Raw genomic sequence first — 407,519 nt, forward strand, 5'->3', positions numbered from 1 at the left:
TACACCTAACCCTAACCCTAACCCTAAGCTGTTTAACGAAACCTGCCTAAGTAATGAAGATATCCTTAGTTCCCTAATTAGCCGTCGTGGTAACCCTTCCGTCAGCTGCACAGTAGCTCATGTAGTCAGTTAGGTAGTTAGTAATCTAGTCTAAGGCAGCACCCCTTAAGAGGGCTACGGCCCACAAGACCTATTACACTTTAAAGGCGAAGTATTTAGCGTTAAAGGCCATCTACAACTCCGTCTAGATGAGGAAGCTCTTAAGCTTCTTACAGTCCCCGTTAAAGGTGTCTAGGAATGCAATCTTAAGTTTGTCTAAGGGGTAAGGCCCTCTAGGCGTAGGCGTGGTAGTAGGCGAAGGGACAGGCTCTATAGCCGCCTTCCCTTTCGTCCCTACGTTAGAGGTAGAGTCGTTTCTAGCCATGTTGCTTTGTATATGAGCCGGTACCTCGTAGAAGTAGTGCTCAAAGTGTAACGCTAGGTCTTAAACTATAAGACTCACAGAGGTTTCGTTGCGTTAGTTTACTTAACAGAGGAGGCAGGGGATTAGACATAAAGGCTTTGTAAAACACGTTATAGTATATAACAAAATACTATATTAAGTTAAGCACGAAGCTCCTATCTAAGGAATAACTATCTACTTATATAGTAGCGTCGTGCTAAAGGGAATAGTTAGAATAGTAGACTCTCTAACTATTCTCACTATTCCTACTAATCTAATTACGTGTGTGTCCTATAAGAGGTGCCACACTTATTATAGGTACCGATTCCTATAGGTGCCTTTCTAAGGAGGCACCTTACTCTACACAGGTGCCTTTTCTAATAGGCACCTCTCCTTTGCCAGGTACCTTCTAAGAAAGGTACCTTTTCCTAAAGGTGCCCTCATTAACTAAGCTACCTACAATCTCTACGTCCATTTCCTGCTGCCAATTAGCCGCAAGCTATTTTACCTTATTATTCCATCTTACGGCATATTAGTTGCATGTCTCAGCTGTAACACTAATCCCCTACCTCCTCTATTAAGTAAACTAATAAAACCTCTATAAGTCTTATAGTTTAAGACCTAGCATTATAGTAAAGTAACCTATATAACCTACTTTATAACATACTATAATAGAAAATATATATAATCTTACTATCTTATAGTTATACTTATACTCCTTCCTTACTCTATTAGCTTAGTACTTTTAAGCAACCTTTTAGTTTACTTTACTTTACTTATCTTTTCTCTACTATCTTTACCTTTTACTCTTTACTTATATCTTACTATTATATATTTAAAGGACTTATATATTACTAGCTAAGTCTAACTCTTAGATTAGTATAGGGTCTAGCTTATCTAAAACTATTCTCTAGTTAACATAGCTAGAGAATTAGGTTGTTATAGGTAATATCTATAGATCTAAAGGAATATATACTTCTTAGAATATTAAGTATAATATTAAGTATAATCTCCTCTTAGCCTAAATGCTATAATTTAACCTTAACTACTACCTTTTATAATAGAGATTATAGTGTTTAAGCTTTAGGTTTAGCACCTACCCTAATTAGGCAACATATATACATAGGCCTACTACTACTTTTAACTTCTATAAAACAACTACTCCCCTCCCCCTTAACTCTATCCCTCTTTACTATTACTCTTCCCTCTTAATACTCTTATACCTACTATACTTATTATATAACACTTAGCCCTATCTACCCCCTTTATACTATATAGCCCTACCTAATAGATCCTACTACTTAGCCTTACTATAGCTAAAAACCCCTAGTAGCACATAAACGCCTTTATAGAGCTATAACCTTAATCTATACTATCTATACTAAGCTCTTTATAATAGTAAAGGGGCCTTTTAAGCATTAACATCTAGTCTTTAGACTAGTTAAGATAGGAGAACAAGCTAAGCTACATTCTACTTAACCTACCTCTCTTATACCCTTCCTTATTACTATATATATCTAAAGCCTCTTATAACTATAGTATATATAATCTACCTTAAGAGTGCCTTATATAACAACCTAGCTAATTATAAAAATGCTTTATAATAATGTAGCTAGCTTTTATAAAGACTACTATATAGTATATTTTATAACGTTATAAGTTATAAGTACTAGTAGTAACAACTACCTTAGTCTAGGCTAATCTTTAAGAGAAGGGCTAATTTAAGATTAAAGTAAAGATTCCTCTTAAAGGCTATTATAATTACAACTATCCTTATGTTATAGGTTATTACTATTAACCTTTGTTTTAAGGTGCTTATTTAGGAATAGTACTAGGATTATAGATAAATGAATATAGAGAATAGATAATTATTATTAGGTAGGTAGAGTTATCTAACCTTAGATGCTACTCTATCTAGCCTTTATATAGTTAGTTAGGGCTTATAAGTAGTTGCCTTTATAACATATATAGTCTAGATATAATTCCTCCTTTTAGTAGGAGAGGGGCTAACTATAGTACTAAACACTTAGTTAAGAGTAGGACTCTACTCTTAAGACTACTTAAGTTATAGTAGCATAGTTACTAGAGTGCCTAGGAATACAACATATCTTACTCCTCTTTAACATAAATACCTAGTTAGTTAAATTAGGGTTAAGCTTAGGGTAGAAAGTTTACTACCTAGCTATAAAGTATAGAAAAGGAAGGGGGGTAATATATAGAGTATAGCTATAGAGTATAGGGAATAATAAGGTAATATAGTAAAGACTAGGGAAGTAAAGGGGCTTATAGATTCTAGTAAGTTAACAGAGTAGTATAACTATCTAAATCTCTATATAAGCTCCTTTATTTCTACTTAAGAGATATGTTTTAAAGACTACTCTCTTACTTAACACCCTACTCTATTTAGTATAGCTACTATAAATATAAACTATATTAAATTCTATAACCCTAATCTTATATTAAAGGTCTTATACACTTAGCTAATAAGGTTAGAGGACCTATAGTCTTTATAACCTAGTATATTACTACTTAGAGACATAGAGTTAGTATAGAATGTTTAAGATAGCAACCTTAAAATAACACTCTTCTATCTCTTAATAAGTTGTTCTAAGGCTTCTAAAATAGAGACATCCCTTAAGTACTACATTAGAACTATAAGCCCCTCTATATCTTAAAGTACTAACTAATTAATAAGAGCTATTTACTTACTAATGCTATAACCCTAAATTTAGTCTATATACTAGGTAATAATTAAAGTAGGTTTCTTAGCTTACATTTATATGCCTATATACCTTACTAATTCTATATAGAAGAGCCCCTAATTATTAAAGATAATAGTAATAATAAAAGTAATAATAAAGCTAAGGCTAGAGTTGCCTTAAGTAATCTCTAGCCTTAGCTTCTTACTAGCATTAAGGACTAAGACATAAGTAAGTATAGCCTAGCTACTTAAGATACTGCCTTAACTACTAGTAGCCTATTTAGCCTATCTACTCCTTAAGACTTAGATTACCTTAGTACTAATTGTTTCTCTAGGGATAGACAACAATGCTAGTCTTTTATAGAGCTAGACTTAACATTCCCTATTTAGGTTTAACAACCTTCTCTAAATTACTCTAAGACAATAGGTTATAATTAAATTTACTAAGGTGTTAAGAAGACTATAGTTAACAAAATAAGACCTTCTTATTATAACCCTCTATATAAGAGGGCTAGTAGATTATATAACTATAGTAGTATATATAACATTAAGGATAAAGTATAATAAACTTCTATAAAAGTAAGGTAGGCATTACTACCTTTAAGCATAGCTTACTCCTAATATAATTAGATAGACTAGGAAAGTTAAAATAATATAGACGTTTAAGGTATTTTAAGTAAAGACTAATTATAGGAAAAGACAATTAAATAGCTACATTACTAATAAAAAGCATAAGAAGACAAAGATAGGGATAATATAGAGGTAACTAGTAGTAAGGATAAGGGCCTAATTAGCTATAGCTAGCAATTAAAGGATAGCCCTTAGTACTAATAGCTAGAAGACAAGACTATAGTTAAGGCCCCTCTCTTATAAGTCTACTAACATAGCATTAAACTATATTATAATAAAAATGAGGATAATAATAATAACAATGATAAGGACAAGGACATATAGCCTCTAAGATAATAAAAGTAGTGCTATATAGATTATAATATAACTATTACTACTATAAGTAAGAAAGTTACTATAGCCTAAGCCTAGACCTATACTACTTAAGGTTCTATAGATCCTTAAAGTTTACTAGACAATATAGAGTTAATAGGTGTAGACTACTAAGAATACCCTTTATAGGGCTTCCTTAAGTGTATAAGGATTAGATAAGAGACAACTTACAACCTAGAGTTTAAGCTATTAGACCTTCTAGATTCGTTTAGACTATTAATTAGTCTCTATATATTAAATTCTATGTCTAGTAGGGAATTAGCTAGAAAATCAGCTTACCTATAGGTTTACACATCTTATATAAAGAGGTTAAGTCCTACCTAATAGAAGTAGAAAAAGCATAGACATCTCTAATATATAGTAGGAGAAGATAATTTACTAATGTACCTTAAGAAGAAGGGCTTACTATAGAAAGAGATACATTAGGCTTTTATCTATGCTTTTTTAGACAGGAGCATTAGATTGCTTTAAGTATACTATTATAATAAGTTAAAGGACAGAGACTCTAAATCTAATAACAAATAGAATTATTTGTTAATTATAATGTATTTTATAAGCAAGTCGTCATTATAAGCAAGTTGGCACTAAAAACACTAAAACATGTTAACGAGATTATAGTTAACAATGCCATAACTAACATAAGCTAAATCCTCTAATTAAGAGGATAGAATACTATTAGCTATCTAGGTAATTAAACAAGGCAATTATTAAACTATTTAAGTAGCTATAGTATCATATAACGTGCCCTATACAACCTTAAGTAACTAGATCTATAGTATAGCTTCTTAATGCAACTCTACTCCTAACTTACATAAGTTAACTCTATATAAAGAGTTAGCTCTCGTTTAGTACATCCTTAACCTAGATTCACATAGATTTCTACCTAGGCTATAAGCTATGTAAGAAATAGTAGACCTTCTACTCTCTAAATAAGGCACAAGCCCTATTAGGATAAACTAGACTACTAACTTCATTAAGCGTCATATAGAAATTAAAGCAAAGTTTAGTTAGAAATACAATTATAAACAAGTAAAATGCAAAGATCCTAAGATAATTTAAGGGTAGTTCTCTCTTATATAAAACATAGTTGTAAAATACAGCATCTTAGACTAGGATATCTACAACTTTAATAAAGTAGGTTTTGTAATGGGAGTTATTACTACTATAAAAGTAGTTATAAGCTTAGAAGTAAAGAGCTATCTAAAGACTATACAGCTAGGGAATAGAGAGTAGGTGTTAATTATTTAAGGTGTTAATTTATATAGATGGGCACTCCTACCATTCATCATTTTTAAGGCATAGAATTACCTCTCTACTTAGTATAAGGACTTAGGATTACTAGACGATTAGGTGATTACATTAAGTAAGAATAGGTAGACTTTAAATTTAATTAGGTATAAGTAGATTTAACACTTTAATCAACATATAAGCACTTATATAATTAGAACCTATTACCTTCTTATTCTTAACGGACATAAGAGCTACCTCTTAGCTTAATTTTAACACTATTATATAGAATAGAAGATAATTACTCTCTATATACTACTATACTTATTATACATTCTTTAGCTACTTAATGTTAGCTACTTTACTCTACTAAAGCTTTTATATAGACGTTAGATTAAAACCTTTATATAGAATAGGCTAAACTACATTATAAAGCTTAAGTTTCTCTCTACATTTAAAGAAGCATTTAAAGCTACATTTATAGAGTAGAATATTAAGAGTAGGTTCTAAGCTATAGGACTAGTTCTATATAAGCTATAGAATGTCCTCTCTTACTTAAATCTACACTTAAGGACTCTAACTCCTCCTATAGTTAAGAGTAACAATTAGACTTTAAAGACCCCTTAAACTATAAGGGAGCTTAATTTTTAAACAGAGCATATTAAGAACTACATTATACAACATTAGAATAGCTCTCCTAGCTTAATTAATGACGTACTAAGCTAGCTTACTAAAGGAGCTTAGGTTATAATGCATTCTACTATTCTACTTAAGGTAGAAGTTAAGGCTCTATAAGCAGCTAATAAATAGAAAAAGAGGAGGGAAAGGAAGCGTAAGAGGCATATAATGTAAGGGGGTAGTCTCTCTATATAAGAGGGGGAGGATATCGTTTAAAGTGCTAAAGTTAAAGCTTAAGTCTATATAGAGGTAGTAAGTAAGAGTAGTTAGTAGGTAGGCTCTAAGGGCTAATAGAAGCGCTATGGCTAATGTAAGAAAATTAGACATAATACCTATACGTGTAAGAGGCGCTAGGAATTAATTACAATTGAATAAGGGTTATTATGTATAGTGGTAGTGTAGTAGTAGGCAGTAATAGTTAATTTTAGTGTTTTTAGTGCTAACTTACTTGTAATGACAACTCGCTTATGAAATACGTTATAGGTTTTATCTTCTATAAATTCCCTTATGCTACGTAAATTATTAAGACGTTACTATAACGCTTATAACCCTAGTAACTTTGCTATTTAGCTAACTCCTATTAAGCTAATGCAAGCTTTGAAACAGCTGCTGAGAACGCGACTATATAGTATAGACTACTATATAGTAAACGTTACAATATAGTGTCTTTACTCTATACCCTGCCTATAACAGGAACGCGGACCCCTAGAGCGTAATATAGACTAAGGGTTGTACTTAACTATAATGTGACTGCTACTACCCTGTTCGCTATGGACCCCTTTTCAACCTTAGGTTTCTAAATCCCTCAAACCTAACCTACCTAGGTTCGGTTAGGCTAGGTTGGTAGGTTACCTGCCTAAAGCACCATCAACAGGGACACCCTAACCTAACTTCGGCGGTTCATCGTCCGCGGCGCAACTGTACGTCATCGTGAAAACCAGCACGACCCTCAACACCCACCTAGTGTTCAGTGGTGTCCAGTGCAGATACCTATATAGTGGGCAGTTAAATCGCGTCAGCAGGTTTTGCGGATCTTCGCCAACCCCCCGTTGACAAGTTTTTATTTCTCTTCTCTTCTACTCTTGGAAACCTCGGCCGCTGAAATGTCTCGGTCCATTACTAAAAGCCTGCCAACAGGGGTAGGTCACCATGTCCGCACTGACATCGTGGCCCCATTTCAGAGCTTTGTACGAGTGGTTATCCGCGCCTTGAATCAAGCTCCGTTAAAAAGTCAGCAGGGAAAGTACTGTAACAACCACCGCGTAAATCGGTCCCTATTCAAAAGTCAAGTCACGGGGTCAGCTATTTTGAGGCGTGTGAGGATGTTGAAGTTGGAGAGGAAGCTGGAGAAGATGGAGACAGAGGAGAATTGAAATAGAGTACCCTCAGGCAAGCGCGCCAGTGATTAGTTACACGGATCATGTTGGGCTAAGCTGAAGCGTATGATCAACAGTGATGCAACTATACAGGAGACTACTCGAGTAGAGCACCCTTCTCCACGAGTAACGTACTGCGTCGGTGGAGGGGGGTCGAGGAGGGTTTAGTGGAGTCGCTGCTGGACTATACAGCAGCTATCCTGCAAACGGTGGCCGGTGAGAACAGGGTCTCAGTGTGGGGTTGAGGGGATTACCGCGTCGTCTTACCATGAACGGTGCAAGGTTGCGCAGTGTAGGACAATGCAGCCGTATAGTACGGCTGTACCATAGTATGTATGTACAACAGCACGGCTCGGGGAATAGGAAACGGTGGCAGGCCGACTCGCCGACTCGCCGCCCCCTCGCCCCCCCCCCCACAATGAACCGCATCGTCACTGTGCATAAGCACTTTCCAGCAAGACTGTAAGCAGCCGTCAAGATCGTCACGGGGGCGTCCTTGTCGTGAGTGGTTCAAGTGGAGGCGAGGGTGGAGAGGGCGTTGGATGGTTGGAAACTTCTTCAAGACCTTCCCTGGCCGCCGATCCGCAACTAGCAACTTTAATGTTCAACTTCGGGCCCCACCTTTTAGTAGCTTCCCCGCGGGATACGGGAAACTCGCAGTCACTTGCCGCAAATCTAGAAGGAATCTAGAAGGAATCTAGAATGAAGTTTACGATCCCCCCTGGCAGAGTAAATACACTAACAACATCAATATCGAGATGAACTACTGGCTAGCGGAAGTTACTAATGCCATCTTTGACCTTATTAATGTAGCTAGGGGCCGTGGGGAGGATACTGCCACAGAATTGTACGGATGCACGAATGGCGGGTTCATATTACACCATAATATCAATCTCTAGGGTGATGCAGCCCCTAATGATCACGGGACGCTGACCATGATGTGGCCTATGGGCAGAGCTCAGTTCTCTCTCCATCTCATAGAGCACTATAGCTTCACGGGGGACAAGGGCTTCCAGAAAAACCGTGCCTAGCCGGTCCTCTAAAGCGCCGAGAATTTCTATGACTATTACTTCTTCGAGCACGAGGGGTATTATATCACTAGCCCCTTGCTATTACCAGAGGATACTTTCATCGTCCCCCTAGGCATAGAAACGGCTAGTGCGACAGAGGTAATTGATATAAGCCTAACTATGTACAACTCAATCCTCCATGAACTTTTCACCACCGTAATCATAACCTGCAGCGTCTTAGGTATAAGAGGCCCCGACCTAATAAATGCCTAAATCTACCGTGAAAGGATCGAACCCCTGCAAATAGGATCAAAAGGGTGGATTTTAGAACGGCGAAACGAGTTCACCGAGGCCGATGCAGGACACCGTCACAGGGGTCTTATCTTCGGCCTTTCCCTAGCTCGCAAATGGCACCGCTTGAAAACTCCACCCTTGTGGCAGATACAAAAGTCCTAATTAATAACCGTATGAGCAGCAGGTTAGGAAGCATAGGCTAGTCGTGTAATTGGGTTCTTAACTGCTACGCCCTCCTTTTCGCCACTGACATAGCGTTGGAAAATGCCGTGATTCCTAATTCCTACAAACGTTTCCCTCTAATAACCCCTAGAACACTGACGGGGGCCTGGGACAGCGATGCAAATAGATAGGAACTTTGGTTTCGTATCCAGGATCGCGGGGAAGCTTCTCCGAAGTCATAAGGTGGAGCATATTCTCCTAGCGCTTCCTGCTGCAGTGCCTGATGAGAGTGTGAGGGGGCCGATCCTCTGGGGGGGATGGGGGTTGGGGTGGATATTACTTGCTCTGGCAACACATTGACAAAGGCAACCACAACACTTAGTGGACGTCTGGTGAGGGGTAATCGGGACCATCAGTGAGGGATAATCGGGACCATCTGATGGACCATCCGGTGGATCATTTAGTGTATCATCTGGTGAGGGGATAATCGCGACCATCCCTGTAGGTGGACCCAATCCCTTGTAAAGTAGAGCACTTTAGCTATTACCTAGGAAGGATGATTAAATTATGAAGGATTGTAAAGAGAAGGCAACAGTGCTTCGAGAATCTTCAAGGATCGTAAAGGGAAGGTGGCAGGCGTTTTAGGAAAAAGGAGATCAGGTGAGAAATCTAGTTCGGGCAGCTATTTACAAGTTTCTAAGACTATATAAACCACCATATATACCCACAAGTTTTTAAATAGCACCTCATAAACAACCAATTTCGCGATACATACTACAAATTAACCCCGATTTTCTGTATTGTGCAATCATCAAAGATGCCGTATGTTTACCTTATGCCTGATCATGTTGCCTCTACTAACCCTCTAAAGTTCCCTATTAGCCATGACAGCTGGAGCGATCCTTGCCGTTACTACCGCAGTTAACGGCGCTACTCTTCCTATGGAAATCGTCGCTAATGCTCGAAACGCCACTGATCTACCATCCAAGCTTCAGGTAAATATCTCAAGTGTATTCATCGTCCTCGGAAACACTTCTAATGGCTTTCAGGCTCGCGATACTTTTTGCAAGATCTCATATGAGGGTGGTCATTCCTATGGTGGTGGTGGACCTGGTCAAGCTGTCATTAATATCTATGGTTTCGGGATCAACACCTACGATTCATCCGGAAACTTTGTCTACGCCAGTCCCAAGCTCAAGGGCTACGGTTCTACAACGGTCTCGAAGAGTGACTGGAAAGGGAACTATGATTTCACCGTCTCCACTTCATATGATTTTCAAGGAGATACTTTCACCTCATGCAAATATCAGTATGGGGCCTCTTTGTATGATGGAACCATCTCTGGCCACACTGATCACAATTACGTTTCGGTCACGCACTCTTATTGCGAAATTTATCTTTCTTGTTAAGTAGTTGGTTTGGATTTTCTTTCCAATTCCAAGTTTCACGATCTCATGATGTTGACTATCGAATGAGCTCAGTATGTACAAGGAGGATTTCGATAGGAAGGAGAAGTATCTACAAGTTTCTGAGACTACAAACTACCATATATGCACTATTAAGTTGGGTAGTACACAAGTTTTCAAATAGCACATCATAAACAACCAATTTCGCGATGCATACTTGAATTGTGAGCAGACCTAGTAGGCATCAGACATATTCAGAAGATGACAACGAACTGTTGATACAGCTGAAAGAGGATGACAAATTGCCCTGGGATGAAATTGCACAGTACTTCCCGGAAAGGACCAAAGGGATGTTATAAGTGCACTACTGCACAAACTGAAGAACCGCTCGCAGACGTCTAAGTACAAGAGACGCAAGATAACGAACTCTGCTAAAGAAGGCGGGGGAATACATCCATCCGGTTTTTCAATGGAGTTGCTTAATCCACAGCTTCGAGATGCTCTTCCTTTCACATCAACTCTACTAGCAACCGCCGACTCGGACAAGGCTGCTCACGGAAGCGTACTGTTAACTACACTAGAATACAGAGAAGACATGGCAGTGCAGCAACGTTCTGGCAGCTAAGGAGTAGAAAGCAATCCAGTCGCTATCGACGCAAAGGAGAGGACGTGGGACGTTGAGGTGCTACTTGCCAAGTCAACGGTGTGGTACCTCGTGAAGTGGGAGGGCTTCCTAAATGAGCATAATACCTAGCAGAAACGGCGCGACATAAGTTTAGATCTCATTAACGAGTTTGAGGCGACCTATCAAGGGAACTTTGCTAGTGTGCAATTGCTCAAAAGCGAGAACGGAGAGGGGAGATTGAATATCTTGTCAAGTAGAAGGGTCGTCCTAACCAAGAGGCTGTGGTATTTGGGCCTAAATACCAGCTGAGTCAGCCGATTTCCCCATACAAAATTTGGCGAACGCCAAAACAGGGGTGCTAAATACCACCGCCTAATTACCACCACGACAGACTAAGACATCATTTGCCCCTTTATCGTAGCCATTGAATTCTATGAAGCTCGTAGACTGTCCGTAGACTTTAAATAGACCTCTATACATAATTGCAGTCCTATATAAGACGTTGTAAGCAAGGAAAACCTTACTCTAAGCTAACCCTAAGCTGCCATCTTTAAATCCTTAGGGTTATAGGATTGGCTTAGTCATTAGGGTCTAACGTGTTTCTTAGAATGGTGGACTAGATGATCTACAACGATGCATACTAGGCCTTAATATGTAAGGCTTATAGGTATGCAATTATAAACTTAGCTAGGCACCTAGTAGACACACATAGTAACGTTGATTTAAAGACTTAGAAAGCAATTGTTAGTGAATATTTAGGGTTGTAAATAAATTAACTACTAAATTATAATTTTCATTTTAGACTAAGAAATTCAATTCTAGCGATTAATGGGCTTACTATCTATAATGGATTTACATATAAGAACTATAAAAAATGCAGATACCTAATAAGTAGTTAGAAAGCCATTTAGGTGCATTATAATAAAGAGCATAATTAGACGTAGACTAAGGCAGATCTAGTATACTAGGTTAGGGTTAAACTATAGACGTTCTTTAGAATTCCTAGGAATGCTATCTATTATTTCTATGTAAATGTACCTAAGGAGGTAGGAGAGGATATAACTAACAAAAGAGGATAGCTAAAGTGCTAATTAATTAATGATATTAAGGAGTAGTAGGCATATAGAAAAGAGTAGTAGGAGAACTTATAGAAGGTTCTAGTAGATAGTGCCTTAAGGCATAAGACTATAAACTAGCTAAAGTACATAGGGTAGACTGCCTATTTTAAGGAGAGGGATCTAAGTAAGATCTACACCTATAGCTAAATGCTAGGATAGGAAGATGATTATCTATATAGGATAGTAGCTGTAATAGACTAGTTGTTCTTTAGCTACTACATTAATAGGTTAAAGAGCATGCTATTAATAACATAGCTCCTATTAGCTAGCCTACATTAACTAGATGTATATAGCTAACTATTTAGGCTATTATAAGAGAAGATAAGCATAGACTACAACCTAATTTACTAGACACGATTTCTATACTACTGTCTAAATGTTCTCTACCTTAACAATTCTAAGTTATTTAAAAGGTATAGCTTTCGTTTTGTAGTAGGGTAGAGAGAAAGCTTAGAAAGACTATAGGAGCACTTATAGAATGTAGACTAGTTAGAGGAGGCTTTAGAGGAAGAGCTTCTTGAAATTTCAGCTAGTTTCTAGATATAGTAGCTTTAGGGCAACCTATTTAAAAGTCTACTATAGCATTTTATTAGCATGCTAGGGATTAATGGAGATTTAGGGCAGTTTTAACCTATACATCTATTTACATACTATAACGCTAGGTCTTAAACTATAAGACTTATAGAGGTTTTGTTACATTAGTTTACTTAATAGAGGAGGTAGGGGATTAGACATAAAGGCTTTTATAAAACATGTTATAGTATATAACAAAATACTATATTAAGTTAAGCATAAAGCTCCTATCTAAGAACTAACTATCTACTTATATAGTAACGTTATACTAAAGGGAATAGTTAGAATAGTAAACTCCTTTACTATTCTTACTATTCCTACTATTCTATTATATAGGGTTCTTATAAGGAGGTGCCTATAAATAGTCTAGTACCTACTCTATCTAGTACCTAGTAATAGTTAAGTACCTAGAAGGAGTTAGGTGCTTACTCTATCTAGTACCTAGCAATTCTTAGGTGCCTAGGAATTCTCTAGTACCTATAGGAGTAGGTGCTTAAGAAAACTCTACTACCTAATGTTAACCCTACCTTAAGGGCAGCTAACTTACTAACATGTTTATTACTACTATAACTAGTATGTTAGTAAAAGTACAGCTATAAACACTAGCTATAACATTTACCTTGTTATTTTTACCTAGAAAATTAGCCCTTACATTTTAGGGGGTAACTAATTTTATAATTATAATTATAGTTGTCCTTAAGGTAGTAAGCTAAATTTATGTTAGTATAGAGTTAGTATAGATAACTAAGTAGAGAGGCTATATAAAGTAGTAGGTAAATTCTATTATAAACAATTGCTAAATTACTAACATATAGTATATAATAGCTTTAGTTAGAATTAGAAAGGGTACATTATATATTAAGTAAGTTTTAGTTTTAGAGTAGCTACTACTATTATTAATAATATACATGTAATTTAACTTCTACTACTTATAATTGTTATAAATCCTTATATTACTAAGAACCCTTATATTAGTAGACTACCCTTAATATAAGGATGCCTCCTTACTTAGGGTAGTTATGCCTATTATGTAGCGCTATTAAGACTTAGGGCTGTTATAGGTTAGTTGTAACTAACAGCCTTAGGCACATAACGTAAGGAAGCCTTAGGCAAACAGGGAGCTAGCTAAGTTAGAGCAGCTTTAGGTATTTTAAGGGAATAGCTATATAGGGTTATACCTTTATCTTTTTTATATCCTTTATAGTAGACCTATAGGATTGCACTAACTTATATCTAACTTGTACTCCTATATGCAACTTCTTGTAATATAGTGCCCTATGTCCTTACACTTAATATATAGGATTTTAAGTAGAAGAAAAGACCTAGTATTCCCTAAAATAGTATTAGGATTTATAGGTTTTAAATAGTATTTAGCAATGAGCAGTATTTAGGCAAAATTTAGGGTATTTAGCAAGTATTTACTAAAGACTTAGATACTATTTAAGTCCTTAGTATGCACAGCCTATAACGCTAAGCTATAAAGATTAGCTAGCAAAGTAGTATTAGTAATTAGTCGTCGCAAAATGTGCTAACACGTGACTGCTAATAAGGGACCACTAATTTTCGGTATATCCTATTATATTTCACAATAGTTGAGCCTTAAAATACCCAAATAGTATTCGGCGAGGATTTGTATGAGTATTCGCCGAATACTTTCAGATGGCGAGTATTCGGGAAAACCCCGAATAGTATTCGAATACTATTTAGGGAACACTGAAAAGACCTCCCGATTAGTCCCTCCATTCAAAGTGCCGCTAATGCCCCGACTATCGCAACCAATAATTCCCCCGTTACTCTTACCTCCGTCGCGCCACCTGTAGACGACGGCGAGGATGGGTTCGTCGGGTTCGCCGTGCTCAACGGGCTTATCGATCCAGTCGGCGTATACCGCACACCATCAGTGTTTGTGAAACTCGTCAACCGCGCCGTGGCGATTCCCGTGATCTTGCCAGCAATTGCCGTCTTCGCGCCCGTCCAGTAATTCTCGACGCGCGTATCGTTAGGGAAGCGATCATTGACGATAGTGGCATCAGGGGCTAGAATGTACGCTCGTCGCGTTGTAAGGCGGGAATAGGTCCGCATATGGTTGCGTGACTGGGGTGGGCTTGCATTCGGCGTTGCTGAGGCTAGTGTAGTGTTCCTTCAGCGCGGCGGGTTCGAATCCAACCCAGCCGTGCGCGGCGTAACAGAGCTCGCAGCCGTACCAGGCCTCCAAGGCGTTGCCGCCGCAGAGACACTCCTGCTCGGCGAGGAAGTCGATCTGAGTAGTTCCGTTGGCGCTGCAGACTTGTAGGAGGTACATATGTTGTTCGCACGGGAAGGGGGACTGAGAGAGGGACGAGAAATCCAAAGGGGCAGCCCCGACTAAACTAGTAGGGTAACACATGACATGGAGATAACCATTATTAGGATGCTGGGACTTGGCCAGGGAGAAGAGTGCGAGGAGTGCAAGGACGGGTGAGATGGCCGGCATGGTTAATATTGTTGCGAGAAATGGTGTCTAAGATGGAGCATATAGAGTAGAATGGGATGTGACAGAATAGGGGAGGAAAGAGGTTGATACAACCCCAACCTTTTACCTACGTGCGCTTTCCGCAATTTACCATCATGCGCGCGTCGTCTGTTAGGCCTACCTGCGAGCCTAATAAGGACGCGGTCGAGACCATACTCTACTTTAGGCAGAACCGCGAGCAATTTCACATTTTAGCCTTAATCCATATAAGATGGCGGTTCCACCGAAGAATATTCTTCCACTCCCATCTGTCGCATACGTCGTTCGCGTTGGTGGTTGCCAATCGCCACACCCGCTTAAGCCACACCTGCACAGCCTCACCTGTTGAGCCTTCTGCTCTTTCGAGCGTCGCCCAAGCGCACGATGAGTCGTTGAAGTTGCTGGATTTAGTTCCTGATTCGGATATTAGATATTGAGGCTGCGAATCATATGATCACGCGCACAGAATGGACATCCGTATCACGTGACCATTTGGGTTACAAATGGTACAAGTGCAGGAACCAACATAACTCTCTCTCTCTCTCTACATTTCAGCAATTGAACTTCGTCACCTTCGTTTTCCATCGATCAGCTATGGAGGATTTATGAATCTTGAGGAAAACATGTGTTGGAGAAAGATGAAGCGGGGATACCAACATCAAAACCTAATAGAAGGGCCAAGTACATACAGTACTCGCACATGAGCTGACATAACACAACACCAACACACTTCCTTGGTTTGTTATTTCCGACCCCACCCCCTTTCCCAAAATTCGAGCCAGTGACGCCAAAATAAACACACTGACATTTAATTTCAGGACTCATATGGATAGATCAAAACGGCAAAGTACAATATATCTCGAGATTACGATCGAGCAGCGTTGTTGCTTCTTCTCCTTACCTCGCCTTATCGTCGGTCATGACAGTGAGGGGAACGGAAATAGCGCACGAGGAGGAGAAGCCCGGAATTACTCCACCTTCGTATTCCTAGTGCTCCTTGGCCCGCCTTCAGTGTGACTCTCCGCAGTCCCCCCGCATTGATTGAGTTGCAAGCGAGCTCAAGAAAAACTCATTTTAACACTACTGCACCCTGGCATTACCCCGCAAATCCAATTCAGGTCCAAGCATTGTCGCTCATTTCGGATCGCTCGGCGGCGGACACGAGGAGAGATGAGCGAGATGAGAGGCGGGGAGGCAGGGAGGCGAGAGGCGCAGGAAGGGGAGGATACAAGGAGGATACAGGGAGGCAGGGAGGAAGGAAGGCAAGCCTGTTCGCATGGCTGCTTACTTTTGTGCACGGCCAATACTTTGGTTTCCGCCCAGTGATATGTGCCATGCCATGTATTCCCGATGTTGGGCACACTCTTCTTAACCTGTTTGTTGTTGGTGCTTGTTGGGGCCTTGCCATTCCCTCCAGTCGCGACTGCTTGTCGCTGTCAACGCCTCTAATTAGCTCCTTCTGCTTTTGGTCAAGTACGTCCGCGCCGAAAATGCAGTATTACGAGCGCTGACATGGGAGTTGACAGCAGGCTCGACCTGGTGCTGGTAGGCCGTCTTCACTTTCTCTTGTCGTTTCGTGCCAGCTTGTCATTGTCAATCTCTCAATTAGAGTTGCAGCGGCTCGTCGCTCATCTGTGTGAGCCTCATTGTCACGCCATGGCGGGCATGGCGGGCAATGGCTTTGACAGTGCGGATCTCTATTAAGTTTCTTTGTGCCTTCCTTGTTGACAGGCGGCTTCTCCCTGTCGGTCTGTTAATCATTTTCCCTATTGCCATGTGAAAGGTGACACCCCGGCGCGCGTGGCGTACGCTTGTCCATGCTGCTGTCCGGAACAGGCTTAAAATTGCTCTCCAAGTTCCCTATTTACCCTGCCAATGAGCGAAAGCGGACTAGATGCGGAGATGCACATTCAATGGTCTGTTCCTGAGGAATCGTGGGGTACGCCCGATATCACCCCGGATTGCTTGTTCCCTCCTACCAGCGGCGCCCTGGGATCACTCACCAGCATTTACCTAGCAGATATTGATTCTGCGCCGCACATGGATGTCATTGTGCTTGACATGAGCCTGTGCATCCTCGGCATCTTGCCAAAATAGCTATTTCCGCCCTGTTTTAAAGATTCACATGCCAGCTAGAATCCCATGTCTGGTCTAGACGCACCAACAAAGTCACCGGCGGGGGATTGCGTCGGGGATTATTGACGGATCTCACTTTCAATGGATTGCTATAAGATCAGCGCTTCCGTCATCACACCCATAGTTCTCCAACTTTTAGAGCCCGCACTCGTTGCTTTAAAGTTGAAATCGAGGCAACTATGATGCTCCTCAGCCCTGCGGTCATTTTGGCCGTTGCCGCCGTCGTTACAGCTACCACCCCCGGTCCCACACAGTGTGACCCGAAGGCGTCCGCCATTCCCGCTTGTGCCGTAAGGTCCCTTGCCGCCACCTTATGAGAAACTCTAGCTAACCAAGCCTCACAGACTGGATGCATTATCAGTGCCGGCGAACAGTATGGCTGTTCCAAAGAGGACTATTGGTGTCAGTGCGAGCCTGACACATACGCCAACATCAATGGAGCAGCAATAAACTGCGTCCTTGGTGCATGTGGCTTGAGTGGTGCTCTGCCCGTCCTGGACGCAGCTAACGCCGTATGCTCCTGTGCATCTGAGTATCCGTCGCCAACGAGCACTGCTGCCCCGACATCTACCGACCCTCCTGTCGTAACCACAGATCCACCTGTCATAACCACGGATACGCCTACCCCCACAACCGGCTCGCCGTGCGTGGTAACACCAGGCCCATCCCAATGTGATGCGTCAGCCTCAGCTATTCCCCCCTGCGCTACTGACTGCATCATCAGCGCCGGAACTCAATACGGGTGCACCAAAGAGGACTACTGGTGCCAATGCGAGCCTGATACATATGCCAACATCAATGGAGCTGCATTGTACTGCGTCCTTGATGCCTGTGGCCTTGACGCTGCCCTCCCCGTCCTCGACGCAGCTAACGCTGTGTGTGCCTGCGCATCGGCTAACCCCTCGCCCCCTTGCACTGGTGGCCCTGAACCAACTACTGGGCCACCCACGGATACTACCACTGGCCCTGCTACTACGGAAGCAACCCCAACTTCAACCGCGGAGCCAACAACGGATGAGCCAACCACAGAGCAAACGCCAACTACTACAGGCGGCACGCCTTGCACCGCCGCTCCCGGCCCAACCCAATGTGATGCGTCAGCTTCGGCGATCCCTCCTTGCGCTACTGACTGCATTATCAGCGCTGGAGCTCAATACGGCTGTACTAAAGAGGACTATTGGTGTCAATGCGAGCCTGATACATATGCTAATATCAACGGAGCTGCATTAAACTGCGTCCTTGGCGCCTGTGGTCTCGACGGTGCTCTCCCCGTCCTCGACGCAGCTAACGCTGTGTGTGCCTGCGCATCGGCTAACCCCTCGCCCCCTTGCACTGGTGGCCCTGAACCAACTACTGGGCCACCTACGGATACCACCACTGGCCCTGCTACTACAGAAGCAACCCCAACTTCAACTGCGGAGCCAACCACGACGGATGAGCCAACCACAGAGCAAACTCCAACTACTACAGGCGGCACACCTTGCACCGTCGCTCCCGGCCCGACCCAATGTGATGCGTCAGCTTCGGCGATCCCTCCTTGCGCTACTGACTGCATCATCAGCGCCGGAGCTCAATACGGCTGCACTAAAGAAGACTATTGGTGTCAATGCGAGCCTGATACCTATGCCAAAATCAACGGGGCTGCATTAAACTGCGTCCTTGGCGCCTGTGGTCTCGACGGTGCTCTTCCAGTACTTGATGCAGCGAACGCTGTGTGTGCGTGTGCTTCAGAGTACCCTGCACCTTCTTGCACCGGAGGACCAACGGGCACAGCAACTGGTACAGGCGGCCCGGATACGACAACAACTGGCGGCCCAGATACCACGACAACTGGTACAGGTGGACCAGAGACAACTCCGCCTCCTACTGGTACGGAAACCGGCACACCGTGCTCGGCGACACCAGGCCCTACTCAATGTAACGCCTCTGCCTCTGCGATCCCACCATGTGCAACGGACTGCATTAAAAGCGCCGGTGCTCAATTCGGCTGCTCAGAGCTTGACTTCTGGTGCCAATGCGAGCCTGACACCTACTCTAAGATCAATGGCGCTGCTTTGAACTGTGTGCTTAGCTCTTGTGGAGCTGCTGGCGCCATCCCAGTCCTAGATGCAGCAAATGCCGTCTGCGCCTGTGCTTCGGCTAACCCTTCGCCTTCTTGCACCGGAGTACCAACAAGCACAGGAACCGGCCCAGGTGGTCCAGACACCACAACAACTAGTTGCCCAGACACGACGACAACTGGTACAGGTGGCCCAGAAACAACACCACCTCCTACTGGTACCGAAACCGGCACGCCTTGCTCAGCAACGCCGGGTCCAACCCAATGCGATGCCTCCGCCTCTGCAATCCCACCATGTGCAACGGACTGCATTAAAAGCGCTGGTGCTCAATTCGGCTGCTCAGAGCTTGACTTCTGGTGCCAATGCGAGCCTGACACCTACTCTAAGATCAATGGCGCTGCTTTGAACTGTGTGCTTAGCTCTTGTGGAGCTGCTGGCGCCATCCCAGTCCTAGATGCAGCAAACGCCGTCTGCGCCTGTGCTTCAGCTAACCCTTCGCCGTCCTGCACTGGGGTACCAACAGGCACTGGAACCGGCCCAGGTGGTCCAGACACGACGACAACTGGTACAGGCGGCCCGGTAACAACCCCACCTCCAACTGGCACTGAAACTGGCACACCTTGCTCCGTGACACCAGGCCCAACTCAGTGCGATGCATCAGCCTCTGCGATTCCTCCTTGCGCGACTGACTGCATTGTCAGCGCGGGTGCTCAATTCGGCTGCTCTAAGCTCGACTTCTGGTGCCAGTGTGAGCCTGAAACCTACGCCAAGATCAATGGCGCCGCATTGAACTGCGTCCTTGAGTCCTGCGGGGCCGCCGGTGCCATTCCCGTTCTCGACGCAGCGAACGCCGTCTGCGCCTGTGCTTCTTCCATCCCGGCACCCACCTGCACCGGATCCGGACCAGGTGGCGGCGGCGGCAACGGTTCGGGCAGCGGAACGGATGTGCCAACCACGCTGACCACATCGCCAACTCCAACAGGTAGCGGAACCCCATGCTCAGTGGCACCAGGCCCAACTCAATGCGACGCGACCGCGTCTGCAATTCCGCCATGCGCTACAGACTGTATTATTAGCGCGGGTGCTCAATTCGGCTGCTCTAAGCTCGATTTCTGGTGCCAGTGTGAGCCTGACACCTACGCTAAGATCAATGGCGCCGCATTGGACTGTGTCCTTAGTTCTTGCGGAGCTGCTGGTGCCATTCCCGTTCTCGACGCAGCGAACGCTGTCTGCTCTTGCGCGACCTCGTATCCTCAGCCAACTTGCACTGGAGGTGGCGGCTCTGGAAATGGAAACGGCAGCGGTTCGGGTAGTGGAAGCGGCAGTGGCAGCGGCTCTGGAAGTGGAAGCGGCAGTGGCAGCGGCTCTGGAAGTGGAAGCGGCTCAGGCAGCGGAAGCGGAAGCGGCTCAGGCAGTGGAAGCGGCAGCGGATCAGGTAGTGGAAGTGGAAGTGGCAGTGGTTCCGGAAGTGGTAGCGGCAGCGGCAGCGGAAGCGGATCTGGCAGTGGCGACGGAGGTGTCATTACCCCAGTCCCATCCAGCGCATCCAGCCTCCAGTCGCTGATGGTTACCATGACCGCCATCTTTGTCACTGCTGGCATCTTCGCCATCGCTTGGTAAAAACTTATAATGTCAGGTAATGACACAAGTGAGCCCTGGAATGGGTCTCACGGTTTCTAATTCTACGGCGGAATTTTTATAATAGGGATAATATAGTATATATACACTTCTTCAATGTTCAGTTAATCCGCCATATTAAAGTTTCACTGTGACTTCTCTGATTGAATAATGGCTTAGTTGTTATGAAAGTATTTTGACAAAAATCGTGAATACTGCTACGCTCCATATATTTTGGTCCTATGTACAGAGCGGAGAACTCTCTAAGTTCGAGCTCATTTTACCACGGCAAATCCAAGGAGCTTCAATGTCGCTCACAGTTAGTCCTTGAGAAACACTTGGTTCCGGTGCATGCGAGATCGAACCAAGCCATTACTGTCGGTTCTTGATTCGCGATATTATGAGGCACACCCTCCGCTGAGTATGACTCGAAAGTTGGGCCATAGATGGACTTGGTCCAGCCGCTGACTGGCGTGTTAAGTACCGTCTTAATAGGAGATTTAGGTAGCCCAAGCACCGTGGTCCATTCTTTGATCTCCTCTTGTAGATTTTGTGGATACAGAACCGTGTCAGCTGTGCCGTGGAAAACCTGCATCTTGGGCCTGTAACCCTTGTAGCCAGGATATGCCGCCTTCACGATAGCCGCCCATTCTTTGCCAGTCTTGATGATCTTGCCAGTCGCACAGTCATCACTCCACACGCCATATCCGTCGCCGGCAAAGCAGCCAAATGCCACACCAGCAAATGCGCTCCCGGCAGCGAACACGTCCGGATAGCTCCCCAACAGTACATTCGTCATCATAGCACCGCTGCTGACACCGGTGGCGAAAACGCGGTTGGCATCTCCGTTGTACTTGTTCAGCACGTATCGAACCATGCTCACGATACCGAGACTGTCACCACCACCGTTGTGCGAGAGCGTCTGCGAGCTTGAGACGTCCCAGCACTTGTCGGCCTCGTTCGGGGAGTCGGGGTAGATGACAATGAAGCCATATTCGTCAGCGAGTGTGGCGTATTGGGAGCCGGTAAAGGCATCGCTTGCTTGGCCGTGGCAGGCATGGGGGTTCACGAGAACTGGCGGGTTGGAGGTGAGATTGGTCGGAACGTAGATGTAGAAACCGACGTTTGTGGGATTGCTCCCGAAGTTGACCGTCACTTTCTCGAGTTGGTTCGCAGCGGCATTGACCAGGGCGAGGGGGAGAGACAAGGCCCCAACAAGGACGCTGAGGGCTGAAAGTCGGGCCATGGTGATTGAATGGTGACGGAGGATCTACGAGGAAATACGACAGAGAGACCGTAGCAACCTGGAGAGAGAGAAAACCACTTACGGAGAGAGAGATAAACCCAATATATATGCAAACCAAAGTGGAAGGCAAATCGATACTCATTGCTTGCTCGGTCCAAGGGCTTCATTGCCACTCTATCGTCAACGGAAGCAGCATTCCATCCAGGTGGCTTCAGTGATAATCTCGGACCAGATAGGTTAGAAGCCGAAGCAAAATAGAGTGCAGTCCATAAGAACGCGCCTTACATATAAACTGTCGGGCGGAGGCAATTAATATATTGATGGCAAGTGTGATCCAGATCCAGTTCGCGCCTTCCATTTGGTGATTGGGGAAACGGAGACATGGAGAAATGCGCTGTGAGAGTGTATAATCTATCCACTTTATAACCATGCAAGTGCAAGTTAATCTTTTATCCTCTGCATAAATAATAAATAATCCTCGGAGTATTTCCTTTCCTGATTTGGCATCACGGGAGCTACACTCCGATATTTCTTCATTTGGCAGATGGATGTCAAAGCCCAAAGTGTTCCACGTGATATATTCGAGTTTCTCCAATACGGTTTCCCATCGCAGGACCGTGGGGGTTGGGGGTGCATATATCGAGGCCCTGGACAATATCACATCGTCGTCGACCACGTCGCTGGTGTTCGTGGTAGGTTGTTGTTGTTATTGTTGTTGAGGTGAAGCTGCTGCTCGGGTCGGGTCCAAGCTGCCGGCGAAGCGAAGCTGAATCGTTCGTAATTCGTGGGAAAACAGAACAGGTCGTTCTTGCCGCATAGGGTTTCACTACTTGGAGATGCGACGACGAATCTCCGCGTCAATTGAGGATGTCAAGATGCTGAAACTGGCAATACCCCAGTGGAGAATGCTCTTTCTGGGCATACGGGCGAGATATCCGGGGTCGAAAAGTCTAAAAACAGATCGACCAGCCTCCTTCCTGAAACCAAACCCAGCACGAACCAGCACGAACCCAGCACCGCGCTTGGACCGATACGACAATCTCGAAACCCCGAACCTCACAGCGGCGATGAGACGTCGCACCTCACTCACCCTCGATGGCGGGATTGTCTAAATTGGATATTCGGCCTTGAAATTTCACCCCCACGAAGCCTTGGCAAATGAAGATGCAAGTGGCGTTTGGCGACTTGAGGCTCACAATGTCGCGGATTATCCCAGTCAGCGCCTCGTGGTGCAATGGAGCACCCACAGCTATTCGACGGCTTCATCTTGGCGCCAACGGAGAATTAACGTGAGTTGACATGGGAGCTTCAGATCAGGAGTCGCCGCCGCTAAGTGCCCTGTCCTATCCTTGCTCTCAAGCAGTCAGTACGCAACTCTAGTCTGATCTCGTCTACAGTCTGATCTTATAAGAGGCAGGTTGTCCACCGCTGTAATATCTCTTTTTCTTCTTCAGCCGCGCTCATTTCTTCATTTCCAGTCCAAGCAATTACCAACCTTTCGTCTTCTACTTCTCTCGCATCGCAGCTGTGCTGTCGTTTTTAAGCCACAATTTCATCCATTTAACATATACCACCTCACCTCAACAACCTTCAACAACCCCCAAAACAACAGACACCATGCAGTTCTCCATCTCCACCATTGCGCTCTACGCCACCCTCTTCCTCACAGTCTCGGCCTTGCCGCTCACATCCCGTGCTCTGTCTTCCCAGGCATACAACGACCTGTCCATCAGTGCTGGCCAGGCCGGAGATGCTGAGGCAGAAGCCGCGGCCAAGATCGGCATCGACAGCTCCTCTGACCTCGCCAACGTCAGCAAGGCCGACCTCCAGATTGTCAAGGGGATCCACGATGTCGCCAATGCCGCCGAGGTTGGAGCATTCAACCCCGCGGTCGCTGCTGCGACCGGTGCTGAGAAGGTGGCGATCCAGGTACGTGACCGCACCCACTCACTCTGCTTACCCTTCTCGCATCGAGACTAACATTGATTATAGAACGGCAAAATAAAGAACAAGGTCCTCAAGCTCTCTGCCGCAGTTCTGGCCCTTCAGATCCAGGAAGCGCAGGGTGACAGCAGTGTTGCGACGAAGTTGGCAGCAGAGCAGAAGAAGCTGGCCAACAACATTGCGTTGGACACAAAGGCTGCCGGCCAAGACAGCACTGCGGTTTCTTTCGATGGGACTTCTTAAATAGTTGAATGCAGTTGAAGAGAGGGAAGGGGAGGATGCTTGGGACTTCCCAGATGCATTGTATCCAGGTTGGAATTTGGATTGTATTGTGGTGAGAGAGGTAAGATTAGTTGACAAAGCGAGGTTTTTGTAGAAAATATCAATATACTTGTTTTTCTGGAATACTGGTAGCCAACTGTGACGATGAAAGGGTTTGGATTTGAGGCCTGATGCGCGAATATCGGAGTTCAGAATTGAAGATGGTGACGAAGGAAGGAAGGAAGGGGCTGAGGTTTCGGAACCAAGTATCGCAAACCTGGTCGGTTGGTCTTGCCAATTTAGCCAAGAAGAGCTTCATGCAGCAGCCAGCCTTATGAGATCAGCCGTACGTACCCTACGCCTCTTTTCGCGATTTTCGGTACATCTGGTGAGGCATCTGGTGAGGCTGCCTATTGTCTGAGGCTGAGGCTGAGTATAAATATTAACTAATAAACAATAAATCACTCAAAGAGACCCTTAAACTTACGGCCAGTGTGCAGCGAATCGTGACTCGGCATGATTCGCCCCGAATCAGATTCGAATCATGATCTGATTCGGGCTATTTCTCAATGATTCGAATCATGATTCGGCCAGTATTCGAATGATTCGAATACTTGCCAAGATACATAATATGTCCAAGCGTCTAGCGGTGAAGGCTTGTCGCCGTCCTCAATATATAGCTTTTTAGATTAACATTTAATACAATTAATACAATCATTGTTATTATGAGTGATTCCGAGCTGTCTGACGTTCCTGAGGATCTTGATGATTATGTCGTCGATGAAGATAACAGTAATGCGAGTGTATTCTCATCGTCTTCGCTGTCGTTACCACAAAGTAGTAATGATGGTATATTCTCATCGTCTTCGCTATCGTTACCACAAAGCAGTACTGCAATACTACAGCTACCAGCCACTCATTCTACTCTTTTTACGAAGAATCTATATTCTCGTACTATCTTAAGAGGCTCTCCTAATAAGATGCAGTATACCTGTACACAAGAGAACTGTTCATATATGCCTGAAGCTAAACCGGTATCACAAAATACGACAAGCAATTTATGGAGACATATTGAGCTAAAGCACCCAGCTATCTTCGAAGCTTCTTCAAAATCTACTCGAAAACTGAAGGATAAAGACGATATCCGCCCTCAGAATCGTGCGTCTATGTCTAGATTCTTCAGGCCAAATCCCCAGAGTACAACGACTCTAGTTTCAAGCACCAAATTCCGAGAATTGCTGCTTGCGTTCATCGTTACGAATAATCTACCTATGAGATTAGTGGATAAATTCTCATTCCGGCAGCTCGTACATCATCTTAATCCTTCAGTCCTAAGTATCTCTTCAACGTCTTTGAAAAGGGATCTACATAGGCAGTTTTGCCATCATCGAGGGCAGCTACAACTACAACTACAGAAGCATATTATAGCAGGTGGACGATTATCACTTACGACTGATGCTTGGACTGCTACGAATGGAACGGATCATGCTGCTATTACTGTACACTGGATATCAAAAGATTGGGTCCAACACTCAAGAATCCTCGATGTGATAAATCTACTTGAGCCTATTCATTCTGGCGAATACCTAGCTCAGCAATTACTCTCAGTTACAGATGATTTCAAAATTACACATGGAGTCTTTACAATTACAAGAGACAATGCATCAAATAATACAGTAATGCTCAACCAATACGAATTAAGAGCAGCAGATGTTCCGACGACGACGAATCAGCCATGGAGCTTTACAGTAAAAGATGGCGATGTACGATGTATGGCACATATCATAAATCTAGCTGTTCAAGCAGCTCTTACAACGATGAAAGCTGTACCATCAGAAGAGCTTGAGAGTTATCGAGTTCAAGAGGGTTTAGCTTATGCTCGGATCAATGCTATCTATTCTGAAAAAGAAGAAGTTGTTAGCGCTTTAACAAAGCTTCGTAAGCACATCTATGTGTTTAGAAATCGTCGAGGGTGGAAGGACAGTCTTCGTTCTCACGCCATTGCCACTGGAATCAAGCCTGTTACTCTTACGATTGATATGCCAGTAAGATGGAACTCAACGTATCATATGCTTCAAAATGCATTGTTAATGGAGGCACCAATTACAGCGCTTTGTGCGTCACAGACTCTTGATATAAGCATGCGGGATATCCAGATTAATTCGAAGGAATGGGAATTACTTCATGCTCTTACAGATTTCTTCGAGATTTTCAAGCGTATCTCAGAAAAGGTGCAAGCAGATGGGTATCCAACACTTAACTACTGTGTTCCATATTATCTACGACTAATGGATAAAATCAAGAAGATGAAGAAGACTGTGAAGCACATATCTATCGACGAAGCTTGTACTGCTGCGTTTAACAAATTAGACGACTATTTCTCACTTGCAACAAGCCAACGGTCAAGCCATTCAACAGTTGCAACAATATGCGATCCTCGGTTTAATTTTAGTATATTTGACTTCTATTTACCAGAAAGCTTTTATAACATAAGCAAAGAGCGAGCAAGAGCACAGTTTGCAGCTTGTTATAACAAGTATAAAGCACGGGACAATGACATTCGAGCAGAGGAAATGGATGCTATGCATAACGAGGATGAGAATATACCTCGAGAAGTAGACTCTGAGGATGAGATGTTTAAGCATCGAAAGCCTATACTTCAAGAAGTCGAATGGAGACGGTGGCTTAATGAGCCAGGAGTTGATAAGCCTGATACTAATGTTCTTAAATATTGGCAAGCAAAGCAGTATCAGTATCCAATAATTGCACAAATAGCTCGAGACTATTTGGCAATTCCAGCAACATCAGCAGCATCAGAACGAGTCTTTAGCCAAGGAGCTGACATTGTTACGAAGAAAAGGAATAGACTATTACCTTCAACAATCAGATACTTACTATGTCTACGGGATTGGGGGGTAATTGTCGATGATGAGGATGTCGAAGATATAAGTCAAGATATGGGTTAGGCATAGTTAAATATTTTTCGTAGTTTTCAATATTCCATACACTCTATTTCAGCCTCAAAGATTCGAATCATGACTCGAATCAGATTCGAGTCATGATTCGGCGAATACCTCAAAAATATGAATGATTCGGCGGATCGCCGAATAGTATTCGGGGGGTGATTCGCCGCACACTGCTTACGGCAGTGCACTGTTCATTCAACCTTCACTTCTATCATCCGATCAAAATCGCACGATATTCATCTACATCATGAGCCCTCACCCCAGCCAGACATCTTGTCTACATTGATGCGCTGCGCCATCTATCCAAAACCACATAATCTCTCATCTGACTGATCGATCAAAATGTCAGGCGGGTCTTTCGCCTTCTACCGTTTCTCTATTATATTATTGTTAGGCAACTTGGCCTGGACCACCAGATCCAACAGCCTGTTTGTATCCAAACATGCTACAGAGCTCATCGGACCTCAATTCAACTCCAATATTGGTCGTGGGGAGCAGACAATGTACATTGGGGTTGGTTCAAACTCCTCTCCAATTATTTAGCATATACTAACGCGTCAACAAGTTGACGATTTGCTTCTGGTATAATCTAGTTGCCTGGATCCTATCAATCCTTGACTCGTGCGTTGTACTCGTTTACATAGGTTTAATCGACCTGGGCATCGTCGCAGCTTTGATCCCCGCAGTCTACTGGCAAGGCACTTACATACCCCACTGGAAAAGCGTCTGTCAAAGTGCCGCTTCGTGGCAGGTGTCGAATGCCTCTGACAAATCTTGGTTCACTGTCCTAGCGAAGCTTCAGAAACCTGCCGACCCGGATCCAAAGGGTTGCTGTGAGAAATACGTGGAAACCTGGATATTTACTGTTGTTGTGATGTGAGTACTACTCACAGTACCCATATTATTTTATCTCAGCATCTGTGGAGAATTACCTTGCTGACCAAGTTTCATATATTGCAGAGTTCTATTCTCGATTTTTGGCATTTTAAACATTCGCTCTGGTACCAAAAACGATTTATTCACTTGGTGCAGACTTAAAAGACCATGGAGCACGGAAATGATACAGAGCAAATCTTTCTTGCGTACACTGCTCAAGTACCTGCTGCTGCCATTCTACATTATCTGGCACTTCTTCGTGTTTCCTAGAACGAGGGCAAAGTGGTATTTCTGGTATCGCTACTGTGTAAAGGTGATATACAGACACAGAGGGCGCCGCACACCATCGACCGCAAGTTTAATTCAGGACAACCCGCAATACGAGAAGAATACCATCTTCCGGGACAAACATTCGGATCGCCTATCTCGGCTGTTGATGCTCGACATCTCAACATTGGTTGCCTCCAACCTACATTATACCGATATCCAAAGTCTCAGTTTGACCTCGAGCCACATCCGGGAGACTCTCTTCCCAACTGGAAACATCAGACACCACACGGCACATTTTCGACTGAACAGTTGTAACCAGGCGGGGAAGACCAGATGCTGGCACTGCCAGCTACAGATATGTAATGTAAGATAGCGCTCCGTCCCGTACAGTTGTCGAGGATGGAATATCCATCTAACAGTTCCGCAGGGTTGTGGATATGAGCGCGAACTCCGTGACACACCGACGTCTCTTCATCTACACGCCTGCAAACCGCGCTGCACAATGTGCTACAAGGATACCATCTCCAAGTTTACTGGGCAGAGTAGCTGCAAATGCAGACCATACCTCACGAAACAAATGGTCTGCATAAACTGCTGTAAAATCCCTAATGAGGTGCTAGTCACTCATCGCAATGCTCGGGACCAAGCCAAGCTGGAACGGTCGCTGATGCGACCAGTACCTTGCTCACATTGTAGGGGCGATTTGGAAGCCGACGGGCCGCGGTGGTGGGTGTGCACTAAGTGCGAGAGAGAATGTGCAAATCACATCCATCCTGGTTGGGCTCCAAAGTCGCCGGTTTAGTTTTGAGATTCTGGAGTATGGCGCATTACACGAACACGGTGGTGGGTGTGCACCAGGTGCAAGAGAGAATGTGAAAACACCCATCCTGGTTATGCTCCAAAGTTGGCGGGTTAGTTTTGAGTTTCTGGAGCACGGCGCATTATTTTGATCAACAAACACGAACAGAAATGATAAGACGGAAGCATGACATCAAGATATTGATGAACCGGAGTTGTACGACACAGTCCCTTTTCAGGCGCGGCGTTGAGGTTAGACTTCAAATATCAGGGCTCGATGGGCTATGGAACATGCATCCGGCGTGAAATATGCACTTAATAAGTTAATGAGGTAGTTGCCAATTCTAATGATCAAACTATGGCATTTAATGATTTGGCAATTTGGTTCTTTGGTATATCTCCAGCGTTCAATCCAACGTGCCCTCCTGGTATCATATTCACCACAGCCTCAGCCATTGCCATGATCTTCCACCGCCCAACATTATAAGACGCTTAGTATTTATATCTAAATCCGCCCTTCGCTGCGTTGATCGGGACACCGTGTTGATCAACCTCTTCGCCTTCCGAAACAACTACTCCAACATCTGCAGCATCCATCTGTTTGTTCAATCGGATCAACATGAACCGTAGTCCTGTCGCCGTGAGGATGGACATGGCCGCCGTGATGCAGTTGACAATCATAGCAATGGTGAACTTGGGCTTGATGTACATGTAACTAGTGTATATCGAAGCGATGTTGCTGATGCAGTTTATGAATGCGAGTGCAGCAGCTCTCTTAGCCGCTGGGCGTGGCAACGTATTGCTGATCCAGCCAAGGGCGACGGTGTAGCCACAGTATAATCCGGGAATCATCAACATCATGGCCACGTATCGTGGGGCGGTAGAGGTGGTAGCGGCAGCGAGGATGAACGCGATGACGGCAACAGTAAGTGGTAGCACGATGTGATAGAACCTCTCTCCGGTGCGGTCGGCGTGCCATGCGTTGATGTAGGTGGTGATTACGCAGAGAACATAAGGGGGGACCGTGAGAAGTAGAGTCTGGACAGGAGTAAAGTTGAGCGACCCAACGACAGAGGGGAAGAAGCTCGTCACGGAGCCGGACGAGACGATGCCAAACAGAATGACCAGCTGTTGATTGTGTTAGCCACGAGACAGAATATTCCACAAAGAAGTCTGTGGTAGTAACAACTCACCAGAATCCAGGTCTTGATGTCGCTTAACGCAAGCTTGATACCATTCAAGAACGACTGGCTTTCGCTGTCGACCCAATCATCTTCACCGATATCTTCCTCCATTCTCCACGCAGCAAGCTGACGCTCTTCCTCGGATAGCCACATTGTTGTGCGGGGAAAGTTGGGTAGAATAAGGAAGGCAGCGGCGGCAATACCGATCGTGATTGTGCCCTCAATGATAAATAGCCAGCGCCAGGAACGGAGGCCGTGGAGATGGTCCATGTTTCCGACGATCCCAGCTGCCATCAGCCCCGAGAAGGCTCCACTGATGAGAGCCCCGGAATAAAGAATTGAATAACGGAAGCCGAGTTCCGCACGTGTATACCAACACGATAGGTAATAAAGACATCCAGGGAAGTATGCTGCTTCCACAAAGCCGAGCATGAACCTACAAGCCACCAGGCCCCCGAAGTTATGGCAGGCTGCTGTGGCGGTAGATATGACGCCCCAGACAACCATACATGACGGCAGGAAGACGGCAGGCTTTCCGATTTTGTTGAGATATAAATTGGATGGGATTTGCATCAGAACGTAGCCCACGAACAGAATACTAATACATGTCTAGGCAGACGTCAGCGGCAGCCCATACATGTGCGCATTGGAGCCAGGTCCAGTCGGAAAATCTTACGGCATACTCGTTGCCCTGTAGATTCAAATCCTCTTCAAGAGCTCCCAATCGAGCCGCTGCAATATTGTTGCGGTCCAGGTAGTTCATGATGTACATGAGGACAATCATTGGCATGAGTCTCAAATCGACCTTCCTCACGAGCGCCTTCTCTGCCGCCGCCCTCCGCTCTGGGGTCATGGCGGCCACCAGCGCCGGGGGAGCGATTGCCCGTCGAACACCCTCGGTAGGAACTTCTTGGACATAGGGAAGGGCCTGCTTGTCCGAGTCCAAATGCTCCACAGCACCCGCTTCATATTCTTCGTCGGATTTAGATTCAGTCTTTAGGTCGGCCTTGGAGTCGGCCCTGGCAGCGTTTGTGTTTGGAATATCCATTGCGACGAGGGGGGAGCCGACGTCTCGCGAGAATACCAAAAGCCTTTCTTGCACGAAGGTAAATTCAACAGCGTTGCGGGGTATTTAGAGGGCGTCTAAAGGAGGGCGGGCATCAGCGAATTCAAGGCGGCATTACGTTCTTATAGAGTACCAGGTGACGTTCAATCGACCAGGGTAGGAGGAGCTGCGAGAGCTCTCTCCTGCACGTCTCGCATATGGACAGAGGCCGGTGGTGCTTGCCTTCATGGTGCAACACTGACTAGGTCTGCACGTATTCATCAAAGATCATCGGTGAGAAGCTACTGCATTTGGCCAAGTGGTGGGAGGGAATGCTGGTCTGCAGAGTACCGGCCGGCGCTTTTCTGGATAAGAGTGTGGCCGAGGAAAATAAACTTCATGGAGGAGATGGAGGCGATGGAGGAGGAGAGTGGCCCCGTTTGGCGGGGATCAAACGGACATTTACACGGCAGTTTGTTTGTACTTCATTCGTAGTGTGGTGTGCATCTCGGTGAAGACCGAGCTTGGAGTGTTGTAGTACCGAGATATGTGCCATAGTAGCTGTGGAGTAGGCTGTCAAAAGTACGGCCGTGCCGTCAAGGATGCCGCTCCCAACCACATCGGACCTTGATGTGTGTACGAAAGTATGCGGGGTGCGGGGTAGAGGTTACGGGGAAGACGGGTCTGGGGATATTTGGCAAAATAGCCCAAAATACGGAGTAGACAAGGTCATCAAGGACATCAAAGAGTCAGAGTGAGTGGATGGGTTAAATTCCCCGGAGATCGGTTTTTGTAGCCCATCCAATCACGTGTCTGTACTGCCCCAAAGCCAGTCCACTGTCACCCTCAGCTAAATCCGCATGAGGCAAGTCGTTCATGATGATCGGCGTGTGGGATACCACGAAAATACCAATTGCCAACTACCAACTGCTACCCCAGATCCATAGAAAGTCGGGGACGCGCTCTGGCGTCACAAACAGAGATCCCCCCATGTTGCACCAGAAATAATCGCTCAACGAGCAGCATCACATGCTTCCCAAACTGCTGGGATTAATAATCTGCAGATGAGACCAAAGATATCATACATTGAAGTGCCACTTCCCCCGGTAATTTCATCATTATTCTCACATCGCTTCCACTGATAAGAAGCGGGACGGACCAGCACACGCTACCATCTCAATAGAACCAATAGCGCGGCCCATTTGAGCTCCCGTCTAGGTCTTGGCCGTCCCGAGTAAAAGGTTAGGCTTCCCGTGCTTCCCCTGTACTTGGCGTGTGTTGAACCGCATCCATTTCTTTGAAGTCTGCCTCCTGGCCGAATTGCTGGCGGCAATGGGCGCGCGACACTGGTGATCTCGTCGACGACACCTTCGCTGCAGGAAGGCGTTGTGAGGGAACCAGAGTATCTGAGACAGGTCAGCGTATGAACCTGGGTTGCAGGGTGGGAGTAGCAACAACATACCTCATAACAGGGTTGTTATCCAGATGGGCAATGGGAGATGCGAACGAGATATGTTCACTTGTGACGGTTGCAATCTGACCAAGTTCCGCGATATGCGATACGGGAGATAGGGCAGTGTCGAAAACCTGTGTGGTGTACGTATTGCCGAGGGAAGTGAGAAAAGCGATAGCTGCAACTGACAGGTCAGAAAATGCCGCGTCACTGATATCCTAGAGCAGATATGGAAGAGTGGGCTTACCTGCGGTATCGAAGTCAAACTGGCTCCCCACGGATGCGTATTCCCCGACAACTCTATTCTCGGTGAAGATGCCGAAGTCGAAGTGCCTCAAGGCATTGCTCTCTGTCGCCGTCCCAAGCCGCCCAAGGGCCAGCATGTCCAGCGTCGCTCCCACGTCCACAAATTCAGAGCCATCCATGTCTGGGATCAACTGCGACCATTGCAACGGCTCGATCGGCTCTGTGTATCCAAAGTGGGAGCCTTCTAAGCTGCCTTCGGCGCGGGGCAGAAGAGATGTGCCATATACACAGGAGGAAACAGGTTGACAGAATGTGGTGAACACGCCGAGCGTGCTGAGAACATTGGTCCGCATCGTTACGGTATGAAACGAGTGATTGCAACCGCAACGGAATGAGAAGGAGTGACAATATGAAAAACCGCAAATGCACAGTGAAGCCAAAATGCGCGACTTTGGATATCCAGTTTCTGGGTGTCTGGGACTCCCCTTATAACAAGCCAACCCCTCCCCCTCCTTGCGTAACTCACGATGATCATTTGGGGGTTAGCTAAGGGGGATGAGACAATTGCCTCCGACGCCAAGTTGATGCAGTGTAATATTGATCCGCCACGGCGATTTTGTGGCTAGTCGGTCATAAAAAGGGGTGGCCATCCCTTGCTTAGTTGGGCCACGACATTGATATAACAATTATGATAGAAGTGACCAACGCCGACAATGTTCTTTTACCCCGCGTTTTGTACCTCTGTTGCAATATCAGTACAAAAGGAATTATTCCGTGATTTAAAATAGATTTGATGCTGCGAGGGGGAGGAAGACTGGAAAGGCGTGATGTGAGATGTCTCAAAATTATTGGCCTAGATGGCAAACCTGTCAGTTATTTTCGAGGCGGACCCTCCCTTCCCTGCTATTTTCATCACGAGGTAACTCACACGTCTTATGAAGCGTCACACAAGATCGACAACAGAACAGGGCACCATCAAACTGGTACTCTCACTTCGAAATCACATTTCACAATATCATACTGCAAGATCTCTGCTCAACGCATCCATTCTATTATCTTTGACGACATCTGGCATTGTAGCTTTAAGCCAGCGAGCATAAAAGTCATGAAGTTCCTCATAAAAAAAGACCAGGCATTGCATCGAAAAAGCAACAAGATATATGCTTTTACTTTGCCAAACCAGATAGCCATCTGGGGCTTGACAACAAAAGAAAACGTGGCTGTCCATGACTGCAGTCAGATGCCAGAATCCCAAGTAAATGCAGATTGAACGCCGGCGGATTTTTTTGCACGCGCTGAAGAACAAGTATACAAAGAAGTCAATCCTCAATTCACTGCCACCCTTTCCAAATGCCCGGGGAAGTTAAGTCTTCTCGAAATGTAAGATCGGCCTTGATGTACATCCGCCGTGCCGACATACGAGGTCAGCTTAGTTCTGGTTCTCTGGGCACTGGGCCTGGACGTGTCCGGGCTGTCTGCACTTGTAGCAAGTGCGCTCAGCGGAGGTCTCGGATGGGCAGTCTCTGCTCAAGTGACCGGTCTGGCCACAGTTGTAGCACTTCTGGCCCTGGGTGCAGTCGCGCGACATGTGGCCGACGCCACCGCACGAGTAGCAGGTCTGCTGGCGTCCACCGTAACCGCCGGCACCGCCACCGTATCCACCGGCACCGCCACCGTAACCAGCGTTCTGGTAACCACCGGCACCAGCCTCAGGGCAGTTGCGGGCAATGTGTCCGACCTTGGAGCACTTGTAGCACTCCTGGCCAGCTCCACCTCCGAAACCGCGGCCGGCACCCATACCCTCAGCGGCGGGGTTGGCGCAGTCACGGCTGATGTGGCCGGGCTGGCCGCCTGCAAATGGTGTCAGCTGATGTGTGATGTATGGGGGGGTGTTATCAGGCAAAACTTACACTTGTAGCAGGTCTTGTCCTTTGGTCCCTCTGGGCACTCGCGGCTCATGTGTCCCTCACCTAGAATCTGGTAAGTGGGAGGTCAAGATGTTAGGTAGTTGGGTTTACAAACCACCACAGTTGTAGCTATCTCATCGTCAGTCACTCATTCTCGGCAGTTCACAGAATTCGAACATACCACTTGGCTGGACCGCGGGTTGGGCAGTCACGGGCCTGGTGAGACTGGTCACCGCCTATGGATATCAGTCAGTAGTGTTTCGTTTGGTGGGTACGTGTGTGTAGTATGAGGCTGCGTATATGAGGAGTCTTTCGCAGAACATTGGCGTAACAATCAAGAGTTGGGCATCGATCTAGCATTCTCCAGGGAACATCGGCGCCAGAATTAATCCGGGGCACAATGCGCCGTGAGGTTCAAATGACTTATAGATCATGTCGGCGCGTAACTCGAGCTGATTGAAGCATGTTCTTGGAAATTTGTGCGGGTGGCGAAAATCGAGTGGTATGTGAGGGGTAGGATGGAGAGGCGACGAGATGAATTGCACGTACAGTTGTAGCATCCACGCTGCTGCTGGGGGGCTTCTCCGTAGTTCATCTTGAATGATTTTGTTGGGTTGAGTTTCTAGAAAAGGAAAGTCAAGTCAGCGCGGGTTTCCGGGTGGGGAATTGTTGAGGTTGCAAGAGTTCAGAATGCCAAAGTGGCGGGGGCGGCAACGTGGAGATCGTCGTAACCCAGATCTGATTTGCAGCTCTTGCAGAGGGCGAGGAATGGATTGACATACGGTTTAGGAAGTTGTAGAGGTTGAAGAGACGAAAATATAATCGTCTGGGGGCGTTATGAAAGTTGTGTTTTGACAGAAGGTTGAAAAAGTTGAAGGTTCTTGTATTTTCTAAGAACGGCTGAGCAACGAGAAACCTGGGTTTTCTTTCGCAAAACCTCGCCAAACTCTTGAAATGCTCCCAGATCGATTTGTGGAAGGCGCTAGCAGGGAGAAGCGGCGAATGGAGGATTGTGATTGGCGGAGGGGAGAGTTTATGTGGGTGTCCAGGGCGGTGAGCTTAAATGGGGTTGGAGAAACAATTATCCGGGGAAGAAGTTGTACGGTACACAGCAAATATGATGTAGATAGATACAGTCCATACATACAGAACAAAGACAAATAATAAAGAGAAGGAAGGAAGAAATAAGGAAGAAACAAGGAAGAAACAAGAAAGAAAACTATATATACAATATGAATAAAATAATAAATAAGCACTGTTTGAGGCATAATAAATAAATGTGTGGTGAGTACTCTGGTGAGGGAAGGCTGCTTTCAGACGTAATGTGGTAGTAAATATAAGGGTACGTACCTCCGACTTGATAAAACTCGTGGCAAAGTGGAAGTGGAAGTGGACGTACCAAGTCATGGCGAGTGCACGGGCCATCACCATCACGTTATCCCCAGCCTCGTCGCGGTCGTTGCGGCGGTATCGCGGTATCGCGGTATCGCGGGCACAGGCACGCTGGGCCACACTGGCCACACAGGGCAGACAGACAGACAGGGCAGTCACAGTCAGCCAGAGTCACGGAAAGTCACAAATAATGGCAGGTCTCACCAGATAAACCACTCCAGCCATCCACTCCAAGTTTGACATCTGCATGTCGACACAACTCTTGGATTCTTAGAATACCAGGGGCCATGGACCAATGGAGCGAGGGGCGTCTCGCGCTGTTTAAAGCTCTGGGAGAGATTTGCGACCGCGTGGGTGACGATGATGCGAGAGGTTGGCCTCCCCAGTACAATACCAATCATAGAGGTCACAGCTGACAGTAATCCCCCGCAAAGACCTTGCGCAGTCCATAAAGAAGCCGAATGGCGCGACGTTTATTCAAGAGCTCCGAGAGCTGCAACAAAAGGCTCACATAGCCGATATTATCACAAAAGACAGCCATGCTGCCGAGATTCACCTGGCATTTAATGATCCGAAAGCATTCGTCACCCAGCTCCAGGAATTGAAGTGGAAGGCACAAATACTCGATACTTTACGCAATAACGACATCGATGCCGCTTCCACTGACGCCATCGCAGACCCAAAGGTGAAGGAGCTGGCCGTCCGTCTCGAAACCCTGCGAGAAAAAGCCCAGCTATACGACGACATAAATGGCACTTCAAAGCCAGACACCAGCGATATCCAAAGCCGACTCAACGACGCCTTGTCTGTTCGGAAAGAACTCATCTCTAGATTGCGACGGGTCCGGGAAAACAGGGCCCAGTGGGTGCAATATGCACATAGCCTCTCAAAACGGCTCGAGAAGAGGGAAGCAACGTTGGCAGAGCACGGCTTGCTCAATGGGGTTCCTTTTCAAAACAAGGACAGCGGATTGGAGCGTCCTACGGCCTCCGAACCAGAGCTTATAAAAAAGGAACCTGGAGCCCCCGACCCATCGCGGGTCACACCAGACCTTGCGCCCCCAAGGCTGAATCGTTCTCTGTGTCTGCCAGGACCCACGGATGATAATGATCTTGATGGGGACACCATGGTGGGAACACCAGGTGCAAAAACCCCGAAGCCAGTGGTGTTGCCCCATGCTCATGGTGAGCCACAAAGTGTTGTCAGGGCAGTACCGGAACGCGAGAAACCAACATCCACTCATACTGAACCGCGAAGTAGTTCTGCACAACTCGATCTGTTACAAACCGCTGCAGTTGCTGCAGATGAACCGCAACAACTGCCACGGCTTGCGCCCGTGCAGGAGGCCTCGTTGGAGCGCGATGCGACCGACAATAACCCTCCAGCCTCCTCACAGGAGCACCACACAAGTTCGACACAGGGCGAAGCGGATGATGTGGGACTTGACCTACCCGCTGGCCTTGGCAATCACCCCGCAGCAACACCATCTGCCAAATACCAAGGCGAACCGTCGTCGGATCCCCCTGTTGTTATATCAGCCAGGGCTGTACGGAAACGGAAGGCCCAGTCCTCGCCACAAAAGGTCAAGATCAAGACAGAGATCGAGCTCAGCAGCCCGGTCGCGTTCCTCGGTCTCAGTACCTTGGAACCACAAGAGAGCTTGGACCTCGACGAAATTGGCCAGAAAACTATTACGCCAAAGAAGAAACGGCGGGTCGACGATCCCGGGTTTGGTTTTTTGGGGGAGGATGACAATGATGCGGATTATTATCACTACAGGCATCCACCCGTATTCAATGACGCTGTAGTAAGGTCGCCCATTCTAGGAGAACCAACCACGCCGCATATGAACCCACGGCGAGATGCTCTGAGGATTGCTGCCTTGCAACCCAAAAGCTCAAATAAACCGATCCTTCGTCACGCCTCAGCCAAGTATACACCTGCTAAACGCCTCAGACATTCCGAGGCTCCAGGTGAAGTCCCCTTTGCAGAAGACGGCGAAAATGAATCTCGGATAGACGCAACGGCACAAAATCGCAAGCTTCAGGGGGCAAAGATTGATGCTTATCAGCGGTTGTCATCTCTGCTCAACACAACTTCGCCAAATAGTTCAGCATTTCAAACTCCCGGCAATATATCTAATAAGAGAACGCCACGCACGGCAGGGCCTAGTCATCGTTCCACCGCAGAACGTGACAAAAGAAGGGGGAGAAAGCGCATAGAAGCATTCCGGGATGCCTCCGAAGGTCCTGACGACGAACCTTTTCGGGCAAGGCCGCTCTGGCGATTAGGCCTCGAACATTTCAAGGTCAACCCAGATCACAATCAAGGATATGACTATGCCTTTCGAGATGTCGTGAGAGGACGAGAACAACGAAAATGCCTTCCCGGCTGCACAAACCCAGACTGTTGTGGCAATGGATTCAGGAAGTTGGCCGAACTTACGACGGGTCAAGCGAAGAACCAGTCTTCAGACATGGATACCGAAGACGAGCGTCTCCTAGAGGATTTCCTTGGTGGAAATATTCACAAGCTACAGGCTATGACTGCGGATGAAAGGCAGGAGACGCTCATCCAGGCCAAAGCACGAGATCTCGCGAATAAGCATGGCAAGCATCGGCATGCGTTTGAGAGACGTCAGAGTCCACCAGGGTTTTGGAGAGCCGACTTTCCCACAACGCAGGAAGTTCAGTCTGACCGTGCGGAGGCTGCAGATTTTGAGAGAGAATTGGTTCGAAAGAGATATGAAGAAGCCGTGCGCGGAGGAGGAAAGTGGATGTTTCGTGATGAATAAGCTTTGATATCCAGGCATGCGAGCCACAGTATAGACTAGAACTGCTACTACTATTATGTATTTGAACAGCATGTCAATAATACAATATTAATACCTTCCAAAATGCAATTATTCCTGTGTTCTGGACATTAAATTTGATTTTTGTTTTGTCTGCGATAATTCTCATCCAGGAGTCGTCAGCGAGCACGTGAAGTGTGGCTGTGAGATGGGACCCTCGTAATTGCTTATGTGTACCCACCAGAAACCACGCTAAGCCTGGAATTAACGGATGCCGTCAACGTCGCGCCCGGATGCAAGGGATTAAAGCAACAATCTTCGAACACAGTCCATAACCACTTCGAATTCGCATCCGCCCTACATTGATATCGATCGCGCAGTGCCGGCCGCACATCCCATCGATACCATGGCGGACACAGGACCAGAATTAGATCATGAGGACTCCATCTCCTCCCAAGACCCCCATAACAAGAAGACCAAGAAGATAAAGAACAGGAGACCAGCAAGTGCGTCTACGGATCCTCCGGCGATGAAATAATCGAAGATATAGGACTGCGCTAACCCAGGACAACAGATACTGCCTTCAGACAACAACGACTAAAGGCATGGCAGTAAGTCGAAGACCCTTATACGCCTCGACGACCCCTCGAGCTGATACGAGACCATAGGCCAATTCTCACACCGAAAACCGTACTACCTCTCTTCTTTGCCATTGGCATAATCTTTGCACCCATTGGCGGCGCGTTGTTGTACGCCAGCGCACAGGTATGCCCAGTTGACATCTTTCAGAGGGTTTATTGTCGCAAGATAAACTGACAAGATTCGATATAGGTCCAGGAGATCACCCTTGACTATACACACTGCTTCGACCAGGCGCCAAACACAACGAAGATTAATGAAGAAATGCCCAAGGGGCTGGCGACCTGGCATTTCCACGACATGGAGAACACCGCCCCGAAAGCGCTTTGGGCTAAGCAGACAATCTCTTACACCTTTCCGAATGGAGCCGTACTCGACAATGTCACGCAGTGCTCTCTCATCTTTGATATCCCCGCGCCGATGAATCCTCCGGTCCTCTTCTACTACCGTCTCACAGACTTCTACCAAAACCATCGACGTTACGTCAAGTCGTTCCAGTCGGATCAGTTGAAAGGGGACGCCGTTGACGCCGCCACCATCGAAGGGTCGCTCTGCGACCCCCTGCGTCTCGACCCACGCGGTCGTCCTTACTACCCCTGCGGGCTGATTGCCAACTCCATGTTCAACGATACATATACCTCACCTCTTCTCCAGAATGTACAAGACGGAAGCGGTGCGTCTAAAGTGTACCAGATGAAGAATAACAGTGGAATTGCTTGGGACAGTGACAAGAAGCTATATGGGAAGACGAAATACAAGTTAGACCAAATCGCAGTCCCACCGAACTGGGTGTTGAGATACGGAAACAGCTCGGACTATACGGACGCACATCCCCCACCAGATCTAGAGAACGATCAGGCATTTCAGGTGTGGATGCGCACGGCGGGTCTCCCGACATTCAGCAAGCTAGCCCAGAGAAATGACGATGACGTTATGACTACCGGACGATACCAGGTGGATATCAACCATTTCTTCCCAGCTGATATTTATGGCGGCACCAAAGCGATCATCATCTCCACGCGCACGGTTATTGGAGGCCGCAACCCCTACCTTGGTATCGCCTTTGTCGTTGTTGGCGGACTGTGCATCCTCCTGGGTGCCATTTTCACGGCCACTCATCTCATTAAGCCAAGGTACATCTCCATAACTCCTCTTATACGTGAGTCCAGATACTAATTGCAAGTAGAAAACTCGGCGACCACACATACCTCTCGTGGAACAACGACCAGCCCAGCACTGCGACGACGACAGGCCGTGAGGGCGGGCGTGAAGGGGCTTAAGTGGGTGGGTTAGTGCCAATTGTACATTATGATCATGATTCATCCTTTTCCTCATCGTTCGGCGCGGTTGGTCTGTTTCTGGGTTTTGGGTTTCGACAACATACGTGTTGGGGGATGAGATTACTTCCTAGTTGTTAAAATTAGTTATTCACTCGATGAGAATTTATAGATGCGCAAGACCATGTAGAAGGTGATCGATTGTTCATTTTCGCCCGTTATTATCCTATCTTACAAATTGCCTGTGCCGCTATGTGAGTCAAACGCCTTTCTCCGCCGACCATTCCGTAGCCCAGATAGATATCCGCCAATTTAGAATCAAGAGTAAACAGAGTCTTTTTGGTCCAGTGCCCGTGCTCAATGCTTCCTCTTCTTCTTCGGCGCATCATCCTCGCTGTGCCCGCCTTCTCTATCCTTCCTCTTCGCCTTCGCTTCCAGCTCATCCCAGTCATCGCCCTCTTCCTCATCACTTGCTTCGCTGCCATCTTCAGACGCCTCTGCACTGGCCTCTTCATCGAAGTCGCTATCATCCTCGGAGCTCTCCTCGCTGGCCGCAAGTTCAGAGTCAGACATCTCAAACGCAGACTCTTCAGATTCGTCATCCGCATCTTCCTCGTCCGATTCGGTGGCAAGGAAGGACCATCCACCGTCCGCAAAGAAGGCATGGGGATCTGCCGTCACGGTCTTCATGATGGTAGGCCAGTTCAAGTTGAGAGGGCCATCGCTGAAGGGGATGTTGACCGAATCGAGCCACTCCTTGACGTTTTCGAGTGACTCGACTGGGATTGTGTTGATGTGTGCTGGAGCCCGGTGGAAATCCTTGAAGACAAATACCATGTCGAAGTTCTTTAGGCCGAATTGGACACGTTCGAGATGCGCAATCTCAATATCATCCAGAGTAATGACCATAAAGGGCGGCTCAGTGAGCTGCACCAAACAGTCCGTAGACGGCTGGCAGAAAACGTTGGACCTGTATGGCACACCGTTGAATCCGAGCTCACGGAAGGGGATATCAACGTCGACATTTTCACTCTTCCCGGCATCAGCGATCTTCTGAGCGAAAAGCTGGAACTGGCGGTCAAGCTCAGCACGGCGGCGGCGCTCCTCTTGCTCGGCCTCGAATTCCTCCTCATCGCCATACCTGTACTTGCGCTTTCGGTTTCCAGTCTCATCGAATTGAATATCTGTAGCTTCACGGTAGAATTGAACATCCTTGGTCTTCTTCTTCCCAATGAGAATGGGGTCCTTGAGATGAACATGAATGATCACGATCAGTTCATGCTGGCAAGGCTGGAAGAAGAGATGCTTGACGTTGCTAAAAAGGATATCCACACGATGGGCGGGGTTGAGTGGCGACTGATAACGGAGACCGTTTTGATGAATCTCTACCTTTCCCGGCACGCGCTTTCCGTCCATTACTGGACGGATGAACACGTTGTCCATGACATTTGGTCGGCGATCTATTTCATGTTAGCATTGGCTCGCTGGACTGGGACCGATTTGACTTACTCCTGATCTCAACGAGTTTATCCTGCTCCACTACATCCTCCATCTCTTTCTTCTCCTGTTCACGCTTTGCTGCGTCTCGCTTCATGTTGCCAATTTGATTGGCAATATCTTGTAGGCGATCTCCATCGTGCGAGCGGAACGTGAGACTGCGAACAAAATGCGCCGAGGCATCCTCAAACGGTTGATCATCCTTCCTACCAACACCTTGGCCAGGCGAAAGGAAGTTCACTCGGAGGTATGAGAAGTCTCCCTCGTCGCTTTTGCTAGCGTTCTTGATCGTCTGGATGTGGAATGGCACAGGCCTTCCCATAATGGGGAGAACGACGGTTGAGTTCTTCTGATCCATGACTATTGCGAGATCGCGAACCTTTGGCGGGAACTGGTTGTCGCGCTTGTATGATTCAAAGCGCTTGAACTTCTTCACAGCAACGCCATTCTTGCTGTCAGTCGCCTCGGCATATCTTGCAAGGCCTTCTTCTTGCTTCTTTTGTGCCAGCTCTTTTTGATGCTCACGTCTTCGCGCCTCGGCGCCCTCATCTGCCTGTGTTGTTCGCTCGGCGCGAAGTTTGCTCTTGACAATGTTTGTGGTTGCCACAGCGCCAACCTTGGAGTCTTTCTTCTCCTTGGGTTTTGGTGCCGGCTCTGCTTCCTCGTCGTCTTTGAAGAAGAATGAAGTGGCGTCTAGATCTGACGGAGCATCGCCAGTGAAAACGACTGCGTCTGACGCTGCCACTCGGACAGTGTCCGAGAGAACCAAGGAGTAAACCTTGCTCTTCTTGTCCTGGGGAGACGGGTTTTCGATGTCGTTGAAGCCAGTGGTTACGCAGAGCGTCATGCCATCTTTCAGCGTACGGGTGCTCTTTCCATTGAGAAGTAGAGTCGAGTCCTTAGTCTCAATTCCAATACCCGCGCCCACGTTCCTGAGAAAGTTCTTCTCCAGCTCAGGTTTCTTCGCCCTGACTAACGACATCGCCTTGCTGTAAATCTCCTTGACCACTGCGCCATCGCGAGTTTCCTTGAGAACCAATGCATGGACGGCAAGGAGCAACTTGTAGTTGCTCTCCTGGGACTTATTTGGGTCCACAAGGTATGTGCGTGCAATCATGGAGCAGTAAGTTTTGTATCTAAGCCCAACAGTCGCAAGGATGACTCCAGCATGGAGATTCTCGTCGTCAGTCTGCGCTGACATCTTCAAGTCGAACTTTCCACCACTCTGGATAATCGGCCCATGTGTCCAATCAAGTTGTCCTGGCTCGAAGTCCGTTGGCATCTTCTGGTTGTTGGGCAATTGGACGGTGGTCCAGAACTTCGTATCGTCGATCTTGTTGTCAATCTTCGTCGCCAAGGTACTGTGCTTCACCTTCTTGTCCTCGTCCAGGATATTCGACATCTCTTCGACAAAGTATGGGTTCATCAAAGCAATGCAAGCCTTGGAAGCGTTTCTCATGGCGCGTAACTCGTTCTCGTCCTTGACTGCGAGGGCAGCCGCGGATATTGCAGGCGCCACATCCACCTCCTCCACATCCTTTGAAATATCGCCGTAGACCTTTTTCCATTCATCGATAAAGGGTCCGTTGGAGGTGTCCTTGGTAAGAACGCCGATTTTTTTCTGTGGTCGAATCGTCAGCAGCTGCATATTTGCCACAGTATCAGATTGAACTTACACCAGCAGATTTGATCACATCTGTGATCTTCTGGAAAAGCTTCTCGTTTTGGTCGGCATCCTTGCCTCGCACGAGGACCTCCAGGGGGATCTTGCCACCCTTCAAAGGCTCCAAATGCTTGGCTGGTACGTGTCAGCTTTGATGATCTCAAGGCAAATGTATGAATTGGAAGCTCACCTTTCTTTGCCGTCGTAACAACGTAGAGGGTGTCCACAGTGAAAAGGAACAGGGTTGCTGGGAACTCATATCCCAAAAGCCAGAACTAGATCGGTCAGCAAAGTTCTCGTCCAACAACGGTATTCTGATCGCTTACATGAATTGCGTTGTTTTTCTGAAATTGTGCGCTCTCCTCAGTCTTGCCCATGAGGATGAGCACACTCGAAGCACCGCCGAATACAGTGTCGCCAGAACGCTTGTCGGCCTTCCATGCTGAGAGGAAGTGGCCGAGTCGCTCCTGGAACAGCTGGCTGTCAATCTTAATCTCTGCCATGATGATGTCGAGCTTCAGCAGTGGCAGAGGAAGAAGTTGAAGATTAGTTAAAGAAAGTCGCGCGGTGGTGAGGCAGCTGTAAAGTGGTTTCGCGACGACGTGATGCGCTAAACCACGTTGGGGCGTGAGATTGAATGAGATCACGTGCACTTCACTTGGCCACATGCAGCCTGCATTTTAGCGTTTTAGCGGGGAGGAAGTTGAATTTGGAAGGAACATTTCTAAATTCTGGCGCTGTTTTTTTAGGTGGAGCGATAAGAGTCCGCAACAACTGCGAACTCCTCACCACCACGACTACTTTGGAGAGAATTCACTCTTGCCAGTGAACGAACGATGGCTCAAGGAGAGATCAAGTCGAAGCTGGGTTCGGCAAAGGGCAAAAAGCCAGGCGTCGACGCAAAGAAGGGTAAGCGCACAATTGCGCCCAAGCGGAAAGACCTCGTCAAGAATGCACGAATGATCAAGGTATGCGACGTGGTATCTCTACGGTGGTTTTCATAAACTAACTGGCGTAGAAACACTCGGGTGGTCTTACGGCCATGACTGAGAGAACGTTGGGCTCAAAGGCCGGACATTTGGAGCTCTTGAAGGGCGGGAAGAAGAACAAGGACATGAAGGCAGACGTGCCCAAGGGAGGGTCGAAGAAGTTTGGCTGAGCAGCTTTTCGGATTTGGTGTGCGCCATATCTGTGGCCATATCCCAATCACCGTCAGAATGGTATCACAGATAAGCCCCAAGAGAGAGGTCAAGAAGACTTGGTGATGAGAAAGCACAAGGCCCTGATAAACCGAGGCATCAAACCATCCGAAAGACTACAGAGCAACGGGGCTGTTACCGCCGAGAACCTATGCATAACGCCCACTGCGAGAGAATTGCAACCGAATCGAACAAAAAGTCGGGTCTACACAGCTCTCAGTCAGCTCGAGGGATTCGGTCCCGGGGTTCTCTGGTGCAAAATATAGTAGTTCGCATCCACATGGTGACGGAATTGGTCTCCATAATAGCCTACAATTTGATCTATAATCCTTCAATGCACACTATCCCAAGCGTTACAGGTTGCAAGCCGATGTGAATATGAGTATGAATATGTTATGTATTGGTGCTACTACTCTACGCGAACCGCGAAAACTGCGCTTGTTCCTGCCGTCGTTTTCGTAATCGTATTCTTAAACCCGAATTTAAATCCCCACGGCCCCATCCTCTCCTATGAATGTACTGCAAATATCCACATAGGAGAGCGAATTGCTACCGCCATGGTACTGTCTGGCTACATAACCCATAGTCTTCGATATATGCTGTGCACAAATATCTTGTCATAATCTTGGCTGTGGGCGTAAACGAAGCAAATCTGCCAATTAAATTGTCGACTCTTGGCTCGGATCCATTGTTTACGCGCTTGTCTCCCAGCACAAGGGGGCTGCACAAGTCGTGTCCACTTCCCCTACTTTTTTGTACATGTCAAGAACCCCCCTCCCTGAGGCTGTTTTGGCGACTCGTGGCTTTACTTAAGAAGCTTCATCACTCCTGCAGAGATGTCGTCTGGACGTTATTCACTACGGGCTACGCCTAAGTAAGTCCTCTGCGAGTGTTCACAATTCCACTGACACTTACTGACCACCGAGCAGAAAGACGAGCCACCCGGACTTCGTAGAGACTCCTGCTGCGCGTAGATCCAATCGCCGCAAGTCCCAATTCCCCGAGGACGAGGGCGAAGACTCTGCGTCTGCCACCGAAAGCACAAAACGCGAGAGCCTCGAGCCACGACGAACAACCCGAGGGAGCAGCATGGCGCGATCGGATTCTGGAGAGGTGTCGCCCGCCTTGCCCAATGGCAATGGCAACGCCAATGGCAATGGGCAGGTTACGAACCGTCGTGCTAAGGCTACGAATGGTTCTGCGACGAACGGCTCTGCGACGAATGGCTCCGCATCGAAAAGCATTGCCGACGCGTCGGAAAAGATTATGGCAGTCGAAGGGTGGCAACCAGGGTTGGACCCCAAGATTGACTATAGCGGCCATATGGAATTCGGGGGTTCGGTTGGCGTCACCGCCATGATGATTGGATTCCCGACCCTGATGTACTACATGTGGATTGGGGCAACATATTACGATGGAAAGTTCCCCACACCTGAGCCTGGCGAGAGCTTTGTCGATTTCGCAAAGCACATGGGCAATTTGGTGTACGAAGGCGCGTTTCCGTCGCTGAAGGCCTGGACCATGTACTGGGTGTTCTTCGTCGCAGAGGGAGCTTGCTACTGCTTGCTTCCAGGTGTTTACGGTTACGGCAAGCCTCTACCTCACGCTGGCGGAAAGCAGTTGAAATATTACTGCTCAGCAGTGGCTTCGCTCTACACCACAGCCATTGTTATGGCTGGCCTCCACTTCTCTGGTATCTTCCCACTTTACACTATTCTTGACGAGTTCGGACCACTCATGTCGGTGGGAATCTTGACCGGATTTCTCGTCTCGATTGTTGCCTATGTCTCGGCACTGCTCCGCGGCGCCCAGCACAGGATGACGGGTTACCCCCTCTACGACTTCTTCATGGGTGCTGAGCTCAACCCCAGAATGTTTGGGATTCTCGACTTCAAGATGTTCTTCGAGGTCAGGATCCCCTGGTACTTCCTCCTGCTCCTGTCATCTGCTACTGCCGCAAGGCAGTACGAGAACTACGGCTATGTCTCCGGCGAGGTGTGCTTCCTTATCATGGCCCACTACCTGTACGCAAATGCATGCTCCAAGGGCGAGGAGCTGATCATCAGCACCTGGGACATGTACTTCGAGAAGTGGGGCTTCATGCTCATCTTCTGGAACTTGGCAGGCGTGCCCATGACTTACTGTCACTGCATCCTGTACCTTGCAAACCACCACCCTGACACCTACCGCTGGAACCGATACGCGCTTGGTGCCCTGTTCGTCACATACCTCTTCGTCTACTGGGTTTGGGACACGACCAACAGCCAAAAGAACCGTTTCCGTGCCGAGGAGACTGGAAAGCAGGTCATCCGCAAGGCATTCCCACAGCTCCCATGGCAGGCGGTCAAGAACCCAAGGGTGATCAGGACAAAGGATGGCCACAGCATCCTGGCTGACGGCTGGTATGGCAAGGCACGCAAGATCCACTACACCTGCGACTTGTTCTTTGCTCTATCGTGGGGCTTGATCACTGGCTTCAGCAGCCCGTTCCCGTGGTTTTACCCGGTCTTCTTCGCAGGCATGATATCGCACCGAGCATTGAGAGATATTCAGAAGTGCAGAGCAAAGTATGGGGATGCGTGGTTGGAGTATGAGAAACTTGTTCCCTATCTTTTCATTCCGGTAAGCAATGTTCACTTTGTCCCCCAATGCAGTTCTGATTCTAACTTGTTGCAGTATGTCATTTAAACTATTCTGGCCTCGCTGGCTGTATTATTATTGCCTTCTACGGGGAGATAAATACAAGTTTAATGGGGTGATAATAGTTGATTAGTTGTACATATAATGCTGTGCCTGTAGAAGTAGCACAGGTAAATATAATTACATTAAAACATAATAATGCAGAGAAACGAAGTATAACTGCTGTCCAAGAATTCTCTCAGTCGGTCAGTTTATATGAATTTTGTGATGGACAAATGAATATCTCCATATTATTTGATTTAATAAGTATTATGGAACCAAACACCTTATTGCTTCTCGTGAAAACATATAATAAAGTTCAACCGATAAGCCACATCAAGAAGAAAACAACTCATACTGCCAATAAATGTGTTATAATTGCCTTTCTTAAGTAGAGATGCTATTTCCATATCCCTTTTCCCGTTGAAGAAACTATTGATCCACAAAATGCCTGCGCCACAGTTCGAGTTTGGTGAGCCACAGTTTGTCCTGTCCTCCTGTCCTGGACCCTTGAAAGGTACGGGGTGACTTTGCTCATTTCTGTCACCGTGATAGGCAACTCGATTCCCCTCCTTGTTCTCATGGCCCATGGCCTCTGCGTGCATGAATTCTAGTTTAGAATAATATTAAAATCCTGACATTAATCATTCACGGGACGCGACTAAATTAGAGTAACGCGCACGTCGCTGCCATCAACAAAAACAAAACCTCAAAACCATTGCTTGACGTCGCCCTGAGTTAGTTTGCAAACAGAAATCGTTAGTCGCGTCTTCTTCGGACTGTTTATCTGATGAGCACAGGCATTAGAGATTCCATCAGTGGGGCAAACACCTGACATTTATCCCAATACCGCCGTGGCTATCTGATCGCCCCTGTGACGACGACGACGTCGCGCTGAACCACAGTATTCTGGTGAAGGGCCATATCAGATGATTCTGCGATACACTTGTCACATATCGATTCCAAAGCTCCAGTATACATAGAGCTCGGGTGTTCCTGGTGACGTCAAATCCGGAGAGCCGCAACGGCCACATAGCAACCGGCCTACTGCGTGAAGAACCTCACGATGGCGCCTGCTGGAGGCGGAGGTGGAGGTGGGAATATCAAAGTCGTGGTTCGAGTGAGGCCCTTTAATGGACGAGGTAAGTTTTCATGCTTTCCAAGCTATTATAACTCGTTGGGATGTGGCTGCAGATTCAACAGTCAGATTGGCATGGACGTTCCTGGACTGACTTTCACCGCGCATAGAAATCGACAGGAACGCACGATGTATCGTGCAGATGAAAGGGAACCAGACGATCCTTGTTCAACCTGACGCTGACGACAAACGTGGGGGTGGGAAAGGGGCTAAAGATGCGAACCAGAAGACGTTTGCCTTCGATAAATCATACTGGTCATTCGACAAGTCGGACTCGAACTACGCGGGACAGGATAACCTTCACGATGATCTTGGTCGGCCACTACTCGACAATGCTTTCCAGGGCTACAACAATTGTATTTTCGCCTATGGGCAGACTGGATCCGGAAAGTCATACTCCATGATGGGATATGGGAAGGAAGCTGGAGTGATACCCAAGATTTGCGCCGACATGTTTGAGCGGATAGACGTTGTGCAGAAGAACGATCCGAATGTGAAATGCACAGTCGAAGTCTCGTACCTCGAAATCTACAATGAACGGGTCCGCGACCTGCTCAACCCGTCCACGAAAGGAAACCTCAAGGTCCGCGAGCATCCATCGACTGGACCGTACGTGGAGGATTTGGCAAAGCTCGTCGTGTCTAGCTTCAGCGAAATCGAGAATCTCATGGACGAGGGTAATAAGGCCAGAACCGTCGCTGCGACAAACATGAACGAGACGAGTAGTCGAAGTCACGCCGTTTTCACGCTGACCCTCACCCAAAAACGACATGACGTTGAGATGAAGATGTCGACCGAAAAGGCAGCCAAGATCAGCTTGGTAGATCTTGCTGGCTCCGAGCGCGCAAACTCCACGGGAGCAACAGGCGCGAGGCTGAAGGAAGGTGCGGAGATCAACAGGTCCCTTTCCACGCTGGGAAGAGTTATTTCCGCGCTCGCAGATTTGTCCAGCGGCAAAAAGAAGAAGGGCCCTGCGTCCTCTCAAGTTCCGTACAGAGACAGTGTCTTGACATGGCTGTTGAAGGATTCGCTGGGAGGAAACAGCATGACGGCCATGATTGCTGCGATCAGCCCGGCAGATATCAATTTCGACGAGACTCTCAGTACGCTGAGATATGCCGATAGCGCCAAGAGGATCAAGAACCACGCGGTTGTGAACGAGGATGCGAATGCCAGGATGATCCGAGAACTGAGGGAGGAGCTTGCAACATTAAGAGGCAAGCTTGTTGGTGGAGGATCGAGTGGGCCCAGTGAAGACCAGTACGCCGAGGGAACTCCGTTGGAAAAACAGATCGTCAGCATCACACAGCCAGATGGTACTATAAAGAGAGTTTCAAAGGCGGAGATTACTGAACAACTGAGCCAGAGCGAGAAGCTCTACTCGGACCTCAACCAGACTTGGGAAGAGAAGCTGCAGAAAACGGAGGAGATCCACAAAGAGAGAGAAGCTGCGCTCGAAGAATTGGGAATCAGCATCGAGAAAGGATTTGTTGGGCTGCATACACCAAAGAAGATGCCTCATATTGTCAATCTCTCGGATGACCCTCTACTCACAGAGTGCCTCATTTATAATCTCAAGCCGGGAACGACCACCGTAGGAAACGTGGCGACGAATGCTCCAACGACTTCTGAAATTCGATTGAATGGAAGCCGAATCATGCATGAGCATTGCGCGTTCGAGAATGTCGACGGAATTGTCACAATCGTGCCGAGAGAGGGCGCGGCAGTCATGGTGAACGGAAAGCGAATCACCGAGCCACAAAGGCTGAGAAGTGGCTATCGAATTATTCTTGGCGACTTTCATATTTTCCGATTCAATCATCCCATGGAGGCGCGAGCGGAGAGGGCAGAGCGAACAGAGAAGAGCTTGCTGAGACACTCTGTAACGGTCAGCCAGCTTCAGGGCATTGAGAACTTCTCGCCGTCTCCGAGTCCAAGACCCGAACACCATCGGAATTATAGTAAGGCCGACTCGGACTTTGATTGGGATAGCAGCAGGCCTGATTCTCCTATGCCGACGAGGGGCCGCGATTCTGACTGGTCGTTTGCGCGGAGGGAGGCTGCTGGAGCTATACTTGGGCCCGACCAGAAAATCGCAGGCTTGACGGATGAGGAGCTTAATGTTCTGTTTGAGGATGTGCAGCGTGCTCGCGCAGAGCGCCAGAACCGCGATGCCGACGACGACCTGGAGTCGACAACATCGTACCCAATCAGGGAAAAGTACCTGTCCAATGGCACCATTGATAACTTCTCTCTCGACACTGCCATAACCATGCCGTCCACTCCGAGGCAGGGTGAGGTGGAAGACAAACTACAAGTTCTGCGTGAGGAAATGCAAGGTCAGCTTGAAAAGCAAAAGACAGACTACCAAGAACAGTTGAAGGCTGCCCAGGCTGATAATGTCGAGGTCGAGGAGATAAAGAAGGAGAAGGAAAGGATGGAAGAAAGCCTCAGGGAGGTTAAGGAGGAGATGATGAAGCAGCTTGTAGTTCAGAGACAAGAGTTTGAACAACGCATCCAAGAACTGTCGCCGGCATTGCCAGAGGCGGATACGTTTGATGATCTGAACGCGGAAGAGATTGAGATTGCTCGGAAGGCAACAGAGCACTGGCGGAAGCGACGATATGTCCGGATGGCTGAATGCATTCTTCAATCTGCCGCGATTCTGAAAGAGGCGCAGGCGCTGAGCCAGGAGATGGACGAGAGCGTCGTCTTTCAGTTTGTGATTCTGGATACTGGCCATGCTTTGTGCTCATCGTACGACATGGTTCTCATCGGAATCCCCGGGGAAGGTGATGATTCTGCCCTTGAGGACGCAGAAAGGCCATGCGTGGCGGTGAGAGTTCTCGATTATAAATCGGGCGTCGCCCACCACTGGAGTTTGGAGAAGCTGAAGGAGAGAGTCAAGGTCATGCGACAACTCCACCAATATATGGACAGGCCGGAGTATATGAAGCATTTCAAACTCGAAAACCCGTTCGTCGAGACCTGCATGCCCCGATACACACTCGTCGGCGACGTTAGCGTTCCGTTGGCAGCTGTCTTTGAAAGCCGCGTCCAGGACTTTACCCTCGATGTCAGGTCGCCTTATACGTCAGACTCCATTGGTCTGGTCAAGCTTTCCCTTGAACCCTCGTCAGCCAGGGCCCCTACGAATACTTTAAAATTCAACGTCGTCATGCATGAACTGATTGGATTCCCAGAAGACGAGGGCACAGAAGTACATGCTCAGTTGTTCATCCCTGGAATATCCGAAGAGGGAGGCGCCACCACCACCGCGATGATTAGCGGCTTCGAAGAGGGGTCGGTCAGGTTTGACAGTGTTCACAGCATGAGCATTCCTCTGTTCGGCCCCAAGACTATATCTTTGAGCGTTTCTATATTCGCAAAGGTATCATCAATGCATCTTGACAAGCTACTCAGCTGGGATGATCTCCGAGACCACGTCTCAACCCAGCAGAAACAACGAACGGCTCGAATTGCTGAAAGCCATTTTTATGCAGAAGAAAAACACGACGTCTTTGCTCGGGTTCAATTGCTCGAATTATCGGAAAATGGCGACTATCTCCCGGTCGAGGTCTTACAGGCCAATGATATGGACAAAGGGACGTTTCAACTACACCAAGGGCTGCAGCGACGCATCGTTGTGAATTTGACACACAGCTGTGGGTCATCTCTACCATGGAAAGACAGCTCCAGACTTCGCATTGGTGGCATCCAATTACTCGACCATCTTGGAAAGGTTGTTGATATGAACTCGTCGACGCCAGAGATTGAATTGAAACTTGTCATGGATCCAATTATGAGGGCGAATTCCAACGGAAGCATGAGCGTTGCTCTGGTCGGGCAATGGGACTCAAGCTTGCACAACTCACTGCTCCTTGACCGAATGACGGCCGACAAGTACAAGGTGCAGATGAAGATTCTTTGGGATGTGACGTCTGACAGCCTTGGGGAGCCGATGACATTCTCGTTGAACGTCGCCTCACAAGTTTTATCGCGCTCATACGTCCGCAACCAGTCCATGTTTGCTGCCTTGTGGCAGAGCGCTCGCATTGTCCATTCGACATCTGCCATTTTCTCGATATGCATACGGCCTATGCCGGTTAAGAAGGTTGGAGATCTGTGGCGGATGAACACACAGCACGACTATGTCAAGGGCGAAGAGAACCTCACTGGCTGGACACCAAGAGGAGTATCGCTTGTCCACGACTTCATCAACTCTAGAAGACGGAGAGAGCGCTCAGCTGAGATCGAGGCAGCAAAGGCGTTTTATAGCGCCGAGGAGTTGAAGGTTGAGAAGAAGGCCGACGAGGAAGAGGAAGCCCCGCCGAACGAGGAGCTCATTCGCAAGGTTTTGAATCTCTGGACGATCTCGACTGGTCCGATTGAGAACTTATTGCGAAACGCAAACATCGAACCTCCGACCGATGGACCTGCTGAACCGGGTCCTGACAACGCCGTCCGTTTGACAGCGAGCGTGGCTCTAATTCAGAGATCGGCTCAGCTCCTCAAAGGAGGATACCTACTCGTGCCATCGCTTGACAGCAGCAAATGGGTACGACGCTTTGTGGAACTGCGACGGCCATATCTCCACATCCACTCCATACCCGAGGGAGAGGAAATCGGAATCGTGAACTTGCGGAACAGTCGCGTAGACCACCAGCCGCAAATCGCGAAGCTTCTGCGCCAGGACGGCAAGGGGAGGGACAGGAAGGAGACGGTATTCGCGATCTACGGCACCGACAACACATGGCTCTTCGCCGCGCGGAGCGAACGCGAGAAGGTCGACTGGATTTTCAAGATCGATCAGGCGTACTTTGGCAGCGGTAATGGGAGCGCCGACGAGGATGTCGACGCGGAATCGTGAATTTGCCTACGACGATAATGAGGGACGCATTAGATGGTTTGATTCGAGACGAGAAGCATGATACCCGATCTACTTAGAAGTAGTATATGTAGATATGATGTATAGTTAGGTTATTATTAAATACTTTGTTTTGTTAATTAATTAATTAGAATAAGAGTATATCGCATTCCCTCGGTGTTACTCCTCTTACTTTACCTATAACGTACATGCATAGCAAATGATACAACATATCACGACCATGCCACAAGAATTATAATAAAGCTATTATAGCGCTTAATTTTAAAGACTTCTATAAAAGATTGATGTTTTAATTATCATATGTAATTCGTGGGTTATTATGGCGTTCTCGGCTTAAATCTTACGTGGCTCTTACTTATGGGCGTTTATTGTAGCTCCCCTTTTAGAAAGGGGCAGAGTTCAGTCTGAATACGACGCGTTGTGACACACTACTCATACTCATTACATTAGTAGGTAGAACTGGATCTCTTTTCTTTACTTTTCCTATTTAAATATAGTCTAGTAAAGTTACTCTACACATCTCCTTATGTTAACCTTGAGGTATTTCTTTATAATTTACTAGATAAAAATACGAGCTCTTAAATAGCTCCTCCTATTTAGATAGCATTACCAATGACCTAGAGTGTTATGTTAGCTAGTTGCTGCATTAAGAAACCAGGCAAAATATAAAACCTACATGAATTATGTCGTTACTAGCGTGACTCTCCTCCGATATCTTCCCAAATTCCCCCGACTCGCCCATGTCCTCAACATGCACATGCTGAAGCTTAATGCTATTGTCGGTTATGATGTCAAGGTCCCTCACCTGTCTGAACCCTGTTGTGTCGGTATAGTGCGGGCTGTGAGATGCAGCTGTGATATGAGTTGTTGGATGTCGGGGGCGAAGTGTAAACAGAGTGGGTACGTTAGCAACAATGGCGGCAGCAAACATCTCGACTGTTCCCAATGTCGTACGATTGGCTTCATGAGTACGGGAATGGTTGTAGTTTCTGTCATAATTTATGGGGAGGCGAACGAAGCCAATGGCGAGGAGCGTGAAGCCAATGGAGAACAAGCCCACGAGTGAAAGGCGTCTAGAGGGATTAATATGCGAGACAGAAGTGATGAATGGGGACCCAGTAGGCGTACTGTTTTAGAGGCCTCTTCATCCTGAAGAGGTAAGGCATAGGAAGACCGATGAGCATTGCATCAGTGACCATATTAAGTGAAACAAATACAATTAATTGAATGGCACCTGCAGCGCACTGTCCTAGTGCCCAAGTTAACATTCTCTCCATGCGTCCACGAAGCCTATCCATACCTGGATCTGGCACCACTTGCCAATATAAATGAAACGGCGTACATTCCACGAACGTCCATATTTGCACTACCACATAACTGACGGCTAGGAAACCCCAGTAGAAGTTTATTATGAGGCGAGGCCATATGAGGCACCCTAACATCCGCTGATATAGGATCAAGACAACGGACTTTTGGATCCAAAAACTAGCAAAGACAAGGTTAACATGACGAGCATAAGAAGCGGATACCGACAGGACTTGCTATGTGCTATGGAAAACCCTGTCGCAGAGGGTCACTTTGCTTCCAATCTCCCGCTGGTAGATTTCGGTGGCATCGAACAGCTTCGAAGCTCGATAGGCAGAAGTTAAATTGTTGTTTCCCCATAGCACAATGACGGTGGCGAAACTGCAGCGAGCAGCTAAGCAAGCTATAGCTCCCATGGTGAGGTAGTCGCTAATGTCAAACCGCTGCCCTCTCACTTTTCGCATCGCAAGTCGAGTTACCATGATGAGAGCGCTCGCGAAACCAAGCACACCTAGGATTATCATGCTCTTCTTTTTTTCGTAGTCCATTGCGATACGTACGCACCTGCAGGTATGCAGGGCGGGTTATGCCATGCCACAAGGCCAGACGCTAAAAAGTGCATAAGGGCACAATGGAAGGAGAGCAGAGAGGGAGGAGGATGAGAAGAGAGAAGGATAAGAAAGAAGGGGGTTGAAGGGTATAAAGGTGGGTCCATGCAATCCATTTTCAGAGAGTCGTAGTTGGTATATGTCCAACCACACGAAATCGTTGCGACCAAACTTTCGCTCCGCTTGAGCGGAGCGAAAAGTTGGTTACGACAATAATTGCGCAGAGAGAGAAGGCGGTGCAGAGGGGTCGATGCTTAGCTAGGCTACATTTGCGCCACATGGCGTTTTTAATATCAGAGACCCAGGCATCTACGACGGTCATTGCCACCAGATGCTACGAAGTGGTTCGAAGTGGCTGCGGAGGCATTCGCAGGGAAGTTTGATTACTGAAGTAATGGTGTCTTCTAACAAAGATGCTGGTGGTAGCTTCTTAGTTCATCCGCCGCGGAGAAATCTAATTAGGGATTACCGTACTATATGACAGTGGTTGATTTAGAAGAGCATGGTCACGCCTCCGAGAATTTCCGCTAAAGCCAACAGTGTCCATTCCTTCCTTGCCACTAACTTGGATGTGTTCATGGTTCATTCGCGGAGAAGTCGGAGAAGTCCAACAGTGGCGGATATTCACTAACCAGATTGTTTGCGGGACGAACGACAATCCGTCAAATGTCAAATAGGGCCGATCTAGCGTGGTGCGGGGAACAGCCTTCATCCATTGAAAGATCTCTCAGCGGCAACTACCGCACAGTGAGGGAAAGATAGAGTACAGTACTGTAGATAAATACCCCGCATGGCAACACGGCCTACGTCACGCTAAATCCCTAGAAACAAGCCCCTAGGTAGCCACTAGCGAACGCCTCAGTAGCGTGTCTGCCAGTCAATTTGCCTCTACCTCCACCTCTACCACGACCCGCTCCCCCCGCAGCATACAACAACCAACCATTATGAAGCTCCTCCACGCTCTTACTCAGCACTAGACATGCAGAACAGTTTAGGGCCAATTTCGAACCTTCTAGGCTGGTTCCTTACATGAAGTAGGAATAAAAGACGCAGATCGGCACTGATGCCTGCAAACGCGTCTCCATAGGATCATGTTCGGCAATTATTCGTGTTGCAGAGTACAGAAAACTACGATTTCTTCAGCCTTAACAGGTGGACAGAAAGGAGTCTTAACAACTAATTAATACGCGGCCTAATATCACGTTATTTATAAGCAGAATGTTGTTTACAGTCGCTCAATGTCATACATCAGCCATGGCTAGGGACGAGGAAACGATTAGAAGGTTGTTCAGATGAGATGGGATCAAGATCGACCCGTGTTGGCGCCTCAACATCGCTGGCGGCATCTGCTTAGGCTTAGCTCGTCATGCAGCCCCACACCAACATGTACCATACGCGGCACTAGTGATCTACGACAATGGAAAGCTTTAGCAGTAGAAGAAGCCTTGCACTAATGTGAGTAAAGCTTATGTCGGTGGCGCGACGTACAAACGCAAACCCTAGTCAAAAAGCATTTGAGAGCGGAAGATAACGGGTTCAGGGTCCTAGTAGAATATCGGGACTTAGTGTAACGAGACTCTCCTGAACACCTGAGCGTGTGCAGCTCCCCCTAACACGGAGCGAAACCCAACTCTAGCGTTAAGGAGAAGAAATGGGATCCTGAATCTCTATTCTAGACGCGTAATTGGTTCTAAATCGTGGATTATGGTGCGACAATTCTCGGAACATATCAAAGCATTAGTCTTGACATGGACTGATGCTGGGGACAACCTTCTGTTGGTGCCGACTCTACCTCTACGCTCCGCATGGCATCATTGCAAACTCGAGACTTAGGTCAACCCCGCATTCTCCACAATCGTCGTGTAGAGTAACGGCCTCGAAAAGATAAGTAGTCGCGATTTCCCTTCTGTAAACTTCTTCTTTGCAAGGCATTCAATCTTCTTAGTTGCTCCTTCGGAAGCATCATTACTGTGAGCGAACGCTCTTGCAAGACACGTGCAATCATCACTAAAGGCGATGTACGTGACCCATCTCCCTCCATCCTCCAGTCCTCTTCGCCAACAGGCAAAGGGCCCACCTCAATCTTTTGGCTGCAACCCTTCTAACAAGTGCTAATAGATCTCAGTTGATACGAAGTTTGAGAAGATAAAAATCAATCATGGCAGACAACCCCAATATAGGCGATGGCGGGATCCACGAATCTCATAGCCCGACTGAGATGACGGCCGGGGAGTATATACACACCCGCTTTACGACGCTCGTCCCCCCCATGAACAGGGTCCCCAATCCATTCCGGCTTCTGGGAATGGTGAGCGGAAAGCAGTGGCTTTTCTTCTTAGTCGGATTCACCGCATGGGTATGGTTCTTGTCCATAATGATATTTTTGAACCCGCGATTTCTAATGTCCCGCCGCAGACTTGGGATTCCTTCGACTACTTTACTGTCAGTATGACGATTCCCGATCTTGCCAAAACATTTGGCAAGAACACTACGGACATCTCCTGGGGCCTCACAGTTACGTTGATGTTCCGATCTGTGGGTTCTACTATCTTTGGTATTGCTGCAGATCGATATGGTCGCAAATGGCCGTTTGTTGTTAATAACATCCTCTTTATCGTGCTTGAACTTGCCACCGGGTTTTGCCAGACCTACAAACAATTCCTTGCCTGCAGATCACTGTATGGGATCGCAATGGGTGGTCTATATGGAAACGCAGCAGCAACAGCTCTAGAAGACTGTCCAGAGGAAGTCCGCGGTATATTATCTGGTATGCTGCAACAAGGCTGGGCGTTTGGATACCTTCTCGCCGCAGCCTTTGCTAGAGGTCTGGTTAACACCACGAGCCACGGATGGCGTCCACTCTACTGGTTTGGTGCCTGCCCTCCAGTTCTAATCATCATTTTCCGACTTTGCCTACCGGAGACCGATGCATACAGAGAACGTGAGATGGTACGAAAGGAGCGTGGTAACATTGGAGGGACGTTCATTGCCGAAGGGAAAGTTGCCTTAAAGAAACATTGGTTGATATTGATATACTTGGTGCTTCTCATGGCTGGCATGAACTTTATGGTAAGAATATTCCCAGAAGTAAGATTTGGATATTATTAACGGTTTGTCAAGTCCCACGGCTCCCAAGATCTCTATACGGTCCTGCTAAAAAACCAATATGGGTTCAGCGCCGACGCCGTCACGATAATACAAGTAGTTGCAAATCTAGGGGCAATGGCTGGCGGGACTGTCGTCGGATACTGCTCTCAGATTTTTGGACGAAGATTCTCAATCATTGTCATCAGCATAATTGGAGGCGCTCTTCTCTATCCTTACACCTTTACGTCGAGCAAGGCAGTTATCGCTGCTGCCTTCTTCGAACAATTCTGTGTACAAGGTGCCTGGGGAGTTATTCCAATCCATCTAATGGAACTTTCACCTGGCTCTTTCCGTACCTTCGTCGTGGGGACATCGTACCAGCTGGGCAACCTCGCGTCGTCTGCCTCAGCTACTATCGAATCTACTATCGGGTCTCGCTTCCCACTCCCTTCAGTAGAGGGTAAAGCTAGATACGAATATGGTCTCGTTATGTGCATTTTTATGGGCTGCGTCTACGCTTATGTTATTGTGCTGACATACATCGGTCCTGAGTACCTAGGGAGGAGCTTTGAGGTCAGAGACGATTCGGATCTCTCTGAGGCTACTGGCGCGAGCACTATTGAAGCTGCACTGGCCAAGATGCATCACAGAGACGAAATCGAAGAGGCCGTTACTGTCGGCGATACGGAGGATGCTGATGCCAACGAGAAAAGAGCTATCAGTGCTACGCACATAGCTTAGTAATAGGCCCCTACAAATGGGCACAGTCACGGGGCATCCCTCTTGAGCAGCCAGAGCTTGAACCGTGGACTTCAGAGGCGTCGCGATAAACTAGGGGCAGATGCCGCTACGATGCAGAGTTGTAGCCGCATTGTGCGTGGACATTCCATCGAGTAAGGAATTGCAGAATTAGAGAATTTGGCGATGACAGATTAATCCTTGGTTTTGGCGATTATTTCGTACCTGCGATAGTTTTAGCAACTTCACAATCTAAACCCATACTTCTAACCCCGTTTTTTCTTACTATAAAGGACTGTGATACGTTCCAATCGACATCATCGTTATGTTGACCAACTCTACTTCTGATATCGTGCCATATTGCCGCAGGACTTTGCGAGCCTTCTACTAGACGTCTCTTAGTTCTGTTGTGGGATATTTGAACAGCCGATGCTACAGCTACAGTTTGGTTATCTGCGACTTGCGCACCTTTACTTATTCCCCGCTTTAATGTGTGGGGTATACAATATGTGGGGTATACAATATGTGGGGTATACAATATGTGGGGTATACAATATGTGGGGTATACAATATGTGGGGTATACACGAAAATACGCAGGTCAAAGAGGATGCTGCGCATGGCAAATAGTTAATATCGAGTTGTCTCTGGAGGCTGTTAGATATAGGCTGAAGTGGCTCTAAACGGAGAGGGGAGACATACATTGAGCCTTGTAAAAATTTCGCTTTCTACAGCAATCCCCAGCCGCCAAACAGCGATGAGGGCCCTGTGAAAACGATAAAGGGCCTGTATTATTCAGCAGTCATACTTCGTGGGGAAAATGTAGATACAGTAGAACCACCGCCGTTATAACGATGACGTATTAGCCGATATCGTTATAATTTCAAGGCCACGCTGGCTATTTATTGGTCAATTTAATGGTTATGTAATCAAATATGCTCTCATAAACCGATATTATCGTTATAACGATACAAGTGTCTGGTCAAAATTACATTGTTATAACAGGGGTTCTACTGTAGTGATGGTCTAAAAAAGGCATCGCGGGTTTCGCCGTAGCTGGCGCGGCAGATTGTTAGGGGAAACCGACCGCCCATGGAATACGGCGGTGGGCTTTTGTGCCCAAAATGACCAGGTATTTTTCGTGGGGACCGTCCGGCTCCCCAACTCGTCAGAGTATTGGACTGGAATTCCGCCCAATGTCTCACTTTCAGCTGGGCTGAGGAACGCCCAATTCCTCAGGGTTTTGGTGTTTCCCCCAGGCCTACCAATACTGTACGTAGGCCCGTAGATTAGTTAGTATTTCAATTGATTATATGATTCTATTTTACAGTATTTACTGTGAAGCCTCTGTTCTGCTGCCCGAAGTAAGGATTCCGGCTACCGGAGACACCATACGATTTGTGTGTGGTCCCCGTATTCCGGTATTCTTTTCAACACAGATATTGGAGACATCGTTGCCCCTTAACTCCCGGGTATTACAGAGACTGTACCAACCTGTGCTCCGCTCACTACCACGTTTCTCTCCCGCAATATGATAGGGGTTGTAAGTTGCCATATCCGGTCTACCATTTGTCCGTAACAAAGCCAATCAAAGCGTTAAAAGTGTTGACACCGCTTCCTCTCCTTGTGGCTTAGCACACGGAGGAAGGGCAAGGGTAACTGTTGACGAACGTGCCCGCCACCAAAACTTGTCTCTCATACGGTGAGTAAGCAACGATACCTTTTGTTGATCATATGGTTGCCTACGTACTCTATTGTATGTACTGAAAATGGGGTTCTTTTCTAATATTGGAAATGATCTTGCGGCGAGTTAAAGAATAAGCTGCTTTTGAAACGGGGCATGGGTGGAGAGAAAATAAGCACTTGGGTGCATACTTGTACATTCATCCGTTGACTACCTATTAGCCAAGGATCTATACGACTGATCGACGCAAGCTCCTGGAAGGATTATTCGGTATTATAACAGGGTATGCAGTGCTAACCGCGCCCCACCAAGACCACCGTTGGTCGTGCATTAAATTTTAGTTCGGTAGTTGTTCACCTGTCATACGATCGTATAATGCCTTGTAATATAAGGATGACCAAATAAAGTAGTAGTCTCTGACAAGGAAAGTTTTACCACCTGCAGTAGTTGCTTGTCACACAACGGTAAATGAAGGGGAGATAGTTGAACTCTGAGATACTTGATTGGGGTGACTAGGGCTGATATATAGAGAGAGTCCTTGCGCATGTGCGTGAAGACAAGTCAATCCACATTTCTAGTCTGCTACCTCTAATGGCTCCGGTAACTAAATCCCAATGGGCATGATAACCCCACCAAAGATTATAGGTGGATAATTTACGACGTTTGTGCTACATGTACTGTTGCGAAAGACAAGACTGATGGGTCAAAAACGAGGGCATCGCTGGCTCGGGAGATATTGGGTGGAAAAATCTCCGAACCCCTATTCTCCCCGCGCGCGAGTACGGTTCCTCCGCGGAATCAAACACTCCGCGTAAAATGTGCCCTTACTACTTATAGCGCAATGCCAACAGGGTAGGGGTTGCCAACCCGTTGCCGCCTCTGAACCCTGCCTTGCGTACCCGCAGTGCCAAGGTTCAAACGGCTCGTAACGTTTGTGATCGACGGTACGGTTGATTAGCAAAGGTAGCGACTGTTGTTGATTGTATAGGTTGTTTGCATAGCTCATCTTATACGGCACTGGCTGTGGTAAAGAAGAGTTTCATTTGAGGTATTAAAAGTGACCTTGCAACCAATTATTGAGCTACCGGAAGAGTTACCTTTGAATCATAGGCACTGATTGACGCAATCCTTGACGAAAGAAAAACAAGCTCAATGTAGGGCAGGGCGATCTTTCACCTTGTCTATCATTTAAAGCGTTGTATATTCCCACCCCCACCCCGCCTGACAAACAAACTCACTCTAACAAGGATAACTCTAGCCAATTATACACTTCAGTTCATCGCCCACGCAGGATACCCCGCTTCCCGAGAACTGGGCACTAGAAATGGCTAGAGACCCAAAAATGCATGTCAGCCTCAGATAGGAGAGAAGTATATATACTCGATAATAAACGTTGGGCTTTGAAGGATTACTGTATAAAAAGCAAACTTCTGCAGAGATTTATTGATTGTGCTTTGAAGCGGTTCTCCAGATCAAATGTGGGCTTCTGGCATCTGCGGTATTCCTGCTCGAAGGAATGCAGCTGTGATCATTGATTATTGCTGATATTGTTATGCTTATAGATGGATCCAGACTACAACGTTGCAGCCCTTGCCCAGATATTGGAGGTTGTTTCTCCGTCTCATATCATCAATTCAGAGGTTCAGAATTGTCCTTTGCTCCAATGGACTTAGCATCATAACTAATCACTTAGTAGTTGTCATTATCTTCTTTTCATAGTTTTGTGACCCGATGCACGGATTCGGAGCGCCAGCTTCTACTTCTACCAATAAGTGACGAGAACCCGGACAATGCTCAAAGAATTGGAGATTCGAAGAGAAGTAGGAACATCTTCTTCCCCATATTTTTTTTTTGCCCTGCAAGCTATATCATACACTTCTATGGGTATCTATGGTCTAAAGGATACGAAAGATTACTTGCTGACATGGCATAATATCAGAATCACTTACGCCTTCACTTACCAATCCTGAGTCGGGAGACTCACAATATCACACACCAAATACCCAAACCCCATCATTTATGCCGTCACTCGACGCTTGCCCGACAATGACATCGACGATATTTGGCTCGTTGGCCGTGTCTTCAGTTGATCCACTGAATGTGTTTTCAGAAGCTCAAGCTTTCTTTGAAACGAGGCTTGGTCCTAGAAAGGGCCATGCGAAGAATCTAGTTCGAGCATTCCGCGGCTTCCTAGAATCTATAGACCTAGACCCTGAAGATTACCGGAATATCTGGTCTGCTAGATCAGAGATTTTTTTAGGTTCTGGGGTAGGCCCCATTGCCCGCTTTCATCGATTATACGACGGTCTTGTTAGAATCAAACGCGGTCGCGAAGACTACGACTGTGCGAGCCGTCTCTGGCACATCTTTTTAGAGCATGACTTGGAGCAGCTGGTCAGGTCGGGGTCATTTAAGATGTCCCGTGGCCGAGGCAAAAAGACGGCTGCTTTATGTGCGCAAGCCGAAAGCATATCTTCAACTGTGGCTTCCGTGAAGGCAGATCGGAAGACTGGTCGATGTTACCTCCAGCTTTTAAGACTGTCAAGTCCTGGATTATTACTCCTTATTGGCAGCCACGTAAACACAGTGTGAGTTAGCCCAGCATCTATTTAGCACCGATAATAACTAGAACTACGCAGATGGGAGAGGAAACTTAGCAAAGAAGATATCCCACTTCTACTACACTATCTGAGAGTAAAGCAACCGGAAGTGATGGAGAAGGCTCGAATGCTGGACAAAATAGCTGCACGGCTCATTGTTGATGGTTTTATTGCCTATGGCTGGACATATTCCGAACTCAATGATACTCGGGCCAAACTGCTCGACCAGTTGAGATTATACATCAACCTCCCATGGCTATCGCAACGTGAGGAGGAGAAAGAATTTGCAGCATATGATATTACGTCTCTGGCACCATCCACATCGAATAACGTTATTCATGACGAAGTGGCTAACAGTGAGGGAAGATTTTGGGACGACGACAATGCCAATCTCGGTGAGGATCAACCCCGTCCACATTTACCTTCATTACCTCAACTAACCCCGAGTAGCAGATGAAATGATACACACTCCGCAGTTACAAAGACAGAGGTCAAGTGATTTGGACATCTCGTTATCCTACACAATTGATGGTGCACTAAGCCTCGGGTTACCGCTGGATTACGACATGTCTTGCGATTCGGACGTCTCGTCATACTACACAATTGATGGTGCACTAGGGAACAACTTCATGCACACTTATCCACCTGGAAATGGGGGTGCAGAGTTAATTAATTCACATTCAAATTCCCAGCAATTTTTTTAGCAGTAGGGTTTCTCAACAGTTCCGCACTTCGGTTTGATTATTAGATTTTTAGATTTCGAGTTTTGGGGACATAGTTGGGTCGCTTAGCGCAGACTCGAAGTGTGCGGGATAGTGAAAACGGTTAATACCAGCATTGCCATCCAGATTATCGAAAATATCAGAAATGCCACCTGTGATTATGAGAATATGTGAAATTTTACTTGCCCGCTACATATGTAATACTAATGTGATAATTACTGTCAAAGTTCTACACCAATAGCCCTATACTCGTCGCTATCCTGTTTATTAATTTAAAACTTGTCAATTTGTTGCCCATCGTTGTTACCATCTGTAAGCCATCAACCTAGCCTAACTGCAGATGCTGGTTGCTTGTAAATCTCTGTTTAGATCTGATCATTACGTGTCCTACGTGTAGCGTGTTGCATAACTTCTTAACACATAGCTTATATCCGTAATACGGGCGGCATTTACGACAAATGGTGACTCGTGCAACTCGGTAACTAATACATTATGCTATTGGAGTTTTTATCTGGGGCCGTCGGGGGACCACACGTAAGGGCTTCCTAGGACGACTAGAGTTATATTTTCAAAACATTCGGAATATTATGAGGATGCATATCATATTGAGGAAATATGGCCCTGGCCATACTATAACGGAAAAAGATATCACATTTTTGGTCTGTATCGATAATTTTTCAGAATCATGCCTTATTTCATTGTACTAGATATTTATGGTGGTGAAATTGATAAGGATTTAGGGATGGAACTTTGACTGTTGAAATGCTGCGTTCCTTAGCCATCACTTGCCCTCCTCCAAACACTATTTCACCACATCAACCCTCAATACGTCTCAATCCTCAAGACTAAGAAGGCAACCACCATATACAATATCGTCGGCCTTCGTAGGGCAGTTCAAGCAGGCACCGATAAACTGCTCGCCAGAGATCGTCGGTGCCAAAGAGTGCTCGCAGCCAAATACTTTGATGCAAGCGAAAGTGAAGAGCTTTGCGCCATCGGCAATGGTAGGCGTACGTCCAGGAGGAAAGAGGTCGAAGTCACATTCGAGAACGCCTCCGAGCGCGTTCGCGCCAGTGAGGGCCATTGCGACGAAGCTGAGGTATTTGGCGAAATGCATTTTAGGTTAAGTGCTACAACAGTTAGTAAGATGGTATACCGGAGGGGCGCTGCAAGTAATCGGTAGAACTTACAATTAAATGTTGTTGGCTTAGACTATTCGATCCGATCTGGTTGTTCACTGCTGTTGATGATAGAAAAGCTTCAATATCGGAAGGGAGGGCTTCAATTTATAACAATATGCGGTTGGTTCGAAGTGAAAGGTTGAGGTCCAGAAACTAAATCGCCAAGAGATGCTGCAGTAGCTTGAGGCTCTACAGGTGTTCCAAAGAGTTACTAATTATCAAATAGTACATATTTTTAGTCTTTTACAGGGTAATTACCCCTTCGGCGTTGTTACGCAGCTAAATAGGGTATAAGGTAGTTGTGGGGTGTGGGGTTTCGAGTGGCATTTTGCACCTTGAAATGTTTAGGGTCACTGTAGTGTTTGTGCTGTTCTGTCGTCTGGCTGGTACAAACTGACCCCACCAACTACTTGCGATTGTTTCCTAGTGTCAGCATGATCAGTTCGTACCAGACAAAAGAATTCAAACATTTATGGACATAAAATCTAATGCACTGGACTCACTCGTACTCAGAACCGCATTCAACTTAACTTATTTGCCGTCGCTGTCTATACAGCCTTTGAGGTACAGCCGCACCCAAACTGCCGCCCAAATCGCAAAAGCAATTGCGTCGTCTAGACGCATGTACTACAATTTCGCCTGAGTGGTAGAAATCCCCTGCGCATCACATCCTGCTGCTCCCCTGTAGCTAACAATTTAACTCTCAGTCACTTCACAAAACGTATGAGGCTAGCTTCTATCTAATTTCATACTGTGTTCCTCGAAGAGCTCTGCGAGGAAACTTCGAGTATAACTAGATAAGACTAAATGTTCTAACCGCGCCTAATAAAGCACCTGACCAGAATTTCAACGGCGCAGTCATAAACTAGTTACAACTACAAGGCTTGTTTCTTCTCTTTCTAGGCTGCTTAAAAGATAAACTTTTAGTGGATTTTTTTTAAAATGTACGCATGTTACCCGGCTACTGTAGTTGTATAGCAGAGATCTGGAAATTTTGAACATTGTACGTGAAAAGTAGTTGTTTAGGAATGTACTAGTAGCTCAAACATTTGCTCTGTAGCGACTGTAGTACACAAGTGGAAAACATCCTCTAATAACCCTTCTCGTAATAGCCAGCCCGTTCCCTGTCCTTCAATAACCCTTGTTGTAACAGCCTGCCCATTCCCTGTTCATTTTCCAAGGCAGGATATAAGGTTGACATACCATATTCCTGTCGAAGCTGTAATGCAAGCTGCTAGAGCGGGAATCCCTGCCAGTGGGACAGAAACTGCAGGTGGTCCAAATTTAAGAGAGCAGGCGGCGATCCCAGAAGCTAAGAAAACATTTGCGCCAATCGCACAACTTTCGCAGGTCGAATCAGTGCACTTCTTGGATGTCCCCCAAGGGAGGGATGAGATGTGAACTTCGTTGACATGTTTTGGCAGTGAATTAGCAAAGAGCTGAGCTTCGTGCAACGTGGTGAATGTTGGTGCAGTCTCCCGCTTGAATATTGAACCAACTTTGCTGAAGAGTTCAGATTGGCCGAGTTCAGTAAGCATATCTGCAAGCTCAAGCGGGGGGGTTTCGCCAGCTGGTATATTCAACAGTGGGATGTCGAAGGTTGAAGCAAGAGCTCCAGTCGCGAAGAGTGCAGTTATAAAAGCTAGCTTCATCGTGGCGAAATTTATCTGTCTGCAGTCAGTCCTGTTAAGATAATGCTTTAGAAACTTCAAGAAATGAAAAATACGTACTTAGGGTTTGGAGATGAACAGCTGAGGTCTCTAACATACATGCGTTTTCGAGGGTAAGCTAGGTTATAGATTGCCTCAAAATGCTTTGCAGTAATGAAATTCAAGCTTCATAGTCACCTATGGGAGACTTTATACTTTTTATTACGAAAGTACAAACGCGAGGCTTACACAATAAAACGAAACATAGCCCTAACTAAGATCATTTAGTAAGAGCACCGTTTTTTCCCGAGAACTGATGTGAAGCATTCGGCTTAGAGTTCAGTCAAGGGTAAATCGAGGGGCACAGTGTACCCTCAAATGAACAGACAGAAGTGTTTACGGTGCGGTTAAATCCGAATCGGTTCTAGAATAACTCGAGGACGGACCCAAACGTTGCATACATTTCTCATTAGTTTGGAGAATCGCGAAATTGCGAATAATGTATCTATTTGTGCGTTGATTCGTGCCACTGCGAGGGAAGTGGTAGGAAACATGTAGTCATGAAACTCACGTTGGCAGCTCTTTCACTGCTGAACCTTGCCATCCATATTGGTACAACTCGTTTGCTAGAGTAAATAATACCCCTCTACCATACATGGAGACATATAAAGAGAGTTTTCCCATCTCTTCTCGATCTTACGTCTATGCACGCTATTCGGCACTGAACGATACACCACGCAGCACACAACCAAGTGCAAAAGTTTTACAATTACAATAATCGCCAATTCACTTCTACGTCCCAATCTCGTCACAATGAAGACCATCGTTTTTATACTTAGCGGGCTCATCTTCGGCCTGACCTCTGCGCTCCCTCCGGCTGTCGATGTTAGAGATAGCATTGACCCTTCATCTGCTGCTTATCACCTCACTCGCGACGCGTCGCCGGTACCACAGGACAACCTCCCTCTCGAGTGGCATAGCCTTGCTGAGCGCAGTACGCCCCCAAAGTTTAGTACTGTTCATCAATACATCGCTTTTGCAGAACAAGAAAAGAAGAAATACCCATCAGAGTGCTCCGAGACGAGCAGCCCCGAGGACTGCCAACTTTGTATTGGCGCCATTCTAGCCGCGTGGGTTAGTGCGTTATATCTCTGTGCTAGTCAAGTCGCTGCAGGCCCAGTTGGTACAGCCACTGGGCTAGTTTGTGCAGCCTCCGCTACTTCTTTATACTGGATTGGTCGGATTAAATGTCTCGGAGTTTAGAAACCTAGCTCTTTATATAGAGCTAAAGGTGTTATTTATGTAGATGTTAGAGAGTTGAATAGGGACGATGGAACTAAGTTAGAGGAATAATTAAAATTTTGTTTTGTTTTTATATGTACTGTTAGCTTTATAGACATGCAAAATCTATATAAAATAGTAATAATGAGTCTTTAACATGTCTAGAGATTCTTATAGGATAACCCTTACTATCCCAACTAGTTATTAGTACCCCTAACACTGTAACACTATAGCTATAGTTAATGCGCCATGGCAGCAGCACCCACTCTTGCACAATGCAAAATGGCTCTCAAGCTAACTCCGCCTCAATCAAACTCTCAGCAACTCCTGGATACGTATAAATATGTATAATATTCAACCCAGCCTTCGCTAGAATGACCCTCCATTCCGTCTCTGTTCTTTCCCTCACAGAAAAATGATCCAGCATCATCATATCCATACTCGTCGCGGCGATCGTCGGCTTCTCCTCACTGACCACAATTTCGTTCAGCAATACTCTTGAATAACCCTTCTTCAGCGCTGGTACCAGGATTTCCAATATCTTCACACCTTCATCATCACCCCAGTCGTGGAGAATAGAATGCAGAGAGTATGCGCGCGCCCCTTTGATGGGCTGCGGCGTGAAAAAGCCGTGGACCTGCGCTTCGAAGAGTCGTTCCTTGCCACTGGCCAAGACACCAGCAATGACGGGCTCTCGATCCTGGAGTATGATCCTTCCCATACGAGATACATGCTGCGCAGCAAAGGCAGCAACATTATGACCCCTTCCACCACCCACGTCTACAAGCAGAACGTCGCTAGAGCTTCCATCGAAACCAGAGATCATACGTTCGGATACGGGATAAAAGCCAGGATCATACCAATTCGCCTTGCCCACACGATACGCACTCATAAACGAGTCGAAATGCTGGAGATGCGGCAGCGTCGCGACCAGCCATTCGAAGAACGGGAGCTGAGTCTTGTGTGCGTCTTGAAAGAGGCCTTCGAGGCTCCCTAACGAATGGGATCGGTATTGAGTTTTCTTGAAAAACTCGGGGAAGCCGTTGAATGAGGGTCTTGCTGCGTCGTAGCAGAAGGAGATGCTGTGTTGGTAGTTTTCCTCCGCATGGCCATTGCTTAGTGTTGTGGCGTGGAAGGCTCCATCGTGATAAGTGATGAGATACATTGCCACGAGATGTCTCGTTAGACGTTCCAGTAGAGCGACATCGACGCCCGTTTTTTCAGACAAAGCTGAAGCACTAAGGCCGGCGCCACCCGCTTCTTTCAGGTGCTGGAAAAGCTTGACGTCTACAGCAATACGAATGTTGGCTGACATAGCGGGCTATTGTATATCATTAGCAATATTGTTGCGAGAGAGTACTCTATATGAATTCGCTCGGGATCTCCAGCGCGGCGACCAGTGAGTGACTGTACTCGATAAGAGCTTCTCTTGAGCCAGCTTCATTTTCCCCGAATGACCTTCCTGCGGCGGTAATGCCGTCTAGAATTGAGGATACCGATGAAGAAGCCATCATTGTTTGATATCTCTAATAACGGGAATGCGAGAGGAGACATGGCTAGAAGTATATCTGACCAGCAGAGTCTTCAGAAGCGACCGATGAAGTCGGTTAAGACATTATGCCTATCATTGTGCTAATAACGCATGAATAACGATGCCTCTTTGGTTTCAATTTCCCTTCATTTTCTGTGGACGACGTGAACCCGGAAGTGTTCGGTTGCGGGAATAATGATCCTTCGGCCGGAGTAGCTTCTTTAAGTTGAGTTGCAAGGTTATAGGGTACGTCATCTCTACGAGCAATCATGCTGACATGCTGGCTTGGATCACCGCTAAATCTGGACTATGTTTGACAAATTAATTCACGATAGATAGTAGTAGGCGAAGGATGAAATGATGGCGGCGAGGAGTTGGACAAGCTTCATTTGTTATGTGGGCCATTCATCTCGCGACTGCGGATATAAAATCATCTGACGAAGATCTATCGACAAACATAGCTATTGTGCTAAAGTATCTTGAAGATAGTCTACAATGCCTACTTTGATGGTCCGTAAGTCGACGCCCAGGCATCGTAGTCCTCCGACAACATGAGCTCCTGCATGTGTCGGCGTCTGATCCCAACATTGCCGCCATCAAAGATTGGCAGCACCATAGCATTGTTGAGCAGGTCAGCAAATGGCCTGTCAGCGTCATAAGCATTCCTAAAATGGGACGTTAGTGATCTGAAGAACTGAGAAGGGAAGAGCACATACACTCCAACGACATTAATTGCCTCAATACAGGCCTTCACCGCTGCATCTGAGCAGTAAATCTTTGCCGAGAGAGCCAGCTCTCGTCGGGCATTGTAATCACCAGGGCCATTTTGGATGCTGTTTGCGGCCTTCCAGGTAAGGGCGCGGCACGCCTCTGTCTGCATCTTGATGTTGATCATCAAGTCTGCGACGGCTTGTCTCTGCAACAGAGGAACGGCGCCTCTGCGGTTGTCTCCCTTTGCGAACTCTAACGCGGCGTCAAATGCGGCACGCATGATACCAACACCCATAGCACCGACAAGAACCGCAGAAAGATCGAAACTGCCCAAGACGATAGGTGCAGCCGTGCCTGCGGCGCAGAGGACGTTCTTGGCTGGAACGCGCATGTTGGTATACTTGATGTGGGGTCCGGAACAGGCCGTGTGCCCGGCAGTGGAGACATGGCGGAGAACACTGAAGGCACCTGGGTCATTGCGCTTTACATCTTCAGTGGTGACCATGATGATCATAAGCGCATCGGCGGGTTCATCGGAGCTCGGCTTAGTTGCACGACACACCACACACTGGAGATCGGCTCCTTTAAAGTCCCAGCCAGCACTGTTGGTGGCCCAGAGCTGTCTCAATTAGCACTTTGAATTGTATGGCAAGGGTACAAGTCACGATAATGCCTGGGAAACGAAGTTCAGATGAAACGAAGCATTACCTTCTCACCATTAATGACCCATTCATCCCCAACTTGTTCTGCAGTCGTGTTCAGTCCTGGGGCGCCCTTCTCAAGAAAGTTGGCGACACCACCTGGCTCAGAGAACACCAAGCTTGCCAATGGGGCGCCCTCTCCGCTGAGGAAAGGCGCCAGGAACTCCTTGTGCTCTGGCTTTCCTGTCAACACCAACGGCGTCAAGCCAAGTCCCGTTGCGAAAATTGTTAGCGATGCCGCCGGCTCAACAGCATACATCTCCTCGACAAGTATCGCAGCCTCGACAAGGCTTCCGCCCGTCCCGCCAAGCTGGGCAGGCACCTGGCCTTTGATGAGCCCGCCTTGAACGGCTTTTTCATAGATTGGCTTTGTGGACTGGAAGCGCTGGTGGTGCTCAGCGAACTTCATGTAGTCCTTTTTGGCATCCTTGAGAACGGTTGCCGCGAAACCGGCAGCGGCATTGCGAATGCCTGCTTCGCTAGGGGAGAGCTGGAAGTCGACCGGCATATTGATTTGCTTGTGAGATGCAGTGGAAGGATTCCGGGATCGGAATCGGGTACTTTGGTAATAATGGGGGGTGTAATGGGTGAATATGGTTGCGCAAGATAAGCAAATATTCTCTCGTGTTCCCAGTTAGCCGTGTCCATCAATTTATATAGCACGGCAGGATTCCACCTACCCTGTGAAGTCACATACGACAGGGCATTTAGAGGCACTAGCCTTTAGCCAGGTATATATCCGGGAATTACTCTATTGGAGGCAATGGAGACAATAAATGGACCCCGCTACAGGAGGTCAGACACCTATAGAAAGCCCTGGTAGGGGGATAGGAAGATACCGAGACTGGCAACATGGTAAGCACGCCGCTGAGCACGTTGCAAGGGCCACGACGGCGGCGGCACTAGCGCGAGTCCGCGTCGCTCGCTCATACTCATACGACTCCACTAGGGCACAGGAATGAGTGTCTCAGTCAGTCCAGCAACCGAGCTCGGTGTCGGCCGGGAGCTCCCTCCCTTGACAGGTCCCCGGCTGGTTCCCCGTTTATTCCTAGTAAAGAAATTTTAATGCGGTTCGCCAGCACTCATTTTCTGTGTTTGGCCACGGCCCGCAGTAGCGTCGTTTCAAGCGTTCCCGTCCTATGGCTTATCCACGGCAGCTAAGTAGCATGGCTTGTCCAACAGCGGTAGTGATAAACCATAAGGTTGGGGGGCGAGAATTTTGATCCCCTGGTGCCACACCAAATATTTACGTGGAGCAACGTCAGTCTTACAGAATCTGCCCGAGCCCGAAAATACTTGAAGCAAAGAGCCATGCATGTTCAAATTCGCGATCTTCGACAGACTTCCTACAGTCGGACCGTGGGCTTATGCCGAGCAAAAGGTCCGATGTGCGGAGAACGGGTCGTGAATACAGCTCCTTCCCACTCATTCTGCTCGACATGGGCAAGGAGTACGAGCTGATGCTCGTATCCTAGGACTCTAGTTGACAAATATGCATGATCACTCTTAGATTTTGGGTCCGACGAGTTTGGGTGCTGCGCTTTGTAGGGGAACGCAACAGCAATACTAGGAAGATAAGTCGGACCAGAGTACAGCAACTCACTATTCGGGTTGGAATTCGCGATTCGAGCGGGCCAGCCCTACTATTTACTCCACAAAGAGGCAATGCACTGCACTGCCCTGGTACACGGTTAGACTTGCTCCCGAAACCCTGGCAAGACTACCACTCTGACCTGCTCTATATAGTAGGAGAATGCTAATCGTACGCCGTACCCGTAACGGCTGCTACAGGCCGCAGCCGCGGTTCTCACTAGGCAGGATTTGGCCGCACATGACAGCGCCAACCTATGTCCTCTGGCACTCCTCAAGGGATAACGTCTTTACTAATGCTTTCATCCGCAGCTAGCCCCGCCTTCTAATTTCCTCGGTTTTCTTTGCTCTTGTGGACACACAACTGGGAAGGTCTGTCTGCTTGGCACCATGTTCAGAACCCATGCAATGCAACAAATTAAACAAGAACCCCTTCAAGTAATGGACGGGAGGACGGCGTATATGTATAAGATCTGCGTATTCTTCTGTTCTCCTAAAACCGAAGCCCTGCTCTCGCAAGGGAGGAAAGGAGAACTGGATTTGATCCCAGATCAGTCCCAACAGCAAAATGGCGGCATGCTGGATTGATCAGAGTTCAGTTTTCTTTTAACTTATAACCTTCCCGTTCCGTCTCGCAGTGACCATCCTGCTGTCCAGACCTTTTCATTCCTTCGATTCGGGCTGCGATATCTTCCCGGAGGCGTAGCACTTTTGACTTCACTTCGCCCTAGCTTTTCGTACATTTTGCTTGCGTACGCCTTTACAACATACGCCGCCCATCATGGCCGATTCTAGTGCCCAGTTGATACCAGAGGCAAAAGAGTCTCGGAGCCAGCAAGTTGTTATTATACAGCTTACCATGCTTAGTCTCGCCTCCCTCGCCGTCATTGGCCGTATCTGGGTCCGTCTCGCACTGGTGAACACCAGGCTTGCCGCAGATGATTGGGTTATCATGGTATCGCTGGCTTTCTCAGTCGCCTTTGTCGCTGATGTTGTAACCCGTGAGTGCTTCTTCACATACTATGTTTATATTGTCTTACCCACGACCATTATACTAACTGCCAAATTAGAAACCAAGTATGGACTTGGCCAACATGTTGCTGATCTCCCGAAAGAAACAAACTTTGCCGAGTCCCTTCGGGTCAGTATTTCAATCCCCTTCTGGAGACAATAGTTAACCCCTTTAAAAGCTCTTCTACTTTGGCGAAGCCATTTATTATATTACGGTTGGCACGACCAAAGTCGCAATTTTGTTACTTTATTTGCGCCTTGCTGTCAAAAAGGGGCTACGAACGCTCATATGGGCCACCATGGGCTTCGTCATCGCCACATTTATTGCCTCTGTTATAGCCGGCCTGTTTCAGTGCAATCCAATTGCATTCGCATGGGATAAAACCATCGAAGGCGGAACTTGCTTCAACGTCACGGCGCTATTCTACGCCAACGCCGGACTGAATATCTTCCAGGATGTTTTCATTTATATTTTGCCGATGCGGATGCTGTGGGAAATACAAATCCCAAGGAAGCAGAAGATAGCTTTAATTGCGGTTTTCGCAGTCGGAGGCTTTGTATGTGTGACTGGAATGTTGCGATTAAACTCTTTGAAAACTGCCTCTGTCTCGCAAGATCCAACTTGTAAGTATTCCTCTAGCGTTTTATACCCCCCGAGGGGCAGTGCTCATCGTTCATAGGGGACAATTTCGGTTCGGCAATTTGGTCTGGTATCGAGTCAAATATCGGCATCGTCTGCGCCTCTCTTCCACATTTCAAACCACTACTCACTCGCTACTGCCCTGGCTTGATGGGTGTTCGCAGCACGGCTGCTATGACTCCTCTTAGCGATGGTAGGGCGAAGCAGAGCAATAGTGGATACATGACGCCAAACGGAGACGATAATTTCCAGTTAGCTCGTGGTAATGGCCAACGGATTTTGAAAGGCGGGCCTGGATATAGCGTTGCCGTAACTGGAAAGTCTAGATCGAGTGTCAACAGTAGTGAGGAGTATATTCGGGAAACCAACGCCGAGAACAAGCAGCAAGGCATATATAAGAGCACGAAGACCACCTTTAGCCCAGTATAATAGGCTACAGTGGGTTATTGGAATTGGATAGATTATTTTGGTGGACAAACGAGCTGGCTTGTTTGGGATGCATAGGGTAGACCAAAAATTATGTCTGCATTTAGACCGAACTACTTCGGCGTTCAGCGACCTTCCACATCAACCCCTGGCAGGTTCTCGCCCAGATAATTCAAAACGAATACAGTCAGGAATCGAGTGTACTTTACGCAAGGATATATATGTAAAACTGGGGCTTGGAACAGGGTAGATCTTGTACGATTGTGGAAAAGAGAAAGCAGTTCGAAAATAACAACCTCGGTGAAAATTATACTCACATGTAGGTATACTGAAGCCTGTTGACACCCAAAACGTATCGAGGCAGCCGTGGGTAAGATAGGATGCTCAGCTGCAAGTCCCTGTAACAGCCAGGTTATTTTAGCTGGATGCGAATGCAGGGTCTCTTCCAAGGTCGCTGTCCCGGTTGTTGAGCCCCTGAGTAATTTTTCTTCGACCACCATATGTAGATCTACTCTTTAGGGAAAGCATGAGAAGAGGATGCTACAGAAAGACATGTAAGCTGAGTGTTAGAGGGGTAATTGCTGAGGCCACAGGCTCTGTCCAATGATCCCGTTTTGTATCATTTTTGGTGGATAATTTTCGGCCAGAAACCACTGACAGACCCGGTGGGGGTGGGCCCTAACCAATGCAGACTAGAGGTCCCGCAAGGTCCCGTTTCCAAGAGTGCCTCCCGGAGTGTCCCATAGCCCATGCCGTAACCCGTACCGGGTGATACCCGTGGGGTATGTGCTCTTCTACGAGTAACACGGCTGGTAATATTCATGTTTAGCCACAATTGTGCGAACAGCTCGGGATTTGATAGTACCATAGTAGTTCCAAGGATGTTAAGGTGTTATTATCCAGCCTACCCCACAGTCCTCTAGCATCATAGAACAAAACATGAGAAGCACTAGGTGACTTCGCATCTACTACGCCTGTGGTACTAGCAATTCGTTTATCTTTACCTCCCGAGGAAGTCATTAGGGGAAGAGAAGATCCCCTGCTCGTTGCGAAAGAGCGGGCCTTCTCTTTTTCCCCGACCCTTTTCTTGTCCATCTTTTTCCTATAACATACAATGGTTACTATTCCCTGCCGTGGCCTGCAGGGGTAGCGTACAGTAATAGAAGGACCTCCTGGCTTAGATCAAAGTAGGAATTTGTAAATTTGTGGCTCGTGCATTCGAGCAGAATACTCAGGTCTGCGCCTCCTACTCCTGGGTAGAGCGATGTTCGACAATACTACTATGCAATACTCAGAACGCCTCAGTATTCCTAGAAGCATGCCGCTGATGAATGCAACCGAGACGAGTCTCCACCCCATTCCCCCTTTCGGGAATATGACTCCCTCTCAGACGGAAACTCTCTCCCAGAGCGTGCTCTAAGACCCTTTGAGACAAGGCATCACCATCAACCATGTAGTATGGCGTGAAACAACTAGAGTAGGAAGAAGGTCAAATTTTTAGTTAGAACATGGAGAAGGATGAAGGAATGCTGAGTGTAGTGGATCTGGGGTCGGACCTAGGTCGGAGGCAGAACTGGGAAGCTGAAAGAGCCACTCGGCCACTCGACTGGTGGCATTTTGAGTCGTCCTGGAAATATAGGGGAGTTGTAACATTATTTGAGGATCCCCAAAATCCCAGAAACCGAGTCCATGGCTCTCACTAATTCTGTAGTTGGACCGTTTGGTGATCGAAGTCAAATTGATATGGAACTTCATCTTATACTGCGTCCACTTTCGTCGACGCTTTCGGAGGGAAAAGTTGGTATTCTTCTGCTTCTGGTAATGGGTCCCCATAACTTCCGGTACCAGATTGTCGGGAATATAACGTCCCGGTATAAGTTATTTCGAGCAATATTTTCTAACCTTATGGGACTTTGTAGGCTGTTGGTTATATAATTGCTCGGATCATATATCGACAATTCCTGCACCCTCTTGCCAACTTCCCGGGACCTGTTGGAGCTGGGTGGACCGATGTGCGTTTGTGAACGACGATAAATTGTATATAACTCTGACGAATATCAGGCATGGTGGTTTTACCATCTCTTCTCAGGGCGAGTAACATGGAGGAACCATAACTGGCACAAGAGATACGGTTAGTAAATTCTAATAACCACAATATTAAGCTGACGGCGACTTCATAGGCACCGTTGTTCGTACGGCACCAAACCATCTGAGTTTCAACTCTCCCGAAGCCATAAAAGACTGCTATGGATTTGGCAAAGCAAACCAGTCGCTCTGCCTCAAGGACCCCGAGTTCTTCCTCGAAAGCGTATATGGATCTTGGAATATCATCAACGAGAACAATAAAGACGAACATGCCCGAATGCGAAAAATGCTGAGCCATGCCTTCAGCACCAAAGCTCTAGTCGAACAAGAGTTTGTACTGACAAGGAGTGTCGACGACTTTATGTACCACATTGGAACAATCAAAGCCGAAGGCGGAAAGACTGGAGTTGATATCACAAAATGGTTCAATAATGTCACCTTTGACATCATGGGAGGCATGGCTTTTGGAGACTCATTTGGGGCCAGAGTGGGCAATTATGGACCAAAATCTCGTAGGTTTCTGTCATATGCCCAAGAGTTCGGAAGAGATGTTGACGGCGAAACAGATGATAAATATGACTGGGTTGGCGTCGTTCTTGACAGTGCCTTCATCAACGATGTCATGAGATGCACAACATTAGTGCCATACCTGCCCGAGTTTTTGGATTGGTGGATTCCGAGGAGGTACCAAGAGAGTAGCTACGCCCACATGGACTATAGTATCATAGAAACACGAGCGTAAGGTTCCTACATTGCGCCGTTGTTCGCCGGCCACGCTGACGGTGCTTGCAATTTAGTCGAATCGAGAAACAAACCGAGCCCGACCGACCAAAAGACTTCTTACACTACATGCTCAACTTCGCAGGACCAAAGGCGACCGAAAAAGAAATAGCTTCGCATATCAACGCTCTCATGATGGCTGGAGTCATCACCACCTCCACCTTCCTCTCCGGTGTTCTATATTACCTCATGAACAATGTTGAGGCCTTCGATAAGTTGAAGACGGAGCTTCGAACTACATTTTCCTCGCTCGAGGAGATTACGTGCAACAGCACTGCACAATGCGAATACCTTGCCGCGGTTATCAAGGAAGGTCTTCGAATATACCCCCCAGCTGGCGGTGCTCATCTCCCACGCATCGTGCCGCCGGAAGGTGCCATGATTTCTGGCTATTGGGTTCCGGGAAGGGTGAGTTTTGATTTGAACATGCAACGTCTCGAAGCTTATATATCTGACAGACTCGGGTTTCGGTGCATCAATGGTCTGTTGTGCACGACGAGAAGTACTTCCACAGGCCGGATGACTTCATCCCCGAGCGTTGGATCAAGGGTGAAAAGGCGTCCGAGATGGGCGACAGGCTTGAGGCAAGTCAGCCGTTCTCGTATGGCCCAAGAGGCTGCCTTGGCAAGAAGTATGTGATTACGATCCAAACCCGATAGATGGGCAACTAAATAGCTACAGCCTTGCTGCACTGGAAATGCGCCTGATTTTGACCCAGATGATTTGGAAATACGACGTTCAGTGGCTCAACCCATCTGTCGACTGGGAGCGCGACAACCAGGGATACACGCTGTGGCACCGACCGGAACTCCGGGTCCTCTTCCACGAACGCGTCGCCAGGATTGCTTTAAGATAAGTGGGTTTGTGGGGATTGCGGGGATTGTTGAAGAGCTCGGATTGTTGGACAGAGCGCAATTGCAAATTGAACATACGAAAACATCGATTTTACTGATTTACAGAGGCGTTATTGGGGTATCTGAAGGCGAAAGGTTGATGGGGAAGGCTGTACCTAGAATCGCTATATCATAGCGCAAGCTTAAATTTCTTTTGTGGTCGTACTTTCCTTATGTTTGTTTTTTGGACTTGAATTTCTAACAAGGGAAGGCCCGTGTTTGTAAAATTAGTTGGCCATTTATAGAGTTGTTCTGCCGTGGAGGTTTCACCGCCCCGGCCCACCTAACATCTCTAACTGTTGATGGAAGAATGATCATGTGAGATGGGATCTGGAAATAAATTAACGGATGATATGATGGATTATCAGAGCTCCTTATTGAATAGGCCAAGTTAATTAGTTTTAGAGTAGTTAACAGATATCGACCCCGTATCAATTGGTGCTGATACACCATCTTCATCCTCCTATGACGTAGGCCACCTGCTTGACCCTTGTCCATAATTGAGCATCTCCGGTCCATGGCTTCACTCACAATGGCAATCTGGATATTTCTAGTTACACCGCATTGAATTGAACCCTCAAACAGTTAATATTTCAATTGCACTGTGAAGGCGCAAGGATGGTTCCAAGACCACATCTCGTTCGAATAACACCCCACCCGGGCTCCTCTAAGAAGGAGATTGAAGATGAGCCGGACTGGGGAGGGATCCATCAGAACCGTATTGGCTTCTTGAACCGGCAAGAGCGCCCAACTGGCCATACTCACCAGGGTGATGACAAGAAAGAAGAGGGTGGTGTAGACGATAAAACCAAGGCAGAAGTCAAAGGACTTGTTACCTTCCGCGATGTGATAACTAAGCAAAAGGCAAGCCGCAACTCCATGCAAGAACTGTACCATATCAATTGGCGGAGTTAACTGTGCAAATTATAGGACTACCATCTCATACGGCCAGATGTTCATTCGGCAGGATGGCGTTACGTGCTTTACTCTTCTGAAGACTGGATCAAGAACACCCAAGAATGGCCCGCGAACATAGAGAAGCGAAAGGCAGCTGAGAAGGCAGCAAAGCTCAAGGATGAAGAGCAGAAAAAATCGGGCCAGACTAACGGAGTAAAGCAAGAGGATGATTGGAGAAGAGAGGCGGGACAGAATAAGCATCATGATGCATATGCTAGCAACGTCAATGGCGACAAAGACCAGCAGGGTAAGAATGACGCTCAAGCAGGGAATAAAGTGGAGGGCGAAGATGAGAAACTTCAACAAAAGTATACGCCACAAGAACTTGCCCTCCTCCATAATCTACAGCAGGAGAAGGACTACGTCTTCAAGTTGGAGCAGAATGACGGCAAGAAAAGGTCACCAGTCGCAGATGGGCGTCAGTTAATTTCCCTTGATGAAGTCGATCAATTTACCCCGGACAACTGGATCCCACGGTCTGATAAGCTTATTCGCCTTACAGGAAATCACCCGATGAATGCAGAGCCACAACTAACATCTCTCTTTGATGCTGGCCTAATCACCCCAAACGAGCTGCACTACGTCCGCAACCATGGCCCAGTTCCGCACCTCCTATGGGAGACCCACACTCTTGAAATCGAAGGGTCGAACTTAATACTCACGATGGACGAGTTGAAAGATAATTTTGATCCTATTAACATCCCTGTTGCATTAGCTTGTGATGGGAATAGACGCAAGGAGCTGAATCAAATAAAGCGATCTAAGGGCTTTAATTGGGCTTCAGGTGCAGTAAGCTGCGCCTACTGGAAAGGTCCCTTGCTTAGAGACGTTCTTCGCAAAGCTGGAGTGCCTGAAATCTTCCCGGAGGGGAAGCGCTATTGGGTTAACTTTGAAGGTGCAGATGAGCTGAGTGAGGGCAAATATGCAACTTGCATTCCTTTCGAGTATGCCATGGACTCTAACAATGACGTGATATTGGCCTACGAGATGAATGATGTTCCTCTCCCCCCTGACCACGGACACCCTATCCGACTCGTCATCCCTGGATATGTTGGGGGACGCTGCGTAAAGTGGCTAAAGAAAATATGGCTGAGCGACATGGAGAATGACAGCCACTACCACATATGGGACAACAGAGTTCTGCCAAGCTTCATTACAGAAATGGACGGGGAATTTTCAAAAACTATGTTCTCTCATCCGGATACATTGTGCAACGAGCAGAATTTAAATAGCGTTATTGTCAAGCCTGCCCAAGGCGAAAAGATTTCGCTCACAGAAGCTAGGAAAGGGAAGACGTACAGGATTATGGGCTATGCATATGATGGTGGTGGCCATGAGGTGCAACGAGTTGAGGTATCTCTTGACGAGGGTGATACATGGTTGTATTGTCTAAGAAAGGTACAAAAAGTTCACCTAGGGGAAGACAATGTTCTAATACTCGTGAAGTTTCCGGATAGACCAATAAGACATGGCAATAAGTATTGGACATGGTTGCATTGGCATTTAGATGTGGAAATAACGCATTTGCTTCGGGCAAAGAGTATCGCTGTCCGCTGCCACAACGTTTTCAAGAATACTCAGCCAGAAAGGCCTAGTTGGAACATCATGGGGTAAGTATCCATGTTCTTTCTTGCCTTTAACTTCGCCCACTTCTGCGTAGCTGACAAGGAAAACAGGATGATGAACAACTGCTGGTACGTTGTTAAGCCTGAGACAGTGCAAGGCTTCAACAATGCCGTTCCTGAGATTGTTTTTACTCATCCCGTCGAGCCTGGGACTAGCGATGGAGGCTGGTTGAAAGAATCCACGGAATTACAGATCTCGAACGCAAAGCAAGCCGCTGGAGGACCGCAAAAACAATTCACGCGAGAAGAGATTGAGAAGCATAACAAAGATAGAGATTGTTGGATTGTGGTCAACGATAAAGTGTACGATGCCACTAGTGTTCTGGAATGGCATCCTGGCGGAAAGGCAGCCATAATGGGCCATGCCGGCAAGGTTCATGAAGAAACCAGCAGTGACTTCAACAGTGTCCACGATGGATACGCGTTTGAAAAATTAAAAGGTTGCTTCTCTAATTGGGTTTTACTAGAAAATACTAACAATGAGCACAGAGTGCATCCTTGGGATGGTAACGGAGAAGGCCAAGAACTTCATAAAAGCAAATGCCAAGAAAGCAGCGGAAGAGAAAGCTAAATCCGCGAAGGGCGACACTACTGTCGCATTGCAAAAACATAGGTAATTTATTCCGCGGAACAGATATAGTAGATTTTGCTGACCTTGGCCCAAATGTAGGTGGATTCCTGCCCGCCTCAAAAAACGCGAGGCTATCTCTAAAGACACTCGCAAATATACCTTTCAACTTCCCGACAATAAAAACAAGCTAGGTCTCGCAACCTGCCAACATATTCAACTTGGATTCCACTTCAAAGACAAGATGATAATTAGATCCTATACGCCCGTCAGACCAATCCTCGCCACGGAGGAAGATGGGACTTTTCAACTCGTAGTCAAGACGTATTTTCCCGACAACAGCCAACCTGGAGGGGCAATAAGCAACATACTTGATTGCATGCCGCTTGGTGAGGAGGTTGATATCCGCGGACCCACAGGTGATATCGTTTACGAAGGTAACGGGAAGTTCAATATCGAGGGCGAGGAAATGAACTTTCGTCGCGTGACGCTCATTCTTGGAGGCAGCGGAATCACGCCTGGATACCAACTCATATGCCGCATCCTCATGTTACAAGGTGACAAAACAGAGATAAGGGTGATTGACGCCAATAGGAGCGAGTCTGACATATTGCTTCAAGGCGAGATGGAGAATTTACAGAAAAAACATCAAGGGCAGTTCAAGATCACACATGTGTTAAGTCGACCGAGTGATGATTGGAAGGGATTGAAAGGATATGTCAACCCCGATATCATTCGGAAACACGCATTTGCGCCAGCGGAAGGTAGCGTTGTTCTCCTATGCGGACCCCCAGCCATGATTCAAAAAGCTGCGCTGCCAGCCGTAAAAGGTATGACTCTCTCTTCTACCATATCCAAGGAATACTTTCTCACAATGTTGGGTTGCAGACTGGGGATATGAGGAGGAGAAAAATTGCTTTGGCTTCTAGAATTCTGTCTTTTTTAAGCGCCATGCTTAGTATAAATTGTCAACATTTCGTAGCTATCTTCCAAATACAGGCTGCCTCTTCATATACTTGGAGTATCTCAAGTATGTGTCTAGAATGTTGTCAACACCGCAATGTCGTACTCCTTCAACTGGAATGAAAACACTCCGCCCTTTTGTGCAGTAAGCGACGTAGTGGTTCGTTTCACGACATTCTCGCCGTTGGGAACATTTTCAGAGAGTCCACTTGGGGCATTGAGGACCGTAAGGGTTGCCTTTGCGCCTTGATGCAAACCCTCGAAGTCAATGTTAAATGGCACTGGAGACGTAGTATTGTAAACGGTGGCCTTGAATGTGTATTGGTTGGTACCGTGGTTGACACCTGCCACATAAAATGCTGGTCCGAAACCCTCGTCGGAAGTGAAAGGGGCAGTGTGAGTGTAGCGATGGGCAGATAGAAGCTAACCAGCAATTAGCCATTGAGGTCTGGTACGTGCATTTTGATGTAGAATGAATACATACTTGAATAGCATAATAACTTGTTGAGTAAACATCTTTAGCTGGGTCTGCGCTGAACGAGACAAGATCGGGCTACAGGCCAGTTAGTAACAGGAAGCTCATACAACGTCTATGCTACCCCGGTTATATACTTACAGCCCACTGAGAGCCATTAATATTCTGGAAGCCTGGTGCATAGCTAGCACCAATCACAATATCGGCGTTTCGTTCGGCGCCGAGAGTAAAAATGGTTTCTGCAACAGCACCGACCCAGTTCGGGTATGGCAATCTTGGCTCACCTGCATCCCAGGAAACTGGCTCTAATGGATTTTCCGTATTGGGCTCGATAGTGGCATATTCGCCGATTAGGATTGGGTGGGAACGATTCGCATTGTCAAACAGGCCGAACTGAGTGGCGAATATGTTCGGTCTGGCATACTCATGGTAGTCGGTGGCACTGTTGTCAGCAATAGCTTTAAGGTCGCCAGTCGACGAGATAATTACAATCGACGGGTAAGCGGCGTGGATTGCGTCGTAAAAGGCCTTGAAGCGGTAACTTGCGTAGCTCAGAGGACTAGAAATATTATCTTCGTTGCCAATCTATGATCACACAAGAAGTTTAGTCTGCGTCCTTGAAAATGAACGGCTATAAGGAATGGATGATATACCTCGACATAGTTAAGCTTCCACGGACGGGGGTGTCCAAGGGAAGCTCTTAAAGCACCAAACTTTGTGTGCACATCGCCAAGGATAAACTCTAATTCATCCATTGCTTCCTGAACATATAGTCCAATTTCTTCCTCGGGTATATCATACGGATTATCGTTATCATATCCGTTTAAGTATACTCCTGACCACACAGCCAGGATGGGTTCAGCGTCAAGATCTTCGCACCACTGATACCATGTTAACATATTGACTTTCAATTAGAAAAGGGGAACTACCCACTTGGAGGTATTCAACGAGACCAATTCCATCGGTATTTGCATAACCCCACGTTCCAGGGCGTCCTGGTCGCTGGGATAACGGGCCAATTGTCTCGTTCCACTTCCAGCGATATCCAAAGATGTCCCCTTCTCTAATATACAGTCAATAAAATGTCCCTCATATTTATAGTGGTCGAGGACTATCGTACATGTTGTTTCCTCCTGGCATTCTCAAGAAGCTTGGGTTGAGGTCCTTCAAGCCAGCCATAAGACCAGGCCGGTTGCCATTCGGACTATTCTTATACGTCGGCGGGAACAGGCTAATTAGATTGAAATTCAGCGAGCCTTGATCGGGTTGGAACTCGAGGACAAAGATATTGTCAGTGTCGGGGGCCGCAACTCTAGGGTTGAGATGGAACTTGTGCTCCACCCATTCTCCTTTCTGACACTTGGACTTTATTTCCACACTTGCCCAGACGTGCGACGACTTAGCCGACTGCAGCTTTGCAGTGAACTTGCCATGGTACGAACCCAGTGCCCAGAAACTGCCTGAGTATGGCTGTGGTGTCACGCTGATTCCCCACCAACCTGGATTTTGAAGACCAATTGAACCTCCCGAAGCAAAGTTATTTCCCGGAGCCACTTGTACCGAAGTTGGGAGAGCCCAAGATAGTGGCACTGTTGTATTCTGTAGAGTCAATTTTGCGTTCCCAACTGCTTCCCATGGATCAATTGTCGAGGGAAACTCAGTGCTGCCTTGGAATGCCCGGTTTTGTATCAACTCTGCATAGATACCCCCATCACCCGAGTGATTGATATCCTCAAACATAATTCCGTACATGAGAGGAGACGATGAATTTCCGCCATGGTTGCTAACTGTGATGTTTGCTGCATAGGCAGCCCCAGCCAGGAAGGAGAGGGATGAGAGAAGTTTGCGAGTCAACATCATGGCAACTTTAAGTCGGAAGCCGCAATTCAACTGTGTTATCTCAAAACATTCCACAGATTCTGAGGAAAGGCTCTTTTATGAATGTCATCATATTGGTACTATTCAAGTTATTTCGGAATAAGTATGTCCATTCCATTTAGCCGTCAGGATTGCAACAACCGGCAGTAGTAACAGCCGATCTGATATTTGAAAATCCTTGCTTCATAAGAACTAGATAATAAATTTACTTTGGCATGAGAGGCAGAACACAACGAAAGCTAGGGCACATTTGGGGGAAGACCGAAAGCATGTAGGACGGACACAATCCAATGCGTTTAAGAAGCCGATCAATCCCCAGCTACCCCGCCTTACCCCCCACTTTACCCCACCGGCCCTGCTATCTCTTGCATGCTCGCTCTTCGCTAATTGGGGGAATCTTTGAGAGATCGGACAAACTAGTGCAACGGCGTCTGCACGGGCAAATGCTTCTTCTGTTGGTGAGGGGACGGTACTCTATATATACTTTGAATTGCGTATTCAATAGCTATTAGACCGCTAACCACCTTAATTTAACCTAGAGGTCGTTTAATTGTCTCCTCGGTACTTGTTGGCGCGATATATGCCTTAGCCCTTTTCTTGCTGTCTCGGGCCCGACACCCCCGGCCATAGGATGAGCGTGGATAAAGCGATATAGAGTAGTGTCTGTGCGGTATCGCGCATGAGGGGTTGGCAAATTGGATGCTCAACGATGAGCCTATCCGATGAGGGGCAGGAAATATACTATATAGAGCTAGTATATACCGTATACTGCCGGCCACGCCCAAACTTATTTCTACCATCTCGGCTCCGACGTCCCCGGTTCAGGATGTAGTTCAGTATGGCACAGAGGCGTCCCGTTGACTAACGGAAATGAGGGTTTAATATGTTAGGCGCTTTGTGTAGCGCATAATTGACAGCCTGTATAACACATGCTCATGATCATAGGCCCGAACTCCTCTTTCTGTAAGGGGCAGCTGATGTCCCCGCAGTGACCGACGGCACGAAGCGTCGGCATTATATAAAGACCCTCTATGACTTAAAATCGTCGCCCACAGATGATCCTCTGGCGCCTCGTAGATTATCACTCCCGCCAATTTTGTTGTCTCCCAATTTTCCTTTCACGATGCGCTTCCACGCATTTCTAGGATTTGCTGTGGTTTTAATCCAAAGTCCCCACACGGCAGCCGATTATACCACAACCATCAACGCCCAGTCTAATCGCGGAACCTGGGATGGGTGGGGGACGTCGCTCGCATGGTGGGCCAAGAAATTCGGCGATCGTGCAGATCTAGCCGATATATTGTTCACCTTGAAGACGACGACACTGTTAGGACTAAACCTGCCTGGCTTAGGGTTCAACATCGCACGCTACAATGCCGGCGCATGTAGCTCGAACACCTACGATAGCACGAGCATGGCAGTGTCAGCGAACATTAAAAGCTCAAGACAAGTCGATGGCTACTGGATTAACTGGGCCAGTGAGGACCCGACGTCGTCGAGTTGGAACTGGTCTGTCGATGGAACGCAGCGCCAGGCTCTTCGCAATGCGATAGACAGAGGAGCAAACAGAATTGAGCTGTTCTCTAACTCACCCATGTGGTGGATGTGCAAGAATAAGAATCCGTCTGGCGCTAGTGATGGAAGTGAGAACATTCAGTCCTGGAATTTGGAGCAGCACGCTATATACATGGCCAACGTTGCCAAGTATTTCAAGGACAACTGGAATGTGCAATTTGAGTCTGTCGATCCATTTAACGAGCCTTCTGCCACTTGGTGGAACTCCGCCGGCACGCAGGAAGGTTGTCATTTCAACGTGGCCACCCAAGCTACTGTCATCAACCACCTTCATAATCACCTAGCCAGTCGTGGGCTTTCAACCGTAATTTCGGCATCGGACGAGTCTTATTTTGACCAGGCTGTTACAAATTTGCAAACCATTGGAAGCACTGCGATTGGCCAAATCTCGCGCGTCAACGTCCACGGCTATCAGGGAGGATCAGGAAGAAGGGATACGTTATATAGCCTGGCATCTGCTGCCGGCAAGAAACTTTGGAACAGCGAATATGGGGATGGAGTCGGTTCTGGTCTCGATATGACCTCTAACCTCCTCCTGGATTTCAGGTGGCTGCTCCCCACGGGATGGGTCTACTGGCAAGCACTCGATGGGAGCGGCTGGGGGCTTGTACAAGCAGACAACGACTCCGGTCAGATCACCGCAGTCAACCAAAAGTACTGGGTCCTGGCGCAGTTTTCGCGACATATCCGCCCTGGCATGCGCATTCTCGATGGTGGCAACTCTAACGTGGTTGCTGCATACGATGCCAGCAGCAAGAAGCTCGTCATTGTCGCTGCCAACTATGGCACAGCTCAGTACATCAATTTCGATCTGTCTGGGTTCTCCCAGCGCCCCGCAAACGGCGCCGCGGTGGTTCGTTGGAATACACAGATTGATGGCGGCGACAGATATGTGCAGTATTCTTCCGACACAGTCATGAGCGGAACTAAGTTCTGGTCGTATTTCTCCACGAATAGCGTGCAGACCTTCGAGCTCACTGGCGTCGTCCTGTGAAATGTATCTGGCTTTCATCTTCAAATAGCAATGTAAATATCTGGATATTCATCACGCTGGAATGAGACACTATTTGCAAGTGTACCCACGTAGCTAAAACTTGTTATATTTTGACTTGAAGTTAAAAGGAAAACTATCAACCCCCACAAACTCAATATCAATTCAATATTCTCGACCAATCTTCATTCCTAATGAACTCCTCCATCGAAGTTCGTTTGATCTCAACTCCCAGCTATAAAACCCAGTCAGTCCAACACCCAATACAAATAACGGGTAGTGCGAAACTCACATCTTCTGGAAACACCACATCCGGGTCTCCGTCTCCCCAGTACCCAAACTGAGTGGCGTATTCATAAATTTTACCAATCATCTCGGTGTAACCCCCAGGAACGGCGCCGACATGCTCCTCAACAGAGCAGGGCTCGTAGACAGCATTCACGCCGACAACGCGCGACCACAGCTTCGTGTACTCAGCCCATGTCAGACTATCGCTGCACGCGACTAACTTCTTGCCCGGTGGCACCTTGATCAGCGCTAGAACATAGTTCCCCGTATCGGACGGGACGACAAAGGGAATGGGATGAGGCCCATTGCCCGGAAGGCGGAGGGCCACTGATCCATCATCTTTCTGCTATTTGTGAGTTACCGCCACGACGAGGGAACCATTACAAAACACAAACCTTAATCCAATTATACGACGCTGGTCCCCACTGCCAGTTTGTTGCATACGAGCCGAGATACAGGACGCTCGTCTTCCTCGCTAACTCCGGATACGTATCCTGGATGTATTTCCACACCGCGCCCTTCGTCTCAAAGCTCAACAGATCATCATACTTTCCTTTACTCCACTTACCAGGCTCGCTCGCTGAGCTCCACACGAACCTCTCCAGCCCTTCCACCGCGGCTGCCGCATCCGCAATGTTACGGCCCTTCGCAACCTCCTCCTCGAAGTGGAATTCGAGTGGCGATTGCCCTGGCTTTGCGAGGGCCTTGAACTCTGCGCTTTCAAATGCCTGAGCAGGATTGAAGCGCGTGTTTGCGAAGATGACGTTGACGCCCTTCACGGCAGCAGCGAGGGAGGCGGGGTCCGCCAGGTCCCCTTTGACGAGCTCGACGCCCTTCGTAGCCAATTCAATGGCGTTAGGACTAGTGGGATCCCGGACGAGGCCTCGGACGATCCAGTTGGGGGTTTGAAGAAATGTAGAGGCAACGGAAGAGCCTTGAATGCCAGTGGCACCAACGACGAGGATAGTTTTGGACATTTTTTGAAAGAGGGGATGGGATGAGTTGAGAATAGTGGTTGAGGGAGTAGATATTATTCTGAGAGATAAAAAAAAAGTGAGATATGCTCTTCTTTATATACCCGACTGTAGAGATGGATTTTAGGGGCTCTCCTACCAATATCTAGCACCCAGGGGACTTTAACTCCATGGTCTGATATCACAGGCAGACTGTTTTTCGGATATAACTGCTAATCCCGATTTAAGAGCGCGAGGTTGCGTTTTTCCAGACTTCGAGTTCACCATAGAATATATCAAGGATGACGAAAGTTTCACTGGAGGAAGGGAGTGCGTATGTTTCCATGTTTGTAGCTTCCCTTTACTCTCAGATGATTGGTGTCAAAATAAGAATTTAAGCGAATTTGGTGGACAGCGCAACGCTTACCGCTTTGGGAAAGAAGTGTGATCCACCTTATATCATCGCGAATCGGCCCAACTTAATGGTGGCCGAGTGTCTCTATAGTTCTATTTGTCTAATCTAAATAGTCTGTGCTCTATCTGTCTGATATTCGGCCCATAAGTTAAAGCCGTGTGTCGCCACTTCGGCGAACAACCAGTGCCAACCAAAACATCTTGAGACGGTGGTATCAGAATCACACATCATCTTCATCCCCATCCTGCACCATCTCTACCGCCCTCTTCCAGCCAGCAGCCGCCTGCACAAAAATAGCCATCCCTGCCACAGCAGCAGCAGAAAACCACACCGTCCGTAATGCTACCACATACCCCAGTCTCGCAACCTCCGCCTCCGCACCTTGCAGCCCACCAACCGTTGCCGGGCTCCGCAGGAGCTCTTCTACCAGCTCGGGCTTCCGCACCCCTATCTCCGCAAACCCCCGTTCTAGGTTCCGTCTCAAGACGCGCACGAACAGGCCTCCGCCAATGGCGGTGCCAAAGCTGCCTGCGAAGGCGCGAAAGGTGGCCAAGAGGGAAGTTGCGACGAAGTGTGTGGGCGGGGCAGTGAGATGGAGAAGATGCGGGACGCTGTAAGTTAAGGCTGCGCCGGTGGCGAGGCCAATGAGAGCGGTTGTGGCGACGATTAGAATGGCTGGTGAGGAGGGAGTGGCGAAGCAAGCGAGGAGGGCGACGGCGAAGGCGAAGATGGTGAAAACTGTGATGGTTGGTCTAGGTTCGAGGTTAGTGATGCTCGCAAGGCCTATGAGTGACAGTGGGACTTACAAGTAGAAACTCCCTGCTCGGCGGATGTGAAATCCCCCTACAAGGAGGCCCCCGAGCGCGAACCCGGCATTTGTTGGAATGAGGATTGATCCCGCAGTTGCAGGGGACCAGTTGCGCACTGCGAGGGCATATACAGGAGCGTAGTAGAGTACAGTCCAGCGCACTGACATAAGGCCTAGCTGGGCAAGGCAGGTGAGAAATACGCCGCGAGAGCGCAGGACGGGAATGGGGATGATGGGATCGTGGGCTAGGTAGAGCTCGTTGGCAACGAAGAGCGCGAGGACGACAGGTGAGGTGAGAATGGGGAGGTATTGGATTTTCGGGGACGTAAGGCCGAGCAGGAAGAGGACGAGCGAGGAAGTCTACAGAGTTAGCTTGCACTGCGGCTTATGACAGAGTATGGGAAACGCACGAGTAGAGCCGCGCCCGAGTAATCCACGTGCGCAAATTTATACGCCAAACTTCGGGTCTTCCCACCCTGAGCAGAAGTCGACCCAAACCGTGAGGGGATCGCCCAAAATATGCCCATGCCAGCCAAAGCGGCAAGCGGCGCCTGTCCCCAGAACAACGGTCTCTACGACATATTAGCTAACACTCCTTTCTGTTCTAACGCCGACATCCAAACAGACTTACCCATCCCGTGACGCCGACTAACCCCCCAGCAACCACCGCACCAAGGGCCACGCCCGTCGTGAAGCCGGCGTTTGTGATCCCGAGGAACAAACCACGACGCTTCGTCCCGGCCAGTTCAATCACAAGGATCAGGACTAGTGTCATAACGCCCGCGCCGCCTGCACCGCTGAGAATGCGGCCGGAGATGAAGGTATTGAAAGAGCGTGCGTGGCCCGACAGGAGGCCGCCGGCAGCGAAAAGCACGGCGGCCGATAGGATACAGCTCCGGAGTGAAAAGATCTGGGATAGACGGCCTATTAGGGGCGAGAGACTCGCCATAGAAATCTGTCTAGTTAGCGCTAGTTTCAGGTTTGGTGGGCTAGACAACGCACCAGGTACGCAGACGTGAACCAGATAGCATCTTCACCGCTTGCATCAAGGTCATTGGCGATACTGGACTGTGCCGTTGTGATGCCGGATATATTCGATGCTGCGCCATGTATTAGATCTTCGATACCAGCGTGTGAGGTCAATGCTTACCTTGGAGGAATATCAGAATGAATAGTGACGGGATTAGCAGGACTGCCCTGCATGTTCCAATTGGTTCGTTTTCGGTTTGGGGCTTGGGGTTGTTGTCTTCCAGGGAGACGGTGGAGATGCCATCTTCATCAGTGGATAGGAGCGGCGCATGTTCGGTGAGCACACCGGGTGAGGTCTGGCGTTTCATTTCCGTCGGATGCCCCTAGAAACCATATATATGGGAAATCAAAGGCAGCGCCGCTCTCGGCGTTGAAGGATATAAATAAAATAACTCCTAAAAAAATAACCACTTCAAATGTAGGTTTTTATTTTTCCTATTCTATATTTTTACAAATCAATTGCAAAGAACACAGCGGGAATTATTCAGTATATTATAAACATCTACAGTCTATAAATCCTGATTTGAGAGAGAGGGGTTGTCTTAGCTTCAAATGCTCATTTGTAAGCACGTACCCCACACAGCACGTGACTATGTGATTCTTCACGTGATTTGCATACACTTGATAACTTTCTTTTCGTCTACGATCTCCAGCTTGAGGTTCAATCCATTCACTCTTTACATCCCAGTCTCATTAAAATCACAGTAAGGACAGGTTTCAAGTAAATTAAATAGACGATGGGTATTCTAACCTATCCTCTTCTGCACCCGCCTCGTCCAGCTCAGCGAGCCACAAAGGAATCCCCTCATCACTGTCATCCATCCAGTCCTCTCATTTCCCCCCACCATTACTACTCCCACATCTCGATAAAACCTGATATATATACCCTCATCTCCTTTTTCCTTCTCGAAAAAACATAAAAAACAAGGTTTGGTAGGATCTCTACTCGGTACGGTACAGCGCGCTGCAATCTATACAGGGGCGCTCAGCTATAACGCACACGCAGCCATAGCGTGCGCAATTTTTGGGGGTAAACGGTAACAGTATTTAACAATTGGTGACCCACAGGCCGATGGGGCTCTTCTTGGCATTCTGCTCGAACTCCAGCTCGACGCCGGCGACGCTGCTGACGTCGTAGACGAGGGTCTCTCCGCCCTTGCAAGGGAATGTGGCGATGGTGTAGCTGTTTCCAGGGATAATCTCGGTCTTGCCGTAGGTCTCCTTGAGCTCGGGCTTGGTCCACCAGGTCTCGTTGGCGTCAATATCCGCCTCAACGTGGTTGAAGTTGAGTCCACCGCTGGCAGCCTTCTCCTCCTCGATGCCAGAGAAGTGGTACGCGCCGGGGTTGGCGGTCTCAGAAGCGTAGGGGAAGGTGAAGAGGAGAGAGCAGGTGCCGGTCCAGGCATCTGGGGTGGTGAAGGCGAAGAGAGTGTTGTTAGAGGGGGTGATGATGGGGGAAGCGATATCGCCGTATGGGTGTCCTGCATCCTCGCGCGAGACCGGGACGATCAACTTAGGCTCGACGAAAGAGCCAGGAGTGAGGGTCTGGGCGCACTTCTGGGGGGTGTCGGTGGTGGTTGGGGCCGGGGCAGCAGTGCCAGTTCCGGTGCCGACTAGACCCTTCAGGCCATCCACGATCTTCTTGTTGTTGAAAGCTCGGTGGGCGGCGTGGCCAAACTTGGCGCCGGTGGGCAATGGCGATGCTGGGACCGTGGTGCCGGTCGAGCCTGGGGCGGTACCAGTTGGGACGGGTGCGGTGCCAGTGCCAGTCGAACCTGGAGCAGTGCCGGTGCCAATGGGGCCGGCGGGAGGGGCGCACTTGTCTCCGGTGCTGGCCATGGTGATGGGCACGCAGCCGGTGGTATCCACCTTGGTCTCTGCAAAGATCTCGTATCCACCATCATTGCCAGGTCCCTGCGATGGGCAGGCCCAGAAGTCGTTGCTCTCGTCCACGAAGAAGTCACCGTTGCCGCCAACGACGAACTTGTTCTGCGAACGGATGCCCTGGGTGCACTGGAAGCGCTGGGTGGTCTGGGAGATGATACAGGTGTGTCCAAGGGAGTCGTAGAGCTTGCCCTCGTCGGCGGGGTTGATGCAGTATGCGCCATCAGGGTAGTTGCTGAAGACGCGGTTCTGGCCGATGGTATCCTCCTCAACGATATCGGAGCCTAGTGTTGGGTTGGCAGCAGTGAGGGTGAAGCAGCAGTATCCGGGAGGCGCAGAGGGGGCGCGGGGCATGAGGGCCGTGGCGAGGCCAACGGTGAGGGTGGAGGCGATGATGACCTTCATATCTGCGGATTGTGTTTGTAAAGCTGAAAACGATGGAACAAATAAAGAGTGCAGTAGATGAGGTGGTGCCTCAAAAGGTAATAGCAAACGAGGACGTTAGAAGAGTAAAGTATTTGTCGATGGACGGACTGTGGTTGGTAAGAAGAGAGAGAGAGAGAGAGAGTATGTGAAAGTGAGACAGGATGTGTGAGGTAAACAAAGTGCTTTAAGGGGACACAAAGGTAGAAAGGGAAAAAGTCGTGCAGCGGTAGTGTATCGTAGTGCACCTACAAAGGTACAATTGTTTGCGCATTCGTTGCCTATCTCTTACCCATTTTATTCCAGTTATCCCAAATATTTCCACCTTCTGAATTCCACTAATTCCACTTATTCTGTTTGTTAACCCACAAGGTGCCCGGTAGTGCGTCGCCACCCGCTCAACCAGGCAATGCCGTCGACGATGGATCCATCAGGATCCTGATGTGTGCCGGTTGTTCCTGGAGATCGGCCTTCCTTTCTCGAGCTGCGATCCAGTCAATACAGGCATCACAGTATCATCGTCTGGCTATCATCAATCAGAGTCTCCTATCACAGCTGCATCGCGCAACTCATCGTCCGATCATCGTCTGATAGGGCAAGTCGTCCTCCTATCACCATACTATGCTGTCCAACGGGGCCTGACACACATTGACAAAAGCACCTTCGCACCCAGCAACGTACAGGGAAGGAGAAGCCGTTCCCTCAGCACCAAAGCAGCAGGCTGATGCCGCCGCTGAAACATGGCCGTGGGCCCATCACAGCAACACAATAGCAGCCGTGGACATCCAACATTGCGATGCGACTCGGACATTCACTGAACCGGTTAACGTGTTTGCACGACAGTGGGCCTCCCACCGAGGCCTTGCATAAACAGTGGACCCGTGCCTTTAAGCTCGCGGAGACCGCGTCGTTTTAGCGGTTCTTAGCGGTCGCGGGCCCTGTTCACTGCGTCATTCCCTTACTTTATGGCGGGGCGGCAGTCGGCGATCGCGCCGTAGTGGTGCTGCCAAGAGCGGCCGTTGACGCGCTGGCCGAAGGAGGGATTTGTGGGGAAAATGGAAGGGATCTGGGAGGGATGAGGGAATACTCGAACTACACAGCCGCGAATTGTGGCTATCAGACTGAACTGTTGGACGCAAGGGATTGAACCAGTCGGCGAGGATTGTGGTGTGCGCTGTGTGGTACCTGGCTGAGTTCCCGCACAACATATTGCCAATTCCCATCCAATGCCTCGGTGTCGATTTACTCTTCTCTTCCCACATCATCATCCCGAGAGAACTCGGGGACACGACAAGACAGAGTTTTACAAGCCTTACGCACGTGTATCCAAGCACAGGCACAGGTCTGAGTCCTTCAACCATGATGTCACAAAATCTCGGGATGTTACTCGGGGATCCACTGCTCCACCACCTCAAATAGCACAGGTACCACCGTTAGCACAAGACGGTGTGTCCACTATGGATGCAAGGGATGGTGCTGGGGTACACAATGGCTGATGGGAGACTCCTGTCGATCGCGTATCACAAATATCACGGGTCGGGTGCGCGCTCTTGCGTTCGCGTGTGCGTGCCTGGGATGCGCGTTGGCAAGAGATAGGACATTACGTATGGAGAGAGGGAGAAGCAAAGAGACAGAGAGGCAAACATGCAGCAGCCGTGTCTATACTCGAAACAGTAGCTTATAATATCCGATGAAGCCGTGCAAAAGACATGCGAAGCCGAATGAAGTCGCGAAACGAAACAATCAGTAGCCAAATCGTACCTTCCATATATCGTGTCTGAAACGGAAAATCCCCATCATAAATCACTAAAATCCCAAATTCCTTCTTTACATATCAGGGGGGTATCATCCGAACTCCACATCCCAATCCCAGCCATTGAAACGCCCATGTCCACTATTATATACACACTACACGCCTACAGTTGATCATCCTCATCCTCGCTCGACGTTAGCGGCTCCGGTCCTATTCCCATTCCTTGCATCTTATCATCAACCTCGCTAGGGGCACTGCGCGCATGTTTGTGCGACGTCGGCTGATTGAGAGCCTCGCTTCCTGTTCCTGCCTCATCAATTGCCTTAAAAGCACCTTCCCTGAACATTCGCGTGCTTGCCTTATCACCCTCGTTGATCGCTCTATCCCTTTCGCTTTGCAAGTACGCCTTCTGGGTGTCTCTGGTCGCGCCTTCCCTCTTGTCGAGCGCACCTTCCCAATCGACATCCATAGTCGCACCTTCCTCCCCATCCTCTGTATCTTCGACGACTCGCTCCAAGACCCTCTCTCTCTCCGCCTTCTCTCGCTCCTCCCTCATCCTCCTGCCCCTCTCCATCAGCTCTCTCATTCTCTCTGCCTCCTCATCCGCCTCCATCTTCTCTCTCCGCAGGCGATAGAACCTCTCCAGGCTCCCCCGCCGCTGCTCAGTTGTCCATCCCTCTACCACGAGCGCAAACGACGTGGCACTGTCGAACCCGAACGTGCGCGCCATTGTGCAGAACTGTCGCTTTAGAACATCGAGAGGGGGCCGGAATACGTATTTGCGGGACGGGCGGCCATCGGATGAAAAAGAGCGGTCGAGGTGACCGCTGTGGTCATCGTCGTCTTCAAAGAGCCGCCTCTCCCCGGCGAGGGAGTTGGGGATTGCGGCCTCGGCGCGGCGACTGAGTCTCTCTTCGACCTTGCTCGAACCCACCACCTCCGAATTCTCGTGCGTATATTCGACACCTGCGCTCGCCAGGATGGCGGAGATGGCGTCGACCTTCCGTTTAGGCCTCCGGGCTGCGGATTTAGGCTTGTTGTCGGCGGCATCGAAGTCGCTGATGATTTTGTCCACGAGCTGGCTCATCGCGGCATCTTCGCCCATGTCAGTTTCATCAAAGGGCATATCGTCGTCCGCAGTGGCATCCGCGTCGTTGACATCGATGTCAATGAGACCCACCCCGGCCTTGGCCTCAGCAACGTTGGTCTTATTGACAATGTCGCGGAGGACGACCTCGTCGGAGTGGAAGGAGAGGAGGTTAGCGAGACCGAAGATCTCACCCTTCTGGCCTTTTTGGTTCTGCACACCCTTGAAGTAGCGGCGTTCCAGTGAGGCATTGTAGCCAATGTTGGCTTGTTGCTGCTTGTAGATCTGGCGAGCATAGACGATCTCTTCCACCGTGCCGGCGCTGATAAGGCGGAACACCTCGACGTCGCGGGTCTGGCCAATTCTGTAGGCACGATCTTGTGCTTGTAGGTCGTAGGATGGGTTCCAATTGGGATCGAAGATGACGACCTTGTTTGCCGACGTGATGTTTAACCCAACCCCACCAGCTTTTGTAGAGATGAGAAACACGAACTGTCCTGGATCTGAGTTGAAGTCATCAACGACTCTCTGGCGGTCCTCATAGCTGAGGCTACCATCGAGAAAGGAGACGTTATAAGCCGTGTTGTGAAATAAATGCTGTAGCATCTTGAGCAACTTGACCGAATGGCTAAACACGAGCACTTTATCCCCATTCCCATGCCAAAACCGCAGAAGTCTCTTCAACACCCGCCATTTACCGCAGAACTCCGGGTTCGACAGGTTGAAGATAGAGTCTCGGTGATTATACAGATCTTCCCAGCGATCAGGCACCATAGCCTGCAGGAAATCCAAATCTCGCGTTTGTTTCTCCTGTGGGTCGGTCGACGACGGAATCAGCAGTGCCAGGTGGTTCGACAGCTTTTGCAGCGTGGCAATGACAGGAAACACTAGAGCCTGCCACTTAATCCCAGAGCCTGGCAGCGTGGCATGGCAACACCAGCCCCTCTTCTTGCCAGACATGCACTCGCACGGGTCCGCGGAGTGCTTGACAAGCTCGACCAAGTCGCCATCGAGGAAGCGCTCGTAGGCATCGCGCTGGACGCTGGTGAGCGGGCAGAAGACGACACGGTCGGATTTTTTGGGCAGCTGGTGTGCGATGAGGGATTTCATGCGGCGGAGGAAAAATTGCGGGAGTAGGTTCTCGACAAGCTTCTTGGCCGTCTTGCGCGCAATGCTGAGCTGTTGGATGCTGGCATCGTGGGATTGGCCAACAGCGAGGGGGAGACAGATGCTGGATTTCCAAGTTGAGAGCGGACCGAATCTGGGGAAGTTAGACATGATTTGCGTCGGTCTATGACTTATCGGATACTTACCGGCCAGGGTTGGTCCAGTTGAGAAGCGTCCATAGCTCTTCGTATTTATTTTGTATTGCTGTGCCCGTAAGACCGATCCGACATAACGCGTTGACTTCATTCATAGCTTGCGTGGTTTCGGATGTCCTTTCTTTAAGGATGTGGCATTCGTCGGCGACCACACAATCCCACTCGATCAAATTCAGCTGGCTTTTGTTCATCTTGTACGTCGTATAGGTAGTGATGAGAATCTCCAACCGTCCTGCTTTGGCGGCTTGGAATGCATCTTCTTTTCCAGATCCGTGGTACGAGTCGACATGCCAATAACCCCAGCGACCCAATTCTTGCTTCCAGTTTTCAATCAGGGTACCAGGACATACGATCAGCACCCGAGGATACCACCGTCGGTCCATAGCCCGCCGCATCTTGCGCATCCGCTTGAAGTCTCGCTCGTCACCGGTTTTGCCGAATGCAGCCGCGAGGAAGGCAGCTACCTGAACAGTTTTGCCTAATCCCATGTCGTCGCCGAGGATTCCGCCTTTCTGGTAGACGAAGAGCTCGTGGATAAACGCGACGCCTTGGACTTGGTAGTCACGGAGGTACTGTGAAATGGGAGCTGGGATTATTCCCGACGATTGAGGAAGTTGTATGTCCTTATATTCCCTTGAAGCTTTGATACCTGCCGAGAAATCCGGGCGTTCTTGTAGCTTCAGTAGCCTCCCATCATCTGAGAACTCGATATCGTCGTAATCCGGGGATAACTGAAGTCCTGCTTTCCGCATTTTCGCTTTGTTTGCGTCGAACTGCTTGCGTCGCGTCTTCAAATACTCCGGTAGCGAGTCCTCCATCATATCGAAATCGGAATCCTCTTCGACTACCGCCAGTTTCGATCCCCCGCCATCCAGCTTCGCTTGTCGGCGTCCCACAACGGCATTTTTCAGCCTAGAGGCCGCTTTCTTCCTCGTTGCGGCAGTCTTCTTTCGTTTCGTAGATGCGCGATTCTTGAACTTCTCGTATGCATTCTCGGATTCGTCGTCCGACCACTCAACTTTCTTCCCAACTTTGCGCTTGCCTTTGAGGCGTGCTTGCTTGGCATCGGTCGCTGGCGCGTTGTTTTCGTCTTCAGTTTCTGATCCATCAGAGATATTTATGACGCCTATTCACGTGAGATTCATTGCGACGAGATATGCAGTGGCATCCGTACCTTGGATATATTTGTCCGCCTGCAGAGCATTGCCATCATCGGAAGAGATCTCATACTCGACGGCCGCTGCGCTATCGATATGCGACATATTTGTATATACGCCTCCCCAGGAAGTCTAATTGGCTGTCACATAATTTCCTTGGTTATAAACGCTTGCTGGTGAAGCTATACTGTCATTAGTGTGATGTTCGTGGCCCGCCTTCCCAGGCAAGAAACGCGTTTACCGCCAACCTTCTGGCGATCGAGATCACGAGATCACGTGACTATTAAGATTTCACATTTATTTAAGGTGCTTACTAATCTAAACACGTTCACGTGCTAGATCAGTTTGTTGAAGCCACATCCGTCGCCATCTCGGCATATGATTGGTCCGTTTGAAGGATCATGATCCTATAACAACCACCAATCATGAGCCAAGTATGGACATTTCGATTTCTTAATCTTAGACATGCCGGCACATGAGAGTATACAGATCCCCAAGATCTTAAAATCTTCATCCCGTGTTCTTATTTAACTTTATTTATGACCACGGCACATCAAGCGCCCAGGTGAAGTCTATCCAGGCGGTCATCTGCGTATATATCACTCAGCCTGTGCCACCACATTCTGCCTCACTTTTTATCTTCTTTGCTTTTTGTTTTGCTATGATGTTGTCGGCTTCACCGTCACCAGCCCCCCCCCCTTGCAAGGTCATATTTGGCGGGCCGACCTTATAGTAGCCGGCCTATACTGGCAGGTGCGATGAGGTGCAGGGTGAAGAGGCAGCTGCCCGGCCGTTCTTTCCTAAATATTCTAGGATGTGGCTCCTTCTAGTGGATCGCCGGAGGCTCATAGGCGTCAATATTCTAGATCTCATGGACCACATAAGTATATACACCTGCCACAGTATCCTTTATCATATTTATCATTCCTTTCTTTGAATGCTATATTCCTATACTGCGTACCGTGGACCTACACATCTCATACCTCTGGCCATAGCCGCCATCTTTAAATCCCTCTTACTTGCATTGACTACAGACTAACCAGTCGCACGCTCCTATCATTATGCGGATTAACATTCAATCTCTGCTTTTGCTCGCATCGTTTGCTTCTTCTGCTGTTGGATGCAATGGCGACGCCCGACTCTGCGGCCGCAAATACTCAAATGTCACTCAGATCGGTGCCCATAACAGGTAAGGACCCCACAAAATTCGAGAAACGAAACTGAACCCCAAGCAGTGCCTTCGTAGGGGAGCTGCCGACCCAAAATCAAGGGCTCGAAGTCGAGGGGCAATTGGATATGGGGATCCGTTTCCTACAAGCTCAGGTAATATGCAACCCCCTTCAGGATATCTATCTCAGGAACTCACACTCAACAGACACATAATCTCTTTGGACTGGGTGAAATGTACATGTGCCATACGTCGTGCTTTCTCCTCAACACCGGCCCACTTGTGAAATATCTGGAGCGCATCAATAAGTGGATGGTGGCTCATCCAAATGAAGTTGTTACCCTTCTCCTCACGAACCAGGATAATGCGGATGTGTCCATTTTCGGCAAGGCAATGGTCAACAGCGGGCTCGCAAAGTTGGCATATACGCCGCCGAAGAAACTCGCTTTGAACGAGTGGCCAACTCTACAGGAGATGATTAATTCGAACAAGAGGCTCGTAATGTTCCTTGGTGGGTTCATGCTTTGCACTCCAGATGACCACTCTCTAATGCATGTTAGATTACCACGCAGATACCGCCAAGGTCCCGTACATCCTTGACGAATTCGCATACTGCTTCGAGACGCCCTTCTCCCAGACAGATTCAACCTTTCCACAGTAGGGCAATACCGAGTATGTCTGCATTGACAATTTGTACTGACAGTTACAGATGCTCTGTCGATAGGCCGCCCAATGCATCAGCAGCTGGTCGCTTCTCCATCATCAACCACGTACTCGACTTTGCTCTCACCCCCGGCAAGGATGGCGTCTTAATTCCAGATATCCTGCAGGCAGAGAAGACGAATAGTGTGGCATCGATCATGGCGCAAGTAGGGCTCTGCCAAAAGGCACATGGCGCCACTCCTAACTTCATTTTGGTGGACTATGCTGAGAGAGGTAATTGAACCCATCCGCGGATAAGTTACATATACTAACTCAAGTAGGCGAGGTGATCAAAGCACAGAATATGATGAATCATTTGTGAATAAATCACCAGCATTGAAGGACCGCTCTGCACCCTCTTTTCATTCCTAGTCGTCCCCTTTAAATTACACCTCTTGTCACCCATGTTCACATTTTATAGTTTGGGTATGAATACCTATACGAGTTATGAAATTTGATTTATAATCACCCTTGACATGACACACAGGATACGATTGAGACTTATCTTTAGTTTCGTGTGATTTTATCTATGTGCAGATCTATCATGCTATTCTGATATCTTCAGCTCTAAATGTCACAAGCAGCTGTGCAGCCCCATTCTACGTCTCCTGCCCCAGCCTCACAACTTTGCCCTCCCCCCCTCATCGACCAATTCCACAGCCAATACCCCCTCACCAACCTCATCACCGTCCTCCCCCTCAAACACCCATCCCACTACCCCCTCCCCACTTGCTCGAATCTCCAACTCCATCTTCATCTGCTTAACCACCGCCACCACATCCCCTTTCCCCACACGATCTCCAACATCAACCAGAAGCTCTACAAGCTGTCCGGGGAATGGGAACACAATGTGTCGCGCGTTACCTGCTTCCCCGCGACGGTGTGCGGAAGTTAGGGCGCCAGCAGAAGCAGCGGTGGATGTCAAAGCGAGGGTGTATGACATTGGTGGTGCCGAGGGTGCTGTAAAGAGGATATCGGCTGTGAGCGAGGAGGGGAAATCATTACGAAGGAGTTTGGTGAGGAGGAGATGCGCAGGGGCTGGTGGCGGTGTGGAGGAGGAGGATGCGGTTGTTGTGGGGGTGAGGGTTAGTGACCAGGCATCGCCTTTGCGGAGAGGGGCACTCGAAGAGGATGGGGCAAATGCGGGGGCTGCGGACGGGGTGGCGGGGCTAGGGATGGTGGCGGTGATGGAAGTACCTGCCGCAAGGAGGGCGGGGAGGGTGCTCTCGAGCCATTGCGTATCACACGCCTGGGCTTTGAAGGCGGGGTGTGCGAGGATTCCGCGGAGTGCTGGAAGGGAGGTCTTGACTCCTATGATGTGGGTGTCGTTGAGGGCGCGGATGGCTTTAGCGACGAGGTCTGTCCAGCTGGAGGTAGTGATAACAATCTTGGCGAGGAGGCTGTCGAAGTCGGTTTTGACGACGAGGCCGGCCGTGAGATGATGGTCCACTCGGATACCGTTGCCGGAGGGGAGGGCAAGGGAGTTGATGGTTCCAGTATTAAGTGCCCAGTTTGCAGTGGCATCTTCGGCGGTAATGCGAAGCTGGAGGGAGTGGAGTGGAGGAGGGACAAGGGGGTCACGGGAGATATTCGGGAGGAGAGTGTCGAGTTCTTGTCCTGCGGCGAGACACAGTTGAACCTTGACAAGATCCAGGCCGGGGCAAAGGGATTCCGTAATAGTGTGCTCGACTTGTAGTCTTGGGTTGACTTCGAGGAAGTAGAACTCGGGCTTGGAGCTGTGGACGAGGAACTCGAAGGTCCCGAGAGATAAGTAGGACACCTTTCTCGCCATGCGCATCGCGGCTTCGATGACGCGTCCGACCACCGCTCGGTCCCTGATAGAGCTCGGTGCGAACTCGACGACCTTTTGGAAGCGCCTCTGGATGGAGCACTCTCGCTCCCATAGATGTCGGACATTTCCTGTCCCATCACCTACAATTTGCACTTCCACGTGGCGGTAGCCATCCACTGCAGCTTTCTCGGCAAATACAAGTCCTTGTGGGCTCTCTCGCAGCGCTCTTTCCATTAGCCCTGCCAAGTCGCCTTCTTCTCTCACAATGCGGATGCCTCTTCCACCTCCGCCATCAACAGCTTTAATGATGATAGGCCAGCCTATTTGCGTTGCAAATCGCCTTATATCCTCAACGTTATCAGTCGGCGTCTGTAGCGCAGGTAGCACGGGGACTTTGCATTCTTCTGCCAATTGGCGTGCAGCGAGCTTATCTCCAGTACGGGCTAGAGTTTCCCATCCTGGGCCGATGACAACCGCGCCGGCCTCCGTCCATGCTCGGTGCGCAAACTCAGCCGACTCGGAGAGAAAGCCATACCCAGGGTGGACGGAATCAATGTTGTGGGATTTTATAATGGCGATGAGGGCAGGGATGTCCAGGTAGGTTGAGGGTGATGGAATCGAGACGGCGTGCGTCGATTGAAGGGTATGAGAGGTGTCGTCTGCGGTGTATAGGGTATACGTTTCGAGGTCGAGTTCGCGGGCGGAAGATAGAATTCTAATTGCAATTTCGCCTCTGGATCTAGTCAATTGCTGGTAGTAGGTAGAGTAGGGTTGGGTCATACTTGCCTATTAACAATAAGAAGCCGCCTGATGGGGCGAGTGGGCTGGTGTGATTCTGCCATGCTGATGTGGAATTATATACGTGGTATATAAGTCCTATGCATTTGATGAAGTATATATATATATATTCCTCCTGTTATGTCCTTCGTTATGGTCTCCGTTTTTCTATATATTAGTAGTTGTGCGTCTCGTTGCCGGAGGTTGTTCTTGTTACCCATTACCCCACCATTACCCCACAGCCTCGAAATCCGGGGTTGGTTGGGCCGAGGCTCAGCCTCGTGGTACACACAACCTTGGCCCTGGCTATCTATTCGGTGCGGGGACTCCTGTAGCAAACTACGGATATATCAAATCGGCAATCTATATCCTATATCTACCTAGCGCAATGCCGACTTCGCTGTGATTGATTCTTGCTATTTTATTTTATTTCTTTTGCAGTGACATTGTATCGGATTCTTGTATAGATAGAGATAGAGATAGAGACTCTCACAGCAGCGAACGCCGCCTCACGACCCGAACCAACATATCAATCCCAGACAGCAGTTAGCCATACACTGACCATGGGTTCCAAACCTGACAAGCCTACTTCCTCAAGTCCCACTGATCGTCTCTCACAAGTCACAAACCACATCAACCCGCCCAACACTCCCCGAAAGCGCCGCCAAAAGTCTGATTCCGCCCTTCCAGCAGATTATTCCGATATCCTCGCACAAATATCCACTCTTCAGAATCTCGCTGCAAACCCCGATCCCAATCATGTGGGCTACGCGCGTCAAAAGGCAGCTGGGAAGCTCTGGGTCCGCGAGCGGGTAAACCGGCTTTTCGACCCTGGAACTTTCTACGAGGTAGGTTCCGTGGCTGGAACTGTGGAGTGGAAGAGGCTCGCCGGGATCAAGGAGGAGCCGGTGGCTTTCACACCAAGCAATAATGTGCAGGGTTTTGGCGCGCTGCGTGGGAGGAAGGTAGTCTTCACTGCGGATGACTTTTCAATTCGTGCAGGTCATGCGGATGGCGCGTTGGTTGAGAAGACGATTTATATGGAGAAGATGGCGATTGAGCTCCGTCTCCCGATTGTTAAGCTTGTAGACGGCTCGTCTGGTGGTGGAAGCGTGACTACGATCAGAACACAGGGATACAGTTACATCCCGCCTCTGCCTAGCTTCTCGCAGGTAGCGAAACAACTCGAGCTCGGCATCCCTAATCTCGGCGCCGTTCTGGGTCCCGCAATTGGACTCGGCGCCGCACGTGTCGTCTCCTGCCATTTCTCCGTCATGGCGGGGGACATCGGCTCCCTCTTCAATGCAGGCCCGAAGGTAGTCGCAGGCGCGACGTTTGAAGAAGGCCTCTCGTTCACGGACCTCGGCGGGCCGGGGATGCACTGCACGAATGGGACGATCGACAACCTCGCCGCGGACGAAGAAGGATGCTTTGAGCAGCTGCGTACTGTGTTGAGCTACCTTCCGAACCACGGCCTGGCGCTACCGCCGGTGATCAAGAGCCAGGATCCGGTGGAGAGAAGCTGTGAGAGCTTGCGAACTATCATCCCGCGCAAGAGAACGAGAATGTATAATCCGCGCACTATCATTGAGACAGTCGTCGATGCGGGGAGCTGGTTCGAGATTGGCGCGCTTTGGGGCACCACTGCTATCACCGGGCTTGCAAGGCTCGATGGCCGGCCCGTCGGGATCATAAGTCTGAACTGCGAGGTCAACGCCGGGGCACTTGATGCGTTGGGAAGCCAAAAGCTGACACGGCACCTGAAGTTCTTGGATACGTTTAATATTCCGCTCGTTCAGTTTGTGGATGTGCCAGGTTATGCTATCGGCACGGTAGCTGAGCGGTCGGCGACTATGCGGCACGGTGTCGCGCTTGGAACGACGTATTTCAGCACCACGATGCCGGTGTTCTCCGTGATAACGCGGCGGGTATACGGTGTTGCCGGAGGGCTCATGCTGGATTGTCGGGACCCAAGGATGCGTATTGCGTGGCCTAGCGGAGAATGGGGAAGCCTGCCACTTGAAGGTGGCATTGATGTCGGGCACGCGGCAGAGCTGAGAAAAATCGAGAAGGAGAAGGGGAAGGAGGCTAGGGAGCTGCGGTATAAGGAGCTTGACGAGGAGTATCGCCGACTGATGAATCCGGTGAGGACCGCGAATGCGTTCGCGGCGGAGGAGATTGTGGATCCAGCACTGACGAGGCGGATTACGAGTGCATGGGTTAAGCATGTGTAAGTTTCTCTATGTGCGTGAAAGATGAGGTCTGCGCGGTTTACTAATGGTGATGCAGGTACGAAGAGTTGTTACCTATCCGCCTCATGGACAGGGCGAATGGGAAGATCAAGCCTGTATTTTACTAAATATAGATCAAAATAATTATCTTCAAGTCTAAACGTTACTATAATCAATGTGTTATGCGCGGCACATCAGGTGTGAAAATAGTTAATTGTTGAATTATAGCCTGTGTTTATCCATCCCACTGATGGGCACATCTATCTCCCTCACAAGACCCCGCCATAAGCTAAGGCAATAAGTTTGAATTCCAGGGCAAATGTTAGGTTATTATCTTTTTCTTTTCCTGCAACACCTTCCATGCTATATTTGCAGGTCATTCATGCCGAGTTTGGACGGGCTTAGTTTGACAATTTCCTCATAATGCCGTATCATCGGGGGACGGAGCGAATATTCACACCTTGTCACATCAACACGCGGGCGTGCATCTATCATCCCCCCCGAACCACGCCTCACGCATCAACTTTCATCCCGCCCCCAGCCTCGAACCCCTCAACCTATTATCTCTTTCAAACCCTCCAAGCCCCACTCCGCCTCGCTCACCTCCTCCTCCCACATCTTCCTAAACGCCAGAAGCCTTTCCGTCCTCTCCCTAGCCATCTTCGCCCCCAATGCCGACTTCATCGACCCCACCACCTTCACCAGTTTATCCTCGAAATGATCCAGCGAAGTCTCCATCCCTCTACCCTTCGCGCCCCCAAACGTAAACACCCTCCCAATCCCGATGGCACCAATAGCATCCAAGCGATCCGCATCCTGCACGACCTCCAGCTCCGGGTATTTAGCAATAACATCCCGCACGACCTGCGGATCCTTGACCTCCGACGAATACGACACAGCTGACGCGATAGTCTGGACCTTAGCAGCGAAGTTTTCCGTGGCACCGAAAGAGAGGAGGACGTCACGCACGAGCGTGGTGCTGTCTTGGTGGGGTAGCAGGTATTTTCTGTCTCCTACGTCGTGGAGGAGGGCGGCGAGAATGGTAGTAACGCGGTCGTAGCGAGCGGGGTCCTGGGCACGTAGAATTTGCGAAAGCCCCAGGACACGGAGGACGTGTGCGAAGTCGTGGGAACCATCGTAGGGGGCCATGTAGGACTTGACGTAGTCGGTGACTTGGTGGATAAGGTCATGGGGGAGGCCATGGCGGAGGAGATCAGCCTCGAGGCTGTCTGGGCGGATATCTGCGGGGAGTTTGGGAGGTGGTGCGGGGGCTGACATGGTGATCTAAACTGGGCCAAGCTGGACCGTCGCGTTTTGAAGGTTTATTTCTGTGGTGTGAGAATGTAATGGCGGGTTCACTGTGACAGCTGGCGATTTGAGCTGTGGGCGAGGTGGGATGGCGGTGACGCGGGGTTTCCAACGCGATTTTGTATGCTCGCTAAATGGTCCAAACTGGGACTGGTAGAGACGTGAGATGAGAAGAAGGTTTGGATCTAAGATTTGAGGTTTAAGATCTGTAGATATTATAGATTAATCAAATATGAAGCTTATTTATGTCGGACCATTTGACGTCAAGGTGACGACTCTAAATCGCCTCACCGCGGGGTATAGTCAGATTTTAGAACATGCGCTAATATATTACGCCAAGAAAAGGTAAATCGAACCCCAACACCTAATATATTCCTTCAGGGATTATAAATCATACTATACTTCTAATAAATAACTGTAAAATTGTACCAAATAATATAGCAATATAATATCGTTGACAAGCAAAATGTCGTCGCTCCCTAAATGCCGATGTAATTACCCCTCGGCATGGCGATCGGAGACTGTCCAACCCCTCTTCCCCACACTGCGGGGTAGTCAAAGCATACTTCCTCCACCAACAGTGGCCTCTCATTTGAACGCCGTTGGGGGCGCCGTCCATAAACATATCCACCTCGGTAGGTAGTACAGGTGGGAAACTTGTTCAAAGGTAAAAGGAGCTGCACTTTCTTTCATCATGCCATCTCTTTCTCCAAACTAAAATTTCTATAACACTGCCTCGGTGTAAATTATAACATTGCACCTAACCTAACATATTATTTGTACTATTATCTGCAACTATGTCCGAATCTGTCTCGCAAAGACTTGCTCAGATAGCTGCTACAGTGAAGAAGGACGGTGCCGCAGACGTTATTCCGTGGGACCCGAAGGCTACGAGTTTCCCGTCCAGGGGCGACCTCCCAAAGATTGAGAATGCGCCAGATGGAGCGTAAGTCAAGTAGATATTACTACCAGCTCTACTTGCAACTTCCAATTCGTGGTAAGTATTTAGATCAGACGCTGACAGAAGCAGAGCATGGATTTGGGGTAGTGATGATCAGGTAGGACCAAGAACTCATGGGGTAGAATTATGTCTCACAATATACAGCTGGGAAGGCTAAACCTCCTCACCCCCGCCAGAGTCGCAGCTGCCGGGAAGCTTATCACAGACGGTGATATTGTCAGTCTGAAGTACGCCGCCCTCTTCCCAAACAAACCCTTACTAACCTCTCCCCCAGCCTCCCTCTCAACGTTCCCGCCGTTCCCGCCTTCAACCGTGAGCCTTTCCAGCACAAAATCAAGCCTCTATTCCCTGGCCTTGTCTATGATGACACCTACACGCTAAACACGCAGAGCGGCACGCAATGGGATGGCTTCCGACACATTTCCCACATCAAGACGGGCCAGTTCTACAATGGCGCCACGGGAGCTCACATCGATGGTGCGGAGGCGAATAATCATCGCTGCTCAATCCACCACTGGTCTGACCATGGAATTGGTGGAAGGGGGGTGCTACTAGATTACTGGACGTACGCACAGGATAATGGGATTAAATACGGTAAGTCCGCCTCGAAATACTCCAGACAGAAGACAATGTTAACCTACAGACCCTTACGAATACCATGCAATCTCCCTAACCTCGCTCGCCGCGTGCGGTAAAGCCCAGGGAATCGACATCCGTCCCGCCGCACAGGGCGGCGACATTCAAATCGGCGACATCCTACTAATCCGCTCCGGTTTCGTGTCAACTTATAACTCGCTTGGCCCCTCGGAGCGCGCCGCCGCCGCGCTACGTCCTCACGTCCACGGTCCTGAGGACGGGATGAGGTGGGCGGGAGTCAGCGCCGAGGATGAGATGGTGGATTGGCTGCACGATTCGTACTTTGCAGCCGTAGCGGGCGATGCGCCGAGTTTTGAGGCGTGGCCGACTCGGCGCGCGGATGGGGGGATGCTGCATGAGTATATTCTTGCGCTGTGGGGGATGCCGCTGGGAGAGCTGTTTGATTTGGAGAAGTTGGCGGAGGTGTGTCGGCGGAAGGGGAGGTGGACTTTCTTCTTTAGTAGTGCGCCGGCGAATGTGCCGGGGGGTGTGGGAAGCCATGCAAATGCGCAGGCATTTTTCTAAAGGATGCGTAGGTGGGGTGCTGGCGAGACTGTGGGGTTGATCTGTTATCATATTTGTTCTTGCCAGCAACAATGAACCCTCCAGTTCGAGTACTGTTACCAGTTAAATATCAACGGTAGATATACGAGGTTAGCAGCAAATATTGCAACACGCGAGATACTTGATCTAGCTCCTTCATTCCTGAAAATGCTCAAGGTGTTTATTTCCCTTCCCTCGTATGACCTTATCTCAGCTTCGTACCACCTAGTTCGGCGACCAAAGCAACGCTGACATGTTCGTCACATCGGCATATGTCCCTTGTTGGAGGCCTCTGTGACTTCTTTTCTGCAGATACAGTAATCATCTACAGTTTTAGACAGTCTAAATCCCTCTCTGTGAGGCCAACAGCCAGTCGACGTGCTGCAAAGGGTCAGAGGCCTATCTGCAAGACCACTAGCTGGTGATGGTGGTATAAAGGAGTGAGGCTGGGCTGAAGAAGTCGAGATATGGCGTTGATACGAGCTCATGGCAGGGTGGGACAAGACGCGACCAGCTACTGATCCTCCATCCCAGCTGGTTCATTGCATGTTAATCGTCTTCCTAAGCAACTCTAGACACAATTAATTCAACGCTGTTCGTGGATCCAAATTTCCACGATTAATTAACAGGAAGTAGCGAGAAAGTCAATAAAGAGTTTCTGAACTCGTTATCACAGCAGGATGAATACACCTTTTTTTCCACTGTCTTGGCGAGTGCCGTCTCTTTAAAACCATTTCGTCGTTCATCTCCGCATTGCGTCTTCGCATTACAAGGGGACGCAATTTACCTACCCTAGGGCTGACGTCCCGTATTCGCATCTCGTATGAGAGGAGTCTGCTTCGGATAGAGACATATGCGGTGAATATTCACAGATTTTCTACCAAAAGCACATCGTATGCATATAGAAGTGATAAATTATAGCCATAATAGCCTCCTTTCTCTGAACTCTGTGAGGACTAACGATGTGAGGCGGCATGTGGGGACGGCAAGACGGCGCCCAACTTCGCCGACCACCGACTCGGAGTCGGGCATAGTTGAACCGTATCCGTAACGGAACACAGCATCACATCACACCCCAATTTGTAAATCGTCGTACCCCCTACTCCGTCCAGCCAACCCCCCCCCCGCCGATCCCCGAGGCCGAGTCCGCCAACGCCGACCAACCAGGTCCCCTAGCGATCGATTACGTTAGGGTTAGCACCCCCTTCTCGCGCGAATCTAGCACCACGATATAGGGCGGCGGTAGGCTCTATTTCGAAGAATTTTGAAGACTGAATCGTTTCCCTTCCCGCCCTGAAAGCGGAAGAGCTGAGCTAGCATGCGGGGTTCGGGCGCGCCGCCTGCACTCCACACCACCAAGGCGGTGCCGAGGTGGTGTGTATGCGCTGGGCGCGCGCATGTGAGCTCATAGCTGCGTATAGCGGGCTGGCGTGGCCAGTTAGGGGGACGGCATTACGAGACGTAATGAGGCATAACGAGGCATAACAAGAGGAGGAGTGAGGTGTTTGGGCGGTACTGACGGGATGTTCGATATATGAGGAAGCGACACCGAGGGTTATATCGAATCCGCCGGAGTCTAGAGCGCATACGCACACCTAGCCACGTGGTAAAAGTATAGATTGCCTTGCCAGATCCTTGGAGATTCTCCTTGCCTTAGAGACAGTCGGGGAGACTGACTGCCCGGAAGGGGTTGTTGGCATCGTGTGTAGGCATAACCTCCGAGGCACCGTTATAAGTACCATATAGGGGTCCTGTACCACCGACAGCAGTAGCCATACGGAGTACCTCAATTTGTATTATGATAGATGATTGTGATAATGGATCTGTGTACGACATATGCTTTTTAGTATTTGCATGTTGTATAGTTTGCTCGGAGATAGTATGCATGATTAGAGAGAGCAAGGGATGGAAAGTACGGTGGTGAGGTTACTGTTGGATGTACGAACAGTGGGGTACGACAGTGCTCAGAACTCGAAGGTAGCTTCGTTTTAGACCTCAAACTAGTCCACGACTGTAACTCGGCCCCGCGCTCTTAAAAGAAGGCAGGCGCCTACATCGTAATTTTCTTGTTTGACGTGCTTTCCTCGATCGACTCTACTCTGCTATATTCTCCTATCCTTTCTCTATCATCCTGCCAATTCCTTCTTTCTTGCGTTGAAGCTATACGTTCCTATATATTGGTGTATATATAAGTGTCCACGCCTACTAGGCGCATCCTCTGATACTTACCCGTCACCCACCGTCACCACCGCCCCTCCAACCGCCGCAATGGCTCTTCCCCTCGCCTTCCTGGGCATAATCTACCTCCTCGTCTCCTACGTTGGCTACCTCGTTCTCCAATCCATCCTCACCAAGCGCCACAATGCCCGCCGCGCGCGCGAGCTCAAGTGCCTCGACCCGCCCGCCCTGCCGTCTACGCGCATCCTCGGTATCGACCATCTCAAGACCGCCCTAGCAGCCGACAAGAACAAGGAGTTCCCCGTCGAGTTGGGACGGCGTCAGGACCAGGTTGGCGCACCGACGTTCACGTATTCGACGATGGGGTCGACGATGATTTTCACTTCTGGTGAGTCCCCCCCCCCCCACCACCTCCCCCACATTCACCCCTCATCCCCAACTGAACCAAGCTAACGCATATCCCAGACGAGAAGAACATCCAAGCCATCCTCGCGACACAGTTCAAGGACTTCGTCATCGGCCACAAGCGCCGCCGCAACTTCTTCCCCCTCCTTGGCAATGGCATCTTCACACAGGACGGCGCAGGCTGGGAGCACTCTCGCACGATGATGCGCCCCCAGTTCGCGCGCGACCAAGTCTCCGATCTCGACCTCGAGGAACAGCACGTACAGAACCTTATGCGCGCCATCGTGCCCAACGCCAACGGATGGACAGATACTATCGACCTGCAAGTCCTCTTCTTCCGCCTCACACTCGACTCCGCGACTGAGTTCCTCTTCGGCGAGTCCGTGGACAGCCAGCTCGTTGGACTGCCAGGATACGTAAAGGACAGCTCGCGCGACGAGAGCCAGGACGAGGAAGTCTTCGCCGCGGCCTTCGACAAGGGACAGAGCGTCCTGGCTACGCGCTCGCGCATGCAGGGACTCTACTGGCTATACAACCCCAGTGACTTCAAGAAGTCGTGCACAGACTGCCACGCCTTCATCGACCACTTCGTTCGCCTCGCTCTGTCCAAGGATCTCCCCAGCGCTGCTGAGAAGTCCGCCCCCGCCGACGCTGAGAAGGGGAAGAAGGAGAAATACGTCTTCCTCGAGGCTCTCGCCGCTGAGACACGCGACCCGATTGAGCTGCGCTCGCAGATGCTGAATATTCTCCTCGCTGGACGTGATACCACCGCCTCGCTGATCGGATGGGTGTTCTACTCTCTCGCGCGCGACCCGGTGCGCTACGCTAAGCTGCGCAACATCATCCTCGAGGAGTTCGGGACCTACAGCCAGCCGCGCGACATCACCTTCGCGCGCCTAAAGTCGTGCCAGTACCTGCAGTACGTGAACAACGAGGCGCTCCGTCTTTACCCCGTCGTGCCGGTGAACTCGCGCACGGCGAACAAGGATACCACGCTTCCCCGTGGAGGGGGACCGGATGGGAAGAGCCCGATTTTCATTCCGAAGGGGAGAGCGTGCGATTACAGCGTGTTCGTGATGCATAGGCGTAAGGATCTTTGGGGAGCGGATGCGGATGAGTTTATTCCTGAGAGGTGGGAGAAGAGGAGGGTTGGGTGGGATTTCTTGCCGGTGAGTTGATATATATTTTTCCTATTTTCTTACCCCATAAGCACACCCATAAGCACCTTATTTTACCCCCACACGAAACCCCATACTAACTATTTCCCAGTTCAACGGCGGCCCACGCATCTGTATCGGTCAGCAATTCGCGCTCACCGAGGCGTCGTACGTGATCGTGCGTCTGCTGCAGCGCTTCGACGCGGTGGAGAACCAGGACTTCAGCGGCAAGGCGCTGCATAACCTGACGCTCACGAGCTGTAGCGGGACGGGGGTGGTGGTTAAGCTGCATGCTGCGGAGGAGTAGGTGGTGAATAGGGATGGATGGGGGTTTGGGTAATAGGGTGGGATCGGGGGATGGGTGGGCTGTATGAATATTATTTACTAGGTTTGGGATGATAGGTATCCGCTACATGAATTGAAATGACTTACATGCACCACACTACGCACTGCTGCCCGTCGTGAAGTTCTCATCGCTCACTCAGCTTGTCGGATACTCTTCTATATCCACGATGATCTTTTTCACTCTTCCCATCGCGAGGCGAATAATAATGAAGATCTTAATAACGAAGATCTTATTAATCACCGTCCGTCGTATGACGTCCCAGCAACCAAACCAACGGGCTAATCAATCACCCCTCCCCCCAATGTCGCAGCTGCCGATCAGGCAATCTGCCCTTACAGCAGCAGCCACTATAGGCGACGTCGCACTGTAATCTCCTCCCCTAGTAGCTCATCTCGTCTCGTCTGCCAAGTCTGTCACTCTGTCGCTCTTATCACCCTGTGCCTCGACGTCGCCTATCTCCCCTTGTCCCGTGCTTCTAGCACAAGCACGGGGAAACGACGTCGCCGGCACTTCCCCGCACGCGACGGAATAAGGTGCCTCGGCGTGGCGCTGGGGAGGCGTTCGACTTGCATTGTAATGGGGAGATGCGATTCGGTGTTTGGGACGGTAGAGGTTACTCTATTTGCGGGAAGGAGGGGGGTGGTATTGGAGTACTCGTGGTATTGGGTGGTTGGAGGATGGGGCTGTGTTGGACGAGGGAGGTGGGAGGTAGGTAGAGGTACATGGGATTTGAAGATAGGTGAGGAAGGGGGTAGGGAGAGCTGGCTAGGCCTAGGAGATAGGTCTAGGAGTGACGGGCTCGGTTGGCGGCTGGGTGGAGTTGGAGTTGGAGTTGGTCTTGGTGTTGGTTGGTCTTGGTATTGAAGCGGATCTTGGTATTGAAGAAGCGTATCTTGGTATTGAAAGCGCGGTGCGTGCTTTATTTTGTGGTGCTTGATGGTCTTCATGGTGTTGTGTATATAGTCGTCTTTATATACAAAATCACTGCCATTGAAGTTTGTGATAGTGCTTACTGCTTACTGCTAAGTGTTAATGGAATATTCCTCTACTAATCATCATGATCTACTCCTACCGGCGTTCCGTACAGTGCATCTTGCTGTGTCATAAGTCACAGTACATCCACGTACCACACGCCCAATTCCCTAAAACCCCACGAATGCAACGAACCGCCGCATTAAAAGCCAAGGCAGGCCAAGTCAGTAAACCAAAGTCAGTAAAGCGTGAAAGAGCCAGTATAACCCAAGTCCAAGTAAGTAAAGTCAAGCCTCCCCCTCAAGCCAATCCATTTTCCCTCATTTTTTCCCTCACTTCCTACCCGGAAACAGCTAGGCACGCCACAAAAATGTTGGGACAAAATCGGGGGAAAGGCAAGGTACAGGTACATAATCGGCCTCATCTAGGCTTCCATCACCGCGGTCAGATACTCCTAGTTGGCTAGTTGGTTCCCCACGCCAATAATCAGCGCCAGCAGTGCCCTGTAGGTAAGCTAGAAGGTCTTAGTGACAGGTGATAGCCAAGAAAATTGCTGGGCGTGATCAGCGATGGTGCGTCCGTTCCTCCCTATTCGACCCTGCGTCCACTCCCTAGCTGGTCTCGGACAGTGGTCGGTCTCATAGCTCATAGGGATAAAATGGGATAAACGGGATAGAGGACAACCACTAATAACTCGTACGTCGTAGCATAGTATGACACCAAAAGTAACGAGTACTCTTTCAATCGTCAGCGATTTCTGACGAACCGAAGCGCGCTGACGAAGGCGCGCAGATGTGACGTAGTTTGTGTAAGGACGACGGAGACAGACAGAGGACGGAGGAAAGGGGGATGGATGTTAGGGAAGGCGCGAAGGGATGAGTGATGCCCGGGAAAGGCAGGAAGGAAGGAAGGAAGAAAGGAAGGAACCAGAAGGAACCAACCTGTCTCGTGTTTGCTCCTTCCCTCGGTCCAATTCCTTACTATACTCACTCCTGCGTCGTCGTCTGCTCTTTCCCTTGTTGCCTTGCCTGGCTGACTGGCTGTGCTGTCATGTCCTGCATATCCTCATACATACGTACGGATGGACACTCGTTCATACACATACGGCTATACCACGGCTCCTCCACGGCTACACTCTACGATGTTAGGTAGGGGACAAACTCGACTTTTCCCCATTATGCCGTACGCCGTATGCATGGGGACGACTGGAAGCACATGAAATCGACAGCTCAAATCGCCGGTCCAGTCCGTGAGCTCATCTAGACCAATCCCCACCACCCCAAACCCCAAACCCACATATTTGTATCTCTACATTTGCGTGAACCCGTCGATTCCATCCAATATTGACCCTTCTACAGGTCAATCCTCTCCACTATCTCCATTCCGGGGGTGGCTTGCGCGCTGGACCTTACCCATCTTGGCAGGGTAAGCACCAGCAGCTCTGCAAATTATGCATGCACGTCCATAATAATAACTCCCCCCTCTCTCTTCTCCAACGGATTCCACCCCCCTACCCTCCCCTTCCCAGATTCTAATCTCGTGTTGCCCCCGATCCTTATAAGCAGTCCTGCCCCGTCTCACTCAATTCTGCACACTCCAAAAGCTCGTTGTACAGACTCCAGACATTGTAATATCAACTCAATCGCACAAGCTTCAATCACCGTCTCTCCAAATCCAAAACAATCAAAATGCAGTTCTCCCACGCTCTCATCCTGGCCTTCGTTGCCTCCGTCTCCGCCCAGACCGGTACCATTGCCGGCGACGTCGCTGCCCTCCCCGACTGCGCGAAGAAGTGCATCGACACGGCCACTCTCAATGCCGGGTGCAAGTCCGTCACTGGTTCGTTCCGTCCCCCCCGAGTCACCTACCTCGCTCGCATAAATGAGGGGCATGAACACAACAGAAGACACACAGCATACTGACGTACCACAAAACAGACTACGCCTGCCAGTGCGGTTCCGCCCACGACACCATCAACAACGCCGCCGCGCCCTGTGTTGCCTCGACCTGCCAGCCCACTGATCTTACCAGTACGTCCTCCCCCCCATTCCATCCCTTCCGACTCAAGCAAGAGCACGCCCGCTAACCCCCCTCCAGCGGTCCTGAGCCTCACCGCCGAGATCTGCAAGCTGGTCGCCGCCGGCGCCCCCGGCAGCGGCGGTGGCTCCTCCGCCGCTGAGTCCTCCACTGCCGCGTCCTCCACTGCCGCTTCCTCGACTGAGAACTCCTCCTCCGAGACCGCCGCGCCAACCGGTGGATCGTCGTCGACTGAAACCTCTGCACCCTCCTCCAGTGGTACCTCTGCGCCTTCCTCCACCGGCGGCGGCGCGGCCCCGAGCAGCACCGGTACCGGTGAGAGCTCCACCGGTGCCAGTGAGCCAACTACCAGCGGTGGCAGTGCCGCCCCTACCTCGAGCACCGGAGCTGCGGCCACTGGGTCGTGGAACTTCGCTGCCGTGGCTGCTGGTGCCGGTGTTGTGGCTGCCGGGCTCATGTAAATTAGGGTTGTGTGATAATGTGCAGGATGGGGAAAAGTTGGGGGGTGTAATGTGGGGTGTGGGGATGTAATGGACTGAGTGTTCACTCGTTTGGCGGTGTAGGCTTGACTGGTCGATTGATTGATGGATCGAGAGATTGTATTAATTGTATTGATCGGAGGGATAAAAGCTAAAAAAGATGGATGTGTATTAAATGAAGTATGCGCTCCTTACCGTGTGTTCCGTACGTAAATGTGATATTTACCCACTGTGAAGTTCGTCTTCTATTGTGTTTGGTATCGTGTTCTATTAGAATTGTGATAATTGTATTGTTGCTCGTTGTGAGGTGTTTGCGATGGTGGTATGCAACAATCGATCGACGAACCGGAGAGGCTCGAATATACAAAATATATATAAGTAATAAGTGAAGCAAATAAGTAAATTAATAAGTAAATCAGAGAGCTGCGTATGTGATGCGCCCTTCGAGTCTCTCGTATAGCTCGATCGTACCTTCCGGGTGGAATATTTGGTGATATTTACTAGACATCAACTTCGCTTGGCGTACTTGCCTCCTTTAACATCACGACCACGATAGCTCCTTCCTCGCTCAAATCTTGCCATTGAGTCTTTATATTCAGTGTATGGGCAGACGGGTATATATATACTATTTATGCACCCCGCACTTCGCCCTCCCGTCTCTCCTTCATCTCCCCTCCACCTCTTCAAAGTAACACCTCGGTCACCACCGAATCCACCGCCAAATCTACCACAAACATGCCCAACTACTCCACCACTCGCCGCCCAACCCCAAATCTCCAATCTCCAATCCCCATCTCCAAATTACCAATCTCGACCCAAATCCACAATCCCTCACTGCGCCCTCTCCACTATCCCGCAAACTCGCCAACCAGTCGTGGCATACAAACCTGCCAATCCCTTATTTCCGGCCTATCCTAGTCGCGGGAATAACGCGGAAGTGACGGCCGGCCGAGGCGCATTTTTAGGCCCCGTCTTCGGTCAACGACCGATCATTTTTTCGTCGTTCGTATTGGGAAATGCGGTGAGGATGGCGGTGACGGGGAGGAGGGAATGAAAAGATGAGGATGAAGAATTATAAGGAGATGGGTATGTCAGAGACCTGAAGATGGGGAATCCTACGCTTATAAAAAGCACCATTGTTTGCGGTGGTGGGGTAGAAGAAACTGGGACTAAGTGCCGGACGGTGGGTTAGCTTCCAGAATCTTTTCTCCACACTCCATTCCCCTCAACCACTTCCAGCCCATCCCAATGCCTTATCGCGGCCTTGGCCCGATGTTCGGCCCCAGGGATTACGGCTGTGGGTTTATGGGTAATGCATGGGGAAGGTAGGTAAGAGTCATTTCTTTGCTTTAATATCTCCCTGTGCCGCTCTCCTTCTCTTTTTTCCTGCTTTTTATCATTGCCCAGCACGCAAACTGCTATAGTTGAGACGGAAATAGTGCCTACTAGCTGCGTCTATTCTCAGTCGATCGCCACACCACAATCTCTGCTCTCGGTGGCAAATATTTTCCTTCAAGACGTGCAGATTTAATGACAAGGAGACTGCAAAGAACGTCCTGTCCCTCGCTCTACTGCATACCATGAACCCCAACCCAACTGTCACCACATAGCACACGCCCATACAATGTCGACGACAACGCCCGTCCCCCCGCTCCCCGCGAGCTCCCAAGGATCCTCCTCCTCCACAGACGCCCCAGACGCCAGCAAGCGCCCTCATACCCCAGAATCTGTGCCTCATCCGCCATCCACATCCTCCAGCTCCGCCCCCACCATCCGCACCACCGCTGGCCCCGCTGCTCCCGCCTTAGCAACATGCCTCTCTCATTCGCATGATGCGCCTCTCGCGGCGTACATCTCGCATCCCGCCATCGATGATGCTATCTATGACCGGCTTACCCCTTACCGGAAGCACATCATCGTGGCGCTGGTCTCGTACTGCAGCTTCCTGTCGCCGATGGGGAGCACGACGATTCTGTCTGCTATCCCTGAGGTGGCGTCCGAGTATAACACGACGGGGACTGTGATTAATATCAGTAGTGCACTGTATATGTTGTTTATGGGGATTTCTCCGTGTTTCTGGGGGCCGGCGAGTCAGATTTTTGGGAGGAGATGGGTAGGTTTTGTTTTTCTTTCGTTGATACCCTGGGTTGGGCTTTGGGTGAAGGAAGGTCAAGGGCTGCCGAGAATAAAAGCTGTTTATTGGAACCCATTCGTCAAGTGACCGTAGGACCGTAGGCAGCCTTTGGACCTACCCCTGTCCTTCCCCCTATCCCTCAACATCCCTTCAGAACAAATACTAACAACCCCAGGTCTGCATTTCCACCGCATTCCTCTTCGCCTGCTGCTCCCTCGGCACCGCACTCTCTCCCAACCTCGCCTCCTTTTTCATCTTCCGTATCCTTACCGCCTTCGAAGGGACCTCCTTCCTCATCGTCGGTGCCGCCGTCCTAGGTGATATCTACCGCCCCACCGAGCGCGCCACAGCCATGGGCTGGTTCCTCTCCGGAACTCTAATCGGCCCCGCCCTTGGCCCCTTTATTGGCGGCATCATCGTTACCTATACCTCCTGGCGCGTAATCTTCTACCTGCAAACCGGACTCGCAGCCGTTGGCACAGTCCTCGCCTACTTCCTCCTCCCCGAGACCATACACCAAACCAAAACGCACCTTCTCGCCGGCCTCCCATTGCGCAAGCAGGCTTCGGTGCTCGCGCAACTCACGAACCCATGGCGTGTTATTGCGCTGTTCAAGTACCCTCCCCTCACTCTCATCTCGCTCTGTAGCAGCAGTCTCGTGTGGAACATGTACAGTCTTCTCACGCCTATCCGCTACGTGCTAAACCCGCGCTTTGGGCTCACAAGCCCTATGCAAGCCGGTCTGTTCTATCTGGCACCCGGAGCAGGTTACCTCGCGGGAACGTTCATGGGCGGGCGCTGGGCCGATCACACGACGAAGAAGTGGATTGAGATTCGCGGGGAGCGTGTTCCTGAAGATCGGCTGCGGAGCGGGATACCGTTTCTCGGCATTGCGATCCCAGCTTCGGTGTTAATCTACGGATGGAGCGTCGACCAGTCCGTCGGAGGGATACCCGTGCCTGTGATCTGTCTATTCGTGCAGGGTGTAGCGCAGCTGTTCTGTTTCCCAAGTCTGAATACGTACTGCCTTGACGTTCTGCCAGAGCTTGGTGCGGAGGTTATTGCGGGGAATTACATGGTTAGATATCTGTTTGGGGCCATGGGTACGGCGGTGGTGTTGCCGGCTGTGGAGAGTATTGGGGTTGGGTGGTTTTCGACGATCAGTGCGGGGTTTATGATTGTTGCTGCACTGGCGGCTGCGGCGACTGTGAAGTGGGGGAGGGGGTGGAGGGATGCGGTTGATGAGAAGAGGAGGGCTGCGAGGAGGGAGAAGGCGGAAGCGGAGGTGGAGGTAGAGGGGGAGGGAAGAGAGGAGGCAGGTGGTGTGACAGGCGCAGCGGTGGTGGGTGATGAGAAGGTGTGAGGTGTGAGTTGGTTGTGGGCAGATTTTTTGGATTTTTTTGGCGCACAGCATAGATTGGAGTTTGGGATACCACAAGTTAGATGATGTTGTTGCGAGCATATATATAGAGACTGCATATCTAATATAATATAGGAAGAAATATAAAGGACTATCTACATACAGGCCGACGGGTCTACCTCAAGCAAACTCTGGACCGTTGAACCGAGTGTAAACCTCTTAAACGCGAGCCACGCCAGAGGGTGCAACACCAGATGGGATAGCGCCGGATGGAGGAGCACCACCAGTCGAGTTTCCACCCGGTCCACCACCACCCATACCGGAATTAGCGTTCGCCACGCCACCATTCTCCGTCAGCGTCGATGCAGGCGTAACGGTAAACTGCTGGGTAAGATCCACCCCAAACGAAACCCAAGCAAAGATACCATCCGCAATAGTGTCACCAATCAACGAATACTCCACCACAGGATCCGACGTCGCCGCCTCCTCCGAAAAGATAGAGTCCTCGGCATTCGTAGTCAGCGGCTGCGTGTTCTCGCTATACGGCGACACAGTATCAACCTGGGAGATCAAGTCCTGATCGAAGAAGATCTGGCCTACGTGCGAGGCGGTTCCGCCGCCGTAGGTGCTGTTGCTGAGGATGGAGCCGTTGAAGTGGGCGAGGACGTGGATGTGCGGGGCGCGGCCGGTGTAGTGGCCCGGGAAGACGGTGGTGAATTGCGCGACGCCGTCGTATTGGGTGGGTTGGAGGCCGCGGAGGAAGGTGGCGTTGAGGTTGGAGGTGTCAGTGATGTCGCCGTTGCCGGAGGCGACGACGCCGGAGTAGACGCCGGTGGCGTTGCAGTCTGGCGGGGGTGTTAGATTGGGGGAGCGGGTGGTTTGGGGGGGGAAGGGACGTACGCCAGAAATCAATCATGCTGTTAACGACGGGCTCGCAGGTGGCCATGTCGATGACTTGGAGGTCGATGATCATCTCGACGCCCTCCTGGTCTTCGATCAGGTTGCGGCGGATGTACTCCCCGCTGGCGTAGTATGGGCCTTGAGTCACCTCGGGGCTGAGGATGCAGGAGTTGATGCTGGAGAAAAGGGTGGTCTCCGGGGTGAGAGGGGTGTAGTTGACGCTAGAAAGATGGGTTGTGTTCAGAACTGAAGCGGCATCTCTTGCGCGGAGGTAAGGGGCGCCTATATTATTGTCAGCGAAGTAAAAGGGAGTGGTTCTGTACTCACTGGTTGAAAGGCCCCTCTTCTCGCGGGTGCTCTTCGCAATGGCAGCGCGTCTTTGAATGGCGCGAGCCTCGAGGCCGCGAGCCTTCATCTTAGCAGCACAATGGCTGAGATCACGCTTGCTGTTCTTCATGAATGCAGCGCGCTCCTCGATTTCATGGCGGGTATCATGGCCGGGGTGAGCGAGGACGCCGCTGGCCACGAAGGCTGATGCAACTACGAGAGTGCTGAAGAAATGCATGGTTGGAAGTGAGAGTTTGTAGGATCGATGGAGTGAGTGAAGAGGATGTGATGAGGGTGGAATGAGAATAGGGAAATCTAGAAGATCATTGAGATCATATATACACTTACCAAATCTCCTCTACATGATGATTCTCATCGAGTCCACGTACACCATGGCCACTAATTTTAGATGGAGGCGTGGCCATGATGCTGGAGATAGATATCGTCCCCGGCGCTATATTGCTATGCCATCCCAACCCCATTTTAAAAGTTCAATCGCTGTAACTATAAACATCATTACAGCCAATTAAACGCCATGGAATAGAAAGCAGGAAGTTCTAGCTCTATAGGGTCCACATAATCTTAATATGCCTTTGTGTTTTAGAACGCGCGTCCTGACTTCTAAGGGGCTGGCCTCGGGCTATGTTGGCTAGGTTTACGGTAAAACCCCGGCTAAGCCACAGTTATTCCAGAACTACCGCGGGACCCTACTCAAGTGCCTTGCTACTATGTCCTAGTTAGGGAATAGCGAGTGATAAAGCCCACCGGCGACTTCATGTCAACGCGGCATCTTCCACTTACCAGCGTCATTGCTGGGGTAAAATGTTGCTAGAGCGAGGCGCTGGGAGTCGTGGTCGGCCCATAATTATTTACATCACGAGAAAACAAGAAATATCACACATGACCACAGACTCACGAAGAACTAAGCATTGCCTCTGCTCAGCCACATATCAGACGAAGTGAGGCTACACCCTTCCATCGCATGAAGTTGAGCGTGATGTTTTGGTAGTAGGCTAGTTTCAGTAGTCTCAAAACGGTGAAGCTTGAAGAAATAAGCACACCGAGCAATAAGATAGTCAAAGCTTATTATCGAAAAGAAAACGAGGAAAACATGTGACTACACACATAAATCGTGACCACAGGTGATTATTGGAGGCATGGAAAGGAGAAAAGCATGCCGCGTGTCTTTTTCTTGGCAGGCGGGGGTGTTGCCTCCTAGTTTCCAGTTTCTTCCCATGGTGGCTCAGGGCAGAATTGTCTCTTCTCAGGGATTTATGCCGCTCTTTCTACCCTAATTACCTCTCAGCCGCAAACTAAAGCAGCTTACGCCAAGTCGGTGTTTAGAACCCCAAAGCGGTTGCATATACTCAATTGCTCACGGGTGGATCAGTGTTAAGAATTTCTTACTGCCGGCTTGTGAAATAAGGTGTGAAAAAACGGCGCCAAGAATCCACAATCACTAGCGCAGGAACAACCAGATCCCTGATCTGGTTTACCCCTGTTGATCAAGATTCGCGACCCCTCACTAAGCTACGGGTTAGACAGCACATCTACAGATCCCCAATAACTTACATTTTTGAAGGGGAATTCGGCTCTACTATTCGGCGAATAGATAGCATCGAAAACTTTCCTTTCAGGAACTCCAAATCATTTATTGGCCAAGTAGGATGTGATTTGGTTTATAGCACAATCCATAGGAAATGCAGCAGCCGTACCACAGGCATGGGTCGGGGAACGCTTCGGTCTGAGAATATGCCTCACTCGACGTCGGTTTGAGACGTTTCACGCTGATATAATTGACCCATCCAATGGCAACGGCCTAGGGGATCTCTTCCACTGTGTGGGAGGCGACAATGATGTTATTCAGTGGATTTCACACTGTGGCAACGGGTGTGTCGATGCTGGACGTGGTCGCAGTGATTACTGTAATTAGGCTACCCCCACTTAGGCGATGTCAAGTAGCAATGAGGAGAGTTTCTAACTACTGCGAATATTTAAAATGCTTTGCATCCGGCTAGTTAATCTAAGCCTCTTCTTCCCCATCTACGTCTTGGAATTCTACCCATCCTTTCATCTTCTCCAAAACATGGTCGCCGTATACGACGCCATCCTCCTGTCCCACCGCCTTAATTACACAGTCCATGCCGGGCTCAAAGAAGTACGGCACCGAATATCTCCCTTTTCTCTCCCCTCCAGCATTAGTGGCTCTTACCCTATGCATCGTTGCAACCCACCTTCCACCGCTGACCTTGGCCATCAAGTCGCCGATGTTGACGACAACGCTTCCTGGAATATAGGGAGCAGCGATCCACTCGCCATCCGAGTTAAGAACTTCCAACCCACCAGTGGAATCCTGGTGAAGGATGGTTAAAATCCCAGAATCGGTGTGGGGGGTGCAAATGAGCTCTTGTTCCTTCTTCTCCTTTGGAAGAGGAGGATAGTGCAGTAATCTAAGAGTGCTAAGGGAGTCTTTCAGGTAAGAATCAAAGTACTCGGGCACTTGTCCCAACGAGCCTGCTAGAACGGTAAGAAGACGTGCAGACATGCTCTGAAGTTCTTCGTAGAGGGTCTCAGCACGATGCTGGAACTCTTGATGGCCAGTTGGCCAGACATTGGGTTCGGTTAGATTGAACTTGGTGGGTCGCTTCGATAGTGATACAGTTGAGGTTGGAGAACCGATCTCAAAGCCTTCCTTTAGGTTATCGCTGCCTACTTGGGGCGGGAAGTATCTGAGACGTGTTAGCCATACTGTTCACACCAACTTGATAGGCCTTGGATAAACTTACCCCCTATATGTATTTGTATTAGACTTAACAAATGTTTTCTTTGCAAGTCTTATCTTTTCATCCGCTGTAAGGCCCTTTGACCCGAAAAACGAATTGCAGAGACTAAATACATCTTTGTGGGTGTATGTTAGGGGAAGATCCACGAGATATGCAAATCCAGTGGTGGAGAAGACATCGTTGAGCTTTGACGAAAGCGCAGAGAGAGCCTCTGGGTCGGACTGCGGGTCGGATAGAGCCGACAGTGAAACAATCGGGAGCGTTGTAAATGAAGTAGTCATGATGGTTATGAAGCAACGACGATCAGAGCTTACCTAGAACGGATCAAATTATCAATGTTAAAATATAGAGAATATATGGGGTGATAATCGTACGTATATATATCTCTGTGGGATGACAGTCCACGCTCTGTTACATCATCGCGTATCAATCTAGACCTACTGTAGCAAGCTACTTACAAATTACCCCACAGTTATATAAATGCCCAGGTTACACTTTGGAATACGAGTCGCAATATTGGAATATGAGTGGACATATCGTAATCTATGTCGCGTGAGATGTTACCTAAATCAGCATCGCGCTGTACCTAGAGATTTATAATGGAGAAGGGGGTGGGGTTTGTGTTTCAATGACAGACCCTAGCGATTATGGTCATAATCTTCCCCGCCATCTCCGGCAGATGATAAACCGATAATAACGATGAACTATTTCGGTACGTACTATACAATAGAAATGTACCATGGTGCAGTCAACGCCGAATACAATGTTTGCAATATTCTAATAGCTATGCAACAAGTAAGTTAAAGGGAACTGTCTTTCAAGCGTGTTCAAATGCAATGTTTTGACGTAATTTTCTCTCCTGCGGCTTATGCCTAGTTGAGTATTGTCTAGCGGTAAATACTGACCTATTCTGCAGCTTCTGGGAGGCGAAGATACTCGCCGCGGAGATTCCCCCAATACAATACGAGCACAGAACTCGCAGCCTCATATATGTGGTTCTTTTGCATCGAGTTGGAACCATGGGTGATGGGCGATGTGATGGTTGGGTAGGGTTGCATAGCCAAGGTAGCCGCCACAGCCTTGCGGCGCTTGTACAACATGGCGGTGCGATTTCGCTTTCTGGGTCGGAAGCGCTTTACATGCGGTGTTGTGCGCAGTTGGGAAGTTTGTTTGCTAGTCCCCTGGTGATACTCACGGCCTCGTCGTCGAAAAACTTATAGTACGGCCATTCTTGAAGCCGAAGACGAGACTGTCGAAGCCGCGCCCTACTGCTCGACATCGCCGCTCCGCTGTGGGCGTGTTAGACGAACAATATGACTAAGAAATCCTGGCTTGACAGCGTCAAGAACCGAGTTCGGTCCCGTTCATCTGCGCCTGGGCAGAATGCTCCTGTGGGGTCCTTCACAGGTGTACCGCAAGTCACAGAGCCCTCCGTCAATGCAACCCAAGCTATAGAGCCACTGGCCAATGCACTGAAATCTGAAGGGATTCGCTCCATTTCAGCCCTATCTGATCCCTATGGCATAGCTCGCGAGAAATACGGCCTGTTTCGTCTCGCAGCCCCAACTGCCAGCAGTCTCTCTGAGGATTCGAGCCTAGACACTAATCATATAGACATAGTTGCGGTCCATGGGCTAAATGGGACTGCCGACAAAACCTGGACTGATGAAGACAACAACTTCTTTTGGCTCGAGGATCTAGTAAATGATTTCCCTGGTGCGCGGGTTTTTACGTATGGATACGCCTCCGAGGTAAAATTCACGCTCGGCACGGGAGATATCGAGGCATTCGCGAGGAGTTTATTGGAAGCTTTGAAAGCGGAGAGAGTGAGCAAGAAGGTTTGTTACACTTATACTTGGTCTGTCGGGGTAGAGGTCACTAACGCATGGTAGGACCAGGCTCGCCGGATTATATTTATCTGCCATAGTATGGGCGGAATTGTGGTTAAAAAAGTAAGCTTGATCGTTCCTCTATAGCCTTGTACTCACAGGTAATTAGGCACTCATTATTGCTAAAAATGAGGATTTGTTGTATGATAATACAAGGAAATCAGTGGTGGGAATCGCGTTCCTCTCCACGCCGCACCGTGGCTCTTCGCAAACTGAACTCCCATTGGTTTTGGCAAACATAGCTAATGTAGTATTGTCGGGGGTGGGAAGATACGTCGGATCCATGAGGTCGGATCTCATAAAGTCTCTCGAGAAGGACTCCATGGGCCTGAAAGACATTTCTACGAATTTTAGAGACCAAACGGAGAATATGAAGATAGCATCTTTTTATGAGCTAAAGACGACGCCGCCCGTAAACAAGCTAGTAAGTTCTTGCCTCGAAGATCAATATCCTCGCTGATTCTGACTTTCCACCTAGATTGTTGATAAAATCTCTGGGATTATGGATGTCGCTAGAGAGAGGATTATACCCATGCCTGGCTGTGATCACAGGACTATATGCCGATTCCCTAGGAGAGATAGTAATGGTTACAAAACCGTTTTGGGAGTTCTCCGGGAGTGGGTTAGTGTTATTAATGAAGGTTGGCCTCCTTCAATCTCATTTAACATGGAGTATGGAGTGCAATTCAGTTTGCATACGCTTACACTCACGCAGCCGAAAATGTGCCGATTTCGTCAGAAGATCTCGGTGCGTATTTCCAAATCATAATGTATATATTAACAGTGCAGGCTAACCGACAGTAAGCTTGCCTCCGATCACTGTCCTTCCAGGAAATCAACTACCGTCGACAAGAAGCAGACCAGGCCTACCAAAATACATGTGCATGGATTCTTAAACATCCGGTTTATGCAGAATGGTTGGACAAAAAGTGTGAACTTCTCTGGATACAAGGCAGTCCCGGTTCAGGAAAGTCAACCTTGGTGTCGTTTATTTACGAGGAATTCCAGAAAAACATATCCCTGAGTAGAGAAGTGGTTCTTGATTACTTCTTCCACAGCCGGGGATCCATATTACAAAAAACGCGTGTCGGCATGTTTCGCACTCTGTTGCATCAACTCTATGACCAAGTTCATTTTATTCGACCGAAAATACAAATGATCTTTAAAGAGAAGGACAGATTCGGCAATGCTGGGGCTGGGTGGGAGTGGCATCCTAAAGAATGTGAACGCCTCTTCTCCGAGGTCATTGTTTCTGCTGCTCAATTAAAGAACATTACTTTGTTTGTCGATGCATTAGACGAGGCTGGCTCCGATGGAATTGAGCTTGCATCATACTTTCACGAATTAAATGCGAAACTGAGGGCCGGACATTGCAACGCAAGAATCTGCATTTCGTGTCGGAAATACCCAGTTATAGCACCTAATGTCAGCTTAAAAGTCTATGTTGAGAAAGAAAACGGCGGAGATATCCAGACATACGTGGAGCAAAAGTTTGGCTCCGAGATTCAAAGTCACGGCATGGCGATGTCAGCGCAGGGAGAGTTCAAGAAACTTCAAATGGTTGTTGTGGAGCGGTCCCAAAATACGTTCCAATGGGCAAGCCTTGTTGTTCCGCTCATAATTAAACTTCGCCGAGACGGACAATCTTTGGCTTATATTATGAAGGAACTCGATAAAGTGCCTCGAGGGTTACATGAAGTTTATGAGCATATTCTCACAAAGGCCATAGAGTTCCAATATCGGCCGAAAACTTTGCTTCTAATGCAATGGGTCTGCCTAGCAAAGACCCCTCTCACTGTCGGAGATATACGGTTTGCTATGGCAGCAGGCTTTTGTATCGATGAGCGACAGGAATCCTCTAGCAATTTGAAAGACTTCGTGGAGAGTGACGAGGACGTGGATACATTGATCACCAGCATGTCCGGTGGCTTGGTGGAGACCATACATCGTAAGCACGATAAATATACAGATACAGTATCATTTTCTCCTACATCCGACATCTATAGTTCTAGAGTACAGTTCATTCATCAATCCGTCAATGATTTCCTCTTGTCGGACGGACTAAGACTCCTCGCCCAACTTCCAAGTCCCACATCTTGGAGAGAAAACGAGCTCACATCGTCGGCAGATAGCATCATCGGCGAAAGTCATGATCGCCTATGCAAGTTGTGTATCAATTACATTAAATTTGGAAAGGTTTTCCATGCATACGAGGCTGTCTACTACAAAGGTAAGCCGTTTCCGCCATTCAAAGAGTACGCCCGAACGTACTGGATCTTCCACGCAGAAAGAGCCGATAGCTATGAGGTTTCGCAGCAACACCTTATTCAACGCCTAGGACTTCGTCCATATCCAGTGTTCTTCGATCGTATGATTTCCAATGTAATGACACAGGTATATCCACTCAACTACCCGGCCATGTCTCTATTACATATTGCGTCTCTAGCAAATCTTGCAAGTGTTGTTGCCCAAATCCTTGAAACCGATCCGTGTATGGTAAATGATCTAGATCACTTAGGCAGTAAGCCAGTGCAATACGCCGCCAGCTCCGGCCATTGCAAGTTGGTCGAGGTTCTTCTAAATGCTGAAGATCTCGTTGGGGCTAATTCTAAGGATACCGCCGGGGATATTTTTATGCACGCAGCAATGCAAGGGAACGAACAAGTCGTAAAACTACTATTGGGTCGTGGCGTAGATCTCCATAATGACACGCGAATGGCTGGCGATGCACTTATAGCAGCCGTGTGGCTCACGAGTCAAGAGGTTTTTACAACATTACCTTGGGGTGAATCCAAGAGAGTATCGACCATGGGGGATGTATCTCTTATCAAACTGTTGCTCGGTCATGGGGCTAACGCAAACGCACGGGGTACTGGTAATCACACAGCCATTGAGGAGGCTATCGCATCGACCATTGCGCACACTAGGGCTGTTGAGCTGTTGCTGGAGAGTGGTGCAAATGCGAATAGTAACCTATCTTTTGCGTCACCACGACGAAAACAACTCATGGAATGGCTCTCCAGTCCCCAAGTGTTGTTATCCGACAATAACTCATTAGACAAGCATCCGGAACCAGATGGTACAGTACTACAACATGCTGCAGCGTTAAAAGATAAAAATAACGCAACAATGGTTACAAAATTGCTACTGGAGAAAGGGGCACAAGTCAACGGAGAAGGCAGCTATGGTACGGCTCTACAGATAGCCTCAGCGAGAGGAAATTTATCTGTCGTGAAGTTGCTACTCGAAAAGGGTGCAAAAGTTGATGGCTTGTGGATAGCCTCGACGCAATGCAATGCTGTGGTCGTGGAGCTGCTTATCGAGCGCGGGGCTAATAATACCGAGTTTGGGGAAACTATAGTTGAAGTACTAAGGCGGCTGCAACTATTGAAGTCGTACTTGTACGACTCTGACACTGACTTACATTCGTTGGCGGGTTCTCTCGACACAGCATCCCCCAACGACAACGACAACGGCAATGATGTCAACGATGATGACAACAGCAACGCTAAGGCCAATGAGGACGTCTGATCTGGCAGCTGAATGAGACAGCAGGGTATTTGAAAATCTGATCAAGTCATAATCACATATAGGCCCATCTGTATCCACGTCTCGGCAATCCCGGCAGCCTAGTCATCATCGACCTATTATCCCTCTCTTCTAATTTCAGCTCACCGGTTTCCCTCATCTTCGTGCTGATGACAGTGCATAGTATGATCGTGGGTATCCAGAGAGAAAGACAAAAGGTGAAAATAAAGGGAGTTGGGCAAACTATGGGGGAAAGGAGCTGTGTCGTTTTATAACTTTCATGAAAGCACAGCTCTCCATCAGCAACATGGTCCGTGCACGTGCATTGGCCGAGCGGGCGGGGCGGAGCGGGGCGGCGTTCAAATACTCGGAGTACATATGTTTTGTAGACAACACGCATCACTTTCTGTGTAAACAACGTCCAATCCACTGCCCAACATGTCGGACAAAGCACCAAGTGGCGGCAGCCACCTGACGAGCGACATTGACTTCATTAAGACGCCCAAGGCCGCACCCGGGTCTCACGACACCGGAGAGGATTGTGGCGTGAAAACCACCAATGTATGTTGTGTGGCCTGCTAGCTAACCTAGCTCTTTGGCGATGCCCTCAGCTAATTCAATCGTGTGCAGTCTCCAGCTATCCACAACCCTCCGCTTCCAGCAGACGGCGCCGGAAATGAGCAATTCAACAACATCATCTTCGCCAGTGTGCTCCTTGGAGTGCCCACATACCTGGCATGGAAGGTTGGTGGTGGGCTGAAGACGACCATCTTCTTCGCCCTCATCACCTTTGTTCCCTTGCTTCTGGCATTCTGGACGGTCATGTCCACCTACAGCCCGCGGATTAACGAGAAGGTTAAGCTTCCAGGGCGTCCAGTGGAGCACTACCTCACCTTCAAGAAGGAGGCCGACCGTGCCCGGTACAGCGGCAGCAGCAAGGTACCCATGCAGACTTTCTTTGAGTTATACTTCAGCGGCGACGTTAACTTCAACGGTGACTGCCTCGACGTCATGGAGTACCGCCACGACTGGGCAACGTTCAACTTCACCTGGGACCTGTTCCGCTACATCCTCTTCACCTTCGCGCCGGATGTGATTCTGCACAACCGCTCCCAGGACGACGAGCAGGTGCGCCCCAACTATGACCGCGGTAACGACCACTACGCCTGGTTCCTGGGACCACGCATGATCTACACCTCCGGTGTCATCTCGGACACAACCCGTGAGGAGACCCTCGAGGAGATGCAGGATAACAAGATGGCCATTGTGTGCGAGAAGATCGGCCTCAAGGAGGGCGAGACCATGCTCGACATTGGCTGCGGCTGGGGGACTCTCGCCAGGTTCGCGAGTGTTAACTACGGCGCAAAGGTCACTGGTGTCACTATCGCTCGCAACCAGACTGAGTGGGGTAACGACGCGCTCAAGCAGGCTGGTGTCCCTGAGGAGCAGAGCCGTATCCTTTGCAGCGACTACCGCGACATTGTTAGCCAAAAGTTTGACAAGATCACCCAGCTTGAGATGGCTGAGCACGTTGGTGTTCGTCGTCTCACCACCTTCTTCCGCCAATGCTACGGTATGCTTGAGGATGATGGATCTATGTACGTCCAGCTCTCTGGCCTGAGAAAGTCGTGGCAGTACGAGGACTTTATCTGGGGCTTGTTCCTGAACAAGTACATTTTCCCCGGTGCGGATGCCTCGACTCCACTCAGCTTCTACATTGGCTGCCTTGAGAGCGCTGGTTTCGAAGTCAAGAGGTAAGCAACCCGCCCAAATAACTAGGTGACGACATGCGCTAACTCGGATGCTACAGCGTTGATACCGTTGGTGTCCACTACTCGGGTACCCTCTGGAGGTGGTACAGAAACTGGCTCGGAAACGCCGAGAAGGTCAAGGCTACCTACGGCGAGAAGTGGTTCAGAGTAAGTCACGCATGCATCCGTTCTTTTGTCGACACCGTTCTTTTGTCGACATAGAGACTAACACATCTTAGATCTGGGAGTTATTCCTGGCATACTCGACCATTGCTTCGCGCCAAGGTTCAGCCACTTGCTTCCAGATGGTTGTTGTTAAGAACCTCAACTCAAGCCACCGCATTGACGGCGTCCACTCCCAGGACGGCCTCAGCGGCGCCCTTGCCAGAAGCAAGGCAGCTGGCAAGGCTACCCTGGCGAAGTAGATGTCCAGACAGGCGCAGGGAAGGCAAACCTGGCCAGAAGCAAGGCGGCTGGCCAAGAGGCTCCCCTGGCAAATTAGATGTCCGGACATGCATAGAGAGGGGTAAACTGGCCAGTCTTGTTTGCCCTCGGATGTATAGCTTAAGTGTTTGAACATGTGTATTCGGGCTAGTTATTACGATAGCTGCTATACTTAGCTTTTCTAATATTCTGTTTCTCAGAATAGCAACCAAGAGCTCTGGGCCCCCAACTCTATCTAGATAATAATGTACACACCCATTCTCATCATACAACCTGGCCGACTGGCCAACTATTCGTATCATCCAGTCTTCTGTCCCTGCATACCAAAACAAACCCCCGTATAAATAAATAATACCAAGCAACCCTCTAAAAGATATCAGTATAGTATCCCAGCGCCGGGTGCTTGTTTCCCGTAAACGTCTCCGACAGGCTATCAAGCGCAGCATGGTGCTTCGCATACTCCATCCCCCTCGCATTCTCCGCCTCCACCATCTTCCAATCCCACCCCGTCACCGCCGCCGCCTCCTTCGCCGCCTCCTTCGCAACAGCATTCGCAACACCATTAACAGCATGTCCATTCGCACTCCCATTCCCCCGCACCTCCACCTTCCCATTTGGTATCCCCAAAATCGACAACACGCTCTCCCCCATCTCCATCTCCTCCAACCCCTCCGCCTCCTCCACAACCTCCTCCTTCCTCCCATCCATCGTGTTCCACCCCCCCGGCTTCGGCGGCAACAAATCGCACATATCCAGCACAGCCTCGGGGTGAACCGTCAACCTGCCAACTTTCATGACGTACTTGCTAATCGCGCTCGCGAAGATAGCACCCTCTGGCACATCCGGCGGCGGGGCAGCCACGCGCGCTTTCCTCGCGCGGCGCTTCGTGCGCAGGAAGCGCGGGACGAAATTCCAGTCCTTGGGATCATCGAGCGTCCAGCCCGCCGGGCGCGCGGTGCCCGCCTTCACGAAATGCGTGACGACGTATAGCCACTTCCTGTCCCAGGCCAGCATACGGGACCACATCTCGTATTTCTCATACGGTTTGATCTCGCGCTTAAAGCTGCAATGTACACCCCCCAGCATGATTCCCCATTGTCCCTTCGCGGGCTTGCCGTCTGGGCCGATGATGAGGGAGGGTTTGCGATGGAGTTCGCGGATGGCGACGTGCATGAGGGCGGCGACGAGGTGGGAGCGCGTGACGTCCAGGTCGGAGAAGTAGGTGCTGTTTGATTTGTGGAGGTTGTAGTCGCATTCTGAGGCGGGGGATTGGGAGGGGGTGATGCAGGGTTGGAAGAGGGCGGGGAGGTGGTGGGGGGTTGTGAGGCCGGAGGTGGTGGGGTCGAGGGGGGGGGCTTGCATGTGGCTTAGGATGCCATGCCAGACGCGTATCTAGATGGGGTGGGTTAGTGAGGTGCGTGGGAGAGAGGGGGGGGGTTGACGAACATGCCACACGAAGGGGAAGTTTTTGTAGTTTGCGAGCACGACGACTAGGGCGAGGATGCGGGAGTAGTTTCCTGGCCCGGTGAGGAACTTCGTGACGAATGGCCTACTCTTCCACGCGCCGACGGAGAGCGCGGCTGCCAGGACGGCGGTGATGCTTCTCAATGGGAGGCGGGAGGCTGACATCTTGCGCTGCGGTTGGGGCGACGCGCCGGATGACGAGGGTGATGAGCGCGCTGGCGACGGCAGTGATGAGGACATAGATCCAGAGGGGGAGATGGCGGAGAGCACAGAGGAGGGTTGTGCTGCAGATTGGCATCCGAGGGGGTTGCTGACTGTGGGGGTTGATGTGGGATTATATTGTGCGGTCATATGGATATTTTTGTGTCAGCCCAGTCGGTCGGGTACCTCGGGCTTTACGCGGTCGGAGGTTACAAGGGTGTGGGATATTCACATGCCTGGAGATTTTCCGGGGTCGCGTCGGCGCGATGGTTTCGCCGATGCGAGAACGCGTCGTTTCTGTTGGGACAGTCTGGGATGATAAACTTACAGAAACTAAAATTCAACAGTTTATGGTTAATGGTGTTTATGATGTCTTAATCCTAGATTAGGGGGTGGGATTGGGTGATAAAAGCCAACAAAAGATGTCGGACGAGAGGATGCAGTCCACGTGCCAACCATCGACAGGAAGATATCTCGAACTAGCTCGAGATCTGACATATTCTTTGACCTCCTATGGCAAATAGGATTTGTGTATAGTTTCTAGCTCTCATCTGTTCCCATCTCACCGCCTCCACATCTCCAGTAAAGGACGTACGTATACTCCAAAACACATCCCACGTTCTCCTCTTCAACCGATGCCAATCTCACATGAGCAACCCCCAACAGCTCACGCCGCGCGCCGAGCAGTCGTGCTCATCAACGTAATCTTCTTCCCCTTCTTTTTCTTTCCTCCTCCTCCTCCCCCTCCCCCATTCCCAGCCTTAGGCGCGCCCCCACTCCCCTCACCAACCTCATCCGCCAAGCTCGCCGCCTCAACCTGCCGTATCATCGCCTCATTCTCCTCACGCAGCTCCTTCTCCCAGTCCTGGAGCCATCCATCATTGCCGCTCTCCTCATGTACCACTTCGTTTCCATCCGTAGGTGCTAACACCGTAGTTCCCCAAACCGTACGCTTCTGTGGCGGGCTCGTTCCCGGAGAATGATTCGCCAAACTCTCGAATCCCGGGCGGTGGTGCGTCGCATACGGCGGACTATTCCCAGCAGTTCCGTCCGCATTCGCCTGGTTGACAAGCGGGAGGAAATCCGCGGCGCCGAACCGCTCCTCCGCAACGGGAGTGGAGAATTCCTGGCGCTTCTTTCGGACGTTTGCCCAGCGCTCTTCGTCCTCGAGCTTCTCGGCTCGGACACGCGCTTTCTCCTCCCGGTTCTCCTTTTCGCGGTTCTTCTCGCGGCGACGCGAGATATCCTGGGCGAAGTTGGCGAGGACAGAGTCGGGGACTACGTCGGTCCAGTTGCATTCCAGGAAGGAGACTTCGCAGCCATACGGGAGATGGGCGAGGTATTTTGTGCGTTTGCGTAGTTCGTCGTCGATGATGTGGCCCGTAGAGACGTGCTCCACGCGGGGGAGGAGGGTTGATGGGAAGGATGAGAAATTGCCAAAGGCAGCTTTAAGTATGCGAATATCGAGGGGTGCAAGATAGTAATGCTGGAGTCCCTGGTAGAAGTAATATGGTGCATGAGGCTGTGCTGGCAAATTGTGGGCTGGACCGCTGTGAGCTGGAGCGTTGTGGGCTGGAGCCTCGTGAACCGTATTGTTGTGTGCGACTGTAGACTCGTTCAAAGAAAGGTGATTGAAAGCATCGGCTACGGGGTTCAGGCGATGTTGGCCGGTACTATTTGATGGTTTTGATGGAGCTTCCGTCGGTCCTTCCTCGGAAGGCGTAGCGACGGGAGCAGCTTCGCCATCATGAAGTTGGACCCATGTCGTTGCCGATTTCTCATCATCGGTTTTGGGTTCCTGAGCCTGCTGGATCTCGTGCTCCTTTGCATGCCTCGCTGGCTGCTTCAATATAGCCGGGGCATTCCCCATACCCTTAATGTGCTCTTTTGCCTCGATCACGCTCCGAACAGCCTTCTTAGCCCAAGTTGTTTCATCGCCAAACATCAGCTCATCTTCCTTCTCTTGCCGTTTCAAGTCCTCGATCTCCTTATCAAATTGCTCAGTCATATATTCCTCCGTGCCTTTCATAACACGGGAGTAATCTGTGACTTCAGCTGCAAAGTACCACGGGATATCGTGAAGTCTCCCCATGGATTCTGCCTCGTCCCTTGGCAGGGTCAAGGTGCTACCCGGTTGACGCATAACCAATCGAAGGATGACATCCTCTCCTTCCTTCGGCGCCGGGTTTTCCTGACCAGTAAACCACCTTACTGGTCTAGTATCAGACATATATATTGAGTCCCAACAGAGAGGGCATTTCTTCCATCTTGTCTTTTTCTCAGGAGCTTCATCGTCGGTAGAATGCATATATCGAATCAGACATGGTAAACAGAATATATGGCCACATTTCGCCATCCGAGGCGCTACAGGATGTGATAGACATATCGGACAGGACGAAAGTTGGGACTCTGCAGACACGAGGATCTGCAGGACGCTGTCCCAGTCGAGAGGTGCATCAGCGTCGACAGCTTGTGCGCGGTAGTCACCGGAAGGGTGGACGATAAAGCGGTAGTTGGCATGGATATATCTGCGCCTACAGTCAGCTTTTTGTATGATACCGGCAACAGCAGGTTGCATACCTCGCTTTGTCGGAAGCATGATAGCCAGATCCTAACCCCGACCTTGTGTATCCAGAATCCCTACCACTAGACCTCGGATACACCTGTGCACTTGGTCGAGGTGGTAAGGCAAAGTTCATCAGATGCGTGATGGAGGTCTGGCCTCGTCGGCTGGTTGAGTTCCTCATTGCAGTCTGCGTCCGTTAGCTGGGCCCTTCTGCCCATTCCATTGTGCAACTCACATTTTCAGCATAAGAATCATCCCCAAGCAGTCCCCCAGGTCGTCTATGCTTTTTGTGGTTCTTCTTCGAGGACTGGTTGTTCCGAGCAGTACCGTGGGTCGTATTCGAATGGGCACTGCTGGAGCGTCTGGTGCTGGATTCGAAGCTGGGTGATGACGGGCCCTGCTGTTGCTGCTGGGGGGTGGGTGTCTGTGCGGAGGAATGATTGAGTTTTCCTCCAAGTGACGCTCCAGGTTGCGTGGAATTCATTCTCGTTGCAGGTGCATAGGAGCAGACAGGCACAGTTTCTCTTGGACGTGGGTGTGTTTGTCTTGAACAGAAGTCTCCAGCGGAAGGGCAGTGAGGCACAGCTTGTCTCTAGCAGAAGATCCAGCTTATCTTGAGCGGCAGTTGCTTTATGCAGCCGTGATATTGACTTGGGAAGCAGAGAGTAAATCGTAGTTATCGGAGGAAGAGAGTGGCGGCCTCCAATCTCAACACGACCCTTGGTGATCTGGAACCTGCGCTACCCGGTGGACGCAGGTTTATTTGAGTAAATGAAGCTACAGTGTCCGTCTCTGTCGTGCTCAGCCCTGTCCCTTCCGTGACCCCTCAGTCCCTATTTCCCTCTTTTGTTTGTGTTTTGTTGATATGGACAGGACCCCAGAGGGCGCTGGTTGTTTTGTCGAGTCACCGTCAGCGGGGCAGATGTCGGGACGGCGAGCAATCCGACGCCTGTTTATCGCCAGTGAGCAGCAGGTGATCTGTGTGCAACAAACGGAAAAAAAATAAATCCAGTAAAATTCAGACAAATTTAGTTTAATTGCTACATAAATTCTAATTTATCTACAGCATCAGCACAAACAATCATGCTATATTCAATCTTCATAAATTTATTATGGACTGTAGCCATTCACTTTCTTCCCGTCCCCGTGACTTCCAGCCACTGATTCGTACAATCGATGACGGCGTTGGGTATAAATGATCTTGCTTAGTCATGCTAATTTGCTTAGTCATCTCAGGCTAGAGAAGTGCAGAGAGCAGCCCAGCCCTTCTACGGTGACCGAATCAGCCAATAATGCACAAATCATAGAGTGCCAGTACAGGATACCATTGATTCGGGCTGAACTAAGAAATAATCCCCAGCTTCACGTCGACGACAACTTCATCTCCTAACTATCGCCAACCAACACGCCGACACTGTGGAGACTGTCAACATTCCTTGCTGTCCTCCTTTGTTTAAATATTATCTGCGCTGTCATTCCACAGCAGGATAATTCACGGCTGAATCGCTGCCTGTTCTACAAAGTTCCCACCACCAAAACCCACTTCGATCTTCTAGTCGCGCCTATTGCTTGCGCGCCTGGAAATCTACAAACATCCAGGCCGCCTCGACATTCCGAGACGGTTTGGAAGACTTCCCCCACGCCGGCATGATGAACAGCCGTCATCTGCCGGCAGGGCAGGGGATGCATCATGACAACAGACGCCGACAATACAACCAGCACGGCCAGCACAACCAGCAGCATTACCCACAACATCAACAGCCGCCACAGCAAATGTATAATGCATACTACAATCAACCATACTATCCACAACAGCCTCCGCCTCCCCAGTACTACAACACCGGCATGCCTCCGAACCAGTACAACCCATATGCAGTATATCGAGGGTCGCCGTCCATGCCGTACCAGCAATACCAGGTCCCACCTGTCGTGTCGACCCCCTCATATCCACACCCCCTTCAGCCGCCTGCGGTAGTCACAACACCATACCAACCTCATGTGCCGACAACACCTTCATCTACGCGTTCTTCATATATAGCTCCTGCGACAATCCCAGCTCCAGCCGTGCCTCCGCCAGTGGCTGAAGTTGTCGTCCCTGCTCAACTACCTCCAACTTTTATTCCGCAACTCAGCGCACCTCTGACTCCACCTCCACCTGTTCAAGAAGCTCCTCAGTTCCCCGCAGAAATACCAGACGAGGAAGTATCTGAGACTCGGATCCCATACTGGCCACAAGTAAGTAACCCGTATCTGACTCACAAAGACACGTTCTGACTTTACTAGCTCCCTTGGTACTCTAGACCCGACTTGTCATGGCCAGCGAGGTCAACGAAACAAAAGAAACGGAAGGCAGTGCCCAAGCAATCGACGTTGGTCGAGCAAAAGGATGTCCAACAACCCGGCCAAGGTGACTCGATGGTCTCAAACACCGTTGACGCTACTGAAGCTTCCGTGCCTCGCCCCGAGACTCCATCCACAACACAAGCTCCCTCCGAACACGCTCCATCGACAAATCCCACAACTCCATCTTCTGCCCAGGCAACTCTACAACCTGCGGTCAGCTCTGCAAAATCTGCTCATCGCAGCGTGCCTCCTCCAATTATGCCTGCACTCCCAAGAGTTCTGGCCAAACAATCACCAATTTCTGCGGAGGCTAAGTCGGATTCGCCCAAGGGGCCATCCCAAGATAAGAAGCCCGAGTCTGAGGTAGTTGCCAATGGACCAGATGCTGAAGCGCCGCAAGCGGAGGCTGAGGCTGCCACGGCTGAGCCAACTCCAGCACCTTCAGGGCCGAAATCCTGGGCCAACCTTTTCAAGGGTCCTACCCAAGCTGCACGCCTTGATACTGGCGTGTCAGGTTCTTCTACGACTGCTGCAGGTTTTGCGAAGTCGAACAACGAGTCGTTGGCTGATGCCCTCGTTTCTTTCAATGCCAATATTCACAGCGGCAAAATCTCTTTCCTCGAGCCGAGAGGCCTTGTTAATACCGGCAATATGTGTTATATGAACTCTGTAAGTCTTGACTACTATACACAAATGATCCACCTCTAATGACTCCCAGGTACTTCAAGTTTTAGTCTTCTGTGTACCTTTTTACGAGCTTCTTGATCAAGTTGGCAAAAGGGCGGCGCATAGTTTTAAAAGCGATACCCCATTAATCGACGCTATGTAAGGTTCCATTCCCGCACGCATTGAACAGCTCCTAACATTTCACAGGATTATGTTCATGCGCGAATTCCCTATTATCGATTCGGCTGTGTCTGTGGAGAAGCTTAGAATGAGGTTGAAAGATAATGAGTTGGAAAAGTATGGGGATGCATTTACACCGGATTTTGTTTATGAGGTTATCAGGACCTTGCCGCGATTTGCATCAATGAGGGTATGTCCACTTTTCCATGAATGTGTACTTCCCCGACTAACTCTGTTACAGCGCGGGCATCAGCAGGACGCAGAGGAGTTTTTGGGGTTTTTGCTTGAAGGTCTTCACGATGAGTGCGTACAGGTTATGCAGTCTACCAGTTCCATCGATGGGTCACCAAACGTGCCTTCATCGCCCGCTGTGAGCCAGGCTGGGTCAGTTTCTGGAGAAGGCGCAAACGGATGGCTCGAGGTTGGTCCGAAGCAAAAGGCTGCCATCACCAGATCCTCCGGTACAAGACTTGACTCGCCAATTACAAAGATATTCGGCGGCACCCTTCGCTCGGTGCTCCGTGTTCCTGGTCTTAAGGACTCTGTCACGATGGAGCCATACCAACCCCTCCAGCTCGACATCCACCTCCCATCCGTGCACAACATCATCGACGCCCTGAAAGGTCTAACGAAGCCAGAGACCATAACCGGAGACTTCAAGTCCCCCCGCGGCTCCAACGTCACGGCCACAAAACAACTCTCGATCGAAACGCTCCCGCCAATGCTCATCCTGCACCTCAAGCGCTTCCAGTATGACAACAGCGGCGGCACGCAGAAGATCTGGAAGAAGGTTGGCTACCCCCTCGAGCTCGAGATCCCCAAGGAGGTTTTTGCGCGCCAGAAGCAGGGTGGTATCCTCAACCACGGTGGTCTGCCCCGTTACCGCTTGACGGCCGTTGTGTACCACCATGGCAAGAACGCGAGCGGTGGCCACTATACGGTGGATGTGCGGCGCCAGGACGGGCGCGAGTGGGTTCGTCTCGACGATACGGTGATCCGTCGCGTCAAGTCGGAGGATGTGGCTGAGGGTGGCAGCGAGGAGGACCCCAAGGTCCTGGCTGCGGCTCTGGAGGCGCACAACCGGGACACGATCCCTACCGCTAACATCTTTGCGGGGATGAAGATGGATGATGAGGATGGAGAGGCGAGCGAGTGGAAGCAGGTTAATGGGGAGAAGGTGAACGGGGCGGGGAAGAAGTGGGCGAGTGTTGCGAATGGGGTTGCGGCTGCGCCGGCGGGGAAGAAGGCCGCGGCGGAGAAGTTTGGGATTAAGGATAATAAGGTGGCGTATCTGTTGTTCTACCAGAGGATCGAATGAGGGGGGACGATTTAGGTGAGCGAGCAGGCGCAGTGGTTTGGGAGAGGATTTGGGTGTGAGAGGGGGGGGATGCGACCAGGAGTGGATGCGATCAGGAGAGGATGTGAGGATTTAGCGGATGCGAGGATTTGGATGTACTGTAAGCGGGGGCAGCGAGAGGAGCCTCGTTTGGGCTGGGAGAGGTGGAGTGGTGCAGGTGGGGGAGAGGAGGCGAAGTCGCGCATGTGTGGTGGTTGTTGGGCGGCTTCAATGTATACTACTATACTGGTGTGTTTAGTCGTGTCGAAAGTGTTCGGCATAATCGAAGATCAAGCGCCCGCGCGAATATTACCAGATCTATGCTCATCGAGCAATGTGATAATGTTAAGACGGGTGGGTATATAGGTCTGAACTAATTATGAGGGAATCACGTACATGGGTGCAGAATGAGAAGTTCTTGGCATCATTCTACGTGAATTTCAAAACCACCATATTGCTGGACTCGTATGCAGCATCCCTATCTCAGCTCGAAGGGTTCCTTGACATCTACAATCATCGTGAATACTCATACAACATGGGTCTCCCATTCGTAACCTCCAACTTCAAGAACACTACCGCCCCGCACTCCGCCAAGTAATCACATAGCTCTAGTTCTTCGAGCTAACAGCTGTCGTCCTGCTCGCCATCAGTTTTGCGTTTCTTCTACTCGCGGGTTTTGGGAGGGAAGCGGTCTCGGATGGGGTGGGTGAGTATGTGGATGGCGATGCGGAGGATGAGGGGTGGAGGATGAGGGGGGTGTGGGTGCTGGTGGTGGTTATGCGGGTGTTCTAGTGGCTTGTGGGGGGAGGGGAGAAGGCTGACTTTGGAGTAATGGTTTTGGGATGTGTGGATGCGTGTGTGGAGAAGAGGGGGGAAAGGTTTAAGGGGTAGCGACTGTTCTCGAAGGAGGTGGGGATGGGATGAGGGAGTCTCTGAGTGCCTAATACAATTATGCGGCTACCGCTCATCATGGGCATACGCAACCAGCAAGGCACAGTACAGTTCGAACATTAAAGCCCCTCCATTCCCACGTCCCCTTCTCTATCCTACTATCCCCACTAATTCCCTCATAAACCAACCCCCCTTTAATCACGCAAAAACCACGATAAAACTGGAGATAATCCAAAAATAAAAAATAAAAAACAAAAACAGTATACCCGCATAGACACAGGACACAAAACCCAAGACCCATCAAGGCTTCCCAAGCAGGCCACATCATTCATATACACATTCCACCCCCCAAAACCTGACTCCGAAACGCCCCGCGCCAGCCCGGCCCCCTACGGAATAAAGTAGGTTATGTGTAGTTAGTTGGTTGAGATATAGGTAGATGAACAGGGCAGGGGAGGGCGCGGTACCGCGACACAGCCGCAACGAAGAGAAAAACAGTAGAAAAGCAGCGGAAATTCAAATAGAGGCGCATAAGCAGAACAAGAGTATTTTCATCAATAGACCTTCAAAGAGGACTCCCCGGCGCGAAACAAATAAACAGGCAGACAGGCGGAAAGCAGACAGGTGTCTACTTCCGGATGATAGCCTCGTAGATCGTCGCCAACGCGCCTACGGCGCAGCCGCCGACAATGCCCTCCCATCCTCCAGCTGCCGCAGAGCGAATGCGCGCGACGGACTCGAGATCAACAAGGCCGCAGAAGGTGGCGCCGCGGGAAAATACAGCGTAGGTAATAATCGCCTTGGCAACATTGAAAGTGAGCGGGTCGAACTGGTACTCGAACCTTTGTGCGCCGCGGGAGCGGGGGCGAGCGGTAAGGTTGAAGAAGTACGCGAACGCCAACGGGACAACGAGCGCAGTCGCCAGCCAGAGGGTGAATGGCTGCCAGAAGCTCGAAGTGAGGAGGAGGAACAAATCCGGTAGCGAGACTGGGTAGGGGTTCTTGCTCAGCATCGGCAGGGCGGGGATGGAGAACGCGTAGCGGTCTGGCAGGATCTCGGAGCGGAGGTTCGCGGCTTCGAAGAAGAGGATTATCGTCTCGATGCTGAGGAGGCTCGAGAGCGACTCGCGCGCGGACTCGACGGCTTCGGTGGCGCCGGTGGAGGAGGCGACTTCAACAATTTGGGAGCGGATGGCTGCGGTGCGGCGCTCGAGGACGTCGGCGACGACGGAGGGGGAGGGGGGGAGCGGGACGGATTGCGCGAGGGAGAGGGCGCGCGCGGGCGTGCGGACTAAGGCAGAGCGCGCGCGGGTGGTTGCGGGCTCGACGTCGGAGTCGTCACTGTGAGGGGGGAATGTCAGCCTTGTTTATCGTGGTTGGTGGTTTGGAGGGGTGCGACGCGTCGGGGAGGGGGGTTCTTACACCGAGTTTGAGAGTTCGTCAGCAGCCTTTGTGGCGCGTCGCTTGGTGACTCTGACGATCTTCTCTGCGTCGGCTGCGATTTCTCTCTTGACGGGGGAGAGCTCGTTGGTCGAGCGGCGTTTGTAGAAGGGCGCGACGCGCGCGTCTGTGGACATCTCTGGGTGTTGGCTTAGAAACGAGTCGATCAAGAGCTCGAGATCCGCCTTCTTCTGGCCGCTCGGGCTGGTGGTTCGCGTCAGTACGTTCTATATGATAGTTGTAATATGGATATATTTTGCGCGCGCGCGACGGCGCTGGCGCAGCGGGGGGGAAGCGCACCTCAGGTCAAGGTCTGATGCGAGCTCCTCGAGCTGCGCCTTGCGCATTTTCTGGAGGAAACTGGACGACGACATGGTAGCGACGGGTATGCTTGTGGTCGCGAAGATGAGGCGATTGCGATGCAAGTATTGGCGGCAGTTTTTTATGGAGTTGGTGGTTGAGGGAGGGAGGTACGTGCGGGTTGCAATAGTATGATGATTATGTGTGTTGTTGATAAATGCGGATGGCTGGGGTGCGCCGATTGTTGTCATAACAATGGCGTTTTAGCGCCAGATTGCAACGGCGAGAGAAGAGCCACGTGACTCTGACGTATGATGATGTCTGGAAGGGCTGATCGGGGAGAACTTAGTCTTCAGAAGGTTAAGTTTGTAAATTAATATTTTGCAAAAGCAAATTGATTGTATACTAGTATGGTAATACTGTGATTAGCCGCGTTTGTTTCAATTCCATTGTTTTGCTCCATTGTTAGGAATTTAATTGTTCCACCATTATTTTCTTATTTATCATAACAATAAATTAATTCTACGCACGTTGCAAAATATATTCAAAGTAGTGTTTTAATATTCGTATTTATTTCCATCATTCATCATTTATGTATATAGCAATCTAAACCTATGCTATACTTCCATCGCATAGAAGAAGAACCCCACGTAGTCCACGAGATAGCTTACTCAATATACCGAATAAACCGCTCCTCCCCCTTCTTCACCAGCCTCGCCGGGATATAAGTCTGACCAAAATTCAACTTCAACGTAATCATCGAAGACGCCGTCCTAATGACCTCCCTCGCCTTCTTCGTCGCCTTCGCATAAACCTCCAGCTTCTCCGGCACGCTCATGTTAGCCACCTCCTCATCGCTCGCCCACTCATCAACCGCGAGTTCGATAGAGTACTGTTGGAAGATGACAGCCAACACGGCGATCAACTCGACCTGCGCCAGGCGGCGCCCGAGACACGACCGCGGTCCATCGGAGAAGGGCAGGAAAGAGCCGCGCGTGGGGCGGAAGAGCTGCGCAGACGATGTTTTGCCCGTGAAGCCTCCAAAATCCTCCTCTTCCGAGTCCTCTTCAATATGGGTTGAGGCATCTTCTTTGAGCCATCTCTCCGGGATGAAATCATCCAAGTCATCCGACTTACCACTTACCTTTGACACGCCCTTGCTAGGCCAGCATTTCGGGTGGCGATGGGCGCCGACGACGTTGAAGTTGATGTAGAGTCCCTTGGGCAACGTGTGTTTCTGCCCATCCACCACAATCACTTGGTCCTGATTGGCACTGGCCATCTTCGGGATGTTGGTGACCGGCGGCATCAGGCGCAGCATCTCGTTCATGGTGGCGCCCACCATACCGCCGAGCAAGTTATTAACGCTGTAAGCGTAGTCCCATGTCTTCGGATCCGAGTCGCCGAAGATGGTGCAGACTTCCTTCTGGAGGTTGCGCTGCGAGCTCGGGGCCATGGCGAGTTCCATTAGGGAGAAGTGGATGGTGTTGGCGGTGGTCTCGTGGCCGGCGAGGAGCATGACGAAGGAGTTGCCGATGATGTTCTCGTCGGTGAGGCCTCGCTTGCCCTTGTTAGATTCCAATTGGCCTGGCGACTTCTTTTGGTCGGGTCGGTCTGCGTCGGTCGCGCTCTTGACTAATGCGCCCATGATATCCATGCCCAGCGTCTTCTCGCCTGCGAGCTCAGCTTCCACTTTCTTCTCGAGGAGTTCCTCCATGTACAGCTTCCAGTTCTTGTATGATTCCCAAGCCCGCTTTGCCCTCTTCATTGGCGCGATTTCTACGGCTGTCAGTTACAATCTCTCGGATGGACGAGGGAAACTTACTCAAAAGCCACCTCGGTGTCAACATTAGAACGAATATGTCATCCAGAACAGTAGATAGCGCCTTCTCAAAGCTCATCGTGTGCTCCCCCAAAGGCTTATCACCCATATGAATCAGCCCCGAGTCCTTGTCTCCGGTGCTGAACTCATCTCCCGGCCACAACAACCTAACACCGAACCCCATAGCGCTGATAATGTGCAACGCCACGCGCATACAATCAGCCGGGACATCGTTCAGCGTACGACTACTCTTTTCTTCGCCGTCCATCCACTTCCTGATCATGCCTTGTGCCTGCGCGACGGACTCCGTGAAGACAAGCGAGTTGTTCGTCTCGTTGAATCCGGGCGCTGTGGCCTTGCGGTGCATGCGCCACTCTGGGCCCTCGGTGGTGACGACGTTGCGACCGTAGATGTCAAGGACCTTATAGTCCTTGATGGGCTTGGGGAAGCCGACCTGGCGCGTAGTTATCTGGTGGATGACACTGGGATCGGCGGTCCACATCATGTTGGTGACGGGCGAGACGGTGATGAAGGTGTCCGTGCCCAGCTCACGATGGGCATCATACAGTTCATTCCACGACCAGTCTGGGGAAAGGAATCTACGCCGGGAGTCAGCTACCGAGGGTGTTTATCATAACGTGGGCAGCAGCATACTTGGACCAGCTCTTGTGCCAGCTGTCCGGCCATGTCTTGTTGATCAGTTTTAACCATAATTTACCACTTATTATCCAAAACAGAGTGATAGGGTAGACAGCTGGGCCACACTATTGTCAGCTTGGCTTAGTCGCAGTCGGTGAGAAGGGACTAGACATACGTTGAATGACATATGGCAGACCAGTGCTCTTTGCATCCTTTAGATTACGGCGGAAGCGTGTGAATTTTGAGAAAGCCCAGTAAAGGGGCAGCGCAGCTACCACCATCACCAGGAGGGAGACCATGGCGGCGTTCTTCGGCGACAAAGCCGTTTGTTCAGTTTGGTCTGGTCTGGAGGCACGGGTCCTGGCGGGACCAGGGAGCTTTAGTTGCAGTCGCTCGGGAAGTGGGGCGCGCCGTTCGCTCGGTGATCGTGGATCGAAGTAAATTCTCCGAGGTTCTTGGGATGGGATATGTGCAGGGAGGGAGGCAGATAGAGAGGGAGTAAGACGGAGAGGGAAAGGGGATGATAGAGAGTCAAGATGAAGATGAAACCTCTGCGTCCACTATGGATCGAGGAATTGGAAATGTGAGCTTGGACACCGCATAATGACGGGGGGATATCTCTCCATTGATAAAGAATAACTAGACGCGGGGCCTAGGGCCGGGAGGTAGGTTAGTAGGGAGGGTAGGAGGGGAGTCGGTCGAGGTGCGTTCGCACTAGGAGTTGCGTATCTCACACTACATCGGCAAGAGGTCGTTCCGAAGCAATTTTCGGTGGAAGCGAGGTGGGAGGTCTCACTGTGGGTGGGGGTTTATTGGCCATAAACGAAGAAGGAAAAAACGGAGTAAGTCATGGGTACCATGAAACGTGTCGATCTCGTGGTTTTGGATGTTCTGGATGTACCTAGTACCTGTGTTAGCATGTTTTAACAGAGATCGTTGGCTTCTAAGATTACTGCGAAGAGTAGAAGAGCCACAAGTACTCTAAGATGCTCCTAGCCCGTCTGAAATATTGTATGTCTGCAGCATCTTCTGCTGTAGTCATATGCAGCATCCCTACCTCTGCTCGAACAGGTTCCCCAAGTTCCTCAAAGAGTTCCTTCCATGCCAGTCCTTCCCTACCATGGTGCGGTGGTCCTTTCCTAGTACAGTATCAATTCCTTCCCTACAAGCTTGATATACCGACCTTGGAGTACAGTAGAGTACAGTAAGTAGTGTGGCTGCTCAGACCCCGAGCCTCCACACAATTCTAGTCCTATACGAGATACGACTGCCGATACCGTTCCAGTGTTATGACATCGCTGAGTATGTATCACGGCCGTAGTACCACTCAGCACTTTCTATATAGATATAGAACGGCAATGAGCTTTCGTACCGCACGGAAAATACTGTCCATACTCTTCATGAATCTGTTCTCTTTTTGCTCATGGCTGACAGCGTCGTCCACGTCAGCGTACTCGGAACATTCTTCTTTTGTTGAAATATTCCCAGGTAACATTTTAAGCCACGAGCTAGCATGGTGGCTGAAACCAGTAATGGTATCACGTCAGAACGTGGGAACGCAGAAGAGTCTGGGAACACGGTTAGTCAGCTGCTACAGATTTGTGGCACAAAATGCGTTGGAGCAGTCAAGGAGGGTAACACTTGTGTAATTATATTTGGAGGGTCAATACCGATTTCTCTTATATACATCTCAAAAAGCGTCAACTAATAACTTTGTGGAACAATCAGCATTTTGTAGGTCGACATAGCCTTAAATCCTTCAAATCCTTCATATGCCAGGGCAAAGTGCCAATAATCTTCAGTGGCTGATGCCAAGACATTATATCATGCCTTATATGTAAGGTATAAATGACCAATGCACGTGACTACACCAAATTACAAATCACATGACTCACACTATCGCTTGACCCGATCTCGTTAGACCCGATATTAGCTAATCCCACACAAATCGACAATTCGCGATATTCCTCGTCGAAATTGCTCTCAGCGACGGCACGATACTCAGCAACTTCACGACAACCTTGAAATCGCCAAGATGGTACGTGATAAATTCGCCCTGCTCATACCGGTGTATCTCTTCTCTGGATGCTCTGTCCGACGGCTCTGATGGCTTCGAAACGCATGTTGCGCCGGACGAGAGAAATGGTAGAGGTTCGAGACGAATTGACTCGATGAATCGACACGACGCCCACGGATGGCATTCGGCTTGCGAAACATGACAACGAAACGAGGACACTGCGAATCCCTCACCAGACTCTCGTTTCCTCCATCTCCGAAGCCCTCGAGCCATGACGACTTGCGAGCATCCAGAGCTCGAGATACAGCGAGCGAGAAATCCCGCCGACCACAAACTAACATTCTCTCCTAGGTCAACATCCCAAAGACCAGACGCACCTACTGCAAGGGTAAGGAGTGCAAGAAGCACACCCAGCACAAGGTTACCCAATACAAGGCAGGAAAGGTATATTCACGACCCCTCCATCCATCCCGCACCCGCGGCGAAAAACCTCCCACCCACCACTAACACTCCTTCTCCCAGGCCTCGCTCTTCGCACAGGGAAAGCGTCGTTACGACAGGAAGCAGTCCGGTTACGGAGGACAGACCAAGCCCGTTTTCCACAAGAAGGCCAAGACCACCAAGAAGGTTGTGCTTCGTCTCGAGTGCACAAGCTGCAAGACCAAGGCGCAATTGTCGTTGAAGCGCTGCAAGCACTTCGAGCTGGGGTACGCTCCCCTCCTTCCATTGATGGCGACGAACAATAATACTGACAATTCGACAGTGGTGACAAGAAGACTAAGGGCCAGGCTTTGGTGTTCTAAATGCTTATTGCTTTTGTGGGCATGGAAGCGTGTCGGTGTTCTTGCATGGGCGGGCGATGGGGCAACTGGACGGAAATGTCGCAGCTGGGTCGGACCGCGGCACTTTGAGGCATTGCAAAATCTACTGATTCGCTAATGACTGATGATGCTGATGCCATTGTGTGATGCCTTTGGATGTGTGTGCGTGCATGGCTCTGTGAGGCGTGATGAGGGGTGGAGGGCCCGAGATGGCCGGTTCGAAATATCAGCAACAGTCATGTTTTCGGATCCGAACACCTGTGTCGACAAGTCATATATATACTGGTATCCGAACTTCCGAAAAGGTATTTTACAGATCTCAATATCTCTCTGCCCTTCTCTACTCCATCTCACCTACCCCACCTACCCCTCCCAAGATTTCAGATGATGAACAAATTGGTCCGTGTTACTGAGAGGCCTCAAGAACCTCGTTATGGCGACAACACCAGCACTTCGTGCACCTCTGATTGAAATCAATCCCCTCTCATTTATCTCCTGTCAACCTCATCTCATCTTTCATTTCACTCAGCCTCTCCCCCATCCCCTTGCATACACCCCTCAACCACCTTCCCAGTATCAACCGGTGTGTCCAAGAAGCGCGCATGAACACTCAATTCCTCCTCTCCAAACACAAACCCATCCTCCTCGTACACCGGCTCGGGCGTTCTCTCGCACCTCTCCTCCATAATAAGATTCATCTCTCGAGGTGTAAACATCGGTCCCTGAGCTCTTATTCTCTCGGAATCCTCCACCTCGCCGAGGAATTTACAGAGTTTCGCCGAGTTGATGAGGAGTGAGGCGTCGGGGTCCACCGATTCGAGGAGGCCCCTCGGGGCGAAGTCGCGGAGCATGAGGCGCAGACCGCTGCCTTTGGCGGGGTTGGGGGTTCCTTGCTCGTCGCGGAGGATCTGGAGTAGTGTTAGTAAGAAAATACAGTCATTTGTCATAATTTTGTGGTCTGAAAGCCTCCACAGAGCCCTGTGTGATAATGTCGGTTTGGACAGGGAATTGCAGATGTTCGATTTCTGTAATATGCACTCGTGTAACAACTATTTCCACTCGTGGGGCTCTATATGCCACAAGAGTAAAAGAAAAGAACTTACCTGAGTCTCGGATTGAACGTCAATAGCGGGCAGCCCCTTCTCGGGGTGTATGAAGAACAGTGAAGAGTTACCTTCTTCGTCTCCATGTGGAACTCAAACCCAAACAAAGGCGCGAATATTCCCTCGGGATTCTAGAATGTAATCGCTAGCCAAGCAGCTCAGAGACTTGGGACCCGGCGAGTTGGCGAGCTCAAAGACAACAGGCGGCCAATATTTGCGTGTATATATGAACTGGAGCCGGGATCATGCCTGATAATCACACGTTCTTTGCCTGGGGGGTTGATGAGTAGAGTCGCTGACCCAGCCCTGAATATACCCTTGACAAGCAGCCTTGATTGGGTGTCGCTGTCTGCTGCCATGGCTCTCAATCTTTGCTGTATCCGGAGGACTACTTGGCACTTGAATGATTCATGCATAGCCGTGGGCCTTCGTATGACAAAGGTGCTTGTCCTGGAATCGTAGCTGACCTAGGATAGTAAGCATATGCATCACTGACGGCGGGGTTACTAGAGTTGTATACTAACGTGGACTTACACTCTACCCATTCCCAAAGAGTTTCATTTTTCTCAATACGGACAAGCAGATCGTCGTACTCGTGAAGTTGAAGTGGCAGTACGATCCAAGGATCATCCAAGTTGTGTCGGCCTCGTTGAAGACTTCGGAGGAGGAGTAGGATCCTCGCCACGTTGGCTGTCAGTGGTAGTGTCTTGGTCTCCACGATGGATGATAGTTCTGTGTCGCTCGCCATGATGGATGGATCCGTGGTGTTTGCCATGTATGACGATTGTGTAAGGGAGGATGAAACACTGTGGAATGATCGGGGAAGGTGAAGTGTGTCGATCTGTTCGTGCATGAGATGCAGACGTGGTAGTTTGTGAGATTGGCTTTTGGAGGCATTGAATTCACTTGGGCGTGAGTGTTTCATTCTCCCCAAAAGCCGCGAAGGGAGCGTCTACTTCCGATAAACCAGCACCTGCAAGTGCTGCTGATGGAATTCCTTTTCTTTGTTCGATGTCTAAGTAGCCAATTTGTGAATTGCAATACGATACTTGGAAAGCATACATGCTAACACAACAATTCCTGGGGTATAGTTTTGGAGGCGCTTATTCCTAAGCCATAATTATCTTAAACGAATAATGAGTTAAGGCTATTCTAGAACTCTGATGGTTGATATGTGTGATACCCTCGTCAGATTTTGAGGCCGCATATGAGTATCACTACGTTGGAGCCCACATCTCATGATTCGGTTTCCGCAAGGTATACCCTCAATTATATTTACTTCATAGTGTTCTATTCCTCAAATTTAAAATAGACAAGGCTCTATCTCCAAAACCGGTATTTTCGATGAGGGCAACCATCCTATTAGCCTATGGTATGGTCAATATACATCAACTTGAATTACAACAACTTGCATAAAATAGGAGAGCTTAGTCGACGGCGCAATGCACTTTCGACGCCTCATGGCCTAAGAGCCACTCTGCGAGTCCACCAAAAATCCACGGGTGTGCTGTACAATGCGACAAACTACCTCCATGTTTGAAACATCTCCTCAACGCCTGCAACATACTCCACCTTGTCTGTGTAGAGTAGCAATGTAGCGACCGCCGTATGCCCCCAATCCTTACCTCCCCTCTCTGACGACTGGTCTACAGCCCACCACAGCGGTGACAGGCCCTCCTTATCCTTTTTGTCAGCCTCAACCTCGCCTGTGTCGAGTAGTAACTTAATAATAGCCGCATGTCCGTTCCTAGCAGCATATGACAACGGCGACCGGCCATCATGATCTGCTAAGTCGGCCTCAACTTTGTCGGTTTCAAGCAGTAGCCTAGTGACAGCCACATGGCCCCCTCTAGCAGCCCATGATAACGGCGACCGGCCATCATAATCTACTAAGTCGGCCTCAACTTTGTCGGTTTCAAGCAGTAGCCTAGTAACAGCCACATGCCCCCCTCCAGCAGCCCACGAAAGCGGTGACCGGCCGTTCTCGTCCCTTAAGTTAGCGTCAACCTTGCCCGTGTTAAGCAGTAAACTAGTAACAGCCTCATGCCCGCCCTTAGAAGCTAACGACAGAGGTGATTGGCGAAGTAAATTATCCCTTAAATCAGCTTCAACATCGCCTGTGTTGAGTAGTAGCCTAGTGACATCCTCATGTCCATTATTAGCAGCCCACGATAGCGGAGACCGGCCAGATATATCCCTTAAGTCAGCCTTAGCCTTGCCTATATCAAGTAGCAGCCTAGCAACTGCTTCATGTCCACCTCTAGCAGCCCACGATAGCGGAGGCCGGCCAGCCATATCTCTCAGGTCAACCTCAGCCTTGCCTATACTAAGTAACAGCCTAGCAACTGCCTCATGCCCCTTCTCAGCAGCCCACGACAGTGGTGTCCGGCTGTACTCATCCCTTAAGTCGGCCTCAACCTTGCCTGTGTCAAGCAGCAGCCTGACAGTGGCCTCCTTCCCGCACTCAGCAGCCCATGACAATGGCGACTTGCCATTCATGTCCTGGATATTGAGGTTGGCCTTTTGTTCATGTAATAATTCCACAGCCCCTTCATGTCCCTCGATGGCGGCGCGGAGCAACCAAGCGTCACGTAATATTGGCGCGTCCGCCACCTCGATTGTCAATTGGCGTAACACGTTAGGATAGCTTGCAGCTGGTTCCTTCCCAGAGCTAATCCTGAACATATCAAATAAGGCAGGACTACTCGCTATTGCATGGTCCTCCCACTTTGTCGTTGCGTATTGGAGCAATGGGTACTCTAGGAAGTGTTCGTGCAAATCCTGATGCTTTTTTTCGATAAGACATCTGAACCCATGACGACTTTCATAAGAGGCAAACCAGTTGCGATCATTAAAAGTTTTTGAAGTCAGGTAGTTCCAACACACCTGGAAAAGGACGAGGTTTGCGCGGTCTCGGGAGGTATGATACCATGCGTCCTGTAACCCATCGTGATTGTCCAATAGGAAATCTTTCACGGATTGGTGGCAGAAGTTAATTGTTGCATAGTTATCGTTACCCTTAACACCCAGGTAGATGATGGAACTACATGACAAACATATGTCCGTATATTCGTCCCCATGCCGACGTGACAGCACTCTGCCATCTTTCCATACGGCAAAGGCACTTGCTATTTCGTGCTTTTTGAGTGGGCTCTGGGCAGCAACCATACTAAGTAGAAGAAATTGGACGTCTTCGCGTGCCTCGTTAGAAACATTTTTGATCAAAATTTGGGTATATGTTTCGTTGAGCCCCTTAGGAAGCTGTTTTAGTTTGTCTTTCACGTTATACCTGTGTTCCTTCTCGAGGTCAGCAACCATGAGTGATACCCATAAAAAGGTGCCTTCCGCTTCGTTCTTCAGGGCGTTCTCTACCATTTGTTTTAGCTCTGGTGTGTACCCCTTCCGTTTAGCAAGTCGATCAACTTCAGAATCAATATACATGGACAGATCATAGTTGACGCTAGTAGAGTTCATTAACAGACGGGTGCCCACACCACGCAGCTCCTCCATAATATCATTCTCAGGCCGTGATGTAACGAGGAACTTAAACTTCCCCGTTTGTGTTGTCAGTGACGTCTGCAAGAGCTCTCTTATACAGGAGAGCAATCCCTTGCGCAAGGATCCATCACATTCGTCGAGAGCGTCAATCAGAATGAACACTTCGCCAGCCCGTTCATCCTGAAGCATGCCCTTAAGAATTCTCGCGAGAGTGGAGAAATTCCCGGCGATGGTGTTTCCCTGAGCATTAAAGTCTGGTTTAATAATGTCGAATAGCTCATTTCTCTGGAGCAGGATCTGCCAAATAAGGCTTCGAAGTATAGCTATTGGCGTCTTCCGGTCCTGATCTTTATCATCGCAGAAAAAGTAGGCTAATGCTTTGCTAGGGGCCCTCTCAACCTTTTTCTGCAGCTCATCAACAAGAAAGGTCGACATCATCGTCTTTCCAATTCCAGGAGAGCCAGTGATGCAGAATAGCTGAGGATTTTCAGATGCTCCCCATGCGGAGAATTCCTTTCGTCTGAGAATCCATTCGCAAGTGTTCCCTACCCTTTCACCCTTTTGGTGCTTAATGTCTGACAGGACATCTTGGGCATTCATCACTCCCATTCCCTGCAGGAATTCCCGGAGCTGTTTTGTTGTAGTGATTTGCTCGTCTGTAATAGCCACTGGAATAGCCACTGGAATAGCCCTCGGGGTTCGGCGCCGCCTAAGCATCTCTTCCGCATTTGCTGCCATTCGAACTATCTCTGGGTAGACCTGCCGGAAAGAAGGATCGTCTGGGCCGTAGAATTTGTTGATCTTGAAGTGATCTGTGTTTAGAGATATCTTCTGATGGCCGTCAATACAGGCACTAGTCTCATTTACAACCTAGAAATGTTAGTTGAGGTAGTGGAAATGGTCATCTGAATACGAACCACTTCTTTGAACATAGACTTCACAATGAATCTCAAAGGCCCTGCCCTGGTAGAATAGTCCGTCCGTAGTTTTTCATAGTAACACACCACAGGCACTGACTCTGAAAATAGCCAGCTGGAGAATTCATACAGGCGATCTGTCAAGGTTCCTGACTGTTCTTGTAGATCGTCTAGTATTCTTTCTTCGGTGCTAACAAAAGTCCCTGCTACTGACGCGATTAATGCTCCCCATTTCGCAGCTTTGCTGCCCCGGTGAGGCGTGCCCAGAAATATCACCCCGACGGTAGACCCAACAATATGCTTATACTCTGGATGCAATCTAGCAGAGATGATGGCCTGCCAATAATTTAGCATAACTGAAAGAAGGTCAGGATTCAGAAAGCCACAGACCTGCTCAATTAAGTTACCGCCAAAGCTGTGACCAATAAAGATCAATGGTCGGTCAATAGCCTTTGGTGGATTGTTAATCATTTGTTGCTGATAGTAAAAGAAACAAAAACCTACCTTCTCGCGGTTGTTTCGGAGACTATTCAACAGGTTGTCGGAAATGTTGGAGAGCCGTTGCTGAGGGGCTTTTAAAAACCACTTAGAGTCGTAGTTGAAGGTCATAACTCGACAAGGCAGTCTGGAGGACAGCAGTTTGGAGGGCAACAAATCCCTCAACCAATTCAATGGCGTGTCAGGGTAGCTTGGGTTGCCCCGAGGATTGTTTTTTGGTAGCCAAACCCAGGCATAATCTGGATTCGCACCGAGTCCATGCACGGCTACGATGCTGAGATGGTTAGTTCTACTGTCTAAGGCTTTGTTATGGTAAATACGTACTCAACGGCTGCGTTAACATCTTCGTGCAAAATATCGATCAAAGGTTCAGCTTTAGCTGGTGGTACGCCGCTCCCAGCTGAGGTGCTATTGTCTTCATTTCCAACGGCGTCCCCCACAACGTCGTTACCGCGTTGCATAGCGTCGCCTTCGTGCTTCTTCAGTCACCGTAAATGCTCCCCAAGAACATGCGTTTGGATATTGAAGTCTCTCTTCGTAACGTGATGCGTTGGCATAACGAAGCCTCGACGCGAGGTCTTCGCTCCTGCGGTCTTCACGCGGAAGGAAGGCAGCCAATAATAACGATCGTGGCTGGCAATTGGGGGCCATATTTGGGATGCATGGTATTGTGCTATACTATTCTCCAAGGCTGCGGAGTGTTCTATATACAGCTGCCCACGTGGTTATGTTGTATCATCCCTTGACAAGCTGCATATGAGTATATGAAACTCCGTGGACATTAGCATAAGGATAGGTTCAAGGGTGCCTTTGTGTTTTCCATAATCATTGCCGGTAAAGTCTGACCTGGTAGAATAGCTACCGCACGTGATGTCACGGGTAATTTTGTCCCACACCTGACTTGAACTACAATCTCCCAACTCCATTTCAGCGCTCTCAGCATCTCAACAACCATGGAGGATGATAAAAGGAGCATCGCCAAAAAGACATGGAATTCTGCATTTCGACTCGGGTTTATTCATTATGAAACCCCAATGAAGTAGTGGATAGCGATTGGGAGGATCTTGGGGCTAGAGGATACGATAACCGACTCATAGCACACACCCCCTAAAGTCAGGCTGTATTACTCGTAGAGGTCCCATGGCCACCCCTTCCGGCTGAATATGGCAGTGGAAGGCTGTCAGATAGGGAGTGGGCACACTGGAAGCTCGAGATGTGTCTGCTCAGTTGATGCAACGAAAAGGTTGGGTGAGGTCGGATACTACTGACGGCCAGGGCGCCTCGATATCATCAATCCTGCTGCGGATCATGGTTTGCCCTAACATGGTAAGCAATCCACTCGTCGTTCTCACATTTAACCACTTGATGTCCGTAAAAATGCATCCTGCTGTCTCACGGTAAGCTACCTGCTTCTGCTCGAATCCTGCTTCCCTCAGGTATGGTGGGAGAACGGCACGACGTTTGGACGCGCAAATCACGGAGAGCTGGAGGGTTGACTGTGAATTCCGATCATTGCATATTTTATGGCGTATTTGATTACAGATTCAGTCGTAGGCTTATTGTCTTTGCACACTACCAAAGTAAGAATCCCTCGTCGCCGTCTGAAAGCGACCTCGGGGGACATGGGGCAGTACATCCTATTTTCACAAATGATACCTTGAATTAGGAGAAGCACTTGACATGTCAGCAAGGATGCGGCTCCTCTAGGAGCAAACACGAGACCCCGCCGCCCAGAGACGCAAGTCCCAATGTGGCAACTGACGATGGAGTCCATGGCTCTTGTGATCGCGGGTTACATTCTTACGGTTACATCTTGCCAGATTGAGAAGGTTCTGGGACATATATTCCAAGCAATGGGGACCTCACGTTTTGCAGGTGTGTAGGACAGCTGGATCCTTCATTTTTTGGGGCCAGCGGAGTAGTATATAAGTTATGAGAAAGACCACCGAATTTTATATGTCTTCAGAGTAGATATCAGCTCACTACTCTGCATTCCGGAGCTGCTAGGGCTTCACACCTATCGATGAGACTTCAAACACCGAGTGTGACTAGCATTGTGTCGACTAGTGTCTTCGACAGGGATATCAGTGAAGGCTTTGATATGGGCGAAGTATCCGTCGGAAGTGACTGTACCCACGGCGCTTGTCCTGAATACAATGTTTCCTTCGACTTCATGGAGGAAGTCTGGCAGAACCAGACCTACACGTACACTATCCGCGTCAACGATTGCGGGCAATGCATCTCGGTAAAGGCCAGCGATGGAGGATGCGCCAATTTCGTTTCCTGCGGACAAAAGCAGTTGATCTGTGTCGACTCCACCAGGGGGCGTGGTTTCCGTGATAAGGGTGGCACGAAATGCTTCATTCTTAGTCGTGGGAAGATCGCTAACTGTGGGTTGGCGAAAACGACGCAAATTTTTTGGCCTACGGGAAAGACTGTCTGCCGTTGGTAGACTGAGGCGATCTGGGTGCAATCGATACCATTCACACGAGTGTTGAAATGGCGGAAGTCAGATCACGGAGTTGAGCGGCCTTGTGGCGACGTGGATGATTATAATTTTTGCAGACTATCTTCGTAGACCAAGGATTTTATTCAAAGTCACTGTCTCTCAGTTATAATACAACTATGGGTGATTGCCTTTACTACTATTCAATACCTTAATCATTGAGAATATGAGCTGTCCATATATACGCGTGATTGGTAACAAAAGACGATAAAGTAGTAATAAAGAAGCTAATATTATGTATAGGGGTAGACATAACTCGGCTTTGGCGAATAATCACGATTAATGTTTGGGATAGAAGCTGGGCTTTTAATTATTGCATATCCTCGTAATTAACGCAATTTTTATATTCTCGTTCGCAGAAACTATTTTGACCACACCATTTTATCAACCCTTGAACGAAACCGTATAATAAGCGACGATGGAATATTCTATTGTACAACAGCAAACCGCCCAAGGTTAGTACAGCAACCGCAGTGGTTCTTTCTGTTGCTGTCAGCAAACTTGAGACTGCAAGCTAGACTCTCAAAGGGTTGAGGATGGCCGTAGGATGTAATTGAGGCCCATAAGAGACCGACGCATTCCCACCTTAACGTCTATCCTTAGAAATATAGAGAACAATTATATTAAGAGGGAGCCAAACATGCCCACCAGAACTTCCTGCACATACCACATCATACCTACCCAAACGTAATCTTCGTCCTCGTCAAGTCTTTAAAAACATCATCCAACACCTCCCTCTTTCTCTTTTCTCGCCCGACTTCCTCTCTCCTATCCCTATCGCCCTCCACAACTTCGTCCACCATCTCCTCACCCACGCCCGGCCCCCAAACCCTCACAACCCCGTCACTTCCACCACTCACAAAACCCTCCCCCACCCCCCTCCACGCCAAACTAGTCACTCGCCTCCCCACACTTCTCTCCCCCGTCCCGGTCCGCGCTCTCACAACCGCCACACTCGGCCCAGGCAAGCGCAGCCTATTGACCGCCCTCCCCTCATGCAGCTCAAACATAACCACTTCCCCCTCATTTGGATACACTAGTAGGCCCCCCTTCGGCCTGGTATGTTCCACCGGGCTTAGCAGCAGCGGCTTTGTCTCCAATTTTGAATTTCTTAGCGTCGGCCCAAAATGCGCCAGCGTATTCGCCCCGGAACTTGCGTCCCACACACGAACCGCGGCGTCATGGCCCGCGCTGACGATGTACTGCCCATCATCCGTCCACTCGATGCCATTCACAGCAGCGCCGTGCGCCTTCGCCGCCGCACGACTGGGCCGGTCGAGCCCATCGCCGAGTCCAATCGAGTCTTCGAGGTCTAGGAGCCGGAGCGTACCCGATGCTTTCCGCACGTCCCAGATGCGTAGGGTGCCGTCTGTGCCGCCGGTAGCGAGGATATGCTCATTTGTTGGGGACCAGGAGGCGGCGAGGACGGCGCCGGTGTGTCCTGCGAGGCTGTGTGTTGAGGCGCCGGAGTGGAGGTCGACGAGCCGCACGAGGGGGTGCTGCGTGCAGCATGCTACCAGGAGATGGGAGGCAATTGGGGAGAGGGCGTGGGTGTAGATTATGGAGTCGAGGGTGAAAGAGGCGGAGGGTTGGAGGGTGGCGGTGGAGTAGATCTTGAGGGTGTGATCATAGGAGGAGGAGAGGAAGGCGGTGGGTTCGAATGGGTAGAAGGATACGTGAGTTATGCCGAATTGGTGGGTTGAGGGGCCTCTGGGATGGTGTTAGATTATGATATACAATGCGGAATCAGGACAATTCACCTCTTTACTTCGCCTATGGTTTTCAGTGTCTGATCTTTCTTCTGGGGCGTAATCTGCTCCAAGTCCCATAGCTTGATCGTGGAGTCCGCCCCGCCAGTCAGCATCCTACAGGCATCAGCGCATTGTCACATCAGCATATTCTCTAAACTCACAATTTATGCTCAAACCTATCCACAGCCAGACTATTCACTCCGGCCTGACATGCCCACGCACTCTCCTTTCCAGCCGTCCTTTCGCCTTCTATTGGAGCCGGCGCGGCATCCCCGCCATCAAACTTCACATGTGGCCAGAGCTGCAGCGAATGCAGCGCTCGACTGGCGACAGCTCTCGCAAAAGAGCCTTGACCGATAGAGGCGCTCTCGCGTTCAAAAAAGAGCCGATTCATGCATTCCCCTACCCACGAAACGCGTTGATGTGGGCGTCGTTGACGTCGTTGGAGCCATGACGCTGTTATGGTAGCCTTGCACGGTAGTTAATGCACGGACCCACAAGGCTGAAAATGTCAGTTACACATTTGTCCATCACGTCGCTCAAAACAACATCACTCAACATCACTGTAGACAATTTCTCAAAGTCGCATCTCGAGATGGATTTTTAAGTTCCATTGACCCTCACAGGCGTCACGGTTGCATCTCGGCCTATAATGGCCTCAAAATCACGAACCCAGAGCGCCTTCCTCGCACCCCCCGCCGACTCTCCACAAAGCACTACCCAACCACAAACCCCCGCTATCCCGCGCCGTCAAGCAACCCTCTACGATGCCATTGCCGGTCTGTAACCCTTCCGTCTTCATATATATATGACCCAGCTAATAAGCCACCCAGGCCGCAGCACGCAACACGGCCTCACCCGCACCCCGACTCCGCACGCCATCGCCCCCGAAACAGTCCTCTTCCAACGTGCCGCCGCCCCGGACCGACACGTAGAGACGGATACATATTTTGCATCTGATGATGCCGCGGGGCATCTACCCGACTCGGATCTGTTGAAGGCATTACATGTATATGCTGCGGACTTTTATGCCGCGGAGCGAGAGGCAGGTGCCGATTATAGGAGTCTCGATGAGACGGCGCTTTTGGCCCTGGGGGTACTAATGGAGGAGTTATGCCGGGAGCAGCTTGGGGACGGGGGAGACTTGGTGTTTACTGAGGGAGAGGTGGAGGAGGAAGGGGTTGGGAGGGCAAGAAGTCAGTCGCGGGGTGTTGGCCGGGAAGGGAAGAGGAGGAAAGTCGAGAGAGAGCTCGACGGATGATGAGAGTGGAATTGCTACATTGCCGACAAGCATGGTGCTGATGCGGGGATTTCCATTCAATATATATGGACTGCCGAAGCGCAGACGAGCATGACGCGGCTCCCCACACCGCGACAGGAGAAGTCCAGACTCCACCTCAGCCGCGTGAAACACCAACAGCGAGAGTCACGGGCCTGGACCGGTGAGCTGACTCGTGGGAGGAGGCGGGGACATAAAAATCCTTCACACACGTGCGCCCGAGACCTCGATGGGCAACGTCCTTGTGCTACCACGATCTCCGACCGCGGCAACACGTGCGTTGCAGAGGACATGTCATATCATGGCGATGCCATGTCTACCGATAGGCCAAGTGAGGTGAGATTAGATGAGGTGGCCGAGAGACCTTAGCCAATGCGTTGGTGGTTTCTCGCACACCAAGAGAAAAAAACAGGCTTGTGTGCGCGATGGATCGCCCTGAATGTCTCACCGAGACAACACACTCTCCAATGCAACAATGTCTCTCTACCCCTCCCCCCTCAATCTCTCCAGGCGAGCGGTTCCTTTCCCGTCATGCATCGCCTGCACGCACCTTACTCTACAACGGAGTAACCTCCGACTCCAATCCCAGAAACTTGTATCTGCAAACCCCTCCCAACTGCCGTATCTGCCCCCATTCCAGTGAACGGCCCGCGCCAGATCTCCACTGCTCCCTGGTACTGACTCGCACCGGATTGAGATCCCGCCCCGACGTGGGAGGAGCTCATATAGGTACGGTGTCAATAGTTGGGTGGTTATGCGGGAGGGCGGGGTAGGTAGTGGGGGATCTGATAGGGAGGGGCACAGGGAGCACGGATAGGGAAGGATTGGGAAATGGGAAGGATGGGGCTGTAGCGCTGAAGAATTCGATGGTTTGCATACGGGAGTGAAGTGGATATTGGCGGGACAGTACAGTTTGTAGCGCTGTCGAAAGCGCTGACGTGCGGGAGGGAGTGGAGTGAAAGCTGGGATGAGACAGACATCGATATCATGGTGGGGTGGGAAGCTGGGATGAGACAGCCCTCAAAATATGATAGTGGAGCGTGCGACGCCGGAGGTGGATAAAAGGGGGTGGCGCCCGTGCTGCCGCCGCGGCTGGGGAGCAGCTTCCGGATGCCGGGAGTGGGGGGGATGCGAACGCCAAAAGTTGTTTTTCCTTTGGCCGGGATGGCGTAAGATCAAGATTAGGGCCATCCATGATCTCCTGCGATGCAGGTGCGATGTGAGGTCGATGCCGATGGCCGATGCGATCCCGTACGGTGTTAATGCGAACTATACAAGCGTTGGTGCTGAGAGCTACTGCAACGGAGAGCTTTTAGCAGATGGATGAAGGCATGCATGGGATCTATGAGATTTAGTCACCGAGCATGCATGCATCGTTCATCTTCGGAGATCTAGGGCGCCGGCGGGGCGGGAGTGTCCCGCGAGTCATGGCGTGCATGAGGAGAGTGCCAGTTTTGGGATATGACTGGGGGGTTCGAGGTTGTTTCGTGATGCGCTGTAGGCGCTGAGTGGACAGGACAGGAGGAACACAATATGGGATATTCCCTCATATCTGAAAATGCGCATTACCTACAAAGGAGTAAATGAATTCTACGGCATTCGGGAACTGGCTGTAATTTTTAATATGTAATTGTGTAAATTTATAATATATATAATATCCATATAAAAAATAAAAGAGGCAGAGTAAAAATAAATAAGCCCATGCACTGTAACACAGCATGTGCGCACTGTAAATCATTCGCTAGACAGCCGCTTAGAACATCCCAAACATCACCAAACGGTAAATCCACAATGCATCTCAAAAGTCTCACATTTCCCAGATCTAGCATTTCCCCATGTCTTTCTTCCTGCACGGCACAATAGCCCCGCAGAAAGCTCGCAAGCCTACCCAAACTCACCTTCTCCCGCATATTCTATTCCAAATACCCAAGACACCTATCCACAGTGGCTGGCTGAACCCATTGCTAGCCCTACATGACCTCAAAACAACATCTGGCCAGGAACATCTCAGACATTATACGCAACGAGGCGATATATCACCGAAACTTCCCCGCATTCACTCTTCTTCCACGCCCTGAGCGAGAAGACAATTGTCTCAGGTAGGCAACTTACCCAACCGAGCGATCTACAATACGTATGTACGCGGCAGCCTCCACGCTTTCGCCGCGCCCGACCTCGCCGGAATACGACGTTGAGGTGGCGAAAGAAGTCTACTAAAGGAAGGCGACTATGCAATATGTGGCCTTCTGGAGGGCCCGGGAACCGGGTTCGCACGCGGAAGGTGAGACCTGCGGCTGCATGAGAGGCAAGAAGGGAAGAGATGCAGCCGTCCTGTTCCTGGACGAGCTGAAGCCGGGAGCAATATGGTTTCAAGATGGTAGTAGGGACGTAATGATTGAAACGGACCGATGGACTGAGAAATGGCGGACTGACTGACAGGCTGACAGCGGCGGTGGTAGTGGCGCCGGGCTGTCATCTTATCCACCTCCCCGCAAAGTCTAGTACTCATTACACTCATTACCACCACGGCTCAGCCGCAAACTTATCCGAGCAGTACTGTACTGTGCTGCCTGTGGTGGTGCTCTCTCTCAACGCCAAAACCAGGTCTCTGGCAGTGGTCCAGGGGCCCTCGCTCACACGAAACAAACCCTCGCAACCCTCTTTCGCCACCCCGAATCCCACGCCCGCGTCCCTGGCCCAACCCCCAGTCAGCTATGGCCACAGCGAGCGTCTCCCTGGACCCGCTTGCCCGGTGCTGGGACGGGATGTCCCGGCCGTCCTGCGCTCGGAAGCGAGGTGTGATGCAGGGAGGAGGAAAGGTACAGTAGTCCTGTACGTAGCTTACGAAGCCAAAGCATTCTACTCTAGGCACTTGTAGGGCGCCGTCTCGTTTGGGACGTTGTGGACGCGGCTTCATGCTTCTCGGCCCGTTTTGGCGGTTGCTGCGTTCGCATGGGGATGAGCAAGTTTTCTTCTTGCTTCTGGTGCTCTAGCTGGAATTCTCTTCCTGGACGCTACAGCGAAGACGACCACTGTGCGGGTGGTCCATGCTACAGTAGGATACAGTAGTCCGTCGCTAATTTACCAACCCCCCCTTAGCGCGTGGGGGTCTGCAAGCGCACTGTCTGTTGTGTGTCCTGTTCTTCTCGAACTCGTCGCTACCCACGTTTGGAGGGAATGAACAGGGGCGTGGATTGGGTTATTGCATGAGCGCCCCCCGACGCGCCTCCACGGAGGGAGGGGTCGTGGTGGGAATAGCTTGCGAGGATGGGATGGTGTGGGATGGGTGTGGGATGGGTGTGATGTGCCTTATGCGCTCAGGACGGCCGTGCGAGTTGGCATCGATGACGATGCTCGGTGGGTGATGCGAGTGTTGCTGGTTATGCGGCATGGTGTGGAGTTTGAGGCTGGGCGGGGGGGACGGTGTGGAAATTATACAATACGTTATGAGTACTTACGCCCGGCTTCCCAGTGCTCGATGTGGTACATATACACGATATGTACTGTATAGTACTTTTTATGTACGTACTATACAGTGCAGTGCCGTGCAAGAATGGCCAACCCAACATCACGACCACGTCCTCAAGAGTCGCAGGGGCCTGTCGGAAGGCAAATTCCTTGGTGGATGGTGATGGTGGTGGGTGGGAGGGTGTGGATTGGCATGGAAGCGGGTAGGTGTATGGAGGCACAAATTGATTGGGCCGCAGCGGAGATTTTTCCTTTTCCAAAGCAATGGATTGGGTTGGTTGGGTGTGATATGGTATGTGGCTTAAGGGCGGAGGGGTACAGAGGATATGGGTGTGCTTGGAAAGGGATGCCGGCTTATGTGACATCCTGCCTTGGGGGGGTGAGGAAGGAACGAGGCATCAAACCAGGAAAGGCGAGGAAGGAACGAAGGGCCTGGTGCAACATCGCAATTACCCCACGATCACGAGGCTGGTTCTCGGATCTGTGATCTTGATAACTGAGTATACCTGGGGTTACTACAGTATTGTACCGCGATTTGGTCAAGGAATGGTCCGTGTACTCATTTGAATAACAGATTGGTAATTGGTGAGCACAGTCTTTCCAACACGCCATCATCATCATGCCTTCCTTCTCCCAGGTCTTCGGGCCCAGTGGGGTGGGGCTGCGCTCGGTGACCGGGTCCGAGCAGGGTCTTGGCGATAAAATGGGGAGGGAAAATGCAACTCAACGTATGATCCCGTGTGTGGGATGTGTCGGATGGGGGAAAAAGCGAGGGGGAGATAAGGATGCGCGCGCTGGGACAGAGGCGGTGGTGGGTTACCGTACGAGGGGTTTCCGGCGCCGTAGGTGCTATAAGCCTGGTGCGATGATCGACCGAGCCGGCAAAAGGTGCGCAGGGCGCGCGTGGTATGGGTGTGTGGTGCCGCGCAGTGCAGGATGTGTGCTGTGCAGGTATGTGATCCGGAAGGGAGGGTGCAGCTGTCTCGAGTTTCCGAGTGTGTCTCGAATTCGAGTCAGTTAGGGGAGGGGGGTGACTGAGAGATGAGATGAGATGGATGGATGGGCTTCAACACCCTTCACCGTGGCGATGTGGGTAATCCCGCTATTCAAGTTTTCGGCGAAGACACACTATCGTGCGGTACGGACGGCGGTACGGCCAGAGCCATTTCTTCTCATGGCCAGCGCGATACAAAATAGTGGAAGAGCAGCCCGCCGGCACTCCACAGCGGGGACAGACGCGGCGAGCTAACTTGAAAGCGAGAGCTCCGTTTCCCAGCTGCTACCTGTCAAGTCTAGTGCCACAGTCCATTATTGCCAGTCCACTGAAAACCCCACTGTCAGTCCACCGTCACTTTTTGGGTTGCTGTGGGTGTGATTGGGCAGCCCTCAGCCGATTTAGGGGTATACTTTGGTACGGTGGTGTACTCAAAAGAGTGGTGGTGATTATGATTCCCTGGATCCCGGACGGGGTTTGCTAACCCCTGAACCCCAGGTTGGCGGGTGGGATTGGACGGGTGCTTGGATAGATTTTGGGGCATGTTTTGCGGCGGGTGATTTGCGGTACAGGAAGAGTACAGGATGCACTCTCTACTGTACTGACTGTACTGACTGAGCTGACCGATCCGAAGACAACGCAGTCAACACCCAGCTCAGACTGTATTGATACTGCAGGAATCACAACAGATATTCCCGTACGACGACAACAAGCACCACAAACACGGCAAGAGAAAAGCGGTGGAGAGAAGCCGATTGTACTAGTACCGCCATTCAAGCCACAGATTCAAAGCAGGAGACTGGTAGACAGAAGAAGGGAGAGGCGGTGGGAGAGAGGGAGGAACCGTCCAATAGTCGTGGCTACCTGCTGTATTTTATGCGTCTATCCTTCCGGTATGCATGTCGTACTGCACTCGACGGCGCAGTTTTATAACATGTACTGTACTACTCATGATCGAGGACTCGAATACTCGAACACATACTATAGTAACATACTATAGTACATCCTTTGTACACACTTTTTTGTCCTTCCTCCCTAATCCATGGCTGTTTGCTTGCTTGCTCGCTTCTATTCTGGAGCTCTCCTCCTCTCGGTTGCATGGATCTAATCCCTCCCTGCATTACCCACTACTACCCCATTACAGTACAGTGCGAACTTTCTTAGCTTTCTCCAACCGATTCTCGAGTCCCGCCTCACATCGCACATCGCTCATCGCGCAGCTTAAAACTCCCTTGCGCTGTGTGTACTATTGGACGAAAAGAGGAAACGCCGTCGCTCACCTCTCTTTTGCCTCTTGGTACCAGCACAGTACTCTCCCAACCCGTCGCTGTCGGCAAGCCACTTACTTCCCTCCTCTTAGTTCCGTGCTTCCTGCAACAATACCTTCCAGACTCCCGCCCGAAACATTTCTCCCTCGTCCTCTTGCCCTTCTCTTTGCTTCACTCGTTCGCCCCCTCAGACACTGAGCTTCCCTGAACAGCTGGGCCCGACACTGCAGAACAGACCGGCCCCTTGCGCGTCCCTCCGCACAACCCCTCATTCCGCCTCTGAAAGCCTGCCATCTCCCTGCCGCTGCACCGTTTCGTACACCTGCAACGAACCACCAACCCGGATCCCAAGCTTCGACACAAACAGCCGCACCTCCCCCCTCTCCCCCACCCACCTCACTGTCAACATCTCGTCATTCAGTCCTGCAGATCTCCTACCCGCTCCACGACCCCCGTTTGCGCCAGGGAGGGTCGCACCTGCGCCAGCAGACTCCGAAAACAGAACAACGGGGACGTACTGTACTTCCGAGAGTATCCAAGGGTTGTTCAAGGGTCATATCTAGTCAGTTACCTTAGCTCAGAGTGCGCGCTAGCTCGTCCTGCGGTTTAGGTCCCGATCGATCTTACTCCCACAGTCGGGAGAGCCCAGCCCGGCAAACATCCACCCACCCACCTACCCGCCACACCCACCACAACACCATCACCAGCTATACACTGCACATCGACTCGCTCAAAAGGAGCAAACACTTCCTGCCCGTGTACGACGCTGCTCCATGAACTGCTGCTCGCCACTCCTCGAACTACTACTGGCCACAACCACGGCCATGCTCCTATACATTTGATCCCCTCACCCGCAGAATCTCTCGAGCTGTCGTGTCTCTGTCGAATTCCCTTGGGAAGACAGCCCTCCAAGTTGGACTCTGACGCAGATGGTGCCCTGCCCTCGTCGAAATCCTGTGCTACCGCATCCGCGCTGTGAACTTTGCAACCCGAAAGCCCCATCTCAGACCGTCGATACACAGACACACACACACCGCCTCCTGACCGTCGGTTCTGGTCGCACATACCCGGACGAGTGCATGGGATTAGACGCTCGCTGGTGTCATTTTTTGCCATAGCCCCTCAGAGTGGAATCTCTGCGTCTTAATGCCCAGCGCATCGCCCATACTTATAAGTCGACATGGATACTGGACCCCCCGACGCGAAACGCATACGGGCTGATCCGAGCCCTTGGTCTGCGAACGAGTCCCATATTCATAGACATCCCGGAGGACACCCGTACCCTCAGGCAACGCTTCCGCAACCACAACGTCGACTATCAGGCCCCCGGCAACACTACGAGCCGGACAATACGCGCCGACACTCACAAGCCCATCCCTACGATTCCTACGGAACGCTAGGGCCGCGAGATCCAGCCATCAAGCCAGATCCCAACGAGCCACCCCCGTTACCCAACTCGAGGCCACACTCGGAGGGACGCCGCAACGAGGGCCACGCCAATATCCCCCCGGGCGACTTGCGCGTCCAACATATGAGACCATACGATCAGCCGCCGGCCCCGTCACAGGGCCCCCAGCATTACATCCCGCAATCGCAACCGCAACAGTCACCGATGCATACGCCTCGGCCAGGGCAGATTGCCTACGAAGGAAATGGCATGTACGAGCAGAATGGAGGAGAGGGGGCATCGGGGGTTCCATTCGAGTATACGGGGGTCGCGAGCTCACAGAAGAAGCGAACGCCACGAACTACAATGGTAAGGAAGCATAACCCCATGAGCCCACATCGTGGGTGGAAACTTACCTGTGTATAGGCTTGCGACGCTTGCCGCGCTGCGAAGGCGAAATGTACCGATCCCAAGCCGTGCCAGGGATGTAAAGACAAAGGCATCGACTGCAAATTTCCTGAGCCTGCCCAGAAACCGTAAGTGCAGAAGAGATTTGTGAAGTGATAATGCTGACGCCACCAGGGCTGATAGGGCACAGTCGGATATAATAACTCGTATGGGCGAGCTGATCAAGGAGGTCCAAGATTCGCGCGCGAGTGTCGTACGTGAGGTTAGGCAGCTTAGACGTGAGGTTACGAGACTGCATGATCGGCAAAGGGTCATTGAAAGGGGCCTTTGCCCAGCTAATCCTGGCTTGTCTGTTCTTCTGGACGCTTACGACGAAAAGACGCGCCAGATAAAAAAAGAAGACGACGCCGATGACCTATATGAATTGGAACGACCCACAAAAAGGCACAAGTCGGAAACAAATGGCGTCGGTTTCACCCACCCCGAAGATGATGGGCTTGGGGATGACCAGGCGGATTCGGATGATGGGAGCGAGAACCACGCCGTGGCGAATGTGCCACCTGGCGAACCTGCGATACCCGAGGGCCACACCACTGGTGCTGCCCTCGTCCTCCTGTGGGACGCAGTGGGGGCCATGGTGAAGGAACCGATGAAGAAAGACAAAAACAGAGGCCTTAACCCACTACGGCGCGAGATTAGTCGCGGAGTTTTGAGTCTGTACGGACGTGGTGAGGGTTTTGAACGGTCAGTAGGATACGACAAGGACTCTATGCCAGACTACGGCCTCGAACCTCCGAGGTCGAGCAGCGATACCTATTCTGATCCGGCACATTCACCAACAGTTGAGCAAATTTGGAGCCAAGGCGCACAAAGCCCCGTGGCAGACTCCTACCTGTTCCGCGCCGAGAGCGATGCTAGAGCGGCCGCGGTTGATACAACAGGGCCTCCGATCCTAGATGAAAAAACGGTGCGGCGCCTAGCGGCGAGCTACATGAATTATTTAAATGTCATGCATCCAATCATAACCCAGAAGTCCCTCGACGGGATGATTACCAAATTCCTGCAGAATGTGCAGAGTGTTGGGGCGCCAGAGAAAGATGGAGCAGGGTACAACTTCGCGTCGTTTGCCGGCAATACTGATACCACCGGTTCCAAGCGGAAACGGTCGCCAACGGTGTCAGGCTCCGATCATACTTTTGCACCACAGCTCGGCCACGGGTGGCGCCAGCAGACAATCAGCGAGGCCATCGTGCTCTTGATCCTAGCTTTGGGCAAGGTATGCGAGCACCAGAGCAAGATTCCCGATGTCGTCCCAAACAACGATAGCTCGACAATGAACTCGCCTGCGAATCATGTCTCGCCCCCGATAATGCACCAGTCGCCACAGTTGTCATCGCACTCGTCGACGCTGCCGTCGCCGATTATGCAGGACCGGGCACATCATCGCAGCTCAAGCGACATACCCAGTGCCCGATACCCACCTGGTACGCGTAACCTCGATATTGTACCTGGCTTGCCGTATTTTGCCGCTGCCACGGAAATCCTAGGAAACCACCAAGGCGGCACAGGACTGCCATTCGTTCATGCCTGCTTGCTTGCCGGCTTGTACCATAGCCAACTTAGCCGTGTGCTGCAGAGCCACGCGTGTTTGAAGGAGGCTGGATATGCGCTGACCATTATGTTGAAACCGTGAGTTTCCCTTCCTCTTCTGACACGGGAACTCGTCTTGTCTCGTGCTGTACGGTATACTAACCCGAAATAGACATCTTCCACGTTATAAGCAGATGCTAGAGGATATGGGCGATGCAGTTCGGCGACCTCAGATCAAGTGGCTTCCGGAAGATAACCGTACCCTGTTTACGTTCTGGACTTGCCTCCAGCTAGAGAGGTGTGTATCCCCGTGTCTTAGCTGCGAACCCAACTGACTTTGTGGCAGTGACATCGTCGCCGAGCTAGACGTACCACAATCGGCTATCCTCTCGCTTGAGTCTATAATGCCGTGGCCGAACCTGGCCATGGCGGAACGTAACAACGAGATATCCGCGAAGGCATCATGGTGCTATTCCATGCAGCTCGTATACCGGAAGAAACTTAATATTATACACCGGGATCTGTATGGTCCAGGGAAGGAGAATGGTACGTTCCGGTCTCCCCAGAAGCAATTAGGCGACTAACGTGACCCCTTTTCACAGAGTACCAGCTTGCAGAAGTGAACAAGCTCCCAAAGTTCCCTTACATCAACGCGATGCTCGATGAGCTTAAGAAAGTGATGGACACCAACCCCAACCTCGTGTGGGGCGGGGACGACCCTCCATCCTCGGACATCCTCGAGGCGCGGCTGCGTGCTAAGATGTACGGTGCGGAGGTTATCACGACCCGTCATTTCTTGCGCATGGTACTTAATAGCCGATATGACGGTAATCAAAATATGGTGATCTCAGCGCCGATCATGGAGTTTGCGCAGCAGTGTATTCGCGCCATGTTCCACTCGGCGCAGGCGTTTTGGGGCATCCAGGGTGGAAGGCTTGTGGTTACTAATGTTTGGGGGACGTCACATGCGTAGGTTCCTACTTTTCTTTAGTCCCGTTTCTTCCGTCCTGATTGCCTATTTGCTGCCCAATTATTCTCTACGTGTCTTTGCGGACGTTGGATCTTACAGAGCGCACCTCCCTGGTGCATTACAAAAGCTAATACACCACAATAGCCAATGGGGACATGCCATCGTCCTTCACGCCGCCTACAGGGACCCCCGGTTGCGCCCTTACGTTCCCAAGCGCGATCTAATAGAGCTAACCAAACGGGTACGCCAATTCCTCGTGTCGGTGGCGCACCCAAGTAGTGCTCTTGCGGACGACATTCGAATCCTAGACTATGCGACTGATGCGTCGGGGTTGGGGGAGGAAGTTGCAGCGATGTCGAGGAGAGGATCACGAGTGGGGTCAAGGGGAGGATCGGGTGGAGCGGGAAGCAGTTTTGGATCAAACGGCCCAGATGTGGGGTCGCATAATAGGGCTTAAGGGGCCGCGGCGTGGCTGCTAACCTTGGTTGCGGCAACGAACGGATTGTGTCAGCCCGGCAAATATCGGACATGCTTGGAACCTCCGACACATTCGACACCTTGGCTCATTACGGTGTATATGTACGGATATATCTACATATACCCATCCCGGTACCGCGCACAACAGAACGCGCGCATACGGATCATACATTTTACCTCATCTAATTTCAACACATATAGCACGGTGACAACACAACACATCACCTTCTCTGGCGCGGCTGCAACGGACAGGCAGCGCGCATCGTACATATACACTTACGCATATACTTACTCACGTACATACCCACACCTGAACACATAACCAAACACCAAAACCGAGGATGTGGATAGGTGAACGGGGTGAACGGGTGAGCGGGGCGGACGGATAGGGGCGTGGACAGGGCGGCTACTTGACATAATGTTTTTTTTTGGCGGCATTTGATTTTATTTTCGCGCATGGTGGGGGAGGTGGATGGATTGGGGGGTGGGGGGATACCATGGAAATGGAGGGGGCACAAGGAACAACAAGGGGTTGGGGGGATGGAGGATTGGGTGGGGGGGGCTGGCTTTTTGAAATACCTTACCATTTTATGCGTATTTTTGCGAATTTAGCCTTGTTTGGCTTTTGCTTTTTGCGTTTGGGCGGCATGCGATTTGCGATTTGCGAATTAGCTCTCTTTTGTTTGTTTGACTGTAAGGGGGTAGTATATTGGTGAGGTGAAGGAAACAAACACGCGTGGGAGATGGCACGCCGCGAGGCAGATAACAAGAGGCTGGGGGCTGTTCGTAGCTCAGATAGATGAAATATCAAGGGAGGGATGTTGTTACTCATATATGGTCTGGATGGTATTCATGTGATTGATGTGAGAGTCGTAACGTCGTAACCAAGGTAATCTATCCCATCTCATACTTCCTGTTTCGCTCGGCGTGTGGAGTGTTCCTCCACTCCATCCCGGTCTATCTCCTAGCCCATAACCCCTCTCTGGTCATCCAGCCCATACTAACTTACTTGAAATTGAAGCCACCGACACACCCACCCACAACAACTACAGCATTACACCCACCACCGCAACCCAACCATCCGCATACGCGCACTCGCGCATTAGGTCCTCAAGCGTGGCGTGTAGTGGCACACGGGCGCCGTGCAGGATTGCGGCAGCGAGGATAGGGTCGCGGCGGGAGGGGAAGAGGGTGGGGATGAGGGTATGGAGTGCGTGGCCTAGTGTTTGATGGTCATCTGTGAGGGGTTAGTAATCTGCAGGAAACATTGGGGTGTGGAAGGCGAAAAGGAAGGACAGAACGCACTATTTGGCAGCCGAGGCGGAACGAGTCCTTGGATGACGCGAAAGGAACCGGTGTTGTTGGTGCCGCTGTCAGGGTGAGGGATGTATATTCGTAGTGGGATATGCCGCAGTGGTGAGGCGGGGTTGAGGAGGGGGCGGGTGAGGGCCGCAAAGACGGGGCAGTTGTCTATGGGTGGGGTTGTTAGTTATTGACCATATATATGATGCGGATGAGGTTGAAGACAAGGGGAAGCAAGGGGGTAACGAACTATCTTTCACGGCGTCCCATAGCGCAGTTGAGTTCTCGGCTGACATGGACATAATCCCCTTTGCGCTCCCATATCGGAGGAAATCAGCCTGTCTCTCATTAGCACTCATCTCATCCACCTCCTCGGGAAACAGAATACATCAACTCACCTCCTTAACACTATTCATAAACCCATCCGCAACTCCCCTCTCTCCCACCCCCCACCCATCCCCAACCTCTATCCTCCATGGAAGCTGCGGCGCATATAGATCCGCCAGCAACCCCGCAGGAAGGAGGCGTAACTCGATTCCCTCGTGTGTGAATGAGGAGAGCGGGACCTGGAAGAAGACCGAGAGGCGCGGGAGGAGGAGAGGGAGGTAGGAAAGCCGCGGGATGTTGAGGAGGTAGGGCGGAGGCGGGCCGGAGGAGGGGTGGAGGGAGGGGGCGAGGGTGATGTGGAGGGGGACTGTTGCGGACCAGATTTGGGTTGTTAGAGGGCTGGCCATGGTTGGGGTTGTGGGGTTGGAGGTGGAAGAGGAAGGTGGGATGGGGTGGAAGGTGGGTGTTTGGAGGCGAGGCTGGGGTTTGGGCGAGGCTGAGATGTGGGGGTTTGGGTGTAGCCTTGGGGTTGTGTGGTAGCCTCGTCTTTGGTGGGGGGTTTGAAAGATCATGACAACATGATACTTTTTCAGCGTGTACGCTTATTAAATAATAGGAAGACATAAATTTGTCAGTAAATCCAACATTTTAATTAATTAGACAGTCTTTTATGAAGCCAAAAACCAAAAAAGAACTCCAAATTTCCATCCATCAATCACTTCGGCCCAGCATCGTCCACAAGCCATCAAACTGTCAACAGCGGTATTGCTCAAGCCCACACAATCACATTCTTTTTTTTGGGGGCCATTTGGACTGCTATACCATCAGTGAAGGCCCCATTAGGTGTTTTGAAAGATGAACTAACTCCTCCAAATACTGAGAATGAATAGCCTCGCCTCCGAGCTTGTCAATACCCAGCACATCCGGCATGACAGGGCTGTAAATGCTGCCATTGGCGATAATGAGTTTATCAAATTCTTCCTCTGGAGTTTGAACCTGATCTGTTGATGCTTATTATCCACTCGCCACCCTTTTCTGATCGACTGATCCCCATCACGTTACTACCCAGCCGCAAAGTGGGCCTGAGCTGAAAATTGTCGACATACTCCCCCAAGTATTTTGAACTTGAGCACTGGTCGGATAGTCCGGTACATCTGGCATATTAATATTAGCTTGGAGCAACCGGGACGGAGGTTTCGGGAAAGCGCCCACCGTCAGGAAATAGGAGGTTGGTTAACGACTTCTGAAGTCCAGCTGTTACCATCCACTCTCTTGGCTTCAAGAGTGATTATGTTTTGGACATACCCGCTGTTTCGATTGATTCGAGGTGGTAGCTGTATTTATCAGTGACTGCTAGAAATATAAATCCAAAGAGAACTCACTCGGCAACACTGACGTTTGAGCTTGATCAGTCCTGACTGTCCAAAGGGCCTCAATGTATTCACTTCGGTCATATCCCACTACATCAAAGCCGACTTCAAGCATATTCTTCACCGTAACAATGCCATATACGCCTGGAAAGTAAACAGGGTTTCCAACGATTCTCAGTTAAATGCCCAGCGGTATCGTGAAATGAGGCAAAACTGGAAGATCCAGAGTATTGGGAATAACGACATTTGGACAGTGTCACGGGACAATATTAATGAACGCTCGCCGGATCCGTTCGGGAATATCACGTTTTAAAGACAAAGACGTACCAACACACCTAGAAAACAAGGGAGGTGACTTTCATCGAGAGTTGAGTTGTCGTTTTATCCGTCGCTTTAAACGCGGGAAGGTGTTGATGATAGGGAAGGTGAGACGCTAATAATGGTCTTGGTATTGTTCTCATCTTTGAACCGAGACGAGACGGAACCAACACTGCAGATCAGCGATGCATTACAGCACAGCAAACCCCTCAATCGATGGGGTCTGAGACTCACGACCCTTATTGCTGATGTTGGAAGATTGAAATAGATCATCCCCTTGCGGTAGGATGCGAGTTGCTAAAGGGAGTCTGAAAAGGGAAGGAGTCTTGACAGGGAGTCATCATAATTCATTCCTATGTGTAGCAAGTAGCAAGTAGCGCTTTCCTCCCAACGCCGTGTCATAACCCACCAATCGATCGAATCCCTAGCAGCAAACAAAGCTCCTTCCGTCGAAACCCCCACAAAGCAAAGCTCATATCTCAGATCGCTCCTCTGGAGACAATCTCACCCTCCCTACCATCACAACCAGTTCTCAAACCAGGCAACAGCCTGCTTGAACGCATCTTCCATGGCGTACAAGTTCTTCTTCACGCTCATATCGGTCCTGAGCGCAAAGCCATGGTCGACGCCTCCATAGACGTTGATCTGGAATGGGATCTTCAGGTCAATCAGGATCTTCTCCGCGTCATAGCGGTTCTTCTGGGTGAAGATGCTGTCGATTTCTGTCCAGGGTAGGTGTTGTCAGTTTGGTTGCTCTCTGGAATTTTGTCCGTGTTGGTGGTGGGGAGGGGAGGGGGTCTGAGCTGAGTCCAGGGGGCTGCTAGGGACTTACCAGATGCAGCGATCGACACAGGCTTTGTGATAGCCCAGAACTCGTCGGTCGTAATAAAGGACGGATGAGCTAGGTATCCCGAGTCCAGAAGTCCCTCGCCCTTGAGGTTACGGACCACGTACTATTATTGAGACATTAGCGGGCTACTCTGGGATCCCTGAACAAGAAACCCTTTGTGCATGCAGCGGTACTTACCTTAGCGCCGAAGCAGTACCCAACTCCAGCGATCCTCTCGACCTTCAAAGTCTCGCGCAGGTGAGCAATGACCTTCGCGACGATAGGATCCACGAGATCCGGTGGGTGTCTCTGGACCCAAGCAGGGATATCCACATTCTTGCTATCGAAATCGTCAGTGGACAAGGTATCGCCATCCAGCAGATCCGGGACGATCGTGAGCAATCCGCGCGCGGCGAAGTTGTCGGCAACCAGCTTGGCGTTCTGGTAGATGCCGAAGATGTCGCCAAAGATGATGACCGCTTTTTCGGTTGAGTTGCTGGCGGGACGTGCGAAGTAGACGTCAACTGTTGGTATGTTGGTATTGGTTCACTTTGTGTTGGGGCCTTGGAGTGGGGGAGATGAGATGTGACAGGTGAATCAAAGGTGGCGTATTGAGAGATGCAGGCTAAGACTTACTATCACCAATCTTCTCCATCGTTCCCGTCGTAGTTCCTTCATGTAGAGTTCCTTTGGCGCAGCAGGCTGCTGGTGGAAGGGAGATCATGGAGGGGGCCATTTTGAGGTTTGGATTTGGGGTGTGTTGGTTGTAGAGTGGAATTGTGTCTGGCAGAGAGAGATGGGTGAATTTGAATGCAATTTTGAGGACAAAGGACAGGATGTGGGCTTTATACTCGAATTATGAATTCTGCTTTGAAATCGGCCAAAGAGTTCTTTGGATTGTTGATCTTGGATTTGGAGTTTGAGGAGGTTGAAGTCGGATAAGCCGTCAAAAACATTCGGGTGTGGGCGTTGGAGTTTGAGTCGCAATAAGCGGATTGCTACACCAACAATTTGAGATCGACCGGCGCGCGGAGAAGCACCCACCAGCGATTGGTTCATGTTATCCCATCACTTCTATCACATCGTCGCATTATGCAGCCAGAAAGTATGGAATCACAATCAACAGCTCTAAATATACGGTATACACTCATCAAGCTGTGACTCAACGAGCTGAAAGCAACAATGGTGACTTGACAGATGATCATAAAAGCAATAGTACAAAATGAAGCCAACTGTCTGAGATCTCAGCCGTCCCCGGCGGCAACAGAGCTGAGAAAGTCATTGAACCAAAAGGCGAAAATGTCACCCCATCGGCCTCAAGACAGACAGCCCCGTTTCTCGCGGAAATAGAACCCAGTAGAGTTTCACCCATTGTCCCATTGTCCCATGTGAAATTGAAATGTGACTGTTGCCAGATGTATCTACAAGACGGAAAAATAGCGGTGACTCTCAGTGCAGAATTCCACCACCTACTCGGAGGAGGATGTCGATCACAGGTATGCTGGATTGGATGCACTGATCCCCCTAGATCGTTCCAAGAGACGCAAGGGACGATAATCCGGGAGATCTGCACCAGGGGGTGCTAGATGGGCGTGGATGGTATTGGGCTGGGACACTGAGATGCACCCGTTAAGGCAGAGTTTGCGAGCTGGGACGACGAGGAGAGGTGGATTAATATGTGATCTCGGCGACATATGCGCTGTCCACCTTCGTCTTGGTTGTAGCTCCCGGAGACAGGTTAGCTAGCTGACGGATTAGTTCACTAGCATTTGCGGCGTCCTGGACCAGCTCCAGGCTCTTTTATCTCCAGTTGTCATTTGTTGATGAGCACAGTAGAGAGTTCAGAATAAATTCGTTGGTGTATGGGTTCTCAGACCTATAGCATGTGTAACGCAGAGCAACTCATCACATCCACAGCGTTGCATTGTATGACTCGTTGCTTAAAACTAACTCCTTAGTTGGCGGTTCGGCGGAATAGGTAAACTATAGCAAGATAAAGATCATGAACTGCCCTCCCTCGCATTGATGATAGGATATGTAGATATTGATAGAGCTTGCCTTTATTAGAACTTCCCTTTATTAGACAGCCTCATAAACCTTCAACAATGGCAGAAAGACAAAAGATCGCAGGTTAGTCCCCTCCCTCACCCCACCCCCACCCCTAGCTTTAACTAGGGGATTAAGGGAATGAGATGAGAAGACAATTCTAACGGGTTAGTGGTCGGATCGGGCATGGCTGGATTGGCCGCTGCATGGGCTTTACACAATGATCCATCTGGCAAATTCGATGTCACCGTCTTTGAGAAAGTATCATCCCCCAACATCATTTTTCGGCCTCAAAATTCATCACTAACCCATCCCAGGGTAACGCCTGCGCCCTCGATGGCTACTCCTATACACCCCCCGGTGCCAAGAGCTCCCGCATCGACATCCCCATGCGTGTATTCTCAGGAGAATACTACGCCAACCTCTTCAAGCTTGTGGCCCAGTTCAACGTCCCCGCCAAGCCACGCCGTTTCCTCTTCGTCTTCACGCGCGAGGAACATGAGAGGCCGTATTTTATCCATGCCTCCAACAAGCATAGGATGTTCCCTCCGAATACAACGCCAAACCCTAGCCTCTATCAGAGAATTAGGCATTTGATCTTATCGGTAATCCTGGGGTTGTGCTATGCGGTGTTTGCGTTTGGAGTCAAATTCTTTCCGCCGGGTGTTGGCGGGCCGGGTGATGCGGCGGGAACCGAGACTATTGAGCATTACTGCAATAGGCTTTTCCTGCCGCAGTTCTTCCTCAACGACTATCTTGTTCCCCTATTCTCGTCCGTGGCGACTTGCTCTCACGATGACTTCCGCACTTTCCCAGCCGTGTATATCACCGATTATAAGAAATATACGTCGGGCAATGATCACAACTCTGTGACGACGATGCAGGCTATGCAGGAGAAGCTCGTTTCTAACAATCTCCGCATCAAGCTCAGACATCCAGTCACCAATATCGAGAGCCAGACTGATGGGACCGTTAAATGCACAATCGTGGATCTAGATGATAACAAGAAAGAAAGCATCGAGACTTTTGCAAAAGTGATAACTGCTACCTCTTCTCATGCTCTCGCACACCTCTATAAGCCGGCGAGACCAATGGCATCTCAACTTCCAATTTGCGAAGCTGAGGTCGTCGTTCACAGTTCGTCTCCTTCTTCCCTCCTTTCATTATCCAACCCTACTAACTCCTCCCAGCTGACTACACCATAATGTCCCATGTCATCTCCCGCAAAGGCCCCTTCGCCAAGAAGCCCCTTTCCGACCTCACCGCCGAGGAATTCCTCGCCTCAACTGAGTGGCTCAACCCCGACGCCTCGAGTGCGGACATCCTGGCCCTTCAAACCCGCCGCTCTCCCTCGGGCGAGGAATGGACAGAAGCCACGCACGTTCATAGCTCTGGTATTCTCGTCACCGTGCGTCCAGTGATTTACTCCAAGAGCCCAACCCCTAGCGAGGCCGTCTATGGGAGCATGAATAAAACTCCCCGCCTGCCACCTGCCTATGTCATTGCAGATGACAAGGTTGCCCACAAGGCTGTCTTCTACCGTATGTTGAGCAACCCGCAGAGACGGGAGCTGATCCGTGCGGCGTTCTCGAAGGAGGCTCCTGGGTCCGGAGGAAAGAAGGCCACGGAGAGAGAGGGGTTGTTGAATGGTGCGACTAAGACTCAGGGGTGGAGGAACGGAGATGGTGGAGTATTTGCGACAGGCAGCTGGAACAACGACAGTCTTACATTGCTTGAGAATTGCGTAAGGACGGCGTTGACAGCCGCAAAGGAGTTGGGTGCTGAACTTCCCTTCGAGGTCGTGGAACGAACGTCATTTTAGAGCGGGTTCTCTTTTGCTAGTGATTGTCGTCTTAGTTCTTCGTAACCAATGGCATACACATTTCTTTTCTCGTAGGAAATCAACGCACTGCTCATGTAGTTTATTGTGGACTATTGAATTATCAAATCAGAATCAAACGACTCCAAGGGCTCAAAACTCCACATATTCCACATATGTTGCCATACCGTCCTGCAGTAAACCCTCAAATTATGCTTCTTCACATCCGTTGCATACAGGGGATTCAGCATTATACCCTTAACCTTATCATGCAAGCGCTGCGCGATCGCTGACGGGTCCACAATGCCATCCCCATCCGACAACCCAGTATGCGCACCATTAGCATCTCCCGCCTCCTCAACAAGCGTCGGGCTATCAGTAATCTCATCCGTGCCCGTCTCCCAATAGTCAAAGTCAACAGTGACAGCCGTGCCATAGGAAAAGCTATACAAGTTCCGTAACATCTCCAGCGTCTCAGCCCAGGCGCAGGCTACGCGCCAGCGGCTCTGCCACGAGCGGATGATATCGAGCAGCTTTGCGAAGTTGACTTCTGCGACATCCTTGGGGCATTTATCGCATGTCTGCGTGTATAGGATCCAAAGGTGGACAGCGGCTGATGTCATAAGTGCGTTTGCGGCGAAGGGAGACTGGAGGAGCTGTTGGTCTTGTTCGGTGCCTTGGGTGAGCATGGTGGCCATGTCCGTGAGGGCGTGGACGCTGTCGATGCAGCATTCGATGATGGGGGCGTCGGAGTAGTCGAGGGAGAGGCCGGCGGCGTCGTAGCTGGCTGCTTCGTCGACTTGGAGGGTGGCGAGGCTGTATTGGGAGTCGAGTTGGGGGAGGTACTCTTGGTGCATTACGCAACGGGAGTGGAAGAGTAATAGGTTTAAGTTGACGAAGGCCTGGGCTTGGCCTGTGACTTGGTGTAATTTGTAATTCTGAGGTGACCACCGTAGACTTGGAGGCAGGGCAGCGGCGAAGTTATCGATGGCTTTTGCGGTTTTATAGAACTCGCCTTCTGGATCCGTGGGTGCATATTTTGAGCTTCTGCGTCCCCCGGAGGTATGCAGAGTGGCCATATTCCCCCAAAGCTGGAGCATGGTGATATAGAACGGTGTAATGCCAAGTTGAGACAGCTGGTTCGTGTGCTGCAGGATGTTGTCAAGGGATGGGCCAGAATAATCCTCCTCAAAGGCAAATGAGTTCTCTGGACAGGGAAGCTGTATGAGGGCCGACATCTGGTTGATGGCGAATGGATGATTGCAGGAGTAGGAGATCAAACGGTCCACTACGAAACAGGCCCAGAAAGTTCTTCTTCGAACTTCTTTTTGCCCTGGGGAGTGCTGATTGAATTCCAAACCAAGATGCAGCGCTTGTGACATTCTTATGGCAGTGCCGGCATACATCCAGGCCTTTAAATTCGTCCAAGTTATCAGTTCGCGGATAGCGAGAACTAAGAACGCCTGGATATTATATACTAATGACCGGCCGATGATTAGAGAATAAAACATAATATAAAAGGGGAATAATACGCACCTGAAGGTTCGTCAGAGAGTCTTTGCGCATATCTCCTGGCAGATCGTGCATAATTGTCCGACAGCGCCACAGCCTCGAATCCAAAGTCTCTCAGTGCCTCATCATCGGGGATGTATAATGCTGAGAGACTGATAATAGACATTACTAGGAAAGGCGACCGAACGGCTAACACAGACATATCAAGACTTGGCTTGTGCAAGAAGGAGCACAGCTCTCCATCGTGGTGACGGGCTAGAAAGATACCTAGCAAGAGCTGAAGCAGATGAGCTTCTGGAAGGACACAAGCACTGTTACAGTCACCACGAACAGGGCCATCGAGTATAGGCCCTGCTCCCTTCAAAACCCTCCTATCAGTTCCTGATTCCACTTCGGCGTAGTCTAAGATCTGATAATAACCCCCTGGAGCAGGGGTACTAGGCCAAGTGCATCCCTTCTTGCGCTTCAGGCAGTTCCGACAATTCGGTCTAGTACCGCTGCATTTAACCTTGCTCTTTCGGCTGCCATGAAGTCAGTATCGACCCCTAAGCCATTCTAAACTGCTCGGCTTAGAAGATATACCATCGGTCGCACGCTTGAGGAGTGCGGCTGTGGGTTTCGGTGCCAGCCTTGGCCACCTTCATCTTGATCTGAAATCAACCGTCTCCAAGGCCCGGATGCCGCGGCACAGCGTCTGCTTCCTGACTAATCAGATCTGAGAAATTAACCGCTTGATTTCGGGTTCACAAAAACTAAAGTGCGTGTAACAGTCGATAGCAGTTGATGAGAGAGCTTCTTCTTGTTGTGTCACGGATTCGGAAGTTTGGTTGGTTCGTCATGTCCTACATTAGGCTATCCGAAGGTTCGCGGTTGAGTCTCGGAAGCTAACCTTATCGGACGACATCAAATGAAAGCATCAATCAAGTGCGTCAACATCAACAAAGCAAAGTCTCAACTTTCAAAATCGGATATCCACCTATTAACAGAGTGCTTATAAAGCGGCGAGTGAATGGGATTATAGCGTGGGGTATCTGGTATATAAACGACTTGTGCGACGCAAACAATCTTCTGAAAGGTTCATCCTCAACCTGATCATCACATTCACCTCCAGATATTCAAGCTCAATTTCCTTAACCTCAGCCTCAACCTCAACCTCAGCCTCAACCTCAACTTCAACTTCACCATTTCAACTTCTTACAAATCAATCAAAATGGCAACTCCCACCCATAACGGTGTTGCAACAGTCGCTCTTCGTGCTCCTCTTGGTATCATCCAACTTCCCACCATCCAGCCTCGCGAAGGTGAAGTTTTGGTGCGCGTCGAGTGGACAGCATCTACCCCTCTGGACCTCCACCAAAACGATGGAGGCCTTCTCGTGGAACATCCGCAAGTGCTCGGCGACGGAGTTGGGGGAACGGTCAAGAACGTTGGTCCGGGTGTTCAGAATTTGGCCATCGGTGACAAGGTAGGTAACTGTCAGAGAGGAGTATTTGTGAAGCTGCAGGCTAATCCATGACTGAAGGTGTTTGGTTTCTGCTTTGAAGAGAGCCAACGCAAGGCGCACCAAGAGTTTGTGACTGTTCCACAGACTTCTCTGAGCAAGGTGTGTTACCTCCACAGCAGCGATAACCTCTTGGGGCCCATGTCTCTTCCATAATTGCCTTCAATTGACACACATTACTGTAGCTCCCAGCCGGATTCACTCTCCAAGAAGCAGTAACTCTGCCCAACAACCTTGTCACAGCCTTCCACGCCACAACAGCTGACCTGGGCCTTCCTCTCCCGTGGCCTCGTCCTGCCAACCCATCCCCAGTTGACGCCAATTCTCCAGTTTTGATCTGGGGCGGAAGCTCGTCTTGCGGACAGTACGCTATCCAGGTCCTCACGCACTGGGGTTACAAAAACATCATTGCCACCGCCTCGCCAGTTCACCATGAGTACCTTCGTTCGCTCGGAGCCAAGGCGGTCGTCGATTACCGCGATTCGAACTTCGCGAGCCTGGTTCTCGAGAGTGCTGGAGCGGAAAATGCGGATGGACCCGCTGTACCATTCATTTTGGACTGCATCGCATCCAAGTATGGAAGTCTTGCGAAGATCGCCAAGGTCGCGCAGAAGGGCACCAAAGTCGCAGCGCTTTTGCCAGTGATTGTGAAGGATGCTTCGGATACAGAAGCCCCGGAATACGCCATGGATGTGCAGGCATCGGCGGATTGGGCTGAGGGCGTAGAGGCTAGGGGTGTGAGAACGCATTTCTACCAGGAGGTAAGTCATGGATAGTTTCTTGAGGCATGTATGTGAGGAGATATTCTAACAGTTTGGCAGAATGTGTTTTTCAAGACTCACCTCCAGCCTACGATCATCCCCACGTTGTTGGCGGAAGGTGTGGTCAAGCCAAACAAGCAGAAGATTATTGAGGGCAAGTCACTTCTGGAGAGGGCGCAAAAGGCCCTGGATACGCTCAGGAACAAGGCCGTGAGTGGTGAGAGATTGGTGTGGCGGATTTCGGAGGAAGGAGCGGATGAGTAAATGATAATTGGGGAAAGTACGAATCGATTTGAGGGAAGGAGCGAATGACAACGCAGTAAAGCACCAATTCATCTGAGGGAAGGTGCGAATGATAATGAGGGGAAGTGCTAATGACTATGGAGGAAAGAGCGAATGAGTATGGAGGGGATTCGCGCCTTCCTTGAATGAAAGTATGGCAATCTTCTCCAGTGATTTTGTGGTTGGCATGATCACAGATAGCTTTGAACATACCCTAAAGGCTCAAGCAGGATATGGGAGGATGAAGTAGTGAATCATTAATATTATGGGTTCTTCTTCTTTCCACTTTTCACAACTGTAATCAACAGCACCGTATTTCCCAATACACTTCGCAAGGCATAATGATTCGGAGAGGCACTAACATGAAATATCCAGTGCCACGGTGATAATCGACAATGAGATTCTTGAGAGTGACTGGGAGGATGATGAGCCTTGGAATGTGTCATTCATGCCTAGACCCATGCCCCACTTCCCATTTTGACGGGTGGGGGGGGTTAGACAAGTGCGGGAGCGAACCGATGGTTTGGACCCTGGATTTGCCCCACCTTAGCGTTAGGATCCCACGATGATATTTATCTTCAATTTCAGAGATATATAAGTCCATGTCACGCCGGACCAGGAAGCTCCCCGTACCTAGAGTATGTGAATATGACTATAGACTAGAAATGCGATAATGGCTAAGATGAAGATTCGGATGGCTTGGAATTAGAGAATCTGGATTCTATTTATGAATCGAAATTTTAAAAATTAAGCGGCATTTGCAAGATTTGAACATGCACAGCTTAAGTGCAAGTGGTTTCTAGCCCTCTTTACTCGCCCACGGTCATACAAAGTAAACAAGGCGTGTTGCCAGAGTGGTTAATGGGTATGACTAGAAATCATATGGTTTCGGCCGCGTAGGTTCAAATCCTGCACACGTCGTTTAAAGCTTTATTTTTTATTTTTTATTTTTATTTATTGTGGATACAAATATCTGCCCCAGTAACTTTTTTTCCCCCCAACTATTGTAGACATATTATGAGAGTCCAACGATTCGAGGATATGAGATGTCTAATATGATGGTATTTCTATCGTTACATTCATTCCCATTTTGCTTTCTTACGGCGCTAACCTGAAACTATCGGATGGTGTCGAAGTGACAAAATGCACAGGAGTCGTGAAGCTATAACTTGAATTATAATCATATAACAGGAAAAATACTCTGCTGTATAGGCTTATAATAAAACCCGCAGAGTCTATACTTTATCAAGTTTCTCTAATCGCATTTTGATATCAATCTCATTTGGAGGCCATCATTGATGTTGCAAGGCTGTCAAACCAGGCAGAACTCCACCCCCGGCCATATCATCCTTGCCCGAATACTCCGCCTTAATATAACCCGCCAAGTCAGCGAATCGCAGGCCTTGGCTCTATCTCCAGACCCCTGGAAAGCCTCACATTATGGCATGGGACTGATTCCTCAGCCTCGCTCCAGTGAAGCATCGACTGCGGGGTTGACTCCGAAACGATGGAGGGCGGCTCCACGCGTACCTGTGAATGTCGGCCTCAGCCACGGTTATATTATGAGCCTTATGTCGAACAGATTTCATATCTGAAAATTAGTTTCTTTCGAATGTGAAGTCTAACAGCGACGAGGTGCGGTATCGCCAAATAATAATCCTATCAAAGAAATAATTACCGAGGCAGAGACATACAGACTCTGCCAGCGCCCGCCGGATGGCGGAGGTTATAGCAGGCGTTGCGATCGCAAGCAGCATCATCCAGCTGATAGATGTAGGAGGCAAAGTGGTATCCCGGATCAAAGAGTACAGCGACACAACCAAGGATATCCCACAGGGGCTACGAGAAATTAGCGTCCACATTCCTCTCATCACAGAGATATGCCAGGAGCTACGGGAAGATGAGATCAAGAAAGGCCCTCAGGTGTCGCAGTCTATCTTTGCAGTGATTGATGGATGCCATGTGACGCTCTCCAGCCTGGATAAATTATGTCGCGAAATACTACCAACTCCCCGAGATTCTTCGATGGTACGAGCGAGGAAGGCGATGCAGAGTCTCAGGGCAGACAAGAAATTCACAAACTACCAGCGGATCTTGGAGACGTATAAGACGTCGCTGATGCTGCATATTAGCCAGAGATCTGTGGTTCAGGCAGTTACAAAGGGAGCCTCCAAAGCCCCTGCTTTCGATACTTTCTACCATTTCCCCTCAACGCAAGTCTCACGTTTTATCGCTCGCGAGAAGCTCCTTCGCTCGATCGAAGATGGCTTCTCTGTGGAAACCACAGACTCCCGACCTAATGTTGTTGCCGTTATAGGTATGGGAGGGCAAGGCAAATCCCAACTCGCACTTGAGTTCTGTCGCAAGACCTCAACTGCACGCCGCTTCGAGGTCATCCTATGGGTTGATGCTACAAATCTCACAACGCTGCATCGCAGTTTCGAGACTATCACCGAGCAAATCACAGCCGGCAAAGGGCGCCGCACATTTAAGAATGCCAACTCGCTCTCAGCCTTCATCGACGAGACGCTCGAGGAATGGAAAGCGAGCTGGCTGCTCGTATTCGACAACTTCGACCAACCAGGGGAAATGAAGAATATTTCCGATTTCTTCCCGCGGAGCAAGAATGGCGCTATACTGCTGACGAGCCGGCATGCGGATTCAAAACATGTTTCGCACACAGCAGTACATCTGCATGGGATGGAGGAAGAGGAGGCGAGAGAGCTGCTATTTACGAGAACCGGCAAGGAGAGAACGGAGCAAAATGTTGAATACGCTGATGCTATTGTCAAGATGCTGGGTTGTTTGCCTCTGGCTATCGATCAGGCGGCTGCGTATGTGACGTCGAGGAATCTGCCTTTGGGGTCGTTTCTTGAGCATTACTCGAAGAGGAAGGCGATGATCATGAAGCATACCCCTCAGCTGTGGGAATATAGACGGACACATGGAGAAGAGGGTGACGAAACCTCATTAAATGCGTTCACTACGTGGGAAATGGACTTTCGACAGATCAAGCAGGAGGGTGTTCAGACGGAAAGTATTACCCATATACTGACACTCTTTGCGTTCTTCAATATTTTGAAGGTTTCGGAAGACCTATTTTCGGCATATTATAAGTCTTGTCCATTCCCGCCAACCTGGATGGAGGATTTTGTGACGGATGGAGAATGGGACTCATTTACATATGGAGATGTTATTGCAAGTCTACTCAAACTGTCGCTTCTACAGCAGCCACGAGCTGAGAGCAATGAATCCGAGTTCTCTATCCATCCTTTGATTAGGGATTGGATCCAACTGAGAATAAGTGCAGAAGAGCGCCGAGAATACCTCCATGAAGCGACACAGATACTAATGTCTTATGTCACCCTTAATCTCGAGGGGACCATAACCCTTGCCAAACGCCGAGAAATCCTATCCCATCTCGACGCAGTCATGATGGCTGATTCTCAATATCTATCCAAAGGAAACCAACTAGGCTACGGCGCTTTACGCCCCGTCTCACACACCTTTGCCACATTCTACGATACCTCCGGACGCTTCAAAGAAGCCGAAGAACTGCTCAAGCGCATCCTCGATAACGACACCGCCACAGAATCTCAGAACCTTATTGACCTCGACTCCCGCACAAGTCTCGAAACGCTTCTGAAGCTTTCCCAGGTCTATTTTAGCCAGGGTCGATATGAGGAAGCTACTGAGATGGCCGAGCGCTGTTATAAGGGGTACACCGAGCTCGTTGATGCACAAAACCCTAACGTCGCCGCCGCAGCCATGAACCTCGCTGAGACATACTACAAGCGTGGCCGTAACGCTGATGCGCGCAAACTCTTCTCCTCCGCGCTGGATATCTACCAGGAGCACCTCCCTGCCAAAGACTTGCGCATCTACGCCGCGCAAGAGAAGCTGGCTGGTGTCCTCCGTAGCATGGGCGAGCACGAAGGCGCCTTTGCGCTGTATCGCCAGGCGCTGGCGGGGAAAGTGGCAGCACTGGGAGAGAAGCATGTCTCGACGCTACGCACCGGTGTCGCGCTCGCCAACAACTACCGAGCTCAATGCCAGTATGTGCCAGCGCTTGAGATACTACTCCGTGCTGTGAGTATAACGACGGAATTACTCGGACCCGAGCACCCTGATACGCTGAATGCGATGATCCACCTTGGGATTTTGTGTCGGAATATGGGAAAAGCGGAGGAAGCAGAAAAGTGGCTACTGCGGGTTGTGGAGGCGGGTGGGAAGGCGTTAGGGGCCAGGCACCCGGATATTCTAAGGGCGGAGTTGGCGCTGGGCATGTTGTTTGTGCAACGGGGGAGAGTGGCGGAGGCGGAGCCGAAGCTGCGGATTGTGGTGTTGGGGCGGCAGCGGTATTTAGGGGTAAAGAATGATGCGACTGTGAGGGCGGTGGAGATGCTGGGGTATTGCTTGTGGGAGACTGGTCAGCGGGATGAGGTGGAGGAGTTGTGTATGAGGAGCTGTGATGCGGTTGAAGAGGGGGGCGAAGTGGGATGGAAAGGGAATCAATATGCGGCCTGCGAGAGAGTTTTCAGGAAAGCTGTGACGAGGGGGGATAAAAATCTGGGGCGCGATCATCCAGATACGTTGGACTGTGTGCTTATGCTGGCTCAAATATGCGAAGCTCGGGATAGAGTGGGAGAGGCACGGCGGCTGTTTGAGGGGGTTCTTGATGCACATATAAAGAGGCTAGGTCTGGATGATTTTGAGACGGCGAGTGTAAGGGATAAGTTGGCAAGTTTGAAGGAGGAAGCAGAAAGCGAGAAGAAGGGAACGTGGTAGAGAGAGTAAGAGGCAGGAGCAGTAGCACTAAATTGCAATACTATCACTATAAAGACTATTTAAAGATCAAGCAAGCCCCGAGCCCAAAGCGATAGCTCGCATAGTTATCCGTCAGCCACCGCAGTCGCGCATTACCTAGAGCCTAAATCTCATACTTATAATCCATGTCCAAGCTTGCCTTCCAAATCCGATTGGGATGCGTCTTGTAATTCACATAGTAAGTAGCCGCGAGGGGCTGCATATCCAGGTGCCAAATATCCCGACCTGTATCGAGATTATAAATCTGCGCCTTTTCATTCCACGATATCCGAATCTCCTCATCGACGGGGATACCATCCCCACAACCGAACAAGTCGTGGAACCTAATAGCTCCCCATTCGTGCCACTTGCCGCTGAACCATTGAGCAATGTGTAACTTACCATCGCCTCGTCGAAAAGAGAGGTGAAGATTAATACTCTTGTCGTCGATAGCCCAGAAGTTGAACTCTGTCACATCGCTGTTCGACGTCGGATGCGGGGTATCATCCATCTCTGGGTGCCCACTGTGCTCCATAGCACCCTCCAATTTCAAGGTGATAAAGCCGAGCTGGGCTTCGAAATGACGTGCCAGAGTGATGCCCCAGCAGTTTGCTTTGATGACATATTGTTTAGTCTCTGCATCGCCCCGGCCGAGCTGAAGAGGGCTAGCCAAGCTCTTCATTGAGGAAGATACCGAAGGGCCGCTACTACAGTATTCATATTTAGCTATGAGTTTGTGTTGTGAGTTTAAGGTCATTGATGGACACTCACGTAGTAGGCAATGGGAGCTCGTATCCGTGTAGGTGGTACTCTGACTTTGGAACTGGTTTGAGCTGGACTGTTGATCCATACGAGAGCCCCGGAAGACTATTGTGCGTCGCCATGAGGCTTGAATTAACCTGGTCGGCCATAGTTATGATGGACAATAAAGGATAAAGGATATAGAGGAAGTCCTTTTAACGCAGAGAAGAATTGACAGCGGGTATGAGGTATTTATATACTACACGATTGCCTGATACAGGGCCTAGCCGGTGCGACATTGCACATGGGTAACGTCGAATTGGGAAACCTCATCTGTACTCTAGATGTAATTGAGGCTGGCTGAGTTTACAACTAGCACCATTTCCTTTGCCTATCAGATAGAGAATCTGTGTAAAATCGTGTGTATTGGGCTGAAGAAGACGCGGTGCCCGAACAGGAATATCACAGCTGAGTGCAGGAACCAGGGTTATATTGTAGCCAACCAAACAGCTTACAGGAGACGACCAATTGCCAAGACTGTAATGCATGAACCACGGGTTTAGGCTGCCGATAACGCCGCCCTGTTATACATGGCTCTTCAGCTTTTAAAATATTTAAGCTCTTTACTACTATCGGCGGAGCCGGTTCTCCAGCAGTTAACTCAATAGTCGATGTAGACAACATGCCTGCTTGCATAGATTGCGGGTTTATCGACCTCATTGGTCTATAGACTACAAAATCGTCCCGATTACACAAACCAAGCTTCCTTGAACTTGTATTCTCTGCCGAGAACTGCCTAAGCTGCGAGATCATTCTCGAAAGCCTACCAACCCCGCCTGTTGCAGGGCTTCCGCTGCCTACATTGCTTGCGCCGAGTGCGCCACTACTTGTTGTGACTGTCAACGGGTACAAATATGCAAGGACGGTTGTAGACAGTCCTATAAACATAGACTCCTTAATATTCTACTTCGACGACCTGTGGAATATACAAGGACTAGATAATGTACAGGGAAAAGCAGACCCTAATTACTTCCGTAGATGTCTGGATGTTTTTTCAGGTGAGTAGTGTCATAATTCTATCAGCTATCTTTATTAAATGCTACTTGCAACTTAGATAACCCTGCCACCTTCGATTACATTGTTGGCCGGCCGGTAAAACCAATACTAGACCCTGCCGTGGTATTTGGATGGTTTGACGAATGCAAAAAGCATCCAGAGTGCTCCGAGTATTCAAACTTATCTGCAGTCCACAAGAGCGATTTTCCCTCCCATCTTATCGATGTCAATCCCAAAGAAGGCCCCATTCGATTAGTTCAATCAAAAATTAAAGGCACATGCAAAAAATACTTGACGCTGAGTCACCGGTGGAAAGATAACACAGTGAAGACTACGCAGCAGTCCCTATGTGCACACCAAAAGCGCCTGCCACTCGAAGAACTCGGTCAATGCTTTAGAGATGCTATTAATATCACAAAACGACTAGGATTTCGATATATATGGATTCATGCTCTATGTATTGTTCAGGATGCTCCTCTCGAAATGCAACGAGAGTGCTCGCACATGAAGGACATATATCAGAATTGTACGATCATGTTAGCAGCAGACCGTGCCGGACACTCAAACTCTGGGCTTTATCCGATCAAGCAAGTTTCCAAGGAGGCAGTACTGCCATTCCGAGGTCCAAGCGGGGAGCAGATTTCACAGTTCACAATAAGCAGTCGTCGGCTTAGCACTTTCGACTCTGATGTGATCCATGGCGTGCTCAGCCCCCGAGGTTGGACACTACAAGAGCGAGTTCTGGCTCCTAGAATGCTTTATTTCGGCAAGTCTCAACTGCACTGGGAATGCCGAACTTCTATCTGGAATGAGAGAACAGATTTCAAGCGCATCTCTTATACTTCTCGTATGTTAGACGATGCTCGAGAGATGATTGCGGCCATAGGTAGAAAAAATCAAGGAATCCCTTCCAGCCGTGATATGGTCGGGACGGGCGTTGGGTACACTGAATATACCGTCTGGTATGACCTTGTGTCCGCCTATAGCTGCCGTAAGCTTACTTTTCCGGAGGACAGGCTGAAGGCCATTTTGGGCCTCGCCCAGTTGTTTCTGGGAATTATTAGCGACGTATTTGTATGGGGCTTGTGGAATAAGGACCTAGCTGCTGGGCTGCTTTGGAGCGTTCACGCAGCCGCGCCTATAACGAGACTTCAAGCCCCTTCATGGTCATGGGCATCGATGGACGGGGAACTTACATTTTATATCCCGAGTACAAAATGGGGCCGTCCGCTTCGCGGGAGCTTGGAAACCACATGCGACACGATCTCTCTTACTGATTCGGAAGGCCCTCATGGTACATACCAAAGTGGACGATTTTCCTGCCGCTGCCCCGTTATGTTGGTAGCACTTTTAGCTAGCGCCAAGATCGAAGAGAATGAAGAATACCCTTACGACCATCTAAGACAGGAGCCAAATGCAGAGGTCCGCGATGTTGGGAATAAAGGGTTGGTAATTGGAACCGCAGCAATGGACGACGACTCTCTGGTACAAATGTCAGATCCGCTACATCCATTGAAACTTCATGCGGCGATGTTTTACCGCCAACACCCTCTCCTGGCTGACGGCCAAATAGTAAATGGCAGAGAGCAAGTCTTACTTTCGTACTGTATATTGCTAAAGCCTCTTGTTGAAGATGGCATTTTTCAACGGTGTGGGTACGCGGAAATCCAGTCTAGCGCCTTTTCTAGAGTCGAGACGAGCAGCATTGGAATTGTATAAAGCGCTATTCATTCTAGGACACCTTTTTAATTTTATGTACCCTGATAAAGAGCTCTTGTAGGCCTACAGTAGCAGCATGCCGTAGCCTAAAACATGCGGTGATGCGAACTCACACTTGCACCGCTATATACATTGTGGGGGTTAAATTTCAATAATTAGCCAGGGTGCAAGAAAATAAACGTAATGACAGCTGGGCGGCGTTCTATAGAATATACCCTTTATGCATGGTAATATGTAATCTTAACTTTCGGAGGCCTTCGTCAAGGTTATGCTCTCTTCCGCCCCTGCAACCTTCTCAGCCTCAGCCACTAACGTCATTTAGGTCACATTAACCCCGGCGAGAAAGAGTGATTGGCGGACAATCAACGTCAACCCCTATTTCAGCTTGACAGCCGCCACTATGCACTAGCTTATACTGGGGAAGACGGCGCGGCGATCCGCCAACACCCCAAAATATAACATCGTCGCGATCTGCCTATCTGGGAAATAAGCGGCCTTCGTGAATTTACTCCGCGCTTACCTCGCTCTTTACCTCAACGACGACGACGACGATCAGAGCCAAAGATCTTCGTTATGGTGTCGCAGCAAGAATGATGTTCTCCCGCAACGTCACGCCTATGGGTTTAAGCTTTCTCTTATCCCTAACGGTCTTTGCTTCCAGTACGCACAGCATCCCATGGCTTCTTCCCAATATCCCCATTGCCAGTTCATTTGCTAATACCTTCCCCAGACACCTTGGCTATCCCCTGCTACGTAGATCCCGAATATATATACGAGTCATTCACCGTCTCAAGCCAAGCAGAACTGAACAAAGCGGTTGAGGGCTGCACTTCGATTATTGGTATCCTTATTATTGGGGTCAATTACACAGGACCCTTCTCCCTCCCCTTTATTACGTCCATTAGCGAAGGGATCAGGACAGAATACGATTATACAACCGGCAATATCACGGACTCGCTTACATCTGTCGATGCTGAACATCTCACATCTATAGGCTACGTGTCCCTCACATATTCTCCAAAGCTCGCAAAAATATCGTTTCCAAATCTATCCAATGTTACTTCTGGTATTGAACTCGAGGGGATTGGAGAATCTGCATCTGTAGACTTTCCGTCATTGAAGGTCGCGCCTGCAGATTTGAGACTCTCTGGCTACATTGGGACGTAAGTACTGAGCACGCCTTAATATGTTAAAACGCAAGCCCATTTCTAATTTTGCTTTAGTATCAACTTTCCGATTCTAGCAGAAGTCGGTGGTACCTTGCACGTAGCTAACGACAATGAGCATAGCGTATGGAATGAGGTCAACTACGTGCATGATTATAAAAGAAGCTACCCTCAAAGCAGCTACCCTTTTTTGGATGTCGGCTTTCCTGCACTGCAGAACGCTTCATCACTTGAAATCAAGGGAAATATATCAAGGTATAAATACCATAGTCATTACAATCACGTACTAACACATGTCATAGCATAAATTTGCCACAACTTTCTGTAATAACTATGGACTACGGAAAAGAAGACATGAAACATGGGGTGTCTATATCAGCAAGCACGCATCCATTGAATATTACCCTACCTAATCTTTCAGAGTCATCATTCATTTCTCTTTCTGGAGAAATTGGAAGGTTACTTGCATCCCAGCCCCTCACTTGTTCATCATGCTAAGTTTTGCAGCTTTTCCTTCCCGAAGCTTCTTAGCACCGGCTCCCTCAAGGTCGATGCGTCTGCTCCTTTAAGCGTCAACATTACTCCGTTAGTGACAACGGATACGCTGGCATTGTCTGGGAATATCACTGGGTAATAATAGTCTTGTCCTTTTTATATTTCTTGTTGCTTACTTACCTACACAGACTATCATTGTCATCACTTGAGCATGTTGGCGAAGTAAACATCAATAGTAAAGAGGTTCTTGATTGTTCTCCTGCCATTGCTGCGTGGGAAGGTGCCAATCATTCGATCCCAGATGACAAGTTCAAATGCACTGGGCAGAAAGCCCCGCCGCCGAAGAAAACTTTTCCGAAGGCCGCGATAGTAGCGATTAGCATTGTCATCCCACTCGTGATTATCATCACACTTGTCTTGTTATACATACAAAAAAGAAAGAAGGCTATTTGGAGGCGAGACGCGGCGCCACCCCCAGAGTATGACATCGCATTAGAGGCACTTCCAAAGTACTCCCCGCGAGAAGATGGGGGAAGTGTGAATCAATCCCCGCGAGAAGATGGGGGGAGTGTCAATGGTCCTGGAAGTGTACAGGGCTCTGAAAGCGTGGCTAGTACACAACCGTTAGAAAGGAGAAATGGTGTATAATATGGTGACTTTGTTGGCGTATATAGGTTCGAAGTATCGAAGCTACCATGGATATTTTGCCGAGTCACTGGTGTCGAAGATAGACTAATATAATGTTAATGGCTTGACGGAATTAAAAACGTGGTACTCGACATTGTTCGCTTTCAATACTATCGAAGCTATCTAACGCGATCCCTTTTGCGCTTGCAGATAGAGAGACACAATGCCAATCCCCGCAATGCCAATCCCCGCAATGCCAATCCCCGCAATGCCAAGCTGCCAAAAAAAGCCTGGGACCAAACCCAAGAGATATGCGCCACAACCCCCGCATTGACCTGACAGTCTCACATTGGCAAGTGTCAAGCTTCGCTACAACTTAAGCTTGCCGCTAGACTAATCAAAGACGAAGATCGAAGATCTTCATAAACTAGGGTAAGCAGCGGTTGATATTTCCCCCGTGTCTCAAATTTAATTGCGCCTTTAACCAATTATATTGCATGATATCCCCTACATTGAGATAACCTAGATAATGATTCGTGGGGCTGTGATAATTCAATGGGAAGGATTTAGGTGAGACTAATGTGGAGAAGTTCCTGTAGCTTATATAATATGCGTGGGGGTTTTCACATAGACAAGCTTCGATGCCCTTCATTCATCAGTGTGTTTACATCTCACCAGCAGCTTCAATTTAAAGCAAGATGCGACATCTACTATTATCCCTGGCATTAGCCTTCTCCAACGCAGATATGTCGCTTCAAAGTGTGCTTGCGACGCGGACAACTTCTACCTCTGGGTTGGGCCACAATGCAACCCCTATCCCAACGCCAACGGAGACTCCTTGCAGTAATAATGGTTATAAGTTGGAACGGAGAGCGGGACTCTACTCCACCCCGCGTCGTATTTGTGGATGGTTCTCAGGCACAAGCGCTGGTAAGTGCATCCGCTTGGGACATAAATTTAAGGCTTCCAAATGGCCCCTCTATAGTCACTGACTTTGGATATCGATAGTTGCCTGGCAGTACAATGATGCGTTTGCAACTTGTTTTTTTAATTCCGACGTGAACATAGTTGGAAATGGGGTACCATTCCAGACGACTTGTGTTGATGGTGCACAATTAAGCGCAGGGCCCTGCACTACTTGTTCTGGCAGTGTGCTCGAATGGTATGTTTACTGTTCCCATCTCTCATTGGAAGTGTGCTGATTTAAGGAATGGTTTAGTTCGTCAACAGCCTCATTTTGTGAGACGTATTTTTACGGCTCAGACTATTTCGCATATGGATGCGGGACGGAATCAGGAATAAGTCATATCTTGCAAACGACCCCGGACGGCATGGCCGATCCAATTGCCTTTCCTATATACACCGGAAAAAGGGGGATATCTATAGGAGTTCAATATCCAAGTGACTATCCAAGTGAGTCGAGGACAATAGAGACAAGCTCGTACTCCTTGCCTTCATCCACTGAGTCCACGGATTCGTCCGCCTCAACTCCCACAAGCCCCTTACTAGACCCTTCCACAACTCCCAATAAGGAAGCATCTTCTAAATCCGCTCCAGTGGGTGCTATAGTGGGTGGAGTGATTGGAGGCGTCTTTTTAATTGCTCTCATCGTCGGCATTGTGTTGTTCTTGGTCATCTACTCGAGACGAAAAAACCAAAACCTCGCTCCGCCCCAACATCAGCCACCACAAAACGGGTTCGGCAATCGTCAGGTTAATCAATATCCTCCTATGCAGCAATATCCTCCGCCGCATAATCCCGAGGGAGGATTTGTCCCTCAAACGAATCCAAACCAGGATGGCTTTCCGCCACAGCAACCTGTAAACCCCGAGCTTAACCTGAATATTGTCAACCCACAAGGATTCCACCAGAGGGCAGTTTCCCATATTCAGCTAAATCAGCATACGCCCCCGCCACAGCATCCTGCTAATCCCGAGCTCGATTCGCGTCTCATTAATCCGCAGGGCTTTAACCAGGGGGTTGTTTCTCATATTCAGTCAAATGGACATACGCCTTCACCCCCGCAACCCACTGCATCCGGGATTAATGAAAATCTGCCAAACTATAGCCAAGGCGTATCCCCATCCGAGCTTCCCCAAAGCCAATCAATCATTCCGCTACAGCAACCCGCTACACCTGAGCTGCATGGCAATCAACCAAGCTATGGTCAAGGGACATCCCCATTTGAGCTTTATCAAAACCAATCTACCACTCCGCAACAGCAGCTGGCTCAACCGGAACTTGATTCTCGTCCTGCTAACCAGGCCTATCTCCAACAAGTCTTTGTGTCTAACGGCCAGCCTCCGCAAATGAGAGATGGCTCGAGGATTCATGAGGCGCCGTGAAGTCATTAGGCCTCGGCTTAGCTATCAGTATGTCATGAGACAGCAGCAGGTCTTCGAGATGAACAGCGAGCGGTTACGAAGCCTAGACTACCCGAGCTACTCCTCCGCCAAGTCATTGGGCATCGATCCTGCGAATGTGTTGTGAAAGAAAACGATCCTTCCATTATTCGGTGTGCAGACACACCGCTCATGCTGCATTGGAAATACTATATTCTACCCGATATGATATACGACGCACCAGCGGCACTTCCTTGGATGCAACGTCGCCTACACATCTTGCCGTGCTGGATGTTCTTACGTGCATCTATCAACCAATGGTACCGGTATGCCACGGCAGTGAACTATCTTAGCGACCTGGATTATGATGCCTAGAAATCCTACCTAGATATCTCCGCGGGCATGTGCTGGATTTGTACATCAGAGTTTGGTCAACGCTTGGGGGTAATTTTGTGACCGAACCCCGCCGTGATTAGGATCTATTAAGAGTCATCGGTCCGGATGGCATTCTGCTTGATCCACGGCACGGAGTCTCTAAATGCTATGTGTGAATCAAGCTTTAAATATACTGAAAGTAGTAAGCAAGAGCGATTTCTAGAAAGGTAGAGTACGTCGCTGCTGCAGTACTTCCGTAGCATATTGTAGATTTTAATACAATTTTTAAATATTTCAAAATATACTTCAAGGTCAGACCACATCCAGCATATCATTATTTTAATTCGGCCTAGCGATTGTAATGCCGCAAAACGGTATATACGTAGATTTATTACCTCCTCTCGTATACAGAAACGTACGTACCAAACCCTGCCAAGACTTTACTCGGGCGCTAAGATTGTTTTAGCTGTTACAATCTATTTTCGGAACAGAGGAAATGCACGGAGTCCAGCCTTACGCACAGGGAAAACGTCGGCTTTAGATGTGATTTCTTGTAAATGTCACCAAGAAAGCTCGAGCTCTGGCTTCCCCGCTTCCTTCAAGTCTCGGCGATCAAGCTAGGGAGTTGGATGATGCTACGGGAGGAGCCTAGAACCGTCCATAGATCGGCTGGGATATTTAGGGTTCTGTGGTGGGCGGCTGCTTTTTGTATAAAAATGTATCTGTTATTGTCGAGGCGTTGGGACAGACCGATATGTATCCCACATGATTTGGTCACGCCTGCACGTAGACGTAGATTATATTGTATAATTTGGCCTTTCAATTGACTCTATTCCCCCTGTTCCACGCTGTCTGTGGGGGACGTGCTCTTATGCCCCTATTCCGGGCCGAGGCCTACCCGTTAGATTACTGACAGGTCCACGCTTACTTTGCTTGACTTCTCTCACCCCAACAGAGATTTATCAGTTCCGGAAACTTCAAGGCGTGAATCCTCCAGCACATTTTTTCTACAATAAAAATCCATGTCGTATCTCAACGGCCCACGTCGCTTGCATGGCAGTTATGTTTTCAGCTTGACGATCCTGAAGGATTCTTGTGGAGTTCCATCCGGAATCCTCCCATGGCTGGTCGGTGCGCATCTAGCCAACCACCGGCATCCTTGCACGCCTCAGCCGCAACCTCATTTGTAATTAATTTCACTCCGCGGACACTCCACTCCTTCACGTTCAGGAGGAGGATTTATATTTACGCTCTTTATAAAGACTACACTTCCCCGCAAAGTGCGGTACTCCGTAATATCCATCATTATCTGTGACGTTTAAACCAATCCACAACACTAAAATGAAGCTCCTCACCACCACCCTCGCTGTGCTCTCGGCACTCCCCCTTGCCCTCGTATGTCACCACCAGCGCGTACACACGTGATTGCCATTGCTGACCACGCTCTTCATTGTAGGGCTTCGCCACGTACCCCTCCGTGGAACCCCTACCTGCCCGTGATATCTTTGCGCGCCAGGAGTTCATTGTAAGTCATGCTGCGCTTTCTCGACCAAGCTGTAGCTAGTTATTGACGGCGTGTAGGAAAAGCATTTCTGCTACCCAGTTGAAGCGGTTCCCAGTCTTCGTCCTGGGAAGACTGTGGACGTGAACAAGCTCGTTGCGCTGGTTTCAGTGGAGACGAACGATGTCTTGATGCTGAAGCAGACTTGTACCGTTTTTACGTGCTATAACAATATAGGGATCAACCTTTGCAACTTCGTATGTGCCCTCGACTAATTTTCGAAATGTCATCTTACTAATGTTGGCATCAGGATTCGAAGGATGTTGTGATAACCGCTCTCAAGCTGGCCCTAGAGATCAATGAAATTTCCGTCTATTGCAACCAGGGCGGCCTGACTGCAGGTGTAAAGTCTAGCAAGAATGGATACACCGTCACCGTGGGATCGATTGGCTCAATCAAGCCAGGATGGAGCTGTGCTTAGAATCTGGTTGTCGACTATAATATACAGCAGCATTAATTTTATGCATCCACAAGTGACCAAATAGAACAGGCAAGAATTTATTTGGTATCTTGTGCGCCACTGAAATCGCATCAATGGATTATCCCTGTCTATCTAGGATCCAAACATCCCATGCTGTCTATTTTAACTATCTCATCAAAGCTCACTGTCGTGCGGTTTGGGAGGGGAGGCTGTTGAACGAGGATCAAAATCATGGAATGTAATGAATTCTTGAGCTATGAATAAGCTACCGAATCCCCGTGCTATGGAGGACAGGCGGGACATGAACACAGTCCATCATTCTTCCGAGCATCGGCATGTTACTGTTGACCACTTGTAACGCGACCGCGAAGAGTGGCGAGGCTGGGACGATGGGCCAGACTACCTTTCTTGCCAGCTTTGAAGCGCATGCTCCCGTCAATTTGTTTCGGCGTTGAGTCTGTGAATGTTAGCTGATTGCCAAGTGCATTATTCTGATCATGCGTACCGTAGCCGGTGCTTTTTGGTCTTCTGTCCCTTCATCGCTCTTTGTGTTCGTTGCATCCTCTGCCTCGTTGCTGGCTGAAAGCTCGACCTTGTCCATGGCGTGTTCGCATGAAGCCACATCTGGTGTATTCCCCTCCGTACCATGAAGGCTCCTCTCACTCTTTGTATCCGAAGCAGCATTGGAGAGAGCGGTGGGGGCGGCATCAGAAGCATCAGAAGCAGCAGAAGTAGCTGCAGCATCAACATCCACATCAATCTCCACGTCCTCCTCACGCTCTTGCTCCTTTTCATATTCCTCTTCGTCTCCCTCTTCCTCGTCATCCACGTCGTATTCACCGTCATATTCCCCAAACATCCTCTCAAGTTTCTCAAGTTCCTCGATCTGTAACTCCTTCACGACATCGAGGTCGACTCGTAGCTCAGTAAGCGTCTGGGACGCGTCGGGATCATCAACCCGGGAATAATGGCGATGTGTCTGGTCCCATAGTCTCTCAGCTTCGAGTCGGGAATCCTCTGCGTCGTTCCAGTTTGTAGAAGCTGCGCTGAGGAGGATCAAGGTCATGATGCGGTGATATCTTGGGAGGTCGGGTTTTTGAAGGAGATCTTGCGCTGCAGCGATGCACTCTTCCTCTTTGTCGCCGTCGTTGTATAATGCCAGCGCCTTGTTGTATTCTCGGTCGAAAAACTGCATGACTTGGTCGCCACTATCCATTGTGATTGATGTATAGTTTGATGACTTGTATGGGTAGTGAATCTTGGCGATGTGGAGATGTGGAGAATGTAAATGAGAAGAATGGTGCTGTGATGTATGTTTTGTTTGTTTTTAGTTCTTTTGTGTCGAATAATCCGCCTATGAACCTACAAGCCCCCCTTATACCCAAAATCTAGTCTTCGTAGTTACCAATGTCTATGACGGTTCTCAATTTACCCTCCAACTTTTTTCTTGCTCAAATTATTTCTTGCACTAATCTACATTTCTCTGCCAGCATCTCCTCTGATACCAAACCGCTCTTCTCTCTCTCGCTATAAAACTAGATCGGCAGGGAATAGTAGACGCAAATAGACAAAGGAAGTAGTGGTTAAAATTGTTCTACGGGATCGTTAAATCTGGAGTCGGATTCTAGCCGACTATAAAAAGAAGGCGACACAGCTGTCCAAAAAGAGCCAGTTCGTTACTACGAAGAAACATGGAGAAGAAGCGGAGAATAATCTCAAGGTTCCCTCAACTATCACAGGAGTCATAGCAAAACTATCTCTATCTTCCGCCAATACCACTACCACTTCTGAAGCCAATCCCCCATGCAATCCGTGATACCCTCCCACCAAGATCGAACATAAAGCGCTTCCAGGCATCGCTCGATAAAGATCTCCAGATAGTTCAAGGCGTACCGCATGAGTACCCTCCACAGAAGACACACTCTCAGCACATTCCCAAACATGAGATGCAGGATGGTCGTGACTATAAGGTGGTCAAGGATAGACTGGACCTGTACGAGGTTGTCCAAGAGGCCAAATTAATAGTCATAGTCTAGAGACTTGATATGCAAAACGAAAGTCATTTAACTCGGCGTGCTCTTCAACTGTTCATGGTGCATTTTGAGGCTACACACAAAGAAAAGCGGAATGTGAAGCCTACAATGCGTTGTACCAACCATTTTGAGATCAGGATGTACCCAACACAAGACAAAGCTGCAACGATAGGTCGCATCGATTGGAGCATTCTCAACTGTTTGCTCTCTCCGATTGAAGAAGAGACTTGGGGTCAAGTGCTAAATCAGACAGGTTGAACAACGCAGCGTAGATTGTCAAACGTCAACTGGGCGTTCGTTGTATTAGTTGCTCGATTTACAAAGAAACCATTATTTAAACGGATGGTTTTATAATATTAATTAATTTTGCATAATTATTTTGTTCTCATATTATTCTCCCAACTTCATTCCCATTAGATTATAATACTCACCAAATAAACTCCAAACCTCGTCCCATTAAATTATACGTTCGCTCCGAACCCCCCCCCTTTTACTTGCGGGCAGTCAACTCAGCCCACAAGTCCTCCACGTCACGGCCCATAATATCCATAATCTTATTCTCATCACGCTTGGTGACAAATGTAGCAGCCTTCTCGCGCTCAAGCTCGACTGTCACAAGTATTAGCATGGTCACTACACACACTAGGTAGGTTTCGACTTACCATGGACATAAACCGCGGCTTTCTTGCCAGAGAACATGGCGTGAGGGACGTTTGTGGAGTTGTCAGAATTCATATCACCGACTGCGTAGATTCCAAAGGCATCAGTCCTCATGCTCCCTGGATTGACATTCGCCTTCTCCCCGTAGTACTTAACACCTAGCGGCTTGCCGATGTAAGAGCGTTGCACGGATGGGAAATTTGTGATAAATGCCGAGCGGTTGAGAGAGCCGCCGTCCGCAAAATGGACACGGAACTCATCGTACTCTTTCCGCTCTGTGACATCCTGAACAATAGCACCATCTTGTAGTCTCTCAATGCTAGTGATGGTGCGATTGTCGAGCTTAACACCATATCCCTTGAGCTGTTGCTGCCATCCCGGGCGCCTCTCATTGAGCGTTTTCACGTTTGCGTCCGTATATGTTCCATTGAGTAGAGCCACAATATCGGAGTTTAATGTCGCAACTTCCAAGACACTTCCAACCACATCCAGGAGAGATCCAAGAATACCAAAAGGTTGGTCTCGATGTTCATAGCCTATTAAGTGGAAACAGTAAATTAGACATGATACGCCACAAGGGTAATGGGAATAACTTACCATCACACCAGGGGCACCAAAAAATGCCGCGTGACCAAGCCTCCTTAATGCCCGGGGTTTCGGGGAGAATGTCCCGGAGACCAGTTGCCAGGATGATCTTCCGGCTAGTGTAAGTCTGCCCGGAGTTGTCGGTTGTGAGAAAGGACGAGCCATTGTTCTGAGAGACGATTGAGATAGCAGTCCTGAACTTAATCTGGGCAGTATCATATCTCGATATTTGCTCACGGGCTAACCCCCTGAATTGTTCCGGAACAGTGCCTGTGCATTAAATTAGACTTGATATGATAATAGAGTAATGAGGGACACATACCATCGTTACCGATAACATCGTGCATATGACGAGTCTCGCCGTTTCTATATTCTTGACTATCCAGCAACAATGCAGTCCTCCGAACGCGAGAGACACCACTGAGAGCACTCAGACCGGCGGGCCCTCCTCCGACAATGAGAACATCGAAGTCAGTTTTGACAATGCCTGGTGCACGAGGCAAAACCGAAGCCTGGCTAACAGCCGAGCACAGAGCAAGAGCAACAGCAGCGACTTTGAAAAACCCCATTGTGAGACGGCGTGGTGATAATATTAGGCGGTAGTATGCAATAGGCACGGAAATCTTCACTGCCTAAGAAGAGCTCCGCTACAAATGTCCCAGGGGCGGGACTTTATATGTGTAGTTCCTCTGCCCATCTCTTGCCTCGTTGTCCAATGTGAGACATCAGCTTGTCTCTTGTGGTGGTTTACCTCGATCTTCATCTCCGCTTGTGAGACTTGAGCCAATCTCTCCTTTTGAAAGGAGTCTCATTGCGGCCCAGTGCTAATGTTAAAGTGCTCAGCTTCATCATGCACAGTCGATCTGCGGTGTTCCCTGTCATTAATTGCCCCATAGTAGAGGGCGCGAGCTTTAGGAGCTTGGACTGCTTGTGCTTCCCCACTAAGATGAGGGGGGGATAAAGTAGCGGCTTGAGAAACTGTCCCCTATATCTGAGTAAAGGTATACCAGAAGTTCTTAAGATTTTAGGAGCTTAGTACCCCTTGCATTAAGGCACTACTTTCATGCAGTAACACGTTGTTCAGTCTGATTGCGTCCTCTGTGTTCCCGGCGCTTTTCACTTTGAGTAACAATGACCGCAATCTAATCCGCGTCGTCCTGTTCCAGCATACTGCTCCAGTTCCAGTCAGGCTGAGATGCAGTGACAATAGAGAGCAGGTGCATAAATATTAGATTTTGGCCCACCAAGAGGCAGCTGAGATTCAGACAAATATTAAGTTATTGTTTCTCCTTAACCAATGGCGATGATCGGTGTTCGTTGGGATGGAGCGATCGGCGGCGCCTCCCGACCCGTTCCTGCACTGATCGACATTTAATTCCAAGGTGCCGAAGGGTCCTTTAGGTGAACAATTTAAGCACTATAACGGTAATTCTGTAATAATAACCATATAAATCAAATTAAAACTATGGTGAATTCCTGGGAGATAATAATTTCAACACTATGGGCAGACTGAACTGTCACTAACTAACGGCGCGTCGTCGCAAACCGCGGTCTCAACGACCCCTGTATAAACAACCAGAAAGTAAATATCGTCTTGGCTGCATATAAGACATTCACCTCCCCATCGGGAAGTGGCCGAGGGTCCACATTAGCTTGTTCACCCACCAGAGCTTTAGAGTGGGGTTGAGCCAATGCCCAGTTCCTCAAGATGCTGCGCGGATTTGGTTTTTTTAGTAAGGACCCGCCGTTGACTTCCTGGCCCCGATGAGACGCGGGCCGGCCCTCGTGTGCTCGTTCTGGAATTGGGATCGCGACGTGTTTGTTTGGATTGTAGGGGATGTAGATCCTGTGCGTATAACGGCGGCATGGACGCGTTCTGGCCGTAGTGGTGATGCTAATGCTGGTATGGTTGTAGTTCTGTTACAAGATAACTTCACCGTTATGGGAATATACATCTTAATTGCCGACCAATTCATTTGGAGAATAGTAGGTGGGACACTAACTTTAATACAATCATCTCTAGTTGTTCAACCCCATCTATCGCCTTCTCAAATGCTTTCCACCTCCTTCTCATAAACCCCCTTCCACTCCACCCCCTCCCCCGCAACCGTCTCCCCCCCTCCATACCACAACCTCCCCTCCCTCAGCACCAACTCCTGATCAACCACCCACTCCAGCCCACCCTCCCCCCAATACGTCTCCTCAAGCCACTGATTTATCTTCTCAATCCCCTCCACCCACCTCTCCATCTTCTCCGTACTATCATGATCCTCCGCATAAATAAACCTCCCCAGCGTCGCATGCGCACTGGGAACCACATACCTACTCCCCACCTCCACGCCCGTGCCGGCCGTCAAGGCGAATAGATCGCGGCGCAGGTGGTGGTAGGAGTATTTCTCATCCGCGACGGGGACGAAACTCAGCGCTACGGCTGCGGCGTCGAAGGAGACGAGCGGCTTGATGAGGCGGCTGGGGGATTTGGTGGGGGCGGAGATGATGGTTGGGATGACGGGGCTGAGGGCCTTGATGAGCGGGGGGATAGCGGAGGGGGGACGCGAGTGCGTGATCTCTAGGAGGGTGATGTGCATATTTTCCGGGGGCATGAGCCAGATACCTGGGAGGTGTTAGTGAGTGGTACTGAGGGAGGGAGCGGGGTACGCACGAGGTGAGATTTCCTTGAGTTTGGCTTGGATGGTGGCGGCGAGGGTGCGGACGTGGGGGGGTGGACGGCCCCAGAAGACGAGGCTGTTGCGGGGGTCGATGTAGCCGGGAGAGATGGTGGGGTCGACGCGGCGGAGGAGGATGCCGTCGAGGATTAGGCCGGGGAAGGTTGGGGAGAGGAGGTTTGCTTTTTGTTGGGCGTTGCGGGTTTGGCGGTGGTTGGAGTATTTTTGTTGGAGGAGGGCCTGGGGGGTGTTAGTAAGGGGATACGGATAGATTATGGGATAGAAGTTGAGTATAGAATAGGTGAGGCCTAGGAAACCTTGAATATTACACGGAAAAGAATATAATAATATAAATTCGATTGGAAGTCAAATCCGAAGACAGATGAGGGGCATCCTATGCGGGGTAACTTGGGGAAATATCAACGAACCGGGTCATCATTGCAAGCCTCAATCAGTGCATCATAAGGATTCGAAAAGGCCGAGCTGTCCACTCCGGATAGGTCGACAAAGCTATTCTTTGCATCTGCGGATTCTAAGAGGACTGAAGCCATGTTGGAGTTGTGATATAGAAAAGGCGGGGTTGCCCGGCTTTGGGGTAATTTTCCAGAGGATGAGGTTTGAATGGGGAAAGAAACTTTATATAACTGGGCATGAAGGGACTATTAAATAGAAAGAGCGGTCCCCAGATCCTCAATTCTAATTCCAAAATCGAAATGCTGCCTCTAATATCGTAAATTAATACGGATTGCCATGAGCACTGCCACCATAATCTCTTCGGTTAAGTGGGGACCGTCCCAATCACCACAGAAGATGCTCGGTTCTAACCCGACGACAAAACATTACTATCCTGCAAACGGATTTGGGGAACATGGAATGCTATTTTTGCGTAGAAAGGTGGAGACTTCATCGGCCAAAAAAACAGCAAAAAGAGCAAAAAGAAACAAAAAATATACGGTTGTATAATGAGGTATTGAACCACACCCGATTTGAACGGATAACCTTTCGCTCTGGAGGCGAACGCGCTACCGTTGCGCCAGCAGTCCCGGTAAGTTGAAAGTGTGAGCTAACATAGCCTGATATAGCGTTGAAAGTTCGGTGTGATTTACCCCGCTATGTGACTCGGCGGGGAACGGATTCCCGAACTTCATCAGGCGAAGTTGGTAAGAAAGATCGAGGCAGAGTGTTCAAGATAGAAGACGTGTACAGAAGATCATACTTCTGATTATATCAGAATCTTCATATTGCCCTCTCGCTCTCAATGTTCTCCTTCATCCCCATGTCTTTGCCAGTCGAGAGTCGAGAGGGGAAAATGTGTCGCCTAATTAACAAGGCGACAATAACCACTTTGTGCACGGACCAGGTCGCGTCGCGTCTCCAACCGATCAATTGGAAATTGCACCCCTGGCCGTGTCCGGATACCTGGATCAGCGTCATCCATGGAACAAGGAGTGTGGCCCTTTGACTTTTTATTTTGCTTTGTTTCTTGTTAGTGAAGCACGTTTGTTCAAGGTTTTATATTCCCTTTCGGCAGTTCGCATTCCTCCCCGCTCTTTCCTCATAACAAAGGTGAGATATCTTTCTTTATCCCCGCCGCTGGCTGGAGCTTGGCAACCCTTCGGGGTCCCGCGGGAGAACATGCCAATTGTCAGGGTCTTTTTATACTGACAGATGTGGATAGTTCAAGATACCCTTTTGCTTCTTCCTCCGCGATTATCTGTGTAGCTTGTAGCTTTCTGTATCATAACAGTTGGACCTCTTGCTCCACTGATTGTTGTTTGCTTTGTACTGGCTCTTCTTCGGACTCGGTGAGTCCCCTTCTCCTCGATGCGCCCAATACACACAAATGAAGTCCCCTGAGGCCCGGCCGCATTTCAATATCACTAGAACACCTTGGGGCGTATACTGACTTATTTAGAAGACCCCCGCATATGAAACCGTCGACATAACTGGCTCGACACGCCGGCCTCCAGGCCCGTAGTCAGCTACACAACTGCTCGAATAATGTCTCGACTACAAGCCCGATCCCGCAATGCCGTCAACTCAGACTCAGAAGACGATTTGGCGTTGAAACCCCCGCCACGAAGACAAACTCGGTCCATCACAAACAGCCCGAAGAAGCCTTCAAGCTTGTCTCGGGAGAACCCGACCCCTGCTCAGGATGACGAGGCAGATGATGAAGACGAGGAGATAGACGTCTTGACAACCCAGTCACCAAGCGTCCGCAACGCAAGGGCAAATGCGAGGACACCAAAATCGAGGGGTGTTTCTGCTCGGAAAACGCCCGTGGGAAGCGCCTCACAGCGCAAGAATGGCGGTAAAAGGCAGACCCCGAGCAAGAGTCAGGCCGCGGCGAGCAGCTCTCAAGCAGCCATACAGGTTGACTCGGACGTTTCAGACTCCGAGCTGATTGTGCCTGGGTTCCCAGAGGGGAGAAGGTGGCTTCACAGCGTGAGAAGTATGTACAGTGTGGTTGCTTAGTTTGTTCTGTTGTCGTTGGTCAGCGTGTATTCTTATCTGGTTCATGTTACTACACCTGATGGTGGGCAATTTTGGACTTGCATGGATCACAAGTGTGTCTCCATTGGTCCATGGTTGTTCTGGCAGGTGAACCATGTGGCAGTGAGTGAGGAGATGCATGGGTAGTCCCCAAGTTTCGGTCACTGCTGGTTTATAGGTTGTGCTTTGAAGGGCTGAAGATTGTGGCTGTTGTGAGAAATGTCCCCCTTGTCAAGATGCCCCTGGCTCTTAACTTCATGGAATGGAACGAAGTTGGCACCACAAATCACAGGCATAGACTTGCACATGTTACATGCGAAAGCTGTCGTGCAAGGGGATATTTTGTCATAGCCGCGCCTGCGTGATCCCATGGGTGTTTCCTGTCCAAGCTGAGTTGAGGGCAACTTGACAAAAGCCTTATTGGCGGACGTCGCTAATTTCATATTCACTCCCTTTGTGGCTATTTCCGCAACCGACTTACTCCTTCACCCTTCAAAATTTCTTGCTTCCTCCACCCTTCCTTCACACTCTTTTCAACCCGACACCTTGTTCCATTACTCTCTTTTCAACCTTTCATCTTGCTTCATTGCACTCTTTTCAATCCAAGACCTTGGTCCATCACACTCTTTTCATTCCAGCATCTTGCTCCATCACAATCTTTCCATCCAACACCTTGCCCCATCCACTCTTTTGAATCCATCATCTTGCTCCACCACTGTCTTTTCAACCCAACATCTCGGTCATACTGGCCAAATACTTTCCTTTCACACGATAACTTTCATTGCTGTATTAACAAGGCTCGTGTGGAACCTGAAGCTTCGTGGAATTACTACTGACATGCCGCACAGTGCCTATAAGGACACCGAATAAGCAACGCGCCATATCTGATTTCTTCAAACCACACACGCTTTTGCAAAAGAAACCCGCTGCACCCACCCTTGCTCCCACAGTCCCTACTACCATAGCCTCTGACAGCTCTCCTTCCAATCCACCAAGTGACGACGATCCCGACGATGCCCAATTGAGCTCCCCTGTTGCTATATCTCCTTTGGCTTCTCGCTCACCCAGCCCAAGTGGGTCATCTGCCATGGCAAACAAGAGGCCTGGTAGAGCTGCAGCTAAGAAAGGTAGGCTATTGTCACGCGTCCTCACCTCCCGCAAGGATGTAGACACAGACGAGCCAAGTGATGTATCCGACTTTGCTGTCAGCAACGAGTCATCCCAAGGAGAGTCATCGGACGTGGAGAGTGGTGAATCCTCGGCGTCACCCACTGGAGAGTCTTCTGGGGCTGAAAGCGGATTCGGCTCCCACCCACCACCAAAGAGGAGGAAGCGACTCACTGATGCGTCGTCACCACTGGCAAAATCTGCCCGTAAGTACTCTTTCCTGTCCGCATCTTTGTTCCTCAACTTACATTTACTAGCCAAACAACTCGTCAGAAAGAGACGCGTCGAGAACAGGGACACTACCTTCAAAGGGGCCGATAGAGTGCTTTTCCCTGAGCTCAACAACATCAAGAACGATGACGACAATGAGAATGAGGATGCCATGGAGGGCGTTCAGACAGAGGCCTCATCTGACACATCAAGGCGCGCCAAAGCGCCAAAGAAGAAACCCACTGGAACACAGGTGATCAAGCCGGAGACATATGTCTACAAGAATGGTCTCGCCCTGCACGAAAAGCCGATCTCTAAAATTGAGGATATTTTTGCCGACATGACTGATCGGGCTTTGGCAAAGATGAGCAAGAGCAAAGATGATAAGACCTTCCTTGACTTCCTTGAGCACATGAATGGCAGAAAGCTTCGTGTTGCGACTATGTGTTCCGGCACGGAGAGCCCAATTCTGGCCCTGAACCTTGTCTCTGAAGCTCTCAAATCTCGTGGCCACAACTTCGAGATCGACCATAAGTTCAGTGCGGAAATTGTGCCCTTCAAACAGGCTTATATCGAGCGAAACTTTTCTCCCCCAATCATCTTCCGTGATATTAAGGAATTGTCTATCCCCGGAGCTGTCGATGCCACAACCGCATATGGTAGTAAGGCGAAGATTCCCAATAATATCGATATCCTCATCACAGGATTCTCCTGCGTCGATTTCTCTGGCCTCAACTCTACAAAGAGAGTCATTGAGGAGTGTGGTGAATCCGGCGACACATTCTTCGCTATGCGCGATTATGCCAGAATCTTCCGTCCAAAGATCATTATCTTGGAGAATGTGATGGGCGCACCTTGGCTGAGAATCAGTGACTACATGGCCGCGATTGGGTATGCCTGCAAGCATCATTTCGTGGACACCAAGAACTACTACGTCCCTCACACCCGCCAGCGTGGATACATGATGTGTATTGATATGTACGATAAAGTGAAGAACGATAAGCGTAACAACACGGAGAAGAAACTTGTCAAAGATTTGGAATTTGGAGAGTACATGAAAAAGTTTGGTCAGAACGCCATCGAGACATACAGCCGCAGGATGGACTTCTTCAAACGCCCAGCCAGCTCCTCGGTTGAGGCCTTCCTCCTCGATGAGGATGACCCACGTGTCATCGCCGGCCGTGCAGAGATGACGAAAGGAAACGCCGTCGAAGGCAGAAAGAGAGTCGTCGACTGGACTCGTTGCCAGGGCCGCCACGAAGACTACCGCTTCCGCATGGGACTTGGAGCGAGACGCTATTTGACGAACTGGGAAGATGGAGGATCCTGCACCCCAAGAGACAACTGGTGGAACGACTGGTGGAAGGCACAAGTCGAGCGTATCTGGGATCACATGGAGATGTCGTATTTGCGAGCCATGGTTAGGGGATATGATCTGGAATACAAGTTCCGCATCATCGACTTCTCGCAGAATATCGATCGTTCTTTGGATACGGGAGGTTCTGGCCTCACGGGATGTGTCACTCCAACTGGTATCCCATACAGTTCTATGCGTGGAGGCCCGCTGATCGGTGTCGAGGCACTCGCGTTGCAAGGTTTGCCTGTCGATTCATTGATTCTCACACGCGAGTCTCAGGCGAAGCTTCAAGATCTGGCTGGGAATGCTATGAGCTCCACCGTCGTCGGAGCAGCTATTCTCTCTGCTCTGATCGCTAGATTCGACGTGTTCGAGCGCGGAGACGGCATCCAAGAAGCAAACGCAGCCCCGGAAATTACCCAGACTATCGACGATCCCAAGGCCAACTTTTTCACAACGAGATTCGATGCTCATGTCCCACTTTCCGCTGCCGCTGCCATCAAAGCTGCCAACCAAAGCTACCGCGCGTGCTACTGTGAAGGCCGCGCTGGCGTCACTGTTGCCGCCCTTCAGAAATGCAAGGCTTGTGGCCACACTACTTGCATCAAGTGTGGCGTTTCTCCAAAGCATGACTATGCCAAGTTCTCGCCAACTAGAATTGCACCTTCGGAATTTGAGCAACAGTTAAAGAATGCTCTGCCCATGAAGGTTCTACTTGCGGGCATTTCAATTGATGATATCATCGAGGCTCGCGAGGACAGCGGTATCTCATTCAGCACGGCTGATAAAAAGGCGTTCGAGCTCTCCAGGGACCATGTTGCGCAGGCTCTAGAGTCCGAGTTGCGATTCCACTCGCTGAAGAGAACCGAAATCTGGGTTGTCTCGTACGAATCGACCTACTCTCGCCTGGATCTTGTATTCTTTTTGGGACATGCAGAATGGCGTTTGTACGCCAAACCTGACGTTGATCTACCTGCCAACGATGCTCTTCGCGAGGCTTTGCAATATCCAATCGCTCGAATGCGCCCTACTGGAGACGACCTTGTCACTGGACAGTGGCAGATCTGGATCCCGAAGGCATACAAGTTCAATGCATCGGTTGAAGGTCTCGGTGTCCCTGTGCCATCATTCCACAATGTCGTTGGCATTGCAGCGGCGGCTGATTCGTTTGTGTTCCCGCAGTATGAGATTACTATGCCTGTGGATGCTGAGGACTATCTTGAAGTTGATCTTAGCGGCGTTTATACACTGCAAGAAGACTGTGGTATGTCTCAAGGCTCTCTCCACGTGAAGGTCAATGCCGCCGATCCTGAGAAGCGAACCTTCCTCTTCCATGACCCAGATCGCCTTGGAAACCATGACGACGATACTTTTGTGTTTTCCGAGGATAAGAGACGCCTGCAACATGGAGAAGTCCGATCCCGTTTTGCTCGTGTTGACAAGAAATGGAGACAACCCAAGTTTGAGATGTCTCTTGATGGAGGTGTTGAAGTCATCAAGAAAGGCAACAAGAAATTGAGCGTGTCCCAGGCCCGTCATTTGGATCCGATGACTTGCTATGTGGATGGCCAGTGGCTTGATATTGAAAATGCCAGCTTAGATCTGGCTCATGGTACAGCCAGCGGACAGTTCAGCCGTGCTGCCGAGGACTTCTCTATCGTTACATCTCTCAATGACTGTTGTGAGGCTCACGTTGTGCTGCAATGCGAAGCCGCCCTCCCCGAAGGAGAGTTCTCCAAGTATAGAAAGGATCACTGGCTTGAGATTGGCGAACTAGAGCAGAAGCAGTTCTTCTCCGAGTATGCCTGGCTCACTGAGAAAGCTCGAACCATCCCCGGCCTCGACACTTGGCGCGAGATTGAGAACCAGCTCGCCAGCCATCGCTGTGCTACGTGCGCTCCAGCAATTCCTAACATGAAGTGGAGACTGGACGAGAAGAGGAAGATTGTTCCATTCGAGGATCCCACTGAAGCTGCCCCGTTCGAGATTGCCATGAAGAGCCGACCTTCGCCTCTTGTCACCCAAGTTTGCATCGATGACGCCGGCATTGTCGACTTGAAGCTGGCAGTCAACCCACAGACTCTTATCCATAGAGCTGCCGCGAAATTGCTCGGCGATGATGCGACGAGTGCTACCCTGGAATGGCGCCTCGTCACCGATTATGTTGCCCCACCAAAGATGGTTTTCCCAGCTTTTGCTTTGAAGAACAATGACGGTGATAAGCCTTCGACGAACCCGCCTCGTTTCAAATTTACTCTTCGCCCTGAACAGCAGAGGTCTCTGCACTGGATGGTCCAGCAGGAGGGAGAGAACGTCGAGCCCTTCGTCGAGGAGGAAGTTGAGGAGGCTAGTATCCCACTTCTGGGCTGGCGCGCTGAAGGTCGGGCATCCAGAGCGAAGGTCATTCGTGGAGGTGTGCTTGCGGATCAAGTTGGTTACGGAAAAACCGTTACTACCTTGGGACTCATCGACATGCAACGAACTTCAGATGAGAAGTCATCCAAGGAGGACATTCATGGCTTGATTCCAATTAAGGCCACTCTCATTCTTGTCCCTTCGCAACTCCCCGACCAGTGGTACAGCGAGGTTAGGAAGTTTTTGCCTGGCAGCTACAAGGTAACGGTCTTGAAGTCACTTGCATCCGTTGATAAGTATAGCGTGGAGGACTTCCAACAAGCCGATATCATCATCGCATCTTGGTCTATCTGTGAAGGCGATAACTACCTGTTCAAGCTCGCTCAGTTTGCTGGTGTCCTCGAGTTGCCTGAGAAAGCTCCTGCCAGAGCACAGTCTGCTTGGTATGCCAATGCCATGAAGAAGGTGGCTGAGAATGTGGAGGTCCTGAAATCGAAACCTTCCTCTTTGAAGAAACACATCGACTCCCAGCTTACCGAAGAGGGCAAATCGGCCACCGATGTGGAGGCTTACGTCCCGTCGAAGCGTCTTAGAGGACAGGCATATCAGGATTACAAGGAGAGACTTCAACTCCAGAAAACCCGTCTGGAAACCGCTACCGATCTCTTCGGTCAGGACGCCTTGAAGGTCGATGTGAAAGCAGATAAGAAGCCAGAGACCAAGAAGGAGTTCACGGTCAAGCCCCGAAAGGACATCTTCGGCCTCACCAAGTTGACAAAGACGAACAATTATAAGGGCATGAGGAGTCCGATTTTCGAGATTTTCAGATTCAGCCGCGTCGTCGTTGACGAGTATGCCTACGTTGCTGGTGAAGAGAGCTTGACGATTGCCAACCTCAAGGCTGCCGCCAAATGGGTTCTTTCGGGAACTCCCCCACTCCAAGATTTCCTGGACGTCAAGTGCATGTCGAGGTTCCTTGGCATTAACCTGGGTATCGATGACTTTACCACCGGGGTGATGAATGCTCAGAACATCAAGACCATGACGAGAAATATGACATCTGGCGAGGAGTTCCGCACGTTCAACCAGAAGCAGTCTTTTGCTTGGCACGAGAACCGCCACAAGCTTGCGCAGCGCTTCCTCGACAAGTTTGTCCGCCAGAATATCGCCGATATCGAGGCAATCAACGGCTCTGTGCACATCATGCCGGCTATCCTCCCAGCTGCTGAGCGCGCGATTTATCTCGAGCTTCAGCAACTTTTGGCTGCTTCTGATTTCAAGATGACGAAGGGGAAGAGAGCCATGGAGAATGACCGTATGAAGCGCATTCGCGAGCTTTTGGGTCAGAGTGATAGCGTTGGTGAGGCCCTCATGAAGTGCGCATCCCATTTTACACTTGATGAGCTGCACGATGGCCTGAACAATGCTCCCGATGCGTGCGCTGTCATTGTCGGGATTAGAAACAAGCAACTCGATGACTTGGAGATTGATTTAAACAAGACTCTCAGACAGGCCGAATATCTCCACCTCAGCTGCGAAGAACCTTGCGACCAATACGTAAGCTTGAAGCGCCAGGTTGAGTCAAACCATTACGGTGACGTTGACGCATGTAATGCGATTTTTATGGCCATGAAGGAGGCTGCTAGGCGTAGCTCTCACGACGACTGGGAAGAGTTTTATATGACCCAGGAGGAGCGTGACATTGTTCTTGCAGCCGAAGGAAGAGCGAAGCCGGGTTCAAAGAAAGCCAAACCAACCAAGAAGAGAAAGCGTGCCGATTCTGAGAGCGATGGCATCTCGTCTGCTGATGCACCAGAGGATACCCAAAAGCTGTTGCCCTTGCTCCCATACGGCCGAAATGGCAATATCGAGTACGCGCACACAGCTCTGAGAGATGTCACGAATGTTCTGCGCAAGATGGTCATCGAGTATGTGAGCAGGAAGCGCTGCCTGCGCTTTTTCGACTATGTTAGGAATTTGCAGAAGCACTATACCAACCTGAGACTCGGGAATGAGGCTGGTGCAGGCTGCACTTGCTCGAAGTGTGAGAAGACCGGCCTTTCCCCTGAGGAGATTTCGATTCTGTCGCAGTGTGGCCACACTGCCTGCGACGGCTGTCGCGCGACGCATGAGAAGATGTTCTATAACAATCTGGCTGCCAAGGAAGAGTGTCTTGTCGTTGGATGCAGTGCGATTAACAAGCAATGGCAGGTCATTAAAGCCCCAGAGCTTGGTGTTGAAGATGATTCCACGAGAAAGGGTCGGCATTACGGCAAGAAGATTGAAGATATTATCAGCCTTGTCAAGAATATCCCAGATACCGAGCAGGTTCTGTTGTTTGTTCAGTTCACTGATTTGTTGGACAAGATTGTCGGCGCGTTCAAGGATAAGCGCATCACGTACCTTTCCCTGGATAGGGGAGATCCGGCCAAGACTCTTACAAAGTTCCAAACCGAGACAGGCAAGGAGAAGTCCAAGGTTCTTATCCTGAACATTGGAGATGCATCTGCAGCTGGAAGGTAAGAATTCCAACTCCCATTTATTAATAGACCCAACTAACCCGCCTCAGCAATCTGACCAACGCCAACCACATCATCTTCGTCTCCCCCTATCTCACCGATAGAGAGCAGACCTACAAGGCAGCCATGACCCAGGCCGTTGGTCGTGCACGCCGCTATGGGCAGACGAAGGCAGTGCACACTTACCACTTCCTGTCTCTCAAGACCATCGACGTGGACACGTTTGAATCTCGCAACCATGTGATCCTCGACCACGAGAACACGACACCGCCCGACTACATGCCCTACTCTGGCTTTGCTAAATCGATGCCCATGGATGTGACTCCACAGGCCGAGGGTCTTGGTTCGAAATGGGGGTCGACTGTTGTAACGAAGGGGCTTCTGGCCGAAGAATAAGGTGGATAGAAGGAGTTATTTTTTGTTTGGGTATAATATTTTGTTTGATTACGACTGTTTTATGGGAGCGGGGTGTTTGTTGGGGATATATACAGCGGAAGCACCGCATGTCGAAGTTAGTGGGTTTCGGAGTGTTCAGATTACTGTGCGGAAGGGCGTTGAGCCATGTTTGGGTTCGGGGTTATACTGTGGGATGGAAATGATTCAACATTTGTATGGTGTTCAAAACTAAGCATAGAGGGTCGGATGGATGGATTATACTTGTATAGAGTAGATACAGATACCAAATGTTACAATAATACCTGTAAACCAGATTTGATTTCTCGTGACATGCTTCGCTTTTAAAACACTCTTACACAACGCTCACAACTTCCCCCTCTCCCCCGCACACAACTTCTCCAAACCCCCCCTCAGCACCGTCCCCATCCCATCCCGCGCGGGCCTCCCCGTCTCCCTCTCCACAAAAACATGCACCACCCTCCCCACCGCCTTGATCCCCTCCACGCCCTCCTCCCAAATCCCAACCTCGTACGTGACGCTCGTCCGGCCGAGCTTGTGGACGCGCAGCCGCGTCTCCGCGACGGCGGGGAAGGCGAGCGAGGAGAGGAAGTCGGTGTGGGAAGAGGCGACGAGGCCGTATTGCGCGGAGGTGCGGGGGGATTGTCCGCAGTGCTTGGAGAGGTAGGTGTTGATTACTGAGTCGATGCTGGAGGGGGTTAGCTGGGGAATGGGAATTGGTACGGGGGGACAAACAGGAAGTTGTAGATTGAGTTGTTGAGGTGGTCGTACATGTCGTTATCGCTCCAGCGGGTGCGGTATGTGAGGACGTATGGGTAGTCAGAGCGTTTCCGCTCACGGAGGACGGCTGGGGAGTCCATGGTAGGAACGGTGGAGAGGCCTCAAGATTAGGGGAGTTTATGAGGTGGCCTCGTGAGAAAAACTTCTGGGAGAGATTTATAGAGCAATGGAGAGTATATTTCAGATATTCTAACTTCCCGCAGCGCATCCGCAACCGCAATGTTTATAGAGTTAATCGGAACGGAAATCGCGGCAGCCGAGGTATGACGCTCTGGGCAGAGGCATAACACGCTAAACTTAATACGTCAAATTTATTATTCTGCCCTCTCCCGCCGCCCGACCGGATTATTTTCCCTCAGCCTTCTGGACAACGAGGGGAAGGCGCCACCAGCAACTCAAGTGCTTTCCTCCACGAACATTCGCATCCACGACCTCTCTCCACGACTAACACCCCCCCCCACATAAACCCTGTCGCCCTCACCCCGAATCGCTGCGCTCCTCTACGCCCGCAACCCGGTCCTCGCCCTCGTCCCGGTCCGTCAACAAATCGGCTGGCCGACGCTCGTCGAGAAACGCCCGATGGCCGCCCCGCCGGCAGTGGTGGTGACACCCGCCGACCCATGGCCGCGGCCTTATGTGTTTGAGGATGGGCTGCGCAGGGTCGCGCCGTACCACTTCACGTATAATACGAACTGCAAGATGAGGTGGAGGGGGAGGGAGTTGTTGGATATCTTTGAGAGCGAATTTCGCGATCGGCCTGTCGAATATTATGTGAGTTACTTGTCTTCGGGGGGTAGTGGGCAATAGGGAATAGATGAGGAAGGGGCTAATATGGAACAGAAAAATGCGATAGAAACCGGCATGGTCGTCGTCAACGGCAAACCCGCATCGTTAACCCACGTCGTCAAGAATGGAGACGTTATCTCGCACACACTTCATCGGCACGAACCCCCCGTTACAGCAGCCCCCATCACGGTCATAAGTGAAGACGAAGACATGATGGTCATCTGCAAGCCGTCCGGCATCCCCGTCCACCCCGCTGGGCGCTACAACTATAACTCGGTGATCGAGATTCTGGCGGCCTCGCGCCCGGGATGGAAACCCCTACCGTGCAACCGCCTGGATAGGCTCACTAGCGGTGTCATGTTCATTGGCAAGCATCCGCGTGCCGCCGAGGAGCTGTCAACGCAGATCTCCGGACGCACAGTGCGGAAGGAATATGTAGCCCGCGTAGCTGGCAAGTTTCCCGACGGAGACGTCGTTTGTGCGATGCCGATCCTCCAGATCTCACCGAAACTGGGCCTGAATCGCGTGCGTGCTAGCGGCAAGCCAGCACGCACGGTGTTCCGACGACTCGCATACTACGGGCCTGAGGAGGGGGACGAGGAGGCAGGAGCGGAGGAGGGCAAGACAGAGGGTCGGCCGTGGGTGGGCAAGAAGGGGTACTCTATAGTGCGCTGCCTGCCCATCACGGGCCGCACGCACCAGATCCGCGTGCACCTCCAGTTCCTGGGTCATCCGATCACGAACGACCCCATCTACAGCAACCAGCGGGTCTGGGGCGCGTCGCTTGGGGCTGGGGACGCGGATGCGATGCAGGCGGACGAGGATGTTATTACACGGCTCGCACGGATGGGGAAATCCGAGGTCGCGGACGCGGTGGCCTATCACGACGAGATGGTGGACGATTATAACAAGCGGAAGGCGGAGAAGATGTCGGGAGAGCTGTGTGAGATCTGCTCGACGCCGCTGTACACGGATCCAGGGGCGCAGGAGATGGGGATTTACCTGCACTCGCTGCGCTATGAGGATAAGGACCTCAAGTGGAGCTACAGGAGCGAGCTACCTGAGTGGGCGCTGCCGCCGGGCGGGGTGGAGGGGCCGCGGGAAGTGGGTGGGCTAGACGAGGTGGTCGATCTAGGCAGGCTGAGGGAGCTAGAGGAAGGGGAAGAGGAGGTGGGGGAGGGGGAGCGGAAGGAGGAGCATGAGCGTAAAATGGCGAGGCGGAAGGGCAAGAAGGGGGACCAGGGTGGCCGGGAGGGCGGAGTTCCGGTTGAGACTGTAACAGTGCCTGTCACGGTGGTTGGCGAAGGCGAAGCGACGAGCGCTCCACCTGCCGCTGCTGCTGCTGTTGTCGCTGCTGTCGCTTCTGCAACTGCTGCTGCTCCAGTGCTGTTGTAGTACGAGGGCGTAAGCACGTGACCATTTGAAACTTCATAAACGCCACGGAAGAGACCGAGACCGCATGCGCACACACGTGCATGCGAGCTTGCATGGGCAATCACAGCCCAAGGTCGCATATTACACGTACATAACCAGCGTTACGCGACGGGTTTGTGGGACTGAGGCGCCGGGGGGATTGTGGCACCATCCGTAGATACCTCCGGAGCAGGACTCAGCCATTGAGTAGAGCATATATAGATCAAGGCACGCAGCTTCCGGCTACCCCGCCATCACACCCCCCCCTTGCTGCATGGTGACGGTCTGTGGTCTCGGCCTGCCCAGCCTCTACTGGACGAAGTACTTCCCTGCGTAGCGGCGATCTCAGACGCGCACGAGGGGCAGATCGGCGCCGGAGGCCCCGTCCGGACGTTCGTTATCGCGACCTTACTGGATGGGCGTAGGGGGTCGGGCGAGAGTGACGACGGCGTGCGCTGCAGGGGTTCAGGCGAAAGGCTTGGCCGCGACGCGACGCGGGTGGGTGATGGGGAAGCGCCGGTGAATGGTTGATGGGCGAGAGGGACGGAGGGAGGTTGGAGCGGCTTACTGGTACTGGATTACTGGATTCTGCAGTGGCGGCCGGGGTTGGAGTGCGGTGTGTGGTTATGTGGGTGCGGATGGTGATGTGTTGAGGTGGTTTATGGCCATGTACGTGGCGGTGATGGTGATGGTGATGTATGGCGATGTGTGTGGTCATGATGTGGATGGGAATGTGGATGGTGGGCAATATGGTGGAGTATATGCAGGCGCGGCTCGATCTGTATGTGGTGGTGTTGCGAGTTGCTGCGGGAGTGGTACGTGCTGCGTCGTCGCCTTGGTTTTTGGAGTGGAAATATGGTGGTGTGGATGTGTGGAGGAAGGGGGTAGGGGGGTTTAGGGGGTGGTTGGCCGGTTGAGACATCATATTTGGGGATGGTGGAGATAGGATATGGGTACGAGATGGAGGATGGAGAATGGGCTTTCTCTCGATGTGTGCTCAAATGAGATGTGAATTCAGCGTGCTTACTATACTTGTGATGCGCGTGCCGTTCTACTTCTTCATCTGCGCCACGGTTTCTTTTTTCCAAGATTCTGATTCCGGGGATACATACTATAGACGGAAGGTGAGGACGGGGAGATGGCGAGTGGGACTGATAGTACGTAGGATGACACTATTCTGTTGGATCTCTAACACTTGTACCGTACAGAACGGAACAGCGATGTTGGATATTTAAGACTCTTTCTGTTGGATATGTGAGTAGTTTAGTTTGTCTCGTCTTATACCCGAGCTATTATACCCGTCATAGCTGAGTATAGTTTGTTGGACTGTGGATATAGAAAATAGTAAGCACGCGCATAAACTGCAGACAGTGCAGTAGGAGTAGAATGGAGTAGAATAATGCTAGATAGTTCATGCCAGAAGCTAGAACCGGTGAGAAGGTGAGGAAGGTGCTAGCGAGGTTGACGACGAGGTTAGGCGTTTATTGTTAGTGGTAAAGGGGGGGGGTGGAGGTGAAAGGGGGGGTGGAGATGAATGGGGAAAGGACGGGGAATTGATGGGGAACGAACGAGAATTTAAGTACCCGCGACTTGTTATTCTTAGTTTCCGCAGCGCGTGTCCACATACAAACTTGGCAACATCGACATGTACAAGCTACAAATATTCCCAGGGTATCCCAAGGATTCCCAAGGATTCCTAAGATCCCTCCTCTGCGCCTGCCGTCTCTCGTCTCCTAACTACGTAACAATACATAATTACGCTTCTTTACTTTTCTTCCATTGCTCCGGAGTACTGTACTTCGTATTTTATGCAAATTGGGTATGAATTATAGAATAATTTCATAATGTGCTGTACTTTCCATGAAAGTGATATTCTCTACTAACAGTTCGCAATAGTACGTAAGTGGACATTCTAAAGATACTAACTAAATATACTAAAAATTATGAAAATACTCACTAACTCGACGAGCTCAACGTATTCATACTCACTCTCATACTTTTGCTCTCTGTACTCTACTTCCTTTAACAGTTCTGACAGTACGCGTACTCCTTTCTTCTAATTGGAGCACGAGTATCTATCTCACTTTGTTCCTTAACTCTGCGTTGCCATTACATCCACAGCCGCAGATTCTGCAGATTCTGCAGATTCTGCAAAATTCTGGAGCACCTGCATGTCCTCAGCTCCATTTGCCCTTCTCTTGTCACATTTTTGTATTTTCATCTCTCCTGTCTCGTAACATTCATATCGATCATATCGATCACATCGATCATATCTCGTGAGCTGCATCATCAGACGACTCTTCCTAACCGTGTCAACATTCTTGCTCTAGCCGACATTCTTGTTGTAGACTCTTGCCGTGCCAACAATTCTTGGAAAAATGCTGCATCATCTTGCCGCTCACCTTGCCGCTTCGTCACGGTGCTAGTTGTTGGTGTTGTATTGCTGGTGTTGGTTGTATTGCTGGTTGGATACGGAGGAAGTTCCGTATGTTCATCGGCATCATCCATCCGTCAGTACTACCCTACCTCGCGCGTGGAAACTCGCCCATCTACCTATTCCTAGACATCCATCGCCACCATCTCCCGACGTCTTTCCGCCGTGATGGTCGTTCAGCTCTCCAGGGCTCTGTATCAACGTCCTTGGCATGTCTACTGATATATTCTGAGGTATATCTCGATGAATGTCCACCTCCTCGGAGATCTTAATGTATAGTTGTGCACGACCACGTTAACACTTCGCCACCTCGCCCATCTTGCCGTCTCTCGCCACTTATTGTGGACATCTATTCCAGCTGCCCGGTACCGGGCATCAGGGCGTTTGCCGACGATGCCACTACTGAACATCCACGGCTTCGAGTACCGGCGCCGTACTATATGTACTCCGCGGGGCCGTGGGAAGTCTCCTATCCTGTCCTTGCCCCGGGCTGAACTGCCGACAGACGATAGATCATGACCTTCTCCTGTAGGAGTACTAAATAGTACTATCTAGTACATACCGTGGCTCACCGTGGTAATTTCCGTGCTTGCCACCACCAGGAACCATCAGGAGGCAGCTCGTTCTTTCCTCCAATCTCCACGCTTTACAGGCTCTGTTCTCCCTCATCTTCCCCCCCCCCCCTTTCCCGTCTAGATCACCATTACCACCAACCAGTAAATCTATCCATCCATCCATCTGTCCACTGATCCTTCCAACCTTCACCTCACCGCTCTCGCTGTCGCTGTCGCTGTCGCTCTTACTCTCACCGCTCCCATGGTTAGGACTGGCGGCTGACAGCCAACAAACTGACTCAACTGACAACTGTCATTATCTGTTGCATCGACGACAAATCTTGGAAGTTCCCATAATAGCAGATACATATACCCCCCAACCACCAACATCAGCGTTTGAGACACCCCGTCCTAGCTTTGTTTTCACCCACAGACACTGCATAGAGCTTCTGCGGGTCAGGTAACTCTTAGGACTCTGCAAGGTGTGTCAGGCGTGTAAGGCATGCATGCCAATCTTTGATGGATAGATCGACTTCTCCATTTTTGCCGCCCGCATTCTGTGCATTCTCCATTCTGCATCTTGCATCACAATCTGCCCATTCTCCCATTTCATTAACCCATTATCCCACTATAATATGCATAGGCTAGGCACTAGGTATACGCGCGCATGGGTACATTAGAAACTAGCATGGATGTCTCCTAGTGCCTCCTGCACACATCCTAAATACATCCTACACACATCACTATAGTACACTCATTTACACACGTCCCTATTGAAGCTTCAGTCCCTGTATCACTTTCCTACCGCCTACATCCTAGTAATTCGGCAACAATGGGCATGTCGCTCTCTCCCCCCGAACCAACGGTCCAACTACCCTGAACTAGATCTTGATCATTCGGGCTCTGCTTTCCCCCTTCTGCCCTGATTAGGAATTCCAAATCTAGCACACGTCGTCGCGTAGGACACAAACGGCCCAAACCACCCCAATAGTGTGTGAAATGAGACAATATATTCAACAAAATTCGACAAGATGCCACGCATCTCGAACCTCACCCTCTCACCCTGGCCTCGGGCTGCCACCGAGTCTCCCCGAGATTCTCAAGGACATTGGTGGCGTTGGCATGTGGAACTCACCCGCCAAAATGGTCGACCTAGCATATAACTCCCGCTTTTCGCCTCCCTCTCCCCCCCCCCTCATTCGCGCTTTCCTTCTCCACATCCCTGGTACCAAAGGCTTTTTGGTCCCCATTTATCAGGATCTAAGGACACTAACGATCGGACTAAGAGGACTAACTAAACAGACTAAAAGGACGCCCTAGTCTCCCTGTCTAGCTGCCGGTCGAGACTTGCCATCATCATATTTCCAACCAAAGGGTTTGGTTACTTGAATAACAATATACTATCAGATCCAAACTCAGGATTCTTCATTTTCATTATCACCATCTCCCTTATATTAGAAACGCAAGATACCAGCGCCAGTTATCATCTTTACCCGCAACTGGCAGTATCAAACTTTCTATACTCTCTACACCGGCTAGTCTGCCTAGTCCATCTCTTAAATGCGCTACCACAACCCCGAACGGTCGCCACCCTTCAACGTCACTCACGCCACTATTGCGTCCCCGAACTACAACTATCTCCCTCCTTCCCCCGCACATTCTTTGAACTGCACTGTCGACGACTTGCCCATTAACGACAGAATGACCAATGCGAACACACGGCCTAATGGCCGGCCCTCGACTGAGAGCGAGGATGAGCACTGGCAAGCGAGAGATCAACCGCGCGGATCTCGGTCTCGGCAACCATCTAATGCCCATACCCAGGTCAGGCATCGCGGTGAGTAACTTCCCTCATGGCCCAAACCCCACGTCTTGAGCCGTTGAAAAATCACCCACTGACTCACCGTAGCCTCTCGCGCAGGCACCCGCTCAGTCAACCGCCTCTCCGCTGCCCAGCTCTCGCGCAAGCGTGCTAATGATCGCGAGGCGCAGCGTGCCATCAGGCAGCGCACCAAGGACCAGATTGAGACTTTGCAGCAACAGGTGAAGCAGCTTACGGACCCGGAGAAGGAGAGGCGCACATGGAATGTTCACTTGCGCAACCGCCAGCTTGAGGATGAAGTCGCAACTCTGCATGAACGCATCAACGCCATGGAGATGAGGAACACAGGCGCCATGGACGCTGGCGCTCCGCTCGGCGACCCCATGGGTGGCCCCAATCGTGACCTGCGCCCCCATGACCTTAACATGCAGTGGCCTGGTATGGACATGGCATATGGCGGAGCCCACGGCTTGCCTCCCGGCTTTGACGGCGCAGGCATGGTACTCTCGCGCGCGGATACGCCAGCTGGGGTGAGTGATATGGCGACGTACGCGCCGTCTGATGGGCTAATCTCACCCTTTCCCCAGACGGAATCTCCGGCAGCCAGCTTCACGGATATGGACCCCGCATCCAGGATCGACTTTGTCGGTGGTGCTGGCGGCGGCGGCGGCGACAACCTGGGCATTGGGAGCGACCTGGCTTCGCGTCAGTACTTCCTGCCATTCCAACACCTGCACCAGCCAATGCGCCGGACCTAGACAGACCAGAGAACTGACGAACTGGAACAGCGCAATCATGGACGACGGTCACATCACCTTTTGACCTCGAGGACGAATCTATCTTCTCCTCGCCGCCCTCGGCATATATGTCTCCCTCCGGCATGCCATTCGCTTTCCAGGGCCAACCTGGCCAGACAGGACAACAGATGGCGCCGACAAGCGCGCCAAGTAATATTACAAGCAGAACTACTTATAATCTAGGGACCGCCCCCTCGGCTCCACAACAACAGCAGCAACAGCACGCACAACCACCCCTCCAAAGCCCACAACCACTTCAACCCGCGCCTCCGCAGCAAATGCTCCAACCTACGCCCCAACGGCCACACTCTCATGTCCCCCTCCGCCCATCACCCCACCAACAACCTCCACCCTGGACTCTCATTCCCCGCCTCCTTACCCCCACAACCCCTCTCGACGCACTCCTCCACCACGCCCTAACCGCCCACCGCGCCTGTCTCTCCGCCGCCTCCACTGATCCCCCGAAGCCAATCTACACAGACCTATACCCCTCGCCACCCGCGCACCCACCTCTACCACCCCTATCTGCCGCACTCACCCGGGCCGTCCACGCTGCCGGATTACGCACACCAGCCACCAGTGCAGCGGTGCTGTCAATCGCGCACTCCGTCGCGAGATGGATGGCGCGGCCTACAGAAGGCACGTATGCGGGTGTACCTGCGTGGATGCGTCCCAGTCCCAGCGAACTAGGGGGGCTGCCGGCGTGGGCGGCGATGATGGTGCCGTTTGCTAGGGTGAGGGAAAGTGCTGCGGCTGGGGGTGAAGGGTTGTTGAGGGACTGGCTTACTGGTGTGGAGTTTGAGTGGGTTGGGGAGGTGTGGGATGGGAAGGGCGGTGTGGTGGAGGGGTTTGAGAATGCGGTTAAAGATATTGGACGGTGGAAGGTTGGGGGACGGGTGGGGGAGATGCTTAAAGAGAGTGGTGGGGATGTGAAGCGGGAATTTCTTTTTTAAGGGCTAGCGCTATGGGAGCCGGTGTGATTGCGTGTTTGTTTTTGGTGGTTTTGTGCGGTGCACGCGAGGAAGGACCTGGTTTTATGGGTTTATGGGCGGCTTTGTTTTATGCGATTACGATGAATATGAGGAATGGGATGGGATATCGGGGGCATAAACGGGCCAACAAAAGGATACTGGGGGAAATAGGATGGGGGTGTAAAGGGCATACGTACACATACATGGTACAGCATATATAACACGGGCTTTATATCGGGGTTAGCGAAAGGACGGGGAGGAGGCTATGAGCTTTTATCACATTATATTATTTATTTAATCCTTCTTGAAATCACCCGAAGGAGCATTATAGAATATTGATGGTATTTGGAATAAACCGGGCCTAGCACTTGATAGATTACTAGACAGGGCTGCGCGCGCTTGGCTGTGTGGCAATGATCTGCGCCGGCTGCATTCTGCTCCATTTTATCTTAAAAGGGACCGCAGGTGAGACGCGGGAGTTCCATCTTAGTGGATAGAGTCTCGGGTGAGAGATCTCAGATGGTGTGAGAGGCCCCTCTTGACTCTGATCTGTATTAAGCTGCGGGTGATCCGTGATCCCCCATCCGTGACGATCGCTCTGGAAATAGATATTATATGTTGGCGGTCTTGCATAATGCGTGCGAGTGGTCTGGGTATCACTCATCCGTGGAGGGGGGGGGAATATGGCCATCAGCCTGGCCCGGTCTCGGCCTCAGCCTCGGTGAAGAGGTGGCCGGTCCACTTTAGGATGTAGTCGGCAGCATGGTGTGTCAGCATTCCGTAGCCTGGGTTGAAAACTGGAGCGAACATATCTGTAGTAGCATTAGTATGTGAGATTTTCTCTCGAGACATATAAGACTCCTCCGAATATTGGCACTTACTCATATGCGCCGTGACCTCATCTTTAGCCTTATCATTCACTACCTCCTTCCACTTCCCTGCTTTAGGTAAATTGCAAAACGTCCTTCCTCCCGCCCCAGTCCCCGCCTCAGCACCCCGTCCCAACTTGGTATATAAATTCACCCACCCCACCTCCGCGCCTGCGCTCACCGCTTCCACCCCCGCAACACGCGCCCTCAGCTCCTCAGGCCTCATCAGGCACCCCACAAACGCCATATGGCTCGTTGTCCAGTTTACCAACTCCCCTATCTCGCGCCTCTTGGCGTAGGCCGCCGCCCCGCCCGCAGCTAGCACTGCTGCACCTCCAATCACGGCCAGCTTTCCCCAGTTTCCCCATCCCGTTGCGTCGGCTTTTTTCTCTTCCTTCGCGCTGCCCTCTACGGCAGTCAGTTTAAATGTATCGGCACTCCGCGTTGTTGGGGACTTCGCGCCGCCTGCGGCTGCGGCTGCTGCTGTTCCGCCGCCAAACATTCCTAGTCCAGTTAGCTGCGATAGAGTACTGGAGGCAGCCTTGTAATGCGCCTCGCCGCCGTAGGCGAGGACGCCGGGGCTGATTCCTAGGTACGGGGTGTCCATGGCGAGGACGCCTCTGATATTGGGGAACAGGTTCGTCGCCGGCGACGGTAGTGTGTTTTTTTCCGAGCCGTGGCTCGCCTCGCTAGGCAAGATGGTCTGCTCGCTCGCTATTCCGAGTAGGGCGTCCGCGGCAACGATGCCGCCCATGCTGTGGCCTATGAGGACGATGTGAACACTTGGCGCGACGGAAGGGGAGGGCGTCTCAGCAGCAACTTCGAGGTCGATAACGTGGTCGAGAAGCCAAGTGCGGAAGGAGGCAACGGCTGCGGCAAGGTCACCGCGGGTTTCGTAGGCGGGGTAGACGAGGGGAAGGATGGTGGTATTGGGGAGGGAGGGGGCGAGGATGGAGGCGACATGATCGGGGAAGGAGGCGAAGGTTTTGTGGTCGCCCTATGGGGGTCAGTCGGTGGTGGAGAATAGGAGGGGGTGTAGCGTACCTTGAAGCCATGGATAAATACAAGAAGGAGCGTTTTATTCTTCATGGTTGTGTTTAGTGTTGGGATTGTGGTTTGGAGATGCGTTTGTGAGGGGAGAAGTGTCAGCCTTGCGGATTGCGGGGCGGCCCTTGGTGATGTCAGTTGTGGCGGGAGAGGAGGATCGTTGTTCCGTTTCCGCCAACCACTGTTGAAATAAATCACGAATATAATTAGACCACATTCGTTTGCTCAGACCGAAGGAATATAGAAGTAAGTGTTTTGTTTAATTAGCTGATGTTGTGAAGTCTAGTACTATATGCTTGTGGTCCAATATTCTACGAAAACAAGCCTAATAATCATCCGCTCAGTTACATTATAGTTGCTCACTAGCCTTATTTTCACACTTAAAGTTACTCATTATAAAATCAGCCGATGGTGCAAACTACTGATGTTTTACGTCAACTTGAAGTGACTCAACTTATGCTAGATAGTTAGCTTTGTACCTATGATTTGTGGGTATATATTCTGATATTCTGTTCCTGTAATCTTTATTTTGTATCAAACTAAACTTCCTCTCTGAACACTACACATGTCGACAAATATCCCACGTCACAAACGACGATGGAAGCCGTCCCTTCCAAACTTACCTCTATCGAGGACTTGAAAGCTCAACCATCATTATGGTACAAAATCCATGTGCTTGTTTATGATCTTCGAAACTTCCAAGAGAATCCCATGGCTCAGGCACGACATGATGCAGTTGAAGATTTATTATATATTGGGGCGCCATACTTTGACCCGGTTGAAGTACAGCAACTAAAGGCCAGCATCGTAGATGCTACAAATAGCAAATCTTTGGAAATGCTCCTTGAAGATACCTTGAGAGAACTTCTGGAGAGAAGAATGAAAAAAAGGGTTGATAGCGGGGATTATCGCGTCTGCGCTGCACACGACATCGCACCAATCTTTGAGAAAGCTTTCAGCATCAAGCCAAACGATTTGCAAACGAACATTGACTTTCTTGCCCTCTTAGAAAGCTGCAAATTAGAGCCCAAGGGTATTGACAACTGGACAGGGCTGCTAAAAAAATCCTTCAAGCTGAACAACAAACACAAGAAACGTTAAAAACCTCCATTTGTTATTTTCTTCGGCCTCTCAAACACCTCCCTTAGCCGCCTGTCATATTCGCTCTTCTGCTGGATCTTACCAACGACGAATTCCTGGCTTTCCGAACACCAATATGAAGAAACAATACGCTCAAAGTTACTATCAGCGAAATGATCCGCAAATCTAGGCTGGAGATGTTGGATGAAAATGCCATATAGCCCTGAGATACTGTCTAGAGCTAGAAAGTAGAAGAAATTCCCACACTCCCACCCCTTCTGCATGGTGCATGCGCGGGATAATGAAATTGGTTTATCACTTCCTAGACCCTGTAGCGCCTCCTCACGAGCAAAGATTCTGTGAAATTCGCTATATTTAACTTCAATCAAGGCGAGTTCCTCATCAGCAAAGCCATCGACCGCTTGACTCGTAAGCCAGTACGGTGGGTGCTGCATCTCCATAGGCAAAGAGCATGCCCACTCTAGATCAATGAAAAATTTGATATTCCACTCGTCATCCACGAATATATTGCTTTGATGGACATCGGTTTGGGTGAGGAGGAATGGCCCGCGGCGTAGATCATGGCGTATAAAGCGTGGAAGGACGGTCCGAATGATAGCTAGAGCAGCCATCTGTGAACGGCAATCAGACTCGTCGTTAATGGCGTTGAGTTGGTAAGTTAGATGGTTATCATGACAGGATAATACGTCGAGAAAGTAGGACTCCGTCGTAGCGTAAGTTGTATCTCGATCTATCTTCGTTGGAATGCCCTCATTCTCTAATTGATGTATCTGAAGAGTCAGCGGGCGGTTCGCAAGTCTAACCACTCCGTCGTTGTCCATAGTAAAGGAGCCAATACGTGGCAATGGAATATTCCCTAGCGCAAGCATAATTCGTGACAAGCCCTGAAACAGATTGGCTAAATGGCCGTCATCCTGTCGGTAACTTTCCCACAATGCTGATAGCATCGTGCCGTCGGTCTCTTCGAGGTAATCAATAACTAGGTGCCCTATCTCAAAACTATAGGGGCGCCCTGCTGATATATACCTACAGGGATTGTTGTGGCCTAACAGGAAAGAGAACTGGCGGCGAAGAGTCTCAAAAAGCCGTGTGAGTAGGGATGCGCCGTCTAATGCGATGAACTATGCCATGACAATTAGCATTGTAGGGCCGATTATAATATTTCTTGGCAGATTACTTACGCTATAGCCCTTTGTGTCCTGCGCATCAGCTGCAAATGCAAACCCCCACAGGTGAGGAATAGGAACGTCCGGGCAGTTCTCGCGGATCCAAACATAAGTAGCTGCCTCGCAACGGACCTTTTCATTTGCATTGCCTGGATAATTTAACTCGCCAACCTTATAGGGGAGCGGGAATCGGATCATGACTTTTCTGCCAGGCCGTTTCTTCCAGTTGTCGATATAGAGTGGTAGGCACATGTTGAAGCTGCCATGGACCCACTCATCGAAAGGCGATAGGCGGCATCTCTCAGTGCCTTTAAGGCGGAGATAGCAAGATACAACGGTTTCTATTTCCTGCGTATGCTGAAGTAAGTAGGCTACGAAGTCCTCTCTCTTCTGCCAATATGTCAATTGCTGGAGGACATTTTGCTCCTGGTCCGCCGCGTCGCTATAGCTGATATTTCCTCGTAAAGTTTGAAGGGTTATTCCTAAACCTAACGGCGGGAGACTTCGATTGAGATGCTGCATTAGATATTCTGCATCAGAAACGCTGCATTAGAGATGCTGGGTTTAGAGTAGCCTTTTGTTGATATTTACCAGGCTGTGGTGGCCAGAGAGAGAGAGACCGCACCGACGGGGCTTCTCAGCCAATCAAAGCGTTTGAATATATCATAGAACTCATAGTCAGCAACATCTATTGTTAGAGTCTCAAACGATTACAGACGGGTTTAAAAACGGATAAGTACTATAGGCCGTAGTTATCATATTACGAACTGTATGGAAGCCTAGCGTTTAGGAGTTGAATACAATGGGGTAATTCTAACAGTCGACGTCGGCCATTGGTAGATACGCACGGGCGACATGGTGGTTGTTTCATAAACACCAAAAGCTTCTATTAACCACAGACGAAGAACCCGCTTTAAGGCCTTTGATATGAAAATATATTCCTTGAATTTTATTAAACCGACTATACTACCTACTTGTCCCTTCCACATCTTACATCTCCGTCTCCGCCCCCTGTCCCCCGAACATCGCACCCGAAACGTCAACATCTACCATCTCTGTATCATTTGGCTCGGGAGGCTCCCAAAACTTCCCCGATTTTGCTCCCTCCCATTGTTCGGGTCCGATAAACCGTAATACTCCAGGTGGCCCGGCCCTACAGTGTAATTAGCCCTTCATTCACTTCGCTCAGGGACCCGGAAGCTCAAAATGTGATATAAAATAGTAACGAGAAGCAACAGAGGGAGCAACGGAGGGAACTTACACCCACAGATCCGGACACGCAGTAACAATATGTGCAAACACGTCCACATCGACTTCCTGTTGTTCATCCCCCAAGCTGTTGAAGTACGTTCGTATATCTTCAGAATCGATATCAACGAACATGAATCGGGGTGCGCGAGGAGGTGCATTTTGCATCCTCCAGAACTCTTGATCAAGACTGACGACGCGGAAGTCCGAGATATCATTTGCGAAGTAGGCGGGGTCACGATCGAGAGGAGGAAGCGGGGGTCGGGGGTGCGGGAGGAGCTCTTGGTCACTGGGCCAGCCGGTGGAGAGGATGGTTATATCAATTGCCCCCAAGTGGTGAATGAATAAACTGTGAGGTTAAGGGGTTAGCAGAGCCTCATAGCAAATGTATGCGGAAGCGAAGCCAACAAGGGAAACGAAAGTGGGCAAGGATCGTGGGGGGGTGGTGGAGAGTACTTCAAGCATATCTTCTTCTCAATTGCGATGTGGCGGAGATACTGTTCAAATTCCTCCGGACCGACAACGTTGCGCCGCAGCCGTATCAACTCACGATTTAGGTATTCTAGAAGTAGGTTTATGGGCACCCGGTTGTGCATAGTGTCTAGCGCTAAAACTAGGCGTAGGTTGCAAAGCGACCTGTGGATATACTCATACCGCTCTGGCGCAGCATTTGGGGGAGACGATTCGTGTGAAAAGTTCGACTCATTGCCAGATTGGTCATCAGGGTCGGAAACGTCAGAGGACAAGGCCGTGAGAACTGAGAGGGGGGAGTCTAGAGGGTCAGCTATCGTGTGGATGGAGATGCATGGGGTATATACCTGGTTCTGGGGGAAGACCTTCTAGGCCCATTTCTTCTCTTTCGCGCTGTGTTTCGTACCATTCATGCTTTTCCTTTTTACTAAGAAATTTGGCGCGCCAGTCAGACAAAGCACCGCGAGTTGTTGTTAATGCAGTGACTGCAAGGTTTTGGTTCTGTATTCGCCTCGTCTGGATGGTATGAGCAATTATACTGTCCTGAGAACTAATGTTAAGAGGCAGAGCTGGTGTATGAGAGGGTGGAGGCAGCCACCTCCACCTCTGTGAGGTTCCGACGGTGTATACTTGGGCACCAGAGGCAAGCTGACCGAGGTGTAAAGCTTTCCCGGTCTCGCCGTAGACTCGGACAAAGCTGGACCAGAAATCTTTCCGAGCAAGATCGTGAAAGTAGTGGTATGGGATGGGATAGTATGTCTTTAGCTCCTCGTAGCTCTCTAGTGGGCGAGCGTATTTGATGTTCGTGCGGTTTATGTCATCGCCATCGCGTCGGGGCCACTTGTGTGCGAAGTAACTGAGAGGGGATGGTTCTATGGGAACCCTGTCTACGATGTAGTTCATGTTCTAAATTATAAATTGGCTATTGTAGTTTTAAAGGAGTTATGATTGGAGCTTACTGCCATGGTTACTGAATAGCCGTACTCTGCCAGAGCTTCGTCCTCAAAGAAGAGTTCTTGCCAGGGGTAGTTTCCTTCAATGTCACGGTTCTGTCTCCGGTATAGATCACCTATAGCATGCTTTCTTTTGTCAGCGTTGCCCTGTGAGAGTAGATGACACTAATCTACCAATGACGCACCCCTATTTCATGAACGATAGTACTCGCTATAAAAAACTGCATCCCTAATCTCTCGGCTTGCTATGAATAGTCAGCAAATGAGTAACCAACAGGTAATAGAAACAAAAACACACAGTCAACTTCTCTCGAAGAAAGGGTTTAAATAAGTGAATGGCCAGTGAAATCTCAACCGGATCAACGCCGAGTACATCATGCTTCACAGTAAAACCATGATAGTATTGATCATTGTCTCTAAGATCATGCTGCAAAGGGCCCAGGCTAGTGACTGTATCTACAACCCCACTTTCTATTCCAAAGCTGATGAGGCCACTTGCTTCAGCCAGTTCACGGCGTACTTGCGCTCGATTAGCGTAGAACACCTCTGGAGGGCGCCTGTGAATGGTTCTCAAGCCGTCCATAAATGACGAGTTGAAGACCCTGCGCTCTCCGTGTAGTAGTGTATCCCACCTACATTAGTTAGACTCAATTCTGTAACAATTACGAAAACAATGGCTGCCATACCAGTGGCTAATGTGGGAATTTGTGAGAAATTGTGATGCCAACTTGAGGATGGGTTCCAATATTTCCCAAACGAACGGGTTCTGTGCCTGTAATTCAAAGTATTAGTTCTGTGAAACTTGGTATATATCACCAACACATTACCTCCCAGTACCCAGGCTTCCCATTGCCAATTCTCCAAAACGCACGATTGGCTGGTATCGATTCACGAGTCCTCCAATGCTGACCCACAAGGATTGGATGGATTGCGTTGTCTAGTTTCAGCAATGGCGTCTCTTCTTTGACAAGAGTTGGGACTGCGTCGATAGCTTGAAGCTGGTTCGAATCGAAACCAAATAGCCTGCGTCGCTGCTCATTCCTTTTCGCCTCCTCCGTCCTGAATTGGCGCCAGGAAGGCCGATGTTGGAGGTTCATCGGCGTCCACCCGCTTTCTCCATTATTTAAGACGCGCGCAGCGCCAAATACTTTAGCCAATGCTGACTTCTTGTATTTCCTTTTCGGTGCGGATGAGGGTCGTGTTGAGTTGGCTTTTTTTTTGCGCTTCTTGACCCCAGGCCACGCGCCAGTTGGTTCTGGGAGGTCATTGGCTTTGCGTTTCTTAGGGAGCTGGCTGCCAAAGCCGGCTTTGAGTGGGTTATCATCAATCGCCATGCGTATTTAAACCGAGTTGCTGCGAGAATTGTTGGTACAATTGGAACACCTCATTCCGAGAAAACAAGACAATAAAATAAAATAAGAAGGGCATTCTCTCAAGAAAACTGAAGGTAGCACAATAAGGCGCCTCGACCATCCTTTGTTATTCTTTGTAGCGACGAATCCGGCACTCGACCAGAAAGACAATGAAATAACAGATCCGTATCCGGCCCCACGGCATGCGGCTATACCCTTGATAAAGAAGGGTATAGCCGCGTGCCGTGGGGCCGGATACTGATACAAGATATTGAGGAGAAGCTCATGTTGCGAGAGTTCATATCGGCATATAGGCTTGTGGGCTACTGGGGATTTTGAGTTCGCAACCAACGAGACATACAGTTGATCGATACCTACACCAGTATGGTGATAGCAGCCGCCATACTCAAAAAGGTGAGGGCCTGTTCGCTTGCTCACAAAGTACTGTCACGTCGTCTGATTGCACGCATTTGTTTTATCTCCTGACGAGACCACGATCAGTCTAAAAGCGCTGTCGGCTGGCGCGTCTTTCTTGTAAAGACCGTCTGTGGAGGTGACATAAGGTCCCTATGCCGCTGGGACTCTAAAGCGCGCGAGTCCTCTATTTGGCTTCGCCGAGAAAATGGCGATGGAAATTCTCCCAGTCCAGTCTTCTCATCCAGGCCGTCGTGTCAAAACGGCGTGGCCACTGTATATCACCGTATCACCGTATTGGAGGTTCTATTCTCCGTCCAGGTCTCCCGTTGGATCTCCCACGGTGTCAAAGCCGAGACTACAGATGAGCTATGGGACTGGCCCAATGTCAAGAGGCTGCTGTTGAGCAATAACAAAATATCTTTTACTTGTCAGTTTGGCACTTAGCGCGGCCCAAAATATGATGTTCTTCCAGTATTTGGACCTTGTTCGGTAATTCGTTTGACTGACACTTGTTAGCTGGTAGGTCATCAGATGCTCCAAAGGTCCAAAGGTCACTTACACTTGCTCCAACTGAACGGCTCCGCAAGGTCTTTCAACGTCTCTTTCCAAACCCTCGCCGCCCAAAGTGTTACCAATAGATCAAACTCCTTCGTATCAATCGGAGCTTTCAACTCCAACCTCGGCGGCCGATCAACTTTACCATCATCTTTTCTCGTCAACTTTGTCTCCACGGCCACCAATCTACCGTCCCAATCTTTCCACTCAAGCTCATCTTTCCTGCTCAACTTCTGCTTCATGCTCTGCCCAATCTTAAAGTGCTCATCTGCACTGCACGAGGTCCACGAAGTCGAGATACCCTTCGCCATACCAAACTGCATCGGGATACCGCGATGCAGTTTGATGTCTTTGAAGACATACTTGGAGTTCGACTGGGCCTCAAGTGAGACAACGTCGCCAAACTCGGACATACCAGCGCGGAAATCGTACAGATGTCGCTTGCGTTGGCGAAGCGCACCCTCGCCGTCGTTGGTGGTCAGACGGTAGATGAATTTCTCGACAGCGAATGCTGCGGACCTGTCGATTGTAGGAGGGTTGCTCAACTCGTAGAGTGAATTTGTTGGTTGTGATTCCGCATAGATGAAGCAGTCGTCCATGATGAGGCATGGTAGCTCCCCTGTCATTAGCTGGTCGCGTGGTTGCGATTCGGCGACATCGTCGTAAGTCGGTGGCTCGATTGGTATGTGTGTGGAGGCCGACGCTGGGTCTTCGGTGTACGAAGGCGGCTCCTGGCGCGGTTGCGAGGCCATCGTGAGAACTGTTTCCGTAGAAGAAGTGCGGGGTGGATGATGGTGGTTGGAAGTCGGGAGATTCGGTAGTATTTATCTATATTGTTATCGCCGGATCGTTGGAAAGAGGGGCCACTGTCGGAACGTCATTTTGGAAGCTCTTGCAGGGATTACTTCCTTCGTAAAATAGAGTGCGTTTATTAGGCAGATCTCTAGGCAGAGCAGCGTGGCTATGTAGGGATGTCCTGCCGGATGAAGCTGAAATAGGTCGATCTAGGATTCTGCCTAATATTAGTAAGTAACACAATACGACTAAAACACATAATAATCAACCAGTTCAGTCTAGTCCAGATAGCTGTAAATCTTTATAATGTTTATTTACTTTTCAGTTCAACTTGGTCTTATCATTAAATAGCTATTGACACTTTGGAGTGTCGAGCGACTTGGGTTTGAATCTGGTATGGCTGTCATGATCCATCCTAGGCGCCGCCGAATAAAGGCTTTGTCTATTCCTGAACCTTCTTGCCCCAGTTCAAACAAATCACCGTTCTCATCATACAGAATGCAAAGTATAGCAAGTGCTACTCCAATGGAGAGATCTTTGCCGTCGGGACATGCCACCACAATCCTGGGAGACTTGGTTTCAGCAGAGGCCGTCGAGAGTGACCTCTTGACGAAGTCAATCATATGAGGTAAAGCAGATCGTAGGTTGCGGCTTCCAATTTTGCCAGAGCCAATTCCAATCTCTAGCCTATGTTTATCTTTCTGCCAGCTTGCAGGGGCTGTAATTTCGGAGCTAACTGTGATAATAATATCGCTACTGCTAGCGGATTGAGCTGCGAGAGATGTCGACGACGTGACATAAAGAGAAGAAGTTGGTGGTAGAAGGGTAGGGCTAGGCTTGCCGGTACTGGTGTTGGAAGAGCTTGATACCAACTCTGTGATCAAGCTTGGGAGCTCAGATTCCGACGTGGAAAGTAGGAGCTCACTGTTTGGCCAGAACACGGTAGGAGTCAACCCATGGGCCCAGTTCTCAGTATCATCCCCAGAGCCTTGAATGTATCCCCCTTCACTGACTTCACCACCGGCAACTCGCCGAGATGCGGTGCAGCATATTACGGGGTGATAATCGCTGAACACTTGTTCCTCAACAGGGAGCGCCGACTCTGGTGTTACCCATAACGGTCTTATCGGTTTAGATATGTGCTCTCTGAGCGGTTTCATGTTGATGCCCAGGCTAGCGAAAGACTCTGTGAAGTCGTCTAATCGTGCAGCTATTTGGGCATTCTCAGAGGTCGAGACAGCTTGTGGGGGCGTGTAGAGGTTGTGATATTCCGGCTTGTCCGGGAAGAGGGAGCGGTTAATGACGCTACACCATATTGGAATTGTCTTGCTCAGGGCATCGGGCATTCCTGTCGTAACGTTAGCTCGATCTTGAGTAGACGGAAGGAGCTGACGAACTCTTTCCTCTCCGAGTAGAATCTACAATGATGCATCTACAAAGATTTAGTATTGCATTCAAACCCAAGTATTCCCCATGCGCCTACCCATCACCCTTTCCAATCAACTCGAGGAGATGTGTGTTCAACCTCCGGGTACTAAACTTCCAAACGCCTGTATGTCCATCGGTGCTTTTGAAGTATGCGCTCCCTGATTTGGCCTCTGGGTTAATATACCAGCTTCCGCACCGTTCATTGGCGACTAGAGGGCGGCAGTATGCCCCCGACACGCTTTGAACGAAAGCGGCATCGACGAGGATCGACTGGAGGCGGTTGTGGATGGAGAGAGTGTGGCGTTTGATATCCCCCAGGGTCTTGGAGAAGTTATGATTCGCTTGTTCCGAGAAGATGAGGTCAGAAGCGGTAGCTGGTGGCGGCATTCTCCTCTTGTATCGTGGGAATTTGTGGTAATGGGAGTTTAAGGTGGGATCTCTCGGGGATGGCTCGCAGTTGAAGTGACGGCATGAAGCCGCTGGAGAAGGTGCCAAGGGAATATTTATCGGACCGAACTTACACCTAAATTAGCTGTGGTTCACCGTACCCTTGGAACTTTCCCCAATTGTTGACTTCGGATTTCTTCGAAAATATTTACAATAAACCAGTGAGCCTTTTACGCCGATTCCATAATTTATTTTCAACGCCTGATGCACAACGTGGAGCATTTGTCATATTCATAGTGTAAGGTGAGTGGTTTGTGCGGTGGTGAATGGTCCAAAGTGGAGCCTGTCCTCTGAGCACCACCAATATTAAAGGGCGACCAGGCCCATCGTCATTTTTATCATTTTCTGGTCATTATAAACTTCTAAAAGGGTTTCGCTCCCAACTTCAGTTATTGCACTCGTACTATCGACAGTGTGAGCCATACAATCTATTATGTTCAAATTCTCGACTCGTCTGGTCCCTTCAGGCCATCGTATCCACTGGAGTTCTTTGAGAAAGATAACCCCTGCAACTACATTCCAGCTCCGGCCAAAATGCACCGAAAGTTCCCCAAAGGCTCCATGCAGCAAAAATGAAGGAAAGACGCTGCCTCCTGCGGTATTTTCATCGCAATTTTGGGCGTCGAGGGCAGTATGGAATCGAGCTGGTCTAAATACGCTGCGATGTCTCGTTGGTTGTACTCTCGGGGACTTCTCATCCATGTGGTATCTCCAAGCTTTCCATCCGGAACTTGGGACTGGGGCAATCATGGCGATTTCCAGTACGTGTGCCTGCCCATTGACTTGTATTTTCTCAGCTAACGTGATTTAGTGGCGAGCGGTGTCACGACTTCTCTACTCCTGGAGACTGTTCTTCTCCGGCTCGGCCGTGATCAACTTGGCTGGATGGTAGCGGCCAAGACGGCGGCAGGAATGAGTCTTATATCAATGATATCGATGGAACTGGCTGAGAACCTTGTTGATTACCATTTAACGGGGGGAGTCATTCAGCTCGACTCGCCGCAGTTCTGGGGAGCTGCCATTGTATCGATAGCAGCTGGGTTCTTGACGCCATTGCCGTACAATTACCACAGACTGCGGAAGTATGGCAAGGCATGTCACTGAGGTGTGATTTGCATAAAGTCGACAATGTTGTATAATAGTTCCATTTATTAGGCGTTTCAAAGGACGGTGTTAAGGACTGTAATAGTAGTTCAGTAAAATACCACTTATTATATACTACAATCCCTTACGTATCACAGTGATTACAGCAACTATAGTTCAAGTAAACTCAGGGCTACAACAAATAAGGCGGTTACCCAGGAATTATATTCTATATACATTCTCGTTGGATTTGGCACCTTGAAAAAAGGGTCTGATTGTAAACTGAGACCGTGTAAGAGGATATGCCTTGGCATTATCAACCTGTATTTCCAGTAACGCCTGCAAGACCCATATCTTGACCTATTTGTAACACACTTCTATTCATATCACTCCAGCCGCGTCACTACAGTCTTTAGAATCTCTACTGTCTTCTTGGACGCATTCTTCGGATCCTTCGCAACGCTCTGCCATATCTCGCCATGCCTCGGCTCGCTAAGAATACACTTTGCCTCGACGTCTGCACGTTTCTCCTGATTTAATATTAGCGACTGCCTCTGCAGAGAGTTAATTGGCAAACTTACATCCGTTCCATGCTGCATCAGGAACTTATAATACCACGCCCAAGTATCTCCCAAGTCCGGGTCCAACGCAATGCCCCTCTCGAACCAATTCTGCGCCTTTTCCAGCTTGCGCTCGCCCCAGAAGATGCGCGCTACGGTCACGAAGAGTATCGGATCGTCATCAACCTTCTTGATAGCTTCCAAACTGCGGGGCTTGCGCTGGGTTCGAGGCTCCAAGTGCCAAATAGACTCACTCCACAGCAGACCACTCTTTGGGACTTCCTGTAGCGCCTTCGCCATGAGAACCTTTGCCTGACTAATATTATTTGCTCGTCTTTCGACGCGAATAGATTCCACCCACAGCTCTGGCGATTTGGCAACAGCGAGGCGGGCACGGTCAAGTACAGATCGGGCCTTGACAACCATTCCTGCTTTCTCCTCGAGGCGTGAGTAGAGCAACCATAGAGCTACCGAACGGGGACAGGCTTTTGTGCCTGTGCTGTAGGCTTCGCGGGCTTGGGGAAGTTTCCCTTCGCCCTCGTAGATCTGTCCCTTCATCATCCACAGCTTGTCAGCCGCAGGGAATAATTGCAGGGCTTCGTTAACAAGGTCCAGCGCGGCGTCGACATTGCCGAGCTGGCGCTCGAAAGAAACACTCTTCATCCAAACACGGTTGGTGGGAGCTTCTTGTCTCGCGACCTTGAGCAGATTCCTCGCCTGGTCCGGTTCGCCATTATCAGCTTCGAGCCTGACAGCAGAAAGCCAGATGTCTTCGTTGTTCGGGTTCTGGTTGAAGGCTCTGCCGAGTACCATCCTTGCCTCCTGGATCTCCCCAGCCTGCCATTTCTCTTTGGCGAGCATCATCCACAGAACCTCGCTCTGTGGGCAAGCCTCCACAGCCTTCTCCAACAAATGCGACAAAGTCTCCCTTGTACCGTGATTCTTCTCCAGGTCAGCAGCAGCAAGCCACAGGGTCTTGCTGTTGACAAATACACGGAGTGCGTAGGCATAGATAGCTCTTGCTGTTTCGTATTTCCCTCTCCCAATACTAGACTTGGCATCGTCCATCCAGATGTCCTTTCGGTCATCATCCTCGTCGAGGCCCCACCCCAGAATCTCTCTGATGATGTTGCCGCAGGTCAGAATTGCACCTTCGTCTTCGCACTTCTCGGCTTCGGTGATCCAGTCTTCTCTCTTAAGCATAGCAGACTCCTTGGCAAGGGCCTGGACGGCACGCTTCATGACATTGATCTTGCTCGGAACGCCACTTGCCACTTCTTGTTGTTCCTGAAGCCTTGCCGCAGCAATCCAAATTTCATGAGATGTTGGGACAGCTTTGCGGGCCTTGTTGAGAACCTTTTGCGCATTTTCAGCAGTTTCAAGTCTAGCCAGTGCCAGCCATAATTCGACGGACAGTGGGATGATCTCTGTTGCCTTGGCTAACAAGAGCTTGGCATCGTTTGGATCTTCCTCCAGATTGACGGCCTCTTTCCATAGCAAAACAGATTGTGGGATGTGATCCAACGCGTGACGTATTACCCTCTTCTTAGCCCTCGGCTCTGCCTCAAGGTTCATAGCCTCAATCCATAGGGTTATCGAGTGGTCGTTATTCTTGATCGCGTTTGCCGCAATAATCTTCGCATTGTGGTTGTCGTTGAGTCGGATATTCTCCACCCACACATCTTCGCTCTTGGGACAGTGCTCGCAGCCCCGCGCGATGACATTCCTCGCAGCAACCATCTTGCCCGCAAGTTCTTCCAGACGCGCCGCCGCAATCCAGCCAGGGGCGTGCTTCGGGTTCGTTCGAATAACAGATTCCAGCAGCACTCGTGCGCGCTTGATGTCGCCCACTTGCGCATCGCCTTCGCCGATATGTGATTTTGCCAGACTGGTGAGATAACCCTTAGGGTCAATATTTGTAGCACTTCCTGCCACGGAATCTCCACCATTGCCCGCTGAAGCCTGGTCCAAACGAACCTGCAGGACCTTATCTCTCGCCGCTCCGATATCCGCAAAGTTCGTCATTGTCCCGTCTCCTTGCTCAGTCGTTGACGCCATTCCGTCCTCCATAACCGTCGTTCCCATTTGTCCTGTGGTCCCAGCGGCAGCCAACACACTATCCGGAACGGCATAGAACTTGTTCCTGAGAGCTTGCTTGCTCCTGCGATTCTTGCCCGTCAGATCGCCCACCTCTGGTAGGTTCGCCCAGTCCTCATCGGTAACGGTACCAAGCGCGCGCTTGAGGTCCGCAAACTGCTGTTGGATCTTCGGATTATTGCGCTCGTATTCTTCGCGCTCGGCTTTCTCGCGTGCTTCCCTGTAGGCCTGGTCGGTATTCTGTTCATCTTTGATAAACCATCTGCTATGCAGGGTTGGGGTGGGGGTGGGAGAAGGGGGGACAAACCTGCGTATCTTCCGCCGCCTATCCATCTTCTCTTCTACATCTTGGTATATCCTGTCTGCCTCATCGTCCTCCCTGTCATACGTTCCCCCAGCGAATAGTCCGACCTCGTTCTCGGGATCCTGGAAGCGCTCGTCGTCGTCTTCCTCTTCTTTCTTCTCAGGAACTCCGTATGCTGATGGGGCAGCTGCGCCGAGCTGTGCCGCGCGCTTTGCGAGCGCTTCTTTGATCTGATCCTCACTCGGGCCCTCGCGCGCCGGCCCAAGATCTGAGCGGGTGGTGAATCCAGTGGCGCCACGACCGAGACCAGCGACGTAGTTCTCGGGGGCCGGTTGATTGAGAAAGTCGCGTCGTCCAGACATCTTTGCGACTGCCTCTTAGGACTCTTATGTTTCGAAATGTAAAATCTAATATCGTGGCGTTGAATTTAGATGCGCCTCCAAGGCAAGGCGAAGCCAGAAAAGACCAGGCTGAACCACGTGACCAGACCTTAATTATTTAGCTAGTTGCGATAAGCCCCACACACTAAGATAACGACAAAAAGTCACCACCACCATCAAAGAAATCCGCGATTTTATGTCGCAAAAACGAAACCTCGCCCTCTTTCCCCAGCAGTGTCACGAGCACTCTACGCCCTCGTTTCTAAAACAGTCCGCAACCCGAACTCCATCCTTGATTCTTCCATATTAGAGCGAAATGGGCAAACTCAAGGGTGGCAAGCGCAATAGCGCCGCGACAAGCTCACCTTACGAAAAAGCGGCAAAGCAAACGAATAATGTCTTCAAATTCAACACCAACGTCGGACAACATATCCTGAAGAACCCCGGTGTAGCGGAAGCGATTGTCCAGAAAGCCGATCTGAAGCCCTCAGATGTTGTTCTTGAAGTCGGCCCGGGAACAGGAAATTTGACAGTCCGCATCCTCGAGAAGGCTCGCAAAGTCATTGCCGTAGAACTCGATCCCCGCATGGCCGCCGAAGTGACGAAGCGTGTTCAGGGTACGCCGATGCAGAAGCGCTTGGATGTCCTGCTGGGGGATGTGATTAAAACTGAGCTACCGCCGTTCGACGTCTGCATTTCCAATACACCATATCAGGTTCGTCGTCTGCTCCTTCCTCCCCCCCTGTCCTCGTGGAACCCCGCATGCTAAACATGCTAACAACAAACCCATAGATTTCCTCCCCGCTAGTTTTCAAGCTCCTCTCTCTCCCAAACCCGCCGCGCACCTCGATTCTCATGTTTCAGCGCGAATTCGCGCTCCGCCTGACGGCACGCCCTGGCGATGCCCTATACTGCCGCCTCAGTGTGAACGCCCAGTTCTGGGCACGCATAACGCACATCATGAAGGTTGGGAAAAACAACTTCAAGCCCCCTCCACAGGTTGAATCGTCTGTGGTGCGCATCGAACCGAAAACTGGCAGCGACCGGCCAGGCGTCAGCTGGGAGGAGTGGGATGGAATGCTCAGGGTATGCTTTGTGAGGAAGAATCGCCTTATGAGAGCGAGTTGGAGTGGAAAGGAGGTTCTGGCTCTGGTGGAGAGGAATTATCGGGTTTGGTGTGCTATGAATGACGTTCCGCTTGAGGAGGGCGTCGTGGATGGTGAGGATGAGGATATGGATATTGAGGATAGCGGGCCGGCACAGGAGGAGTGGGATGGGATTATGGATGTTGATGGTGATGGCGACATCAATGGAGGAGCAGACGATGCAGCAGACGACGATGATGCCCCCTCCTTCTTCAAGGAACTCGCCGCTCAATCTCCCGCTGCGCCACAAAAAACCAAGTCCAAACGTCCCAAGACCCGCGTCGCGGCTCTCGTGCGGTCGAAGATTATGCGCGTTCTGGAGGAGACAGAACTTGCGGATCGTCGCGCTGCGAAGTGCGATGAGAATGACTTCCTCCGCTTGCTCGCTGGGTTCAATGCTGAGGGACTCCATTTCGCGTAGAGTTACTTTGACGTGCGATGTTCAAATGAGGCGTTGGTGGGGTTAGCGGGCGTTAGGAGGCATATTGTATGTGATGCATGCACAAGACATCACTTTATTTAGTAAGGGTATATAGAAAAAAAGCCATACGGAATGAAACATTTTTTACAGTTAAAAACGAACGATCAAGTGGGCACTATTTACTCTCAGGGCATTCGCTCTTTGCCCAACAGGTCATGGAGATGTTCAGTTGAAGGATCTAAAGGATGCTCTTGAGAATATCATGGATTAATGAGAATACCCTGTTGAGTGTTTTGTCCGAGCTACTTTCATGAAGCTTTTGGTTTTCGGTGATAATATTCTGATAATAATTATCTCGGTGTCCCAATTATCATGGATATGAATTTAAATTGATTCGTAATGTTAGGCTACATTTAAACTAATGGCTAAAACCAGCATCGGCCATAAGACCACATCTTTTACCATTTAACCACCCTAGAAATCGTGGGGGGTTAAGTTCTCATATTGTGAGCACAACCTCGTATATTTATTCTCAAAGCTCTAATTGGCTGTTCTCTTCATAAGCGACCCACTGTATACGGACGCGCACGTACCTGATGTTAGAGGCGCCCCACATGCCTATCTTGCTATTATTAAATAAGCTTAACCAGAACTATCAACGATGTCATCAGTTAAGGACACTGTAGATCTTGGAGAGAGTACGAGCAGTAAGAGCTGGTAGACACCTCCCAGGTTGACTCGTCCTCTATTAGAAGATGAAGGTACGTTTTGATGTGCTCTCTAGCTATAAAAGCGCCTGTATAGACTAACTATCGTAGCTCCTTCTGAAATCATTCCCTTGGAGCAGTCCAGTCCGCACGGAACAGGAATTCTAACTGTTATACTCTTCCAAGCTACTAATCTGAGCCTACCACATCTGGGCGAAGGGTCTAGTTCAGTAGGGTTTGCTGATCCAGAACTGCACAAGCAATGGCTGCCTTATGCTGTCTTGGAATATGAAAAGTTCCAGGTATCCGCCGAGTCCATATGTTGGGGAAGGAAGGGAAGCGTTCATTGGATGGGCAATCCCACCCCAATTAAGTTTGACGTCTCTGCCTCTTCTGAGCTTATCGTGCACCTGTTCGTCAGGAACTATGATGTTTCGAAAGAATGCCAAGTCGTACTGCTTGGGTCGATCAAATTGGACCCATTTCTGGAATCCCGGACTCTGGGTACGGTGGCGGTAGATGTTCAAGATGGGAGCGGAAGAGTGTTACTCGAGGTTTCTTACGTCGCGAAAGAGATACTCCCCTTAGATGACTGGAAAATGTGGCGAGTCTCCAAAGAAGTTAATACTGGCGATCTTGTCTATGTCAAAAAAGAAGACTCGGGTCGAAGCTACGCCATGAAGACGATCCCCATAGACCAAAACGTTTCTGGGTTAGACCTGACATACAGCCTTTACTCCCGGATTGAACATCCCTTCATCGCATCGCTCAAATTTGCGTTCAAATCGTCTAAGGGGCTGAGCCTTCTTTCAGGGCTGGCTGATGGCGGACACCTTTTTTCTCACCTCCAAAGGCAGCGACGCTTTGACGTTGACGTTGCGAGACTTTATGCTGCTGAGCTAGTCTGTGTGCTGGAATATCTGCACGGCAAAGGTATTATTCTCGCATCTCTGAGGCCGGAGAATATCCTTCTAGACTCATATGGCCATGTCAGTCTATGCAGTCCCGGCCTCTTCGGGCTCGAGCTGAAGGACAGCGATCACATCATGCCCGGCACACCTGAGTATCCAGCCCCTGAGGTCGTTCTCGGCCAAGAAACCTCCCGGGAAGTGGATTGGTGGAGCTTGGGGATTATTCTCTATGAGATGTTGACCGGACTACCCCCTTTCTACCACGCAGAGGCCGATGAGCGAGAACGTAGAATTATCGGTGAACCTCTACCACAGCTCCCTAACAGCCTTTCACCAACTGCCAGGGACATTCTAGTTGGGCTTCTCCACAAGGACCCTAAAAAGCGCCTGGGGGCAAACGGGTCTTCAGAGGTAAAAGCTCACGCGTTCTTCCACGATGTAGATTGGCATGAGCTACTTGAGCGGACATATATGACCCCCTTTAAACCCATCAATTCCACGCCAGTTTTCAGAGTCGAACCCGACAAACGCAACCCCCCCGCAGTGCGACGACAATCCAAAGGAATTATATACGAGAAAATGGAAATCTTCAGTTACACACGCTGGAATCCTATCGATAAGGTTAGGGATGGAAATGAAGATACTGCCTCGGAGAAGAGTTCTTCTAAATCTGAAGATGATGGGTGGGAGTTGGTGTGGGAGCCAATAACCCAAGAGTTCCATTTTAGGAATCGTTTCACTAACGAGAAACGCCCGGCAAGTCTCAAAGCTCCTGGGCCGGTGGTTGAGGCACAGAAGCCTTTGGAATCTTCACCTACGGCTGGACGTAATTTCACCACAGCCCAAGATAGTGTTGAACTAGTTTCGCACAATCTTCCCAGTCAAGTTCAGAAGAAGGACGCACTAGCGGCTGCGTTGAAAGCTGGATACAGTAACCATACGATCTCACAAATCCTTGAATATGAAATAGACTTGAATACCTGGATTCTTTACTACGACGAAAGGAGCGATGGAGACTTTGTGCCATTTTTACTAGACAACATTCCAACCACTCCGCTGGAATGGGCCGTGGGACACGATAACCTCGGTCTCGTCAACCTTTTCCTAGAAAAAGGAGCCGACGCGAATTATACTTGCTACAAGACACAGGGAACTACAAGACACAGGGACCTGCCCTCATAAAGGCAGTGAGGCGAAGGAACAAGAAACTTGTGGAAATTTTAGCCCAGAAAACAAACCGAGTCTCAATGACCAGATCCCTGTGTCTAGCTGTGGATCAGCAGGACACAGCAATCGTCAATATCCTACTTGCGAGCGGCGTTAGCTGTGACTTCGAGGAATCAGATCGGCCTATTCCCCCCGATCCGTATTTTCACCAATGTACTTTCGGAATCCCGCCACCACTCCAAGAGGGAGACTTCATAGCCCCTCTTGTTCGAGCAGCCAGGGCTGGTAATGCAGATATGGTCAGGCTTCTTCTTGCAAACGGTGCGGATCCCAATATTGGTTACCACGTATACCATAACCAGGAATACGATGGCCTTAACTTGGTAATACCAATTCACTTTCACTGCGGATGGGTCGTGCAGGTGGCAATGGAGTTACGGCATTTGGAGATTGTTCAATTGCTTCTCGACAGCGGCGCAGATGTTGATCTCCCACAGCCAGTCTGGCCGGTAAGGTCCCACACATGTCCGCTGGTGCCGAGGAGCGTGTATCTCATGGTGACAGCTGGACTAGAGGCAGCAGTTGCGGCGGGAAAAGGCAGCGGAGTGGCTATTTAGGGGTTAGCATCGTGTAAGAGGGATTATATGAGTATATTACGAAAACACAGCTCCCTACCGGATTAACATGTTTATTTAATGGTTATCTTCCCGAACCTTAGAACTACAGGTAGTTATAGTCCCTCACTTATCTATCCGCACTCTCCCTCCGTCCTTTTCAACACACACTTTGATAAATGTCTGCCGCTGTCGGTGTTCCGGCATTAGTTTTGCTGTTTACCACCTAAATACTTACTCGGTAAATAGTTCCGCTGAAAGCCGTAACATTAGGGTGATTACATGGGGTTGTATGGCATGACAGGGGTCACCTGCTTTATATGGGGAGAGGAAGTACGGCAGTTGGGTTGCGCTTTAAACGATACAGTTTGCGTCTATTGCATAGTAAATTCTGAGATATAATTATGCGCATGCTGCAGATCAGTATGAGAGTAACAATCTAGCTACCGGTTAAGACGGCATCAATACGAAATACGATGAAGTTCTGTGCCGACAATTGCATACTACTCCTTACAGCAAGATTTATAAGAGAAGAGTAAGCACGGCATATATTTACTGTATGAAAGTGATGTTTGACTGCGAGCAATCATGAGAAGACAGATTGAAAATAACAGCGATATATAAGACTTGACCTGTTTGGTAATATTAACTCTCACTATCAAACCCACCACACAGAATCACCACATATCTCATTATACAAATTTTTATCAGCCAAATATGCAATCTACAGTACGATTTCTTCCGTTGTAATATAGAGTCTGATTTATTTCTAACAGCTGTATAGATCTTAAAGCTCGCGGTGTTGGCTGCGGCCGTACTTGCTTATCCTGGGCCACATGTCGAACAGCGCGATACACGCCAATTCTTTGGATATACCGACTTTGAGTGTGCGGGCGGCACCATAATGACTGGTCCTGTTACCACTGGAGTTTGTGTTGCAGCACCGGAAGCTATGACATCTGCTCAAATCTTTGGCTCGAACTTCTGGGACGCCCAGGTGAAATTTTACAGCGATTCGAGCTGTCAAGATGAAATCTCAGCGGTTACAGAGGTCGGCGACAACGAAGCCAGCTTGTGCTTTGATCTAGGGACAAAAGCAAAGAGTGTCAAATATGTTAGCTCATTGTAGCCTTGTAGATACACAGTATCTAATTTTCGGGGCTGTTCTTGTCACACCTATCAATAGGAGAATTATAATATTCATATTTCCCCTCAAATAACCTCGCACATCTGTAAAATGGTAATTAAATAAATATTGTTTGCGTTGACGAGATCCTGTTATAACCTCTGCCACATCGGCAAAGGTAGTATTCTAAGCTCGGAAGATGTCCTAATAGAGGAGATGATATGGTGTCTTAATGCTGACAAGGCACACGTGAGAAAACTAGTATAATGACGCTTATTGCACTCGTCGTATATATCAAAGGACCAACGGCAATAAATTGACGTTGTGCTCAGCGGGCCAGGTATATTTATATCACAAACACCCACGTCTGAGATTGTTGTCACTATCTTTAGTCTCGAAATAAGCTTTGATTTGTCTTTAACTTTATCTAGAATTGCATTATAATGAGAGTTATGAGCTGTACTACAACTTCTCGGCAAGTATGGCCTTAAACAGTTGGCACACCACCATCAATCTGAAATTCAACAGCATAAATCTAGCTTCCTCATTTCAAGGTTTTGTCTGCACTTCAATAGTTAACACGGTGCTCTTATGGCGTCGTCCAACAGTATACTGACCTCTAGCAGTTGCATTGGCAGCAAATGGTCATGCCGCACCAGTTGCAAGGGCAGGCAACGTTGCATCGAGCCGCAGCTTGGGAGCGTTTGATCAAGTCCATGCTGAGATCCCCAGGATATTGCATCACAGCAGAATCAAGAGCCTTCCTGACAAGTGCATCGGGAGCAGCGTTTGTAACAGCCATAAGGCTCACGAGGGTGATGAAAACGGAAGTGATCTGCATGTTGTCTGAGTTATAGAACTGAACTGAAGGGTTTAGGTTGAGCTGGTGTATAAAGTGTTGTTTGTTGGTTGCGTTGTAATTCTTAAACAGAGAAGATTAAGGTGATATTTATACTCTATAGTCCAGTGCCGATATCGCCTGTACTATCCGTAAGAGCTAACCATGAGTTCGTAAATGTCCTGTAGCCTGAATCAGTCGTATTTAGCCGTACCAAATACGGTATTGCTTTGCTGACGGACACCATTGCTTTGAGTCTTTGATATTTAGTAGTATGAGAGGTTTGATTTACAGCTGTGGATATCTAGTAAGAGGGGAGCCTTATCGTAGGTATGTTTTAGCTTTGCCGCAGTGTATGCATGCACAAGGTCATGGCAAGGTTATGACCTAACCTACTTGCAGAAATACCATCAGGCTAAATATTTACAGTTTTATCCATACTAGTGCTGACTTTTATGCATAAGAATATCATTTACGAGGGGTGTCAAAAGCCAAGTAGGTGACCATCTGGATACATTTTACGTATATTGAATCCTTCTTCATCCCCAATCCTTTGGCGGATGCAGCTTCCGCTAGTAAAATTGCATGAACTGAGACATTCTCCGCTATAAATACTCTGACGGATAAGTATTCCGTAGCAAGTATGGTTTGTGGGGTATGGAACTGGCGGGGTACAGGAGCACGGAGGTGATTAGGGGGTTCCGCGTGTCCGAATTCGTAGGCTGAATCTGATTCACACAAAAGATCAATGAGAGAATTAGCGAATAGTAAGGATATGTGAATGTCCTTTAATAGTACGTACTTACGGGTTATAGCCTTGGACTTGTTCCGTCAGTTTACCACGGCAGTCAAGGGACCATTGTCAGCAGCAGCAGTAGCGGCTGAACCAATATGCAGTTATTCACATTTCTTCATCTGGATCGTACATATATCTATTGGCAGTTGCAGTATCCCACATTACACGCCAATCCGCGCATTGATGTAACGTTCCCCAGCCATTGAATCCAAACTCATTAGGCACCACTGATGACTCGAGTGCCATATCCCCAGCACACATAATTGCCTTTTGTTCCAGAGAGTTAGCTACCGAATCAGTTACGGTAAGGTTCGAATACCATACCTGTCGCAAATAGTCAAAACAATGGTCGAGATGCGATTCAGGACGAAAAACGCGCCTCCTGGTTATTGGTTTGTCGGTTTCTGCGTTAAATTTTCCGGTCATCGAGCCGAAGTGCAACCTAATCGATGCCTGTAGAATAAAGTCAGATACTTCGTAGCAGTGTAAAACTAGCAGAGCTTACGAGACAATGTAGTTGATGATACATAGACATGGAATACACTTCGGCCTTCGTGGAGGTGGAGTTTTTATGATGATCGGGGTAACTTGGCGGCAAATTGAATCTTTCGGGCTCCGTTATTGTAACCATGCCGCTACCAGCTGGTGCATGAATTAGCCATATATAAAGGGCAAAAGTAGGTGGTAAACGGACTTGGAAATAAAGACTGCCAAGATGAATTCCCTTGATCGGTGTTTGTAAAATGGAAGCTCGGATCTGGCTGGAAAGTTACACCTCTCCGGGGTACTTCGAAGTCAGCGTCAGATAAACCCAACTAAAGTTAGAGCAGCTTACTTACCAAGGAGGAAGGGAGATCCTTTAGGTTCTTGGTCTGCTTGTTTAGTATATTGTAACCATGCCCAGGTGCTGAAACTTCCCACCCAGACGAAGAGCATTAGAAAAAACAAGATCTTATAGTGGTTTAAACGACGTATCAAAGGAGTGCGGTCGGCGGGGTCATTTTCCGAGTCCTTATCGGATGTCTCATTCGCAAGGAGGTTGTAACTCATGGTGTAAAGCAATCCCACAACTGCTGCAAATGATATGTTTTTGCTTCATGTCATGGAGTTGTAGCCATTCTTTTTTATTTTACAATCCAAATTCTAAGAAGGACGGCGGAAAACCGGAGTAAACAAAACATCTGTAGATGGATAAACTAAACTGCCACAACTTAGATAAGCCTTTTGCATAATACCTTAATCTAAAATGGAGGATTTTGTATGCAGCTGCTAGGCTTTTGTTTTGGTTCGTACGGGTAAATTGTTTCACTAAAACTCGCAGCGTTCGGCCCGTACCACCCGCTAATGATAGAGTATAACGCGGGGAAGGAAGATGGGCTGTGGGGAATGTACGTACGTCTATACGAAGAGCGTAAGTGCAGGTCAGCACTAATTGGAAGATCTATCTGCAAATGGATTCGCACATTGGGTTATAAACATTCCATTGCGACAATCGGAGCTTACATTAATTGCAGCCTCGCGGAGTATGGTTTTGGTTGTTAATATTTGCCGTGGAACCTTCTGACACCTGAATAGCATAGAAACATGTTTGTAAATTCGATATCATCGTATTGCTCTAGGACTTACCCCTATATTTTAGTATATTTATTTTATTACGTCAAATTAGAACTTGTCTGCTGGCTTTTCCGTATCAGGCAAGATCTAAGACGTGGGTCGCGCCTACCCAAATGTGCGCGCATCTGAGAACTATAGACGGAAGGAACGAAACCATCGCTCTTTCCGCATCGGAATGGTAACCATGGGTGGAAGGAACGAAACCATGGCGCTTTCCGTATCAGAGTGGCAGAGATATGTGGGTACGGATACACCCTGCCCGAAAATCGACGTCGCTCAGCTATAGTACGCGGTGGCGCTAGATGGTTATTCTAACGCATATGATGGTTTGTCAAGGCTTTTATTCCCATGGTATTATCCAGGGCCCCTAAGGCCTCATCTATTGTCCGTTGGATACCTTTAGAGTCATATATGATATCCTCGTCTCCAAGTATAGGTATGATTTCCTTGCCCCCCAGCATCGTCCAATAATTTAGGCACGGCCAAGCTCACAGGACGGTACCCTTAGTCTGCTTGCCCTTCTCCTCCTCCAGTTTCCTGATGTTGACGTTCTTCCAGAAGAAGATGGAAATAGCGCATAGGGGCATGAGGCACACGCCGGTGATGGTCATCAACTTCATGACATGCCTGTAGGTGCCAACAATGGCCTCGCGCTCCAGGGACCCAATTGGTAAGGCGATTTGAACATTGATATCACCAAAGATTTTGGCAGCCTGGTCCTTACTCCCGGTCGGCAACCGCCTGAGAAGCTCGCCGGGCGCGACGTTGTTCCAGATGGCGCCGGCAATGGCGGAGCCGATGGAGGCACCGAAGCCGCCGAAGAGGCTGGAGAGGGCATTGACGGCAGCGAACTCCTCATGGGTGACGGGAACCATAATGGCGATGCTGCTACAGGTGGCGAAGATGCCAGCGCCGAGACCGACGACCACCTGCGTTAAAGCCACGAGGCCTACGTTTTCGGCAGTGCGGAAGGGGAGGATGAGAGCGGTACCAAGCAACATGATGGGAACGCCCGAGTAGGCGACCCACTTGAAGTTTCCGGTATAGCTGATGATGAAAGCGACGATGGGGGACAAGACAGTGGAGGTGAGGGAGTAGGAGTTGACGACGTAGTTGGCGGTGCTAATGTCCAAAAGGTAAACAACCTGGATGAATGAATACAGATAGGCGTTCCAGGTGAAGGTGGATAGGAACATGACGCCGTATAGGAAGCAAGAGCCGAGAATGGTGCCGTTCTTTAGGTACCTAAAGTCTAGGAACTGCTTGGGCGCCAGCGTCACCTCGTATAACCAGAAGGCTGGGTATAGGAGGACACCAAGCACCAGCATGGCAATGATATAGGGGGTCTTCCAGCCCTGTGGGGCGTAGTAAATTAGAGAGAAGGGAATGGTTGTCAAGATTACGGCACCACATATCAGAAGGATGCCGAGGACATCAATCTCAATGGCATAATGCAGAATCGACTGGTACCATTTCCTCCCAGAGGACTCGTGCTTCTTAACAAGGCCTGCCCTGTCCGCCTTACGATACATGAAAACCATGAGACCCATGGCCGGAATGCTGCAGCCGACGAGGATAATGGAGAAGGCTCCAAACGCCCATCGGTAGTTGAGGTTATCATAGAACGCCTGGCCGATCCTGGGACCTAAGAACGTACTAGCGACGCGAGGGAGGCCATTGACAGCGAATAGTATGGCGCGATTTCTGAGAGTGGTCATGTCGGAAACCATCACGTTGATGACATACATCATGCCAATGTGACCAGTCCAGTAGAGGACGTGGGCTCCGACGTACTGTTGCACGCTGTGGGTGGTGGCCTTGAGAATCATACCAATGACGCATATGATGAGCATGAAGGTGAAGCCCTCGACACGACCCCAGATGTCAATAATCTTAGCCAGGGCCAAAGGGGTGCATGCGCCTACTGCAGAGGACATGACGCTGCTGACATTCATGAGGCCGTGGGAAGCGAAAGAAGAGGTAATATAGGGGTTGAGAGAATAATCGAGGGCATTCTGGATAATGTCGACAAATGAGATCAGCCAGAGCCTACATACAAAGAAGATATTAGTGGGAGTTCATCACAGGAGGAGGCAAAGTTGGCAAAGCAGTCTGTCTTACAGGGCAAACATGGACCACATGGACTTCTTAGACCACATGGTAGTGATAGCGCGGATGCGCAAAACACCATCGTGCCATGACTTGCCGTCGGAGTCATAGCCATGCTCTTCATTGTTTCTGTTGGCTCCCCAAGCGGCAAAGGTCTCGATAGCGTGCTGGTCGGCGTTGTCGCTTTTGTCAAGGCTCTTCTCAGGATTCTTGTCGAGGCTCCTGTCGAGGTTCTTCTCCGTGTCGGCCTCGAGAAGAAGGGGATTGGGATTGCCCATGATGGCAAACATGGTGGTAGACGTAAGCCCAAGGAAGACACCGACCACGAGCTTAATAAGAATGTGAAAGACTCAAAGTATGCGCTCCGAGATCGCTCGGTGAAGGAGGGAGAATGCTTCCCTTCACCGAGCGGTCTGATTGCGGCGCCATAGCCAAGACGGAAGGATTAGCTATTCTCCACGGAACTGGCGGCGATGCCTCTGTCTCTTCAGCATTTTCTTTACTATATGGGGGCAGTAGGCAAAATTTCGGAGGATGGCTGATTGTGATTCCTTTAAAAGGTCCAAGGCGGGGGTTCTCATGCAGGGATAATCTAATCTGATCAAATCAAATCATCTTATCTGATCAAATCAATTTCCCACCCTAGTAGAAATACACCAAACACAACGAAAGCACCCCACTCTAAAGCTGCCACCCCCACTACAATGTGTCAGTGCTGACTCTTCTTCTCGTGCGCTTTTGGTTTTTAGAAAGGGGGGAAGGAAAAATACTCATCCAGCGTGCTCAGTCACCGTATCCTTATCTACCCCCGCACCCCCCTTTGTCTACCCTCGTATCCTCCCTCACCAATGCTTCTTTATCATGCTAACATAATAGGGGACGGTGATAGACCCTAATTGCATTAATGTCTTAAGAGAAAGATTACACTGCCACGACGGCGATGGAGCCATTAAACCACCGCCCTGCGGCAAGCTAACTAGTTAGGGGCGTTGAGACGCCGGATTATCAACCGCTGGCATCGGGAACATCAAACTGTCCAGGACTTCACTGATCAGCCCTGCCTAACAATTTCACGGGATTCCTAAGGCCCATGGCGGCTATCCTTCACGGGTCCTATCCGGCGCTGTATTAGTTACCGTTCGCATTGCCGAACCGTCATCTTCTGCTTACGCACGTCTCGGATCCTCGCCGAAAACACCGAAGACCCCCCAAGCACGAACCGCTCCACGAACCGGGCGCGGGCGCTCTCACTCACACGAAACGCACCTCAAAAGTATTTAGGTTGCGTATTTAGGGTGCGTTTCGCACGTTTCATTTGAGTCAATTTGATACTGGAACTTCGGGGAATGCTTCATTTCGACTTCCACTTCCGTCTTTGGACCCCGAGGTGCTTCTGCTTTAAATTGAGTTATACGTGAGCTAGCCTAAGTTGTAGGGGAAACCTTGGTTGAAGTTGTAGGGGGGACCTTGGTTGAGGTTGACTATAGGCGGGCAGGGGTCTTAAATAGCGCGGAGTCGGGCTAGTTTAGGCAGCTGAATGTTAGAATGGTAGGCTGTACAGTGGGGCGTCTCGGAGAGTTCCATGAACCGTTTCTACGTTCAAATTTTAAATCTGCCGATTTTTTCCTAAATCATCCTGCCACATACCGATCGATCGATCACATACGCAAGCACCCTGCGACGCATCCAAGTTCCACCGTTGAAGCACGGCATCTTCCAAAGACTCTGGATCGACGACCACCAACGACCCTGCTTCTCCTCCGCATTCGGCAACCTGCCAATGTATTGATAAGGTCCATCTAAGCTGAATATTGGCTCACGGGCCAAAACATCCGGGCCGCGGCGGAGTCTAGACCTGTCAGATGTCAGTATTGTTGACTATAGGCGAGGATAACTCCGCAGTCGGCCATACTCTGTGCACTTGGCGTTACATGTTGATCTTACGAGATGGCTTGTTCCATAGTGCGTGGTGAGGAATATGTTTCAACAACAACAAGCCGCCACCGCTGTGGAAGTGGTGCCGAAAAGTTAAAAGTAGCTAGGAGACATCTATTTGCATTCCTACTAGGACGCTTATCGTTTCTTAAATCTTGAAGCATAGTTCCATTCGGTTTAATTAGTGCACTATCGGTGTTCTATTTCATAAGTATCTCACGCCAATGTTGTCTATCTTACACGTAGCCCGCTGCATATTATTGTATTAAATGGCTAAATACCACCCTACGTGGTGTAACTTTTACAAATAAGTTCATGCGCTATGCATATATACAGTCTAATTTAGTCTATCTAGTCTTGCACCCAATTCGCTATCGCTCATACACCAATACCAAAACACCTCGTATCCTCCCTCCCCCTTATGCTGCATCCTTCGCAAGCACCTTGTCATCCAACGCCACAGCCTGCGGGCCGATGTACTCGCTTTGACGCCAGAACCAGAAGCCGGCGATAAACACCGACAATCCGCCCGTGATAAGCGACGACCAGTTCATGACATCGATGCTGAATGGCGCGCCATAGGGGATGCAGAAGATGACAATGAATGCGATAATGTACAGGCAAGCGATGCCGTTGACAACAAACCCAATGGGCCCCTTCATCCAGAACCAGCCGGGTTTAACGATGCTGCGGCCACTGAGTAGATGCGGCAAGATAGCACAAAGGAATGAGAGGGTTGATAGAATGATGTATGCCCCGACGAAGGCGTTGAAGGCGGCCTCAGATCCGACGTAGATGCAGCCCATAATGGTGTTGATGACACCGCACATGAGAGTTGCGTTGAAAGGGTTCTGGAAGGTGGGGTGTACCTTTGCGAAAACCTTGCTGTAAGGGGTTGCGTTGTCGCGGGAGAGCGTCCAGAAAGTTCGTCCGGCAGTGATGTAGCAACCGATACAGGTGATGAAGGTGGGCAGGAAGGTCACGACAAGAAGACCAACAGCTCCGGGGTTGCTTCCTGTGGCTTGACGGTAGATGTAGGCCAGCGGGAAGGTCGAGGTTGCCTCAAAGATTGCGTCGAGGTCCTGGATGGAGTAGAAGAGGGCAATGATGTAGAACAACGCCGTGATGAACCCGATGGAGTATTGGGCGAACATAGCCTTGGGGATATTGCGACTCGGGCTGTGTAGCATTAGTTACATATTCCAGTATCAGATCCACGTGCAGCGACTTACTTGGGAATCTCCTCGGCGAGATGGGTAACGCAATCTGGCGAACCAACGGCGAAAGCACCGTTGAGCATACCAGCCACGAAGACGAATCCATTCTCCTTGTAGCCAGTAAGGTTTTGCCACTCCCTCCACACAAAGTCATCAGATGCGTAAGGCAGTCCGTTAACCTTTGGCATCACGACGCACACGATGATACAAATGAGGACGCCGGCGATGATGAGGAAGCCTCCCAGGTTGCCCACCATTGGCAGAGCCTTGTTCCCAAACATGACAGTGAGACAGCACAGCCATGTGCAGATGAGGTAGCTGATGAAGACGTGCCATGACTTTGCGACGAACTCTGGGTGAAAGAGAGCGTACATAGAAACCGTCTGGTTAGCCAAGATGGAGGAGATAGAGGCGGCTCCAAAGACCCATGCTAGGAAGTTCCACCACCCGGCGAAGTAGCCACAAGGACGTCCATACTTTCCAGCAGTGATGGATGCCCAGTGATAAACTAAAAGCGTCCCGTTAGCGAAGTACATTCGTGCCGTCTTGGGAGATATGTACCTCCACTGGAAGATGGCATAGCAGAAGCCAGCTCTGCAATTGATAGCGCAATAAGCCAGTAAAAGACAGACACGGTAATTCTGTGGCTTGGTTAGCTCGCTCGGATCGACATATTGATGAGGCCTCGGATGTCTTACAATTCGTAAATAACGCCCGGAGGCCCTCCATTATAAATCGCAATGACCTGCGGCACGGGTCAGATTTGAATTGCTTCCTCAGAACCTCCAAAAACAACTTACAATACCACCGCCAATTGCTACCCAAGTATTTCCCGTCGTGATAGCGACAGAGCAGAGACTCAGCAGCGAAAAGTGTCGCTGGAGCTCCTGGACATGGCCAGAGGCATTGATGAGCCCGGCATTTGGCTGTTCAAGAGAGGCATTTGGCTGCTCAAGGGGCGGGGAGGAGCCCTCAGTCTCAAAGACGGCTTCCCCCTTCGTATCCTGCTGCTTCTCGCTTAGTGACATCGGCGACCAGAGTCAATCAGATCAATAGTGGCTGTTATAGTATATGCAGTATCGACGCCAATCCGAGTAAACAGAGAAAGAGCGACGTTGGTGTTATGAAGAAGAAGAAGAGGAATTGGAGATCGAGAACGAGAGGGGTGTCGGCGTTGGAGTAATTTGGTTTTCCATGCATGGATGGTACAGTAGGTTACGTTACTCCACACCCCATCAGCACATGGCAACTCCATTACGATAGAGTAACACCACAACACATGGGCAAACACGAACTAGAACGTCTCCAATGTAGCACTTCAGGCCAAGTATTGGCTGACCCATTGACCCCCCCTCCAACTCGAAGGCCTGTAAGCGAAGGAAGGGGTGCGAGAAATGGCAGGAGCGAGATGTCATAGCACAAATGTCCGTCCGGGGCAAGAAACCGTTCGGGGCAGATTCGTTACAAGATCCGGCGACCCGCGCGCATTGATCTCGCTGTCTGCATTGATCCATTGATCCTCACCTTTACCACCAAAGGCGCAGCCAGTAGCATTGTTTACTTATCGCCCATGTACTGTTCTGCACGTCCACTATACTCCGTAAGTGAGAATGCCAAGATCCGCGCCGTATTGGGCCCTCCTCGCCGATTTTTAGCGCAAGATGCCAATCGCCGACCCTCAGGGTATAGGGTATACCCATTTCCAGGGCTGTTCCCCCCCTATACTAGTAGGGTAGTATGCATAGACTAGCGGATGATATGATAACTAGTGAGACTTTGGATTGGACGGGCGACGAGGACCGTGAGAATGGTCACCTATGATCTTCCGAGCCCAGCACAACCAAGTTCTTCAGCGCAGGGAGCGTGCAGGGGCGCTGATGAGAAATCGCTCTCCTCCAGATATTTCATACATAGGGTCCTATGCCTACCCCCTGTATTCCAGGGTCGTGTTGTTAGAAATTGCGCCGTACAGGACAAGCCGTACAGGACAAGACGACTTTTACGACCAGTCGCCGCACCTCGTCGTCCAACACGTTGACACTCGAAAAAATATACAGGGACGGTATTTCCGGGTTTCTGGAATCCAACAAAACTTTCTTTTGGCTCTTCCAACATTTGATGGAGTCTATTTTCCGATCACAATTTCGATAGGTCGACTCTGCAGAAAATAACCATAAATCGTCCCCCAGCCGATTTGGTTGGCCGAAAAACGCAGCCATGCCTCAAGCAGATGCGAAAAACTTTGCCATGGAGACATGGACGCTGTATGGCGTAGCGATGCTGGTTGTTGCTCTACGATAGTAAGTTAAATGGCTGTTCAACGGGTGTTGGGGGCGGTTTTTATCACTCGTTGGGTTTGTCGCGCAGTGCAAAACTCTAACCTCGCGCAGCACCGCTAGAATCCGTCGTTTCGGTATCAGAAACCTCAAACTAGACGACTATGCGATGGCTAATGGAGTCGTTTGGTATACGATCTTATGCGTGGCCTTCAACCAGATCAAATTTGGCGACGGGTCGAATCTGATGGAGCCAGACGAGATTGCTGCGTTGACACCAGAGCACAGGGCAAGCAGGGTCGCAGGGAGCAAATGGGTCTATGTCTCTGAACACTCTATGATTCTCGCCATTTGGAGCACAAAAATATGTGTACTCGTTCTGTATGCCGGTATCACGTAAGTACCTCCACAGGATCCCCTCCTTCGAGCAGCACTGATTTGGAAACAGCGAGGGACTCGCGCAAAGGAAGTGGGTGAAATACGTATCAATCTACACGGCACTGAGCTTCGTCGGCAGCGAACTCGCACTTTTCCTCATCTGTCGACCAATCCAACAATACTGGGCTGTCCCAGCTGCAAACCGTTCGTACCCCCCTCCTCCATCCCACCCCTTCTTCTTACCAGCCCACTCCTAACACCCCTCCCAGCACAATGCTCCAACTACCAATACTTCGAAATAATCCAAGGCTCCCTCAGCATCCCCGGCGACATGGCCATCCTCGCGATCGGCATCCCGATCCTCGTGCAAGTGCGCCTGCCCATCCAACAAAAAGCCATCCTCCTCCTCATCTTCGGCATGGGCTTCTTCGTCATCATCGCCGCCATCCTGACCAAAGTCTACTGTCTCGTGCCCGCCCTGATCTCCTACGTCTACATGAACTGGTACTTCCGCGAAGCCTCCGTGGCCATGTACGTCACCAACCTGCCCGCCGTCTGGCCTCTGTTCCGTGAGGTTTTCCCGAACCTCAATCTCTCGGGCTCGCACGCGAAGGCGACTGGGAACACGAGCGGAGCGACGAGGCCGTGGGCGCACTCGGGGAGCAGGGCGAGGATTAACTCGAAGGATTTCGATATGAAGGAGTTCTCGAGGGGGAGGGGGGCCGAGAGCCAGGAGAGGATTAATGATAGTGATTCGAGTGAGGGGATTGGGGAGGGGCCGATGGAGATTCAGAGGGATGTGACGTTTACGGTGCAGTCCGAGAGTGTGGATAGGGGTGCGAGGGGAGCCGGCGCGGGGGTGGGGGAGAGGTGGGAAACGAATAATGTTACGACGGTGGTGAGTGGTGTGCGGTAGGGGGGGTTATATTAGATGGTAGAGGAATTGATGGGTCGGATTATATGATTGAGATGCCACTTTTTACAGAGGCGTCGCTTGGCTACCGAGAAAATGTTACTACTGTCGTGTGTTCTGTACGATAGATATTTTATATAAAACGTCCAAGCAATTGATGTGTGGTATCCTATGATTAGGATGTACCACACTTCCCAAACTCCTTGGCTTGGTGTACTTGGCCCTCGAATCAAACCAATAAATCGCAAAAGCCACAACTGATGATCATCAACCTATAGGTTAACTCTCACCCAACTAGTAGCTGCGTTACGTACTCCATAGCACACTAACTGACCTAGCTAAAACGATCGCTATTTAGGACCAAGATTTTCAGTGGATAGGGTTCGTCGGTTGTCAATCCCCGCACTACCTTTCACCGAGCCCACCGAGTTCCACCATCCCTCGGTCCGCTCATAAAGACATACCCGTCCCCACCAAACTCCACAAGGCATCCGAGCACACCCGCTCAAGCTCCTCACGGGCAACATCTCGTCAAAGCAAAGGGCAAATGGTGAAGGGCAAAGGGCCAAAGTTTCCCATGAATATTGACATCCACTCCATTATCCCTATTAGAAGTAGTCGTGGGTGGAAGCAAAGTGTGTTCGCGAGAAGATGTGGAATCAATGTGCGTTCGTGACTACTAGATATTATAAGTACCTTTATATAGTAAATGGTATGGATGTAACGTGACTTAATGTAATAAAAACGTAGAAACATAAGTATAATATTTCTAATAAAAACATATACGAACTACCTTAAATGTTCTATTGTCGTTTATAAATTCAATGGGATGATATGTATATATATGATACTGCTTATGCTAGAAGCATTTAAATTTTATAAGGCTGTAAAGTTGTTAATTTCCGAAAAGGATATAAAAGAGACATATATTAAAGGTATAGAAAATTAAAAAGTTACGATTTAAGTCAATTTACTATATAAAACATCGCGAACGCTTTGCTTCCAGCCATGATTAACTGTAGGTAGGTAGGTAGGTGACTGCAGTGGTTCTCAAATATATCCCACCTCCTACCCCTTTTTTCCGAGCAACACCCGCACGCACAAACTCACCACACGACACGGGGTACCAGCCAACATCCCCTCAAAGAGTCAAGAATCAAGAACTAATCCCACGAATATTTACAATCCCATTTCCATGGCGAATTACAAGCACCCGTAGCTATAGGTAGGTAGGTAGGTAGGTAACTGATGGTTCTCAAACATATCCCATCCTGCCCCTTTTTTCTAGGCACACCCCCCCACAAGCTCAACACACGGGCAGCATCAACATCCCCTTACCCCTCTCTTAAAGGTCAAGTTCAAGAATCCCATGAATATTTACAACCCCATCCATTCCATCTCTGTTACAAGCACCTGTACTACGGTGGTATTAATCGCACTTCTCAAACACACCCCCATCCCCCTACCCCTTTTTTCGGAGCACGTCAGACAGCACGCACAAGCTCAACGGATACATGGGCAACCAACATCTCGTGAAAAGCACGGGCAACGTCAACACCTCATCAAAGGGTGGTCAACTTCAAGCGTCCCAGGAATATTACATCCATTCCATCTGTATGACAATAACTGTAGGTAGGTACAGTAGTATTGATGGTTCTCAAACATATCCCCTTTTCCTCACCGCTCTTTCACTACCGCCGATTACCCCTTTACTTTTCTCCCTTCAACTTCCTCACCATCCACCATCCACCATACACTCCCTTTTTATACCCTCACCTCTCACCTCTCAGCTCAACACCACCCACTACAACTCGCAGTATCGCTCTGCTCTCCTCTCCTCAACCACACTACTACACCACACCATGACGCAAGAAAAAAAAAAGTAGTTTAATAATATCATCCCCCATAGCCATCATCACCCCCCAATCACTCCGTCATCGAAACAAAAGGCTCCAAACCCCCATCACCAACTAAAAACACAGACACTAAATCCCATCAATCAAAAAAACAGAGTCCCCACCCGCTCCGCTCCGCTCCGCTCCCAATCTAAAAAAAAATGCCCAAAGGGTTCGGTTGTCCGTCCGTCCCCCGTCATCAAAGTCGTTTTTCGTCGTCGTTGGTCGAGAAACAAAAGAAAAGAGTAGTAGTAGTAGTAGTAGTAAGTAAGTATATATGTGAAGCGCACCAGCGCCATCCACATCAGCGCGCCTCCCCCTCAACGCAAGAACACCACGCCGTCTTCTCCACCTCCCCCAACTTCCACACCCCCCCCAATAGGAACGATCTTCTTCCTCCCCGCGCCCCACCCCCCGAACCAACCAATCCTATACTCCACCACGCCCTGGAGGATAAGTTCCCAGCTATGCCCCCCCTTAAGGATGTGGTCCCACTTCGCCCTCCCCTCCGTCGAGTTCCCCGGATCAGGTAGACGGAGCGCAGCAGTAGATAGGGACGCCGAGTGCCGGAATGGAGAGGCGGGGAAGGAGAGCGCGGTGTCTGTGCTTGTGAGGCGGCCGAGGAGGAGGAGGGGTGTATCGGATGGAGGGGGTGGGTAGGGATCCCACGGCGAGTCGTCGCGGGTACGGACCACCTCCCCGCCTTCCCCAGTAGTGCCACGAACTCCGTACCTCAGCGCGGCGCCGTCGCCGGCAGCTCGCGCGTAGAGGGCTTCATCGCCTGCGTACCGACTCTTTGCGTAGACGCTGACGTCGAGTTTATCCACGCCGATGGCGAAGACATTCGGATTCCTCGCCACGACGTCGACGTCAAGCAACAGCTCCGTTTTACTCGCCAACACATCCCTCAGCGCCGCGATCCTCACCCCGCCGAGAGGTTGCGTGGTACCCAGCAGCAAGGCCAGCGCGCCCGATACGACAAGGACGAACATCACCCCTAGGATGAGACATGCCCCAAACGGCGACCGGGAATTGCGCTGCCGTTGCGAGGGTGGTGGATTCCTACGGTGTCGCGAGCGCGTCGACCTTGTCCCCGATCCCACAAGCGGCGTTCGTTCGTCATCTGCGCCCGCACCATCGTCGATATCATACGTATGTGCGAATCCACCCTTGCGGACTGTGCCGTTCCCATTGACACCCCTCCCGTTAGCGCCAACGCGCGGGCTGGTAGGGCGGGAGGATTGGCGCATTGACGCCGAGTTGCCGAATTTCGACGGCTTAGTAGCGTGAGGAAAGGGGGATTCAGCATCAAAGAGTGAGGCGTGGGAGTTGGTGTTATTATTCCTCCCCCAGCGTCCAATATGATGATGTCTTATCGTTCCCCTCCCCGTCCCCAGAGCGCGCTGCGACGCGTCGTCGTCGGTAGCTGCATCAGAGGTAGGCGGAGGAGCGAAGGAGGAAGCGAATTTCATACTCTTCTTCATAGCGACGCTGTGGCCATTCGAGCCATCTAAGGTGTTTGCGAGGCGGCTAGGCGGGCCGGGACGGAGCTCGGCTTGCGATTGCGAGGCCATGGATGTAGTGCTTGGAGTGCGGGAGTGGAAGCGTCGCGGGCGCTCGTGGTCGGGGGGGTTTGATTCGTAGACGAATGTTTCGTCAGAGTCGGAGGAGTTTGCTTCGTCGACAGCGGAGGCGATTTTGGCTTCAAAGATATCTGCTTTCGAGGATGCTGCGCGCGGGTTCGTTAGTCTTCTGCCTATGGCTTGGAGGCTGGGGATGCGGAATTCGGAGAGTCCGGTAGTTAGTGGGGGACTGGAGGGAGAGGAGAAGTGGCCGAGCGCTGTGGCCGGGCGTGAACTTTCACTAGGAGATGATTTCGCACTTGCTGTCGTGGAAATGGAACGGAGAGAAGGGTGGTGGTGTAAGCGCGGCGGCTTGGGGGACCGGTGATGACTTGAGGAATCGGGAGTCTCACCAACGCCGCTCTGGACGGAGTGGGGTTTGCGCGCCGTCTTTCGCTTCTCCCTCTTGGGGCGGATGGTCTCGGAGCTGGGTTTGGTGCGTAGACTGCCGTTGACAGTGCCTGTCCCGCCACCGACGGCGACCTGGGGAATCGAGCTGACCGTCTCGGTCTCTACCGTCATGTTATTCGTTGCAGAGGCTTCTGCTGCCTTTTTACCTCCCAGAGCGCTGGAACTAGCCTGTTTCGCCAACTGCGCAGCATGAGGTCGGGGTGTGGTGTTCGCGCCTGTTGTGTGCCTCAGCTTGATCTCGCCCTTCTTCTCGCCGCTCTCGCTGCCGCTATCCGTCGTTGCAGCCGCGGGTGACGACTTCATATTCTTGGTAAACGCTTGATCAATCGCGATCTGCTCTTCTGGCAAGCCTCCTTGCTTCCATTCCTGTGAGCGATCCAGACCTATCCCAATCCCAGGGCTGCCGGGCTGGCTGCTCTCCGGCACAGTCTCCAATGTTGTAGCGCTCGTGCTGACTCCGCGACCCGGACTGCGGATGCCAGACATAGCTAACGACTCATCGTAATCCGTGTCGGTATACCCCGACTGCGCGCTCTCATTCGACGTCTGGAACTGCAGCGTGCTGATCGGTGGCAGCTCTTGGTCTGTCTTCCTCGCCATGCCGGTTGGTCTGTTGATTGGTGGCGGCGACTTCAATCGTGGTGATATCGGCCATCTCGGGGCGTCTTTGAATTCTGTCGGGACGGTGATTTTCTGTGGTTGCGGTGCTACGATGGCGGTGTCTGATATCGAGGGCTTCAGAAGTGGTGTATTCGCCGTTGATAGAGCTCTCTGCACCGCCGCACTCGATGGAATATTCGCAGCCATAGCACTAGCCGACCGTGACGGGCTCGGTTCCTGGCTGCTCTTCCTCCGGCCATTTCCTGTCCTGACGGTGGCGGACCTCACCGTCGGCCTCGCTGGTGACGGTTCGCGAGAGGGTTTCGGTGAAGCTGTATTCGATGGTGGTTGTGAGTTGATGAGTTTCTTCGTGCCCGGTGCAGGTGAGTGCGAGGATTTCCGGGTCTGTGTGGGTGATGTCGTCGAGGGATTGGCTGATTTCGAAGCCATACTCGACGGGGTAGCCTGTGTCATCTCCGGCGCCTGGCTCGGATTCCTCAGCGGCTTGTCCTCCATTCTGTCCTCCTCACTCGGCTCAGCCAGCGTGGTGGTGTGTGTGTGTGTGTTGTGTGTTCGACGTCGTGCCGTCTTCGGGTCTCAACACCCGGCGACGGTGGCAATTACAATGCCCAACGGGCCGGTGTGTGTGGTGTCGATTACCTCCTCTCCTATTATAACAACTCACGCCTCTTCTGGGTCTCCGCGGGTGATGATCCCCAATGCTCGCCGTCCATCTGGGGAGCAAAGTTGATCAACTTTTTGTTATCGATAACGGGAGCGGCTTTTGCGTGGGTTCTTCCAGGCTGAAACGAACGACACGAGGGGGAGACAACTTGTGGTCTATGGATTCGGTTTTCGTGGATTGAAGCCGGCAGTAGTTGGCAAGTGTTTCGTGATGATTGGTATTGTGCGTTCTTCCAGGTTCTGTGGGTATTGTTCGTCTTGGTGTTGCGCGTGGAAAGGGTTGACGTAGCAGCTGCCAGATGGTCTTCTCCTAGTATATGTACCGAAGGTCCAGTAGTGTGTTTTTAGTGTTTTCGGTGTTTTTGGTAGGGCAGTACTGTAGGTCAGTAAGCGGTGTCTCGTGTATGGGGCCAATGCGGGTATTTGATGTCGCAGATGGTCGATGAAGGTCGCTGTCGCTGGTTGATGATGGGGTCGACGGTGAGGTTGTTGTTGTTAGTTGTTTGTTGATGATGCTGTAGTCGTGATAGTTGGTCGTGTGTATTAATTATTGTATGGTTTGTGGTGAGTTGGTTGTTGTTGGATCAGTGACGAAGTTGACCTGAAGGAGGAAGAAGGCGAAGACCTACCAAGAAGGTTTCTTTGTTCCTTGACCCCGAAGCTAGAAGTAACTTTTGGTTAGTGGTACCCGAGTCTGCACCCAGCCACAGGTGATCTACTCGTACCTGTTAGCAAAACGATACATGCAGTCACTCACTCACTCAGTCCTAGAAGTAACTTTTACTTAGTAGTACCCAACTTCTACACTCAACCACAGCTGATCTACTAGTACCTATTATACAAAAGATACATGCAGACACTCTCTCACTCCTAGAAGTAACTTTCACTTAGTAGTACCCAACTCCTGCACCCACCCGCCGCCAGTCCCCTCGTACCTGTTATAAAAAAGATACATGCAACCACTCCCAGACACACTACAACAGGCCCAGCCCAACAAAAAATATGGCTCGCCCTGTTATTAATTCACTATATTTTCCACTCTTTCTGCTCCCTTTTCGCCCTCTTCGCCCTCTTCGCCCACTTCTTCCCTGTCTTCTTTACCCGTCGCGCATTCGCTGTCTCACAAGTACTCCATATAGTGTCATTTGTACCATCTATGTCCTACACGCACGCAGCATGTATCCTCTCACCGTACTCTCACACCCACTCCACCAAAAATAGCCCCTCTCTCCCCTCCCCTTCCCCCTTCCTCCCATACAACAAACTCCCTCTTACCGTCTTGGCTCATAGCAGGTACATGCACGCTCACAACAGTACCCTCCTCCTCAACTCCTCTACCTCCCCTCTACAAACACTCAACAGCACATCCCATCCTCCTCCTCCCCCCAAAACCCCGGAAAAGCCAGCGAGACACACAGCGAAAGGGGGCGAGGGAACACCCGCGGTAGCTCCCCATCTCCTCCGCCCACAAAGCCGGCACCGCGGAAAACGGTATAGCGCCCGTCCATGCCGCGCATCTAGAACCTCGCTGAAAAGGCGGCGATGACGTGGTTGCTTGGTCTGGAGCGAGCGAGGTTCGTTTGGGATGCGGGGAGGGGGGATTATGACATCGCCGGTTTTAACAAAAGCCGGCCGGCTGCGAGTTAGGAAGAGCGGAAGGGAAGGGGACGGAAAGGAAGGGAAGAAGAGACCCTCTGCTTGCTCCCCTCATTGCCCTATCCCCCTCATTTTTCGGTTTTCTTAATCCCGCATTGCTCTCTAATCCCGCATTCCACTATTTTTTTTGCCTCGCTCCCGGAAACGGGTTGGTTGTGCTACCTTACCCACCCACACTCACCGTTCCGCTTTCCTTTCCCCGGAAAAATAGTGGTGGAGCGGGGACGAGAGGCACCACGGCAGAGAGAGGGGGGTAGGAGGGAGAGGGACCACCACGGCAGAGGAGAGGGTGGCCACAACAGACGAACTGATGGACCGCTACAGGGGAGAAGGGTGAGGTGAGATGAGGTGGCCATACCCGATATTTCCTTATTCTCCATCTACCGTCGCGACTGGCGCTGCCGAATGCACTCACGCACACACCCACGCACGTATAGCCAGGCACGACACAGGGGGCCAAGACGGACATCGGCGCGGACTGACGCTTACTCGTAGTGCTTGCAGTTCAGTTTGTGGGATGGGATGCATGGCAGTGCAGTGACAGACGCCGGTAGGGAGCGAGTTAGAGTGTGACACTTGTTCTGGGTGTGGCTGTTGGCATGTTAGATTGGAAGCGCTGGGGATTGGGGAGGTAGGTAGGGAGGCTTGTCTGTCTATCTGTCAGCGAGATTACTGTATGTGGTAGGTTGGGGGGAGGGAGGTATCCTAGGTTGTTCATCCACGTGCACCGAGGCTGGATGCTATAGGATAGATAGCCAAGGTTGCGCACGCGAGTAGGATCTTGATAGGATCGCGATAGGTCGTACATGCGAGCATCTTCCTACACTTTCTCGTAGATCCTGTGCTCCTCGACGAGACTCTGACAGCGCACGACAGCTCAGCCCAGCGCAGGGCGATCCGGCGGTCCACACGTGACGTCTTTGACAGACAACGGCGAGTCGCGATTCCGAGAGTCTCGGAGTCCGTGTCTCTGTTGTAAATATAATCGCCGAGATAACGACCGGAAGGAGTAGGGATGTCCCACTTTTTGGGTGGTTTTAACGATTTTTCAACGGTCCTGCGTGGGGAGGAGCGCGTCTTACCTCACCGTTGTACTGTATATCCGCCTGAATCGCATAGACAGCCGCCAGTTAGACAGGCTCGGAGAGGGAGAGACAGAGGTCGCTCAGACGTCTCATCCCATCCGGTGCTCCATATCCCCAAATCCCCAAATCCCTTAACCTCTCCTCCCGGATCACTCATCTCCGTCCAATATCCCCCATCCCCGACCCGGTCCCATTTCTCATGTCAAGTATTGAATATTCAATATCAAGTAGACCTCACCGCTCATCCCCACACACACCCACACCCACAAACCCCACACACACCGCAGGTACCCGACCCAGCGGCACCGCCTACCCGCCCGCGCCACGTTGACAGCGCACCATCGCGTTAGTAGCTGGTGCATACTACATCACACGCCAGTAAGAGGAAGAGAGGGAGGGAGAGGGTGTGGGTGGTGGTGGTGCTGCGCCGAGGTTAGTTGGGTGATGGGGGTTTCTTCCGTAAAGTGTGTGTGGTGGTTGCTTGCCTGGTTTTTTCTTCAGCAAAGTTGGTGTGTGTGGTGTGCTCACATAATTCGGGGAAATACGTACGTGTAATTCTTCAACTTTGTAAGTGAAGTCTATTTTTCTTCCCATTTTTGCCTTTGTATTAGAGGAGGGGGAAGAGATAGCTTTTAAAAAAAAATTATAGAGAGGCTTAGGGTCATTATTATTTTGATTTATTATTTTGCCTTGCTATTAATTATTATTTATATTTGCGGAAAAAATACCATGGAAAATGTTATATTTTATTTCGAAATGGGAAAATGCATATAATTCTTTACTTTATTAGTAAAGATGTCAATCCTTCTCTACATTATCCTCTAGCGCTGGAAAGGTTTATAGCTACTATTATTACCATGCTATTAATCATGTTTTGTGTTTGCAGAAACATGATAGGAAATTCTTCATAATTCCTCCCTTTCCCTTGGCATTTTCTTGAGCACGCACTCCGCGGATGTGCAGACAGGTTAGCACGTGCAGTAAGGCTGTCAACTCGACTCAGCCCCAACATCGAAATGTCACGATAGAACTTGCGACCTTCCCTCCGATTCAATAGCTACAATTTCCAGTATTGAATCCTAGCGACGTCTATCCGCTGCCCACACTCCTCTTGACGCTGCCCGAGACCTTTATGTCACTGTGCTGAGCTGTGCGTTACAACCCCAAACCATGGATCCCCTCAGCATCACTGCAAGCACCATTGCTATCCTACAGGCCACAGCGACCTTAGTGTCCTATGTGAACGATATCAAAGGCGCCCCAAGCGACCAGGCGCGTTTCGCAAAGGAAGCGCAGAGTCTCTCGGACCTCCTGACTAATCTGATATGCCGGCTCGGTGAAGGGAAAGCAAAGTCCGAGGATTGGTATACGGCCGTTGAAGCGCTGGGGAAACCGGATGGGCCTTTAGGTCAGTATGGGACTGCGCTGGAGAGACTTCAGCGCAAGATTAAGGGTGGAGAGGGACTGGCGAAGATGGGGAATGTGTTGTTGTGGAAGTTTGTGAAGGAGGAGGTTGCGGGGATTTTGTTGCAGATTGAACGGATAAAAAGTTTGATTTTGGTTGCGTTGCAGTTGGACCATTTGTGAGTGCCATTTTCATATCGAGAAGTCCTTAAATCATATAAAATTAAAATATACTAATATTCTTAGGGAACTGTCTCGAGCAATTAAAGACTGCTTGGCTGAGATTTACAACAGCAATGAAGAACTGAAAATCGATATGAGTGCAGTCCTATGCTCAATGCCAGTGTTACAAGACGGAATCAAAAAGATTCAGGTTGGCCAAGACAGGCAGCAGAATCATGAACTCCTCCAGTGGATATCATCGACCGACTTCCCCTCCCAACTGTCTGATATCATAGCCAGGAGGCAGACAGGAACTTGCCAGTGGTTTCTTGAATCTTCTGAATTTAACAACTGGCTTTCTGGGACAGAGAAAACCTTGTTTTGTCCTGGAATTCCTGGGGCTGGCAAGACGATGGTATCAGCCATAGCAGTTGACCACCTTTATAAAACTACCCACAACAATAACATTGGAGTTGCATATGTCTTTTGCAATTATAAGGTGCAGTCGGAGCAGAACACACTGAGCCTGTTATCTGCAATTCTCAAGCAACTGGTGCAGGCACAACCGTCTGCCCCGGATGCAGCAAATACCCTTTATAATCTCCACCATGCTAGGGGGACGATGGCTACTGTCCACGAAATCTCAAATACATTGAAAGTTATGCTAAAAAGCTTCTCGACTGTATATATTGTGGTTGATGCTCTCGACGAGTGCTCGGATGAGCACAAAACCCCCCTCCGGCTCTTAGAAAGGCTCCGGGACCTACAGAATGATGGGGACATACGACTGATGGTTACGTCGCGCTTCATTCCGGACATAGAGGAACAATTTAAATTGGCACCAAAATTAGAGGTTCGAGCAAGCCCTGAAGACGTGGCAGAATTTATCAAAGGACAGATTCCCCGCCTTCATAGGTGTGTCCAGCGTGATGATGAGTTGAAGAGAGAGGTAGAAGAGCACATTGTTGAGGCAGTAGATGGAATGTTAGTATTGCCCCTTTAACAATCTAACATATTTTGGTCTCTTACGATTTTTCTAGGTTTCTACTTGCCCGCCTTCATGTTGATTCCCTTCTCGATAAGACGACTAAATCCAAAGTTCGAGCTATGTTGAAGGGCCTTTCTAGTGGCGAGGAAGCCTTAAAGAAGGCCTATGACGATGCGATAAAGAGAATAGAGGCTCAACAAGAGGGTTGTAGCGAGCTCGCAAAGAGAGTTCTAACGTGGATCTCATATGCAGAGCGACCGCTAACGACAGAGGAACTATGCCACGCTTTGGCAGTTAATCCTGGCGACACCGACCTAGATACAGACAACTTCGAAGATATGGATGATATTGTATCGTTCTGCGCAGGCCTTGTCACAGTTGACGACCAGAGCAATATAATCCGCCTCATCCATTACACCACGCAAGAATATTTCCTGCGAATCAGACAGGATTGGAATCCCACAGCTCAGCGGGACATTACAACAACATGTCTTACATATCTTTCATTTGACCCGTTTAAGACCGGCGTTTCAGGCATTTCTGGCATCGACGATTTCCAAGATATGCTTAAAACATATATCTTCTTTGAGTACGCTTCTCAACACTGGGCACAGCATGCAATGTCAGTACAAGAGCAGGTGTTGGAAGTGGCACTTCCTATCCTAAAAGATATGAAATTAGTATCCTATCTTGTATATCCACCGTATGAACTAAGAGCCTTACTCCGAGGCCTACGTTTCTCTGAACGGATAAAGAATACGACGGGTATACATCTAACAGCGAAACTTGGGCTACAGTACTTATTACGAGTGCTTTTAGCAGGACTAGGCGACTTTGGTAACGCCAACCTGAAAGACGACCGAGGCCAAACTCCGTTATCGTGGGCAGCAGAGCACGGACAAGCAGAAATCGTGAAGATGCTAGTAGAACGCGACGACGTGAATGTCAATTCAAAGGACAATCATGGCCAAACACCACTATCATCAGCAGGAATGAAAGGACACGTAGCAATTGTGAAGCTACTACTAGAACAGGACGATATCAGTGCCGACTTAACTAACAATTACGGCCAAACGCCGTTGTGCAAGGCAGCAGAGCAAGGACAAGTAGCAATTGTGAAACTGCTTATTGATCAAGATGACGTTAATGCCGACTCAAAAGACGACAGCGGCAGGACACCATTATTATGGTCGGCAGCGCTAGGGTTCGAAGAAATTGTAAAGCTCCTAGTAGAACGGGATGACGTTAATGCCGACTCAAAGGACAATGATGGCCGGACCCCATTATCATGGTCAGCAATAAACGGGCACGAAGAAATTGTAAAGCTGTTAGTGGAACGGGACGACGTTGATGCCGACTCTAAGGACAACGACGGTTGGACCCCATTAACATGCTCAGCACGGACAGGGTTCGGAGAAATTGTAAAGCTGCTAGTAAAACGGGATGACGTCAATGCCGACTCAAAGAACAATAATGGTCGGACCCCATTATCATTTTTAGCAGTAGACGGGTCGGCAGAAATTGTAAAGCTGTTAGTAGAACGGGACGACGTTAATGCTGACTCTAAGGACAACGACGGTCGGACACCATTATCATGGGCTGGGGAATGTGGCAAAAGCGAGATTGTGGCATTGTTACTACGACGTAACGACGTCAATGCTGACTCTAAGGACAATAGGGGCCAAACTCCGCTATCATGGGCAGCATATCACAATACCCGAATCGCAGTTATAAAGCTACTTGCAAGTAGGGAAGATGTTAAAGCCGACTCGAAGGACAACAATGGCCGAACGCCATTATCCTATGCAGCAACACAATATGGCCAAGAAAGCAAGTCTGTGAAGCTACTTTTGGAGAGGGACGACGTTGATGTCAACTCAAAGGATAATGACGGCTTGACGCCGCTGATGTGGGCGGCGCGATTTGGCTTCGAAGGGACTGTGAGGGTATTTGTGGAGCAAGAAAATGTTGATGTGAATTTAAGGGACAATGATGGCCACACGGCACTGTGGTGGGCGGAATCCGACGAAAGGGTGGGGTATCGAGGATGGGACGAAATTGTGGAAAAGCTGAAGTCGAAGACCTCTCCAATCGCATGAGACGAGTATGATCAGTATGTACATCCCTCAACTTAAATAATCTTATGACAATGGTTAACGCCTACAGTACTGATTGATAAAAGTCTATAGTTATACTCAAGAATACAACCATAACCTATACACCCAACTTACACGTAAATCCGCTAGACCTTCTAAATCTACTTAGATTACTGATAAAAAATACTCCCACCCTAGGCTCCTCCTTTCCGTAAATAAATCGAGCAAGTCAGTCCACCCACTACCAATCCAGTTTCAATACTATTTCTCACGCCAGACTCCCGACTCCACGCTTACGAAGGCACAGAATCGCCCTCTCCCAACCCAGCATGCCTCCTCCAAGCGCCTACTCCACTTCCCCTATCCTTCAGGCTTAGCTATAATACTCGGTCGCAGCGTAGCCTCACTCTCCTCCTCCTCCTCCTGCGCGCCCCCCATCGCCTCTATCATCTGCCTCTCCACTCTTTCACACACCTCTCTCCGGCGGTCCTATCACTCACTGGCCCCTCATCGGGCGCATCGTTCACCTCACTCGGCACGGACACCTCCTTCCGAGGCGGAACGGGTCTGCGGAATCGGTCGTACGTACAGGCTTCTAGAAAATAAGAGAAAGGCACCTGAACAACGTACATAAGCTGAAATGTGCGATCATCGCCGAAGGCCATGAAGCCGGGTTAGCGGATTTCTATAAGTGGAACCCGGATGTTGGACGTGACTTTCTCAACATGTGGCCTGATTACTATGTTTCTGTTAAGGTATAGTTGGGGTTGGGAGTTTTAAGACGACTGCGGTAGATCGACATTGTAAGTATAAAATAACAGATATTATTTTCTTATAAATACCTATAGTATAAGCTGCATAGGCAGTATTGATGTTGACAATTGGTGATTAAAATAAGGTTTGAAGGGCAAGGAACGGAAACCCCGTTAAAACGCTAGTAGGGTCCACCAAGGCTCGATATTATTTGTACGTAGACAGGTGAGCCATACTCTTCCTGTACATTACAATCACCCGCTAAATCCAATACCGCAGTGAGAAATTTCTCGAGTAAATGGCATCTTCAAACTCAGAAACCGCCGAGGTCCCAAATCATGCTAGTCCTGCGCTTCGGCTTCCGCCTGAAATTGTCAAGATAATTGTCGATCAGGTTCCCAACAGCACCATCAAGAGTCTGCGTCTCACCTGCCGTCTTTTCTTGGAAACAGTGGATCTGCGCCTTGATCGTGTCTTTATATCTGCGAACCCGCGCAATGTTGAGGTTTTTACTGCTATTGCAAATCATGAGGTCTTTCGTGCCAAAATCACCGAGATCATCTGGGATGACGCGATCCTGTACGTCCGTCCTATGCCGCGCAGTGAAGTGGAGGCTCTCTACGGATCGGATGATGAATATCAAGACTACGTGGACGAGGACGAGGGAAGGGATGAGAATGGGATTGATTGGAGAGGCGATGTCCCAGGATGGTTTCGTATAGGTTGCCGGGAAAATATTTACCATATAAAGGACGACCGCGAGTGCGATTTGGACAGGCTGAGCCTCGTTGCAATGGCACAACAGGTCACCGAGCAAATGCCTATGGAGAAGGCATGGGCATACTATCAAGAGCTACTGCAACAGCAGCGCGATGTCCGGGATTCGCAGGCACATATCAACGCATTGGAGAAATACGTCGGATCCTTCCCGGCGCTGAAAAGAATAACCATAACGGCGGCGACACATGAAGGGTTGTATAATCCATTGTACGAAACGCCCATGATCCGCTCCTTCCCTCGCGGGTTCAACTACTACCTTCCATTTGGCTACCCCCCTGCTGACCGGTGCCAACCGGAATGTGACGAGTGGGACGAAGATGGCAACGACTGGCAAGGTTTCCGGACCGTGATGCGCGTTTTAACAGAGGGCAGGGATTGTTACAGAGTGATGGACTTACGTATTGATGATAATGAGATGGGGACGATGGGACTAAACTCGCGGGTGTTTGAGAAGGAAAATCGCACCTTGGATAACTTCGAGGCGGTACTTGCGCTCCTAAATTTTACGCACTTGCAGCTTGATCTCATAGTAGATGAGCACTACAGCCAGGCGGAAATATTTTGCAATGGGCTTCTTAGACGTGCACTGGCTGGTGCTTCAGGCGGGCAAGGCTTAAAGCACTTGAGCCTGAGCACGGACATATCCATGCACATGTATGAGCCAGGCGATGATTGCGACTGGTATATTCCTCTCGCAATGATATTTACACCCACTCGCTATTCAAGGCTTCAACACTTTGGCCTTGCCAGCTTCTACGTGGAGCAGGACGATCTTCTGGCTCTCCTTGCGTCTTTGCCAAAGACTCTACGGTCGGTTGAACTGAGTAGAATCGAGATCATGGATATCGGTGGCAGCTACCAGACGCTATTATGCGCGATACGTGACAAGCTGGGCTGGAAAGAACGGGTCCAAAGGCCAACACTAGCCATTAGCAGCGAGTTTAATTATTCTCGACCCGAACGAACCTTGTGGCTCAAGGATGAGATATACAGTTTCTTGTATCAGGATGGAAGCAACCCGTTTGAAGATGATTAGGCAGCTAATCCTGATTGTATGAGGTACGGGTTGGCCGGGTGAAAGATTTGATCACGAGCGCCCGCATGTGGATATTTAAGATTTGGCTGATTTGGGCTATGTAAAGGAGATGGGCCCGCGGTCTGTGGAGCGGCCGTAGCCATAGTCACTATAGATGTGTACATAGCCACCGCAATCCTAGATGCCCTGAACAGTATTTACCCTCTAATGATGCCTATAGTCCACTGCAATACATCACATTTTATGAGCCCCACAACGCTTTAAATTTGCTACCTTCATCTGCAAGAAGCGCATCTGGCTCGCCATACTCCACAGCTCGTCCATTCTCAAACACTACGACCTTATCAAAATTTCTGATGGTCTCTAACCTGTGAGCTACAGCAATGACGGTACAGTCAGTGAAATGATCCGAGATGATCTTCTGCATGAGTCTGTCGGTCTGTAGATCGACGCTCGCCGTTGCTTCATCGATAAGAAGGATTTTGGAAGGCCTCAGCATGGCTCGTGCGAGACAGAATAGCTGGCGTTGTCCATGGGATAGTAGATCTTCTGCTTCCATCGGCACATCTAGGCCACCGGCATCTGCAACTATTGACCACAATCCAACCGTTTTTAGGGCCTCCTCGACAGCAGAGTTGTTTTCCGCAAGGTTTAGGGGGTCGATGTTTTGTCTGATAGTGCCTTTGAGAAATACCGGCTCTTGGGGTATTACTTCGAGGCGGTTTCTAAGAACCTTTCGCGGGATTGTTGACAGATCGACTCCGTCGATCGTAACTGACCCATTGTTGATTTCGAGCATATGAAGAAGTAGAGCTATAAAAGAGGATTTGCCAGAGCCAGATGGCCCACAAACCCCAATTTTATGACCAGCGGGGATTTTCAGACTGATATTATGGAGAGCCGGTTGTTGGTCAAGTGCGTAAGAGGCGGAGATAACCGAGAGAATGATACTGCCCTCTGATGGCCATTCTGGCCGTACATCCTGAGATTCCATTGGTAGATTCTCAGAACGAGTACTGTCAACGAACGACTTTATTCGAGAAACAGCACCTAACGAAGTTTCAGTTGCGGTCCAGTGTATGATGAGTGCCGACAAAGTCATGTTGAACGACATGATGTTTATAAGTGCCAATCCGACAAAACCAGCATCAGCACTGTGGCGAAACTGTACTATCAATGCCACCAGAATGACAGCGAGCGCTGCCACGAGCAGGTCGATCACTAGCATCAGCCATCTCTGAATGCAAAAGAGAAGGTAAAACGGTCTTTGTGATGCATTCAGAAAAGCCATATTTCGTTTCTCCATATCCTTAGTCCATCCAAATGCTCGAATGGTGACCAGTCCATTCAGAGTCTCTAGGAAGTTGCTGTAGAGCGGCGCCTTGGATTCGAGGTCCATCAGTCTGATTTGGCGTGATGTGCGCAAATAGAACTTTTGCAACATGTACATCAAGAACAACACAAACGGCAATACAATGGAAAAGTATGATGCCGAAACACAGACAAATATCGCCTGTATGATCGCCATGAAGAAGTTGTTTGCTAGTATCAACGCAGCAATAGGAAGTTCTGCATCGATGACCGACAGGTCCTGGCTGAACCTGTTGACAATCTGCCCTGCGTCTGTAGAGGTAAAAAAATATAGTGGAGCGTTTTCAATGGTATCGAGTAGCTTTCCATGGAGATGGGTTGCGGAACGGGGTATCATGATGATAAAGAGCATGCCGGTTAATATCATGAGAGTAGCCATGGCAATGAATTCTCCCGCAAGAAGTACGCCCAGGTAAAGGCCGTTGACCGAGTTGCCGTGGACAGCAATGCTACTCGTCCAGAACTTGACCCAGAGATCTTTTAATTGTTAGCGAGCGTTAAAACTGGGAACGAAAAACCCCTACCTGGGAATTGCAGAAGCATAGAATAGCAAATCATCAAACCAGTCCATATGCCAACATTTCGCCACCCGGCGCTCGTGAAGTAATATTTATACGTGGCCCAGTTTCCAATGGGGCGATGAATGTCATCTGCAGCATTTTGTCGAGCTGTATCATCACTAATCTTTGCCTTCGCGATAGCTGCTTCTTCTTGAGGAGCATCACTGTCTTCTGATATATGTCGCGCCGCAAGACTGGCAACGTACCCACTAGCCGCCATAAGGTCTCCAAATTTTCCTTGTTCCGAAATCGTACCTTGATTCGTAAGTGCGATGATGTTATCAGCATAGGATAGGCGATGAGCGGCGTGTGTGACCAATATGACAGTTGTACCAAGTCGACGAAGTAACCCACTCTTTCCAAGTAGGCGTGAGAAAATTCGATCCTCACTTATGGCATCAAGTCCGCTGAAGACATCGTCTAATATCAATAATTGTTGTCGAGAATAAACTGCCCGAGCAAGCGCCTGTACAATGTTAGTAACAATAGCAATGAGGTTGGCGGAACATAACATACTATGCGCAACCGTTGGCCTCCAGATAATGCTGCCCCAGCTGAGCCTGCTTTGGTACGATCTTCCTCTGGAAGTGTTTCGATATCTGTGTCAAAGGCGCATGCATGGACAACAGTTGAATACCATTCTGGCTCAAAAATAGAGACTCCAATGATGTTGCTCCGAACACTGCTATTTTGGATCCAGGGGACCTGATCAACAAATGAAGCATGTTCTCGGTCAATGTAAACATTTCCCTTTGATGATGGAATTTCTCCAAGTAATCCTCGGAGGAGGCTAGACTTGCCACATCCGACGGGGCCCACAATCATCGTTAGATTGCCTGGCTGAACATTAAAAGAAACATCGTCGATGACAGGACTGCCCTCGTCGGACCAAGCAAGCGTCAAATTTTTAACACTGATGATGGCTGACGACCTATTCACGTTTGTCTGCGGCATGAAATCCCCCAACTCGATATCACGACCAGTGGTTGTGTCCATAGCAAATGTATCCAATATAGTCACTCTACTTGGCTGGCCCTGTAAAGGCATCCGATGATCCCTTTTGGTCGGTGAGGAAATGAATGCCTCGATCCGATTAAAACAGCCAATAGCTGCTATTAGTGGTGGAATTGAAAACACAATGGCGCGGATTGGTGCAACCAGCAGTGCAATAAGTGAGAGCGCTGTGAATGCCGAGGATACATCAAGTGTTTGTCCGTTACTATTGGCTACTATCACGTAGATAGCAAAAGCAGCTCCTGGGGCGAAGATATCGGACATATTACCGAAGGCAAGCATGACGACGAACAGCTTTCTCATTTTCAGAGACTCGGCAATTTCATCTAGTCTGAGCTTGTAGATGATGCTGGACATTTTGGAGTTGAGACCGAGCATTTTGACGCCCTTCATTGCCTGCAGCATTTTTGCAGTAGTATCAATCCTGGTCTGAACTCTTTCGATCCACGCCTTTTGAGCCTTTCCCATGTGCCGTGAGATTAGAAACGGGCCGGATATTGCCAAGGCTGTTATGAATAAAGGGCCCAAGAGAGCGATACCAATCTCCTTCTGTAATAGCCAGATTGCCAAAGTAATTTCCAGAGGGCTCGACCATATATTATGTATTGGTTGAACAGCAGTGCAGATTCGTTCAACGTCCAAGGACATCAGAGTAACGGCAGCTGATTCATCTAGGCTGGTAACTGATAGGTCTAAGGTTTGTGAATAGATAGCGTTCACAAGTGAGCCTCTGACCATTGTTGTCATTCTGTTTGCCTTATGCTGGTAAGCACCGCCAGTCACAGCCAGGCCAATGTAGACAAGTCCAAAAGCAGCCGTCAGGCCCCAGCCACGGTTAGTCGCGGATTCGGAATCAGGGTCTCTCACAAGCTTGGTGATGCTGTTAATAAGTAGGGGCTGCATGAATCGAAAGAATGTCAACGCCAGGCGTGGTAGCACGGAAGCTGTGAGGGGCTTCAGCATCATGCGGAACATGACCCATACTAGCGTGTGCTTTCCGGGATATTTACTGCCTATATGCGTATTAGTACCTGGCAAACAACGATAAAGAGAATAGGAGACATACGATGTGCCCAATGTTTATTGAATCTAATTTCAAGAGACTTCGATGACAGATCTCCATCAGCTGCAAACAGATCATCGTCATTGACAACATTTCTGAATCCCAGTCGAAAGAGCGGATTTAGCCACCAGAAGAGCCCACGAGAATAGAGGCCACTGGTGTTCTCTGGAGAACAGTCGGCATATGGTGTAAATAATATTTTCGTCTTATCCGTCGCTTCGGATATGAGAACAAAAAGCTTCACGGCAAGAATAGACGACGCAATACCATTCCCAGCAAAGTTGTCTCCACGTAGCCACCGCGTACGAAGTTGTGCAGCATCAAATAGTACCGTAAGAAGAAGATAGGCATTGATAATTGAGCTTGGTCGGACGTTTTTACTGTGCTCGACATATGACAGAATGGCTAGACCGAGGGTGGCTACCAGTGCAAGTAGGGCAGCAGCAAGTGAAGCACGAGTTTGAAGTGATGATTGTGACACTTCAATAACATTGGCGACTTGTAGAATACTGAAGACGGCAAGAATAACCTATCACTTGTCAGCAATTGTCTACCAAAATAAACTATAGCGCCTACAATCTTGGTCGTCAGAAGATAACTGCTAATGACTTTGTGGGGCGTCTTCCATAACTGTAAGATCCTTGGGGGTATTAAAAGCAGCAATACAGCCGAAGGTAGGATTGATAAGATTGTCTCCTCGAAAAGAAGAGTGAAATCAAACGTTGCACTGCCAGGAAGCTCGAAAAAGGGGCCAAAGCTATTATCGCCTGCGTATACAGTCGAATTGACTGCCCTCGATTGAAGATGCGCGAAACCCGAGTATGTTGCCATGGCGTCGAAAGATATTTAGGTAGAAGAGCCACTATAATTCCGTATCCTCTGCAGAGAAATGGTTCTAAATAGTATCTCTATTTATGGCAGCCTGATGTTGACAGGCATTGAAAGTTCTCGCTATTATCACCCATCAACGCACTATTCCCAAGTTCTGGGGTTTATCTGTGTGATGATTTGTAACCTCTAGGCAGAAGAACTGGAACCAATTGTTAGCCAGCCCGACGTCGCTTTCAGCATAATAGTGTCGTTGTTGACGCGTCGAGAGTTTCAACACCAAGGCACCGACTTTTAAGGTTCTCATTAAATTGCCGCCTGCACGCACGGCATATCATGATATTAGCACGTAATACCATGATTATTATATAGCACGAACAGGACCTAAAAAATGTATGTAAAATGATAGTACATGAAGATCTTATTACTATACGTTATAAGAACGTTAAAAGCCAAAAGATAATACTTGTAGTGTATATACATAAATTCTAGAGAGGTCGTATTATAGTTTCAGGGTGCCTGGGCCTGTTCGGATCCTCTCCATAGTACCCCCGCCAAAATAAAAGTGGGTCTCCCAAAATGCGGGGAAAGCGTCATACATGTCATGTCGCCCAGGAACCGAGGTCTTCGCCCGGCTGTCGATCAGCTTCAGCTTACTTCTGTTAATAAGACAATTAACTCCACTGCGGACTTCATTCATCTATCATCTAACAGCAACCTAATCACCCCGTCTGTATTTCCATTACAGTTCATATCCTACGATAACCAGCGCCAATTGCATCCTTGCAAGGTATCGCACCATGTCGTCGTCAAAGCTATCCCACCAGGCGGCTCTTGCCCAAATGCCCCTCACCGAGAAGCTCGCCTTCACTCCAAAGCTCCTCAGCGTCGGTCAGTATACCAAGACATTTACCAAGACTTCGCTAACATCTCCAGTAACCCAAACAATCCTTGCTCTCCTCGGCGCGCCCTTCCGAAACCGCTCCACAACGCCCTCCACAATCAAGAGGCATGTGATGTACACTGCCGTCCGCGCCCTCGTCGACAGCCTCACCCCACACCAAAACCAATACCGCGCACCACCCACCGACGACATCTACGCCGCCTACTGCAAAATCCACAAGCTGACCCCCGAGTCTGAGATCCTCCAGGATGGCACTCGTGCGCACTGGATGGGCCCACGCAACGCCAAGAAGATAATCCTCTACCTACACGGCGGCGGCTACGTTCTCCCCGCCGAGCCCTACTCATTCGCATACCTCCATATCCTGCGCGAATCCCTCCGCGACTCCGTCCCGGCCGAGGAGATCCCCTCTGTCCTCTTCCTCTCCTACGACCTCGCTCCCGGTGCCCAGTTCCCGCGCCAGCTCATTCAGGCCTCCGCGCTACTGACACACATCCTCACGAACCTCCGTGTCGACCTATCCTCCATCATCCTCGCCGGTGACTCCGCAGGTGGCAACCTCTCGCTTGCGCTGCTCTCGCACCTCGCGCACCCACATCCGTCCGTACCAGCGGTCTCGCTCCCGGAAGGCGCGAAGTTCCTCGGCGCCATCCTCATCAGCCCGTGGGCCGACTTCTCCACCTCTAACCCCGGATATGCCCTTAACGAACGCAAGGACGAGTTGACGCCTGGGTTCCTAGTTAAGTGCTCGACGAGCTTCCTGGGTACGGCTCACCCTCACCCAGTGGATGCCAACACGAACTACACGCAGCCTGCGCTGGCGGAGGCGGAGTGGTGGGATGGGATTCCAGTTGATGATATTCTGATCACTGGAGGTGAGGATGAGATTCTGATTGATGGAGTGAAGGCTGTTGCTGCGAGGTTGTCGAAGGGGAGGAATTGTGTCCAACTGTTGGCGGCAAAGGACGAGGCGCATGAGATGCCGCTTCTGGCGACGATGTTGGGTGAGCCAGAGTTGGGTGCTAGCGCGGATATGATCAAGTCGTGGGTGAAGAGCCGGTTGTAAATAGGGCGTGAGGCTGGAAGAGTTGTTTGATCTGATTTAACTAAGTAAGAGGAAGTAGGTAATAGCGTGTTTTACTAGGTATGAATAGAAGCAGTTCAATGATGCCGCTATGTAGCTTACTGCAACTACGGTGATATGCTTCAACCTCAAGCTAGGTTCGTACTTCTCGTCATACTCCTTTTCGAAGACTTTGTTTTTGGCTCGATATGAATTATCAGACATATAGATATTTACAAATCAGCTCTGGCTTCCTCTCCAGCCCATGCTCGCCTGAACAACTCTCTCACCTTCTCCTTTTCTACCGGTCTCGGATTCCAATACGACTTCTCGAGAGCAATCTCAGCAGCCCTGTCTAAATCCTTCTCCTTCAGTCCAAAATCGCTCAATGCTCTCTTGACCTGCAACTTCTCCAATAATAAATTCATCCCCTTCACCGCATCACCTTCACTACCAGGTAGCACCTCAGCCAGTTTCTTCATCGTTTCAGGAATATTCGGAGCATTGTAGGCCAGTGCGTGAGGTAAGATGATGGTGTGCGTTTCTGCATGCGGCATGTTGAAGGATCCCCCTAGCGTGTGGCAGAGCTTGTGGTGGAGAGACATGCCGACGGAGCCTAGACAGACTCCTGAGAGCCAGGCACCGTAGAGTGCTTGTTCGCGGGCTGGAATGTCGGACGGGGATTGGATGATTGTAGGGAGTGAGGAGGCAAGGGCTTTGATGCCTTCGAGTGCTAGAATTGACATGATCGGGTTTTGATTTTGAGCATAGAGCGCTTCGACTATAGGGGGTTGGGTTGGGTTAGATAATGTGGGGTATTTCAGGATGAGGCGGATTTCGATAAAGAGAAAGAAGAATATTTAGGACATACCAGAGTGTGCGATTGCATTAACACCACTAGTCGCACTCATTTTTGCAGGCAATGTCATTGTAAGATCAACGTCGTAGATAACCGTGGTGGGCAAGATCTTGGGATCACTCCTCGTGGTCTTGCGCCCATCAACCGTCTCTCCTAGAATCGGCGTCATCTCGCTCCCCGCATATGTAGTCGGTATGCAGATATGCGGAAGGCCCGTCCTTATTGCGATGGCCTTCCCCAAACCAATTGTGGAGCCGCCGCCGATTGAGATGACTGAATCTGTGTTCGTGGATTGGGCGTAGGCGAGTGCTTTTTCGGTAATGGCGTAGGGAGTATGCATTGTTGCTTCCGTGAATATTCCTGCAATTTTTCCATCGAGGAGGTCTTTTAATGTCGAAGTTTGCTCTGCTTGTTGGGGAGTTGAGAGAAGTAGAGGGGCAGATACGTTTAGGCGGGCTACTTCGGCCGGGAGTTTGGATAGCGTGCCTGAGCCAAAGAGGACTCGTGCCGGAGAAGCATTGTATTCAAAAGCGTCCATATTGCTGTAGGGAATAAATTATATAGATAAGTATGTTTTGTAGTAAAGTTCATGAGAATGGGTGCTGTGGTATTTATAAAAATAACTGAGAGAGTGGGAGTAGTTGGGGGGGGGGGAGCTTGCACTCGCGTGGTTGTCGATGTGGGGTTACAAAATGATGTGGGGGTAAGTTCGCGGTTTGAGCACACCCGTCGACTCGTCGACGAAGACTAGGAACACTCATCTTCGACGAACTCTAAAGCCCCAAAAAGCCACATAAAGCCTTGGGTTTAGGCATAAAGTTTCGTTTAGTTTGTGGGCTCAATGAGAAATCTAAAAGGAACGAAGGGTCTTTATTTACAGTAACGCGCGCATTTATCAACCGTCATTCTCAAGTCAAACTATCTTGGCCCCTATAACGAAACGAAAAGAAACACACTACCACCAGTTCATATTTATGGTTTTAGTAAGATAGAGCAGCCGCATTATTGCGTAGGTTCTAGAGAAGGAATTGGTTTCAAACTCGATGTTGGAAGATGGGATCTTCCAGGCCGCGTTGTCGAAGAATCTCCAGTGTTACAGCTTCCGGAATACGGATGCTCCGAAGATGCCGACCGAGTCGGACGGAGAAGCTCCCTGCGACTTTATGACGACCATGATAGGATGAACTGCGGGAGGTACCGGGTCTCGGTCAGTCTCGTGTCTCTTGCTTACAAGGTGCTAATACTAATATCTATGTGGCGCATCTTAGCGTCAAATGCTACCCCATACCCAGAACCCCGGTACCCCGCAGTTAATTCTTTTGGAGAGATCTCCAACTTCATGTCGCCAACCTCGACGTCAACATCTGTCACCACTTCCAATCCTGCTTCAACCCTCACCTCTAGCCTAAATTTTGCAGTCTATATTCGATCGTTAGAATTAAGATTGAGGTTGTCATCGTCGCAACGAAAGCGCGCGACGTCCCCATCCCACGAATATTCTCAAAAAGGGAGCAGCAATGGCATCCATCGTGGTAGAAATGCCAACCGATACTGCCCCTGTACAAGGACAATCGCCCGACGAAGGCGCTATACACCCACAATTACAAAAGCCGGTCCGGCGTTACTCATGCTCTGTCTGTCAGAAGGCTTTCAAGAGGAGCGAGCACTGCTCTCGACATGAGAGAGGCCGTAAGCAAAGACCAACCACCTTCCACTCGAGACGCTGACAAGTTCTCTTTCTCAGATACACGTGAGAAGCCTTTTACATGCAGACATTGCGGTCGGCGATATGCTAGAAAGTAAGTGAGCGAGAGCATACGACGTCGTTTGCGCGTAGATTAGTTTGTTCATATAAGACGCTAACCGATCCTAGGGACCTTGTCACTCGTCATGAACAGTCGTTCCATCCATTCGAAATTTCGCGACGGCAACAGTCGCCAGTTACGGAAACCACTCTATTAGCAAGTACTCAAACGTCTAATGTGGAACCGATTGAGGAAACCACGGCTCCAGCACCTCAAGCGCAGTCTACTCTAGATCCCATTTTACAGCGATATGATGAGCAAATTGCAGAATCTCAACGCGCGTCATGGACCGCCAAAGACAAAACAAACGACCCCAAATCAAACGAGCAGGCGTCAACATCTTCACATCACGCTGAGGCTCGTCGGGAATCCGATTCCGCAGAGTTACCAATGGCCATAGATGGCCCATTGCCCACGCCTGTCGTATCGTCTGGACCAGGTATCAGTCAACCATTCGGAGACTCTTCAATGCCCGGCATGAATGATGAATTCTTAGTAAATCTCCTCAATGATGCTACGGGACAATCTGGACAAACTCCAAATTCCGATACTGTTCTCACTCAAACATCCGAGGCAAGTCAAAGTGGGCCTAGTGGCCAAGTATGGGATCCGAGTCGGACAAATTGGCAGGATCCAGACACGTTCAGTAGGCATGAGTTTGCCGCAGACCCAAATGCTACAAGCAATGAACCACCTGCCATGGCCCATCAAATAGAGAACTACTTTCAAGATGTGGATATTTTTTCTATGTTACCAAACGGCGGGACAAACATAGAAGCTGATTTTGCAATACCGAGCTATTTGTTCAACTCGGGCTATAGCCCGCCAATTGATAACGAGTCCCCACAGCTCCTTTGGGATGCAAATGAGAGGAATCTCTCGGTCGCTATGCACGGCACATCACTAATAGCCATCAGAGCAGTTGCAGAGCCGTTCGACCCAGTACCGTTTGCCGGGTCCTCAGCACGACTGCCTACCGTTGTCAACGAAACGCCAAAGCAAATATCTCTGCGTCCCGTGGACAGCGACATCCATTCTCTGATCTTGAAAGATATCGAGAAGAGATTGTCACATGAGCAACTGAAGGACTTCAACATGCCTAGCGCCCAGAGTCTCCAGCGATTTTTGGTTAGCTATTTGACATGCTTCCACAGACACTATCCGATACTGCATTTCCCGTCCTTAGATCTTCGGAATGCACCTACTCCCCTGATTCTCGCAATGTGTGCTATTGGTGCACTCTATCGACTTAGCCGAAAGACTGCAAAAGATCTTTGGTTCTGGGCTAATAAGATGCTCGAATTGGTAATACTGTTCGCTTCGAAAAGTCTCACCTTGCCTCTTACTGACTCTCTACAAGGAACTTCAAACGCCACCTTCAGATTTAATGTCACCTAGCACAATAGCCGCCGCCCAGTGTAAATTACTGCTTTCGCTATTTGCTGTCTTCAGTGGAGACGTGACGGAACAGGCACTTACGCAGTGGGGATATTGGACAACGGTTAGCTCGTCGTGCTGCAGATATGCTGTTGATGCTAATTTATTTCGAGGAATATCGACTGAGAAGAGCTATCTTGGCCCTTAAACGGCCAAATACCGAATCGCTTTCATGGGAGTCATGGTGTTTGAGAGAGACATCTAAACGGTTGGATATTTACACATTCTATTATCCTGATTAATACTGACGTGTGCAAGGCTTCTATATGGGATCTTCATTATGAGCAGTTTAATGACTGTGGCCTACGACATGACTCCTAGCTTTTCTGTGACGCAAGACATTGACTTGGAGATGCCCGACGAAGAAAGGCTTTGGGAAGCAACTAACGCTCAGCAATGGGAGGAGATAATTAAGTCACGAAATACTCCAACTCTCATAACTGTCCGGGACGCCATGACTCACCTTATATTCGCAAAAGAAGACTCCTCTTCCAGGACTGACGTTATGAGTTGGACGGCTTTCGCGACGACCGTCATAATGCATGCTGTCAATGTCCACATGTGGAACATCATGCAATTTACTCAGTCTTTCACTACATTCGCCATTGGCGAACAAAACAACAACAACCTCAGAGCGTGTCTCGTCACCCAGGTTGAATCGGCTTTGGCAAGATGTTATACCTTACTTACGGCTGGCCGCTCTGAACGAGAACACACATCGGACGACTTGGAAGGTCCACTAATATTCAACTGTCTGGCTCTGCTTCGAAGCGCTTATGTGAGGGTTGCTACTGGCGCTGGTAACTTCAACCGCATGATGTTGCTTTGGAGCGACCCAGACCAAGTGACAAGTTCTATCCAATCGTATATTGACAGTCCCCAAGAACGGAATCCTTTCTTGACGACAGCTGTGCATAAGGCTTATGGAGGGCTCCTCATTCCAATTAAAGCTGGCCATCTCCTGGTGAGAAAAACGGCTGCTCTCAGTTGGAGCGTAGAGCATGCCATTGCGGCTTGGGATTGCGGTGAGCATTACATGATTTTTTTTGTCTTGTGTGGCAATATCAGAGTTACTGACTTCGTATCATTAGCATTGTTCGTTCTAAAGTGGATCCACACTATGGAAATGCAACAGCGAGAACTGCCACCAAACGACGAGGAAATGAGGAATCTTACCAACTTTGCTCAACTTTTAACCGAGGTTGACAGTGAATATAATGGGAAAGGTTCCCTCGCCGCGGAAGTTACTAGAGTTTGGGCATCCTTCCTTGACGATACCTGGGTCTGGGGCAGTAAGTCATCTTAACTACTCCGCATTACTTGGACCAATCCCCTGAATAATGCTGACCGTGCTTACGTTGAATTAGTTACTCCCCGAATGGGTTACGTATTAAGGCTCATGTCAGCCGCCTTTGCAGAAGAATGGAGGCTGAAATTCATTAATGGAAATGAGGATGGTCCCATTAGCCGATAATTATATTTCTTTGCTATTTATTATGGCAACGTTTTCGATATTTGACATAGTTACATCTAGCTTCGAAGCTAGGAATTACATTGACTACTGTATACTATATTTGTTATATAGTCGATTCCATCACCACAACATTTGTAATTTAATTGAACTTACTTGAATCATTCTTCTATATAATCTACTCGTTGCTCAATTCAAAAGGGGATGGCAACCCCGAAAACCTTAATCTTCCTCAACTAGTTCAGCAAACTTATCCGTCCCGCAGCCAACCCCCCAAATATACCTCCAAGTTTCATCGAATCCATCTGTCGCAATAAATCAAAATGTCCCACGCGTCTCCTTGCAGCAAAGTCTTCATCTGTAATCTCTCCACTTTTCCCATGTGGCCCAAATGCAAACCTCTTCTCCCCATTCCACGGGCTTTCGCCATTCACAAACGCAATCCAGCGTTCTTGCATCGCTTTTGCTACGGCAGCAGCAGCAGGGTTAAATGTGAGGTCATATCCCCCAAATAACGAAATGAGATCAACACCGTGATGTGCTCTACTTGAGCTCTGCCACGGGTTAACTTGATCGAAAACATATTGATACGTTGCTTTCCCTGCACTGCGGCGAGAGGCAGATATCTCCTCGATAGGTAATGCGAATCGAAGATCGTTGATAAAATCCAACGCCGCCAATCTACTTGCCGTAGGCCGAGATGGAGAAACCCCGTACAGGTTCTTCAGTTCCTCGTTGTCGAAAATCGCTGCTATTTCAGAAGCGCTAACAGTCTCGATACCATTCCTCCAGATTACAGACTCGTATTCTACGTCTCCGATGAGGAGTTCTTGCACGTCGTTAACGCGCCCTTCCCAGCCTACAAGATCGGGTTCTTGTTGGATCCAGAAGGGGTTGATGTTATTTTCCAGGAGCGATTGAAGTAGAATTGGTTCAGGCGCTTCATTGAGCGACACGTTATGCCTTTCCAAGAGGCTTGCGGATAGGCCAGAAATCAGACTCGTTCCTTTCTCGAGAGGCTGAGGTGGGGATAGATAGAGTGATCCGGATTGTAATAACCCTCGTGCGACCGGTGACCCGCTAGTCAAATGAGCGTGAGCATATACTGCACCGGCGCTCTCTCCTCCAAGGGTAATATTATTCTGTTGAAATAGTTCTGTTAGTCATGCCTGGCGAAATAGAGAAATGGGGTGGTCCACCTTGTCTCCGCCAAACCCGGCAATGTGCTTGACAACCCATTCTATGGCCAACTGTTGGTCTTTTAATGCCAGGTTCTTCTCGCCTCCGTCCCCGAAACCAAAGATATTTAGACGGTAATTGAAAGTTACTATTATCATCGGTTTCCCTATCTCAATTGACCTCTGGACAAGTGTCGTCGTGTCTGGAAGAATGCATGTTAACGATGAGCGCCAATGAAGCGGAGGAAGTACCTACCAGAGCATCGATGAGCAGCTGGGGGAAAGCTCATTATCTGCGACCCGCCTTGTATTGTCAGTCTGTTGGAACGAAAACTGATAGCTTCCATACGGAAATTTTTGGAGTACGCAGTGTCTCACCGTGGATCCAGATCAGGACAGGGACCAGGTCCTTTGTAGAAGTTGTCCTGGCAGGGACGGAGACATTGAGATTGAGGCATTCGAATTCGTCTTGCTTCACCTCCTCCTGGCCTTTATCTAATGTTTCTGGGATGCGTAAGAGATGGCCAGTGTCAACATTATTCTGTGGGCATTGTGGGCTATTTTTTTTGCATATGTGAGCTTTTGTCCGTATCTGTCGCTCTGAATTGGAGCGAACTTAGAGCTGTAGGGAATACGTACCCGAAACGAGAACAGTCGAGTTTTTCACCGTGCCAGTCATCTACAGCTACTGCCTTAGCAAATCGTTGGGATATTTTTCCATATTTGATTCCTCGATAATGCTCAACGGCATAGGCCGTGGGATCTAGTTTGGCCTCTGTTCCATCAAGAACGGCATGCAAAGACGAATGGATAAGACTCGGGGCCATGATTGGAATTCAAGAGATAACTTCGTCAGACAAGAAGTTCAATTGTTGAATGGATATTTCATTAATATTTTGAAGTTCTATAGTCGTTAAGGGTATGTTTATGATGTGGGGTTGAATTCCGACTCATTACCCCACGGTCACTTTGTCGCGGGGTAAGAACTTACCCCATGTGGTGGTGTGGATCTCGATGCCTGTACATCCAAGCAATGCAGCACAACAAATAAAACCTTCAAAAGGACACAAAAATAAGCTTACATAGTAACAGTACTCATATTCCGATCTACGTTTATTTTAATCAGTCCAGTTTTATTATCGATATGTTCGTGAGCCCTGCGATCCGATCAACTGACAAACTAACCGGCCCCTAGATTTCAACATGAGCACTCCCGCGTCCACTCAAACACGTTTGTCCGAAGCGCACACTACAATTTTCGACGAGGGGCTTAAAATACGATATCAAGTTGCAGGCAAGGAATACGTCGACCGTTCGCTCCAAAATGGGTCCTCGGACTTTGCGCGACCAATGCAAGAGCTGGTCACAGAGGCATGTTGGGGCTCAGTGTGGGCACGTCCTGGGTTGGAGAAGAAGCAGCGGTCTCTCCTGAATATTGCGATGCTTTGCGCACTGAATCGCGGTACAGAACTGGCGGTGCATGTGAGAGGTGCTGTCAATAATGGCGCAAGTGAAGTGGAGATCCGGGAAACTTTGTTACAGGCTGCTATCTATTGTGGGATGCCCGCAGGAATCGAGGGTTTCAAGGTTGCGGAGAAGGTCATCACGGATATGAAGAATGAGAAGAAGTAGCAAATTTATTATTATATGGAATTCTTTTCTGTATTACTGACTTAAAATGGGGGAATTCGCGGTTCGAGACAGAGAGATTGATTGTTCCTAACCTACAACCTTCCCAAATGCGTTCCTTATGAGACATGCTGGCAAGTCCTCCTGTTCCCCCATTTACCCCACATGTGCAAAACCCGCCTAAGGGAGGGTCAACAATTAATTAACAACTTGATTCACGAAGCCTCTAACGTGAATTGTTTTCTATATTATAGACGTTGACTGCCGAAATATTCTCATTGCCTATTACCACAGTTCAGAATGTCCCAATCATCCAGCAAATTCATAACTCACCCAAACGGGCAAATTACCCATGTCTTTGATGATAAGTTCGTGGATCCTTGGAAACCATGCGAGACAATTCTCATACAACATGGCTTTGCTAGACATGGTGCGTTCTGGTACCATTGGATCCCAGTGTTAGCGCGTCATTATCGAGTCATCCGTCGCGATGCCCGTGGCCACGGGCTTTCTAGCTATCCTTCGCATGGAGACAAGTACGACTACTCCTTAGATACGATCTTGACAGAGATCGTAGATACAATGGATCAGCTCGGTGTGCAAAAGTTCCACTTTCTAGGCGAATCCACAAGTGGCATGGTCGGCGAAGCATTCGCAGCGAAGTATCCGGAGAGACTGCATTCATTGATCATATGCTCATCGCCCACGTTCCTTCCGGAAGCTGCCCTCTCACTATTCTCGTTTGGACGATCTAGTTGGCCAGAGGCTTGTCGAGAGATGGGATCACGTGGGTGGGGAGAGGCGTTGTCAAAAGTTCCGGGCACAGTGTCTGTACCTGATGAAGACTATGTCAAGTGGTGGATCTCGCAAGTTGCCGTCTCTACTGGCGAAGGACTGGCGGGGTATGCCGAATTTCTTTCCTCGCTGGACTCAAGGCCCTTCCTCGAGCAGATCAAAGTCCCCACACTGATTTTGGCGCCGGCGAAGAGCGCCGCCACAAAGTTGGAAGAGCAGGAGATCGTGCAAAGGAAGATTCAGGCGTCGAAACTAGTTGTTATTCATGGAAATGGTCATGAGATATACGTAGAGAAACCGGAGGATTGTCAGCGAGAGGTGTTGGAGTTTTTGAAAAACCTCGGTAAGAGTGGTTGATCTGTCTAGCACAAATTTGGGATCTGATTGGAATAAAAGTTCTCTGCTGAGGCCATTATAATCCCAAAAATAAATACTCGTTTTATTCTTAATTATTTGGCGTATAAAACGTAATTTGATATCCAGTGACTAATCCTAATAAATACGTCGCGGGAGGGAGGAGGGTCGGTCGTCTCCCCAACGAACGCACTTCCTAATCCAACTTTACCCCACACCCCGCATTGTTATTTGATTTCAGGGACGAGTGCCCATTTATTATGAATCGATTCTTTTCGAATGGCCATCCCCCAGAAAAAGATATCGCACACGAATCAGTACCTTTCTCATTTGCACAGTTGCTGAGACACAATCAGAAAGTATCGCATCACTATGTCGACAATTTTGAAGCACGGAAAGCTGGGCGAAATCCATGGAGTACTTGGAGATGATGTTGTGCAGTTTCTTGGAATCCAGTATGCATCCTTGAAAGACAGGTTTGCAGAGAGCGAAATTTTGGATCGTGATTTGGATAGCAGCGTGATAGACGCAACCAGAATAGGGTAATTGCCTTCAGACTGCCTTTGAAATATCATAGCCTAACCAAGCCAATAGGCCTATGGTTATGTCACCACTTCAAGGGTGCGATGCGGAATTTGGGATCATTCAACATGCTCTACCTAAGCCAGACTTGACAGTTTCGGAACTTCATGGGTTGAATCTCAATGTCACGGTACCCCTCATGGAGAGGAAGCTTCCGGGCCTAGGTTCAAAGCTTCCTGTCTGTGTATTTATCCATGGCGGAGGCTATTCAACGGGATCTAATTCTTGGCCACAATATTCTCAAGCCCGAATGGTTAAGTTATCAGCTGATATGGGCTTCCCTATGATTGGGGTTGGCATCAAGTAAGAGCTTTATCTTCAAGGAACTGAATCTATGTATAGCTGACACGTGAAAAGTTACCGTTTGGGCTTGCCTGGATTCCTTACATCGTCAGAACTGCGTGAAGCAGGATATGCAAGCAATAATGGTCTCAGAGACCAGATTAATGCCCTTCGCTGGATTAAAAAAAACATTGGAGACTTTGCTGGTGATGCCGATAACGTTACTGTGATGGGAGAAAGTGCTGGTGCTGGTAATCTACTCCAATCCCCCTTACTGGGTAATGTAACCTCTACTGACCAGTCATTATCAAGTCTCCGGGATGTTTCTCTTGCATTCTGAAGAGCCTTTATTTAAAAGGCTCATTAGCATGTCAGGCAGTGCTCTGTTGGTCAAGCCGCTTCCTCTACCAGTGTCCGAGTTTGTATATGCGTCTCTGGTTAAATCCATGGGCTTAGAAAATTTATCCGGGCCGGAACGAGTGAAAGCTATCTTGGAGATACCCATCAAAGACCTCTTGGAGAAGATTCCTCCGACAATGCCGTTAATGCCAGTGGTGGATGGCGATATCATTCCAGGGGCACCCACCTTTTCGCAAATTTCGGACAAGGCCGAAGATCCTACGTATCCAATGCCTGGGAAACAGTGGTGCGAATCTTTGATAATAGGAGACTGTCAATTTGATGTGAGTAGACAATGATCGTCTGGATCTTGTATCGCTTTCTAAACAAGGTCTCTTGACACAGGGTTCGATCTTTTCATTAATGCTTGGCCCTCGACGAGTAGGAATAGCCCAGTCCTTCCATAAATCCATCGCAAAATCTTTCGCCCACCATCCATCATCTTCAGAGAAATTATTTCAGGCCTATGGCATTACCCCCGACCTCCCAGACAATATCGCACTTCGGTCAATCTTTACTTTTGCAACAGACATTGGTTTTTTAGCTCCAGTGGTTAGCTTGGCAAGAGGCTGGCCCGGAAAGGCTTATGTCTATCATTTCAACGAGCCAAATCCATGGGACGGGGAGTGGAAGGGTGACACTACGCATGTTCTTGACATTGCGTTCTTGTTTCAGAATTTCAATGAATTCTTACCACCAGCACAGAAGGAGGTTGCTGTCATATTTGCTAGAGATTTCATCAAGTTTGTTAACGGTGAGGCGCCATGGGCTGCCTTTGGAACTAGTAGCCAGGGAGCGATGGTATATGGGCCAAGCCCAGAAAGAAGTACTGCTGCATTCATGCCATATATTAGGGGCAATGCGGAGGAAAGCTGTGGACGCAATTCCACAATTTTCAAGCTTGGCGAAGACATACCTTTGGACGAACTTGCGACCGCTTGGGGGGATTTTTTGGCAGGACAATGATTCCTTTATTCATTATATATATTCCCTAAATTTTAGTTGAAATTTCTAAAATAGCTAAATATGAACGTCAAATATCAATCCATAATAGAATATCAGTTACCTCTTCTAACTGTATCGTACATTACTATCACGCATGTATGTGTGACTATTAATATATGAAAAGAGTGGCAATAATGTGTTTCACGAATAAATACAGGTATAGCATCGGTTTTATTATTGCATTCTTTCCGAGTTTTCACTTTCTGGTTTACTTAGAGTGTTACTGTGCCACCATGCCCGTAGTGTTAACTTTGACGCCCCCTAGCAAGTAACCCTCTTTTTGCGCCGTCTCCCATTCATCCCTTAGAACACGCTCTCGCGTAGTATTCCTTGGAATGAAGCGCATCTGAAACTGTTTTGGCAATGTGCTTGTGCCTTCTTCATATGCATCGTCCGATACATCGACCGCTTCCTCCTTCCCATCATCGCCAATGTGTGGTCTAATCTCAAATGCCCAGAGTATCTTGGCCAATGTTATGAAGAGACTATTTTCGGCAAGATGCATTCCAGGACAAATTCTTCGCCCTGCACCAAATCCGAAATGATCACGCTCGAATGGATCAGCAGCTGCAGCATACGCACCAGCCTTTAGCGGATGACCTAAATAGCGCTCTGGATTGAACGCCTCAGGGTCATCATAGCGATATCTGTCGAAGTGTATGGCATACTGGTTAATGGCAATAACGGTGCCTTTAGGAATGAAGAAATCCCCGTAAACGACGTCGGCTGTGGTGTAGTGTGGCTGTCCAACGTTCGTTACTGGTCTGATACGGAGAATTTCTTTTACCATTGCTTGTATGTACGGAAGATTTAGCTCGTCCTCAAAGGTAGGTGACCTCGAATCTCCGACAACTTTTGAAAGTTCCGTATGAGCCCGTTGTTGAACTTCTGGATAAGCTGCAAGATATTTTATGCAACTATTGAGAGACGACGATGTTGTCTCCGACCCAGCCTCAATCATTGCTATAATTAAATGTTAGGTCAACACCTTTTATTGATGGATGAGGAGCCACTCACTGCCAGCAACGAATGCACCTTGGACTTCACTAATGTCCTGTTTTTGATAATCTGTCTCCATGAATTGCTTTACAAAACAATCTGGGGCTTCCTTGTTTGCAACCTGATGCTTGAGGTTCATCCAGTATTTCATCCATATCGCAGTCTGCCGTGCTTGGTACTTCAATGCTCTTTTTCTCCACAGCTGCATCCAGACGGGCAGTTTCGCTAAAGGTGGAATTAAGTCTGCGATGAAGGCACCAGCGGCAGTGTTCTCAGAAAACTCTTTCATTAGGCCGTATACTTCACGGACATCCTCGCTTTGCTGTGCGAGAATTATTAACCCAAACTCATGTGGTATTGAATTGACGGACATACCCATTCTGCAACCCTTCTTCCGTAGGTTGATGTCATCACAACCGAAGTCGTGTATCTCCTTACATGCATATAAAAACTCCACTCATCTTTATTATCTGTTAGAATATCGTAAATCAGCTGCTTTGCTTCGAATTCTTGGCTAGGCATAAAGGTGTTCGAAACTTTTGGGGTGAGAAGTTTGTGGACGATCGCCCTCAGTTTCCGCCATGTCGGCGAATAAGTCATTAGCAAGAACCTCATTCCACCTGACACAATATCACTTGCAACTGGCATTGGTGGACGACCTGAAGTGATGGCTGATTGTTTGTCGAGAATATCCTTCACAGCTTGAGGGGTGTTCAAATAGACCCAGTTTTCCCATCCTAAGCGTATTTGAAAAACTTCTCCATATTCTCTTGCCCAACTTTTCAGCATTTTCTGTGGCTGGGGTCCTAGCTGTAAAGTATTGCCAATTATGGGGAGACCCTTTGGACCAGGGACTCGCAGGAGGCCATTTGGCGGTTTGCGGGCATTGCCCGAGGTTGCAATGTATCGAAATATGAGAAGAATACTGCTGGTTGCGAATAGCATAAATAACGTTATTAACGACATGGTCTGCTGTTTCCTTGGTGTCGGACGGACCAATTCGGTGGTTATTTCATAAAGTAAGTACTCAATTCGATAAAGAAATAAAGGATATAGATAGTTCGCAAAGAGAAACCCGTCATTTAAGAAAAAATACTTGTGGAACTTCAATAAGTTACAGCTTTTTGTAAATCATAGAACAAAGTGTATGTGGGGTATGGGGTATTGGAGTATAGCTTCTCCACACGCTAGCCAATTTATGAGTAACGTGGTCTTTGCCACAACGATCCACGTCTTCTCAATTGTTTTAGAAGCGATATGTTCAATTCAAGTGAGGAGACTGGAACGCGAAGTCGCACCTGACAAATCTCTCTCATTACTAAATTAAGGTCTCTTGTAGTGTCAACCATCATGAAAAGGATGAGAACCGAATAATAAATTTGAACGTGTCCCGTACTACGTATCAGAAGTTCCTGAATTAAGCTTCGTATATTAAATATGTGAGCTTGGAATCAATGTAACATAGCTGGGGGTGGGGGTGTCATCAGCCAAATCGGCAAATGCAGACCAGTGTCTCCAACACTTTGTCTGAAGTTCTCCCTCGTCCGCAATCGCAATTGCAAGGTCGGCAGCAGAGATTCCGTGTAATCGATCGTCAAGATTTGTTGGATCCTTCTCATCCCCCTTAAGGGGCAACTCATCAAAACGTATTTCGAAGTTCCCAGTCCTTTTACCAGGACGATACAAAGCCGACGGCGAGACAAAGGTCCAGCGGAAGGACGTATTCCCATCAAAAAACATGAAGCTTGTTCGACAGCCAGTAATAAATTCCAATGCTCGGTCGTTGCGACGAACGTATCCCTCATAGTCCTCGATAATCTGTTTGGTCTCTGCCGTTCCCTCTCCAGTTCGCTGAGCGAGACGCGCAATTCTGTATTTGCGCAACCCAGTTCCCATGGGTCCAAGTCTTTCTTCCATATACGAGGTGTGGGCTTCGCTGTCAGCTATTGCACGCCTGTATGCGAGCCACCAGCCCTTGTTTTCCAAAACACTTTCATAGTTGTTCCCAGGCATGAGTAGACTTCCACAACCTCCCACCATGATGAAATACTTGACTTTCGCTAATTTGATAGCGAGAATGATTTTGCGAGTGACCTCGAGGTACGGCACTATAACCTATCAGAAGGAAATCCTTGAATTTCATCATACATGACCTACTATACTGCAGGGCGTCAGCTCCAGCGGAATGTGGGCCATACTCGTTCACCACCACATCTAGGTTCTCAAATACAAGTGCAAGCTCTTTGATGCCTTGCGTAGAGACATCGGCAGAAATCGACGTGTAGCGTTCGTGTGATCCTAGCTTGCCCGGGTTTCGCGATATTCCCACGACATGATGACCTCGATTGATTAGCTCGAGACAGAGATATGAACCGCCAAACCCAGCAGGTCCTATAACTCCAAACCGGAGAGCTTTGTTTTCTGATACAATACTCGACATTGCTACTGTAGGGGAGTTGAATTCGATGGATAACTAAGTTGTTGGTTGTATAGCTGTAAAGGTGGGGGGTGCGATGTATTTATACTTAGCTAAACACCCCACAAAGACCGCAAAGCTACCAACCATATTATTAAATCGTAGCCTAAAAAATAGATTCTAAGTTTTCTGAACCAACTCTCGTATTTATTATTCAAGAAATAGTAGTCGCAAATCAAATGTTATATGTATGATTATAGTGCGTCATCTTAAAGGTAAACCTTCCGAACACTGTCAATTATATCACCGTCGACTAATGACATTAACACTTTGTCACTTCCTTCCTTTATCCAGGAAATATCGTGAGCAAAAGCTATATGTACCTTTAAATCCTGTTCCATTATTCTAATCCTGGCGATGGTATCTTTTGCCGCGCATAGGTCAGCTTGAAGAGAGCTGGTGCTGCCGTCGGGTTGTTTCCAAACTGCTATTTCATGGACGCCATCAAATAGCTCCCTGATAAAAAAGATCAGAGTTGTACTCTAGGATGGCAATATTCCCTATCACATACCTAGAGTGGCAGCAGTCGCTACCAAGAAGGACCCATTCCCCATCTTCAAGTTTTACAACTGCACAGAGGTTTCCTGGCATGTGGCCTGGTGCTTGAATGATCCAGAAACTGCCATCACCAAAATAGTCCAGTGCCTTGGTGAAAGGACCAAACTTCTCCCATGGACCATTCAGCTCCTTCCACGTTTCGGTCTTGTTTTTTGGGTCAAAAAAGCGACCATCCCATTGACAGTTACTATCAACTAGGTGACCAGGGGAGCAAAAGTCTGTCGTCCCGGGTCCGAAATAACCCGTTGCGTTTGGGAAGAACTCTCGTATAGGCCGCGAGTGATCCCAATGAGCATGACCACACGAACTCGTTAGCACACATCAAGTACTAATTTTAGATTCCTCACCTACCTGAAAATCACTGAGTCTACTTCCTCAACGTTTACCCCCCTTTGCTTGAGCTGTTCCGAAATCGACAACTTTGGGCTGACAGGTTTCAGAACATCGATCAAGAATTTATTCACCCAAGGTGTATAGTCATTCGGATTCTGCACTTGCAGCGTTAGTTTAGTGCGTATTTAGACTTTGAGAGTAGGAATTACTGAGGTTAGGCCAAGATCCCACAAGATGTGGCGATTCGTTGCATGATGAAATATATGAAATGCCCAATTATACATTCGAAAAGATTCATCTTTGACTCCAGCATGTAGCACAGCATAATTTGCGATGAAGCTTCCCCCATCTAGTAACTGCAGTTTCACACTACCGTTCGTCTCAGGGAGTGGTAGCCACTCTATGGGTTTCGCAGCCATCTTCTACTCCCAGTGCATTTTAGAATTAAAAATAGTAAAAAGAAGTCGTATCTTATTGCCAAAATAGTACTGACAGAGGCAACAAAATATTGATATTTAAATTTCAATCCTGTTTAAGGTTGTTGTGTCACACTACAGGTAGGTCATGGTCGTATCGTGTTTAAGCCGAGGTCAACATGGCTGCCCCTGGTTTGATGCTTGGCTCATACCCCTGTGCTTCCCCGCATGGGTGGGACTATCGTGAATTGCTGGATGTGGGGTGGAAACAATACCCCGCATAAAGTTTGGGTCAAATCACCCCGCCGCCTAAGTTTTCATCTCGTGATCCGCCACGATGGCTTACTGAATAGTACTATGGCGATTATGAACACAAAAACTGCAGTGAGTATAGTTCTCGTGAGCATATAATAATTATACCGTACAGTAAGTTGAGGCTGAAGAGATCTCGCCTGTATTAGACTTCCGTAGCGTGTCCAGCATGATGTTGGCGATGGCGAACGCTCACCCCACATGAACTTCCCCAGACTTCCCTCACTAAGGGTAGATCTCTAGTAATAAAATATCCCCCAATAATGTCCGTATATTGAGGCAGCCGTTTCCATAAGCCTCGGTTGCGATTAACAAGATTACTGAGAACAGTTCCACACAAACGCATTTGGACTTCGTGGCGATTAAACTCTCAACCGACAACTTAACACACCACGGTCAAGGCACAAAGCCATGGCTAATGACTTCGGATTTATAGGTTTGTCTAGAATATACTTTTAATGTTCTATTTACTAATTGTTTTCAAGGGATTGGTGCCATGGGTTATGGCATGGCAATGAACATACGTAAAGAAATTCCAAACTCATCTACGTTGTTCATCACCGACGTCTTCCGGCCTTCGTGTGAGAAATTCAAGGCCGAATTCAGTTCTCATGGTCCAATTGAAATCCTCGACTCAGCTCGTGAAGTGGCTGAACGTGCCCTCACAATCATTTCTATTGTTCCTTCGGCCAACAATGTTAGGCAAGTGTATCTAGATAATGAACATGGCATCATAGCAGCAAAAGCCAACCCGGATCGACTCATGCTGGAATGTAGCACAATAGACGTGGAGACCGCTAGGGACGTTGGAGAAACATTGATTAAGGCGAATGCGGGCCTTTACATCGATACACCAGTTTCTGTATGTCCAGTGCCCATTGCAGATCAATAAATAAATACTAACCCTTTAGGGTGGAGTACCAGGAGCTTTAGCTGGGACATTATCCTTTTTGGTCGGAAAGGCCAAAACAGCTAACAATTCTTCTGACCTGCTGTCGAAGCGTCTCATTACGGTCATTTCTGCTATGGCTACCCCTGAAAAAATATTCTACTGTGGCGGCCTCGGTGCTGGATTGGCTGCGAAAATCAGCAATAATTATCTATGTGGCACAATTCTCCTTGCCACGGCTGAAGCGATGAATATTGGCATTCGATCGGGGGTGGATAAACACGTGTTATATGAAGTGATCAAAAACAGCACGGGTCAGTCATTCATGTGCGACCATGTCAATCCGGTTCCTGGAGTGGTACCTCATGCTCCCAGCAGCAGAGATTATCAAGGAGGTTTTAAGGCACAAATGATGGTCAAAGATATGACATTGGGGGTTGACGCAGCGAAAGTGACCGGCGTAAGGAGCACACTAGGACCAGCAGCTTTGGAGGTGTATAAAGAAGCCGCGATGGACCCAAGGTGTATCAATCGAGATGTATCTGTGATATATAGATTCCTTGATGGACCAGAGTAGATGCAGTAGCAGATAGTGTTATAAATTCAGATGTCATCAAAATTCCCCGGATTAAGATAATTCTCGCGGTTTTTACACCTGCTCTTGTTTACTTTCTTGAACTAAGTTGTGGAGGTGTATCTAGATCTAACTGTTGTTTTCAAAACCGACGACAAATATCGTCCTCTTTCAACATCAAATTTAGTGTCTGATGCCTGTGAGAGGCGATCATCAAACTTCTTAGAGGCCACTATGATCAAGACACTTCGATGCACGGATTCTGGGGTTTTCATAGTATGTAAGAAGTTTTGGTATGTAGCTATACGTAACTGCAATGAATTAAACGTCTATGATTGATATGTTGACTATGTTGCAATGATAAACGGATAAATAAGAGACCTGCGAGTTGTAACATGGTGCGAAAGAAAAAATATTACAATTCAGAATGTGTCCTGATGTTGAACTTCTCCAAAAGGTTGTGACGATGCCATACGCTGCGATAGCGCTTGCCCCAGATGAACACAATCGGCGTAGTCAGAGTCAAAAATAAGGCAACCCCTCCAAATACGTAAAAAACTTGAGCAGGACCATCTCGTGCCGTCCAGTCGTTAACAAAGTAGCTGAATCCGTAGAATAAAAAGTTCTTGAACACCATTCCCGCAATGAAGATCTCATTGCTCATAGATCTATAGGCGTCGAGAGCATATGCCGAGGTAGAAACGGTGGCACAAATGACTCCGAACAAAGCAATTCCGTGTACTGTCGCGGTGGCATAGTAGGTAATATGGTTTTCTGCCATCACACCAAAAGCCATGAGTCCGATTCCTGTTAAAAGGGCACTGGCCATAGCTAGAAGTCGATATTCCGGCTCATAAACACCTTTGTTTTTGGTAGTTGCCCATCGAATCATAGGATCGAGCATGAAGGCCCAGAATATAGAAGCAATGAGGCCTCCAATAAATGGACCGAGGGAGAGATAACCAATTCCGGAGGCGTCAAGGTTATAAGGTGGCAAAGTGAAGATCTGTGCCAGTACAAAGGCCTGAGCGACGTACGTAGCGGTTATTGTTCCAGAAACGACAACAACCCAAAGGACCGCAATGTTGGTGCACACTGCGAATGGTGCAATAATCAGTTGTAGAAAATTTTCGTCTGAATAGCTACCCGAAAAAATTGCCGTGCGCTGCCAGAATGTTTTCAGGGCAGGGATAGAAGTTCTGGTAGTGGCTATTGTTTGGATTGATGGGAGGTTTGCATCTGTATTCTCTGAGAGTTCGACTTGGGTTTCGACACCTTTTTCGGCTGCCCCTTCGTTGACAATCTCGTCGATATTATATTGAGCCTCTCGTCTATAGGCTGTCTCGGGGCAAAAGAAGAACAGAAGAATGGTTTGTGTACCAACGAATGCGATGAGAATATGGAAGAGATATTTCCATCCAAGGTTTGCAGTGATTGGACCAGCTAAGACGGACGAGAAGTTTGAAATTCCGCCGAGCAGGAATTGCATGCCGGAGGTAAAAAGACCACGCTGGTGAACAAAATAGAGGTCTCCAATGATGGCTATCACGATCGACTCATAGGCACTGATTGAAGCTCCCTGGATGATTCGAGCCGCGAGAAGTCCATTGTAGCTGTTTGTTGCAGATCCGACAATCGTCCCAATCAGTGCAAACAGGGTTGAGAATAGGAAGCAAGGTCGTTTGCCCCATTTCCGTGAGCAGGCACAGACAATGGGACCAGAAGCGCCAGCAACCAGAAGCTGATACCCAGATATAAGGGTGATTTTACCGATAGAAGTATGAAAGTCCAGCGAAATAGTGTAAAGTCCAGCGTTCAGTAATGGTCCGATTGTTGCAGCGTTGAGGATTGTCCCAAGTCCCACAATGAGGACAATGATAAGTTTCCTAGTGTCGGACCAGTTCAATGGATCATTCGGGTCATCGGAGGGTTGAGGAACTAAGATGATATGCGAATCTTTTCCTGAGCCATGCTTAAGTGCGGCCGTGGGATTCTCGGAGTCAGCAACCTTCTCGTTTAGAATAACTGTTCCTGGAACATGAGAAAGTTTCTTATCCTCAAGGATACCGAAAAACCCCATGATTAAGTGGTCAAGTTGTTAAATGTGCGAAGACCTTGCATTGAGTGTGTAAAACTGATGGGTTGAATAGGGATGAAAGTGATGCCGAAGAATAATTTGGAACTGGTTGGCGGTCTTATATGCATAATGATCTAGCTGATAAACTGGGGGGAACTAGGGAAACTGGGGAAATGGGGAAACTGGGGTACAATATGAGGGGATGTGGGGTGACTGTCTGGGTCACACGCACCGTATATCTACTTTTGACGCCACACTACTTAGCTCTGTCTCCTCTCTGCCACGCGAGATGATCCACTCTCTTTTGAAAACCATACGCGCATTGCCTTTTGAGAAAAATTATCATTCCCCGCATAAACTCTGGAAAATATTCGTTATGCTCATTGAATGACACATCAGTTCTAGATTCAATTACTCGAGTTATTAGGTCACCGGTTGGAAATGTGGAGGAAGCAATTAGAAATCATTATTTAAACACAAATATGAATGAAAGTATTTCAACGCGATCACAATGCTAACAATTTACGATATACTAATTGAACGCTTGTGATGATATATCATCTGTGATTGAGACTTCTGCTATAGTAGGTTCTACTAATCAAATGAGAGTACATTACTTGTCAATGTTATGATACGGTCACCACCAACCAAAAATATCGCATATGTGTGCAGCAATCCTCTCTTAATGCTGAGCCACGCCATTGACCACATTGTACTCTTTCGTAAAATCATGCATGAGAGCATTAACTCCCTGTATCTCAAATGTCAGCAGGAGTGTGAGAGATGGCATCGTTAAAATATACCCTTTGAACCGTTCGGGAAAGCTCCGAATCTGTCGCAGTTCTCTTACAAAGCTTCAGAAACTCATCATTCTCCAATGCTTTATCAGGATCTTGATCAAATAGTCGACGAATGTTCTCGCTGGAAATTGGATCAATCATTTCCTTGTATTTTTGGCTGCGGATATTAGAGTACTTGTCAAGAATTGACGGGTCGGCTTTGCACTCGTGTATGCCAACAAGGCAATCATATAACCCACCGACGTCTACAATTCCGCCTGTGAGTCCAAGTCCACCACTACTATATATTAGCCGCAACGTAATAACAATAGGGAGGAAACGAGACTTTCAACATACAATGGGTTACATAAGTGAGCGGCATCTGCAGCGAGCAAAAATCGCCCCACACGCATTTTCTCAGCTAGGCGCTGGTGCACCCTGTAGGGGTTAATGCTTGCCAACTTGTACTCGTTCGGTTTTGGATGTCCTGGCAACATTTGCTCGAACTTTGTAGGTTGACGGGCGAGAATTTCGTCACGGGACAATCCTGGAATTTCTCCATACGAGACTCGCCATAGGCCGTCGTTGCTGATACGTGCAGCCATGTGCCAGTGCTCAGGGTGTATGATAAAGTTGGAATCTTCGTAGCCGTACTTCTCAAAGTCGTAGTATGTCTGTGTACCTATTTTAGCAAAAGGAATCGATGGAATTATTAGCTTGCTTGGAGGGACAAACATTTGTCGCAACAATCTGCTCATCCCATGTTTTGCCTGGAAAGTTCAAATCGCCAAACAACGAGCGACGTATCTGACTGTTGGCACCATCGCATCCAACAATATAATCTGCTTCCAATCTCTTTGGCCCTTCTGGTGTCTCCACGAGCACCCAAGCCTTGTCTGCATCCTGACCGATGCTGGTGACTTTGTGTTGCCACTTAAGACTTGACGTCGGCTGTGCCTTGAGATGATCACTGAGCACTCTACCCAATTTATCGAGTGGAAGACAGGTGAGCATGTCATCGTCACCCTTCAGATCGCTTGCGTCAAGGCCAGCAAGGTATGTTCCGTCTAGTTTTCTCCAACACACTTTCCGTGGGAGGAAGCCTTGCTTTCGCACGTCATCAATAACACCTGCACGAATAAGTTCGTGTATCGCTGGTGGGCCATAGTGCGTAGCACGAGGCCGCGAGTCGAGCGTGTCGGCGGCGTCCAAGGTCTGTACAGAGATACCCTTCTTTGCCAGTAGAAGAGAGAGCAAAAGTCCAGCGGGCCCAGCACCGACGACAATGACCTTTGGCTTTCTGTCAGTTACTGTAGAATCTGAATTGGGGCATATACTGTGTTCCTAATACTGACTTCTTGAAACCCTGGTGTCTCCATTGCTGTATGCACGATGATTTTGTTCAAAAATGCTAAAGCTATTGAGTTCTGAATGCTCCTGTGTAGATTCTGCAAATCTGCGAGATTCCTTCGGCAATTTATGATTTAATATGATTCGATAGTCAACAGTGAAGTGGTGTAGATGATTTTATTTTGGACTCCGCAGGATGTCGGGTAGGATGGTCAGGACAGGAAGTATGCGGGGTAATTCCATTGTGCACTTTTTTCAGTCCCACACCAGGGCGGTACAGTGGGGTTTACTGAGCGGTAAATGACCGAAGTACCACCTAAAATATGAGAAATTATCAGTTATTAGCGCTTTGGAAAACTGGAGGCAGAGGAGCTGTTGGAACCGGGCTTTGAGAGATAAATAGAGGCCTCGGATGGCAAAATTGACCATTTACAAGAAGAGAATGGAGGTATACAAGCATTGGCCTACACGTTCCCTTACAGCGCAAGGACTCTCAAGAGTCAACTTTAGAATATGGTGCTCTAGCAGTATGTCCGAACTTCCTGTAGAGGCACAAAGCAAAACAATATTGCCATCCTCAAATAGCGATGTAACTTGACGGCTGATGACACTAAAGGTGTATATTATTATGATATTTATCAGGTGCTTAATCTAGAATAAAAAAGGCCCTCAATGAAAATTCCTGTCTATGCTTCATTGTTTTCCCTCCAAGTCCTGGGCCCAAGCCTCGTTGCCTCCCAAATATCGAAAAATAACTCTCGAATCTAAGTCTCTGCATCGAGAGTCCTTGCTTGCACCCGCATAAGTCTGCAAGCCAGCATCACCAAGTGCCAATTTTGCGCCAACAGCCTCTGCTGCTTTAACCGCCAATCCGAAGTCCTTCTCCATCAACTGAACCTTGAAACCACCTGCATAACCGTGACTAGCTGGTGCCTCGGGACAAATTCCAGGTACAGGATTCCACTTGTCGGAAATGCAGCTCTGCGCTGTGCTCGTGCGGAAGATGCTTGCGAGGACCCTAGGATCCATGCCAGACTTCATACCAATATTCATCGCTTCCGATGTAGCTATAGCGATGAGTCCCGAACAATAATTGTTGCTTAACTTGGCTGTGAGACCTAGAGATGGCCCTCCGCAAGGGAATATCGATGTACCCATCATACCCAATAAGTCCCGTAACAGCTTGTAGTGCACATTATCCTCCGCACACCCGACCATGAATGTCAAAGTTGCTTTAGCTGCTCCCAACGATCCTCCAGATACAGGAGAATCGTAGAAGAGTGCGGATGGGAATTTTGCTGTCACACTTTCTCGCACGAGGAGAGAAGTCGCCGTGTCAATGGTTGAACAATCGATTAATAGCTTCGAGGAAACATCGGCTGCTAGAACACCTGTTCTAGGTGTGAGATATACCGCCTTAACATGGGAACCTTCTGGCACCATTGTCAAAATAATGTCCTGCAATGAGTGTCAGCAAATCATGCTGGAAGTTGCCTATGATATTTTTCCAGTTCTAGATCACGTACCGACTTTTCTGCTACCTCCTTTGCGTCATGACATGAATGAACTCGGCCTTGATATTGCGTCGTAATTCTTACCATCGCTTCCTCTGAGACGTCGAATACATATATCCTTGTTTGGGAGGGTAGCTTCTTGGCTAGATTATCCACCATAGGATATCCCATGGTTCCTAGGCCTATAAAGCCAACAGCCGTATACGATAGAGACATGATGATGGCCCTGAAATTGATGAATAAAGTGTTGGTAGGTATATAAAAACTGATGAGAGGAATGAAAATTGCAGTGAGTGATACAATTAGGGTAAATCTTGAATACTGTAGATTTGAGCTTCTATGCTAAGGATTTGCTGTATGGTGAGGTGGGGGGGGGAGGTGGGGTACAGAAAGTAGTTCTGCGACTCTCCGTACATTGGTGGGGTAAAGCAGTGGGCAACCGATTATATGGCGACACTAAAAATGAGAATCCACACCCATGCGCGCGCATAGCCATTTATTTGGTCGACAGCAGTTTAGTGATGGTAAGTTTAAACAAACACATCCAAAGACAGAAAATGATGAATGGAAATAATAGGTTTGGGAAAAGGTAAAGCAGTATCGGCAAATTTGTTTACTTGAGTCTTCTTAATAACCCCTTACAATACTTTGCTATGTTTATTACATTGGATATTAAACATCAATGAGTACAGAGTTACAAGCGGGTTGATTGACGTGTATGTGATTACTAAAGAGTGGTTGGAAACATTCTATGTTGATTCCGCTCGTACCACACTGAGTCATGAGATAGAATCACTTCAACCTCTTGCTTACTCTGAACTGTAGAGGCCATCAACTCCTGTATCCTCCTTATTGATTCCTCTGCACCTTTACGGTCTAAGTGGATGCATATAGTCTCTCCATGCTCATTCATCCATGTGCCAATCTCTCTTTCTCCAGTCAATAAACGAATATCATGACATGCATCACCACCTAAAAGGAGCCATTTTCCAGGAGATGTTTGACACAATAAAATTATATGGCCAGGTAAGTGGCCTGGCGAATCAATCACGTATACCGAGCTGTCCCCAAATAAGTCAAGAGCTGCTGGAAACGGGCCGATAGAATCCCATGACCATTCTACTGAAGTTCCGTTCGGCATCTTTGTCCTCGTGCCGTTGCTGGAGACTGGGGGTAATTCCACTGTTCGATTCTTTGGAAGGAGGTTTGGATCGAAGCATTGGTGTGTAGCTGTTGTCCCAGGAAGTCCATTTTGAAGAATTTCCAAGGATCCGGGTCCTACGATAAATGTTGACTGGTCGAAGTCCTCGGGATCCCCGTGATGGTCATAGTGAACGTGGCTGAGCACTACGGCATTGATATCTGCGGGCGTCAGACTTCGTTTCTTCAAGTTCCCGACTACGCCAGGTCCGAGAAGGTACGGCTCTCGGTGCACAAGATGGGCTTGCTGCGCAGGTATGTAGCGGCGAAGCTCAGACCGAAGACCGAGGTCAAACATGAAGCGAAAAGGCTTGTCGGCCAATCCATTATGCCCGAACAAATGCGCGCGCGGATGCTCTATCAGAAATGCCAACGAAGGCACTGTCCTCCTCTCGTCGGGGTTGCTCGGGGTCACGAAACACCTATCAGGAAGCGTTATGGATCCTCCATCGATGGCGGAAACGGTAACAAATGTCTGGTCGGGCCGTGGTGGTGGCAAAGAGAAATTACGATTTGGATCCATGATTCGAGTGGTTGTGACAATTGCCAGCGTCGAATAATTCATGATTTTGTGATGGTTTTGTCATTTGCCAACCCCACATACCCCACATCCTGACTTTGTGCGGGGTGAAACCCCTAGAAAATCACCAGCTAACCACCTACCCCACTGCACCGGGGTTATCTATCAATATACTAGACATCTTTAGCTCTGCTTAACTCTGTTTCGGTTCAACTTCGTCATATCTCCAAAACTGTCTTTTACAAACGAAATATCTTTGACTTTCTTGTATTAATTCAAGAAATTCGTCAACTCAAATAGGGAGTTTGGTGGCATTACAAAAAGTTGTTACGATGGCAGCTCAACTTGATAACCCAAAGGAATACCAAAACATCTTTCACTGGGCTGAGACTCAAAAAGATGGCACTGTACCTTCCTTTGCGGTCAGGAAAAACGATCCCTACGAAGTAATCCTCCCTATAACTATAATTTATGATGTAAAACTTATTGAAATTCTACTGTATAGTATCAAGCTGGATTCAACAACTAGTATGTATCTCTGTCCGCGACCTCACTTTGGAGCATTGGTACTAATGCTTGTGATAAAGCTTCGAATCAGAAGCTGTTCCTGGGACGATCCCACAGGGACAGAACAGTCCAAGATGCGTGCGATTTGGCCTTTACGCCGAGCAGATGACTGCCTCGGCCTTTGTCGCCCCACGAAATGTCAACAAGAAAGCTTGGATTTACAGAGTTCGACCGGCGGTAGCACACGAGGGTTTCGTGAGTTTGATCTCAGCGGAGCTTCGGGACTTTCTTTACTGACATTAATGGCCCAAAGACCGACTTGCCAAACAATAAGGATACCGAAGCAAATTTCATGCCCATCAACCCCCACGTTCATATTTCTCCAACTCAAGTAGCTTGGCTACCATTCGACATCCCGGATGATGGCGAAGTCGATTTTATTGCTGGACTGAAGACGATTGCCGGCTCTGGAGAGCCAACGCTTCGAGAGGGTATAGCAACTCATATTTATGCTGCCAACGCCAGTATGAAACAAAAGGCCTTCGTCAACTCTGATGGAGACTATCTGATTGTTCCACAGCAAGGCAGCTTGGACATCCAGACAGAGTTCGGTCCATTGTATGTCCAACCAGGTGAAATTGTGGTCATTCAGAGAGGTCAGCGTTTCCGCGTTGAGCTTCCAGACGGACCTTCTCGCGGGTATATACTAGAGATCTGGGGAGCAAACTTTGAGCTACCCGAGTTAGGACCTCTAGGTGCAAATGGACTTGCAAATGCTCGTGACTTTCTACATCCAAAGGCCAAATACGAAATCAAAAAGGAACGATGGGAGATTGTGTACAAGCTAGGAGGGAAGTTGTTCAAGAGCACCCAGGGTCATTCTCCGTTTGATGTTGTTGCCTGGCACGGAAACTACGTAAGTCTCTAATGTAGCCATCCAACATGCTCAGCTATTAACTTTGTCATAGGTGCCATACAAGTATGATTTGACGAAATTTGTCAATGTCGGCTCTATTTCCGTGGATCATATAGATCCGTCAATCTTCTGCGTGCTAACCGCCAAATCGCGTGATCCAACCGCCCCTCTTGCTGACTTTCTCCTATTCTCTCCACGATGGGATGTTGCATCTCATACCTACCGTCCTCCTTATTATCACCGAAATGCTGCGTCTGAGCTGATGGGCCTGATCTATGGAAACTACGGCGGTCGCTCTGACGAATTTCAACCAGGCGGAATGTCTTTCGAATGCGGCATGGTGCCCCATGGAGTTGCGTACGAAGAGTTCAAAGATGCTTACGAAGCTGCGCCACCTGAGGTTCAGATCTCGAAAAATTCCATTGCCTTCATGTTTGAGTCAAGCCGACCTTTTACAATCACTGATTATGCCTGGAACAGCGACAAGAAACACGAGCACGAACCAAAGATGTGGGATAATTTGGTCGACAACTTCTCCACCCATGCCAAGGAGATTGAGGAAGCTTTAAGCCACGCTGCGGGTGGATCGAACACTTCAAAGGGGCGTGGATTTGAAAGCGGCTGTGCTCAATAGGATGGCACATGATTGTCATTGGGCGAAGGAAGATAATGATCGAATGCACTTTAGTGTTGTTATACTATTCTTACAATCTCCACTTCATCTCTACTCTGCCTGTAGATTACTTCTTTGCAATGTGATTCCCATGCAGGCAATTATCACGTGTAGTTTGAATAATTCAAAATTATTGACCTTACCTATCTAAGGCTGATTGTAGCCGAGACCGTCAATTATAGTGCCTGTAATTTCGTGTTGTCGAACATTTAATGGTTTTAGAAATCGCGATTTACGCATAAGCTGAAAATAAACCACTCATAACAAACAAATTCACTTTTGTTATATCCTAGATCTACACCGTATCATTGACAGATTGAAGTTTCTACTATATATTATAGTTCTATGGGATCATTATCTTTTGCCCTTCATCTACATCCTTACTCAACTGATCCCCCATCCAAACTGGTTGTGTCTCATGAAGCTTGTCCTCAAAGTCCACGATTTGATGGCCAGCCACAAAGAATGATTTTCCATTAATATCAGGCCGCACCACAGGAAGAAGAAGGGCGTATGCTACGCCCCAGGGTTCATTTGCTGGGAGCGTGCCCCATTTATCGCGGACTGCTTGAGGGAGCATGCTGGTGACTGTACTGTTGTTAGTGTTCTATTCAGGAGCGCAACGTGCGATATTCGCCTGATAGTCAGACAGAACTTACTTGTCATCCATGGGGCTACCATATTCACAGTCACATTATTATTCTTGATCAGCTGTGTTCGAAGGGATCGCATAAAGCCTAGAATACCAGCTTTAGAAGCACAGTATAGGTATAACGGTGGGGTGTCGATGAAGCTAGCTGCTGATCCTGTCATGACAATCTGGCAGCGTGTTTCTGGCCATTTTTTGAAGTAATGAACAGCACACTTGACGACGTAAATGGTTGCTGTTAAGTTGATATCGATAGTTTTGACGTTGGGAGGTAGGAGCTTTCCCGTTTCTGGATCAATTTCGTCCTCAAGAAAATTCTCGTTGGTGACGCCAGCATTTGAGAGGACAGCATTGATGATGCCGAAAGTCTTCCAAGTTTCTTGAAATAGCTCTAGAACATCGTCCCATTTTGAGACGTCACATTTTCGGAAAAGTACACGTCTGGGAGTAGAAGATATTAGTGGTATTCAATCAGTGAGTGCAGCGACATTGTAAATGTGCTTTGTATTGCGTAGACATACTCTCCGAGTTCCTCTGCCAATGCCTTTCCCTCTCCATCATTCCAATCGCCAATTGCAATATTTGCTCCATATCCTAGAGATTGTCAACATTATTAAATAACTCGCACTGCAGTAGTCTTATGGTTACTCACTATGTGCAACTTTGACGGTTTCACGTCCTATGCCAGTTGACGCCCCGGTAACAAGGATAGTTTTACCCTTTAAGGCCAACAATTCAACGTCTTTGAAGTCGTACGTAGTCATGTTAATTGAATATGCGATTTGTCTGAGCTACGTATCACTAGAAAGGGTGGGATGGATTTGGCTGTAAACCTGGATATCATTTGAAGGTTATAGTCATATTTCTGTGCTTACTTGCTTATTCATAGAATCCTTCGCCCTCTAACTTGACCTTTCCGCCAAGTGTGGTGTGGGCGTATGTGGGGTGCGGGGTGCGGGGTATATTTCAGAACAGATATCCACAAACCAGGGAGATCCCTCCAGAACTCCCCTCATTATATTGGGAAAATGACGTGGAATTATGTGAGTCGCAATGTTTGACGCTTGCGCTGTGGCGGATGCTTGGTTTTCATGAGTAATAAAAGCCTGGCTCACAGGATAGAAGATGAAATTAACGAAGTGACCGAACTTACTTTCTCTCCGAAATTTTTCAAGGATATATATTTAACCAGTCCTTCCACTCTGCGTTACTTGTCATACATACACAAGCTTGCACTTCTCAGATTCTGCATATTGTCGCATCTTTCCAGCCGCTATGTTCCTCTCGTATCCCATGCACCTCAGCGCGACAGCGCCTCAGCTTCTTATTGCGCTTATTGCTGTTCCATGCCTATTGTTCACTGCACTCTATTTTTACACTACCCCCAATGTTCTGAAGGTATTTCTCAAATTTCAATGACACTTTCCATCTGTCCCAACTGACCCAATCTAGGATCGACGAAGGAGACATCTCCCTCCGGGCCCGAGAGGGCTGCCATTCATCGGGAATCTGTTGGACTTGGCAGATTCCGAACTTGTTCGAGGGAAAGCCCAGGCATGGGCACAGCAGTATGGCGAAATTTTTTACACCAAGATCGGTGGCAGTGACTACGTGTGGCTGTCATCCCCTAAAGTGGTAAAGGACTTGATGGACAAAAAGTCGGCGATCTACTCATCTCGCTCACCTTTACCTTTGGCCCAGGACGTCGCCAGCGCAGGCCGTCGCCAACTTTTTATGGAGTACGGGCCACGCTGGCGTTTAATTCGAAAATCCAGCCATGCGTTGCTCAACTCGACAACTGCCATCAAATACCAGCCTGTTCAAGACTACGAGTCTAAGCAACTAATGGTCGAGCTGTTGGATACGCCTGGGCGATTCTACGAACACAACAGACGTTTCTCAGCCTCGGTCATAATGCTCATCACATATGGACATCGGCTACCTACATGGGATGATCCTCTTCTCAAGAAGATATACGCTGTTCTTGATAACTTGACAGAGATGACAGCACCAGGTGCCCACGCAGTCGACAGTTTTCCTTCGCTAGCTTACCTTCCTCAATGGCTACTTGGAAACTGGCGATCTTTTGGGAAAAAAGTGTTCGATCATGACAGTAAAGTCTATCTCGAACTTTGGGAGAACCTAAAGAGAGAGGTGGATGCGGGAACGGCGAGGGATAGCTTCTGTAAAACATTTTATCTGAACAATCCAGAAAAGCAGGGGATTGACAATCTACTCGCTGCATACACTTGTGGTGGCCTTATTGAGGCTGGCGCAGAGACCACTGGCACTACACTCAACAACTTTATGCTAGCCATGATGATGTTCCCTGAGGTGGTGAAAAAGGCCCAAGCAGAGATTGATGAAATTGTCGGCTCTGAAAGATTGCCAGTCTTCGAAGACGAGAAGCTGCTTCCGTATACTAGATCCATTGTTAAGGAGACCCTCCGGTGGCGTGCGGTAAACAAGTTCGGTATGATGCATGCAACGAGTGAGGACGACTGGTATGAGGGTCACTTCATTCCTAAGGGCACTGTTGCTGTCCTGAACTGGTGGTAAGTTTTCTCAATCCTTCAAGATTCAGACATTGACTAATGGTCAATAAGGGCTATTCACATGAACCCTGAGATTCATCCAAATCCAGAAGTATTTAATCCGGCAAGGTACCTAGATAAACCTCTGGCAGCGGCAGACTATATTAATACCAACGATCCATACGAGCGCGATCATTTCACATACGGCGCTGGACGGCGTGTTTGCCCTGGTGTGCATGTTGCAGAGCGCTCTCTTTTCATCAATATCGTCCGCACCCTCTGGGGATTCAACATTGGCAAGAAGATGGGGCCAGATGGCAAATTTATTGAGCCTGACATGGCAATGATTCGAGGATTCTTGAGCGTACCTAAGCCATTTGAGTGTCAAATTACGTCGCGATCAGCCAAGCACGCAGCTGTAATCAGGTCTTCTTTTGCTGAGGCACAGAAGAATGGCATATAATTTTACATCAAATCACCAAATATATATTGTATGTTTAATAAAACTTTTGCCACTTTTGTTTGCCTCGGTTCTAGTCACTTGGCTTTGACCAGTTACAGCAGCACGTAGGACTCATAAAAGAACAATAAGGAATAGTTTGTTACATTTCTGAATGCGAAATTCTCACTTCGTGCCTGGTGATATGAGCTGTGACACCGTAACTGCCAACGATCCCCGCACCCCGCCGAGCCTTGGAATTCCTACTCTACGACGTAGGGGTCTACAGTGTATATAGAATAGTAGCATAGCTGCTTTAATCTACTACGTTTTATCACTAGATTTCGGGGTCCCATACCGGCGCGATTCTATCCCTACTTGTTGCTCTATATCGCTACATTGATGGGGAAAGGACTTACCCCACATATACAAATTGGCTGGCAAATAATGACAAACCTAGGCTATTGAACAACCCCACCACACCCGCTTCCCCATATCAATGCGGGGAGTAGCCTTTGAAGTATATCGCCCCGAGGGCCTCAGGTCTCTGTAGATTGGTAGTCGTCTCGTTCTTGTGGACGTCAACTATATTATATACATTAATTACGCAGCTTCGTTGTATATTCCTCAGTTTCAAAATGTCTAAACCGGTCGCAATTATCACTGGCGCCGCGTCTGGTATGGGCCTTGCCTTGACCAGACATCTGGTTTCCAAAGGCTGGCGGGTAGCAATGGCCGATATCGATTCCGAAAACGGATCACGGCTTTCCTCTGAATTAGGCGCAGATACGATTTTTCAACAAACGGACGTATCTAACTATGACGAGCAGGCCCGACTCTTTAGCCGCGCATTTACCTGGGGTGGTAACCGCCTAGATTTTCTCGCTGCAAATGCTGGAATTGATGATAAGCAAAGTCTATACGAGATAAATGAGGATCTTGATGCGGATGGTATACCAAAGGAGATGAACCTCAAGACCATAAGGGTAGACCTTGATGCAGTCATTCAAGGAATATGGTTGTTTAAACATTATGCGCGGAAGAACAACACTCCAGGAGGCAAGATTGTTATCACATCCTCTGCTGCCGGTATCTAGTAAGTTCGTCTAGTTTTTCAAATCCTTGCAAGGGCACTCCACAATATACGTACCAATAAATTTAGTCGTTATATTATATTTCCAGGTTCATGTACTGACTAGAGTTCCCGCTCAGCTCAATGGCCACAAATCCTCTTTATACAAGCGCCAAACATGGTCTTGTCGGTCTTGTTCGCGCATGCGGTCCACAGTTTGCTGAAGAAAACATCACCGTTAACTGCATATGTCCATCATTCGTACCGACGGGCTTGTGTCCACCACACGTGCTTCACAAGTTCCCAAAAGAACACATCACACCAATGAGCACAGTACTCAAGGCTTTCGACACTTTTATAGGGGATAATACAATGACCGGACAAACAGTAGAACTGAGTTTAGAGCACCTGTATTTCAGAAAACAGCCAGAATGGGCAAACGAGAGTCAGAAGTGGCTAGGAGAAGAGTCGGGGGAGTTTTGGAAGGAGGCATACGAGTCTCTCGCAACTACGGAAGGGAATTTGTAAGCAGATCAGTCTCATAGTTGAAATCTGAGATATATCCCAGTCTGTATTTTATGTTACTCCTCATAGCATGGCTGCCCTACTCGGTGGGCTACCAAAGTATAATTCTAGATGACATGGGAATCACCACCAAAATCGCCTAATATCCCCCCGCATGGGTAGTTATGCAACATTCATGTGGGCAGCGGCTGGACCCCTCATTAAGGGTGGGGTACTCGTAATGTCATCCCAGACCAAAGGGTATCACAGTGGCCGTGTGTCCTTTTCTTTTCATTACAAATCTCTAGTCACTCAAAAATAGTATGTGGGATGGACGTGGGGTATTAATTATATGGGCATTGTTCTGGAAGGACACAGAAAAAGGAGCTTTGGAATCTGCAGGCTAGCGAATGTGAAGGGTATGGGTGACTTAGGGGTTGCAACAGAACCACAACATATTCCACCTCACATTACCTCAAGAATCAAACACATGAATAAAATTTTGCCTTTTTGTGCTATTTAGTGAAGTGATTTTGAATGTTGAAAGATTGCCCTTTGCGCGCTTAACACAAGGTTTGAGGGCACAATAATGTAAGGTTTGAGGGCACAATAATGTAAGGTTGCCGTCGAAACTTTAGAAGTCAGGTTAGGTTCCCGTTACCCCACTTACCCCAAATAGTATCTTCCACACATGGTGCAGCTCATACCAATAGAGAATTTGCCATTCACTACCACAGTGGGGAACCTCATAGGCGGAAATTCCGCCCAGAGAGATAGCATTAATTAAATTTGTTTCCTCAGTCTCGGTCAATTTTTGAACTATGCTCTAATGATTCTTACTTATCCACCTATTCTATCTTGCACAGTTTTCTTGTCAATCGCTGCGGTTCCAGTCTCATCCGGTCTCCCCAATACTCTCAGAAACAATGCTGCTGTATGTAATTGTCCTCATACTGATTACTGTAGTAGCACTTTGGCAGAAGCAAAAAAAGACTACATTCGCGAGTTCAGAGGAGAAGCAAGAGTTGGCAAGCGACAATGTGAGAAGTCTGAATCATGCTTTAGTGTGCCAGGATAAAAGCATCATCATTCTCTACGGTTCTCAGACCGGGACGGCGGAGGAGTATGCCCGTCGACTGGCGAGGAATCTACACGACGAGTATTCAATTGCGGCCGAGGTAGCGGATATCGAGGATTTCGATGCCTCCTCCCTGAATGAAGTCGCGACCAAAAACTCAAGGACTGGAAGGAGGGTACTGGTGTGCTTTATTCTGGCGACATATGGCGATGGAGAACCTACCGATAGCACCGCCTCTTTCTACCAGGATCTTACTACTATCGAAACGAAAGATGAGGGAGGCGACTTTCCACTACGAGCTCTTCACTACATAGCCTTTGGGCTAGGGAACAACACATATGAAAAGTTTAACTTCATGGTCCGCAGCTTTGATGAGCATTTGCAGAGAATAGGAGCGACAAGGCTCGGTGCCCGAGGAGAAGGCGACGACGGCCTTGGGACGTTAGATGAAGACTTCCTCGCGTGGAAAGACGAGACCTTGGTAGAAGTTGCCAGTCATCTCCATGCGAAGAAAAGCGACAAAAAATTTGCTTCTCCTTACGAAATTGTTGAGAAACCAGAGCTGACTATCGACTCTGATGGTGTGTTTCTCGGAGGACGAAAAGCAACAGAGCTAGGGAACAACGGCCTCCTGGTCGGACCATTCGATGGAAAAAACTCTTACCTTGCACCTCTTGGGTATTCGAAACAGTTATTTGCCCCAACCTGCGATAGAGATTGTCTTCATATTGAGTTTGATATCTCTGGAACGAATCTGTCATACGAAACTGGCGATCACCTTGGAGTATTGCCTATAAATCCGGATGCGGAGATCCAACGAATGCTCATGGTTCTTGGTCTATCTAGCAAAGGAGATACCGTTATTACAATCTCAGCAAAAGACGGCTCGGGCGCTAAGGCGTTCATTGTGGAGCCTACGACATATTCTACGATTCTCCGGTACAAGCTTGATATATGTGGGAAGGTTTCGCGTGAGATCTGTGGCGCACTTGCTGCGATGGCTCCGAACGCAGAAGTCAAGGCGCATATGATTCAACTAGCAGCAGATAGGAACCTTTTCCACTCTACTGTAACTTCTCGTTGCTTGAATCTCGCTCAGTTCTTGGAGACTGCTAGTAATGGCTTACCTTGGTCATCTCTACCTTTCTCCTTCCTGTTAAGCTGTCTTGCGCCTCTACAACCACGATACTACTCAATATCTTCATCAGGACAAGCGTCTCCTAAGACAATCCATATCACTACTGCAGTGAAGGATGAACTTCTAGGAGAGCCGAATCCAAATAGATTTTTAGGCCTAACGACCAATTACCTGAAAGGCTTAACCATAGCGAACAATGGTAATCGCGAAGTATCCCCCAATCGAACATTACTACCATCTCCCGGCATCCAAAGCCTGCCTGGTATGGTAGCGGTCCACGTTCGTCGCTCAAACTTTCGGTTACCTGCAAGTTCCCATACCCCGATAATCATGATCGGCCCAGGGACCGGCGTCGCTCCTTTCCGCGCATTTATGCAGGACAGACGGCTGCTCGCCAAAAATCAGACGCAGAAGCTGGGCATGTCCATCTTATTTACAGGTTCCCAAAATCGCGCAAAAGACTACATCTATGCGGATGAATGGGAGGATCTGAAAGCGGTACTGGGAAATGACTTCCAGATGCACACAGCCTTTTCTCGGGAATCAGATGAGAAAGTTTATGTACAACACCGCATGATGGAAGTCAAAGAACAGTTATTTGATTTGATTCACAATAAGATGGCATGGATCTATATCTGTGGCGACGCCGCACACATGGCAAAAGATGTCAATGCCGCACTTGTGGATATCGTTGCTGAAGGAAAAAGCATCGCAACGAAAGATGCAGCAAATTACATTACGAATCTTAAGGACAGTGGTAGAATGCATGTGAGTAATCTGGTCAAATGACATGCTCAGTCACTACCTATTATTGTTTACTAACTGTTTTGGTATTTCTAGGAAGATATATGGTAGATGAGTTCCCCTGGTTGCTCGGAATGACTCGCATACAAAGAAATTTTCAAGTAAGCCATAAGACAGAGAAATGGACTACATCGATGCGGAGATGGGGAAGAGGGTCCATTACGAATCAGACGGGCTTATATTAAAAGTGGGGGGAGGACGAATAAAGCTGGACATCCTGTCTGGTCCACTGTAGATACAATAATCCAGTGTTCACCAAATAGTATTCGAATAGTATTCGGGGTTTGCCCGAATACTCGTGATCTGATAATATTCGGCGAATACTCATACGAAGTTATAGTACTCGTCAAATAGTATTCGCCGAATAGTATGAGGCTCAATTGTAGGTAGTATAGTAAGAATTGAATATAATAACTATCTACTCGCTATAATCCTCTTCGTCGCCTACAACCCCCCAATCCCGTAGGCAGAGTAGATATCGAAGAGTAGAAGGTAATAGTCTATTCCTCTTCTTCGTGACTATATCACCGCCGACACTAAATATACGCTCTGACGCTGCCGATGAGGCTAGAATTGCTAAATAGTCCCGCGCAATCCGTGATATAACTGGATATTAGTACTGCTTTGCCTGCCAATATTTGAGGATATTAGTATTGCGGTCGACACCATTCTCTTTAAACCATCGCCGCCACTCAACTTCCTCAATGGAAGGCCCACGATGCTGATACATCTCGTCGTCGGAATTAAGCTCTCTTTGAGCTATTAGCTGCTCTATTTCAGCAGCAATAGTAGCTTCAATAGCAGCAACTTGTATATCGTTCTCACGGTCTTTATACTGGTTATAACAAGCTGCAAACTGTGCTCTTGCCCTGTCTCGTTTCATAGCGTCTGTACTGTCTAGCATATAATATTCGTATATACTTAAGTTGAATCTTAGGTCGCAGATAGTAGCAATTAACGAGTGGCTCGAGCCTTGATTTGTCATAAGGTTATAATAAGTATCAAGCTTATTATATGACGCTTTACAAGCTGCGCTGATTGTAGCTATTGTCAATGGAGCGTTTTGCATTACCTTAAGCTTATTTAAAAGCCGTAGATAGTATGGAATACAAATGTTTAACGTTAGATAATTATTAGCTTAAACTTGCTCTGCTAGTTTGACAAATATCTTAAAGAACGCCTTTAGTCCATATAACACTTACCATTCTATTAATGTGATGATAATATTACGCATACTTAAATCCATCGTTTATGAAGCACATATAGCATTAATCGGCTGCTGAAGCTTCAAAGCGTTCTCGAGCATATGATATGTTGAGTTCTATCGTATAGGCATGTCGAGGGACATGGAAACCACCTAAATACCCATAGCAATTGCTTGTACTTTTAATGCATCTTTCCATGCTCGACGGTTCCGGAAGATATAGATATGCTGGCGTAGTTTTATAAGAACTGTCGACACTTCTTCTCTATTTAGAACGAAGCTTTGAGTATAAGCAGCGCCTTGCTCAAGCCTATACGATTCTATCTGCTCTAACGGTATAGCTTTTAACATAGCTAAAGCTGCTTAAACTGCAAGGTTTATAATATGTGCCATGCATCGAACGTCGCCTTCCTTTACTGTAAAGCTCCATAGTTGCTGTATAGAAATAGCACTCGTGCATACCCTTATTTCAAACTCTACAAGCATTACTATATTGTTTGATACGTTATCTCTAGTAACAGTAAAGACCCCATTTGTAATACTAAAGTCGTCCGTAATAGCTTAAAGCTGCTCTATAAGATATTCACTAGAATGAATGGGCTCTTTTAGATGTATAATATCAAGAACACAGTGCCAGTAAACCCATTCGTTATTTATCCAATGAACAGTTATTGCAGCGTGCTCTACGCCATTCATTGCAGACCATGAATTAGTTGTAAGTGACAACCGTCCGCCCTTTGCTATATAAGCCTAGAGTTCAATTTGTAGCTTCATACGGTGGTTGCAGAATGTCTTATGCAAATCGCGCATTAAGGAGGTTGTTAATATAGCTAACGTTGACGGGCTAAGCTAGTGAATGAGCTGACGAAATGAAGGCCGATTAACTAGACTCATTAGTAAGTTATTACATACAATAAATGCAAGTAATAACTCTCTATATCGAGAGGCAAGAACTGAGCTTCCTCCTACTCGAGGAGTAAAGAATGCTTGGGCGCTCGGGGTAGTTGTGCTTCGGGCAGTTCTTATATTCTGAGCGCCCTGTAAATCCTGCGAACTCTGACTCTGCGAACTCTGAGCACGCTATAGCAATGGAGTTCCTAGTTTTAAAGCTTCGTATAACTCAGGATGCATGTTTTCAACATGCTTCCATAAATTACTTGTGATATTCCATGATAAAAGCTTCGGTTTTAGCCTATAATTACAGCCATTTTGCATACAGACAATCTTCATCGTTGCAGGGCTAGTGCTCAACAATGTTCTACTGAATACATTCTTTAAGAACAAGGGTGACTGGGTATTTAGGAGTTGTGGCTGTATTTGTAGTAATGGTAGAGCTGTCGGCGGCGAAGGCTCGAATTGAAAAGGGGGTGGTAGATGCTGAATTTCCTCATCTTCGTCACTTGGAATTGCTGATAGCTCAGAGTCGCTCATTCTAGTAGAAATACCAATTGGTATATTATCTTTGGATCTATTTCTACGGACCTATCTATGAGGGCAGGGAAAAATCTTCGTTGCTTGGCGTTCTGGGCCGTGCTTGCCAAGGACTCGAATAGTATTCGAGTCTTTGGCAAATACTCGCCGAATACCCCAAATTTTGCCCGAATACTACTCGGCGCCGAATACTATTCGAAAACCACAAATACTAATACTATTTTGGGGAACACTGCAATAATCTTTAGATCGGCAGATTAGTTTCATCCAGTCTGCTCAAGCATAAATTCATCTCATGACAGGGTGAGTCTCTAGACTTAAGAATAGACGTAAATTCAATTGATCTATATATTCTATATTCTATATTCTATATTGCTTTAAAAATCTCCATATCAAATGGCAAAGACGCTTAGTTTCCAGCAAGAGCCTTGCCGAATCCGAGAGGCGCGCAGTAAGGAGAGTTGCCACCCTGGCAGCTCAATCCATCAACACATGTAGCACGGGTGACCCACTTGCCATCGAGGCATTGCACGAGGTCGTCTCCGCTGCATTCCCAGACACCAGTTGGGCAGGGCGCGCTGGGCTCGCTGGTTGTGGGAGTGGCCAGGATCTCCAGGCCGCTGGTGGCGGTGGGGGTGTAGCTGGTGGTGGGAGCATCAGAGGTGGTGGAAGCGGCCTTGGCGGTTTGAGTGATCATCGTGGTTGGGACGGCTGCTTGTGCGACGTCGGCTGGGGAGTTGACGGCCTGGCTGGCGGAGCTTGCGCTGGTGGCGGCACTGGATGCAGACTCCTGGGCGGCAGAGGTAGACTCCTGGGCGGCAGAGGTAGACTCCTGGGTGGCAGAGGTAGACTCCTGGGTAGCAGAGGAAGACTCCTGGGAAGCAGAGGAAGAAGCGGCCGTAGTTGCAGCATTAGCCGCGGCGCTGCCGCTGCCACTGCTGCTGCCTCCAGATGCGGGTCCCTGAGTGGTACCCGATCCGTCGGTGTCGAAGTTGTAGAGCGTCTCGTCGACGATTTCCCAGCTGATATCGATGTGTCCATCAGCGCACGCGCTTCCGGACAGCTCATTCAGGACAGAGTAGCTGAAGTCGAGTCCAGGGGCTCCGTTGGCCTCCCACGTGTCACTGGTGGATGGGCCGGTGCCACAGCGCTCACAGCCGTCACCAATGAAGAGTGGTAGGTTGGAGGCTACGCCGTTGACAGAGACAACGACCTTCTTGCCGCAGTACTTGGCCATATCCCCGCGGAGGAGGGTGTTGTTCATGGCAACAACATAGTTGGAGTTGATCTCGGTAAGGGGCAAGCTGGTGATGTGGCTGCACATGACTCCGCCCTGGTTCTGGGCGGCAAAGCTGGTGCCACAGGTTTCGATCTGCTCGACATCGAAGTAGTAGGTGCCGAATCCGGAGCCCTGATTGAGAGACTGCTGCGCATAGGCGCGCGAGGAGAAGAGCAGCCCGGCTGCTGCGATGATTTGTGCCTTCATCATTTTTGTAGTTGGGTGTGTTGGTAGGGTATATAAAGATAGGACTGTTTCTCAGAAAGAGAGTGTGATGTAGTAAAGTAAAACTTGAAAGAAGTAAGGAAGGTAATATCCGTCTAGGATGAAAGGAGTGTTTGAGAAAAACAAACAAAAGTCGAAAGTAATAGAAGGCTCTGCCAGAGAGAGACGATAGAAGATAGAGAGAAAAAAGAAGGATGGATCGGGGTGGAAAGGGGAGAATTTATATCTGAGAGGCCAGGGCCCAGCACAAGCTTTTTTTCCGGGCCCATGTGGCGGCTTCCTTTGACATTGAGTGATGGAGTACCCCAACAAAGAGCTTGTCGTGATCCTCCCCCTCTTCCCCCTCCCCCGGCCACGGCTCCGAGGAGAGAACCTTCTAGGCTCTATGCGCCACCAAAGTAAGACATCACTAGCAAACAAAGCCTTTCATCTACGCTAATCGTCTTGGCGCTCTTCGAGGATTTGGTTGGCAGGTTCCTGGATGCGGGAAGAAGCGAAAGACGGGACATGACTAGAGAAGCAGGAACCCGCGGAGAAGCGAAAAACGGGACATGACTAGAGAAGCAGGAACCCGGAGACAAAAATCATCCGTGGCGTCATGGTCCCTGGCCTATGTCCCGTGTTTGAGATACGACGATCTCAGTGGTCCTCAGAGTCTTTGTTCCTAGCCGATGTCCCGTGTTTGCGATTCATTACCAGAAAATCACGATGAGAGGAGGCGACCAAATGAAGTCATATCGGGTGATGCTGTCATCCCATCTGTTTCCAGGGTCTGCCGTACCTTTTGCCGTGGCCACACCTTATTTTGTGAAGAGGTTTTAAAGAAATAGATAGTAAGAACAAAAATAATGAAAAATTAGGAATCTAGTAAAAGAATTTACTTCAAATTAGCCACATAGTGGAACTGCCTGCATCTTGACAGCTGCAGCCCTACGCTCCCTGCGCTTCTAGGGCCACTACTCTAATGCACTCTAATGCCCCCTGTGAAGATCTTCGGGGCGTGCTCCTGGGGGCGTGCTCCTGCGCGCGTTATTGGTCGTAGCAAACATAAAGAGAGGGGCGTCGGACCAGCGGCCGTCTGGGCATGTGAGAGTGTTTTGAGGGGTGGTCGTTGGAGTGGTGGAAGTTACTAATGTCACGTGATTATAATGCCGAAAGCCGATTCTTGTATTCGGCTCCATAATATTGTTTGGAGAGCCCACTGTAAAGCCACGTAAGCCCTTTCCCCGGTCTTTCGCCGGGGCCTAGAACAATGAATTGGGCCGGGTAAAGCCATGGCTCGGACGAGATTTAAGTCCGGATGATTACAGATACGGTGGTATATAGTTGATTTGTGGGAGGTTTACGACGCCTGCCCCGCCATCAAACGATTTGACGAATGAAGCCAAATATCTGAGCATGTTTGATAAAATATGTTCGTGGCCATGTCGTGGCATGCACTAAAGCATACATGTTGGAAAAACTTGCTCGAGTTGGCAAATGTTGGTTGTGGCCTAACGGTTTACATGGCTTAAGGGGGTATTTTACCGTCCCCTACCAAAAACCAGGACTAACCCACCAAATCACCACCTTGAAAATCGCAAATAATTCAATTAATACAGCCTGCTCTCTTTATCTTCCTCGATATTAGTTTTTGCCACGGCTCTTGGAAAGACTATTATCCGTGCAGGGTTCGGGTTGTAGATCATATATAATGTCTGTGAGATGTGAGAATTTGTATGTTCCGGCCTACCCGTGAGTTTTGCCAGTTCACGAATGGGCCCCCACGGAACCATGAACTCAAAGTAGCTATATAGTACAAATTATATGTAAAGGTACTTACTTATCTTCAAATGTATCATTTATGCCTCATAAATTTATTTTTTATTATTTCTACTACTTTATAGATTTCTTTCTTATTATTTCTACCAGCAATATACATATGATGATACTACTATTCTAACGTTGTATAACTTGGTAGTAATCCTCGTAGTTATAAATTGTCAATTATTACTTATACAGTAGAACCTCTGTTATAGCGATCGCCGATAATTCTTACATAGCGATTTTGAGGTCACGCAACCATTTTGTATGTGATTTTGAAGCCTTTACGATACTACGATATCGTTCTGTAATATGTAATAAAATCGTTATATTTTGTATGTGTAAAATCTCTGCAAGTCTTTAAGTACCACTTTAAGAGGTTAGATACTAACGCTAGAGGCATATTAACATCACGTGTTTCCAGTATTAACATCACGTGTTTCCAGTATTAACGTCACGTGTTTCCAGTTATTTACATCACGTGTTTTCAGTTATTAACATCACGTGTTCCAGTATACCAACATTTCAATTATAACGATAAAAAAATCTGGTTTAAATCACATCGTTATAACAGGGGTTCTACTGCATATGTCGTATTTTATCTAGTAATTTAGGTTGTAATAAACATATAGAGTAAGTATCTTGCATATAAGTATCTTTTACATAAAAATTATACTATAAAGCTACCTTCAACTCACAGTTGGGCCGAAACATGACCTTACAGTTCGCATATAAAATTATATAGGAGACAGTGAGAATCCAGTAGTAGGCACCGCTCCAAGTTTATACCTTTTCCGTGGTGTGTGGGTTTTGATGTATGACCGCCTACTTTGGTGACACCGAGGTTACTACCGCATCCGCTGAGGCAATTCGTATACTCGAATCGATAGACCAGCGACTGCGTATTGAGTATCACCTGAGTAAAACAAATCTCAATCGTGCCAATGGGCAAGCGCAGAGTCCTCTTCTTGCATCTCGAGGGCTGATCTTTGAGTAATAATCGGTGTAATGTTTTCGTGTGTCTTCCACAACTGTATGTCTCAGTTCAGCATCGGGCGGTGGCATCGCTGGCCTTGGCCTGGTTCTGTCGTCTCTGTAGATCTACGCAGGACAGGGGCAGCTGATATTACAGCCAAGACTTTGATAATGAAACGGTGCGGAGTTGGCCTTGTTTCTCGAGACCATGTCTAAGATCGATCCTGTTGATAAATCTGCCTTGCGATAGAGTAAAGTGAGGGGAGGACCTGCGTCTTGGATATAAAAAGGGTTCGATTTCCCTCCTCTGCCAGACTACAATCCCAATCGTTTCTTCAACGTCCAACACAAACCTCAAGAACAAGGCACTCGAACCTTCGACTCAAGCCAATAACGTAAGCCTCCTCCAACATCCTATATATCCAGTGCAACTACATAAGCCCCACATTTCAGCTACTGATATTATTCTACAGCCATCTCAATCCATTACAATGGTTAACTTCTCCCCCCTCGTCCTCGCCGTTGCCATTTTGGCTACCTTGGTCAACGCTTGTGATACCGCCTGCAGCGTATCTAGCGACACCGCGGGTACTTGTCTATACTCCTGTTTTGATGTATGCAACTTTACGGCATCGCACAACCAAGGCAAATTTCTGGTAGGGCTCTCCGGCGCTGGATACGACTGCAAGCCCAATGGACCGAGTGGCGTATCATGCAAGAAGACGGCTGCCTTTGGCAAATGTGGCTCGCACTACTGGCAGTGCGGGAAATGTTAGATTGATATCTCGAGCGCCGGGTATGACTGCAGTCCAAGAATCGATTTTGTGGTGAGCGGATGAGAAAACTGGTGGCTTGGGCCCCTTTGGCTGGCATTACTATAGTAGGAATGCGGGAAATGCTAGGCTGGTATCAACTGAAAACATATCCTGGACTTGGATTGAGACTCCTGAGTGCCAATTGAGGTAGCTTTCGATAGCGAATATTAAATGGTTCTGGTGGATATGGGACATTGCATTTGAAGCAGTTGTGACATTTTATTTACACAAATGAATTATGTGCTCCTCAATCACTGAATCCAGATGGAGCTCACAACAGTAACTAATCCCAGTACCTCTCCCTCATACCCCTAACGGCTACCTGCAGTGCCCGTGTAACTCTCTTCTTGGTCCTCTGTGTCGTTTTCCTCACCATGCCCCCATTCAAACAATTCTCTCCAAAGGATCATTGTTACCTGTACAAAAACGTCGTCGCGCACAAGAAATAGCATCCCAACAGCCAGAATGCACTGTTATATATGTGTCGGATCAAGGTTTCCAGGTTTCCTTTCGTCGGCAACCGTCTTCTTTTGGATCAGGTGAGATAGTCTTTTCAACGAGGTTTTTTTCATTGTAATACATTCCCACTACAGTATTGACCACTGTTACAACGTAAAAGCTAATCACTAACAGCAAAGAAACAACGCAAACTGAGATGTGATGAGCATCCCCCAGTATCTAGCACTATCTATGCAACTCCTCACCTCAAAATCCCAACTCCACCAGTCCCCAGCCACTCACAACCTCTCCCCCCTCTCCTTCTTCAACCCCGCCGCCACACGCCTACTAATCACATCACTAATCGCCAAATTCGTCACCATGGGATTAACCCCACTCGCCGACGGAAACACACTCGCATCCGCAACATACAGCCCCTTGGTCTCCCACACCCGTCCCTCCGGATCCACAACCCCCATCCCCTCCGTCGCGCTCATCCGACACGACCCCATCTGATGCGCGCTCCCGCACGACACCCCCGGCGGCGCATTCCCCACCAGCTCAACCTTGCGTAGCCACTCCTTGAACTCCGGGTTAGCAGGCGAGCGCTCGGCAGAGGGATCGACGATAAAGGGCGGGGCGCCAGATAGATGGGGATGGATCTCCGCGGCGCCGCCGACAAGGAGGATCTTCATCATCTCAAGGAGACCAATGAGGGTGTGTCTACGATCAAAGGCGGAGGGTGTGTACTCGACTCGTTTCGGGTTAGCGAGGATGCGTCCCGGATCGCGGTCGCGCGCGAAGCTGGCATAGGTATTCATATGGCGGTATTTGGCAGCGAGGAGCTTCCAGTCCGGGCCGGAGGTCCAGTTTATTTGGGAGAGGGAGAGGGTGGGGATCATGCATGTTGCTTCCATTTTGGCGCCGTGGCCGTGGCCATCGAGGTTCTCGAAGGAGGTGCAGACTGTGGTTAGGATTGCGCCTTCCCAGGGGCGCACGTCTTCGGGGAAGAAGGCCGAGACCATGTTGGCGGGGTGCATGTAGAGGTTTCGGCCGATGTGGGGGTTCTGTGAGGTTAGTTGGGGGTTGGGTTAGGAGCGGGATACAATATACCTTTAGACCGCTATTCAAGAGCAGGACAGGAGAATTTAGGGATCCAGCGGAGACAATAACGCGTTGCGCCTTGACGACAACCTCTCTCTCCACGCCATCCTTCGTCCATACGCCCTTGACACCCACCGCGGTCTTATTCCCGCCCCGCGTCTCGAACAAGACTCGCTCAACCTGATACCCTTCCATAAACTGCGCCCCCGCCCTCGCCGCATCAGGTAACCAACACACATTCGGCCCCTGCTTCTCTGCCGCTCCACACCCCATCCCACAGCGCCCACACGAATGTTTGTGTCCCCCCGTATTCTGCGGCACCGCTTTTGCCTCATACCCCAACTTCCTCGCTCCCTCCAGCAGGACCTTATTACCATGGCTATGCTCGATATTCTCCGTGCTAACACCCATGCGATCACACACCCTATCCAGCGCGTCTTGGAACTCCGTGGTCTCGAACAGCGGTAATTTCCGGTCCCGAGACCACTCTTGACGGACGTATGACTGCGGCTGCAGCGACGCGGACCAGTTGATGGAGCCGCCACCGCCCCAGTTGGAGCCGGCGATGAAGGTGAGAGAAGCGTCATAGCTGGCATCAACGCCGCCGTTTTCGAAGAGGTTCGCGTATCCCGCTGCTTCATTCATGGGGAGGCGGTTAGGCGGGTGGTAGTATGCTTTATCGACGACGAGGACTGAGAATCCTGCCTCTGCGAGATTCTTCGCCGACACGCCTCCGCCGACACCTGAGCCAACAATAACAACATCGAACTCGAGCGTCGCTGGCTCAGCGGCCGCTTCGAACTTCAAGAACTTATAGTCGAACGTTGGGCCAGGTTCGTAGCCCGTCGGCGTGGAGCTGTACCCCGTAAGAGTCGGGAACAACCTGGAAGTGCGCAGGTAGTTGATTTTTGCCAGCGATACGATGGAGCCATATAGCACGCGTATTGGCGACAGGTAATGCGTTCGCCAGCCCTTCAGCACCTCCGAACGCGCCTGCGCATCTAGCGTGTCCAATGTTCGAGTATAGCCCGTCAATAACAGCGCGCCTGGTCGCGTACTGCCAGTTCGTTAGCATGCGCCCATGTCCACTCTTCACTTATAACTCAAGGACCAACATACCCCAGCGCCGCCAATATAAATTTCAACCCCTTGACCTGCTCCTCCGTCGCGTAACACACAAGCTGCCTCATCATCAAATCCTGGAACTCTGCGCTATCACTCGGCCGCTCCGCCAGATACGCATCCAGCGTCTCTGTATCCTTAGCCTGGGCGCTCGCGCCCGCCTGTGTGGAGAGAAACGCGTACTCCGCGTCGGAGACGGTGTAGTCGAGCGATCCCTCAGTGGCGGCGGAGGCGCGCACAATACGCGGGATGACGGCGTCCATTAGGGACATGAGAATAGCCCATTGTGCGTCGGTGAATGGGGTGCCGTTTGGGCTTGGAGGGAGGGGTGTAGCCAGGGGGGCTAACGCGGCGATAGGGCTGGATGGGGCGCTCATGGTCGATATGGACAGAGCAGTGTCGTATGTCGTGGTATAGCTTAGATTGGCATTTCTGGGTAAATTGTGCCACTGAATTGAGTTGAGGCGAGCTACTATAGTATATAGCTTGATTGCCGTGAATCTAGGGATGTGGAACAAATTTATGGGGGTCAGTGCGGGAGGCGGGGAACGCGTAGAGCCGAGGACGCGGGGTAGTGGACCCTCATGAACGCGGGGAACCTAGCAGTCTGGCTTGTGAAGGCGCGAAGGTTGTTTGTGAGATGAGGATTGATGCTGTTGAGAACATATAGATTCTCTTTGTGGCTGTTGGGATTTTTTGAGCTCAAAAAAGACGCACAGGCACACTTAGATCTGTCTTGGCGTCCCTTGCTGCTGTTGTTTACCATGTCGTAGCAACGGAGCGAAGTGACGCTCACCGGACAACGTCAAGCGTAAACTCACTTTACTGCTGTGTAGTCTCATTAATCTCAGTATAATTCCTAGCCTCTAATCATTCCCAGTCTTTTTTAGTGCCGACCCCTGACTCATGATTCACATCAAGCCACTTCGGTAATATCACCCCTAAATCCGGCTTCCGCACAGGCTTCGACAAATAACCATCAAACCCCCGTGTAAGGAATGATTCCCGATCCTCCTTCATCGCGTGTGCCGTCAAAGCCATTATAGGAATATCAAGTCCCATCTCGCGAATCAATTTTGTAGCCTCCACCCCGCCCATAATCGGCATGGAGATATCCATCAGAATGAGGCTATAGGCCGACGGTGCCGCCTTAACCATATCAACCCCTTCCTTCCCATTCACAGCGACATCGACACTCGTAAGCCCGAAACAACTTAATGTCCTCAATATTAGTCTCTGGTTGACGGCGTTATCCTCCACTAGGAGGATCTTCTTTGCTAGCGCTGCATCGCTCAGTTGTACGTATGGTTGTAGTTCGAGTGACGGCGGCGGTCGTGCCGTGGGTTCTTCTATGGTCTTGGCCGGTTCCATCGTGAACTTGCACGTACTACCCTTCTCCTTGTTGGGACAGAATCTAATCTCGTGGTGCGCAGGGGGGTACAGAAGGAGACGTTTTCAGTCGTGACAATGCGGAAGGATCCCTGTTCGGTGAGTTAACCGCGTTGCCGAAGGTGAACTCGAGAGAGGACGGGAGGGGAGGAATGCCGGGGTGGATTGCGATGGTGGTTGGAGGGGATTGTAGTGGTCTGGTCGACGACGAGACGCTAATATTCCCGCCCCAAAGCGGGGGATAAGCGGGGTGGAGCTAATTAACATCGCTGCGATAAAGTACAGTGCATCTAACAGCGATCAGTACTCCTTTCAACTCCTTTCAAACCAATATATACGACGTCGACTACGAGAGTTATCACAATGCCATACTTAGCACACATCTCCCTCATTGTGCGCGACTACGATGAAGCCATTGCCTTCTACTCCCGGTTGGGATTTACAGTTGTGGAAGACACCTTCATCCCAGAGCAGCAGAAGAGATGGGTTCTCATCCAGCCACCGCTCCCCGAGTCCCAGTCAGGCACCTCATCAATAGCCGCGTCGCAGGGTCCAACTATTCTCCTCGCCCGCGCAAGCAACGCAGAGCAAGAGGCCTTTATAGGAAACCAGGCTGGAGGACGGGTGTTTCTATTCCTTGCAACGGATGATTTTGACAGGGACTATCAGCGGTTTTCCGACGCAGGCGTGGAGTGGGTACGACCACCGAAGATAGAGACATATGGGAAAGTGGCAGTGTGGAAGGATTTGTATGGCAATTTGTGGGACTTGATTCAGCACTATTAACGGGTTTTTGATGGAGTTCTGGTACAAAATATCCTTGCTTTCCGTAATTAAGGGAATGTAGCTTCTACAGTTGCGTTAGTTTCGAAATAGTGCTGACTGTACTCGCTGGGACCACCAACGTCGCTCCTCCGCTCGTAAATCGTGACCTATAGCAATATTCCCGCCGTAGATTTCTCCTAAAAACTAATATGAGCTGTAGAAATTGAAGTATATTTTCCAATTGATCCATATATGAAGTCAATTAGATTGAGTACAGTCGTCAAAAACCCGCCCCTCAGCTATATTTAGAGATAAGTTACTCGCAGGGTGCCCAATACATATGCCTAATTCTCCACTGTGGCTTTCGATGTAGCCTGCCTTATAGGTAATGTACGGAGTGTGATAGGGCTGATTGTCCGAGGAGGAGATTACACAATATAAGACATGCCAAGAGTTTTATCACTAAAATTAGCTGTCAGCCCTCACGTAAGATTCAGTCGTACAAAACATGGGGTAAGTCACAAACGAACTTCCAGCATACTTTATCTCACTGAATGAGACGTAGGGCAGACAGAGCAGCGTCTTTCGATCTGCAGTGCGACTACCTAGTCTTCATTCACGATGCAGAACTCTACATGGGTCGCCAGCTCCGTCGTGGAGAACCTCATTGAGCTGCAGCATCTCCCAAGACATGTAACGGCGGCACGGGTCATCATAGTCGTCGCATTCCTGGGTCTGGTGCGACTGAAGGTCACAAACCTATCTCTCGCCATCCCAGCCGTTCTTCTAGCCGCCTACCACGAACGGGCGCTGTATCAGAAAGATGGCATCTCAACCGTCAAATATTCGGTCCTTGGTGTGCTGGTTCCATGGCTTCTCACCTTCGGCTACAGATTTGTAGCGATGCGCCGTAGATGCAGACAATTGGTAGTCTGACCTCGCCATCAGAAGTTCACAAGCTAACTGATACAGCCTAGCGTGCCTCACAGCTTTGTCCTTGGCCATGTCCCTACAATGGCTAAAGAAACGATGAAGTTTCCGGGAGACGTCCATGATCATGTTATCATGACCCACATTGCTGATACGTACGATCTGCGGAAGCATGGGCTATTCTTCATTGATTCGTACCCGATCATGAGCGAGCCGTTGATGGTCATCCTCTCGCCAGATGTTTCGGCACAGGTTCTACAGAACCAGGGTGAACAGTTTCCCAAGCACCCTGTGCTAAATGAGAGCTTTGGGAGGGCTATTGGCCCAAAGGGGATGGTTGGCCAGGAAGGCGAGCAGTGGAAGGAGCTGCGGACGATGTTCAACCCTGGGTTCTCACAGGCAAATCTCCTATCGATGGTACCTATGATGGTTGAGGAAACAACCATCTTCGTCAGCAGACTATCTAAGCTTGCAGCCGGCGATGGATTCATCGAGAATACGGATTCCCTAGCAGCCGCCGTCACGGTTGATATTATTGGCCAAGCTCTCTTGGGCGTCCAATTCAACGCCCAGACGACGTCGAACGATTTGGTCACGAGTGTTGTCCGAGCTAGCCATCTCGTGAAGACTTTCACAAACTTCGATATTAGGAAGCTGAATGCCTGGAGATATCTCAAACTAAGATACTATGAAGCCATTTCAAATACTAAAATCACGGAGATCCTTTCGGCGAGATGGACTGAACTTGCTACAGCACCGGAAAAGGCATCTTCTTCGGGTGCCATCTTTGATATCGCCATGGCCAAGTATATGAAGAGAGGGGGGAGTCTTCAAACTGGTGTGACGAAAGACTTCTTGGAGCTGATGCGAGACAAGTACAGATATATCCAAGCGCTTGCGTAGAGCTCAGCTAACGTCGTAGTGTTAAAACATTCATATTTGCCGGTCATGATACGACATCCACCATCATTACCGTTAGTATTGTCCACAGTTTCTTAGGAGTTAGCTAATAGATCACTTCAGTATGCCCTCTGGGAGCTCTCACGCCACCCCAAAAGCCTCCGCAAAGCCCGCGAAGAGCACGACGCAGTCCTCGGCTCCGATCCGAACGAAGCCGGAGAGCGAATTACAGAGGACCCAAGACTAGCCAACGCGCTCCCATATACAACAGCTATCGTCAAAGAGACCCTGAGATTGTGGACCCCGGCGGGGTCTGTCCGAATATCGCCAAGAGAAGGGTTTGTCCACCCCGATCACGGCGACAAGCCGATGCTAACGATTACAGAACTACGGTCGTAGGACTGGACGGCGTAACATACCCAGCAGACAACTGTATGATATGGTCCGCGAACAACTGCACGATGAAAGACGCCAACATCTTCCCCTCGCCGTATGAGTTTATCCCTGAACGCCATATCCCCGACCAAACCCCATTTGGCCCCATCCATAAGAATGCGTATCGCCCGTTTGAGAAAGGTCCGAGAGATTGTCTCGGCCAGGAGCTGGCGATGCTGGAAACGCGTATTGTGCTTGCCCTGACCTTGCGTAAATTCGATTTCAAAGAGGCGTATGATGAGTTGGATCGCAGGCTCGGGAGGACTCCGAAGGAGTTTCCGGTGTTGGAGAAGGTTGGTGGGAGGGCGTATCAGGTTTTGTTTACGGCGGCGAAGGGGAAGGATGGCATCCCGATGTGGGTTTCGGAGAGGAAGTGATGAGTGCTGAGGGTCATCTCATGAGCTGGGTTATCTGTTATTGTTCGATTCTGCGTTAGCGAACAGTCAAGACATGGCTTTGGAGGATGTTATGGAACTTCGGTCCTGCCACGGTGATATCTGCCGAGAGGGGACGTGCGGGATGTAGCTGTGCTGCTTTGGAAGGCGACGGGGGGGTGTTTATACGTCTATATACACACGGATATTTGCATTCTAACTCTATATGGTCGAACTCCCCATGGGCATGTCAACGTCGCAATACTTGATCTCCATATTAGGAGCGCATTTGCGTTATTTTCCACGTTGTTCGCTATAATCCGCGTAATCCCAGTCGTCTTGGCGTCTGGATCAGAGGATACGACGCGCTCGACGCTTACCCCCCACCCACCTGCCTCTCTCAACAAATCTGGCCCTGTTTAGCGGCAGTTGCGCCAAGGTACCAAGCTGACCGGTGCACTTATTTTCTTCGGGTATATTGATATAATCGGCCGATAGGATGATTGTACTTTTATACTATCTTAGCAGGAACTAGAATTATGTTCTATAAGTCCGTTTGAAGGAAGATTGATCGTTGATCGTTTTCGTGGACAAATTTAGGCAACGTCTTATCAGATCCTTACGTGACGACCACGTTGTGGCTGCCAAGCTACTAAAAGTAGGGCAAATCTTATCAGATGCGTAGATAATGATTATTATTGGCTATAGTTGGCTGCCAAGACCCCTAAAAGCGGGGTTACTCTTATCAGATGACAATTTTATGGGTTTAACGGTCTCGGCATTTCTCACTTCCCACTTTCACGACATAAATCAATGGGAAGACCCGTAAAGGATCCGTTTTGAAGGTGGATAAACCCGAGATTCGACGTAATAATCGAAACAATAGCCAGGAAAATTTAGATCTATCGTTCCGATGTCGTCCGTCTTTCTTAGAACCCGAGTGCTGGGGCGGGAAGTATTTAGATCTGATTAGATCTTCTCTATTTTATCTTCATCACCTACATACCTACCCCTCCATCTCTGCTTCACCTAACCCTCCATTCCCGCTCCATTGGGTGTCTATTCGGCCTTGACATTATGGCGAAGCTAATACCCGCGGATGCGGTGTCGGGAGATCACACACCCGAGTCTCCGGACACGAAGGAAGTTGTCTCTCTCTCTGATGCGGAGAGTCCACGCCCGGCGTCTACCCGTGGCCAGGTGCCATTGAGCTTTAAGATTATTTCGGTTGCTCTCGTAGCTGGAATTGGCTTTGGGTCAAGTTGGAGTAGTGGAGTGACTGGAGCTATGAAGTCGACATTAAAAAAGGTGAGTTCAATACCCGGCAAAATAAATGGCCGCCTTGACTGACTTTGCCGACAGGAACTCAAAATCAACAACACTCAATTCGCACTTCTGGAATCGAGTGAGGATTTCATAAAAGTACTTCTCATTCTCATATCTGGTATGATCACGGATCGGATTGGTGGTGCAAGCGCAATCCTGTACGGCAATGTCATCTACACTATCGGGTCAATCTTTGTTGCGGCAGCCACTACCGTCCGGAACTATCCACTCATGATATTCGGGAGAGTGGTTCTAGCATTTGGTGATGTTGCTACCCAGACTGCACAGTACAAGATCTTTTCCAGCTGGTTCCCTCCGAACAATGGATTTGCCAGTACGCTTGGGTTTGAATTGGCTATTGGGAAGATTGGAGGGTTTGTTGGAAAGTCGACAGCGAACATCATCTCGAAGGTATGTACCAAGGATTGCAAGCAAATCACTTGACTTTACTAATTCAAACCAGAATCTTGGTGATTTCTCATGGGTTTTCTGGATCGCTTTATTCATGAACATCTTCACGAATCTCATCACCTTAGCATTCTTCTTCTTCACAAAATACGCCAACAAGAAATTTGCCAACATCAGAGACCCATCCACCGGCGAAGAACTGACAGAGAAGAACAAGAAGTTCGAGGTCAAGAAAGTCCTAGAGATGCCATGGGTTTTCTGGGCCGTCCTCGCATTTTCGCTGCTGGAGACGAGTACAGCGCTTGTTTTCACGCAGAATGCCACCGAACTCGCCGAACATCGCTTCAATACCGACAGCATTACTGCTGGATGGTACACTTCCGTCTTACAATATGCTGGTTTCTTCGTCGTGCCTCTAATTGGGATATTTATTGATCTTTTCGGAAATCGGATCTCACTCAGTAAGTTTTCTCAACGATATTTCGTTAAGTGGCAATTTGCTAACCCCTATTTCTCAGTGGCCTTCTGTGGAATCGGAGTCTTCGTTTCAATGGCCCTGGTAAACTGGGCAAACTCCACAAAGGGGACGGCAGCAGCCTTCGGAATCTACGCATTTGCCTATTCATTCGGCCCTACTGTGATCATCGACAGCATCCGCACCTCGATGTGGCACCAGGAAGTCTTTGGATCAGCGTACTCCATGAAAATCATGATGAATAATTCGTAAGGTCTCCCCTCTCTTCTCACCGAATCATGCTAACGAAATATCAGAATGAACATCATCGTCAACCTTATCACCGGCCGTATCCAAGATGCAGATAACGACAGTTACGACAGAGTCGTCATCGTTTATGTGGCCCTTGCGGCGGGATCTGTAGTCGTCTCCATCGGCTTGATTGTTCTGTCTTCGATATCTATTGATCTCAGACGTCTGCAATGGACCCGGAAGCAGAGACTGAGGAATGGACATCTGATTATTGAGAGGAAGGAGAGGTTCCTTGGAGAAAATGGGGCGAAGAACAGGAAAATCAGTTTGTGTTGTTTTGGAGCGTTGTGTGCTCTGTCACTTGGGAGTTGGGTTGCTTATATTTGGGGCGCGGCGACTGGGAATAATTATTAATGACAGGCATAAAGTAGGGGGCGTAGTAACCGGGCACTGGATGCTCGAGATCTATACGTCATCTACATTATCACGGCCTTATTTATTTAATAAACAAATCTAAAATCCAACCTTTTGTTTCCTTCATCCTTCGTCGTGAGCACATATGCCTCTTTCTCTTCATCCGTCCACGAATTCCAGATATCATCCCTTCTCTTATTCACCCACTTATAGTAAACACGCACCCCGAGATAGATCACAATATTAGCACTACATAGCGCCACCAACGCTCTATTGCCCCTACGGTATCTCGGCTTATCATCCTCTCGATACACATTTGCCCCTATAATGCCTTGCGCTTGGACAAACATATTATACATCGCGGCGCTAACCGTTCTCGATCTAACGGTATTGGAATTCTGCGAGATCCAGCCGACTTGGACTGCGTGCATGTTGGGGTAGGAAAGGAGGATAGTCGTGATTATCCATATAGTCCACTTACTCGCTGTGGTGCTGTCGATTATATAGAGGCTGATGAGGAATGGTAGTACCCATATCTGTGCAAGCACAGCCGTGAGAGAAAGCTGTCCGGTGTAATCGGAGAGAAGGGTGATTCCGAGCATGGTGATGATGTGGCCGACTTGGGAAGGAATGACGAGAAGATTGGTTTGGAACGTGTCGAAGCCAAGGCTGCGGAGGGATAGAGTGAGGTAGCTGTGTGGGGGGTCTGGATGGTTGGATTAGTTTATATTTTGGGGGTTATGGTATAGGTTAAGATGCTTACTCGTTGGAAGCTGGAACGTCAATCCTACCAAGTACATTGGCCATAGATGGTAGTCTGAAAGTGACTTATATAACAGTTTCGGAGTTATTGGCTGGCGGTTGTGCATAGAACCTTTGGAAGGGTCATCGCGTAGAGCGCGGGTGACGATAATGGTTTCTTCTCTTTCAGTAAACCAACCTTTTTTGCCACGCAGCTTAGATGCGGTCTGTGTCGGGCTGGGAGGCATCAAGAAAAACGCGGCAACGCCTAGAACACCTGTGAAGATGCCCTCAATTAGAAAGAGCCATCTCCACCCGGATTTCCCGTTGATGCCGCGCATGTGCAGAATGCCGAAGGCAATGAACGACGCCAGTATATCGGCAACGGACATGAAAGTCCACCAGATGGAAAGGCGGATGGGAAGCTCGCGACTGGTGTAGAAGTAAGATAGGTAGAGTATCATCTGAAGATGTTAGTTGGGGCCATATGAAATTTCATTAGAGAAAAACGGACATCTGGAATGAAACCTCCTTGCAAGATAGCCAGCAATGCTCTGCAAGTTAGAAAACTGGTTCGGCCGGAAAGACCATATTGAGCCGCGGCAACGATACTCCAAAGAATCATCTGCATTGGAATCCATCGATCGGGCCCAATCCTTCAACACATTAGCAAGGTTACCAAGCTACTTATCGAAATGAAATACTGACCATTTAGAGACCAACTGAGAAGGCAATTCGGCGCAAAGGAAGGACAGTCTGAACACCGTATTGCCCAGATTGTAGTCTAAGGCACGTCAACCACATATCTTTACTATATAGCACGACCAGACCCCAGAGAGAAATAACCAACCATTCGTATTCATATGCAAGTCCTTCAGAAAATTGTCGGTGAGCGCCTGTGAAAGATTCGCACGATCCAACTCCAGAGCCATGAACGCAACACAAGCAAAGATCAAAATCTTAACGTCGACTTTTCGAACCACAGCCTAGGCAGTTTCAGCATGCTTAAAACATAGATTGACGGTTTTCCAAACCCATTCTTCTTTCCAGGTCCATCTTGCACTTGGATCAAACCGATGTAGGTTCTCATAGTCAGCTCTTGGTTGGTAGTGTTTTGCAACGGCTGGGTCGTCGTAGACGGATGGCTGGGTTGCAATTGCATTGGGGTCGAGCTTTGATTTCGTTGACCACCAGTACTTTTGAACCGTGACTGTTTCGGCAAGTGGAAGAGTCTCAATGGATATATTTGCCTTCTTATCGGTTGGTGTCCCGGAAAACGAGTCTGAGAGAGAACCATCTCCTATATCAGGTGACGGTGCCCTTCCCTTCGACCAAACGATGATTGCCATCTCAAACTAATTTATGTCTGAGAGAATATAGGAGTTAATTCAAAATTTGTTTGCAATATGTTTGAGTACAGAACCCAATCCTCGATGGGGGGGCTAGATATATCACAATTCTTCCATTGTTACCAAAACTTCTTAGTATTCAAAGGACGTAAAGTATACAGAGAACATGAGGTCCACGATTACTATCACACCTCTCCAATTGGCCATCACCGGGGATATGTCAACTTAGAGTTTCCTGAGCCTGCTGAAGACTCGGAAACTCCAGATGCCAAGCTCCGATCATACAGATGAGAACATCCCAAATCCCACTTAATTCCGTTTCAAATTTCGTGATGTGAGGTTTCCGCTCAATGATAACATCCTCAAATCCATACAACTGATAAACCGAACAGACATGATTGGAGCAGGTCGACAAATGTCGGGCAACATAAACTCCAAGGCCGATACCAAGCATAATCACACCTTTGATCCCCCAGCTGTCGTCAATACCTCCTCGTCGTCAGCGGGGCAACACGGAGAGTCGGCGAAAAGAAATCGCATAATTTGATGAAGCAATTGTGAGATCTTCTATATATCTGTCGTAGAATCATTAAGGGACATCACAATGATAGTTGTAAGAAGGGACTCGCGAGATATTACATTACGTCTTGAGAAATTCAGCATCACACTGTTTCCGCGGAGATGTTCTATGACGTGATATTGATATTCGAGATACTGTCATGCGCGCGTAAATGGCACCACAGCGGTTTCTATTTATCAGCATGAGGTTTGTGAGATCGGTGTTTGTAGTCGCCGATACCGATATCGACATCAAGAGGACGTGATGAGGGATGTTAAATTCGTAGATATCAGAAATGACGATGTGAGAAGCATTCATATTTATGAACTGGTCGATGGCAGCGAGACAATATGAATCTACCACATAAGACATTCGTCATAAATAAATACACTTCAGATCAAACCTTTCTCTCTCCGCCAACCGTGATTTTAAAATAAGAACACAGTATCCCACCTCCTCAGCACCATGGCCCCACCATCCGCAGATGTGGACACCGCTCCAGCAGCTCCGCACCAAGCATCCCCATCCAAACCGAGGGTAGTATTAGGAGGTTCCGAGACCCATGTCTCAACCTTATCCAAACCACTTGTTTACAGCGGCAGCTTGGACGAATATAAGTCCTTCGATGTGACTCCGGTTATTGGACGGGAATATCCGGAGGTGAGGCTGGTAGATATTTTGAAGAATGATGTTAAGATTAGGGATTTGGCTATTCAGGGTGCGTATTAAAGAATGGCAGTGCATACAGAGTGTTTCTAACTGGTTTACTTAATAGTTTCTCAACGCGGGGTGTTTTTTTTTTTTTTTTTTTTTCGTAACCAAGGCATCTCTGTTGATGACCAGAAGACGCTTGGTCAAAAGCTCAGGGAGCTCACTAGCAAACCTGAGAGTTCTAAGGTATGCAACCATCTACTTCCACACACAGAACATCAGTATTTAGTTCCCAACACACATATAACAATCACATACGACCATAGACTTAAGAGAATTAGGCATCCCGTCTGCTCCGCCATACACAAGCTTGTAATTCAGTAGACTAATGCTCTTAATCATGCTAATAGGCATAGCGTGGAATCTAAGCCCCTTACTGCCTTAAGGGTTAACGTAAGGGTAAGTAGGGTAAGCTAAGGCGTAAGTAGAGTAAGTAGGATAAGTAGGGTAAGGTAACATACTGTTTTTATATTAATTTCATGTTAGTCTTACGTTAATTTTATAATAGTACTAGAGTGTAGCTGTTTTAGCTTATATACCTTATTTAGGTGCCTTGCTCTTATTTTCTATAATCTACTATTTATAAGCTATAAATCTAAGCTAAATTAAGCCCTAAAACATGTTAAGGTGCTATATTAACACTATAAGTAGCTAAAGTTTATAACTATATTATAAAGTTTATATGATTTAGAGACTTAGAGAAGGAACTAGATCTCCTAAAGTAGGTAAATAACGTTTAAACTTCTTACTAGTAGTTCCTTTATTACTAAAATTAACCTTATTATAGTTGTTATCCTACCTTAGGCATAAGACTCTACTTATCTTTAAAAAGCTAACCTTCTACTATTTCTATCCTTATTATCCTTACCTATGTTAATAGGTAGTAGCTAAGAGGAAGCTACATTTTTAGTAGATATTAGAAGTAACTATAATCTCTCTAGAATGCTTACTCTACTATCTCTAAAGATATAAGATCTCTCTCTACCTCTCTTTACTTTAACAACTCTAAGATTAAATATAGAGGTAGTATAAACCTCCTTCTAACTAAACATAAAAGGGGCTAGGAGTATCTAATAACAGCTATAGTCATTTTAGGCTACTTATAAGGATGCCCCCTTACTTAGGTTAGTTATAGCTGTTATATAGCACTATTAAGACTTAGGGCTATTATAGGCTAGTTATAACTAATAGCCTTAGGTATATAGTATAAGGAAGCCTTAGGTAAATAGAGAGTTAGCTAAGTTAGAGTAGTTTTAGGTATTTAAGGAGACAGCTATAAAGGGTTATATCTTTATCTTTTTTATATCCTTTATAGTAGACTTATAGGATTATACTAACTCCTATCTAACTTATACTCTTATATACAACTTCGTATAATATAGTGCCCTATGTCCTTATATATAGGATATATAGCTATTTTCCTATGTAATCCCTAGTTATACATAAAGCCTCTAATAGCTACTTTAAGCTTAGTATAGCATATGATATTAAGAAGCGTTGCCTTATTAAGTAAGAAAATTAATGTATTACTAACTATGTAATCTACTACTAGGAATTACTAGTATTCTATATAGAGATTATATAAGATTATATAACTATTATAATACACCCCCTAATGTATCCCTATACAAGCCTTAAAATGTAATATAAGAAGCTTAGGAAAAGGGGTAGTTATACTTAGGCTAGTAATAGTTATAAGAGACGTACTAACGCCTAATGATTTACACCTTATGCCTAGTTTATATAGTACTAACTAGGCATAAGTTGTTAACTTTAGTTAGTAATCCTCTATCTTTCTTCTATATTAGTCATCTACACTTTTAGTCTACCTACCTACCTACCTTCTACCTTCTGTCCCTATCTGCCCTACCTACCCTACCTACCCTATACTACCCTATAACTCCCTATACCCTATACTACTTCTCTCTTCTTATTAGCAAGTCTATACAAGCTAAGATGCCTACTGTTAGATAGGTTTTTATAGTAGACCTAAGCAAGGTCTTTATAGATGCTAACATCTATATTTACCTTCCTCCTACTACATAGGAGTCCCTACCCTATCCTCTACCTTTTTTAGCACTTTAGGTGCATATAACTGTCCTATATAGGATGTAAGGACATAGGGCACCGTATCACAAGAAGTTGCATATAGGAGTGTGAGTTGGATAGAAGTCGGTGCAATCCTATAGGTCTACTATGAAGGATATAAAAAAGATAAAGGAGAAACAGGAACCCGTTGTGTCAGCTCCCCCCTAGTATCCGAAACAGGTCCGACTCCGCTAGGTTACGCAGCACGTGACTATACTAACCCTACGTCCCTAGCACGTGGCTCTATAACAGCTCCGAGACATCCTTACACTACCCCCCTCCTAGAAGGTGCTTTGTCCGCAATGCACGAAGTTCTATCAAATAGCCACTTCCTATTGCTCATCTGGTTCTAGGTTGGGGTCGTTGCAGTCACGGTACCTAACTGTAGCATTAAGCAGGCTAGTTGCTCGAGGGCGCTCGAGGGTTGGCTTAGGGAAGAACGAAGGCTTCGTAGTCGTAGCAGATACTCCTCAGAAGGGATTCGGAGTCGCTGCCTCTATAGAATCTAGAGGCTGTGTGACTGTAGTTGTAGTCTGTTTAGTAGGAACGCGAGGAGGATCCAGCTCATTGTTCTAGCGCTGCTCCTAATCAAAGGCAGTAAGTTCTCGGACTATGGTGTAGTAGTCTCCCTTCCATTGACTTTTGATAACTGCTACGCGGCTACGGAATTGAGGGGTCAACTTGTTCCACATGTACCGAAACCATTCTAAGTAGGCTACTTGTCCTGTAATAGCTGCACCCTAGAAACGTGCTTTAAATTCAGGGAAGGTCTCATCTATATGTCCCTTCTCTCCCATATGTAGGTCGTCGAAGAGGTTCCGAGCCTGCTCCGTCTCGTTTCTAGTAAGGTAGTATGAGCCTAGAAGGTCCATCATCTCGTCTGCACTCTAGAACCCATGCGTAGCAGATAGGTATTGTGGCTCTAAGTAGGTTTTTGCAAGGCTGGTTGTAGTTCCCTAAATCAACGCTCTTCTAGAGAAGTCAGTAGGGTAGTAGTCCTCATTAACTATGAGACGGTCCCGAATCGACGCGCTCCATTGTAGGAAGGTGTGTTCTATCCCATTGCTAAGCGGAGTAATCCTCTTAGAGATTATAGATTTCTTATAGTGGTTTAGAGGGTCTTCGGTAGGTATTCGCAGCAGCCTTGAAATCGATGGAGAGCGAGTGTTCTAAAGAGGCGGCAGTTAAACTGTCTTAGGGGTGTTTTGTGTAGGAGATCGCTCCGTAGGTATAGGGGTGTCCTCTAGTGTAGGTAGGGTTCTTGTCTGACTTGCTACTAGAGTCGTAAGTAGCTCCTTAATCTCTAGCATCTAGGTCTCGAGGACTGCCATTCGGTTCGGTATGTCCTTAGTAGGTAGAGCGGTTTAGGCGATGGCTGCTGTCCGTCCTATGGCTCTAAACGGTTGGCCATCATTGTTAAGTGTAGTAGGTGTCGAGTTCTTCAACATAATGGTTTAGAGGTGTATCGAGTCGCAGTCGATACGGAAGAGAAGAGTTTGATTTCTAGGTAGCTCGTAGCCATCAACACTCTTGTTCACATATTCCTCTGTGCGTAAGGGGGTTCTTAAGGATCTCGTATCCTATTCGGCGCCAACGCGTTAGCGACTTTACCAGCTTGCTCTACAGGATCAAACCCTAATCTACTAGTTGTCTGTGAGTTCTCTAGGGTCACGGCTATTTGAAGTCGTTAGGTCTCTACTTCGAAATGTCACTGAGTTGCGGTCGGTGGTGTTTCGACAGTTCTCCTAAGTCGTTCTAGTTGTAGGATATTATTTACGTATAGCCGTCCCTAGCAGGCGTGATCTTTTTTGTATAATGTAAGGACATAGGGCACCGTATCACGAGAAGTTGCATATGGGAGTGCAAGTCGGATAGAAGTCGGTGCAATCCTATAGGTCTACTACAAAGGATACAAAAAAGATAAAGGAGAAACAGGAACCCGTTGTGTCAGCTCCCCCCTAGTATCTAAAACAGGTCCGACTCCGCTAGGTTACGTAGTACGTGACTATACTAACCCTACGTCCCTAGCACGTGGCTCCATAACAGCTCTAAGACATCCTTACATAGGACTCCTAGGAATATTCGCCTTAAACACCTATAAGAAATTATAGGGTTCTACATCTAGGTAGTAGGGGAGAATGTTGCTTAAGTCTCTTACATAAGAGCTAAGAGTTGTAAGTAGTATAATGCTATATATAGAGAAGAGGGATCTTAGTAGATCCCCTTCTTTATAGTATATAGATCCTTTAGGGATATATAGGGAGGAGCTTACACTTCTTATGTAATAAAGTACTAGGTAGCATACTACTCTCTTTATAAGTACTTCCTTCCCTTCCTTCCTTTATACCTTTTTGCATTTCTATATGTCTATATAAGCTAACATCTCTAGATTCTTCTTAAGAAGATTAGGAGCCTACCCCTCCTCTAAAGGATAAAACTCCTTATCCTAGGGAATAAGCTAGGACTTAGGCCTACGCTTAGAAGTTAGCCCTTAAGGCTACATAGAGAAATAGTAGTAGAAATAGTAATAGAAATGCTATTTAAGTATAGATTTAGGCGTATAGACTTATAGAGTTTAGGTTTTTATAGTTTTACAATGGTTTTTATATATAGATAGACAGAAATAGCAATAGATTTCCTAGTAATTCTTATGCTATTCTTATAACAGTTCCGTATATAGTTATAAGTATAAGAAAGGTAGGAGATTCTCCTGTTTTTATACAATAAAGCCACTTCCTAGGGTTAGAGCTGCTAAATTCAGCAGGACGTAGTTGCTGCTTTACATAGCCTCTACCTCTCGCTAAATCTAAAGGCACGTGAACGCAACTCACATCGCAGCCCTACATCGGTATTAAGTAATAAATTGTATGTATTGCTGACTAATCATAGGTGGAAGCGAGTGCGTCTACTTACTTACGAGAGGAAGCAAGTACGTCTACTCAACTTGCATATGTTTACTGCTACTCTTTACTAAAACTTTAGACATTCCCCTACATAGTAATTTATATAGTAATCAAATGTAATTCATTTAATGGAAGGGACACCTTTATTAAATGCCTGTGAATGGCTAGTAGCAAACCCCTCTAAATCTATAGGTGCTACTAGTTGGATTTTTAAAGTCCTAAAGTCTTCTATACAGTTAAGAATTACCTAAGCAGCTCTAAGGAAGCCACCCTATAGAGGTTAGAATAAGGTGCTTTCTACAGCTTAAATAGAGGCCCTAAAGACCTAGATTACAGAGCAATACCACCTAGGGCTTAGGGCTAATAGGCATATGGTCTACGGGGTAGTATGCCACCTACGGAGCCTACTACCTCCACTGACATAGAGCTGGCTTACTAAATATATTAAGAGGGAGCTTATGGATTTTCACTTTATTACTATAAAGCCTATTGCTTGGCAGCGTACGCAAGCTCATGAGCCTATAGATGTTATTAAGTGGTTTAAAGAGTACACAGAATTAGTACTACAGCGCCATATAAATCTAGAGTTAATCTAGAATATAGATGAAACTGGTTTTAGGATTGGAATTCTAGGAGGTAAGAGAGTTATAGTCCCTAGAGCTATAAAGCAGCTCTATACGCTAAGTCCTAAGAATCGTATATCTATTACAATTATAGAGGCAGTATCTGCAGCTAGACAGAAGATTCTACCTATACTTGTTGTACTAGGTAAAATTCATATGGAATCGTAGTACCCTAAAAACCTCTATGGGGACGAGCTGATACTACTCTCTAAGACTGGCTATTCTAATAGCCAGCTTGCTCTACGGTGGCTACAACACTTTATAGAGCTTACTGCTCTACACAACTAGGAGAATCCTAAGCTTCTACTCCTTGATTCTCATGGGAGCCATAGGAGCGATGATTTCGTCATTCTTACTGCTAAATATCACATCATTGTATTAGCCTTTCCTAGTCACCTTACACACGTTTTACAGCCATTAGACGTAGGAATATTCCAACCATATAAGCACTAGCATAGGCAAGCTGTGCTCCGTGCCATACGAGAGATGGATATTACCTACAACCTACCCTAATTTATGAGAGATCTCCCATAGATGCAGGAGCAGACCTTTAAGGAATCTACCATACAATCAGCGTTCTAGAAAGCTGGAATCTGGCTAATAAGCTGTAATACAGCCCTCGAAAAGCTATGTACGTACTCGAGCCCTACGCAACCTACAGAGCCTACTACACCTACCCTACCAACCCAGCCTGTAACACCTATTCCTTCTACTTTCTAGGGTGTAGAACAGGGCCTACAGCGGTGGAAGGAGCGGGTTCCGGAGGCCTTCAGTAGCCCCTCTAGGCAGAGCTACGGCAACTAGCTTACTAGTGCAGCCTAGGTTCTGGCTGCCGGCTAGCTCCAGCAACTTGACCTACAGGCTATTCGGCAGCAGGTTAAGAACTCGAAGAAGAAGCGGGGGGGCCGGGGCCGGCTCTAGCGTGGAGGTGAGCTCCGGGCTTCTGAAGCCTACGAGCTTCAGGCTAAGAAAGCTGAGCTTCAGGCCTAGAAGCTCGCTGCCACCGAAGCTCGTAAGCTGAGCCGGGCCCAAAACCAGGCCTGGAAACAGCTCGAACGAGCAGCAACTGAAGCTCGGAAGCAGGAGCGAGCCCGGGAGCGAGCCCGGAAGAAGAGCCTGGCTCAGCTCACTAAATTAGGCCTCCCAATTCCTCCGGAGTTGGAAGACCCAATTACTAACCTAGATTCTGAATCTGAGAGCCAGTATGAGAGTGCGAGTGAGGGTGGGAGTGGGAGTGGGAGTGAGGAAGTGATAATTTCGTAGAATTGAAATTTTAAGTACTTTTACATACAAATTACTATGGTTGGGTACTTACGGTCGCAATTTGAGAGGACGCACTCGCTTCCTCTCGTAAGCGAGTGGACGCACTCGCTTCCACCTACGATTATGTAATTAACTACTAGGAATTACCGATATTCCGTACGGAGATCACGTGAGATCATGTAACTATTACAACAATCGGTTACCCTTCAAACGGTTCCTAGTTCCTAACTCCTATGATTTGCTTTCTGCTTTCCGTTTCCCTCTTTTCTACTTAACCTAAGGTACTACTTGCCATCATGATTATAAGGGCCACTACACAATGGACTACCTAGCCGCTCGGACTGGCTACTTGTATAAATACCTTGCGATCCTGTCGCCAACATCCAGCACTAGCTCTTCTAAGAAGCTTACCCTCTTACGTTATCGAACAAGTCAGCCTAATAGATCCTTGTCTCCTAAAGGCAGGCTCCTTATGACTCTGTCTACAGATCTCTATGTTCATTTTGTTATCCTAAGCCTATTGTTGAGTTGCCCATTATGTCTACTAAACAAATGGCTAACTAGCAACTGCCTACTCTAAAGCAGAACATAATAAGTTTTGTCACTAAATGAACAAGACATGCTCAACAGCTAAAGAAGCCTAAGCGCACTGCTAAGGACTACTAGGCTATAGGTTAAGAGCTCAACACTAAATCTTAGAAACCTAAGGATGCTAAAGCCATAAAGGAGAATGTCTAAGGCATATAGCGCAAGTAGACTAAGTAAGTTAACAATGTCCCCCTTAAGGCTCCTATCACTTACCTAAGATAAGGTTCTGCGCTTTTTAGGGTGTAGACAATGTGTAAGGAGCTATTTAACAATACAATAGGGGGGCAACTATATTGTTCCTATACTTTATCTGTAAGAATTGTAAAGTTAAGGCATTCAACTCTATCTACTAGTACCTACTTTAGTTCAAATAACTCTACAATTAGATTAATAGGTGTTATATAGATACAAACAATATAAAAGAGGTGTTTAAGGTATACTCTTGTATTTAATGTTACTTATAGAAGATATAACACTAATGCTGTATATATAGTATCTAGATATAACCTTAGCAGATAAATTCAAACTTAAACAAATAATAAAGGCTAAACTAGTGTTAGGAGCAGATAATATCCTTCTTCTCCTTACTTACCTCTAGGCTTAGGATACCTCTATATTTCTAATTAAGGACTAACAGTTAGCACTTATAGGTGTAATACTCCTTTCTATCTATACTAGTTGCTAACCTGCTAAACTAGTTAACACCTTAAAGTATGCATTTAAAAAGACTACCTCTTGTAAACGCCTATATATAGAAGTCTAGGATGCTGTTAATAAGTAGATAAAGATAAGTGTGTAGATAAGGGAGATAGATTAGATAAGCTGAATTATTAAGGGCAAGAGCTATAGGATAATGAAAACAATACTAAATATAACAATAATTACTTTAACCCTAATACTGTAGAATGTAAATATAAGTGTCTATGCTATAAGGATATCTGTCTCTAAATTGTTTAGAACCTTATATAGGGAAAACAAGACTTTATAGGAATAGAGATCACTTTCTCCTATTACAAAGGTGCTAATAGAAAACCAAAACTGTATGTCCCTCTATAATGCCTCTCTCTTATCCCAACTAACTTTATAACTTTAGTACAACTTTTCTCTTTTATAAAGAAGCTCTTCCTATACTTTGCTCTATTAGCTATGTCTTAGCTATTGCAATAAAAGATAATGCAATTGAGGTTAAAGGCTTGTTGTAAGTAGAGCCTTTTTTTGCAAGTCATCTACAGCACCCTATTAAAGCTGTACTAATACACTAAAGGCTAGAGATGCTTAAAAGGCCTATATTCTATTAGGCTGTATACATATGTAATATGTTCTATATATTAGAGTAGAAGGCTCTACACTACTTAACTTACACTTACTACCTTAATTGTCTTAGCTAGGCAACTAGTTTTAAGTAGAAGTTAACAAGCTACTGTTTTTGTAGAGGCATAGGAAACACTGTTAATAGTAAACTTCCTATTAATTATAATTTACTCTAACTAACAAGTGCATAGGGGCTGTAACAACAGCAGTTTGCAACTAGATACTAAGACATAATCCCTAGACTAGTGTCTTTTGTAGATTATACAACAATAAGAAAGTTAGGTTTATTATTTAAGATATAGTACTAGACTAGCCTACTAATTCTGGCTTTCTCTAGGCCTTTATACATATAAGCCTCACTTATAATCCCTATGCACCTTAAATAGTGCCTAATAAGGTTTGCAATGCTCTCCTGCCTAATCTAGAGCTAGTGTAGCTTAAGCTTAAGCAGTAAGAGCTTTGCTTAGAACTTAAGCATTTATATAGACACATATTTATTTAGGGTTTAATTAGAACAGAAGCTAGTGAAGAATATTGTTAATTAAATAGACAGATTGCTATAGTAACAAAGATGCTTAAGTAAGAGCTTAAGAGGGAGTACTACTAGGACTACTTCTACTATATCTACAACAAAGAGCTTAAGAAGATCATAAAGAAGGTTATAGTTATAGCGCTAATATATATTAAGCTAGTTGTTAAGCACTAGCTGCTAGAACAGACCTAGCTTTAAGAAATCATATGCAACCTCTTAAAGGATCTCAATCTATACAACATTGCTATATAATAGATCTATGCTATTAACACAATAGTTGCACTATCTTGTTGCTAAGAAGTCTAGTGTTATAAGTTGCAGCTAAGCAAATTGTCTTTAGCATCTTCTCTTAGAGAGTCCCCTTTGCTAAAGGAAGAATTGCCTGTTCCTGATATTTTCCCTCTTAAATGTAAGAAAACTCAGTGTATATTTTGTATTAGTAACAATTAACAGAGTTATAAAAGACAAATGCAGACCTTCTCTAAACCTAACAAGATAATGGACTATATTAAGAGGCATTTAGAAAGGAATACTATAGGGGCATTTAAATGCTGCTATCTAGTGTACAAGGCAGAAGGGGTAGTTCTGAACAAAGTTGTGCTTTTTAAGATTCACGTTAATGAGGTGCACAAGATTAAACTTAGAGATAAACTATAACGTACATGTATAGCAAATGTGCAAAACAAGCGAATGTACAAAAATATCGCAACCACCCTACCCCCTAACTAAACTCGATAATTCTACCACAACATAACATGCCTTTTAAAAATGACGAGAGAGAGTTGACCTTAGCTATCTAAGCTATTTAAAGAGACCCTATGCTACGCCTTTACGCTATAGCTAAGACCTATTCTATAGACTACTGCAAGCTTACTTGCCGTCTACATAGTATGCAACCACGACGTGATATTATAGCTAATTTACGAAAATTGTCAAACCTAGAGGAATCAGTCCTTGTTCAACACATACTTAACCTAGCTGCTAAAGGATTTCCTCTATAGATGTCTATTGTTAAAGATATAGCAAATCGACTACTTGCAACACGCAACGCGCCACGCGTTAGGTCGCGTTAGGCTTCAAACTTTGTAAAGCGCCACATAGAGCTCTAGACACGCTTCTAGCGCAAATACGACTACTAGAGGGCTAAGTGTGAAGACCTAGAAGTTATCTGTGGTTAGTTTAAGCTTGTATAGAATACAATTGCAAAGTATGGAATTAACGATGTAGATATCTACAACTTTAATAAGACTAGGTTTATGATAGGTGTTATCTTAACTGCTATGGTTATAACAAGCTTAGATAGGCGGGCAAAAGCAAAGAAAGTACAGCCTAGTAATTAGGAATGGGTTATAGTAATCTAAGGCGTTAGTTCTCAAGGCTAGGCAGTACTGCCATTCATCGTTGTTACTAGTAAAAACCACCTTGCATCTTAGTATAAGAATAGTGGATTTCTAAGCGATTAGGTAATTGCTGTTATAGAAAATGGCTAGACTATAAACGAGAGAGGCATGGATTGGATTCAGCATTTCAAGAAGCATATAAAGGCCTAGAGTGTTAGTAGTTATCGCCTCTTAGTCCTTAATGGTCATAAGAGCTACCATTTAGATAAGTTTAAGGAGTACTACAAGGAACACAACATTATAACTCTCTACATGCCTGCTCATTCTTCCTATATACTCTAACTGCTTGATATTAGCTGTTTTAGCCCTTTAAAAAAGGCTTACGGTCGGCAAATTGAAGATATAATATAAGCTTATATTTCTTACATTACTAAGGATGACTTCTTTCCTGCCTTCTACGCTGCATTTAACATTGTAATGATAGAAAGTAACATTTAAGGAGGCTTCTAAGGTGCTGGACTTCTTCCATTCAACCTAAATAGAGTGATCTCTACACTTAATCTTAAGTTAAAGACACTAACACCTCTAAGCTCCTACCCTAGTACCGCTTAACCTTAGGTTTCCTAGACGCTAAACAACCTAATTAAAGCTATGTCACAGTCTACATTTATTAAAACTCGGATTTCACACCATTAAAATAGCTCTCTAACCTTAATCTATGCAGCTATTGACTAGTTTACAAAGGGCGCATTGCAAATAATGCATTAATTAGCATTATTAAAGGCAGAGAACCAAAACCTACGACAGGTAAATGAAGTACTAAGCAAGCGCTAGAGGGCAAAAAAAACACGCCTACGGCAAGGAGGATCACTTAGTTAACAGGATGCGTAGGATCTACAGGATGAGAGGGACGTTATGCAGTAAGTAGAGCAGGAAATAAGGGCAAGTGGTAGTTGTAAGCCGAGGGAAGAAACCTATGCTCGTTGCTATGGAAAATGTAGTGGGACTAAGCATAATGCGCGCACTTATTAGATTAAAATAGACACGTCTAAGGAAGAGGTCTCTAAGTAGTTTTAATTGATTTCTAGTGTTGTGGTAGATTTATTACAATTCATATAGGGTAGTTGCGATATTTTTGCACATTCGCTTGTTTTGCACATTCGCTATACATGTACGTTATACATCTTGAACAACTAGATATTAAAAAATATATATATATATATATATACAATAGTAGGTATTCGCTAGTAGTCACCTACCTAACTACTAATCTACTGATCTTAAGGTTATGTATAGTAGAGCAGATAGGATGCCTAGTTCTCTTAAGTCTATAGTTGTATGTAATAATTACTTGCGTATTAGGAGATATATGCTACAGTGAGAACTGTAATCTAATACTGTTAAAAAGCACAGAAGGTAGCTGCTTATTCTCGACGGTTACCCTTCTTTCTAGTCCCTGTTCCGTCCTCGTAAATGTAATAGGCTGCCTTATCTTTCTCCCCTTTAACGAAAACGCTAATAACTTAAGCTTTGTCTGCCTTATTATATGAAGACTAATGGACTAGTAGCACCGAACTCCTCTGCTTCCTATAGGTAGTAATGTCTGTCTCTTACAACGCGTGTAGGGCTTTCTAGAGAAGCAGATCTCTAGCGGCTACGTTAGGGTTAGTAGAGTTTCGTGTCCATCGCTTCTATGTAACAGAAGAAGTGGGAAGATTTTAGAGGAGGGTTATTACTTTGACTAGGAGACAAATTTAATTAGATGGATCTACCTAAAGACAAATGATTAAAGCCTTATTTAATAGGTGAGGTAGTTAACGTTAATGTGAAGTCGAACGATTAATAGTAAAGGAAGAAGTCTATGGAACCTTAAAGATGGAATTAATTGTAAGGATGAGCGCTAGGACCACCTAAGGGTAACTCGTCTAAGGTCTTTATAGTATAGCTGGTAGCGTTCACTATGTCTAGTACACAACTAGGCATGACCTAAATGTGCTACAGGTTTATTAGGGTTAGCATGTAGGTAGTAGCACTGCTCCTGTTATAGCACGCCTCCTATGCTACCATAAACAGGGTTCTTACTAAACTAACTAAATCTAGACAAGTTAGGCTATATACTCATGTCTCTTATATAAGCCACAGACGTTGCAGTACTTTTATATTTTACTGTATAGTGTTAGGCTTTATAGTTTACAGATCTCTTATAGTCAGAACAATTTTGCGCTTAAAATATATAAGTTAAAAATATCAAATAATACGCTACAACAAAACACAGTCGAGTTAAGGACAAAGGTTACTATGTGTACATGCTATAATCTAGCAAGACCTACAAGCAACTACTGTTATTAGTAAAGGTAGTAGATAGGAGGAATGATTAGTTTAGAGATAAATGTAGAACCTTTAAGAATTTATTTACGTGACATATAAAGCCTCTTAGTATACGAGGTAGAGGGCGGGGTTGGCAGGAACTATAGTGAAGAGGTAAAACTTTAATTATTTTTTAATAGCTTTATGATACCTTTATGGCTATAGTCTTAAGCTATAGATAGCAGCGATCTACTGTGCTTATCTATAGCGTCAACACTAATCCTAGGGGCAGCGAGAAGCTAGCCTACAACCCCCTCGTGCCCTTTAATTGCAGCCTACTAGAGTGGCGTCTAGCCTTCATTGTCTGCTGCATTAACGTTGATCCTAGGGGTAGCGAGTAGTAGGCCTACGACATTTCTAAGTCCTAAAAATGAAGCAAGACGGAGGTTATTATATGTGTTCTAGTTGTGCTGCGAATAGATTGAGTTTGCGAATGGACTAGTTGACCTACGAGCTAACTAGTCTACCTATGAATATTGTAGTTTGCAAACGGACTAGTCTGCCTACGAATTATAGAAGTAGCGGTGTAGGAATATAGCAGTGTAGAAATAGAAACCTCAATTCCTTTGCTTTACTCTCTCTTTTATTATATCAACTGTTAATAATGGATAATACTATTGCTTCTATTAATCCATTTCCTAATGATGTGTGCACTGCTTTCTAAGCCTATATCTAAAGCGAAGATAGAAGCCAAACTAGAAACTAGGAGCGGATTACACCTATAAAGCAGTAACGGATATACACTTTCCTCAACTCTCTACATATAAAGGCAATAGATGCTATTAATGCTCGACTTAAGCACTATGCTCTTATAGAGTTCTATATTACTTAGGATAAACTCTACTAGAATAGCAACACTACATATAAGGCATGCTATGTAGTTTAAGAGAGTGAAGCATTTAATCTTATTATTAATAAGCACCTACAACTTCTACATGTAGGCTGAGATAAAGTATAGGCAACAGTTTAACAGAAATACTACGGTATTAATAAGCATAAGGTTGCTTTTATTCTTAAGTAGTGTAAGAACTACACTCTTAATTAACTAAATACAACAAAGCTCCATTAGTCCCTATTATAAGTGGAAGAGCGTGGGAGAGGGTTTAAATTAACCTAATTAATATGCACCATAAGCCTTTAGGGCAGTATAAATGGATTCTTTATATAAAGGATCACTTCTCGAAATATACACAGCTATACCCATTGAAAAGCAAGCATGTAGGGCCTATTGTAGACTGCTTTGCTCTCTTTATTACAGCGTTCTTACCTCCTAAGATTATGTAAGCTAATAATGGGAAGGAATTCAAGGGGGCTCTACTAATTCTACTATGGAAGTATAGAATATAGGTAGTAAATAGAGCACTACAATCACTGCAAACGCAAGGCCTAGTTAAGTAGGCAAATGGGGTTGTTAAAGCAAAGCTATAGGCATGGAAAATGGATTATAGGTCTATAGAATGGAAGGATAGGCTACTAGAAGTTATGCTTGTAATGAATACCTAAATCCACTCTACAATTAGGTGTGCGCTAGCTAAGCTTCTATTCTGAGACAGGAGCTCTTATATTAACTAGCTTAATAGCTAGGCCTAGAAGGATCTCTTAATTAGAGTTAAGTAGGAAGACCTAATGATGGCACTAATATTTAAGAGTAAGCTCTAGTCTAAGCTTGAGTCGGAAGCTCTAATCGACCCATAGCTCTAGCAAGAGCTAGAGCTCAAGCTTAATTCTAAGCTCTAGGCTCAACCTAGAACTCGAGCTAGAGCGTAGGCTAGAGTCCACCTACACTAAGCCCCTAAGCTCAGCTCTGGCTCTAAGCTTAAGCTAGAGTGAGAGCTCGATTCTAGGCTCTAATCTCAAGCTAGAACTTAAGCTAGAGCTAGGCTTAGAACTTAAGCTTGAGCTTAGGCTAGAGTCTAGCTTAGAGCTAGACTTAAGCTTAGGGGCTTAGTAGAGCTAGGCTCTAGTTTAAGCTCTAGCTCGAGCCTAGAGCTTAGAATTAAGCTCTCTAGCTCTAGGCTTAATTCTAAGCCTAGATCTAGCCCTAAGCTTAGGCTCGAAATAGAGCTTAATTCCGAGCTTAATTCCAAGCTCAATTCTGAGCTCTGTCGTCGAGCTCCTACTTGAGCTCAAGAATTAGAGCTCGAGCCCCTAAGCCTATAATTGAGCTCTCTAGCTCGAGGCTCAATTCTGAGCCCAGCTCTAAGCTCGAGCTAGAGCTAGAGCAAGAGCTTAATTCCGAGCTCTAGCGTTAGACCTAGGCTTAAGTGCCAGCTTAGCCTAGGACTAAGCTTTAGGCTACACCTAACCCTGTAATTAAGAGAGCTATAGCAGCTACTTAAAGAGCAAGGGTTTCTATGATATGTAAGTACACTAAGAAGCATAATATCTAGCACTTTAAGGTTAGAGCTATAGTCTCTATTAAGGTTCCTTAAGAGGATAGAACCTCAACTAATAATAAGAGGCTATTTGCACGAATTCTAGAGGAGCCTTATCCTTATAGATATTAGGTTCTTACATACTCTAGTATTATACAACGCCTTATCCCTACAAAATCACTTAGAGTTGTAGAGCAAGCTCTATGGTCTAATATCATTATTCCTACTTCTACAAAGCAAGTAACGCTAGGGCTTATAGCTAGAGAGGCTTCTATAAGCGCATAGGTTAGAATATCATGCTAATGTAAAGGGCAGTGTAGTACAAAGCGCTGCTATTGCTATAAGGAAGCTAAGGAGTGTAGTGTACACTACTATAACGATGATTATAACTGTAGTAATTTATTAGGTCTAGCTACTTATATAGAAATAGCTCTAGTTAAGAGGCCTCGTTAGAAACGAGCATAGGTAGACACAGTAGGAAACGTAGCTATATAGATTAATTAATTACTTCTATAATATAATACAATTCGTAGGCAGACTAGTCCGTTCGCAAACTACAATATTTGTAGGTAGACTAGTTGGCTCGTAGGTTAACTAGTCCATTTGTAAACTTAATCTATTCACAGCACAACTAGAACATATGTATTAACACGGACCCTATACCTAGTATTTTGACAAAATACTAGCTTCTAGCCTATGTATCTGTTAGCTTGAACATTACAGAGTTTAAAGCCTAAACTTATTAAGGGATGGCCATCTAGAATCACAGCAGTTTAGAGATGAAGCGCCTAGTTATCTGCTAAGTACTCGAAGAATTCATATCTAGAGACAAGCTAGTAGATTTCCTCTTATTCTAGAGATGAACTGTTAAGCTCTTCTAGCTGTAGGAACCACATACAAATGGAAGCAAGGAGGAAGCTTGAGTCTTGCATAGACAGTGAATTCTTCTAAATCCCGTTAGAAGAACAACTAAGTGCTGATTGATTACAATCTTCTTGTGTTATTAATGATGAACGGCGGGAGTGCCCATCTGTACGAATTAACACCTTAGATAATTGACACCTACTCTCTATTCCCTAGCTGTATAATCTTCAGACAACTCTTTGCTTCTAAGCTTGTAAATACCTTTGCAGTAGCAATAACTCCTATTGCAAAACCTACTTCATTAAAGTTGTAGATATCCTGCTCTAAGATTCTGTATTTTGCAACTATGTTTCGTATAAGGGAGAATTACCCTTTAATTATCGTTAGATCTTTACATTTTGCATGTTTATAATTGTACTTCTGACTAAACTTTGCTTTGATTTCTATACGACGCTTTATGAAGTTGGTAGTCTAGTTTATCCTAACAGGGCTCCTACCCTGTTTAGAAAGTAGGAGGTCGGCCATTTCTTGTACACCTTATGGCTGGGGTGGAAATCCACGTGAATCTAGGTTGAGAATATACTGAACAAGAGCTGACTCTTCATACGGAGTCAACTTGTGTAAATTAGGGGTAGTGTTGCGTTAAGAAGGCATTCCGTTCATTCGATGAAAAGCGATGAATAAGGCACATCATATGATATAGCAGCAGCCCGGATACTTTTAATATGCCCTTGTTTAATAGCTTCAATAGCTAAAATAATCCTACCCTCTTAATTAGAGGATAGCGCTTTATGTACTGGTGGCATTGTTCATTATAGGTAGTAGACGCGTTATTGGTGTTTTTGTGACCGACTCGCTTGTGTAACCGACTCGCTTATGAAATACGTTATACGTAGGTTATTTTATATGAAACCATGTTTACAATGATTGGAATTTTTATATTAGGTTTGCTAGTCTGTATCAATCGTGCTATCATAATTATAGCACTTTGTCCTTGTATAATACTCCATGGTGTAAGGTGCAGTATCTGGTAAATTCTCGGTATATAACTACATATTTACTCTGCCAGTTACCATTCCGCTTATAAAGTATACTTGTAATCAGGATGATGATCGCCCAACGCCTCCCTCTGCTCTTCCAATGGCAGGTGTGCAACATCGTTTAGTAAGTGCTCCCTATGGCTCACCTTCTCTCGGTTCAGAGATTTAAGCCAAACCAGGTTTGCAGCTAGCAATACTACCGTCACTACGCAGAAAGACAGGTTGAGCTTTGCCGCAAACGCGTAGTGTGGAGCGTCTTTCTTAGGATATATCCATGTGCTGAGAATGCCGCCTGCGTTAGTCATGATGAAGCTGAGAGCGACTGCCGTGGCGCGCCGCATATGGGAGGCTGAGTTGTTGGGGATCCAGGATATCATAGATGGTGCAGAGGAATATACTCCAATAATCAGGAAGCACAGCGCCGTATACTTTTGTCTAAAGCTTTTAGCAGTTAAGAAGAGCGCAAAGCCGATAATAGCGACTAGTGTGGTGGTTATTGCAGTTAGGCCTCGCTGTTGGTAGTGATCTGCCGTATAAGCCAAGATCATCGTAACGATGAAAGCCAAGACGAAAGGAGGTACGGTAAGAAGCTGCGTATTGGTTGGGTTGAAATTGAGAGTCTGAACGATGGTAGGCGTGAAGTATGCTAGGCCAAAGAGACTGTAACCATTGCAGAAGAGGGCGATCACGTTTATCCACACATGTAGGTCTTTGAAAGTAGAAAGTAAAGATTTCCACGAGAACTTTGCCCCCTCGACAGAGTTTGCATCGAGAGTAAGTCGGTAATCGCAGTGGTCAGCCTGTGCCTTCGTGAAAGTCTTCACACCTTGTGGATTGTTTGGCATGGCCCAGAAACACAGGGATGCGAAACAGACGGTAAAGAGTCCTTCTAGGAGGAAAATCCACTGCCATCCGTGCATGTTGCCAATGCCATCCATTTGCTGAATAGCGGCGGTAAGGAGACTAGAGAAGGCGCCAGAGAGAGCAGCGGCGGAGAAAAAGAGGGCAATCCTAACTTGCAGCTCATGAGGCCGGTAGAAGCCAGATAGATAGAGGACAATGCCTGGAAATAGGCCACCTTCGCAGAGACCGAGGAAGAAGCGACATGCAAGAAGGCCTGAGTACGTCTTTATCTGGGATTGAAGGGTCGTCACAATACCCCATGCTAGCACCATCCCTGGAAGCATTATCCGCGGTCCAATCTTTTTGAGGACGAGATTTGACGGTAACTCAGCCGCAATATATGGCACGTAGGTAACGGTGATGGCTGAAAAGGGGGTTAGTCCCTGAAACTTTCCATATATCTTTCTTGGGAGACAAAGGGGGGGCTTACCAATTTGATACTGGGTATCGGAGATGCCGAGATCCTTCTGGAGGCCAGCAACTCGAGCGTTTCCAATATTTGCTCGATCTAAAAACGCCAATAAATACATCGAGGCCAGAAGAGGAACCAGCAGAATATCCAGCCTAAACAATGTTTTCTTATCAAATGAAGGGTCAAAATAGTGGCTCAGACCCTCCTCAGTCTTGGAGTTTGGCAGAGCACTTTCGTTGCGAGCCATCTCTAGTTGGTCTATGTCCATCTTACCGTTCGTAGTATCGGCGATTGTCATGATGATGATTAGGCCCGGGAGGAGTTATGTAAATGACGGCAACTACAAGTCATAGAAAATAAAAGAGGTTCTCAAGTGAAGAATATAATGTCACACGCCGCTTCCTTGGTGACACGACGCTATGATAGACGTGGGCCACGAGGGATGATTGCTGTTTGGAGATAATTCGGAGGGTATTAGGACGTCTTATATAGCATTCGACAAGCCAACATCTACCTAGAATCCGTCTCGTGTTCAAATCTCCAGCGATCCACAAGTGTCTAACAATACCATATATGTATATGTATATATATATCCAACGTTTCTTAGGTACACCTCCCTGGTTTGTTCTACATATGGTCCAGAGCTTTGACAGGGGTTCAGTCCAACACGATGCCATATTCGGTTACCGCGTCGTAGACTACGACAACAAGCTTGCGGGATGCAGCAGCGCCAAGAATATCCCGCAGCAGTCATAATTTCCAGATCGCCATTAGTTCCTTTGCAGCTAACCTGTGCCGGCGTATGCTTGTGAGTGGCTTCGAGTTGCCGGTCGTTATTTGAAAGGGCATGCGACGATTCGCTGTCGGATGTTCAGGGCTGTGAATGAAATGGAATGTTTTCAGCTTGCTGTCGGTACAGTCAGGAACTGACGCTTACGAGTTCATGCTCCGTTGGCTCTCTTGTGACAAAGAAGGGCCAAGCGAGTATTGCTGATAAATACGGCTGAGTGAAATCGAGTAGAAATACTAGATTTTGACCGTTTTAGATCCGATATCCTAACTCCCGACAGCTACGTGAATATAACGAAAGATATGTACGACGCGGGGTATGAAGCAGATGACTATTCATACATGGCCATATACAAAACCGTCCACGGCATTTGTAGTGAATAGCGCAGCATCGTCAATGAGGGTGCTGACCTGATTCTATCATCTATCTTCTGTGCACTTCCCCTGCTGCAGGAGGTGAGGTTGGCCAACTACTCTCTGGGTGGACACCCACTCCCAAGTGGCCCCCTATAGTATTACCCCAGGTACTTCAGGCACGCAGGTGAATTGACAATGCTGCTTTTATAAATCTTCAAATACGATCTATTTCACTTCTCGGACAGGACATTTTCTATCCGCAAGGAACACCGTCCAATTCATTCACCTTACTCGTCTGTCAGAAGGCGCAATATCACGCTCTCATGACGTCGACACCACTATCTCAAGAGAGACACAACAAAGTCTGGAATGCAATCTTTCAGAATGAGATGTGGACTTTAATTGCTTCTAGCCATGGTCTTAATCCCACCGCCGTCGGTCAAAAACTGAATTCTATTTATGACATTGATCATACTACAGGGAGTCAGTGGGCCTATATAGTTTTGGTGATAGGAGATAAGAGTAAGGATTGTGGTTGGCGAGAAATGGTGAAGGGAGAGGGCGAGGATGACACCAGAGATGCCGAGGCCGATGATGGTGACAGTTTAGAGGTACATGATGGTGAAGGATGATAAGTAGAGATGGATGGAAGCTTAGTATGGGCTGCTAGGGAGAGTGGATTCGGGCTTTCAGACGCCTTGAGTCTCTCTCTCTGCGCTTTATGTAAACGGCTCGTGTATTGGCCAGGATGGCGTTTTCAGATACGCTCCTGTCTAATTGCTAAATTGCCTGAGATGGTGGTTGAAAGCAAAGTGTGGCAGAGTCGGAATTGTCAACAAGTTGCGCTACAATTGACCCCCCACAAGCACATGTCTTGACAGTTATTAGGGTGGCCTCTTCCCCAGACAAGAGGTATTTTGCAGTCAGACGGACATCAAGTTGTTACAAGACGACTCAACGGTAATTTACTCATTATGGTATTCCTTTTTATACAGTACTATGCCCGCATAGCTGTCATTCAACCTGTCTATATTTCCAAGTCTCAAAATCTAATATCTCATAATACACTACGATTACCACTCGTCAGTCGTCTCATTTTCTTGTATCGTTAACTCCCTGTCATGCCATGTAGGCGGATCTTTCCTCAAACACAGTAAAATCGCCAACGCCCTCGCCTACTGAATGCCCATAACATCCGCAATCTTTTCGAGCCGCTGTACTACCCACGTCCTCATCACATTCGACACCATATTCGTGCACGCGGCTGTAAATAGTTGCTAGAGTAGCAAATTGCCATAGGCGGCACGGGGTAGCTGCTCTGATTGTGGATGTTCAGTGAGTAGATAGCTCCCGGAAGGCGCGTCGCAGAGGTAGTAGGGCACGCTCGCGCATATATCCTGTGTAAGTTGGATAATGAGAGCGCGGCTGTGGAATATCTGGGATTGATATTGCTGTTGCAATAAGAATTGGCTGTCCTCGGCTAGATTCGGGAATTCCTCATCCTCATCTTCGTACTGCAATTTGGACTGGCATAGATGGCTCAGCTAGACGATGAGAAGTTCATTCAGTAGAATGCGGACGCTGCGGTAGCTATTCTAAGAGGTAGCAGTTAAAATGCTAGAGTATGTGTGATAATAATCCGCGAATACGGCATCGGAGCGGGCTATGAGAGGTACGGTGTTGTAGCCGTATGGACTTTCCGCCGCCTAGGCAGCAAGGGAAGCTTCGATCATCAACGCGGCGTATACAATGGCGGCAGAGTTAGTGAAGTCATGCATTGAGGTCATGAGGGAGCGTAGGTTACAGAATTCGATGACTAGAAAGGAGAGTTTGCTTGTAGTGAGGTCTTCGCCCCCTTCATAAGGGAGGGATAAGAGTGACTAGGAGGTGATGGTTTCAGGAATTGCTACACGCCTTTGCATGGAGTTGATCACCTTTGCGAATGTTAATACTAGATGCTGAAGCTCTGCGGAAAGAGGCTTACAATTTGGGTCCGCAAGTAGCAGAATATTTAGCGGCCTGTCTCTGTTTAAAGCTGTTCTTTACTACGAAGATATAAGATCTGTGCAGCGCCATTAACGTGCTAGGTCCAAGATTTCATTGACCTTGGAGTATTGCATGTATTTGTCTACCATCCCATGTTAGATGTGATTTAGAGCAGGCGTCATAGCACGTACTTCAAATAATCCTAATAACATCACCGTAATGAGTGTTTGATCGGCTTTAGCATCTTGAGTGCATAATGCGCTGTTTGTAGCGCTTACTGCACGATTATACTTTACTTTGGCTGCATGCATAACACTCGAATTGTTGCTTTTAGTATGTGATATACCAACCATGCTAAGGGATATGACCACATTGGTTAAAGCACTTCCTACGGTCCCTTGGCAGTTTATAACGTCTAGGATGTAATCGAAAAATCCCTTAGTAGATTGACTTCCTTCCTAGGAATAGTTTCTTAAGAAATAGCACGTGGCCTAGAAATCCAGGGAATCGCGCAAAGCTAGGGATATTATTTCAGCTAAGACCTTAGACTTAGGACTTAAATGGCGGGATGAACTCTAGCTGAGAGCGAAGCTATAACTGTTAGACTTAGGACATGAACGGCAGGGTGAAGTCTCGCTAGAAATGAAGCTATAACTAGTTGCGGTTGGTGGCGATTTAGCACGACCTTAGCGGACGAATTTCTAGGTCTGATTAACGAATCGATGTTCTGATAGATCCTTGTATCCATGACAGCTGCGTCTAGCTCGGATACATTGACTGTAGGATGGCCTTGCTTAATTACACTGTAGTACTTAAAGTTAGCGTCCGTCTCGACTTTAGAGAGCTCTCTCTAGGGAAGCGAAGGTTGAGACTAAGTTACTGACCTTAGTCCTCTTTGCTCGACACGGTGCGCATCCTTTACTTTGCTTCATAGCAAAACTCATACTATAGGGGTGTTCTAAGGTTAGGCTGTCGTAGCATGCGTAGAAATTAGAAGTCTAGAGGTGCTAAGTGGATGATATAAGCCTCGTCGTTGCTAGTTAAAAGGGATGACTTAACAAGACGAAAACGCTAAGTCTTACTAGCTAGCGGTAGTGAAACTAGCGGTAGAGTGAGGCTAATGATGACTATAGGTCATCTATCAGTAACGGAGTAGATAAGGTGTGGCCGATGAGCTGGAGCGTGGTGGCAAAAGTAGTATTAACAATTAGGGGCGAACCCGTTTAACCCTGGCGCCAAAGATGACAAGCTTTTAGGTTGTGACGATCGGGCCACTAGTGCTCTTCGGGAAGGAAGCTCGTAGCGTGGTCTGCACCTACCGACGCCTAAACCGCTCAACAAACACGGGAAATACGAGAATTCCTTTGCCCGCAACCTGGAACTTTAACCACTAATGCCAATGATTCATGTAGATCTTCGATATAAGACTTTATGGCGCATGTTATCTGCAGGCTTGCGTATTCCTGCCGCGTAGTTTCTCGGCTCTCTCGACCTAGCCACTCAACTGCGTACCCGCAACTCCTCTGTCTACAGTAAATCAACTAGATGCGGCACTAGCGATGCTTGTTAGGGTCCACGGTGCAGGTTGACTGAAACGACCCCATAGTCGCGAGAGGGGGCTGTCGTAAGGTGAGCACTACAATCCTGCTTGCTACTTTAGGGTCATGCCTCGCAAAAGTGTTTGTAATGCTACTTCGAAGATCGACCATTTGCAACATTGCGAGGAGGTATAAATGTCTTTAGTATTGTTAGGGTAACTGCACGAGATAGGAGTATAAGGTTAAGTGAACAGACTCTCTTTCAATTCGTTCTATCATTTAGAATCATATTCATCGCTTCATCGACGTCGTTATATCATCGCTCCTACATTTCATTCTCGTTTCCTTAATCCCCTAGCTGTACATCGTTTATTAATTAAGATGGGCCTGAGTTAAAAAGTCATCGCCATTATAGAACTCTGCGTCTATGTCCCTATATTCTTCCTTGCTGCCTTTGTCGTTTTCCGCCATGGCTTCCGCAGACAGCTTAGATGGATCTACCTAGTGATATTCTGCGGCGTCCGATGCGTAGGTGCTGGCTTTAGAATTGCTAGTAAGGCGAACCCTAACAATGAGACGGATCAGGAATGGTCAGCTATTCTCTAATCCGTTAGTCTCAGTCCGTTACTTATGGCCACACTAGGTCTTTTAAAGAGAATGTGAGTTACGACGGAACCTTAAGTGACGAATATACGCTAACTCCGACTTTAGAACTAATGAAGTCTCCCTCACCATACCGTCTAATTCGTCATTAGGGTACATGAACAGTCTAGCTAGTGCTGGTGCTATTAGAAAAGTGTATGTTACTCCTTTACTGTTAGCCCACACTTGAACTAACACACCGTTATAGGAGTGGTATCATTACTAAACGCGCTACCGCCATTTCCCGCCGAGGCTGTATCATTCAAATCGCACAATTGCCCACAACAATCGCTCTTATCCTCTGTATCGTCGGCAGCATAGACGAGGCCTCATCTAACCTGTCAAGCCGCAGCGACGGTCCTAAATACTTTAAGATCGGCATTGCGATATTTATTGTTGTCTACTTGCTTCTGGTGTTCTTGACCCTCATTACTGCTCGGGATGTGCATAGAGCACCAACTAGGGAGCGCCGTGTCTACATTACTGTTGCTGTTGCGCTCCCTTTTATTGTAGCGAGGCTACTTTAGAGTATTCTGTCTGTCTTTATGACGTTTAAGTCTTTCTCTATAGCTGGGGGAAATACTGTCGTTAAGCTCTACATGGCTCTCGTTGAGGAGTTTGTCGTGGTGGTAATGTATACTATTATTAGGCTCACTATTTCGAAATGAGAGGGATACTACGGAGGTTGTGCTTCTGCGGAAGATGAGGTAATTGTTACTCCTCGCTACAAAATAAATATTAGCTGTAGATTTAGCTAGACTAGGTTGATTTCCTTTAGCTTCATAGCGCTTTAGACGGGATTGGCGTTAGGGTATAAACTTAATATACGCTTATAGATTTCCATGTCATATAATTTTATTTTACTCTAATATTACAACTTAGTACTTTCAAACATCAAAATGATTTTAGGAGGCCTTTAAAGGGCTTCATCTGGTTTTATTTGCTCTACTCTAACGAAATTGAAACCGGACTAGATAATAACTAGATAATAACTAGAAGTCTTATAAGGGGACTACGTCGTTGAACCTAGCAATTACAACAGTTGCGAATACCTCTAAATGTGCACTTGCAAAATTACACACTAGGAATTTAAATAGATCTGTGGAGCTCATCAGGACATACGATTGAGCTTAGAGCCTGAAAATAATTTCATTAACGATATGGTGTATCATTACGGACTTAGCGACCCGTTAAGGGGCGCGGTTTGTCATTAGTTGTAGCTTTAAGGGCGGATGAAAAGGCTGGAAGACAGTGGGCAATATTAAAGGAAGGCAGTAAAACATTTAGGCTAGCGAGTGGTAGCCCTAGGTTATGCCATTTAAGGGTAGAGGCTTGTAGTGTGCGATTTGGCTACGCTAGCGCCTTGCATCCACGCCGTTATGCTAATTAAGGCTAGAGGCTCGTAGTCTAGAACGAATGCCTCATATGTAGCACGGAGTCGTGGGACACACTAAACAAAGTGCGCGCAAATAGAGTACTTCCTAGCGGCTCTATTGCGTATTTCCTCTAGTAACTCCTAGCTTTTCTTGTTTTGCATGTGAGCAATAGCGTACCTTTAGTTGCTAAGCTAGAGAGGAATCTAGACGCTAAGACCTCTAAGCTACCTTAACGAACCTGTTTCCATTTTAGGCTTCTGCTATGATGTTCTTGAGTAATCATTTTTGTGGCATTGCTACGTCTTAATGTCCCTATTTAGAACTAGTGTTTATAGAGCCTTAGCAAATGCAAATATTCGCAGTAGTACACAATTCCATTCTATATAACAGTGGGTGTTGCTGTAAGTGCTTCCTTAGGTGTTCCTTATATTCACATATTTTACCTATCTACTATTTTAATTTACGTCATATTTTTAGATACGCCAACCTATCTCTTTCCTCATCAAAAAGACTCTGCCTATATTAGGAGCTATGGGGAAACTAAGAGGTCTCCTATCATTAGGCATTAGCCTTGCTATAGAAGCTGCTTCGGCCTAGAGTTTACAACCCCTAAGGGTCTACGACTCTTTAAGATACGAAAGTAGGTTCTCTACTATAGGACAACTTTAAATTCCCAAATACTGAAATAAGAAGGAGCAAACCACCATTTAAGAAGCCTAGATGGGTTTCAGCAGTCTCAACTTGCGCACTTTAGTAACGAGAACTATGCACGAACAGAGTTTAATGAGGCCGGCAACGAAATTTACGACGGGCAACAATTTCGCTCAGAACAGCTTTTAACTTAAGGAGGCCTCTTATATCCCGTTGTTATCCCTTAGCGTAGGCTAGAAAATAAAAGTCGTGGTTAGTCTAGGGTGTATGCTCCCGCCCTCGAAGGTTGCAGCATTGATCAAGAAACATTTCTGTCGTTTATTGAGTCATTTAACAGAGAGAGCTAGGTCTGTTAATTTCATTTTATGCCTGGTGGCGAATATTGTTCCATAACCGATTAACGCTTACTAGCATTTGATTAACAGTCTTCTCCTTACCTAGATGCTGTTAACGTGGCAGCGCTTCGAGTGGGATTTACTCTAGGAATCGCGCCCATCGTCATTTCAACTGCTCTGCTAATTGCTGTACAATATGCAAAACAATCTCAGACTAATTATAAGTAAGCCTACTTAGTGTTTGAAAGATCTAGACACCTATACTGATGGCTTAATCTCCGTTTAGAACAAAGACATACTTGGATAGAATGAACGAAGAGCTCTTCGTCCCCTATGGATTGTTTGCTATGGTTATGACATACAAGCTAGAGCAATCCAGCACGATTGTCAATACCAATTCAATTTCTTCTTTGCAATTGCAAGACACTGCAGCAAACAGGTTCGAAAATCCAGAAAATATTCGACCCTAAGGATTCCAAATGCCTAAGGCGTCTCCTCTAATTTTTTTCGACGCTGGATCTCTTCCTACTAATAAACCATCTAACTGCCTTAACAAGATCACCGATTTTATCTCTAACTACCATGACTGTTGAGCATGGGCACGATTTGTAAGTGTTTACTCTGTGGACTAAGTAGTAGGTCGTCTAACATATCATTAGGCGCAAGATAATCTAGGCTTACCCCTTGCTAGACCAGCTCTAAAGTTCAGTAACCGCTTCGCTAACCCAACGTTAGCTAACAATAATAGCAGCTTACTATTGACAATATCTAGAAACGACTGACGGAGTGACAAAGAAACGAGCAAAAGATTGAGAAAAGAGGAACGAAACGCTTAAAAGGAAGGCTGTAGAGGGCTAAAGGACAATGGAAACGAACGTGGGCACCTTATACACGGACTTGTTTCAAATCTAACGGAGAGGTCCGGTTATAGCGGAAGTTTCGGACGGGGGCGCCCTCGACTTATATTAGGTGTGCAGGGTATTGTGAATGGCTCTAGCTCATCCATAGCAAATAGGAAGGACTAGGGCCTTTTGAAGTCCATTAAGAGCATTAGGGCAAATTCAGATGTGCTATATTTAATGATCGTTAACAACCCTATATCCGACATTACCTCTCGTGAACCCCGATCTCTACATGGTACGAGACAGAATCTAGAAGAAGGGTATGATTAGCAAGAAGATCTACGACTTGACTATTCGTACGACGGCGCACTGTCTAGCGAACGGTTTAATCTAAGTGATAGGCATGATCTAACGCACGATGAGCAGTATACTACAGACAACGATGGCCGTTTCGAGTAGCAGGTGGCGCCATACTAGTATTAATATTAGCATGATATCCCTAGCAGCCTACCGCTGAGATACAACGGCATGGTCACAAGACGGGATATAAGGCTGTAAAAGTGGGATCGAAATGATGACAAGGAGTACTGTGTGACGGGATTTTAGGTTACTGTCCGAATATGTGGGATGTATTTTTATTGTAGGTTTGGTTATGATGGTGTTGTTAGATTTGGAATTAGATGAAGAACAGTACGACTCGTTTAGGAGTTATTTGGAATTGCGAAACACGACACAGGCTAGAAGGTTAATTTAACCTTTAAATCCACCTGAGCCCTGTACTAACACCTCTCCTGTAACTGCGTACTCACTTCTTATGTGCAGCTAACCTATGGCTGCGTATTCGCCTAAAGCTTACGCTAGATTACGTTAGGGGCCTCGACCTATTAACGACGATCGTTTGCTTGTTCTCTATGAGTGTAATAAGGACAGCTTCTATACTTACGAAAATAGTAGATATCCGTGATTTGTAATTTATTAAGGCTCTTTTGTTGCTTATACGAGTCTAAAGCTCCGATCTCCACTTTCCCCGAAAATCTACTCTAGATTTTGCCTGAAGCATGATTTGTGTTCTTTTCGACTGCTTGTTTAATCACTTACATACTATTGTATAGTAAGCGCGCATTAATGGAGAAACATCATGCAATCACTAGCGAGGAGTCCCATGAAGGTCTGGATGGCGCTAGAGACCTAAAAGTACTATTAATGGATAGACTAACAACGAGATAAGCCTATATTAAATATAGCATTTTGAAAAACATACTAGTCATTGCAGAACTAGCGTATATTGAATGTTAGTGATTGACGGCTATGAGAGTTAGGTTTTAAATTGCAGCTGGCTTTTCCTTTTACTATAATAGCTCTACTGCAATACGAAGCAGGTCCTAATCTAAGAGTTCCATTACAGCTGTTGGGGAAAATAAGTCTAGTACGTTATAGACAATATGAGATCCTTGAAGATTGTCTTTCGTTAAGCAGTTTAGGAGGCGGAAGGCGTTTGCATCGCTTACGACCTGTAGCTATCGTCAGCATTAATCTAATACTGTATAAAGATAGGCGGCAAGATCACTAGATTTGAGTAGGCTACTAAGCCTATGTGCTACATGACGGAGCGGCTAAGTAGCTAAATAAAAGTCGTAAGTGTTGTTCTAAGAACTTCAACTTTGCTAGGACATATCAATTAGAAGGATAGACGACTGAGGCCAAATTTAAGGGCTAAAGCTATGCTCTAGCTAGCATAGTGTAGCCAGCCTCCCTTTTAGAGAAGATACTTGAAATATAATCCTCTGTCCCCTTCTTTGCCATTTTCCGTCTCTCCATCTGCAATAAGCTTCTCCTTCTTTATATTGCAGCTTCGTAGCACTAAATAGATAGCCCCTACTCTAAGCAGAGCAATACACTCACAGGCTAGCGATATAGAGTTTCTGATAATGTATCTAGGTGCATCTGTAGCAGGATAAATGTTTGATGATAGGACACCGGAGACATTGGCAACAGACACGAAGATTGGAATACTAACGGATTACTTATAGTCTAGGGCCAAATTGATAGAGATCCACGTCAAAACAAGGTAATTGAAGATGTAGATGCCTATAAATGGTTTCTGTCAGTAGCTATTATAATGGAAAATCGCGTCTAAGAGTATCGACAAACGTACTAGAAGTAACAAGGAACATGGCAAAGTAGCTAGCAGCAATATTAGCAGTTCTAATTACTATGGCATACCCTATTATGACTGGAATTGGAACGACTGCTAATAAGGTTACCTATGTGTTTAGACGATCTGAGAGGAATGATAAGACACTAACGGCAATGGTCGCTATAGCATATACCGGAATGGTAAGGTAGTTGGCCTGAATAGGGGTGTACCTAAGGGCCGCCATGTTAGCGGATATCTTAACTACTGTAAAGGAGAATGTAATCACCCGAGGCCCTTAATAATGGTAGGTAAGAATGTGCCAAAGCTAAGTAAATAGATTGAGTTAGCGAAGAGGGTAATACTAGCTAAATAGACTAACGGGTTAGCTACAGCCATTGTAACATAGCTCTATGAAAAGGTGTCGCTGCCCTTATACATGAAGTTACGCTGTTTCCTTGCGCGCATGACCTCCTTCTCTTTAGCTGTGAGAAACCATGCCTCCTTAGCGTTTTTAGGCATGCTTGCCTAGCTGGCTATGCAGATCACAATGGAAACAACACCCTTAATAATGAAGAGCCATCGCTAAGTAGACAGACTAAGGTGGGTGCCTATTGACTAGATTCCATAGGCAATTAGACCTCTAAATGCTCTAGAGACAGTGGTTGCAATATAAAGAATGGCAACTCGCTTTGCTTAATGTTCTTAGGACTAGATGGTCGAGATGACAAAAATTAAGGATGGGAGGAGACTAGCTTTAAAGATTCTAAGGAGGAGCTAAACTACGACTACTTGTGCGTATGTTTAGATGAATCTAGTACTAAGGGTAATGGTACCCTACCTAGTAAGAGCAACAGCAAGGGTTTTGTCTGTACCGAACCGCTTAGTGGCAACAACCTAGAATACGTTAAAGACGATATATGTAGGGTAGAATACAGTGGATATAGTGTTGAACTGGTTTCTAGACAGGCTAGCACTAGCTTCGAATCTAAAGACCTTTGCATTTCCTGTAAATGAGTGAGCCTTACACCCTACACCTTGTACTGTGTATGAGTAGTTACTTACTAATGTTGGAACGATTAAGGTATGCAATTAGAACAAGGATGGCCATCTAGGGGAGCAGGAATTTGTTAAACTTGGCTAAGGCCCGCTTCTCGATGACAGGATCCATAAAGATGGTAATATCGATATCTAAATTCTTAATATCAACCACCTAAGAAGATGTCTCTGTAAGAGAGGAAGTTTTCTCTATGTTGGTATTTAGGAATACAATTTGTAGGAATGTCTTAAAGGAATAGACTTTATTCTAAATCTTTACCTAAAGTACAACACAAGGCAGAGAGAGACACTTTATGTAAGTAGATCCTACGCGAAAGGGGCTAAATGTTTTGGTATTAGCCTGTTTAGTCGGAAGGTAGGAGTTGCTTATCTGTAGAGTTGAAGGGTTTAGGACTTTAGCTACCCATGCCCTGAATTTCTCATACGGGAAATGATCTGCACGTGTCTGAACCGACCCGCCCATCCCTAGATTCTAGCCGATTAAGGGGTATACAGCAGGCCACGCGGACACTCTTACTAGAAGAGGTCAGTATCTTATCTTTTAATTCATTGTGTTGTGCGAGCTTTAACTGGTTCGACTGTAGATCTAACAATGCGGAGATATATGGTCTCTTAGCACAATGCCACAGATGATCCATGATTCTAGGGAAGTCGCCCTACCATTGCCATCCCTACAAGTCCGAGCCGCATCTCCGAAAGTCCACTATCTGTCCCACAACTCCGAGACGCCAACTAGGACTCTACGCAACCTTGTAGAATGAGGCAGTGGAGATGAGGTTTCTTGAAAACTAACATTTGCTCATTAGCACAGCAAGAATAAGTGACCTTCCGCGGTTATAATGCCAGCCCACACTGTTCTAGGTTCAACCTCGCAGTCTAAGCGTTCACAACGTAAGGACTTTACCTAGGGGCTGTCAATCTAGCAATATAGGTAGGTGGGACGACAGTCCCTGGTTCGTGAGATCGCAAGCAAAAGCTGATCATGGAAAAACTTTGTAAAATTGCGTCATGGATCTACTAAAACACAGGTCGTGATTATTACTGTATAGTATTCTTTAGGCGTGTTACCGTTGTAGGCAATCATTAACAAAGAATATCTACACGAAATGGGGATCTAAATTAGACTTGATCTAATTATTATGACTTGCTACTTCTTGAAGATGCTTACTAGATGTTAAATCTACATACACAACTCCTTAACCCACGGACTCTGTTTACTGAAATGGCTCCTTAAATAGCGAGTCATACTTCACTTCCACCGCAGCCTCATCCTCCTAACCTTTGCTAAGCACCTTATCCCTCTCCTTACATGCGGCTATGCTGCTAGATATCACTTGCATACTGCCTTGAGCTCTTACTCCTTTCACTAGTGCTACAGTCTAGGGTTGTCTTAAAATTGAGAATTAGTTAAAGACCCGCTGTAGATCCTTAATAGAGATGTCGGCATTGCTTTTATAATCGAAGGTAGGGAGCATTTAGCTTAAGTGATAGCAGTCCTCCCTATAAGAACGAATATTTAGTGAACGAGCTTAGTGATGATTATACACTGTACTCACAATGCTTAGTTAGCACCTTGTCCGAGATGTGGGCTAGTTAGGTGTGCAGCATTGCTAATTAGAACATAACGTCCTAGTTTAGGGCTATACCACAACTTTAGTTTAAGATGAGGTCGATTGTACAACCCGTATTTGATGATTCTTTCAGCTCTACGAATCAGTTCTAATGCTAGACTGCTCTAATCCTTAAAGTCCTCTAATAATGAATCTTGCTCTAGAATCATTTTAGCTAGGGAGCATATTTTCCATGTTTCCTGTGCTTTGGTTAAGTCTCTTTTTGTAATAGCCCACGATGTCGTAGTAGTAGTAACTAGATAGTAGATGAGATGTGCCCTAGGGCTGTATAGGTTAAGAAGACTAGGGCGCTTCTGCAACGATAGTGGTGTAGGGGACATTCTGGCAGTCTATCTTAATATTAGCTTCTGTTAACAAAAACTGCAGTAATGGTAGTCCTACCTGTATTAGACCTATGTAGGCAGCCTCCTCCAGTTGTATTTGGTGCTCTTTTAGTAGTAAGGCTCTAGACATAGCCTTGATACCATTACACCTAATAAGTATTGATCCTTCTATACGTTTACTGTCCTCTAAGATCGCTATAACGCCATCTTCCTTCTCTAAGATGGTTTTTAGTTTCCATCCTTTGTGAACTTTAATGTCTGCGTCGATTAAAGCGTTCTTTAAAGTCAAGTTGAGTGTCGTCCGCTTAATTCCGCAAGCTGGCTAGCTGTACTTGCTCTGCCACTTAGCAGGATTATATGATACTCTAATGGTCTTTCTAGTATAGTTTGATCGCGAAGTTCGCTAAGATGAGGCACTTGCTAGGTGACTACGTCTGCGAGGCCCACGAGTGCTAAAATTTTCAATCTAAGTTATGCTAAGTCACTGTTAGATGAATTAAAGACAGGTGAGATAACATACCCATTAGGCATTATCATTAACGATGCTCTAGCATCTCCTAACTCCCTCACTTTCTCTAATACGACTAGGGTGTAGCCTTTCTTTTTCAGCAACAAAGCAATAACTAGCCTAGCTACTCTACAGCTAATAATTAGGACTTTTAGCTCTATATCAGCGTTTATATACTGTTCTAGAATTGAATGTTTAGGGGGGATAGTCTTCTACAGAAGTAATGTTAATTGAATGGGTAGGATAATTATGTAAGAACGTTTAAAAGCGATTCTTAACAAGAAGTAGACATGACACAATCCAATTGCTTAAATATTTTCAACACGATCTCGCAGCAATTGACGTCACAATCCTTTAGAGGTGGAAGCTATAGAGCCTGCCATCTACGTTGCCGAGTGAGTTAGGATCGTATGGTACTAGGGAGCTGAATGAATCTCCTTCAAAATCCGTGTCGCGGTCGCTTAGATATCGCTCGGACTTGTAAAGGGAGCTGAATGAATCTCCTTTAAAATCTGTGTCGCAGTCGCTCGGATGCCCCTCGGACTTGTAGTGATAAGCATCGGAGATGCTTATTGCTAGAAGCGGGAAATCCAAACCCACCAAAGTTAGCAGGGACCGAAGTTAATGATGGCCTTAGTAAACAGCATGTGCGACGTACCTAGGTAAGGACCTAGGCTGTCAACTAAGCAGTCGTCTTTAAGTCTTCTAAAGCAGTAGTGATTATGGCTGCTAATGTTAAGTGCTTAACTTTTTCTACAAACGTCAAGTACCATCTTGGTTTTTCTTGCGCCAGATCAACAAACCTCGCACATTGCCTACGAAGAGCTTTACATAGCTGTGCAATATCGAAATGGGAAGCATTCTTCCTTTGTACTAGATAGGCGTTGATGTTGGCGGAACAAACATAGACGCTGTCATTCTCGACCCTAACGGTGCGCTTTAGGAAAACCGAGGAGTTGTTGCATTCCACAAGACCTCGACAACTAGCCCTAATGTTACAAACGGCATTAAGTTGGCCGTAAGAGCTGTGATTGAGCAATTAGGGATTAGCTTAGGAGAAATATCTTCTATCTGCATTGGAACAACGCATTTCATTAACGCTGTCGTTAAGCATGATGCGAAACAGCTATCTAAGGTCGCTGTCATTTGCCTTTTGAAAAGCTACACGCGCGATATACCACCTTTCTCTAACTTCCTGCCTGCCCTAGCTAAGCTTATGAACGGTTACTATGGATATGTGAATGGTGGCCTCTATATTGATGGCTCTTAAGAAAGTCTAGTACTTAAAGACTAGGTGATCTAGTAGTGTAATATCATTAAAGAAAAGGGACTTAACACGATCGTCATCTACGGGGTGTTTTCCCCAATCGATACACACTTTCGTTAGGAACACCAAGTTCGGAAGATAGTGCTTTAGCAACTGCCTAGTGCAGATGTGGTTTGCTCGTCTAAAGTTGCAAACATAGGGTTCTTAGAGCGAGAAAATGCGTCTATCCTCAACGCATCCATCTTGAAATTTGCGCGAAGAACGATTATAGGCTTTAAAGCGGCTATGTAGAGGCTTCAACTAGAGTGCCCTCTATATCTAACACAAAACGATGGGACACTAATTGATGCTGCAGCCGCTACTAGGCTCCCTATTCGGACTTTCTCCTTAGGGGCTACTAATTCGACGAGAGGTGCGGCTTACCTAGGATTATCTTCTTCTTAGGGTACGCAAAACACATCTACAATAGTCATTGACATTAGCGGGACAACTAGTGACGTTGGAGTTCTGTTACCTTCTAGTTACCTAAGATAGGCATCGGCATTCGTCACTGTTGTAGGAATTAGAATCAACTATAACATGCCTCATGTCGAATCAATCGGTTTAGGTGGTGGCTCGATTATTAAAGTTAACGAACATGGTGATGTTACCGTTAGACCCACATTAGTTAGGTATTAATTAACTACAAAGGCGAAGATATTCCACGGCGATGTTCTTACTGCTATAGACATCGCTGTAGCCCATGACCTAGGTACCTTGCAAGAGCTGTGTACGGTCGAACTGTGTGGATCATTGTCGCAAGCATCCTGCCCCTGTCAGAAGGAATGGGGCGCCTAGGCTCACTGCACGAAGAGCAGCTGCCATGTACCGCTCTAGCAGTGCGCAGTCACCTCAATGTTAGGATTAGGATCAGAATTAGGATCAGGGCCAAACTTAGAGCCAAAATCAGGACGAGAATATAGACTAGCGCATCGCTCGGAACTAAACTCTTCCATCTCTAACTTCTAGCTACTAAGAAAATTCCTTGGACGCTGCAAGAAGCAGCGCCTCAAGTAGCTATGGCTAGCAACCTGTCGATGCTAGATATCAGAATACCTCTTTACCTAGAACTACGCTTAATTAGACCTTACAGTATCCCGTTGAGAGAGTTAGCACTGTCTATATGACTAACATCTACGATTTGCTAAAGGGTTAAAACCCCCCTTCTCATTTTCGCTCAAGTACTAGAGCAAGCATCCCGTTCGATCACCTTTCATTTCGGCCTATCTAACATTGCTGCTGGGTGTTTTAGATTCTATAAGTCGTGGAATATCGGATGAAGATGACTAAGAATCGATCTGGAAACGCCATCTTTGTAGTTTCCTACCTATATAGAGCTAGTGCGATTTATTGACTTGCTACTATTATGAAAATATTAATTGGATTTTTTAGTCGATTCACATCCTATCCTTTTGTAAGGACTATGCCTAATTCTAGAACAGCGATGTGGACGACGTGGACCTTATTTAGATGTCTCTACTATACACTATTCTGTCTATAAGTGGACTGTATATTCCCCTAGAGACAGCTAAGGTTGTTGCTTTTAAGTTGTCTAAAGTGCAGTCTCTTGCGCATAAGTGGCATTCTGCCTTAAGACAAGCCTTACACGCTAGTGGATTTGAGGGAAGACTATGCATTACACAACTACAAACTTTCTCAATAACCTAATTGTATTGGTATGCAACGAATAACATTGAAGTTTTAAACTTGTAAGTCTCCGACCCACCGCTTAGCTGTTTTGCTTCCTGATATAAACTCTAAATGACTATTAGTGCTATGGCGCAAGCTGTCCGAAGCGCTTAAGCCATAGGACTTAACAAAGATATTGTAGTCTCTACCTCCTTAGAAAGGGAAATGCAGCACTGTGTTTGGTAGGACTTATGTGATTCGGACACGTAAGTTCATAAGTTTGCTCTGTTGTTCTAAATTGAGTCCCGCTTAACCTTGCATAGATTTCAATCTATGTGTCTTAACAGACCGCCTCTAATACAAGCACGACTATCTAAAGTTCCATTTCCGCTTAACTGCAATGATCTTGATATTACGGAAACATCAATTTTTGTTAGGCCGATTGATTAGCTAATAGAAATGAGTATGCATTACTTTAGAGCCAAGGTGTTTAAGATCTTAAACCGACTCTATCTTGATGATAGTGCCCACGTCCTATTATATGATTTCGTGAGCGGCATCGATGCTAAGATCATGTCTGTTGTTGATGAGTTTCCATGGTACATGAAGATTGAAAATGGATCTTGTGCTAACTTACTGCCTTCCCTTGAGTTTATCCTGTGGCAATTTCATATTCTTTATACTTGTATTTGTACTTAGCGGATTCGTATGTATCGATCATTCCTCTACCTACGCGTGGGCGACTCTTGGTTAAAGTGCATTAGAGCAGCAGAGGATTTATTCATCGTGTATCGCAACATCTGAGACGGAGCCGGTGACGAATTTACAAAGTCTTAAAAATTCCTTGGACAAGCCTACTAAGTCTTCTCTGTCGCTGTTGCTATAGCTGCACTGTTGATTGTGGAACGATCTGCATAGAATCCGAATTTACGTAGCGATATAGAGATGGCCATCGTTGATCTTAGAACTCTAGACAGTAGCGAGACTACAGTTTCTCTCGCCTTAGATGGGAGAAAGGTCCTTATACGAATGCTGGCCATTCATGACTAGCGGGGTGCAGCATCTCTAGCAGAATTAGAAGATCTCGTGATAGGGATCTCTAAAGTTTTCGGCAGCGAGCAGACTGCTCGATCATATTTGAGGAGGTGCAAGATACGAACACTCTAGGAAAACAACTCTAAAGCATCTTCTTAGTCCACAAACCTTATCCATCGATAGGGCGGTAGGGGGTTCATACATTCGTAGGAGAATGCCGTAGGAATAGATGTGACGAACTAAGATGGATTTTTTAGTAATGCTGAAATGGCACGGCAACAACTGCTAGTGGAAGATGCCGGCAATGCGTATAATTTCTAGTAGATGGGTTTGGATATTCCCCTAGAGTTTTTCAACTAGTAGCCTACTGAGTCTCTTGTACCTTATTTGGAGTATCCTCTATAAGCGCTGTTAGGAATGTAAATATGAATTGAATAATTACTAAGAGGGAAAGTCCGAGACGCGTGAGAATTGGCTTTCGACCGTTCGTTCATTAGTCTGAGAGTGCACGGACCATGATATTTAACCCCGACGCTAATTACTATATAATAGCTACATTCGGAATCCTGCATGTTTTACTATCTTAACCTCTGAGTAACTCTGAACGCAAAAGGAAATGTCGTTAGCAGTTTAAATAGCGGATTACAGAAAATGGGAAAGTCCCATTACAGCTGAACTATTATCTAGGTTTTCTATTACTCTAAACGAAGTGCAGACTAATGTGCGTTGTTTTAGTGATGTTGCGTATTCTATTGCTGGACCTTCGCTGGCGAGATGACTCTGCTAATATTAGAAAAAGCCTAAGACAGGTGCTATATATGTGATTAAAGGACGACCTGCAGAAAACGGTCGCTGTTGCATCGTTGAGTACCTTGGCTTAGAGACTATAGATATACTACTGGAAGGCTATAATGCTAGAAGTAGAATTCATGAATACGGAGGAGGGGCTTTTGTAATAGGTCCTAATGGAACCCTAATCTTTACTGACTAGGAGACTAATGGCATCTTTGCGCTTTCGCCTTCCTTAAGGGATCCCCAACCTCTTATACACGCTAAATCCCACCTCTACTTCGCAGATTTTAGCGTATACCCCATTTATGAGCAATGGATTCTAGCAGTCTAAGAAGATTGCTCTCTTTCCCCAATTCAAAACTTAATCGTTGTAATTGAGACAACTACTAAGGAAACATTCATTGTTATATAGGGCGCTGATTTCTACTCGCACCCTCGTTTCAATCACGACGGGACAGAAATATGCTAGACTTAATGGAATCACCCTAACATGGCATGGAACGGCATAGAACTGTTTAGAGCTACATAGCATCTAGGGACTGTAGCATCGGGCACAAAGATTGCTAGAGCAGCTGGTACTGAGAGTATTTGCTAACTAAGGTGGGGTCTAGATGGAACGCTCTTCTTTGTTAGTGATTGATTAGGTTATTGGCAACTTTACCGCATGGATCTAGGCGTAGAGACTTCAGAACATGTATGCTTAAAGGGATTGGAGACTTCTGATTTTAGCGAGCGGGAATTTTAGCTAGGTAAGTAAGTTGATGGTTAATACAAGAGTAATCTATGGTGGCTTATACTAACGATAAATAAGCTGTACTTATGTCTTATTGACTAGTAGTACGATTATTTCAAGCTACACTAAGGACGCAACAAGTTATCTTGTAGTTATCAACTTAGACACGAATAAGTACACTAACCTTCTACTTAGTTTCGTTGATATTTAGCACAGTGCAATTAAAAGACTCTCTGATTCATCTTTCGCAGTGATAGGTGCATCTTTAAAAGCCTTAAGATCACTTTATCTCGTTAAGATAACAGAACCTACATTTAAGAAGCTCATTAAGCCATCTATAGAAGTGGAACTACTAGAAGTACTATATTCTACACTATAGATGATTCAATATCTGAGGGTATATGGCGAATTTCGTTCAGGCTCTAGCCATGCTATTTATCTACCTCCTAATAATCTAGCATATTAGGCACCTATAGGGGATTAGCCGCCACTCATTGTGTCCCTTTATAGTGGACCCACATTGCATGTCTCTCCTAGTCTGCAATTAGAAACACAATATTAGACCTCGTAAGGCTACGCATATGTTCATGTAAACTATGCTAGGTCTACGGGGTACGGCCGAGCTTACTAGGATCTGTTAAAGTAACGATGGGGAGTCATAGATAATGCTGATGCCGTAAGCTATGTTGCACATTTAATATCACTTTCATACGTCAATCTAGCGAAAATTGGTATCGTTGGAGCTAGCGCTAGCGGATACACTGTCCTTTAAGCACTCTATGTCTATCCTGATATTTAGGCTAGTGGTGTGAGCTATTTTAGAATTGGCAATTTGAAAGCTCTTGCTGTGATGATGCATAAGTTTGAAAGCTACTATGTTAATTAGCTTCTCTTCCTAACAGGAACGTCTCTAGAAGGTTAAGCTCGGATTTTTGAAGAAAGAAGCCCTTATTACAAGGCTGGTAATATCGCTTCCCCGATCTTACTCTTGCAAGGCACGGAAGACACGGTGGTTCCGCTAAGTTAGGCAATTGGTATGGAACGGATGATTAAAGAGACGGGCGGGACAGTGAAGCTTGTCCTTTTTGAAGGAGAAGGACACGGATTTCGACAGATGTATAGCTTGAAGACGGCTATTTTACTAGAGGAAGAATGGTGGAGGAAGACTTTGCTGTAACTAAGCTTTAGTATTGACTGAAGGTTTGCAAGGTTCACTAAATAGAAACGAGAATACAGTTATTAATTGCAGTTATCGATTATAAGCCCATAACAATAGGTCCATTATCTGGGTATATTCGAAGTCGAGCTCTCTTAGTCCTGACAGAAACTGTAAATCGGGAGTGTTAAATATTAACCTAAAGACCTAGTCTTTTACGATGATGCTTCTATCACTTGCTAGCCACCATAATACAAGTACAGCAATTTATTCATCCTTATTTCCTCTAAATATAATGCTGAAGCACCTACGTGACCAAGTAGCCACCGTCGACAATAATATCTGTGCTGGTTGCAAAGCTAGAGGCATTAGATGCAAGATAAAGGTAAGCACCTTTCATCTCTTCTAGAAGAGCCAACCGACTGAGAAAATGCTACCATTAGCACGAGATAACAGCATAAATGGCAAGGGCATCTCGAACTAGGGAGTAATGAGGAAAATAATAGGACACATACCCTATAGGAGTCTTGTTTTTGAAATGGGTTAAGAGTTCTTCTAGAACTTGATGCATGACTTCTAAGGCCACATAACCTGGAGAGACAGTATTATAGTGCGTAAACCCAACCCATTCTACTGCGAGAGATTTGCCTATAAAGTAATGGTGAGATGTCTGCTTAAGGAGTGCCGAGCCTAGTGGGCATGATCTCGACTCACAAAGATGTATGACAGCCGCCTTAGAAGCGTTGTAAGGCGCCTGCTTTAATGGGATATTTACGACATGTCTACACATGCTTGCCGTAGCGATGAAACTGCCCTGCTTAAACCCTGCAAGATTGTGGCCACCCGTTGTCGTGCCTTCTGCTGCCTGTCTTCGCTAGTGCTTTCCTGCGGCCTAGGCGTAGAAGAAGACGCCGTCGAGATTCGTGGCCATTACTTTGCAGTAGTGCGAAGTGTCACCGTCAACCGCATCGCCTTAAAGCCATGGCACGCTGCTATTGGCAACGAATACGTCGAGACGGCCGTTGAATTCTCAGACGATTTAATTAATTATTTCTTTAATATCCAGCTCCGCTGTCACGTCTAGCTTGTATGCTCGGCCTAGAAATATCAGATGAACTGATAGCAATGGCGGTCTTTCACTAGTTTGAGAAGAAAGCAAAACGTAGGCGAGGGGAATAGAGGACTCTAACACTTAAATAAACTCACATTGCACTTTGTATGTTTTCTCAATCACCTTTGCGCCCTCGATGGATTTGTCCTTGTTACTATTATAGGTAAAAGCGACGTTAGCACCTGATTCTACAAGGGCTTGAACGACTGCATGGCTAATTCCTAAAGCGGCTCCTGTTACGATGGCTGTCCTTCCTTTGAGCGAAAATAAGGGCAAGATTCGATCGGCCACTAGTGCTATAGTATTATTATGTACAAAGTCGCCTCCATTGAATATTAGGCGTGACATGGTTATTTACTAGGGACGTGAAGAGCAGCGATTCGAATGCAGGTAAAGGCAACGAGTTGACGGTTGTGTAAGGACACAGGGCACCGTATCACGAGAAGTTGCATATGGGAGTGCGAGTCGGATATAAGTCGGTACAATCCTATAGGTCTACTACGAAGGTGGAGGAGGAGGGGGTGACCGTCGACCTTGGGTGATAGGCCCTGTGTCGGAGGGAACTCGGGCGTGGTCTTTCGCGTGGGGTCACTTCGACCCAGTCGATCATTAGTGATCGCGGACCCCAATTCATATCAGCTTTCTGGCGAGAGTTCTGCCGAATCATAGGGGTCAAGATTAAGCTGTCGACAGCCTATCACAAGCAGACCGACGGGTAGACGGAAATCATGAATCGGTATATCGATCAGAGACTGAGGCCTTTCGTATCACATTACCAGGATAACTGGAGCGAGCTCATTCCCATCATGGATCGGGTGCAAATGACCCTTCCCCATGCCTCGATCGGAATGACCCCCTACCGACTCAAGTACGGAACTGATCCGCGCACTAGTTGGGACTAGGAAACCCCGAAAGCCACGACCCCTAGGGAAGTCATGAACCAGAAGGAAGCCAAAGCAGTAGCAAACCGCATGCACTCCGCATGGATTTACGCAAAGGAGAACATGGCTAAAGCACAAGAGGATATGTCTAAATACGCGAATTGACGCCGACGAGCCATTGACTGGGACGTAGGAGACAAGGTTTACCTATCGACTAAGAATCTGAAAAACCACCGCCCTAGCCGTAAGCTGGGGCAACAATGGGTCGGACCCTATACGGTACTGGAACAAATCGGACACGCCTTCCGACTAGACCTACCAAAGGGTTCCCAAATACACGACGTCTTCTCTCTAGACGTACTCATCAAGGCTCCGAATAACCCGCTGCCCGGTTAAGCAGCGCCTGAGCCAAGCAGCGAAGTCGTAGACGGCCTAGAGGAGTGGGAGGTCGAAAAGATCCTTGCCGTAAGGATCTGGCGAAAACAACTTCAATACTAGGTATCCTGGGTCGGATACGATCCGGACCCGGAATGGTACCCCGCCTCAAACTTTAAGAACTCCCCCTACAAAATCCGGGAGTTCCACGCGGAGTACCTAAACCTGCCAGGACCGCCGCAGGACCTACCCGGCTGGATCACGGAATGGGAGACAGGCAAACCAAGCTACGATCACGAGAGGCACGGCAAAGCAGAGGAAAACAGCGTCGTTGCTACCTACGACACTAAACTAAACACCCTCTAAGCCAGGGCACCCTCAGAGCCGTAGCCCTTGCGGAAGCCACCCTTCCCAAACGTCTCACCGGCGTCGCAACAAGCGGCTACCACCATGAGAGACGAAGGGTCGAAGTGACCCCACGCGAAAGACCACGCCCGAGTTCCCTCTGACACAGGGCCTATCACCCAAGGTCGACGGTCACCCCCTCCTCCTCCACCTTCGTAGTAGACCTATAGGATTGTACCGACTTATATCCGACTCGCACTCCCATATGCAACTTCTCGTGATACGGTGCCCTGTGTCCTTACAGGTTGTAAGATGAACAGAGAGGATGATATGGAAAACCTGCAGTGAACAGAGTTGTAGCGCCTGTCCTTCCGAATCCGGACGTGAGCACTAGTAGAAAATTCAGGTACTTGGCTAGTACCTAAGCTTTGCACGGTTTATCTAGATGATGTCAAGTGCAGAGGTTGGAGACTAATGGCCTGGACCAAATATCTCGGAGCTTCGTGACAAGGTGTGTTAATTGCATCCTTAAGAGCATGTGAGGATAAGCTAGCTGTAGGTATCGTATCTGTAATCTAAGAGCTATGTCCGACGCCTCTTACCCTATGGAATGGCTAGTATCCATTCGTGGAGATTAGTTCTGTCCTAATGCCGGACTTCAAACATCGGTAGACATAGATTGCGGGTTGACGAGTAGCCGGCTTTCCGTAGTGCCAAACTCCGGGCTTTGGTAAATCCGCCTCTAGCTACCATTGCCACTGTAATTGCGTATTCACTCTGTTTTACGTATTGGATTTCCCCTTAGCTGACTGGGGAGTATGCAAGAACTCCACTTAGGCTTATTAATTATTCTTCCAACTTTGCTTATCTCTAGCGACATCTTCCTGTCCGGTTTACGAAGGCTTTCATTAAAACTAAGATATTCCCGAACTTTGCATATCAACCTTAGAATCAACTAGACACCTATAATATAGCTTGAACTATGTCTTCTACGACAGAATCAACGATATACAAACTTATTTTCTCGGTACCGGTCTTGCATTTTGCGGCTGTTAAAACTGCTATCTACACTTCTAGTGCCGGCAATTTCCTAGGTTACACTAGCGTGAGCTTTTAGACTTAAGGCATGAGTGTGTTCTTGCTGAGTGGTGCGACAGAGCTAAACGAAATGGCTGAAACGAAGGTAGAGGTCTTTTGTTCTAGAAGAGTTTAAGCGGTTGCAGCCGTGGAGGCAATGAAGAAGTAAGTGATATCTTTGCTTAACGACTAGGGTTTAGGGGGATGGCATGGAAAATGGTAACTAATGTTCTATTAAGGTCACATCTGTATAAGGCTGTCTCTTATGCTGTCTTTAAGGCGGAGAATATCTAGGGACTTAGAGAAGGAAACAGCGATACTTTGAAACCATCTTCGCCTGTGACGACGGCTTGTAAGGATACCCTCATCTAAATTACGGACGCACATTCTATACTTAATAAAGAGAAAATTTGTTTTCGACTTTAGGAAACCAACTAAACTTCCTTTTTTATTTGATTCATTATGACATACCTTGCTCTCATTGTCAAGTTTAAGAAGGTCATGTAGGCGGGTTTAAATAAGATAGATAAAACCCAATCTTTAAGTCTATCTCGACAGCCTACACACTGTCTTATAGTTTATAATACATTCATTTGAGTTTGAGTACTATTTATTTCAAAAAGTCCCCTCCGGTCTCCTTTAGGAGTAGATTATACTCCGGCTAAAATTGTGCGTACATGACCTCTGAATTACTTGTAGTCTTGCTTGTATATTTTGCAGCTTCGTCGGACACGTACCTCTTCTGTAATCCACTTGCTACAGCAGCATCCGTGACAAGTTGTGTGTGATAGGCACGTTCTAGTGTAATGAAAAAGGCAGCAGCCTCGGCAACAGTACCTCTAGTAGTTAGGACGCTATGATTCTGTAAGATAATGTTCTTCTTAGTTGGGCCTAGGGCATGTACAACTCTCCTGCCTTCATCTGCAGCGAGGACTGGACTACCGAATCCCTGATATACAGCAAGGCTGTTATAAAACATACAGGAGTCTAGATTGCTAGAATTAACCACAGAATATTGAGATGTTGTAGACTATTACACACCTTGATTAAGCATTTCTAGTGGCTTTCCGAAAGTCGACCATGCCCTACCATAGGGGCTATGACAGTGGCATGCTGCATTTATATTAGGTCGAGCCTTGTGAATCTCTGAATGAATAATAAAGCTGGCTGTATTGACTTTGTGGGATGTCTTAGACAAGCAGTTCCCGTCCTTATCGACATGCATAAGATCGGAAACGTTAATCGCACCGAAGTGAACCGCGTATGGATTAATCTAAAACGTTTTTAGGTCGGTTGGATCTAGAAAAGTAAGGATGTGAAACCCTAAGAATGAAGCATGCCTATAGGATTAAATACCTCGAAGGCTGATATGACTACTTGCACCATCTGCAAACCCCATCTTTGCGAATATCCGAAACGCTGCCGCTATGTGCTCTTTCTCACGCTTTAAGAGCTCTACAACACTTGATACTTTCGAAATATCATTGAGTCGCACCATCGTGCCATCGGCAGCAGTCTTCTGTATTTCTGAACGCATTGTCGCTTTAGTTTCTTTGTTAGATTGGGTATTTCAGTGTTTTGTAAACTGTTTATTAACTTTCCTGAACCTTCTGCGCTGCTATGTGTCTCTTTTATGCTACAGATATGCAAGGCCGACTTTGGCCTTAGAACCGAAATGCCAGATGCCGCATATCCTAGCAACATGCGTCCGACTTTCTCTCATTCTCCCGTGTAATTGGAGCTTCCTTCGCACTCGTACTAGAGTTACTTCACGACTACTAGCAAATAATAGTCTGTCTAAGAGCTCGGCCTAGCTCCTTGTTAGCCTTTGTTATCCAATCGTTAATTGCAAGATCTAGCATGCCGTCTGACTAAGAGCGGGTTCATAATGATTAACCAAAGGCGGCTCTTAATAGCCGTAACCCCAACATGAACAACGTCGATCATACCCGTCCATAGCATCTGATATTATTTGAAACCCATAATTGCTCCCGGAAATTTGTTAGACGAGATGTGTAGCTGCAACTCCGAACCGCCAGATTCGGACTTCTCATCTGCTATCTGTAACTCCGAGAAACTATTTCCGGACTTCTTACCCTTAGGCGGCTACAACTCCGGGCCTATGTTTGAGATCCGCTTTTAATAAGTCCGCTTCGAGAATTGTGCCAATAACAACTTAGTTGAATGATGATGCATTACTATAATAGTGTGAAGGCTGACTCTACGTTCCCAAACCCACGATTTGCTGTTCTAGAGAGCGAGGCCTCTCGGGACCGTGTCAAGTGGATCAACCCATTCGTGAATGGGATATAGTCGTGAGTGGGTCGGAACATATGCAATCGAAGGACTCCTCACCATCTCCCCTGCCTTTAAGTGAAACTCCCATTTAAGGGCAAGGCGTGCATTTTTCGGACACGTAGATCACTGGTGAGACAACACTCAAATTTAGCCGTATTTCTATTCTCATCCAATCTCACTTGCGCTGACGCAACTCTCAATTCCAAGCCGACAATACTTTGTCTACGCCATACTAGCCCCAAGCAGGCATTAGATGATTTTTGCGAAGCAAAACTGATACAAAGTACATCGTATACACCGTGAATAAGTAGACGAACTACTCTCTCGTTGCCCGAAACGCAAGGGATCTTCGGCAGATCAATTGCCTATTTCGGGGGTAGTAGTAGTTAGTTCTCAGTAAGCGCTATACTACTCTAAAAGAGCTGCTTAGCCTGAGTTGTGAGGAGTAAGGTCATCGTAATGATAAATTGCAAATTGTCTGGTTTCGAAAGACGATTAAACTAGACTCAAGGTAGGGTAACAAAATGTTCTTCGCCTGTGGCGTGCTGACGTAAAAGTTGCTATAAAAGGCAGTTTTCGTTGCCATTTTACGCAGCTGTCTTTGTATCAGAGTCACCTTTCTAGACAGGTAATCCTTCTAGAATCTTATAAACATGTCCAATGCAACCCTGCTACAAAAGTCCCGTCTATTCCCTTCGCCACGACTAACAGCGCAAGTGTCAACGCCGCTGTCGATTCTCGATGCAACAGTCGCTCGGTTTCCACCAACTGGTGCTGTCTGGCTCTTTTGCGCCCCACGTCCGCTAGACACCATTCTTCAACCGTCATTCGTAGCTACGCTGAACTCCTTCCCGCAATGGGCAGGCCAGCTGCAATGGTCCCTAGTCCGCGATGGCGGCCTCCACACAGAGCGTTTTGGGCGCCCGATGCTAGTCCACGGCTGTGACTCTGATCCCGGAGTTGAATGGGTGATCTCAAAGGCGGCGGAGACCCTCGATTCCATCGTTCCGAGTGCGCTTGAGCGGGTAGTGGAGAAGGCAACCTGGATTTCCACAGACTTCCCAGAGCGGATATTCTTGTCTGACACGCCATTAGCACTCCACAACCTCGTCGATTATGCCGGCCTACCAGGGATGTCAGTGCAGATCACAGATTTTGCCTGTGGCGGCTATGCCATCGCTGTCAAGATAGCCCATCCACTAGCTGATGCACAGGCGCTGATGGTCTTTATGCACCAATGGGCGGCAACCTGCCGAGGATCCGCCAAATCTCCCATGGACCCTCCCATATTCAACCCAGGGTTGCTCGACTCTTATGCAGCAGGGAACATTGACGGAGACTCAGCAGACGTGGCCTTAGTTAACACAGCGCGCCTCCTGCCGCTCCATCGCTTTGACTGGTGGAACGATGCCAAGGACCCCGCCTTTCCTTCGTTCCTCGCTCCTACAGGCGAAAATTTAAAGCCTCCACTCCTAGGCGAGAATTCAAAGTCTCTTCCTCTCTCACCATCAACGTCTGCGCCATGGACCACCTGGGACTTGACACGCCCTGTGTCGCATGCTATGCTACACTTTACTGAAGAACAAATTAGTAACCTCCGTGCTATCGCCCGCGAGTCACCGGGCTGCCGTCCTAACATATCCCGCCTCGACGCCCTCCTCGCGCATATCTGGTCTTCCATCAATCGTGCACGTAACCACTCTGACTCTGCCTGCGACGTCTTCCTCAACGTAACCTTGAGTGCGCGAACTCGTGTGCAGCCTCCTCTGTCAGACTCATTCATTGGATCCCCAATTTTCCTCACGCACATTCGTGCAAGTGGCAGAGAAGCTAGTGCGTTATGTCCAGGGCCGACGGCAAGCTTAATCCGCGAGACACTCACACTATTCACTCCGGAGAAGATAGGAGCGATGCTACACGATGCTGCGTATGAGATGTCGCCACAGCGGCTGTGGCAGGCATTCTTGGGCGACCGCCATACGATTGTGACGTCGTGGCTGAGGCTGAACGTATACGACATTGATTTCAGTGGTAGCATACCGAGATATGTGCACGCTGTGATGCCAAAAATGGATGGATGCGTACAAGTCATGGACTCGAGCCATGAAATTGGGGGAGTAGATATTACCTTATATTTAGACAGCCTAGCAATGGCGAGGCTAATTCAAGAGCGGGAGAACTCTTTTTAGGCACGGAAATACAAGACAAACTCAATAGGCACAACGGGTGCCGGGCATTAGGGTTCTGGCTTTGCCACCTCCCCCAACTCTTTATTCTACCTCCGCCCTCCGCCCCCCGCTATTCATCACTCGTCTCCTGTCTTCTACTATCAGTGTGGTCTGTGATTAAACTTTTCCCACCTCTTCGGCAGATTGAATAACTGCCCTTATGGTTGTTATGTCTCGTTTCCACTTGTCCTTATTTCATCTTTTCCCCCTACCTAACTTTCATACCTTACCCATAGCAAATACTATGTTATCGACAGGGTCCTGAATTTCAAATTTCTTGCTGGCATCCTCAATATTCTCATTAGGCTGCGCTGCTGCCTAAGTAACTCCATCTACATATATTTATCACAGAACTCAGTGACTGATACTCGACGACGCATGAAGCTCATGAGCGGCTACCGCTAACAGTTCATCTTGTTGCTGCTAGTTTCCAGTACGCTAAACACTGTTGCGATCCCTTATGCTGGACTGGAGTCGGGACCAGGGCACTGTACGGTTAAGTTAGATATTGACAAGAGAACATATCCTAAGAAGGGCTTCGTATTTCAACACCGCCCATCACAGCAAATATGAGAAGCAAATAACCATATTACAACTTACTCACGCCCCCCGTCTCCAAGTAGTCCGTCATAGATCCTCCCATCTTTGCTTCGTCCCTACTCCTCACAGCGTATTCGCCGCTCCCGGTTCCCTCATCATAAGCGGAATATCGACCTTCCCCTCAGCTCTAAACTCTGTAAAATTAAGACTAATCGTATCCCCTGTCTCCACCCAGCCAAGTCGTCGATATAGCTTCTCGCCCGCCTCCGAAGCCTCAATATACGTCTTCTTTCCCTCTCTATCGGCAAGCTTTAGCACTGGCGCTAGTAGCGCCGCGCTGAGACCGAGACGCTGGTACGTGGGAAGGACAGCGAGAATATTCATCACTAAACTTCCCGTTAGCTGCTATCCCGTTTATCTGGTAAGTGCTAGGCGCGGTCCTTATTAAGGAAACTAAGGTAAGGGAATGAGAACGCACAATACATATCATCCTTTTTCAACCACTTGTCCCGCATCTCGAACAGCTGCGTCTTAAACGCCTCCTGTGCCTTACTATTAGTCCCTAGAATCGGTTCTGGCTTTGGCGCTTTCTTAGCTTCCTCCGCTGCAGCCTCCTCTTTAGGTGTCAAGACGTGCGGGAACTACCAATGGGAAATAGCTGCGATTTTGCTAGTCGCGCGTTAGACATAGTTTCCTCCCTCCCGTATATGTCATCTCTAGCGTAGAAGAGCGAACGGATTGATGAAGTTAATACTGCTGAAAGGGGGACAGCAGAACAAGGGAATGTGACAGAACAGAGAGTGAGCGGAATAAAAAACGCACCTAGTCCCCTCATTAACAACCTTAAAATGTCTGCGCCCACTTATAACCCCCTGCTTCTTCTAAAACGCGATATTCTCTTCTCTTAGCGCAGCGCGGTCACTGGTCCCGCTCATGGTGTTGAAGAGAAGGTTACTAGCAAAGGCAATGTCGAAGACATCACAGAATTCGGGGATGTCACTCTCCCCGCCTTCAGAGATTGTGAATGTATAAGTCCCGACGCTCAGGGTTTGTGGTGGAAGGTTGGATGTCGCCATGGTAGGTGGGGTGACGCAGGCAGAGTAAAAGCTACAGTTCACGGACGTCTAAAATGCTCAAAGAAATCACCCAGCCCAAAGCTTAAACAGCACAAAATAGCAATGAAAGCGATTTAAATGGCGGAACCGTACATATATATATGCCCCCCTAATCCCACTTCCGGCCTAGCCGCTTGGTTACTAAGAGGATTTCGCCACTCCGGTCCAGCCCCGTGGTCGCTAAGACAATCTCGCCATCCGCACTAAAAGTATGACTCTTGGCCAACGCGCTAAGGCTTCCCCACTTCCTTTTTGGCATCACCTCGCCGCTGTCTCGATTCGCTCGCCGCGATAAGCTTCAAAAATTTACCTTCTACACCTAAAGTTCCCTTTTCAACCTCGCCTTTCTTCTCCTTCTCTTCTGAATACTCGATCCGCTTCAGTAATGTCTACCATCGAACCCTTCGTGATCCCCAGTGCCTAATTAGGCATATTCTTCGCATGCATCAGTTTCTCTTCCAAATCTCGTTTACCTTGTTTGATAGGCTCGCGGCTTTGGTATTTTAGGCCACCGCTTCTCTTGAGTATACTTGTATAAAGATCCTTAGAGTCTTATTCTTTACTCTATAATATTCCCTATACAAAGAACTGCCGATGAGCAAGTGAAGCAAGCTACCTAGAAAGAACTGCAAGAGTCATCGGCAATTAGTCTGTGCTCAATCTCCCATCTCTCTGTAATAATTTTATAAATGTAGCATACAGCGCAGGTGCGTTAGCAATCAAACAAGCACACGGCAGTTCGATAGCAGCCCAGAATGCGCGGCCGTTCTGAGACGTTAAGTTTGGGCCGATCTTAGCGAGACGCAGGCAAGTGGTGATAATGACGAAGAAGCCGAGGGTAAAGAGGAGGCTAAGCGATAGTTTCCTACAAGTTTGGCGTGTTAGTAGCGCTCAAAGACGACACAAAGAAGTCGCAGACGCTAAGAAGGGAGAGCTACTTTACCCACGGGAGATGGACTTGAAAGAGGACAGGAAGCGGGAGCACAATGAGGATGATTTGTGTGAAGAGGTTAAATGCACCTATTATTGTAACCAATCAGCAGACTAGACTACAATATGGCATATAATCGTTTTCTTACCTTCAATGAAGAGTAGTTTCATCGCGCGAACGCACTGCGCTATTGTTTGCCAGCAGATCTAGGTTAGTAGTGTACGGCAGAGACGAGAGAGGAATACACGACGAACCGGGATCGTGCAAGACCCTCCAGTATAGAGATATTGGGTGACATTCCACAAAGACCATAATGACACTAACACAATAGGTGAGAGCCAAGATAACTATAACAATGTAGATCATTGTATGGCCGTACCATAATTCCACGACGATTTTGGAGTAGAAGTCGAGCAAGATAGATTTGAGTAGCCAGTTGCTATGTAGTATATTTGTTAGCCCACTACAGTAAGAAAAAGTTGAGGTAGAACGCACGTCGAGATATACATAACCCGCGCAACAAGCACACATTTGCCTCCGACCGTCCGGCGGCGGATGTCCTCCGGGGTAAAGGCAGTGCCTGGTTCGATGTTAGGGGTGCCCCAGATGATAGATATGTAGACCGTAGGGATATAGATAATCAAGGTAAGCATAGCTAAGGCAGCAAGATAGTCGCCGAGGTCCAGGCGATAGAAATAGACCTTGCGCAGGACTAGACGCAAAGACAAAATCACGACTCCAGAGATGCAGCAGCCTAGCATGGCAGCTATAATTGTGCGGTCCATAATAGAAGCAGAGAGGTGGCAGGGTGTATATGCTCAAGTTCATTATGTTTCTGCTAGAGCTAGGGTCGTGGCGACGAGGTAAGAGACAAGAACTGACGCTACTGTATAAAACGGAATGACGTGCAATAAGAATACTGGGAGCCCCAGCTAATCTATGCTCTAACCTTGTTCCGGAGTATTTACCGAGTGCATACGTACTGTATATGTGAGCGGCGCATATAAGCGAGCGGCGCACTCTGCGAAGTCGAATCCGGCTTCGCTTTGCTCACAGTCGGAGGAAGCGATGAACATCGTCGACAAATAACGCTTCAGTCTCAATATCTACCCTAGCGCATTACCTTTTAAACAGAATATAATTCATCACTCCCACTTTCGTATTTCTGATTATTTTGTGTTACGATCGCAGCTCACAGCCGCTAGCGACTATGGGAACAGGCAGCCATAGTACCCACTAAGGATTACAAGGAACCGTTAAGCGCACAACTGTATATAATGAGGAGTAGCCTCGCGTCTTTTCTTATTCTCTCTTTAGATTCAATCTAGCTTACTTTTTGACTGCATCTTGACCTCCGTGGCCATCGTAACATTTTGAGCTCTGCTGCTCTCGCTCTCACCCGCACTCTCACTCTCTGATCGTCTTGCCGAACAGTGAGAGAGCATTTATCTAACGGTTAATATAGAATTGCCACCCGCTACATGTGATTATCGTCGAGGCTCTATAACAACGCTATCTTGCCCATCAACCTGCTGCCCTTCCCCATCACTGTGATCCTTTGTATGCCACCAACCTGGCCTAACCAAGATGCTGACACAACTATGTCATCGTATATAGATGCTAGCTGCTCGTCAATCTCCGTTTAGAGCTGACGATGATGTGCCCTACGTGTTGCATGGTTTCTCACACTCTGGTTTGCATCCTGGTCCGCTTTTTGGCTCTCACTTTGCGTTGCCTCAGTGTGAGTACCACAAGGTTAACAGTACGCTTATAACTACTGTCTGGTATTTGTACTTGATATATGACATTCCTAGACTCGTAGGCTCAATATCGGCGAGACTGCTTCAGGCTATCGAGGAATCTACCCCATAGTACGTCTGCAATAGCTGTTGTGCCTTTCTAAGGACGGATTTCGCAGTTATGCATAGTCTTCATAAGAAACGACCATATTGCGCCCATCATCTTTAATGGTTAGAGCTTGCGATACCACGCCATATGCTATTTAAAGACTCTGCAATATTCGATGCATCATGGCCACAGCGAGGCTATGGGTAGTGAACGTATGTCCAAAGCTTAAACGGGATGTCTTGTAGGTAGCAGCTTACTTCATTACTTAGCTCTTCCATTGCTTTCCATTCCTCCTATAACGATAATTAGGCATGTAGTATATAGTGAATAGTAACTTACTTTAAACGCCTTCTTATTCGTTGCTTGAGCTACCTTCCAAAATGGTTCCGGCACATAAGTCCATACCTCGTCTATATATTAAGTACTATATACTAGCAGCAATTAGCTTGATTCCCATTTGAAAAGTTAACATTAATAGCTGACGCAGTTCCCTTATCTCTATCACTTATAAAGATCATTTGGTTGCTTCTCGCCCATTCAAAATGTTTATTAACGAAGCATAAAAACTCCGTCTACCACTCTGCGTTTTTTGTGGGGATTAAAACCCACGCAAGTGGCAATAGATTATCACTTGCATCGATAGTTGTAGCTATTAAAAGCATCATTCGATATTTTGACTTCGTACGTGTTGCATCGAGGGCAATAAAACCACGGCAGATGCGGCTAGCATGTATTAAGCCTGCAGGCGCAAATTCGATTGCTTGAAACGTATGCAAGTTGTTACCTCCATCTATAGCCTGTATAGCCTATAAGACTTTATTGTTCGTATCCAATGATTCGCTGTATATATTGTGGGAATAGAGCAAAGTAGTCTCGCAGCCATCGATTTCAAGGAGAATGGCTTGTCTAACTCGATATGCTTGCAAGTACGTAATAGAGTTATGAAACTGTAGCCCTTCCGTAGCCTAAATTTGGCCTATATAACTAGTTAGCATTTATATAATAGATTACAAGTGTACGTAACTCGTAGTAATGTTCCAGCTGTCAGTCACAGATCGACGGTGATGATCCGCTAAATACCGGATACCATTCCGAGCCCAGCTATTACGCTGTGTAGTTAGGCTGCAAGTATGTTCAACGATGATTGTAATAGCGAAACGGGGGTCTTTGCATGTTCTCGATGCTCGTATTTTAAAGCCGCAAGCCTCATCCCGACAGTGAACAATGTACCGTGTAGAGTCACTCTTATAACCTCGTTATGAGTGCCTACTGTTGAGCACCTAACGATTGACGGCATTACGAGCTCGAGCGATAGTCTCAAACGAAGCACTGAGCTTTAAATCCATTGCGTTGTACAATTATTTCATAGGTACCTGGTTGGAGAAGAGAATTTAAGGCGGTGAGCATAGGGTGGCAATTCTGATATTAACCGTTTATCTAATTGCGGGAATGAACTAGATTCTTGTCAGATCAATGGGCCGACACTAACATACATTTTAAGGGTGACCTGGTAGACGACGCTGACAGTATCCTTTATAATTTCACGTCATATAATTTTTAACGGACATATTTTATTCGATTGAAGATGGTTTAATAAAAGAGGAAGATATTTACAGGGAGAATATAATATTTACCAGGATTAAGGTCAATAATAAGGGCGGGGCCAGCATAGATCATCAGGCCGGAGGTAGCACAGGCAGAGAGTGGGAGGGGGAGAGGGTTAAGGTAATAAGGCTGTAAGAAGAGGATGGCAAGCACATGCAGGGCGATTGAAATAGATTATGCTTCAAGGTCAATGCACCATTCTAGAAAAGCAACTAAGCCTTAATTTGGGTTCCTCTCATTCACATCTCTTAAGTCCATCGCCTATCTAGATGCACATACTTATATACTTTCCATCGCCAGTTATCTCAACCGTACTAGCTGCCTAAATATAAAGGTAGTTGCCGAGGCATGAGGACCTAGCTCTTTAGGGGTTCGCCAACAATAAAAAACCCGTACTGTGCTTGGCCAATCTTGAGGCAGTAGCCATGGTCCATTGAAAATGCTTGATTGAGGTATCCAATCCTATTCTGATTTTACTACCAATCCCTATGGGCCTTACATTGACCTAATCTTCCAAACTGGTGACTACAAGTTGGATTATAGGTGGCATTACCATAGGCGTCGCCCCCATAATCTAGATACCCTCGACTATGATCGAGAGGAATTTTCTGAATATCTGCTGCGGTACCAACAACCCAGGCTGTCTGCATACCTGAAAGAGCAGGGTTAGCGTTTGTACCACCTCTATGAACAGATCACTCACCCATGATCATATGCTCCAATGTATGGCAGTGGATCAACCACACCCCCGGCTCGTCCACCCGGATCCGCCACGCCCGCCAACCAGCTGCAGCTCCTGCGTCTGTGACCGTTGAATACCGATATAGCATTGTTGTGTCTCTTCTCAAAGCCTTGTATCCCATATGGACAAGTTTCTCTTCGTTTGCCTCAGCGTTGTAAGAACCACTCCCGCTACCAATATCGTAGAAGTGTTGGCCATGAGCATGGAGCGGATGCACGTCTAGGGCACCTCCGCTGTTCACCAACGACCCGGTATTCTGAAAGACAATCTCAAGCACCTCGCCCACCTTTGCCGGAAATGCTCGAGTGTTGGGATCCCAGCCATGGTTACCCATCGCAGAGTCGTAATCAGGGACAGCAGTCTCGCCGCGCTGGTAGATATCCACCAGCAAAGGCTTTTGTACTGTACGCTCTGTCCAGGACTGATTCGCCAGCCGCCATATGATCTGATTGGTGGTGGGGTTGATCATCTGGACTGCATCAATAGTCACACGGCGGGTAACCTCTGCGAGGGTGGGATGGCCTATATGCTCTGGATATAAGGGCTGCAGCTTGTACTCAAGCCAGTCATAGGTGGCGTTTGGAAGGCTAAGCACTGCTTCCACTGGAGGACTAGGCAATGGAGCCCGCTTTGAATAGCGGAGTACTGCATAGCCGCGATAGATTGCTGGTCGGTCGCGAGTCTCAAACTGGAGGAAATATGTGGTTTTTCCTTCGGCGTGCAACTCGTCCGCTGTCTTGGCTACGAAGAGTGCATCGAAGCGTTGGCCGGATCCTAGCTGTATGCGATTAACTGAGACCGGTTGTGTCCACTCGCTACCGTCGACCTGGATAATGGTGAGGTTGTCGTGCCCTTCAAATGACATGCTGACAAGTGACAACCCTGTCGATCCGATGAAGCGAAAGCGGTAAGTTTTGCCAGGGTCAACTTCGATAACGGGCAGTGCGCCACAAGTCCCTGTAGAGGCGGCATGACCAACACCGATACCCTTGCCATTAAGTAAGACGGCGTGGGTCTCGCCTCCCCAGTCAAATGGCACTGCTTCCAAGCCAGCCTGGAACTCTTCATCCTTCTGGGGGAAGTAGTCACTCCAATGCAGTGTGCGCTCCTCGTCATACTTGTAAGGCGGCCTCCCACAGTCCTCGACAATTAGTGGCCCGGTGACAGTAATCGCCTGCATGCCGACATGGGAGTGGTAGAAATAAGTACCCGAGTCGTTCAGGTGTGTCTGCAGTTCATAGTCGAAGAAATGCCCAGGTGGGATTGGCCATTGGGATCCTTGTGGGCTGCCGTCTGAAAACTCCGCCATACGCTGGGATAGACCATGCCAGTGCTGTCGCTGATTAGAGCCTCTACTTATAATGATTTTGAGGACACTCCAGTCGTACCATGGTTAAATTGCTATCTGTCATGCCATTGTGGACTCTGATCCACGTTGCTTTGCCTGGCTTGATCCGGAGCTCTGGTCCGGGAAACATCCCATTCACGATCGCCGAGAATCTCGTCTCGCAGGCTACTGAAATGTTGCCGGTTGTGACTCGCAGAATGTAATCTGGGACGAAGCTCGTGTCGTGTATTACTGTTGTCACTGCGGGAATGAGCCATTGTGACCATAGTGCGTAGAGAATAATTGCGGCCATTCTCGCAGCTTTGATGGATTTCAAAATTCCGGAAACAACATGCAGGAACCTAGTCATTTCCATGTCTTATAATCGATGGGTTCAGAGCCAGGTAAAGGTGATACTTACTCTATTCCGTTGAACACTCGTCAGTAACAACAAATCTGAGGCGATATATCTATTTAACACTTACTCTTTCCTCAATTGCTTTAATAACCACTCCTTCGCCTGCTGTACCTAGCGCTGCGAACGTCATTGCTGCAAATAAAACAGAAACCATAATAACAAAGTTAGGGAAATACATAATGAAGACGAAAAATTGATTTTAAGTGTGGTGTTGTTGCTTGGACTTTCGGATTCTAGAATTGTTGTGATCTATAAAGCGTTAGACAGGAATACACTCTATCTTATATGCATTGGAAGTATATGCCAAAACTATCTAGGAGAGTAAGGGCTAAAAAGAACACTACAATCCTTTTTAGTAAGATATATCACAAACCTAGAGGTTAGCCCACGTCAGCACGCCACAGGCGAATAACATTTTGTTATCCTACCTCGAGTCCAGATTAATCGTCTTTTGAAACCAGACAATTACTAATTTATCATCACGATAGCCTCACTCCTCACAATTTAGGCTAAGCGGCTCTTTTAAAGCAGTATAGCGCTTACTGAGAACTAACTACTATCTCCCCCCCTAAAATAGGCAATTGATCCGCTGAAGATCCCTTGCGTTTCAGGCAACGAGGGAGTAGTTTGTCTTCATATTCACGGTGTATTCGATGTACTTCATATCATTCGAGCTTAGCGAAGCGAGAAGTTCTACTCCTACTTTATTAATCTTAAATAAAATCACGAATTCATTAACTAGAACATTCGATTACAATATCACGACAATACAGATCTACAGGGTCTCACGCATCCCCCGTTGCAAATCCTATTTCCTGTCATCACGCGGTGCAGACCCAGGTCACATTCCTGAAGGTATGGACGGATTTGGCCCTTGATGGAAAATTCTGGTTGACTAGCATATTGACAAAGACGCCAGCCACTTCTTGCCTCTTGCTCACTTGCTTGACCAAGGCAAACCATCCTGCACACTATGGAGCGCTTACATGTAGTTGCAGACTTTCGAGACAATTCTGTGAAACCTCTCTGCATGGTTTTGGAAATGCATTCGATGCTCGAGCCGGACGTCACATATACGACAATCAGTTAACTGATTAACTCCAATCCTTCTAACATGCTTTTTACCTGTAGCATTCGCCGTATTTAGGGCATACGTATTTTTCTGCCGCCCGGACGGATCCCTGTCAGGGGGAACCCCACGGGCCATTCTTTTATAAGTATTCTTTCATAAATGTAGAAATCCGCCCATGAGGGCGTGCGCCCTCCCGCAGCCCCTATAGCCCTACATACAGCCTTACAGGTGGGCTATTAGGAGTGCTAGAATGGCCCCTAGTAGGAGCCATGGCAGGTGGCTTTTGCTATCTCTAAGCCTATTGCGTTGTGCTCTGCGTCGAGTGCCGGACGTGCCTCCTGCTCACCCGCGCCAGCCAGGAACGACACGTCAGAGAGCCACCCTACCACATGAAGGGGCCTCAGCTGCGAACCCTGCCCAACCTCTTTGCGAAGTATGAGCTGCGGACGCCGAGCCAGGTCAAGCTACCCGACGCTCCTTGCGCGGCCATAGACGCCTTGCGCTCCTATCCGACCTTCGCGTGCTGCCTCTGCGGCAGCTGCCTCATCCGGTCGGACCACGCCCGGGAAATGCACATGTCTAGGGAGCACAAGCAGAAGCCGGCGCAGCAAATCGGGGGGGGGCTCGTGGCGGCGGTGCCCCGTGTAGACCTTCTTCGCCGAGAAGCAGCATATTCGGTACTTCGTAGTAGTAGAAGTGGGATCCGACCACGACCAGGCGAGCGGCGATGGCAAAGCCAGTGCTCTAGAACCTAGGGAGCAGGAGTTCTTTGAGCTGCTCGATGAGGACACGGCCGTAGCAGAGCTAGATGGGAAGGCAGAGGCCAACATCGTCCATGGCTTCGGCAGCCACAGGTTCGCTGTAGAGCCGTGGCTCAGGCGAACGGGCATAGAGGAGCACACGCGGGGCTTGAGGAAGAACGAGATCCACGCCTTGATCGCAGTGCCGAAGAGCCCGTGCTCGAGGGCATGGACGAGATCCTGTCCGAGGCGCACGGGTGGTGCTTCGACGGGCCGGAGTGCATGCTGACCTGGCTACGGCAGCTGGCGTTGAGCCGCTTCCACACCGCCTCTACGGACAAGGCGCGGGGGTTCGACCTCTCAAGAAGAGCCCGTGACGCTCAAGACCAACTTTGGATACTGGAAGCAGTTTCTGACCTACTTCTACCGCATCACATATTGTGGTGGCCACTTTACCAGAGAAGGCGAGCACTGGCGGACGCCTGAAGATTGCATCTAGCTCACGGATTTGCAGACGAGGCATGGAAGGCAACCTTGCGGAGTTCTGTCGACAAAGACCGGCCTGCGCCGAAAGACGCCCTGTCAGTCCTTTCGATGGCGCTGGTCTGCCACGAACCTGGGGGCAACCGCTCCAGCTCTCCGCTCTTGAGCTTGATCGCGATGCTGAGCATTAAGCCTCGCACCAAGACGTGGAAGGAGCCGGGGAACTTGAACAGCTGCCTGTCCGGTCTGATCTGGGTTGTACAGCTGCTGATCTTCGCTGCAAGCGTCTACCTTGAGAAGTCGGACGCGGGAGGAACCCTAGAGTGGATCGAGGGGTTCTGTGAGAAGTTCCCAAGGCCAGACACAGAGACTCCCATGGGCGAGATCCTAGGCTAGCACCTGCTGCTGTTCACGGTGTCGAAGAAGGCCGTTGGGTTGCAGAATTGTCTGATTTAACAGCTCCCAATACGATCGAGATCAAATAGTACTGTTATAATGGTAAAGTTGTAGATATCTCGTGGAAGTGGTGGGAAATGGCCATCTCGGTGTTAAAGTCTTAGCTTAGTATTGAAGCAAAATAGTGATGACGGCACACACTTTCTTCTACATAGCTCACATGATGTTAACATCTAGAAGCCCCACTCTATCTCCATGAAGGCACCTGAACCCTTTCCCATCCACATTATTCCCTGCTTAGAATTGCTTTCATCCTGGAGCCACGTCTTCCAATAATCTACATCACGCGGAATAATATCTGTCCTTCGAAACGTCCCGTATAACTGGTCCCAGCCGCGGAAGAATAGGGCATAATTGCATCTGCGATGAGAGTGACTAGAACATTGGTTAGATAAGACATAGCATTATACAGAAGTAGGATATTAATAATAGGGAGAACATACTGTGTTTGGTGGTTGCTCGCCGTTAACATGTGTTTTCCCAGAACCAAAACGAGTGGTACAATGAGAGGATGAAAGTAAGCGATATAGGGGCTCGACTTGTACCCTCCGTGCCCCACAAGAGTAGTGTATCCGGTCAATGTGAATGGTAATAGCCAATTCCACACGTTCCCCCCGGCAAACCAAGTCCAGCATACCCAAGGTAAGCCGACCTGAATAAAATTTTCCGATATCTCGGCATATGTAACTGCAAAGACGTTCATGGCGTGGGTGTAGTCATGATGCATGACATGAAAGGTTTCATATAAACGATGCGACTTGTGGAACCGTAGGTGGACGTGAAAAAAGTACGCACCGTGACAAAACATATAGAGTAAGATATTGCCATATATCGCGAGGGGATTGAAACTCCAGCTCCTCTCTATATCTTCTTGAAAGTATGTAGCATAGAATGCAACTGGACCAGTAAAAGAAAGTGTGTTGAGGAAAGCCCTAGATCGGATTAATGAATACGGTGGCTAGATACAGTAAGGAGGTTAAGATATTACCATGAAATATTGCGGTTCCTAGGCAATGGAAAATATCGTAACAACTTTCCCCTCAGGTACAGCCATTTAGTCCACTGGAATAAGCTCTCGGAATATAGAATCGCGGCCACTGATGCTAGATTTGCAATCTAGATCTTTCATTTAGCCTAACCGAGAGCGAAAGACGGATCAAGCGTTAACATACCCCAATTGCTCGAAGGAATGGCGACCAAATCAATAGACCTTGTAGCTCCATGAGAAGCTTCACTAAGGCCGGCCACATTCAACGTAAGGTTATACAGAGATATCGGAGAATTGGAAGATATTTTAGGCCTCAGAAAACTTCTGGTGCTGGTTAGACTTCAATAGCTAAATTGATGCTCTCGAGAAGTAGTATTTATTCATAATAGAATAGCTAAAAATAAAGTGCGAGGAACGGATGTACCGAGATCAGAATACGAGTACAGTTTACGATACGTCTCATCTCAACCGTAATCTCACGAGGTTTGTTGCCAGCAGGATAAGGGTCCACATATCTGCCAAAAACAAAAGGGGGGAGGAGCTCTAGGCTCAAATCCGTCGCATTTAATAAGCAACGATAGGTTGACCCCATTTTATCAGCGCGTTGTCATCGCATCATGATCTTATTTGGTATTTCATGGAAATTTTGCAGCCCGGACTAGCGTGCCTCGTATTTATGGAGGCAGTTCTCGCATTTCATCCCGAAACGGGAAGTTTTCGCGGCCATCTCATTAGACACCGCTCGACCCTCTACTCGGCCTCAGATCTTCAACTTCATTGATGCGACATCCAAACCCATCGATGCGACCATCCATCCCCGAAAGGGATATGACTTCGCAAGGGTGCTTCTCGCTTTCATAGTTCAACGAGTACAATACCAAATACAGACTCTGTCCCGCTCAGCTTACTGTACCTCCCGGCCCACTCACGCATTCTGCTGTACGATTACCTTCTAGCGAGGCTGATCGTGGCTAAGTATTAGTAATTTCTCAATTGTAGAGGGCACAGCATATTTTATTTTTGTGCATAGGTGTAGCAGTAGGTTTAATAGGCTTTTCTCAGACGAACTCATTGTTCTTGTGTTCCCAATATCCTTATTTCTAGAACTACATGTCCTCTCTAGTGTTAAAACGGAGCTCAGCAACAACAAATACCCTTCAACATTTTCACCACTTTCGGTGTCCCACCAGTACACAATGACGCTCGGAGAAGAAGACAAAATTAGTCACGCATTGATTTCTTCTCAAAGAGGTATCTGCTACACGGAAGACGAGGCACCCGAAATTGAAACAACCACCAAAACCACCAGATTCTACATCTCTATTGCCGCTATCGTTGTCGCTTTATTTCTTGTTACCCTCGATCTTGTCATACTACCTGCATCCCTCCCTGCCATTGCCCAAGACCTCAAAGCAACAAGTAGCCAAGCATACTGGTGCGGGACTGGATATATCATCGCGCAAGCAGCGTCACAGCCCATCTTCGGCACCATCTCTGTAATAAGTGGCCGGAAGCTAATGCTCCAGATATCTCTACTAATATTCATGGTTGCGAGCATTATGTGTGCGAGGGCACAGAGCATAGAGTGGCTTATTGGCACAAGGGTTGTGAGTAAAGCGACAGGTCCAACGAAATGAAATATACTAACTTGACAGATGCAAGGCCTCGGTGGTGGAGGCATAACGACACTGACAATTATGGTCGTCACTGATCTGACAAGTTTGCAAGAACGATCAAAATGGATGTCTATTCTGTCCCTATCATATGCATTTGGGAACGTTGGGCTTGTGCTGGGGGCGGCCATTACGGAGTTCACGACATGGAGGTGGTACGTCAACTCCTCAGTGCTTGTTTACCTAATCCAGGGTGTGGAACATGACTGACAAGTAACACAGGGTATACTACATCAACATCCCAGTCTGTGTGATCCTTCTTGCGGTGCTGCAGTTATCGTTGCATCTCCAACCCAAAATTGAAAACCATCATAATGGGCTATTAAAATTCGATTGGGCTGGCATCGCTATTTTGGGTGGCTCAGCTTCAACCCTTCTATTAGGTCTGTTGAGTGGAGGAGTATCACATCCGTGGTCTTCTGCCGCCATCATCGCTCCCCTAGTTATTGGCGTGATTGGCCTGGTATGCTTTGCCATCGTGGAATATTTCGCGCCAATGCCAATGTTCCCACGTGAACTGCTCAAAAGTCGAACTTTTAATGCGACTTCCTTGATATCCTTCGTTGGTGGCTACGCAGTGACCTCTTTGGCCTTTTTCCTCATCGTTTACGTGAGTCTTCTGTTATGAATACCTCCGGCGAACCGTACAGATATCTGTTTGATGTGGCGTTCTAATATCAATATAGTTTCATGGCGCAGCTGGATATGGCGTAATCCACTCTGCTGTTGCAGTGCTCCCAACGATCATCCTTGTCCCAGCGGGTGGCATCATCGGCGGCGTCATAATAACAAAATCAGGAGATTATCGAGGCCCATTATATTTTGGATGTGCTGCAGTGACTGCAGGAATGAGTTCATTGACTGTATTAAGTCCTCTATCTTCTGTGGGCCTCCAAACGGGCCTCCAGATTCCTATTGGCATTGGGCTCGGTTTTATTTATATCGCGTCCAATATTGCGCCACAAGCAACTCTACCAAGCCATCTACATGCTGTGAGCGTGAATCAAATCACATTCACACGAGTGATGGGCCAGGCATTTGGCATTGCCATCGGTGGAGCCATCTTCCAGAATCAATTCGATAACTACGTTAACAACCACGTACGAGACGGGTCCCTGTCAGACGGGTTTAGAGTCCGAGGCAAAGATGCGGAGCTGGCTTTTACACGCATAGACCAGTTTCCGCAGCAAGTTTCTGACGTATATAGTGCTATCTATTGCGATTCCCTACGAGCTGTTTGGTTTACAGGAATGGCGCTATCTGCCGTTGCACTTCTGTGCTGTTTCTCAACCCAGAAAGCCTCGCTCGGGAGGGACCTGACGGCTAATCGGAGATTGCCTTCGAGTAAATAGCTGCTGAAAGCCTTCGACGTATATTTGCCCTGTCTTATGCACAGGAGTATGGTGTTTCAGCCAAGAGTTTGTGTTAATAGAACATAGACATAGACAATACCTATTAACTGCATAAGCAAGGCTCAACGAATTCTGTTGCATATTATCACTTTTCAACCTAGACGGGGCGTATTAAACTAAGGTATTAAACTGGAATCCATTATTCTCAGAAAGCTTCTCAAGCCCCTAAAGAGGCTAAATTTTACTATTGATAGCATAGAGCTTCTTCTGGGTAGGATTGTATCTAAATAAACCCAGAAATATATCACCAGAAGTTTCCTCAGTAGCAGGTGACCAGCATCGATTCGCATTATCTGCCATAGCGTTCAAAAATGCAGACATCTTCATGCAATGAGTGTTAGCGAATGTTAACTTCTAATCCTTTTATTCCGGTTAACAAGAGCGTACCTGTTTTGTAACCCATTGGGTGCCGCTAGTCTCATGCCAGCCTATATGGCCACCCATCGTTGTTGTACAGAGAACAGCGAATGGGTTGACCTCAAATGCGTCGAATGGGATGCATTCAGGAGGGACAATCTGTTTCATGTCGGCCGTCAGTTGAAGTGGAACCCGGCGCTATTTCATCTTTAATCAACTTACAGGGTCATCCAACGCATTCAATGCAAGTAATGGCGTCTTTACAGCCAGCAAGGCATCACAGCAAGACCCGTCACGATAGTATGCACCTGGAGTCGGATATCCAGATGCTGGGGCAAGGAACAGCTTGTCAAATTCGCGTATATCAGCCGCATTTTTTACTCTCTCGACATCAATGTCGGTATATTTAGAGATTTCAGCAAGGTGCCTGCTAACCGTTATCATGCAATCTCTACAACGTAGACGAGATACGAAATCATACTCTTTCACATATTTCTTATATCCAGTAACAACGGCACGAGAATATACTTCTCTGCCCATGCATCCGCGCCTCATAGCCATCGAGGATAATTCAAGGGTCCAAGGATTTGAAAAGACAATGGCAGCCTTAAATGGAGAATTAGAACCCTCCTCGGCGAGATACTGCAGAAGTCATGTTAGCAGTCGTCCCTACTGGCTAAGTAGACGGCACACTTTTACATTTGTTAAGAGATTAGCGCCCAACGAAATTCCCGCTGCGAAGAGTGGCCTGTTGGGGAACTTCTCCCCTAGCCAATTGGCAGTCTGTCGCAGGTCCCATGTCGCGCGGCCATTGTACATGAGTTGACTTGAGATTTTGGATCTAGCACAACCTCTCGAGTTAACCACGCAAGCCTCCCAGTTTCTCTCGCCCTTGCCATTTTGGGCGATAAGAGTCGCGATCATCTCTCGGATAAAGGACTCGTGCGAGCCTCCGGACACTCCATGCAGAACAACAAGCATTGGCCTGTGATCTGTGGATGTTAACTTATCCAGTTCAACATCGGTTAGGAGGGTTGTCCTCTTGGGCAGCGCGGATCTCCCTCGTCGACGTTTCTGTCTGCCACAAAATCTACGGCAAAACTTCCATTGTCGTCTTCCCCATCTGCAATAAAGATCTTACGCTTGTAGTATATTGGAAAATCATTTCGCATAGCGTTAGTCCAAATTGTTTGCATGTGACCGTTAAACAGAAACGGATTAAGAGTGCATCGCTGTGTGACGGACTTGCAGAGATCGGGAAATGAGATAGAAGTCCGAGCCGAGCCGTCCTGTGTCGCTATGAGAGATGTAGAGGAGTGATGGAAAACAGTTTTGGCATAGCCGAACCACTCCATTTTTGGAGACTCGAGGATAATGGGGGCTATTGTCGTGGCGGAAGGGGAAGTCAAGGCTGATGTAATTAATGAGTTAAATGCAATATGCGATTCAAAGGATATCCCATAGGTAATATTCAAGACGACCCTAATAGCAAGTAAAGAACCTCTAGATTCGGTTCAAATTGCGAGGCGATTCGATTTGGCAGCACCGAGGTAAAATTATAGCGCTTACTGAGAACTAACTACTCCCCCCCCCCCCCCCTTTTGAAATAGGCAATTGATCTGCTGAAGATCAATTGCGTTTTGGGCAACGAGGGAGTAGTTCGTCTTCATATTCACAGTGCTTAGGGCTAGTATCGCGTAGACTAAGTATTGTCAGCATGGAATTAAGAGTTGCGTCAGCGCAATCTCCTTATTAAATAAGATCACAATTTCATTAAGTAGAACATTCGATTACAATATCACGACGATACAGATTTACAGGGTCTCGCGCATCCCCCATTGCAAATCATTTTTCCTACACAGTGGCTTAATAGTTTCCCAACCTTTGACCCTCGTCTCTCCGGCCAAGACCAATCTAATTTAGATGAACTATTTGATTTAGATGGTTTGGACAACTTGATTTGGATGTCTTATATGTTACTATTTTCGGAGACTACACGGGCTTTATACACACCGAGATGTCATCGGCACCACGGCGAACGATCCAGAGTTCTCACGTCTAAAAGATCTGCCAGTCCAATGTGAAAGTGATGGTCTTACCAATCTTTTTCTCTACTATCGCACTGTAGCTGAAACACCTCTGTCATCCCTTTATCACACGCAAGCATTATGACAGCTTGATGCGAAGTAATTGAAAGGATAGAGGTCTCCGTTTTCGCCAAAACCTGACAAGTAACCTTAGTACATCCACCACGAAGTGTGTCGCAAGTGAAGGCAATATAAATCAATTCTCTACACGCAAAACTTGCGTGAGATGCCGAGTCGACCGAGCTGGGGGGAAGGCTTCGCGCGAGCCACAGGCTGGCACCAAAGCCGGATGACAATCAATCCGGACAGTTGTTAAAAGTCGCGAGGACCGTGGATTCTATGAACACCATGGACTCTTCACCACCACTAGAGAATGGCGACTGGCCTACGCCATCAAGAGGCACGTTGCGTACACTCCGAAAGCATACTGACTACTCAATACGACAAATTGCGCAACGGTGGTATCCCAAAGTCGACTGTCTTCGACTATCTCTCTGTGCATACCTCACGAAGAGCTACGAAACATGAAACCGTTGCAAGCTGAGAGACACATTACAAATACTGCGGTTCATGGACTTTGAATAGACTTGAAGAAGCGATTTTGGGATCCACCATGGCCAAGCCCAATAAAGTTGTCGTCCTCCGATTGGAGGGAGAGTTGTTTTAACCAAATCTGTGCTATTGTAGGCGAGGTCTTCAAAGGCGCCGCGCGAACACATTTTCAAATGCTTCCGAATACTTTTGAACTATACGGCCTAGACTTCTTGATTAATAGTAACGGGGGCGCCTGGTTATTAGAAGTAAACGGCAGCCCCTCCTTCGAACGACATAGCTACACATTAGATAAATTAGTAGAAGAGCTTTTTTGCAAATAATGTTGTTCTCTACCACGCGCTAATCCCGGAGCCGAGGCATGATTTGCGATTTGTTGCCCTAGTTCTTTAAAACAGATATCAATTACGTAGAGACTTCGAAAGCGCATCTGCGGGTCCGAACTGTTATATCCCCAATCATCCCTGCACTGCTAACCAACGGACTACATATGTGCCATTGAAAGAGAGAACCTGCTGTATATAAGGACCTGGCCCTTGGTGCATTACAGACAAAATTAATCAATAATCCGAAAATCAAATTTCGTCATCAAAAGCAACATGGGTCAATCAACCTACCAGTCCGTCGTCCTTGCCAAACGTCCCACATCTCTCATCGTCCCCGGCGAGACGTTTACTATGAAGGAGCATGAAATTGTAAAGGCCGAAGATCTGAAGGATGGCGAAGTCCTCGTTGACACGCTATACCTTAGCGTCGACCCCGCCATGAGGGGCTGGTTGAACGGTAACCACCCACTACGTGACACTTCCCGTTTTTAATCATGCCTCTAACATTCTTCGCAGACACACGATCCTACGTCCCTCCGTTGAAAATTGGCGAAACAATGCGCGGCGCCGTGATCGCGAAGGTGGTTGTCTCGAAGTCCTCAAAGTTCTCCGCAGGCGACTACGTGACGTGCTACACAGGCTGGAGGGAGCAGGCGGTCGCAAAGGAGAAGGACCTCATGCCGCTTGAGGTCCCGGCTAACGGACAGCTCACTGATGCGTTAGGAGCTCTAGGCACGACTGGCCTAACGGCGTACTTTGGCATCATCAATATTGGGAAGGTCAAGGCTGGCGACTTTGTCGTTGTCTCAGGCGCGGCAGGAGCGACGGGGAGTGTTGTGTGCCAGATTGCAAAGTTGAAGGGAGCTAAGGTCCTAGGTCTTGTAGGGAGCGATGATAAGGTAGAGTGGCTAAAGGAGCTTGGCTGTGATAGGGCGCTTAACTACAAGGACCCGAACTTCCCCACTCAGTTCAAGGAGGCAACGAAGGACTTGATCGACGTTTTCTTCGACAACGTAGGAGGAGAGATCCTTGAATTAGCTCTGTCCAGAGCTAAGGCTCACTCTAGATTTGTTATGTGTGGTTGTAAGTGTTCCACCGTTCTGCGAGGGGAGGGAGGGATTTTCTAACATTGTGACAGCTATCAGCCAGTACAACAGCGCAAATCCGACAGGACCAAAGGTTGTTTTGCGAAATCATAACTCTCCCAACCTTCCTTCAAGACTAACCCACCCGTAGAATATCTCCATGATCATCGTGATGCGCATCCGGTGGGTACCCTCCTATTCTCACAGATAAAGTCACAGCTAACTGTTCCCCATAGAATGGAAGGGTTCATCGTCTACGACTATGCTAATGAGTTCCCGGCTGCGCGTAAGGAACTCGCACAGTGGCTCTCAGAGGGCAACTTGCAGCGCAAGGAGACAATCATCAAGGGAGGACTTGGCGCCGCTGAGAAGGCGCTACTTGCTTTATACGAGGGACTCAACACCGGTACGTGCATCCTGTTTATATTCAAGCTTGAACTATGCAGCTAACTTCTGTGTCTGTGTAGGGAAATTACTCGTTGAAGTTAAGGCAGTGAACGCTAGTGCTGGGTTGAGGCTGTAAGCAGGACTCCTGGCTATGGCATTAATTGCACAGGATGCTGAGATATCGCTGTAGGGGAACTGTCTGAGGTCAAAGAAGGCAACCGGCGAGGGAAATCGTCGCAGGAGAATGAATGGACGACAGCAGGGCGAGCTAGATCAGTGAGAAGGGTAAGCAGACGCAAGACATAAAAAGCAAAACTGTCCCTTTCATATTACACGGTTATCCATTTATAACATGGAAAGCTCTTGTGAAAGTGAGTGCTCCTAACTTAATTAAAAGTACAATAGTTAACTAAGTTATCTTATTTCTTTATGTGAAAGCTTTATAAAAACCACACTATAGAGTACGATTTAGTCTCTCTTCCAAGCGCTCAACGCCGCATGCCACGTTATAACCATATCAATGTGGAAAACCAAGTTATATTCTCTAGTATAACTATTCCGTACAAGGCGTACTATTTGTTTCAGCCAGGACATAAAATTAACTTGGTACAGGCCCCTCCAATATAACAAAGCTCAAAAGCTAATATTAGCAACAGCGGCTAGCCGCATACCCCTAGCGGATGATACAGAGCACTGTTTAGCTAGTATATCGTCCTTAGGTATCGTCCCCCGCTCTCGTTGGCATAGCAGTTGAGCGGCTCAGCACCCGCACCACAACTTCCACGCTGCGTCGAGGCATACGCAAATCCACAACAATCCGAAGCCTTCGAATTCCCAATACAAACATTGCCGTCGCCCGAAGGCGCCACTCTTAACTACGCTATTCCACAGTATTTAAAAATGATTAACAAGCTTAATCATATGCTAAAGGAAGTGGGTGAGCAGTCTACAATTAGGATTGCATGCAACGTAGCGCTTTACAAGCTAAATGAGTATTATACTCTTACAGCAAACTAGCAGTATAGCCACCTAAGTGTAGCTACAATTTGTGAT

The 407,519-nt window shown here is 48.3% G+C and overlaps 132 protein-coding genes and 1 non-coding gene across 133 annotated transcripts; 67 read left to right on the forward strand and 66 right to left on the reverse strand.

Moving 5' to 3' along the window:
• Window positions 1–9,709: 9,709 nt before the first annotated feature.
• On the forward strand, window positions 9,710–10,301 carry VE01_05728 (uncharacterized protein; the record flags this gene model as incomplete). The annotated part of the gene is made up of 2 exons (XM_018275188.1): window positions 9,710–9,714; window positions 9,764–10,301. 2 exons carry the CDS (start codon window positions 9,710–9,712, stop codon window positions 10,299–10,301), a joined length of 543 nt encoding a protein of 180 aa, XP_018130002.1.
• A 3,850-nt stretch (window positions 10,302–14,151) lies between these two features.
• Window positions 14,152–15,160, reverse strand: VE01_05729 (uncharacterized protein). The gene has a single exon (XM_059463728.1). The coding sequence runs from the start codon at window positions 15,085–15,087 to the stop codon at window positions 14,644–14,646; it is 444 nt and encodes a 147-aa protein (XP_059319670.1). The 5' UTR covers window positions 15,088–15,160; the 3' UTR covers window positions 14,152–14,643.
• A 2,260-nt stretch (window positions 15,161–17,420) lies between these two features.
• VE01_05730 (uncharacterized protein) lies at window positions 17,421–20,921 on the forward strand (the record flags this gene model as incomplete). Its single annotated transcript, XM_018275190.1, has 3 exons — window positions 17,421–17,531; window positions 17,586–17,884; window positions 17,966–20,921. The coding sequence occupies 3 exons, from the start codon at window positions 17,421–17,423 to the stop codon at window positions 20,919–20,921; spliced, it is 3,366 nt and encodes a 1,121-aa protein (XP_018130003.1).
• A 155-nt stretch (window positions 20,922–21,076) lies between these two features.
• On the reverse strand, window positions 21,077–22,452 carry VE01_05731 (uncharacterized protein). Its single transcript, XM_018275191.2, has one exon. The coding sequence runs from the start codon at window positions 22,162–22,164 to the stop codon at window positions 21,223–21,225; it is 942 nt and encodes a 313-aa protein (XP_018130004.1). The 5' UTR covers window positions 22,165–22,452; the 3' UTR covers window positions 21,077–21,222.
• A 1,329-nt stretch (window positions 22,453–23,781) lies between these two features.
• Window positions 23,782–24,351, forward strand: VE01_05732 (uncharacterized protein; the record flags this gene model as incomplete). Its single annotated transcript, XM_018275192.1, has 2 exons — window positions 23,782–24,093; window positions 24,157–24,351. 2 exons carry the CDS (start codon window positions 23,782–23,784, stop codon window positions 24,349–24,351), a joined length of 507 nt encoding a protein of 168 aa, XP_018130005.1.
• Window positions 24,352–27,677: 3,326 nt separating this feature from the next.
• On the forward strand, window positions 27,678–29,522 carry VE01_05733 (uncharacterized protein; the record flags this gene model as incomplete). Its single annotated transcript, XM_059463729.1, has 4 exons — window positions 27,678–27,848; window positions 27,901–28,211; window positions 28,296–28,845; window positions 28,909–29,522. 4 exons carry the CDS (start codon window positions 27,678–27,680, stop codon window positions 29,281–29,283), a joined length of 1,407 nt encoding a protein of 468 aa, XP_059319668.1. The 3' UTR covers window positions 29,284–29,522.
• VE01_05734 (uncharacterized protein) lies at window positions 29,296–32,301 on the reverse strand. The gene is made up of 3 exons (XM_018275194.2): window positions 31,140–32,301; window positions 30,473–31,072; window positions 29,296–30,407 (listed from the first exon to the last, which is right to left on the reverse strand). Exons 1-3 carry the CDS (start codon window positions 31,509–31,511, stop codon window positions 29,772–29,774), a joined length of 1,608 nt encoding a protein of 535 aa, XP_018129977.1. The 5' UTR covers window positions 31,512–32,301; the 3' UTR covers window positions 29,296–29,771.
• Window positions 32,285–34,092, reverse strand: VE01_05735 (uncharacterized protein). The gene is made up of 3 exons (XM_018275195.2): window positions 33,209–34,092; window positions 32,971–33,139; window positions 32,285–32,914 (listed from the first exon to the last, which is right to left on the reverse strand). The coding sequence occupies exons 1-3, from the start codon at window positions 33,558–33,560 to the stop codon at window positions 32,677–32,679; spliced, it is 759 nt and encodes a 252-aa protein (XP_018129978.1). The 5' UTR covers window positions 33,561–34,092; the 3' UTR covers window positions 32,285–32,676.
• Window positions 34,093–34,194: 102 nt separating this feature from the next.
• VE01_10786 (uncharacterized protein) lies at window positions 34,195–36,007 on the reverse strand. Its single transcript, XM_059464237.1, has 6 exons — window positions 35,897–36,007; window positions 35,664–35,736; window positions 35,296–35,350; window positions 35,230–35,243; window positions 35,118–35,177; window positions 34,195–35,058 (listed from the first exon to the last, which is right to left on the reverse strand). Exons 2-6 carry the CDS (start codon window positions 35,707–35,709, stop codon window positions 34,637–34,639), a joined length of 597 nt encoding a protein of 198 aa, XP_059320220.1. The 5' UTR covers window positions 35,710–35,736; window positions 35,897–36,007; the 3' UTR covers window positions 34,195–34,636.
• Window positions 36,008–36,592: 585 nt separating this feature from the next.
• On the forward strand, window positions 36,593–39,376 carry VE01_05736 (uncharacterized protein). The gene is made up of 2 exons (XM_018275196.2): window positions 36,593–36,878; window positions 36,941–39,376. The coding sequence occupies exons 1-2, from the start codon at window positions 36,794–36,796 to the stop codon at window positions 39,298–39,300; spliced, it is 2,445 nt and encodes an 814-aa protein (XP_018129979.1). The 5' UTR covers window positions 36,593–36,793; the 3' UTR covers window positions 39,301–39,376.
• Window positions 39,377–39,572: 196 nt separating this feature from the next.
• Window positions 39,573–41,411, forward strand: VE01_05737 (uncharacterized protein). Its single transcript, XM_018275197.2, has 5 exons — window positions 39,573–39,803; window positions 39,872–39,908; window positions 39,966–40,062; window positions 40,129–41,069; window positions 41,123–41,411. Exons 1-5 carry the CDS (start codon window positions 39,704–39,706, stop codon window positions 41,214–41,216), a joined length of 1,269 nt encoding a protein of 422 aa, XP_018129980.1. The 5' UTR covers window positions 39,573–39,703; the 3' UTR covers window positions 41,217–41,411.
• Window positions 41,410–44,943, reverse strand: SPT16 (global regulator of transcription). Its single transcript, XM_018275198.2, has 5 exons — window positions 44,700–44,943; window positions 44,564–44,648; window positions 44,387–44,508; window positions 42,723–44,331; window positions 41,410–42,673 (listed from the first exon to the last, which is right to left on the reverse strand). Exons 1-5 carry the CDS (start codon window positions 44,874–44,876, stop codon window positions 41,571–41,573), a joined length of 3,096 nt encoding a protein of 1,031 aa, XP_018130077.1. The 5' UTR covers window positions 44,877–44,943; the 3' UTR covers window positions 41,410–41,570.
• A 154-nt stretch (window positions 44,944–45,097) lies between these two features.
• Window positions 45,098–45,923, forward strand: VE01_05739 (uncharacterized protein). The gene is made up of 2 exons (XM_018275199.2): window positions 45,098–45,341; window positions 45,392–45,923. The coding sequence occupies exons 1-2, from the start codon at window positions 45,210–45,212 to the stop codon at window positions 45,530–45,532; spliced, it is 273 nt and encodes a 90-aa protein (XP_018130078.1). The 5' UTR covers window positions 45,098–45,209; the 3' UTR covers window positions 45,533–45,923.
• Window positions 45,924–46,092: 169 nt separating this feature from the next.
• Window positions 46,093–48,426, forward strand: ERG4_1 (C-24(28) sterol reductase). Its single transcript, XM_018275200.2, has 3 exons — window positions 46,093–46,446; window positions 46,502–48,194; window positions 48,249–48,426. Exons 1-3 carry the CDS (start codon window positions 46,409–46,411, stop codon window positions 48,258–48,260), a joined length of 1,743 nt encoding a protein of 580 aa, XP_018130045.1. The 5' UTR covers window positions 46,093–46,408; the 3' UTR covers window positions 48,261–48,426.
• Window positions 48,427–48,887: 461 nt separating this feature from the next.
• Window positions 48,888–54,359, forward strand: KLP8 (kinesin-like protein Klp8). The gene is made up of 2 exons (XM_018275201.2): window positions 48,888–49,393; window positions 49,500–54,359. Exons 1-2 carry the CDS (start codon window positions 49,318–49,320, stop codon window positions 54,257–54,259), a joined length of 4,836 nt encoding a protein of 1,611 aa, XP_018130044.1. The 5' UTR covers window positions 48,888–49,317; the 3' UTR covers window positions 54,260–54,359.
• Window positions 54,360–54,730: 371 nt separating this feature from the next.
• On the reverse strand, window positions 54,731–56,915 carry VE01_05742 (uncharacterized protein). Its single transcript, XM_059463730.1, has 6 exons — window positions 56,665–56,915; window positions 55,820–56,606; window positions 55,578–55,762; window positions 55,406–55,526; window positions 54,954–55,350; window positions 54,731–54,894 (listed from the first exon to the last, which is right to left on the reverse strand). Exons 2-6 carry the CDS (start codon window positions 56,128–56,130, stop codon window positions 54,874–54,876), a joined length of 1,035 nt encoding a protein of 344 aa, XP_059319674.1. The 5' UTR covers window positions 56,131–56,606; window positions 56,665–56,915; the 3' UTR covers window positions 54,731–54,873.
• Window positions 56,916–57,276: 361 nt separating this feature from the next.
• On the forward strand, window positions 57,277–60,362 carry VE01_05743 (uncharacterized protein). The gene is made up of 5 exons (XM_018275203.2): window positions 57,277–57,645; window positions 57,731–58,208; window positions 58,309–58,546; window positions 58,606–59,259; window positions 59,311–60,362. The coding sequence occupies exons 3-5, from the start codon at window positions 58,349–58,351 to the stop codon at window positions 60,016–60,018; spliced, it is 1,560 nt and encodes a 519-aa protein (XP_018130046.1). The 5' UTR covers window positions 57,277–57,645; window positions 57,731–58,208; window positions 58,309–58,348; the 3' UTR covers window positions 60,019–60,362.
• Window positions 60,363–63,743: 3,381 nt separating this feature from the next.
• Window positions 63,744–65,001, forward strand: VE01_05744 (uncharacterized protein; the record flags this gene model as incomplete). The annotated part of the gene is made up of 3 exons (XM_018275204.1): window positions 63,744–64,285; window positions 64,337–64,692; window positions 64,748–65,001. The coding sequence occupies 3 exons, from the start codon at window positions 63,744–63,746 to the stop codon at window positions 64,999–65,001; spliced, it is 1,152 nt and encodes a 383-aa protein (XP_018130049.1).
• A 721-nt stretch (window positions 65,002–65,722) lies between these two features.
• Window positions 65,723–66,256, reverse strand: VE01_05745 (uncharacterized protein). Its single transcript, XM_059463731.1, has 2 exons — window positions 66,210–66,256; window positions 65,723–66,149 (listed from the first exon to the last, which is right to left on the reverse strand). The coding sequence occupies exon 2, from the start codon at window positions 66,134–66,136 to the stop codon at window positions 65,852–65,854; it is 285 nt and encodes a 94-aa protein (XP_059319675.1). The 5' UTR covers window positions 66,137–66,149; window positions 66,210–66,256; the 3' UTR covers window positions 65,723–65,851.
• Window positions 66,257–67,369: 1,113 nt separating this feature from the next.
• VE01_05746 (uncharacterized protein) lies at window positions 67,370–67,852 on the reverse strand (the record flags this gene model as incomplete). The annotated part of the gene is made up of 1 exon (XM_018275206.1): window positions 67,370–67,852. One exon carries the CDS (start codon window positions 67,850–67,852, stop codon window positions 67,370–67,372), a length of 483 nt encoding a protein of 160 aa, XP_018130051.1.
• An 810-nt stretch (window positions 67,853–68,662) lies between these two features.
• Window positions 68,663–69,112, forward strand: VE01_05747 (uncharacterized protein; the record flags this gene model as incomplete). Its single annotated transcript, XM_018275207.1, has 1 exon — window positions 68,663–69,112. One exon carries the CDS (start codon window positions 68,663–68,665, stop codon window positions 69,110–69,112), a length of 450 nt encoding a protein of 149 aa, XP_018130050.1.
• Window positions 69,113–69,342: 230 nt separating this feature from the next.
• Window positions 69,343–70,445, reverse strand: VE01_05748 (uncharacterized protein; the record flags this gene model as incomplete). The annotated part of the gene is made up of 1 exon (XM_018275208.2): window positions 69,343–70,445. One exon carries the CDS (start codon window positions 70,443–70,445, stop codon window positions 69,420–69,422), a length of 1,026 nt encoding a protein of 341 aa, XP_018129971.1. The 3' UTR covers window positions 69,343–69,419.
• A 421-nt stretch (window positions 70,446–70,866) lies between these two features.
• VE01_05749 (uncharacterized protein) lies at window positions 70,867–72,891 on the reverse strand. The gene is made up of 4 exons (XM_018275209.2): window positions 72,754–72,891; window positions 72,081–72,694; window positions 71,378–71,991; window positions 70,867–71,326 (listed from the first exon to the last, which is right to left on the reverse strand). Exons 2-4 carry the CDS (start codon window positions 72,579–72,581, stop codon window positions 71,161–71,163), a joined length of 1,281 nt encoding a protein of 426 aa, XP_018129970.1. The 5' UTR covers window positions 72,582–72,694; window positions 72,754–72,891; the 3' UTR covers window positions 70,867–71,160.
• Window positions 72,892–73,154: 263 nt separating this feature from the next.
• VE01_05750 (uncharacterized protein) lies at window positions 73,155–76,043 on the forward strand. The gene is made up of 5 exons (XM_018275210.2): window positions 73,155–73,763; window positions 73,820–74,664; window positions 74,734–74,804; window positions 74,854–75,298; window positions 75,355–76,043. The coding sequence occupies exons 2-5, from the start codon at window positions 74,445–74,447 to the stop codon at window positions 75,741–75,743; spliced, it is 1,125 nt and encodes a 374-aa protein (XP_018130040.1). The 5' UTR covers window positions 73,155–73,763; window positions 73,820–74,444; the 3' UTR covers window positions 75,744–76,043.
• Window positions 76,044–77,248: 1,205 nt separating this feature from the next.
• VE01_05751 (uncharacterized protein) lies at window positions 77,249–79,705 on the forward strand (the record flags this gene model as incomplete). The annotated part of the gene is made up of 7 exons (XM_018275211.2): window positions 77,249–77,386; window positions 77,660–77,752; window positions 77,802–77,871; window positions 77,921–78,563; window positions 78,623–79,013; window positions 79,064–79,236; window positions 79,287–79,705. The coding sequence occupies 7 exons, from the start codon at window positions 77,249–77,251 to the stop codon at window positions 79,459–79,461; spliced, it is 1,683 nt and encodes a 560-aa protein (XP_018130041.1). The 3' UTR covers window positions 79,462–79,705.
• A 411-nt stretch (window positions 79,706–80,116) lies between these two features.
• On the forward strand, window positions 80,117–83,577 carry VE01_05752 (uncharacterized protein; the record flags this gene model as incomplete). The annotated part of the gene is made up of 7 exons (XM_018275212.1): window positions 80,117–80,344; window positions 80,429–81,853; window positions 81,902–82,065; window positions 82,132–82,520; window positions 82,570–82,693; window positions 82,751–83,478; window positions 83,537–83,577. The coding sequence occupies 7 exons, from the start codon at window positions 80,117–80,119 to the stop codon at window positions 83,575–83,577; spliced, it is 3,099 nt and encodes a 1,032-aa protein (XP_018130038.1).
• A 53-nt stretch (window positions 83,578–83,630) lies between these two features.
• On the reverse strand, window positions 83,631–85,943 carry VE01_05753 (uncharacterized protein; the record flags this gene model as incomplete). The annotated part of the gene is made up of 6 exons (XM_018275213.2): window positions 83,631–84,034; window positions 84,096–84,164; window positions 84,228–84,671; window positions 84,740–84,967; window positions 85,020–85,149; window positions 85,207–85,943. The coding sequence occupies 6 exons, from the start codon at window positions 85,941–85,943 to the stop codon at window positions 83,687–83,689; spliced, it is 1,956 nt and encodes a 651-aa protein (XP_018130039.1). The 3' UTR covers window positions 83,631–83,686.
• A 1,144-nt stretch (window positions 85,944–87,087) lies between these two features.
• VE01_05754 (uncharacterized protein) lies at window positions 87,088–88,709 on the forward strand (the record flags this gene model as incomplete). Its single annotated transcript, XM_018275214.2, has 1 exon — window positions 87,088–88,709. One exon carries the CDS (start codon window positions 87,088–87,090, stop codon window positions 88,531–88,533), a length of 1,446 nt encoding a protein of 481 aa, XP_018130042.1. The 3' UTR covers window positions 88,534–88,709.
• On the reverse strand, window positions 88,620–90,110 carry VE01_05755 (uncharacterized protein). Its single transcript, XM_018275215.2, has 4 exons — window positions 89,932–90,110; window positions 89,214–89,853; window positions 88,823–89,161; window positions 88,620–88,765 (listed from the first exon to the last, which is right to left on the reverse strand). Exons 2-4 carry the CDS (start codon window positions 89,793–89,795, stop codon window positions 88,691–88,693), a joined length of 996 nt encoding a protein of 331 aa, XP_018130043.1. The 5' UTR covers window positions 89,796–89,853; window positions 89,932–90,110; the 3' UTR covers window positions 88,620–88,690.
• An 18-nt stretch (window positions 90,111–90,128) lies between these two features.
• VE01_05756 (uncharacterized protein) lies at window positions 90,129–92,514 on the reverse strand. The gene is made up of 6 exons (XM_018275216.2): window positions 92,145–92,514; window positions 91,997–92,094; window positions 91,626–91,949; window positions 91,405–91,566; window positions 90,993–91,354; window positions 90,129–90,938 (listed from the first exon to the last, which is right to left on the reverse strand). Exons 1-6 carry the CDS (start codon window positions 92,329–92,331, stop codon window positions 90,407–90,409), a joined length of 1,665 nt encoding a protein of 554 aa, XP_018130008.1. The 5' UTR covers window positions 92,332–92,514; the 3' UTR covers window positions 90,129–90,406.
• A 220-nt stretch (window positions 92,515–92,734) lies between these two features.
• Window positions 92,735–95,120, reverse strand: VE01_05757 (uncharacterized protein). The gene has a single exon (XM_018275217.2). It carries the CDS (start codon window positions 94,310–94,312, stop codon window positions 93,071–93,073), a length of 1,242 nt encoding a protein of 413 aa, XP_018130009.1. The 5' UTR covers window positions 94,313–95,120; the 3' UTR covers window positions 92,735–93,070.
• An 873-nt stretch (window positions 95,121–95,993) lies between these two features.
• VE01_05758 (uncharacterized protein) lies at window positions 95,994–99,859 on the reverse strand. Its single transcript, XM_018275218.2, has 3 exons — window positions 99,667–99,859; window positions 98,484–99,618; window positions 95,994–98,431 (listed from the first exon to the last, which is right to left on the reverse strand). Exons 1-3 carry the CDS (start codon window positions 99,752–99,754, stop codon window positions 96,247–96,249), a joined length of 3,408 nt encoding a protein of 1,135 aa, XP_018130010.1. The 5' UTR covers window positions 99,755–99,859; the 3' UTR covers window positions 95,994–96,246.
• A 284-nt stretch (window positions 99,860–100,143) lies between these two features.
• VE01_05759 (uncharacterized protein) lies at window positions 100,144–101,989 on the forward strand. Its single transcript, XM_018275219.2, has 6 exons — window positions 100,144–100,838; window positions 100,885–100,972; window positions 101,025–101,328; window positions 101,378–101,474; window positions 101,527–101,753; window positions 101,801–101,989. Exons 1-6 carry the CDS (start codon window positions 100,711–100,713, stop codon window positions 101,839–101,841), a joined length of 885 nt encoding a protein of 294 aa, XP_018130011.1. The 5' UTR covers window positions 100,144–100,710; the 3' UTR covers window positions 101,842–101,989.
• Window positions 101,990–102,138: 149 nt separating this feature from the next.
• Window positions 102,139–104,292, reverse strand: VE01_05760 (uncharacterized protein; the record flags this gene model as incomplete). Its single annotated transcript, XM_018275220.2, has 2 exons — window positions 104,098–104,292; window positions 102,139–104,044 (listed from the first exon to the last, which is right to left on the reverse strand). Exons 1-2 carry the CDS (start codon window positions 104,151–104,153, stop codon window positions 102,139–102,141), a joined length of 1,962 nt encoding a protein of 653 aa, XP_018129986.2. The 5' UTR covers window positions 104,154–104,292.
• A 144-nt stretch (window positions 104,293–104,436) lies between these two features.
• On the forward strand, window positions 104,437–106,471 carry VE01_05761 (uncharacterized protein). Its single transcript, XM_018275221.2, has 2 exons — window positions 104,437–106,318; window positions 106,378–106,471. Exons 1-2 carry the CDS (start codon window positions 104,652–104,654, stop codon window positions 106,445–106,447), a joined length of 1,737 nt encoding a protein of 578 aa, XP_018129985.1. The 5' UTR covers window positions 104,437–104,651; the 3' UTR covers window positions 106,448–106,471.
• Window positions 106,472–106,497: 26 nt separating this feature from the next.
• Window positions 106,498–107,886, reverse strand: VE01_05762 (uncharacterized protein). Its single transcript, XM_018275222.2, has one exon. The coding sequence runs from the start codon at window positions 107,595–107,597 to the stop codon at window positions 106,872–106,874; it is 726 nt and encodes a 241-aa protein (XP_018129984.1). The 5' UTR covers window positions 107,598–107,886; the 3' UTR covers window positions 106,498–106,871.
• Window positions 107,887–108,292: 406 nt separating this feature from the next.
• VE01_05763 (uncharacterized protein) lies at window positions 108,293–109,831 on the forward strand. The gene is made up of 5 exons (XM_018275223.2): window positions 108,293–108,573; window positions 108,658–108,685; window positions 108,733–108,815; window positions 108,863–109,182; window positions 109,232–109,831. The coding sequence occupies exons 1-5, from the start codon at window positions 108,425–108,427 to the stop codon at window positions 109,747–109,749; spliced, it is 1,098 nt and encodes a 365-aa protein (XP_018129983.1). The 5' UTR covers window positions 108,293–108,424; the 3' UTR covers window positions 109,750–109,831.
• A 1,967-nt stretch (window positions 109,832–111,798) lies between these two features.
• On the forward strand, window positions 111,799–113,827 carry VE01_05764 (uncharacterized protein). Its single transcript, XM_018275224.2, has 3 exons — window positions 111,799–112,333; window positions 112,411–113,519; window positions 113,620–113,827. The coding sequence occupies exons 1-3, from the start codon at window positions 112,036–112,038 to the stop codon at window positions 113,812–113,814; spliced, it is 1,602 nt and encodes a 533-aa protein (XP_018129989.1). The 5' UTR covers window positions 111,799–112,035; the 3' UTR covers window positions 113,815–113,827.
• A 2,515-nt stretch (window positions 113,828–116,342) lies between these two features.
• On the forward strand, window positions 116,343–117,350 carry VE01_05765 (uncharacterized protein). Its single transcript, XM_018275225.2, has 3 exons — window positions 116,343–116,664; window positions 116,763–116,855; window positions 116,923–117,350. Exons 1-3 carry the CDS (start codon window positions 116,514–116,516, stop codon window positions 117,321–117,323), a joined length of 645 nt encoding a protein of 214 aa, XP_018129988.1. The 5' UTR covers window positions 116,343–116,513; the 3' UTR covers window positions 117,324–117,350.
• A 1,248-nt stretch (window positions 117,351–118,598) lies between these two features.
• VE01_05766 (uncharacterized protein) lies at window positions 118,599–121,001 on the forward strand. The gene is made up of 2 exons (XM_059463732.1): window positions 118,599–119,454; window positions 119,651–121,001. The coding sequence occupies exons 1-2, from the start codon at window positions 118,966–118,968 to the stop codon at window positions 120,836–120,838; spliced, it is 1,677 nt and encodes a 558-aa protein (XP_059319664.1). The 5' UTR covers window positions 118,599–118,965; the 3' UTR covers window positions 120,839–121,001.
• VE01_05767 (uncharacterized protein) lies at window positions 120,845–122,418 on the reverse strand. Its single transcript, XM_018275227.2, has 3 exons — window positions 122,063–122,418; window positions 121,736–122,017; window positions 120,845–121,680 (listed from the first exon to the last, which is right to left on the reverse strand). Exons 1-3 carry the CDS (start codon window positions 122,298–122,300, stop codon window positions 121,055–121,057), a joined length of 1,146 nt encoding a protein of 381 aa, XP_018129987.1. The 5' UTR covers window positions 122,301–122,418; the 3' UTR covers window positions 120,845–121,054.
• Window positions 122,419–123,961: 1,543 nt separating this feature from the next.
• On the reverse strand, window positions 123,962–125,196 carry VE01_05768 (uncharacterized protein). The gene is made up of 2 exons (XM_018275228.2): window positions 124,849–125,196; window positions 123,962–124,791 (listed from the first exon to the last, which is right to left on the reverse strand). Exons 1-2 carry the CDS (start codon window positions 125,124–125,126, stop codon window positions 124,086–124,088), a joined length of 984 nt encoding a protein of 327 aa, XP_018129982.1. The 5' UTR covers window positions 125,127–125,196; the 3' UTR covers window positions 123,962–124,085.
• Window positions 125,197–126,158: 962 nt separating this feature from the next.
• VE01_05769 (uncharacterized protein) lies at window positions 126,159–130,265 on the forward strand (the record flags this gene model as incomplete). Its single annotated transcript, XM_018275229.1, has 6 exons — window positions 126,159–126,683; window positions 126,738–126,797; window positions 126,844–127,158; window positions 127,213–127,375; window positions 127,450–127,482; window positions 127,540–130,265. 6 exons carry the CDS (start codon window positions 126,159–126,161, stop codon window positions 130,263–130,265), a joined length of 3,822 nt encoding a protein of 1,273 aa, XP_018129981.1.
• A 435-nt stretch (window positions 130,266–130,700) lies between these two features.
• On the forward strand, window positions 130,701–132,438 carry MT1 (Sphingolipid C9-methyltransferase 1; the record flags this gene model as incomplete). Its single annotated transcript, XM_018275230.1, has 4 exons — window positions 130,701–130,823; window positions 130,893–132,016; window positions 132,073–132,181; window positions 132,253–132,438. 4 exons carry the CDS (start codon window positions 130,701–130,703, stop codon window positions 132,436–132,438), a joined length of 1,542 nt encoding a protein of 513 aa, XP_018130059.1.
• A 144-nt stretch (window positions 132,439–132,582) lies between these two features.
• VE01_05771 (uncharacterized protein) lies at window positions 132,583–134,304 on the reverse strand. The gene is made up of 2 exons (XM_018275231.2): window positions 133,904–134,304; window positions 132,583–133,849 (listed from the first exon to the last, which is right to left on the reverse strand). Exons 1-2 carry the CDS (start codon window positions 134,270–134,272, stop codon window positions 132,824–132,826), a joined length of 1,395 nt encoding a protein of 464 aa, XP_018130060.1. The 5' UTR covers window positions 134,273–134,304; the 3' UTR covers window positions 132,583–132,823.
• Window positions 134,305–134,473: 169 nt separating this feature from the next.
• VE01_05772 (uncharacterized protein) lies at window positions 134,474–137,688 on the reverse strand. The gene is made up of 3 exons (XM_059463733.1): window positions 136,924–137,688; window positions 136,703–136,875; window positions 134,474–136,650 (listed from the first exon to the last, which is right to left on the reverse strand). The coding sequence occupies exons 1-3, from the start codon at window positions 137,170–137,172 to the stop codon at window positions 134,790–134,792; spliced, it is 2,283 nt and encodes a 760-aa protein (XP_059319678.1). The 5' UTR covers window positions 137,173–137,688; the 3' UTR covers window positions 134,474–134,789.
• A 365-nt stretch (window positions 137,689–138,053) lies between these two features.
• On the forward strand, window positions 138,054–141,663 carry VE01_05773 (uncharacterized protein). The gene is made up of 5 exons (XM_018275233.2): window positions 138,054–138,923; window positions 138,972–139,700; window positions 139,750–139,856; window positions 139,905–140,067; window positions 140,119–141,663. The coding sequence occupies exons 1-5, from the start codon at window positions 138,336–138,338 to the stop codon at window positions 141,193–141,195; spliced, it is 2,664 nt and encodes an 887-aa protein (XP_018130062.2). The 5' UTR covers window positions 138,054–138,335; the 3' UTR covers window positions 141,196–141,663.
• A 565-nt stretch (window positions 141,664–142,228) lies between these two features.
• On the reverse strand, window positions 142,229–144,056 carry VE01_05774 (uncharacterized protein). The gene is made up of 3 exons (XM_018275234.2): window positions 143,844–144,056; window positions 143,526–143,747; window positions 142,229–143,444 (listed from the first exon to the last, which is right to left on the reverse strand). The coding sequence occupies exons 1-3, from the start codon at window positions 143,915–143,917 to the stop codon at window positions 142,733–142,735; spliced, it is 1,008 nt and encodes a 335-aa protein (XP_018130056.1). The 5' UTR covers window positions 143,918–144,056; the 3' UTR covers window positions 142,229–142,732.
• Window positions 144,057–144,411: 355 nt separating this feature from the next.
• VE01_05775 (uncharacterized protein) lies at window positions 144,412–148,043 on the reverse strand. Its single transcript, XM_018275235.2, has 6 exons — window positions 147,975–148,043; window positions 147,258–147,872; window positions 146,480–147,205; window positions 146,320–146,419; window positions 145,669–146,264; window positions 144,412–145,622 (listed from the first exon to the last, which is right to left on the reverse strand). The coding sequence occupies exons 3-6, from the start codon at window positions 146,601–146,603 to the stop codon at window positions 144,511–144,513; spliced, it is 1,932 nt and encodes a 643-aa protein (XP_018130057.1). The 5' UTR covers window positions 146,604–147,205; window positions 147,258–147,872; window positions 147,975–148,043; the 3' UTR covers window positions 144,412–144,510.
• A 136-nt stretch (window positions 148,044–148,179) lies between these two features.
• On the forward strand, window positions 148,180–149,240 carry RPL44 (40s ribosomal protein L44e). The gene is made up of 4 exons (XM_059463734.1): window positions 148,180–148,342; window positions 148,673–148,765; window positions 148,844–149,028; window positions 149,085–149,240. Exons 1-4 carry the CDS (start codon window positions 148,340–148,342, stop codon window positions 149,122–149,124), a joined length of 321 nt encoding a protein of 106 aa, XP_059319677.1. The 5' UTR covers window positions 148,180–148,339; the 3' UTR covers window positions 149,125–149,240.
• A 386-nt stretch (window positions 149,241–149,626) lies between these two features.
• Window positions 149,627–150,993, reverse strand: VE01_05777 (uncharacterized protein; the record flags this gene model as incomplete). Its single annotated transcript, XM_018275237.1, has 3 exons — window positions 149,627–149,634; window positions 149,696–150,050; window positions 150,823–150,993. The coding sequence occupies 3 exons, from the start codon at window positions 150,991–150,993 to the stop codon at window positions 149,627–149,629; spliced, it is 534 nt and encodes a 177-aa protein (XP_018130079.1).
• A 514-nt stretch (window positions 150,994–151,507) lies between these two features.
• VE01_05778 (uncharacterized protein) lies at window positions 151,508–156,108 on the reverse strand. The gene is made up of 5 exons (XM_018275238.2): window positions 155,483–156,108; window positions 155,165–155,432; window positions 155,051–155,110; window positions 154,661–154,996; window positions 151,508–154,613 (listed from the first exon to the last, which is right to left on the reverse strand). Exons 1-5 carry the CDS (start codon window positions 155,617–155,619, stop codon window positions 151,770–151,772), a joined length of 3,645 nt encoding a protein of 1,214 aa, XP_018130063.1. The 5' UTR covers window positions 155,620–156,108; the 3' UTR covers window positions 151,508–151,769.
• A 649-nt stretch (window positions 156,109–156,757) lies between these two features.
• On the forward strand, window positions 156,758–157,610 carry VE01_05779 (uncharacterized protein; the record flags this gene model as incomplete). Its single annotated transcript, XM_018275239.2, has 1 exon — window positions 156,758–157,610. Exon 1 carries the CDS (start codon window positions 157,182–157,184, stop codon window positions 157,608–157,610), a length of 429 nt encoding a protein of 142 aa, XP_018130064.1. The 5' UTR covers window positions 156,758–157,181.
• Window positions 157,611–157,986: 376 nt separating this feature from the next.
• Window positions 157,987–159,841, reverse strand: VE01_05780 (uncharacterized protein). The gene is made up of 3 exons (XM_018275240.2): window positions 159,577–159,841; window positions 159,425–159,529; window positions 157,987–159,374 (listed from the first exon to the last, which is right to left on the reverse strand). The coding sequence occupies exons 1-3, from the start codon at window positions 159,807–159,809 to the stop codon at window positions 158,342–158,344; spliced, it is 1,371 nt and encodes a 456-aa protein (XP_018130000.1). The 5' UTR covers window positions 159,810–159,841; the 3' UTR covers window positions 157,987–158,341.
• Window positions 159,842–159,978: 137 nt separating this feature from the next.
• Window positions 159,979–162,376, forward strand: VE01_05781 (uncharacterized protein). The gene is made up of 2 exons (XM_018275241.2): window positions 159,979–160,194; window positions 160,249–162,376. Exons 1-2 carry the CDS (start codon window positions 160,068–160,070, stop codon window positions 160,674–160,676), a joined length of 555 nt encoding a protein of 184 aa, XP_018129961.1. The 5' UTR covers window positions 159,979–160,067; the 3' UTR covers window positions 160,677–162,376.
• A 3,778-nt stretch (window positions 162,377–166,154) lies between these two features.
• On the forward strand, window positions 166,155–171,722 carry VE01_05782 (uncharacterized protein). Its single transcript, XM_018275242.2, has 7 exons — window positions 166,155–168,180; window positions 168,238–168,347; window positions 168,394–169,908; window positions 169,982–170,107; window positions 170,156–170,355; window positions 170,412–170,778; window positions 170,924–171,722. The coding sequence occupies exons 1-7, from the start codon at window positions 167,605–167,607 to the stop codon at window positions 171,234–171,236; spliced, it is 3,207 nt and encodes a 1,068-aa protein (XP_018129963.1). The 5' UTR covers window positions 166,155–167,604; the 3' UTR covers window positions 171,237–171,722.
• A 326-nt stretch (window positions 171,723–172,048) lies between these two features.
• Window positions 172,049–173,307, reverse strand: ATG5 (autophagy protein 5). The gene is made up of 4 exons (XM_059463735.1): window positions 172,957–173,307; window positions 172,809–172,896; window positions 172,562–172,726; window positions 172,049–172,493 (listed from the first exon to the last, which is right to left on the reverse strand). The coding sequence occupies exons 1-4, from the start codon at window positions 173,290–173,292 to the stop codon at window positions 172,303–172,305; spliced, it is 780 nt and encodes a 259-aa protein (XP_059319666.1). The 5' UTR covers window positions 173,293–173,307; the 3' UTR covers window positions 172,049–172,302.
• A 1,510-nt stretch (window positions 173,308–174,817) lies between these two features.
• Window positions 174,818–176,470, reverse strand: VE01_05784 (uncharacterized protein). The gene is made up of 4 exons (XM_018275244.2): window positions 176,039–176,470; window positions 175,601–175,926; window positions 175,406–175,526; window positions 174,818–175,295 (listed from the first exon to the last, which is right to left on the reverse strand). Exons 1-4 carry the CDS (start codon window positions 176,136–176,138, stop codon window positions 175,093–175,095), a joined length of 750 nt encoding a protein of 249 aa, XP_018129958.1. The 5' UTR covers window positions 176,139–176,470; the 3' UTR covers window positions 174,818–175,092.
• A 1,037-nt stretch (window positions 176,471–177,507) lies between these two features.
• Window positions 177,508–179,270, forward strand: VE01_05785 (uncharacterized protein; the record flags this gene model as incomplete). The annotated part of the gene is made up of 4 exons (XM_018275245.1): window positions 177,508–177,532; window positions 177,621–177,709; window positions 177,766–178,585; window positions 178,639–179,270. 4 exons carry the CDS (start codon window positions 177,508–177,510, stop codon window positions 179,268–179,270), a joined length of 1,566 nt encoding a protein of 521 aa, XP_018129957.1.
• On the reverse strand, window positions 179,046–181,584 carry VE01_05786 (uncharacterized protein). Its single transcript, XM_059463736.1, has 3 exons — window positions 181,362–181,584; window positions 180,804–181,300; window positions 179,046–180,744 (listed from the first exon to the last, which is right to left on the reverse strand). The coding sequence occupies exons 1-3, from the start codon at window positions 181,421–181,423 to the stop codon at window positions 179,381–179,383; spliced, it is 1,923 nt and encodes a 640-aa protein (XP_059319665.1). The 5' UTR covers window positions 181,424–181,584; the 3' UTR covers window positions 179,046–179,380.
• Window positions 181,585–181,681: 97 nt separating this feature from the next.
• Window positions 181,682–183,565, forward strand: VE01_05787 (uncharacterized protein). Its single transcript, XM_018275247.2, has 4 exons — window positions 181,682–182,244; window positions 182,302–182,382; window positions 182,466–183,041; window positions 183,102–183,565. Exons 1-4 carry the CDS (start codon window positions 181,990–181,992, stop codon window positions 183,303–183,305), a joined length of 1,116 nt encoding a protein of 371 aa, XP_018129959.1. The 5' UTR covers window positions 181,682–181,989; the 3' UTR covers window positions 183,306–183,565.
• A 597-nt stretch (window positions 183,566–184,162) lies between these two features.
• VE01_05788 lies at window positions 184,163–184,244 on the forward strand (the record flags this gene model as incomplete). Its single annotated transcript has 1 exon — window positions 184,163–184,244. It is a non-coding gene; the product is annotated as a tRNA-Ser (tRNA).
• A 530-nt stretch (window positions 184,245–184,774) lies between these two features.
• On the forward strand, window positions 184,775–188,167 carry VE01_05789 (uncharacterized protein). The gene has a single exon (XM_018275248.2). It carries the CDS (start codon window positions 185,040–185,042, stop codon window positions 188,109–188,111), a length of 3,072 nt encoding a protein of 1,023 aa, XP_018129964.1. The 5' UTR covers window positions 184,775–185,039; the 3' UTR covers window positions 188,112–188,167.
• VE01_05790 (uncharacterized protein) lies at window positions 188,165–189,292 on the reverse strand. Its single transcript, XM_018275249.2, has 2 exons — window positions 188,901–189,292; window positions 188,165–188,836 (listed from the first exon to the last, which is right to left on the reverse strand). Exons 1-2 carry the CDS (start codon window positions 189,038–189,040, stop codon window positions 188,254–188,256), a joined length of 723 nt encoding a protein of 240 aa, XP_018130020.1. The 5' UTR covers window positions 189,041–189,292; the 3' UTR covers window positions 188,165–188,253.
• A 197-nt stretch (window positions 189,293–189,489) lies between these two features.
• Window positions 189,490–191,651, forward strand: VE01_05791 (uncharacterized protein). Its single transcript, XM_018275250.2, has one exon. The coding sequence runs from the start codon at window positions 190,410–190,412 to the stop codon at window positions 191,643–191,645; it is 1,236 nt and encodes a 411-aa protein (XP_018130021.2). The 5' UTR covers window positions 189,490–190,409; the 3' UTR covers window positions 191,646–191,651.
• Window positions 191,652–192,143: 492 nt separating this feature from the next.
• VE01_05792 (uncharacterized protein) lies at window positions 192,144–194,055 on the forward strand. The gene is made up of 6 exons (XM_018275251.2): window positions 192,144–192,305; window positions 192,376–192,808; window positions 192,869–193,066; window positions 193,114–193,269; window positions 193,319–193,441; window positions 193,495–194,055. The coding sequence occupies exons 1-6, from the start codon at window positions 192,236–192,238 to the stop codon at window positions 193,952–193,954; spliced, it is 1,440 nt and encodes a 479-aa protein (XP_018130018.1). The 5' UTR covers window positions 192,144–192,235; the 3' UTR covers window positions 193,955–194,055.
• Window positions 194,056–194,586: 531 nt separating this feature from the next.
• Window positions 194,587–196,971, forward strand: VE01_05793 (uncharacterized protein). The gene is made up of 3 exons (XM_059463737.1): window positions 194,587–194,863; window positions 194,942–195,095; window positions 195,153–196,971. Exons 1-3 carry the CDS (start codon window positions 194,632–194,634, stop codon window positions 196,276–196,278), a joined length of 1,512 nt encoding a protein of 503 aa, XP_059319671.1. The 5' UTR covers window positions 194,587–194,631; the 3' UTR covers window positions 196,279–196,971.
• Window positions 196,972–197,991: 1,020 nt separating this feature from the next.
• On the forward strand, window positions 197,992–198,632 carry VE01_05794 (uncharacterized protein; the record flags this gene model as incomplete). Its single annotated transcript, XM_018275253.1, has 4 exons — window positions 197,992–198,045; window positions 198,107–198,175; window positions 198,232–198,408; window positions 198,462–198,632. The coding sequence occupies 4 exons, from the start codon at window positions 197,992–197,994 to the stop codon at window positions 198,630–198,632; spliced, it is 471 nt and encodes a 156-aa protein (XP_018130016.1).
• Window positions 198,633–198,897: 265 nt separating this feature from the next.
• Window positions 198,898–199,848, reverse strand: VE01_05795 (uncharacterized protein; the record flags this gene model as incomplete). The annotated part of the gene is made up of 2 exons (XM_018275254.1): window positions 198,898–199,089; window positions 199,138–199,848. 2 exons carry the CDS (start codon window positions 199,846–199,848, stop codon window positions 198,898–198,900), a joined length of 903 nt encoding a protein of 300 aa, XP_018130017.1.
• A 1,198-nt stretch (window positions 199,849–201,046) lies between these two features.
• VE01_05796 (uncharacterized protein) lies at window positions 201,047–202,555 on the reverse strand. Its single transcript, XM_018275255.2, has 4 exons — window positions 202,233–202,555; window positions 201,923–202,180; window positions 201,328–201,861; window positions 201,047–201,274 (listed from the first exon to the last, which is right to left on the reverse strand). Exons 1-4 carry the CDS (start codon window positions 202,477–202,479, stop codon window positions 201,156–201,158), a joined length of 1,158 nt encoding a protein of 385 aa, XP_018130014.1. The 5' UTR covers window positions 202,480–202,555; the 3' UTR covers window positions 201,047–201,155.
• Window positions 202,556–203,758: 1,203 nt separating this feature from the next.
• On the reverse strand, window positions 203,759–205,581 carry SEC18_1 (transport between ER and Golgi ATPase protein). The gene is made up of 3 exons (XM_018275256.2): window positions 205,005–205,581; window positions 204,573–204,816; window positions 203,759–204,524 (listed from the first exon to the last, which is right to left on the reverse strand). The coding sequence occupies exons 1-3, from the start codon at window positions 205,125–205,127 to the stop codon at window positions 203,959–203,961; spliced, it is 933 nt and encodes a 310-aa protein (XP_018130015.1). The 5' UTR covers window positions 205,128–205,581; the 3' UTR covers window positions 203,759–203,958.
• A 249-nt stretch (window positions 205,582–205,830) lies between these two features.
• On the forward strand, window positions 205,831–215,378 carry VE01_05799 (uncharacterized protein). Its single transcript, XM_018275257.2, has 6 exons — window positions 205,831–206,142; window positions 206,255–206,381; window positions 206,495–207,031; window positions 207,921–208,445; window positions 208,497–214,680; window positions 214,731–215,378. Exons 3-6 carry the CDS (start codon window positions 206,578–206,580, stop codon window positions 215,074–215,076), a joined length of 7,509 nt encoding a protein of 2,502 aa, XP_018130022.1. The 5' UTR covers window positions 205,831–206,142; window positions 206,255–206,381; window positions 206,495–206,577; the 3' UTR covers window positions 215,077–215,378.
• Window positions 215,379–215,439: 61 nt separating this feature from the next.
• VE01_05800 (uncharacterized protein) lies at window positions 215,440–216,112 on the reverse strand (the record flags this gene model as incomplete). The annotated part of the gene is made up of 2 exons (XM_018275258.2): window positions 215,830–216,112; window positions 215,440–215,782 (listed from the first exon to the last, which is right to left on the reverse strand). Exons 1-2 carry the CDS (start codon window positions 215,952–215,954, stop codon window positions 215,440–215,442), a joined length of 468 nt encoding a protein of 155 aa, XP_018130026.1. The 5' UTR covers window positions 215,955–216,112.
• Window positions 216,113–216,234: 122 nt separating this feature from the next.
• VE01_05801 (uncharacterized protein) lies at window positions 216,235–218,539 on the forward strand. Its single transcript, XM_018275259.2, has 2 exons — window positions 216,235–216,645; window positions 216,715–218,539. Exons 1-2 carry the CDS (start codon window positions 216,454–216,456, stop codon window positions 218,053–218,055), a joined length of 1,533 nt encoding a protein of 510 aa, XP_018130027.1. The 5' UTR covers window positions 216,235–216,453; the 3' UTR covers window positions 218,056–218,539.
• Window positions 218,540–221,824: 3,285 nt separating this feature from the next.
• On the forward strand, window positions 221,825–225,111 carry VE01_05802 (uncharacterized protein). The gene is made up of 3 exons (XM_059463738.1): window positions 221,825–222,898; window positions 222,971–223,588; window positions 223,672–225,111. The coding sequence occupies exons 1-3, from the start codon at window positions 222,622–222,624 to the stop codon at window positions 224,631–224,633; spliced, it is 1,857 nt and encodes a 618-aa protein (XP_059319672.1). The 5' UTR covers window positions 221,825–222,621; the 3' UTR covers window positions 224,634–225,111.
• Window positions 224,926–226,663, reverse strand: VE01_05803 (uncharacterized protein). The gene is made up of 3 exons (XM_018275261.2): window positions 226,565–226,663; window positions 225,533–226,517; window positions 224,926–225,463 (listed from the first exon to the last, which is right to left on the reverse strand). The coding sequence occupies exons 1-3, from the start codon at window positions 226,607–226,609 to the stop codon at window positions 225,342–225,344; spliced, it is 1,152 nt and encodes a 383-aa protein (XP_018130025.1). The 5' UTR covers window positions 226,610–226,663; the 3' UTR covers window positions 224,926–225,341.
• Window positions 226,664–227,105: 442 nt separating this feature from the next.
• On the forward strand, window positions 227,106–227,880 carry VE01_05804 (uncharacterized protein). The gene has a single exon (XM_018275262.2). It carries the CDS (start codon window positions 227,165–227,167, stop codon window positions 227,666–227,668), a length of 504 nt encoding a protein of 167 aa, XP_018130030.1. The 5' UTR covers window positions 227,106–227,164; the 3' UTR covers window positions 227,669–227,880.
• Window positions 227,607–229,213, reverse strand: VE01_05805 (uncharacterized protein). Its single transcript, XM_059463739.1, has 2 exons — window positions 228,850–229,213; window positions 227,607–228,789 (listed from the first exon to the last, which is right to left on the reverse strand). Exons 1-2 carry the CDS (start codon window positions 229,084–229,086, stop codon window positions 227,665–227,667), a joined length of 1,362 nt encoding a protein of 453 aa, XP_059319673.1. The 5' UTR covers window positions 229,087–229,213; the 3' UTR covers window positions 227,607–227,664.
• Window positions 229,214–229,754: 541 nt separating this feature from the next.
• VE01_05806 (uncharacterized protein) lies at window positions 229,755–233,095 on the reverse strand. Its single transcript, XM_018275264.2, has 9 exons — window positions 232,334–233,095; window positions 232,193–232,278; window positions 231,805–232,138; window positions 231,692–231,751; window positions 231,513–231,632; window positions 230,901–231,459; window positions 230,539–230,854; window positions 230,096–230,431; window positions 229,755–229,987 (listed from the first exon to the last, which is right to left on the reverse strand). Exons 1-9 carry the CDS (start codon window positions 232,838–232,840, stop codon window positions 229,825–229,827), a joined length of 2,481 nt encoding a protein of 826 aa, XP_018130028.1. The 5' UTR covers window positions 232,841–233,095; the 3' UTR covers window positions 229,755–229,824.
• Window positions 233,096–233,116: 21 nt separating this feature from the next.
• VE01_05807 (uncharacterized protein) lies at window positions 233,117–234,803 on the reverse strand. Its single transcript, XM_018275265.2, has 2 exons — window positions 233,835–234,803; window positions 233,117–233,777 (listed from the first exon to the last, which is right to left on the reverse strand). The coding sequence occupies exons 1-2, from the start codon at window positions 234,580–234,582 to the stop codon at window positions 233,716–233,718; spliced, it is 810 nt and encodes a 269-aa protein (XP_018130029.1). The 5' UTR covers window positions 234,583–234,803; the 3' UTR covers window positions 233,117–233,715.
• On the reverse strand, window positions 234,780–236,653 carry VE01_05808 (uncharacterized protein). Its single transcript, XM_018275266.2, has 4 exons — window positions 236,109–236,653; window positions 236,023–236,057; window positions 234,895–235,973; window positions 234,780–234,846 (listed from the first exon to the last, which is right to left on the reverse strand). Exons 1-3 carry the CDS (start codon window positions 236,438–236,440, stop codon window positions 234,952–234,954), a joined length of 1,389 nt encoding a protein of 462 aa, XP_018130033.1. The 5' UTR covers window positions 236,441–236,653; the 3' UTR covers window positions 234,780–234,846; window positions 234,895–234,951.
• On the forward strand, window positions 236,633–237,697 carry VE01_05809 (uncharacterized protein). The gene is made up of 2 exons (XM_018275267.2): window positions 236,633–237,261; window positions 237,312–237,697. Exons 1-2 carry the CDS (start codon window positions 236,934–236,936, stop codon window positions 237,602–237,604), a joined length of 621 nt encoding a protein of 206 aa, XP_018130034.2. The 5' UTR covers window positions 236,633–236,933; the 3' UTR covers window positions 237,605–237,697.
• A 74-nt stretch (window positions 237,698–237,771) lies between these two features.
• On the reverse strand, window positions 237,772–241,013 carry VE01_05810 (uncharacterized protein). The gene is made up of 3 exons (XM_059463740.1): window positions 240,548–241,013; window positions 238,165–240,460; window positions 237,772–238,113 (listed from the first exon to the last, which is right to left on the reverse strand). The coding sequence occupies exons 1-3, from the start codon at window positions 240,904–240,906 to the stop codon at window positions 237,970–237,972; spliced, it is 2,799 nt and encodes a 932-aa protein (XP_059319667.1). The 5' UTR covers window positions 240,907–241,013; the 3' UTR covers window positions 237,772–237,969.
• Window positions 241,014–241,094: 81 nt separating this feature from the next.
• DIM1 (Dimethyladenosine transferase) lies at window positions 241,095–242,709 on the forward strand. Its single transcript, XM_018275269.2, has 2 exons — window positions 241,095–241,639; window positions 241,717–242,709. Exons 1-2 carry the CDS (start codon window positions 241,241–241,243, stop codon window positions 242,488–242,490), a joined length of 1,173 nt encoding a protein of 390 aa, XP_018129965.1. The 5' UTR covers window positions 241,095–241,240; the 3' UTR covers window positions 242,491–242,709.
• Window positions 242,710–243,151: 442 nt separating this feature from the next.
• Window positions 243,152–245,290, forward strand: VE01_05812 (uncharacterized protein; the record flags this gene model as incomplete). The annotated part of the gene is made up of 3 exons (XM_018275270.1): window positions 243,152–243,188; window positions 243,243–243,251; window positions 243,309–245,290. The coding sequence occupies 3 exons, from the start codon at window positions 243,152–243,154 to the stop codon at window positions 245,288–245,290; spliced, it is 2,028 nt and encodes a 675-aa protein (XP_018130036.1).
• A 65-nt stretch (window positions 245,291–245,355) lies between these two features.
• On the forward strand, window positions 245,356–245,892 carry VE01_05813 (uncharacterized protein; the record flags this gene model as incomplete). Its single annotated transcript, XM_018275271.1, has 1 exon — window positions 245,356–245,892. One exon carries the CDS (start codon window positions 245,356–245,358, stop codon window positions 245,890–245,892), a length of 537 nt encoding a protein of 178 aa, XP_018130035.1.
• A 714-nt stretch (window positions 245,893–246,606) lies between these two features.
• Window positions 246,607–247,018, forward strand: VE01_05814 (uncharacterized protein; the record flags this gene model as incomplete). The annotated part of the gene is made up of 2 exons (XM_018275272.1): window positions 246,607–246,618; window positions 246,674–247,018. 2 exons carry the CDS (start codon window positions 246,607–246,609, stop codon window positions 247,016–247,018), a joined length of 357 nt encoding a protein of 118 aa, XP_018130037.1.
• Window positions 247,019–248,754: 1,736 nt separating this feature from the next.
• Window positions 248,755–249,699, reverse strand: VE01_05815 (uncharacterized protein; the record flags this gene model as incomplete). Its single annotated transcript, XM_018275273.1, has 4 exons — window positions 248,755–248,916; window positions 248,974–249,102; window positions 249,155–249,291; window positions 249,489–249,699. 4 exons carry the CDS (start codon window positions 249,697–249,699, stop codon window positions 248,755–248,757), a joined length of 639 nt encoding a protein of 212 aa, XP_018129967.1.
• Window positions 249,700–250,264: 565 nt separating this feature from the next.
• VE01_05816 (uncharacterized protein) lies at window positions 250,265–253,159 on the reverse strand. Its single transcript, XM_018275274.2, has 3 exons — window positions 253,143–253,159; window positions 252,385–253,071; window positions 250,265–252,312 (listed from the first exon to the last, which is right to left on the reverse strand). The coding sequence occupies exons 2-3, from the start codon at window positions 252,660–252,662 to the stop codon at window positions 250,752–250,754; spliced, it is 1,839 nt and encodes a 612-aa protein (XP_018129969.1). The 5' UTR covers window positions 252,663–253,071; window positions 253,143–253,159; the 3' UTR covers window positions 250,265–250,751.
• Window positions 253,160–253,897: 738 nt separating this feature from the next.
• VE01_05817 (uncharacterized protein) lies at window positions 253,898–254,333 on the reverse strand (the record flags this gene model as incomplete). Its single annotated transcript, XM_018275275.1, has 4 exons — window positions 253,898–253,905; window positions 253,932–253,965; window positions 254,020–254,227; window positions 254,317–254,333. 4 exons carry the CDS (start codon window positions 254,331–254,333, stop codon window positions 253,898–253,900), a joined length of 267 nt encoding a protein of 88 aa, XP_018129968.1.
• A 203-nt stretch (window positions 254,334–254,536) lies between these two features.
• Window positions 254,537–256,825, reverse strand: VE01_05818 (uncharacterized protein). The gene is made up of 5 exons (XM_018275276.2): window positions 256,325–256,825; window positions 256,223–256,269; window positions 256,086–256,165; window positions 255,540–256,032; window positions 254,537–255,486 (listed from the first exon to the last, which is right to left on the reverse strand). Exons 1-5 carry the CDS (start codon window positions 256,550–256,552, stop codon window positions 254,727–254,729), a joined length of 1,608 nt encoding a protein of 535 aa, XP_018129956.1. The 5' UTR covers window positions 256,553–256,825; the 3' UTR covers window positions 254,537–254,726.
• A 473-nt stretch (window positions 256,826–257,298) lies between these two features.
• VE01_05819 (uncharacterized protein) lies at window positions 257,299–259,290 on the forward strand. Its single transcript, XM_018275277.2, has 4 exons — window positions 257,299–257,824; window positions 257,915–258,196; window positions 258,249–258,382; window positions 258,448–259,290. The coding sequence occupies exons 1-4, from the start codon at window positions 257,742–257,744 to the stop codon at window positions 259,092–259,094; spliced, it is 1,146 nt and encodes a 381-aa protein (XP_018130032.1). The 5' UTR covers window positions 257,299–257,741; the 3' UTR covers window positions 259,095–259,290.
• A 1,386-nt stretch (window positions 259,291–260,676) lies between these two features.
• Window positions 260,677–264,906, reverse strand: VE01_05820 (uncharacterized protein). Its single transcript, XM_059463741.1, has 2 exons — window positions 262,962–264,906; window positions 260,677–262,715 (listed from the first exon to the last, which is right to left on the reverse strand). The coding sequence occupies exons 1-2, from the start codon at window positions 264,133–264,135 to the stop codon at window positions 261,307–261,309; spliced, it is 2,583 nt and encodes an 860-aa protein (XP_059319676.1). The 5' UTR covers window positions 264,136–264,906; the 3' UTR covers window positions 260,677–261,306.
• Window positions 264,907–268,087: 3,181 nt separating this feature from the next.
• VE01_05821 (uncharacterized protein) lies at window positions 268,088–271,887 on the forward strand. The gene is made up of 4 exons (XM_018275279.2): window positions 268,088–268,627; window positions 268,695–269,594; window positions 269,651–271,711; window positions 271,781–271,887. The coding sequence occupies exons 1-3, from the start codon at window positions 268,215–268,217 to the stop codon at window positions 271,695–271,697; spliced, it is 3,360 nt and encodes a 1,119-aa protein (XP_018130055.1). The 5' UTR covers window positions 268,088–268,214; the 3' UTR covers window positions 271,698–271,711; window positions 271,781–271,887.
• An 858-nt stretch (window positions 271,888–272,745) lies between these two features.
• VE01_05822 (uncharacterized protein) lies at window positions 272,746–274,263 on the forward strand (the record flags this gene model as incomplete). Its single annotated transcript, XM_018275280.1, has 1 exon — window positions 272,746–274,263. One exon carries the CDS (start codon window positions 272,746–272,748, stop codon window positions 274,261–274,263), a length of 1,518 nt encoding a protein of 505 aa, XP_018129972.1.
• A 176-nt stretch (window positions 274,264–274,439) lies between these two features.
• VE01_05823 (uncharacterized protein) lies at window positions 274,440–279,102 on the reverse strand (the record flags this gene model as incomplete). The annotated part of the gene is made up of 5 exons (XM_018275281.2): window positions 274,440–276,111; window positions 276,159–276,660; window positions 276,711–278,221; window positions 278,275–278,800; window positions 278,848–279,102. 5 exons carry the CDS (start codon window positions 279,100–279,102, stop codon window positions 274,505–274,507), a joined length of 4,401 nt encoding a protein of 1,466 aa, XP_018130023.1. The 3' UTR covers window positions 274,440–274,504.
• Window positions 279,103–279,744: 642 nt separating this feature from the next.
• VE01_05824 (uncharacterized protein) lies at window positions 279,745–281,328 on the forward strand. Its single transcript, XM_018275282.2, has 2 exons — window positions 279,745–279,990; window positions 280,036–281,328. Exons 1-2 carry the CDS (start codon window positions 279,900–279,902, stop codon window positions 281,067–281,069), a joined length of 1,125 nt encoding a protein of 374 aa, XP_018130075.1. The 5' UTR covers window positions 279,745–279,899; the 3' UTR covers window positions 281,070–281,328.
• VE01_05825 (uncharacterized protein) lies at window positions 281,236–282,517 on the reverse strand. The gene is made up of 2 exons (XM_018275283.2): window positions 281,938–282,517; window positions 281,236–281,847 (listed from the first exon to the last, which is right to left on the reverse strand). The coding sequence occupies exons 1-2, from the start codon at window positions 282,461–282,463 to the stop codon at window positions 281,300–281,302; spliced, it is 1,074 nt and encodes a 357-aa protein (XP_018130076.1). The 5' UTR covers window positions 282,464–282,517; the 3' UTR covers window positions 281,236–281,299.
• A 435-nt stretch (window positions 282,518–282,952) lies between these two features.
• VE01_05826 (uncharacterized protein) lies at window positions 282,953–286,727 on the forward strand. The gene is made up of 9 exons (XM_018275284.2): window positions 282,953–283,132; window positions 283,194–283,614; window positions 283,670–283,724; window positions 283,799–285,035; window positions 285,091–285,231; window positions 285,281–285,375; window positions 285,426–286,192; window positions 286,259–286,459; window positions 286,535–286,727. Exons 2-9 carry the CDS (start codon window positions 283,443–283,445, stop codon window positions 286,639–286,641), a joined length of 2,775 nt encoding a protein of 924 aa, XP_018130052.1. The 5' UTR covers window positions 282,953–283,132; window positions 283,194–283,442; the 3' UTR covers window positions 286,642–286,727.
• Window positions 286,728–286,860: 133 nt separating this feature from the next.
• Window positions 286,861–288,725, reverse strand: VE01_05827 (uncharacterized protein; the record flags this gene model as incomplete). Its single annotated transcript, XM_018275285.2, has 6 exons — window positions 288,456–288,725; window positions 288,195–288,373; window positions 288,073–288,120; window positions 287,838–288,019; window positions 286,922–287,780; window positions 286,861–286,865 (listed from the first exon to the last, which is right to left on the reverse strand). The coding sequence occupies exons 1-6, from the start codon at window positions 288,641–288,643 to the stop codon at window positions 286,861–286,863; spliced, it is 1,461 nt and encodes a 486-aa protein (XP_018130053.1). The 5' UTR covers window positions 288,644–288,725.
• A 132-nt stretch (window positions 288,726–288,857) lies between these two features.
• Window positions 288,858–289,448, forward strand: VE01_05828 (uncharacterized protein; the record flags this gene model as incomplete). Its single annotated transcript, XM_018275286.2, has 2 exons — window positions 288,858–288,962; window positions 289,012–289,448. The coding sequence occupies exon 2, from the start codon at window positions 289,020–289,022 to the stop codon at window positions 289,446–289,448; it is 429 nt and encodes a 142-aa protein (XP_018130012.1). The 5' UTR covers window positions 288,858–288,962; window positions 289,012–289,019.
• A 297-nt stretch (window positions 289,449–289,745) lies between these two features.
• VE01_05829 (uncharacterized protein) lies at window positions 289,746–290,597 on the forward strand (the record flags this gene model as incomplete). The annotated part of the gene is made up of 1 exon (XM_018275287.1): window positions 289,746–290,597. The coding sequence occupies one exon, from the start codon at window positions 289,746–289,748 to the stop codon at window positions 290,595–290,597; it is 852 nt and encodes a 283-aa protein (XP_018130013.1).
• A 369-nt stretch (window positions 290,598–290,966) lies between these two features.
• On the forward strand, window positions 290,967–292,823 carry VE01_05830 (uncharacterized protein; the record flags this gene model as incomplete). The annotated part of the gene is made up of 5 exons (XM_018275288.1): window positions 290,967–291,136; window positions 291,189–291,479; window positions 291,534–291,709; window positions 291,771–292,141; window positions 292,203–292,823. The coding sequence occupies 5 exons, from the start codon at window positions 290,967–290,969 to the stop codon at window positions 292,821–292,823; spliced, it is 1,629 nt and encodes a 542-aa protein (XP_018130080.1).
• A 259-nt stretch (window positions 292,824–293,082) lies between these two features.
• On the reverse strand, window positions 293,083–294,827 carry VE01_05831 (uncharacterized protein; the record flags this gene model as incomplete). Its single annotated transcript, XM_018275289.1, has 3 exons — window positions 293,083–293,825; window positions 293,880–294,183; window positions 294,237–294,827. 3 exons carry the CDS (start codon window positions 294,825–294,827, stop codon window positions 293,083–293,085), a joined length of 1,638 nt encoding a protein of 545 aa, XP_018130007.1.
• A 465-nt stretch (window positions 294,828–295,292) lies between these two features.
• VE01_05832 (uncharacterized protein) lies at window positions 295,293–296,307 on the reverse strand (the record flags this gene model as incomplete). Its single annotated transcript, XM_018275290.2, has 2 exons — window positions 296,019–296,307; window positions 295,293–295,969 (listed from the first exon to the last, which is right to left on the reverse strand). Exons 1-2 carry the CDS (start codon window positions 296,299–296,301, stop codon window positions 295,293–295,295), a joined length of 960 nt encoding a protein of 319 aa, XP_018130006.1. The 5' UTR covers window positions 296,302–296,307.
• A 292-nt stretch (window positions 296,308–296,599) lies between these two features.
• Window positions 296,600–297,647, reverse strand: VE01_05833 (uncharacterized protein; the record flags this gene model as incomplete). Its single annotated transcript, XM_018275291.1, has 5 exons — window positions 296,600–296,605; window positions 296,661–296,793; window positions 296,849–297,202; window positions 297,247–297,383; window positions 297,438–297,647. 5 exons carry the CDS (start codon window positions 297,645–297,647, stop codon window positions 296,600–296,602), a joined length of 840 nt encoding a protein of 279 aa, XP_018129955.1.
• A 720-nt stretch (window positions 297,648–298,367) lies between these two features.
• Window positions 298,368–299,422, forward strand: VE01_05834 (uncharacterized protein; the record flags this gene model as incomplete). Its single annotated transcript, XM_018275292.1, has 3 exons — window positions 298,368–298,392; window positions 298,442–298,818; window positions 298,868–299,422. The coding sequence occupies 3 exons, from the start codon at window positions 298,368–298,370 to the stop codon at window positions 299,420–299,422; spliced, it is 957 nt and encodes a 318-aa protein (XP_018130084.1).
• Window positions 299,423–299,834: 412 nt separating this feature from the next.
• VE01_05835 (uncharacterized protein) lies at window positions 299,835–301,499 on the reverse strand (the record flags this gene model as incomplete). The annotated part of the gene is made up of 1 exon (XM_018275293.1): window positions 299,835–301,499. One exon carries the CDS (start codon window positions 301,497–301,499, stop codon window positions 299,835–299,837), a length of 1,665 nt encoding a protein of 554 aa, XP_018130083.1.
• Window positions 301,500–302,178: 679 nt separating this feature from the next.
• On the reverse strand, window positions 302,179–303,654 carry VE01_05836 (uncharacterized protein; the record flags this gene model as incomplete). Its single annotated transcript, XM_018275294.1, has 5 exons — window positions 302,179–302,247; window positions 302,300–302,573; window positions 302,633–302,949; window positions 303,011–303,565; window positions 303,631–303,654. 5 exons carry the CDS (start codon window positions 303,652–303,654, stop codon window positions 302,179–302,181), a joined length of 1,239 nt encoding a protein of 412 aa, XP_018130082.1.
• Window positions 303,655–304,318: 664 nt separating this feature from the next.
• Window positions 304,319–306,904, reverse strand: VE01_05837 (uncharacterized protein; the record flags this gene model as incomplete). The annotated part of the gene is made up of 2 exons (XM_018275295.1): window positions 304,319–305,083; window positions 306,197–306,904. 2 exons carry the CDS (start codon window positions 306,902–306,904, stop codon window positions 304,319–304,321), a joined length of 1,473 nt encoding a protein of 490 aa, XP_018130081.1.
• A 287-nt stretch (window positions 306,905–307,191) lies between these two features.
• VE01_05838 (uncharacterized protein) lies at window positions 307,192–308,916 on the forward strand (the record flags this gene model as incomplete). The annotated part of the gene is made up of 5 exons (XM_018275296.1): window positions 307,192–307,305; window positions 307,365–307,387; window positions 307,447–307,621; window positions 307,680–308,282; window positions 308,335–308,916. 5 exons carry the CDS (start codon window positions 307,192–307,194, stop codon window positions 308,914–308,916), a joined length of 1,497 nt encoding a protein of 498 aa, XP_018129975.1.
• Window positions 308,917–309,298: 382 nt separating this feature from the next.
• Window positions 309,299–310,368, reverse strand: VE01_05839 (uncharacterized protein; the record flags this gene model as incomplete). The annotated part of the gene is made up of 4 exons (XM_018275297.1): window positions 309,299–309,543; window positions 309,615–310,045; window positions 310,126–310,198; window positions 310,257–310,368. 4 exons carry the CDS (start codon window positions 310,366–310,368, stop codon window positions 309,299–309,301), a joined length of 861 nt encoding a protein of 286 aa, XP_018129974.1.
• A 312-nt stretch (window positions 310,369–310,680) lies between these two features.
• Window positions 310,681–312,732, forward strand: VE01_05840 (uncharacterized protein). The gene is made up of 3 exons (XM_018275298.2): window positions 310,681–311,002; window positions 311,057–312,159; window positions 312,211–312,732. Exons 1-3 carry the CDS (start codon window positions 310,880–310,882, stop codon window positions 312,599–312,601), a joined length of 1,617 nt encoding a protein of 538 aa, XP_018130071.1. The 5' UTR covers window positions 310,681–310,879; the 3' UTR covers window positions 312,602–312,732.
• A 483-nt stretch (window positions 312,733–313,215) lies between these two features.
• VE01_05841 (uncharacterized protein) lies at window positions 313,216–314,177 on the forward strand (the record flags this gene model as incomplete). Its single annotated transcript, XM_018275299.1, has 2 exons — window positions 313,216–313,673; window positions 313,790–314,177. The coding sequence occupies 2 exons, from the start codon at window positions 313,216–313,218 to the stop codon at window positions 314,175–314,177; spliced, it is 846 nt and encodes a 281-aa protein (XP_018130072.1).
• Window positions 314,178–315,079: 902 nt separating this feature from the next.
• On the forward strand, window positions 315,080–317,224 carry NCP1_2 (NADPH-cytochrome P450 reductase; the record flags this gene model as incomplete). The annotated part of the gene is made up of 2 exons (XM_018275300.1): window positions 315,080–317,137; window positions 317,210–317,224. The coding sequence occupies 2 exons, from the start codon at window positions 315,080–315,082 to the stop codon at window positions 317,222–317,224; spliced, it is 2,073 nt and encodes a 690-aa protein (XP_018130069.1).
• A 2,894-nt stretch (window positions 317,225–320,118) lies between these two features.
• VE01_05843 (uncharacterized protein) lies at window positions 320,119–322,214 on the reverse strand. Its single transcript, XM_018275301.2, has one exon. The coding sequence runs from the start codon at window positions 321,295–321,297 to the stop codon at window positions 320,218–320,220; it is 1,080 nt and encodes a 359-aa protein (XP_018130070.1). The 5' UTR covers window positions 321,298–322,214; the 3' UTR covers window positions 320,119–320,217.
• A 3,252-nt stretch (window positions 322,215–325,466) lies between these two features.
• VE01_05844 (uncharacterized protein) lies at window positions 325,467–328,239 on the reverse strand. Its single transcript, XM_018275302.2, has 3 exons — window positions 327,567–328,239; window positions 326,457–327,504; window positions 325,467–326,410 (listed from the first exon to the last, which is right to left on the reverse strand). Exons 1-3 carry the CDS (start codon window positions 327,944–327,946, stop codon window positions 325,643–325,645), a joined length of 2,196 nt encoding a protein of 731 aa, XP_018130067.1. The 5' UTR covers window positions 327,947–328,239; the 3' UTR covers window positions 325,467–325,642.
• A 167-nt stretch (window positions 328,240–328,406) lies between these two features.
• Window positions 328,407–329,145, reverse strand: VE01_05845 (uncharacterized protein). Its single transcript, XM_018275303.2, has one exon. It carries the CDS (start codon window positions 328,938–328,940, stop codon window positions 328,440–328,442), a length of 501 nt encoding a protein of 166 aa, XP_018130068.1. The 5' UTR covers window positions 328,941–329,145; the 3' UTR covers window positions 328,407–328,439.
• Window positions 329,146–329,234: 89 nt separating this feature from the next.
• Window positions 329,235–329,798, forward strand: VE01_05846 (uncharacterized protein). Its single transcript, XM_018275304.2, has one exon. The coding sequence runs from the start codon at window positions 329,322–329,324 to the stop codon at window positions 329,742–329,744; it is 423 nt and encodes a 140-aa protein (XP_018130065.1). The 5' UTR covers window positions 329,235–329,321; the 3' UTR covers window positions 329,745–329,798.
• A 442-nt stretch (window positions 329,799–330,240) lies between these two features.
• VE01_05847 (uncharacterized protein) lies at window positions 330,241–332,542 on the forward strand. Its single transcript, XM_018275305.2, has 5 exons — window positions 330,241–330,650; window positions 330,696–331,528; window positions 331,576–331,627; window positions 331,677–331,891; window positions 331,939–332,542. Exons 1-5 carry the CDS (start codon window positions 330,345–330,347, stop codon window positions 332,363–332,365), a joined length of 1,833 nt encoding a protein of 610 aa, XP_018130066.1. The 5' UTR covers window positions 330,241–330,344; the 3' UTR covers window positions 332,366–332,542.
• Window positions 332,543–333,309: 767 nt separating this feature from the next.
• On the forward strand, window positions 333,310–335,321 carry VE01_05848 (uncharacterized protein). The gene is made up of 5 exons (XM_018275306.2): window positions 333,310–333,670; window positions 333,725–334,099; window positions 334,152–334,557; window positions 334,615–334,819; window positions 334,868–335,321. The coding sequence occupies exons 1-5, from the start codon at window positions 333,440–333,442 to the stop codon at window positions 335,214–335,216; spliced, it is 1,566 nt and encodes a 521-aa protein (XP_018130073.1). The 5' UTR covers window positions 333,310–333,439; the 3' UTR covers window positions 335,217–335,321.
• VE01_05849 (uncharacterized protein) lies at window positions 335,303–337,306 on the reverse strand (the record flags this gene model as incomplete). The annotated part of the gene is made up of 6 exons (XM_018275307.1): window positions 335,303–335,922; window positions 335,980–336,421; window positions 336,472–336,613; window positions 336,666–336,741; window positions 336,808–336,943; window positions 336,992–337,306. The coding sequence occupies 6 exons, from the start codon at window positions 337,304–337,306 to the stop codon at window positions 335,303–335,305; spliced, it is 1,731 nt and encodes a 576-aa protein (XP_018130074.1).
• An 18,605-nt stretch (window positions 337,307–355,911) lies between these two features.
• On the reverse strand, window positions 355,912–357,483 carry VE01_05850 (uncharacterized protein; the record flags this gene model as incomplete). The annotated part of the gene is made up of 2 exons (XM_018275308.1): window positions 355,912–357,137; window positions 357,204–357,483. 2 exons carry the CDS (start codon window positions 357,481–357,483, stop codon window positions 355,912–355,914), a joined length of 1,506 nt encoding a protein of 501 aa, XP_018129995.1.
• A 5,002-nt stretch (window positions 357,484–362,485) lies between these two features.
• On the forward strand, window positions 362,486–363,024 carry VE01_05851 (uncharacterized protein; the record flags this gene model as incomplete). Its single annotated transcript, XM_018275309.1, has 3 exons — window positions 362,486–362,514; window positions 362,567–362,653; window positions 362,706–363,024. 3 exons carry the CDS (start codon window positions 362,486–362,488, stop codon window positions 363,022–363,024), a joined length of 435 nt encoding a protein of 144 aa, XP_018129994.1.
• Window positions 363,025–383,069: 20,045 nt separating this feature from the next.
• VE01_05852 (uncharacterized protein) lies at window positions 383,070–383,333 on the reverse strand (the record flags this gene model as incomplete). Its single annotated transcript, XM_018275310.1, has 2 exons — window positions 383,070–383,095; window positions 383,153–383,333. 2 exons carry the CDS (start codon window positions 383,331–383,333, stop codon window positions 383,070–383,072), a joined length of 207 nt encoding a protein of 68 aa, XP_018129997.1.
• A 1,229-nt stretch (window positions 383,334–384,562) lies between these two features.
• VE01_05853 (uncharacterized protein) lies at window positions 384,563–386,322 on the forward strand. Its single transcript, XM_018275311.2, has 2 exons — window positions 384,563–384,605; window positions 384,652–386,322. Exon 2 carries the CDS (start codon window positions 384,748–384,750, stop codon window positions 386,281–386,283), a length of 1,536 nt encoding a protein of 511 aa, XP_018129996.1. The 5' UTR covers window positions 384,563–384,605; window positions 384,652–384,747; the 3' UTR covers window positions 386,284–386,322.
• Window positions 386,323–386,985: 663 nt separating this feature from the next.
• On the reverse strand, window positions 386,986–387,938 carry VE01_05854 (uncharacterized protein; the record flags this gene model as incomplete). Its single annotated transcript, XM_018275312.1, has 3 exons — window positions 386,986–387,248; window positions 387,341–387,478; window positions 387,785–387,938. The coding sequence occupies 3 exons, from the start codon at window positions 387,936–387,938 to the stop codon at window positions 386,986–386,988; spliced, it is 555 nt and encodes a 184-aa protein (XP_018129991.1).
• A 70-nt stretch (window positions 387,939–388,008) lies between these two features.
• VE01_05855 (uncharacterized protein) lies at window positions 388,009–389,776 on the reverse strand. Its single transcript, XM_059463742.1, has 5 exons — window positions 389,404–389,776; window positions 389,163–389,347; window positions 389,057–389,095; window positions 388,916–388,997; window positions 388,009–388,842 (listed from the first exon to the last, which is right to left on the reverse strand). The coding sequence occupies exons 1-5, from the start codon at window positions 389,691–389,693 to the stop codon at window positions 388,623–388,625; spliced, it is 816 nt and encodes a 271-aa protein (XP_059319669.1). The 5' UTR covers window positions 389,694–389,776; the 3' UTR covers window positions 388,009–388,622.
• Window positions 389,777–392,847: 3,071 nt separating this feature from the next.
• On the reverse strand, window positions 392,848–394,743 carry VE01_05856 (uncharacterized protein; the record flags this gene model as incomplete). Its single annotated transcript, XM_018275314.1, has 4 exons — window positions 392,848–392,855; window positions 392,915–393,013; window positions 393,065–394,436; window positions 394,492–394,743. The coding sequence occupies 4 exons, from the start codon at window positions 394,741–394,743 to the stop codon at window positions 392,848–392,850; spliced, it is 1,731 nt and encodes a 576-aa protein (XP_018129993.1).
• Window positions 394,744–396,309: 1,566 nt separating this feature from the next.
• Window positions 396,310–397,539, forward strand: VE01_05857 (uncharacterized protein; the record flags this gene model as incomplete). Its single annotated transcript, XM_018275315.1, has 4 exons — window positions 396,310–396,562; window positions 396,615–396,774; window positions 396,813–397,033; window positions 397,175–397,539. 4 exons carry the CDS (start codon window positions 396,310–396,312, stop codon window positions 397,537–397,539), a joined length of 999 nt encoding a protein of 332 aa, XP_018129992.1.
• Window positions 397,540–399,654: 2,115 nt separating this feature from the next.
• Window positions 399,655–401,652, forward strand: VE01_05858 (uncharacterized protein). The gene is made up of 4 exons (XM_018275316.2): window positions 399,655–400,194; window positions 400,243–400,415; window positions 400,483–400,870; window positions 400,947–401,652. The coding sequence occupies exons 1-4, from the start codon at window positions 399,784–399,786 to the stop codon at window positions 401,610–401,612; spliced, it is 1,638 nt and encodes a 545-aa protein (XP_018129999.1). The 5' UTR covers window positions 399,655–399,783; the 3' UTR covers window positions 401,613–401,652.
• Window positions 401,653–401,783: 131 nt separating this feature from the next.
• On the reverse strand, window positions 401,784–403,010 carry VE01_05859 (uncharacterized protein; the record flags this gene model as incomplete). The annotated part of the gene is made up of 6 exons (XM_018275317.1): window positions 401,784–401,788; window positions 401,921–401,993; window positions 402,060–402,188; window positions 402,252–402,456; window positions 402,511–402,671; window positions 402,729–403,010. The coding sequence occupies 6 exons, from the start codon at window positions 403,008–403,010 to the stop codon at window positions 401,784–401,786; spliced, it is 855 nt and encodes a 284-aa protein (XP_018129998.1).
• Window positions 403,011–405,267: 2,257 nt separating this feature from the next.
• On the forward strand, window positions 405,268–406,602 carry VE01_05860 (uncharacterized protein; the record flags this gene model as incomplete). The annotated part of the gene is made up of 6 exons (XM_018275318.1): window positions 405,268–405,451; window positions 405,511–406,077; window positions 406,133–406,173; window positions 406,231–406,262; window positions 406,316–406,485; window positions 406,547–406,602. 6 exons carry the CDS (start codon window positions 405,268–405,270, stop codon window positions 406,600–406,602), a joined length of 1,050 nt encoding a protein of 349 aa, XP_018129973.1.
• Window positions 406,603–407,519: the final 917 nt, after the last annotated feature.

Source organism: Pseudogymnoascus verrucosus, assembly GCF_001662655.1.
Source record: "Pseudogymnoascus verrucosus strain UAMH 10579 unplaced genomic scaffold scaffold_24, whole genome shotgun sequence".
NCBI classification, from domain to species: domain Eukaryota; kingdom Fungi; phylum Ascomycota; class Leotiomycetes; order Thelebolales; family Thelebolaceae; genus Pseudogymnoascus; species Pseudogymnoascus verrucosus.

Coding starts and splice junctions, on each gene's coding strand:
- VE01_05729 (XM_059463728.1), bottom strand. CDS start 15,087: ATGCCGGCCATCTCACCCGTCCTTGCACTCCTCGCACTCTTCTCCCTG.
- VE01_05731 (XM_018275191.2), bottom strand. CDS start 22,164: ATGGCCCGACTTTCAGCCCTCAGCGTCCTTGTTGGGGCCTTGTCTCTC.
- VE01_05734 (XM_018275194.2), bottom strand. CDS start 31,511: ATGGATATTCCAAACACAAACGCTGCCAGGGCCGACTCCAAGGCCGAC. Junction 31,073..31,139: donor TACAGGGCAACGAGTATGCC/GTAAGATTTTCC, acceptor ACGTCTGCCTAG/ACATGTATTAGTATTCTGTT. Junction 30,408..30,472: donor ACATCAAGACCTGGATTCTG/GTGAGTTGTTAC, acceptor CACAATCAACAG/CTGGTCATTCTGTTTGGCAT.
- VE01_05735 (XM_018275195.2), bottom strand. CDS start 33,560: ATGCGGACCAATGTTCTCAGCACGCTCGGCGTGTTCACCACATTCTGT. Junction 33,140..33,208: donor GTTTGACTTCGATACCGCAG/GTAAGCCCACTC, acceptor TGTCAGTTGCAG/CTATCGCTTTTCTCACTTCC. Junction 32,915..32,970: donor GATAACAACCCTGTTATGAG/GTATGTTGTTGC, acceptor GACCTGTCTCAG/ATACTCTGGTTCCCTCACAA.
- VE01_10786 (XM_059464237.1), bottom strand. CDS start 35,709: ATGAACTACGGAGAAGCCCCCCAGCAGCAGCGTGGATGCTACAACT. Junction 35,351..35,663: donor GCAGCGTGGATGCTACAACT/GTACGTGCAATT, acceptor TGATATCCATAG/GCGGTGACCAGTCTCACCAG. Junction 35,059..35,117: donor GGACAAGACCTGCTACAAGT/GTAAGTTTTGCC, acceptor CACCATTTGCAG/GCGGCCAGCCCGGCCACATC.
- VE01_05736 (XM_018275196.2), top strand. CDS start 36,794: ATGGACCAATGGAGCGAGGGGCGTCTCGCGCTGTTTAAAGCTCTGGGA. Junction 36,879..36,940: donor GGGTGACGATGATGCGAGAG/GTTGGCCTCCCC, acceptor TCCCCCGCAAAG/ACCTTGCGCAGTCCATAAAG.
- VE01_05737 (XM_018275197.2), top strand. CDS start 39,704: ATGGCGGACACAGGACCAGAATTAGATCATGAGGACTCCATCTCCTCC. Junction 40,063..40,128: donor TGTTGTACGCCAGCGCACAG/GTATGCCCAGTT, acceptor GATTCGATATAG/GTCCAGGAGATCACCCTTGA. Junction 41,070..41,122: donor ACTCATCTCATTAAGCCAAG/GTACATCTCCAT, acceptor AATTGCAAGTAG/AAAACTCGGCGACCACACAT.
- SPT16 (XM_018275198.2), bottom strand. CDS start 44,876: ATGGCAGAGATTAAGATTGACAGCCAGCTGTTCCAGGAGCGACTCGGC. Junction 44,332..44,386: donor ATGTGATCAAATCTGCTGGT/GTAAGTTCAATC, acceptor ATTCGACCACAG/AAAAAAATCGGCGTTCTTAC. Junction 42,674..42,722: donor TAAACTCGTTGAGATCAGGA/GTAAGTCAAATC, acceptor AACATGAAATAG/ATCGCCGACCAAATGTCATG.
- VE01_05739 (XM_018275199.2), top strand. CDS start 45,210: ATGGCTCAAGGAGAGATCAAGTCGAAGCTGGGTTCGGCAAAGGGCAAA. Junction 45,342..45,391: donor AGAATGCACGAATGATCAAG/GTATGCGACGTG, acceptor TAACTGGCGTAG/AAACACTCGGGTGGTCTTAC.
- ERG4_1 (XM_018275200.2), top strand. CDS start 46,409: ATGTCGTCTGGACGTTATTCACTACGGGCTACGCCTAA. Junction 46,447..46,501: donor TCACTACGGGCTACGCCTAA/GTAAGTCCTCTG, acceptor ACCACCGAGCAG/AAAGACGAGCCACCCGGACT.
- KLP8 (XM_018275201.2), top strand. CDS start 49,318: ATGGCGCCTGCTGGAGGCGGAGGTGGAGGTGGGAATATCAAAGTCGTG. Junction 49,394..49,499: donor GAGGCCCTTTAATGGACGAG/GTAAGTTTTCAT, acceptor CACCGCGCATAG/AAATCGACAGGAACGCACGA.
- VE01_05742 (XM_059463730.1), bottom strand. CDS start 56,130: ATGGACTACGAAAAAAAGAAGAGCATGATAATCCTAGGTGTGCTTGGT. Junction 55,763..55,819: donor AGGGTTTTCCATAGCACATA/GCAAGTCCTGTC, acceptor TGTCTTTGCTAG/TTTTTGGATCCAAAAGTCCG. Junction 55,351..55,405: donor ATGAAGAGGCCTCTAAAACA/GTACGCCTACTG, acceptor TAATCCCTCTAG/ACGCCTTTCACTCGTGGGCT.
- VE01_05743 (XM_018275203.2), top strand. CDS start 58,349: ATGGCAGACAACCCCAATATAGGCGATGGCGGGATCCACGAATCTCAT. Junction 58,547..58,605: donor TAGTCGGATTCACCGCATGG/GTATGGTTCTTG, acceptor GTCCCGCCGCAG/ACTTGGGATTCCTTCGACTA. Junction 59,260..59,310: donor TGGCTGGCATGAACTTTATG/GTAAGAATATTC, acceptor CGGTTTGTCAAG/TCCCACGGCTCCCAAGATCT.
- VE01_05745 (XM_059463731.1), bottom strand. CDS start 66,136: ATGCATTTCGCCAAATACCTCAGCTTCGTCGCAATGGCCCTCACTGGC.
- VE01_05749 (XM_018275209.2), bottom strand. CDS start 72,581: ATGCCGGTCGACTTCCAGCTCTCCCCTAGCGAAGCAGGCATTCGCAAT. Junction 71,992..72,080: donor GGGTCATTAATGGTGAGAAG/GTAATGCTTCGT, acceptor TAATTGAGACAG/CTCTGGGCCACCAACAGTGC. Junction 71,327..71,377: donor GCAATTAATGTCGTTGGAGT/GTATGTGCTCTT, acceptor GTCCCATTTTAG/GAATGCTTATGACGCTGACA.
- VE01_05750 (XM_018275210.2), top strand. CDS start 74,445: ATGGCCGATTCTAGTGCCCAGTTGATACCAGAGGCAAAAGAGTCTCGG. Junction 74,665..74,733: donor TGTCGCTGATGTTGTAACCC/GTGAGTGCTTCT, acceptor CTGCCAAATTAG/AAACCAAGTATGGACTTGGC. Junction 75,299..75,354: donor TGTCTCGCAAGATCCAACTT/GTAAGTATTCCT, acceptor CATCGTTCATAG/GGGACAATTTCGGTTCGGCA.
- VE01_05755 (XM_018275215.2), bottom strand. CDS start 89,795: ATGTCCAAAACTATCCTCGTCGTTGGTGCCACTGGCATTCAAGGCTCT. Junction 89,162..89,213: donor CGTCGTATAATTGGATTAAG/GTTTGTGTTTTG, acceptor CACAAATAGCAG/AAAGATGATGGATCAGTGGC. Junction 88,766..88,822: donor ATGTGGTGTTTCCAGAAGAT/GTGAGTTTCGCA, acceptor TGGGTTTTATAG/CTGGGAGTTGAGATCAAACG.
- VE01_05756 (XM_018275216.2), bottom strand. CDS start 92,331: ATGAAACGCCAGACCTCACCCGGTGTGCTCACCGAACATGCGCCGCTC. Junction 92,095..92,144: donor CATTCTGATATTCCTCCAAG/GTAAGCATTGAC, acceptor TACATGGCGCAG/CATCGAATATATCCGGCATC. Junction 91,567..91,625: donor TAGTCGGCGTCACGGGATGG/GTAAGTCTGTTT, acceptor AATATGTCGTAG/AGACCGTTGTTCTGGGGACA.
- VE01_05757 (XM_018275217.2), bottom strand. CDS start 94,312: ATGAAGGTCATCATCGCCTCCACCCTCACCGTTGGCCTCGCCACGGCC.
- VE01_05758 (XM_018275218.2), bottom strand. CDS start 99,754: ATGTCGCATATCGATAGCGCAGCGGCCGTCGAGTATGAGATCTCTTCC. Junction 99,619..99,666: donor GGCGGACAAATATATCCAAG/GTACGGATGCCA, acceptor TCACGTGAATAG/GCGTCATAAATATCTCTGAT. Junction 98,432..98,483: donor AACTGGACCAACCCTGGCCG/GTAAGTATCCGA, acceptor TAACTTCCCCAG/ATTCGGTCCGCTCTCAACTT.
- VE01_05759 (XM_018275219.2), top strand. CDS start 100,711: ATGCGGATTAACATTCAATCTCTGCTTTTGCTCGCATCGTTTGCTTCT. Junction 100,839..100,884: donor CAGATCGGTGCCCATAACAG/GTAAGGACCCCA, acceptor AACCCCAAGCAG/TGCCTTCGTAGGGGAGCTGC. Junction 101,329..101,377: donor GAGGCTCGTAATGTTCCTTG/GTGGGTTCATGC, acceptor AATGCATGTTAG/ATTACCACGCAGATACCGCC.
- VE01_05761 (XM_018275221.2), top strand. CDS start 104,652: ATGGGTTCCAAACCTGACAAGCCTACTTCCTCAAGTCCCACTGATCGT. Junction 106,319..106,377: donor AGTGCATGGGTTAAGCATGT/GTAAGTTTCTCT, acceptor ATGGTGATGCAG/GTACGAAGAGTTGTTACCTA.
- VE01_05762 (XM_018275222.2), bottom strand. CDS start 107,597: ATGTCAGCCCCCGCACCACCTCCCAAACTCCCCGCAGATATCCGCCCA.
- VE01_05763 (XM_018275223.2), top strand. CDS start 108,425: ATGTCCGAATCTGTCTCGCAAAGACTTGCTCAGATAGCTGCTACAGTG. Junction 108,574..108,657: donor GAGAATGCGCCAGATGGAGC/GTAAGTCAAGTA, acceptor TGACAGAAGCAG/AGCATGGATTTGGGGTAGTG. Junction 108,816..108,862: donor GGTGATATTGTCAGTCTGAA/GTACGCCGCCCT, acceptor CCTCTCCCCCAG/CCTCCCTCTCAACGTTCCCG.
- VE01_05764 (XM_018275224.2), top strand. CDS start 112,036: ATGGCTCTTCCCCTCGCCTTCCTGGGCATAATCTACCTCCTCGTCTCC. Junction 112,334..112,410: donor GACGATGATTTTCACTTCTG/GTGAGTCCCCCC, acceptor CGCATATCCCAG/ACGAGAAGAACATCCAAGCC. Junction 113,520..113,619: donor TTGGGTGGGATTTCTTGCCG/GTGAGTTGATAT, acceptor ACTATTTCCCAG/TTCAACGGCGGCCCACGCAT.
- VE01_05765 (XM_018275225.2), top strand. CDS start 116,514: ATGCAGTTCTCCCACGCTCTCATCCTGGCCTTCGTTGCCTCCGTCTCC. Junction 116,665..116,762: donor CGGGTGCAAGTCCGTCACTG/GTTCGTTCCGTC, acceptor ACCACAAAACAG/ACTACGCCTGCCAGTGCGGT. Junction 116,856..116,922: donor CCAGCCCACTGATCTTACCA/GTACGTCCTCCC, acceptor ACCCCCCTCCAG/CGGTCCTGAGCCTCACCGCC.
- VE01_05766 (XM_059463732.1), top strand. CDS start 118,966: ATGTCGACGACAACGCCCGTCCCCCCGCTCCCCGCGAGCTCCCAAGGA. Junction 119,455..119,650: donor AGATTTTTGGGAGGAGATGG/GTAGGTTTTGTT, acceptor TAACAACCCCAG/GTCTGCATTTCCACCGCATT.
- VE01_05767 (XM_018275227.2), bottom strand. CDS start 122,300: ATGCATTTCTTCAGCACTCTCGTAGTTGCATCAGCCTTCGTGGCCAGC. Junction 122,018..122,062: donor GAAGAGGGGCCTTTCAACCA/GTGAGTACAGAA, acceptor ACAATAATATAG/GCGCCCCTTACCTCCGCGCA. Junction 121,681..121,735: donor CAGCATGATTGATTTCTGGC/GTACGTCCCTTC, acceptor CACCCCCGCCAG/ACTGCAACGCCACCGGCGTC.
- VE01_05768 (XM_018275228.2), bottom strand. CDS start 125,126: ATGACTACTTCATTTACAACGCTCCCGATTGTTTCACTGTCGGCTCTA. Junction 124,792..124,848: donor AATACAAATACATATAGGGG/GTAAGTTTATCC, acceptor AACACGTCTCAG/ATACTTCCCGCCCCAAGTAG.
- VE01_05771 (XM_018275231.2), bottom strand. CDS start 134,272: ATGACCGCACAATATAATCCCACATCAACCCCCACAGTCAGCAACCCC. Junction 133,850..133,903: donor ACTTCCCCTTCGTGTGGCAT/GTTCGTCAACCC, acceptor CACCCCATCTAG/ATACGCGTCTGGCATGGCAT.
- VE01_05772 (XM_059463733.1), bottom strand. CDS start 137,172: ATGAATTCCACGCAACCTGGAGCGTCACTTGGAGGAAAACTCAATCAT. Junction 136,876..136,923: donor ATGATTCTTATGCTGAAAAT/GTGAGTTGCACA, acceptor TAACGGACGCAG/ACTGCAATGAGGAACTCAAC. Junction 136,651..136,702: donor CATGCTTCCGACAAAGCGAG/GTATGCAACCTG, acceptor CTGTAGGCGCAG/ATATATCCATGCCAACTACC.
- VE01_05773 (XM_018275233.2), top strand. CDS start 138,336: ATGATGAACAGCCGTCATCTGCCGGCAGGGCAGGGGATGCATCATGAC. Junction 138,924..138,971: donor GGATCCCATACTGGCCACAA/GTAAGTAACCCG, acceptor TGACTTTACTAG/CTCCCTTGGTACTCTAGACC. Junction 139,701..139,749: donor ATATGTGTTATATGAACTCT/GTAAGTCTTGAC, acceptor AATGACTCCCAG/GTACTTCAAGTTTTAGTCTT.
- VE01_05774 (XM_018275234.2), bottom strand. CDS start 143,917: ATGTCGTCGTCCAGTTTCCTCCAGAAAATGCGCAAGGCGCAGCTCGAG. Junction 143,748..143,843: donor GCATCAGACCTTGACCTGAG/GTGCGCTTCCCC, acceptor GCGAACCACCAG/CCCGAGCGGCCAGAAGAAGG. Junction 143,445..143,525: donor GACGAACTCTCAAACTCGGT/GTAAGAACCCCC, acceptor CCCCCCTCACAG/TGACGACTCCGACGTCGAGC.
- VE01_05775 (XM_018275235.2), bottom strand. CDS start 146,603: ATGGTCTCCCTCCTGGTGATGGTGGTAGCTGCGCTGCCCCTTTACTGG. Junction 146,420..146,479: donor TCTGCCATATGTCATTCAAC/GTATGTCTAGTC, acceptor AGTGTGGCCCAG/CTGTCTACCCTATCACTCTG. Junction 145,623..145,668: donor GACACCGAGGTGGCTTTTGA/GTAAGTTTCCCT, acceptor TGACAGCCGTAG/AAATCGCGCCAATGAAGAGG.
- RPL44 (XM_059463734.1), top strand. Junction 148,766..148,843: donor CCCAATACAAGGCAGGAAAG/GTATATTCACGA, acceptor TCCTTCTCCCAG/GCCTCGCTCTTCGCACAGGG. Junction 149,029..149,084: donor TGCAAGCACTTCGAGCTGGG/GTACGCTCCCCT, acceptor ACAATTCGACAG/TGGTGACAAGAAGACTAAGG.
- VE01_05778 (XM_018275238.2), bottom strand. CDS start 155,619: ATGCAACGCGGTAACGACGTTGTGGGGGACGCCGTTGGAAATGAAGAC. Junction 155,111..155,164: donor TCCGAAACAACCGCGAGAAG/GTAGGTTTTTGT, acceptor AATCCACCAAAG/GCTATTGACCGACCATTGAT. Junction 154,614..154,660: donor AGTCTATGTTCAAAGAAGTG/GTTCGTATTCAG, acceptor TAACATTTCTAG/GTTGTAAATGAGACTAGTGC.
- VE01_05780 (XM_018275240.2), bottom strand. CDS start 159,809: ATGAATCGGCTCTTTTTTGAACGCGAGAGCGCCTCTATCGGTCAAGGC. Junction 159,530..159,576: donor GATAGGTTTGAGCATAAATT/GTGAGTTTAGAG, acceptor TGATGCCTGTAG/GATGCTGACTGGCGGGGCGG. Junction 159,375..159,424: donor ACCATAGGCGAAGTAAAGAG/GTGAATTGTCCT, acceptor ACACCATCCCAG/AGGCCCCTCAACCCACCAAT.
- VE01_05781 (XM_018275241.2), top strand. CDS start 160,068: ATGGCCTCAAAATCACGAACCCAGAGCGCCTTCCTCGCACCCCCCGCC. Junction 160,195..160,248: donor CCTCTACGATGCCATTGCCG/GTCTGTAACCCT, acceptor TAAGCCACCCAG/GCCGCAGCACGCAACACGGC.
- VE01_05782 (XM_018275242.2), top strand. CDS start 167,605: ATGGATACTGGACCCCCCGACGCGAAACGCATACGGGCTGATCCGAGC. Junction 169,909..169,981: donor CTGACCATTATGTTGAAACC/GTGAGTTTCCCT, acceptor AACCCGAAATAG/ACATCTTCCACGTTATAAGC. Junction 170,356..170,411: donor TGGTCCAGGGAAGGAGAATG/GTACGTTCCGGT, acceptor CCCTTTTCACAG/AGTACCAGCTTGCAGAAGTG.
- ATG5 (XM_059463735.1), bottom strand. CDS start 173,292: ATGGCCAGCCCTCTAACAACCCAAATCTGGTCCGCAACAGTCCCCCTC. Junction 172,897..172,956: donor TTATGAATAGTGTTAAGGAG/GTGAGTTGATGT, acceptor AATGAGAGACAG/GCTGATTTCCTCCGATATGG. Junction 172,494..172,561: donor TCCGCCTCGGCTGCCAAATA/GTGCGTTCTGTC, acceptor AACCCCTCACAG/ATGACCATCAAACACTAGGC.
- VE01_05784 (XM_018275244.2), bottom strand. CDS start 176,138: ATGGCCCCCTCCATGATCTCCCTTCCACCAGCAGCCTGCTGCGCCAAA. Junction 175,927..176,038: donor GATGGAGAAGATTGGTGATA/GTAAGTCTTAGC, acceptor ACATACCAACAG/TTGACGTCTACTTCGCACGT. Junction 175,296..175,405: donor TGTGTCGATCGCTGCATCTG/GTAAGTCCCTAG, acceptor TACCCTGGACAG/AAATCGACAGCATCTTCACC.
- VE01_05786 (XM_059463736.1), bottom strand. CDS start 181,423: ATGAAGGTGGCCAAGGCTGGCACCGAAACCCACAGCCGCACTCCTCAA. Junction 181,301..181,361: donor CCTCAAGCGTGCGACCGATG/GTATATCTTCTA, acceptor ACTTCATGGCAG/CCGAAAGAGCAAGGTTAAAT. Junction 180,745..180,803: donor ACTCTCTGACGAACCTTCAG/GTGCGTATTATT, acceptor GCCGGTCATTAG/TATATAATATCCAGGCGTTC.
- VE01_05787 (XM_018275247.2), top strand. CDS start 181,990: ATGGCAACTCCCACCCATAACGGTGTTGCAACAGTCGCTCTTCGTGCT. Junction 182,245..182,301: donor ATTTGGCCATCGGTGACAAG/GTAGGTAACTGT, acceptor CCATGACTGAAG/GTGTTTGGTTTCTGCTTTGA. Junction 183,042..183,101: donor GAACGCATTTCTACCAGGAG/GTAAGTCATGGA, acceptor ACAGTTTGGCAG/AATGTGTTTTTCAAGACTCA.
- VE01_05789 (XM_018275248.2), top strand. CDS start 185,040: ATGGCGGAGGTTATAGCAGGCGTTGCGATCGCAAGCAGCATCATCCAG.
- VE01_05790 (XM_018275249.2), bottom strand. CDS start 189,040: ATGGCCGACCAGGTTAATTCAAGCCTCATGGCGACGCACAATAGTCTT. Junction 188,837..188,900: donor GAGCTCCCATTGCCTACTAC/GTGAGTGTCCAT, acceptor TGAATACTGTAG/TAGCGGCCCTTCGGTATCTT.
- VE01_05791 (XM_018275250.2), top strand. CDS start 190,410: ATGCAACGAGAGTGCTCGCACATGAAGGACATATATCAGAATTGTACG.
- VE01_05792 (XM_018275251.2), top strand. CDS start 192,236: ATGATGTTCTCCCGCAACGTCACGCCTATGGGTTTAAGCTTTCTCTTA. Junction 192,306..192,375: donor CCTAACGGTCTTTGCTTCCA/GTACGCACAGCA, acceptor TACCTTCCCCAG/ACACCTTGGCTATCCCCTGC. Junction 193,270..193,318: donor CTTTCTGGAGAAATTGGAAG/GTTACTTGCATC, acceptor TAAGTTTTGCAG/CTTTTCCTTCCCGAAGCTTC.
- VE01_05793 (XM_059463737.1), top strand. CDS start 194,632: ATGCGACATCTACTATTATCCCTGGCATTAGCCTTCTCCAACGCAGAT. Junction 194,864..194,941: donor GTTCTCAGGCACAAGCGCTG/GTAAGTGCATCC, acceptor GGATATCGATAG/TTGCCTGGCAGTACAATGAT. Junction 195,096..195,152: donor TCTGGCAGTGTGCTCGAATG/GTATGTTTACTG, acceptor GGAATGGTTTAG/TTCGTCAACAGCCTCATTTT.
- VE01_05796 (XM_018275255.2), bottom strand. CDS start 202,479: ATGGGGTTTTTCAAAGTCGCTGCTGTTGCTCTTGCTCTGTGCTCGGCT. Junction 202,181..202,232: donor CGATGTTATCGGTAACGATG/GTATGTGTCCCT, acceptor TTTAATGCACAG/GCACTGTTCCGGAACAATTC. Junction 201,275..201,327: donor AGCCGCGGTTTATGTCCATG/GTAAGTCGAAAC, acceptor TACTTGTGACAG/TCGAGCTTGAGCGCGAGAAG.
- SEC18_1 (XM_018275256.2), bottom strand. CDS start 205,127: ATGGCTTCAGTCCTCTTAGAATCCGCAGATGCAAAGAATAGCTTTGTC. Junction 204,817..205,004: donor AGGCTTGCAATGATGACCCG/GTTCGTTGATAT, acceptor AACACCCCCCAG/GCCCTCCTCCAACAAAAATA. Junction 204,525..204,572: donor ACTCAAGGAAATCTCACCTC/GTGCGTACCCCG, acceptor AACACCTCCCAG/GTATCTGGCTCATGCCCCCG.
- VE01_05799 (XM_018275257.2), top strand. CDS start 206,578: ATGTCTCGACTACAAGCCCGATCCCGCAATGCCGTCAACTCAGACTCA. Junction 207,032..207,920: donor GTGGCTTCACAGCGTGAGAA/GTATGTACAGTG, acceptor CATGCCGCACAG/TGCCTATAAGGACACCGAAT. Junction 214,681..214,730: donor GATGCATCTGCAGCTGGAAG/GTAAGAATTCCA, acceptor AACCCGCCTCAG/CAATCTGACCAACGCCAACC.
- VE01_05801 (XM_018275259.2), top strand. CDS start 216,454: ATGGCCGCCCCGCCGGCAGTGGTGGTGACACCCGCCGACCCATGGCCG. Junction 216,646..216,714: donor ATCGGCCTGTCGAATATTAT/GTGAGTTACTTG, acceptor AATATGGAACAG/AAAAATGCGATAGAAACCGG.
- VE01_05802 (XM_059463738.1), top strand. CDS start 222,622: ATGCGCTACCACAACCCCGAACGGTCGCCACCCTTCAACGTCACTCAC. Junction 222,899..222,970: donor TACCCAGGTCAGGCATCGCG/GTGAGTAACTTC, acceptor GACTCACCGTAG/CCTCTCGCGCAGGCACCCGC. Junction 223,589..223,671: donor TGGGAGCGACCTGGCTTCGC/GTCAGTACTTCC, acceptor GAACTGGAACAG/CGCAATCATGGACGACGGTC.
- VE01_05803 (XM_018275261.2), bottom strand. CDS start 226,609: ATGAAGAATAAAACGCTCCTTCTTGTATTTATCCATGGCTTCAAG. Junction 226,518..226,564: donor TATTTATCCATGGCTTCAAG/GTACGCTACACC, acceptor TGACCCCCATAG/GGCGACCACAAAACCTTCGC. Junction 225,464..225,532: donor TGAGGTCACGGCGCATATGA/GTAAGTGCCAAT, acceptor ATGCTACTACAG/ATATGTTCGCTCCAGTTTTC.
- VE01_05804 (XM_018275262.2), top strand. CDS start 227,165: ATGGAAGCCGTCCCTTCCAAACTTACCTCTATCGAGGACTTGAAAGCT.
- VE01_05805 (XM_059463739.1), bottom strand. CDS start 229,086: ATGTGCCTACCACTCTATATCGACAACTGGAAGAAACGGCCTGGCAGA. Junction 228,790..228,849: donor AGGACACAAAGGGCTATAGC/GTAAGTAATCTG, acceptor GTCATGGCATAG/TTCATCGCATTAGACGGCGC.
- VE01_05806 (XM_018275264.2), bottom strand. CDS start 232,840: ATGGCGATTGATGATAACCCACTCAAAGCCGGCTTTGGCAGCCAGCTC. Junction 230,855..230,900: donor AGGTCTTCCCCCAGAACCAG/GTATATACCCCA, acceptor CTGACCCTCTAG/ACTCCCCCCTCTCAGTTCTC. Junction 229,988..230,095: donor GCGTGTCCGGATCTGTGGGT/GTAAGTTCCCTC, acceptor ATTACACTGTAG/GGCCGGGCCACCTGGAGTAT.
- VE01_05807 (XM_018275265.2), bottom strand. CDS start 234,582: ATGGCCTCGCAACCGCGCCAGGAGCCGCCTTCGTACACCGAAGACCCA. Junction 233,778..233,834: donor GCCGTTCAGTTGGAGCAAGT/GTAAGTGACCTT, acceptor AACAAGTGTCAG/TCAAACGAATTACCGAACAA.
- VE01_05808 (XM_018275266.2), bottom strand. CDS start 236,440: ATGCCGCCACCAGCTACCGCTTCTGACCTCATCTTCTCGGAACAAGCG. Junction 236,058..236,108: donor TTGATTGGAAAGGGTGATGG/GTAGGCGCATGG, acceptor AAATCTTTGTAG/ATGCATCATTGTAGATTCTA. Junction 235,974..236,022: donor TTCTACTCGGAGAGGAAAGA/GTTCGTCAGCTC, acceptor ACGTTACGACAG/GAATGCCCGATGCCCTGAGC.
- VE01_05809 (XM_018275267.2), top strand. CDS start 236,934: ATGTTCAAATTCTCGACTCGTCTGGTCCCTTCAGGCCATCGTATCCAC. Junction 237,262..237,311: donor GGCAATCATGGCGATTTCCA/GTACGTGTGCCT, acceptor AACGTGATTTAG/TGGCGAGCGGTGTCACGACT.
- VE01_05810 (XM_059463740.1), bottom strand. CDS start 240,906: ATGTCTGGACGACGCGACTTTCTCAATCAACCGGCCCCCGAGAACTAC. Junction 240,461..240,547: donor AGGCGGCGGAAGATACGCAG/GTTTGTCCCCCC, acceptor CCAGGCCTACAG/GGAAGCACGCGAGAAAGCCG. Junction 238,114..238,164: donor TGATGCAGCATGGAACGGAT/GTAAGTTTGCCA, acceptor ATATTAAATCAG/GAGAAACGTGCAGACGTCGA.
- DIM1 (XM_018275269.2), top strand. CDS start 241,241: ATGGGCAAACTCAAGGGTGGCAAGCGCAATAGCGCCGCGACAAGCTCA. Junction 241,640..241,716: donor TTTCCAATACACCATATCAG/GTTCGTCGTCTG, acceptor ACAAACCCATAG/ATTTCCTCCCCGCTAGTTTT.
- VE01_05816 (XM_018275274.2), bottom strand. CDS start 252,662: ATGTTTGCCATCATGGGCAATCCCAATCCCCTTCTTCTCGAGGCCGAC. Junction 252,313..252,384: donor ATGTGGTCCATGTTTGCCCT/GTAAGACAGACT, acceptor CTTTGTATGTAG/GCTCTGGCTGATCTCATTTG.
- VE01_05818 (XM_018275276.2), bottom strand. CDS start 256,552: ATGTCACTAAGCGAGAAGCAGCAGGATACGAAGGGGGAAGCCGTCTTT. Junction 256,270..256,324: donor TAGCAATTGGCGGTGGTATT/GTAAGTTGTTTT, acceptor CCCGTGCCGCAG/GTCATTGCGATTTATAATGG. Junction 255,487..255,539: donor CTCGCCGAGGAGATTCCCAA/GTAAGTCGCTGC, acceptor AATGCTACACAG/CCCGAGTCGCAATATCCCCA.
- VE01_05819 (XM_018275277.2), top strand. CDS start 257,742: ATGCCTCAAGCAGATGCGAAAAACTTTGCCATGGAGACATGGACGCTG. Junction 257,825..257,914: donor CTGGTTGTTGCTCTACGATA/GTAAGTTAAATG, acceptor AACCTCGCGCAG/CACCGCTAGAATCCGTCGTT. Junction 258,383..258,447: donor GGCTGTCCCAGCTGCAAACC/GTTCGTACCCCC, acceptor CACCCCTCCCAG/CACAATGCTCCAACTACCAA.
- VE01_05820 (XM_059463741.1), bottom strand. CDS start 264,135: ATGGAGGACAAGCCGCTGAGGAATCCGAGCCAGGCGCCGGAGATGACA. Junction 262,716..262,961: donor CTCCGTCCAGAGCGGCGTTG/GTGAGACTCCCG, acceptor ACCCGCGCGCAG/CATCCTCGAAAGCAGATATC.
- VE01_05821 (XM_018275279.2), top strand. CDS start 268,215: ATGGATCCCCTCAGCATCACTGCAAGCACCATTGCTATCCTACAGGCC. Junction 268,628..268,694: donor GCGTTGCAGTTGGACCATTT/GTGAGTGCCATT, acceptor TAATATTCTTAG/GGAACTGTCTCGAGCAATTA. Junction 269,595..269,650: donor GTTGAGGCAGTAGATGGAAT/GTTAGTATTGCC, acceptor CGATTTTTCTAG/GTTTCTACTTGCCCGCCTTC.
- VE01_05824 (XM_018275282.2), top strand. CDS start 279,900: ATGTCGTCGTCAAAGCTATCCCACCAGGCGGCTCTTGCCCAAATGCCC. Junction 279,991..280,035: donor TCCAAAGCTCCTCAGCGTCG/GTCAGTATACCA, acceptor TAACATCTCCAG/TAACCCAAACAATCCTTGCT.
- VE01_05825 (XM_018275283.2), bottom strand. CDS start 282,463: ATGGACGCTTTTGAATACAATGCTTCTCCGGCACGAGTCCTCTTTGGC. Junction 281,848..281,937: donor TAATGCAATCGCACACTCTG/GTATGTCCTAAA, acceptor AACCCCCTATAG/TCGAAGCGCTCTATGCTCAA.
- VE01_05826 (XM_018275284.2), top strand. CDS start 283,443: ATGGCATCCATCGTGGTAGAAATGCCAACCGATACTGCCCCTGTACAA. Junction 283,725..283,798: donor GGTCGGCGATATGCTAGAAA/GTAAGTGAGCGA, acceptor AACCGATCCTAG/GGACCTTGTCACTCGTCATG. Junction 285,036..285,090: donor CTAATAAGATGCTCGAATTG/GTAATACTGTTC, acceptor ACTCTCTACAAG/GAACTTCAAACGCCACCTTC.
- VE01_05840 (XM_018275298.2), top strand. CDS start 310,880: ATGTTCCTCTCGTATCCCATGCACCTCAGCGCGACAGCGCCTCAGCTT. Junction 311,003..311,056: donor CTACCCCCAATGTTCTGAAG/GTATTTCTCAAA, acceptor GACCCAATCTAG/GATCGACGAAGGAGACATCT. Junction 312,160..312,210: donor GTTGCTGTCCTGAACTGGTG/GTAAGTTTTCTC, acceptor ATGGTCAATAAG/GGCTATTCACATGAACCCTG.
- VE01_05843 (XM_018275301.2), bottom strand. CDS start 321,297: ATGATGAAGGCACAAATCATCGCAGCAGCCGGGCTGCTCTTCTCCTCG.
- VE01_05844 (XM_018275302.2), bottom strand. CDS start 327,946: ATGAGCGCCCCATCCAGCCCTATCGCCGCGTTAGCCCCCCTGGCTACA. Junction 327,505..327,566: donor TTTATATTGGCGGCGCTGGG/GTATGTTGGTCC, acceptor ACGAACTGGCAG/TACGCGACCAGGCGCGCTGT. Junction 326,411..326,456: donor TCTTGAATAGCGGTCTAAAG/GTATATTGTATC, acceptor CTAACCTCACAG/AACCCCCACATCGGCCGAAA.
- VE01_05845 (XM_018275303.2), bottom strand. CDS start 328,940: ATGGAACCGGCCAAGACCATAGAAGAACCCACGGCACGACCGCCGCCG.
- VE01_05846 (XM_018275304.2), top strand. CDS start 329,322: ATGCCATACTTAGCACACATCTCCCTCATTGTGCGCGACTACGATGAA.
- VE01_05847 (XM_018275305.2), top strand. CDS start 330,345: ATGCAGAACTCTACATGGGTCGCCAGCTCCGTCGTGGAGAACCTCATT. Junction 330,651..330,695: donor GCCGTAGATGCAGACAATTG/GTAGTCTGACCT, acceptor TAACTGATACAG/CCTAGCGTGCCTCACAGCTT. Junction 331,529..331,575: donor TTGGAGCTGATGCGAGACAA/GTACAGATATAT, acceptor CTAACGTCGTAG/TGTTAAAACATTCATATTTG.
- VE01_05848 (XM_018275306.2), top strand. CDS start 333,440: ATGGCGAAGCTAATACCCGCGGATGCGGTGTCGGGAGATCACACACCC. Junction 334,100..334,151: donor CAGCGAACATCATCTCGAAG/GTATGTACCAAG, acceptor AATTCAAACCAG/AATCTTGGTGATTTCTCATG. Junction 334,558..334,614: donor CGGAAATCGGATCTCACTCA/GTAAGTTTTCTC, acceptor CCTATTTCTCAG/TGGCCTTCTGTGGAATCGGA.
- VE01_05853 (XM_018275311.2), top strand. CDS start 384,748: ATGTCCAATGCAACCCTGCTACAAAAGTCCCGTCTATTCCCTTCGCCA.
- VE01_05855 (XM_059463742.1), bottom strand. CDS start 389,693: ATGGACCGCACAATTATAGCTGCCATGCTAGGCTGCTGCATCTCTGGA. Junction 389,348..389,403: donor CGGGTTATGTATATCTCGAC/GTGCGTTCTACC, acceptor TATACTACATAG/CAACTGGCTACTCAAATCTA. Junction 388,998..389,056: donor GAAACTACTCTTCATTGAAG/GTAAGAAAACGA, acceptor TTACAATAATAG/GTGCATTTAACCTCTTCACA.
- VE01_05858 (XM_018275316.2), top strand. CDS start 399,784: ATGACGCTCGGAGAAGAAGACAAAATTAGTCACGCATTGATTTCTTCT. Junction 400,195..400,242: donor GGCTTATTGGCACAAGGGTT/GTGAGTAAAGCG, acceptor CTAACTTGACAG/ATGCAAGGCCTCGGTGGTGG. Junction 400,871..400,946: donor CCTTTTTCCTCATCGTTTAC/GTGAGTCTTCTG, acceptor ATATCAATATAG/TTTCATGGCGCAGCTGGATA.